The sequence below is a fragment of the Symphalangus syndactylus genome, chromosome 6 (genome assembly GCF_028878055.3).
Source record: "Symphalangus syndactylus isolate Jambi chromosome 6, NHGRI_mSymSyn1-v2.1_pri, whole genome shotgun sequence".
Lineage (NCBI taxonomy): Eukaryota > Metazoa > Chordata > Mammalia > Primates > Hylobatidae > Symphalangus > Symphalangus syndactylus.
Genome location: NC_072428.2, coordinates 38,685,641 through 39,146,691, shown reverse-complemented (window position 1 = coordinate 39,146,691; position 461,051 = coordinate 38,685,641). Strand labels below are relative to the sequence as shown.

At 43.4% G+C, this 461,051-nt stretch overlaps 8 protein-coding genes, 1 long non-coding RNA gene, 2 other non-coding genes and 2 pseudogenes across 40 annotated transcripts; 5 read left to right on the top strand and 8 right to left on the bottom strand.

The window, feature by feature from the left end:
• Positions 1–30,646: 30,646 nt before the first annotated feature.
• Positions 30,647–35,169, bottom strand: RPS13 (ribosomal protein S13). Its single transcript, XM_055282267.2, has 6 exons — positions 33,802–35,169; positions 33,612–33,660; positions 33,352–33,430; positions 31,670–31,839; positions 31,310–31,410; positions 30,647–30,724 (listed from the first exon to the last, which is right to left on the bottom strand). The coding sequence occupies exons 1-6, from the start codon at positions 33,822–33,824 to the stop codon at positions 30,691–30,693; spliced, it is 456 nt and encodes a 151-aa protein (XP_055138242.1). The 5' UTR covers positions 33,825–35,169; the 3' UTR covers positions 30,647–30,690.
• On the bottom strand, positions 30,906–30,996 carry LOC129485637 (small nucleolar RNA SNORD14). The gene has a single exon (XR_008658753.1). It is a non-coding gene; the product is annotated as a small nucleolar RNA SNORD14 (small nucleolar RNA).
• A 4,870-nt stretch (positions 35,170–40,039) lies between the features above and the next one.
• Positions 40,040–165,210, bottom strand: PIK3C2A (phosphatidylinositol-4-phosphate 3-kinase catalytic subunit type 2 alpha). Of its 3 annotated transcripts, none has more exons than XM_055282244.2 (33): positions 165,151–165,210; positions 125,261–126,389; positions 112,125–112,228; positions 107,081–107,238; positions 104,940–105,060; positions 103,778–103,889; positions 102,117–102,196; positions 101,925–101,988; positions 92,686–92,829; positions 91,324–91,372; positions 91,029–91,239; positions 88,426–88,548; positions 85,799–85,966; positions 78,572–78,683; positions 78,057–78,202; positions 75,619–75,807; positions 75,053–75,146; positions 74,481–74,575; positions 73,347–73,527; positions 70,181–70,285; positions 68,359–68,451; positions 66,219–66,348; positions 60,752–60,888; positions 58,242–58,411; positions 56,849–57,005; positions 55,456–55,565; positions 52,641–52,848; positions 50,398–50,522; positions 48,302–48,419; positions 48,139–48,211; positions 47,690–47,799; positions 47,477–47,602; positions 40,040–43,385 (listed from the first exon to the last, which is right to left on the bottom strand). In XM_055282244.2, exons 2-33 carry the CDS (start codon positions 126,323–126,325, stop codon positions 43,203–43,205), a joined length of 5,061 nt encoding a protein of 1,686 aa, XP_055138219.1. In that variant the 5' UTR covers positions 126,326–126,389; positions 165,151–165,210; the 3' UTR covers positions 40,040–43,202. The 3 variants fall into 3 exon arrangements, with proteins under 3 accessions (XP_055138219.1, XP_055138217.1, XP_063497996.1); XM_055282242.2 differs by lacking the exon at positions 165,151–165,210 and adding an exon at positions 164,942–165,074; XM_063641926.1 differs by lacking the exons at positions 92,686–92,829; positions 165,151–165,210 and adding an exon at positions 164,942–165,072.
• On the bottom strand, positions 71,484–71,595 carry LOC129485501 (U6 spliceosomal RNA). The gene has a single exon (XR_008658653.1). It is a non-coding gene; the product is annotated as a U6 spliceosomal RNA (small nuclear RNA).
• On the top strand, positions 149,546–150,608 carry LOC129484369 (large ribosomal subunit protein eL29-like). The gene is made up of 2 exons (XM_055282265.2): positions 149,546–149,688; positions 150,013–150,608. The coding sequence occupies exons 1-2, from the start codon at positions 149,615–149,617 to the stop codon at positions 150,413–150,415; spliced, it is 477 nt and encodes a 158-aa protein (XP_055138240.1). The 5' UTR covers positions 149,546–149,614; the 3' UTR covers positions 150,416–150,608.
• A 172-nt stretch (positions 165,211–165,382) lies between the features above and the next one.
• NUCB2 (nucleobindin 2) lies at positions 165,383–302,052 on the top strand. Of its 18 annotated transcripts, XM_063641954.1 has the most exons (16): positions 244,446–244,556; positions 250,415–250,569; positions 254,413–254,496; positions 259,192–259,317; positions 263,566–263,709; positions 264,336–264,443; positions 270,257–270,383; positions 280,146–280,249; positions 281,402–281,587; positions 281,770–281,860; positions 282,449–282,507; positions 282,603–282,695; positions 285,962–286,051; positions 300,660–300,830; positions 301,434–301,515; positions 301,941–302,052. In XM_063641954.1, exons 4-16 carry the CDS (start codon positions 259,315–259,317, stop codon positions 301,946–301,948), a joined length of 1,266 nt encoding a protein of 421 aa, XP_063498024.1. In that variant the 5' UTR covers positions 244,446–244,556; positions 250,415–250,569; positions 254,413–254,496; positions 259,192–259,314; the 3' UTR covers positions 301,949–302,052. The 18 variants fall into 18 exon arrangements, 17 of the variants coding, with proteins under 17 accessions (XP_063498025.1, XP_063498027.1, XP_055138228.1 ...); XM_063641955.1 differs by lacking the exons at positions 244,446–244,556; positions 254,413–254,496 and adding an exon at positions 165,383–165,569; XM_055282248.2 differs by lacking the exon at positions 254,413–254,496 and having other exon boundaries at positions 244,448–244,556.
• Positions 188,692–190,610, top strand: LOC129485258 (telomeric repeat-binding factor 1-like; annotated as a pseudogene).
• On the top strand, positions 194,368–195,332 carry LOC129484368 (small ribosomal subunit protein uS5-like). The gene has a single exon (XM_055282264.2). The coding sequence runs from the start codon at positions 194,383–194,385 to the stop codon at positions 195,262–195,264; it is 882 nt and encodes a 293-aa protein (XP_055138239.1). The 5' UTR covers positions 194,368–194,382; the 3' UTR covers positions 195,265–195,332.
• On the bottom strand, positions 265,254–303,122 carry LOC129484370 (uncharacterized). The gene is made up of 4 exons (XR_008658423.2): positions 303,053–303,122; positions 300,294–300,484; positions 288,136–288,174; positions 265,254–265,672 (listed from the first exon to the last, which is right to left on the bottom strand). It is a non-coding gene; the product is annotated as an uncharacterized lncRNA (long non-coding RNA).
• NCR3LG1 (natural killer cell cytotoxicity receptor 3 ligand 1) lies at positions 302,168–352,411 on the top strand. Of its 2 annotated transcripts, XM_055282247.2 has the most exons (9): positions 302,168–305,030; positions 307,206–307,329; positions 307,594–307,780; positions 312,088–312,249; positions 319,937–322,622; positions 327,441–327,791; positions 337,784–338,122; positions 339,642–339,739; positions 342,763–352,411. In XM_055282247.2, the coding sequence occupies exons 5-9, from the start codon at positions 322,412–322,414 to the stop codon at positions 343,264–343,266; spliced, it is 1,503 nt and encodes a 500-aa protein (XP_055138222.1). In that variant the 5' UTR covers positions 302,168–305,030; positions 307,206–307,329; positions 307,594–307,780; positions 312,088–312,249; positions 319,937–322,411; the 3' UTR covers positions 343,267–352,411. The 2 variants fall into 2 exon arrangements, with proteins under 2 accessions (XP_055138222.1, XP_063498023.1); XM_063641953.1 differs by lacking the exons at positions 302,168–305,030; positions 307,206–307,329; positions 307,594–307,780; positions 312,088–312,249; positions 319,937–322,622 and adding an exon at positions 324,619–324,975.
• A 3,677-nt stretch (positions 352,412–356,088) lies between these two features.
• On the bottom strand, positions 356,089–359,972 carry KCNJ11 (potassium inwardly rectifying channel subfamily J member 11). The gene has a single exon (XM_055282241.2). It carries the CDS (start codon positions 358,804–358,806, stop codon positions 357,634–357,636), a length of 1,173 nt encoding a protein of 390 aa, XP_055138216.1. The 5' UTR covers positions 358,807–359,972; the 3' UTR covers positions 356,089–357,633.
• Positions 359,973–363,572: 3,600 nt separating this feature from the next.
• On the bottom strand, positions 363,573–449,040 carry ABCC8 (ATP binding cassette subfamily C member 8). Of its 10 annotated transcripts, XM_055282240.2 has the most exons (40): positions 448,988–449,040; positions 448,761–448,951; positions 446,709–446,850; positions 441,292–441,413; positions 434,633–434,799; positions 432,774–433,016; positions 431,676–431,864; positions 424,330–424,494; positions 419,882–420,037; positions 414,576–414,710; positions 414,124–414,286; positions 403,634–403,674; positions 402,264–402,409; positions 400,032–400,137; positions 399,756–399,938; positions 399,334–399,409; positions 398,515–398,620; positions 387,833–387,868; positions 386,201–386,236; positions 385,405–385,503; positions 384,274–384,358; positions 383,546–383,626; positions 381,424–381,561; positions 379,319–379,444; positions 378,281–378,380; positions 377,813–378,054; positions 377,547–377,713; positions 376,426–376,495; positions 375,472–375,629; positions 373,309–373,401; positions 369,025–369,127; positions 368,357–368,470; positions 367,866–367,986; positions 367,589–367,719; positions 366,547–366,625; positions 366,305–366,413; positions 365,867–365,970; positions 364,957–365,090; positions 364,386–364,448; positions 363,573–363,817 (listed from the first exon to the last, which is right to left on the bottom strand). In XM_055282240.2, the coding sequence occupies exons 2-40, from the start codon at positions 448,906–448,908 to the stop codon at positions 363,680–363,682; spliced, it is 4,815 nt and encodes a 1,604-aa protein (XP_055138215.1). In that variant the 5' UTR covers positions 448,909–448,951; positions 448,988–449,040; the 3' UTR covers positions 363,573–363,679. The 10 variants fall into 10 exon arrangements, with proteins under 10 accessions (XP_055138215.1, XP_055138207.1, XP_055138209.1 ...); XM_055282232.2 differs by lacking the exon at positions 448,988–449,040 and having other exon boundaries at positions 387,833–387,865; positions 448,761–448,960; XM_055282234.2 differs by lacking the exon at positions 448,988–449,040 and having other exon boundaries at positions 399,756–399,872; positions 448,761–448,960.
• On the bottom strand, positions 405,536–408,528 carry LOC129484362 (succinate dehydrogenase cytochrome b560 subunit, mitochondrial-like; annotated as a pseudogene).
• Positions 449,041–461,051: the final 12,011 nt, after the last annotated feature.

Below are 461,051 nucleotides of genomic sequence, written 5' to 3'. Positions count from 1 at the left end.
ACATGTGCCATGTTGGTGTGCTGCACCCATTAACTCGTCATTTAACATTAGGTATATCTCATAATGCTATCCCTCCCCACTCCTCCCACCCCACAACAGGCCCCAGTGTGTGATGTTCCCCTTCCTGTGTCCATGTGTTCTCATTGTTCAATTCCCACCTATGAGTGAGAACTTGCGGTGTTTGGTTTTTTGTCCTTGCAATAGTTTGCTGAGAATGATGGTTTCCAGCTTCATCCATGTCCCTACAAAGGACATGAACTCATCATTTTTTATGGCTGCATTGTATTCCGTGGTGTATATGTGCCACATTTTCTTGATCCAGTCTGTCATTGTTGGACATTTGGGTTGGTTCCAAGTCCTTGCTATTGTGAATAGTGCTGCAATAAACATACGTGTGCATGTGTCTTTATAGCAGCATGTTTTGTAATCCTTTGGGTATATACCCGGTAATGGGACGGCTGGGTCAAATGGTATTTCTAGTTCTAGATCCCTGAGGAATTGCCACACTGACTTCCACAATGGTTGAACTAGTTTACAGTCCCACCAACAGTGTAAAAGTGTTCCTATTTCTCCACATCCTCTCCAGCACCTGTTGTTTCCTGACTTTTTAATGATGGCCATTCTAACTGGTGTGAGATGGTATCTCATTGTGGTTTTGATTTGCATTTCTCTGATGGCCAGTGATGATGAGCATTTTTCATGTGTCTTTTGGCTGCATAAATGTCTTCTTTTGAGAAGTGTCTGTTCATACCCCTCGCCCACTTTTTGATGGGGTTGTTTGTTTTTTTCTTGTAAATTTCTTTGAGTTCATTGTACATTCTGGATATTAGCCCTTTGTCAGATGAGTAGATTGCAAAAATTTTCTCCCATTCTGTAGGTTGCCTGTTCACTCTGATGGTAGTTTCTTTTGCTGTGCAGAAGCTCTTTAGTTTCATTAGATCCCATTTGTCAATTTTGGCTTTTGTTGACATTGCTTTTGGTGTTTTAGCCATGAAGTCCTTGCCCATGCCTATGTCCTGAATAGTATTGCCTAGGTTTTCTTCTAGGGTTTTTATGGTTTTAGGTCTAGCATTTAAGTCTTTAATCCATCTTGAATTAATTTTTGTATAAGGTGTAAGGAAGGGATCCAGTTTCAGCTTTCTACATATGGCTAGCCAGTTTTCCCAACACCATTTATTAAATAGCGAATCATTTCCCCATTTCCTATTTTTGTCAGGTTTGTCAAAGATGAGATAATTGTAGATATGTGGCATTATTTCTGAGGGCTCTGTTCTGTTCCATTGGTCTATATCTCTGTTTTGGTACCAGTAGCATGCTGTTTTGGTTTCTGTAGCCTTGTAGTATAGTTTGAAGTCAGGTAGCATGATGCCTCCAGCTTTGCTCTTTTGGCTTAGGATTGACTTGGCAATGCGGGCTCTTTTTTGGTTCCATATGAACTTTAAAGTAGTTTTTTCCAATTCTGTGAAGAAAGTCATTGGTAGCTTGATGGGGATGGCATTGAATCTATAAATTACCTTGGGCAGTATGGCCATTTTCACAATATTGATTCTTCCTACCTATGAGCATGGAATGTTCTTCCATTTGTTTGTATCCTCTTTTATTTCATTGAGCAGTAATTTGTAGTTCTCCTTGAAGAGGTCTTTCACGTCCCTTGTAAGTTGGATTCCTGGGTATTTTATACTCTTTGAAGCAATTGTGAATGGGAGTTCACTCATGATTTGGATCTCTGTTTGTCTGCTATTGGTGTATAAGAATGCTTGTGATTTTGCACATTGATTTTGTATCCTGAGACTTTGCTGAAGTTGCCTATCAGCTTAAGGAGATTTTGGGCTGAGATGATGGGGTTTTCTAGATATACAATCACGTCATCTGCAAACAGGGACAATTTGACTTCCTCTTTTCCTAATTGAATACCTTTTATTTCCTTCTCCTGCCTGATTGCCCTGGCCAGAACTTCCAACACTATGTTGAATAGGAGTGATGAGAGAGGGCATCCCTGTCTTGTGCCAGTTTTCAAAGGGAATGCTTCCAGTTTTTGCCCATTCAGTATGATATTGGCTGTGGGTTTGTCATAGACAGCTCTTATTATTTTGAGATATGTCCCATCAATAGCTAATTTATTGAGAGTTTTTAGCATGAAGGGTTGTTGAATTTTGTCAAAGGCCTTTTCTGCATCTATTGAGATAATCATATGATTTTTGTCTTTGGTTCTGTTTATATGCTGGATTACATTTATTGATTTTCGTATGCTGAACCAGCCTTGCATCCCAGGGATGAAGCTCACTTTATCATGGTGTATAAGCTTTTTGATGTGCTGCTGGATTCGGTTTGCCAGTATTTTATTGAGGATTTTTGCATCGATGTTCATCAGGGATATTGGTCTAAAATCCTCTTTTTTTGTTGTGTCTCTGCCAGGCTTTGGTATCAGGATGATGCTGGCCTCATAAAATGAGTTAGGGAGGATTCCCTCTTTTACTATTGTTTGGAAAAGTTTCAGAAGGAATGGTACCAGTTCCTCCTTGTACCTCTGGTAGAATTCAGCTGTGAATCCATCTGGTCCTGGACTTTTTTTGGTTGGTAAGCTATTAATTATTGCCTCAATTTCAGAGCCTGTTATTGGTTTATTCAGAGATTCAACTTATTCCTGGTTTAGTCTTGGGAGGGTGTATGTGTCGAGGAATTTATCCATTTCTTCTAGATTTTCTAGTTTATTTGCTTAGAGGTGTTTGTAGTATTCTCTGATGGTAGTAGTTTGTATTTCTGTGGGATCGGTGGTGATATCCCCTTTATCATTTTTTATTGCATCTATTTGATTCTTCTTTCTTTTCTTCTTTATTAGTCTTGCTAGCAGTCTATCAATTTTGTTGATCTTTTCAAAAAACCAGCTCCTGGATTCATTGATTTTTTGAAGGGTTTTTTGTGTCTCTACTTCCTTCAGGTCTGCTCTGATCTTAGTTATTTCTTGCCTTCTGCTAGCTTTTGAATGTGTTTGCTCTTGCTTCTCTAGTTCTTTTCATTGTGATGTTAGGGTGTCTATTTTAGATCTTTCCTGCTTTCTCTTGTGGGCATTTAGTGCTATAAGTTTCCCTCTACACACTGCTTTGAATGTGTCCCAGAGATTCTGGTATGTTGTGTCTTTCTTCTCATTGGTTTCAAAGAACATCTTTATTTCTGCCTTCATTTCTTTATGTACCCAGTAGTCATTCAGGAGCAGGTTGTTCAGTTTCCATGTAGTTGAGCAGTTTTGAGTGAGTTTCTTAATCCTGAGTTCTAGTTTGATTGCACTGTGGTCTGAGAGACAGTTTGTTATAATTTCTGTTCTTTTACATTTGCTGAGGAGAGCTTTACTTCCAACTATGTGGTCAATTTTGGAATAGGTGTGGTGTGGTGCTGAGAAGAATGTATATTCTGTTGAGTTGGGGTGGAGAGTTCTGTAGATGTCTATTAGGTCCACTTGGTGCAGAGCTGAGTTCAATTCCTGGATATCCTTGTTAACTTTCTGTCTTGTTGATCTGTCTAACGTTGACAGTGGGGTGTTAAAGTCTCCCATTATTATTGTGTGGGAGGCTAAGTCTCTTTGTAGGTCTCTAAGGACTTGCTTTATGCATCTGGGTGCTCCTGTATTGGGTAAATATATACTTAGGATAGTTAGCTCTTCTTGTTGAATTGATCCCTTTACCATTATGTAATGGCCTTCTTTGTCCTTTTGATCTTTGTTGGTTTGAAGTCTGTTTTAACAGAGATGAGGATTGCAACCCCTGCCTTTTTTTGTTTTCCATTTGCTTGGTAGATCTTCCTTCATCCCTTTATTTTGAGCCTATGTGTGTCTCTGCACGTGAGATGGGTTTCCTGAATACAGCACACTGATGGGTCTTGACTCTTTATCCAATTTGCCAGTCTGTGTCTTTTAATTGGAGCATTTGGCCCATTTTCATTTAAGGTTAATATTGTCATGTGTGAATTTGATCCTGTCATTATGATGTTAGCTGGTTATTTTGCTCGCTAGTTGATGCAGTTTCTTCCTAGCCTTGATGGTCTTTACAATTTGGCATGTTTTTGCAGTGGCTGGTACCGGTTGTTCCTTTCTATATTTAGTGCTTCCTTCAGGAGCTCTTGTAGGACAGGCCTGGTGGTGACAAAATCTCTCAGCATTTGCTTCTCTGTAAAGGATTTTATTTCTCCTTCACTTATGAAGCTTAGTTTGGCTGGATATGAAATTCTGGGTTGAAAATTCTTTTCTTTAAGAATGTTGAATATTGGCCCCCACTCTCTTCTGGCTTGTAGAGTTTCTGCCGAGAGATCAGCTGTTAGTCTGATGGGCTTCCCTTTGTGGGTAACCCGACATTTCTCTCTGGCTGCCCTTAACATTTTTTCCTTCATTTCAACTTTGGTGAATCTGACAATTTGTGTCTTGGAGTTGCTCTTCTCGAGGAGTATCTTTGTGGCGTTCTCTGTATTTCCTGAATTTGAATGTTGGCCTGCCTTGCTAGATTGGGGAAGTTCTCCTGGATAATATCCTGAAGAGTGTTTTCCAACTTGGTTCCATTCTCCCTGTCACTTTCAGGTACACCAATCAGACGTAGATTTGGTCTTTTCACATAGTCCCATATTTCTTGGAGGCTTTGTTCGTTTCTTTTTATCCTTTTTTCTCTAAACTTCTCTTTTCACTTCATTTCATTCATTTCATCTTCCATCACTGATACCCTTTCTTCTAGTTGATCAAATCAGCTACTGAGGCTTGTGCATTCGTCACGTAGTTCTCGTGCCATAGTTTTCAGCTCCATCAGGTCTTTTAAGGACTTCTCTGCATTGGTTATTCTAGTTAGCCATTTGTTTAATTTTTTTTCCATTTTTAACTTCTTTGCCATGGGTTTGAACTTCCTCCTTTAGCTCGGAGTAGTTTGACTGTCTGAAGCCTTCTTCTTTCAACTCATCCAAGTAATTCTCCATCCAGCTTTGTTCCGTTGCTGGTGAGGAGCTGCGTTCCTTTGGAGGAGGAGAGGTGCTGTGATTTTTAGAGTTTCCAGTTTTTCTGCTCTGTTTTTTCCCCATCTTTGTGGTTTTATCTACCTTTGATCTTTGATGATGGTGACGTACAGATGGGTTTTTGGTGTGGATGTCCTTTTTGTTTGTTGGTTTTCCTTCTAACAGTCAGGACCCTCAGCTGCAGGTCTGTTGGAGTTTGCTGGAGGTGCACTCCAGGCGCTGTTTTCCTGGGTATCAGCAGCGGAGGCTGCAGAACAGCAGATATTGGTGAACCGCAAATGTTCTGCCTGATCATTCCTCTGGAAGTTTTGTCTCAGAGGAGTACCCGGCCGTGTGAGGTGTCAGTCTGCCCCTACTGGGGGGGTGCCTCCCAGTTAGGCTACGTCGGGGTCAGGGAGCCACTTGAAGAGGCAGTCTGTCCGTTCTCAGATCTCCGGCTGCGTCCTGGGAGAACCACTACTCTCTTCAAAGCTGTCAGACAGGAACATTTAAGTCTGCAGAGATTTCTGCTGCCTTTTGTTTGGTTATGCCCTGCCCCCAGAGGTGGAGTCTACAAAGGCAGGCAGGCCTCTTTGAGCTGCGGTGGGCTCCACCCAGTTCAAGCTTCCTGGCTGCTTTGTTTACCTACTCAAGCCTCCGCAATGGGGGGCACCCCTCCCCCCAGCCTCACTGCCGCCTTGCAGTTGGATCTCAGACTGCTGTGCTAGCAATGAGCCAGGCTCCGTGGGCATAGGACCCTCCGAGCCAGGCGTGGGATATAATCTCCTGGTGTGCCATTTACTCAGACCGTTGGAAAAGCCCAGTATTAGGGTGGGAGTGACCCGATTTTCCAGGTGCCATCTGTCACCCCTTTCTTTGACTAGGAAAGGGAATTCCCTGACCCGTTGCGCTTCCCAGGTGAGGCGATGCCTAGCCCTGCTTCGGCTCACGCTCGGTGCGCTGCACCCACTGTCCTGCACCCTCTGTCTGACACTCCCCAGTGAGATGAACCCTGTACCTCAGTTGGAAATGCAGAAATCGCCCATCTTCTGCATCGCTCATGCTGGGAGCTGCAGACTGGAGCTGTTCCTGTTCGGCTGTCTTGGCTCCACCCCCGGGAAAGTGTTTCTTTACAGAAAAATGCCAACTAATGAATGAAGACAGAATTATAGCGTTAGAAAATCACTATCTAACAAGTACCCTACAATAAGTACTTCTGGCAAGAATCATCACTGGATGTTGAAACATTGGGTAAAAGTTGTTGGAGGACAGGATGTTCCATACAGCCTCTAGATACCATCCTGTGTAAATTACAAAGGGAAAAATGTACCTGTATTTACAGTGAAGAAATGTAGGGGATACCCCTTAACCAAATAAGAATCAAATATCACCCCCAGTAATAGGACAAACTGATATCACGTGCCTCCTGATGAAATGATGCACTGAGGACACACCACATATGTAATATGTCTGCAAAAATGTCTAACCTATCTGATCATAATGAAAAAATCAGACAAATCTATTCTTTTTTTTTTTTTTTTTGATACAGAGTCTCATTTTATTACCCAGGCTGGAGTGCCATGGCGTGATCTTGACTTACTGCAACCTCCGCCTCCCGGGTTCAAGCAATTCACCTGCCTCAGCCTCCCGAGTAGCTGGGACTACAGATGCTTCCCACCACACCCGGCTAATTTTTATATTTTTAGTAGAGACAGGGTTTCACCATGTTGGCCAGGCTGATCTCAAATTCCTGACCTCATGTGATCCACCTGCCTCGGCTTCCCAAAGTGCTGGGATTACAGGCGTGAGCCACCACGCTCAGCCCAGACAAGTCTATTCTGAAGGATATTCTACAAAAAAAAAAAAAATATATATATATATATATGGCTGGGCGTGGTGGCTCACGCCTGTAATCCCAGCACTTTGGGAGGCTGAAGTGTGCTAATCATGAGGTCAGGAGTTCAAGACCAACCTGGCCAACATGGTGAAACCCTGTCTGTACTAAAAATACAAAAATTAGCCAGGCATGGTGGCACTCACCTGTAATCCCAGCTACTTGGGAGGCTGAGGTAGGAGAATCACTTGAAGCTGGGAGGCGGAGGTTGCTGTGAGCCAAGATCGTGCCACTGCACTCCAGCCCGGGCAACAGAGCAAGACTCCATCTCAAAAAAAAAAAAAATGGGCTGAGCTGGTCAGGCAGAGCAAAATGGCAGAATAGAAGGCTCCACCCATTATCCGATCATCATCTCCCCACCCACAAGGCCGCTAATTAAACAACTATATGTGCAGAAAAAACACCTTCATAAGAACCAAAAATCAGGTGAGCCCTCAGTACCTGGTTTTATCTCGGTATCACAGAAAGAAGCACGGAAGAGATAGAAAAAACAGTCTTGAACCACCAATGCCACCCCTCCCCGACCCTTGGCAGCCACAGCCTGGTATGGAGAGTGTCTCTGGGCACTGAGGGAGGAAAAGCACAGCAGGTATGAGGCATTGAATGCACTGCTGTCTTGTTACAGCAGAAGGGAAAACTGGACCAAACTCAGTTGCTGCCCATCCATGGAGGGAGCATTTAAACCAGCCCTAGCCACAGGGGAATTATTGATCCCAGTGGTCAGAACTTGAGTTCTTGCAAACCTTGCCACTTAAGGCTACTGTGCTGTGGGTCTCTAAGTAAACTTGAAAGGCAGTCTAGGCCATAAGGACTGAAACTCTAGGTGAGTCTCAGGGCTGAACAGAACTGGGCTGAGATTCAGGGACCACATGACCTACTGAGACACCAGCTAGGGTGGCTAAGGGAGTGCTGGCATCACCCATATCCTAACCCCAGGCGGCACAGCTCATGGCTCCACAAGAGACCTCTTCCTTCTACTTGATGAAAGGAGAGGGAAGAGTAGAGAGGCCTTTGTCTTGCATCTTGGATACCAGCTCAGCCACAGCATGCTAGGACACCAGTCAGTGTTGTGAGGCTCCCGTTACAGGTCCTAGCTCCCAGACATACCCTGAGCCAGAAGGGAACGAGTTGCTTTGAAGGGAAGGACTCAGTGCTGGCAACAGTCATCACCTACTAAATGAAGACTGCTTGGGCTCTGAATAACCAGCAGAGATACCCAGGTACTACATGGAGGGCCTTGAGTGAGCCTCAGAGACTTGACTTGCTGGCTTCAGGTAAGATTCAGCACATTACCAGCTGTGGGGGCTACAGGGCAAAACTCTTCTGCTTGAGAAAAGCAAAGGGAAAAGTAAAGAGGACTTTGTTTTGCACCTTAGGTAACCAGCTCAGCCACAGTGGGGTAGAGCACCAAGCAGGCTCTTGAGGTCCCTGATTCTGGAACTGGACTCTTAGATGGCATTTTTGTATCTGCCCTGGGCCAGAGGGGTGCCTACTGCCCTGAAGGGTGAGTTCCAAACCAGGCAGCATTCCACCACAAGCATTCACCATGGGCCTTAAGGGAACATGAGCCGTAATCTGGCAGTATTCCCCATGGCCTGCAGTGGTGGTGGCTACAGGGTAAGTCTCCTCTGCCTTTGGAAAGGGGAGGGAAGAGTGGGAAGGACTGTCGTCTTGCAGTTTGAGTGCCAGCTCAGCAGCAGTATAATAGAACACCAGGTAGACTTCTCAGGTTTTTGACTCTAGTCCCTGACTCCCAGACCGTACCTCTGGACCCACCCAGGGCCTGGGGGAACTCAGTGCCCTGAAGGGAAGGACAGAAGCCTTGCTGGCTTTGCCACCTGCTGATTGAAGAGCCCCAGGGCCTAGGCTGTAGCCAGGGAGTGGTTACAGCAGGCCTTGGGCAAGACCCAGTGCTGTGTCTGCTTCAGGTCTGACCTAGGACAGTCATATTAGTAGTGGCCAGAGGGGTGCTTGTGTCACTCCACTCCCAGCTTTAGGTGGCTCAGAATACAGAGAGACTCTGCTTGTGAGAAAGTAAGAGAAGAAAACAAAAGTCTCTGCCTGGTAATCCAGAGAATTCTCACAGATCTTGTCCAAAACCATCAAGGCGATACCTCTACAAGTCTGTAAGAACCACAGTGTTACCGGGCTAGGGGTGCCCCACTAAAGCAATTACAGCTTGGATTACAACACTCAGGTCCTTTCATATATATGGAAAGCCTTCCCAAGAAAGATGAGAAACAAGCCCTGACAGTGAAGACTACGATAAATACCTAACTCCTCAATGCCCAGATACCCAAGAACATCTAACATCAGCACCATCCAGAAAAACATTACCTCACCAAATGATTTAAATAAGTTACCAGGGACCAATCCTTAAGAAACAGAGATGTGACCTTTCAGACAGAATTCAAAATAGTGAGGAAACTCAGAGAAATTCAAAATAACAAAGAGAAAGAATTCAGAATTTTACCAGATACATTTAACAAAGAGATTGAATTTAAAAGAATGAAGCAGAAATTCTGGAGCTGAAAAAAGCAGTTCACATACTGAAGAATGCATCAGAGTCCTTTAATAGCAGAGTTGATCATGCAGAAGGAAGAATTACTGACCTTGAAGGCAGACTATTTGAAAATGTAAAGTCAGAGGAGACAAAAGAAAAAATAATAAAAAAACAAGCACACCTACAAGATCTAGAAAATAGCCTCAAAAGGGCAAATCTAAGAGTTATTGGCTTTAAAGCAGAAGTAGAGAAAGAGATAGACGTAAAAAGTTTATTCACAGCCAGGCACAGTGGCTCATGCCTGTAGTCCCAGAACTTTGGGAGGCCGAGGCAGGCGAGGTCAGGAGATCGAGACCATTCTGGCTAACAAGGTGAAGCCCCCGTCTCTACTAAAAATACAAAAAATTAGCCGGGCGTGGTGGCAGGCGCCTGTAGTCCCAGCTGCTCAGGAGGCTGAGGCAGGAGAATGATGTGAACCCGGGAGGTGGAGCTTGCAGTGAGCCGAGATTGCGCCACTGCACTCCAGCCTGGGGGACAAAGAGACACTCCATCTCAAAAAAAAAAAAAAAAAAAGTTTATTCAAAGGGATAATAACAGAACTTCCCAAACCTACAGAAAGATATCAATATCGGCCTGGCACAGTGGCTCATGCCTGTAATCCCAGCACTTTGGGAGGCCAAGGAGGGTGGATCACGAGGTCAGGAGTTCGAGAACAGCCTGACCAACATAGTGAAACTCTGTCTCTACTAAAAAGACAAAAATTAACTGGGCGTGGTGTCGTGCGCCTGTAATTCCAGCTACTCAGGAGGCTGAGACAGGAAAATCGCGGAGGTTGTAGTGAGCAAAGATTGCAGCACTGCACTCCAGCCTGGGCAACAGAGTGACAGAATGAGAGTCTGTCAAAAAGAAAAGAAAAGAAAAGAAAAGAAATATATCAATATCAAAGTAAAAGAAGGTTATAGGACACCAAGCATATTTAACCCAAAGAAGACTACCTCAAAGCATTTCATAGTCAAATTCCCAAAGATCAAGGATAAAGAAAGGATCTTAAAAGCAGTAAGAGAAGAGGGGGTGGAGCCAAGATGGCCGAATAGGAACAGCTCCGGTCTCCAGCTCCCAGCCCCAGCGACACAGAAGACGGGTGATTTCTGCATTTCTGCTTGAGGTACCGGTTTCATCTCACTAGGGAGTGCCTAACTGTGGGTGCAGGACAGTCGGTGAAGCGCACTGTGCATGAGCCGAAGTAGGGCGAGGCATTGCCTCACTCGGGAAGCGCAAGGGGTCAGGGAGTTCCCTTTCCTAGTCAAAGAAAGGGGAAACAGACGGCACCTGGAATATCGGGTCAGTCCCATCCTAATACTGCACTTTTCCAACGGGCCTGGAAAACGGCACACTAGGAGATTGTGTCCCGCACCTCGCTTGGAGGGTCCTATGCCCAGGGAGTCTCGCTGATTGCTAGCACAGCAGTCTGAGATCAAGCTGCAAGGCGGCAGAGAGGCTGGGGGAGGGGCGCCCGCCATTGCCCAGGCTTGCTTAGGTAAACAAAGCAGCCAGGAAGCTCGAACTGGGTGGAGCCCACCACAGCTCAAGGAGGCCTGCCTGCCTCTGTAGGCTCCACCTCTGGGGGCAGGGCACAGACAAACAAAAACTCAGCAAGAACCTCCACAGACTTAAATGTTCCTGTCTGACTGACAGCTTTGAAGAGAGTAGTGGTTCTCCCAGCACGCAGCTGGAGATCTGAGAATGGACAGACTGCCTCCTAAAGTGGGTCCCTCACCCCTGAGCAGCCTAACTGGGAGGCACCCCCCCAGTAGGGACAGACTGACACCTCATTCAGCCGGGTACTCCTCTAAGACAAAACTTTCAGAGGAACTATCAGACAGCTGAATTTGTGGTCTCACGAAAATCCGCTGTTCTGCAGCCACCGCTGCTGACACCCAGCCAAACAGGGTCTGGAGTGGACCTCTAGTAAACTCCAACAGACCTGCAGCTGAGGGTCCTGTCTGGTAGAAGGAAAACTAACAAACAGAAAGGACATCCACACCAAAAACCCATCTGTACATCACCATCATCAAAGACAAAAAGTAGATAAAACCACAAAGATGGGGAAAAAACAGAGCAAAAAAACTGGAAACTCTAAAAAACAGAGCACCTCTCCTCCTCCAAAGGAACGCAGTTCCTCACCAACAACGGAACAAAGCTGGATGGAGGATGACTTTTACGAGTTGAAAGAAGAAGGCTTCAGACGATCAAACTACTCTGAGCTACGAGAGGAAATTCAAAACAATAGCAAAGAAGTTAAAAACTTCTTTGAAAAAAAATTAGAAGAATGGATAACTAGAATAACCAATGGAGAGAAGGGCTTAAAGGAGCTGATGGAGCTGAAAGCCAAGTTTCGAGAACTACGCGAAGATTGCAGAAGCCTCAGTAGCAGATGCGATCAACTGGAAGAAAGGGTATCACTGATGGAAGATGAAATGAATGAAATGAAGAGAGAAGGGAAGTTTAGAGAAAAAAGAATAAAGAGAAATGAACAAAGCCTCCAAGAAATTTGGGACTATGTGAAAAGACCAAACCTACATCTGATTGGTGTACCTGAAAATGATGGGGAGAATGGAACCAAGTTGGAAAACACTCTGCAAGATATTATCCAGGAGAACTTCCCCAATCTAGCAAGGCAGGCCAGCATTCAGACTCAGGAAATACAGAGAACGCCACAAAGATACTCCTCGAGAAGAGCAACTCCAAGACACATAATTGTCAGATTCACCAAAGTTGAAATGAAGGAAAAAATGTTAAGGGCAGCCAGATAGAAAGGTTGGGTTAACCACAAAGGGAAGCCCATCAGACTAACAGCTGATCTCTCAGCAGAAACTCTACAAGCCAGAAGAGAGTGGGGGCCGATATTCAACATTCTTAAAGAAAAGAATTTTCAACCCAGAATTTCCTATCCCGCCAAACTAAGCTTCATAAATGAGGGAGAAATAAAATGCTTTACAGACAAGCAAACGCTGAGTGATTTTGTCACCACCAGGCCTGCCCTAAAAGAGCTCCTGAAGGAAGCACTAAACATGGAAAGGAACAACCGGTACCAGCCACTGCAAAAACACGCCAAATTTTAAAGACCATCGAGGCTAGGAAGAAATTATAGCAACTAACGAGCAAAATAACCAACTAACATCATAATGACAGGATCAGATTCACACATAACAATATTAACATTAAATGTAAATGGGCTAAATGCTCCAATTAAAAGACACAGACTGGCAAACTGGATAAGGAGTCAGGACCCATCAGTGTGCTGTATTCAGGAAACCCATCTTGCATGCAGAGACACACATAGACTCAAAATAAAGGGATGGAGGAAGATCTATCAAGCAAATGGAAAACAAAAAAAGGCAGGGGTTGCAATCCTAGTCTCTGATAAAATAGACTTTAAACCAACAAAGATCAAAAGAGACAAAGAAGGCCATTACATAATGGTAAAGGGATCAATTCAACAAGAAGAGCTAACTATCCTAAATATATATGCACCCAACACAGGAGCACCCAGATTCATAAAGCAAGTCCACAGTGACCTACAAAGGGACTTAAACTCCCACACAATAATAATGGGAGATTTTAACACCCCACTGTCAACATTAGACAGATCAACGAGACAGAAAGTTAACAAGGATATCCAGGAATTGAACTCAGCTCTACATAAAGTGGACCTAATAGACATCTACAGAACTCTCCACCCCAAGTCAACAGAATATACATTTTTTTCAGCACCACACCACACCTATTCCAAAATTGACCACATAGTTGGAAGTAAAGCTCTCCTCAGCAGATGTAAAAGAACAGAAATTATAACAAACTGTCTCTCAGACCACAGTGCAATCAAACTAGAACTCAGGATTAAGAAACTCACTCAAAACCGCTCAACTACATGGAAACTGAACAACCTGCTCCTGAATGACTATTGGGTACATAATGAAATGAAGGCAGAAATAAAGATGTTCTTTGAAACCAACGAGAACAAAGACACAACATACCAGAATCTCTGGGACACGTTCAAAGCAGTGTGTAGAGGGAAATTTATAGCACTAAATGCCCACAAGAGAAAGCAGGAAAGATCCAAAATTGACACCCTAACATCACAATTAAAAGAACTAGAAAAGCAAGAGCAAACACATTCAAAAGCTAGCAGAAGGCTAGAAATAACTAAAATCAGAGCAGAACTGAAGGAAATAGAGACACAAAAAACCCTTCAAAAAATTAATGAATCCAGGAGCTGGTTTTTTGAAAAGATCAACAAAATTGATGGACCGCTAGCAAGACTAATAAAGAAGAAAAGAGAGAAGAATCAAATAGATGCAATAAAAAACAAAAAAGGGGATATCACCACTGGTCCCACAGAAATACAATCTACCATCAGAGAATACTACAAACACCTCTATGCAAATAAACTAGAAAATCTAGAAGAAATGGATAAATTCCTCGACACATACACCCTCCCAAGACTAAACCAGGAAGAAGTTGAATCTCTGAATAGACCAATAACAGGTTCTGAAATTGTGGCAATAATCAATAGCTTACCAACCAAAAAGAGTCCAGGACCTGATGGATTCACAGCTGAATTCTACCAGAGGTACAAGGAGGAGCTGGTACCATTCCTTCTGAAACTATTCCAATCGATAGAAAAAGAGGGAATCCTCCCTAACACATTTTACGAAGCCAGCATCGTCCTGATACCAAAACCTGGCAGAGACATAACCAAAAAAGAGAATTTCAGACCAATATCCTTGATGAACATTGATGCAAAAATCCTCAATAAAATACTGGCAAACCGAATCCAGCAGCACATCAAAAAGCTTATCCACCATGATCAAGTGGGCTTCATCCCTGGGATGCAAGGCTGGTTCAACATATGCAAATCAATAAATGTAATCCAGCATATAAACAGAACCAAAGACAAAAACCACATGATTATCTCAATAGATGCAGAAAAGGCCTTGACAAAATTCAACAACCCTTCATGCTAAAAACTCTCAATAAATTAGGTATTGATGGGATGTATCTTAAAATAATAAGAGCTATCTATGACAAACCCACAGCCAATATCATACTGAATGGGCAAAAACTGGAAGCATTCCCTCTGAAAACTGGCACAAGACACGGATGCCCTCTCTCACCGCTCCTATTCAACATAGTGCTGGAAGTTCTGGCCAGAGCAATCAGGCAGGAGAAGGAAATAAAGGGTATTCAATTAGGAAAAGAGGAAGTCAAATTGTCCCTGTTTGCAGATGACATGATTGTATATCTAGAAAACCCCATTGTCTCAGCCCAAAATCTCCTTAAGCTGATTAGCAACTTCAGCAAAGTCTCAGGATACAAAATTAATGTACAAAAATCACAAGCATTCTTGTACACCAATAACAGACAAACAGAGAGCCAAATCATGAGTGAACTCCCATTCACAATTGCTTCAAAGAGAATAAAATACCTAGGTATCCAACTTACAAGGGATGTGAAGGACTTCTTCAAGGAGAACTACAAACCACTGCTCAATGAAATAAAAGAGGATACAAACAAATGGAAGAACATTCCATGCTCATGGGTTGGAAGAATCAATATCGTGAAAATGGCCATACTGCCCAAGGTAATTTATAGATTCAATGCCATCCCCATCAAGCTACCAATGACTTTCTTCACAGAATTGGAAAAAACTACTTTCAAGTTCATATGGAACCAAAAAAGAGCCCACATCGCCAAGTCAATCCTAAGCCAAAAGAACAAAGCTGGAGGCATCACGCTACCTGACTTTAAACTATACTACAAGGCTACAGTAACCAAAATAGCATGGTACTGGTACCACAACAGAGACATAGATCAATGGAACAGAACAGAGCCCTCAGAAATGATGCTGCATATCTACAACTATCTGATCTTTGACAAACCTGACAAAAACAAGAAATGGGGAAAGGATTCCCTATTTAATAAGTGGTGCTGGGAAAACTGGCTAGCCATATGTAGAAAGCTGCAACTGGATCCCTTCCTTACACCTTATACAAAAATTAATTCAAGATGGATTAAAGACTTATATGTTAGACCTAAAACCATTAAAATCCTACAAGAAAACCTAGGCAATACCATTCAGGACATAGGCGTGGGCAAGGACTTCATGTCTAAAACACCAAAAGCAATGGCAACAAAAGCCAAAATTGACAATTGGGATCTCATTAAACTAAAGAGCTTCTGCACAGCAAAAGAAACTACTATCAGAGTGAACAGGCAACCTACAGAATGGGAGAAAATTTTTGCAACCTACTCATCTGACAAAGGGCTAATATCCAGAATCTACAATGAACTCAAACAAATTTACAAGAAAAAAACAAACAACCCCATCAAAAAGTGGGCAAAGGACATGAACAGACACTTCTCAAAAGAAGACATTTATGCAGCCAAAAAACACATGAAGAAATGCTCATCATCACTGGCCATCAGAGAAATGCAAATCAAAACCACAGTGAGATACCATCTCACACCAGTTAGAATGGCCATCATTAAAAAATCAGGAAACAACAGGTGCTGGAGAGGATGTGGGGAAATAGGAACACTTTTACACTGTTGGTGGGATTGTAAACTAGTTCAACCATTGTAGAAGTCAGTGTGGCGATTCCTCAGGGATCTCGAACTAGAAATTCCATTTGACCCAGCCATCCCATTACTGGGTATATACCCAAAGGACTATAAATCATGCTGCTATAAAGACACATGCACACGTATGTTTATTGCGGCACTATTCACAATAGCAAAGAGTTGGAACCAACCCAAATGTCCAACAACGATAGACTGGATTAAGAAAATGTGGCACATATACACCATGGAATACTACGCAGCCATAAAAAATGATGAGTTCGTGTCCTTTGTAGGGACATGGATGAAACTGGAAACCATCATTCTCAGTAAACTATCGCAAGGACAAAAAACCAAACAAACACCGCATGTTCTCACTCATAGGTGGGAATTGAACAATGAGAACTCATGGACACAGGAAGGGGAACATCACACTCCGGGGACTGTTGTGTGGTGGGGGGAGGGGGGAGGGACAGCATTAGGAGATACACCTAATGCTAAATGACGAGTTAATGGGTGCAGGAAACCAACATGGCACATGGATACATATGTAACAAACGTGCACATTGTGCACATGTACCCTAAAACCCTAAAGTATAATAAAAAATAAATAAATAAATAAATAAAAAGAAACTTAAATTTATAACTAATTTAAAAAAAAAAAGCAGTAAGAGAAAAGAAACAAATAACATACAAGAGAGTTCTTATCCATCTGGCAGGAGACTTTGCAGTGGAAACCTTACGGGCCAAGAGAGAGTGGCATGACATATTTAAAGTGCTAAAGGAAAAAAAACCTTTACCCTAGAATGGTATATCTGGTGACATTATCCTTCAAACATAAAGGAGAAGTAAAGACTTTCTCAAACAAAAGCTAAGGGATTTCATCAAAGACCTATTCTACAAGAAATGTTAAAGGGAGTACTTCAATCAGAACGAAAATTATGTTAATGAGCAACAAGTAATCACCTGAAGCTACAAAACTCACTGGTAATAGTAAGCACACAGAAAAACACAGAATATTATAACTGTAACTGTGATGTATAAACTTCTCTTTTCCTTAATAGACTAAAAGATTAACCAATAAAAAAAAAAAAAACTGGCTGGGCCCGGTGGCTCACGCCACGAGGCCGGTGTATCACCTGAGGTCAGGAGTTCGATACCAGCCTCAACATGGAGAAACCCTATCTCTACTAAAAATACAAAATTAGCCAGGTGTGGTGGTGCATGCCTATAATCCCAGCTACTCGGGAGGCTGAGGCAGGAGAATTGCTTGAACCCAGGAGGCGGAGGTTGCGGTTAGCCGAGATCGCGCCATTGCACTCCAGTCTGGCAACAAGAGCAAAACTCCGTCTCAAAAAACAAAACAAAACAAAACAAAATAACAACTATAACAACTTTCCAAGACACAGACAGTACAATAAGATATATATTAGAAACAACAAAAAGTTAAAAAGCGGGAAGACAAAATTAAGGCATACAGTTTTTTATTAGTTTTCTTTTTGCATATTTGTTTGTTTAGGTAAACAGTATTATGTTGTTATCAGGTTAAAATAATGGGTTACAAGATAGCATTTGCAAACCTCATGGTGACCTCAAACCAAAAAACATACAATGGATACACAAAAATATTACGACTGTAATATTCATATCTCTTATGAATATTAATGCAAATATCCTCAAAAAATACAAGCAAATTCAGCAATATATTAGAAAGATCATTCATCATGACCAAGTGGGATTTGGCCCTGGGATACAAGGATGGTTCAACATATGCAAATCAATTAATGTGATATATCATATCAACAGAATGAAGAATAAAAACAGTATGATCACTTCAATTGATGCTGAAACAACATTTGATAAAATTTAACATCCCTTCAAGATAAAAACCCTCAAAAAAACTGGAATAGAAGGAATATACCTTAATATACTAAAAGCCCTATGTGATGGACCCACAGCTAATATCATACTGAATGGGAAAAAACTGAAAGCCTTTCCTCTAAGAACACAATGAGGATGCCCACTTTCATCACTGTTACTCAACATAGTACTGGAAGTCCTAGCTAGAGCAGTCAGACAAGAGAAAGAAATAATGGGCATTCAAATTGAAATGGAAGAAGTCAAATTATCCTTATTTATAGATGATATAATCTTATATTTCAAAAAAACCTAAAGACTCCACAAAAAACCTATTAGAAGTGATAAATTCAATAAATTTGCAAGATACAAAATCAACATACAAAAATTAGTAGCATTTCTACATGCCAACAATGAACAATCTGAAAAAGCTATTAAAATGTAATGCCATTTACAATAGCCACAAATAAAATTAAATACCTAGGAATTAACCAAAGAAGTTAAAGATCTCTATAATGAAAATCATAAAACACTGATGAAAGAAACTAAAGAGGACACCAAAAAATGTAAAAATATTCCATGTTCATGGATTGGAAGAATCAGTATTATTAAAATGTCCATACTACCCAAAGCAATCTACAGATTCAATGCAATCCCTATCTGAACCCTCTCCTCAGTGAGTGAGTGTGTGCGAGTCCAGGCACTGCTTCTCAAACTTTAATGGGCATCAGAATTCCCTCGTTTGTTAAAATACAGATTCCCTTCCCTTGATTGTGTGGTTGTGTATGAGGCCTGAGATTCTGTTTTTTTTTGGGGGGGGGTTTGTTTCTTTGTTTCTGTTTTTGAGACAGGGTCTCACTCTGTCGCTAAAGCTGGAGTGCAGTGACATGATCATGGCCCACTGCAGCCTCCATCTCCCAGGCTCAAACTATCCTCCTGCCTCAACCTCCCGAGTAGCTGGGACTACAGGTGTGCACCACCATGCCCAGCTAAGAGATTCTGCATGTTTAATAAGTTACATTCCCACCAAGTGATTCTGTTGAAGGAAGTTCCAGGCTATACTTTGAGAAATGCTGCTCTAAGAGAATATGTGTCTGGAAGTTCTGAGAGACACGGAAGGGAGCAGGTGACCTGAGGTACATGTGTATAACATTTCTTTCTTTTTTTTTTTTTTTGTGAGATGGAATCTCGCACTGTCACCTGGGCTGGAGTGCAATGGTGCAATCTCAGCTCACTGCAACCTCCACCTCCTGGGTTCAAGCAATTCTCCTGCTTCAGCCTCCGGAGTAGTTGGGATTACAGGTGCCCACCACCAAGCCCGGCTAATTTTTTATATTTTTAGTAGAGATGGGGTTTCACTATGTTGGCCAGGCTGGTCTCAAACTCCTGACCTCGTGATCTGCCTGCCTCAGCCTCCCAAAGTGCTAGGATTATAGGTGTGAGCCACTGTGCCCGGCCAACATGTGTATAACATTTCTAGAAAAATACGCAAAAAACATTGTTAGCTTCTGAAAAGGAGGCTAGAAGTTCTGGTGTAAGGGTAAGACCTGTTTTTATATTTTAAAAAACTTTAATTTTTTTTCACCTTAAGCATGTACTACTTTCTTAGTTTAGAAACATTTATCACATTGCCCAGCAAAGAGTAGGTGCTCAATAAGTAAAAGTTATTTTCTTTTTTGTCCTCTACCCAAACATTTGCTGCCCTTTCTCTTCCTCATTTCCTCCCCACCAGCAGTATTCCCATTCATGCATTTGATTAATAAATATCAATGGAATACATATCGTGTGCTAGGCACTGTTCTAACAGTATAGCTGCATACACACAACAGATACAGTTCTTGCCTGCAAGGAGCTCACATTCTAGTGTTCTCTTGTCCCCACCTCGGCACATGATGCATGAATTCCTGCCTCCTTAGCTTTGTACAGGCCATGCCCTCACACAAACCTAAAGTACCCTTTCTAACTCCCCTCCTTCAGAACAGGACCTAAATTCTCCCTGAAGCTTTCCCTGAACCCCAGTGACATCCCCCTGGGAGGCTTGATGGGCGCTCTGGACCAGGCTTCTGCTGCCCTCTGGTGGGGCTTCCTGGTGGCTCAAGGGCCAGTGCCCTAGGGACCTCTACGCTAGGGCCTGCCTCTCCCCACCTGGCATCTACGCAGTCTTGAGTGGGCCAGGCCCAGGGAATCTGTGTACCCAGAGTACACTGACTTCCCTGGACCTGGCTCAGAGCTATGATCTGTGTGTCCCTCACTCTGAGCCAGACTGTCCCTAAAGGCCACAGTCTTTGTAAAGGCAATGCGGTATGGGACAGTAAGTAGTGCCACAGCCCGGGAGTGCTGGTAGTTGGGGAGGGAGGGAGGGTAGGGAAGTGGGGGAGGAGACACCAGGTAAAATAGCTTTAACAGAATTTTCTTTTCTTTTCTTTTTTTTTTTTTTTTTGAGACAGAGTCTCTCTCTGTTGCCCAGGCTGGAGTGCAGTGGCATGATCTCAGCTCACTGCAACTTTCACCTCTTGGGTTCAAGTGATTCTCCTACCTCAGCCTCCCAAGTAGCTAGGATTACAGGCATGAGCCACCAGGCCTGACTAATTTTTGTATATTTAGTAGAGACAGGGTCTCACCATGTTGACCAGGCTGGTCTTGAACTCCTGACCTCAAATGATATGCCTGCCTTGGCCTCCCAAAGTCCTGGGATTACAGGCATGAGCCACTGCACCTGGCCTTATCCTTTCTTTTATTCTTTGTTTTTATCTTGTGCCAAAAGCAACTGATACTCTTACAGAAACATCAGAAAATAGAAACTTGCAAAAGAATGATTCAAACACATCCCATAATCCCACCTAGAGACAATTTCTGTTCACACCTGGAGCAAGAACAAAGAGGAAAGGGCAACTAGGCCAGGAGCCAGGAGGCCTGGACTCCAGTCTTTGTCATCCCTCCCACTGTGTGACCCTGAGCAAGTCCCTTCTTGGAGTCTAACTCACCCATACACAAAATGAGGACTGAATTAAGTACCTACTTGGTTTACTCTTCTGTGATTCTAAGTCAGGGGTCCCAATCCTAGATGCCTTTTAAAAATACAGATGTCTGGTTCCCCACTCCCAACCCACTCCCCATCCTAGCAGATTTCTGCTTTCCCAGACAGAGCTCAGGAATCTTTATCTATCTATATCTATCATCTATCTATCTATCTATCATCTATCTATCTATCATCTATCTATCTATCATCTGTCAATCATCTATCTATCTATCTGCCTGCCTGCCTACCTACCTATCTCTTCTTCTTCTTCCTTTTCTGGAGTAAAGGAATAAATTTTTTAAAAATATTTTTTAGTGGCCGGGTGCAGTGGCTCACGCCTGTAATCCCAGTACTTTGAGAGGCCGAAGTGGGTGGATCACCTGAGGTCAGGAACATGGGGGCATGTGCCTGTAATCCCAGCTACTTGGGAGGTCGAGGCATGAGAATCGCTTGAACCCGGGAGGCAGAGGTTGCAGTGAGCCGAGATTGTGCCACTGCATTCCAGCCTGGGCCACAGAGCAAGACTCCATCTCAAAAAAAAAAACAAAACTGTTTTTACTTTTCAGAGACAGAGTCTTGCTCTGTGGTCCAGGCTAGAGTGTAGTAGTGATCTCCCTGCAGCCTTGATCTCCCAGGCTTAGGCAATCCTCCCATCTCTGCCTCCCGAGTAGCTGGGACTACAGCCATGTGCCACCATGAGTAATTTTTTTTTTTTCCTGAGACAGATCTTGCTCTGTCACCCAGGCTGGAGTGCAATGGTGCAATCCCGGCTCACTGCAACGTCCACCTCCTGGGTTCAAGCAATTCTCCTGCCTCAGCCTTCCAAGTAGCTGGGATTACAGGTGCCCGCCACCATACCCGGCTAATTTTTTTGTATTTTTAGTGGAGATGGGGTTTCACCACATTGACCAGGCAGGTCTTGAACTCCTTACCTCGTGATCCGCCCGCCTCAGCCTCCCAAAGTGCTGGGATTACAGGCATGAGCCACCGCACCTGGCCTAATTTTTTTATTTTTTGTTGAGACAGAGTCTTACTATTTTGCCCAAGCTGGTCTCAAATTCCTGAACTCAAACGATCCTCCCACTTCAGCCTCCCAAAGTGCTGGGATTACAGGCATGAAGGAATCAGTATTTTAGGATGGGCACGGTGGCTCATACCTGTAATCCCGGCACTTTGGGAGGCCAAGGCTGGTGCATCACTTGAGGCCAGGAGTTTCAGACTAGCTTGATCAACATGGTGAAACCCCCTTTCTACTAAAAACACAAAAATTAGCCAGGCGTGGTGGCATTCACCTGTAGTCCCAGCTACTCAGGAGGCTGAGGCAGGAGAATTGCTTGAACCGGGGATGGGGAGGCTGCAGTGAGCTGAGATTGCACCACTGCATTCCAGCCTGGGCAACAGAGCAAGACTGTCTCAAAAAAAAAAAAAAAAAAAATTCAGTATTTTAGGCCAGGAGCAGTGGCTCACGCCTGTAATCCCAACACTTTGGGAGGCCAAGGCAGCCGGATCACCTGAGGTCAGGAGTTCGAGACTAGCCTGGCCAACATGGTGAAACCCCATCTCTACTAAAAATAGAAAAATTAGCCGGGTGTGGTGGCGGGTGCCTGTAGTCCCAGATACTCGGGAGGCTGAGGCACGAGAATCACTTGAACCCAGGAGGCGGAGGTTAGAGTGAGCTAACGCCACTGCACTCCAGCCTGGGCAACAGAGTGAGACTCGGTCTCAAAAAGAAAAGAAATCACTATTTTTAAAAGTCTTCTGGGAGTATCCCAATGAATGCCTCCTGGTCAAGAAGCATTGGTAGATATCTTTCCAGATATTTGTATGTTTGTGCATTAATTTTTTTTTTACAAAAATGGAATTATTGTATATATGTTAATATATTGAGGTATATTTCATACTTTAAGCAGCCCACTAATCAGTTAGGCAGTTCCAACTCTGTACTATTACAAATATTGAAAAACAGTAAAAGTAGGCTAAAAACAAATTACAAATAATTAGGGAAAACCCCTGAAAAGTTCAGGAAAAGAACAAGAATGCTTAAAATCTCTTAAAGCTTTGAAAATTGCTTGATGAAGCATGAAAATGACCAACATTATATATATTTAAAAAAAACAGCAACTGGGAAATACTCATTTTCAATCAATCAAATCATTGTTTCAATCAAAATGTTGTATTCACTAGAATGCTTTCACAAAAATTGCTTTCAGTCCACTCATATGCCTCTGTGGGAGGCAGCCAGCAAGAGCTTCCTTCCAGCTCCCACGAAGTCCTTGGAAAAGGTTTGGGATCCCCACTGCCAGCAGTTCTAACCGGGAAATAAACATCAGACCAACCGCTGTGCATGTACCCAGCAAGGATCTGCTGGTTATCTTATGTGCCAGGCTCTGTGCTGGGCACTGGGAATATGAGGCAACCAAGACAGTTTCTGCCATCCTCCCCGACAGGGGCTCACAGTCCAGTCTGGTAGGGCAGACAGACACATCCGCAGGTAATTCCAGTACAGGCTGAGATGAGAGCAGGGAGGCATGGTAAATGGGGAGAGGCAAGTGAAAGCTTCTGCCTTGTCCTTCCAGCAGCTGTAGGACCATAGAAACACAGCCTCTTTCTCCTCAACAAAATGTTCTCCTTACTTTTGCTATGAAACAAATTACCCCAAAAACCTAGTGGTTTAAAACAATCATTTGATTATGCTCAAGGATTCTGTAGGTCAAGAATTCAGGGCTAGGTGCAGTGGCTCATGCCTGTAATCCCAGCACTTTGGGAGCCCAAGGCAAGATAACTGCTTGACCCCAGGAGTTTGAGACCAGCCTGGGCAACATAGGGAGACCCCTGTCTCTACGAAAAAAAAAAAAAAAAAAAAAAAAAAAGAATTGAGATAGGGTACTACAGGAATGGTTTCTCTACTCCAAAATGTCTGTAGTCTCAGCTGGGAAGATTGAGTGGCTGGGGCGACTCAAAGGCTCTGGAGGCAGATATCACGTGGAGGTATCTTCACTCAGGATCCTGGTGGTTAGCGCTGGCTGTCACATGGGACCTCTACCATGGCTGTTTTCCAGAGCACCCACACATGGCCGAGGCTTCCTCACAGCATGGAGGCCTCGGGGTGGGCCTGCACAGCAGCTCAACATCCCAGACATGAGTGTCCCAGGCAACAAGGCCTTTTCTGCCCTGGTCTTGGAATTCCTCAAGTGTCACTTCAGCTGAATTCTATTGTTACAGCCAGCCACAGCCTGCCATGTTGATAGGGAGAGGAATTAGACATCACATCTTGGAGAGCAGTAAGGTTCAAGAAGACAAGTGGGACAGATTTTGTTGTGGTCATTTTTTTTTTTCCAGAGACAGGGTCCCTCTGTCCCAATCATAGCTCACTGCAGCCTCAAACTCTTGGGCTCAAGCAATTCTCTCACCTCAGCCTTCCAAGTTCTGGAAAGAAGAATCCAGGTAACTTTTTTATTTTTTGTAGAGATGTGACTCTCACTGTGTTGCCCAGGCTGATCTCAAACTCCTGGCCTCAAGAGGTCTTCCTGTCTTGGCCTCCCAAAGTGCTGGGATTACAGGCATAAGCCACTGAATCTGGCCTGTTGTGGTTATACAGTCTACCACACCCGAGATGGACCCAGGCACACCATTTACTGCCAGGAGGGCAGGCCTGAGAGGGGCCCAGCTGGGTGCAATGGAGGTAAGATGGGAAAGAAGCTGAACTCTTCTATCCTTAGGTAATTTCATGTGACCATGGCTTCACTTTCTGCTCCTCCATGATGACTTTTTCTTTTTTTTTTTTTTAAGACTGAGTCTCACACTGTTGCTCAGGCTGGAGTGCAGTGGAACAATCTCGGCTCACTGCAACCTCCACCTCCCAGGTTCAAGCAAGTCTTGTGCCTCAGCCTTCCGAGGAGCTGAGATTACAGGCATGCGCCACCACGCCTGGCTAATTTTTGTATTTTTAGTAGAGACGGGGTTTCACCATGTTGGCCAGGCTGGTCTTGAACTCCTGACTTCAAGTGATCCGCCCACCTCGGCCTCCCAAAATGCTGGGATGACAGGAGGGAGCGCCACCCAGCCTCCCTTATGACTTTTCCATCTCACCAGTGTGTCAAACTGTCTGCCTACTTTACCTTTTGTGCCTCCGTTTCTTCTGAATAATGGAGAGGCTAGTACTATCTACCTCATAGAGTGACCATGAGGACTAAATGAGACAATATGGTAGTTCCCCATTGTCTGCAGAGGGTATGTCCCAAGGCCCCAGTGGTTTCCCGAAACTGTGGACAGTACAGAATCTTTTATGTGCTATTTTTTTCTACACATACATACCTATGATAAGGTTTAATTTATAAATTAGGCACAGTAAGAAATTAGCAACAACTAATAATAAAATAGAACAATTACAATATACTATAATAAAAGTCATTTTAAATTTATGTATTATTTCTAGAATTTTCCATTTTATATTTTCAGCCCACTGTTGACCATGGATAAAGGAAACCATGAAAAAGGGGGGAAACTACCATACTTACAAAATACTCACTGCAAGGCTGGGCGCGGTGGCTCATGCCTGTAATCCCAACACTTTGGGAGGCCAAGGCGGGCAGATCACCTGAGCTCAGGAGTTCAAGACCAGCCTGACCAACATGGGAAAACCCGTCTCCATTAAAAATACAAAAATTAGCCAGGCGTGGTGGCAGGCACCTGTAATCCCAGCTACTCGAAAGGCTGAGGCAGGAGAATCACTTGAACCTGGGAGGTGGAGGTTACAGTGAGCTGAGATCATGCCACTGCACTCCATCCTGGGGGATAGAGCAAGACTCTACCTCCAAAATAAAATAAAATAAAATAAAAATAAAAAAAACAGGGAACAGGGATGATGCGCTGGGGCTGGTTTGCATGGGCTCGCAAGACTCAAGCTTTCAGGAATGCTGCAAGCCAGTTAAACACGGGCATTATTAAAAATCATATAAACTCGCAGATAAAGTATATTCAAAACAAGTATAGTAAATCCTCAGAACTCACCGCTTTCTAATTATTTCACACCATTTAACTATTATCCATGGTCTCTATGTCATTTATGTCTGTTTTATCTGCAGAGGAGAGATACGATGTAATGGTCTGCTCCTGAGCATCTCATACCAACCCCTGGTTGTAACATCCCATTAGTAACTTGAAATCAGCCGTGGTGGGCGTTCCAGAAAGTCTAATGTACAAATAATGAGTTTTGCAAAGAGAACATAGAAAATAGTGGGGAAGAAATTATTAAAGGAATAATTCAAGAAAATTTCCGAGAACTGCAAGCCAATTTTGACTGAAATAGTTCACTGAGTTCCTTGCAAAACATGAAAAAAATAAAAGCCAAGGTATTTTTGCAAATTTCAGAACATCAAGCACTAATAAGATGATCCTGAAAGCATCAAGTCAAAAAAAAAACAAACCACCAAGTTACAAAGGAGTGGGAATCAGAATAACATCTGACTTCTCGGAAATAGCATTTGGTTTTTGTTTTTAAAGCTATAAACGATAAGTGATGCTAAAAATGTTTAAGGAAAATTATTTCCGGCCAGGCACGGTGGCTTATGCCTGTAATCCCAGCATTTGGGAGGCCAAGGTGGGCGGATCACTTGAGGTCAGGAGTTTGAAACCAGCCTGGCCAACATGGCGAAACCCTGTCTCTACTAAAAATACAGAAAATTAGCCAGGAGTGATGGCGGGCACCTGTAATCCCACCTACTGGGAGGCTGAGGCAGGAGAACCACTTGAACCTGGGAGGTGGAGGTTGCAGTGAGCCGAGATCATGCCATTGCACTCCAGCCTGGGCAACAAGAATGAAACTCCGTCTCAAAAAAAAAAAAAAAAAAAAAGAGTCAAAATATCCAGTGTTTATCAGCAATTCAAGGGGGGGATACAGAATAGGCAGATGCACACCTAAGTCTGGAGTTCAAGGAGGGTCTGCCCTGGAGGTATGAATTTGAGTGTAGTAGCTTTAAAGATGGCATGGAAAGCCATAGATTAGATGAAGTTACCAGGAGTTGAGATGAACAGAAAAAATGAGGTCCAAGGACTGAGCCGTTTGTTAGGGACTGCTAGAGGCGGGGTTTCCCACATCCTCCAAAAGAGAGCAAATCAAGAAAGAGGAAGACAGAAGATAAGGAAGGAGGAATCTGACACTGGAGACAGAATATTCGGATTGATGGTGACCGGGGATCCCAGAACTACAGGTCTCAGGGTAAGCTGTCTAAACTGGCACTAGAGGATGAAGCGTCCTGGGAGGGTATCACCAAGGAAAAACAAAAAGAGTAACCCTGTTTGAATATACTGAGATTAAACTATGGCTCAAAGTTTGGAGATGAGATAGAAACAGGAACACAGAACTCTAAGCAGATGGAAAAACAAGGTAATTACTAACATTTTTTGTAGATATATTTACAGAATTGTAAATATGGAATCACATCAACACTGTATATAAAAGTCTTAGCAATGTAAATATAGAATATTGATTGAACCATAAACGATTACAGAATTATGAGGATGCCAGGAAAGGGGCATAAAAATGTTATTTGGAGCAATTCTCCTAGATACCCCAAAAATTGAAAACAGGTACTCAAACAAGTACATGTACACAAATATTCAGAGCAGCACGATTTGAAACAGCCAAAAGGTGGAAACAATCCAAATATCCATCAACTAATAAATGCATAAACAAACTGTGGTACACAGAGGGAAATACTATTCAGCCACAAAAAGGAATGAAGTACTGACACATGCTATGTTAGTGAACCTCAAAAACATCATGCTAAGTGAAAGACTGCCAGACACAAAAGGTCAGATACTGTATGAATCCACTTATATGAAATATCCAGAAAAAGCAAATCCATAAAAACGGAAAGCGGATTGGTGGCTGCTAGGGGTTGGTGGGGGGAGTAAAAAATGGGGATAACTGCTTAATGAGTATGAGCTTTTTGTTTTTTGAGACAGAGGTCTATGTTGCCCAGGCTGCTCTCAAACTCCTGGGCTCAAGCGTTCTTCCCATCTCAGCCTCCCAAAATGCTGGGACTAAGTCAAGAGGAGTGTGAGGTTTTGCTTCAAGGTGATGAAAAATGTTTTGGAACTACATAAAGGTGGTGGTTATACAATATTATGAATAAACAAATGCCACTGAATTGTTCACTTTAAAATGGGGAATTTTAAAATGTGAATTTCACCTCAATTTTTTTAAAAAAGAATGTTACTTAGAAACAAGAAGGTGGGCCAGGCGCGGTGGCTCACGCCTGTTATCCCAACATTTTGCGAGGCCGAGGTGGGCAGATCATGAAGTCAAGAGTTCAAGACCAGCCTGACCAACATGGTGAAACCCCATCTCTACTAAAAATACAAGAATTAGCTGGGCATGGTGGCATGCGCCTGTAATCCCAGCTACTCGGGAGGCTGAGGCAAGAGAATTGCTTGAACCCGGGAGGCGGAGGTTGCAGTGAGCCGAGATCGTGCCACTGCACTCCAGCCTGGGCAACAGAGCAAGACTCTGTCTCCAAAAAAAAAAATAAGAAGGAGGCATATTATATACCAGAAAAACAGCTATGTATTTAAAGTGGTTGCCCTCATCTTCAGGAAGGTGGGGCTGCAAAAAGGAAAAGATTGTTTTTAGTTATGTCTTATCAAATGATTCAACAGGCTGGGCGCAGTGGTTCACACCTGTAATCCCAGCAATTTGGGAGCCCAAGGTGGGCGGATCTCTTGAGGCCAGCAGTTTGAGACCAGCCTGGCCAACATGGCAAAATCCTATTTCTACTAAAAATATGAAAATTAGCCAATCATGGTAGCAGGCACCTGTAACCCCAGCTACTCAGGAGGCTGAGGCACAAAAATTGCTTGAACCTAGGAGGTGGACGTTGCAGTGACCCAAGATCATACCACCGCACTCCAGCCTGGGTGAGAGTGAGACTGAAAAGATAAATAAAACCACATACATGTGTAAGTTTAATAGTAGTAAGATGGGCTGGGCACAGTGGCTCACATGAGGTCAGGAGTTCAAAACCAGCCTGACCAACATGATGAAACCCCGTTTCTACTAAAAAAAAAAAAAATACAAAATTAGCCAGGCATGGTAGCTCATGCTTGTTAATCCCAGCTACTTGGGAGGCTGAGGCAGTAGAATCACCTGAACGCGGGATGAAGAGGTTGGTTGCAGTTGAGCCAAGATTGCGCCATTGGACTCCAGCCTGGGCAACAAGAGTGAAACTCCGTCTCAAAAAAAAAAAAAAAAAAAATAGGCTGGGCTCAGTGGTTCACACCTGTAATCCCAGCACTTTGGGAGGCCAGGGTGGGCAGATCACGAAGTCAGGAGATCGAGACCATCCTGGCTAACACGGTGAAACCCCGTCTCTACTAAAAATACAAAAAATTAGCTGGGCATGATGGCAGGTGCCTGTAGTCCCAGCTACACGGGAGGCTGAGGCAGGAGAATGGCGTTAACCCGGCAGGTGGAGCTTGCAGTGAGCTGAGATCACGCCACTGCACTCCAGCCCGGGCAACAGAGCGATACTGTAAGATGGACACCTACCACTTGAAAAGATGATTTTTCAAGGAAGAAAACAGTTGTTGAAGGAAACCTACAAATTCTAGGTGCTCACATGGATAGATTAGGACAAATAATGTGCATATGCTGTTTCCAAATGGGTCAAAGATGTTAGAAAAAAAAAAAGCATATGGAAGCTTTTTTTTTTTTTTTTTTTTTTTTTGAGACAGTCTCACTGTCACCCAGGCTGGAGTGCAGTGATGTGATCTCAGCTCATTGCAACTTCCACCTCCTGGGTTACAGGTGCCTGCCACCATGCCCAGCTTATTTTTGTATTTTTAGTAAATGACAGGGTTTCACCATGCTGGCCAGGCTAGTCTTGAACTTCTGACCTCAGGTGATCCACCCACCTTGGCCTCCCAAAGTGTGGGGATTACAGGCGTGAGCCAATACGTGCAGCCATTTCTGAATTCTGAAGGATCATGGCTCTGTAAACAAACACCAGCCAGACATGCAGCTTAACCATTTGTAAGTCTTATAACCTTGAACCACTCCCTAGGGTTGTCTGAGATTTTACTCATTCAAGCAGCAATACCCATGTACCCCATTAGGTTAAGAATTAAATTAAAACACAATACCAAAACAAGTAAATCTTTCTTTAACCCATCCAAAAATTTTCAAAGGCCAGGAACCCAAGCCCATTTCAGATATTCTTCCTAAACCCCCAATGCTCCAGACAAAATGTGCCTGTTTACTGTCCCCTAGATTCCTTCTTCATCTTTAACCCTCACCCCAAGATCCAATGTCTGTCCATATCAGATTCCCCTCCCTCCAGTGACACTTTTATGTATTAGGTTAGTGCAAAAGTAAATGTGGTTTTTGCATTAAAGTAATGGCAAAAACCACAATTACTTTTGCACCAACCTAATATTACTATTTCTGATGCTACAAGTGGTTAACATCTGCCAGGGATCTATCTCAGTCTTTAACATTAAATGTATCAAAAATACTTAGAAACATTTTTGCCATGACACCAAAACAAACACAAAGGCATTATTTCCTAGTGTCTTCCAGTTCTCCATGTTTAAAGCAACCAACTATGAGGTTATAAGCTGCTCAACTGGTTTAAGGGGCCAATCAAGGGATGTGATGGACACTTATCTTTCTGCTCCCTGGAATCCTAACATCAATCTCCTAAAACACTTCCCCAGCAAACAAGATCAACACGTATGAACCACTGACACATATACATTTTTCTTCTAGGAAAATAAATATGAAACATGCTTTTAGTTAAACAATCATTTTATTGCTTGAGTACACAGACAAATTTATGCAACCAGGGCAGAGGCTGTAGATGATTCACTGAAAAAGAAAAAAGGGGAAAGAAAAAATCAGGATTAATACCGGTCCCTCCACGTTCATTAACAGAATCTCCCCACTAATGGTGCTATTGTCAGTTAATAAATCCAAACTATATAAAGTGCACCAAACTACTAAATACCTGAACCAACTCATTGTGTTCAAGCACAATGAATGAAGATGTTCACTCAGACATCCAAGGAAGAACTGGCCAACATAAGGAAAAACGTTTCTGGTGGAAACTGCGAATGTCTGGCAATCAATCATCATAGTGAGCACTTCATACAAAAGTTAATTCAAACTCCTGGGAGTAGAGGTATGAAAGGAAAATCTACCTACTATCTAAAAGAGAGTCAAAGGGTTTATTCATGCTCTGAATCTGGCATCTGCAACTACGGCCCTCTGCTTGTCTTTATTAAAGCAGCCACACCCATTCGATTATGTATTGCCTGTGGCTGCTTTCCCATTACCAGGCCAGAGCTCAGAGCAGTTAACCAAATAGCCCCGAGGGGTGAACATATTTACTACTAAGACTTTTACTACTGGCTGACTCCTATTCTTGGTAACAACAAAAGAGTTGATACTTACTATTTCCAATTGGGAGGGAGGACTCGCTTGGTCTTATAATATCGAGCCAAACGGTGAATCCGGCTCTCTATCAGAATCAGACGGAATTTAGCATCCTTATCCTAAAAATAAAATTTGGTGCAATTCAAGAAAACCACCCAAAATGACTGAACATTATCAAACATTAATAAGAGAAGGTAGAGCTACCATGCACTTTCTCTAATGAAAATCTCTTTGGGTAGAATTTGAACTTCAAAGCAGCAGTACACTAGTTTGTGTACTAAGCCACCTTGGATAATTCAAACCAGATGCATTACATTTTACCGAAAAAATTTAGTACAAGCAGTCCTATTTAGCACCAGGTTTTATTTATTAGCTTACCTTTCTGTTCCTCTCAAGATGCTTTCGAACAGCAACTGCTTTCTTAATTAAATGGTAGAGATCTTCAGGAAGATCAGGAGCAAGTCCCTTAGACTTAAGAATTCTTAAAATTTTATTGCCTGTCACAAAACGTACTTGTGCAACACCATGTGAATCTCTCAGGATTACACCTGAAAAGGGAATCACGCTTTAACTTTCAACACGAAACAAACTGAAGAATGTGATGATGTCGAGGCTCAGAAATCAGGGCATAGTTTCCTATCTGTAAGATGGGGGTATACTTTTATACGTCACAGAAACCAACATGAGAATGCACATAAAGCTCATTCAGACATCCAAGGAAGGTTTACCCAACACTAAGGAAAACCTTTCTGGTGGAAACTGCGAATGTTGGAAAACCATCATGACAGTGAGCTTGCTGGAATACAGATGACCAAAGGAATTAATGAGATTCCACAGCTAACATTTATTGAGAACTCTGGTCAGACATTCTTCTAAAAACTTTACACGTTATTTCTTTTAAACCTCTAATGAGTTCTGACTTCTTACAATCTATGACATATTTTCTTTTGATGTGTCATACCTCCAATTAGACTACAAGCTCCAGGAGGAGTACAGGTATTTTGCACCCCCCTCCCCCTTTTAAGAGGTGGGATCAGGTGCTGGGGCTCACGCCTGTAATCCCAGCACTTTGGGAGGCCGAGGCAGTGGATCATCTGAGGTCAGGAGTCTGAGACGAGCCTGGCCAACATGGTGAAACCTGGTCTTTACTAAAAATACAAAAATTAGCCGGGCGTGGTGTGCGTCCTGCAGTCTCAGCTACTCCGGAGGCGGAGGTTGCAATGAGCTGAGATCGTACCACTGCACTCCAACCTGGGCGACAAAGTGAGAATCGGTCTCAAACAAAAACAAAAACACACAAATTAGCTGGGCCTGCTGGTGGGCGCCTGTAATCCCACCTATTCGGGAGGCTGAGGCAGAATCGTTTGAATCCAGGAGGTGGAGGTTGCAGTTAGCTGAGATCGCGCCACTGCACTCAAGGCTGGGCGACAAGAGCGAGACTGTCTCAAAAAAAAAAAAAAAAAAAAGGTGGGGTCTGTCACCCAGGAGTGCAGTGGCTTCATCATAGCTCACTGCAGCCTGGGACTTCTGGGCTCAGGTGATCCTCCCACCTCTGCATCCCGAGTTATCTATCTGGGACTACAGGCACATTGCGGCTGGCTTTTTTGGGCGGGGGAGTAGAAGGCTAGTAGATTCTCAGGCCCCAGAACCATGTTCAGCACATAGAAGGCAAACATTTGCTGAATGAAGCCACTTGCACGAAGTCACACACAGCTGAGATTCAAACCACACCTAAGTGTGAGGAACTGTGTCAGGCACTCTGCTTAGCCAATTCCAACTCCTTCACTTGATAGCTGTGTGATTTGGGGCTTGATAGTATCCAGCTCACTGTACCTCTGTTTCCTCAACTGTAAACTGGGGGGAAAGCCACGAAGATTTATTTCAAAGTATTGTGGTCAGAATTAAACGAAATCAATACATGTGAAGTGCTTACAATGATGCCTCTAGCACGGTGCCGAGACCATAGTTTTGGCGATTTTTAAAATAACTTTACCATCTACTAGATCCTACAAGTCACTCGAGGACAGGCGAAAGAGGCTATATTAGACACAAACACTCACCGATCTGTGAAGGAGTCAGGCCCTTCTTGGCCAGTTTGTAAATCTGCTCTTTCACGTCGTCAGATGTCAACTTCAACCACTGTTACGGAATAGAAACCAACCTTAGAATAAGAACCCAGGAATGGCGCCGAAGAACAGCGGCCTCTCCTTCCGCAAAACCGCGCTCCTCATACACGCAAGTTCCTCACCCTGGCGTCGCTTCACCCGAGACAAATGCCACCCCCTCCCCGGATTCTCCCCGGTCCCAGCGCGCTACTTACAGTGGGGACGCTGCGTCGATAGGGTAAAGCCGACTGGGACAGGCCCTTCCTGGGGAGAGAAGCAGTCTCGAGGTGAGGTGGCGGCTCGTGCCAGAGCAGCCCAGAACATCATCCCCTCGGCCCGCTGCCCACAGTCCCTCTCTTCCTCCCACCCCCCGCCCAGCAATCCGGCTTGATGCCCCGAGCTCACCCGGGAGCATGCATGCGACCCATGATGGCGGCGATCAGGCAACGAAAGGAGAGCGAGAGTGGAAACGCCGCAGGAAGCCACCCAACACGCAGGAAGTGACCTCACACGTCCCCGCTTCCTCGCACGCAGAAGGCGGAGCTACGCTGCGCAGCCACCGGTGTCTGTGTGACTACATCTCCCGAAATGCATTTCAGCGTCGCAAGAGATTCGTCAATCAGCGGGGCCTCATCCCGGCATGCATCAGTCTTTAGTCAGCCTTGTGGCCAGAGCGGGAATTTGAGGCTGACGCCAGCTTGCGTCGAAATTCCCTACTGCGGACGCCGAGATCATAAAGATTCGAATGCTGCGCTGGGGGTGGGTATGGAGCAGGTAGGGCTGGAAGAAGCAGATATACACAGGTGTTTGCTCATTCACCAGTGCCTGGCTTTGTCCTGGCACTAGATCCCTCAGAGCCGGCCCTGCGCCTAATAAATTAACAGATACAATAGCATGTGATGAGGACCACACGGGAAGCCATGGTAGCGGCTACCGCCCAGCCAGTGCTTCCATTTCTCATTTCTAAATCCTACCCTTATCTGTCAGGGGAGAGTCACTGACGGTGAAGAACCGGTCTAAGGAGTTGAGCCAGATCCCTGCGGATGCTTGCTGCCCTCTGCACTCGAATTCCCCTGCGCAGAGCTCTGGGGCGCAGGGCTTGCCGGTGAGAAGGATTGGGCAGAGGCTTACGGAGCCGTGTTCCCAAGTGAGAGAGTTGACGGGCAGGGAAGAGCCTTGGGAGCAAGATTGCAAAGGCCAAGAGGATGAGGGATAAAATGAGGCATTTGAATTTCCTGGGAAAAGGGAACCGTCAAGGAAGAAGCTTTTTTTTTTTTTTTTTTTGAGACAGAGTTTCGCTCTTGATTCCCAGGCTGGAGTGCAATGGCGCCATCTCGGCTCGCCGCAACCTCCGCCTCCCGGGTTCAAGCTATTCTCCTGCCTCAGTCTCCTTAGTAGCTGGGATCACAGGCATGCGCCACCACGCCCAGCTAATTTTGTATTTCTAGTAGAGACGGGTTTTTCCATGTTGGTCAGGCTGGTCTCGAACTCCCGACCTCAGGTGATCCGCCCGCCTCGGCCTCCCAAAGTGCTGGGATTACAGGCGTGAGCCACCGCGCCTGGCCGGAAGAAGCTCCTTTAAGACAGACCTAAGCTGGGCAACATGGCGAAACCCCCTCTCTATAAATACAAAGAATTAGCCGGGCGTGCTCGCTCGTGCCTGTGGTTCCAGCTACCAAGGAGGCTGAGGTGGAGAATCTCTGGAGCCGGGAAGGAGATTGCGGTGAGCCGAGATAGCACCACTGCGCGCCAGCCTGGGTAACAGAGCAAGACTGTCTTAAAAAAAAAAAAAAAAAAAAAAAAAGAAGGAAAGAAAGAAAAAGACTGACTCATTGCTGGTACACAACAATGCGTTGAAAGAATGGGCAAATGAAGCAGCTTTTTAAAATTTTAAAAAGTAAGCATAGCTCTAGGAAGGAGGGAGGTCAGTGAAATCAAACTCATGTCGACAAGCTTAAAGTAACTGGCGAGACGCTGGGAAACTAGATACTGAAACATCCGCTCTTATCTTTTAACCTGTCACTATTTGAAATAAAGTTAACAGGGATAGCCGGGCGCGGTGGCTCACGCCTGTAATCCCAGCACTTTGGGAGGCTGAGGCGGGCGGATCACGAGGTCAGGAGATCGAGACCATCCTGGCTAACATGGTGAAAACCCGTCTCTACTAAAAATAGAAAAAATTAGCCGGGCATGGTGGCGGGCGCCTGTAGTCCCAGCAACTACATGGCGTGAACTACATGGCGTGAATGGCGTGAACCCGGGAGGCGGAGCTTGCAGTGAGCTGAGATTGTGCCACTGCACTCTAGCCTGGGTGACAGAGCAAGACTAAATCTCAAAAAAAAAAAAAAGTCATTTTTTCCCCCTTTGTAGATGTCTAGATTGTAGACTTTATTTCAGGAAGATGGTGGGAATAGTAGATTTGGCAATCAGTCCCAGATTACAGGATATCTGTGTGTAATTTGGGTTGTCAGTTAGTTACACATGAAATTTTTTTTTTGTTTTTTTGGTTTTTTTTTGAGAGAGAGTCTTGTTCTGTCACCCAGGCTGGAATGCAGTGGCCTGATCTTGGCTCACTGCAACCTGCACCTCCCTAGTTCAAGAGATTCTCATGCCTCAGCCTCCTGAGTAGCTGGGACTACTGGCACCTGCCACCACGCCCGGCCAATTTTTGTATTTTAGTAGAGATGGGGGTTTCGCCAGGTTGGCCAGGCTGGTCTCAAACTCCTGATCTCAAGTGATCCGCCCGCCTCAGCCTCCTAAAGTGCTGGGATTACAGGTGTGTGCCACCGCACCCGGCCTGCCATAATTATTTTATCTGGTAATGTTTGTATATTCAGTAATGATGATAAAATACGATGTAGTGCTGAGTGTTTACCTTCTATTAAGCCATGCTCCATTGCCTTTATATGTGGCATGCTTCTGTGAGAGCTGCTTTTGCAAATTGTAAACTTCTAATTTTTTAGACAAAGGGAAAGTTATAATTTTAGTATCTAGAAAATAGTTACCGTTAACGCATTTATTAAGGGTAGAGGTTCAGTGATCAAATAGCTTTACAAACTGAATTTTTAATATTTTTTTACTGAGGTAAATTCATACCATGAAATTCACTATTTTAACCATTTTGAAGTATACAGTTACTTCAGTAACTCTTATTACACTCACAATGTTGTGCAGTCATTACCACTAATTCCTGATATGTTATTACCCCCAAAAGAAACCCCGTAACTATTAAGCTGTTGGCTCTCCAGTCTCCTCTCTCCACTCTAATCTGCTGTGTCATGGACTTGCCTATTCTGGACATTTCATATAAATAGAATCATAAGGCCAGGCACGGTGGCTCACGCCTGTAATCCCAGCACTGTGGGAGGCCGAGGCGGGTGGATCACGAGGTCAGAAGTTCAAGACCAGCCTGGCCAACATGGTGAAACCCCGTCTCTACTAAAAATACAAAAATTAGCCGGGTGTGGTGGCAGGCACCTGTAATCCCAGCTACTCTGGAGGCTGAGGCAGAGAATCGCTGGAACCCACGAGGTGGAGGTTGCAGTGAGCCGAGATGGCACCACTGCACTCCAGTCTGGGCGTGAGCCACCACGCCCGGCCTTATGATTCTATATATATGAAATGTCCGGAGATGGAGTTTCATCATGTTTGCCAGGCTGGTCTCAAACTCTGACCTCAGGTGATCTACCTGCCTCGGCCTCCCAAAGTGCTGGGATTACAGGTGTGAGCCACCATGCCCGACCTTTTTTTTTTTTTTTTTGAGACAGAGTCTCACTGTGTCGCCCAGGCTGGAGTGCAGTGGCGCAGTCTCGGCTCACTGCAAGCTCCGCCTCCTGGGTTCACGCCATTCTCCTGCCTCAGCCTCCAAGTAGCTAGGACTACAGGCGCCCGCCACCACGCCCGGCTAATTTTTTGTATTTTTAGTAGAGACGGGGTTTCACCGTGGTCTCGATCTTCTGACCTCGTGATCTGCCCGCCTCGGCCTCCCAAAGTGCTAGGATTACAAGCGTGAGCCACCGCGCCCGGCCCCGACCTTTTTTTTAAGCAACGGGGTTTTCACTATTTTGCTCAGGCTGGCCTTGAACTCCTGGGCTGATGCAACCCTCCAGCCTCAGCCTTCCAAAGTGCTGAGATTATAGGCATGAGCCACTCCCCAGCTTCCTTTTCAGGAACCCCAGCATGTTTTCAGGGTTCATTCATGTTGTAGCATGTATCAGTGCTTTTTCCCTTTTTATGACTGAATAAAAGTCCATTGTATGGACTTTTTTTTTTTTTTTTTTTTTTTTTTTTTTTTTTTTTTTTTGAGACGATCAAGCGATTCTCCTGCCTCAGCCTCTGGAGTAGCTGGGATTACAGGCATGTGCCACCATGCCCAGCTAATTTTGTATTTTTAGTAGAGACTGGGTTTCTCCATGCTGGTCAGGCTGGTCTGGAACTCCCGACCTCAGGTGATTTGCCCGCCTTGGCCTCCCAAAGTGCTGGCATTACAGGCGTGAGCCACCACGCCTGGCCCTTTGCCCATTTTAATTTTTTATTTTTTCTTGCTCTGCAGTCATCCAGGCTGGAGTGCAATGGCACGATCTTGGCTCACAGCAACCTCTGCCTTCCGGATTCAAGCAATCCTCGTGCTTCAGCCTCCTGAATAGCTGGGATCACAGGAACTATTCTGAAGTATACAGTTACTCCAGTAACTTTTATTACACTCACAATGTTGTGCAGTCATTACCACTAATTCCTGATATGTTACTACCCACAAAAGAAACCCGGTAACTGGAGCGTGCCACCACGCCTAGCTAGTTTCTGTGTGTGTTTTTTTAGTACAGTTAGGGTTTTGCCATGTTGGCCAGGCTGGTCTCGAACTCCTGACCTCAGATGATCCACCCGCCTCAGCCTCTCTAAGTGCTGGGATTACAGGCATGAGCCACCATGCCTATCTTTTTGTTGTTGAGTTGTAAGAATTCTTTATATCTGATTCCTTTTATCAGATACACTATTGGGAAATATTTTTTCCCATTCTATGGGTTGTCTTATTTTGTTAATAGCGTCCTTTGATGCACAAAAGTTAATTTTGATGAAGTCCCAATTAATCCATTTTTTTCTTTTGTGGCTCATGCTTTTAGTGTCACATCTAAGAATCATCAAATCCAAGGTCATAAAGATGTATGTACACCCAGGTTTTTGTTTTATTCTAAGAGTTTTATAGTTTTGGCTTTTTTTTCTTTTTTTTGTTTCCCAGAGACAAGGTCTCGCTCCGTCACCCATGCTGTAGTGCAGTGATGAGATCTGGCTTATTGCAGCCTTGAATTCCTGGGCTCAAGGAATCCTCCCACCTTGACCTGCCAAAGTACTGGGATTGCAAGTGTGATCCACTGTGCCCAACCAGTTTTAGCTCTTATGTTTAGGTCTTCGATCCATTTTGAGTTAATTTTTGTATGTGGTGTAAGAGTCCTACTCATGCTTTTGCATGTGGTTATCCAGTTGTCCCAGCACCATTTATTGGAAAAACCTTTTCTTTTTTTTAAATGGTCAAAAAAACCACAACTTTTTTTCTTTAAATGGTCTTGACAGTGTTGTGTGTGTCTTTCCTGGATCATGATTCAAATAAAAAGAACCAAATACTGATTCTTGAAATGAAAAAATACAAGAATTGGCTGGGCGTGATGGCTCATGCCTGTAATCCCAACACTTTGGGAAGCCAAGGTGGGCAGATTGCTTGAGCCCAGGTATTTGAGAGTTTGAGACCAGCCTGGGCAACCTGGTGAAACCCCATTTCTACAAAAAATACAAAAATTAGCTAGGCATGGTGGCATGTGCCTGTAGTCCCAGCTATTTCAGAGGCTGAAGTGACAGGATGATTTGAACCCAGGGAGGTTGAGGCTGCAGTGACCCATGATTGTGCCACTGCACTCCAACCTGGGCAACAGACTGAGACTCCATCTCAAAAAAAGAAAAAGAAAAAAAATACAACAAAATTTAAAACCTAATGGATAGGTTAAACAGTTGGAAGTAGTGAATTAGAAAATAAGTCAGAAAAAATTATTGAGAATGCAGGGATAAAAAATAAAGAGACATGAAGAGAAGACATGGAAGAAGAGTGGAAATGTCTATTATACATTATACATTTAATCAGAGTTCCAAAAGGTGGCAGATAAAATGTTTGAAACAATAGGCCGGGCACGGTGGCTCACGCTTGTAATCCCAGCACTTTGGGAGGCCGAGGCGGGTGGATCACGAGATCAGGAGATCGAGACCAGGTGAAACCCCGTCTCTACTAAAAATACAAAAAATTAGCCGGGCGTGGTGGCGGGCGCCTGTAGTCCCAGCTACTCGGAGAGGCTGAGGCAGGAGAATGGCGTGAACCCGGGAGGCGGAGCTTGCAGTGAGCCGAGATTGCGCCACTGCACTCCAGCCTGGGCGACAGAGTGAGACTCCGTCTCAAAAAAAAAAAAAAAGAGTAACACTCAGAAGTCAGAATCTCTATTTGAACACTTATAGGGGCAACTGACAGGTTAGTTCTGAAACTCAGGATGATTAAACCTAATAGACTCCTGGGTGAGATGCAAAGAACATCAAGAGTGAGCTCACTGCAAAGTCTGGAACCAAAAATGTTACTATGTCAACAAGGAAAGAAATGATAGCAGAGTTCTTTTCTTCCAGAAATATTTTAATACAATCGTAGTACAGTTATGAAGTCACATTCAATCCACTGAATATATTCAAGGTATTAATAAAAATATTATACATCTTTATTCACTACCTTAATATAATTAAATTATTTGGTTCTTATAGATAAGATTAATTACCATATTCATTCATATATGCACTGCTAGTCAAACAACATGGAAATAAATGTATGGATTGATAGTGGGGATTCAGTCCTTTTTGATCTGAAATCTAAGTTTCAAAAGTGAATGTTTTCTTTTTTAAATGCCACAATACTTGAATCCTAGAAAGAACAGGCAACTAATTTAAGGCAAGATATTGAAACTTTTATACAACTTTAATTTGAAAAAAGAAATGACCAAAGATCATACATGCCTTAACATTTAGATACCTATAGATTCATATAAAGGCAGTAATAAAAACATGAGTGCAAGTTCTACATTGGGTTCCTCAGTGGAGAAAATAATAGGTTCTTTGAGTGAACCATTATCTTCAAATCCCAAAACACTGGCAAGAAGAAATAATTCTTCTGATGCAGGACAACCTGTAGCATAATTATTTTTAGTCAATAAAGGTGAGTATAAAATATTGTGATTATACATAAAAATTAGTGTCTTGGCCAGTTTGTTAAACTCTTGTTTTTCAGATTTACTTTAATGTCAGCTTTTAAAAAATGCTTAAAAATCCAACTGATTTAAAATTGATTGATAGTAGTAGTGCAAAGAGGCTCCACTCTTTTTTACTTTTTGGTATGGGCTGAAGATTAGCATTTCATAAAGAAATAAACTATATGTAAAATGTATGTGTGTTTGAATGAGTAAAGAAGGCACAAAATGAGTTAAATTAAGAGAAAACATTACCACTTGTTCTGAACTCTTAACTGTACAGTATTATAATATACACTTTTAGATATGAATCCAGATTTCTTATAATGGAAGTGACAGGACATTTTTTAGCTCTATTATTTGTGCTAAAAGACACTGTCATAATAGACTGCAAAAAGGCAGTACATGTTGAGTCTAATTAACGACCTCTGTCAAGACAGTTTTTGTTTGTTGTTTTTAAATTACAGTGGCTAAGTGATAACTGGTGGAATGGAATTTGGTCTCAAAAGCTTAAGTGAAAATTACTAGTACATTTGCATTTGCAAAGGTACTTACACACTTTAAGGAAATGTTAATGATCTGTGGAAAAAGCAAATGGTGGTGCTTTCATCTGCATTTTAATTAACTTATTAAATAGACAACACATTTTAACATTTAAAAAAGACATTCATATACCATACCCATAGGTTTAACTACATATGGACCATTAGTGTTAGGCACCAAAAATTTCAAGTTTTTCCCCCACCCCGTCCCACTGATATATTATCAACTCTCCTATTTCTTCCCTGTAGATATCACCATTTACATTAAACATTTGTGCAGTTCATAAAAATTCTGTTCTGGGCAATTGAATTGGCGATTGTCTTTTCTCTCTTGGTATTCTTTATTGCATATTTTGTCAGTTTTCTCACAGCAACCTGATTGGTACAATTTCTATTACCATTTTTAAAGTATCTGAATTTCTATTCTAACCATGAGTTCTTATTATATATACGTATATATCCAAATTAACAAAATTGTGTCTGAAGTTGAGTAACTAATAAAAATGAATCTTACTCTTTTTTTTCTTTTTTTTTAAGACGGAGTTTCGCTCTTGTCACCCAGGCGGGAGTGCAGTGGCATGATCTTGGCTCACCGCAACCTCCACCTCCTGGGTTCAAGCGATTCTCCTGCCTCAGCCCCCCAAGTAGCTGGGATTACAGATGCCTGCTACCACACCTGGCTAATTTTTGTGTAGAGACGGGGTTTCGCCATGTTGGCCACGCTGGTCTCAAACTCCTGACCTCAGGTGATCCGCCCACCTTGGCCTCCCAAAGTGTTAGGATTACAGGCAGGAGCCACTGTGCCCGGCCGAATCTTATTCTTACTGGTTACTGTAGAATAATTTCAATCCTGTCCCTTATGATTCTGAATCCTATTATATAAAGGAAAGTAACTTCTCATGTGAATGTAAAATGTTTACACACGTAAGTAAGACAGTTTACAAGACAAACTGGTCTACACAGACAAAGGTCTATATTAAAGTTCAATCTGGACCCTAGAATCCTTGTCATGGGCCTCTTGTGAAGAGTCTGCCCTACTCAGGAATGGGCACATGGGTTAACAATTTTCACTTATTTACTGAAGGAGTGGAGTATAGATGTAGGGAGGTGAAATTACCACTCCTGGGAATAAATGTAGGATTTTAACGGAATGACAGAATTTATTGTACAATCACATTGGTGAGTCTTATTCAGGTATTAGGCTTAACTATTTAAATAACTAATTCATACATCAGAAATAAAGGATTTTTTTGTGGGAAAAACATTAGTACATGTACACAATTTCTTGACTTTAGTAAGCTGAAAGTGAGTGAAAACTATGTACTAATTATTTATCAAATCAGGAAAAAAATCAGAAACGAAGTGCCAGGGAAGCATATAAAGTTAAGGCACCATTATTTACAACATCAGTGATTGGCACTTATTCTGAAAAAGGCTTTAAAGACATGAATAAAAAGCAGTATTACGTTTTTCCCTACTTCTATAAACTACTTAGTAGTTCTTAACATAGCTATCTATTATTTGTGCTTTGTTTTTCAGCTCCATGAATAGCAGCCGGATTTTACGGTAACATCCTGCATTTTTCCTTTACTTTGGTGTTTGTGAACATTACACAGTGGTAAAGGCTATAAAAGGTGCATAACAGGAAAACACATATGCTTTGCCTCCTTATAGAAAACAATGCAAAATAGGTGGCTGAACTGACATAGTACTGTCTCAAAGTCTTTTTCAGGAATTAGTATATATTAAGTTTAGGGTTTGTAGCATTCTGCATAATGACTTTAAAACAGCAATGGCTTCCAAAAATTCAAAAAGGTTAGTTATGTGACTGTTGGTCCAACAGATGTGTTGAAATGCAGCAAGTATATTTAACTTTATAAGTTCTGTCCAAGTATAAAAAGATACTATACAAAATTAACAAGTGTGTGTGTGTGTGTGCATGTATGCATGCACATTTATAACTGTTCATGCTTCCAAAGCTCAGACATTCACTAGTTTACAAATATGTTGCTGCAGTTAGCTGATACCATTTAACCGTCTCTTTGCTCAGGTTGAAATCTTTCAAAGGCAGGGTTACTCCACCCAAGAAAAAATTCTCCTGCAGAGATTCTGCACTGAGTACACTTAGTTGAAGTTCTCGCTGTCTTAGGGTTTCTTTGCTATATCCACTGTATACAAGCTACAACAAAGGAAAAAAGAAACAGTAAATCACAAATTAAAGTTTGTTTGGTTTCTTGGAACATTTCAAGTGAAAACGTGAGAATATTAGCCAAAGAGTGACCATAATGAGTGACACTGATTATGACACATCTGGTAGGTTTTGTCTCAATACTTTAGAAGGACATTTGTATTTTAGGAGTCTTGGATTGTACTATCATCCTTGTGATGTCTGACATAGAGAGATACAAAGCAGTACTAATCATTAGCTAAAAAATAAAAACTAGAGGCCAGGCATGGTGGCTCACGCCTGTAATCCCAGCACTTTGGGAGGCTGAGGGTGGATCGCCTGAGGTTAGGAGTTCGAGACCAGCCTGGCCAACATGGTAAAACTCTGTCTCTACTAAAAATACAAAAATTAGCTGAGTGTGGTGGCAGGTGCCTGTAATCCCAGCTACTCAGGAGGCCGAGGCAGGAGAATCACTTGAATCTCGGAGGCAGAGGTTGCAGTGAGCCAAGATCGCCCCATTGCACTCCAGCCTGGGCAACATGAGCGAAACTCTGTCTAAAAAATAAATAAATAAAAAAAAATAAAAATAAATGAAAACTAGAAACAGTTTATCTGAGCTGGAGGTGATGGAAAAGGGAAAAGAAATTACAGTATCCCATAAGATGATCTAATAGCTGGGAGGAAAAAAAGAATGGAAGGAAGCTAACTGGGAGGTAATTATAATTATTCTGCAAAAAAGGAGGGATTAAATTTTCCTTTGTTGTCTTTTTTTCTGTTGGATTTTTTAATACTATGAAATCATTTGATTATTCATAATTCAATACAAAATCAACAACTAAAAGCAGTCTGCACCAAGTCTGGAGTGTTACAAAGCTATTCTGTTTCAAATTCACATCAATACTTAGAATTTTAATTTTTCCAGAATGCCTCATCATAAGTTTTGGGAAATATCTCCTTAACCTAGTCCTCACTGTTTGGCTAAAATAACTTAAAAGAGCCAAGCGCAGTGGCTCACGCCTATAATCCCAGCACTTTGAGAGGCCGAGGCGGGTGGGATCACCTGAGGTCAGGAGTTCGAGACCAGCCTGGCCAACATGGTGAAACCCTGTCTCTACTAAAAAAACACAACACTAATTACACTACCTTTTAAGAATACCCATTGGTCTTTACCAAGCATTGTATGTGCCTTTAAAGATGTCAAAGGATTGGCAGGACACGGTGGCTCATGCCTGTAATCCCAACACTGTGGGAGGCCAAGGCAGGTGGATCACCTGGGGTCAGGAGTTTGAGACCAGCCTGGGCAACAGCGCAAAACCCTGTCTCTACTAAAAATACAAAAATTAGCTGGGCATGGTGGCACATGCCTGTAGTCCCAGCTACTCGGGAGGCTGAGGCACAAGAATCACTTGAACTGGGAGGTGGAGGCTGCAATGAGCCGAGATTGCACCACTGTGCTCCAGCCTGGGTGACAGAGTGAGAATCTGTCTCAAAAACAAAAAAGTCAAAGGATTTTCTGTAGGTTTTAATAAATTTATAACCATAATGAGAAATCAGAATTATTTGCTTCCGATTTCTAATCAGACATTGTGTGGATATAATGTTAATGTACAAAAAATGTGTTTATCCTAAAGAAGTAGTTTAATAAGAGAGAAGTGGGGAGAGCTTTAGCATGTTTTAATAGGTAGTAAGTTTATAAGTTTACTGTATTTCTCAGCAAAGTCACAGTTATACTCCATGCAATTCAGTTGATACTTTGCTTACTGCTTTTTTTTTTTTTTTTTTTAAAGAGGCAGTGTTTCACTCTATTGCCCAGACTAGAGTGCAGTGGCACAATCATGGTTAACTGTAACCTCAAACTCAGGGGCTTAAGCGATCCTCCAGCCTCAGCCTCCCGAGTAGCTAGGACTACAGGTGCGTGCCATCATGCCTGGTTAATTTTTTTTTAAATTGTTTGTAGTACAGGGTCTCTCTATGTTGGCCAGGCTGGTCTCAAACGCCCTGCCTCAAGCAACCCTCCTGCCTCGGCTTTCCAAAGTGCTGAGATTAGAGGTACGAGCCAATACCTATGGCCCTGCTTTCAATTTTTTTTTTCTGAGAGACAGTCTGGCTCTGTTGCCTCGGTTGCAGTGCAGAGGCAAAATCATAGCATACTGAAGCCTCAACCTCCGAGGCTCAAGTGATCCTCCCACCTCAGTCTCTTGAGTAGCTGGGACAACAGGTGCACACCACTATGCTAGGCTAAATTCTTATATTCTGTAGAGACAGGGTCTCACTATGTTGCCCTAGCTGGTCTAATACTCCTGGGCTCAACCAGTCCTCCTGCCTTGGCCTCCCAAAGTGTTGGGATTATAGGCATGAGCCACTGTACCTGGCCTGCTTTCAATTTTGAGTACTTTAAGAAGGTTACTAAAAGAGGAAAACAGGCTGGGTATGGTGGCTCACGCCTGTAATCCCAGCACTTTGGGAGGCTGAGGTGGGTGGATCACCTGAGTTCGAGACTAGCCTGGCCAATATGGTAAAACCCCAACTCTACTAAAAATACAAAAATTAGCCGGGCGTGGTGGCGCTCACTTGTAGTCCCAGCTACTTGGGAGGCTGAGGCACGAGACTCACTTGAATCCCAGAGGTGGACGTTGCAGTGAGTTGAGATTGCACCACTGCACTCCATCCCGGGTGACAGTGCGACAGTCCGCCTCACAAAAAAAAAAAAAAAAAAAAAAAAAAAAAAAAAAAGAGGAAAACATTTGAAGGACAATGATTTTGAAACTATATCCTATCAAGTTAATTAAGGTAAAAGTACTAAAGATGTTTTAAAATAATAGGAAGGACATCTGATCTTCAATTATCTGCAAGGGCTGTCGCATAGAAGGAAGAAGAGTACCTGTGTGGTTCCAATAGGTACAACTGAGACCCCACAGATGGCCTCAGAAAATCAGGACTTTAGCTTTGTATAAAAAATAATCTCATGGCCAGGCACAGTGGCTCACGCCTGTAATCCCAGCACTTTGGGAGGCTGAGGCAGGTGGATCACCTGAGGTTGGGAGTTTACAACCAGCCTGACCAACATGGAGAAACCCGTCTCTACTAAAAATACAAAATCAGCTGGGCATGGTGGCATATGCCTGTAATCCCAGCTACTCAGGAGGCTGAGGCAGGAGAATCACTTGAACACAGGAGGCGGAGGTTGCAGTGAGCCGACATGGCTCTATTGCACTCTAGCCTGGGTAACAACAGCGAAACTCTGCCTCAAAAAAATAAAAATAATACAATAATAATAATAATCTAAGAGGTGGAGCGATCTGACAAACTGAATAGTCTGGAAGTAATTAAGCACAGACTAGACAACAACTTTTTGTGACTATTATAGAGGGGGGTTCACACACTGGAAATGTAGTTGAATTATGGCTCCTAAGGTCTATGAGGGCTCTATTTTATATCATTTTGTTAAATACTATTGGACTGTTATTGGTGTACACTGTATAACAAATAGTTCAGCAACTGATACCTAAAAACTTTAAATTTTTTTTTTTTGAGACAGGGTCTCACTCTGTTGCCCGGTCTGGAGTGCAGTGGCATGATCATGACTCACTGTGGCCTTGACCTCCTGGGCTCAAGCAATCCTTTTACCTCAGCCTCCCGAGGAGCTGGGATTACAGGTGCGTGCCACCATGCCTAGCTAATTTTTTTTTCTTTTTTTTTTTTGTAGCAATGGATTTCATCATGTTGCCCAGGCTGGTCTCAAACTCCTGAGCTCAAGGGATGTACCCACCTTGGCCTACCAAATTGCATTACGGGCATGAACCACTGCACCTGGCCTTAAAATGTTTTAAAATTAAAATCTCAAAACAATGGACACAGAGAAGGGAACAACACACACTGGGGCCTGTTGGGGGATGGGATGGGGGAGGGAGAGCATTAGGAAAAATAGCTAATGCATGCTGGGCTTAATACCTAGGTGATGGGTTGATAGGTGTGCAGACCACAATGGTACGTTTAGCTATGTAACAAACTTGCACATCCTGCTCACGCACCTCAGAAATTAAAAATGAAAATAAAAAAAACCCAATAAACCAAGGAAACTTCTAGAAATGATTTTAACTTACCATTTCATTGAATGTCGGATTCCTCGTTTTTCGTGAAATTTTGGTTTTACGTTTGGATGTTTTGTGGTTATCTGGAAGTAGGTATGTTTTGACATATGGATTTGGGTCAGCTCCATCTTCAGTAACCTAAAAAGAAAAGCAGTCCCTTAATAGTAATGCTTCCTACCAAGGTAAGGGTTTCCTCTACAACCATCATTCTTTGTAATCACTCACAAGATCTTTGATGTGCATCACCATGATGAAAAGAGTACCATTTCGGTAAGAGATGGATAATTTCACAGCTCCTCCTATTTGGCCTGGAGTAGGACTGAAGGAACCTGCATCTGAAAATACAAATATTTTCATCTTTATTTACTGGTTGTAGTGGTTCAAGCTGCAATAAAAGGATTTTGCTTTATTTTCAAGACCGTCACATGTGGTGCGGACAGAAGGGAGGGGAAAAAGGAGTAAACAACCTGATAGGTCATTGATTTATACTTCTTTAGTAATCACATCTATTAGGAAAGTTATATTTATTCAGAAATAGACTGGCTTAGAAAGAATACTCTCCTCCCATTCTCAGACTACAGCTAGTAAGCCTGCTGTCATTCTACCACATTCATTGAGAAGTTACAGACTTGGAGATCATGAGTTACCGATAAAGAGAAAAAAAATAATCTCACCTGCAGACCTAGCTATTCCTTCAGCTTTCTCATCACGAAGTAAAGGGTGGAAGAAAGTACAAACAAGATCACACTAAGAATAAAGAGAAAACAATTCATTAGTTTAAATATCATGTAACACAAAAGGTATAAGATGTTATTACTTCTCATTTAGTAAGGTTACCTCTGCTACATCCGTTGAAGCATTCATCAAACTCTGTAAATAACTGTTTAACTCAATTTTCCTTTTGGCTGCTACATCTTTTATGTGTGTTCTTCCTAGAACCATCCTATTAGGAAAGCTACAAAAAAAAAAAACAAAAACAAGTGGGATTTAAATAAGTACAATATTTCCTTAGAAATACACGTTTTTATATATACTTAAAGACAAAGTAGTCTTAATCTATTATAAAGTAATATTTTGTGGCCGGGCATGGTGGCTCATGGCCTTTGGGAGGCCAAGGCGGGTGGATCACTTGAGGTCAGGAGTTTGAAACCAGGTTGGCCAACATGATAAAACCCTGTCTCTACTAAAAATACAAAAATTAGCGTGCTGATGCCTATAATCAGATGCCTATAATCCCAGCTACTCGGAAGGCTGAGGCAGAAAAATCACTTGAACCTGGGAAGCGGAAGTTGCAGTGAGCCGAGATCACTTACACTCCAGCCTGGGTGACAGAGCAAGTCTCCGTCTCAAAATAAAACAAGTAATTTTTTGTGATTTCTCTTCAAAGTATTGGAGATGACATCGTTCAGTTACCCATTATCCCTTTACAAGCCTTGGTTGAAAAGGTATATGTGTTGATTTCCTATATTTATTATGAGCTTGGTGCAAAACTAACTGTGGTTTTTGACATTAAAAGTAATGGCAAAAAACGCAATTACTTTTGCACCTACTTAATACTTATTTTCAATATTTCTTCTCAAGTTTAATCACTCATAAATATTTTATCTAGATCTGATCCCTAAAAAATAAAATCACTACTCAATCAGCCATAACTATTACATATACCAGTAAAATCCACAAATAATAACATAAGGCCTAAGTAAGGTGCTGAAAGGATAATCTTCATTCCACTTATTTTGGTAGCAGTGGAAAAATGAAACTGTACATGGAAACAAACTCTAATACCCACTTCACCTCCTTACTTTTCAAATCTACTCTGAAGAAAATATGAAAAAACTCAACACAGGAAATCTACTGGTCATTGAACTACATTAAAACTGAAGACTCCCAAAGGGTATCAGATACAAAACTAAGATTTTGATTGACAGTCTCAATGTTTGCTTGTTATTTATTTTTTTTGAGATGGAGTCTCGCTCTGTTGCTCAGGCTGGAGTGCAGTGGCGCGACCTCAGCTCACTGCAAGCTCCACCTCCTGGGTTCATGCCATTCTCCTGCCTCAGCCTCCCGAGTAGCTAGGACTACAGGTGCCTGCCACCATGCCCAGCTAATTTTTTGTATTTTTTAGAAGAGACAGTGTTTCACCACGTTAGCCAGGATGGTCTCCATCTCCTGACCTCGTGATCCGTCCGCCTTGGCCTCCCAAAATGCTGGGATTATAGATGTGAGCCACCGCGCCTAGCCATGCTTCAGTTTTTTAGCAGAGGAGCTCAGTATGGCCCATGATCGATTATTTCTGCACTGATTTAGCATATGACTTTTTTTTGGGGGGGACAGGGTCTCATTTTGTCACCCAGGCTGTAATGCAGTGATGTGATCTTGGCTCAATGCAACCTCCACATCCTGGTATCAATCAATCCTCTCACTTCAGCCTCCCGAGTAGCTGGGACTTCAGACATGTGCCACCAGCCCAGCTAATTTTTGTATTTTTTATAGAGATGGGGTTTCGCCACGGTACCCAGGCTAGTCTCCAACTCCTGGACTCAAGCTATTTCCCCGCCTCGGCCTCCCAAAATGCTGGGATTATAAGCTTGTGAGCCACCACGCCTGGCCGCATATGACTTTTTTCAAAACCAAGATGCCAAATTATTATCTTGTGTTGCTTACTATGGTAGAGACAGCAAAGTTAAAGCTTCAACAAAAGTTAGAAGTCTAGAAAATCTCATATTTTAACATCCTGATCATTTATTCATTCAACAAAAACTTACAGTTCCTTGTTCATGTCTAGTTTTGTATTAGGTCCTTGTGATACAAAGGAAAATAAGACACACATGGCAGATAATATCTTACTAAGTGTTAACACAAAGCTTTCCATCTACATTTGATAACAAGTTGTTTCCTACAAAAAGGATTAATGTACAAGGATGGATACATACCCTGGTAACTTCCAAAGTGGAAAAATAATACTGAGCTTATTGTGAAGTTCCTGAAATTCGTCAAATGTTCGGAAGACAAATGATGGTTCAATCTGTCCTTCCCTCAAAATTCGGACTACATAAATCTGAAAAGAAATCACACCACAAACACATAAAATTTATATTTAAATCTTTCTTTCCAGGCTGGGCACGGTGGCTCATGCCTGTAATCCCAGCACTTTGGGAGGCCGAGGTGGGTGGATCAGCTGAGGTCAGGAGTTTTGAGACCAGCCCGGACAACATAGTAACAGCACGTCTGGCCGGGTGCGGTGGCTCATGCCTGTAATCCCAGCACTTTGGGAGGCCGAGGCGGGCGGATCACGAGGTCAGGAGATCGAGACCATCCTGGCTAACATGGTGAAACCCCGTCTCTACTAAAAAAAAAAAAAAATACAAAAAATTAGCCGGGCGTGGTGGTGGGCACCTGTAGTCCCAGCTACTCGGGAGGCTGAGGCAGGAGAATGGCGTGAACTCGGGAGGCAGAGCTTGCAGTGAGCTGAGATCACACCTCTGCACTCCAGCCTGGGCGACAGAGCGAGACTCCATCTCAGAAAATAAATAAATAAATAAATAAAATAGTCCAGGCATGGTGGCTCACGTCTGTAATCCTAGAAGTTCGAGAGGCCAAAATGAGTGGACCACTTGGGGCCAGGAATTCGCCTGGCCACGTGCCTGGGCAACATGGCGAAACCTCATCTCTACTAAAAATACAAAAAAATTAGCCGGGCGTGGTGGTGCATGCCTGTAGTCCCAGCTAGCTATTCAGGAGCTGAGGCATGAGAACTGCTTGAACCTGGGAGGCACAGGTTTCAGGAAACGAAATCGTGCCATTGCACTCCAGCCTGGGCAACAGAGTGAGACTCTTTTATATTTATAAAATAGTCTCAACAGAGTGAGACTATTTTATAAAATAAAATAAAATAACATAACATAAAATAAAATTAATATAACATAAAATAAAATAACATAAAATAACAACATAAAATAAAATAAAAATAAATAAAAAGTCAGTTAAAAAAAGGCAAAAGGTTTATGCGGGGGTGGTGAAGGAAAACTTGTTTTGCTGGCTAAACTTTTTTTTTTTTTTTGATACAGCGTCTTGCTCTGTTGCCTAGGCTGGAGTGCAATGGCACAATATTGGCTTACTGCAACCTCCGCCTCCCGGGTTCAAGCGATTCTCCTGCCTCAGCCTCCCGAGTAGCTGGGACTACAGGCACATGCCACCACACCCAGCTAATTTTCATATTTTTAGTAGAGACGGGGCTTCACCATGTTGGCCAGGCTGGTCTTAAACTCCTGACCTCAGGTGATCACCTGCCTCGGGCTCCCAAAGTGCTGGGATTATAGGCGTGAGCCATTGCACCCGGCCTATTTAAACTTTTATAAAGTTACAGTACTTTAAAGAGTATAATACTGGTGCCAAGTAGGATCTATCTATAGAAGGCCAGAAACAAATTTGGGGATATATACATAAACTTAAAGGTAGTAGTATATATTGGGGAGAGAATGGACTATGCAATAAAATGGTGTTAGGATAACTTAAATAAACACACAAAAAGATACTAAAATTTATTAACAGAATAGATGAAAATTAAAACAGTAGTAAAATAGCTTTTTAAAGACTATCAATTTGCCAAAAATTTAAAAACTGGCAGTTCTAGAAAGTATTATTTAACAAAAAAGTTAGCACAAGGGTGAAAAGTAACAACAAAAAAGATAACACTATAGTCTGGAAGAGGAAAAAGCATGCTGAAGTTCCTGTATCTGTTCAAAGACAATGTGTGTGTGTTTCATATCAGAGACTGGAATAGGAACTTTGACTTTTTACTTTATATACTTCTCTATTGATTGAATTTGTTACAACAAGCACACTTTATCTTTGAAATGTAAAAAAACTGATGAACAAAAAATAAAAATAAAAAAATTGAAGAATGAGAAAAAGCAGAATAGCACCACTCTTTTAGCTTTGTCTCTAAAAGACAGAATATCACTCGGTCCTTATTGTTTGAAGCAAATATAGCAAGAATTAAATACCAAAAAAGTTAGGGATGCTTCAAGTACATTTACTTATTTATAGACCATTCATGGAAGAAACAAGCATGAATAGAACAAATGCTTGGAACTTTAGCAGAGTCAGCAAAGAAAGTAGAAAGGACAACAATAATACATGCATGATTATTTATAAATATTGAAATCAAACTTACATAATGTTTATCTGGGTTGTATTTCTTATGATATGTAAAAACAGAGACTTCCTTGATTCGACCATCTTGTCTAAAGGAGTATGTTTTAGGTGAAAATGAAAGGATGGGCTCATCATTAGAAGGAAGACCAGAGAAACGAATCTGAGCAAGGTTGTGAATGAAGAAGTTAAACTTGGTGGCAATGCTTCCCAAACTTGATTCAATAAGCCTACAAAGTAATCAGAAAATTCGTTAACAGTAAATGAGAACACATGGTAAATTCTTTCAATGTAATAAATGACAAAAACCACTTTCATTCCTTTAAAAATATTAAGCAGATTGTCACTTTGCCAAGGATTCCCTTTGTTCTACAGGCCAAAGATTTGTTAAAACACATCTCACCCCAACAAAATAATTTATCCCAAGAAAGAATTCATGCTTGGTTCTCTTGAACCCTGTAGGGTCCCCAAGACTAATTAAAGAGCTATTATAGATAGATGATGATTGGTATAATGCTAAAAAGATGACTTCATTAATTTATTCCCTTTTAATAAAGGAGAAAGATGACAAATAGGTGGGAAAGAAAGTAATTCAAGGGCCGGGCACAGTGGCTCATGCCTGTAATCCCAGCACTTTGGGAGGCCGAGGGGAGCGGGTCACTTGAGGCCAGGAGTTCGAGACCAGCCTGGCCAACATGGCAAAACCCTGTCTCTACTAAAAATAGAAAAATTGGCCAGGTGTGGTGGTGTGTGCCTATAATCCCAGCTACTCGAGAGGCTGAGGCAGGAGAATTGCTTGAACCCAGGAGGCAAGAGGTTGCAGTGAGCTGAGATTGCGCCACTGCACTCCAGACTGGGTGGTGGAGTGAGACTGTCTCCAAAAAACCACAAAAACAAAAGAACAAAAACAAAGTAATCCAAATTTTAAAAATTCTCTCCTGTCAAACAGTAGAATTGTAGAATTCAGTGTCAGACTCCTTCAGGTAATCATATTTTCATTCAGTTGGAAAAAGAAGTTTTGACAGGATGGAGAGTTTGGAAAGTAGGTCTGGAAAGAACGTTTTAGGCAAGCAAATGAAGTAAGTCTCAGAAACAAGGTTAAGGAAGCTAGAAAGAAGAAGGATATTCAAAAAGAGAAGTGAGAGAATCTCAAACACAGGCTTTTGCCCCACTATGGACTGAATGTTTGTGTTCCCTCAAATTCATATGTTGAAGCCCCAACCAACACTGCCACTGTATTTAGAGATAGGGCCTTTATGGAAGTAATTAAGGTTAAATGAGGTCATAAACAGTAGAGCCCTAATCCAATAGGAGTGTCCTTCTAAGAAGAGATGAGAGAGCTAGCTCTCCCTACCATGTGAGGACACATTGCGAAGGTGGCCATCTGCAATCTGGCAAGGGAGCCCTCAACAGTAATGTAATCGGCTGGCACCTTGATTTTGGACCTCCTAGACTCCAGAACTGTGAGAAAATAAGTATCTGTTGTTTAAGCCACTAGTCTATAGTATTTTGTTATGGAAGTCTAAGCAGGCAGACGAATACATGCCTGCTTTGTAGTTTTGCCCAGGGGAGCCAATGAATCTCTTTTAAAAAACAAAGCAAAAGAAAACCCATCAATACCTAAATTGTCAGGATTAGTTTGGAAGGCTATACAAAAGTCAGCTTCCTTCAATTCATTTCAGCCCAGACTCTTGAGACTAGGGAAATCCAGTCAGTGTTTTATACCTCTTCTCCATTGAGAGTAAGAAGGCAAGAGAAAAAGGAGAGAAAAGAACATGAGCTCAGGTACCCCTCCCTGCTATGGTATTGTGATGATGTGGCAGCAGTAGTCAGTAACCAGCCTGATCACCAGACCTTTAGAACATATTTGTCAAGAAGATCTGGTTTTTTTTTTGAGACAGAGTTTCGCTTTTGTTGCTCAGGCTGGAGTGCAATGGCGTAATCTCGGTTCATCACAACCTCCATCTCCCAGGTTCAAGCGATTCTCCTGCCTCAGTCTCCTGAGTAGCTGGGATTACAGGCATGCGCCACTATGCCCGGCTAATTTTGTATTTTTAGTGCAGACGGGGTTTCTCCATGTTGGTCAGGATGATCTTGAACTCCCGACCTCAGGTGATCCGCCCGCCTCGGCCTCCCAAAGTGCTGGGATTACAGACGTGAGCCACCGAGCCTGGCCGGAAGATCTGTTTTTAAAGCAATAACAAATTCAAGTACCAGTCATTGGTATATGTGTTTGAAGTACTGGGCCATATAATAGTTTATTTGCAGCAGTGACCAGGGTTTGCTGGATTAAAAACACCAAAGGTCTCCATGGGAATTGTTAAGACAAAATCCTGAAAAATAGATTAGTATAGATAACATTTTAGAAAGAGACTTTAATAAGCTGGGCTTAGTGATGTGCGCCTGTAGTCCCAGCTATTCGGGAGGCTGAAGCAGGAGAATCGCTTGAACCCAGGAAGCAGAGGTTGCAGTGAACTGAGATTGTGCCACTGCACCCTAGCATGGATGAAACAGCAAGACTCAGTCTCAAAAAATTAAAAAAAGATTTTAAAATGGTACATGGCACTGTAGAAAAATGATTTTATCATTGAAATTACATATTAAATAAACCTTGAGATATTTTGAGGCAAATAAGTATATTTTAAAAAATATTATTGCAAATCCTTTGTGTTTATTAGTAAATCAACTTTTGACAGCCTACTATGTGCAAATTACTGTGAATCAGAATTTGTTCTTATAAATCAGAATTTTGATAAATAGCATTTGTTTAAACTAAGGTAAAACAAATCAAAGCAATATTTTATGTTCCTTCTGCAATATACTTAAATATGCCTTACCTAGTAAAGAAAATTGTAGCTTCTGCATCTGTAGTTTGGGGTTGAAGTGCATCTCTAACATATTTCAAATCTTGAATACTTGTAAGTTCTGGTAACCCTGAAGGAATCATCTGTAGAAGAAAACAAAAAGTTCTGTGAGTTAAATTTTTTAAAACATTTGTTCCTCACTCCTTCCTGTGGGCTGCTCAAGTAATCAGAACTAAAGCAAACAAAAACAGTCAGTCTTGAGGGGTTCATTAGTGTATTGGGGACCTAGGTGATTATCTAACAAATAAGGAAATGGACACCAAGAAGTCAAGCAATTTGTTGGTGGTCACAAACCCAGTTTATAGAATTAAACCTGTGAGATCCAGATCTCCTTTTGGCTAGGCTCTTTTTTGGGCAGTGGAGGGGGCAGGCTGTGATCTTGGCTCACTGCATCCTCTGCCTCCCGGGTTCAAGCAATTCTCCTGCCTCAGCCTCCTGATTAGCTGGGATTACAGGTACGTACCACTATGCCTGGCAAACTTTTTTTTTTTTTTTTGATAGAGATGGGGTTTCGCCATGTTGGCCAGGCTGGTCTCAAACTCCTGACCTCAAGCAATCTGCCTGCCTTAGCCTCCCAAAGTGCTGGGATTACAGGCATGAGCCACCCCGCCCAGCCTAGGCCACTGTTTTTACTTTCATAGATTTAGGGGGTACAAGTACAATTTTGGTACATGTATGTATCACACAGTGGTAAAGTCTGGGCTTTTAGTGCATCACTTGAATAGTATACATTGTACCCACTAAGTAACTTCTCATCTCCCATCCGCCATCCCCCTTCCTACCCTCCCAAGTCTCCAATGTCTATTACTCTACTCTTTATGTCCATGTATACATATTATTTAACTCCCACTTATAAGTGAGAACACACAATATTTAACTTTCTGAGTTATTTCACTTAAGACAATTGTAGCCTTCTGTTTATTACCATATCAATTTAGTCATAATAATCATAGTGGGTTTGTGTTTTTTACTTTTTACTTAACTATAATATATACCCAGGAAAGTACAGAAATCTTCATTGTACAGCTGAGTAAATGTTCACAATTCACACCCATATTAATACACAAAACATTCATTAGCATCTCAGATGCCTGTCTTGGGGTCCAGCTACTAATACTTCCCATCCCAAGGGGAGCCACTCTACTGACTTATTTTTTGTATTGTACACAAATGGAGTCAGACAGTAGGTACTCTTGTGTCTGGCTTATTTCACACAGCAGTAAGTTTAAAATATCTGAGCAATAATGTATCTGACATTTGTGACTAAAGCAAATTTTATTCCAAAATCACAAAATAATCTTTTTTAGGTATTGAAACATAGACGCATTAATATAAAACTAATTAAGTGCTTATAAAGAATAGTTACCAGTGAAAGGAGGTTAAGAAAAAGGTTTGTCTGCTTTCTTATCAAGTTGTAGGCCTGACAGCAGAGGTCCACAAACAACTGAAAACGAATGGTGGGCTTTTCACCCCCATTAATGACATATGCCATATCAGAGGTCAGCACAAAAGGAGCCCGATCCCTATTTAAAATGAAAGTACATACAAAATATTATTTACAGAAGATACTCCAATAGTGCTATTACATGATTATTAAACTAAGCTATCTGAGGTACAGCCATTTCCACCTAGGAAACTTTATACCACACACTTTTGAATTTCCATAATTTTAAAATAACATTTTTCTTTTTTTTTTTTTTTTTTGAGACGGAGTCTTGCTCTGTCACCCAGACTGGAGTGCAGTGGAGCGATCTAGGCTCACTGCAAGCTCTGCCTCCTGGGTTCACGCCGTTCTCCTGCCTCAGCCTCCCGAGTAGCTGGGACCACAGGTGCCCACCACCACGCCCAGCAAATTTTTTGTATTTTTAGTAGAGACAGGGTTTCACCATGTTAGCCAGGATGGTCTCGATCTCCTGACCTCGTGATCTGCCCGCCTTGGCCTCCCAAAGTGCTGGGATTACAGGCGTGCCACCACGCCCAGCCTCTAAAATAACATTTTTCAAGAAAGCTATCACATAATAATCTCATTATTTAGAGAGAACTTACGTATGAAATTTCCTTATATATAAAAATAAGGTGATATTTATAAATCCACAAACCCAAAGAGAGATCAAACAGTAGTTACAAACACAGAAAACTACTTACTGCTGTTATACACATGAAACCATTTCTTTCTAAGAGTTATTGCTAAGTAGATAAAAAAATATATATGTACCTTAATTCATTTCAACAAAGTTTAGCCGGGCATGGTGGCTCACGCCTGTAATCCCAGCACTTTGGGAGTCCGAGGCGGGTAGATCACGAGGTCAGGAGATCGAGACCATCCTGGTTAACACGGTGAAACCCCGTCTCTACTAAAAATACAAAAAAATTAGCTGGGCGTGGTGGCGGGCGCCTGTAGTCCCAGCTACTCAGGAGGCTGAGACAGGAGAATGGCGTGAACCCGGGAGGCAGAGCTTGCAGTGAGCCAAGATCGTGCCACTGCACTCCAGCCTGGGCGACAGGGCAAGACTCCATCTCAAAAAAACCCAAAAAAACAAAACAACAACAACAACAAAAAAACAAAGTTTATACACACTTAAGACACATTCTTGTCTACTATGTGGTATGGTCATATCTTTGGGCCTTTTTCATTCCCAGTTATGTTCAAATGGAGCCACAAGGCAAAACGCACAAGGCAAAATGCAAAGCTTGAGACAAACATTAATTTGGGAAACAAGAAGTGCCTCATTTCTTTGGCAACAGCAATAACATTATACCTTTTGAAGCTGCCAAACATCTGTGCATGTCCCAAAAACTTTCCAAAGTCAATGTGAAACATGTGTCCCGTGCTTCGAAGCATTATATTGTCATTGTGTCGATCACAGATGCCTAAAACATAGGTGGCTACACAGCATCCAGCACAGGAATAGATAAAGTTCTCTGAAGCCTATAAAAAACATATACAATTATTTTAGAAAATGAATTATTTTTAAAGTAGGCAGAGTTTATAAATAGTAATTTATCACTCTTTAAAAACACTATTGTAATCCACTCTCTCAATAGCATACAAACTGGGATACAGTAATAGAAGCCAATCTTTTCATATTTCAAAAACAAAAACACTCTTCTAAGGGTGGTTACTGCCCCTTCTCTAGCTTTTCTCTTTTAAAAGTCTGGGATCCCTACCAGTCCCTACTTAGGTACGTGCTGCCTTCGAACAGCTTTTAAGCATCATGTTTGTGGAATCCTGCACCTCTCTGACTCTGCTGCTTAGAATCGGTAAGGGGCAGGATTCCACAAACATGATGGATAGAAGATTTTTGCTTTTTTTCCTCTGCCTGCAGGGAAGACATGTGTAAGGAAAATCAGCTTATATCTGAAAACATTCAAGAATACAAGTAATGTGTTTTGTTTCCCATGTGGTGATTCCCTGTGTGTCATCTTAAGTTCTCCCTCTCCTGGGGATTATTAAAATTACTAATATAATATCGTATAGAAGGATACAGCAGGACACATACAATGAGGTTTTTCTTTAATCTAAAGCATGTGTATTTAGTTTATTTATACAAAATACTGTATTTCTGAGTGGTACATTCATTTGGCCTGACTTGCCCATGTAGTTAATTTTATTCCATAATTCCCCAGAAATCATTACCAATGATGATTAACAGCAAATGTTTATATAGTCTTTAGCACAAACCAGGCACTTCTCTGTGTATATGTGTATATGTATGTGTGTGTATATACATTAACATATTTAGAATCTCACAACAATCAATGACTTAGGTACTATCATCATAACCATTGTACAGATGGAAAACTGGAACAAAGAGAGGTTGTTTGCCCAAGATCACATAACTGTTAAGTGGCAGAGTGAGGATTCAAATCTAGGCAATATGGCTTCACTAAGTTATATTCCCTCTTACTTATTAAATCACATTAAAAAGCCAAATTCATAAAAGATGCTTAATGTATGCTACTTGGCAATTATTTCCTTACCAGGAATCACAAAGGGCCAACATTACTAAAACAAGTATGGGCTTCTGCTGCACTGCTTTTTTTCCCCAGACCACAAAGAAGTATGAAAAGGGAGTGATCTCACAGTTTAAATGATCTATCAAAGGTCAAAATTCCCCAGCATTAGCTTTGTAGGTCAACAGATGGCACGTGTATGTCTACAAAGGTGATCCATTAATGAAACATAAACTAGGCAGCTCCATGACATTAAAACGGGAGTCTTCCTACATCACCACTCAGTTTTCTTGGGTCTTCCTGAGGCCAAGTTAGGATCATTAGAGGCCTTATGTCCTGAAAGATTGCCCTTTCCTCATATGTAATTCCAAATAATAGTAAAACAGAAAATTGATGTTTCCAGTAATAAGAGCTATCAATTATACAACTTTCAATATGCAGTGCTTCATATAAGTCACTTAATTTTCACGAAAATCTCAATGCTTATGTTTACAGCCATAGTATATGTTATAATACCATAATATTATGGTACTATACTTTATAGCAGAGGTCACTGAGGCACAAAGATGTTAAATAATTTGCATAGGTCAGGCGCGGTGGCTCACGCCTGTAATCCCAGCACTTTGGGAGACCGAGGCGGGTGGATCACAAGGTCAGGAGATCGAGACCATCCTGGCTAACACAGTGAAACCCCGTCTCTACTAAAAACACAAAAAATTGGCTGGGCGTGGTGGCAGGCGCCTGTAGCCCCAGCTACTTGGGAGGCTGAGGCAGGAGAATGGCGTGAACCCGGGAGGCAGAGCTTGCAGTGAGCCGAGATTGCGCCACTGCACTCCAGCCCGGGCGACAGAGTGAGACTCCATCTTGGAAAAAAAAAAAAAAAAAAAAAAAAATTTGCATAAGGCCCTGTTGCTGAGTGACTTGGGACCAGACCTGAATTCAAACCCAGAGAGTTTGGCCCCTAATTTATGTTCTTAACTACCACATGATGCTGCCCATTTTACTCATTTCCCAACCTTCTTCCAAGATCTTTGTGAAATATAACATTCTGGGTTAGAAAAATGCCTCTGTTTTGCTGGCCTCTAAGTATGTGCTTGGAAATTTTTGGGGGCGTAATTTAGCATTGGTTTCACTCAGATTCCTGCCATTAAATGCATTCTGTTTTACATTCTTTCCTATACTTAGAAAAAGATGCTCTTTTCCTGACTTAGACTAAATGACTATTTGGTCACCAGAGCTGGAAAATGAAAGCACTTAAAACCTTTGTAATACATTTTTGACAAAGCTTTTTAGAATGAGGAGACATGCTAATTACCTTTTCATATTCTTCTTCAGAGGGATTGTATTTCCTTAGCCACTCTGCAAGTGGTTTATCTTTAAAGGATCCTGTCACACCATATTCCACTTGGATTTTCCTGAGGGTATCAGAAGCAGGAACCAGCTCCACCATGCCTTTAACGATAAAATATTAAGCTATGTAAAACTGTCTCCCCAAAATAAGCCTTTAAACATTTTTAAAAATTATTATTGCTTTTTAAATTTTATTTTAAGTTCTGGGATACATGTGCAGAATGTGCAGGCTTGTTACATAGGTATACATGTGCCATGGTGGTTTGCTACACCTATCAACCTGTCATCTAGGTTTTAAGCCCCGCATACATTAGGTATCTGTCCTAATGCTCTCCCTCCCCTTGCCTCCCACCTGCCAACATGCCCCGGTGTGTGATGTTCCCCTCCCTGTGTCCACGTGTTCTCACTGTTCAACTCCCACATATCAGTGGGAACATGAGGTGTTTGGTTTTCTGTTCCTATGTTAGTTTGCTGAGAATGATGGCTTCCAGCTTCATTCATGTCACTGCAAAGGACATGAACTCATCCTTTTTTATGGCTGCATGCCTTTTAAAAAGTTATAGTTTTCAATCTTTGACATAAGAAACCAGCTAGCAATTGTTACTTTCAAAAAAATTCAAGTCTGGCTGGGTGCAGTGACTCACACCTGCAATCCCAGCACTCTGGGAGGCCGAGGCGGGTGGATCGCTTGAGGTCAGGAGTTTGAGACCAGCCTGGCCAACATGGCGAAACTCCATCTCTACTAAAAATACAAAAATTAGCTGGGCATGGTGGTGGGCACCTGTAATCCCAGCTACTCAGGAGGCTGAGGCAGGAGAATCCCTTGAACCCGGGAGGCAGAGGTTGCAGTGAGCCAAGATAGCGCTACTGCACTCCAGCCTGGGCAACAGAGCCAGACTCTATCACAAAAAAAAAAAAAAAAAAAAAAAAATCAAGTCTGGCCAGGCATGGTGGCTCATGCCTGTAATCCCAGCACTTTTGGAGGCTGAGGTGGGTGGATCACTTGAGCTCAGGAGTTTGAGACCACCCTGGCCAACATAGCAAAACCCCACCACTACTAAAAATACAAACATTAACCAGGCACGGTGACACACACCTGTAGTCCCAGCTACTCTGGAGGCTGATGCATGAGAATTACTTGAACCCAGGTGGCAGAGGTTGCAGTGAGTCAAGATGACACCACTGCACTCCAGCCTGGGCGACAGTGAGACCCTGTCTTAAAAAAAAAAAAAAAAAAAAAGTCTGGCCGCCAATCAAAATTGTTCTTTATTTTCAAAAGTATCTAACATGTAAACATCAATTTTGACTATTTGAGACTCTCTAGTCTGTACATCCATATACTAATCCCCAAAGGAAAACTAGCTGAGATCACAGGTGCCCAACACCATGCCCGGCTACTTTTTGTATTTTTTTTTTTTTTTAGTTGAGATGGGGTTTCACCACGTTGGCCAGGCTGGTCTTGAACTCCCAACCTTCAGTGATCTGCCTGTCTCGGTTTCCCAAAGTGCTGGGATTACAGGCATGAGCCATCGTGCCCAGCGAGGAAAACTATTTTAATTACAAACAAGACGACACTGACCTAGCTGGTAAAGTTACATATAAGATACACACTGTCCCACTTCAGCACAAAAAAATTTCTTTAATCATATATTTGGGCAAGATAAGAATCTTCCAGAATACATTAGCACTTTCAAAAGGAAGAACAGATGAAGACTGACCTTGTGATATAATTAAATCTCAAGTATATATTTTGGCCTCCTAATTGAAATATAAATGCCTGGCTGAACAAACTTTGGAAGGCAGAGGCGGGCGGATCACGAGGTCAGGAGATCGAGACTATCCTGGCTAACACGGTGAAACCCCATCTCTACTAAAAGTACAAAAAATTAGCCAGGTGTGGTGGCAGGAGCCTGTAGTCCCAGCTACTCGGGAGGCTGAGGCAGGAGAATGGCATGAACCCAGGAGGCGGAGCTTGCAGTGAGCCGAGATTACGCCACTGCACTCCAGCCCGGGCAACAGTGCAAGGCTCCGTCTTAAAAAATAAAAAAAAAAAAACTAAAACAAGTATCAAACAAATCAATTATTTGACATTTACACAAAAGAAAACAATGAGGGAGGAATTATGTGCTTTGATAGAAAGATCTCAAAAATAACGTTAAAGACAAAATCCAGATGGAGAACTGTACTTCTGTGTTTGAAAAGAAAGATGGTTGTGCATATTAGAATATACACAAAACATTTCCAGAAGGCTACATAAGTAGTTATATTGTGGAAAGAGGGTACCTAGAATTGAGGATGAAGGTATGAGAGAAAACGAGCATTTACTTTTCAATTTATTCTACTATATGCTATCTGGATATTCTACTATGTGCAAATATTATTTATACAATTAAAAAATTAATTGATATATTTTTAAAAAGAAGGAGATGCATTTGTGTTAAAATAAAACATATGAAAACAGAGCTCTGCTTTGGACAAAGGATTGGAGGAAACAGAAGTTGACCAAGGCTGCCAGGGTACCCAGATAGAAAGTATGTGGGGCCAGATTGTAATTCTAGTAGTCTAGATACATATGGCAGAATGAATTCATTTGGCTCCTTTTTTTCTGGTTGTTTTCTGAGACAGAGTCTCACTCTGTTTTCCAGGCTGGAGTGCAGTGGTGCCACCTGGGCTCACTGCAACCTCTGCCTCCCAGATTCAAGTGATTCTAGTGCCTCAGCCTCCCAGCAGCCAGGACTACAGATGTGCACCACCACACCTGGCTAATTTTTTGTATTTTTAGTAGAGGTGGGGTTTCACCGTATTTGCTAGGCTGGTCTCAAACTTCTGGCCTCAAGGGATCCGCCCGCCTCGGCCTCCCAAAGTGCTGGGATTACAGGCGTGAGCCACTGCGCCTGGCCTCTGCTATGTGAATTCTAAAAGAGTTGTAACACTCAAAAATCAGGTTTTAAAACGAACTCAACAAATTGAAAAGTACTGTATCAAATATAACAAAGTTAATAGCTAACGTCCTACACATGGTTCTAAGATACAAAAATGTACAAGTACATAGCTGGACAGAGTGGTGCATGCCTACACTCCCTGCTACTTGGGAGGCTGAGGTGGTAGGATTGTGTGAGATCAGTTTGAGGCTGGCCTGGACAACATAGTGAGACCCCTGTCTTTATGAAAAATTTTAAAAATTAGCTGGGTGTGGTGCCATGTCACAGGTGCATGACATCATATTCAGCTAATTTTGGGAGGCTGAGGCAAGTGGAATGCTTGAGCCCAGGAGTTTGAGGCTGCAGTGAGCTATGATCACACCACTGCACTCCAGCCTGGATGACAGACAGAGTAAGATCCTATCTCTGAAAAAAGAAAGAAAAGACAAAGAAAATGTACAAGTTACAGGATGGCCAAGACATGGCTTAGCAGAAGCTGGTATGATGACAACTTAGGGACTGATTTTATTTATGAATAGTTTCACATGTGTGACACTATGCCCACCCTTTTGTATTCTACAAAATCCAGGTGCCATTCTTAGAGACAACAGATTACCTGAACCATTTGCAAGGAGAATAATAAGGTGATAAGGTAATTTAAAGTAATCTTTCATAAGTGGCTGAAGAATTTGGAATTCAGAATCTGAGGCCACAATACTGGTAAGGGTGAAGACGGATTTAACTTAATTATATGATAGTCCCTGAACAGAACTGGAACCAATGGGTAAAAGACACCAGGACTCAGCCCCCATTAATCACTTGAATATGAAAAAGAAATCGATAGCTATCAGAGCTACACAGGATAGAATGAACTGCCTTGAAATGCAGTGAATTCCCCTTCACTGTAGGCATTTAAGCATAAATCGAATGGCAAATATTGGAAGGATGATTATCTTTCAGGTGACTTCCTAGTGCCTATGCATAGAATTTGTGAAGTGTTTCTCATTTCCACCAACAGCAGATGATCTTTCCTTTAAAACCTGATGGTATTGCCTTTACAACTTTTAGAGCTTTCAGCTTATTAAAGCATACTCTGATTACTTGTATGTATTATTGCTTCCTTCTAAAATATGAGTACCACATATTCTTACCATTTTATAGATGGTAAACAACAAACATTTGTTGAATAAGAATAATGATGGCTGCCATTTATTGAGCACATAATACGTATCAGATATTAGGATGTTTTACATTCATTAATAGTAAGATAGATATCTGCTATTAGTAGAAAAGAACTTTGTATGATTTTATTTTATAAAAATGAAATCAAAGTTGATTTAACTTAGATATGGCCTTATTTATTTGGTTTTGAGACAAGGTCTCACTGTTTTACCCGGGTTGGAGTGCAGTAGCATGATCATGGTTCACTGAAGCCTTAACCTCCCAGGCTCAAGTAATCCTCTCACCCCATCCTCCAGAGTAGCTGAGACTATTTCTTTTTGTAGAGACAGGATCTCCCTGTGTTGCCGGGGCTGGTCTCAAACTCCTAGACTCAACTGATCCTCCTGCCTCGGCCTCCTAAAATGCTGGGATTACAGGTGAGAGCCACTGCACCCAGAGATATGGCATTATTTTTTTTTTTTTTTTTTTTGAGACGGAGTCTCGCTCTGTCCCCTAGGCTGGAGTGCAGTGGCACGATCTCGGCTCACTGCAACCTCTGCCTCCCGGGTTCACGCCATTCTCCTGCCTCAGCCTCTCCGAGTAGCTGGGACTACAGGCGCCTGCCACCACGCCCGGCTAATTTTTTTGTATTTTTAGTAGAGGCGGGGTTTCACCATGGTCTCGATCTCCTGACCTCGTGATCCACCCGCCTCGGCCTCCCAAAGTGCTGGGATTACAAGCGTGAGCCACCGCGCCCGGCCCATTATTTTTAAGCTTAAAGCTAAAGACCATAAAGTCCTCACTGGGTCAATTAATGGACACCTCTGATTACTGCGAAGCATTTATTTAGGCTACACTAAGTTAAAAAAAATTTTTTTTAATTTATTTTGAGATGGAGTCTCACGCGGTAACCGAGGCTAGAATACAGTGATGCAATCTCGGCTCACTGCAGCCTCCGCCTCCCAAGTTCAAGCCATTCTCCCATCTCAGCCTCCCGAGCAGCTGGGATTACAGGGGCACGCAACCACACCTGGCTAATTTTTGCATTTTTAGTAGAAACAGGGTTTCACCATGTTGCCCAGGTTGGTCTCAAACCCCTGACCTCATGTGATCCACCCACCTCAGCCTCCCAAAGTGCTAGGATTACAGGCATGAGCCACTATGCCCGGCCACTAAGTTATTTTTAAAAGAGACTTAATTATGAGCAACTGAATCAATAAAGTAACACTGAATTAAAATAAGAATCAACTGTGATACCAGGGTATCTGCATCAGGACCTTTAGGGCAGGTACACTTTAAGCTAAGTTCAAGGAAAAAAATAAGACATCAAGACACAGCTAATAAACTTACCTCGATCTCTGCCAGTCGAGAGACATTTGAAAATTACCATCCTCAGATCTAGTCCTTCTTTAAGCCAGATCTTATCCATAATCTTTATCATCTGTAAAGCTAACATATCTTGCCGAAGATCTTCACCAACCTTGAAATCAAGGAAACAAAATGAAACTTGTACATCTCCAAAAGACTTAACAGATTACATACTATGAAAGCTGTAATCCCAGCACTTTGGGAGGCCAAAGCGGGCAGACCACCTGAGATCAGGAGTTCGAGATCAGCCTGGCCAACATGATGGAAACCCCGCCTCTACTAAAAACACAAAAATTAGCTGGGCATGGTTGCACACACCTATAAGTGAACAGAACTGCCTTTTTATTTTTCTGCAGCATTCTAGGGAAAGGTACTTAACCTCTTCATATCTCAGTTCCCTGAACTGTACACTTTAAAAGGTTCAGTTTTATGGTATGTGAATTATATTCAAATATTTATTTATTTTTTGAGACTGAGTCTCGCTCTATTGCCCAGGCTGGAGTGCAGAGGAGTCATCTCGGCTCACTGCAACCTCCGCCTCCTAGGTTCAACTGATTCTCCTGCCTCAGCCTCCTGAGTAGCTGGGATTACAGGCGCCTGCCACCACACCCGGCTAATTTTTGTATTTTTAGTAGAGATGGGGTTTCACCATGTTGGCCAGGCTGGTCTTGAACTTCTGACCTCAGGTGATCTGCCTGCCTCAGCCTCCCAAAGTGCTGGGATTACAGGCGTGAGCCACCGTACCTGGCCTATATTCAATTTTCTAAAAAGGCAACATGGAGAATCTGTGGGATGATGAAATGTTCTACATTTTGACTGTATCAATGCCAATATCCTGATTGTGATACTGCGCTACAGTTATACAAGATGTTACTATGAAGAAGAGTACACAGGATTCCTCTGTACAGTTTGTTACAATTGCCTATGCATCTATAATTATCTCAAAATGAAAAGTTTACTTAAAAAAATTAACTCTCCCAAAATGAATTACTTTTTAACTAAAACCTGAACAACTTTTCATTTTTTTTTTAAACTGGATAAAATAATTTAAAAACACATAATAATGAATACATTCTGAGACTAGCCAAGAAAATTATGGAAAAGAATAAGGAGAATTTGCCTTAAAAAATATTAAAACTTGGCTGGGCACAGTGGCTAACGCCTGTAATCCTACCACTTTGGGAGGCCGAGGCGGGCAGATCACCTGAGGTCAGGAGTTCGAGACCAGCCTGGCTAACATGTGAAACCCCGTCTGTACTAAAAATAAAAAAGTTAGTCGGGCGTGGTGGCACATGCCTGTAATCCCAGCTACTTGAGAGGCTGAAGCAGGAGAATTGCATGAACTAGGGAGGTAAAGGTTGCAGTGAGCTGAGATCACGCCATTGCATTCCAGCCTGGGCAACAAGAGCAAACTCCATCTCAAAAAAAAAAAAAAAAAAAAAAAATTAAATTTAAAAAAAAAAACACATAAAATTCTTGTATTCAAAACAGATATTACTGGTTTAGAAAAAGGCGCCTACATCAATAAAACATAGAGTTCAAAACCAGATCTGAGTACAAAGGAATTTATTATATGTATATATCAAAGGTGGTTCAGTAGAAGCAATCTTTGTGAACCTCCACATGTCCAACTCATTGAATTAACTAAAATTCTTCATCCTGTCTTCAAAATATACAAATCATGATCAAAACACGTAACATTTTTGGCTGGGCACGATGGCTCACACCTGTAATCCCAGCACTCTGGGAGGCTGAGGTGGGTGGATCACCTGAGGTCAGGAGTTCAAGACCAGCCTGGCCAACATGGTGAAACCCCGTCTCTACTAAAAAATACAAAAATTAGCCGGGCATGGTGGCAGGTGCCTGTAATCTCAGCTACTTGGGAGGCTGAGGCAGGAGAATCACTTGAACCCAGGATGTGGAGGTTGCAGTAAGCCGAGATTGCGCCACTGCACTCTAGCCTGAGTGTCAGAGCAAGACCCTGTGTAAAAATAAATAAATAAATAAATAAATAAAACAATAAAAAAACATTAAACAAAATCACCTTTTCAATTTTGGGAAGGTAATTTGATAAAAAAAATTTCTAAATTGCCATTAAAAAATAGTAACATTATTTACTCACCTTAAACATGACATTAATTTCTTCTCCCATAGGGTCAGCATTCACCATTGCGACTTTTAGGGGGACAGCATTAGAACTGAAGAAGGAACACGACTGCAAATACACATGTTAAGCATTAGAAAGATAAATAAAAATGGATTTAGAATTTTTTTTGTCCTACGCATTTCCCCTTTCACTTCTTCCTTTGTGTCTTGTTTTTAGATTTATTTTTTATTTTTATTTCTGTTAGAGACAGCATCTTGCTTTGTTACCCAGGCTGGAATGCAGTGATGCAACCATAACTTCCCACAACCTCTAACTCCTGGCCTCAAATGATCCTCCTGCCTCAGCCTCCTGAGTAGCTGGGACTACAGGCATGCACAAACACGCCCAGCTAAACACTTGTTCCTTTGAATTACAGCAAATGAAGTAACACATGAGAATTGCTTTTTCATTTTATTTATTTTTTTTTTAGATAAGAGTTTTGCTCTTGTTGCCCAGGCTGGACTGTAATGGTGCAATCTCAGCTCACTGCAACCTCTGCCTCCTGGGTTCAAGCAATTCTCCTGCCTCAGCCTCCCAAGTAGCTGGGATTACAGGCACCCACCACCACGCCCGGCTAATTTAGAATTGCTTTTCTAGACTCTCTGGAAGATAACAGATAGGCAAAAATACTTTTTGAAACTTAAACATAGCATATATGACTAAAATATCATCTCGCTAGGCAGAGAAGCAAAAACTTGAGACACAAACTTTTAAAGTTTGAGCTTTGTAAATGTCTTAATCCATCAACAGAACACAACATCTTGTGATATCCTTTTCCTTCTTCTAAATCACTGTGATCTGAGACCTCCATTCTTCTGTTTATGGTACTATTTTAATTAATTAGCCATGGAAGTATTCCCAAAAACTAAAAATTTTATTAGCAATGATCACATCTTACTTTTAAAATGAAACTGACTAAAAAGCTAATTTAAGACAGTGAGACCAGTCGGGCATGGTGGCTCACGCCTGTAATCCCAGCACTTTGGGAGGCCGAGGCAGGCGGATCACCTGAGGTCAGGAGTTCGAGACTAGCCTGGCCAACACGGCGAAACCCCGTGTCTACTAAACATACAAACATTAGCCGGGCGTGGTGGCAGGCACCTGTAATCCCAGCTACTTGGGAGGCTGAGGCAGGAGAATTGCTTAAACCTGGGAGGCGGAGGTTGCAGTGAGCCGAGATTGCACCATTGCATTCCAGCCTGGGTGACAGAGCAAGACTCCATCTCAAAAAAAAAAAAAGGCCAGGCATGGTTGCTCACACCTGTGATCTCAGCATTTTGGGAGGCCGAGGCAGGTGAATTACGAGGTCAGGAGTTCGAGACCAGCCTGGTCAACAAAGTGAAACCCCATCTCTACTAAAAATACAAAAATTAGCTGGGCATGGTGGCGTGTGCCTGTAGTCCCAGCTACTCAGGATGAGGCAGGAGAATCGCTTGAACCCGGGAGGTGGATGTTGCAGTGAGCCGAGATCGCACCACTGCACTCCAGCTTGGGCAACAGAGTGAGACTTTGTCTCAAAAAACTAAATTAAAAAAAAAAAAAAAAAAAAGACGGTGAGACCAATTTAAAAAAATGAAGCCCAAGGCAGTAAATAATATTATGCTTTTTTTTTTTTTCTAGGAATGGTGTTTAGGTAAAAAAATATGCTATGATAAATATGGATCCTAATCACAACCATCCATGCTTATAACCAACCTATGCAGGTTTTACCTTCATTTGCCTTAAGCATACCTGCCCATTTGCCTTCTTCCTATTATTTTCAAATGTAATATGAACTTATAAGTATTGTATGTGTCACCTTAATATTTAATTCTTTTGCCACTAGACTTGGCTTGAGAGGGAGACGGCATTTATTTTTCTGAAAAAAGGACTGTACTCGTTCCATACTTCTTTGGAGAACAACCTATAGAAAGAGATGTGATACTGTAAGAACATAATGAAAATGAAGACCTATTTTTCACACAGGTTATGCTGTGGATACAATTTATAAAATGGTCAGTTGTCAAATGGTCAAAAAAAGGTTGTTACTAAAGAGAGTTAATTTTTACTATAAAACTAGAATGGCCAAAGGCTATAAATATAGTGGGCAAAGGTACATTTGGCCAACCAATGTATACAAAAATGTTAAAGCTCACTAATAGTCAAAGAAAGAAACCAAACAAAAATGAATGCAATTTTTCACCTATCAGATGAAAATTTAAAACAACATCCTGTGTTAGGAAACAATTTCATAATTTATTGGTAGGGAGAGAGGTGTACACAGGTGTAGCTTCTTTTGTAGAGCAATGTAACAACTATTATAACTAAAAATATGTGTCGCTCTTGACTCAGCTATTTCACCTGTAGGAATTTTCTGAAAGAAATACTAGCAAAGAAGTAAAAATGTACACACCAACCAAAGTTCATGGCAGTACTGTTTAGTAAACAGAAAACAGGTAAACAATGCATATAGAGGTAATAGTTTATAATTAAGATTGTATGTAATATTTCCCCAAATTAATCTATAATTCTTATCAAAATTCCAACTGCCTTTTTGCAGCAATGGATACACGGTTCTTAAAAGTCATATGAAATTGCAAGTGTCCCCTGATGGCCAAAAATAATAATGAAAAAGAACAAAGTAGGAGTACTCACATTGTCCAATTTCAAAACTTACTATAAAACCATGGTAATTAAAAAAAAGTATAGGCTGGGTGGATGGCTCATACCTGTAATCCTAGGATTTTGGGAGGCCAAAATGGGAGGACTGCTTGAGCCCAGGAGTTCAAGACCAGCCTGGGCAACATGGCAAAACCCTGTCCCTACAAGAAAAAAAAAAAAAAAAAGACAGGCATGGTGGCAAACACCTGTGGTCCCAGCTACTTGGGAAGCTGAAGCGAGAAGATCACTTGAGCCCAGGAGGTTGAGGCTGTGGTGAATTGTGATCACACCACTGCACTCCAGCCTGGGCAACAGAGAGAGACCTTGTCTCAAGGAAAAAAGAAAAAAAAAAACCCAAAAAAAACCCCAAATATAGCATATGGATAGACATATAGATGAATAGTATAGAATTGACAGTCTAGAAATAAACCCATATATGTGGTCAACTTTTTTTTTTATTTAAAAATTTTTAACAGAACACTTCATGAATTTGCATGTCATCCTAGTGTAGGGGCCATGCTAATTTTCTCTGTATCATTCCAATTTTAGTATATGTGTTGCTGAAGAAAGCACAGGGTCAACTGATTTTTGACAAGTACGCCAAAACCATTCAAGAGGAAGGAGGGGGTCTCTTTAACAAATGGTGCTAAGACAACTGCATAACCTCATTCAAAAGAATAAAGTTGGGCCTCTACTTCATACCACATACCAAAATTAACTCAAAATGGATCAAAGACCTAAACATAAGAGCTAAAACTAGAAAAGCTTAGAAGAAAACACAGGTGTACATCTTTATGGCATTAGATTTGTTGATGGATTCTTAGATATGACACTAAAAGCATGAGCCACAAAAGAAAAAAACAGATACACTGGAATTCATCAAACTTAAACATTTTTGTATTAATATATTAAAGGACACTATTAAGGAAGTAAAAAGACAACTGCAGAATGAAAAAAAATATTTGCAAATAGTGTATGTGATAAAGGTCTAGTATCCAAAATATATAAATAACCCTTATAACTCAACAACAAAAAGACAGTCTAATTTAAAATGGACAAAGGACTTTGAATAGATATTTCTCCAAAGAAGAAATACAAATGGCCAATAAACATGAGAATGTGCTCAATATCATTAGTCACTAGGGAAATTCAAAACAAAACCACAACAAGATACTGCTTCACACCCACTAGAATGGCTATAATCAAAAAACAGGAAAAAAAAACAATGTTGGTGAGGATGTGGTGAAACTGGAACCTTTCTATATTGCTGGTGGGAATGTAAAATGATATAGCTGCTACAGACAATAATTCTGTGATTCCCCAAAAAGTTAAGCACAGAACTACCATATGACCTAGCTATGCCATTCCTAAGTGAAAACAGTTGTTTAAACAAACATTTATACATGAATATTCATAGTATTATTATTATTATTATTATTTTGAGACAGAGTCTTGCTCTGTTGCCCAGGCTGGAGTACAGTGGCACAATCTCGGCTCACTGCAAGCTCCGCCTCCTGGGTTCACACCATTCTCCTGCCTCAGCCTCCCGAGTAGCTGGGACTACAGGCGCCCGCCAACATGCCCGGCTAATTTTTTGTATTTTTAGTAGAGATGGGGTTTCACCGTGTTAGCCAGGATGGTCTCGATCTCCTGACCTCGTGATCCGCCTGCCTGGGCCTCCCAAAGTGCTGGGATTACAGGCATGAGCCACGCCTGGCCAGCAGTATTATTATTAATAGTCAAAAAGTGGAAACAACCCAAATGTCCACCAACTGACGAATGTTTAAACAAAATGTGGTATATCCACACAATGGAATATTATTCAACCAAAAACGGCATGTAGTAAACATGCTGGAACATAGATGAACTCTGAAAACTTTATGCTAAGTGAAAGAAGCTAGACAGAAAAGGCCATAAAGTGTCCAGAATATCCATATAGAAGTATAGACGTATCCATATTGACAGAAAACAGTTTAGTGGCTGGGAGGGGAAAATGGGGACATGCTTTCTTTTTGGTGTGATGAAAATACTGTGGACTTTAATAGTGGAGGGAAAGGAACTCAAGAAAACAATTTTCATCAGAAAGGAATAAATAAGCACGGAAATAAATAAGCATGGGAAAATCACTGATTTTAATAGGTTGTGAAATATGTTCCTATATATTTTAAACAATCTTTGAATTTATCTGCCCCAAATAGCATGGTATGTATAGTTAGAGTTCTATTGGGAGTCTACCAATAAAGAATAGCAACTTAATTAGTCAGCACCATAAAGATCCTTCCTTTAACATCAACATATTTATATTACCTTTTATGGGTACATACCTGTCTGGCTGATCCACTAGCCTGCCTTACTTTTTCTGCTACTCCTCCTAAAAGCTGTACAAGTTTCGTCTGTTTTAGAAGTTCTTCTCTAAGTCGTTTTCCTCCTACTGACAGGAGAGCACCCAAAACATGTTCGTATCGGGTACTAAACTGTACATCATGCAGGGCATCTTTGAGAAGCCTAATACAGCAAAATATTTATGTTAGTCACTTCTTGTTTTTTTTTTTTTTTTTTTTTTTTTGAGATGGAGTCTCACTCGTTGCCCAGGCTGGAGTCTCGGCTCACTGCAAGCTCCGCCTCCCGGGTTCATGCCATTCTCCTGCCTCAGCCTCCCGAGCAGCTGGGACTATAGGCGCCTGCCACCACGCCTAGCTAATTTTTTGTATTTTTAGTAGAGACGGGGTTTCACCGTGTTAGCCAGGATGGTCTCGATCTCCTGACCTTATGATCCGCCCGCTTTGGCCTCCCAAAGTGCTGGGGTTACAGGTGTGAGCCACCACGCCCGGCCATATGTTAGTCACTTCTAAGAACTAGGTGAACCTCTCTGAAAAATAACAAGTTCAATTTTTTTTTCTTTTTTTTTTGAGACCAGGTCTGTTGCCCAGGCTGGTGTTCAGTGGCATGATCTTGCCTCACTGCAACCTCTACCTCCCAGGCTCAAGCAATCCTCCTACCTCAGCATCCCAACTAGCTGGGACCACAGGCACATGCCACCATGTTGGGCTAATTTTTTATATTTTTGGTAGAGATGAGGTTTCACCATGTTGCTCAGGCTGGTCTTAAACTACTGAGATCAAGTGATCCACTAGCTTCAGCCTCCCAAAGTACTGGGATTATAGGCATGAGCCACCATGCTTGGCCTCAATTTTTGGTAACCAGAAATTTATTTTAAGCTATATAAGCAAGTCAAAACCCATTCATTATTATAGAGCTATAAGATACCAAATTTTTGTAATGAAGGTTTTCAAATTTTTGCATTAGAGGGTAAATTTAGCTCCTTTAAAATAATACCTTCAACAAAATATCTGGTATCCACAATAAGTAGTGTGGCATGCCATTTAGACTTACAGGGTATGCCATTTCTATAAATTCTAGGAATGGAAATACAGTAATTAATAAAATTTAAATCTTACCAATATAAACTGTGTGCTATCTGGATATTTCCCAATGCCCTGGACAGAAGGAATTGTACTAATGAACTATTCAAGTAAATTTCATATTTCAAAGCCTACAGTAAAAGAAAATAAGAATTATTGTGGTCTGATCCATACTAAATTGTTCCAATAAAACTATCAAAAGAGAAACTATATAAAGCAAGTATTACTCTTACTGATGAAAGATGATACTTATAAAAATTAAATAGATGAATTAACCTATGCCAAACTAATTAAATCAAGCACAAAAGTATGTAGTAACATTCATTAGCTATGTTGAACTCACCAGTAAAGAAAAATCAAGGAAAAGCTCAAGTCTGGTTTGTTCTAAAAAGTCTGAAAACTAAAAATACAGGTACCTATATACAATATTCAAATGGGGCAGATGACAATAGTGGGAAAAAATTCACACTAAATCCAAATGCAATGCCCCTCAATGTTCCCACACTACAAAATGACTTTTAATCTAAACAGAAGGGGGATCCCTTAGCAAGTTCCCATAAAAAACTAGAGTGAAAGTATAAAGGGAGGTAATCTAGTAAAAAACTCACTTGTACAAACTGTGGAAGAAGATCTGTTAGCTCATCATCACTAATGGCCTCAATCCAGGTCACAGCTAGGGATCTTACTTCCTGATCAGCAAATCTAGAAGATTACCATAAAACCAAGATTGGACAGTGATTTCTTTCCAGTGAAGCTGTATTTCTTGAAAACACAACCTCAATCTGGTCCTGACAAACAACACTAAGATATCTCTTTTATTCAAAAGCAATGTATTTCTTCTTTTTGTAAGAAGACAACCTTATTGTGCTATACAGATTCAATTTAGGGATAATTTAGGAATCTTAAGTTTATGAAAATTAATTCTGGCCCACAGCATAAAAATATAAATTATTCAAAATTTACAACCTAACCCTTCCTTTAGGCTAGTTTTAAAGGACATGAAATGCTTTACTGACAACTTCAATGCAGAAGATATGTTTGTATAAATATACATTTACACATTTGGATTATATTGAATTGCTTTCATGTTAAAAGGAAAGGAAATGCTTCTGGCAACATACCTTACTGGAAAAACTGACAATAAAACAAGAGCAAATAAATGTATTTGACTTACTTTGAATCAAGAAGTTCCAATGCAATTAGTGGGTACAATGGAGGCCACTGGTGAAGCAATGAGTAAGTTTTGGCAAGATTAACCCATTTCCAGTTTGGGGCACTTGCTAATATTTTAGGAAGACAATTTGGGTGTTTGAAGCAATAATAACGTTTCTCCCATAAAAAAGCTTTATCTTCTTTAGAAAGTCTGCATATATAATAGAATTAAATTACTTCTCAGTGACAGCATAATGATATAATCTCAATGATTAAAAATACAAAGAAGAAATTTATTTATTTGGGACAGCTACTTCTTCATAAAATCATTAATACTAATTTGGAATAGAAAAATGCAATGTATGGCAAATGCCAGTAATTAATGCTAATCCGAGAACTGAAAGAAATGATTATGTCTTGATAAAAGAGGTTTAGTTAGGAAAATGAAGGATAATTCAGTACAATAAAAATTTATTGAGCTCTAACTAGATGCCAGGCACTAGAAATCAGAGTTGAAAAAGCAGATCCCACCCTAAGAGACAGCAAGGATTTCATCCATTTCATACAAATAAAATCAAATGCTATGAAAAAAAATACTACTATAAAATTTTGGAACATATTTATACAGTTCAACTGAGAAATATTTAAAATGAAAAGGACTTGTTTTGAAGATCCTAACTGTTTTAAGCTTAATCACACGTTTACGTGAATGAAATATTTCACTATTTTACTATCCATCCATATACATAAATATATATATACATATACATGCACTGAAATTTATTCATTTCATGTGAAGTAATGAAAAAATTCAAATACTGCAAAAGGTATATAGCGAAATCTCTCTCCTTCTAATTCCCCTTCCAAGAGGCAACCACCTAAGCTTGTATGCTCTTCCAGAGAGAGTTTATTCATACAGAGGCACACACATGGATATATGTAGATCCTCTTTTTTCATTTATTTTCGTGGTAATACACTATATACACAATTCTACTCCTGGTTTTCTTCAGCTAACCTATTTTAAAAATTAGTACATACAGCTATAATCTCATTTTTATTTATTTTTGTTTGAGATGGAGTCTCGCTCTGTCACCCAGGCTGGAGTGCAGTGGTGCGATCTCAGCTCACTGCAACCTCCGCCTCCCAGGTTCAAGTGATTCTCCTGCCTCAGCCTCCCAAATAGCTGGGATTACAGGCATGTGCCACCATCTCAGCCTCCCAAAGTGCTGAGATTACAGGCGTGAGCCACCACATTCAGTCTATAATCTCATTTTTAATAGTTGCATGGTTCTCTACCAGATAAATGTACCTTAATTTAATCCCTATTGATGGACATTTCCAATCAATTTTTCTTTTCTTTTCTTTCTCTTTTTTTTTTTTTTTTTTTTTTTTTGAGACAGGGTATTGCTCTGTTGCCCAGGCTGGAGTGCAGTGATGAGATCATGGCTCACTGCAGCCTTGACCTCCTGGGCTCAAGCAATTCTCCCACCTCAGCCTCCTGAGTAGCTGGGACTACAGATGCACAACACTGTGCCCGGCTACTTTTAATTTTTTTGTAGAGACAGGGTCTCACTATATTGTCAGGGTTGTTCTCCAACTCCTGGGCTCAAGCAATCCTCCCACCTCAGCCTCCCAGTGTCAAGAGTACAGGCATGAGCCACCACGCCCAGTCTCCAAACAGTTTTTCAATAATCCAAATAAATACTGCAATGAATATTCTTGACTCCATAAGCAAATATAAAAGAGTTTTATATAACTGGAAATGGCACTGCTGGGTCACAGAATATACACATTATAACCTTGTAGATTTTGCCAAATTGCTCTCCAAAGGAGACATAGCTTTTTGTACTTCTGCAAATAGTATAATTCCCATTTTATGTATCCTTATCAACACTTTTAACAAGGTATTTTAATTTTTGCCACTCTGATGTGTTAGATGGTATCCTGAATTAATTTATATTTCCTTGATTACTGAGAAATTGAACATCTTTTCAGATTGTTTAAAAGTATTGTATTTTTCTAAAAAAAATTGCTTGTTCATACTTAAGTCTCCTTGACTACTGAGTTCTTGGTCTTAATCTTATTAATAAGAAAAAGTTCCTTACGGTTAAAAAAATCTCTTGATATTTATTGTAAATATAGTTTCCAGTCTATTGTTTGCCTGTTGTTTAAGTAAAAAGGTTTGACTTGGCAATTTTCTAAACTTTTATACAGTTATGTAGTCTTTTTATATAATTTTAAAAGTCAGTTAAATACTAGCTGGCCCTCGAGACAAAAATTTTGTAGATTATTTAAAAAAAAAAAAAGGAAAAAAGGAAAAAATGTAAGTTAAATAGAAAACTTTCTACACCAAGAAAGCTGATAAATCATGAACAGAATCAGGTTATTTAATGTAAGCCTTAACTTGACTTTTACATTATAGGAGATACTTAGCCCAAAACAGAATAAACAGAGCATACCGAAGTGATGAGTCTTTATGAAGAATATCAAGAAGTTTCTCTTTTATATCATTCTCTAGTGTTTCTAAGTTATGTTGCTGTATAATGCTTCTGTCAACTTGAGGAGTTGTATAAATAATATCAAATGCAGGAGAAGGAAAATCAACCTTTAAAATTTAACAGAAATTGATCAAATTACAGTCTACATATTTGCCACATTAACCTCTTTGTCTTTAAGAAAACAGATTTTTCTTAGCAATCAGGGTGTATTTACATTGAATATTAAATTAATGCTTCTTGTTGCAATTGATTACCATTGTTGGTAATTCTCAATAGCACATACATATTTCTTGGGATAGGTACAGTGCATGTTTTACTGCTTCTCAGAAATATTGATATTAAAATAGAAGATAGATCCCTGAGACTAAAACAAGATCAGTTAGGTTTCTTTAACAACCCAAATCATGGTATACACACACACATTTTACGAAGAAATTTTAATTTACACCTCTCTACATGTCAAGAAGTACCATTACCTGTAGCACTATTCTTTCCATGACATATCCTTTTTTGGTAACTGTTCCAGGAACAGAATTTGTATGTGATGAAGTCCAAAGACATAGAAGTTTAGTTCCACATGTTAAAAACCTTCATGGATGTAAAAAGAATAATGTGATTTTCATTTTAAAAATCAATTCAAAATTCACAACACATGTAATGAATTTGAAAAGTTAGTATGAGATCAACTAAATAAAAAGATATCTTTAAGAACATACCAGAAGGATTCACTCTCCACATTGTACTGAAACTTTTTAGGTGTAGGGTAAATGTATTGAAATGTAGGGTAGGAACAAAGAGAGGGAGAATTAAAGGACATTATCTTGGGGAAAATGGTGTTGAGGACAGAACACAAAAAAGGTAAGGACTCAGAAAACAACTTCTATAAATAGGAAGGTTAAGAATAGTCTTTGAAGATTTTCTACAAAGAAATATATCTCAAGGTGGTGGTTTGGATTACAGAACTGCTTCCCGACTTTAATCATTAGATCAAAAATACATGCCAAAGAAAACAAGTTTTTTTGTTTTGTTTTGCGACAGGGTCTTGCTGTCACCCAGGCTGGAGTGTAGTAGCACAACTATGACTCAGTGACCTCCCTGGGCTCAGATGATTGTTCCACCACAGCCTCCCAAGTAGCTAGGACTATAGGCACGTGCCACCATGCTCAGCTAATTCTTGTTTTTGTTTTTTTTTTTTTGTAGAGAAGGGGTTTCGCCATGTTGCCCAAGCTCGTCTTGAACTCCTGAGGCTCATATGATCTGCCTGCCTCAGCCTCCCAAAGTGCCGGGATTACAGGCGTGAGCCACCGTACCTGGCCAGATATGAGAAGTTTTATCTGTTTCCTAGGCTAGGGGTCTGCCAATTTTTTCTATAAAGAGCCAGAGAGTAAATATTTTGGGCTTTGTGAACCATACAGTCTCTGCTGCAAGACTAAATTCTGCTCTTGTAGTTCAAATTTGCCAAGAACAACACATAAATGTATATGCATGCTATGCTCTAACAAACTGTATTTGTATTTATAAAAAGCAGCAATGGGCTCAAGTATGCTCACCCTTGCCCTAGACTACTAATTTATGGCCTACTCAATCAAAACATTCTTTAAAAGATATTGACATATCTTTATACAGAAGAAATTTCTGAAAAACAACATAAGATATACAAAAGCAGAAAACTATAGTTTGCCAAATCTTTGTTCGTTTTATTCAAACAGCAAATATCTTTACCAAAACTAGACTCTAGTTTTAAATTTTTCTCTTGACAAACAGGCTTTGAATCTTTGATACGTTATAATCCATCATATATATATATATATGGGGATGGGTCTCACTCTGGCATGCAGTGCTTGGCATGCAGTGGTGTGATCATAGCTCACTGCAGCCTTGAACTCCTGAGCTGCTGGAATTACAGGTGTGAGCTACCACACCGGGCTATACTCTGTTATGTCTAAGAACAACCCTTACTTCCAACTGGACTTAAGGCAAATCCTGATCATATTATCTCATCTATAAATACTGTTATATATCTCTAAAAAATAAAGTTTCCTGTAATAAGTACAATACCATTATCCCTCCTAAAATAATTAACAATAATTACTTAAGACCATAAAATATCTATTCACTATTCAAATTTCCCTGATTGTCCCATAAGTGATGTTTCTTAAAAACAGTTGGTTTGCTTAAAACAAGATCCAAGCAATGCCTAACACTTGCATTTGGATGTCTTTTTTTTTTTTTTTTTTGAGACGGTCTGTGGCCCAGGCTGGAGGGCAGTGGCACAACACATTTGGATGTCTTTTTAAGCATCTTTTAATTCAGGGTCAGCGAACTCCAACCTGCCTTTACAAAGTTTATTTATAGCCACATATAAACAAACTGGCCTTTACACCTGGCTTTGTAAGTAAACTTTTACCAGACATAGCCATGCTCATTTGTTTTTTTTTTTTTTTTTTTTTTTTTTGAGACGGAGTCTTGCTCTTTCGCCCAGGCTGGAGTGCAGTGGCGCAATCTCGGCTCACTGCAAGCTCCGCCTCCCGGGTTCACGCCATTCTCCTGCCTCAGCCTCTCCGAGTAGCTGGGACTACAGGCGCCCGCCACCACGCCCGGCTAATTTTCTGTATTTTTTTAGTAGAGACGGGGTTTCACCGTGGTCTCGATCTCCTGACCTCGTGATCCGCCCGCCTCGGCCTCCCAAAGTGCTGGGATTACAAGCGTGAGCCACCGCGCCCGGCCAATTTGTTTATGGACTGTCTATGACTGCTTTTGCATTTGTGACAGAGTCTATATGGTCTGCAAAGCCTAAACTACTTTTATCTGGCACCCTTTACAGAAAAAGTTTGTTAACTCTTGTTTGGTCTCCTTCTCTTTTTTTCTCCACTTGCTATTTATTTGTTGATGATACCAGGCCTTTTGGTCTGTAGAATTTTCCATATCCTGAATTTTGCTGGTTAAATGACTCCTCTGGTGTCATTTAACATATCCTCCTCTATTTTCCATAGAGAAGAAGTTAGACCTAGAGGCCTGATTTGATTCAGATTTAGTTATTTGGCAAGAATACTTACTATTTCGCAGTTGGTATTGTATACTACTTCTTATTCTATCAAATTAAAAGGTACACACTGTTTGGGTTATCTCTCTGTGATGTTACTATTGATCAGTTTAGTTCTAGTGCTATCCAGTTTAAGCCATCAATTATGAAGTTGCAGAAAAACTATTCAATGGTTTTAGGAAGGCATTTTCACAGATTTTAAGGTTTTAAAACAAAACATAAAAAAGGCAACACTGATGATCACTGCTTGGATCAATGATTCTCAACTGGGAGTGATTTTCCTTCCAGCAGACATTTGGTAGTTTGCAAATAATTTTGGTTGTAAACTGGGGGGGACAACTGGCATCTAGTAGGTAGAATCTAGGGATGCCGCTAAACATCCTACAATGCACAAAACAATCTTCCACAACAAAAAATTATTTGGCCTGAAATGTCAATACTGCCAAGATTGAGAAACCCTGGCCGAAATATATTATTTCAGTATGGGTTGCAAAATTATAATATTCTAATTCTATCATTCCTTCTGCATCTATTATCTAAAGATTTTCACTTTTTTTTTTTTGAGATGGAGTCTTGCTCTGTCACCCAGGCTGGAGTGTAGTGGCGCAATTTCGGCTTACTGCAAACTCCACCTCCCCGGTTCAAGCGATTCTCCCGTCTCAGCCTCCCAGGTAGCTGGGACTACAGGCACGAGCCACCACACCTGGCTATAACTTTTTTGTATTTTTAGTAGAGACAGGGTTTCGCCATATTGGCCAGAGTTGTCTCAAACTCCCGCCTCGGCTTCCCAAAGTGCTGGGATTACAGGCGCGAGCCACCATAACGGGCTAGCTAAAGATTTTCTATAAAAAAAACTTTGTCATATCAATTACTGCTAGGCGCGGTGGCTCACGCCTGTAATCCCAGCACTTGGGAGGCCAAGGCAGGTGGATCACTCGAGGCCAGGAGTTCGAGACCAACCTGGCCAACATGGCGAAACCCTGTCTCTACCCAAAATACAAAAATTAGCCAGGCGTGGTAGCACACACTTGTAATCTCAGCTACTCTGGAGGCTGAGGCATGAGAATCACTTGAACCCAGGAGGCAGAGGTTGCAGTGAGCCGAGATCATGCCACTGCACTCCAGCCTAAGTGACAGAGTGAGACTCTGTCTCAAAAAACAAAAAATACAAAAAAAAAACTTTGCCACCTCAATTATTTGGTAACCCTCAGAAATAACTGTAAAGGAAAGACAGGTTAACTGCTTAATTCTGTTTATGTGCCAGTTTTCAGAAAAATTAGTTAAGAACTCATTTGTGCTGGACATGGTAGCTCACGCTATAATCTGGGATCGGATGGCAGGAAGATCAATCACTTGAGGCCAGGAGTTTGAGGCCAGCCTGGGCAACACAGTAAGACTCCATCTCTACAAAAAAACAGTTTTTTTAAAAAAGAACTCATTTGTTATTAAGGCTGAATGAAATGCCTTTGAGTCATTTGGCTTCAATAATAGTGACCATAAGGTCATATAAGATTGCATCTTCAACAGAAATTATTTCATAAAGAATTTCAAGACTAGGATTACTAATCGTTATAACAGTGGTTAACTCAACTGTATTATACACTTTGTTTCTCTACATGACACTTTGTTTCTCTACATATACTAACGTATACATATACTAATGTAGAGAAACAAAGTGTAATAATAATAATCATCTCTCTTAATCATCTTCTCTCTTAATTTCTGAGTATTGCTTGAACGTGAAGTCCCAACATTACCAAGATCGCCTGCACTACTTGGCAGTCTCAAGTTTAATACAATCTATTCACCATTTTAACAGCAGAGTGTTGGATGCAAACTATTTAAATGTCTAGCAGAAGTCAACTGCCCTTCATTTGATAGTCTCTTGAATTATGAAAGAATATTATCTCATTTATCTAACACAACCATTTATTACTAGACAATAAAAGTGGCAAAATGTGATAGTTCTCTAATTATGCAACGACTCCTGGTGCTTTCAAGAGCAAGAAGGTTTTCAGAATTTATTTATAAAAATTAATGATAATGATGAAATTACATTTAACTTTCACATAACTGCTCTCTGACACTAATTTATCAAAGACAGTGGTGAATACAATTCTTCACAGTATATAAGCATATTCTGTTTTAGAGTAGTAATGTATTATATTTAGCAAAAGGTTCCTAATACACACCATTAACAGTAATCCCTTCAACTGCCTTTCTTTAGCCTTTGGTAGTTCAAAATTATGTCAGGTATTAAAATCTGAACCCACCAAAATGTAGAGAACAAAAAATCTTATACTGCCTCCTCAAATATGGGGGAAGTGATTAAAATAAAGAAAAATATTTTTTAAATAAATGTGTATTTTTTTTTTCTTTTGGAGACAGAGTCTCGCTCTGTCACCCAGGCTGGAGTCCAGTGGTGCAGTCTTGATTCACAGCAACCTCTGCCTCCCAGCCTCAAGCAATTCTCTTGCCTCAGCATCCCAAGTAGCTGGGATTACAGATGTGTGCCACCACACCTGGCTAATTTTTGTATTTTTAGTAGAAATGGGGTTTCACCATGTTGGCCAGACTGGTCTCGAACTCCTGACCTCAAGTGATCCACCCACCTCAGCCTCCCAAAATGCTGGGATTACAGGTGTGAGCCACTGTGCCCAGCCAATAAATGTTATTTTTAAGCACATGGGAAAAGAATATTTCAGGAACAAATTTGTCAAGTCAGTGTTTTGAATATCCTATTATTGTCAACAGATGATTACTGGCAAATCAAATGGTGTATTTGCCATTTAAGAAGAAAAAGTATTAGATTAGCAGAAATTTTCATTCTCAGTATTTGTTTTATCTTAAGTTAAATAGATCTATTATTAAAGCATTTCCCAAACTGTCCCAAGGGACACAAGGTTTCAAAAGATATATTCTAGAACAACACAAAAGTGTCATAGTATCATCTAAGTTTCAGTATGTTAATATAGGGTAATAGTTAAGAATGTAGACCCTGTAGCCAAACTGCCTGGTTCAAATCCCAATTCTACCACATACTAGCTAAGTGCCCTGGGGAAAGTCACTTAATCTCTGTACTTTGATTCCCGCCCCCGCCCCAGTAAAAAGGGATAAAAACACCACTTACTTCATAGAGCAGTTGTGAGAAATATAAGGATACCTGTGTAGCACTCAGATGAATACCCAGCACATAGTAAGTGCTATATAAGTGTTTTGTTATTATAATAAATATATTGTCATAAGACCCACTTAAATAGTCTTCTTGACTACAAAGCTTTAGGGATGATTTTTTTTCCTTTTAATTTTTCTTTTAGAACTTTAGAGATGCTTTTTTTTTTTTTTCTTGGCAGGGGGTGGGGAGAGGCTCACTGAAACCTCTGCCTCCGGGTTCAAGTGATTCTCATGCCTCAGCTTACAGAGTAACTGGGATTACAGGGGTGTGCCTCTATGCCCAGCTAGCTAATTTTTATATTTTTGGCAGAGGTGGGATTTCACCATGTTGGCCAGGCTGGTCTCAAACTCCTGACCTCAAGTGATCTGCCTGCCTTGGACTCCCAAATTGCTGGGGTTACAAGCATGAGCCACAGAGCCCTGCTTAGAGATGCTTTAATATGCCAATGTGCATCATCTATTCTCTAGAATGCACCCATGTGCTGAATGTAACATATCCCGAACTTACCCAATTTTTTTTTCCTTTGGAAAACTCTTGATCATCTCATGAAACATTATTCCTTAAAACATAATTAAAATATTCAGCTGAGGCCAGGCGCGGTGGCTCACGCTTGTAATCCCAGCACTTTGGGAGGCCGAGGCGGGCGGATCACGAGGTCAGGAGATCGAGACCACAGTGAAACCCCGTCTCTACTAAAAAATACAAAAAAAAAATTAGCCGGGCGTGGTGGCGGGCGCCTGTAGTCCCAGCTACTCAGAGAGGCTGAGGCAGGAGAATGGCGTTAACCCGGGAGGCGGAGCTTGCAGTGAGCCGAGATTGTGCCACTGCACTCCAGCCTGGGCGAAAGAGCGAGACTCCGTTTCAAAAAAAAAAAAATATTCAGCTGAAAGGCCAGATAGATTATACTATTCCAGTGGCTATTAACAGACACCAAGCTCAAAAGAAATTCCTTTACCCCTAAGGATAAGGGAAAGAATCCCTAATAGGGTTTTGCATACTTGTGGGATGTATGGCAATTAAAGACTAGGGGCATTTGGCAGTAAGGGATAGATTAGTAAAGACAATTAAGGAAGGGAATAATGTGCATCTATAGATTCTCTGAAACTGGAGAAGAGTAGGAAAGAAATGGGAAAAGGGAAAACGAAGTTCTTTGGTTAATATCAAGGGAACGTATAAGACTGTGGTATTATGTCAACAATATAGTACTTTATATAAACGACAGTCATTGGCTGCTGCTTTTCTCCATGGAACAGTGAGTGGCAAACAAAGCTGTGCATACCTATTCACATATGTTCAGAATATAGCAGAATAACTTTGATTTCCTCTAACCTGTGTCTCTGAACTAACCTCCTTTTATCACATTAGAAAAACTGAAGAGGCTCATTCACTCATCTATGTTCCTCCCCTCACCTCCTCGTCATCTAGCCAATTCTGATGTGCAGATGTGTCCACAGTGACTCACCATTACAATTTAGTAATACTTACCGTTTAAAGTCAAAAAGAGGTAACGAAACTTTGCCCAAAGCTTCTGGTCCCTTTCTCTGCTTATTAGAATCAGGGGAACTTCCACTGCTCTGATTTAAAATTCCAAAAAGAGTAAGGTGAAGAAGTGATTCTAACGGCAATTGTGATATCTGGATGGGAAAAATGATTCTATGGGGGGAAAAATGTATTAATAGAACAAATTAGATTGAATGATTTTGAAGTTTAACACTTTAATGAGACTGACAATTTTAGGCATTGTATTTAACCTTTCAAATGATCTTTATTTTGGTATTTTTATTTTATTTTATTGAGACGGTGTTTTTGCTCTGTTGCCTAGGCTGGAGTGCAATGGCACGATCTTGGCTCACTGCAACCTCCGCCTCCTGGGTTCAGGTGATTCTCCTGCCTCTGACTCTCGAAGTAGCTGGGATTACAGGCACCTGCCACCACGCCCAGCTAATTTTTGTATTTTTACTAGAGATGGGGTTTCACCATGTTCACCAGTCTGGTCTCGAACTCCTGACCTCAGGTGATCCACTCGGCCCCCCAAAGTGCTAGGATTACAGGCATGAGCCACCATGCTAGCCTCAAATAATCTTTAATACTGAGTAACCTTTAGCTAAATGGAAGTCTGGCTAACTTGTCCTATTAAAAATTTTTAATAAACAAATTTTATTAACAGAATAAAATTTCAAAATATAACATTTCTTTCTTTAAAGACTTGCAAATGCCTTTGAGATTTCTACTGTCAATTTCCAGGTAAAATAATATCAGTCATTTTTATTTCCTTTTGGAAAAACTAGATGAATGTTTATGAGAATTTCTGTTTTGGGATGTAAGAATGCACACAAACATATATAATAAGTATATACACAAACAGCCTTCCTTCCTCCTTCCTTTCCTCCCTCTCTTCCCTCCCATGAAAAAAAAAAAGTATATACACCAACAGACATATGTTTAGCAATGCATTATTTTTTTAAGTCTGAAAGAACACTTGAAGTCAACAGTAGGCACTCTGAGATAGCAAATGTTGAAAACAGAGTGACACTTTCTACTTATATGCATTTTTGTGTTACTTGATTGCTTTCACAGACGTATTATTTTATAATATGAAAGAAAATAAGACAATAGGAAAACATTTAATAAATGTGGAACTAATAGTAAAAAGTTCTGCAACTGTCTATCTGCCTAAATAATGAGAGTTCCCTTAGTTTAAAAACACTATTTTAGGCCAGGCACATTGGCTCACACCTGTAATTCCAGCACTTTGGGAGGCCAAGGTGGGCGGATCACCTGAGGTCAGGAGTTCAAGACTAGCCTGGCCAACATGGCAAAACCCCTTTTCTACTAAAAATACAAAAAAATTAGCCAGACATGGTGGCACACACCTGTAATCTCAGCTACTCGGGAGGCTGAGGAAGGAGAATCACTTGAACCCGGGAAGCTGAGGTTACAGTGGGCCGAGATTGCGCCACTGCACTCCAGGTTGGGTGACAGAGTGAGACCCCCATCTCAAAAAAAAAAAAAAAAAAGAAAAGAAAAGAAAAAACACTATTTAAAAAATATGAATAGTATAAAATATCATCTTGTACATGGATTTAAGATAAAGTTTTTTCGGCTGGACGCGGTGGCTCATGCCTGTAATCCCAGCACTTTGGGAGGCCGAGGTGGGCGGATCACCTGAGGTCAGGAGTTCAAGACCAGCCTGGCCAACATGGTGAAACCTCAACTCTACTAAACATACAAAAAATTAGCCAGGCATGGTGGCGCATGCCTGTAATCCCAGTTACTCAGGAGGCTGAGACAGGAGAATTGCTTGAACTCGGGAGGCAGAGCTTGCAGTGAGCTGAGATCACGCCACTGCACTCTAGCCTGGGCAACAAGGGCAAAACTCCATCTCAAAAAAGTAAAAAGATAACTTTTTTCGTTAAGTGTTGATTAAGAGCGAGAATTGTTATATAGTGTTACAGAATAAATACTGAAGTGAGCAATGCTATAAAATACTGTCTTTCTATAACTTTCATTCCTTTCTATAACTATAAATTTATATCTTTAACTTGATAAAGTCTAAAAAGAATGGTATGTTTTTGCAATTTAATAATATGAAGGCTTAAAGGGGTATTTCTTTTTTTTCTTTCTTTTTTTTTTTGAGATGGAGTCTCACTCTGTCGCCTAGGCTGGAGTGCAGTGGCTCAATCTCGGCTCATTGCAAGCCCCGCCTCCTGGGTTCATGCCATTCTCCTGCCTCAGCCTCCCGAGTAGCTGGGACCACAGGTGCCCGCCACCACACCTGGCTGGCTAATTTTTTGTATTTTTAGTAAAGATGGGGTTTCACCGTGTTAGTCAGGATGGTCTCGATCTCCTGACCTCATGATCTGCCCGCCTCGGCCTCCCAAAGTGCTGGGATTACAGGTGTGAGCCACCGCGCCCGGCCAGTATTTCATATTTTTTAATGAGAATTTCAGTCTGTTCTATAAAATCATATCTAGAAGAGATCTTAAGACATAAGTAAGAAGTTAATGAATTTCAATGAAAATTGCAATAAAAATTAAAGTTAGGATGCACACATTGGAAAAAGTAAAGAACGGGACACACTGAAAGAATAAAAAGCCAGAAATTTCACTTACAGTTCATCCCATTTAATAAGATAGAAGAAATTCTTGTAAGTGCCAACCTTCTTTGATTGAATAGGTTTAAAAAGATCCTTTCCATTGTGAGACAGTGAACATATCAAGTAGTATTTTTCGTAACTGAGAAAAGAAAGTTTAACTTGATTTCTATCATAATACAAATTAGTTAACTAATACAAATACATTAGCAGTTCTTCCTCCAAAGAGACTAATATCTGAAATAATCTAGTCACCTTTCATTTGAATTTTCAGAAGTCCATCTGAAATTTAACCACTGCAAATTCTATGAAAATAGAAAAGAGGTTTGGTAAAGGGGATAAAAAGGGGAATGTATGTTCTTAGGTCCCAGTTTAAAGCACGGTCATAATAACACCAGCTGGAAAATTTACTTTAATTTTGTGCTCAGTTAGTTATTAGCTTCAGATTTTAGTTGAACAACACTGAATAATGTATTTATTCATTTCTAGGTAGAAAGAGTACAAACATTACCTTCCCTAGGTGCATTTTCCTTTGCTAAGCTACTGAAATAGAGTCAGCTAAGCATGTGCCTCACTTGCATTAAGCCAATCTTCCTAGTCTATTGGGAGTCTTCCATTTATGGGAACAGATGCTATTGTATTCTCTCATTAGATTGCAGTGACTCAGCCACTAACTGCCAAGTACACAGCTGGTTGGATACAGTCAGGTAATCTTGTAAAGCAGGAGTCTTAGATTCAATAAAATTGTACTCTACTTAATCTAACTTACTGCTAGCCTTACATGTTAACCACTCTGTTCATATATACAATTTCTTTATCATTCTAAATTTAATTCAAATCAAATTTCGTTGGTTCACACAATACCCCTAAGCTAACTATTTGGTTATTTTTCTCAACTTTATTCCATTTACTCCTATTTATGTCAACATTTTATTCACTTACTTTCTATCTTTATCACCGTTTTCTGTATTGTCTTCTACTGGGTATTGTGTTCACCTCATTAGTGTCCCTATGTATATTTGTGTGTGTCTATGTACAAACGTGTGTGTGTGTGTGTGTGTGTGTGTGTGTGTGTCTATGGAGAATGTGGAGATTGTTATCCCTGTAATGAAATACCTTCAGATACCATCAATATCCATTTAAATGCAAGTTCCAGAAGAGTACAGGTTTTTTGCTGCCTTGTACTACTTAATCTCCGGTACTAAGAATACTGCCCACAGATGGTGCTCAATAAATACTTATTGAATAAATTAAAACATCACTTTTAAGTCACTAAATTATTATTATATTTTAATCTAAAGCCCAATTTAAGCAAAACTTATGTTTGATATTTCTTCAGTAGACTTTTTTATAGCATTAAGCTACTATAAAACTATTTCACTAAAAATATTTCTGACTTTTCAGTTCATACATTCATTTTCAAACACACTAAAACTGGCGGCCGGGTGTGGTGGCTCATGCCTGTAATCCCAGAACTTTGGGAGACTGAGGTAGGCAGATCACTTGAGGTCAGGAGTTTGAGACCAGCCTGGCCAACAAGGTGAAATCTCGTCTCTACTAAAAATACAAAAATTAGCCGGGCATGGTGGTGCACACCTATAATCCTAGCTACTGGGGGCGCTGAGGCACAAGAATTGCTTGAACCCTGGAAGCAGAGGTTGCAGTGAGCCGAGATCGTGCCACTGCACTCTACCCTGGGCAACAATACAAGACTCCATCTCAAAAAAAAAAAAGAATGAACAAACACCAGTCTTAAATTGGCTAATTAATTGACATTTGCTCTGTTTTCCTGCTATATTTGCTCTGTTTTCCTGCTATATTTTCCTGCTTTTGGCATGTAAAGAGTTACTTTTTTTTTACTGGAAGTGCTTCAAACACCTCTGTAATTTTTAAGAGAATAACGTAAGTATCTGCTGGTTAGCCATTTAAACACCAAGATAATAGTGGTTGATGGCATTTTACAAGATTAGAATAGTTGCTAGATAAAGCTGCACATATTTTCTTTTATGTTTTATTTTTATTTTTTTGAGACAGGGTCTTGCTCTGTCACCCAGGCTGGAGTGCAGTGGCATGATTATAGCTCACTGCAGTCTTCATCTGCTGGCTTGAGCAATACTCCTGCCTCAGCCTTCTGAGTAGCTGGGACTACAGGTGCACACCACCACTGGCTATTTTTTTTTTTTAAATGGAGTTTAGCTCTTGTTGCCAAGGCTGGAGTGCAATGGTGCAATCTTGGTTCATCGCAACCTCCACCTCCTGGGTTCAAGTGATTCTCCTGCCTCAGCCTCCCAAGTAGCTGGGATTACAGGCATGTGCCACCACACCCGGCTAATTTTGTATTTTTAGTAGAGACAGGGTTTCTCCATGTTTGTCAGGCTGGTCTCGAACTCCTGACTTCAGGTGATCCACCCGCTTCAGCCTCCCAAAGTGCTGGGATTACAGGCATGAGCCACCGTGCCTGACCAGCTAATTTTTTAAAAACACTTTTTAGTAGAGATGAGGTCTCATTGCCAAGGCTGGTCTCCAACTCCTGGGCTCAAGCAATCCTCCCACTGTGGCCTCACAAAACCTTGGGATTACAGGTGCAAGCCACCATGCCTGGCTGCTTAAACCGTTACTTACTTTGATACCCAATTACTTGAAATTCCATGAGCAGCAAAAATAGTAAACTGGAGCTGCTCTGTTGTAGTCCATGCTTCCTTGACACTCTTGCTACTTTGGGCACAGTCTGTAGGACTCCTACCAGAATTTGCATGGAGTCTGAGAAGATCATAAATTGCTGCAGTTAATTGGTTTATGCTTACTTGAACAGGATTTTCAGGATTAAGTGAGCCTAGATTTAAAAAAAAAAAAAAAGTTAATAGATTCTCTGAAAAGGCGATGATTATTGCTAAAATTTAAAGATTTAAACACATACCCCTAGTTGAACTCTTGCTAGTGTCTTCTCCTCCAAACAAAGAAGTCACCTACACATGCACACACACACACAATAGTCAGAAAATTGCCTATGACATAATATAAAATGTCAAATACTATGTCAGAGAAACTCTTTCCAGGGGAAACCTCCCAAGTATCTACAGAATTAATAAAACAATAAATAAATAATGCAAAAAGAAAGGGAAAACCACAACCAAGATTATTTTTAGTATTAAGAAAATCAGAATAACTAAAAACTACTGTAAAATATCACAGAAACACAATAAAATCTGCTTGGTTAATATTAATTTGGAATCTAGAAGTGACAAGTACAGTATTTTTCCATTAGTCGCTCTAAAACAACATAAGAATATCCTTAAAGAAAAAAATCTAGAACTCTATTACCACTTGGTTAGTGACTCAAAAAAGTGCTTATAATTATCTAAACTGACTCCCCTCCTATCTATTGTCTGCTCCTTTATCCAGCAAATGGGTAAATAGAAGCCTCAGACAAAATTAGGTCCATGGTAGTTGATCACCTCCAAGTAATTTCATATATATGTGTGTGTGTGTGTGTGTGTGTGTATGAGTGTGTGTATGAGTGTGTGTATGTATATATGTATGTTTCTAAAAAGAAGCACATAAAAAAGTAGAAAAAAAGAAACCCACATCTCTACATACCATATGGATAGGATCTCTCTGAGAATGTATGGACTATGTTATCTCCTAGATATCGAGGGGCACACCATCAACACAACTTTTCTATCCTTTGTATTTATTGTGGCCTGTGAGACGCACCCCTTCTTTTATCCTTGCAATTAAAGATATAAACGTCCCTATGAAGCAAGTTAATTAAATCCCCTTGGAAATATCATGAGGGACAGCTTTTATTAAAAGCAACAGTATAATCTAAAGGGAAGGCCCCTAACTTGGCTGCTTCTGAGGCATTACAGCTGAGGCCCTTGGTCTTTTCAACAGGGAGTATTAGCCAAAGTAGAACTTCCCCCACTGATAATCAGGACGCTTCCACCCCAAGGGAGAAGTGATAGTTATTGTCCTCCAGGTCTTCTAAGCTCAATTATCTATCCTTAAACCCCAAACCAACTTATTTATGCCAGAGATCCTCCTCTATACACAAAGGGTTCACAGTTTGACATCCACCTGTTGAATGTCAACTCTCATAAAGCTCTTCCAAGGCAGCCCAACTTCTTACCAAGGAATCCCCACCTAACCAAGTAAGTGATTCAACCCAAAAGTAAAAGCCAAAGTTAAAATGACAATATTTTGTCTAGGAGAAGGCAAAAATCTCCTGTTTAAGTGCATATTTGCATGTAATAAAATCCTAGTTACCAAAAATACTCACATCAGCAGTTTTACTCCTTGGAAGATTAATTGCTCTCTTTAGCTTCTTTACTGATTCTGTAATGGCAAGAGTCTCGACACCATCTAAAGCACTACAGATTTTTCTTACAGCTTTAATTACTTGATCTACTGCTCGGTGCTGGTTCTTTAAAAATAAAAAATAAAATAAAAATAGGTAGGTGAAATTTAAAGGACCAATTCCAGAGACGAAGTCAGAAACTAGGTATCTTAGATATCCCTAACAGATATCCTGTACTCTTTTGTGATGAAAAAGAAAAAAGATAGCTTTTCAATTGTATAGTTTATTTCAGAGTAGGAAAAGGCAAGGCCTGGTTAATTTTCACTTCATCTGACACAATTATTCATATGCAAATTGCTATTAATTTTACATTAGAATCAGAAGTAGAAGCATAAATTAGTAACAAATCACTAAAACTAGAGCTATTTTTTTCTTATTCTCATTTGGAAATAATTTCCACATTGAAAATAACCCTTCTCTTCCTCCTGCAAAAACACGGTATCAAAAACCAAGTTCTTCAGAGGTTGGACACATATTAATAACACTGGGCAACATTTACCTGAAAAGTACATATCTCATTAAGAAACATTCTTATATAATGTATTAATTCATAAAACATTTATGCCAAACTTTTATGCCAAGTACTGTTAGAATGGGCTGAAACTCAGTACTATACCACCCCTCAAAAATTTAAATTTTTCCACCCTTGAGGCTTGGCTACTATAAACCTTCACCTTCAAGCTTAAATGAAACCACCTAATTTTCTCAAGTACCCAATTACCCTGCAGTCTTCGGGGCCTGTTTTCTAGCTCCTCATTTTTGCTTATTTGACTTATACTTCCTGCTTCCTTTTACTTCACTCACCTTCATGCAAAAATCTTTCCAGTTTTGAAGGTCATGCCATTCTCCTATATTACTTCATATTACTTTGCTTTTTTTTTTTTTTTTTTGACGGACTCTCATTCTGTTGCCCAGGCTGGAGTGCAGTGGTGGGATCTTGGCTCACTGCAACCTCCACCTCCCGGGTTCAAGTGATTCTCCTGCCTCAGCCTCCCAAGTAGCTGGGATTACAGGTGTCTGCCACCATGCCTGGCTAATTTTTGTATTTTTAGTAGAGATGGGGTTTCACCATGTTGGTCAGGATGGTCTCAAACTCCTGACCTCAGGTGATCCGCCCACCTCAGCCTCCCAAAGTGCTGGGATGACATGCGTGAGCCACTGCGCCCGGTGTATATTACTCTTTAAGTGCCAATTATCAATTTATTGTCTATCAGTTCCAAATCCACCCTTCCACTGCTCTCCTTTCTGATACTAGAGCTAGACCCTATAAACATTTCTCTTTGCCAAGCTAGTGCATTTTTAGGTTTTGTCAATTGAACACACAGAAAGGACCCTCCAAGGCAAGAGCATTAGGAAGACACTTCCTATTTGGGTTCCTGCCTTCTAATTTTTTAAAAAAGTCTTTTAATTTTTATTACTCAAAAAAGCTTCATCTTTTATTTAGCTTTCTGACTCTGTGCTTGTGCTATCAACACTTTCACAATGATTTTCTGCTCCTTGATAAGGAAAGCATGCTTGATCCTGTCACTAACACATTTAGCACACATGGAATCACCATAGGCCCTGCTGACATGTTTTTTGTTTTGGACAATCTCATAAGAGCTTTAGGTCTCACAGCACGAACCCCTCAAAGTCTACCTGAGTACACACCACATGCAGATTTTGGTGCCTTCCCAACCTTCTTGGTACAAAGGTAAACAATTCTATTACCAGGGGTTCAGGACAGCCTAGTTTCGTTAGAGGCTAGGAAAGCTTATGAGGGTATGCCAAATGCCCCGGAAGAGGAAAAACAGCCAGCTTGCTTTTTTTTCTTTTTTTTAATTCAGTGTGACAGCTCAGTAGTCCTCAAAAGCTACCTCTAGCTGCACCCTCATGCTATGTTCTCCTACCTGACAGCTTTGGCTAAAGTTATCTAGCAGGTTTCTTTGCCATAGGCAACTATGTATTCCTGTGAGAGCCATACTCTCTTCAAAGAGGCTAAATTTCAGTCTAAGGTTGGGGGAGAGACTTTATCACAGTCCTTAGAGTGTTTTACTGTCCTTGTTTCCTCAGCCTAGAGGTGACAGCTGCTTTTATGCACCTCCTATCGCTGCACCCCTTAGAGTAGGATTGGCAAGCTTTTCCTTTAAAAGGCCAGTTAGTAAATATTTTAGGCTTTGTGGGCCATACAGTCTCTGGCACCAATTCAGCTCTGCCATTAAAGCATGAACACAGACACAAACAATACATAAACAAATGACCAAATGACTGTCACTATAGGTCCAATAAAACTTTATTTACAAAAACAGAGAGCAGGCCAGATTTGGTGTGTGAGTCATAGTATGCCAATTCCTGCCTTACAGTCCTCTTTCGCCCTTTAAAGCAATTAATCATCTTTTACTAATTTATGATTTTTTTTTTTTTTGAGACAAAATCTCACTTTTGCCCCCCAGGCTGGAGTGCGATGGTGTGATCTTGTCTCACTGCAACCTCCACCTCCCGGGTTCAAGCATTTCTCCTGCCGCAGCCTCCCAAGTAGCTGTGATTACAGGTGCCTGCCACCATGCCCAGCTAATTTTATATATATTTTTTAAGTAGAGACGAGGTTTCACCACGTTGGCCAGGCTGGTCTCGAACTCCTGACCTCAGGTGATCCGCCTGCCTCAGCCTCCCAAAGTGCTGGGATTACAGGCGTGAGCCACCACGCCCGGCCTAATGATTCTTTAAATTTCCTTTTTTTTTTTTCTTTTTTTTTGAGGTAGAATCTCACTCTGTCACCCAGGCTGGAGTGCAGTGGCATGATCTCAGCTCACTGCAACCTTCGCCTCCTGGGTTCAAATGATTCTCCTGCCTCAGCCTCCCGAGAAGGTGGGATTACAGGCATATGCCACCATGCCCGGCTAATTTTATAATTTTAGTAGAGACTGGCTTTCGCCATATTGGGCTGGTCTCGAACCCCTGACCTCAGGTGATCCACCCACCTCCACCTCCTAAAGTGCTAGGATTACAGGCGTGAGCCACCATGCCATGTCTAAATTTCCCTTTTCAAATAACTTAGTACAGTTTCCGTCTCCTGGCTGGCCCACGCTGATACATCTTACTACTGACATGGTCATTTCTCCCACTGCATGCCATATTTTCGCACTGGATATTTATCTAACTTTCTACCCTACACCCTGTAATACAAGCCTCAGTTACATAAACGTCCATGTGGAAAATTCACAATATATTCAACCCCCAAACTGTATCCTATTGAAACGTTAACTACAATATCATATGTGGTTACAACCCCTTTGCTTCCAGTCCTTACACCCTCATTCTGACCAAACTCTCTTCTGTCCTCACTGCCTCATTCTGACTAAACTCTTCTCTGCTTCTTCTACCAGGCAGCTGAGCACTTTTAGGAAAATCTTATAGATTCAACAGTCCTCAGTTTCAGCACGAACTTCCATGGCACCCAAAATTCCTTTTATCTGCCCTTGGTCAGCTCTCCTTCCCATTCCCTATAGGATATTAAACCAAACCATTATTCCTTGCCTCAAAACCCCTACTGCCATCCTAACTTCATTTTACCAAATTGAATTAACATTCTATCTTCAGAAAACTAAAGGCCAGGAGTAATCAAAACCTCTGCAACTTCCTAGCTGGGCACAGTGGTGTATGCCTATAATCCTAGCTACCTGGGAAGCTGATGTGGGAGGATCTCTTGAGCCCAGGAGTTTGAAGCCAGCCTGGGCAAGACAGTGAGACCTCCATTTCTTTAAAAAAGATAAAATAAACAAAAACAAAAATAGCTTCAGCAACTTCTTGATCTCCTCCTAAAACCCATCCAAAAGAAACTAAAACATATATCCATGGGCTCATACATAAATGTTTATAACAGCATTATTCGTGATAACCAAAAATTATAAAGTTTAAGTCCAAATGTTAATCATTTGGCAAATAAACAAAATGTAGGGTAGCCTGGAATATTTTTCAGCAAGAAAAAAAGAGAACTATAGATGCCTACTACAACATGGATGAACCTCAAAAACAGTATGGTGTGTGAAAGAAACCAGATGTAAAAAACTACATAGTACATGATTCCATGTACATGAAATGTCCAGAAAAGGCAAAGCTATAGAAATAGGAACCAGATTAGTAGTTGTTTGGGGCTGAGGCTGGGAGTGAGGATTGACTGCAAATCAGTACAAGGAAACTTTTTTGGGAGTGATGAGAATGTTCTAAAACTGGATTGTGGTGATAATTATACAACTCTATGCATTGGCTAAGAATCACTGAATTGTGTGCATATAATGGATACATTTTATGATATATAAATTATACCTCAATAAAGCTATAAAAATAAAGGAGGGGGATAAGTATAATATAGAGTTACTATTTTAGATAAGAAGGTGAGTAAAGAAATCTCTGGTGATATTTGGGCACTGACCTTAAAAAAGTGTAAGGGTGGGCCATGCAAATGTCACAGAGCAAAGCATTTAGAGGGGAACAACACGCACAGGGGTCCCCAGTGGGGAACATAACTGGCAGATAATCAACCAGAAAAAAAAGAAAGGGAAGTGATAAGAAGCCAGATCAGAGAGGTAGTGAGTCATACTGTGCAGAACCTTGAAGCTACAATTAGGGCTTTGAATTTTACTAAGATAGTAAACAGGATTCTCAGCGAAGGAGTGACATGATCTAACACTTTTTAAAGGATTTACAAACGTTATCTTTTCAAAGCCCCACCTTCTGCCTTTGATTTTCTCTTATTTTGCTTTCTGCTCTTCTTTTCTTTTCTTTTTTTTTTTTTAAGACAGGTCTCATTCACCCAGACTGGACTGCAGTGGTGCGATCTCAGCTCACTGCAACCTCTACCGCCTGGTTTCAAGCAATTCTCTTACCTCAGCCCCCTGAGTAGCTGAGATTACAGGTACACACCACCATACGCGGCTAATTTTCCTATTTTCATTTTTAAAATCTTTACCTTTTAATAATTTTAAATTTATAGACAGTTATAAAAAAATACAAAGTTCCCATATAATGTTGGAAGACTAGACTAAGTAAATCTTACATAAACCATGTTACATTTGTCAAAGCTAGACATTAACACTGGTATATTCTATCAAGTAAATTTCAAATTTTATTCAGATTTCACCAACTTTTCCACTAATGAGCTTTTTATCTTCCAGAATATAATCCAGGATATCAAATTACATTTAGTGACTTATTTTCAAAAGATCATTTTGGTTGCCTGTGGAAGACATAATGCAGAGGGCAGGGGTAGACACTGGGAAATTAGTAAGAAACTACTGCAGTTGACTAGAGTATAGCTTCGGTAGTGATGAAAGTGCTCACATTCTAAACGTGTTTTCAAGGTAGAGTTGACCAGAATTAGACTGAATGTGAAATGTATAAGATCTTTTTCTTGAGACATCAAGGATGACTCCAGGGTTTTGGCCTGAGCAAATGGAAGACAAAATTGCCATTTATTAAAAAGGGAAATAATGAGATCAGGCTATGCATGTGTAGGGAAGGGGGTATATGAGATATCTCTGTACCTTCCTCTCAGTTTGCTCTGAACCTAATATTGCTCTTAAAAAATAAATTCTTAAAAAGAGGAAGGGAAAGCTGATGGATGAATAGATATGAAGGATACTATAAAAAATTCAGTTTTGTACATCTTAAATTTGAGATGTCAATTAATTAGATATTCACATAAAGATGTCAAGTAATAGATATTTGAGTCTGGTGTTGTGGAAAAGGTTAAGGTTAGACATATAAATTTCAGAGTCAATCAGTATAGGGATATACCAAGATCACCTAGGATGTGAATACAGAGAGAAGAGGTCCTAGAACTGAGCCGTGGGAATATGCTGATGTTTAGTAGTCAGGAAGATAAGGAAGAAGCCACAAGTAAGAGTGAGACAGAGCAGCTAATGGAAATAAGAAAAGCAAGAAGGTGGTATCCCAGAGGCCAAACTAAGTATTTCAAAAAGAAAGACATGATCAACTGTATCAAAAAATACAGACAGGTTGAGAAGAATAAAGAGTTGGTGGGCATGGTGGCTCACATCTGTAATCCTAACACTTTGGGAGGCCGAAGCAAGAAGATTGTTTGAGCCCAGGAGTTCAAGACCAGCCCAGACAACATAGAGAAATCTGCAGGGGGTTGCAGCTGCAGTGATCTGTGATCACACCACTGCACTCCAGCTTGGGCGACAGAGTGACACCCTGTCATCCATCCATCCATCCATCCATCCATCAATCGATCAACAGATTAGGAACTGACTACTGAATTCAGGATCATGGAAATCCTTGATGACCTTAATAATTACAGTTTCAGGGAAGTACTAAACTGATTGGAGTGGGCATATAAGAGAATGGGAAGAAAGGAAATGGAAGCGACAAAACCACTTAGCTTTCAGAAGTTTTGCGGCAAGAATAGAGAAATGGTGTGGCTCCTGCGACGGGGGGCGGGGTGGGGATTTTTTTGTTTTAAGATGGGCAACTCTTCTTCTTCATCTACAATGATTTTCCTGGTGACCTCATCCTGCCTATGGCTGCAAAATACAATTTATATTCTGATGATTTCCAAGTTTATTATCTCTAGCCTGGACACTCCATATGAAACTCCAGATTCTAGTAAACTCCAGCTTACCAGAGATATTCAGTGAATATTTTTGAATAAATATATTTATATGTTGATAAGAATGTACTTGTAGATAGAAATATGGAAGCCATCCTACACTCATACTCTTTCCCCTTCACTCACATCTCATCACCTATTAAAATCTTTTCAATTTTATCTCCTAAATATTGTTAATCAGTTCTTTCCTTTTTAACTTCTCCATGCTCTTTATCTTTCACCTGGACTACTATAAAAACCTTTCTAAATACTCGCTCTGAAACCAATCCCAATCGGAAATCTAACTTCCACAATACAGCCAGAGTGATTTCAGATCACAGGGCTAAACAATTCACCCAACCCACTCTAGGCTAAAAACACCTTAAGTGGCTAGAGCAGGAGTCGGCCAACTTTTTCTGTACAGGGCCAAACAGTAACAGCTTAGGTTTTGCCGGATATACAATCTCTGTTCCAACTACTCAACTCTAGTGTTGGAGCACAAATGTAAATGACAAGAGACAGTATGTTAAAAAAAAAAAAAAGGGGGGGGGGGATATGGGGCCAGGCGCAGTGACTCATGCCTGTAATTCCAGCACTATGGGAGGCCAAGGCGAGTGGATCACTTGAGGTCAGGAGTTTGAAACCAGCCTGACCAACACGGTGAAACCCTGTCTCTACCAAAAATACAAAAATTAGCCAGGCGTGGTGGCACACACCTGTAATCCCAGCTACTAGGGAGGCTGAGGTGGGAAGAATCACTTGAACCCGGGAGGCAGAGATTACAGTGAGCCAAGATCACATCACTGAATTCCAGCCTGGGTGACAAGGTGAGACTCTGTCTCAAAAAACAAAAAACAACAACAACAAAAAAATCCAGGAGTGTGGTTTTGTTAAATTTTTTTTTTTTAATTTACAAATTAGAAAGTAGACTGGATATGGTCTCCTGACCTAGAAGATAAAGTAAAATTCCTTAACATGGATTATAAGTACAACAATCACATAGCTATCAATGTCATCTGCCAATCTTCATTTTATACTTTGTACTCTTATCACAGAATTGCTTATACTTCCATGTAAATATCACACCTATCTGCTTTTGTGTATATGCCCTTCCCAATTTTTTTCTTGCTAACTATATAAGACTTGGTTCAGGGAACATCCCTTCTAAGAGGCCTTCCTTGAACCCTCAACTTAGGTAAGGTGCCCTTCCTTGATCTCCTTAACTCCAAGGCATACCTCTATAATACATTTTACTATACTATATTGATGTTTTGTTTAAATCCCTCGCCACTAGTTTTTAAGTTCCTGATAGGTGGGGACTAGGTCATTCATTTTCATAACTCTAGCATTCAGCATATAGTAAGCATCCAATAAATGCTTTTAGAGTTGAACTGAAGGTTCTTCTTGGCAACAGAGCTGAAGTGAGAATAAACATGTTAATTTAAGCATTACTGAAAATTTTGGGGGTAAGTTAGGTCCAAAAACAAGACATTAAACATTAATGTCAAGAATATAGTTTTGGCTGGGCACGGTGGCTCACGCCTGTAACCCCAGCACTTTAGATGGCCGAGGTGGGAGGATCACTTGAGGTCAGGAGTTCGAGACCAGCCTGGCCAAAATAGTGAAACCCCATCTCTACTAAAAAATATAAAAATTAGCCAGACATGGTGAGGCATGCCTCTAATCCTAGCTACTCAGGAGGCTGAGGCAGGAGAATCACTTGAACCAGGAGGCAGAAGTTGCAGTGAGCCAAGATCGTGCCACTGCACTCCAGCCTGAGCAACACGTGGAGACTCGGCCTCAAAAAAAAAAAAAAAAAAAAAAAAAAGTCTTTAAGCTTTAATGACTGCCCTATTGGATTCTGGACTTGCATGGGGCCTGTAGCCCCTTTGTTTTGGCCGATCTCTCCCATTTGGAACGGCTATATTTACCCCACGCCTGTACCACCATTGTATCCAGGAAGTAACTAACTTGCTTTTGATTTTACAGGCTTATAGGTGGAAGGGATTTGCCTTGTCTCAGATGAGACTTTGGACTTGAACTTTTGGGTTAATGCTGGAATGAGTTAAGACCTTGGGAGACTATTTGAAGGGCATGATTGTGTTTTGAAATGTGAGGACATGACATTTGGGAGGGGCCAGGGGCACAATGATGTGGTTTGGCTCTATGTCCCCCCCAAATCTCACCTTGAAATGTAATAATCCCCATGTGTCAAGGGCGGGACCAGGTGGCAATAACTGAATCATGGGGGTGGTTTCCCCCATGCTGTTCTCATGATAGTGAGTGAATTTTCATGAGATCTGATGATTTTATAACGGGCCTCATTCGCTTGACCCTCATTCTCTCTCGCTGCCCTGTGAAGAGGTGCCTTCTTCCATGATTTAAGTTTCCTGAGGCCTCCCCAGTCATGCTGAACTGTAAGTCAATTAAACCTATTTTCTTTATAAATTAAAAAGAAGAATATAGTCTTAAAAGTCCTAAAGTATTTAATCCAATGCCAACACTACCATTTAAGAGAAAGAAGCAGCAAGAATCTTTAAGTCATTATGCCAAAATGTGAATTAAGACTTACTTCAATTTGAAGAGCCAGTTCTACTTGGTTGTGATAAGAATCTAAGAGTTCTTCAACAGGGTGTCTGAAAGAAACAACAGTTATTGTGGCTGAAGGATGCTACACACAAAATGATTGTTTTAATCACCAAAATAAGCGTATTTGCATCCAAAAACAAAGTCTGAAAACCTGCAATTAATGCTTTAGATATACCTCCTCATGGCTTCTTTGTAAGGTTTTTCTATTTGATACAGGTGTTTGTTTAAATCCACGGGTGTTTCATCATCTTCTGCCTAAACAAACACATATACACAAAAAAATCAAATCCACTCTTTGGTCTTTCTATTGTCAAATTAAATATAGTTAAGTGTATGATAAAATCTTGAAACTAAAGTGTTTTTCTGAGAACTGAAAATAAAATTCTATCAGAATTAAATATTATTTGTAACTGACTCAGAAAAAAAGTGAGTCAACATCCTGAAAAAAAAACTTGTTTGTTAAATGGAAAACATAAATGCTTTCAAGTCTACTTTCAGATATATAAATAGCTTTTGGAACAAAAACTATTTCTGTTCTATATATAGAGAATAGAGAGCTAAAAACACTTTAAAGATGGCTGATAGCCAAATGAATATGGGGTAGAAAACAGATGGGGAAGAGGTCATTTAAATTTCTGCATTATTTTTTCTAATGATAATAAATTTTCCTCCCACTCCCCATCATGAACAAGGTACTTGCTCTTCCACCCTAAGTCTACATTATGCAAATGTAGTCAAGAACATCATTCCTGGCAGGGTGCGGTGGCTCACGCCTGTAATCCCAGCACTTTGGGAGACTGAGGTAGGTGAATCATTTGAGGCCAGGAGTTCGAGAACAGCCTGGCCAACACAACAAAACCCCGTCTCTATCAAAAATACAAAAAAAAAAAATTAGCTGGGTGGGTTGGTGCATGCCCGCAGTTCCAGCTATTCCAGAGGCTGAGGCACGAGAATCGCTTGAGCGTGGGTGGCAGAGGTTGCAGTGAGCTAAGACCACACCATTGCACTACAGCCTGGATGACAGAGGGAAATTCTGTCTCCAAAAGAAAAAAAAAAAGAACATCATTCCTTAAGAAACTGAAAAGTTACCAATGACTGCCAAAATGTACTAAATTTTATGAAATAGTCTTTACCTAATTGAAATGAATTCTACCTAACATAAAAGCAAAACTCAAGGAAACCAAGAAAAAAAGAAAGCAGACATCACTGATATTTTTCCATCCAAAATTCTAACAAATGAAGAATAATTCTCTTCAGAGATTAAAAATTCAATTTTAAGTTCATCAAGGGTTCATGCAGTAAAACAAAATGGCTAAATTTGCTGCATTCTATTTTGCTTTAACCTCAAAAGAAAGCATTGAAAGCACTTTTTTTTTTTTTTTAAAGAACATCCACCTACCGAAGTAGTGAACTTTTAAAACAGGGAATTAGTTTTCATTTTGTGATGAATAATTTATTTTTCTCAGTTTGGTACAAAGGTCAGTGTGGATTTTCTTTTCATCTCCAACCCATATTTAGTATTCAAAATTTTTCCTTCTTCCTCATTCTTCCCTGACCCACCCTGATGTTTTCACTCTTATATAAAGCTATTACCAACCAAACTTTTAATTTCTCCACTTTGATTTTCAAATACACCTCTACCTCTAAGGACTATGTTACCTAAACCTCCATGATTGAACATCTCCCCTCATTTGCTAAGAAGATTCCTGTTGAGGATGAATTCATCACCCCATTCCAACCATGAAATCATGAAAAATGTACAAGTTGAAAATTGGCAAATTAGCAGAATTATTCAGATTCAAACAAATGGAATTCAGTTATAAGGTACACACTTACTGTTCGGGCCAGATTTTGACATATTGCACTGAAGGTCAAGAGTTGTAGTCTAATTTCTGTGTCCCATTTTCGACAGTTTTGAATATGCTCATGACTTCCAAGGCAATGATTACTGTTAAAATATATTAATTATTCACTATTATTCTATTCAAATTAGAAATTATAAAGGTAAGGGTAAAATTTAAATTGTACCTGCATCAGAAATTGAAGAGAATGGTAAAACAGAGACAGTTTTAAAATAAAGTCTGAGCATTTAAACAGAGAAATTATTCTGTACGAGAAGAGTCAATGTAAAAAAGAAAGAAGAGGAAGACAAAGATGAAGAAAGAAATAAGAAAAATAGGGACAGGGCATTTCTAGCAGCCTAGGAGAATAAAATCTGTAAAACAACTGGACTAAATGCTAGATATAATAAATTACAAGGCTGGGCACAGTGACTCACACCCGTAATCCCAGCACTTTGGGAGGCCGAGGCGGGTGGATCACCTGAGGTCGAGAGTTCGAGACCAGCCTGACCAACAGGCTGTATTGTGTAAAAATACAAAATTAGCCGGGCGTGGTGGCACATGTCTGTAATCCCAGCTACTTGGGAGGCTGAGGCAGGAGAATCACTTGAACCCAGGAGGTGGAGGTTGTGGTGAGCCGAGAGTGCACCATTGCACTCCAGCCTGGGTAACAAGAGTGAAACTCCATCTCAAAAAAAAAAAAAAAAAAAAAAGACATAATAAATACCTGGGTAAGAAAAAGATTCATATAATGATTATTTCAGGCAACTAAAAGGAAATCACAGCTGACTACTGTGCATAAGGTAACAGTGCACGTTGCAAAAGGAAAATAGAGTCTATGATGATGTGACTATTGACTCTTTACAGTAAGAAAGACCCATTATATCACTTATTAACCAACTGCCTGAAATTCTTCCTGTAAAGACTACAAGCTCCTTAAGGGAATACAATGTCTCACTTATCTCCGAAACCCCACCACTGTCTTAGACATGACATCTTAGACATCATATATTTCAATAAAAGTTTACTGATTCGATAAATCAATTCAATAGGACCCAATGTATTTCTGCATTATAAATTTAACTTGAAATTCTTCTAGATTAAACCATTAAAAATGAAATTTCCAAGGATGTTGCTCAGTAGTTAAATAAACTTACTTCTGCAGCACTTCCTCTTGACCGCAAACTTTCAGAACATAGCTGCCAACATCTACTTGATTCAAGTCATCATGTACCCAGCAAAGGGCTTGCATTATAATGATTTCTACAGTAGAACTCACTGTAAAAGAGTTAGTCATCATTTGCACTTTGCTCATTTATACTTATTCAAGACTGCATTACTTATAATTTAAGACAGCAGTATACAATAGAAATATAATGCAGTCCACAAATGTAGGCCACATATATAACTTCAAATTTTCTAGTTGCCACATTGAAAAAAGTAAATGGAAAGAGGTGAAGCTAATTTTAATAATATGTTTTATTTAATCTAATACAGTTGGCCCTCTATATATGTTGGTTCTGCATCTGTGGATTCACCAATCATGGAACAAAAATATTTGAAAAGAAAAAAACTGCATCTGTACCAAATATGTACACACTTTTTTCCTTGTCATTATTCCTTAAAAAATACAGTATAGCACATATTTACATAGCATTTACATTGTATTAGGTATTATAACTAATCTAGAGATGATTTAAAGTATACAAGAGTATTACACATTGTATGCCTGTATCAAAACATCACATTACCCTTTCCCTTTGATACTTCAAAAAAAAACACATGTACCCCATAAATATATATATATACCTACTATGTACCCATACAAGTTAAAAATTAAACCAAAAATAAATAAGGTATACAGGAGGATGTGCATCAGTTATACGATAATACTATGTCTTTTTTTATCAGGGATTTGAGCATCCTGGGATTTTGGTATCTGAAGGGGGTCCTGGAACCAATTCCCCACAGATGATATTTAGCAGTATCTAGCAAACAATGATTTTAAATGAATTATAAGAAAAAGATTCACCATTTTAAATGTTTGACATTTGCCTGGTATATTTTCCAATGAAAAAAAAAATACAGCAGGTAGGCTATATATATATATTTTTTTTTTTTTTTTGAGACGGAGTCTCGCTCTGTCGCCCAGGCGGGAGTGCAGTGGTGCAGTCTCGGCTCACTGCAAGCTCCGCCTCCCGGGTTCACGCCATTCTCCTGCCTCAGCCTCTCCGAGTAGCTGGGACCACAGGCGCCCACCACCACGCCCGGCTAATTTTTTTGTATTTTTAGTAGAGACGGGGTTTCACCGTGGTCTCGATCTCCTGACCTCGTGATCCGCCTGCCTCGGCCTCCCAAAGTGCTGGGATTACAAGCATGAGCCACCGCGCCCGGCCTCAGGTAGGCTATATTTTTGAATGAGGTCTAACTCTGTCACCCTCACTGCAGTGAGCCAAGATCATGACATTGCACTCCAGCCCGGGTGGCAGAGTGAGATTCTCTCTCAAAAAGCAACAACAACAACAAAAAAAAAACACAAAACTTTTCCTTTAACAACTAAAAGAATAATTGTTACAGTAGCTAATGGTTTTCTGTTTCAGATTTATATTTTTTCAAAGGGCCTTCAAAAGTACAAAGCTAGAAAGAATGTATCTGAATATTAGACACATTCCTAGCCATAACCATTAAAGAATAAAAACAGCATAATTCTTAGGCCAAAGTACTGTAGAAATACAGGATCTCATTCCTTGGTTGGAATCCCGTTAAGATAATATATATTATGAAATGCAATAAACTCTGCAAGGAAATAAAATTAGTTTTTAAAACTATAAGAAAAAAATTTCCTACAGACTTTGGGAATACATCTCTAGAGAGGATACCCATACCAAGTTTGGAAGAAAGGATTAAAATAAAAGAGCATTATCTTCTCCATAGAAGAACTTAGCAAGATACCTGGAATTTCAATTTCACTGACAGCTCTTTATAAGGAAGCATGCTTCCTGTCATAAAATGAAGCAGAAAAATAAAGAATTAAATTATAATTAGCTTTTCTATCTAATGCTTTTTGGCCTTGGCCAAGAGCCACTGATTAACAAAAGTTACTCAGCACTTTTCAGATAATTAGCTATTTATAAAGGTAACCTGATTCTCTCTCCACTAGTTCTAACCAGAAAACTATCCATATGAATGCCAAAAAGACACATAACAAAATTGGTTTATTAAAAGAATGATAATATTGATATTTTAAACATTTCCCCCTAACAGAGCAAAATAAGAGCTTGAGGAACCATAAACCTACCATCGCACGTAAAAGTAACTGGTAGCTGAAATCCTTCAATGTCAATGGAGACCTTCACACTAGCATTTTCTCCGCATATGTTTCTTTGCGCTGTGACTGGACTTAACAAATAGCCTGGGTTTGTGCGGTGATTGGTATATGGAAATTTGGTCTTCAATCTGTTCACAAGAAAGAAGAAATTAAATTCTTTTTAAAAAAACTTCATTTGAGGGCTCTGAACAAGACTTTACATGTTTACAGCCACTCAGTTCTGTGTCTTTGTCCAACTCATGCAGCTCATGAAACTGCAATGAATGAACTCCTGTTGAAACTCCAAATACCAGCATTTTCCTTTTAAATAAACCCAAGGAAAAGGAAGAGATGAACTACTGCCAGGATATCTTTGGTAACATTATCAACACTACCCAAGCATATGCTGGGATAAATGGCATTTTAAATGAGGTCCTCTGCTTAAAAATCTTTTGCCACACAGTACAATTACACAAAATGGTACCTTTTAAATGATTCTATAGGCAATATAGTCCTAAAACTGTAATGGCCAAAAGGATAAAAAGTTTGTAGTCTTAAAAAATTTTTTTCTTCTAAGGACCTTTCTCCCACTAACATTGTTTTTGGCTGCAAGATAATGAACAAAATATAGACAATGGTTTTTTACAGTGCTACAAGGCCTTTCTTCCCTCAAAGTGATTTCTAAAACTTAGGGAATTGAAAGAACTGCCTGTGAAGGTATTCATAGGAGCAACACAGTTTAAAATTAAATACATGAATGTGGTGTATGGCTCATCTCCAGCCAGCACTGCTGTTATCATAAGACAAAGATTTGATAACTTCTTTACACTTGTGAGCTCTTTTAAACTGACTTTTTTCTAGAGGTTAGAAGACAGGTACCAGTCCTCCTACCTGCTTTTCATAGGGCTATGAATGGAATGAATGCTAGAAGTATTGTATACTTGCTTCTGTAGAGATTAAAATAATCAGGTCACATAATAAAACAGAAAAAACAGCTTGAGTTGACAGAAAAAGGTTCTGGAGAGGTAGCACATGTAACTATTAGTGCATAGCCTCTAGAGCCAGATTACCTTAGATTGAATCATGATTATACTACTTTTTAGCTGTGTGAACTTATTCAAGTTATTAAATTTCCTTGTTGCTTCGTTTTTTTCTTCTATAAACTGGGGGTAATACTACTACTTACCTGATAGGGTTGTTGTGAGAATTATGTGAATTTAGTTTATAAAGCATTTAGAACAGTGCCTAGTACATGGTAAGTGCTTTAACCTTCTTGTCAAATAAATTAGTTAAGGAATAAATCTGGTTTTTGCACTGAAATCTTAAGCAACACAAAGGATCAAATATTAAAAATATAATACACCTTTTCTTTATAAATTACGCAGTCTCAAGCATTCCTTTATAGTAATACAAACACTAAGACAGATGCTCACATCAAATCATGAAATTAATGTATAAAATGTTAGAGAATTTTTTCTACATCTAAGCAAGCTTTCAATTTTCAGAAACCGTTAAGGATGACAAAAGTAAAAGCAGAAATTCTTGATAGCTAAGACAAGAATTTATTAGACAAAAATTCCAGTGATAAAACTTAGCTTTGTTTGAGAGGAGGAAACCTGCATTTCCCTTTCTTAAAATAAGTCCTTTCTTTTACACAACAATGTGAATGTAATTATGTCACTGAACTGTACACTTATAAACAGTTAAAATGGTAATTTTTGTTACGTATATTTTATCACAATTTAAGAAATGTTTTTATAATGAGTCCTTTTTGTATTTACTTGGTACGATGGAAGATACCAGATCCAGAAAATACACTAATTACCTTTTCTGTAAAATTGATTTCTTCTAATCCATGGTTTGTTTGCTTTATAAAAATTGCCAAAAACCACAAAATACCTAAGATGTAAGATTCCTTACAATTGAGGTTTTTTTGTGGGGTTTTTTTGTAACTAAATCTTTAAACATTTAAACATACAAAATCAAATTATTAAATGAATAACTTCTGACTGAGTAAATTATTCACTTTAAATATAGACCAGATAAGGTATTTTTATGGATACTCTAAGCCACACATTACAGTTTGATGTTCTTAAGTAACTACCTATAAGGAGTATTTAACTCTAATTTTTATTTTCTCTAAAATTTCTACTTCCCTATCACCCAAACAAAAGGCTTTGTCTATTTGGTGTGGCTCTACAGTTCAGGAAATTCAGTATCTCTATGCAGAAACGAAAATCTTTTATGGTTTATTTTTCGACTTTTGTGTGCTCAATTAGACTAAAATTCTGCACAGATAACCAAATCATGCAAAATCAGAATATAAAAAGAGGAAAAGAAATAAAAATGAGGGTTTTGAAAGATTTCAAATGAATTAATATTATTCTATAGGAAAGTATAGTCAGCACTGTTTAGAATAAAATTAACCAAATGCAGAGTTGAAGTCCTTGAAAACATACAGGAAGTTTTTGGGGTCAAGATACCAGTATAGGATATAAATAGTATATATATGAGTATATGAATATTATATGACCATAAAGCTATTCAGAAAGACAGGTGTAGAATTGGTTTCTCATCTTATCCTAAAGGACCACAAATAAAGGGGCAATAACTTCTACTGGTATTTAACACTATTAGAAGAACTTTCTCGACCGGGTGCAGTGGCTCACGCCTGTAATGCCAGCACTTTGGGAGGCCGAGGTGGGCAGACCACCTAAGGTCAGGAGTTCAAGACCAACTTGGCCAGTGTAGTGAAACCTCGTCTCTACTAAAAATACAAAAAAAATTAGCTGAGCATGGTGGCACATGCCTACAGTCCTAGCTACTAAGGAGGCTGAGGCAAGAGAATCGCGCTTGAACCCGGGAGGCAGAGGTTGCAGTGAACCGAGATCGCACCACTGCACTCCACCCTGGGCAACAAGAGTGAAAACTCCGTTTCAAAAAAAAAAAAAAAAAAAGAACCTTTTCAGCATCTGTAACTAGTAGATATAGCAAGCTTTGTCAATTATGATAGGTGTAAAAGGCAAGAAAGAAATAAGACAAAAAACTCAGTAATAATGAAAAGTAGTCCTGAATCAACGTGTTACAGAACCTTAAACTGAAAGAGATCTTTGAAATCACTAGTCCAACTCTTTAATTTCACAGACGAGAAACAACAACAACAAAAACCAATACCTAGAACTGGTAATAAATTCCAAGTCTGTTTTATATTTTATCTTAACTATAAACAAGTATCATTCTGACAGCCTGACACTAATTTCACAGCTGAATTTAAATGAATAAATGAATAATTTTAGGAGATCTCAAAAAACAAAGTACTGGCTCTCTAATTAAAAGCCTATATGCTTGTTTTAAAAATCCACTGCAAAATGAGCATAATGAAAAAAATAGAGCCACTAATTTCAAAGTACATCTCCTCATTTCAATCTCCATGGTCACCACAGGGGAAAAAGTGAAGTTCCTAGTACATGCCTTCAAAAATGCCAGTACTTCTTACTGCTCTAATATTTGTTGCAGTCATAGTCTACTAATGAAAATAAAATTACGAAGAGAATTCATTCTCTCTTTAGTCCATTTGCAGTTTTGTATCACATAAGTGTGTGCATGTGTGTAAACAAAAACAATCATTTTCAATTAGTGGCAGAGTTTGTATAAATAGCTCTAAGATTCGAATGGGAGAAAAAAGGTAGGTCTCAGAAAGCCTAACTTCTCAACTTGCAAAGCTTAAATGTAGTAGTTACTTAACATGGCCTAACAGAAAAATACAAGGCCTGTTTGGGGAGAGTAACCTTTGCCAAGAAAAAGTGACTCTACTGATAATATTTTTTTCCTAAGGTATTCTGAAGAAAAGAAATGCTGGTTAAAAGGTAACATAAAGGAAGACAGAGTTTTAATAAAATATCACCAATGGTCCAGAAAATCTCATTAAATATTAAGTTCTTTAACATTAAAATAATGTACATACTCAAAAATGTTCTGGGAACCCCAAATCCTGCTATGCTTAAAGCAGACCACACTGAAGACAATGCTGGATTCAGAAAAAAATCTCCCAGTGGTGACCTACTTCCCTTTTTTAGATAACAGATCTCTCATCCTCTTGGCCACAAGGATTGTTGTTCCACTCTTTCCTCCTATGGGATTTTCCTATCTGGCTAGCTAAGGAGACTCCTTTTTCTTCTCTGCTACTGAGACCATTAAATTGCATGGAGGAAAGGCAGAGGAAGAAAAGTGAGGAAGGTGAAGGAAAGGAAATGGAGTGAACAAGGAGAATCGAAGGAAGGAGGGATGATTTATAGTAATGAATTCTGAATCTTGCTGTTAATGAACTCTGCCCCATCCTTCCTCTATCTGCTATTTGGGTTGTGAACCAACACATGACCCTTTTTAAGTTCAAGATGGGTTTCTAGCACTCGTAACAGAAGTCATGACTAATATAGTGATATAATGGGAAGAAAACATGCTTAACCAGAAGCAAAAGACAGTTGGTTCTAATACTGATATTACTGACTAGCCAAGTAAACTTTGTTAGGTTACTTCTCTGAGTCTTAGTTTCCTCACCTATAATGAATATTAGACACATTTAAGATTGAGAGAACATTCTATAAATGTGTTTTTCTAAACTTCAGAAAATATATTTGCTCTTCTAAACTTGCCTGTTATAATATCATCTCTTAAATATGTAGAACAGTATTTTGAATGCTAGAAAGTTTATAGCAAAATTAAGTCTCTCTAAAACAAAAGTAGGTATTTTTTAAGTGTACTGAAACTTACAGGAAAGTCATATTTTTCACTGGTTATTACAGTATCAGAAGTCTACTGTCTGACCTCAATTTTTTCTTCCAAATATTAAGAAATCTAACAGGTGAAGATACAAGTTCAACTGTGGTTTGTGGTAACGTGCCAATTAACTCTTCGACTTGAAATGTTAGCCACAAGAAGAAAATAATCAAAATTTTTAAAATTTTAGAATTATTAGCACTAAACTGGTTTTCAAGTCAATTTTTCAAATGAACATTTATAAAGAAAAATTCCTTACTTTGTAATGGATTGACAAAAAGCTGCCATCTCCTCATTCTGTACTTCAACTTCTTGAAGAAGAGAACTTCCAGTTGGCAAACTACTGGTCCCATTTGGGTCTTTCTGTAATTAAAAAAGTGTTTTTATTTTAAAAGTGGGAGATCCACAAAATGCTATATAGCGGCACAGCACAAACATATTTTTATGAAAATATGTACAAAGCAATGGAGGTAAATCATATCAATAACAACTTTTTAAATTATATATTTCTATCTTTGTAAAAGTAATGTCAACTAAGCCTTATTTAGTTCATTGGTTTTACTTGCTCAGTAGTAGAAACAGGCTATACTTGTCAGTAAGAATGGAATGCTAAAGACCTTTCCATTCAAACTATTCCTAAAATAGACACTTTAGAAACTTTACAACTAAATGAAATTAAAGGACTCTCTGTTTTAAGAAAATGAAGAGATCAAGCCCATTTGGGACTCTTCTAATCAGCCAGAAATTCTATATATTCCACTAGCCCCCAAATTCCAAGAAAGAAGATGGTTTTTTATGTAAGAGAATGGGCATTTTCTAGGTTAATAAACTTAGACAAACATCCTCACAATCCCTCAAAAGTTAAGTTTACATCTGGTCAAAAACTGTTTACAGCTTTCAGGGAGATCAATTCACCACCCAAGCATAGCCAAACTGCAGAGTCCATTGAGAGTGTTTCGACACTACATAAAAATACTTGATTTGGTGCAAATTTCAAATATAAATTCCCTTTAAAATTAGAATTGGAACATTCTCAATTCAAAATTCAGTGAGAACAAAGTGCATACATTTCAAGAGCTATAACAGATTTCAATGACTATGGCACACAAAAAGATTCTTTTTTTTCTTTGTTTTTTGAGACAAGGACTCATTCTGTCACCTTGGCTAGAGTGCAGTCGCTCAACAATGGCTCACTGCAGCTTTGACCTCCTGAGGTCAGGTGATCCACCTCAGCCTCCCAAGTAGCTGGGACTACAGGCATGGGCCACCCCACCTGGCTAATTTTTGTATTTTTTGTAGAGTCGGGGTTTTACCATGTTGCCTAGGATGATTTCAATCTCCTGGGCTCAAGCAATCTGCCTGCCTCAGCACACAAGATGATTCTGTGTGAGAAAAACTGAAAATTTAGGTCAACAATTCCTTTATGAGTTTCCTTCCTTTAAAACATGTCAGAGCCCTTTCTGCTAGAATGTGATATACACATTTGGAGAAAAAAATAAATACCTCGAGTTCTACAAAACCACAACTAAAAGTAACAAGTCTCCTGGGGAAAAGAGAGTTAAGGTGGACTACTGAATATCAATGTAGCCAGGTGTGGCATTGCACACTTGTAGTCCCAGGTACCCAGGAGGCTAAATTAAGAGGGTCACTTTAGCCCAGAAGTTCGAGGCCAGCCCAAGCAACACAGTGAAGCCCCATCTCTAAAAATAAAAATAATTTTTTATATCAATGTAACTCTGTAATCAAAGCCCTAACTAAAACAATAACAGGTCCTTATAAAAATACTAGCACAGTTAAACGTCTGCTCCCATTTGCACCTAGCATTTCATCCTTTAAAGCCTAAAACCCTGGGGCTCTTGTTTCCTCACTTGAGATAGGAATTCTTCAGGACATATGCGTCTAGTCAACACCAATTGCAATGAGGTTTAAAGTACAGTACCACTGTGGGAGGCCGAGGCAGGCGAATCACCTGAGGTCAGGAGTTCAAGGCCAGCCTGGCCAACATGGTGAAACCTTGTCTCTACTAAAAATACAAAAATTAGCCAGGCGTGGTGGCAAGTGCTTGTAATTCAAGCTACTCAGGAGGCTGAGGCGGGAAAATTGCTTGAACCTGGGAGGCAGAGGTTACAGTGAGCAGAGATCGCACCACTGCACTCTAGCCTGGGCAACAAAGTGAGACTCCATCTCAAAAAAAAAAAAAAAATTCAAAGAGAAATGTTTTTGCAGCTTCTTGGTCTGCAAACATTGTTATAGCTGACAGATTAATACAGTGGAATGTGAAACTGTTCTTGAAGCCACTCATTTTCACTAATAAGAGGACACTTCTGCAGAATTCTCAGTGTTTTCCTAATAACTTCATATAGTGCTAAAGCTTTCTCTTAGGTTGTGAGAAGTTTGTTTCTGATTATTTCAAAAAGTTAATATGCTGGGAAAGATTACGTCTGAACTAATGCTACTTCCCCATTATACTGACCTCAGTCTCATAGTTACCAATCACATATCAATCAATTTGTATTACAGAAGCAATCACTATGACAAATAGATTATGTTACTCTAAAGAATGGGATTTTATATTTCCTAGCAAATCCTCTGGTTTCACACTCCAAATCTGCCACAATCTAATCCAATCTTATTTCCCAGAACTTCCCTAAAGATTTCTATGTTCCAGTTAGCTTGAATCATATCCTGTTCCTATAAAACACAAATCAAGCTATCCTGCCTCTGGACCTTTCCCTTCACCTTCCTCTTAAACTTCCTTCACCACATGTGTCAAAAATCTATTGATTTTTTGCTGGGCGCAGTGGCTCATGCCTGTAATCCCAGCACTTTGGGAGGCCGAGGAGGGCAGATCACCTGAGGTCGGGAGTTCAAAACCAGCCTGACCAACATGGAGAAACCCCATCTCTACTAAAAACACAAAATTGGCCAGGCGTGGTGGCGCATGCCTGTAATCTCAGCTACTCAGGAGGCTGAGGCAGGAGAATCGCTTGAACCCGGGAGGCAGAGGTTGTGGTGAGCCGAGATCGTGCCATTGCACTCCAGCCTGGGCAACAAGAGCAAAACTCCGTCTCAAAAAATAATAATAATAAAATATATATATATATATAATTATATAAATATATCTCGAGGCATTCATTCATTTATATACTTATTTATCAAAAAAGTTCTATTAGGTGGGAACTATTATTACTCCCATTTTATGGAAAAAATGAGGCACAGATAAGTTAATTAACTCACAAGGTCATACAGCTAATATAGGCAGAGTGTGAATTTCAACCCAGGCAGTCTGGCTTCAATATCACATGCTTAATCACCATGCTAATCTGTCTCTCAAAAGAATATCCTTAAAAATCCTTAAAAACACAATGTGAAAAACAACATTGTGACCTTTGTGGGAGCAGTGCTGGGAAAACCTAAAGCTTTGCTTGACCCAAGAATCATCTTTCCCTGAAGAACTGTTCTTCATGTTTTACTTATTTTAAAAACAGATTCTGAATCTCCTTAGGTGGCATTTTAGGATTTAAAAAAAAAATAATAGCTGTATTTTTTGCTGTGTCTCTCATGAATTAGGTCCTTCCTTTTATTCAAGTTACAAGTTTGAATTAACAAAAACTGAATATGATAATTATCTAGTCACACATCAAGGTAATAATAGAATCTGAAAAGTTAACTCAAATGTTTCCTCTGTAAAGGGTAAAAAATAGCTAGGCTGCCAATATTTCACCTCAAACATTAACAGTTTTGGGTTTTTCCCTCTGCTCTTTCTGGGATAAAAAATACATATATTTTATACCTATTCCCTTCACCCATACTCCCACCCCACTTCCAAACTCCACACAAGCAAACCAAAGCATGAAATCATCTCTTTTCTCCATGGATCTTGCACAGACTTTTCTTCTGTGGCACTCAAGACTTTCTATTTTGTACTGCATTTATACGCATTCACATCTTGTCTCCCCTTTCTAGCCCAAGTTCTTTAATGGTGAAGTCTACAAATGATTAGTATGTGCAATCCTCACATTGTATAACCACACACAGTTTTTAACAAATGAAAGAGATATATGACAATCAGTAAGAAAACACTGTCAATGCATTAGCCAATACCTGGAACAAAGAAAGAAGTTTGCAGGGGAAGATACAAAGTTCTCTAGTAAATATGTTGTGTTTGAAAATCCATGTAGATGTTTAGGTCATAGTCTAGAAATGTTCTACTCCAGAAATATTCTATTCCAGAGCTAGAGACAAAGATTTAGCGATTATCCAATTTCTGTAATTTTTTACAGGGAACTGTCTCTGTTAACTGCTGTCAGCATCCATCAGGATCACTGAGAGAGCAAATTCTCAGTCAGCAGTCTTTGGGTCAAGCTCCATTAAGAGGAAACAGTCTCTTTGGGAAGCTAAAGGAGACATAAGGGCCTCTATCTGTGAGGCACAGAACTGGGACATCTTTATTTTCACATATATGGAATGGCTTATGCAATTATGAGCTGACAAGCCTCCGGATCTGCAGTTGGCAAGCTGGAGACAAAGGAGAGCAATGGTGCAGTTGCAAAACCCAGGAAGGGCCAATGCTTCCGTTTCAGTCCAAAGGCAGGAAAAAAACTGATGTTCCAGCGTGAAGGCAGTCAGGCAGGAGGAGTTTCCCCCTTACTTTTGGGAGGGTCATTCTTCAGGCCTTCAACTAATTGGATGAGGCTCACTCACATTAAGCAGGGAATTTGCTTTATCCAGCTGACCAATTCAAACATTAATCTGACCCAAAAACACGCTCATAGACATACCCAGAATAATGTCTGATCAGATATCTGGACACCTCATGGCCTAGTCAAGCTGAAACATAAAATTAACCATCACAGCATCTCGATCATAGACAGCCAAGGAGTCACATTACTACAAGGGTCTAGATCAGTAGCTTTCAATCTAAGTAAATTGGAGCCTCAAGAATAAAGCACTGGCCAAGGGAAAACAAGCAAAGCGTTATTAAAGACAACCAAGAACAAAACCTTTGGAGGAATGCCTATGTTTAAAGGCTAGACAAAGAAAAAGGAGTAAAAAATCACAGGAAGAAAAATAGGAAGTAGATTTACCCAGGGCAACAGAAGTTTCAAGAAAAGGATGTAGTCAATTTTTAAAAAATAAGCAAAAGGGCTAAACGGTGAATATGGTCAAGGGATTGGCAATTCTATAACATAATGCGAATAAGAAGAGGAGAGCAAGAGACTGGAAAGGCAGTGAGTACAAATTCCTTTTTAAAGAGTAATAACTTTAAGGACAGGTGTGGTAGCTCTTATCTGTAATCCTAGCACTTTGGGAGGCAGGTGGATAGCTCTAGTCCAGGAGATGGAGACCAGCCTAGGCAACATAGTGAAACCCCATCTCTACACAATATACAAAACTTAGCTAGGTATGATGGCATGACCCTGTAGTCCCAGCTACTCAGGAGGTTGAGGCAGGACGATGGCTTGAGCCCAGGAGATAGAGATTGCGGTGAGCCGAGGTTGCACCATTACACTCTAGCCTGGATGACAGAGCAAGACCCTGCCTTAACAAAACAAACAAAACAAAACAAACGAACAGTAATAACTTTGGGGAAGACAGGAACAAACAGGAACAAGAAAAACAGTTAAGTTTTGGAAAAGGGAAGGAACATCTCTTCCTTTCAAACCAGAAAGATGAGGGAAATGTGAGGTGAGCAGTTCACACATGGATGGCCTTGACCTCAATTTAAAAGAAAAAAAATAGTAGAGAGTTGGCAGAGGTGAGTTTGGAGGTTTAAGGAAAGTGGTGAAGGTTTAAAATAATTCACAAAAATTTATCAATAAATACTCTATAAAGTAGTTACAAGAATATGGGGAAGATTTATACCTATACAAGTTCAAGGTTCATGCCATATTACCCAGAAATTATATGGAACACAACACCAAGTTTTCAATAAATGCACTTTAAACATTAAGTACATGTTATTTTCAGAAGAAAGTTGGTTACATCCTTATTTGGACTTTTTCCCAAAGAAACTTATATGTACTGTTCAAATATACTCAGTCAGACCATGAAAATCACATTTTGTTTAACTTTCCCTCTTCTTTAAAATTAGTAATAGACATTTGGCCAATGGGGATATGTTTATAATGTTAATACAATTAACTTTTAGAAAGAGTTTACAACCATAGAACTTTGCAAAGCCACTTCTATGAAAATAATTTGACCCATTACTAAAATTCTTTGAAATCTGCCCAAAGTAGTTAAATTCACAGCTATTAACTAAAAGCCTGATTTAAACTTAAATTGCCAGAAGACACAGTTTTAAGTATTATATCTTTTACTGGTTTTGGTCACAAAAAATTGGAACTAAACTATTTAGATTATTATTAATAAAACAAAGGACACTAGATGGAAACAGGAAGTAAGCTTGCTGAGTGAGAAGAAAAATATCCTCTGTGTTGAGTTTTCACCACAAAGCACAAAATTCTTACAGGAAATGAACACTTAAGCATGTGAAGTAATTATAAAGAATAGGCATTGCAATATTATTTTCCAATAAAAAATATCAAGGAAAAGTTTGTAAATAGAGATGAATGGTGTGTGAAAAATTAAAAGCTCCATGCCAATGAATTGTGCCATAGATTTCCAAAGTCAGCCTATGACCAGTGTTCAGTTTATCTCCCTATTTTGGTCTACATCAAACCAAACTTCATCTTCCTGTACACAAACAAAATGAAATCCTAGCACTACCAAGAAGGCTTAGAACTTTTTCATACAAAAATCCATTCTGGGCCAGGCGCAGTGGCTCACACCTGTCATCCCAGCACTTTGGGAGGCTGAGGTGGGTGGATCACCTGAGGTCATGAGTTCAAGACCAGCCTGACTAATAATGGTGAAACCCCATCTCTACTAAAAATACAAAAATTTGCTGGGCGTGGTGGCAGGCACCTGTAATCCCAGCTACTTGGGAGGGAGGTTGAGAGAGGAGAATTGCTTGAACCTGAGACGTGGAGGTTGCAGTGAGCCAAGATTGCGTCACTGCACTCCAGCCTGGGCAACACAGTGAGACTCCATCTAAAAAAATAAAATAAAATAAATCCTATCTATAGCATTTATAACAGGTGCAGGCCAAGCCTCTAAGTCAATGTCTCAAATAATTGTGTTTACAACTGTTAAATTTAGCCTAAACCTGCCTAACACATTTTAAGTTCAGCCTAAGAATTTCTCCACGCAAAGTGAACTGTAACCTAACTGGATGTGTAAACAAACTGTAACCTACTCTTGTGCCAATCACCAAGTTTCGGCCAATCAAGGGTGGCCAACTATTCAAAACATGTTCAAATAAGGCAAACGTCAAGCCATAACCAATTCAGCTGTCTCTGTACCTTATTTCCATTTTCTGTACATCACTTTCCTTTTCTGACCATAAATCTTCCACCACATGGCTGCACTGGAGTCTCCCTGAACCTATTCTGCTTCAGGCGCTGCCTGATTTTTGACCTCTTCTTTGCTGAATTAAACAATGTTAAATATGTCTAAAGTTTTTCTCTTAACACAACCTGAGAGCAACCATCATGAAATGTCTCTTTCTAAGTTCCTTTATAGATATTTAACTATGAAACCTGTCTCCCTGAATTTTCTTCCCCATTGATTCCTGTTCTACTTTTTAGGACAACGGATTTTAAAATTAAGCTCTAAACTGAATTCTCAATTCACAGAAAAAATATATAAACAAATAGGACTTGTTTGGCCAGGCACGGCAGCCCACGTCTATAATCCCAGCACTTGGGGACTGAGGCGGGTGGGTCACTTGAGGTCTGGAGTTCGAGACCAGCCTAGTCAACATGGTGTAACCCCAACTCTACTAAAAATACAAAAATTAGCTGGGCATGGTGGCATGCACCTGTAGTCCCAGCTACTCGGGAAGCTGAGCCAGGCGAATCACTTGAACCTGGGAGGTGGAAGTTGCAGTGCGCCAAGATCACGCCACTGCACTCCAGAGCCTGGGTGACAGAGCGAGACCTTGTTTCAAAAAAACAAACAAAAACAAACAAACAAATAGGACTTGTTTAATTTTAAGCTTTTCTATGCAATGTATTTTAACTTTCAGCCCTTACTACCAGTTATTTCTCTTTGTTTTTTAGAGACAGGGTCTCATTCTGTAACCTTGGCTGGAGTACAAGGGCCTTATCATCATAGCTCACTGCAGCCTCAAACTCCTGGGCTTGAGATCCTCCTACCACAGCTTCTTGAGTAGCTGGGACTACAGAATAGCTGTAGTCCCAGCGTGCGTCACCACAAACAGCTATTTTTTTTTTTTTTCTATAGACACGGGTCTCCCTACATTCCCCAGATTGGTCTCGAATTCTTGGCCTCAAGCAATCCTCCCACCTAGGCCTCTCAAAGCACTGGGTTTACAGGCATGAGCCACCACACCCACCCTTCTACCAGTTGTTTCTATTATAATCTAGCACAGATTGTCATCTAATGTAACACAAAGTAGTATACTTAATATATTTAACATACTGAAAAAATTAGTATATCAATATTTCACCCTGTTTTATAAGAGCACCATGACTTTCAGGTATTCTACTTCCTGAATTGGTTTGAAAATATATGTCCAAAATACAAAACCTTAGAAAAAAAAAAAAAGTCCACTTCCTCTTCCACATGGCAACTTCCCAAATTTTAACTATTATTTATGAAAGGGATCTAGTCTAGCCAACTTTATTTAATAGATAAAGAAACTCAGATTCAGTGACTTAACTCCAGTTAATACTCTCTTCTTCAGACAAAACACCTCCAACAGTTCTTTAAATGGCATAAGTTCTAGATCCTGAAAACTACAGTCTTCTCTTTTCAAGACATACTCTAGGCTGGGCACAACGGCTCACACCACAGGGGGACCTCATCTTCACAAAACCTAAAAAAAATTAGCTGCGTGTGGTGGCGTGTACCTGTAGTCCCAGCCACTCAGGAGGCTGCATTAGAAGAATCACTTGAGCATGGGAGGTAGAGGCTACAGTGAGCCATGATCGCACTGCTGCACGCCACCCTAAGTGAAACAGTGTGAGACCCTGTCTTAAAAAAAAAAAAAAAAAAAAAAGACACACTTCAGTTTCCTTACGGTGGCCCCTCTTAGGATATACTCAAACAAAATTATTAGATGGGGTTTGATTAGAGTATAATGGAATGATGAACACTTCCTCAGCCATGCTGCAGTTAGACTGCCCTGACTGGCAACTAGCCTAAGCCATGTCAGTTCAGATAGCATGCTATCAGTAAAGCTGTTGATATGCTACACTGTGGTAATCTAGCTCCAATCTCTGATTGATCCCCTGATCAAGTCATATTATTGCTTACCCAGTTTCTGACTCATATCTCTCATAATCCATTTGTTACTACTTTAATCCTTCCCCCCTATATTTTTTAACTAAGATCTAGGAATGTGTTTCTGCTAAAACTAATCCTGTCTGGCAGCCTAGTTAATTAATTCCTAGAGTTTGAGCAACTAGCAGCTCTCTGTAACACCTATGTGACCTGATTACCCAGATCTTGCTAGGCAAACTTCTCCCTATCTTTAGGAAACTACCCATCCTCATTATTCTTCCAAGATACTTTCTGAAATCACCCCGAATAAGGAAAATATCAAGACAGTACTGTGACAAATATTTTAAATACATAAGAAAAAATAAATGTAGGGAGACTTACATGGGTGTCACACCCCAGCCCCACCAAAGGAAAGGGTGGAGAACACATGTGTTGAACTAGAAGTGACCAATCTAAACTAAAAAGGTCAAGCAAGGGCAGGAAGTTGAGTTTTGCAATGAAAGCATGAGCAACCTATGCTTTGGGTTTTGAGCTGAAAAGAAACTGTTCCCAGGGTACTCTATTTTTACACTTTGCTATTTGTCTTGTCATTTCCCCAACTTTATAGGCTCCTAAGTATGAAGAAACTTTAAAATCATCTAGTCAAGAGGTCCCAAATGCAGGTCCAAGGGGGAAAGTTTTGAAAAAACTGGTTATCTTCCCCCTGAAATTTCATACTGTCCTTTGGCACCCCTTCCTCCAAATTAGGACTGAGTAGGCCTAAACTCTGTAGGATACTGTGACATATAACTAAATTTGGAAAGCCATTTGAACCATATTTGAATATCTCCTATGACAGGGAACTTACTCCTTCCAAAATAGCATGTTGTATCACTGGAGTTTGAAAAAGGGAGGGCTGGCCGGGCTTGGTGGCTCACGCCTGTAATCCCAGCATGTTGGAAGGCTGAGGCAGGCAGATACCTGAGCTCAGGAGTTTGAGACCGGTCTGACCAACATGGAGAAACCTCGTCTCTACTAAAAACACAAAATTAGCTGGTTGTGGTGGTGCATGCCTGTAATCCCAGCTACTCCGGAGGCTGAGGCAGGAGAATCGCTTGAACCCAGCAGGCGGAGGTTGCGGTGAGCTGAGATCACGCAATTGCACTCCACGGCCTGGGCAACAAGAGAGAAACTGTCTCAAAAAAGTGAAGAAAAAAAAAAAGGGAGGGCTTTTAGAGTCAGATGGGTTCGAATGTCAGAACTTTGCTGCTTACAAAGAGTTCTGCAGCCCTCTCCTTGAGCTCCAACTTGTTATCATGAAAATTTTCAAATATACACAAGGTAGAATAATAAACACCCAGGTATCCATCATTGGCTTCAACAATTATCAACATATAGCCAATCTTGTTTCATCTATAAGCCCTCCAAACCCCAACACCTCACTTGATTTTATTACATTTTAAATTCTACAGTATACATCTCTAAATATAAGATTCATTTAATTAATTGCAATACCATTATTACACCAAAATATTAACAATAATTCCTTTTAACTTCTTTACATCTCAGTTTCCTCAACTGTAAAATAGGGATGGGTCATACTCTGGCCTCATAGGATTCTTGTGAGCTTTCTGTCTCAGTGATTAAAAAAAAAATGCAGAAGAGTCCTTTGGCTTTGGCAACATACTGGTAAAAAAAAATAATAATAAATAAAGAGTTCGGTTTGAATACGTACAACATAGATAAAAAGCATGTAAGTTCTTGGGTTCCAAATCCCAATCTTGGAGCTTTGGACAGTAAATAACCCACCTACCCAGAAACCTCAACTTGCTTAAGATGATGACTACATTGCATCTGGAATGGTAATGTCAGCTTAGCTGGGATAATTTTTCTCTCAGTAGGTAAATGATTTTTCAATAATGGGAAGTTCAGAATTTAAGATATAATTAAATTAATCAATGTAATTTATAAACATCTGTATTAACTTCAAGAAAATCTATTGTAGCTACAATGCATTCATTGTAGGGCTCTGCCTTCTACCAGTGCAAGGGTTGAGCCTAAGCTTAGCTCCCTACAAGACAAGGAGCTTCCTTTTCTTTGATAGCAAGACTAACTTTTCAGAGCCCCAGTGTCTGTCTCCAGGTTCGAGGCAGCTGACCTTCCCAAACAACTATAAACAGCTGACATCTTAAATCCATACTACATCTCAAATCCTGACTCCAGGCACTAAACACAGAATTCGTTTCTCTCATAAGAAAACTATAAAATAGAGACCCACAGCTGGGGAGTCATCTGCCTATTAGAAATTGACCCAAATATGAATCCAGCAGTCACCTGGGCCCTGCAGGATGGGAAGATTAGGGGGACCAGTGCCTTCCCCCCACCGCCCCTTTTTTTCGAGATAGGGTCTTGCTCTGTCACCCAGGCTGGAGTACAGTGGTACAATCATGGGTCACAGCAGCCTCAACCTCCTGGTCTCACATGATCCTCCCACTTCAGCCTCCCAAGCAGCTGGGACCACAGGAGTATGCCATCATGTCCAGCTAATTTTTTTGTAACTGTGTTAGAGACAGGTTCTCAATATGTTGCCCAGGCTGGTCTCAAACTCCTGGGCTCAAGTGATCCTCCCACCTTAGTCTTCCAAAGTGCTGGGATTACAAACGTGAGCCATCATGCTGTCTAAATCTTCTTAACACCTATTTCTCTTCCTTCCAGACATCCAAAATGTTTTTTTTTAAAGTCAACAATTTGGCTGGGCGTGGTGGCTCACGCCTGTAATCCCAGCACACTGGGAGGCCAAGGTGGGCTCTTCACCTGAGGTCGGGAGTTCGAGACCAGCCTGACCAACATGGAGAAACCTTGTCTCTACTAAAAATACAAAATCAGCCGGTGTAGTGGCACATGCCTGTAATCCCAGCTACTTAGGAAGCTGAGGCAGGAGAATCGCTTGAACCTGGGAGGTGGAGGTTGCAGTGAGCCGAGACTGCACCACTGCACTCCACCCTGGGCAACAAGAGCAAAACTCAAAAAATCTGAAAATAATAATAATAATAAATAAAGTCAACAATTCAACATAAACCAATCCAAATCATGCAAAATCCATCCCTCCCTTCCCCATCCAAATACTAGTTAACTCCCAGTGACAAAATAGTAGATAAGTGCTGATCTAATTAGCTGAATGATATTAATTCACACTAAAGTGGGAATGAGGCTTAAACATTCCCAGGATACACAGATATAAGAGCAAAACACAAATCTGCAATGGTAATATTTCATTCTTCACTTTTATCGATAAAAGTGTTTAAAGGGAGAGTCCTTTAAATTGCTCTTCTCTCTGGGGTTATTTTTTCATTCATTGATTCATGGTTAAAAACAACAAAACAAAATGCATGAGTATTTCTATAATCAGGCTAAAAACCAAAATTCCTTATTTGCGTTAAATAATAAAAGGAATAAGGAAGAGAAAGAAGGGATCATATGTAATGAGGAGACATGGACAGACAAATTTAAAATATCTTAAATGCCTCTCAGTGACAGCCAGATCCTTCATTAGAGGCTTTTTATTTACGATCCTAGAAAAATATTAATAGCAAGCACTTTTTCAATTGGCCTAATCACATTTAATCCTTTGCCACACAAGCAAAGAATCAAAGCACACTTGAGAGCAAAGAAAAACAAAATTCAAAATGAAAAATTTTTTTTCTTAACAAATTACGAGCTGGACGTGGTGGCTTACGCCTGTTATCTCAGCACTTTGGGAGGCCAAGACGGGTGGATCACGAGGTCAGGAGATCAAGACCATCCTGGCTAACACAGTGAAACTCCGTCTCTACTAAAAATACAAAACATTAGCCAGGCGTGGTGGCGGGTGCCTGTAGTCCCAGCCACTCGGGAGGCTGAGGCAGGAGAATGGTGTGAACCCGGGAGGCAGAGCTTGCAGCGAGCCAAGATCACGCCACTGCACTCCAGCCTGGGCGACAGAGCAAGACCCTTTCTTTAAAAACACACACACACACACACACACACACACACACACAAATTACGTACACAAATATGAACTCTGTGTTATATTAAGTTTGAGAAGTTAGTAAGAAAAGACTATACCTGAGATATATGGCCCTGGGCTTTTGCAAGCTGAGTTGTTCGAATATTTAAAGACTGGCTTCTTGTTACAGTTGCCACAGAAAGGGATTTTCCATTCACCTTTCTTTCAAGATGACAATTTGCTGGCGATCTCTCTTCAAGAAGAACAGCATCCCAAGGATCCTTTGCTAGCAAACTTGAAACATTTTTCTCTTCTTCATGGTCTAATACCTCCACATTATCCACCTTAGGCTTACTTAGAGGATCTAAGTCTAACCAATCAAATTTACTGATATCCTCAGACTTTGGAGATACCTGTAGATTGCTGACTTTTGAATCTGTTATCTCCAAATCAGTCCTTGCTTTCCCATGTTTTAAAAATTCTGATGTACTAGCTATTTTGTCAAATAGTTTTGCCATGTCAGGACTGACTACTGGACGATAGATAGGTAAGCTTCCTTGTGGATGAAAGGGTGTGGCAGGTGTCAAAGGATATGAGAAATATGGAGATTGTCCCGGAAGACTTAAATATATAGGTTCTGTAGATGGAAAAGTGGGCATTCTTGGATTGAAGCCATTTTGGAATGCAGCCTGTTTACTGTAAGTAGAAGGATAAATAGAAGGTAAAGTATAAGTGGAAGGCCCAGATAATCTAGGTGGCCACTGTCCTCTCTGAATAGTAGGTCTAAAATAGAGCTGTGCTGAAAAGGAAGGGCTCAGAATAGGAGTAACCGGTAATACAGGTGTTTTTCTAGTCTCGAAACTGTCATCCAGCAATAGTTTCTCAAGTTCAGCTTGGGTGAGCTTTTCTACATCAATATCTAATGCTCTTTTTTGGGAATCTGATTCGGGAAACACCATGAGATCATAATCCTGCTTGTTATAAACCTGTGCTTTTTTTCTGGTGCTGCTTGACAACTCAAAGCCTCTCTGATTGTCAGTCACTTGTCTATCCTTTTGCAGTTTTGCTAAAGCCTCTGCTTCCATCTGTAATGCTTCTTCTTTGTCCACATCTTTTGCTCTTGTTGGTTCCGGATGTGAAGATGGACATTCTTTAAATCTGCTGTTGCTGGGTATCTGAGCCATGTCCACTAAAAAGACCAAACCTTCCTTCCTCAATTTTTTCTTGTAGCTTCCAAAATAGCAAGGCCTATTCATAAAAATAAACATAACACTCAATTAGATTTCTAAACATAAATATATTTTGTTTGCAACCTACCCCATATGACTTTGGACTTAAAGCCACTTAGAAAAATATACTACAAAATAAACAAAATAAAACAGTTGGATGAAATCTGGGTGAAGGAACACTTAACACCTTATACACTGTTGGGTTACAGAAGATGTTCAGATACACAGTACTTTAATCCCATTTCCTGACACAACTGGAAAGCTGGCACAGTAAATGAACTTTAGACGCTTTCATTTCAGCAGTCACAATGGCTGCCATTAACCAGTGGTAATTCTGGCAGAATTCTTAGTATGAAATGACTTAAGTGATAGTCACATATTTTCAAGAGTTCAGACAGGGTTTACCGATACGCAGAAATAGCAAGTCAAAATGGTTTTTGATCTTTTGCTATTTGTTAAATTGCTCAAAAGCCAATTAGCAATAAAAACATCCAATACCTAGTCAATAAAACAGGAAACTATTATTTTATCAAAATACTATGGGCAAAACTGGTTAAGGTTTAATAATCTTCCAGAAATATTAAAAATGTATAATGTAACATGGATTTGAATAATAAGACAAAGTGTTAAGGCTTATTAGAAGTTCTGAGGTAATATTTCACTCAAAGATTAAATTACAGCTGAATTGGTCATATAGTTTTAATTATATTTCTATTCTGATTATCTGCAGCTAAATCAATAGTTATAATACCAAAATTTCTCCTTTTCAAAATCCTCAAATATTTTTATTTATGAAAAGATGAGGAGTTAATTTTTAAACTTCGTCATAGATTAGCTTATAAAAATTTATACTCCTCTATTTAAGACAAACACTTAATTCAGACTAAGATTACCCTGTGAAGCAATACGACCAACTGAAAGGTTGCTTAGCTACTCTGTAACACAGAGCACATTTCCTGCTTCTAATCAATATGATAAAAGGGTTAAATATAGATTCTGGAGTCACATTACCTTAGTTTAAGAAGGTATATGACCGGCCGGGTGTGGTGGCTCACACCTGTAATCCCAGCACTTTGGGAGGCCAAGGTGGGTAGATCACGAGGTCAGGAGATCAAGACCATCCTGGCTAACACAGTGAAACCCTGTCTCTACTAAAAATACAAAAAATTAGCCGGGCGTGGTGGCGGGTGCCTGTAGTCCCAGGTACTCAGGAGGCTGAGGCAAGAGAATGGCATGAACCCGGGAGGCGGAGCTTGCAGTGAGCCGAGATCACGTCACTGCACTCCAGCCTGGGCAACAAAGAGAGACTCTGTCTCAAAAAAAATAAAAAGAAGTTATATGACCTTGGGCAAATGAAAACTTTTCTGTATATCTTAGTTTCCTAATTTTTTAAATAAAAAAGTATCAATCTAAATTAGTACACAAACTAAATGAAATAATACACATAAAAGTGCCTATCATTGGCCTTGGGCATAAGCATTAAATAAATGTTACGTATTATTAATCTAATCTGGTTTGTGATACATCATCCAGTTTAAATACCTAGAAAGCAAGACAGCTCCTGTTTACATTCTATGGTTTTTCTTTCCAGCAAACACAATGCTTGTCTACCGTATATGCTCAATATATACGTGCGACAAGGAGGTAGGGAAAAACCCAAAATAAATTCAAATTAATATAATACAAATGAAAATCCTAAGTGTTGAGGTAATACTAAACAAAAAAAAAATATTAGTGAGGAGGTCATGAAGAAAGAGGAATTCAGAGAATGTCCTTGGAATGTTCTTAGAGTATTATTTTGCAATTACTTCATACGACTATTTTCCCTTCTGTGGTAGACTACAAGGCATGGGCACAACGTATATTTAAAATATGCACACTTTACTGCATGTAAACTTTATATCAAAAGAAAAAGCTGTAAATATTGAACTCTTGCTAAATATGTACAAAGTACTTAGAGGAAAGTACTAATGTCTACAATTTACTTTGTTGTTCTTGTCGTTTAGAGATGGGGGAGGTCTCATTATGTTACCCAGGCTGGTCTTGAACTCCTGGCCTCAAGCAAGCCTCCTGCCTCAGCTGGGATTACAGGCATGATCCACTGTGCCTGGCTCTTACAATTTACTTTGAAATGCATTTTTTTAAAAGGTAAATTAATGGATAGCAGGATGGATAAATATGTGATTAGACAGGTATAGAAAAATGTTGCCGGGCGCGGTGGCTCAAGCCTGTAATCCCAGCACTTTGGGAGGCCGAGGCGGGCGGATCACGAGGTCAGGAGATCGAGACCATCCTGGCTAACACGGTGAAACCCCGTCTCTACTAAAAGTACAAAAAATTAGCCGGGCGCGGTGGCGGGCGCCTGTAGTCCCAGCTACTCGGGAGGCTGAGGCAGGAGAATGGCGTGAACCCGGGAGGCGGAGCTTGCAGTGAGCCGAGATCGCGCCACTGCACTCCAGCCTGGGGGACAGAGAAAGACTCCGTCTCAGAAAAAAAAAAAAAAAAAAAAAATGTTAATAGTAGAATCTAGGTGATACAAATATGAGTATTCACTTTGAAATTCTTTTAACTTGGTTGCCAAGACTGAAAATTTTCTAAATAAAAGGCTGGGTAGTTGGGAATAGGAGGAGCACAAATTCCTCCCATTTCAACACATACTCCCACCCCTTGGGATGTGATTTTGTTGCTCCTCCCATAAAGAGGAGGGATGTATTTCTTTACTCTCTTGAGCTGAGCGGGCCTTGTGACTTGGCTTTTACCAATGAAATGGAAGTGACACTGTGGGAATAGGAGTTTCAAATCTAGGTCCTAAGAGGCTTTACTACTTCAGTTCTTTGTCTCTTGAAATGCAGCCACTGCTATGTGAATGATCACTGAGGATGAGAGGGGCCAGCTAACAGCCAGCACCAACCACCAAACATGTGAGTGAAGCCACCATCTTAGACCATCCATCCACACTCCAGATGACCACAACTCCATGAGTGACCGAAGGTGAGACCAGCAGAAGAAACCACCAAGCTGAGCTAAAGCCAAATTGATAACCCACAGAATCATTTTGGAATGATTCTGTTACGTAGCAATAGATAACTGAGAAACTTTTTCTTATTACTTTTAGAAAACAAAGCACAAGCCACTTTACTATTTAGCAACAAACTTCTGTTTTAACTTCCACCACCACCTTCCTTCACTTATCATCAGGGAACAAACGGTTTTCTTTTCCTTTCTAAGGTGACTTCCTCCATGTGTATCCTTAACCTTAGATTTCTAAACATAAATATATTTTCTCCTCCACTTCATTATCAATGATTACCCTCCACTTCATCATCAATGATTACCTCCTTTGCATTGTTAACTTATTTACTTGCTTAGGGTCCTGTGCCACAAAAAAGCTTAAGTCTTCCCCATATTGAAGGGGGAGAAATCTTAACATTCCCCTTTAGATTCCAGTAGCTTCCATTTTAATTTTCTTTTTTCACGGCCAAACTTCTCCAACGAGTGACCTAGAAAATCTTTTCTTTACACATTCTGCCTTGGAAAAACTCTACTTGTCCTTCAGGGCCCAATTCAAATACTGTCTCCTCTCTTTAGCTTTCCCTAAGTAGCTCTTATCAGAATTCATCTTTTTAGATCAACCAAAACATTTTTATCACAGCTTTCTCTTCTTCAGTTCTGTAGACCTTTTGCTGTTTTTGCCTATCAACATCTTTGCCTCTGGTTGTAGAACCTACAGCTTCCATTTTGGAGACTGATCTCCCTTTATCCCACATAGTTAATTAAAATAGAACTGGTCATCTCTACCCTTGTCCCCCACTCCCATCCACCCCAGAGGATCCAAATCTGGCCCATCAGAGTTAACTCCTGGACTTCTGCTGAAACTATTTGGAAAGAAAGCTTTTCTTTGAGCTTACTAAACTCAGATATAAGCCTGGCCCTGCTGTGGCCGTCTTTGTCACCACTTGAGGAGATACTGCCTAAGAATGAATCCAATCCACAAGAAAGCAGAGCTATGATAAAACGAAGAAAGACAGATTCTGGCTAATATTACATTAAGCATCTGGATCCAGCCAAGCCCAAAGCCAACCTTTCATTTATGTAAGCCAGTAAGTCTCCCTTTTTGCTTAAGCCAGTTTAAAATGAGTTTCTGCCATAACAAAAAATGTCCTGATTAACACAGAATCTGTGAACCTATGTGTCTACCCAACAGACTAAAATAAGCTTAAGTGCAAAGTCCTACTTGTTTATTTTTGGAGTTCCCCACAACATTTAAAAGTACCTTGCTTAATGAATAAGAAACTTAATTTACTGAACATGCGGGGTTTGTCTGTTTGTTTAGACAGAGTCTCATTCTGTTGCTCAGACTGGAGTGCAGTGGCACAGTCTCGGCTCACTGCAACCTCTGCCTCCTGGGTTCAAGCAATTCTTCTGCCTCAGCCTCCCGAGTAGCTGGGATTACAGGCGCTCGCCACCACACCTGGCTAATTTTTGTATTTTTAGTAGAGACCAAAAAGTTTAGTAGAGACTAAGCGTTTTGCCATGTTGGCCAGGCTGGTCTTGAACTCCTGACCTCAAGTGATCCGCCTGCCTTGGCCTCCCAAAGTGCTGGGATTACAGGTGTGAACCACCTCACCTGGCTGAACATGTGTTTTAACAAGAGGGAGTGAGGGCTATTGGACAGTCTTAAAGAAGGCATTTCCAGTGGCACAAGAGTATGGATATATGGTAGCAAAAATAAATCAAGTGTAATCACCTATTGTGGAACACCAAAGTATACTGCCTATTTTTCACAAAATCAGATGTATTAAAACAAAACAGCAGCCACGCACAGTGGCTCACACCTGTAATCCCAGCACTTTGGGAGGCCGAGGCAAGTGGATCACCTGAGGTCAGGAGTTCAAGACCAGCCTGGCCAACATGGTGAAACCCCATCTCTACTAAAAATACAGAATTTAGCTGGGTGTGGTGGCACGCCACGCCTGTAATCCCAGCTACTCAGAAGGCTGAGGCAGAAGAATCCCTTGAACCTGGGAGGCAGAGGTGGCAGTGAGCCGAGGTCACCATTGCACTCCAGCCTGGGCAACAAGAGCGAAACTCTGTCTCAAAAAAAAAAAAATAGCATTTTACAAAGAGAAAGGCTACTTAGATATAATTCATCTTCCACAAGCACAATGCCAATTTGTTATTTAAGTATTCTCCTTGTTGCCACATTTGGTAATGAACAATGTAACATTATTCTGAGAGAAGGATCTAGATTTTTTAAAATTAGTTTACAATAGTTTATTCACAGGAGAATACACTTGTTCTAAGTATTTCAAAAGAATGTTAACTCTCATTTACTGATAAAAGTATAAAATTAATCATTTGAAATATATTTTAATAGTGAGTATGGGTTTTTCTCACATCACCAATGTATTTGCTTGCTCTATTTCTAGTACCAACACCCAAAGTAGTATACGCTAAAGTAAATTCAACTCTAAGTAGTAAAAGTGAGCTGACTGCTACTAGCTGAGTTACCATATTTTAGTTTTCCAAGAGGTTATCATGCATATATACTAAAATGGCAATAAAAGGACTTAACAGAATGTCCAAAAGTAACCCTGTGCTTCAGCTGTTTTTCTGGGGCTGCGGCATTGACATGCTCCATTAATTTTTTAAAATAAAACTTCATTTGATGACAAACATTTAGCAGGAAATAATTTCCTACATCCTAATTCAAAATGAAAACTTCAATGCTAATGTTCCCCTAATTCAAGCTGAGAAAGACAATATAACTAGTATTTGAATGAGGCCTGCATATCATCTGCCAAAATTTTCTCAACATAAAGTAACCCAGTGAAGATCACAAGGCTGTGGCTACTTTAAAATTCTTCAAAAGCGGGTAATTAAACTATTTAGTTAAATGTTTGGACACCATTTGCATATCCCAAAACAGAAGAATTAATTTAAAAGTTCTTGGCTTCTTCTGTGCTAGACAGTCATTTACAATTTAAATTTAAACCCCAGAAAACAGAAAAAAGCAAGTTGGTGCTGCTACCCATCTAAATGTTTTCCCGATCTTAAAATTTCAAGACAACTAAGAAAACTAAGAAAGAATTATTTGAGTTGAACAATACAGATATTTGTCCTCTCAAATGAATATAAACCTTAAAGGAAAATAAATTATGGTACTTCCATGGAACTTTTTTTTTTTTTTTTTTTTTTTTGAGACAGAGTCTCACTCTGTCGCCCAGGCTGGAGTGCAGTGGCGCGATCTTGGTTCACTGTAACCTCCGCCTCCCGGATTCAAGGGATTCTCCTGCCTCAGCCTCCTGAGTAGCTAGGATTACAGGTGCCCACCACCATGCCCGGCTAATTTTTGTATTTTTTTTTTTGGAGAGATGGGGTTTCACCATGTTGGCCAGGCTGGTCTCAAACCCCTGACCTCAGGTGATCCACCCGCCTCAGCTTCCCAAAGTGCTGGGATTACAGGCGTGAGCCACTGAGCCCAGCTGGAACTGAATATTATACCACCATTAAAAATAAAATCATGGGCTGGGCGAGATGACTCTTAAACTTTGGGAGGCTAAAGTGGGAAGACTGCTTGAGCCCAGGAGTACCAGACCAGCCTGGGCAACATGGCCAGACCCTATCTCTATAAATAAATAAATACATAAATTTTAAAAATTTAAAAAAAAAAAGATTATGGGCTGAGTATGGCAGCTCAGGCCTATGATCCCAGCACTTTGAGGCTTTGAAAGACCAAGGCAGGAGCATCACTTGAGGTCAAGAGTTCGAGACCAGCCTGGGCAACATAGCCAGATCCCTATCTCTACAAAAAAAAAAGTTATTTGGATGTGTTGGAGCATGCCTGTAGTCTCAGCTAGTCAGAAGACTGAGGTGGGAGGAACACTTGAGCCCAGGTGTTCAAGGTTACAGTGAGCTATGATTGTGTCACTGCACTCCAGCCTGGGGGACAGAATGAGTCTCTGTCTCTAAAAAATAAAACAAAAACCAAACCAAAATAAAATAATTACGATTGCAGTCAATCATGGAAAGTATTTGATAAAACTGTAGCAAATATCTGCATATTTCTATCTATGTATAGAGATATACAGATACTATATGCCAAACATTGCTTTAAGCAACGTATTAACTAATTTAATCCTCACAAATTTTATAAAGTAGGTATTAGTATCCCTAGCATACAAATGAAGACATTTAAGCATACAAGTTATGTAATCTGCTCAGTCTCACAGCAGCTAGCAAGTGGTGAAATCAGGACTCAAATTCAGGCAGTACTAATTCTCCACAATGCACTTTAAAGTTATCTGGGTAAATGTCTAAATTAATATAATTTGTCCACTATAAATATCAACTTTCATCTTCAATCATAGGGTTATTTTATTTTAATAAATTTGTTTCTTTTAATTACATCATGAGGTAATTAATACTGCTATTTAGTTATAACATGTACCAATTTATCAGTTAATTTATCATCACCAGATGACTAGCAAATTTGTAATTTCACTGAGGGCAAGAACTTTTTTTCATCTTCTACTCTCAAACTTCTAATGCAGTTGAATGAATGCATCAATGACTAGAGAACATAAGACACCATTCCTTTTATCAAAGAGAAGCTCAAATTCTGAAACAGAAAAAACAGGCTAAAATGACTTAATTAATAATTCAAACTTTACCAAAAAATAACATGGTTGAGTTTAGAATAAACAAGTGGGGTGGGGGAGCAGATTATCTTAAAAACTAGGAGGGAGATGGTAATAGAAAACTAAAAGTAAAAGTTGTTCTATCTCTGTTAAAGGGAAAAACTCCAGTACATGACAAGATAATATTCTCCTATCTCTACTGATTCATGGAAGAAAAAACGTCATCTGATGAAAGAAACAAGTACTCTGGTGTTAGGAACTATAAAAATTTGTCACAAAGACAAAAATAAAAGAATGTCCAGGTATTTGATGTGATTAGGTTAGAGCAACACTGTCCAAAAGAAACAGAATGAGGCCAGTAGTGATGGCTCATGCCTGTAATCCCAGCACTTTGGGAGGCCAAGGCAGGTGGATCACCTGAGGACAGGAGTTTGGGAACAGCCTGGCCAGTATGGTGAAACCTTGTCTCTACTGAAAATACAAAAATTAGCTAGGCATAGTGGTGGGTGTCTGTAATCTCAGCTACTCCCAAGGCTGAGGCAGGAGAACTGCTTGAACCCTAGAGGTGTATGTTGCAGCGAGCCAAGATCATGCCTCCACACTCCAGGCTGGGCAACAGAGTGAGACTCCATCTCAAAAAAAAAAAGAAAGAAAGAAAGAAAAGAAAAGAAAAAAATGCATGTCACATATAATTTAAAATTTTCTACAGCTACATTAATGAAAAAAGACATATTTAATCTATCAAAAATATTGTCATTTTAACAGGTAATATAAAAATATGAATGAAATATTTTACGATTTTAAAAAACACGATGTCCTTGAAATCTGTGTATATTATGCATTAGCACATCTCAATTTGGGCTAGTTACATTTCAAGTGCTCAGCAGCCAAAGGTATCTAGTGAACAGTGCAAGGTTAGAGTTTATGAAGAGAGAAACAGGAACAAAAAACATGGTGAACAAGTATTGCTTTCTGGGTGGTAAGGAAAAATTTATCTTCCCAACAGTCATCTCTTTCCACATGCCAATAAAATATCTCAAATTCCTGTTATTCTGGGGGAGAACAAAATTTTCTTTTTATTTTTTTAAGTCCCACAGATAACTTACTGTCTTTATTTATTTATTATCTACTTTTTTTGAGACAGAGTCTTGCTCTGTCGCCCAGGCTGGAGCGCAGTGGCGCGATCTCAGTTCACTGCAGCCTCCACTTCCCAGCCTCCAGAGTAACTGGGATTACAGGTGCTAGCCACCACACCTGGTTGATTTTTGTATTTTTAGTAGAGATGGGGTTTCACCATGTTGGTCAGGCTGGTTTCAAACTCCTGACCTCAGGTAATCCGCCCGTCTCGGCCTCCCAAAATGCTGGGATTACAGGTGTGAGCCACCGCACCTGGCCTATTTATTTTGAAGACAGGGTCTAGCTCTGTTGCGCAGGCTGAAGTGCAGTGGCTCAATCATAGCTCACTGTAACCTAGAATTCCTGGACTCAAGCAATCCTTCTGCCTTAACCTCTTGAGCACCTGGGACTACAGGCATGTACTACTACATCCAAATAATTTTTAAATTTTTTGTAGAGACAGGGTCTCACCGTGTTGCCCAGGCTGGTCTCAAACTCCTGGCTCAAAGCAATCCTCTCACCTGAGCCTCCCAAAGCGCTGGGATTACTGGCATAAACCATTGTACCTGGCCAACCTACAGCCTTTAAATGAGGTCTTATCCTTTATAACTTTTTAATTTTTAAAGTACATACTTTCTAATTACCTTAATATTCTAGATTTAGAAAACTGTTGACATTTTAGAGAGAAATGTGTTCACAATCAACCACATAGGATAAGTTACAAAAAGATTAAATTTTTAAAAATAGAGACAAGGTCTCACTCTATCACTGAAGCTGGAGGGCAGTGACATCATCATAGCTCACTGTAATCGCAAACTCCTAGAGGCTCAAGGGATCCTCCTGCCTCAGCCTCCCGGTAGCTGAGATTAACAGTATAACCAGGCCCGGCTAATGTTTTCATTTTTTGTAGAGACAGGGTCTGGCTATATTGCCCAGGCTGATCTCGAACTCCTAGCCCTAAGTGATCTCACCTCAGCCTCCCAAATCACTGGGATTACAGTGTGAGCCATTGTCCTGGCTCTAAATAAGTGTAAAGAAATTGAGTCATGAAAACAAAAGACAACACAGAATTCCTTTGTAACCTCAGCATAAAGGCCTCCTAATATGACTCAAAATCTAGAAGCCATACGTGAAAAGATTCAAGCACATAAACATCTTTTAAAATAAGTTTTGTTTGGCAAAAAAGCACCAATGAATGTATTCATTTCCTCAGTAAATATTTATTCGGTGTATACTATGCATCAAGCACTGCTGTAGGCAATGAAAAGCTAAAATAAAAATAACTGAACCAAGCCTGGGCAACGTGGTGAATCCCTAACTCTATGAAAACAATATATATATAAAAATCAGCAGGGCGTGGTGGCATATGTTACTTGGGAGTCTGAGATGGGAAGATTGCTTGAGCCCAGGGGGTTAAGGCTGCAGTGAGCTAAGATCGTGCCACTGTATTCCATCCTGGGCCACAGAGCCAGACTCTCTGTCAAAAAGAAATAAATAAAAACAATAGAACCATAAAAATATCAGTGAAAAGCAATAAACCAAGAAAAAATTTTTGCTATTCATATCACAAAGAGCTGATCTTTCTAATACATTAAAAAGAACTACTAGAAAAAAAAAAGGCTAGGCACAGTGGCTCACACCTGTAATCCCAGCATTTTGGGAGACTGAGGCAGGTGGATCACCTGAGGTCAGGAGTTCAAGACCACCCTGACCGACATGGAGAAACCCCATCTGTACCAGAAATACAGAAATTAGCCACATGTGGTGGTGCACACCTGTGATCCCAGCTACTTGGGAGGCTGAGGCAGGAGAATCACTTGAACCTGGGAGGCAGAGGTTGCAGTGAGCTGAGACTGTGCCACTGCACTCCAGCAGATACCCTCATCTCAGACTATGGTCACAAGTACTGGGTCTCTATATTACTCATACTGTTTTGGACTTGCCTACAAATCAAGGGTTCCCATGAACCCAGCTCAGGTTTTATAATTTGCTAGAATGGTTCACAAAACTCAGAGTTTACTTATTACTGACTTATTATAAAGGATACAACTCAGGAACAGCCAAAGGGAAGAGATGCATAGGGCCAGGTATTAGAGGTGGTGGGACAGAACTTCCATGCCCTTTCTGGACACTATCTCCCAGCACCTCTATGTGTTCACCAACCCAGAAGCTCTCCAAACCCTGTCATTTAAGGATTTTAATGGAGGCTTCATTATATAGACATGGTTAAGTCTCTGGCCATTGGTGATTGGTCTCTAGCACCTCTCACCTCCCTAACCCTCTAATCATGTTTTGGTCTTTCAGGTAACCAACACCCATCCTAAAGCTATCTAAGAGCCTGCAGTCACCAATCATCTTATTTTTTTTATTATAACACAGTTCACTCAATGGAATTCTATATAGCAATGCAAATGGATACAGTTGTACAATGAAACTTAGAAACATGTTGAGCAAATGAAGACAGAAAACACACACACACACACATACACATACACACACATGTGAGGCACTGAGTGTGGCATGCCCGTAGTCCCAGCTACTTGGGAAGCTGTGGTAGGAAGATCCCTTGAGCCCAGGAGTTCAACACCAGCCTGGGCAACATGGTGAGATCCCATTTTTAAATACACACACACACACACACACACACACACACACACACACGATTTGATTCATATAAAGTTCAAAAACATGAAAAACTATTTTATTTGAGAATGCTTACATTATGGCAAATGATGTGAAGGAAATGATTATCAAAAGTTAGAAGAGCCGGGCACAGTGGCTCACACCTGTAATCCCAGCACTTTGGGAGGCTGAGGCGGGCGGATCACTTGAGGTCAGGAGTTCGAGACCAGCCTAACCAACATGGAGAAACCCCATCTCTACTAAAAATACAAAAAATTAGCTGGGCGTGGTGGCACATGCTTGTAATCCCAGCTACTTGGGAGGCTGAGAAGGAGAATCGCTTGAACCCGGGAAATGGAGGTTGCGGTTAGCCAAGACCATGCCATTGTACTCCAGGTTGGGCAACAAGAGTGAAACTCTGTCTCAAAAAAAAAAAAAAAAAAAAAAAAACTTAGCATAGTAGTTACTCATAAAGTTATCATCAGAAAGAAATATAGTGGGGACTTCGGGGTACTAGCAACGTTCAGCTTCCTAACCTAGTGACTGGTTACACAAGTATTTATTTATAATTATTTGTTAAATAATCATATATGATTTATACACTTTTCTGTGCATTACTTAACCATAAAGAATAATCTACTCTTGGCTGGGTGCAGTGACTCACAAAACACATTGGGAGGCTGAGACAAGAGGAGCCCAGGAGTTTGAGACCAGCCTGGGCAACATGGCAAAACCCCATCTCTACAAAAATTTTAAAAATTAGCTAGGCCTGGTGGCACATGCCTGTAGTCCCAGCTACTCTGGAGGCTGAGAGGTAGGAGGATCACTTAAGCCCAGGAAGTTGAGGCTGCAGTGAGTCAAGATCATTCACTGTACTTTAGCCTGGACGACAGAACAAGACCCTGTCTCAAAAAAAACAAAAAAAAGTTCAACTTGGAAAGTTTATCTTTTAGTGATAACATTAAAAAATACAAATAAAAGCTATACTGTCCCCTTTTCATTTGCCAATCTAGAGGCTAAATTAAGGAGACTGCTCTCACTCATTAAGAGACATGGGGAAAGGATAAGACTATAACAAACTTTATAAAATAGAGTTACTCAAATGTTCATCATCTGTGAATTAATGAGCACTGCACATAACATGATCAATTTATGTAAAACATTTACTGCAGTTTTACTTATTTATTTATTTATTTTTGAGACAGGTTCTCATTCTGTCGCCAGGCCGAAGTGAAGTGGCACGATCACAGTTCACTGCAGCCTCAATCTCCCAGGCTCAGGTAATCCTCCCACCTCAGTCTCCAGAGTAGCTGGAACTACAGGTATGCACCACTATACCCAGCTAAGTTTTGTATTTTTTGTAGAGATGAGGTTTTGCCATGCATGTTGCCCAGGCTGGTCTCAAACTCCTAAGTTCAAGCAATCCTCCTGCCTTGGCTTCCCAAAGTGCTGGGATTACAGACATGAGTCAGCACGCTCGGCCTCACTGCATTTTAAAATACAAGTAAAACATTAAAAAATGAATGCAGTAGTTCTCCCTTATCCACAGTTTCTCTTTCCAAGGTTTCAGTCACCCACAGTCAAAAGTGGTCCAAAAATATTGAATAGAAAATTCCAGATATTAACAATTCGTAAGTCTTAAATAACTTTTATGAAAGTATACTGTTATAATTATTCTATTATTACTTATTGTTATTCTCTTACTGTGCCTAACTTATAAATTAAACTTTACTGGCCAGGCACGGTGGCTCACATCTGTAATCCCAGAACTTTGGGAGGCCAAGGTGGGTGGATCACCTGAGGTCAGGAGTTCGAGACGAGCCTGGCCAACATGGTGAAACCCCCGTCTCTACTAAAAATACAAAAATTAGCCGGGCGTGGTGTGGTGGCACACATCTGTGATCCCAGCTTCTCGGGAGGCTGAGGCAGGAGAATCCCTTGAACCTGGGAGGCGGAGGTTGCAGTGAGCTGAGATCGTGCCACTGTACTCCAGCCTGGGCAACAGAAAGAGACTGTAAAAAAACAAAAAAAAAAAACAAAAAAAACAAAAGAAAAACACTTTATCGTAAGTATGTACATATAGGAAAAAACACAGTATAGTCACATACCACATGACACTCCAGCCAACGGCAGACCATACATATGACAGTGGGCCCTCAGGATTATAATGGGCCAGATGTGGTGGCTCACACCTGTAGTCTCAGCATCCTCCCTTTGAGAGGTCGAGGCGTGGGGAATGCTTAAACCCAGGAATTTGAGACTAACCTGAGCAACATAGTGAGAACCCTCTTAAAAAAAAAAAAAAAAAAATTAGCCAGGCATGGTGGCACATGCCTGCAGTTCTAGGCACTCAATTTCAGCTCTTTGGAAGGCTGAAGTAGGAGACTCACTTGAGACCAGGAGTTTGAAGTTACAGTGAGTTATGATCATGCCACTGTACCTCTTGCCTGAGCACAGAGTAAGATCCTGTCCCTAAAAAGAAAAAAGATTATGATGTTATAACAGAGATGAAAAACTCCTAGTAATATTTCCTATATTTTTCACTGTTACTTTATAGTACACTCCTACTTTAAAAAAAAAAAAAAAAGTTAACTGTAAAATAGCCTCAAGTAGGTCCTTCAGGAGGTATTTCAGAAGATGGCATTGTTATCCTAGGAGATGACAGCTCCATGCATGTTATGGCCCCTGAGGACTTCCAGTGAAACAAGATGTGGAGATGGAAAACAGCTATATTGATTATCCTGACCTTGTGTAGGCCTAGGCTACCATGTGTGTTTGTGTCTTAGTTTTTAACAAAAAAGTTTACAAAGTAAAAAAAAATTAAAAATTTAAAATATAGAAAATAGCTGCTTGTAGAATAAGGATATAAGGTATTTTTGTATAACTGTACTGTTCTTATATGTTATTACAAAAGCGTCAAAAGTTAAAAAAATTAAAAAGTTTATAAAGTAAAAAGGTTACAGTAAGCTAAGGTTAATTTATTACTAAAGAAAGAAAAATGGCTGGGGATGGTGTCTCATGCTTATAATCCCAGCACTTTGGGTGGCCAAGAGGAGAGGATCCTTAAGCCCAGGAGTTTGAGACCAGCCTGGGCAATGTAACAAGACTACCTTTCTCAACTATAAAAAGTTTAAAAAATAATTAACCGAGTGTGGTGGCACACACCTATATTCCTAGCTACTCAGGAGGCTGAGGTGGGAGGATCATTTGAGCCTAGGAATTCCAGGCCGCAGTAAGCTGTCATCACACCATTGCACTAGCCTGGTCAACAGAGTGAGACTGTCTAAAAACGATTTTTTTTTTTTAATTAAAAAGAAAAAAATATATATTTTTACAAATTTAGATAGTACATGTACAGTGTTTATAAAATCTACAGTAGTATACAGTAATGTCCTAGGCCTTTGCATTCACTCACTATTCATTCATTGACTCACCCAGAGCAATTTCCAGTCCTGCAAGCTTCACTCATACTTAAGTGCCCTACACAGGTGCATTTTTAAATCTTTTATACCATATTTTTACTGTGCCTTTTCTATGTTTAGATATGCAAATACTTACCAAGTGTTACAATTGCCTACAGTATTTAGTATAGTAACATGCTATAGTATGTACAGCATTTAATATATGTACAGCAATATGCCATAAAGTTTGTAGCCTAAGAGAAAAGGCTATATACTACATACCCTAGGTGTGTAGCAGACTACACCATCAAGATTTGTTTAAGTACTTGTTATGACATTCACACAATGACAAAATTGCCTACTGGTGCATTTCTTAGAACATATCCCTGTCATTAAGCAACACATGACTGTATACATAGGGTTTGGTACTATCCGAAGTTTTAGGCATCCACTGGGGATCTTGGAACATATCCTACCAAGGATAAGGTGGGGAAACTACTGTAGTAAGACATTACAATCAGTGAGAAAAACGATTATACACTCTCATCATTGTAGGCATATCTAGTAAATTTACTTAGTTCTATTATATTAGAAAATTCTAATTCAGTTATAGCTTATCAGGAAGGCAACAATATTTAGTGGTCACTACATCAGATACTTAATGGAAACTTACAGGCTCTATCTTCAAAATATTTCTGAACCTAAACGTTTCTTCATTATGTTCTCAATACCATCCTAGACCAATTAATCATCATCTCTTGTTCTTTCCTGAATTATTGAAATAGCCTTCCCCAAACTGTTTCCCTGCTATATTTATAACCCCTCCTTTCCCCAACTTCAGACTATCCTCAACACAGTAGCTGCAGTGATCTTGAAAAACCTAGAACTTGTCACTCCTCTGCACAGAATTTTCAATAGCTCCTAACTCATTCAGAGAAAAGGTACAATCTTTACAATGGCCCACCAGGCCCACTAATATTTGGCCCCCCATTATCTCCCTCCTGTAACTCTGCACTGCTTCCATCACACTGGCCCCCTTGTTCCTCAACACCTTATGCTCCCAACTCAGGGCCTCTGCTCTTCTGTTACCTCTGACTAGACTGTTCTTCCCCTGAATCGCTGAATGGCTTAATCCCTTGCTTCCTTCAAGTCTTCAATGAAAAGGTGACACTTGTGTAAAGTCCTCCCTGATAACCAAGTTAAAACTGCAATTTTCTCCAACTCCACGCCAATCACCTTACCTTAATTTTCTCCTTAGCATTTACTACCATCTAGTATGCTATATATTTACTTATTTATTTTGTTTATTGCCTGCATTTCCCCCTCTAGGCTATAAATTTCATGAAGCTGGGATTTATTTGTCTGGTTTACTGCTATATTCCCAGCGCTCTAGTCCTGGAATAACAAAGCTTTCATTCAAGTATTTGTTAAACAAATAGGTGAAATTAAATCTAATATGGAACAAAAATATCACATTCAAAATGAGTATTTTAACCCAAGAGATATAATAAAGAGATACAACAGATTTTTAACCCACTCTTGTTGCATTCATTTTTAAAGTATTTAGAAGCCATCTTAAATGTGCCAAATAACATGCCGTCAATTTTTCCTCTAAGGGAAGAAAATCCATATGTATATCTCGGAATTGTTCTTCAGAGCCACATGGCCCTTTTTAGTCAGACCAAAACACATTCCTATTTTGAAGTACTTGTGAGAAATATAGTTCATGTCTGCTTGGGGATAGAAATACTGGCCTTGGCCGGGCACGGTGGCTGATGCCTATAATCCCAGCACTTTGGGAGGCCAAGGCGAGTGGTCAGGAATTGAAGCCCAGGAGTTCAAGACCAGCCTGGACAACATACTAAAACCCCATCTCTATTAAAAATACAAAAATTAGCTGGGTGTGGAGGTTCGGGCCTGTAGTTCCAGCTACTCAGGAGGCTGAGGTGGGAAGATTGCTTGAGCAGGGTCAAGGCTCCCTAGTGACTGGGTGATAGAGCCTGGGTGATAGAGCCTGGGTGATAGGGCAGATCCTGTCTCAAAAAAAAGAAATACTGGCTTTGGGTTCAACAGAGCAATTTGGCTAGAGATAAATCTTCAGGTGTTATCTATGTGTACAGCTGAAGACCTAAAGTCATGGAAGTAGTTGAGATTGCCCTGGGAGAATGTGTAGAGTGAAGATAAAAAAGAAACAAGAAAAAAATCATGAGAGCGATTAGCACATGAAGACTGGTATCAAATAAATACAAGGAACAGAGTATCCTGAGGAGGAAATGGTTAATATTGTCAGAAACTACAGAGAGATGACATAGGATAAGGACTGGAAAAAAACCACTAGATCTAAGAACTCAGTGATGTTTAAAATAATAGCTTTATTGAGATATAACTCAATATAAAATTTACCCTTTTAAAGTATACTATTCAGTTGTTTTTAGTATATTCAGAGGTGTGTGACCATCACTACCACCAAGTTTCAGAATACTTTCATCACCCCATAAAGAAACCCTGCACCCATTAGCAGAGTTTCTAATTGGCAGGGTTTCACATTTCCCCTAATATTAGTGATTTTAAAAGAAGACAGTTTTGGAGAAGTATGAAAAACTGAAAGAAAAGTAAGGAATTATAAGTAACAAGGGTATATTATTCTTTCAAAGGGAACTAGGAGAGAGAGGTAAATAGGAGGAGGTGGTATCAGAATGGCTGTTTAAAATGGGAAAGGCCATAGACTGAAGGGAAGGATTCAGGGAAAAAGACTGAGAGGCACAGAGACAGAAGATATATACTCACTCATAAACTGGTACAGTTGAATAGGATACAATCAGAAACACAGATGGAAGGGTTTGACTTGGAAAGGAAGAGACACCTTAGGGGACTATGGTGATAAAAGTAAGAAACTACTAAGTCAATAACTAAAAATGAGGGACAGCTGGGAGCCAATGGTAGGAAGCAGATTTACTTTCTGCTAACTTCTGATAGTTTTAAATTTTTCATCATTTGCATGTTTTACTATCTCAAAATAAAGATGATAAATACAGGGATTTTGGGCCGGGCATGGTGGCTCACGCCTGTAATCCCAGCACTTTGGGAGGCCGAGGTGGGTGGATCACTTGAGGTCAGGAGTTCGAGACCAGCCTGGCCAACATGGTGAAACCCCATCTCTACTAAAAATACAAAAATTAGCCGGGCATGGTGGTGCATGCCTGTAATCTCCAGCTACTCAGGAGTCGGAGGCAGGAGAATCACTTGAGCCTAGGAGGCGGAGATTGCAGCGAGCCGAGATCATGCACCACTACACTCCAACCTGGCTGAGAGTGAGACCCTGTCTCAAAAAAAAAAAAGAAGAAAAAGAAAAAGAAATGTCACAGAACAGAGAACACACAAACACCTAATGAATTAAATTTCAGAAAGTGATAGCCCTTTAATAGGAGAGAGAGGCCCAACACTACTCTCTTCCCCGGTGCAGCAGCATCAGGAGAAAATGTACTATAGATGGGGATAAGAAGAAACAAACCAGACTTTTAAGAAAATTTTAATGCCAAATGTAGGCTAGCATGACAGATTAAAATTCCAAGGTGTGGTGGAGGTAAAGCTGAGTAGTCTAATGTGCTGGAAAAAGAATTACAAGTAGCCCCAGACATGGAACCCATCTGTACCCATCTACCAACTCCCCTACAGGTCTTCACTAAATACACAGGTAGCACACTGAAAGCTGAAGACAGGTCAGAAGAACTGAAAGAGATCCCATCTGAAGTATGTAGACCTCCCTGAAGTACAAGGCAGTTATCTTCCAAAGGAGGATTGGCAAGTGGCAGACAGAAATCCATCTGAGGTAATCCAAGCTTTTGGCTACCAAAGGCTGTGGAGGCAACAGCTGAGAAAAAGCCCTCCACAGCATTCCAGGCCTTTATAGAATGTAAAACAGCTGCCCTCCGGAGGCAAGGGTAAGAGCAGCAAAGCAGAGATCTCCTGAGACACAGAAAGGCAAGAAGCACAATTAAAGAACAAAGAGAACCTCCCAGCGACCTAAAAAGCTGGCAGCTCAGCTGGCAAAACCGATCTCTGAAATCATGTCAGTGCTTAGATCCCAAATCCTGCTGAGGAGAAAGTCATAATTCTGCCCCAAAGTATTTGGACCCAGCGGTAAACTGAATCAAACTATAGCTGCAACAAAGCACAGACTCATCTTACTTATGAATTAGACTTAATCAATTTAGTGGCCAGACAGAATAAATGGAATTTTGGAGGTAAATATTAAGTAAAAAATAAGTAAACTTCAGGTTCTCCTTTGTTTTATAGAAGTTGTCTGGTATACAGGCCAGGTACGGCAGCTCATGCCTGTAATCCCAGCACTATGGGAGGCCGAGGCGGGTGGATCACCTGAGGTCAGGAGTTCGAGACCAGCATGGCCAAGATGGTGAAACCCCATCTCTTCTAAAAATACAAAAATTAGCCGGGCATGGTAGCACAGGCCTGTAATCCCAGATACTCAGGGGACTGAGGCTGGAGAATTGCTTGAACTCGGGAGGCAGAGATTGCGGTTGTTTTTTGCATATTCAGTTGTTTTTAGTAGATTTTTAGTATATTCACAGGTGCGTGACAATCACTACTACCAAGTTTCAGAATACTTTCATCGCCCCATAAAGAAACCCTGCACTCATTAGCAGTCACATTTCCCCTCCCTAATATTAGTGATTTTAAAAGAAGACAGTTTTGGAGAAGTATGAAAAACTAAAAAGTGAGCCGAAATTGAGCCACTGCACTCCAGCCTGCGTCACAGAGTGAGGCTCTGACTCAAAAAAAAAAAAAAAAAGAAGTTGTCTGGTATAAAATAAAAGATTATGAGACATACAAAGAAGCAAGAAAATGTGACCAATGGTAAATAAAAGTAAAGGAAATAGTCAAAATAAGCAAACTCAAAGATGCCCCAAATGTTGGAATTATTATTAAACAGTAAGTTTAGGCTGGGCATGGTGGCTCACGCCTGTAATCCCAGCACTTTGGGAGGCCAAGGTGGGTGGATCGCTTGAGGTCAGGAGTTCAAGACCAGCCTGGCCAACATGGTGAAACCCCGTCTCTACCAAAAATACAAAAATTAGCTGGGCATAGTGACGCGTGCCTGTAATCCCAGCTACTCGGGAGGCTGAGGCAGGAGAATTGCTTGAACCTGGGAGGCAGAGGTTGTGGTGAGCCGAGATCACGCCACTGTACTCCATCCTGGGCAACAGAGAGAGACTCCATCTCAAAAAAAATAGTAACTTTAAAATAATTATGATAGGCTGGGTGCGGTGGCTCACACCTGTAATTCCAGAACTCTGGGAGGCCAAGGCAGGCAGATCACCTGAGGTAAGGAGTTTGAGACCAGCCTGGCCAACATGGTGAAACACCATCTCTATTAAAATACAAAAATTAGCCAGGCGTGGTGGCGTGCACCTGTAATCCCAGCTACTCAGGAGGCTGAGGCAGTAGAATCACTTGAACCCGGGAGGCAGAAGTTGCAGTGAGCCGAGATTGCGCCACTGCACTCCATCCAGCCTGGGTGACAGAGTGAGACTCCGTCTCAAAAAAAAAATTATGATAAAAATATTAAATGATCTAGTAGAAAAGACAGACAATATGTATGAAGTGATGAGACATTTCAGCATAGTAATAGGAACTACAGAAAAGAAATACTGGAAAGGAAAAATATATTCAAAATCAATAATTAATTAGATGGACTTAGCAGAAGGACTGATAAACCTGAGGACAGATCAATAGAAAATATCCAAACTGAAACAGAGAAAAAGAGGGGGAAGGGGATACAACAGCATGTCTAAGTTCTGTGGGACAATTTCAAATGGTTTAAGATAATGTGTCATTGGAGTCCAAGAAGGAGAGGAGAGAGAATGAAACAAGAATTATTTTAAAAGGAAATGGCCAGAACTTTCCACAAGTAAAGAAAGACATCAACCAAATAAAACCAAGAAGTTCAGTGAAGCCCAAGCGGGATAAAAATATACTAGAGGATTCACCTAATGAGGTTATAATGTAGTTTAAATGACTACTTGAAAGAAATTATGCCGGTTCTTATTAATACATGGAGTTAGGATCAAATCCATCTGTTGTCTACAGAGTCTGTTCCTAAAGAAACCATAGAGGTAAGTTTTAATTTTACATCCTACCTATTAAACAATTTAGCCTTGCCCAAAGACAGGTGCCCTCTGCTCCTGAGAGGTAATCTATGTCATACTTGATAGGAGTGTCTTTCTGGGCAGGGTTGGCCAACCAGAAAGACCAACCATGTGATTTAGGATGGGGACTTTGGGTCACCCAGTATCAGTCTGAATCCAACCTGGAGACTGAGCTCAACTATGTGGGCAATCCATCAATCAAACATGCCTATTTAATGAAGTCCTAACTTGAAAATCTGGACACTGAAGCACAAGTGAGCTTCCCCGGATGGCAACAGTCTGTCACATATTGATACTGAGAGTAACACCTCCTGACTTAATGGGGAGCGAATACCAGATGCTCCAACATTTGAAACCCTCTTGAACTTGGTTCTATGGGCTCCTTGCCTTGATTTTAATCTGTATCCTTTCCTTGAAATAAACTGTAACCATGAACATAATAGCTCTTAGCAGTGAGTTCTCCTAGCATCTTTTTAGCAAGTTATCGAAACTTTGGGAATCTTCCCAGACCCCAAAGACTTGCAGTTGGTGTCAGAAGTGAAAGTGGTCTTATGGAATACTGTGTCCTCAAACTTTGCAGTTTAGCTAACTCTGAGAGGATCTTCATAAAAGTTTTAGGTTCATTTAATGATGAAAGCTAGCTGAAAGTTCAGGCTTGGCCGGGTGTGGTGGCTCATGCCTGTACTCTGAACACTTTGGGATGTCAAGGCAGGCAGATTGCTTGAGTCCAGGAGTTTGAGACTAGCCTAGGCAACATAAGGAAACCCTGCTTCTACTAAAAAAAAAAGAATAGAAAAATTAGCCAGCGTGGTGGTGCATGATTATAGTCCCAGCTAGTCAGGAGGCTGAGGTGGGAGGAAAGCTCGAGCCCAGGAACCAGAGGTTGCAGTGAGCGGAGATCACACCACTGCACTCCAGCCAGGGTAACAGAGCAAGACCCCTGTCTCAATACATAAATAAATTAATTAATAATTCAGGTGTAATAGAAATGTATGGATCCTCTTATTATTTGTTTAACCATGTGTTTGAAGACGCTCTTTGGGGAATATTGCTGATGTAGTAAAGTTATATTCTCCAAGCTAAATCCAACATTGTGGGTCAGTCTAAATCAGAACAGGAGACTTAATTTAACAAGCTGAATAAGCTACATTACTATACTGTACATCTCCATCTCATATTTTATACAACTCTTTTAACGTATGAAAAAATAATTGCTTCTGGTCCAACAACTACAAATAATCCCCACAAAAGAACTGTTTTGTTTTGTGTTTTTGAGACAATCTTGCTCTGTCACCCAGGCTGGAGTACAGTGGCGCAATCTCAGCTCACTACAACCTCCAACTCCCAGGATCAAGTGATTCTCATGCCTCAGCTTCCTGAGTAGCTGGGATTACAGGTGTGTGCTACCACAACCAGCTAAATGTTTTATTTTTGGTAGAGATGGGGTTTCACCATGTTGGCCAGGATAGTCTCAAACTCCTGATCTCAAGTGATCTGCTTGCCTCAGCCTCCCAGAGTGCTGGGATTACAGACGTGAGCCACCGTGCCTGGCCACAAAACAAATGTTATGGAAACCTCACCACCAGTCAACCTTTTATAGCAAATACATTATTTGACTTTAAACATTCAGCCAATTATTATGTGGTAACTATGAAAACAACTACGATTTTAATGTCCCCTCCAAAACTCATGTTGAAATTTAATTGCCATTGTGATAGTATTAAGAGGTGGGACCTTTAAGAGATGATTAGGCCAGGAGGGCATAGTCCTCATGACTATGATTGTGGGAGTGCACTCACACAATGTCATAATTGTGGGATTAATACCATAACTGTAGGAATGGGTTCCTGATTAAAGGATGAGTTCAGCCAGATTTCCTCTCTGTCGTATGTGCTCACCTGCACTATGTTATGACACAGCAAGAACGCCCTCACCAGATGCCAAGCAGATGTTAGTACTACCATGCCCTTGGACTTCCCAGCCTCCAGAACTATAAGCCAAATAAATTTATTTTCTTTATAAAGTATCAATCTGTGGTATTCTGTTATAGCAGCAGAAAATGAACTAAGACATTCTTCAAATAAAAACTAATCCTGAAATAAGAGATTTTTCCGCTGTGGTTAGAAACTGAAATTCCCTGAAGAATATTTCCTTAGAAATCGGCTTTGTTATTCCACTAAGTTTTATAGTTGAAAAATATTCTTAAATCTAAAGGTATTAACAGAAATTCAACTTAAAAATTGCTGAATATAGCTTCCAGTTCCAGGTGCTTTCGGAGCCATGGCTTAAGGTGCAGACATGGCCAAGTCCAAGAACCACACCACACACAACCATTCCCGAAAATGGCACAGAAATGGTATTAAGAAACCCCAGTCAAGCTGGGTGTGGTGGCTTACACCTGTAATCCCAACACTTTGGGAGGCCGAGGCAGGTGGTTCATGAGGTCAAGAGATTGAGACCAACCTGGCCAACATGGTGAAACCCCATCTCTACTAAAAATATAAAAATTAGCGGGGCATGATGGTGCACGACTGTAGTCCCAGCTACTCGGGAAGCTGCGGCAGGAGAATTGCTTGAAACCAGGAGGCGGAGGCTGCAGTGAGCCAAGACTGCACCACTGCACTCCAGCCTGGCAATAGAGCAAGACTCTGTCTCAAAAAGAAAAGAAAAGAAAAGAAAAGAAAAGAAAAGAAAAGAAAAGAAAAACCCCAATCACAAAGATACGACTCTCTTAAGGGGGTGGACCCCAAGTTCCTGAGGAACAGGTGCATTGCCAAGAAGCAAAACAAGAAGGGCCTAAAGAAGATGCAGGCCGACGATGCCAAGGCCATCAGTCCACGTGGTGAGGCTACAAAGGCCCTTGTAAAGGAGGTTAAGCCCAAGATCCCAAAGGGTGTCAGCAGTAAGCTCCATCGACTTGCCTACATTGCCCACCCCAAGCTTGGGAAGCGTGCTTGTGCCCGCACTGCCAAGGGGCTTGGGCTGTGCCAGCCAAAGGACAAGGCCAAGGATCAAACCAAGGCCCAGGCTGCAACTCCAGCTTCAGTTCCAGCTCAGGTTCGCAAAGGTGCTCAGGCCCCTACAAAGGCTTCAGAGTAGGCATCTGTCTGCCAACGTGAGGACACAAGGACTGGTGCAACCTGCCCAGGCTGCCATCTGCATGGGGCTGGGGTCCTCACCTCCTGTGCTATTTGTACAAATATACCTGAGGCAGGAAAGAAAAAAAATTGCTAAATACAGGCATCACAAACTAACAAATGAGGACTTTGAATTAGAAGAAAAGAAAAACTGAGTTTCTGCCCCAACCCTATTATTATTAATTAGCTATTTCAACTTGAATAAAGCACTTTACCTCTCTGAGCTTCAATTGCTCAAGTATATAAAGTTTTTAGACATTGGATGGTAAGATTCATTCTAGCCTGGCGCGGTGGCTCACGCCTGTAATCCCAGCACTTTGAGAGGCTGAGGCAGGTGGATTACCTGAGGTCAGGGGTTCAAGACCAGCCTCACCAACATGGTGAAACTCCACCTCTACTAAAAATACAAAATTAGCCGGACGTGGTGGCGCATGCCTGTTATCCCAGCTACTCGGGAGTCTGAGGCAGGAGAATCGCTTGAACCTGGGAGGCAGAGGTTGCAGTGAGCCGAGACTGCGACATTGCACTCCAACCTGGGCAACAAGAGCGAAACTCCGTCTCAAAGAAAAAAAAAAAAGAAAGATTAATTCTAACTCTTAAGATTTCTATAATATTAACTTTAACTTGTAAAGTTTAATTCTTTTCTCCAAATTTTGTTGCGTTAAATGTGCTGCTACATTTCCAAGTTGAGGGTATGACACAATGAAAATTCCTCATTCGAATCTAACTTAATTTTACTCTGTGGAATTCTTGTGATGTATTTTTTTATAAAAATTAGAAACATAGGGGGCCGGGTGTGGTGGCTCACGCCCATAATCCCAGCACTTTTCGAGGCCGAGGCAGGCAGATCACGAGGTTAAGAGATCAAGACCATCCCGGCCAACTTGGTGAAACCCTGTCTCTACTAAAAATACAAAAATTAGCCGGGCGTGGTGGTGGGCGCCTGTAATCCCAGCTACTCAGGAGGCTAAGGCAGGAGATTCACTGTAATCCGGGAGGCAGAGGTTGCAGTGAGCCAAGATGACACCACTGCATTCCAACCTGGTGAAAGAGCAAAACTGTCTCAAAGAAAAAAAAAAAAAATTAGAAACATGGCTGGGAGCGGTGGCTCACGCCTGCAAACCCAGCACTTTGGGAGGCCAGGGCAGGCAGATCACTTGAGGTCAAGAGTTCAAAACCAGTCTGGCCAACATGGTGAAACTCCATCTCTACCAAAAAATACAAAAATTGACCAGGCATGGTCGAGTGCACAATGTAGTAGTCGTTGTTGTCGTCGTCGTCCCAGCTACTTAGGAGACTGCGGCAGGAGGATTGCTTGAACCCAGGAGGCAGAGGTTGCAGTGAGCCAATATCATGCCACTGCTCTCCAGCCTGGGCAACAGAGTGAGATGCTATCTCAAAAAAAAAAAAAAAAAAGGGCCGGGCGCGGTGGCTCACGCTTGTAATCCCAGCACTTTGGGAGGCCAAGGCGGGTGGATCATGAGGTCAGGAGATCGAGACCACGGTGAAACCCTGTCTCTACTAAAAATACAAAAAAAAAATAGCCGGGCGTGGTGGCAGGCGCCTGTAGTCCCAGCTACTCGGAGAGGCTGAGGCAGGAGAATGGCGTGAACCTGGGAGGTGGAGCTTGCAGTGAGCCGAGATTATGCCACTGCACTCCAGCCTGGGCGACAGAGCCAGACTCCGTCTCGAGAAAAAAAAAAAAAAAAAAAGGAGCCTGGCACGGTGGCTCATGCCTGTAATCCCAGCACTTTGGGAGGCCGAGGCAGGTGGATCACGAGGTCAGGGGTTTGAGACCATCCTGGCTAACACGGTGAAACCCCATCTCAAATAAAAATACAAAAAATTGGCCGGGCGCGGTGGCTCACACCTGTAATCCCAGCACTTTGGGAGGCCAAGGCAGGCGGATCACGAGGTCAGGAGATTGAGACCATCCTGGCTAACACAGTGAAACCCCGTCTCTACTAAAAATACAAAAAAATTAGCTGGACGTGATGGCGGGCACCTGTAGTCCCAGCTACTTGGGAGAATGGCGTGAACCCGGGAGGCAGAGCTTGCAGTGAGCTGAGATTGCGCCACTGCACTTCCCCCTGGGCGACAGAGCGAGACTCCGTCTCAAAAGAAAAAAAAAAAAAATTAGCCGGCCATAGTGGCAGGCGCCTGTAGTCCCAGCTACTTGGGAGGCTGAGGCAGGAGAATGGCGTGAACCAGGGAGGCGGAGCTTGCAGTGAGCCGAGATAGTGCCACTGCACTCCAGCCTGGGCAACAGAGCGAGACTCCATCTCCAAAGAAAAAAAAAAAAAAAAAAGAAAAGAAAAGAAACATACTATCACATTGCGGATTAAGGAAAGAAACAAAAAAAAAATCAGAAACAAGTTAAATCACTAAGCTCAACTATCAAAAATCAGAAATCTCTCCAAAAAAATCTTAAAATCTCCATCTATCAATAAAAACTTTTTTAATTATTAAATTTGATATACCTCCAAGAAAGGGGATACTATACTGAATTTTAGGGATAATAGGAAGCCCAGGGTGAATTTCAGGCAGATACAGTCATGTGATCTGATTTACATTGCTCAAGATCCCTACTGTTCTGTGGAAAATAGGCATAACAAACAAAAATGGAAACTGGGAGACCAATTAACAGCTAGCTGAAAAAGTCTAGAATAATGACTTGGACTAGGATAACAGCAATAGAAATGTTAAGTAATGGTTTGATTCAAACAAGCAAACAAAATGATACATATAGACAGTAAATGAAATAGAAGAAAAAAACAGTAATGTGAGAGAGAATGATTTAGTTGGGGAGGATACTAATTTTTTTTTTTTTTTTTTTTGAGACGGAGTCTTGCTCTGTCACCCAGCCTGGAGTGCAGTGGCCCAATCTCGGCTCACTGCAAGCTCCGCCTCCCAGGTTCACGCCATTCTCCTGCCTCAGACTCCTGAGTAGCTGGGACTACAGGTGCCGGCCACCAGGCCTAATTTTTCTGTATTTTTAGTAGAGATGGGGTTTCACCGTGTTAGCCAGGATGGTCTCGATCTCCTGACCTCGTGATTCGCCCGCCTCGGCCTCCCAAAGTGCTGGGATTACAGGCGTGAGCCACCGTGCCCGGCGAGGATACTATTTTTAATAGGGTAGTGAGGGGAAAAAAAAAAAAATTGGAGCCACAACCTGGACATAAAAAAGAGTGAGCCATGGGAAAAGTGAAGAGGAGAGTCTTCCCAAGCTTCATCACACATTTAAAAATAGGTGAGCCTGGCCAGGCACGGGGCCTCACACCTATAATCCCAGCACTTTGGGAGGCTGAGGTGGGAGGATCACAAGGTCAGGAGTTCGAGACCAGCCTGATCAACATGGTGAAACTCCGACTCTACTAAAAATAAAAAATTAGCCAGGCATGGTGGTGCTCGCCTATAACCCCAGCTACTCAGGAGGCTGAGGCAGGAGAATAGCTTGAACTCGGGAGGCGGAGGCTGCAGTGAGCCAAGATCATGCCACTACACTCCAGCCTGGGCAACAGAGCGAGACTCTGTCTCAAAAAAAAAAGATAGGTGAGCCTAACCTGGCTCCTACTCTCTTCTTCTTCTCCTTCTCCTTCTCCTTCTCCTTCTCCTTCTCCTTCTTCTTCTTCTTCTTTTTTTTGAGACAGAGTCTTGCTCTGTTGCCCCGGCTGGAGTGCAGTAGCATGATCTCAGCTCACTGCAACCTCCACCTTCCAGCTCAAGTGATCCTCCCACCTCAGTCTCCCAAGTAGCTGGGACTATAGGTGCATGCCACCATGTCTGGCTAATTTTTGTATTTTTTGTAGAGATGGGGTTTCACCATGTTGCCCACGCTGGTCTTGAACTTCTGGGTGCAAGAGATCCACTGACCTCAGCTTCCCAAAGCGCTGGGACTACAGGCATGAGCCACTGCACCTGGCCCCCACTCCATTCTTCAGCCTCCATATTACTCTGTTAAAATGATTATCCACTGTACAAGTACTATAAGCACATTAATAAAGGCCTTAATTCTATTTTGACAAAAGGCAATGGTTGCACTGTAGCTTAATATCCACTAGTAGTCATTATTCCTTCTTCAGCCCTTAGGAGCAACATTCTACACATAAGTGATTCACAACCAGGGAATCCAACCAAGACAATTTTCTATGTCTGCATATGTGTATCACTGTATGTATGTGGGAGGGGGACAAGGAAAGGGGATATAGTCACAGCAAGAGATCCCTATTGAAAGACATTTTGCTGACCAAGAAGTTTTCAATCTAACTCAGAATCCCAACAGTAGTACTGCTTTGTGGAGATAATTACTGAACTTTGATCTACTTCATTGTTCATTCATTTGACATGAATCATTAAATAAACTTTGACATCACCCCAATTCCAACATGACAGATAACAGTAAAGCTTCTGTGTTAAATGTTATGGTATACACCTGCATTTAACATGGCTTAAGGTAGAAAAAAGATAAAACTGAGTTGCAACTGAGAAACCCTCAATAGTGAATAATAAAAAATAATGAAAAACTGACATGAATACTTCTGGAATTTTCCCCCAAACTCCATCAATTTCTATGACTAAAAAAGTCTTACTTTCACATGACATCAACATGTGGATTAAATTCGTAGTTTTATATAACAGTGATAGCAGGAGAAAGAACCATGTAGCAGCAAGCAAATACAGACTTCCCTCTTATAAACTGTGTGATTTTTTTTTTTTTTTTTTTTTTTTTTTTTGAGATGTTGTCTTGCTCTGTCACCCAGGCTGGAGTACAGTGGCATGATCTCCACTCATTGCAACCTCCATCTCCCAGGTTCAAGCCGATTCTCCTGCCTCAGCCTCCCGAGTAGCCAGGATTACAGGTGCCCGCCACCACACCCAGCTGATTTTTGTATTTTTAGTAGAGGCAGGGTTTCACCATGTTGGCCAGGTTGGTCTCGAACTCCTGACCTCAGGTAATCCACCCACCTCGGCCTCCCAAAGTGCTGGGATTACAGGCATAAGCCACACTGCCTGGCCAACTGTGTGATTTTTAAAGCAAGTTACTTGATCTCCCTTTGTCTTTAGTTTTCTCCTCTGTAAAACACAGATAATATAGTGTTTTCAGAGTTAAATAAAATTATATAATAAAATGCTTAGCATATAATAGAGATTTTAAAAGTTTCCATCCAATTATTTTTCCTTTTAAAAAATGTTAACATCACCCTGCCTTGACCATTGTTGAAACAAGCATCAATATATGTTACTACCATTAACTGTGCACAGTGGCATGCACCTGTACTCCCACCTACTCTGGAGGCTGAGGCAGAAGGATCCCTTGAGCCTATCACGTCAAGGCTATACTGCACTACGATTGTCTCTGCAAATAGCCATTGTACCCCAGCCTGGACAACACAGCAAGACCTCATTAAAAAAAAACAAAAAAAAAAAACCACCTTATGCCAGGCGCAGTGGCTTATGCCTATAATCCCAGCACTTTAGTAGGCCGAGGTGGGTGGACCACTTGAGGTCAGCAATTCGAGACCAGCCTGGCCAACATGGTGAAACACTGTCTCCACCAAAAATACAAAAATTAGCCAGGCATGCTGGCAGGTGCCTGTAATCCCAGCTACTTGGGAGGATGAGACAGGAGAATCACTTGAACCTGGGAGGCAGAGGTTGCAGTGAGCCGAGATCATGCCATTGCACTCCAGCCTGGGCAACACAGTGAGACACCATCTCAAAAAAAAAAAAAAAAGCCAACTTATTATCAATAAGCACATGAAAAGATACTCAATATCACTAGTCAACCTACTAGAATGGCTATAACTGGAAAAAAAGAAAAAAGGAAAATAACAAGTGGTGGCAAGGATGTAGAAAAAGCGGAACCTTGATACTTTGCTGCTAAGGGAATGTAAAATGGTACAGCCACTTTGGAAAACACTTTAGTGTTTCTTCAAAAAATTAAATATGGAATTACAACAACCCAGCAATTCCACTCCTAGATATATATCCAAAAGAACTGAAAATAGGAGTACACTAATACTCATAGCAGCATTGTTTATAATAGCCAAAAGGTGAAAACAAATGCAGTATCCATCAATGAATTAATATACAAAATGTAGTACATTAAATATGATTCAGTCATAAAAATGATACATTCCACAACACGTATGAACCTTGAAAACATTACACTAAGTGAAATAAGTCAGACACAAAAGGCTAAATACTACACGATTCCAATTACACAAAAGATCTAGAATAGGTAAATTCACAGAGACAAAAAGTAGAGGCTGGGCACAGGGGCTCACGCCTGTAATCCGAACACTTTGGGAGGCCAAGGCGGGTGGATCAAGACCATCCTCGCCAACATGGTGAAACCCTGTCTCTATTAAAAATACAAAAATTAGCTGGACGTGGTGGCATATGCCTGTAGTCCCAGCTACTCGGGAGGCTGAGGCAGAATTGCTTGAACCTGGGAGGCAGAGGTTGCAGTGAGCTGAGATCCTGCCACTACATTCCAGCCTCCATCTCAAAAAAAAAAAAAAAAAAGTAGATTAGTGGTTACCAAGGGCTGAGTCGAGAAGAGAATGAATAGTCACTGCTTAACAGCTACAGAGTTTGTTTGGGATGGTTAAAAAATACAAAAAATACAAAAATTAGCTGGGCATAGTGGTGCATGCCTGTAATCCCAGCTACTCGGGAGGAGGAGGAGGCACAAGAATCGCTTGAACCCAGGGGGAGGAAGTTGCAGTGAGCTGAGATTGCACCACTGCACTCCAGCCTGGGTGACAGAGTGAGACTGCATTTCAAAAAAAAAAAAAAAAAAAAAAAAGGCATTAGAAAGTCATCGTCTTGATCGAAATCTTGACATTGTTTCCCATTTTCAACAAACTTAATTCTAGAACCTTGCAGGTTTGACAATTAGCAAAAATTAGTAGTTTACATAAATTTAAACACAGGGGAAACTAGGTGCAGGGTTTAAGGGATTTCTCTGTACTACAGTTACAAATTTTCTGTAAATTGGTAACTTCAGGATTTTTCTATAAACTTTCTAAAAAAGTTTATTAATAAAAAAGAGACATATTTTTGAATCTCAAAAGTGTTATGCTAAATGAAAGAAGCCAGACTCAAAAGGCTATATACACTGTGTGATGCCAATTTATATGGCATTTTGGGAAAGGCCAAACAACAGGGATAAAAAACAAATGAGCTGTTGCCAGGGAGTGAGGGGTGGGCAGAAGGGATTTACTTCAAAAGGGCATAATTATGGAATTTTTGGAGTGATGGAAATATTCTATATCTTGTATCTTAATTGTGGTGGTGGCAGTTACACAACTGTCACTGTTTTTTGTAATTCATCTGTTTTAGCAGAACTATACAGAACTTTACATCTAAAACAGATGAATTTTACTAAGTGTAAATTATACCTTAATAACTATGACTCTTCAAAAAGAATCTTTAACAATTGTAGTATCATGTCATACATTTCAATACACACAGAATTCTAGCCTGATAAACGTCCTTATGAGATCTAGTCAGATGAAACTAGGCTATTCAAGCCGGGCACGGTGGCTCATGCCTGTCATCCCAGCACTTTGGGAGGCAGATGTGGGCGGATCACTTCAGGTCAGTAGTTTAAGACCAGCCTGGCCAACATGGTGAAATCCCGTCTCTACTAAAAACCCAAAAATTAGCCAGATGTGGTGGCAGACGCCTGTAATCCCAGCTACTCAGGAAGCTGAGACAAGAAAATCGCTTGAACCTGCGAGGCGGAGGTTGCAGTGAGCCAAGATCGTGCCACCGCACTCCAGCCTGGGTTACAGAGCGATATTCTATCTAAAAAATAAAAATAAAAAATAAGCCTTGAAAACCCTTCCCTAGGCCGGGCGCGGTGGCTCACGCCTGTAATCCCAGCACTTCGGGAGGCTGAGGCAGGTGGATCATGAAGTCAAGAGATTGAGACCATCCTAGCCAACACTGTGAAACCCCATCTCTACTAAAAATACAAAAATTAGCCGAGCGTGGTGACGTGTGCCTGTAATCCCAGCTACTTGGGAGGCTGAGGCAGGAGAATCACTTGAGCCTGGGAGGCAGAAGTTGCAGTGAGCCAAGATTGGTCACTGCACTCCAGCCTGGTGACAGAACGTGACTCCGTCTCAAAAAAAAAAAAATAGAAAGAAAAAAAAGAAAACCCTTCCCTAAACCTATGTATTCTGTTCCCTTAGCTAAGTTTTCCCTTAAGTTGTTCTCTGTGCATTGAAATAACACTATCCTTAACACCTCATCATCTTCTTCTTCCTATAGTAAGGATTTACAATCTAAACTCTTTACTCAAAAATCTTGTCTAATTAACTCTTATCTATTTTCCATTTGACTATATTATCCCTTACATCTTTTCTTTCCCGTAACAATTTTTTTTAAATAACTGAAGTACTTTTTGCTCCATGGATTGTAGTTAGTTGGTCTCTCCTAGTTGGAATATAAACTTCCCAAAGGCAGGAAGTAACCATTCTTTATTATACACTCCAGAAATCTGGTTTGTACTATGTATCTAAACACTCAAATGCCATATGAAGAGATGCAATGAAAAGAATACTGGGGCCGGGGGCGGTGGCCCACACCTGTAATCCCAGCACTTTGGGAGGCAGAGGTGGGCAGATCGCCTGAGGTCAGGAGTTCATGACCAGCCTGGCCAACATGGTGAAACCCCATGTCTACTAAAAATACAAAAATTATCCGGGCATGGTGGCATGCACCTGTAATCCCAGCTACTCAGGAGGCTGAGGCAAGAGAATCGCTTGAACCCAGGAGGCGGAGGTTGCAGTGAGCTGAGATTGTGCCATTGTACTCCAGCCTGGGCGACAAGAGTGAGACTTCATCTCCAGGAAAAAAAAAGAAAGAAGAAAAGAAAAGAATACTGGGGTGGACGTGGTGGCTTATGCCTGTAATCTTAGCACTTTAGGAGGCCAAGGTGGGCCCAGGGGTTCAAGACCAGCCTGGACAATGTGGCAAAACCCCTTCTCTACAAAAAACACAAAAATTAGCCAGGCATGGTGGCACGTGCTTGTAGTCCCAGCTACTTGGGTGGCTAAGGTGGGAGAATCACCCAAGTGTGGGAGGCGGAGGTTTCAGTGGGCTGAGATGGAGCCACTGCACTCCAGCCTGAGCGACACAGAGAGACCCTCCCTCAAAAAAAAAACAAAAAAAAAACAAAAAAAACACAACACTGGGCCTAGCATTGTAAGACCTGAACTCAAGCAATGCTTCTAATTTATTATGCTAAGTAAGTCACAACATCTTTGGGCCTCAGCAAAATGAGAATACTTGCTGTATTTACTTCACAGGTAATAAGGTCTTGGAGGGAAAACAGTGTTAGCTAAGCTATAACCATCAGTCAATACAAGTGTAAAGATGTATTATTATCAGTCATAGTTATCTTGTCTAAAATTAGCCACTAGTGTTTTTTAACCAAACTCAATGCACAGCAAATTAAGTGCACCAACATTGCACATCAGTCATATCAATAATGTAACTGTTACACTGTAATACTAACAGAAAGCCTTATGTTTAACAGTAAGCATGTTCATTATACACTATCTTAATGCAGTCTCAAGGTTAAAAGATAAATACTTGCTGCTAAGCCAACAATAACTGTCTTCAAATCTATTAAAAGAGGATTTATAAATCCCATTTGTTTTTGTACCCAAATAGCTAAGTTTAAAATTTTAAGAAATCCAAGAAGTAGTTTAAAATTGTATAAATCTCCTTTTAACTTTCTAAAATGTCCATATGCACTCTCTCATTGTGTTTTAAATCCATTACGTTAGAAAAACAGACTGCAGGCCAAGTGCAGTGGCTCATGCCTGTAATCCCAGCACTTTGGGAGGCCAAGATGGGAGGATTGCTTGAGGCCAGGAGTTCAAGACCAGCCTGGTCAACATAGTGAGACACCATCTCTATTAAAAAAAAAAAAAAGAAGAAGAAAAAAAGAAATAACATACTGCAGAAAAAAAAAAAGGATACAAAGTGTACGTAAATGAACAAAATAAAGATAACAAAAATATGACTCCACTACAGAGGCAGAGAAAACAAAGACATTTCTTCTCTTCCCAACCATAATCCTATGAACAACGTGAAAGATGCTTACAGCAATATTTGCAAGTATGACCATAATTCTCATCAAAAGAACATCATATACAAGTACCATCAAAATGATTACAAATTATAAATTACCAGTGATAATTTTCTCATGGGAGTCCCTTTTCTTTTTCAAGCAGGGAACCAAGACAGAATAGCCTCTAGATCTTTTTTGTGGTTGTTGTTGTTCTTTGAGACAGTGTCTCACTCTGTCACCCAGGCTGGAGTGCAGTGGTGATCATAGCTCACTGCAGCCTCAAACTCCTAGGCTCAAGAGATCCTCCTGTTGGCCGGGCATGGTGGCTAACGCCTGTAATCCCAGCACTTTGGGAGGCCGAGGCGGACAGATCACAAGGTCAGGAGATTGAGACCATCCTGGTTAACACCGTGAAACCCCGTCTCTACTAAAAAAAATACAAAAAATTAGCTGGGTGTGGTGGCGGGTGCCTGTAGTCCCAGCTACTCGGGCTGAGGCAGGAGGATGGCATGAACCTCGGAGGCCGAGCTTGCAGTGAGCCAAGATCATGCCACTGCACTCCAGCCTTGGCGACACAGCGAGACTCTATCTCAAAGAAAAAAGAAAAAAAGAGATCCTCCTGCCTCGATCATCCAAAGCACTGGACGATGGGCATGCACTAACGCACCCAGTCTCTAGATCTATACTGTCCAATATGGTAGTTACTAGTTACATGGAGCTATTAAGTGCCTGAAATGTGGCTGTTCCAAATTGAGATGTACCAAGTGTAAAACCTACATCAGATTTAAAAGATTTAGGGGAAAAAATTAATGTAAAATCTCCTACCTATGTGACTCCCATTTTTGGCTCACATATTTCTAATGTACAGCACTGCTTTATATATGTAGTTGAATCCTGAATAAGGAAAATGGATGCCAGAAGTATTAAGCAGTTTGCTCAATATCTCACTGCTTGATAGAAGCAGAGCAGGGCCTAGAACCTGATCACGTTTATCCATCCTGCCCTTATGAATAGAAGGAATTAATCATTTAAGACTCAACTTGAGCATCCTCTTCCTCCTCAAACCTACTCATTCCTTTTCCATCTCCCAGCCCAGGTGACCATATCCTATTTAGCCTGCCCTTATAATTATACTGTTATAAAATGTATGTTTGTCTTCCAAATGGATGAGAACTTCCTGAGAGCAAGCACTGTTTCATTCATTTTTCTTATCCCTGGGAACCTTTGAAGTGCCAGGCACTCTTTCAGGCCCTCTGGCACTCTCAGAGCTTTGAGAGGGTTCATTTTTAGCCCTATGCAGGTACAACTACTAAAACGAAATCATCAACAATGTGATGCACCACCAAAAACATCCACCTTTATCATTTGCCTGTCTTAAATTATTTTTGGAATATGCTAAATTAATACAATACATAGGCCAGGCATAGTGGCTCACACCTGTAATCCCAGTACTTTGGGAGGGCGAGGCGGGCAGATCACTTGAGGTCAGGAGTTCAAGACCAGCTTGGCCAACATGGTGAAACCCCGTCTCTATCAAAATACAAAACTTAGCTGGGCGTGGTGGTGTGCACCTGTAATCCCAGCTACTTGGGAGGCTGAGGCAGGAGGATTGCTTGAACCCAGAAGGCAGAAGTTTCAGTGAGCTGAGATCACACCACTGCACTCCAGCCTGGGTGACGGAGTGAGACCGTCTCAAAAAAGAAAAAAGGGCCGGGCGAGGTGGCTCAAGCCTGTAATCCCAGCACTTTAGAAGGCCGAGGCGGGCAGATCACAAGATCAAGAGCTCAAGACCATCCTGGCCAACTAACACGGTGAAACCCCGTCTCTACTAAAAATACAAAAATTAGCTGGGCATAGTGGCACACACCTGTAGTCCCAGCTCCTCGGGAGGCTGAGGCAGGAGAGCTACTTGAACTCGGCAGGTGGAGGTTGCAGTGAGCCAAGATCGCGCCACTGCACTCCAGCCTGGTCAACAGAGCGAGACTCTATCTCAAAAAAAAAAAAAAAAAAAAAAAAAAGAAAGAAAAGGAATAATTCATGTTATCAAAGAAAGACAAGTTACAAAAAATGCTTTGCACTACTGCTGCTCTGATGCTCTATAAGAACTCTGAGTTCTTAGGAAATTCAACACTCTTTAGGTATAAGTTCACTTATTGAATGTGCTTACTTAAATGCAAAATTCTGTGCTAAAGAAAGAGTCCTGGACGTGGGAATTAATGCAAGCAATCTTCAATTAATTGAAAATTTTAGAACTATTAAGTGCAGAAGAAACAAACTTAGTATACAGCTACTCATTACAAAAAGTTTGTTTCTAACCTCAATGCAAACATACCAACTTTTGTATTCTATAAAACAGAAAAAACTGCCAGGTGCAGTGGCTCACGTCTTTAATCCCAGCACTTTGGGAGGCCAAGACAGGCAGATCACTTGAGGTCAGGAGTTCGAGACCAGCCTGGTCAACATAGTGAAAACCAGTCTCTATTGAAAAAACACAAAAATGAGCCGTGTGTGGTGGCATGTGCCTGTAATTCCAGCTACTCAGGAGGCTGAGGCAGGAGAATCGCTTGAACCCTGGAGGTGGAGGTTGCAGTGAGCTATTGTGCCACTGCACTCCAGCCTAGGCGACACAGCGAGACTCCGTCTCGAAAAACAAAACAAACCAAAACAGAAAAAATTGTAAAACCTGTGATGAAAACATTAAAACATGTCATTTGCAAAGAAAACTGCAAGAAACACGCATATAAAACACAAAAAGCAAGACATTTTAATAAGAAAAAACCTGCTTTAGAATGTATTAATTTAGCCAAAATGTATGAAATTTGTGGAAGAAACTCCGTATGTGCTTTGTACCTACGTAAAATCATTTTTGAACTAAATTTGAGTTAACAAATAAAATCTCTCTATTCTCAGTTACATTGTTTTTCAGTATGTAACCACTGTCTTAATACTAAAGACTTGATACAAATATCTTATATAAAAATAAAATTTGTATACCTCAACTAGGGTCCTTTTGTCTAACTTGCTACTGTGAATAAGAGCACCATCCTGTCCAGATAAGGTTAGATCAAATTAAAAAAAAAAAAAAAAAAAAAAGCACCATTCTGCTGGGCATGGTAGACCAACCTGGGCAACACAGTGAGACCCCACGTCAATTAAAAAAAAAAAAAAAAAAAGAGCACCAACCCCAACTACGGCAGAGCTGCTAAAGGAGTCTCTTGTGGAAACTTGAACCACAAGCCAAGGAGGCAAAGGTACAAAGCCTCTCCTGGAATTAGTTCCTGGACTTCTGTGCAGCCTTCCCTCTTTCTACTATGTCTTCACCATTCCCCTACAAACAGCTTTCTTCTTCTTGCATCTCTTATATTCTGTGGCCTTTGATGCTACAATATATTTTAAAATTTTCCCAACAGAGCTTTTCTGCCTGAAACCCACCAGGAAAGATTTCAGGACATTTCTTTAATAACTAATCTTGTTCAAAGAGGAAGGCCTCCTTCGTTTCACTTAATTCAAACCCCCACTGTTCAAAATAAGAATATAATTATAACCTCAATTTCTATCAGGCCAGTATAGGAAAAGAACTACAACAGGCTCTCTCTTCCACGTTATCTCCGGACTTTTTTCCTTAGCTTCTCCTTCCTCATTTCCCTCCTCTCCCAAAAAATAATTCCACAGCTAGAGAATCCCGTTTTTAAAGCCAAAAATTCAGTGAGGAAAATCAGTATGTGCCTTTTTCTTCAATTATTTATTATTCCTCCGTCACTCAGGAAGAGTTAAGCTAGTATTTTTTAATCTGACCGCTCTCTCAGAAGGATGATGCGCTAAATACACACTGAAAGAATAGTCTTCCTAAAGCAAGTGGATTCGCGGCGCAAGGCAACGCGGTGGGAGTGGGGGGCCCGGGGAGAAGAAAAAGTATCCTTGGCCCCCAGAGCCAGAGATGGGACAGGAGGTGAAAGAAGGGGCCGTCACTGAGAAGTGCAACACACACACTCGCCAGAACTAACAATCTGCCAAGAGAATAGGACCGGCCACTGCGGCTCCAGCCCGGTCCCGCGGGACAAGGCGGGGAAGGGGGGCCGGCGGGCCTGCCCTCCTTCTGTGGGACAAAACTAACTCCCTGGCGCACCTCCGCTCCCGACAAGAGGGGCCTGGTGGGGACGCGGGCTCCTCGCACCTCCAGCGGAGCACTTGCGCACGGCCTGGGTGGAAACAAGGCCCGGAGGGAGGGGAGTCGGGCTGGGCAGCTTCAAGAGCACGGGATGGAGGGTCAGACGCGGGCACCCAAGGCACTGGGGGCCGCGACAAGAGACCCAGCCCGGGAACCCCGGGGTCCCTCTCCACCCTCGCAAAGCAGGATCCCGAATATCGTCCCCAGCCGCACCGACCGCTCCTCACCTCAAGCTGCCTGAGCCTCCGCCTCTACCACAACCTGAGCCGCCGAAGCCGCCACAGTCCGAGCCATTTTTCCCCTCAGCTGGCTCAGCCGCCGCCGAAAGCTTCGGCCGACTCCACAGCCAGCCAAGCGCATCACGTCACTTCCGGACAGGGAAGCACCGCCTTCCCCGCCCGGGCTTGTTGAGAATTGGCTGGCGCGGACGGCCTACCTGAGCTGCCGGGTGGGGCTTGGACGCTGCCCGGGTGGCGTGAGCAAGGGAGCTGGGGCGCTGGGGCGCACGGGCCCAGGGGACCAGGGTCTGGCTCTCTCCCGAGGAATGCTGAGCAGGCCCTGGACGCCTCTCCGTGCACACCCGAGACCTGGGGAGTGGAGCTCTCCGGACACCCCAGCTGGCCGCCCCTCGGGCCCCGCGTCCGAAGCCCAGCTAAACCGGGCCCGGGCACTGAAGTACCCTATTGTTCTCATCCCCTCTCCCGGGACTCCGCACCCTCCTTCATCTAGGCTGATGTTCCCAGATTTGTGTCTTGGCCCCTGGCGGCGCCGAGATTACTTTGTGATTGGAAGACTGAAAGGAACAGGCAAGACTTAAACTCGTCCACTCCAACCAGCATTTACCGGGGCCTCACGGTGGGTCAGGTGGTATACGGTGGGTAATTAGTAGCCTATCACGTGGTTTCTGTAAAATGCTTGATAGCACGTAAAACGCTTTCAGGTCGGCGTCTCGTTTCATCCTCACAACAGCCAGGTAAGGAAGATATCCCCATGATAATAACTCACAGCCAGACGGCTCTTTCTACATTACAAAGTATTTTCACATGCAACCTCCATAATAATACATTCTTATTGAGAATTTAATGAGATTATGCTTGTAAAGCGTTTGGTCCTCACGTGTTAGATTTAAAAATTACGTAACCATGGGAAGAGATAGGAAAATTATCCCCATTTACAGATGGGGCTTCTGGGGCACAAAGATGTTAAGGGGAGAGGAACGATTCCATAGCGTCTTACAACAGATTGTCCTTTAAGCAGTAGAAGAAAGGGGTCTACACCATCCAGACGTTCACAATCTAATGTGGCAGACTGATTTAGGCTGCATTTCTCAGCCTAAACTAAAAATTATCAGCCTATATGTATAATTAGATAGGCTATATGTATAATTAGAAGGCTCTAAGAGAAGTTGAACCTTCAGCAAATAACGGAAAAGGAAGAAATTGGCCTGATTTGGCAGGGACCGAGGTTGGCGAAAGGGGGCTAGGGCAATGGGGAATGTAGAGTGGATGAATCCCTCATAGCGCTGCAATAAACATGCCTGCACCTCCCCAGGGATGGCAAAATTGGATGGAGTTTCTATTCTATAGGGAATTCTAGAAGCAAATGTGTGATTATTTCTTATGGCTGTAGCTACCGACTCTTGTACACCGCCCTTCCAACTCCTGTCTTTCCCCCAACCCCGCCCCTCCTCTATGCACACACACTTCCAGGCAGGCTACACACTCTAGAAGAATGTCCCTTAGAAATCAACTTAGTTCCGCAGCATTGTTCTGCTTTATCTTCTGATCAAAGGAGGAATTTCTAAAATTGGCAGCAGCTCTTTCACAAGATTAAAAAGGGGGGGAAAGTGATTTATCTCAGGGTAGCTTCCTAGCTTCTGCTCCAGATCTGAGTGTGCCTTCAGGAAAGAAGCAAGAGGCCTTGGGAGAACACTGAGTCTTCAGGAAAGAGTAATTATTTGTCTTTTCTTTTCTTTCTCTTTCTTTATTCCTCTCTCCCTCTCTCCCTCTCTCTCTTCCTCTTTTTTTTTTGATCCAGCGAGACAGACTGGATTTTTTTTCTAATTTTTTTTTTTTTAAATGAAAAGTATTTCCCCTGAGTCCCAGCAGCAGAGGGCCCTGGTCCTTGAGTCACTTCCTTGTTGCAGTTCTGACTTCATTATTTTATTATAGCTTTTGAATGGCTGATACATGGTAGGCTGTGATCAACCAAAAGGTTCCCAATAAGGTGACGAGAAAGAAAAGGAGTTTGATGGTTTTCCAGATTCCAAAAAAATTAGCTTTCACAAGTTGCCAGGTGTCAAGAACCTGAACAGGTAGCCCTCTCTCAGCATATCTCATCTGTCAGCAATGGCTTGTGAAGATGCATGTGTAAACAGTGGGAACACAGACTTCTGGGAGACAGTACAAACTGGTGCTGCTGTCATTTGGAACCAACTAGAACATAGCTGGCAACCATTTCTCCTGTTTCCTTTTCTTCCACTGGCTTCACTTTTTTTTGAGACGGAGTCTCACACTTGTTGTCCAGGCTGGAGTGCAATAGTGTGCTCTCAGCTCACCACAACCTCTGCCTCCCTGGTTCAAGGGATTCTTCTGCCTCAGCCTCCTAAGTAGCTGGGATTACAGGCATGTGCCACCAGCCAATTTTTGTATTTTTAGTAGAGACAGAGTTTCTCCATGTTGGTCAGGCTGGTCTCGAACACCCGACCTCAGGTGATCTGCCTGCCTAGGCCTCCCAAAGTGCTGGGATTACAGGCAGAGGCCTTACATTTTTAAGTGTTTCAATCCTAACTTCCCACAGAGAACTTCCCAGTACCACAAATATTCCCCAGCATCTTCCAGTACCACATGAGAAATGGGCAATCTTTTTTTTTTAACCACAGATAAAATATAGTGGCTTACAGTGGTTAGCATTTGCTAAGGCCCAGCCCTGTTCTTAGTGTTTTATGAGTATTATCTCATTGACTTCTTCCAACAACCTTCCTGAAAGATATAATTATTATATCCTAATTTTATAGCTGAGAAATTTGAGGAACAGAGAGGAGAGTAACTTGCCCAATGTCACACAGCTACTAAAGAGTAGAGCTGGGATCCAAAACTGGGTCTGACTGCACAACCCATGCTCTTTTAACCTCACAGTTCCCCCAGCGGGCCGAGATTTTAACATCTACAAAATGCTGTTAAGAAGTATAATAGTTAGGTTTTTATTTCCTTTCTCAATGTTATATCCCCACCTGAGTAGAAGGACTCTGCTGGGTACTATACCAAACTATCTATCTATCTATTTATTTTTGTTTTTTTGAGACAATCTCACTCTGTTGCCTAGGCTAGAATGCAGTGGCGCAATCTCTGCTCACTACAACCTCCATCTCCTGGGTTCAAACCTCCAGAGTAGCTGGGATTACAGGTGCACACCACCACACCTGGCTAATTTTTTGCACTTTTAGTAGAGACAGAGTTTCACCATATTGACCAGGCTGGTCTGGAACTCTTGGCCTCAAGCGATCCTCCCATCTCAACTTCCGCAAGTGCTGGGATTACAGGCATGAGCCACCGTGCCCAATTATTTAATCCTGATTATGATAAGCAGTTTGAAGGAAAACTGTAGTGTTCTTTGATTTAGAATAGAAGGCAGGAAGGCCTTCCCTGAGAAAGTCACATTGAACTGAGATCCAAAGGATAAGTAGAAATTGAGGATGGGGGAAAGCATACCCGGCAGAGGGAACAGTGTGTGCAAAGACACTGAGAAAGGAGCATGGCTCAGCTGAGGAACTGAGAGGCCAGTGTTGTTGTTATACTGAGAAGAAGGAAGTATCTTTATTCAAAAAAAATTTTTTTTCTAGACACAGGGTGTCACCATGTAGCCCAGGCTAGTCACAAACTCCTGGCATCAAGCAATCCTCCTGCCTAGCCTCCCAAAGTGCTAGGATTATAGGTGTGAGCCACTGTGCCTGGCTAGAAGCATCTTAGGTACTATAGTGAGATGGGAAGATAATGCCAGGCCTGGGAGGCTGTATTAAGAATTTAGGTCTTTATCTTAAGAATGAAGAGAAAGATTTTAAGCCTTCAAGTGATCAGAGTTACATTTTTGAAAGATTTCATAAAGCTAGGAGGAGAAAGCATTAGAAGGGTCTAGGGTTTATTGCAACTGTGTAGGGAAGTGATGATAGTGGCTTGAACCTTGGATAAGACACAATAAATATGTGGCTCACGCCTGTAATCCTAACACTTTGGGAGGCTGAGGCGGGTGGATCACCTTAGGTCAGGAGTTCAAGACCAGCCTGGCCAACATGGTGAAACCCCATCTCTACTAAAAATACAAAATTAGCCAGTCGTGGTGGTGCATGCCTGTAATCCCAGCAACTCAGGAGACTGAGGCAGGAGAATCACTTGAACCCAGGAGGTGGAAGTTGCAGTGAGCCAGTATCATGCCATTGCACTCCAGCCTAGGCAAAAAGAGCAAAACTCCATCTACCAAAAAAAAAAAAAAAAAAAAAAAAAAAGACACATTAAATGTGAAGTTGACTGAGCTAGGGTTCCTGGCCTTGGAGACAGTCCAGTAGGGGAGAGCAACTTAGAAATAAAAATAGTATATTGTGCTATGAGCACTACTAGAGGTAAACCCAAATAACCCTGGAAGCTCAGAGAAAAGATAGAGGGAAGATGGAAAATGTATTAGTTATCTATTGCTGCATATCAAATTACCCCAACATTTAGCAGCTTAAAGTAAAAGTAATAAATATTTACTAGATCACAGTTTCTGTGGGACAGGCATGTTGGCATGGCATAGGTGGGTGTTTCTGATTTAAGATTTCCCACAAGATTGCAGTGAAGCTGTCAGCTGCCAATCCCATCTGAGGGCTTGAATGGGGGGAGATCCACTTCCAAGTTCACTCATGTGGTTGTTAGAAGGCCTTGATCTCTCCCAACATAGGCAGCCCTCTCCCCAGGGCTTCCTCACAACATGGCCACTGACATTCCGCAATGTGAGTGACCAAGAAAGAGAGCAAGAGAACTAAGAGTATGTGAGAGAAAGCACCCATGGAAAGAAGCCGCAGTCTTTTTGTAACCTAATCTCGGAAATGGTCTTATCACTTCTGCCATACTCTATTTATTAGAAGTGAGTCAATAAATTCAGTCCATGTTCAAGAAAAGAGAAATACACAAAGGTGATGAATACACAAAGGTGTGAATAGCAGGAGTTGGGAATCGTTGGGGTTCATTTTAGTGGCTGCCTACCACAGTAGGTTCCACAGAGGAGGCAGTACATGAGTAGTTGTATTGAAGTTTTTCAGGAGCATTTCAGGAGGAAGGGCTTTCCAGGCAAAGCAAAGGATGTGTACAAAGATACAGAGACGTGGAAGAACTTCATGTGTTCAGGGTCCGCTGTTGGCCATTCCATGACCAGGTGAGAGGGGGTTGGGGAGTATAATTGATTCAGCTGAGCAAATTTGAAGAGGAGGTAAAGTATCATTGGTTGAAAGATGATACATTTGGAGGGTGGAGCCAAGATGGCCGAATAGGAACAGCTCCGGTCTCCAGCTCCCAGCCCCAGCGACACAGAAGACGGGTGATTTCTGCATTTCTGCTTGAGGTACCGGTTTCATCTCACTAGGGAGTGCCTAACAGTGGGTTCAGGACAGTCGGTGAAGCGCACTGTGCGCGAGCCGAAGCAGGGCGAGGCATTGCCTCACTCGGTAAGCGCAAGGGGTCAGGGAGTTCCCTTTCCTAGTCAAAGAAAGGGAAAACAGACGGCACCTGGAATATCGGGTCAGTCCCGTCCTAATACTGCGCTTTTCGAACGGGCCTGGAAAACGGCACACTAGGAGATTGTGTCCCGCACCTGGCTCGGAGGGTCCTATGCCCACAGAGTCTTGCTGATTGCTAGCACAGCAGTCTGAGATCACGCTGCAAGGCGGCAACGAGGCTGGGGGAGGGGCGCCCGCCATTGCCCAGGCTTGCTTAGGTAAACAAAGCAGCCAGGAAGCTCGAACTGGGTGGAGCCCACCACAGCTCAAGGAGGCCCGCCTGCCTCTGTAGGCTCCACCTCTGGGGGCAGGGCACAGACAACCAAAAACTCAGCGAGAACCTCCACAGCCTTAAATGTCCCTGTCTGACTGACAGCTTTGAAGAGAGTAGTGGTTCTCCCAGCACGCAGCTGGAGATCTGAGAACGGACAGACTGCCTCCTAAAGTGGGTCCCTCACCCCTGAGCCGCCTAACTGGGAGGCACCCCCCCAGTGGGACAGACTGACACCTCATTCAACCGGGTACTCCTCTGAGACAAAACTTTCAGAGGAACTATCAGACAGCTGAATTTGTGGTCTCACGAAAATCCGCTGTTCTGCAGCCACCGGTGCTGACACCCAGCCAAACAGGGTCTGGAGTGGACCTCTAGTAAACTCCAACAGACCTGCAGCTGAGGGTCTTGTCTGGTAGAAGAAAAATTAACAAACAGAAAGGACATCCACACCAAAAACCCATCTGTACATCATCATCATCGAAGACAAAAAGTAGACAAAACCACAAAGATGGGGAAAAAACAGACCAAAAAAACTGGAAACTCTAAAAAACAGAGCACCTCTCCTCCTCCAAAGGAACGCAGTTCCTCACCAGCAACGGAACAAAGCTGGATGGAGGATGACTTTGATGAGTTGAGAGAAGAAGGCTTCAGACGATCAAACTACTCTGAGCTACGAGAGGAAATTCAGAACAATAGCAAAGAAGTTAAAAACTTTGAAAAAAAATTAGAAGAATGGATAACTAGAATAACCAATGGAGAGAAGGGCTTAAAGGAGATGATGGAGCTGAAAGCCAAGTTTCGAGAACTACGCGAAGAATGCAGAAGCCTCAGTAGCAGATGCGATCAACTGGAAGAAAGGGTATCGCTGATAGAAGATGAAATGAATGAAATGAAGAGAGAAGGGAAGTTTAGAGAAAAAAGAATAAAAAGAAATGAACAAAGCCTCCAAGAAATTTGGGACTATGTGAAAAGACCAAACCTACGTCTGATTGGTGTACCTGAAAATGATGGGGAGAATGGAACCAAGTTGGAAAACACTCTGCAAGATATTATCCAGGAGAACTTCCCCAATCTAGCAAGGCAGGCCAGCATTCAGATTCAGGAAATACAGAGAACGCCACAAAGATACTCCTCGAGAAGGGCAACTCCAAGACACATAATTGTCAGATTCACCAAAGTGGAAATGAAGGAAAAAATGTTAAGGGCAGCCAGAGAGAAAGGTCGGGTTACCCACAAAGGGAAGCCCATCAGACTAACAGCTGATCTCTCAGCAGAAACTCTACAAGCCAGAAGAGAGTGGGGGCCGATATTCAACATTCTTAAAGAAAAGAATTTTCAACCCAGAGTTTTCTATCCCGCCAAACTAAGCTTCATAAGTGAAGGAGAAATAAAATACTTTACAGACAAGCAAACGCTGAGTGATTTTGTCACCACCAGGCCTGCCCTAAAAGAGCTCCTGAAGGAAGCACTAAACATGGAAAGGAACAACCGGTACCAGCCCCTGCAAAAACATGCCAAATTGTAAAGACCATCGAGGCTAGGAAGAAACTATAGCAACTAACGAGCAAAATAACCAACTAACATCATAATGACAGGATCAGATTCACACATAACAATATTCACGTTAAATGTAAATGGGCTAAATGCTCCAATCAAAAGACACAGACTGGCAAACTGGATAAGGAGTCAGGACCCATCAGTGTGCTGTATTCAGGAAACTCATCTCACCTGCAGAGACACACATAGACTCAAAATAAAGGGATGGAGTAAGATCTATCAAGCAACTGGAAAACAAAAAAAGGCAGGGGTTGCAATCCTAGTCTCTGATAAAATAGACTTTAAACCAACAAAGATCAAAAGAGACAAAGAAGGCCATTACATAATGGTAAAGGGATCAATTCAACAAGAAGAGCTAACTATCCTAAATATATATGCACCCAACACAGGAGCACCCAGATTCATAAAGCAAGTCCTCAGTGACCTACAAAGGGACTTAAACTCCCACACAATAATAATGGGAGATTTTAACACCCCACTGTCAACATTAGACAGATCAACGAGACAGAAAGTTAACAAGGATATCCAGGAATTGAACTCAGCTCTACACAAAGTGGACCTAATAGACATCTACAGAACTCTCCACCCCAAATCAACAGAATATACATTTTTTTCAGCACCACACCACACCTATTCCAAAATTGACCACATAGTTGGAAGTAAAGCTCTTCTCAGCAAATGTAAAAGAACAGAGATTATAACAAACTGTCTCTCAGACCACAGTGCAATCAAACTAGAACTCAGGATTAAGAAACTCAGTCAAAACCACTCAACTACATGGAAACTGAACAACCTGCTCCTGAATGACTATTGGGTACATAATGAAATGAAGGCAGAAATAAAGATGTTCTTTGAAACCAACGAGAACAAAGACACAACATACCAGAATCTCTGGGACACATTCAAAGCAGTGTGTAGAGGAAAATTTATAGCACTAAATGCCCACAAGAGAAAGCAGGAAAGATCCAAAATTGACACCCTAACATCACAATTAAAAGAACTAGAAAAGCAAGAGCAAACACATTCAAAAGCTAGCAGAAGGCTAGAAATAACTAAAATCAGAGCAGAACTGAAGGAAATAGAGACACAAAAAACCCTTCAAAAAATTAATGAATCCAGGAGCTGGTTTTTTGAAAAGATCAACAAAATTGATGGACCGCTAGCAAGACTAATAAAGAAGAAAAGAGAGAAGAATCAAATAGATGCAATAAAAAACGAAAAAGGGGATATCACCACCGATCCCACAGAAATACAATCTACCATCAGAGAATACTACAAACACCTCTATGCAAATAAACTAGAAAATCTGGAAGAAATGGATAAATTCCTCGACAAATACACCCTCCCAAGACTAAACCAGGAGGAAGTTGAATCTCTGAATAGACCAATAACAGGTTCTGAAATTGTGGCAATAATCAATAGCTTACCAACCAAAAAGAGTCCAGGACCTGATGGATTCACAGCTGAATTCTACCAGAGGTACAAGGAGGAACTGGTACCATTCCTTCTGAAACTATTCCAATCGATAGAAAAAGAGGGAATCCTCCCTAACACATTTTACGAAGCCAGCATCATCCTAATACCAAAACCTGGCAGAGACATAACCAAAAAAGAGAATTTCAGACCAATATCCTTGATGAACATTGATGCAAAAATCCTCAATAAAATACTGGCCAACCGAATCCAGCAGCACATCAAAAAGCTTATCCACCATGATCAAGTGGGCTTCATCCCTGGGATGCAAGGCTGGTTCAACATACGCAAATCAATAAATGTAATCCAGCATATAAACAGAACCAAAGACAAAAACCACATGATTATCTCAATAGATGCAGAAAAGGCCTTTGACAAAATTCAACAACCCTTCATGCTAAAAACTCTCAATAAATTAGGTATTGATGGGACGTATCTCAAAATAATAAGAGCTATCTACAACAAACCCACAGCCAATATCATACTGAATGGGCAAAAACTGGAAGCATTCCCTCTGAAAACTGGCACAAGACAGGGATGCCCTCTCTCACCGCTACTATTCAACATAGTGCTGGAAGTTCTGGCCAGAGCAATCAGGCAGGAGAAGGAAATAAAGGGTATTCAATTAGGAAAAGAGGAAGTCAAATTGTCCCTGTTTGCAGATGACATGATTGTATATCTAGAAAACCCCATTGTCTCAGCCCAAAATCTCCTTAAGCTGATTAGCAACTTCAGCAAAGTCTCAGGATACAAAATTAATGTACAAAAATCACAAGCATTCTTGTACACCAATAACAGACAAACAGAGAGCCAAATCATGAGTGAACTCCCATTCACAATTGCTTCAAAGAGAATAAAATACCTAGGAATCCAACTTACAAGGGATGTGAAGGACCTCTTCAAGGAGAACTACAAACCACTGCTCAATGAAATAAAAGAGGATACAAACAAATGGAAGAACATTCCATGCTCATGGGTTGGAAGAATCAATATCGTGAAAATGGCCATACTGCCCAAGGTAATTTATAGATTCAATGCCATCCCCATCAAGCTACCAATGACGTTCTTCACAGAATTGGAAAAAACTACTTTAAAGTTCATATGGAACCAAAAAAGAGCCCGCATCGCCAAGTCAATCCTAAGCCAAAAGAACAAAGCTGGAGGCATCACGCTACCTGACTTTAAACTATACTACAAGGCTACAGTAACCAAAACAGCATGGTACTGGTACCACAACAGAGACATAGATCAATGGAACAGAACAGAGCCCTCAGAAATGATGCCGCATAGCTACAAGTATCTGATCTTTGACAAACCTGACAAAAACAAGAAATGGGGAAAGGATTCCCTATTCAATAAATGGTGCTGGGAAAACTGGCTAGCCATATGTAGAAAGCTGCAACTGGATCCCTTCCTTACACCTTATACAAAAATTAATTCAAGATGGATTAAAGACTTAGATGTTAGACCTAAAACCATTAAAATCCTACAAGAAAACCTAGGCAATACCATTCAGGACATAGGCGTGGGCAAGGACTTCATGTCTAAAACACCAAAAGCAATGGCAACAAAAGCCAAAATTGACAAATGGGATCTCATTAAACTAAAGAGCTTCTGCACAGCAAAAGAAACTATCATCAGAGTGAACAGGCAACCTACACAATGGGAGAAAATTTTTGCAACCTACTCATCTGACAAAGGGCTAATATCCAGAATCTACAATGAACTCAAACAAATTTACAAGAAAAAAACAAACAACCCCATCAAAAAGTGGGCAGACGACATGAACAGACACTTCTCAAAAGAAGACATTTATGCAGCCAAAAAACACATGAAGAAATGCTCCTCATCACTGGCCATCAGAGAAATGCAAATCAAAACCACAGTGAGATACCATCTCACACCAGTTAGAATGGCCATCATTAAAAAATCAGGAAACAACAGGTGCTGGAGAGGATGTGGAGAAATAGGAACACTTTTACACTGTTGGTGGGACTGTAAACTAGTTCAACCATTGTGGAAGTCAGTGTGGCGATTCCTCAGGGATCTAGAACTAGAAATACCATTTGACCCAGCCATCCCATTACTGGGTATATACCCAAAGGACTATAAATCATGCTGCTATAAAGACACATGCACACGTATGTTTATTGCAGCACTATTCACAATAGCAAAGAGTTGGAACCAACCCAAATGTCCAACAACGATAGACTGGATTAAGAAAATGTGGCACATATACACCATGGAATACTATGCAGCCATAAAAAATGATGAGTTCGTGTCCTTTGTAGGGACATGGATGAAACTGGAAAACATCATTCTCAGTAAACTATCGCAAGGACAAAAAACCAAACACCGCATGTTCTCACTCATAGGTGGGAATTGAACAATGAGAACTCATGGACACAGGAAGGGGAACATCACGCTCCGGGGACTGTTGTGGGGTGGGGGGAGGGGGGAGGGACAGCATTAGGAGATACACCTAATGCTAAATGACGAATTAATGGGTGCAGGAAATCAACATGGCACATGGATACATATGTAACAAACCTGCACATTGTGCACATGTACCCTAAAACCCTAAAGTATAATAAAAAAAAAAAAAAAAAAAAAAAAAAAAGAAAGATGATACATTTACTTCTTTGAATTCTGCCAGTATACCTGCATCTTTATGAAAAATATATACATACGAATATATTCATTAAAGCATCATCTTCATATTAGCTTGCTAGGGCTGCCATAACAGAGGACCACAAACTGGGTGGCTTAAACAACAAATTTATTGTCTCAGAATGCTGGAGGCTAGAGAAGTCTGAGATCAAAATGCCAGCAGGATTGGTTCTTTCTTTTTTTATTTTTGATACAGAGTCTCACTCTGCCACCCAGGCTGGAGTGCAGTGGCACAATCTTGGCTCCCTGCAACCTCCGTCTCTTGGGTTCAAGCGATTCTCCTACCTCAGCCTCCCAAGTAGCTGGGACTACATGCACGCCACCACACCCGGCTAATTTTCATATTTTTAGTAGAGATGAGGTCTAACCATGTTGGCTATGCTGGTCTCAAATTCCTGACCTTAAATGATCCGCCTGCCTTGGCCTCCCAAAGTGCTGGGATTACTGGTGTGAGCCACTGTGCCCGGCCTAAGATTTGTTCTTTCGGAGCACCCAACTTCTGAGGGTTGCCAGGGAAATAATTTGTTCCAGGTCTCTCTCCTTGACATGTAGATGGTCATTGTCTCCTGTCTTCATACCGTCTTCCCTCCTTAAATGTCTCTATCCAAATTTCTGCTTCTTTAAGGAGACCAGTCATATTGGATTAGGGCCCCCACTAATGATGTCATTTTATCTTAATTACTTTGTAAAGACCCTGCCTCTAAATGAGGTCACATTCTGAGATATTAAGGGTTAGAAATTAATCATGAGTTTGGGGGGAGGGTATACAATTCCACTCATATGTTCCATGAAAGGGCTATATATGCAAAGCAACCCGCAGACACAAAAGGAACCAAGAAACCAAAGAATAAGGAAGACAAATCTGGTTTGTTGGTATACAGTGTTTTATTAGGGAGCTTACGGACAAAAGTATGGTCTTTGGTGGCCACAAGACAGGTAGATCTTCATACCACAAACCCCCTGATCCAGGGCTTATATTTTGAATCATACATGCTCTGGGAGAAATGTGTAGAAGGTTATGGACCTCACAGCCTGTGATTTATGCAATGACATCAGGGGTGGTTTTGAAGGAAAGACAAAACTTACAGTGAATAGGTGTTTCTACATAAAGAGTAATAACTAGACATTTTGGAGGTGTTCCTGGACTGGGGGTTAGTCAGGAGTCACATGGCAGATTAGCATCTAAAATACAGTCACTCTTGTCCCCACACCATAAAAATCATGTGATGGGAAAAGAGTGAAAACAACTAAATGCTTATCAATAGGGAATGGGTAAATAGGTTATGGTATATCATAAAATGGAATACTATACAGCTGTTAAAAAAAATGTACTGATAAGAAGATTTTCCATTATGGAATAATCTCCAGTATATTTTATTAAGGGAAAAGAGCAAGTTGCCAAGTAATCTATGGCATGCCAGTATTTATGTTAAAAAATGGAATGTGTTGTAATAGCATAGTATATCTCTGAAAAGATACACAAGAAACTGGTAATAGTGGCTACGTATATAAAGAGGAACTGGGAGCCTGAGGGTCAGCAATAGGAGGGAGCCTTTTTACTGTATACTCCTGTTGTACAGGTTGACTTTGTTACCATGGGCATGTATTACTTTCAAATTAAAAAAGAAAGAAGTAGGTGCAGCAAACCACCATGGCAAATGTATACCTGTGTAACAAACCTGCATGTTCTGCATATGTATCCCAGAACTTAAAGTAAAATGAAAAAAGAAGCATAAGAGAGCTTGGTAATTTTGGTATGAAGTATATTTAGTCTGCACAAAACTGAAGTTTGTGTCTATGTTTTTGAAGTTGATGTTGGCTGGGTGCCAGTGGCTCATGCCTATAATCACAGCACTTTGGGGGGCTGAAGCGGATCACAAGGTCAGGAGTTCGAGACCAGCCTGACCAACATGGTGAAACCCTGTTTCTACTAAAAATACAAAAATTAGCTGGGTGTGGTGGTGCACACCTGTAGTCCCAGCTACTCAGGAGGCTGAGGCAGGAGAATTGCTTGAACCCGGGAGGTGGAGGTTGCAGTGAGCCCAGTTTGCACCATTGCACTCCAGCCTTGGTGACAGAGCGAGACTCCATCTCCAAAAAAAAAAAAAAATTTTTTTAAGGGAGCCAAAAGGTACACACAGATTTTCAACCGTGTAGGGGTCAGTTCTCCTAATGCCCTTATTGTTCAAGGATCAAGTGTACTAAAAGAAAACGAATGCCAACCTTGAAATTCTGTACACAGTGAAAATATCACTTAAATCTTTAAAAAAAAAATAAAGTTGATGTCTTTATTTTCTCTTCTCGAAGCTTCCCCACCCAGTCTCTCCCCCTTTAACCCTTACACACATAACTTCCCTCTCTTCCTTGATCTTACACCTTCTCCAGCTTCTGCCTTCTTTCCTGCTTCCTATTATAATGAAACTCAGAAGAACTACCTGTACTTGCTGACCCTACCTTCTTACTCTAGTGGGATTTTATATCCTCTGTATACTGAAATGTCTCTCATTAAGTTACTAATGACCCACATTTTGCCCAAGTCTGGTCAAGTCTCTGTCCCCGTCTTTCCAGACCACTCAGCAGTGTTTGACTGTAATGACCATTCCTTCCTGGAAGCACTTTGTTCTGTAGGCTTTTATGACACCACATCCCCCTAGTTTTCCTTCCACCTCCCTGCTTACCACTTAGTCTCTTATCAATTCCTTCCCTTCTATCAGACCTCCAAAGGTAGGTAGGAGAGCTCTAAGACTACATCTTCAGCTTTTTTTTTTTTTTTTTGAGATGAAGTTTTGCTCCCATCACGCAGGCTGGAGTGCAGTGGCATGATCTCGGCTCACCACAACCTGCACCTCCCAGGTTCAAGCGATTCTCCTTCCTCAGCCTCCCGAGCAGCTGGGATTACAGGCGTGCACCACTACACCTGGCTAATTTTTGTATTTTTAGTAGAGACAGGGTTTTGCCATGTTCGCCAGGGTGGTTTTGAACTCCTGACCTCAGGTGATCCACCCGCCTTGGCCTCCCAAAGTGCTAGGATTAGAGGCATGAGCCACAGCGCCCAGCCTCCTTTTTTTTTTCTTTGATTTTATGGTTCAACTAGGTGAGTTCACCAAAATCCATGGTTTTAAGTACCATTCCTAGGTCAATCATTCTGAAATTTATATCTCCAGCCCCTGACTTGTCCTCTGAACTCTAGATTTGTGTAACTGTCTACCTCATTTGGATGTTTGATAAGCAACTCAAAATGAGCACAAATTGAGAACTCTCAATTTATCACCCTATATCTGTTCCCCACTTTCCCATCCCCTCATTGCCCCCAATATTTACCCACCTAAATAATTGGCACCATTAGCCCAGTTACATAAGCCAGAAGGTCAGGAGTCATCCTTGATTCCTCTCATTCTCCCATATCCCAGTCAATAGTTCCTACTGGCTCTATCTCCAAAATACATCCTAAAGCCAAACCTGACCCTTCTTGCCATCTCACTGCTGTAATCCTAGTCTAAGCCACCATCTAACTGGTCTTCCTGCATCCAGTCTTAACCCCTTAAGTTTGTACCCCATGCAATTCTTGGCGTGATTTGAAATGATAAATCACTGAGTGGGTGGCTTGTGCCTGCAACTCCAACACTTTGGGAGGCAGAGGCAGGATGATCACTTGAGGCCAGGAGTTTGAGACCAGCCTCGGCAACATAACAAGACCCCATCTCTACAAAAAATAAAATAATTATCCAGGTGTGGTGGTGCATGCCTGTAGTCCTAGCTACTCAGAAGGGTGAGGCAGAAGGATCACTTGAGCCCACGAGTTCGAACCTGCAGTGAGCGATGATCACACCACTGACTCCAGCCTGGGCGACAAGAGTGAGAACCTGTCTCTAATGTAATAAATAAAATGAAATGATAAATCAGCTGTAAATCACAGCTGCTAAGAAGGCTGAGGGGAGGATTACCTGAGCCCAGGAGTTTGGGACTAGCCTGGGCAACATAGTGACTCTCATCTCTAAAAAAAAATTTTTTTTAATAGCTGGGCATGGTGATGCACTCCCATATTCTCAGCTACACAGAAGGCTGAGGAAGGAGGATTCCTTGCACTCATGAGTTTGAGGCTGCAGCGAGCTATGATTGGACCACTGCACTCCAGCCTGGGCAACAAAGGGAAACCATGTCTCTTAAAAAAACAATAAAAGGTAAATCAGATCACCTCACCAACTGGTTGAACTCACTAGTAGCTTTCTATTGTACTTAGAATAAGCCTTCCCTTTGCTTCCAAAGCCTTACAAACCTGATCCAGTTTACCTCTCCTGTGTCGCTCTGCCCCTTGACCACTGCGTTCCAGCAACAGCAGCCTTCTTTCTATTCCTAAACAGCCAAGAATATGCAAGGTCACTCCTGCTCTAATGACTTTGCACTAGCTATTCCCCTGCCTGAAATGCTGTCCCTTTTAGTGTGACTGGCTCCTTTTTGTCCTTCATATCTCTGGTTAAATGTTACCTCCTGAGAATTTCGCTGACCACCCAGTCTAAAATACTCACCTAGTCCCTATATATATATAGCATGACTTTATTTTAATGCTCTGTGAGGCACTGACTACCTCCTGATACTTTTCTTATTTATTTATTTTAGGTATTTGTTTTCCCACACTAGAATGTAAGCTCAATGACAGCAGGGACTTTGTCTTGTTCACCATTAATTCATTTGCATCTAGAGCAGTGCTTGGCTCAGAGAGCCTAATAATTTTAAGTGAATGAATGAAATTACTTCCGTTTATATTTAATACCTTTTCCCCTTCAGTTAAAACAACATAGCCAAGACTCTCCTCTTGTATAGAAATTCACATGATTTTTTTTTTTTTTTTTTGAGACAGGATCTCACTCTGTCACCTAGGCTGGAGTGTAGTGGTATGATCACATCTCACTGCAGCCTCAACTTCCTGGGCTCAAGCAATCTTCCCATCTCAGCCTCTTGAGTAGCTGGGACTACAGGTGCACTCCACCACACTGGGCTAATTAAAATAAATTTTTCAGAGACAAGGTCTCACCATATTGCCTAGGCTGGTCTCAAACCTCTGGGCTCAAGCAATCCTCCTCGCTTGGCCTCCCAAAGTGTTGGGATTAGAGGCATGAGCCACTGCACCTGGCCTGAGCATGAATTATGAAAGACTAATATTATTTCAGTGGAAGCCCTGCTTTGTAAACCAGTGGTGAGGAGCATTTGTATTGCACTGAATCATTTTTTTTAATTCAGTTGTGAGTTACTATATAAAACCTAAAATTAAGTTAGAAAATCTTCAAAGAACTATCAGCTGTTTCTTTGATGTGCTTTTAAAAAGGATGTCCATTTTGTGCATCATAAAAGTATGATGTGCAGGCTGTGACTCACGAGGAATAGCCAACCTACTCTTTTCTCTCCTCCTCTTCCCCTCCCCAGAAATATCATAAAGAAACAGATGATAGGTACTTGGAAGAGCAGCTAACATTTGCTGAGAGCTTGCTATGTGCTTGATATTTTATTTTATTTTATTTTATTTTATTTTACTTTATTTTATTTTACTTTACTTTATTTTATTTTACTTTATTTTATTTTACTTTACTTTATTTTACTTTACTTTATTTTATTTTATTTTATTTTATTTTATTTTAATTTTAGAGACAAGGTCTCATTCTGTTCCCCAGGCTAAAGTGCAGTGGCATGATCACAGCTCACTGCAGCCTTGACCTCCCCAGGCTCAAGTGATCCTCCCACCTCAGCCTCCCAAGTATCTGTGACTACAGGTGCACACCAGCACACCCAGCTAATATTTGTATTTTTTGTAGAGATGGAGTTTTGCCATGTTGCCCAGGCTGGTCCTGAACTCCTGGACTCAAGTGATCCGCCCGCCTCAGCCTCCCAAAGTGCTGGGATTATAGGCATGAGCCACTGTGCGCAACCAACATTTAATAGATTAACTGATTTAACCTTCAGAACAACCTTATGAGAGACAATTCTAATTCCCACTTAACAGATATGAGGCACAGAGAGGTTAAGTAACTTGCCTGGGTCACATGGTTAATGAGTGGTAGAGCCGGGCAGGCTGACTCCAATGTCTGAGCTTTTAATCATCTTACCATGCTGCCTTGGGGAATGCATGTCAGTGGGTCTGAATGTTTGTCACCACTTTAGTCCTTTGGGACTACAGAGGAGAGTAAATAAGGAAAAATACATAGGGGTGTGGAGCTAAGTGTCAAATCCAATCAAGTCCAAATCCCAGAGGTTTTCCTTTTTTATGCCATGGACCCTTTTGGCAGTCAGGGAGTCTATAGACCCCCTACTCAGAATAATGTTTTTACATACAAAGCTAAAATAGAATTGGAAACCTATTATAGTGAAATGCAGTTCTCAAAATATTAAATCACCATGTGGGATATAATATACATGCTTTTTGTTCATATATTAAAAAGATGTAATGGCAATCTAATGACTACCATAATTTCATAGCACTATGAACACAAATGATATTTCAAGATACTTTTAACTGCAATAATGTGACATAGAAACATCTGGGATGTGGTCGGGTACGGTGGCTCATGCCTGTAATCCCAGCACTTTGGGAGACCGAGGCAGGCAGATCACTTGAGGTCAGGAGTTCGAGACCAGCCTGGCCAACATGGTGAAACCCCGTCTCTACCAAAAATGTAAAAAATTAGCCAGGTAGGCCGGGCGCGGTGGCTCACGCTTGTAATCCCAGCACTTTGGGAGGCCGAGGCGGGCGGATCACGAGGTCAGGAGATCGAGACCACGGTGAAACCCCGTCTCTACTAAAAGTATAAAAAAAATTAGCCGGGCGTGGTGGCGGGCGCCTGTAGTCCCAGCTACTCGGAGAGGCTGAGGCAGGAGAATGGCATGAACCCGGGAGGCGGAGCTTGCAGTGAGCCGAGATCGCGCCACTGCACTCCAGCCTGGGCGACAGAGCAAGACTCCATCTCAAAAAAAAAAAAAAAAAAAAAAAATTAGCCAGGTGTGGTGGTGCATGCCTGTAATCCCAGCTACTTGGGAGGCTGAGGCAGGAGAATCGCTTGAACCCAGGAGGGGGAGGTTGCAGTGAGCTGAGTTCATACCACTGCACTCCAGCCTGGGCCACAGAGCAAGACTCCATTTAAAAAAAAGAAAAAAGAAATATCTGGGATATCTGTTAGTGACAAAGTCACAGATACAGCTAGTACTGCTATGACTTGTGGCCTACATTAGTAAGGGAAGGAATTGCTAAGTTTTTATCTGAGATTAGTGAAAATAAAGACATGATATTTTTTCCTTCCCATTCAAGTTCATAGGCCTCTTGAATTCCATCCATGGATTTCTTTGGGGAAGGGAGTTTTGGGGGAGACAGATCTATATACCCCCAGGTTATTAATCCCTGCCACCAAGCCTGGGAGCAGTTTCTGGGTATACGGTAGTGACCTGGTGTATGGACAAGAAGTAGACCCAGGGAATTGACCAGGAATTACTGGGAAGAGGGATTCAGTGGTGTGAACTGGTCACCCCTTCCCATAAGCCTAATGACTGAAAAAGGACAATGAGTGACCAGGCGCGGTGGCTCACGCCTGTAATCCGAGCACTTTGGGAGGCCGAGGTGGGTGGATCACCTGAAGTCAGGAATTCGAGACCAGCCTGACTAACATGGTAAAACCGTGCCTCTACTAAAAATACAAAATTAGCCTGGCATAGTGGCACATGCCTGTAATCCAGCTACTTGGGAGGCTGAGGCATGAGAATGCAGTGTGATAGCCCAAAAAGAAGGCAGAGGTTGCAGTGAGCTGAGATCGCGCCACTGCACTCCAGCCTGGGCAACGAGAGAGAAACTCTGTCTCAAAAAAAAAAAAAAAAAAAAGAATAAATGAAGTAAAATTTGTTTCTGTGATGTCTCAGATAATCTTTTAGATGGGTTTCTAACATTTCCCCAAATGAAGTAAATTATTACACAAAATTCCGAAGTTAAAGCAAATTTGGAAAAAAAAAAAACAATTACAAGTGGACAGAAGTCTATTTTGGCATTCTGAGTGTCTGCAGCTTTGGGACAAATGAGAGGCAGGATCCCTGGGCAGGATCAGCACACTCATGGTAGCAAGCTCTCCTCATTCTGCCCCCAGTTCTGCCCCCACAGCTTCAAACATGGTGGGCTGACAACAATATGGAGGTCAGAGAAGAACAATTTCAGAGCACGTATGAGACAACCCAAGGTGCTGAGAAATGTACTGAAGCTCTACAGTGATGGAGGCATGGATGAGCACTATGCAGATAGAAACATAAATGTGACATTATTTGTAATTGCAGTCTGAATGAGTTAGAAAAAAATTGGGATATTCTTACGTGGAAGATAAATCTTAATACCACTAGGAAGGTTTGTAATAATAACAATAATAGTTAACATGAATGGAATGTTTACTATTTGTCAGGCACTGTTAGAAGTACAGTACTTTACATGCATTAACATATTTAATTCCTAGAGCAAACTTATGAAGTAAGTGCTGTTAATATCTTCATTTTACAAGCAAGGAAACTGAAGTGCAGAGAAGTAGAAGTAAATTATTTTTTAAAAAATGACACTTACTTGGGCCTGCATGTCACCCAGCAGCCAGGGAAAAAAAAAAGACATTTATTCTAAGATAGAGTAGAAGTATATTCTTTTTTCTTTTTTAAAATACTTTTTTTGTACATAGCAGTTGAAATGTAAGAAGTATTTTGTTTTGTTTTTTGAGACCGAGTCTCACTCTGTCACCTAGGCTGGAGTACAGTGACGCAATCTCAACTCACTGCAACCTCCGCCTCCCCAGTTCAGGCAATTCTACCTGCTTCAGCCTCCCCAGTAGCTGGAATTATAGGTGCCCACCAGCACGCCCAGCCAATTTTTGTATTTTTTAGTAGAGACAAGGTTTTGCCATGTTGGCCAGGCTGGTCTTGAACTCCTGACCTCAGGTGATCCACCGGCCTCGGCCTCCCTAAGTACTGGGATTACAGGCATGAGCCACTGCACCTGTCCTAGAAGTATAATTCTTGACTGTATTAGTTAAATGCTATATTGACTGTATGCTAGCTGCTGTAAAAATAAACTTTGAAACCTCAATGGCTTAACACAATAGGAGTGTATTTCTCTCCACATAAGCCCAATATGAGGTTGGGTGTTGAGAAACTCAGAATGATGAAAGTCTGCTGTCTTCAGTATATCAGGATCACTCTGAGGTTTCTTGTACCTTCATTTGAAAGTTAAATGCATCAAATTCCACTGGTCAGAACTATTTGCCCATGACTAACTAAAAGGGAAGCTGGGAAATGTAGCTGAACTGTGGTCCAACAGGGGAAAAAAATGGTTTGGTAACCAGCTAGCCAGTATTTGTCATGCCAGCAGATCAGATAACTTTATTGGTTCAAGCAGAGAGCTTCCCTTTTTTTTTCCAAAGGTGCTCCTTAACAAACTGAAACAACTTTTAGATGAGCTTAGTTCATGGTCTTCTGTTAAGAAGGAAAAGTCCTTTATTTTTATGTTGTAGATATGGTATTATTACCATCCAGTCCTTCTGTATAATTATTGTCAGAAAGCATGGCTTGAGAACAACTCTTTTTATATTCAAATACTGGTTTTGGTAACTGTTCTCCAGTATTTTGATTTATTGTCAAAAAATTTATATAGCACACAAATAATGCACTTATATGGTAAGTAAATTTCTTAGCTAATTTATTAAGATATTCTCTTGACTTCTGGGAGCTAGAATGATCTTGACTACATTTATGTGGAAGAACTTTGGGGCCTGAGACATCACTTGTCCATGTGTTTAAGTGAGTCCAGATCTATTTTCTGAAGAAAGTCTTGTCTTTGCACATGTACCTTCTTAGGCCTATTTCCAAATGGCAGTGGGATGGCCTTCTTTTTGGGCTATGGCACTGTTAGATTCCTCATTGCTCTGAAAGAATGTCAGTCCTACCTTCAGCCCCATTGAGTGCTAAATCAACTATTACTCAGCAGCAAAATCATTTCCATTCTAGTTTCTTACCAGAAAAATAACTTCAAACTTTCTCTGCACTTTATTTATCAAAAGCTCAATTGAAAAAAAAAATACTCATTGGGGATTACTTGAAGGATAAGTAATCTATCCACTTCTCTAAACAATCTAAATGTTATCCATTATTTATGACTATTAGAATAAGCTATGTAGCTGGATTGCCCCTGTCTCTTGTAGAATTGCTTGTGCTGAATTGCATTTTGGTTTTACACACCAAAGCTGATTGTAAGAGATGGCCCTAGGAATCTTGCTGTTGTAGTTATTGTAAGGATATTGTTGAGGACTTTGACCGCTGTGTTATAGAGTGACTCATAATTAGGGAAAATTTCTCTCAGATCTTATTACCAGGAAGCTATATTTCTCTTAAGAGCTACTTCATTTTGGCTGGGCGCAGTGGCTCACGCCTGTAATCCCAGCACTTGGGAGGCCGAGGCGGGCAGAGCATGAGGTCAGGAGATCGAGACCATCCTGGCTAACACGGTAAAACCCGGTCTCTACTAAAAATACAAAAAATTCGCCGGACATGGTGGCGGGCACCTGTAGTCCCAGCTACTCGGGAGGCTGAGGCAGGAGAATGGTGTGAACCCGGGAGGCAGAGCTTGCAGTGAGCCGAGATTGTGCCACTGCACTCCAGCCTGGGTGACAGAGCAAGACTCTGTCTCGAAAAAAAAAAAAAAAAAGAGCTCCTTTATTTTTATCAAAGGGAAAGTAAATTTTATCATTGTTCAGATTTCCCTATGGCTTTGTCCCTGGAAGCTCAGAATCAAATTTACGGCCCAGGTCTAGCTGTTGTCTAGAACTATATAATATGCACTTTTGTGTGTCATCATGACAGTTGGTTTTAGCTTATTTTCCTTCTCCTGCTTGCCTTTACTTCTTTCCTCCACACCAATTACTTAACCCATTATTTCATGTTATATTTCTATAAATTGCTTCAAAGACTTTAGAAACATAGGAATTATACGTTTGAGCATGTACTTACATGTATATGCTTAAAGTAATGCTCAAATATTTTGAATAACAAAAGATGTTGAAATACATGTTCCCTTAAACACTATTATTGCATATTTTTCATTAAAAGTTTTGCATTGGAATTCATGTTTCTTTTCTTTTTTTTTTGAGACAGAGTCCTGCTCTGTTGCCAGGCTCGAGTGCAGTGGCACAATCTCGGCTCACTGCAACCTCCGCCTCCCAGGTTCAAGCGATTCTCTTGCCTCAGTCTGCCAAGTAGCTGGGACTACAGGCGTGTGCCACCATGCCCAGCTAATTTTTTTTTTTTTTTTTTTTTTTGAGATGTAGTCTCACTCTGTTGCCAGGCTGGAGTGCAATGGCACAATTTCAGCTCACTGCAACCTCCACCTCCCAGGTTCAAGCAATTCTCCTGCCTCAGCCTCCTGAGTAGCTGAGATTACAGGTATGTACTACCATGCCTGGCTAATTTTTGTATTTTTGGTAGAGACAGGGTTTTGCCATGTTGGTCAGGCTGCTCTCAAATTCCTGCCCTCATGATCAGCCTCCCAAAGTGTTGAGATTACAGGTGTGATCCACCGTGCCTGGCTTTTTTTTTTTTTTTTTTTTTGGAGACGGAGTTTTGCTGTTGTTGCCCAGGCTGAAGTGTAATGGTGTAATCTTGGCTCACTGCAACCTCCACCTCCTGGGTTCAAGTGATTCTCCCGCCTCATTCTCCCAAGTAGCTGGGATTACAGGCACGCGCCACCATGCCTGGTTAATTTTGTATTTTTATTAGAGATGGGGTTTCTCCATGTTGGTTAGGCTGGTCCCAAACTCCCGACCTCAGGTGATTTGCCCGCCTTGGCCTCCCAAAGTGCTGGGATTACAGGCATCAGCCACTGCACCCATCCTTGTTTCTTTCTTTATATTCCACTGCTTCTCTCCTCCAACCCATGCTGCAGACTGCTCCCACCCTTGCTTTTTCTTAAGCTATTCCCTGTTCCTTCCTCTCCTCATTGGCAAATCTTCCTCCAAGGGCCTCAGCCCTAGCTGCTCTGTCAGAATGGAATGTTCCTTCCTGACAGACTTCTTATCAGTTCCTTGCCAACTACACAGAGAGACTTCCTGACCCTCATCCTCTCTAAAGCTGACTCTAGTCCCCTACCCACCCTACCTCATATATAAGCAGCACCTTGCTTACTTTCTTCACTATGTTCTGTCATCATTTTCTTATTAATTCCTTTGGTAGTTATATGTCTACTCAACTAGAGGGTGAACTCCATGAGGGTAAGTACCATGTTGTTTGCTTTTTTGTTGTTGTTAAGAGACAGGGTCTCACTGTGTGGCTCAGGCTGGTCTTTTTTTTTTTTTTTTTTTCCAAGACGGACGCTTGCTCTGTTGCCCACGCTGGAGTGCAGTGGCATGACCTCAGCTCACTGCACGCTCCACCTCCTGGGTTCAAGTGATTCTCCTGCTTCAGCCTGATGAGTAGCTGGGACTACAGGCACCTGCCACCATGCCCAGCTAATTTTTATATTTTTAGTAGAGACGGGGTTTCACCATGTTGGCTAGGCTCGTCTCAAACTCCTGACCTCGTGATCCACCTGCTTTGGCCTCCCAAAGTGCTGGGATTACAGGTGTGAGCCACCATGCCCAGCCTCAGGCTGGTCTTTATTTCCTGGCCTCAACCATCCTCCTGCCTTAGCCTCTTGAGTAGCTGGGATTAAGGCATGAGCCACTGTTCTCAGCAATCCAGGTCTTCAGATGCATGAATAAATTGTTGAGCCTATGAACTGCAGAAAACCTCTTCTAACTCTTCTGTACTCTCAGGAATATTCCCTTTTCAAAACTCCTGAATTTACTTCTATCTGGTCTGAACCTAGTCACTCGGCACATTTAAAGCCCTCAATACCTCTTTGTTTCGTGTTTCAAGATGGATTTCCCCAATTACTTTGTAAGTTTTAAATTATTTGGCTAATAGATTATTAGAGGAACACTGAAGGTACAGGCAGTAGAATCTGGATATCAGCAGGGGATTTAAATAGTCTCATATTCGGGTCCCGAGCCCGCGGGGCTGTGCGGATGGTAGGGATGCCGACCCTACTGAGGAGCAGATGGCAGAAACAGAGAAACGAAAAGGAGCAATTCGAATGCCAGGAACTGCTCGAGTGCCAGGTGCAGGTGGGGGCCCCCGAGGAGGAGGAAGACGCGGGCCTGGTGGCCGAGGCCGAGGCCGTGGCCGTGGCTGCCGGCTGGATGCTGGATTTCCTCTGCCTCTCTTTGCCGAGCTTTCCGCGACGGCCACTCCAAGGACTTCCGCAGGACCCGCAAAAGCGCAGAGGCTATTATTCATGGACTATCCAGTCTAACAGCTTACCAGTTGAGAACGATATACATATGTCAGTTTTTGACAAGAATTGCAGCAGGAAAAACCCTTGATGCACAGTTTGATAATGATGAACGAATTACCCCTTGGAATCAGCCTGGATGATTTGGGGTTCAGCTGAAAAGGAACACGACAAACTTCATGAAGAAATACAGAATTTAATTAAAATTCAGTCTATAGCTGTTTGTATGGAAAATGGCAACTTTAAACAAGCAGAAGTCTTTGAAAGAATATTAGGTGATCCAAATTCTTATATGCATCTCAAAAGCAAATTGCTTATGATAATCTCTCAGAAAGATACATTTCATTCCTTTTTTCAACACTTCAGCTGCAACCACATGATGGAGAAAATTAAGAGTTATGTGAATTATGTGCTAAGTGAAAAATCATCAACCTTTCTAATGAAGGCCGCAGCAAAAGTAGTAGAAAGCAAAAGAACAAGAATAATAACTTCTCAAGATAAACCTAATGGTAGTGATGTTGAAATGGAAACTGAAGCTAATTTGGATACAAGAAAAAGATCTCACAAGAATCTTTTCTTATGTAAGTTGCAACATGGAACCCAGCAACAAGACCTTAATAAGAAAGAAAGAAGAGTAGGAACTCTTCAAAGTACAAAAAAGAAAAAAGAAAGCAGAAGAGCCACTGAAAGCAGAATACCTGTTTCAAAGAGTCAACCGGTAACTCCTGAAAAACATCGAGCTAGAAAAAGACAGGCATGGCTTTGGGAAGAAGACAAGAATTTGAGATCTGGAGTGAGGAAATATGGAGAGGAAAACTGGTCTAAAATACTGTTGCATTGTAAATTCAACAACCGGACAAGTGTCGTGTTAAAAGACAGATGGAGTTCCAATTAAAAAATTAAAACCTGATACAAAAAAAAAATTTCAGTTAACATATTTTGTGTCTGTAGGCTGACCTCAACCCTGTAATGTAACCCATTAAAATGAATTTTCTTTTTTTTTAAGACAGAGTTTCTCTCTGTTGCCCAGGCTGGAGTGCCATGGCGCAATTTCAGCTCACTGCAACCTCTGCCTCCCGGGTTCAAGCGAGTCTCCTGCTTCAGCCTCCTGAGTAGCTGGGATAACAGGCACACACCACCACGCCCAGCTAATTTTTGTATTTTTAGTAGAGGTGGGGTTTCACCATGCTGGTCAAGATGGTCTCAAACTCCTGACTTCATGATCCACCCACCTCGGCCTCCCAAAGTGCTGAGATTACAGACGTGAGCTACTGTGTCATGCCTAAAATGAATTTCTAGATGATTGAATAACAGTAGTCCTTTGATAGGAGATAATGGGTTGGTTTATGGCCTTAATATACTACTTAATTACTTAAGATGTTTATTAATAGAATGATAAATGTACAGAGTAACCTATAAGCATGACATACTTTTACTTTCAGTAGTTTCATGTAAAGAAAAAAACTTGAAAATAGTAATACCTGAGGACCCATGGGAATAATAGACACTGGGGAGGTAGGGTGGGGAGCGGGAGCAAGAGCTAAAAAACTACCTACTGGGGACTCTGCTCACTACCTGGGTGACAGGATCATCCATACCCCAAACCTCAACATCACACAGTATACCCAGCTAACAAACCTGCCCATGTGTTCCCTGAATCTAAAATAAAAATAGAAATAATTTTTTTAAAAAAGAAAAAGACAATAGTATTACCCATGGGACAAAATTTGTACTATTAGCAAGAATCATTTTGTGTCTCATTTAGAAACAATTTGACTTTTGTTCCAGTGTTTAAACTTTGACAAAAATGGTTTTGAATAGATCTTTATAACCTGATGCCATAGATACAAGATTCTCTGATACCTTCATTTAATATATCAATATTGGGCCTAAAACAGTATTCTGTAAAGCTTAAATTGGTATTAACTATGATCATCTTGATGTCTATGATAGATAATAAACAAGGTCATACATACCTTACTAAACAATTTTGGTTTTCCACCAACATTTTATTCTGTAAAAGATTTAGACTAACAGAATTATTTAGCATTTCGAGTCATGTGCTTTATTTAGCAAGTGAGTAAAAATATTGGAATATTGAAGTATTTGCATAAAAAATCAAATGGTGGTATTTTGTAATCTCTATTGTATTTCCTATTAAGGTTTCATATATTACTTTCCCATTGTTCCTGAATTTGTTATCCTATATATAAACAGAAACATGGATGAGTACAAAAAAAATAAATAGTCTCATATTCATGAGGGTGCGAGAACCTTTACACTAACTCAGAACTCCAGAGTTAGTATAAAGATTATTGTAAGCAGAACACATTTGAGATTCAATAGATTCATAAAGAATCCTTCTCCGAGCTTCCCTTATGTGACTAAAAGCAGCAACTTCTGAGAAATGAGGCTATCATGAATTCTCCCTCCAGGGAAGTTTTACGGCCTTGAAGAAGGCAGAAAGACCACGCATAGTTATATGGCCAAATATTATCACAAACTTTAACTCTCATTTGTTCTCTTAAAAACCCACTTGTGGCTGGGTGTGGTGGCTCTCACCTGTAGTCCCAGCACTTTGGGAGCCCGAGGCGGGTGGATCACAAGCTCAGGAGTTCGAGACCAGCCTGACCAACATGGTGAAACCCAGTATCTACTAAAAATACAAAAATTAGTCAGGCATGGTGGTGTGTGCCTGTAATCCCAGCTACTCAGGAGGCTGAGGCAGGAGAATCGCTTGAACCTGGGAGGCAGAGCTTGCAGTGAGTTGAGATCGCACCACTGCACTCCAGCCTGGGCGACAGAGAAGACTCTGTCTCAAAAAAAAAAAAAACCCACTTGTATTTCCTTTAAAAACCTATTTGTCCTTCCCATGGTACTCTTTTCTTCCTCCTCCTTCCCCTACTGTTAGATATAGCCACAAATTCTTTTTTTTTTTTTTTTTTTTTTTGAGACGGAGTCTCTCTCTGTCACCCAGGCTGGAGTGCAATGGTGTGATCTCAGCTCACTTCAACTTCCACCTCCTGGGTTGAAGCAATTCTCCCACCTCAGCCTCCCAAGTAGCTGAGACTACAGGCATGCACCACCACGCCTGGCAAATTTTTGTATTTTTAGTAGAGGGGTTTCACCATGTTGGCCAGACTGCTCTCGAACTCCTGACCTCAAGTGATCCACTCATCTCGGCCTCACAAAGTTCTGGGATTACAGGCATGTGCCACCATGCCCAGCCTAGCCACAAATTCTAGCCACCTTTTTGAGTTACTCATCACTGAGCATTCCTACACATATGTGCATTGCATGCATGAACTCTTATTAATTTGTCTTTTGTCAGTTTAATTTGCAGGCCTCCAGTAATTGAATAGAGAAAGGTAGAAGAGGCCAGGTGCGGTGGCTCATGCCTGTAATTCCAGCACTTTGGGAGGCCATAGTGGGCTGATCACTTGAGGCCAGGAGTTCGAGACCAGCCTGGGCAACATGGCGAAACCTCATCTCAACTAAAAATACAAAAATTAGCTGAGCGTGGTGGTGCATGCCTGGAGTCCCAGCTATTCAGGAGGCCGAGGCAGGAGAATCACTTGAACCCAGGAAGCAGAGGTTGCAGTAAGCCTAGACCGCACCACTGCACTCCAGCCTGGGCAACAGAGCAAGACTCTGTCTCAAAAAAAAAAAAAAAAGAAAAAAAAATGAAGAAGAAAAGGATAGAAGAAAAGGGCAATGATAGAAGGACAAGAAGGGGAGGTAGAAAGGTAACTTACATTTATTGAGAACCACTTAGATTAGGCAAAACACGTCATAGGAAGATATATTTCACCTCCTTTTTTTGTTGTTGTTGAGATAGGGTCTCACTCTGTCACCCAGGCTGGAGTATAGCAGCATGATCACAGCTCGGTCTCCCAAAGTGCTAGAATTACAGGCATGAGCCACTAAACCTGGCGTCACCTCGCTTTTTTTTTTTTTCAGATGGAGTCTTGCTTGCTCTGTCACCCAGGCTGGAGAGCAGTGACACAATCTCAGCTCACTGCAAGCTCCACCTCCTGGGTTCACTCCATTCTCCTGCCTCAGCTTCCCAAGTAGCTGGGACTACAGGCATGCACTACCACGCCCAGCTAATTTTTTGTATTTTTAGTAGAGACGGGATTTCACCTTGTTGGTCAGGCTGGTCTCGAACTCTTGACCTCAGGTGATCTGCCCGCCTTGGCCTCCCAAAGTGCTGGGATTACAGGTGTGAGCCACCGCACTGGCCAGTCACCTTCTTTTTTTAAACAATGGGAGCAAGCAAAGGGTAGAGTGAGTTTCCCTGAGACATCATTAACTCAGCAAAATGTTTTGAGTGTGTTTCACGTGCCAGGTATCCTAAGAACTAGAGATGGAGCATGAATAAGACTTTGTTCCTGTTCTCATGGTATTGACAATTTAGCAGAGGCCAGGAGCAATCCATCTGAAAAAAAAACGTTCCGTCAGGCCTGGATCAGAGATTCTAGCCCTGAACAGAAGCCGCACTCAGTAGAGTAAGTGAACATTCACAGAGGACTTACTATATGTTAGACACCATGCTAATCACTGTGTACAGCATCCATGTTCCCTTAAAAACCCCAGATCCGCTTCTTCTCTGAGAAAACACCAAATGGCGGATGACGCCGGTGCAGCGGGGGGCCCCGGGGGCCCTGGTGGCCCTGGGATGGGGAACCGCGGTGGCTTCCGCGGAGGTTTCGGCAGTGGCATCCCGGGCCGGGGTCGCGGCCGTGGACGGGGCCGGGGCCAAGGCCGCGGAGCTCATGGAGGCAAGGCCGAGGATAAGGAGTGGATTCCCATCACTAAGCTGGGCTGCTTGGTCAAGGACATGAAGATCAAGTCCCTGGAGGAGATCTATCTCTTCTCCCTGCCCATTAAGGAATCAGAGATCATTGACTTTTTTCTGGGGGCTTCTCTCAAGGAGGAGGTTTTGAAGATTATGCCAGTGCAGAAGCAGACCCGTGCCGGCCAGCACACCAGGTTCAAGGACTTTGTTGCTGTCGGGGACTACAATGGCCACATCGGTCTGGGTGTTAAGTGCTCCAAGGAGGTGGCCACCGCCATCCGTGGGGCCATCATCCTGGCCAAGCTCTCCATTGTCCCCGTGCGCAGAGGCTACTGGGGGAAGAAGATCAGCAAGCCCCACACCGTCCCTTGCAAGGTGACAGGCCGCTGCGGCTCTGAGCTGGTGCGCCTCATCCCTGCACCCAGGGGCACTGGCATCGTCTCCGCACCTGTGCCCAAGAAGCTGCTCATGATGGCTGATATCGATGACTACTACACCTCAGCCCGGGGCTGCACTGCCACCCTGGGCAACTTTGCCAAGGCCACCTTTGATGCCATTTCTAAGACCTACAGCTACCTGACCCTCGACCTCTGGAAGGAGACTGTATTTACCAAGTCTCCCTATCAGGAATTCACTGACCACCTCGTCAAGACCCACACCAGAGTCTCCGTGCAGCGGACCCAGGCTCCAGCTGTGGCTACAACATAGGGTTTTTATACAAGAAAAATAAAGTGAATTAAGCGTGAAAAAAAAAAAACCCAGATCCATTGCTGGGCATGGTGGCTCACACCTGTAATCCCAGCACTTTGGGAGGCCGAGGCAGGTGGATCACCTGAGGTCAGGAGTTCGAGACCAGCCTGGCCAACATGGTGAAACCCAGTCTCTACTAAAAAAATACAAAAATTAGCCAGGCGTGGTGGTGCATGCTTGTAATCCCAGCTACTTGGGAGGCTGAGGCGGGAAGATCACTTGAACCTAGGAGGCAGAGGTTGCAGTGAGCCGAGATCGTGCCACTGCACTCCAGCCTGGGTGACAGAGCAAGACTCTGTCTCAAAAACAATGCAAAACAAAAAACCCACAGATCCTGAGGGGAGAAACATGGCAGTTCTTGGCCTCCTCCGGGGCCCTGAGTATTGCTATACACACAGGAGACATTCAGTACCCAAGTGATTATTGATATAATTCAAGAGATTCAATGGTAATGAATCACCAGAGCAAGACGGTGTCTTGCTCTCTCGCCCAGGCTGGAGTGCAGTGGCCAGATCATAGCTCACTGCAGCCTCAACTGCTGGGCTCAAGGGATCTTCTTGCCTCAGCTTCTTGAGTAGCTGGGACCATAGGCAGTTGCCACCAGACACAGCTGTTTTTTAAAAACTTTTTTTGTAGATGTGGGGGTCTCTTCATCTTGCCCAGGCTGGTCTCAAACTCCTGGGCTCAAGCAATCCTCCTACCACAGCCTCCCAAGTAGCTAGGACTCATGTGTACAGCTAATTTTTTTTTTTTTTCTTTGAGACAGGGTTTCACTCCTGTCTCCCAGGCTGGAGTGCAATAATGCCATCTCAGCTCACTGCAGCCTCTGCCTCCCCAGTTCAGGAAATCCTCCTGCCTTGGCCTCCCGAGTAGCCGAGACTACAGACGCGCACCACCACATCTGGTGAATTTTTGTATTTTGTAAAGACAGGGTTTTGCCATGTTGCCCATGTTGGTCTGGAATTCCAGGGCTCAAGTGATCCGCCCCCCTCAGCCTCCCAAAGTGCTGGGACTATAGGCCTGAGCCAAGGCATCTGGCCCCGAATTGATTTTTTTTTTTTTTTGCATTTTACTTTAGCTCCAGCAGAGGGAGCCAGGTCCATGTTGATTAAAGGCCAAACAAAAAATCCAAAACAAAAGAAAGAATAACAAAAATGGGAGGTTCAGGCAAAGAGATTCCTTTTTCAAAGAAAATGCTGTCTAATTTCCGAAGTATTGTATTTCCGCCTTCCTGTGGAATCCCTGAGCAGCTCTTTCCTCTCTGAGACTTTAGGGCATAAATCTGAAGTTGAGACAGGTCACAATAGAAAACTTTCACTTTTTTGAGTCCTTTTCAAGGCACAGAATGTCAATTTGTGTAAACATTGTTTGAGGCTGAAGACTCAGCTTAAATTTACCCATTTATGGGCCAGGCGTGGTGGCTCATGCCTGTTAATCTCAGCACTTTGGGAGGTTGAGGTGGGCAGATCACCTGAGGTCAGGAGTTCGAGACCAGCCTGGCCAACATGGCGAAACCCCATCTCTACTAAAAATACAAAAGTTAGCTGGGCGTGGTGGCACATGCCTGTAATCTCACTACTCAGGAGGCTAAGGCAGGAGAATCACTTAAACCTGGGAGGAGGTTGCAGTGAGCAGAGATCATGCCACTCCACTCCAGCCTAGGCAACAGAATGAGACTGTCTCAAAAAACAAAAAAAAAGGCGATAAAACATAACATAAAAATTACCATCTTAATCGTTTTTAAGTATACAGTTCAGTGATATTAAGGACATTCATATCATTGCACAACCATCACCACCATCAATCTCCAGAACTCTTTTCATCTTGTGAAACTGAAAGTCTGTACCCGTTAAATAACTCCCATTTCCCCCTCCCACCTAGTCCCTGGCAACCACAATCCTACTTTCTGTCTCTATTGATTTGACTACTCTAGGTACTTCACATAAGTGGAATCATACAGTATTTGCCTTTTTGTGACTGGCTTATTTCACTTAGCATTATGTCCTCAAGGTTCATCCATGTTGTAGCATGTGTCAGAATTTCTTTCTTTTTTAAGGCTAAATAATATTTGCATATGTATACCACACTTTGTTTATCCATTTACCTATTGGTGGACACTTGGTTGTCTTCCACCTTTTGGCTATTATGAATAATGCTGCTATGAACATGGATATATAAAAACTTTTTTTTTTTTGAGACCTTGTTTTCAGTTCTTTTGGGTATATACCCAGAAGTGGAATTGCTAGATTGTATAATAATTCTATTTTTAATGTTTTGAGGAACCACTACACTCTTTTCCATAGTGGCTGCACCATTTTACGTTTCCACCAGCCAAAAATAAGGGTTCCAGTTTTTCCACATCCTAATCAAAACTTACTATTTTCTATTTTCTTTCTTTTTATAGTAGCCATACTAATGGGTGTCAGGTGGTATCTCATTGTGGTTTTGTGGTTTCTTTTTTAATCAACACGAAATCTGCATAAGGTTAAAAAGTCAAATAATGCATTTCTACAAGGTTTGTAAAGTCCTCAGTCCTATTCTATCCTCTTTGTCCCCCAATCCTGCTCCCTACAGACAGCCATTTTCAACACTTTTAGTTCTTCTGGTCCATGAACCCACATTCTTAAGTAATATGCTAATCGTATTATTTTATTTTATATATATATGTTTTGAGACAGAGTCCCGCTCTGTCGCCCAGGCTAGAGTGCAGTGGTATGATCTCGGCTCACTGCCACCTCCACTTCCCAGGTTCAAGCAATTCTCCTGCCTCAGCCTCCCAAGTAGCTGGGATCACAAGCATGCGCCACCATGCCTAACTAATTTTTGTGTTTTTAGTAGAGACAGAGTTTCACCATGTTGGCCAGGCTGGTCTGGAACTCCTGGCCTCAAGTGATCCACCAGCCTTGGCCTCCCAAACTTTTGGGATTACAGGCATGAGCCACTGCACCCAGCCTATTTTATTTTTTATTTTTTGAGACAAAGTCTCACTCTGTCACCTAGGCCGGTGTGCAGTGGTGGTGGATAGGTTGTTTTCTAAGCCTGCTACTTAGTTGTCATTTACGGACTTTTGTAACTTTTACAAATTCTAAGCAAATTAAAAGTTCACATGAGAAACATTGTCTGACATTAGCTTTGGATGAGTCCTCTTTGGGTTCTTAAGATGGTGAGTTCCAGCCTCCATTCCTTCGGTATTATACTAATCCTTCCACAGCACAGCTGCTGTGCCACTGCTGCCCGGGGCTCTAAGAGTTACATAGGGCAATAAAACAGATGAAGAAACAACAGGAAAATACACAGTAGGCTCTTTACAAAAAAGTTGGAAAAATACATATGGAAAGAATGAGGGAAAATAATTCCAATCCTCTTGTATTCTCATAACCAAAGATAACCTCTATGAATATTTTTGTTTATTTCCTCCCCCTGGCTTTTAAAAAATTAAGCCTAGGTGTATATGTGTATGTGTATTGTAATCATATTGTATATCCAGTTTTATGTTTTGTAGGTTTCTTTGTTTTGTTTTGTTTTGTTTGAGACAGAGTCTCACTCTGTCGCCTAGGCTGGAGTGCGGTGCAACCTCCACCTCCCCGTTTTGAGGGAGTCTCCTGCCTCAGCCTCCCGAGTAGCTGGGATTACAGGCACCCACCACCACACCTGGCTAATTTTTATATTTTTAGTAGAGACGAAGTTTCACCATGTTGGCCAGACTGGTCTTGAACTCCTGACCTCAGGTGATCCACCCGCCTTGGCTCCCAAAATGTTGGGATTACAGGCGTGAGCCACCGCACTCAGCCTTGTTTTGTTTTAGGAGACAATGTCTTGCTCTGTTGCCCAGGCTGGAGTGCCATGGTGTCATCATAGCTCACTGTAGCTTCAACCTCCTTGACTCAAGTGAGCCTCCTGCCTCAGCCTCCCAAGTAGCTGAGATTATAGGCATGTGTCATTGCACCTGGTTAATTTTATTTTTTATTTTTTATAGAGATAGGGTCTTGCTATGTTGATCAGGCTGGTTTCAAACCCTTGGCTTCAGGTGATCTGCCCACCTCAGTCTCCCAAAGTGCTAGGATTACAGATGTGAGCCACTGCACTCAGCCTATGTCTTAATTTTTAATAACAATGTTATATTATTAAGTGTTTTTCTAGGGGTTTATAAATTATTCAGAAACATCCTTTTAAATGCCTGCATAATAGCCCATCCGGTTGAAATACCATATCTTCTATTATTGTACCTTTAGGTTTTTACCAATTTTCTACTGTTACAAATAATGTTTCGGTAAATACTTTGTCATAAACCTCTTTTTTTTTTTGAGACAGAGTCTCGCACTGTCACCCCAGCTGGTGTGCAGTGGTGCAATCTCGGCTCGCTGCAACCTCCACCTCCCAGGTTCAAGAGATTCTCCTGCCTCAGCCTCCTGAATAGCTAGGATTACAGGCACCTGCCACCATGCCCAGCTAATTTTTTGTATTTTTAGTAGAGATCAGGTTTCACTATTTTGGCCAGGCTGTTCTTGAACTCCTGACCTCATGATCCGCCCGCCTCGGCCTCCTAAAGTGCTGGGATTACAGGCGTGAGCCACTGCGCCCTGCCAACTCTTTTTTTTTTTTTTTTTTGAGACAGAGTCTCACTCTGTCACTCAGGCTGGAGTGCAGTGGCTAGATCTTGGCTCACTGCAACCTCTGCCTCCCAGGTTCATGTGATTCTTGTGCCTCAACCTCCCAAGTAGCTGGGATTGCAGGCACCTGCCACCATGCCCAGCTAATTTTTGTATCTTTAGTAGAGATGAGGTTTCATCATGTTGACCAGGCTGGTCTTGAACTCCTGACCTTAAATTATCCACCCACCTTGGCCTTCCAAAGTGCTGGGATTACAGGCATGAGCCACTGCAGCTGGCCATCATAAAACTTTTTATGTATTTAGGATTCTTTCCTTTATACAGAATTTTACAAAGTCAAAGGATATGAACATTTTTAAGGCTGAAATATAATGCTACTTCAAGGATGCATACTCAGAGACTGAAACTCTTAAACTCTTAAATGATCATGATATATTTTATACTCTTTAGAGGCTTCATTTGAATGCAGCCGTCATTGATGGGAAATGATTAAATTGCTACCCATCCAGATTTAATATGTATAGTTCATGACAGAAAGAGAAACCTCTTAAGTAAACTGTCTCTGTTTCTCCAAGCTGTAAAATCTTAGAAGATGCCCAGGACAGAATGGCTCAGAAATGCTACAAGTAGGATCCAAAATATGTTTATTAGCCCTCTTATGTAAAAAGTGCTCTGTCCTCTGACATACCACAGAGAAAACAGCCTATGCTCTGGGCATGTCTCTATTCTGTCTCTCTCAATAGCACATTATCACACAGCACATTGTGGAACTTTCAATACCTATAGAACCTTAAGGATGTGCTAAGATGTTCTTGATCAAATCCTGATTCAGTCATTTCCTTGGATATTAAACCCTTCACCTCTCAGGCTGTATTGCTGGCTCTAACAAAGGGCTGGAATCCTCCTTGTGTAAAAAACTTTCCCTCTTGATTGCCCTCAACAAAGTGAACAGTGGATGTCTTTAACAGTAAGCTTCTCGGCTGAGTATGGTGGCTCATGGCTAGATTCCCAGCATTTTGGGAGGCCGAGCCAGGAGGGTCACTTGAGCCCAGGAGTTCAAGACCAACCTGGGCAACATAGCAAGATCCTGTCTCTACTATAAAAATAAATTAAAATAAAATTAGCTGGGCGAGGTGGTGTGCACCTGTAGTCCCAGCTACTCGGGAAGCTGAGACAAGAGGATTTCTTGAGCCCAGGGGTTCAAGGCTGCAGTGAGCTATGATGGCACCACTCCTTTCCAGTCTGGGCAACCGAGCAAGACCCTATCTCAAAAATAAATAAATTAGGCCGGGCGTAGTGCCTCACGCCTGTAATCCCAGCACTTTGGGAAGCCGAGGCGGGCGGATCATGAGGTCAGGAGATCGAGACCATCCTGGCTGACACGGTGAAACCCTGTCTCTACTAAAAATACAAGAAAAGTGGCCGGGCGTAGTAGCGGGCGCCTGTAGTCCCAGCTACTCGGCAGGCTGAGGCAGAAGAATGGTGTGAACCCGGGAGGCGGAGCTTGCAGTGAGCCGAGATAGCGCCACTGCAGTCTGGCCTGGGCAACAGAGCAAGACTCCGTCTCAAAAAATAAATAAATAAATAAATAAATAAATAAATAAATAAATAAAAATTAAAATTAAAAAAAGAATTAACTTATGTGGCCAGGCACAGTGGCTCATGCCTGCTATCCCGGAACTTTGGGAGGCTGAGGCAGGCAGATTGCTTCAGCCCAGGAGTTCAAGACCAGCCTGGGCAACATGGCAAAACCCCATCTGTACAAAAAATACAAAAATTAGTCGGGCATAGTGGTGCACGCCTGTAGTCCCAGCTACTGAGGAGGCTGAGGTAGGAGGATTGCTTGAGCCTGGGCAGCAGAGGTTACAGTGAGCTGAGGTGGTGCCACTGCACTCCAGCCTGGGAGACAGAGCGAGACCTTGTCTTAAAAAAAAAAAAAAATTAAGAACAAAGGCAAAAACATGATCAAAACTCGTCACTTCTTAATTATTTTTGCTACATTTCACCGTGATCTATGTTTTGAGGTTACTTATATCTACTGCATCTGTATGGTAGAAATCCTATGTAATGGTATGCAGTAACTGTACATCTCCCAATTCTGTACTCAGTGACATGGCAAGATTGCCAATGGTGGAAGTATTTACCCCTGCAAATGTTAACAGATCAGAACTTTCCCCCCTCCTACTCCCAGAGGGTCAGTACTCCATGCATTGTTGACACATTAGTTGTAGAGCAGACCAAACAAGCTACTCAATTGAAAAGTAAGAGCTTCAGTCAGCCTGACTCCAAATTTGTCTCTGCTAATTTAGAGAAAGCGCAGCCGGGCACGGTGGCTCACACCTGTAATCCCAGCACTTTGGGAGGCTGAGGCGGGCAGATCACGAGGTCAGGAGATTGAGACCATCCTGGCTAACACGGTGAAACCCCGTCTCTACTAAAAATACAAAAAATTAGCCAGGCGTGGTGGCACGTGCCTGTAGTCTCAGCTACTTGGGAGGCTGAGGCAGGAGAATGGCTTGAACCCCAGAGGCAGAGGTTACAGTGAGCTGAGATCGCGCCATTGTACTCCAGCCTGGGAGACAGAGCAAGACTCCATCTCTTGCCAAAAAAAAAAAAAAAAAAAAAAAAAGAAAAGAAAAAATCGAAAAATTTCAAACATATAGAAAAGTAGGGAGAATAGTATAAGAATCTCTGTGTACCCATCACCCAACTTCAGCCATGATCGTGATCAGTATATTGTCTTGTTTCAACTGTATACCCACCCACTTTCCCCTACACTTGGATGACTTGAAGCAACTCCTGGCCATCATATCATTTTATTCAGTATTTATCTCTAAAAAATAAAAAGTCTTTTAAGAGTTGATTAACACATTGGCCAGATGCAGTGGCTCATGCCTGTAATCTCAACACTTTGGGAGGCCAAGGTGGGTGGATCACCTGAAGTCAAGAGATTGAGACCAGCCCAGCCAACATGGTGAAACCGTCTCTACTAAAAATACAAAAATTAGCCAGCCATGGTGGTGCGCACCTGTAATCCCAGCTACTAAGGAGGCTGAGGCAGGAGAATCACTTGAACCTGGGGGACAGAGGTTTCATTGAGCTGAGATCTCGCCACTGCACTCCAGCCTGGGCGACAGAGCAAGACTCCATCTCAAAAAAAAAAAAAACAAAAAACCCAAAAAACAAACAAACAAAAAGTTGATTAACCCATTGTAATAGAGAGATTAACTGAGACTCTGAAGTTAAATAACATTCCCAAAGTGACCAAAACTGGTAAGTATATTAACCAAGCTTCAAATACAAAACAATTTGTCTTCCTTTACATTCATTTACTGACTGATATAAAAATCCACGATCTGAAGATTAGGCAGCAAAACTGTAAATTCCAATAACAAATCTTAGCATTCTAAAATTTAATTTAATTTATTAATTTATTTTTATTTATTTATTTGTTTATTTATTTTTGAGATAGAGTCTTGCTTTATCGCCCAGGCTGGAGTGCAGTCCACGATCTTGGCTCACTGCAACCTCCGCCTTTGGGTTCAAGCAATGCTTTGGCCTCGGCCTCTTGAGTAGCTGGGATTACAAGCATGTACCACCATGCATGGCTAATTTTTGTATTTTTAGTAGAGACAGGGTTTCACTATGTTGACCAGGCTGGTCTCAAACTCCTGACCTCAGGTGATCTGCCTGTCTCAGCCTCCCAAAGTGCTGGGACTACAGGCGTGAGCCATCGCGTCCAGCCACATTTTAAAATTTTAAAAGAAATCCGACTAGAATAAAAGCACAGTCATTCAACACTGAGCAGCAACAGGCCCACAGATTAAGTTCCTTTGGATTTATTTTTATTTTGGCTAAAAGGATTTATCTTGATCTTTGAAGGCATCAAGCATGAAGGGTGAAACCAGAGGACCAATTGTGCATGGTGGATAACTGAGCAAAATGGTTGTTCTCTTCAGCTTCCAGCACTAAAACATACCTTAACAGTTGCTTGTGGTGTCATACTTTCAAAAAGAAGTACTATATTCCTAGCAGTGTGATTATTTAAAGGAAAAGCATGCAGATAGAAGCTGCACATGGGGAATTAAACTTAAATTGCCTGGCAACGTGACAGCTTTCAGCAAATGTTAATAATGATGATGATAGTGATCATAATGATGAGGTTGACACATGACATATGAACCACGTGCAGGAGCAGGAAAACAAGTCAGTCACAAGTCTGTACATAATAGCTTGCAAAGCAGGTTTGGAGCTTGCCTGAGGAAAAGGCCAAAGAGGTGGTGTGTATATTGCAACACCTAAAACCACAGGCTTTGGAGCTGGCTTAAATTCTGACCTTCTACTACCAAATGTGTAACATTAAATAAGTTCCTTAACATCCCTGAGCCTCACTTTGCTCACTTGTAAAATGGGGATAATAGTATCTATTGCATAATGTTGTTGTCCTCACAACATAAATAAGATTAAATAAGATTATGGAGACCAGGTGAGGTGGCTCATGCCTGTAATCCCAGCACTTTGGGAGGCAGAGGTGGGCAGATCGCTTGAGGTCAGGAGTTCAAGACCAGCTTGGCCAACATGACGAAACCCCAGCTCTAACAAAAATACAAAAATTAGCCTGGCATGTTGGCATGTGCATGTAATCCCAGCTACTAGGGAGGCAGAGGCAGGAGAATCACTTGAACCTGGGAGGCGGAGGTTGCAGTGAGCTGAGATCGGGCCAGTGCACTCCAGCTTGGGCAACAGAGCGAGACTCCATCTCACACACACAAAAAAATAAATAAATAAATAAAAATAAGATCAGGTGAGTGGCATATGGTTATATCACATTGTTTGGGGGTTACCAGGATATGCACCCCAATCTGAGAAAATGAGAGACATAGGATTGCTTTTAAGAAGTAGATGAAGGAGACTAAAGTTTCCCAGGTTGGTAATATGCCGACACCATGGATTGAATTAAGGTATCTAGAGAAATCCAGTGTCATTGAGAAGGGGTAAACATGCCAGGTTTACTTGGTGACCTGAGGAGGATCTAGCCTCTTAGGTAAGTCAACAGAGAGAAATGAGGGCATGCAGCTTTCAAATATGTCAATCCTTTGACAGTGATGTCTCTCTGTTGATGACTGGATTAGCATTTGGCATTTGGCTCTTGTGTATTTTGGGCAGCCCAAGTCTGTCTCTGAGGCTCTGGTCACGCTGGGGACTTTCAAAGGAAAGGACAGATCAAGCCAGACTTGCTTTAGACACTGTTATGGGATGAATTATATCCCCACTGACATATCATATTTTGAAGTCCTAACCCTCAGTACCTCAGAAAGTGATTGTATTTGGAGATAGGACCTTTAAAGAGATGATTAAGTTAAATGAGATGGTTAGGGGGCCCTAATTCAATCTGACTGACGTCCTCATAAGAAGAGGAGATTAGGACACACAGAGAGACACTAGGGAGGCAAACACACAGAGAAAGGGCCATATGAGGAAACAGCAAGAAAGCAGTCATCTTAGTAAGGCATGGAAGCTTACACCTGGAATCTCAGCACTTTGGGAGGCTGAGGCGGGTCGATCACTTGAGCCCAGGAGTTCAAGATCAGCCTGGGCAACATGGTGAAACCCTGTCTCTACAAAAAATACAAAAAATTAGCTGGGCATGGTGGTGCATGTCTGTGGTCCCAGCTACCCCAGAAGCAGAGGTGGGAGGATCACTTGAGCCCAGGAAGTCGAGGCTGCAGTGAGCTGAGATCATGCCACTGCACTCCAGCCTGGGCACGGAAGTGAGACTTTGTCTCAAAAAAAAAAAAAAAAAAAAGAAAGAAAGAAAAAGAAAAAGAAAGAAAGCAGCCATCTACAAGGCAAGGAGAGAGGCCTCAGAAGAAACCAAACCTGCTCACAACTTGATCTTGATTTCCAGTCTCCAGAACTTCAGGAAAATAAATTTATGTTGTTTAAGCCACTCAAGTTGTGGAATTTTGTTATGACAGCCCTACCAGACTAATATAGACAGTGCCAAGAAAAATCACCTGAGGGGTCTTATTACAATGTAGATTTGGATTCATTAGATCTAGGAGGGAGCATGAGATGCCTTTTTTTTTTTGAGAAAGAGTCTTGCTCTGTTGCCCAGGCTGGAGTGCAGTGGTGAGTTCATGGCTCACTGCAACGTCTGCCTCCCAGGTTCAAGCGATTCTCCTGCCTCAGCCTCCCGAGTAGCTGGGATTACAGGCATGGACTATCACAGCCAGCTAATTTTTGTATTTTTGGTAGAGACGGTTTCACTATGTTGCCCAGGCTGGCCTCGAACTCTTGACCTCAAGTGATCCACCCGCCTAGGCCTCCCAAAGTGCTGGGACTACAGGCAAGAGCCACTGCTCCCAGCCTGAGATGCCAAATTTCTAACTAGCTCTCAATTGATACTGATGCTGCTGGGTCACACTTTGAGCAGCAAAGCTGCAAACAACCATCAACACTTCCAGTTACACTTCTACTTTTCTTTCTTTCTTTCTTTCTTTCTTTCTTTCTTTCTTTCTTTCTTTCTTTCTTTCTTTCTTTCCTTCCTTCCTTCTTTCCTTCCTTCCTTCCTTCTTTCCTTCTTTCCTTCCTTTCCTTTCCCTCCTTCCCTCCTCTTCCTTCCTTCCTCTTTCTCCTTCCTTCCCTCCTTCCTTTCCTTCCTTTCCCTGCTTCCCTCCTCTTCCTTCCTTCCTCTTTCTCCTTCCTTCCCTCCTTCCTTTCCTTCCTTTCTTCCTTCCTTCTCTCTCTTTCTCTTCCTCCCCTTCCTTCCTTCCCTCCCTCTCTCCCCTCTTTCCTCCTCTCCCTCCCTCCCTCCCTCCCTCCCTTCCTTCCTTCCTTCCTTCCTGCCTTCCTTCCTTCCTTCCTTCCTGCCTTCCTTCCTTCCTTCCTTCCTTCGTGTCACCCAGGATGGAATGCATGATGGCCCAATCATAGCTTACCACAACCTTGAACTCCTGGGCTAAAGCAATCCTCTGGCCTTGGCCTCCCGAAGTGCAAGGATTACAGGCATGAGCCATTGCGCCTGGCCGTACCTCTGTTTTCAACAAGGATTCATCCATAATATTTATCATCCGCTCTATTTTGAAGGTCATAAATGTCCAATTCAGAACCTAATGCTTGCTGTTTAGGCCCTCAATATCTAGAGACTTAGAGCAAGCCTTTGACTTGTTTCGTTTGCCTTTGTCCCTTTATACCTAGACATGGGTCAGGATAGGGCAGTAATAGGTGTCCAAATCTCCCTCTCTCTGGGCCAGGGCAGGACCAGCACTGGCTAAATGGCTGCTTAAGCCAGGTGTCTTGCCTGAGGTAGACTGAAGCTGAGAGAGAACCTCGGGGAGGCTCAAAGGCAAAAGGAGAGACAGCTGAATCGAATCTGGTCAGTGTAGCCGGGCATGGTGGCGTGCACCTCTATTCCCAGCTACTTGGGAGGCTGAGGCCAGAGGACCTCTTGAGCCCAGGAGTTTGAGGCTGCAGTGAGCTATGATTGAGCCACTGCACTCCAGTCTGGGAGACAGAATGAGACTCCAACTCTTAAAAAAAAAAAAAAAAAAAAAGAAAAAAGAAAGAAAAGAAACTGGTTGGTGAACTTACTGGGCAGGAGCTGGATAAGTGGGAAGATAGCCTGAGAGGAGGGTGAGTGATTGCTTTAGCACCAGGTGACTTCAAACTATTTGGTTTAGAGAGGCAGAGTCTGATAGACCCTGAACTTGCAGCTAGCATAATGGTATCATCACTGCTGTTACAGGCGAGGCTGAATTTGAATAGATAACATTTACAAGCTATATTCAGACTTGAATTTGCTGAAATAAGGGACAGGCAATTCAGGGCATTTGAGAGTATCTTATTTTTCAAAATTTATATTTGCTCATCTGAAAAAATGAGAGAGATAAATGAAAATGAATAGATTGGCTAGGTGTGGTTTCTCATGCCTGTAATCCCAGCACTTTGGGAGGCCAAGGCGGGCAGATCACTTGAGGTTAGGAGTTCGAGACCAGCCTGGCCGACATAGTAAAACCCTGTCTCTACTAAAAATTCAAAAATTAGCCAGGCGTCATGGCAAATGCTTTTAATCCCAGCTACTTGGGAGGCTGAGGCAGGAGAATTGCTTGAACGTGGGAGGGAGAGGTTGCAGTGAGCCCAGAACATGCCATTGCACTCCAGCCTGGGGCAACAGAGCAACAGTATCTAAAAAATAAAAAATAATAAAAAAAAGAAAATGAATGGATTATGTGAAACTTAGTTATAGACAAGATTAAAATTCATCTGTAATCTTTAGATGAGTGGTGTTATATGACAATAAAGTACAATGTGTCAGAAGAAACAATTACCACTGTGCTAATAAACTATCACTTAGTTACAAAAATAAAATCCTTCAAGTCCTCAAACTTGCCCCTGTGGTTTTTCCTCTCACAAAGGAAATCCTATTATAATTCTTAAATCCAAATGAAGGCATTTTAATATTTCCTTTTCCTGCAAGCTAAATGTCTTATTGAATTATAAAACAGAAAATTTTCATCTCAGAAAGTTTTACTGAATTTTTTGTATCCCCCAAATAATGTTTAAAGCTGTTCAAAGTTTTAATTATTACAAAACACTTAAGATAAAAGCTTGTAATCCCTCAAAGCAAATCACAACAAATCCAAGGGCTTTCTTTTCTTCAAAGGAAACTGTCTAAATAAAGGGGGAAAACTGTGTAATAAGCTAAGCACAATATTGTTGGCTGCTTCATAATAACCAAGAGGCACACAATGGCTTGGGGGATAGCAAGCAACAAAGCATAATTCTTCATCACGTAGTCTTCACTTTGATTTCAGCTAGATGTCTGACCATGGTGAACCACTTTATCAACATTAGCCTCCCCTTTCTTCTCTGTAAAATGAGGGATTGTTTCCAAGTCTTTGCTATTGTGAATAGTGCCACAATGATAGACTGGATTAAGAAAATGTGGCACATATACACCATGGAATACTATGCAACCATAAAAAATGATGAGTTCATGTCCTTTGTAGGGACATGGATGAAGCTGGAAACCATCATTCTCAGCAAGCTATCGCAAGGACAAAAAACCAAACACCGCATGTTCTCACTCATAGGTGGGAATTGAACAATGAGAACACATGCACACAGGAAGGGGAACATCACACACCGGGGACGGTTGTGGGGTGGGGGGAGGGGGGAGGGATAGCATTAGGAGATATACCTAATGTTAAAAGACGAATTAATGGGTGCAGCACACCAACATGGCACATGTATACATATGTAACAAACCTGCACGTTGTGCACATGTACCCTAAAACTTAAAGTATAATAATAATAAAAACCAACCAACAAACAACATTAAGTTAAAAAAAAATGAGGGATTGGACTAGTTGGTACCTAGTCCCCATGTTTCATTGATTCAGTAAAAGCCTGCTTTTGATTTTGAGAGCATCAAAAACTATTTACCATCAAAAAGAGCATTGAAAAATAAGAGGGGACGCAAGAGGTGAAGCAGCTCTCCCCTGGTTACACAGAAGCAGAGCTGGGATTAAACTTCAAGATGTCTGACTTCCAGGACAGGAGCATTTTCCATAATGTCATGCAGCTTGAAATTCTTTCCAGAGATGAGCTTTCCTGCTATATGTATGAAATTGTAACCAAAATAAACTACATAAAATATTAAGCTAACATAACTTCTTTCTTTCTTTTTTTGTTTTTGAGACAGGTTCTCATTCTGTCACCCAGGCTGGAGTGCAGTGGCACGATCTCAGCTCACTGCAACCTCTGCCTGCTGGGTTCAAGTGATTCTCCTGCCTCAGCCTCCCGAGTAGCTGGGATTACAGGCATGCACCACCATGCCCAGCTAATTTTTGTACTTTTAGTAGAGACAGGGTTTTACCACATTGGCCAGACTGGTCATAACATAACTTCTTCTAAGGAAATGATTATTTCCCTGGGTGGCTTAATATAAGTCATAAGTAACTGATTGTGGTCAGAAGTGTGGATGTAATTATCTCTAGGGAACCACATGAAAGCAGGTCAAGTTCTCATACACAGCAAAAATGCCTGTTTTCAAGACCAAGCAGTACTGATCCTCTTGGTATACGAGTGACCTGTGAGCAGAGACCATGCCTGGCCCATCTGTGTAGTGAGCAAGGCAGGTATTCTGCCTTGGAGATCATCCCATGAGTGTAGGGCCTGGGAGCAGGACTGAGGCAAACGAGTTGGCTCAAGCATTAGGGAGGGGCATCTCGGGAGGACAAGGCAGGTATGGAAGGAGATCTTATAATAGTAGCCAAACATAAATCAGTCCTGTGCACAGGCACATGAGTAGAAATGTCAGGTATCCTCAACCATAGTTCCGCACAACTCGGAGATGTGGAAGGCAACCGTAAAGAAAAGAAACCCCATCTGTGTTTTCTAAATATATCATATCCCTCCTCACCCTTCTTCCTTTGAGAAAGTTTTAAAGTTATTATATATTTAACATTAGTGTATCTGAACATATTACTTGAAAAGGGATAAACTGCATGACAAAATGACTCATTTAAAAATTTCTATGATTTCTACATTTATGTAATATTTATATAATGCTTAGTAGTGCCAGGCACTGTTATAAATAAATATTAAGTCATTTAATCATTTTAAGAACTCTATGGTAAGTAACCTATTGTCTCTATTTTACAAATGAGGAAACTGAGGCACAGAGAGATAAGTAACTTGCCCGAGGACATATGGCTAGTAAGGAGCAGAGCCCAGGCAGTTTGCTCCTGATTCTATGCTCGTAACCACCAAGCTTCACTTTCTTCTTGAGAAAGGACTACAAAGGAAGTACTAAGAGTGGGCATTTCTCCCTTTGCTGCTCAGCTTTTTTTTTTTTTGAGACAGGAGTCTCGCCCTGTCACCCAGGCTGGAGTGCAGTGGTACAATCTCAGCTCACTGCAACCTGCGGCTCCCGGGTTCAAGTGATTCTCCAGCCTCATCTTCCTGAGAAGCTGGGACTACAAGTGCGGGCCACCACATCCGGCTTTTTTTTTTTTTTCAGTAGAGATGGGTTTCATCATGTTGTCCAGGCTGGTCTCGAACTCCTGACCTCAGGTGATCCGCCCGCCTTGGCATCCCAAAAGTTGGGATTACAGGTGTGAGCCACTGCACCTGGCCATTGGCTGCTCAGCTTCTAAGCTCACTTCTTAGGTTAGGAGAATCTTGGTGAGACTTGAAAGAGGCAGTCACTTCCCACTCTACAAGCTGAAAATGGCAGATATTCATATTCCAAGCACATGCCAGCCTCAGCCATTCTGATGCACTAAACAGCTTAAATCCGAAGCTAATGATAAAAGGAGGGCCCAGAAAATCCTCTGTGGAAGCAGTGGAAGCTGCAGAGGGCTTGGTTCCAGAACTGGTTTAGGCAGCACAGAAAGAATAGTTAAGAGGGTGGGTTGGAGGCAGAAGCCTGGCTTTAAGTCCTGGCTCTGACCCTTGAGCAGAATGCCTAACCTCTCTTTGCTTCAAATGTCTAATCTGTAAAATGAGGGTACTTAAGGAGATGATAATTGCAGACCTTTGTTGGAAGATGACCCTCTTCCGGGTGCCACGTTTTACCTCTGTCCTACTGGATAATTGTCACAACAATCTGAGCAACAGTATGGGCATTTTTCTTACTCTCATTTTACAGAGGAAATTGATGCACAGAGAAGGTAACCTGTACAAGAACATGTCACCATAAAGTGAGGGAGTATAAGTAGGCACAATTTTAATTAATTAATAAAAACCATCTAAAAAGTGTTCACGGCTGGGTGCGGTGACTCACGCCTGTAATCCAGCACTTTGGGAGGCTGAGGTGGGCGGATCACAAAGTCAAGAGTTTGAGACCAGCCTGGCCAATATAGTGAAACCCTGTCTCTACTAAAAATACAAAAATTAGCTGGGTGTGGTGACTCACGCCCGTAATTCCAGCTACGTGGGAGGCTGAAGCATGAGAATCACTTGAAGGAGTCAGAGGTTGCAGTGAGCCAAGATCATGCCACTGCCCTCCAGCCTGAGTGACAGAGCAAGACTCCATCTCAAAAAAAAAAAAAAAAGTCTAGGAACCAACCTGACAAAACTGAACTCTCATTAGAGGGTTTGAGAGTTAATGTACTAATGTAAAATATTTGAACATATAATGTATTAATGTGAAGGTTTGAATATTAATACATTAATAATTTTTGTACTCATCACCCAGGCAGGCTGGGACTAAAGGCATGAGCCACTGTGCCCAGCTGTTTGTAGTTTTTTTTTTTTTGGAGACAGAGTCTCGCTTTGTCACCCAGGCTGGAGTGCAGTGGTGCCGTCTCTGCTCACTGCAACCTCCACCTCCCAGGTTCAAGCAATCCTCCTGCCTCAGCCTCCTGAGTAGCTAGGACTACAGTTGCGAGCCACCACGCCCAGCTAATTTTTGTATTTTTAGTAGAGATGGGGTTTTGCCATGTTGGCCAGGCTGGTCTCGAACTCTTGACCTCAAGTGATCCGCCTGCCTCGGCCTCCCAAAGTGCTGGGATTACAGGCATGAGCCACCACACCCGGCCTTGTTTGTAGTTCTCGAATGGAGGATAAATGCAGCACTAAGGGAGAGAGAGTTTCACAGAAATCTAATACCAACCATCCTTCAGAATGCAAGGTTATTTTATCATCCCTTTTTACTTATTACCCCATTCATGAGATTTCTGCAGCTCTCTTTGTTTCTCTGTGTCTTTTCATATTTCCCCCTGCTGCCAACTGGTGAATCTCTTAACATTTTCCCAAATTGGCCAAGCGTGGTGGCTCACACCTGTAATCCCAGCATTTTGGGAGGCTGAGGCGGGTGGATCACCTGAGGTCAGGAGTTCAAGACCAGCCTGGCCAACATGGTGAAACCCTGTCTGTACTAAATAATAATTTAAAAAAATAGCTAGGTGTGGTGGCACGCGCCTGTAGTCCCAGCTACTCAGGAATCTGAGGCAGGAGAATGGCTGGAACCCAGAAGGTGGAGATTGCAGTGAGCCAAGGTGACAGAGCGAGACTGCGTCTCAAAAAAAAAAAAAAAAAAAAAATTCCCAAATTTCAAATTTGAGACACAGAGAGACACATTGCCTTATGTAACTTTTATTATGTCCATCTCATAAGTCACAGGTCAGTCTATGGATTTGTAGTTCTTTTTAAATTTAATTTAATTTTTAAAAATTTTTGAGATAGAGTCTCACTCTGTCACCCAGGCTGGAGTGCAGTGGTGTGATCTTGGCTTCCTGCAACCTCTGCTTCCTGGGTTCAAGCAATTCTCCCACCTCAGCCTCCTAAGTAGCTAGGACTACAGGTACATGCCACCATGCCCTGTAAATTTTTGTATGTTTTGGTAGAGACAGGGTTTCACCATGTTAGCCAGGCTGGTCTCAAACTCCTGACCTCAAGTGATCCACCCGCCTTGGCCTCCCAAAGTGCTGGGATTATAGCCGTCAGCCACTGCGCCTGGCCTAATTTTTAAAAATTTTTCTTTCCTTTTTTTAATAGAGATGGGATCTTGCTATATTGACAAGGCTGGTCTTGACTCCTGGGCTCAAGCAATTCTCCTGCCTCGACCTCACAAAGTGCTGGGACTACAGGCATCAGCCACTGTGCCAGATGGATTGTAGTTCTTAAATTGGGTCCTATGGTTTGCTCAAGTGTAGCGGTCTCTATGCAATATCAAGGCAATATCCTTGGCCTTCTCTTAGCAAAGAGCTATGGGTGAGGCAGCTTCCTTAGAAAAAGACAGTGGATATGAAACTGGGGATTCAAGAGATTCCTTGCTTAGCAAGGGCTGTGTAGAATCTCTTCTAGAGAGGTGGCTCCAAGAATCACAGCTCCATCCGTTCTCAGAGGTAGCAGTGGCAGCAGATTCAGAGGCAGGCACCCAGTGTCTAGTTTTGGGAGATGCCCAATGTAAGCTGTGATGTCCAGTAGGCCCAGTAGCAGCTGGACCATCTTCATCAGATTGCTCTAGGATGTGATTTTGAGCTTGGTCCCTAGCTGCAAAAACCTTCAATCCTGATTCTCCTGTCCTTATTGAAATTCTGTGAACCACCAATATTCTTTTAATCATGTTCTTTTCTGCTTAGCTCAGTTGATTTCTATTGTTTGTGAGAACATTGACTGATTTAGGGAATATGTTATAGAGGGCTTCCACGGGTCAAAAGGTAATTTTGCTCATCTTGTCTGTGGCCTCCTCACCCCCTGACCAAGTCCATGGATCTAAGTAACTTGGCTAAGTTCACACAGCAGGTGGCACAGCCATTACTAAAACCTCCAACACCCCTCCAACAGACCTCCTATTTCTTAGCCCAGTTGATCTCCTTGTGAAAAATCCTGGGGACCTCTACCCCGGCCTTGCACTTGGGAGTCAACTCAGTTTCCTTAACTTGTTCCATATGCTTGCCTTTAATTCTTGGTTTCTTGAATTTATGGGATCTCAAATTCCATTTAATGAATCTAAAATCCAACCAGTTAGGGGAGAGGTGGTTACAGTCACCACACAAATCAGGGAGTTGGCCTCAGGTGGGCACTTGAATGAAGTATCCACTGTTAATGGGAAGACACAGTGTACAGGTAGAGAGACATGTAGGTCAATGAGTAGATTTTATTGATGAGAGGATGTGGAAATTCTCTTTGATTCCTAAAATTTTCTCAGTGAAATGAAGAGCAATGTTATCAGCTGAGAGTGAGGGGGAGTATTAGAGATTGAGAAGGAGAAGGAGTGAAATGGTATACTAAGGAGAGTGGGAGAGTGAATTGGATTAGGGAAATTAGGGTGGCTGTATAACACTGAGGGTCCACTTGAGGATTCTGGCCATACATTTATTCATTTTTATTTATTTATTTTTTTGAGACAGGGTATCACTCTGTTGCCCAAGCTGGCGTACAGTGGTACAATCATAGCTCACTGTAGCCTCCAACCGCTGGGCTCAAGCGATCCTTCCTGCCTCAACGTCCTGAATAGCTGGGACTACAGATGTGCATCAACATGCCCAGCTAATTTTTAAAAATTTCTTGTAGAGATGAGATCTCACTATGTTAACCAGGCTGGTCTTGAACTCCTGACCTCAAGCAGTCTTCCTGCCTAGACCGTCTAAAATTCTGGAATTACAGGCATGAGCCACTGCACTCAGCTTGTCATACATTTAAAATTAGATCAGTTAGCATGATTGTCTATTTTTCTCTAGTCATGTTCATATAAGGCAATAATTCAAGATATTAAGGAACTGAGAAACTAAGGTGCTAGATGGATCATCCATGTGTATGTGTATTTGTATTCACAAATAAGAACATATATATATAATGTTTTTACTTCTTTCTTTCTTCATTTAACTATATATTAAAGATTTTTTTTTTTTGAGATGGAGTTTTGCTCTTGTTGCCCAGGCTGGAGTGCAATGGCGTGATCTTAGCTCACCGCAACCCCCACCTCCCAGGTTCAAGTGATTCTCCTGCCTCCGCCTCTCGAGTGTCTGGGATTACAGGCATGTGCCACCACACTCAGATAATTTTTTGTATTTTTAGTAGAGACAGGGTTTCTCCATGTTGGTCAGGCTTGTCTTGAACTCCTGACCTCAGGTGATTCACCCACCTTGGCCTCCCAAAGTGTTGGGATTACAGGCATGAACCACCACGCCCGGCACATATTAAAGATTATTACATATCAGAGCTATCTTATACTTTTTACTGGTTGTAGAGTATATGGGTGCGCTCATCCCTGGGAGGATGAAAAAAATTAATTGGTCCTAACTTACTTTTCTCACACATATATGGAGTGACTAGCACAGGGCTCGATACATAGTAAGCATTCATATCTTTTTGAAATCCTCAACACACATATTTAACTAACCCTTCTGGGGATCGTGCCTTTGAAGTCCAAGTCAGGATCTGCTCTCATAGAAAGCCACAGCTTGGTGTCTTTCCAATTAAGAGTTTTCTCAGTTCTTGGCAGGAGCAACAAGGTCCACTCACTCTTACAAACGGAGGCTCACAAATGGAGCCTTGTCCTTCCTCCAAAGATAAAGGAATGTTCTGAAGGCCTACGTCTGTACTCCAGCTGCTGCCTTTCTTGATCATAGTATCTCATATTAACCAAAAGCCTATGGATTCTCTTACTAACACAGGGAAAAGGCAAAGTCAGCTACTATAGAACTTTCATAATTTTAAGGAACTAAGTTTTCCGGGCTGACACAATCATGCTGCCTTCCAACTTACCTGACTCTCAGAACAGCTTCCAAGTCTGAGTGCCAGGAGTTGCTTTGGCCCATTCCCTCTGGCTGAGTGACTGCTGAGTCTTTGGAGATCTGAGTCATTGGACTTCTAGGAAGCTATGGCAGCCTCCAAGTGGTCCTTTGAAGGCTATACACTCCTCACTGGCCAATGCACTCCATGCTGAGGCTTTGGCCACTAAGGCTCATTAGGCATCTTCCAGGGCAGACCTCAATACCTGTGGGCCTCAGGGACTCTGTAGAAGTCCATGTGTGCTCTTAGCTTGCCTCTGTCCTTGTCAGATGAGTGTGGCGAACACTAGAAATAGTGCAAATAGTGAAGGGGAGGTAAAGCCGTGATCTTATAGTGGTTAGTGCTCCGCGATGTGAAGGGGAGGTAAGGAACATACAAGGCATTGCTGATAAATGAGTCTGCTCAACCCAAAGAGATCATTGAAGATCCTCTATGCTTAATGCTTAGGTGATAGGAGGTGGAGGAGAAGACAGGTCAGGGAGGAAGGAAGAAGTTGAGACAACCTGGGCTGGGTGCAGTGGCTCACGCCTGTAATCCCAGCACTTTGGGAGGCCAAGGTGGGAGGATCACCTGAGGTCAGGAGTTTGAGACCAGCCTGGCCAACATGGTGAAACCCCATCTCTATTAAAAATACAAAAATTAGTCTGGCGTGGTGGCGGGCACCTGTAATCCAGGCTACTCGGGAGGCTGAGGCATGAGAATCACTTGAACCTGAGAGGTGGAGTTTGCAGTGAACTGAGATCACGCCACTGCGCTCCAGCCTTCGTGACACAGTGAGATTGTCTTTAAAAAAAAAAAAAAAATGGCCAAGCGCTGTGGCTCACACCTGCAATCCCAGCACTTTGGGAGGCCAAAGCGGGCGTATCACCTGAGGTCAGGAGTTCAAGACCAGCCTGGCCAACATATAGTGAAACACTGTCTCTCAAAAAAAAAAAAAAAAAAAATTGAGAAAACCCTGTGAGGGAAGACAAGGGAGGAGAGGGTGCCAAGGAGAGGCTGTCCAACAGCATCAAATGCTGCCAAGGACCCGAGAAGGATAAGGATTGCGCAAGGGCTGGGTTTGATTAAGTGAGAAATTACCAAGATTACCTTCCTATACAGAGGAAAGCTTTGGGATAGGTGAGTCAAGGAAGACTTCCTACCGAGGAATAATTTTGAATTCGGCCTTGACAAATGTAAAGAATATACATTGAGAGAAGAGTGAAAAAAGTAAAGTGAGAGGATCTTACGCAAAAGGATAAGTTTAGGGAAAGAAAAAGAAGACGGAGCAAACATGGCATATAAGCACTAGATTTTACTGCAATGGAAAGTGTTGGGGACAGTAAGAAAAACAGTGGAGCTGGTGAGATTGGGAAGGGAAGCTGGGCGTGGTGGCTCACTCCTATAACCACAGCATTTAGGGAGACCAAGGTGGGCGGATCACGAGGTCAGGAGGAGACCATCCTGGCCAAGATGGTGAAACCCCATCTCTACTAAAAAGTCAGCTGGGCATGGTGGTGCCCACCTGGAATTCCAGCTACTCAGAAGGCTGAGGTACGAGAATCGCTTGAAACCTGGGAGGCAGAGGTTGCAGTGAGCCAAGACTGCACCACTGCACTCCAGCGTGGGCAACAAAGTAAGTGAGACTCCATTTCAAAAAAAAAGGAAAAGAAATCTTCGAGGCTCTCATAAAGAGTTTGTTCTGATGTATAGGTATGTTGAAGTCATTATAGAACTCTTTTGGGTTTCTAATTCCAAGGATGAAATAACTAGGGTAGTCCCTAGTTATCTGTGGTGGATAAGTTCCCAAACCCCCAGTGGATGAATGAAACCTTGGCTAGTACTAAACCCTATATAGACAGTCATGTTGTAACCACCCAAGGGGTTCACCTTGCCTGCTGCCTAGACAGAGCCGATTCATCAAGACAGGGAAATCGTAATAGAGAAAGAGTAATTCATGCAGAGCCAGCTGTATGGGAGACCGGAGTTTTATTATTACTCAAATCAGTCTCCCTGAGCATTTGGAGAGCAGCGTGGTTTTTTTTTTTTTTTTTTTGGTGGTTTTGTTGTTGTTGTTGTTGTTGTTGTTGTTTGAGACGGAGTCTCATTCTGTTGCCCAGGCTGGAGTGCAGTGGCACTATCTCGGCACACTACAACCTCCACCTCCCTGGTCAAGAAATTCCCCTGCGTCAGCCTCCTGAGCAGCTGGGAATTACAGGCACCCCCACCACACCTGGCTAATTTTTTTGTATTTTTAGTAGAGACGGGGTTTCACCATGTTGGCCAGACTGGTCTCGAACTCCTGACCTCAGGCAATCCGCCCGCCTCAGCCTCCCATAGTGCCGGGATTACAGGCGTGAGCCACCACGCCCGGCAGAAGAGCAGAGTTTTTAAGGATAACTTGGTGGGTCGGGGGAAGCCAGTGAGCCACAACGGCTGATTGGTCAGGGATGAAATCATTGGGAGTCCAAGCTGTCTTCTTGTGCTGAGTCCATTCCTAGGTCATGGGGCCACAATATCAACTGAGCCAGTTTATTGATCTGGGTGGTGCCAGCTGATCCATCAAGTGCAGGGTCTGCAAAATATCTCAAACACTGATTTTAGGAGCAGTTTAGGGAGGGTCAGAACCAGTTGCATGACTCCTAAACCATAATTTCTAATCTTGTGGCTAATGTTAGTCCTACAAAAGCAATCTAGTCCCCAGGCAAGAAGGAGGTCTGCTTTGGGAAAGGGCTGTTACCATCTTTGTTTAAACTATAAACTACAAACTGAGTTTCTGCCAAAGTTATTTGAGCCTACGCCCAGGAATGAACAAGGATGGCTTGGAGGTTCAAAGCAAGATGGAATTGGTAAAGATAGATCTCTTTCACTGTCTCAGTCATAATTTTGCAAAGGTGGTTTTAATGTGTCACTTAATGACAGGAATATATTCTGAGAAATTTGTTGTACATCATTGTATGAACATCACAGAATGTACTTACCTAGATGTGCTTACCATAGAGTATACAAACCTAGATTGTTAGCTTACTGCACACCTAGGCTATGTGGTATAGCCTATTGCTCCTAGGCTACAAACCTGTACGGAATGTTACTGTATACTATAAGCAATTGTAACACAATGATAAGTATTTGTGTATTTAAACGTAGAAAGGCACAGTAAAAATATGAAGGATAAAAAATGATATACCTGCATAGGGTACTTACCATGAATGGAGCTTGCAGGACTAGAATGAGTGGTGAGTGAATGTGAAGGCCTAGGACATTACTGTACAATACTGTAGACTTTATAAATACTGTACACTCAGATCACACTAAATGTATAAAAAATATTTTTCTTTCTTCAATAAAAAATTAACCTTAGCTAAGTGTACTTTTTTACTTTATAAACTTAAATTTTATTTTATCTTATTTTATTTTATTGAGATAGAGTCTCACTCTGTTGCTCAGACTGGAGTACAGTGGCGTGATCTCAGCTCACTGCAACCTCTGCCTCCCAGGTTCAAGCAATTCTCGTGCCTCAGCCTTGGGAATAGCTGGGATTACAGGCGCCTGCCACCACTCCCGGCTAACTTTTGTATTTTAGTAGAGATGGGGTTTCACCATGTTGGCCAGGCTGGTTTCAAACTCCTGACCTCAGGTAATCCTCCCGCCTCGGCCTCCCAGAGTGCTGGGATTACGGGCGTGAGCCATTACACCCGGCCAACTTTAAAATTTTTTTAAAAACTTTTTGACTGTTTTGTAATAACACTTAGCTTAAAACACAAACACATTGTACATCTACACAAAACTATTTTATTTATATTCTTATTCTATAATCCTTTTTTCTATTAAAATAATTTTTTTTTCATTTTGTAAACTTTTTCGTTTTAAAAATTAAGACACAAACACACACATTAGCCTATGCCTACGTAGGGTCAAGATCATCAATATCACTCTACATCTTGTCACCCTGGAAGGTCTTCAGGGGCAATAACATGCACAGAGCATCATCTTCTGGATGTCATATTCTAGACTGTCTTCTAGAATATCTCCTGAAGGGCGTGCCTGAGGCTGTTTTACTTTTTTATTTTATAAGTAGAAGTATTAGGTTGGTGCAAAAGTGATGGTGGTTTTTGCCATTGCCTTTTTTTTTTTAGACACAATTTTGCTCTTGCCGCCCAGGCTAGAGTGCAATGGTACGATCTCAGCTCACTGCAACCTCTGCCTCCAGAGGTTCAAGCCATTCTCCTGCCTTAGCTTCCCAAGTAGCTGGGATTACAGGCTTGCGCCACCACGCCCAGCTAATTTTGCATTTTTAGTAGAGATGGGGTTCCACTGTGTTGGTTAGGCTGGTCTTGAACTCCTGACCTCAGGTGATCCATCCACCTTGGCCTCCCAAAGTGCTGGGATTACAGGCATGAGCCACTATGCCTGAATTTTTTGCCATTATTGTAATTGCAAAAACCACAGTCACTTTTGCACCAAACTTTGTACACTCTAAAGTAATGATAAAAGATATAGTACAGGCTGGGTGCTGTGGCTCACACCTGTAATTCCAGCACTTTGGGAGGCCGAGACAGGTGGATCACAAGGTCAGGAGTTCGCGACCAGCCTGGCCAACATAGTGAAACCCCATCTCTACTAAAAATACAAAAATTAGCCTGGCATGGTGGCACACACTTGTAGTCCCAACTACTCTGGAGGCTGAGGCAGGAGAATCACTTGAACCTGGGAGGTGGAGGTTGCAGTGAGCCGAGATCGTGCCATTGCACTCCAGCCTGGGTGACTGAGCAAGACTCCATCTTGGAAAAAAAACAAAATACAAAAATTAGCTGGACATGGTGGCACATGCCTGTAGTCCCAACTACTCTGGAGGCTGAGGCAGGAGAATCACTCGAACCCAGGAGGTGGAGGTTGCAGTGAGCCAAGATGGCGCCACTGCACTCCATCCTAGGCCACATAGCGAGACTTTGTCTTAAAAAAGAAAAATATGTATACAAAAATTAGCCTGTGGTCCTAGCTACTTAGGAGGCTGAGGTGGGAGGATCACTTGAACCTGGGAAATTAAGGTTGCAGTGAGCTGTGATTGCACCATTGCATTCCAGCCTAGGTAACAAAGTGAGACCCTGTCACACACCCACAAACACACAGACACACACACACACTCAAATGTATAGTATGGTAAATACTAGGCAATAAGAATTTTTTAGCTCCATTTTTAAATCATGGGACCATCATTGTATATGTTCATGAGAATCGCTTGAACCCGGGAGGTGGACGTTGCAGTGAGCCAAGATTAGGCCACTGCACTCCGGCCTGGGCAACAAGAACGAAACTCCATCTCAAACAAAAACAAAAACAAAAACAAAAACATGGAGTGTGGTGGTGCATGCCTGTAATCCCAGCTACTTGGCAGGCTGAGTCAGGAGAATCGCTTGAACCCAGGAGGCGAAGTTTGCAGTGAGCCGAAATCAGGCCACTACACTCCAGCCTGGGCAACAAGAGTGAAACTCCATCACAGAAAAAAAAAAAAAAAGGACAATTATAACAATATTTGAGCATCACTACTCTTGGGCTTTGGGGTCATTATTAAGAAAAATAAGACTTACTGAACACAAGCACTGTGATACTGTGACAGTCGATTTGATAACTGAGATGAGTGCTAAGTGACTGATAAATGGGTAGTGTATATAGCATGGATATACTGAACAAAGCGATGATTCACATCTGGAGTAGGACAGAGCAGGATGGCTGAGATTTCATCATACTGCATACTACTCAGAACGGCATACAATTTAAGACTTATGAATTGTTTATTTCTGGAATTTTCCATTTAATCTTTTTGGACTGTAGTTGACTGCTGGTAACTGAAACCCAGGAAAGTGAAACTGCATATAAGTGGGGGACTACTGTGTTGACGTAGAGAACTATGCTTGACCTCAACTAAGACACTGGCTCAACAAAGAACAGCTTGCAACAGAACTAAACCACTCCAGACTAACCTAATTCAGAACCAAAGCCTGTGGGAGGTTGAGGAAGGAGGATCACTTAAGCCCAGAAGTTCAAGACCAGCCTAGGCAATACAGAGAGACCCCATGTGTACAAAAAGTAAAATTAGGTAGGCATGGTGGTGGACGCCTACAGTCCCGGATACTCCAAAGGCTAAGATGGGAGGATGGCTTGAGCCTGGGAGGTCAAGGCTGTAGTGTGCTTTGATTGTGCTACTGCACTTCAGCTTGGGTGACAGAGAGAGAGAGACTGACTCGGGGGGTGGGGAAAAGCCCGATTTAGGATGGCTTAGAGCCCAGAATATGATAGCTTATTCCCATATTCACTCACTCATTAATTTATTCATCAAGTAGGTATTTACTGTAGGTCTACTCTGTTCCAAGCACTGTGGTAAGTGCTTAGGATGATCTGGACATGGGAAGATTTCCTAGAAGCTTGTGCCACCCTAGTGATCAAATGTAGGGCTGAGCTCCTCTTCCTGTTGTAGTCAGCACATCCAGACTAGTGTCATCAGATAAGCTTGCATAGATTTTCCTCATGACATCATATTCTGCTTCATTTTCATATGGCAAGTTTTGTCATATAATAGCATGTCTCATCATGGCCCCACCCCATAACCTTTTGACCTAGTAGATTTCTATACTGGCTTATGACCATTCACTATACAAATATTTATTTATGACTAGATTGCCAGAAAATACTGCCTTTAAGTAACTCACAATCTCTAATTCTACCAAAGGAAATTGATGAAATTGATAAAATTGTTTAAAAAGCTACTCCACTGTGATAAATTTTATAATAAAGATGTCTTCAAAGTTCTGTAGGAGAAGGAGTTGTTTCTTTTTTTTTTTTCTTTTTTTTTTTGAGACGGAGTCTCACTGTGTTGCCCAGGCTGGAGTGCAATGGTGCAATCTTGGCTCGCTGCAACCTCTGCCTCCCAGGTTCAAGCCATTCTCCTGCCTCAGCCTTCTGAGTAGCTGGAATTACAGGCACCCACCATCAAGCCCAGGTAATTTTTGTATTTTTAGTAGAGATGGGCTTTTGCCATGTTGGCCAGGCTGGTCTCGAACTCCTGACTTCGTGATCTGTCTGCCTCTGCCTCCCAAAATGTTGGGATTACAGGCATGAGCCACTGCGCCTGGCCAGGAGTTGTTTCTTAATGCTAGGAGAGTGTGGCTTGGGGAAGTAATTTCTCCACTGTTATTTGAAGAATAATTCAGGGTTCAGTGAAAGAGAAGGGCCTTCTAAGAAAAGGAACAGTTTGAGCTGTGGCATGCAGGCAGTAAAGAGAGTGGGATGTTTCAAGGACAGTTGTTGATGATGTTATGGATCTTTTGAAGATATGGTTTATACCACTTGGGGAGTAATAAGATTTCCTCTAAACCTGACCCAAGGATATTTGACACCAGGGATTTGTGTGGGTTTTTTGCACTTTTTATATATTTATTTTTTCTGTGGAGTTGAAGTCTCACTATGCTGCCCAGGCTGGTCTTGAACTACTGGCCTCAAGCCATCCTCCTGCTTTGGCCTCTCAAATTGTTGGGATTACAGGTGTGATTTACCATGTCTGGCCAACACCAAGGATATTTAACAACAAACATATAATAAGAATTATGTCAATATCAATGAATTTTCTTGGAAAGTATTTTATGAGTCAAATTTTATTGATTCAGTTTAATTCCATGATTAATGCATGCACTATAAAGCTCTTGAATACACTGTGGGGCAGCAAAACTCTACCTCCATCCTCTTAGGGTCCTGGCTGGGCCTGGGAATCACATTGACATAAGACAAATTAACAAGAAAAGCATAGAAATACAAGTTTTACATGGCACCAGAGCCCTCATAAAGAAATGAAGGTACAAAGAAGCAGTGACAGTCACTTATATACTGAATTGGACTTTGAACAAAGAGTAGTAACTGTGAAAATGTGATAAGGCAAAAGAGCTCGGACTAGGGTAGCTCATTGGATAGAAAAGTGACTAGGAAGATAAGGGTTAGTTTTAAAAGGTTTGTTTGTACAGAATTTTCTTCCTGTCCTTGATAATAAGAATGTTGGTTTATAGGGAGGGCATCTTTCACATAGGAACTTCGTCTCTAGCTTTTAAGAAACAAAATGAAGGTCAGAGTGATCTTCTTGTATTTGCTGTTTTCTCTTTTTAATCTTTAATTCAGGCCAGGTGTGGCGGCTCATGACCGTAATCCCAGCACTTTCGGAGGCCGAGGCAGATGGATCATGAGGTCAGGAGTTTGAGACCAGCCTGGCCAACATAGTGAAACCCCATCTCTACTAAAAATACAAAAAATTAGCTGGGGGTGGTTGCGGGCGCCTGTAATCCCAGCTACTTGGGAGGCTGAGGCAGGAGAATCGTTTGAACCTGGGAGGTGGAGATTGCAGTGAGCCGAGATTGCACCGCTGCACTCTAGCCCCGGCAACAGTGCGAGACTCTGTCTCAAAAAGAAAAAAAAAAAAAAATATATATATATATATATATATATAAAATTCAAAATAGTCAATATGCCAGAGCAACATATTTTGGGGTGGCATATTCTTAATGCTTTCAACACAATGGGGGCAAAATACTCTCAGAAGTCAAGGGTAGCAGGATCAGAATATTCTTGGGGTTAAAATAGCAGTGTATCAATATCCCACTGCTTCTATCCTTGTCACAATGAATTTCCTAAGGTCTACATAGCTTCTCATGTCATAGATTACCTTCCCCTCATACAACATATTTCCCAACATTACCTCACCTCTTTGTTATACGGAATTCCCCGAACCAGTGTCACAAACTTGAATGCCCACAAGTGCTAGGTGGATAATAAGAGTAAAATTAACTAAATGAGGACTGTGGTAAACTAAGAGTACCTGTCTCGTCCAAAAAAACGAAGCTGTTAGTGTGCTCCCACCAGCTGTTGCCAGGTAAGAATGCAGACCAAAGGTTGTCAGAACTCCAACATTTTTAAAAAGAAGCCAGAAATCCTGATTTTTATTATAGAAATTCCAAATTTGGCAACTAACTGGGGAAGAAGCACACAAAATCCTGTGTGTAGGCCAACAAAACATGTCTATGGGCCAGATCCCACCCCTGGGCAGCAGTCTGTGATCTTTGTCCTAAAACTTTCAAACTTTTCTATGTTATCATGCTTAAAGGAATGAATGACTGCTCCATTCCCTTATAACATCACTGATCACTGACTTCCCAAATATGGGCCCAACCCTTTTCCTGTTGTGCACCTCCCACTGGTGATTTCAGAGTTTGACCATCCCTTTAAGATGTCAAGTTTTTGTAATGTCCTGAGCCCTGTCTTTGTGATGTCATAAACTATATGAACAGTCTTCCCCTCCACTCTTGAGGGTTGCTTGACCACACCCTCTATGACATCATGAATTGCCCTAACACCTTGGAATAACAATTCATTCCTTCATACTATTGCAAGCCTTTGCACATCTCTTTGTATCATCGCCCTATGACATCATGTGTTAATCTCATCTCAGGACTGCAACCCAGGATTGCAGTGAGTGGAAAGACACAATTTTTACAGCATCACCAAAAAGGATAAGGTTATTTGGGTAAGTTCATGATGTCATAAGAGAATGTCTGCATCAGTAGAGCTTTCAAAAAGAATCACAGCTGGGCATGGTAGTGTGTGCCCTTAGTCCCAGCTACTTGGAAGGCTGAGGCAGGAGGATCACTTGATCCTAGAAGTTTGAGGCTATAGTGCACAATAATCACATCTGTGAATTGCCATTGTATTCCAACCTGGGCAATATAGTGAGACTCTCTCTCTCTCAAAAAAAAAAAAAAAAAGTTATAAAAGTTGATTTTTTTTTTTTTTTTGAGATGGAGTCTCACTCTGTTGCCCAGGCTGGAGTGCAGTGGCGCAATCTTGGCTCACTGCAACCTCCACCTCCCGGGTTCAAGTAATTCTTCTGCCTCAGGCTCCTGAGTAGCTGGGACTACAGGTTTGCACCATCATGCCTGGCTAATTTTTGTATTATTAGTAGAGACAGGGTTTTGCCATGTTGGCCAGGCTGGTCTTGAACTCCTGAGGTCATGATTAGCCTGCCTCAGCCTCTCAAAGTGCTGGGATTACAGGCGTGAGCCACCGCGCCCAGCCAAAAATTGGTGATTATATGTGATTTAGATTGTTTTAGAGTGAATGAAAAATGTGAACTCAGTTTTCCAAGTATTTCAGGGCATGTTTTTTTTTTTGAGACAGGGTCTCACTCTGTCCCGCAGGCTGGAGTGCAATGGCATAATCACAGCTCACCGCAGCCTAAACCTGGGCTCAAGTGATCCTCCCACTTCAACCTCCTGGGTAGTTGGGACTATAGGCATACATCACCACATCCAGCTAATTTTTTGATTAGCCGAGGCCTCACTTTGTTGTCTAGGCTGGTCTCAAACTCCTGGGCTCAAGCAATCCTCCTGCCTCGGCCTCCCAAAGTGTTAGAATTACAGGCCTGAGCAGCTGTGCCTGGCCCAACTTTTATCATAGTGAAGAATTATAGGAATTATCTGAAGAGACTGCTCACTGTATATATTCCTTGGAGGTGGTAAGAGTTTTGTTTTTTTTTTTTTTAGTTTATGGAATGAAAATCCAGAGGTTAGGAAACAAGATTTATGTAATTGATCTGATCATTGCAAAGTCTCTCTAAGGTCTTTTCTTGGATGAAAAAAAATTATAAGCACAGCAGTCAATATGTATTTGATAATGTTCCTCACTGCAGTATGAATGAACTTACAAATTATTTGGTTTATTTTTCGTTTGTTTTTTGTTTTTTTTTTTTTTGAGACAGAGTCTCACTCTGTTGCCAAGGCTGTAGTGCAATGACGTGATCTCGGCTCTGCAACCTCCGCCTCCCAGGTTCAAGCGATACTCCTGCCTCATGCTCATGACCAGCTGGGTTTACAGGCACACATCATCATGCCCAGCTAATTTTTGTATTTTTGTAGAGACAGGGTTTCGCCATGTTGGCCAGGCTGGTCTTGAACTCCTGACCTCAGGTGATCCACCTGCCTCGGCCTCCCAAAGTGCTGGGATTACAGGCGTGGGCCACCGTGCCCAGCCATAACTTATTTATTCTCACTACATTTTTATAATCCGTGGGATATGTGCTTCAGGATTCCTCCTACTATGTTTCTAATGTATTGTTCTTTTTGTTTATTTATTTTTTAAACTTGTTTGGTAAGACTGCTAAAAGGAAGTAGGATTATTATCCTTAGAATATTATAAACCTTTCTTTTTCTTTGAGATGGAGTCTTGCTCTGTTGCCCAGGCTGGAGTGCAGTGGAATGATCTCAGCTCACTGCAACATCTGCCTCCCGGGTTCAAGAGATTGTCCTGCCTCAGCCTCCTGAGTAGCTGGGATTACAGGCACGCACAATCATGCCTGGCTAATTTTAGTAATTTTAGTAGAGGTGGGGTTTCACTATGTTAGCCAGGCTGATCTCAAACTCCTGACCTCAGGTGATCCACCCGCCTCAGCCTCCCAAAGTGCTGGGATTACAGGCATCAGCCACCGCGCCGGGCCCCATTCTCTTTCTAAAGGAAAAAAATAAAAACAAAAATTAAATCCCTTTGTCAAAACACTATGAGGAAAACAACTCAACAATATGAGTACCTAAGATAATTAGATGACTTTCACCGGGCGCGGTGGCTCACGCCTGTAATCCCAGCACTTTGGGAGGCTGAGGCGGGCAGATCACCTGAGGTCAGAAGTTCGAAACCAGCCTGACCAACATAGAGAAACCCTGTTTCTACTAAAATACAAAAAAATGAGCCGGGCATGGTGGTGCATCCCTATAATCCCCGCTACTCGGGAGGCTGAGGCAGGAGAATCCCTTGAACCTGGGAGGCGGAGGTTGCGGTGAGCCGAGATCACGACATTGCACTCCAGCCTGGGCAACAAGAGTGAAACTCCATCTCAAAAAAAAAAAAAAAAAAAAAAAAAATTAGTTGACTTCCATGCATTCAACAAATCAACAAATATGTATGGATTGCCTACTATATGCATCAGACACTGTGCTAGGCTCCGGGTATAAACAAATCAAATATGGTTTATGCCCTCATTGATTTTATGATCTAGTGAAAGAGACAAAAAGCAATTAAGGAAAAAACTACACACACGTACACACACACACACACACAATTAGAGAGAGTAATAGGAGGGAGGAGAGGAAAATTACTTTAGATTAAATGGTCCAAGTAGCTTTTTTTGAAAGAGTGGCATTTGACTTCCAGTGAATGAAAAGAATCCAGTCATGCAAACTGTTGGGGGAATAGTGGTCTGCTGAAAGGGGCACAGCCTCGGCAAAGGCCTCAGGTGGAAATAGTTTCAAAGATCAGAAAAACCAACATGGTTAAAAGTATAGTGACAGAGAAGAATAGTGAGGAATGAGGCTGGACAGAAAGATGAAGGAGACATCATGCAGAGGCTTGACAGATATGGTAAGAGGTTTAGGTGAGAACATACTGTTTTCAAGTAGAGTAGTGCCTTTTTTTTTTTTTTTTTTTTTTTGAGACAGTCTCACTCTGTTGTCCAGGCTGGAGTGCAGTGGTGCGATCTTGGCTCACTGCAACCTCCGCCTCCCGGGTTCAAGAGATTCTTCTGCCTCAGCCTCCTAAGTAACTGGGACTACAGGCACGTGCCACCACGCCCAGCTAATTTTTGTATTTTTAGTAGAGACAGGGTTTTACCGTGTTGGCCAGGCTGGTCTTGAACTCCTAACCTCATGATCCACCCACCTCAGCCTCCCAAAGTGCTGGGATTACAGTCGTGAGCCACCGTGCACGGCGAGTAGTGCTATGTTTTAAAGCATTCTTCCAACTGCTGTGTGAAGAATGGATGCCAAATCGACAGTAGGACAGTAATTTGGAGGCTATTTGCAGTATTCCATTGGGATATGATGATAACTGAGAGTGGGTTATTAGAGAGAGGGAGAGGGAGGGAGAGAGAGAGAAAGAGAGACAGAGAGAGAGAGATTGATTATGTACCTTAGAGGTAGAATCAACAGAACCTGCTGATGCTGATGAAGCAGATATGTGGTATGAAGGAAAACAAAGAATCAGAGATGACTCATAGGGGTTTAGCTTGAGCAACTGAATGCATACCAATTATTAAAATGAGAAGGATAGAGAGAGTGCAGAGCAGGTTGTTTGGGAAGCATATGCTAGGACAGAGTTAGGTGTGCCAAAGGTTTATCAGGGGAATAATACCTGTGTAGGAAAAGGGACAGAAGCAGAATTGTGCAGGGGGAGTTTGCAGATAATGATGTAAACCTGACAGTCTCTGCCAGCTCAGTGGAGGGGTTCCGGAGCAAAAAGTGCTGGTTGAAGGGGTTCTGTGTTAGACTAGACCCATGAACTACCACCTTGCTCATTCATTGGCTGGAAACCTGCCCAAGAAGAGTATGACTTAACTACATGCCAAAAAGAGTGTGACTTTGGCTCTAGAGCTGAGGTAGACCTTAAAGCCAGTAACAGCTAGAGACTCTCAGCTAACCATACTCCTACAGCTGGGCAGCAGGTCCTTTCTTGAAAGGGGATCTGAGCAGCACATCTCCTGGTCTCCCACAGTGAACAACAGGCATGAGAAGATCAGCAATTTAGTGTTAGACAAAAGAGGAACAGGCTGGGTGCGGTGGCTCACACTTCTAATCCCAGCACTTTGGGAGGCCTAGATGGGTGGATCACTTGAGGTCAGGAGTTCAAGACCAGTCTGGCCAACATGGTGAAACCCTGTCTCTACTAGAAATACAAAAATTAGATGGACGTGGTGGCGGATGCCTGTAATCCCAGCTACTTGGGAGGCTGAGGCAGGAGAATCGCTTGAACCCGGGAGGCAGAGGTTGCAGTGAGCCAAGATCGTGCCACTGCACTCCAGCTTGGGTGACAGAGTGAGACTCTGTCCCCCCCCAAAAACAAGAGGGACTAAGATAGTTAATTAGATGATTAATTCATCAAATATGTATTGACCTTCCACAATAGGCCATCCAAATAAAAATGTAGATAGTTAAAGATAGTCTAAATTTCGTAAGAGAAGTTTGGATTGGAGATATTTGAGAATTTTACATATACTGTACATGGTACGTATATGGTTTATGGACTGGCTTGCACCACCTAATGAAAGAGGAGATTGTTCTTCACTTGGAGAAATGCTACTTCTCTAGAGATTGTTTGGAGGCAATTTGGGTTGTCACATTGACTGCAGGGACAAAGGAGACACTACTGGCACTTAGTGAGTAGAATCTAGGAATATAAAACATTGTGCAATGCACGGGAAATCCCGCTCGATGAAGAAATGTCTCACATAAAATACCAATAATGCTTCTTTGAAAAAAATTTGCTGTGGACAGAGAAGAGGTCCCAGAACCAATCCTGGGACATTCTATCTTTTAGAAGTTGGGTAATGGAGAAGAAGATGGCAAAGCAGCCTGAAAAGGATTATCTAGAAAGGTAGAAAGAAAACCAGAAGAGAGTGGTGTCAGATGCTAAGACAGGAAAGTGTTTCGAGAGGGGAGTCAGCAGCAAACAATGCTGCTGGGCAGTTGAGTAAGATGAGGACAGAAAAGTGTCCACTGAAAGGTGACCTTAATAAAAGCAATCTCATTAGCCGGGCATGTGGCAGGCACCTGTAATCCCAGGTACCTGGGAGGGTAAGGTAGGAGAATTGGTTGAACCCAGGAGGTAGAGGTTGCAGTCAGCCACTGCACTCCAGCCCAAATGACAGAGCAAGACTCTGTCTCGAGGAAAAAAAAAAAAATCTGCCAGGAACAGTGGCTCATGCCTGTAATCCCAACTACTTAGGAGACTGAGGCACTAGAATCACTTGAACCTGGGAGATAGAGGTTGCAGTGAGCCGAGATTGTGCCACTGCACTCCAACCTGGGTGACAGAGCAAGACTGTGTCTCAAACAAAACAAAATAAACAAAAAATTTAATAAATAAAAATAATAGGCCAGGCGCAGTGGCTCACGCTTGTAATCCCAGTACTTTGGGAGGCCGAGGCGGGTATATCACAAGGTCAGGAGTTCAAGATCAGCCTGGCCAAGATGGTGAAGCACCGTCTCTACTAAAAATACAAAAATTACCCAGGAGTGGTGGTGGGTGGCTGTAATCCCAGCTACTTGGGAGGCTGAGGTGGAGAGTTGCTTGAACTCGGGAGGCAGAGGTTGCAGTGAGCCGAGATTGTGCCACTGCACTCCAGCCTGGGCGACAGAGCGAGACACCATCTCAAAAAAGAAAAAAAAAGCAACTTCAGTGTACTGTTGGAGAAAATGGAAGCCAGACGAGTACAAATAAGAGGAAAAGAGAGGTGAGCAACTAGGGGAAGGAAGTTTTTCGATGAATTTGAACAATAAGCAGGGAAATACTTTGGAGGGGGATTTGGGGTCAAGGAAGAGATTTTATTTCCAATGTTACATTATATAAAGTATGTAATTGCATAAAGAAAAGTTGAAAGAATTTTGCAGTAAAATCGCTAAATTTTCTACTTAACATTTTACTCGGCTTGCATTATCACATTTCTTTATCCATAAGGAAGGGGATTTTTAAAAGATGAAAGCAGTCCTATAGCATGTTTGTATGCCTGGAATGTGATTCTGTAGCCAGGGGAAGATTCATCATATAGGAAGGAAAGGCAATAGCCAAACAAAGGAGCGAAGTCCTTGAGAAGTGAGGGGAATGGAATTCAGAGTAAAGGGACTGCCTTTTGTTGTTACAGAAGGAAAGAAAGAGGACATGGGTACAGAATCATGAGTGTTTGTGGATTTGATATCAGGAAGACGTGGCAAACACTGCACTATTGCCTAACAGCCAGACCCTCTTCTTCCTTGTTAATAGAACCCAAAATTTGGTGTGGGGGTAGCAGTGTGTCCATACTTAGGAGATTAGTTGTAATTGGTGTAAGCCAGTCATGATGACTGCATTCCTCTTTCTTTGCCAGACACTAACTTTCGTATCATACCTTGTACCAGGAGAATGGTCATGTAACCTATTTCTAGTCAGTGCAACTTTAAGGCTTGTTTGCTGGAGCTGGTGGGCGGGAGTGGGGTGCTGTGTGGGGTGGCTCTGTGACAGTTTTTCCTTTGCTAACAAAAGGAGAGGGAACTTCTTACATAAAAGGTTCTTTTGCTGCCTCCTCACATCCCCCCATCCCCTATCCCATGTGTTTCAATTTCTTTTCTTTTTTTTCTTTTTTTTTGAGATGGAGTCAAGTGATTCTCCTGCCTCAGCCTCTTGAGTAGCTGGGATCACAGGTGCCCAACACCATGCCCAGCTAATTTTGTATTTTTAGAAGAGACACGTTTCACCATGTTGGCCATGCTGGTCTCGAACTCCTGACCTCAGGTGATCTGCCCACTTTGGCCTCCCAAAGTGCTGGGATTACAGGTGTGAGACACTGTGCCTGCCCCTGCCCCACTTTTTTTTTTTTTTTTCTTATACAGATGGGGTCTCACTTTCTCAGTCCAGAGGGAAGTGGCCAATCATAGCTCACTGTAACCTCGAGCCTGTGGGCTCAAGCCATCTTCCCACCTCAGTTTCCTTAGTAGCTAGGACTACAAGTGCACACTACCACACCTGGCTAATTTCTGCATTTAATTTATGTTTTTGGTAGAGATGGGGGTCTCAATGTGCTGTTATGCCCAGCTAATTTTTTTCTTTTTCTTTTTGTAGAGATGGGGTCTTGCTACGTTGCTCAGGCTGGTTTCGAACTCTTGGCCTCAAGTGATTTTCCTGCCTTGGCCTCTCAAAACACAGGAATGCAGGTGTAAGCCACCATGTCCAGCCTGTTTCCTATTTCTGAATGTGGTCATGACTCATGATGTCAGGAAGTATGCTAGCTGTCTTTCAACCTGAGGCAATAAGCTTGAAGATGAAAAGTCAGAGCTGAGCAATGCAGAGAGGCTATGATGATATTACTTAGCAGCTGAACACAGGGCAAAAACTGCCTCCTACAGGTGTATTTCTTTATCATAGAAAAATAAACTCCAATTTATTGAAGTCTTTGTAGCCAGTTTTATGTCACTTTAGCAGAATATAGATACAGAATACAAAGGAAGTACGGTGGCTATTATTTTTTCCTGTTGAATACCTCTTCCCAGCTTTATTCTAGTCACAGACTCTATTCTCCAGGCTATAGGAGTGAATACCTGACACAAACAGGACTTAGATTCTTCCTACTTAGAATTTGAAACTTAATCGGAAATACCCAAAGACAGAAGGAACTAACCTAATGACAACTTCCAGAAAGAAGGCCGAAGATCTCCAGCCCCTAGGATTTGTATTCTACTCAAGGACTATCTATGAGTTACTCCATTAGCCTCTCAATAAATCTCCAGCTGGAGTTGGTTTCTGTTGATTTAAACCAGTGGTTCTCAGCCAGGAGAGATTGTACTCTTCAATGGATATCTGGCAATGTCTGGAGATATTTTTGGTTGACAACTGGCAGTGGGTGTTAGTGGCATCTAGTGAGTAGAGACCAGGGATTCTGCTAACATCCTGTAACGCACAGAACAATTCCCTGCAACAAAGACTTACTCGGCCTCAAATGTCAATAGTGTTGAGAAATCCTGCTTTAAAACAAGAGTTCCTTAACAGATACAAAGAGGTTCTCAACAAAGCTGACTCAGGGTCACCTCTGAAATTAGTGTGAAGGAAGAATGGGAGGTTTGAGGAGCAAGGAAAGGTATGGAATGGTCATTATGGGTGTGGGAGAGAGAAAAGTGGAAAGTTGCTGGGCAGTACTTAGGGTCTGTCTGAGATTGATAACTGTGAATTTGGAGACATAAGTCCAGTGATTTTTCTCCTGCAATGTAGACAAGAAGAAGGTATATGTTGGTTCATCCAAGGTTGAGTTTCTGTCAGGTGAGAGCTGCAGAGGGAAAGAAAGGCAAGGAAGTTGATATTTGTATGGGAGTGATTTTACTGACGAACCAGAGTAATTAAGTTGGATAATGGGGGCGGGCAGGAATGATGAGATAATTGATGGGATCAAGTGGATCCAGGAAACAGCCTTATTGGTACCCCTCAGAGGTTGTCAGAAAACAGAATTTCAGGCTTCCTTGTAGAGCTACTGAGTCAGACTTTGGATTTATTTTATTTTTTGGAGACAGGGTCTCACTCTTGTCACCCAGGCTGGAGTGCAGTGGTGCCATCACAGCTCACTGCAGCCTCGCCTTCCCAGGCTCCGGTGATTCTCCCACCTTAGCCTCCCAAGTAGCTGGGACTACAGATGTCTGCCACCACACCTGGCTAATTTTTTGTACTTTCAGTAGAGACGGGTTTTGCCATATTGCTCAGGCTGGTGTCAAACTCCTGGGCTCAAGAGATCCACCTACCTCAGCCTCCCAAAATGCTGGGATTACATGCCTGAGCCACCACATCCGTTACATTTTAAAACATTTTGTTTTGTTTTGTTTTTTAGAGAGTGTCTCGCTCGATCTCTGTCACTCAGGCTGGAGTGCACTGGTGTGATCATAGCTCACTGTAACCTTGAAATTCTGGGCTCAAGTAAGTGATCATCCTGCCTCAGCCTCCCAAGTAGCTGGGAATACAGGTGTTCAACACCAGACCTCTGGCTAGAATTTATATTTTAATAAGTTCCTGAAGAGACATATGCACATTAAAGATTGAGAAGCCATACATTACAGTATTTGAGGAAGGTAAAGAATTTCTGCACTGAGAATACTGAAAATATGGTCCTGGGTGAATTATCTAGTCCAGAAGTTAGTAATTTTTTTTTTTTCTGTAAGGGGCCAAGAGCCATATAGTTTCTGTCATGACTATTTAACTCTGCCATTGTAGTATGAAAACAGCCTGAGAAGATAGATAACACATACACGAGACGGACAGATGTTGAAAGTTGCTGTGTTCTAATAAGACTGTCAACAAAAACAAGTAATGGCAAGTAATGGGTTGATTTGACCCAAGGGCCATTGTTTGCTGATCCCTGATCTTGACCTTGATAAAAACAACAACAACAGTAAGTCTTAGCTCCCAAGAAAAGTTTACCCTGAGTTTCCCAGTTCTGACTACTTACTATCTCTTGGGAGTAAGTATTCTCCCTCTTCCCTTTTTTTTTTTTTTTTTGAGATGGAATCTCACTCTGTCACCCAAGCTGGAGTACAGTGGTGTGATTTCAGCTCACTGCAACTTCTGCCTTCTGGGTTCAAGTGATTCTCCTGTCTCAGCCTCCTGAGTGGCTGGGATTACAGGCACATGCCACCACGTCTGGCTAATTTTTGTATTTTTAGTAGAGATGCGGTTTCACCATGTTGGCCAGGCTGGTCTTGAACTCCTGATCTGCCTGCCTTGGACTTCCAAAGTGCTGGGATTACAGGCGTGAGCCACCGCACTCAGCCCTTCTTCCCTTTTCTTAACACAATGAAGAATTTGATTTTGTAACTACTTGGCCAGTTGATGTTCTGCAGGATCCTAAAAGAGGAAGTAAGAAGGGAACTGCAGTCTTAGAAAGCCAGAATGTCCTCGAAACCATTTTTTTCCCCCCTAGAGTACCAAGAGATGTAATATGGGGCAGGGTTCGTGTCAGCTGGTTCTCTGTGGTTGTTTCACTTTTATTTTCTTCTGGCTTCCAGCAAACACATTTTGAGCTTCTCAGCTGAGCCAAAGGAAATCAAGAAATCTCTTGAAATCAAGGAAATCAAGGAATCAATTACTTACACCAAGCTGAGCAAGAGACAACTTGAAGGCAGAGGTAGCAGTAATCAGACAGGGTTTCCAAGGTAACAGGGCAGAAGTAGGGGCGAGGTGGGGAACAGAAATAAAAGCTACTAGGACTTTATTTTTATTTATTTATTTATTTATTTGGGTTTTTAATTTTTTATTTTTGGTGTTTCTTTGTTTTGTTTTGTTTTTTGAGATGGAGTCTCACTCTTGTTGCCCAGGCTGGAGTGTAGTAGGGCGATCTCAGCTCACTGCAACCTCTGCCTCCCGAGTTCAAGTGATTCTCCTGTCTCACCCTCCTGAATAGCTGGGACTACAGGTGCTCACCACCACGCCTGGCTAATTTTTGTGTTTTTAGTAGAGACCGGGTTTCACCATGTTGGCCAGGCTGGTCTCCAACTCCCGACCTCAGGTGATCTGCCCACCTCGGCCTCCCAAAGTGCTGGAATTACAGGCGTAAGCCACCGCATCTGGCCACCTTTCTAGCACTTTACATGTATCACTGGAATCCTTACAGTTGGTTCAGCATTATTATCCCCAGGTTACAGGTGGAGAAACGGAGACCAATATATTATTAGACATTAATAAAGCACTTTGTGCCGGGCACCCTCTGCTTTACTAATATAAACTCATTTAATCCTTACCACAACTATATGAGGCTTGAACTATCGTTGCCTGCATCATACAGTGGGAAAGCTGTGCTTTGAAGAGAGGGGTTAAGTGACTTGCTGGAGGACATTAGCTAATATGGATGGAGCTGAGTTTTTAATCCAGGTGGACAGGTTTCATTGTTCATGCTCTTAACCACTATACCTCCCAGATTCACTCTTTCCAGACTTGAACAACTACTTTCTAGAAAATGCACCAGGCCTAAAGTTAGGGAACTAACTCAAAACCAGGAACGTGTAATAAGCAGTAGAGCCAGGGTTGGGGTCCAATTCTGACACTAAAGCTTGTGTATTTTCTCTTGTCCAAGGTAGTGACTATGTTCTTTTTTTTTTTGTCTTAATTAGTATTATAGAACAGTTGGAATACACAAGGTAGTGACTATGGTTTTTGTTGTTGCTGTTGTTATTGCTTTTTGTTTTTTTTGAGACAGAATCTCACTCTGTTGTCCAGGCTGGAGTGCAATGGCATGATCTTGGCTCACTGCAACCTCCATGTCCTGGGTTCAAGCGATTCTCCTGCCTTAGCCTCCTAAGTAGCTGGGGTTACAGACATGCACCACCATGTCCCACTAATTTTTTTGTATTTTTAGTAGAATGGGGTTTCACCATGTTGGTCAGGCTGCTTTCAGACTCCTGACCTCAAGTGATCCACCTGCCTAGGCCTCCCAAAGTGCTGGAATTATAGGTGTGAGCCACTGCGCCCGGCCCATGTTCTTTAGATGTCTTTCCCACCAGGAGATTCTCTGTCAGTGCTAAACCTTCAAGTTTTAGTTTTACTTATTGTTATTATTTCACCACACAGGTTCATTTTATTGAGCTGAAAGCTTACAAAAAGTCCACTGGTCCCTGCCCTGCCCATGTTACACTCATTCCTTCCCATGCACACTCTTGAGTATCCACAAGTGCTTCCACATAACTGGTTTCCCCCAACAAAGCACAAAGGGTGGTGCTTCCAAAGCATCCGTTGTTCCTAGCAGCAAGACTTTCAATGCTGGGGTTTTATTTTTTCTTTTTCTTTTTCTTTTTCTTTCCTTTCCTTTCCTTTAATTTCGTTTCTTTTTTTTTTTTTTCTGAGACAAGAGTCTCACTCTGTTGCCCAGGCTGGAGTGTGCAGTGGCATGATCTCGGCTCACTGCAACCTCAGCCTCCTGGGTTCAAGCAATTCTCCTGCCTCAGCCTCCCAAGTAGCTGGGACTACAGGCGTGCACTACCACGCCCAGCTAATTTTTTGTATTTGAAGTAGAGACGGGGTTTCACCATGTTGGCCAGGCTGGTCTTGAACTCCTGACCTCAGGTGATCTGCCCGCCTTGGCCTCCCAAAGTGCTGGGATTACAGGCATGAGCCACTGTGCCTGGCCATTTTTTATCTTTGAAAGTGTTTTATTTCAATAATTTTGGGGGTATAGGTAGGTTTTGGTTACATGGATAAGTTATTCAGTGATCATTTCTGAGATTTTAGTGCACCCGGTCCCCCAGCAGTATACACTGTATCCAATACGTAGTCTTTTATTCTTCACCCTTCTCCCAACCTTACCTTCTGAGTCCCCAAAGTCTATTATATCATTCTACCTTTGTGTCCTCATAGCTTAGCTCCCATTTATAAGCAAGAACATATGATAATTGGTTTTCCATTCCTGAGTTACTTTACTTGGAATAATGGACTCCAACTCCATCCAAGTTGGTGCAAAATACATTATTTTGTTCCTTTTTATGAATCAGTAATGTTCCGTAGTGTATATATAACACATTTTCTTTGTGCACTTGTTGGTTGCTGGGCACTTAGGTTCATTCCATGTCTTTGCACTTGAGAATTGTGCTGCTATAAACATGCATGTGCAAGTATCTTTTCATACGATGACTTCTTTCCCTTTGGGTAGATACCCCCCAATAGACAGATTGCTGAATTGAATGGTAGTTCTACTTTCAGTTATTTAAGGAATCTCCATACTGTTTTCCATAGAGGTTGTACTAATTTACATTCCCAACAGCAGTGTGAAAGTGTTCCCTTTTCACCACATCCATGCCAACATCTATTATTTTTTGACCTTTTTTTTTTTTTTTTTTTTTTTCTGAGGCAGGATCTCACTCTGTCACCCAGGCTGGAGTGCAGTGGCATGATCTCAGCTCACTGCAACCTCCGCCTCTCCGGTTCAAGCAATTCTCCCACCACAACCTCCCCAGTAGCTGGGAGTACAGGCATCCACCACCACACCCGGCTAATTTTTGTACTTTTAGTAGAGATAGTGTTTCACCATGATGGCCAGGCTGGTCTTGACCTCCTGGCCTCAAGTGATCCATCAGCCTCAGCCTCCCAAAGTGCTGGGATTACAGGTGTGAGCCATCATGGCTGGCCATTTTTCTCTATTCTATTCCACTGGTCTATGTTCCTGTTTTTATATCAGTACCATGCTGTTTTGGTAACTATAGTCTTTTTTTTTTTTTTGGAACGAAGTCTCGCTCTTGTCCCCCAGGCTAGAGTGCAATGGCATGATCTCGACTCACTGCAACCTCCGCCTCCTGGGTTCAAGCAATTCTTCTGCCTTAGCCTCCCGAGTAGCTGGGGTTACAGGTGCCTGCCACCACACCTGGCTAATTTTTGTATTTTTAGTAGAGACAGGGTTTCACCATGTTGGCCAGGCTGGTCTCGAACTCCTGACCTCAGGTGATCCACCCGCCTTGGCCTCCCAAAGTGCTGGGATTACAGGCGAGAGCCACCATGCCTGGTGGTAACTGTAGTCTTGTAGTATAGTTTGAAGTTGGGTAATGTGATGCCTCCAGATTTGTTCTTTTTGCTTAGTCTTGCTTTGGCTATGCAGCTCTTTTCTTGTTCCATATGAATTTTAGGATTGTTTTCTCCAGTTCTGTGGAGAATGATGATGGGAATTGTATGGAATCTGTAGATTGCTTTTGGCAGTGTTGTGGGATGTGTTTCCATTTGTTCCAGAAGGGAGTATAACTGCCTCTGCTGCACATGAGTTCACAAAGGGAGTGGGGAGTAGCAGCCAGCAGCAAGCCTCACCCAGCTCCCATGAAGTTGGCAAGGCTGGTCTTGCTCCCTCGGTGCCCTGTTAACAGCACTGAGTTTAGATCCAGGCAGTCTGTGCACACTGTGACCTGAAACCACAGCTTTCAGGTCATGCCCTTCCCTATTTGCTGGTAAGGCTGAGCACCCAGCATGTATGCTTGTGTCTCCTGCACACTTCTCACTTGCCCACTGGTTTCTGCTCAAGGGAGTTCATCCCCACTCCAGATTATATTATAAAATTCAGTTGGGAGCTTCTTTCACCCTGTGACCCCTCCCTGAGTTTGTTGGCTGACTTCCCTGAGGGCCCCTGTAAGACACAGTCAGGAATGGCTTCCCTCCTTTCACGATGGAGACTGGGAATGCCTACAAGGCACTTCCTACTACTGCTTCTACGTTTATTTATTTCACTCCACTCCCTAAATCCATTCCGGCTCTGGGCAGGGTTAAAGCCTTCTCCTGTGGCAATGTTCAGATTCCCTGGTAGGAATGTGTGCTTGGAGGAAGACTCTCCCCTCTCACACTCTGGGAACTGACAGCTTTTCACCTGTCTCACAGAGTAGGCTGCAGCCTGCTGCATCTTTCAAAGGGTCTGTGGATTCTTTCCCAGCTAATTTTTAAAAAGCTCTTTTGTAGAGACAGGCGTAGGCCAGGTGCAGTGACTCATGCCTGTAATCCCAGCATTTTGGGAGGCTGAGGTGGGAGGACTGCTTGATGCCAGGAGTTCAAGACTAACGGGGCAACATAGTGAGACCCTATCTCTAAAAGAAAAGCGGGGAAAAGAGGGTTTTAGTTGACTGAAACCAGGACAAACATAAAGAAGGTCTCCCATTCAATTTATCTGGTTCTAAAAGCAGTTTTTTCCAATTGTGCACACAAATAAACTGTTTTAGGCAAGACAGGGTCTTGCTATATCGCCCAGGCTGAAACACAGTGGCTCTTCACAGGCGTGATCCCACTACTGATCAGCAAAGGAGTTTTTGACCTGCTCTGTTTCCAACCTGGACCAGTTCACACCTCCTTAGGCAACCTGGTGGTACTGAGACAGGAGGCAGAACTCAACTCTGGAGGCAGGGCTTGGTCACCGGACCAAATTGAGGACTAGCTGAAACAGGTTTGGAGCAGAAGCACCTCCCCATAAGACACGCCCACGAGTGTGCCATGTCAGTTTACCACTGCCATGACAACACCCTGAAGTTATGGCCCCTTTCTGTGGCAATGACCTGACAACTTGGAGGATACCACCCTCATTCTAGAAATTTCTGCATAAACTGCCCATTAATTTGCATATAATTAAAAGTGGGTATAGGGCCAGACACAGTGGCTCATGCCTAGAATCCCAGCACTTTAGGAGGCCAAAGTGGGTGGATTGTTTGAGGTCAGGAGTTCGAGACCAGCTTGACCAACATGGTGAAACCCCGTCTCTACTAAAAATACAAAAATTAGCCGGGCGTGGTGGCGGGTGCCTGTAATCCCAGCTACTCGGGAGGCTGAAGCAGGAGAATCACTTGAACCCGGGAGGTGGAGATTGTAGTGAGCTGAGACTGCACCACTGCACTCCAGCCTGGGTGACAAAGCGAGACTCTGTCTCAAAATAAATAAATAAATAAAAATAAAAATAAAATAAAATCAGTACAAACAGGAATACAGAACTGCCTCTGAGTTGCTGCTCTGGGCACACTGCCTACAGGGTAGCCCTGCTCTGCAAGGAGCAGTAGCTCTGCTGCTGCCGTGTACTGCGGCTTCAGTAAAAGTTGCTGTTTAACACCACCAGCTCACCCTTGAATTCTTTACTGGGTGAAGCCAAGAATCCTCAATTTTGGTGCTTTCCTGTCCTGCATCAGTCTCCTGCTCCTAGGAGTTCACCCTTTTTTGTTTGTTTGTTTGTTTTGAGGCGGAGTTTCGCTCTTGTCCCCGAGGCTGGAGTGGTCTCGGCTCACTGCAACCTCCACCTCCCAGGTGAAAGCCGTGCTCCTCAGCCTCCCAAGTAGCTGGGATTACAGGCATGCGCCACCATGCCTGGCTGATTTTTGTATTTTTAGTAGAGATGGAGTTTTTCCATGTTGGTCAGGCTGGTCTCGAACTCCTGACCTCAAATGATCTGCCGGCCTCAGCCCCACGAAGTGCTGGGATTACAGGCGTGAGCCACCGTGCCCAGCCAAGTTCACCCTATTAATGTCAAACACTGCAGACACCCAGTTGTCATAGCACACTACAGCCCAGAACTGGTCTCCAGCTATTCTCCTGCCTCAGCCTCCTGAGTATCTGAGACTACAGGTGTATGCCGCTGGGCCCCACACAGGTTGTTATTTTTTTTTTTTTTTTTGACACAGGGTCTTGCTCTGTTGCCTAGGCTGGAGTGCAGTGGCATGATCTCAGCTCACTGCAACCTCCACCTCCTTGATTCAAGCGATCCTCCTACCTTAGCCTCCCACGTAGCTGTGATTACAAGCGTGCACCACCACACTTAGCTATTTTTAGCTGAGATGGGGTTTCACCATGTTAGTATTTTTAGTAGAGACAGGGTTTCACCATGTTGGCCAGGCTGGTCTCAAACTACTTACCTCAAGTGATCTGCCTACCTCAGCCTCCTGAAGTGTTGGGATTACAGGTGTGAGCCACCTGCCTGGCCTATCCTAAATTGTAACGCCTAATTCAGGCACTGCGTGTTAATCTGTGCTAGATAACAGGTAGTAAACATGCACAAGATAGTTCCTGCCTTCAATGTGTTTACAGTCTAGTTCTAGTGTTTTGTAGTGTTAGGATGTGGTTTGGTCTTCTGATCCGACACCACCAATGGTTACTAATTATATATAACCAATACCTAGAAAATAAAATTTCCCATGTTGTTCAAATTGAAATTTAGTTTTCCTACACCACTAACCTGAATATCCTCCTGAATATCCTTTCTTCTCTAATGCCTTTACTCTTTAATTTATCCATTAGAGCCAAATATGACTATTTCCTTACATTTGCCTTTGCTGTTAACCCTTCAGCTGAGGCAGAGCCACAACATTCTTGGACTTTCATCATGATAAGGCAGATAGATTAAGATCTTGACTTAAATAAAATGGACAAGTGTCCTCTTCTCCTGAACTTCAAGAAGGATAAATAAAATGGACAAGGGTCCTCTTCTCCTGAACCTCAAAAAGGAGCTTAACCTTGAGGTACTGATCTATGTATGTGGATGAGAATCGTTAGTAAAGATAATTGAGGCCAGGTGTGGTGGTTCATGCTTTTAATCTTTGAGAGGCTGAGGAAGGCAGATCGCTTGAGTCCAGGACTTCGAGACCAGCCTGGATAACATCTACAAAAAAATGCCAAAAAATCAGCCAGGCATGGTGGTGTGTGTGCTTGTAGTCCCAGCTACTTGGGAGGCTGAGGTGGGAGGATTGCTTGAGCCTGGGAGGTTGAGGCTGCAGTGAGCTGAGATTGTGGCACTGCACTCCAGCCTGGGCAACAGAGGGAGACCCTATCTCTAAATAAATAAATAAATACGATTGGGTTGAATCTAGAGACCTAAGTTATAGTCCCAGCTCAGCCACTAATCTGAGAATGGTTAACATTTATTTAAAATTTACAATGTGCCAGTCACTTTTTAAATTAACATGCTATGCTGTAAGTAGGAGGGTACTATTATTATCTTCATTTTACAGACAAGGACATGGAGGCAGAGAGCACTTAAATAACTGGCAAATCATACAGTTAGGGGCACACAGAGTCCAGTTGTGCAACAGAGGCAATCTGGCTGGTAGTACTTCCTGATAACAGAAGCTTTCATTGCTAACACACTATGTGGCATATTCTGTACTGTGTGTTTTTGTTTGTTTTTTTGAGACAGGGTCTCACTCTGTGGCACAATGATCATGGTTCACTGCAGCCTCGGCCTTCTGAGCTCAAGTGATCCTCCCGCCTCCGCCTCCTGAGTAGCTGGGAATACAGATGTGCGACACAGCACTTGGCAAGTTTTAAAATATTTTCTTCAGACTGAAACATCATCGTGTTAAAGATAAAAAAGAAAAAAATATTCTTGTAGAGATAGGATCTCACTGTTGTCCAGACTGGTCTCAAATTTTTGAGCCCAAGCCATCCTCCTGCCTTGGCCTCCCAAAGTGCTGGCATTACAGGGTGGGTCACCATGCCTGGTCTGTACTGTTTTCCTGGCAATGTTATTCAGTCTTCGTGAATAATCCCAAGGTAGATATGATACCAATTTTTCAGGTGAAAAAAACTAATCGGCAGAATGAAATTCGTAAACAGCCTGTGGCTCCAAAAGCTTCTGGAAGCCTCAAGCTACCCGTGTGCATCTTTGAGCCTCAGTTTCCCCATCTTTAAAATAAGGGGTTTGGAGTAGATGTCTGTTCTCTGGGGCAGGATGCAGAGGAAAAGAGCTGTCTGCGAATGGGCGAGAGAGAAGGTGGGGTAAATACAGTTAAACCACAGTGACCGAGGGCCCAGCATAACGGGGGTGGGTGCGGTTACAAATGCCGGTAAGATTCCCGCCAAGGCGAAGGACGGGGGTGTCAGAGCCGAGCGAGGCCTGTGGGCGAGAATGGGCCTGACAGCCATTCTCCGACCCGCGTGGGCGCTGCAGGCGCAGGCCAGCGGCCAAGGGAGAGGCGATCCCTGGGGCTCTGCCCGGGTCTCGGGACGGCACCTCACCCGCCCAAGTCCTGCTCCACAGGCTTCTCCGGGAAAGCTAGGGAAGGAAGAGGCGCGGCCTCCCGAGCCCGCATCTCAGAGCGCCACGTCCCTCCTGGCTCAGCCTCCCCCCAGGCTCCATAGCTTCGGCGCTCCCCACCGCCCGCCTCCAGGCTCCCCGGCGCGGCCTTGTCCCTGCTCCCGCCAATCGGCGTCGTCAGCAATCGCGAACCAGACCAATGAGCGGCCGCAGGGTGTGGGAACTGTCGCCATGGCAGCCAGGAGGCGGGCGCGCGCGGCGGGAGGAGGGGCAGAGCGGAGCGGTGGGCCGGGGGTTGGAGGACAGGTTTGTGCGCTGGACGCAAGCACCAGGCGCAGCCTCGCTCGCCGAGACCTGACCGGGTAAGGCCGGTGGCCGCGCGGTGGGTGCGGAGCAGCGCGGCGGGAGATTGGGGGTGGGGTGGGGGTCCGGAGATAAGGCTCAGGTCTTCGCCTGCCTTGCCAGAGCAGAGAGGATGGCAGGGGCCGTGCAGTGGGCGGGGCACCGGCGGGGAGGGGGCTCCCAGCGCGAGCCGGAGGCTCTGGGTTCCCTCTGCTCCACTCGCAGCTGGGCACCCGAGCTTTCTTCGGGGTCGAGGAGGGTGGCTGGCTCTTGGCGGGGAGCAGGAGAGGGTAGGTGCCGAACCGAGACCCTGTTGGGGTCCCGTTGGGTTTGGGCAGGTCGATGGGCGAGGGGTGCCCACTAGTGAGGAGGGACACCCACCAATTCCAGGCGATGCTCCCCTGCGCCGCTCAGCAAAGCTAGGCCCGGGTATCCTGCTTTTCTCCGGTCTGGTTAAGCCGGCAACCTCTGACACTTAGGAGAAAGTTAGTGTCAGTCGTGATATCCTTTTCCCTTAAGTGACAAATTAGGTACGAGATGAAACCTTTTGGTTTTAGGAGATGAGAAACAGTACTTCCTTGCTGCACCTGCTAAGTGGTAACTCAGTGAGCAAATATGGTTATTGTGGTTGGTGTTTGCAACGGTCTTAGATGACAATTATTTTACAGTATCAAATGGGAGAGAGAGGGAAAGAGGGAGAGAGAGAGAGAATATGAGGGAATGAGAATGAACGGGAACCATTATGATTTTTGAGAGACAGAACCTCTTGAAATTCTGTGTCCACTAAACTCCTAAATTGAATAATGTACATTTTATGCAATTGAATAAGCTAGTGCTACCATCTAAGCCTGCTACGAAGGCTCTGTTAAATCCATGGACGAATATGAACACTAAAAGATACTACCTTGGTTTAAAAATAGGGGAGGTTAAATGCAAATATTTCTGATAGTGAATTTTGTTTGAGGGAGATTGTGGACTTTCCCTATGGGAAAGTTTAAAGAATTGATGAGATAGATGCTTTAAGGAATGTTCTTGTTTTTGAAACTTGAATAAGTTCAACAAATGTTGAACAAATATTTCAACAAATCTTCCTCAGCTAATAGGGTCAAAAATTAAAATTCTGGAAATTTAGAATTAGAAATGAAATCTCAAATAATGTCACTCTCATAATTAGGATGAACATGGAAACTTCCATTTTTCATCGTGGTCTTCAAGCTCTCCATGATCTCATCTACCTCTGTAGTAGGGGGTCAATTTTTTTTTTTTTTTTATCTAGACAATTTTAGAAATTTAAAGGAGTCAAAAATTTATTTCTGTCTCCATGTGTTTACTCATGCCCTTCTCTGTCTATCCAAATTTTACCCTTTTTTTTTTTTGAGACAGAGCCTCACTTTGTCACCCGGGCTGGAGTGCAATGGCCCAATCTCGGCTCACTGCAGCCTCCACCTCCCGGGTTCAGGGGATTCTCCTGCCTCAGCCCATCGAGTAGCTGGGATTACAGGGACCCACCACCACAGCCAGCTAATTTTTTGTATTTTTATTAGAGATGGGGTTTCACCATGTTGGCCAGGCTGGTCTCAAACTCCTGACCTCAGGTGATCCACCTCCCTTGGCCTCCCAAAGTGCTGAGATTACAGATGTGAGCCACCATGCCTGGACGACCCATGTTCTAAGAGTCGAATCTGTCTATGTTGTGTTTACCTTTCTTTGCTCTCCCAAGGTACATATTGTTCATATCACGTATTTTGTATGTATCCTTTCAGCATGCTTTTTGCCAAGTTGGTTTGTGCTCTGTGAATAACAGTTGAGATAAAATGCACAATTAAGACAATTAAGGTACTTTTCAAGACACTATTAATTATGGGCACTAATATCAATAATATCAATTCAGATATCTTTTTTGTTTTGGGATATGTTATGAATCTCTGAACACATACTAAACTAATTTTGCATTACTTAGAATAATATTTAAATTGCTTTCCACTTTCTAAGGACACTTTTGAAGGCTGGGGTCTACAAAATACCCTTTTGAGTACTGGGTAGCTGGCAGAATCAAGTGCAGGATTTAAAAATGTATTGAAAATAATCCTTTAGGCCAGGCATGGTGGCTAATGCCTGTAATCCCAGCACTTTGGGAGGCTGAGGCAGGTGGATCACTTGAGTCCAGGAGTTCAAAACCAGCCTGGCCAACATGGTGAATCCCCGTCTCTACTAAAAATACAGAAATTAGCCAGACGTTGTGGCGGGCATCTGTAATCTCAACTCAGGAGGCTGAAGCAGGAGAATTGCTTGAACCCGGGAGGCGGAGGTTGCAGTGAGCCGAGATTGCGCTATCGCACTCCAGCCTGGGCAACTAGAGTGAAACTACGTCTCAAAAACAAAACCAAAAACAGGCTACTAACAATTTCAAATAATTTATTCAAGGAAAAACTTCAATTACTTTCATTATTTTCAATCAAAATTTTTTTTACAACCATGATGTGGTGAAAAGTATACTTAGTTAGAATTTCATGGCCAGATTCCAGTACAGGCTCTGCCAAAAGAACTTGGCCAAGTCAGTTAACTTCCTTCTGTCTTTATAACCTTTTATAAAAGTAGGGCTGAATTAGATTACAGTAGTCCTCCTTTATCCTAGAGTGATATGTTCCAAGGGTCCCAATGGATGCCTGAAACTACAGGTAGTACCAACCCTTATATACGCTATGTTTTTTGCTATACATATATAATAATAAAATGAATAAATAACAATAATACACTGAAATAAAAGTTATATGAATGTGATCTTTCAAAATATCTTGTTTTACCTCAGGTAATTGAAACTGCAGAAAGTGAAATCGCAGGTTAGGGAGGACTACTGTACCTCCACGATTATTTCTGATCTTAGAATTCTCTGATTCTAAAATCCTAAAGCAGCCTAATAGAAGTTCAGATAGTAGTTACTTGATTTTATTTTTGGCAGAGCATTTTTTTTTTTTTTTTTTGAGACAGGGCCTCGCTCTGTTGCCCAGGCTGACTGGAGTACAGTGGTGTGATCATGGCTCACTGCAGCCTGGAACTGCCAGGCTCAAGTGATCCTCCTACCTCAGCCTCCTGAGTAGCTAGGACTAAAGGAGCATGCCACCACACCCTGCTAATTTTTAAGTATTTTTTTGTAGAGAAGAGGCCTCACCATGTTGTCCAGGCTGGTCTCAAACTTCTAGGCTCAAGCGATCTGCCCGTCTCGGCCTCCCAAAGTGCTGGAATTACAGGCGTGAGCCACTACACCTGGCCTTGGCAGAGTTTTTTTTGGCAGTGTATTTTAATTATCTGAAGTACAGTATATGTAAATAATAAAGAGATTATAATTTTAATAATATGTTTATTGAGTGATACAGATCTGTTTTTCATAAGCCTATAATCTAGGATACTCCAACCCATTGTTAAGACTGGAAAAAAGGAGATATAATAGTTTCCTTGATGAGTGTCCTTTTCTACAGATGTAGACAACAGAGGCTCTAAAAGCTATACTAATGTCTTGATCAGGGAAAAGCTGGAGTCCAACTCAGCTGGAGTCCAACTCAGCTGGTCATACACTTGACATTTTATTTGAACCTCACTTTCCTGTTGACTTTCATTTTCAAAGGGAAAATGGAGGTGAGCACCAGGTTATCTGTGGCTTTTGAAACTGGTGCCGTGGAGAAACTCAAAAGCCGTTTATTTTTCTTCACCCTACCCTGTTTCATCATTAGATTTGTGACATTGATAGTAAGAAGAAGCAATCCACGTTTCCTAGCTCAAGGCAGTGTCTTAGAGAAGGAAACCTGAGTCTCTTGCTACAGTTCTGATTTAAGGTTGGAAGGATGAGATTATGTTGGATGCATTGCTTTCATTGGTCTATAATTGCATCAGGACTTTGGTTCTGGCAATGTTCAGAGAAGAGCTCTAATGTGGCCTTTCAAAAATGACTGTAAGACCGGGCATGATGGCTCAGGCCTGTAATCCTAGGACTTTGGGAGGCTAAGGTGAGCAGATCACTTGAGCTCACAGGTTTGAGAACAGCCTGGGCAACATGGTGAAATCCCATCTCTATCAAAAATATTAAAAACTAGCTGGGCGTGGTGGTGCGTGCCTGTAGTCCCAGCTACTCTGGAGGCTGAGGCAGAAGGATGGCTTGAGCCTGGGAGGTGGAGGTTTTAACGAGCTGAGATAGCGCCACTGCACTCCAGCCTGGGTGGTAGAGTCAGACCCTGTCTCAAAAAACAAAAACAAAAACGACTTTTAAAGTTGTATGTCAAACTGGTCTTGCTTGCTTTTTGTTTTGTTAATTTTTTTTTTTTTTTTTAGACAGGGTCTTTCTCTGTCATCCAGGCTGGAGTACAGTGGTATGAATGGCTCGACCTCCTGGGCTCAAGCAATCCTCCCACCTCAGGTTCCTGAGTAGCTGGGACTACAGGTGCACACCACCACACCCAGCTAATTTTTTGTAGAGGCGGGGTTTCACCATGTTGCCCAGGCTTGTTTTGAACTCCTGGGATCAAGTGATCCACTCGCCAAGTGCTGGGATTATAGGTGTGAGCCACCATGCACATTCTGGTCTTGCTTTTTAAGTTCTACCACTTGGGGTGTTTACAGAACAGATTTTCATATTTCTTTATGTTTCCTTTTCAAGACAAGAAGGGCATTAATATTTATTGAGCAATTACCATTGTCATGCACTGTGTGGTTACTTTGTATTCATTCTTATTTTCCTCGCATCAACAAACCTGTGAAGAGGTATGAGTTCAATTTTCTAGCTAGGAAAATCAAGACTCAGAGGCAAGTAGCTTGCGAGTAAATGGGGGAAGTTAGGATTTAATCTGCTGTTTGTGTGTTTATTTTTTACCATGTTGTGTCAATAAAAGTCATATCTTTCCAAAATACAACATGCATATGATTACTCCCCTGCATAGATTATTTTATGTTTAATATACCATATATAAAAAAAGAAATACATGTGTCCTTAAAATTTGAAAATATTTTATTTGCTTTTTTTTAAACAGACTACTTAGAAATAACTGCTTATGTTTACTAATGAGTTTGCACATGAGCTGCTTTGTGTTTTACATGTTATTTGGTGGGGTTTCAAAAAAGAATTTGAAATATTTCATCTTATTACTGATCTCTGTGACAAACTAGGAACAAAGTTAATTTTTTTAAAGTGGTGGTAAGAGTAAAGAAAAATTCCAGTTAAGAATTTAACAGGAAAAGTTGCCCTATATCTTGAAGTCTCATTGCTGAAAAAAATAAGCTTTTAATCTGAATTCAAGAGTGGAGGAATACAGGAAAATTTGGCCATAATAAATCAGTATATATATATATATATATATATTTTTTTTTTTTTTTTCCCCAAGACAGTCTCGCTGTGTCACCCAGGCTAGAGTGCAGTGGCATCATTTCGGTTCACTGCAACCTCCGCTTCCCAGGTTTAAGCGATTCTTGTGCCTAAGCCTCTTGAATAGCTGGAACTACAGGCACCTGCCACTATGCCCGGCTAATTTTTGTATTTGTTTAGTAGAGATGGGGTTTCACCACATTGGGCAGGCTGATCTTGAACTCCTGACCTCAGGTGATCTCTCCACCTCAGCCTCCCAAAGTCCTGGGATTACAAGCCGGAGTCACTGTGCCCGGCCAACATCTTTGTTTATTCTGGTTTTTGATTTTGTTTATTTCATGTATCTTTCTCCCCTCCTTACTGGAATATGATATAATTTAGTCTCCTTCCACATCATAAAAATTTGGCACTTTTCACATTATGTGACAAATGCATACACTATCATGTACCATTACCACTGTAAAAAGTCTAAATTTTGTAATTTTGTGTCTTTTTATTTATTTATTTTTATTTTTTTTTTACATTTAGAACGTGTTACGAGTCAGTTTTTAGTGAAAAAACATTGAGCTAGGAGCCAAGACCCATCTCTTCACTATTTTGGTATTGTGCAAGTCATCTTATCTCTCTGGATCTCAGTTGTCTCATCTGTAAAAAGGAGATAAAAATTATTTACCTGCCTGAACGTAAGTACTCAATAATTGCATTTGGTTGCAAAGAAAAATGACTACCACTACCACCACCACCAAAATACAAAAAAGGAAAAACCAAAAACGAACTCACAGATGGCTTAAACATGCAATATTTATTTTTTTATATAAAATAATAATTGAAATAGCACTCTAGGGTGGGTATAGTGGCTTTATAAAGTCATCAGAGACTTAAGCTTCTTTCAGTTCTTTTATCCGTGATCCCTAAGACGTTCTTGTAGCACTGGTTCTTTTAAGTCCAACATAGCTGCCAGAGCTCTAACCATCACTGTCATGTTCCAGGCAGCAAAGCATAGGCGAAGAAAGATGCATCCTCTTCCTTTAAGGGGAATTCCTGAACCAAGGCTGAGGCTATAAGAAAGCAGGGAAATGTAGCTGAATGCATGGCTGCCCTCTGTAAAATTGGGCTTTTGCTACTGAGAAGGAAGGAAAGATTTGGATATTGGCAAGCAAATAGAAGTGTCTGCCATGATATGAATCTTTTTATCTTTCAGCTCTGAAATCTGTAAGCTATGATAACCACTCATAGAAGCTTCTATAATTTGCCATGGCAGAGATTTAAGTATGACTATTAACTACAGAAGGAAATAATCTTCATGTAATAAATTGTGTTTCTGTTTTTACTTTTAGCCCTTAATTCATTATAGAAGCTTTTCTGTCTTATTTGTGAATTTGTTCTGGTTATTTTTTAAAATTACCCATAAATGCTCAATAGATGTTTGTTGTACATTTTATGGTTGTGTTAAAAAGAGCTAAGATTTATTGAGCTACTTGCTGTAAGCAAGGCAATAAAATGACAGAGATAAAGTTATCCCAAGGGTATCACACAACTAATCATCAGGAAGTAAATTTATTTTGAAAGTAAATATAATTCATCTCAAGATACATTTCACTGTGGTCACATGAGGAACACTTGCCTTCCTTGCTAGCTAAAAGTAGTTTGTTCTTTTTCTTTCCTTTCTTCTTTTTTTAACCACTTAACTGTTAGTTGTCTTGAAATTTTCTCTTACTACTAGTTCTTGCTTAATTTATTTAGCCACACCAATATTTTATTTCCTTCCAGACTTTTCTTTTATTGTTTTGTTGAGACGAGTCTCTTTCACCCAGGCTGGGGTGCAACGGCTTACTGCAACCTCTGCCTCCTATGTTCAAGCGATTCTCCTGCCTCAGCCTCCTGAGTAGCTGGGACTATAAGCATCCACCACCACACCCGACTAATTTTTGTATTTTTAGTAGAGATGGGGTCTCACCATGTTGGCCAGGGTGGTCTTGAACTCCTGATCTCAGATGATCTGCCTGCCTCGGCCCCCCACAGTGCTGGGATTACAGGAGTGAGCCACTGTGCCCGGCCCCTTCCAGACTTTTCTTTGTGAATATTATATAAATATACCCTATACTTGTCATGCAAAATGGTTCAATTGTCATTATTTCTGTTTCAAAAGTAAACTGAAATAAATAGCTTTGAGAAAAAGAAATTCAGGGAATGGAAACTGGAGTGAGAAAGATTCTAAAGATTCAGTCAATCTTTTAGAGTTTTTAGAGTTTTTAGAAGGGAGACAGAGTAAGTTAATATTTTATTTCTACACAGTATATTTGTATTTTTGAAAGTTTTTACATTTTTTGGTTGTATTAGGTAGGCACAAAGTACAGTAGTTCTTTTGCTGCTAGTACTGCAGTTTCCTTTTTTCTGATCTAGACTTGTTGACCTCAAACAAAATAATCAGGAGACTTGTGACCATAAAAACAACCTAGTTTTGTTTTTAAGAGACATTTAACGTTATAAATCACCTGACTGAGAATGTCTGTTTGGTGAATACAATTTTCATGACTTTTAATTTTTTTTAATTAACAGAAAAGTATCATGCTATGCATTGTTTTGTAAGCAGCATTTAAAAAATTGCTATTGTATTTAATAGCTTACCTTCCTCACTAGATTGAAGCCCTGTGAGGGTAAGGACTATGTCCATCTCGCTTACCTTTGTCTTCTAGCATAGTATCTGGTACCATAGTCATTACTTAATACATAAATATTAGTTTAGTTTTGTTTTTAGAAACAAAGTCTCAATACATACATACATATATACATACTTATAATAGGTGAAAGGAAACATGCTTCAATTCAGCCATTAATTGAAAAGGAAGAGGGGCAAAAGAAGAGGGTTGAGGAAGACGGAAAAAGATACACAAAGGAAGCTGGGCGTGGTGGCTCATGCCTCTAATCCCAGCACTTTGGGAGGCCGAGTCGGGCAGATCACGAGGTCAGGAGATCAAGACTATCCTGGCTAACATGGTGAAACCCCATCTCTACTAAAAACACACAAAAAAATTAGGCTGGGCGTGGCTGGGTGAGGTGGCTCACGCCTGTAATCCCAGCACTTTGGGAGGCTGAGGTGGGCGGATCACGAGGTCAGGAGATCAAGACTATCCTGGCTAACATGGTGAAACCCTGTCTCTACTAAAAACACACAAAAAAATTAGCCGGGCGTGGCTGGGTGAGGTGGCTCATGCCTGTAATCCCAGCACTTTGGGAGGCCGAGGCGGGCGGATCACGAGGTCAAGAGATTGAGACCAACCTGGACAACATGGTGAAACCCCGTCTTTACTAAAAAAACACAAAAAATTAGCTGGGCATGGTGGCATGTGCCTGTAGTCCCAGCTACTTAGGAGGCTGAGGCAGGAGAATTGCTTAAACCCAGGAGGCGGAGGTTGCAGTGAGCCGAGATTGCACCACTGCACTCCAGCCTGGGCAACAGAGCGAGACACTGTCTCAAAAAAAAAAAAAAAAATTAGCTGGGCGTGGTGGTGGGCGCCTGTAGTCCCAGCTACTCAGGAGGCTGAGGCAGGAGAATGTGTGAACCCGGGAGGCGGAGTTTGCAGTGAGCCAAGATCGCGCCACTGCACTCCAGCCTGGGTGACAGAGTAAGACTCTGTCTCAAAAAAAAAAAAAAAAAAAAAAATATAAAGGAGGAACAGAGACTACTTCCAAGGAAAGAGAAAATTTTCAGTTTTCTGTACTTTTCACCCCGGTTATCTATGGTAATTTTTTTTAACCACTTCCAGGATATCTTGCCCAACAGTCAAAACAGGAAACCATCACACATACATGCACGCACGCGCGCAGGCACACACACTCACACACACACACACACAAACAAGCAAACTTCATCTGTATAACTACTGTTATAAATCAGTAGCTAAGAAATCTGCCTCTGTGTATGAATGAAAATTTTATTTTTTGAGACATGTTCTCACTCTGTCACCCTGGCTAGAGTGCTGTGGTGTGACCATGGCTCACTGCAGCCTCAACCTGCTGGGCTCAAGTGATCCTCCCACCTCATCCCCCACCAAGTAGCTGGGACTACAGGCATGTGCCACCATGCCCAACTAATTTTTGTATTTTTTGTAGAGACAGAGGTTTCACTATATTGCTCAGGCTGGTCTTGAATTCCTGAGCTCAAGGAATCCACCCTCCTTGTCCTCACAAAGTGCTGGGATTATAGGCAGGAACCTCCGTGCCCAGCAGAATAGAAATTTTGACTTGGTTGAGACAGGGGAAGAGAGATTAGCTTTCTTTTAGGACTTTAAAATTTAAGGAAATTATATCTACTGAATACTAAGAGAAGCTTAAGAACTCTGCTTACTTTGTAATTTTACCTGAGGCTCTGATGTCTTTGGGGTCAGTGCCTCCCATTCTGTCTTGAGATGACTACATAGTTTAGAATTTCACACCATCCTACTTTAGAGAGTAAATTATCAGCCTCTCCTGGTTTGAATGAGTCTACTGTTTCAGCCTGGTTCAGCCCAGTGTCTCCTCTTTAGGTCCGTATCTCTCTTATGAAAGAAGAGGTTGATAAAGGAAAGGAGAAGGCCATTCTTACTGACCTGATAGTGGAAGAAAAGTAGGTTAGTTCCCCTTCTTCCTATTGCCTGTCCTTATCACTCATCTCTCTTTCTTCTATATGGATATTTGTATATTTTCTCGTTCATGAAAATCTGTAAACCTAGTAAATTTGCTGTTATTCCTTTAATGCAGACACATTTGACATCTTGGCATTTAAAGAGACTTTTGTGTCATTATTTTTCTGCCTAATGTGCTGGAATACTTACCATTTCTTCTTTTTTTTTTTTTAAATACAGTTGATGTTTATTGAGGCCTTATTAAGAATTAGAGTCAGTGTTTAAATTAATTATCCTAGTTATGTCTAGAATAAGCACTAACAGATTAGAAACTAGTATAAAACATTCTACATCAATCAAAAATAAATTTAAAAGGCAAGAAAGGAGAGGAAATAAATGTTAAAGAGGTAGGATAAATAGAAAGCCCTACCAGCCTGAGCAACATAATGAAACCACAACTCTACCAAAAAAAAAAAAAAAAAGTCACCACGCATGGTGGCTTGCTTGTGGTCCCAGCTACTTGAGAAGCTGAGGCAAGAGGATCTCTTGAGCCCAGGAAATCAAACTTGCAGTGAGCTGTGAGCTCACCACTGCACTTCAGCCTGGGTGGCAGAATGAGAACCTGTCTCAAAAAACAAAAAAGCCCTATAGAAGGTGGTAGATTTAAAAATCAAGATACGGTATTAAGGCCGGGTGTGGTGGCTCACACCTGTAATCCCAGCACTTTGGGAGGCTGAGGTGGGCAGATTGGTTGAGGTTAGGAATTTGAGACCAGCCTGGCCAACATGACAAAACCCTGTCTCTACTAAAAATACAAAAAATTAGCTGGGCATGGTGGCGCCCACCTGTAGTCCTAGCTACTGAGGAGGCTGTGGCAGGAAAATTGCTTGAACGTGGGAGGTGAAGGTTGCAGTGAGCCAAGATTGCACCACTGCATTCTAGCCTGGGCGACAGAGTGAAACTCCATCTCAAAAAAAAAAAAAAGATATGTTATTAAATCAACTTTAAGGGCTGGGCGCAGTGGCTCACTCCTGTAATCCCAGCACTTTGGGAGGCCAAGTTGGGTGGATCACTTGAGGTCAGGAGTTTGAGACCACCCTGGCCAACATGGTGAAACCCAATCTCTACTAAAAATACAAAAATTAGCCGGGTGTGGTGGTAGACACCTGTAATCCCAGCTACTTGGGAGGCTGAGGCAGGAATCGCTTGAACCCAGGAGGTGGAGGTTGCAGTGATCCGAGATTGCGGCACTGCACTCCAGCACGGGCAATAGAGTGAGACTCTGTCTCAAAAAACAAAAAACAAAAATGGCTTGAAGAAATGACCATTCCTCTCCCTGGTAGAGAGAACAGTGTTGTATGGGAAAACACAAAAGGTAACAATTCAAGAAAATGTTTAAAAATACTTGGACTACAAAGGTGAAGAAGTCCTTAGAATACCTTTATCAATTTATTTCGTTTAATTTCTTTGTGTATGCATAAAAATGATGTGAGAAAAATCTATGATATGCCTAAAAATACTTTCAGCAAACATAAAATAGAATTGTAAGTGATAAAGCATGGTGTTATAGTTTAATTGGCAGCATTTTTTTCTATATGGTATACAATGGTGTGTCTTAATATCGATAGAATCTTTTATCCCACCCTGAGGTCTCTGTCACCCAGGCTGGAGTAAAGTGGCACAATCATAGCTCCCTGCAGCCTAGAACTCCTGGGTTCAAGCAATCTTCTCACCTCAGCTTCCTGAGTAGCTGGGATTACAGGTGTGAGCCACTGCACCCGACCCAATGGAAATAAAGCCTGTTTATTTTATTTCTTCTTCTTCTTCTTCCTCTTTCTTCTTTCTTCTTCTTCTTCTCCTTCTCCTTCTCCTTCTCCTTCTTCTTCTTCTTCTTTCTTCTTCTTTTCTTCTTCTCTTTCTTCTTCTTCTTCTTTCTTCTTTCTTCTTTCTTCTTCTTCCTTCTCTTCCTTCTTCTTCTTCCTTCTTCTTCTTCTTTTCTTCTTCTTCTTCTTCCTTTCTTCTTCCTCTTCTTCCTTCCTCCTCCTTCCTCCTCCCTCCTCCTCCCTCCTCCTCCCTCCTCCTTCTTCTTTCTTCTTTCTTCCTCTCTTTTTTTTTTTTGAGACAGTCTCACTCTGTTGCCCAGACTGGAGTGCAGTGGCACAATCTTGGCTCACTGCAACCTCTGCCTCCTGGGTTCAAGCCATTCTCCTGCCTCAGCCTCCCGAGTAGCTGGGACTACAGGCATGCGCCACCACTCCAGGCTAATTTTCACATTTTTAGTAGAGACAGGGTTTCGCCATGTTGGCCAGGCTGGTGCAAACTCCTGACCTAAGGTGATCCACCCACCTCAGCCTCCCAAAGTGTTGGGATTACAGGCATGAGCCACCGTGCCTGGCCCTTAAAGTCTACTTAATAACATATCTTTTTTTTTTTTTTTTTGAGATGGAGTTTTTCTGTGTTGCCCAGGTTGGAATACAGTGGTGCAATCTCGCTCACTGCAACCTTCACCTCCCAGGTTCAGGAGATTCTCCTGCCTCAGCCTCCTGAGTAGCTAGGACTACAGGCGTGTGCCACCATGCCCAGCTAATTTTTTGTATTTTTAGTAGAGACAGGGTTTCATCATGTTGGCCAGGTTGGTCTTGAACTCCTAACCTCAACCAATCTGCCTGCCTTGGCCTCCCAAAGTGCTGGCATTACAGGCGTGAGCCACCACGCCCAGCCTCTTCATACCCTTTTGCTAGAGATTTTTTTCCAAGCCCCCTATATTAATTTTACAAGCTTTACAAGCTTGGTGCTGGTGCTTTCTTCATCTTATCAGAAGATGATGACAGGAAGTTTTCAGATTCATATTCTTTCCTCAAACTCTCCTTAAGTGATTTGTTGATGAAGACCTGGAGGGCTGGCCTTCATGAATCACACCAACTTGTATTACTTTTCAGGCAACCTATTCTTGATTCAGATACACACTCTCAGAATGTATCAAGAACTAAACTAATAAACACACTTGTCGGGTTGTGTAGTGCTCTTCAACATTCAAATCAGATTTAGCTACTCTTCCTTTAGCTCAGCCACCATCCATCAACCCCCCACTTCTTAAAAATACTTGATATAACATCTTGGGGAAATCATTTTATAATTTAATGTTTAATATGGCAACAACTTTTGGCTGTAGGCATTTACAGCAATGTTACAGTGATTTGCTATTTTCTGACCATTCTCGTATCAATCTCTTTACCACCTTTAGCATTAATGTAGATTTTGAGGCATGTAAAAGAACATCAGGATTTTGTCAGAATTTCCTGTTGACTAAACTCAGCTTTATTTTTTCCTTAAACTATACTTTGCTGGAAGTTATGCAGCTTCTGTTCAGTATTTTCAGGAAGTTCCTGACAAATTGACGTTTGCATGAGTCCATCAATTCAGCCTCATGTTCCTTGAGTTTTTTTATTTATTGGAGGCATAGTTGGTTTCTGCTATCTTCATTTGCATTGTTTGGCTGCTGATAGGTAATCCTGTTGTGTTTTGCTAACAAAACGTAACATGGCTTTGTCTACTTGCAGGTATCTTCCTGTCTAAAGTCAGGTAAAGCACTTAGTTGTTCCTTTATAAGAAAGAGTAAAATTGCTGTTATTCCCCTAATATCAAGTATTTGCTTCACTAATATCAGCTGCTTTGTTTCTGTGCTTGCAAAATAACTTTTCATTTTAGTGCCAAATCACAGCTTAGTCTTTATGAAGATATTTACAATGACAAGCACCAACAATGCAAAAACCCAATCTGAAGTTATGACAATAATAATAACTATAATAAAGTTCATGCATGTACACATAACAAAGACTATGTTGCTGTTGCTATGTGGCTAATTACAATGTTCATATTCCATTAATTGAGGCTGGGTGTAGTAGCTTATGCCTCTAATCCCAGCACTTTGGGAGGCTGAGGCAAGAGGATTACTTGAGCCCAAGAGTTTGAGACTGGCCTGGGCAACATGTTGAGACCCTGTCTCAAAAAACAATAAAAAACACGAATATGGTTGGGATATAAAGGTCAGTCATGAGATAAAAGATTAAATTTACTGTAAAGCTAGAAAATCTTAAATTTATATATACATATACCTAATATTTGAATAAAAATTAACAGAATTATAAGGAAAAACAGACAAAATCATGATGTAAGATTTTCACGTGCTTTTCTAGTGATTGTAGAACAAGCAAACAAAAATCATTGAGAACATAGAAAATGGGATAATTTTGAAAAATTATAAGCATGACTAGTGTAGAAGGTTAATAGTGGTTCATAAATTGTATTTTTAAAAATTTTCACATTTTATAAACTTGGAATTTTTTGCTCTATTTTTACTCCCTTTAAAAAAATTGCAATATGATTTACATATCATACAGTTCTCTCTTTTATAGTATACAATTCACTGGTTTTTAGTATATTCATAAGATTATGCAACCATCTCAACGATCTAATTTTAGAATATTTTCATCACCCCAAAAGGAACCCTGTACTCATGTAGCACTTATTTCTCATTTTCCCCTCCCCACCAGCAGCCCTCAACAACCTGTAATCTGCTTTCTTTCTCTGTGGATTTGCCTATTTTCTACATTTATATAAATTGAATCATATAATATGTGTCCTCTTGCTTCTGGATGTATTTACTATTAATCAGTTCTGTTGTATTTTATTTTTAAACAGATTTCTCCTTAAAAATATCAGTCTTGGCCGGGCACGGTGGCTCACGCCTGTAATCCCAGCACTTTGGGAGGCTGAAGTGGGCAGATCACCTGAGGTCAGGAGTTCAAGACCAGCCTGGCCAACATGGTAAAATCCTGTCTCTACTAAAAATACAAAACTAGCTGGGCGTGGTGGCCTACACCTGTAATCCCAGCTACTCTGGAGGCTGAGGCAGGGTAATCACTTGAACCCGGGAGGCAGAGGTTGCAGTGAGCCAAGATCATGCCACTGCACTCCAGCCTGGGTGACAGAGTAAGACTCTGCATTTAAAAAAAAAAAAAAAAAATTCAGTCTTTTGTCCTTTAAAATTATCAAAAAGTGGAAGTTTTGGCTTTGAAATGGCAGTAACAATTCATTGTCCTCTTTCTTGCAAAAGTTAAAAATAAATCCAGCTTGAATGAAATGTAAGTCTGACAGTCTCTAAACCTGAAATCAAGGAGGAGCTTTGTTTCTGCTTCCACAGAAGCAAATTCTCAGTTTGATCAGAGAGGATAATGTTCCATATTTTGTTTCCAAAGTGTGAAACTTTCCTGGCTTTACATCATTTTTATTGTGTCTAGATATGAACTTTCTTTGCTAGTTCATTTTCCTTGTTGTTAATCTTTGTATCTCAGCAACCAGGCCTGCTACTTGCTTTACCAATGTAATTTTAAGCTGGCTGAATAAGCAATATTTAGTTTAAAGGCATTTACAAGTCATATAACTTAATCATTTTAAATGAATGGTGTGAGTACAAGCAGCTTTTGTTTCTTTTTTTTTAATTTTATTTCTGTTTAGTATTTCTGATTAGGTAACAGGAAAGATCTGTACTCAAAAGAATAAATAGATAATAGAATTTAAGTACTTAAGTAATACTAAGTTCAACTTTAATTATCTTATTTAAAATTTTTTTTATTTTTATAAAAGGGAACTGAAGTGGGAAAAGTTAATTGACTAACCTGTGATCATATAGCAAGTAAGTGGTGCAGCTGGAATTAGAATATAGATCTAAATTTAGTTCTGCCTTACTGCTTGGTATAAAACCCACTTTCTATTTCTCTTTTTTTCCCACTTTCTGTTTTTTAAAGATCCAAGTTTACCTTTGAGATGGGCATTCTCTTTGTGTCTCATTGTAGGTGAGGTTGGTAAATAATAGAGCAAAGGGGGGCAGTATGTTCTAGGGCAGTGGTTTTCAAATGTTGGCATGTATCAGAATCACCTATAGGGTTTGTTAAAACAGAGATTGTGAGGCCCCCTACACCCAGAGTCTCTGATTTAGAAAATATGGAGTAGGCCTTGAGAATTCGCATTTCTAACAAATTCCCAGGTGATGCCAATGCTGCTGGCCCAGGGACCATGCTTTGAGAACCACTCCTGAAAAGCCAACAAAGGCTTTGGAGTCAGTCACTCCCAGGTCTACACTCTGGCTGTATGACTGACTGCTGTGTGAACTAGAAGTGATATGTCTCAGTTTCTTGTACTTTGAAATGGGGATAATAATATTGACTTCACAGAGTCATTGTAGGAGCTGATGCATTAATATATTTTAAAAGTTTAGCATACTGCTTGGTACATAGTAAACATTCAATAGATGGTTTCTGTTGTTATTTATAATAAGCATGGGGATCAATTAAATCTTTAGGAACCATAAATTCAGTTAGTGTTTTAAAGCAGTTCTCAGAAACTTTTTGTGACTTTGTCATTTCAAGATGTTGTCAGCGGCTAGGTGCAGTGGCTCATGCCTGTAATTTCAGCACTTTGGGAGGCTGAGCTGAGGTCAGGAGTTCGAGACCAGCCTGGCCAACATGGCGAAACGCTGTCTCTACCAAAAATACAAAAATTAGCTGGGCGTGGTGGTGGGTACCTGTAGTCCCAGCTACTCGGGAGGCTGAGGCAGGAGAATCACTTGAACCCGTGAGGCGGAGGTTGCAGTGAGCCAAGATCGGGCTATTGCACTCCAGCCTGAGCGATAGAGCAACACTCTGTCTCAAAAAAAAAAAAAAAAAGATGTTGTCCGGTGTTGTTAGGACATACACACATATTCACGTATACAAACACATTCTCTTGACTTTCCTTCTTTCATTTATGGTAGTCTTGGCAGGAGAGGAAGAGAGCAGCAGAAGTGACAAAAACATGTGGAAGAATATGGAAAAATTAGAACCCTCATTTATAAGTGGTGAGAATGTAAAATGGTATAGCTGCTTTAGAAAACAGTTTGGCAGTTCCTCAAAAAGTTAAACTTAGAGTTACCAAACTGACTCAGCAATTCTACTCCTAGTTATATAACCAAAAGAACTGAAAACCTGTTAACACAGTAACTTGAACACAAATGTTTACTGAAGTATTATTCAAAACTGCCTGAAAGAAACAATCCAAATGTCCATGAATTCATGAATGGATAAACAAATATGGCATATCTATACAATGAACTATCTATTCAGCTATGAAAAAGAAATAAAGTCCTGATACTTGTTACAATGTTGATGGACCTGGAAACATACTGCTAAGTGATAAAAGACAGACACAAAAGGCTACATATTGCATAATTCCATTTATATGAAATGCCCAGAATAGGCAAATCTATACAGATAGAAAGTAGATTGCCGGGCGCGGTGGCTCACGCTTGTAATCCCAGCACTTTGGGAGGCCGAGGCGGGCGGATCACGAGGTCAGGAGATCGAGACCACGGTGAAACCCCGTCTCTACTAAAAATACAAAAAATTAGCCGGGCGTGGTGGCGGGCGCCTGTAGTCCCAGCTACTCGGAGAGGCTGAGGCAGGAGAATGGCGTGAACCCGGGAGGTGGAGCTTGCAGTGAGCCGAGATTGCGCCACTGCACTCCAGCCTGGGCGACAGAGCGAGACTCCGTCTCAAAAAAAAAAAAAAAAAAAGAAAATAGATTAGTGGTTTCCAGGGGATGGGAAAAAAAGGGTAACAGTGAGTGACTGCTAATGGGTATGGGGTTTCTTTTTGAGATGATGAAAATGTTTTAAAATTAGATAGTAGAGATGGTTGTGCAGCCTTGTGAATATTCTAGAAAACACTGAATAGTATAATTTAAAACATTTTATGCCTTATGAGTTATATCTCAAAAAACCCAAAATGCACACCTACGTATGTGTGGACAAGAAGCATGAATGAATAATAAACCTTTTTTGTTATTAAAAGTAACTGTGGGGAAGAGGAGGTGATTCATAGTGAGAAGACATTCTGTGAAGTATACTACCCCATTAGAGATTCTAGTATCCTAAAGATGAGTGGATCTCAGGTTTTAGTATACATAGGAACCCCCTGGAACCCCCTTTTTGTTAAAACAGGTTCCTGGCCCCCACCCCAGAGGTTTTGGGTACAGCCTGAGAATTTGCATTTCTGATCTGCTTTCAGATGATCTGATTTTGTAAGATTGAGAACTAAACTTTGGGTAGCATCTTTATAGATTAGACATATCCTATACTTAAATAGGTGAATTTTATGACATGTGAAGTATATCTCAATAAAGATACTAAAAAAATTGGTATAAAGATAGTAAAATGTGAGTTTTAGTGGTTTGTTAATGGCAAGACAATGCTCTGTAAGGGAATTGGTTTAATTATTAATTTCTTCATTTGTAAAATGTGTCACTCTCCTGTGTATGTACCACCTAGGGTTGTGGTGAAAATGGGGTTATGTGTTCTTTTCCAAATGGTGAACTGTGAGTAAAACGCGTTGCCTTGAAAAAAAAAAAAAAAAAGCCTTGGCTAGATTGAAGCTTTTGTAATTAACCAAATGTTTTCTTATACTATAAAAACAATATAGGCCGGGCGCGGTGGCTCACGCCTGTAATCTTTGCACTTTGGGAGGCCGAGGCGGGTGGATCACCTGAGGTCAGGAGTTCGAGACCAGCCTGACCAACAGGGAGAAACTCCCGTCTGTACTAAAAATACAAAATTAGCCAGGCATGATGGCACATGCCTGTAATCCGAGCTGCTTGGGAGGCTGAGGCAGGAGAATCGCTTGAACCCAGGAGGTGGAGGTTGTGGTGAGTGGTGATTGTACCATTGCGCTCCAGCCTGGGCAACGAGAGTGAAACTCCGTCTCAAAAAAACAAACAAACAAACAAACAAAAACAGTTTAAAATATTGTATTCTGTCTTTTTAATTTTGGCTACAAAAACAATTTCTCCCTTGATTTTCTTTAGTGATCTATTTTAAGCATTATTTTTGACAAGTTATAATCTATTTTTTCCCTTTCCTATAATTTTTTTTGTTTTATTAAACCTCTTGGGATTAAATATATGATTAATGTGACATTTGGAATGCATGCATATAGAGTTAAAACATCTATTCATGACTTTACCATAATTATTCCTTTATTTCAGATGAGGTGGAGGACCATCCTGCTACAGTATTGCCTTCTCTTGATTACATGTTTACTTACTGCTCTTGAAGCTGTGCCTATAGACATAGACAAGACAAAAGTACAGAATATTCACCCTGTGGAAAGTGCAAAGATAGAACCACCAGTAAGTGAAATGAAGTGAAATGGGAGGAATTATAACTAAATGAAATGAATTATAATTATAACTAAATGAGGTGAAAATATAACTAAATGAAATGGGAGGAATTATAACAAAAATATTGCTAATATTTATTACTTATGAAATTGTGCACTTGGGAACTATTTCTGAAATAGCAGTGAAAAGAGTATTGGCCAAGCATATGCTGTTTACCATTAGACAATATTTATTTAATATAGTTAGTATATTAGATAGAAGAATTAATTGTAATACATTTCCAACACAGACCTACCTAGCCAAGAAAACACTGTATTCTATTCAAAGCAGAGGCAGGTAACAATGGGGAGAAACCAAAATGGTAAAATCTTCATTGTCTGAACTATATAGAAAATCTACTGGACTAGAGAGTATTGTAGAAAAGAAAAATCTACCTTTATGTAACAATAAAAGATGATATTGGTTCTGATATAAAACTATTTATTTCAGAAATATAGCTTTTCACTTTGTTGAAACTATCAAGGTAAATATGTCTTAATGCCATTTTGCTAGAAATTGTTTCTCAGGGTTGACCTCTTTAGATTCAAACAAGGAAAAGCCTGCAGAAGCATTACTGTTGGTTTCTTAATTTGAAGGATACTGGACTTTATTATGATGAATATCTCAAGCAAGTGATTGATGTGCTGGAAACAGATAAACACTTCAGAGAAAAGCTCCAGAAAGCAGACATAGAGGAAATAAAGGTAAATGCAGTTCAATAATAAATACATATATGTATCTTAATTTAAAATTTTTTTAGAGATGAGGTCTCACCATATAACCAGGCTGTCCTTGAGCTCCTGGGCTCTAGTGATCCTCCCACCTCAGTCTCTCCAGTAGTTGGGACTACATGTGCGTGCCACCACACTCGGCTTAAATATTTAACAAACATTTGCCCGTGCCAGGCACTGAGCTAAGTACTAGAAATACAAAGATGAGATTTATTCCCAGCCTTTAAGGAACCCTCAAGGGAAAATCATATCCAGAAATAGATTATAGGATGGATTATATGATGAGTATTTAATCTAGAAATACAGAAGACAGACACATAATCTAATATGAAGCAGTGGGGCGAGGTGGGAAGTTATTCTTCCTAATAGAGATTATGCCAGAGCTTAAAGATGTAGTGAGAAAAGGAGAGGGACTGGGAGGCATCCTAGACAAAGGTGCAGTGGTACAGAGGCAAGAGGTATATGGGAAACTGGAAGCAGTAACTGTGGCTAGACCCCAGAATGGGAAATGGAGTCCCTGAGTGGCCAAAAGATGAGGTTTGGAAAGAATCACAACCTCGATGACAGAGGGCCTGTATATCATGTTAAGGGGTTTGGGTCATTATCTGAGAACAGTAGGAAGTTATTCAAAAGTTTGGAATAGGCGAGGTTCTGGTGTTTTAATCAGGCCCAGATTAACAGAAGAGATAATGGGCTATGTATTATATCAGTCAGAGAGGTTTAACCATTTGACTCTGTCCTAAGAACCCTATTTGACATAATTCCAGCCACAGTCAGCTCTTTAGTACTCATAATAAGAAAGGGGATTGTAAAGACCTGACATGAGAGATTCTTGTAAAGTCTTTCCTTAAAAGGAAATGAATCAGTTTAGCTGGGTTTATCTTAGACTCAGTGAGTAAAAAAAAAAAATCCAGTTCATTTTAAAATTCCAGTAATGTCTCCTAAGATAATTGTGTTTGCTTATGTTACCTTTATTTATTTAAGTTTTACTTTCTTAAAAAATTACATTGCCTTTTTTCTAGAATCAGAATAAGAGAACTGTGTTTGAAAGACTCATTCTGGGTCAAACAAACCTTTTATTTTAGTTTCTGTTCTTGGTGTGAACTTCTTTGAAAGACTGACTCCCGTTAGGTTGTGGTGTCTGTCAGCGCTCAGGTGTGGCATTTAGTTCGCAGCTCTCCTCTTGGAAGTTGTGAACTTTTCTGGGGAAAAGATAATAGTGTTATGCTAATAATTCCCCGGAATTGTCTTTGAGGATAATCTTACTCTTCTTCTGAAGGATTAATTCGATCTGTGGAACAAGTTTCCTATGGTGAATATATCTGATGTAGAACTCTTAATGTCTTGTATCAGGAGTAAGAGCATTATTTGGGGTAACATAGAAAATGTGGATCATGGGAGATACTACATAGAGATATTCAGGCAAAAGAAGAAAATAAGCTTCCTGGATTGGTGCAGGGAATACTTTTATAACTATCTTCCTTTCACATTCAATTCCTGTTTCTATGAAGGGTTAGGGGGAACCAAAATGAAGTTAAACAGTTTCACAATAAAAAAGAAATGAGGGGCCGGGTGTGGTGGCTCACGCCTGTAATCTCAGCACTTTGGGAGGCCGAGGCAGGTGGATCATGAGGTCAGGAGTTCAAGACTAGCCTGGCCAAGATGGTGAAACCCTGTCTCTACTAAAAATACAAAAATTAGCCGGGTGTGGTGGTAGGCACCTGTAATCCCAGCCACTCGGGAGGCTGAGGCAGGAGAATTGCCTGAACCTGGGTAGCAGAGGTTGCAGTGAGCCGAGGTCGTGCCACTGCACTCCAGCCTGGGCAATAGAGTGAGACTTCATCTCAAAAAAAAAAAAAAAGAAAAAGAAAAAAAAAAAGAGGGGCTGGGCGCAGTAGTTCACACCTGTAATCCCAGCACTTTGGGAGACTGAAGCAGGAGGATGGCTTCTAGCCAGTAGTTTGAGACCAGCCTGAGCAACATAGAGAGACCCTGTAACTATAAAAAATTAAAATTTAAAATTAATTTAATTGAAAATTAAATAAAAAATTATCCTTCAAATTAAAAAAAATTGTCTGAGGCCAAGCACAGTGGCTCACACTTGTAATCCCAGCAGTTTGAGAAGCCAAGGTGGGAGGATCACTTGATCCCAGGAATTCAAGACCAGCCTAGGCAACATAATGAAACCCCTATCTCTACCAAAAATAGAAAAAATTAGCTGGATGTGGTGGTATGTGCCTGTAGTCCTAGCTGCTCAGAAAGCTGAGGTGGGAGGATCGCTTGAGCCCAGGAGTTTGAGGTTGCAGTGAGCCATGATTATATGACTGTACTGTAGCCCACATGACACAGAGCAAGACCTCATCTCTTAAAAAAAAAGAAATGAGTGAAACTAGACAATAAAACGCAAGCCAATATAATCATCACAAATAACCGAGTAAAGACTCTTGTTTCATAAAATACCTGAAAAAAAAAAAAAGAAAGTTAGAATTTTCTCTTTCCTTTTTTTTTTGTTTTGGGACAAGGTCTCACTCTGTCACCCAGGCTGGAGTACAGTGACGCAATCTTGGCTCACTGCTACCTCTGCCTCCCAGGCTCAAGCGATCCTCTCACCTCAGCCTCCCAAGTAGCTGGGATTACAGGTGTGGGCCACCTTGTCTGGCTAATTTTTGTATTTTTAGTAGAGATGGAGTTTTGCCATGTTGTCCAGGCTGGTCTCAAACTCCTGACCTCAAATGATCCCCCTGTCTTGGCCTCCCAAAGTGCTGGGATTATAGGTGTGAGCCACTGTGCCTGGCCTCTCTTTCCTTTTCATCTAAGCGTTTTGAAAGGAGAATCATATTACATTTCTTCACTTCCCAAACATTCCCTAACTGGAAAGGTTATGGTACTGCCCTCACTGTTCCACTGAACATTGGTCAGGCATCTTGATTTTAGAGTTAAGTCATGGAGGGCATCCATGACTTCTTAATTGCCAAATCTAGTGAACATCCTAACATCTTTGATTCCTCATTCTACTGGGCTCATTTATGTATCTCAATAGTTTTTGGATTTCAGGGTTTGTTAAAACATATTTCTGGTTCTACCTTCAGGGTGTCCATTTCAGTAACTCTAGGGCCTGCATTTCTGAAGTCCCTGGTGATGCTGATGCTTCCAGTTGGGGACTACATTTTGACAACTATTGTTTTATCTAATAATAATGACTATTCTCTCCTTGAAATATACTGCTCTTTTTGATTCTGTAACAGTATATTCTCCTAGTTTTCCTACTAATGACTCATCTCTGAAGAAAGTAATCAAAGGAGACCTAAAAAAGATAAATTTTGAAAAGCTTTTATATATGGAATGACTAATGCTTATAGAGGCCCACTGACTTTTAACTTAATTTAAATGTTCTTTTTTGCCCTAATGGTGCTGACCAACTTAACTTTTTAAAAAAATAACAAGCCAGGTGCGGTGGCTCACACCTGTAATCCCAGTACTTTGGGAGGCTGAGATGGGTGGATTGCTTGAGCTCAGAAGTTTGAGACCAGCCTGGGCAACATGGGAAAACTCTGTCTCTACAAAAAATACAAAACTTAATCAGGCGTGGTGGCATGCATCTGTAGTCCTAGCTTCTTGGGAGGTTGAGGTGGGAGGACTGCTTGAGCCTGGGAGGTTGAGGCTGCAGTGAGCCATGATCATGCTACTGCACTCCAGCCTGGGTGACAGACTGGACCCCATGTCATAAAATAAAATAAAATAAATAAATACTTTGTTGACATATAATTCATATACGATAAAATTTATCTTTTTAAAGCATAAAATTCAGCGTCTTTTTGTCTTTTTTTGTTTTGTTTTGAGATGGAGTCTTGCTCTGTCGCCCAGGCTGCAGTGCAGTGGCATGATCTCAGCTCACTACAACCTCCACCTTACTGGCTGAAACGATTCTCCTGTCTCAGCCTCCTGAGTAGCTGGGACTACAGGGATGTGCCACCACACCTGGCTAATTTTTGTATTTTTAGTAGAGATGGGTTTTCGCCATGTTGGCCAGGCTGGTCTCAAAACTGCAGCGCTCTAACGATCTATCCACCTCAGCCTCCCAAAGTTCTGGGATAACAGGTGGGAGCCACTGCACCCTGCCATTTTAGTAGTTTTTTAAATATACCTACAGAGTCATGCAATCATTACCACTATCTAATTTTAGAATGTTTTCATTGTCCCCCAAAAGAAACCGTGTGCCTATTAAGCTGTAACTCCTAATTGCGCCCCTCTCCCCAACCACAACAAATCTACTTTTCATCTCTGTGGATTTGCCTGTTCTGGACATTGCATATATGTGGACTCATACCATAAGTGCTTTGTTGTGTCTGGTTTCTCTCACTTAGAATAATGTTTTACAGGTTCATTCATGTTGCAGCATGTGTCAGGATTTTATACTTTTTTATGGCCAAACAATATACCATTGTATTGGTATACTATATTTTGTTTATCCATTCATTAGTTGATGGACGTTTAGGTTTCTGGTTTTTGTGTTAACATTATTTTCTGTTCTTTTAGTTATATATCTAGGAATGGAATTGTAGGGTCATGGTAACCCTATGTTTAACTTTTTGAGGAACTGCCAAACTGTTTCCTGAAGTGGCTACACCATTTTACAATTTAACCTTTTGAGTTTCTGCTTTGTGCTTTAATGATGCTTTTCTAAGTTACATGGTTTTTCAGACATCTTGATTTTAGAGTTAAAGCTAATCTTTTTTTTTTGAGACAGAGTTTCACTCTTGTTGCCCAGGCTGGAGTGCAATGTCATGATCTTGGCTCACTGCAACCTCCGCCTCCTGGGTTCAAGCAATTCTCCTGCCTCAGCCTCCCGAGTAGCTGGGATTACAGGCATGGGCCACCACACCTGGCTAATTTTTGTATTTTTAGTAAAGACGGGGTTTCACCACGTTGGCCAGGCTGGTCTCGAACTCCTGACCTCAAGTGATCTGCCCGCCTTGACCTCCCAAAGTGCTGGGATTACAGGCATGAGCCACCGCGCCTGGCCTTTTTTTTTTTTTTTTTTTTTTTTTTTTGAGACAGAGTCTCGCTCTTGTCGTCCAGGCTGCAGTGTGGTGGTGCAATCTTGGTTCACTGCAACCTCTGCCTCCTGGGTTCAAGTGATTCTTCTGCCCCAGCCTCCCAGGTAGCTGGAATTGACAGGTGTGTGTCACCACACCCAGCTAATCTTTGTATTTTTAGTAGAGACGGTATTTCACCAGGTTGGCCAGGCTGGTCTCCAGCTCCTGACCTCAGGTGATTGCCCACATCAGCCTCCCAAAGTGCTGGGATTACAGGCATGAGCCACCACGCCCAGCCCTAAAGCTAGCATCTTTTGAAAGAAATTCTTTTTTTTTTTTTTTGAGACGGAGTCTCGCTCTATCACCCAGGCTGGAGTGCAGTGGCGCGATCTCGGCTCACTGCAAGCTCCGCCTCCCGGGTTCACGCCATTCTCCTGCCTCAGCCTCTCCGAGTAGCTGGGACTACAGGCGCCCGCCACCACGCCCGGCTAATTTTTTTGTATTTTTAGTAGAGACGGGGTTTCACCATGGTCTCGATCTCCTGACCTCGTGATCCGCCCGCCTCGGCCTCCCAAAGTGCTGGGATTACAAGCGTGAGCCACCGCGCCCGGCCTAGAAATTCTTTTTATAATATTAAATTTATCTAAATTAGTCAAAAGTATTTATTCTTGTAACCCTGTTTTTAAGCTGTTGCATTTGTCTAAAAATGGAATGTAATAGATAAAACTAACTTATTAATTTTGTTAACAGAGTGGGAGGCTAAGCAAAGAACTGGATTTAGTAAGTCACCATGTGAGGACAAAACTTGATGAACTGAAAAGGCAAGAAGTAGGAAGGTTAAGAATGTTAATTAAAGCTAAGTTGGATTCCCTTCAAGGTAAGTGCTAAACAAAAGGTAGGATTTTTTTTTCTTCTTTTTTCCTTTTGAAACAGCGTTTTGCCCTGTGGTTCAGGCTGGAGTGCAGTGGCACAATCACAGTTCACTACAGCCTTGACCACTTGGGCTCAAGTGATCCTCCTACCTCAACCTCCTGAGTAGCTGAGACCACCGGTGTGTGCCACCATGACTGGCTAATTTTTTTTATTAGTTAGAGAGACAAGGTTTTGCTGTGTTGCCCAAGCTGGTCTTGAACTCTTGGGCTCAAGCAATCTTCCTATCTTGACCAAAGAGCTAGGATTACAGGCATGAGCTGGTGGGCCTGGCTAGAAAATTTTAATATTTGGTTGATGAGGTCAGTTTATATTAGTACGTGACATCTGTGTTCTTCTAGTCAAAATTTTGTTAGTATTGATTTGGCTTCTCTTAATTTTTAGAATTTAATATTTTAAATAGATAATACATTTTATATCATTCAAAAATCAGTATAATCAGCCATAATTATAGCAATGAAAAGGAAGAATGAAAAGTAATGAATTAAACAACTGGTTTAAAGGAGGAAAAATAATATCAAAGGAAACCAAAAGGAAGCAGAGAAAGAAAATCTAATTAGAAGAATTTTCATACATGGAATGGAAAATTTTTCAGAGATCTAGCCCCAGAAAAAAACACAAGATCCAAACCATTTCTTTTCTTTCTTTTTTTAAAGAAAATCTTTTAGGAGACGAGATCTTCCTCTGTCACTGAGGCTGGAGTGCAGTGGCATGATCATAGCTCACTGCAGCCTTGAACTCCTAGGGCTCAGGTAGTCCTCCCACCTCAGCCTCCCAAGTAGCTAGGAGTACAGGCATGCACCACCATGCCCTGCTAATTTTTTTTTTTTGAGACGTAGTCTCGCTTTGTCGCCCAGGCTGGAGTGCAGTGGTGTGATCTTGGCTCACTGCAAGCTCCGCCTCCCGGGTTCACACCATTTTCCTGCCTCAGCCTCCCAGTAGCTGGGACTACAGGCACCTGCCACCATGCCCGGCTAATTTTTTGTATTTTTAGTGGAGACGGGGTTTCACCATGTTAGCCAGGATGGTCTCAATCTCCTGACCTTGTGATCCGCCCGCCTCGGCCTCCCAAAGTGCTGGGATTACAGATGTGAGCCACTGCACCTGGCCTAATTGTTTTTTTAATTATGTTTTTTAGAGATGTGGTCTTGCTGTGTTGCCCAGGCTGGTCTCAAACTTCTGGCCTCAAGTAATCCTGAGTTGCTAGGACTACATATGCAAGCCACTATGCCTGGCTCTCAGAATAAGATAGTTTTATAAAGGAAACTATCTGTCTACTCTTTAATGATTTGAGTGATTCTATCAAACCATTAAAGAGCAGATTGTCAATTCTGTTTAATCTATTCCAGAGCATAGAAAAAGAAGGAAAGCTTCCACATTCTTGCTATATATTGATGCCAAAATCAAAATTATTATGTCTCCATAGAGTACTATCTCATGACAGTTGGATTTATTTCAGGAATACAAGATGGACTTAATAGTAGGAAATCTAATATTATAAATCATCATATAAATAGTCCTAAGGAGAAAAAATCTTGAAAATTTTGATATATCTAAAAAAGTCATAAAGTCAAAGGACAAATGATAAATTGGAATAAATATTAGAATCCTTATTCTTTTAATTTTAGGCTATGAGAAGATTAAATAGCTATGTAATAGAATTTCTGAAATGCAAGGATATCTTAAAGTTGTCTTGCTGGGCATGATGGCTCACACCTGTAATCCCAGCACTTTGGGAGGCCGAGGCGGGTAGGTCACCTGAGGTCAGGAGATTGAGACCAGCCTGGCCAACATGGTGAAACCTCATCTCTACTAAATATATAAAAATCAGCTGGGTGTGGTGGCAAGTGCCTGTAATCCCAGCTACTCAGAAGGCTGAGGCAGGAGAATCGCTTGAGCCCAGGAGGCAGAGGTTGCAGTGAACTGAGATCACGTCACTGCACTCTAGCCTGGGCGGCAGAGCGAGACTCCATCTCAAAAAAAAAAAAAAAGAAAAAAAAAGTTACAAGTCGTATGGCTTTCTCCATGTATGTGGAAAATCCATTTGACAAAATTGAACAACAATTCATAATTTAAAGTAATAAAATACTAATTAATAGATAACTTCTGTAACACGATAAGCTATATCCAACTCAGTTACATCATACTTAGTGGGGAAGCACAAGTATGTATCCTGACTGAAATTAGAAACAAGACAGTGTTGCCCACTGTAACCACCACTAAATAACATTGTTTTGGAGGTACAAGCCAAAACATTTATTTATTTTTATTTTTTAATTTTTATTTTATTTTATTTTATTTTTTGAGAAGGAGTCTCACCCAGTCACCCATGCTGGAGCGTGCAGTGGTGCAGTCTCAGCTCACTGCAACCTCCGCCTCCTGGGTTCAAGGGATTCTCCTGCCTCAGCCTCCTGAGCAATTGGGATTACACGTGCCTGCCACCACTCCCCGCTAATTTTTAATTTTCAGTAGAGACAGTGTTTCACCATGTTGGTCAGGCTGGTCTCTAACTCCTGACCTCAGGCGATCCACCCGCCTCGGCCTCCCAAAATGCTGCGATTACAGGCGTTAGCCACCGTGCCTGACCTAGCGTAAACATTTATACAAATAAAAAAAATTTGGAGGTAAAGTAATTGGAAAGGAGGTGATAAAACCATCTTTTCTCACAGATGATATGATGTTTATATATATGTGGAACACCCAAAATAATTAATGGAAAAATTTACTGTGAACAATAGGAAAATTGAGCCCCTCAATAGGAAAATTATGGTAAACTTAATCCATAGAAATCAATATTTTCCATATGTATGTAACAGCCAGTTAGAAGACAGAATGGAAGAAAAGGACTCCATTTACAATAGCAACAAAGATAAAATGTCCAGAATAAACCTACTCAGAAATGTGCAAAACTGACCGACAAAAACTTTAAAATACTCATAAAGGATGCAAAAGTAGACTTGAATAAGTGGGAAGACACAATAACTTTTTGATACAAAAGCTCAGTGTTATAAACATGTCAGTTTTCTCTAGATTAATATATAACTTAAACATAATCCAAATAAAAATATATACTTTTATTTTTCTGGCACTAGCCAAAAAAAATTTTTTTTTTAAAGTGCATATGAAAAAGGACACAAGTAGGCCAGGCATGGTGGCTCACGCCTGTAATCCCAGCACTTTGGGAAGCTAAGGTGGGCAGATCACCTGAGGTCAGGAGTTCAAGACCAGTTTCACCAGCATGGCGAAACCCTGTCTCTACTAAAAATACAAAAATTAGCTGGGCATGATAGCACATGCCTGTAATCCCAGCTACTCAGGAGGCTGAGGCAGGAGAATCGCTTGAACCCGGGAGGCAGAGGTTGCAGTGAGCTGAGATCACACTATTGCACTCCAGCCTGGGTGACAGAGTGAGACTCTGTCTCAAAAAAAAAGAAAAGAAAAGAAAACACAAGTAAGAAAACTTAGATACCTCTGAAAAAGAACAATAAAGGACTAGATATTAGAAATTGAATCTTTAATATCTATTAAATCTTTAATATTAATATTAAATTATGTCACTAAGCCTCAGTCATTAAAACTGTATGGCTTAGGCAGAAAAGTAGAAAGACCAGTGAAACACAATAGACATTCCAGAAGTAGAGTTAAATACACAACATAATTTAGTTTAATATAAAGGTGGTATCTCATTATTGGATAAAGATATGTTTTTATTTTTGTTATTATTAATTTATTTTTTTTAGACTGGTCTCACTCTGTTGCCCAGGTTGGAGTGCAGTGATGCAATCACAGCTCATTGCAGCCTCAGACTCCTGGGCTCAAGAGATTCTTACACTTCAGCCTCCTGAGTAGCTAGGACTACAGGAGTGTGCCACCATGCCTGGCTAATTTTCTTTTTTTTTTGGAGAGACAAAGTCTTACTGTGTTCCCCAGGCTGGTTTGAGGGAACTCCTAGCCTCAAATGATCCTCCTGCCTTGGCCTCCTAAAGTGCAGGGATTATAGGTGTATGCCACCACACCCAACAAATTTTTAACTAAGTAGTGTTGGTATAACTTGCTAGCCATTTGGACAAAGGTATGGTTAAAACCATATCTCTTATATCCTTTATCAGAATAATTGTAAATGAATTAAAGATTTGAATGTAGAAAATAAAATAATAAAAGTACTATGTGACAGCACAGGTGAATTTCCTGTATTATCTTGGAATGAACTTTCTAATTATGAGTCAAAATCAAGGAGTAGATTTAGCCAGTGGAAGATCTTTCAAGCTGGTTCATGTGTCCTTGTGATATCCTCCCATAGGATGGTTATCTGGGGGGTTTGTTGTCATTAACATCTGAACATTTAACTCTTGGAATAGTGGTTCTAAAACTTCAGATTGCATGAGAATCTCCTAGAAATCTTATTAGAAATGTAGATTACTAGATCTCACCTCCAGAGATTCTGGCTCTGGGAAAGAGTATAGCAATCTACATTTTAAACATATAGTCTTAGAAAACAAATACCAAATACTCATCATCCTGAAATTAAGGATATCAATGAGAAGTAAATTAAGTCATGCCATGCTACTTGGGGTAGTCAGGCATGCAAGGTAATTCCATACTTGAAGCCAGGCCTAAGATGTGTGGAGATTTCTCTCCCTGGGACTACTTCCATCCCCTCAGTCTTAACAGTATCCTCTTCATTCCATGATGGGTACTGAATTTCATTGCATAAAGACAGTCTAGGCTGGGCATGGTGGCTCACGCCTGTAATCCCAGCACTTTGGGAGGCCAAGGTGGGTGGATCACCTGAGGTCAGGAGTTCGAGACCAGCCTGGCCAACATGGCGAAACCCTGTCTCCACTAAAAATACAAAAAAATAGCCAGATGTGGTGGCATGTGCTGGTAGCTACTTGGGAGGCTGAGGAAGGAGAATCGCTTGAACACAGGGGGCGGAGGTTGCAGTGAGCTGAGGTCACGCCACTGTGCCCTAGCCTGGGTGACAGAGTGAGACTCTGTCTCAAAAAAAAAAAAAAAAAAAGAAAAGAAAACAGTCTGATGTAACTTAGAAACTAAGGAATATTTTCTTATTGCTTCAGTATGAATTGAAATATCTGATAATTTGAGGAAGGGCTTAAACAGTCTTAATTTTAGGGAGGGGGTAATTTTTAAAGTAGGCAGTTTTTTTTGAAATATCTGATAATTTGAGGAAGGGCTTAAACAGTCTTAATTTTGGGGAGGGGGTAATTTTTAAAGTAGGCAGTTTTTTTTTCTTTTTATTGAAACAGAGTCTGGCTATGTTGCCTAGGCTGGTCTTGAACTCCTGAGCTCAAGCGATCCACCTGCCTCAGGCTCCCAAAGTGCTGGGTTTACAGGCATGAGCCACCATGCCTGGCCCATTCATGTGGGTTCAAATGTAGAAAATATAGAGCAAAAATCTACCTGATATTTTTGTATCCTGTCAGTTCCCAACTGACACCATCCTCCTTGGGTTTATCTATTTGTTTATTTTTAAGATAAATTGAGATGAGGTTTTGCTGTGTTGTCCAGGCTGGTCTTGAACTCCTGTTCCTGGCCTCAAGTGGTCCTCCTGCCTCAGCCTCCCAAAGTGCTGGGATTATAGGCATGAGCCACTGCGCCTGACTCTTGAGTTTCTTTATATATAAGCAAATACAATTACAATTTTTTAATTGTCCCTTTCTTATTATGCAAAAGGAAATACACATTTTTGTGCATTTTTTTCAATTAATAATATATTTTGAATATCTTTCTGTATTAGTACATAGAGACCATCTCTCTTTTTTTCTTTGTTTTTTACAGCTACATAGAACTCCATTATATGGATATACTATAATTTATTTAGCCAGGCCCCTGTCAATTGACATTTAGGTTATTTCTAGTGAATTATCTTGTACATATGTCACTGTGTATCCCTATAAGATTATCTTTACGATAATTTCCCCACAGTGGAATTGCCAAATCAAATTTTATATATATATATTATACATGTATAATATATATAATATATAATACATGTATTATATATATAATATATATAATATATGTATATATAATATACATATATATTATAATATATGTATATATAATATATATGTATATATAATATACATGTATATATAATATACATGTATATTATAATATATGTATATATAATATACATGTATATATAATATATATGTATATATAATATACATGTATATATGTATATATAATATACATGTATATATGTATATATTATATATGTATATATAATATATGTATATATAATATATACGTATATATTATATATACGTATATATAATATATACGTATATATTATATATACGTATATATAATATATACGTATATATTATATATGTATATATTATTTATATGTATATATAATATATGTATATATTATATATATGTATATATAATATATGTATATATTATATATGTATATATTATATATATGTATATATAATATATGTATATATAATATATATGTATATATAATGTATGTATATATAATAGATGTATATTATATATGTATATATTATGTGTATATAATATATGTATATATTATGTGTATATAATATATGTATATATATTATGTGTATATAATATATGTATATATTATGTGTATATAATATATGTATATATAATATATATGTATATATATTATATATGTATATATGTATATATAATATATATTATATATACATATATAATATATAATATATACATATATAATATATTTTATATATACATATATGTATATATTATATATACACATATGTATATATATTATATATACATATATACACATAATATATACATATAATATATACACGTAATATATATTATATGTATATAATATATACACATAATATATATTATGTGTATATAATATATACACATATATGCATATAATATATACACATATGCATATAATATATATACATATATATTATAATATATATACATATATATTATAATATATGTATATATATTATAATATATATGTATATATATTATATATAATATATATACATATATATTATACATATTATATATGTATATATTATATATACATATATATTATACATATTATATATGTATATATTATATATACATATATAATATATACATATATTATATATACATATATACATGTATATTATATATACATGTATTATATATTTTATATATATATTATACATGTATTATATATATATATAAAATTTGATTTGGCAATTCCACTGTGGGGAAATTATCCTAAAGGTAATCTTATAGGGATACACAGTGACATATGTACAAGATAGTTCACTAGAAATAACCTAAATGTCAATTGACAGGGGCCTGGCTAAATAAATTATAGTATATCCATATAATGGAGTATGTATATATAGTATATATGTATATATAATATATATGTATATATAGTATATATGTATATATAATATATATGTATATATAGTATATATGTATATATAATATATATGTATATATAGTATATATGTATATATAATATATGTATATATAGTATATATGTATATATAATATATATGTATATATTATATATGTATATATATTATATATTATATGTATATATTATATATGTATATATTATATATTATATGTATATATTATATATGTATGTATTATATATTATATGTATATATTATATATGTATATATATTATATATTATATGTATATATGTATATATAATATATATGTATATATTATATATGTATATATAATATATATGTGTATATATAAAATATATATGTATATATTATATGTGTATATATAAAATATATGTATATATTATATATGTGTATATATAAAATATATATGTATATATTATATATGTGTATATATAAAATATATATGTATATATTATATATGTGTATATATAAAATATATATGTATATATATAATATATGTGTATATATATATACACATTTGTAATTTTGATAGATATTGCCACATTTGCCTCTAGAGAGGTTGTATCAATGCACATACCTGCCAGCAATAATTCCTCACAGCCTTACTAATGGCATGTGTCATCAAACTTTAGGAGTTTTCCATTCTGTTAGATAGTATAGCAGTACAGTTTTAATATGTATTTCTCTTATTTTGAGTGAGGTTAAGGGTCTTTTTATATATTTCACTGTCTGGTCATATTTTTTTTAGGGGTAAGTCTTAAAACAAGTATTTTTTTCATAAATAGAACTGCTAGTACAGTGCCATACTTAGAATTCAGTGAAAACTTGGTTGAACCAGATTTAGCAGTTCTTCACTTTCTGGCATAACACTATGTTCCAGGATCAACTTGTATCTACCTTGCCCCAGCTCTGGAATGAGCCATTTCTCTGAGGAGGACTGGTTTTTCTTAAGGGGCAAGTATATTTTAGATCAAGAGCTGGCACTAGGTACGCTCCTTGCTACTGGAGTGTATTTTCTGGGCACCTTAATTGCATGGAGCTAGGAAATATGCATGTCTATACACATAGACACATATATACACACATACATATTCATATACATGTGAAACGTGCATATACATGTTAAATGTACATATTTTAGAAATGCTGAGTTCACACAGATAGTGCTAATTCCCATTCATCTCTAGCAATTTCTTTCTTACCTTTCACCATTCCATATTTGTATATTCCTTCTTTCTAAGTGAGAGCTGATTTCCAACAACTTCAACAATGTACCCATTTTGCTCAGTTCTGTAAGGGCTCATATTTGGTTGTTTCTGGTGAGCTGTCTTGTATGTATATCCAACTGTGTATCCATTACATGTGTCCACTATGTAATATAACTGAAACAATCCAGCATCACTTCACCCATTTCACTATAGTAAATTGTAACTTGTTTTTTAAAAGTTAAAAAAATTGATATTTCCTTAAAAATACATCATAATTAAAAGGAATTTACCTAAATTAGATTTTTATTGTTTCATAAGTGATCCATTGGAGCAATATACAAGGAATTCTTTCATGTAAGCTTTAGAGCAATTATTTTTAGAAATTCTACTTAAACCTTTGATAAGGATACTATATTAGAGTTTAATTAAAAGCAGGATATTTAATAGTTTTAAGATAATTAAAAAGGGTTTGTTATTGTGCTGATAGTCAACTAGTCGTTTTAGATATAGCGTTAAAATATGCATAACGCCAGGCATGGTGGCTCATGCCTGTAATCCCAGCACTTTGAGAGGCTGAGGTGGGAGGATCACTTGAGGCCAGAAATTCAAGACCAACCTGGGCAATATAGTGAGACCCTGTCTCTTCCAAAAATTAAAAAAAAAAAGAAATTAGCCAGGCATAGTGGTGCATACCTGTTGTCCTAGCTACTTAGGAAGCTGAGGTGGGAGGATTGCTTGAGCCCAGGAGGTCAAGGATGCAGTGATCCATGATTGCACCACTGCTCTCCAGTTTGGGTGACAGAGCAAGACCATGTCTCAAAAAAAATGAGAGAGAATTTTTAAAAATACACATGTTAAACTGCATTCCACTCTAGGTTCAAGGACACTACCTTTAACTAGAATAACATATGCAGTATTCATAAAGTAAATATAAGCCTTTATTCTAAAACTTTGGATTTCCTTATAAAATCCTATAGGAATAAATATGAAATCTTTTTCTTATGTATAATTATTATAATGTTTCTAGCTTCTAGAAATTGATCATTTACAGTTTTCTCATTTTCTTTCAGATATAGGCATGGACCACCAAGCTCTTCTAAAACAATTTGATCACCTAAATCACCTGAATCCTGACAAGTTTGAATCCACAGATTTAGATATGCTAATCAAAGCGGTGAGAATAATTCCAAAAAGTTTTGTCTTTATTGTGCCTTTGAGGTTTTGTAATTTGACAAGTAAACCCAATGAAATGGAAATATAACTTTTATATATTCTGTAGAAGATCTTTAAAGGAAGGTAGCTTAACCCTTATTAATACAGATATTAATATGTACATACAGGTATAAAATCCCTTATCCACAATTCCTAAATCCAAAAGCTGTAAAAACTGAAACCTGGCCTGAATGAACCAATTATAGTAAAACAATTTACAGTTTTTATTTAACCTACTTAGTGTGAATATTTATAAATTTTGCTTAAGAAATACTAGTCTGTTTGATTACAGATGCTACAGGGATATTCCATAATATGGCATATGTACCATATTCCCTTTCTTTAAGGTAGAAAATCCTGAAGCACATCTGGCCTCAGGGATTTTAGATAAGAGTTTGTGGACCTCTCATATTATTTGTGAATGGAATTAGTTCTAGCCTGGCAGGTATTAGATTAGTTAAATGGTTAGAAGCCATTTTAGTTTTCTGTACTGTCTAGATTTGATATAGTTCCTTTCTTCTTCTTTTTTTTTTTTTGAAATCAACTTATATATTGCGTGCTTATGAGGAGTTTCCTAAAGTTGGGGCTAGCTTTGAACTTTTAGTTTCTTTGAATACTCTCTAGTAATAATAATGACTAAAATTGCTGGGCATGGTAGCTCATGCCTGTAATCCCAGCACTTTGGGAGGCCGAGGTGGGTGGATCACCCAAGGTCAACGGTTCAAGACCAGCCTGGCCAACGTGGTGAAACCCTGTCTCTACTTAAAATACAAATATTAGCCAGCGGTGGTGGTGAGCGCCTGTAATCCCAGCTGCTCGAGAGGCCTCAGGAGGCTGAGGTGAGTTAATCGCTTGAACCAAGAGGCGGAGGTGGCAGTGAGCCGAAATCGTGCCACTGCACTCCAGCCTGGGTGATGGGTGAAACTCCGTCTCAAAAAAAAAAAAAGAAAAAACTTGACTAAAATTAAATGGTAGAATTTAAAAAGAGGAGTCCAGTATGTTTTTGCCTTCCTGTACCACTTCTGTTCAAGAGTATGCTATATTCAAGAATGGCTTTATTTACATTTTTCAAATGAATGTTTTTATTTAACTTAAATGCATTATTGTATTTCAGGCAACAAGTGATCTGGAACACTATGACAAGACTCGACATGAAGAATTTAAAAAATATGAAATGATGAAGGAACATGAAAGGAGAGAATATTTAAAAACATTGAATGAAGAAAAGAGAAAAGAAGAAGAGTCTAAATTTGAAGAAATGAAGAAAAAGCATGAAAATCACCCTAAAGTTAATCACCCAGTAAGGACTGTGACTTTATGAAACCATTTTTAGATAAAGATACTTCTTTGTATCAGCAGATTTTTATTGTGTTATTAGTACTTAAATCTTGATTCTTCTGCCAAGTTCCTCAAATTTATATTTTGAGTCTGTACAGATAGATTATATTTTGTTTTGAGCAATTTTTTTTAATTGGTTCACAGGGAAGCAAAGATCAACTAAAAGAGGTATGGGAAGAGACTGATGGATTGGATCCTAATGACTTTGACCCCAAGACATTTTTCAAATTACATGGTAACGATTTGATACAAATATTAATATTTATATCTGCTGTTTGAAAAAATATTTGCTTTCCTCCTAATTAATTTCTGCAAAGGTCTGCTATTGAGTTCTAGTGAGAGTAAATGGTTAGAGTTTTTCTAGGGTAATATGATAGTCTTTATTGCCCACCTGCAGTATAAAATGTTTTAGATCAGTAGCTCTGTCTTTATACTGGCTTTTACTGTTGAGTCATATGAATTACTGCAAAGTTCTCTGTTAAGTGAAAACTAAACTGTGACTAGCTAGGTTATGTCTAATAGGCTTTATGCTATAATATTACATTTTACTTCTACACTTATAGAATATTGCTTTACTTTATATTTTTGGAAAAAAATGGTCAAGATATGCTTTCCTCACAAATGATTACGAATTACAAATAAATATAGCATATTTATCAGTTCAGCTGATCTAAAGCTTCATGAAAAAGAATAAATGCTTTTCTGCAGTCTATTGATGCTTCACATCAGTACTACTTTTGTAAACCCTTTATAAATCATTGTATTTTAATTATTTTCTAAGGTATTAAAATCTATTTTTGCATTTGTAACTTTTAAACTTTAGATGTTAATAGTGATGGATTCCTGGATGAACAAGAATTAGAAGCCCTATTTACTAAAGAGGTAAAGGAGTTTATTAAGTATTCAGTGTTCTTGTTCTCTCTTTTTTTCTTGTTACTTTCTTTCCTTTCATGTTCATTTAAAATTTTTCTTTTTAGTTGGAGAAAGTATATGACCCTAAAAATGAAGAAGATGATATGGTAGAAATGGAAGAAGAAAGGCTTAGAATGAGGGAACATGTAATGAATGAGGTATGTTTTAAAAGTTTAAGATAATACGTTATTTCTAAGTATTATTCTTGCAATATATCTTACTTTAAGATGGAAAATATACAGAATTTATATTTAAATGGAGTTTGCGTTTTTTTGTTGTTTTGTTTTTTTGAGACAGGGTCTTACTCTGTTGCCCAGGCTGGAGTGCAGTGGTGCAATCATAGCTCACTGCAGCCTCAACCTCCTGGGCTCAAGCAATCCTTCGGTCTCAGCCTCCTGAGACTGAGGAGGGACCACAAGCTGGAGCCACCATGCCTAGCTAATTTTTTTTTTTTGAGATGGAGTCTCACTCTGTCACCCACGTTGGAGTGCAGTGGCACAATCTCGGCTCACTGCAACCTCCGCCTCCCAGGTTCAAGTGATTCTCCTGCCTCAGCCTCCTAAGTGGCAGGGATTACAGGCACCCACCACCACACCTAGCTGATTTTTTATTTTTAGTAGAGACAGGGTTTCAGCATGTTGGCCAGACTGGTCTTGAACTCCTGACCTCAGGTGATCCATCCGCCTTGGCCTCCCAAAGTGCTGGGATTATAGGTGGGATTACAGGCGTGAGCCACTGGCCTTTTCTGTTTGTTTTTGAGACACAGTCTCACTCTGTCACCCAGACTGGAGTGCAGTGGTGCAGTCTTGGCTCACTGCAACCTCCGCCTCCCGGGTTCAAATGATTATCTTGCCTCAGCCTCCTGAGTAGCTGGGATTACAGGCATGCACTACCATGCCTGGCTGATTTTTGTATTTTTGGTAGAGATGGGGTTTCACCATGTTTGCCAGGCTGGTCTTAAACTCCTGACCTCAAGTGATCCACCCACCTCGGCCTCCCAGAGTGCTGGCTGGGTTTACAGGCATGAGCCACCGCACCAGGCCGAATTTTTTTTTTTTTTTTTTTTTAAGAGACAGCATGTCTTTGCCACGTTGCCCAGGCTGCCAGCTAACTTTTTAATTTTTGGAGACACAAGGTCTTGCTATGTTGTCTGGGCTGAAGTTTTCATTTTTGATCCAGATTATTATACTAGATGCCTTTAGTATGAATAAAATAATTTGTAACTACTTTAAAATATTCTAAAAGATAAAGATGCTACTGCATATCAGGTATAAAACATTTTTTGGGAGGCTGGGCACAATAGCTCGTGCCTATAATCCCAGCACTTTGGGAGGCTGTGGCAGGTGGATCACTTGAGGTCAGAAGTTCGAGACCAGCCTGGCAAACATGGTGAAACCCCGTGTCTACTAAATATACAAAGATTAGCTGGGTGTGGTAGCGCATACCTACAATCCCAGCTACTCAGGAGGCTGAGGCATGAGAATCGCTTGAACCCGTGAGGCAGAGTTTGCGGTGAGCCAAGATTACATCACTGTACTCCAGCCTGGGTGACACAGCAAGACTCCATCTCAAAACCAAACCAAAGCAAACCCTTTTTTCAGTACTGAAAAACAAAAACAAAAAACCACCTCTGGTTACTGCCTCATTTCTCTGTTTCTCTTCAAAGAGTTGTCTATTCTTCCTCTTCCTGTTAATTCTTCACCTTTCCTTTTCGCCTTAATCTGTGCTAATACAGTTGATGCCTCCCTCTTTCTTGAAATGCTTTCTTCACTTGGCTTTTAGGAAACCACCCCTCCTCAGTTTCCTCATACCTCACTCTCTCTTCTTTGCTGGCTCTTCCTCTTCTTTCCAAGTTCTATGTATTGCATTGCCCTGGGCCCATCCCTTGGCCGTGTTCTCCTTTCTAGCTTCGTTCTCTCCTTAAGTGATAGTGTGGAGCCCCATGTCTCTAAATATGTTCTATATCTGCATGTATGCTGGTGAGTTCAACATTTTTATCTTCAGCTGTCTCCTTTCTCTGAGTTCTAGGGTTGTATCTACTTGACAGTTTTCCTTGTGTTTAACTCACATCTTCTTCAAACCCAGATCTGTTCCTTCCTCAGCCTTTTTCATTTCAACAAATGAATCATAATTCATCTAGTTGCTCAGGCTGTCATCCTTAACATCTTTCCTCACATCCTGCATTTCCTCTATAAGTTCTATTTGATCTATCTTTTAAACAGATCCAGAATTTGACCACTTCCCCCCACTTCCACTACTATTTAATACCAATCAAGTCCAAGCAAGTCTCCTAACTGGCATCTCTGCTTCTATTCCTTACCCCACTGCAGACACTTCTTCATAAGTACGCAGAGTAAACTCTTAAAAGCATAAATCAGGTCATCTGCTCTCTTGCACAGAAATACTTCAGTGGCTTGCAATTTCCATTGTAATATGATCCCAAATCCCTCCTATTTCCAAAAGATTCGTGACTTCATCCTTGCCTTGCTCTCTGTGACTCTCCTCTGGCCTTCTGATGTTTACCTCTCATCAAGCTTGTTCCCATTTTAGGGCATTTGGACTTAATATTTCTTTTTTCTGGAATACCCCTTTTCTAGATCATCACAAGGTTTTACTTCCACCGAGTCTGTGCTCAACTGTCCATGGTCCATCTAATGACTACCCTCATTTAAATATTTGCCTTTCTCTGCAGTTCTTGCTCTGCCTCTCCTCCCTCTAAGCCAAAAACTCTGATATAGGCATCATATGCAGGGTAACTGAATCCCACTATTTTGCTTCAGTAACTTTCATCTGAATTTTTGAGCTGTAAATGCTAAATTGGGATCTCTGTTGACTGCTGACATCCTAACTATCAAGTGAATTTCTTTGACCATTATAGAGTACACCTTTGTAACGAAATTTGCCACAGGCTATAACAGCTATACAAGAGGGTTTGGAGAGTTTGTCAGCTTTAGTTTTGATTTTGGTAATTGTGTTTTTTTAAGAAAAAATGTTGAGAGCATTTTAATTTAACTTCCTTTACTCTTGGCCAAAACTGTCCTCTTTCTGGAATGGTTCTTTTTCTTACCCAAGAACTTGGCTTCAAGAGGGATTATACATATTATGGTAAAGGAGGAGGACAATACCAGTCACCTAACCACTCAGATCAGCTGACTGAAACTTAATGGTTTTGTGGGCATTAGGTATATAGATATCTCATATTTTCTAATTTGAATTATATAGAAGAGAAAGATATTTATTTTGTAATTCTAGTATAATGTTGAGTGCTCTGTTTTTTATTTTTTTCCTCCAGTTTCTGTGGAAGTTAGGTGAGTCCTAATTGCTGTATGTTTATGTAGTGGCATCTATTACAAGACAGTTGATAGTGTCTAAATAATATGAGAAAGATTTACTTTATATTATGTATACATTTTCTTTTAATCAGGTTGATACTAACAAAGACAGATTGGTGACTCTGGAGGAGTTTTTGAAAGCTACAGAAAAAAAAGAATTCTTGGAGCCAGATAGCTGGGAGGTAATAGAACCTACTCTAAATGAGATGTATGGTTCAACAAATTCTAAATCAGTCTATTCTACTTTTAACTTTTATTCCCCATTATGTTTGCATGTATAGTCTTACTATCTTGGGATTTTTATATAAATGTCACTATAAAATAATGAACTTGATTTCTTGGAAAGCTTGTAGCAATTTATTTCTTGTTTATAATCATACTGCATAAAATTAGAAGTCTTTTAAAAATTATACTTTTTTTCAAAGTATAAAATAGGATTCGCTATTGAAAATTAGAAATATAGATATATTGAAAGAATAAATTAGAATTCACCTATAATTTTGCTACTCAGAGGTAGATTGTTGAGTTATGCATCATATTATGTTAATTTGGAATATATGCAGTTTGTATATATAGTATATGCACATATAGCATACAGTATGTAAACAATGTATTGTCTCATTTTAAATTCATACATATACATATATTCATATTTATGTGTTTTTTTGTTGTTTGTTTGTTTTTCGTTTTTTTGTTTTTTGAGACGGAGTCTTGCTCTGTTGCCCAGGCTGGAGTGCAGTGGCGTGACCTCGGCTCACTGCAACCTCCGCCTCCCAGATTTAAGCAATTCTCTGCCTCAGCCTCCTAAGTAGCTGGGATTACAGGTGCCCACCACCACGCCCGGCTAATTTTTGTATTTTTAGTAGAGATGAGGTTTCACCATCTTGGCCAGGCTGGTCTTGAACTCCTGACTTTGTGATTCACCCACCTCGGCCTCCCAAAGTGCTGGGATTACAGGCATGAGCCACCGTGCCAGGCCAGTCATATTTATGTATTTTTTAAAATGGCTTCATACTGTATAAATGACTTTGTATGTTGATGAAATACTTTTTAAAAATTGAACAATATTTCACAAACATCTTTTAATATCATTCTTCAAAAACATGATTTTTAAAATGACTACCTAACATGCAGTTATATGGTTGTAGCATAATTTATATATCCATTTCTCCAGATTTAGACATTTTGGGTAAATTCCAGTATTTTACTGTAATGACACTATGATGACTATCTGTTTCTTCACACATTTTTGGGCAATCTATAATGATTTCCCTGGGATTAACTCCCAGGAATAGAACTATTCTTAAGATTTATGAACAATGTTTTAAATTTCTCAGTATATCTTGGCAAACTAATCCAGGAAAGTATATCAACTTGTAACACAGTCAACTGTGTATAAATGAATGCATAGACAACTTGAAAAGAATAGTTGAGAGGCACCAACCAAAATGGATGGAAGAAAGAACATAGTCTTTTTCTACATAAAAACTGAACATATTACTATTTAAATTAAAATTTTAATTGTCCAGAAAATAGTTTGAGAAAGGGTGAACAGCTATTCTAGTTTACCCAAGACTAAGGAATTTCCAAGGATGTGGAACTTTTCATTGCTAAAGCCAGACATTTCTGGGCAAATTGGGACAGTTGGCCCCTTTAGTTTGACATCAGAAAAGTCAGCCTCTTTTTGTATTGGGTTTTTGTCTAACATTTGAAATGTTTCTTGACTTTGGTGAAGAAGGAGAATGCTAAGATTATTTGAATCTACATTCCCTTTAGTGCATCTGGTAGACTAGAAGATCAATAGATAATTATGTACTTTTAAAATTTTGACATAATTTCAAATTTACAAGAGTTTCAGGAATAGACAGGAAATCCCTGAATACATTTCAACCAGATTTAACTACATTTGCCTTTTCTTTCTCTCTTTTTCCCTCCTCTCTATTTTTAATCTCTATATGTGTATGTATAACATATAATTATGTTGTAATGTATATACGTATGTATATGTATGTATATATATAAACATATGTGTAGGTGTACATATATGTAAAGTTTTAAATTGCTTAAGAGTAAATTACACATCATACCACTTTAATCTAAAATACTTGAGTGTATATTTCTTGCAAACAAGGATTTACCTTATATAATCATAGTAAAATTATCAATACTACACACATGGTACTCTTCTCCAATCTCTAGACTTAGTGAGATTTTGTCAATTTTCCCAATAATATCCTTTATAACAAAAGAAAATCCAAGATGATACCTTGAATTCAGTTGTAATGTCTTTCTAGTCTCCTTCAATCTGAAACAATCAAGAGGACAGACTATTATGTTATACAATGTCCCTTGAATACCACAGAAGAGATGCTCAGTGTATCCTATTAGAAGGCATATGTTGACGATCCCCATAACTGGTAATGGTAGCTTTGATCATTTTGTTAAGGTGGTGTCTACCAGATTTTTTGATGTGAAGTTATTATTTTACCTTTCGCATTTTAAAAAGTATCTTGTGTAGCCCACCATAGTGAGAGAATCAGAAGTCAGTTTTTGTTTTTTTATTTTATAAATACAGACCGAGTCTTACTATATTGCCCAGGCTGGTCCTGAACTCCTGGGCTCAAGGAATCCTCCTGCCTCAGCCTCCCAAAATGTGTGAGCCACTGTGCCTGGAAAGAAGTCAGCTTTTTTTTTTTTTTTTAATAGTTTTAGGAAAAATAAAGACAGGGTCTCGCTCTGTTACCCAGGCTGGAGTACAGTGACGTGATCTTGGCTCACTGCAACCTCTGCCCCCATCCCCCTCAACCTGCCTGGGCTCAAGTGATCCTCCCACCTCAGCCTCCTGAGTAGCTGAGACCACAGGCATGCACCACCATGCCTGGATCTTTTTTTTGTATTTTTAGTAGAGGCAGGATCTTGTCATGTTGCCCAGACTGGTCTTGAACTCCTGAGCTCAAGCAATCTGCCTGCCTTGGCCTCCCAAAGTACTGGGATTACATATGTGAGTCACCGTGCCCAGACAGAAGTCAGCTTAAAAAAAAAAAATTCATTCAACATCATACCAAAAGTATTTTCACATAATATTTGTAAGCCTTATTTTAAAAGCTATGGAGGTATATAAACATTTTTTAAGGGTTTGACATTTAGATTATTTCATTTTTTACTGCTATTTTAAAAAGAAAATGCTGCTACAAATACATTTTTATATAAAGCTTTTTATGTGATTAGGGTTGTTTTTTAGGGTATATTCTCAATGTAGCATTACCAAGACCCAGGGAATATTTTTAAGGCTGTTTTTAAAGCTTGAACATCCTGATACACTGAAAGTAAGGAAGTCCCTAAAGAATGATACAGATATGTCACAAAGACACAAAAGCCAGTTTGAAGAAACTCTCACTGGCCAAATCTGGGACAATTTGAATGTGGAAATGATGATAAGGATTAGAGCTTATTGAATAAAACAGGAAGCCATGAGTCTACACTGAAATAAGTAGAGGGAGAGACAAGGGTGAATTCTTTTGCAAAATTGCTTTTCAAAAGACTCACACCATTTATATTTCCACCATTAAAAACGTATGCACTCTTTAAACATATCAGAGCTGGGCATGGTGGTGCCCATCTGTAGGCCCAGCTACTTAGGAGGCAGGAGGACCACTTGAGCCGAGGAGTTTGAGACCAGTCTGGGCAATGTAACGAGACCCTGTCTCAAAATAAAAAAAAATTTTTTTTAAATACTCTGAGAATATGTGAATGTATTATTATTGATGTCCATTGATGATTCTAGCTAGAATTATTACTGTGATGGTTGACAAATGGAGATTTTCTAACCTGATCATCCCTTCTACATTTGTTAGTTGGCTTTCTACCGTAATGAAAAACTATTCCTTCCCCTCGACCTTCTACTTATATCAGTGTAGACTCATGGCTTCTTTTATTCAATAAGCCCTCATCTTCACCATCATTATTTCCATACTCAAATTGTCCCAGACTTGGCCAGTGAGAGTTTCTTCAGACTGGCTTTTGTGCCCTTCTGACATGTCTGAATCATTCTTTGGGGACTTCCTTACTTTTAGTATATCAGGATGTTCAAGGCTTACCTTATCCTTTCCCTGACCCAACCCAGAATGACCCATTTTTCTGAGGAGCCCTACAGACCAAGATCTGGGCCCTGGATGTTCCCCTTGCTACTGTAGTGTCATTGCTTCCAAGGTCTTGTCAGATGACAGGGCTGGGGAATTAAAAGAATATGTATATAATATAGATGTGTATATGTACATATGTATACACATACATGCACACATACATATACACACCTATACACATTAATATTCATTTCTACATATCTATCAATATATATTAAAACTCATGAATTTACACTGATACCTCCAGTTGCAATCCAACAACTCTTGATTTCTTTTTTTTCATTTTAATTTTTTAAAGTTCAGGGGTACATGTGCAGGTTTATTATATAGTTTATATATATAAACTTGTGTCATGGGGTTTTGTTTTACAGATTATTTTATTACCCAGGTATTAAGCCCTCATACCCATTAGTTATTTTTCCTGATCCTCCTCCTCCTCCTGCCCTCTACCCTCCCATAGGCCCCAGTGTGTGTTGTTCCTTGCTATGTGTCCGTGTGTTCTCATCATTTAGCTCCCACTTATAAGTGAGAACATGCAGTATTTGGTTTTCTATTTCTGCATTAGTTTGCTAAAGATACTGGCCTCCAGCTTCATCCATGTTCCTGCAGGGGACATGATCTCATTCTTTTTTATGGCTGCATAGTATTCCATGGTGTATATGTACCACATTTCTTTATCTACTCACTTAGGTTGGGCATTTAGTTTGATTCTATGTCTTTGCTGTTGTGAATAGTGCTGCAATGAACATATGTGCCACAACTTTGATTTCAACTTAGCATTCTATCTTTTGCCATATTTCATGCAAAACCTAACTCCCTTTTTCTTAAAAATATTTCATTTATTCACTCATTCCTAGAATGTACAAGAAGTTTCAGAATACTAATCCATGCCTCTGTAAAATAAAAGTTTAAATTTTGTTTAGATTTTGTTGTTGTTGGGGCCAGTGCAGTAGCTCACGCCTGTAATCTCAGCACTTTGGGAGGCCGAGGTGGGCAGATCATCTGATATCAGACCTGGCCAACATGATGAAACCCTGTCTCTACTAAAAATACAAAAATTAGCCAGCAGTGGTGGTGCACTCGGGAGGCCGAGGCAGGAGAATCACTTGAACCTGGGAGACGGAGGTTGCAGTGAGTCGAGATTGCACCCCAGCACTCCAGCCTGGATGACAGAGCAAGACTCTGTCTCAAAAAAAAAAAAAAAAAGATTTTGTTGTTGTTATTTTTAATGTGAGGGCATATTGTACAAATACTGTGATCAAAAATTACTTGGGTTAGTTCATTTTTTTCCTCCCCATTCTGTGGGTTATCTTATTCATTTAAAATAAAAGTACTATTTATTTACTTCTGTTTTCTATTCAAGTTTTAGTATTTTCCTGTCTTGTGGATTTTAATTTTCTTTTCTTGAGTATGTGAAACATTAACACGTTTCCAAAAATTGAATCTATACACAGAAGGTGTATTCAGACAAGTTTTTTTCTTTATTTTTTTTAATAAGTAAAATTTGTTGTGTGTGCATACATAGTATGTGTATATATTTACGGGGTACTTAGATATTTTGGTAGAGGCATGTGATGTGTAATAATCACATAATGGAAAATTGGGTATCCATCCCCTCAAGCGTTTATCCTTTGTGTTACAAACAATACAATTATACTCTTTTAGTTATTTTCAAATGTACAATTAAATTATTATTGACTATAGTCCCCCTGTTGTACTATGAAATACTGGGTTTTATTCATTCTATTTTTTTTTTTGGTACCCATTAACTGTCCCCACCACTCCCCAACTCCACACCTTTCCTAGCCTGTGGTAACCATCCTTCTATTCTCTATCTCCATGAGTTCAATTGTTTTGATTTTTAGATCCCACAGATAAGTAGGAACATGTGATATTTGTCTTTCTGTGCCTGGCTTATTTCACTTAACATAATGACCTCCAGTTCTACCCACGGTGTTGCAAATGACAATCTCATTCTTTTTTTATGGCTGAAATAATACTCCATTGTGTATAAGTACCACATTTTCTTCATCCATTCATCTGTTGATGGATGCTTAGCTTGCTTCCAAATCTTAGCTATTGTGAACAGTACTACAACAAACATGGAAACACAGATATCTCTTTGATATACCAATTTCCTTTCTTTTGGGTTAAGATTGATTAAGATTGGTGGGTCATATGTTATCTCTATTTTTAATTTTTTGAGGAACTTCCACACTGTTCTCCGTAGTGGTTGTATTCATTTACATTCCTACCAACAGTGTACGAGGGTTCCCTTTTTTCCACATCCTTGCCAACATTTATTATTGCCTGTCTTTTGGATAAAAGCCATTTTGACTGGGGTGAGATGGCATCTCATTGTGGTTTTGATTTGTGTTTCTCTGATGATCAGTGATGTTGAGCACTTTTTCATATGCCTGTTTGCCATTTTGTCTTCTTTTGAGAAATGTCTACTCAAGTCTTTTGACCATTTTTGTCAGATTATTAGATAATTCCCTATAGAGTTGTTTGAACCCCTTATATATTCTAGTTATTAATCCCTTGTCAGATGCATAGTTTGCAAATATTTTCTCTCATTCTGTGGGTTATCCCTTCACTTTGTTGATTTTTTGCTTTGCTCTGCAGAAGCTTTTTTACTTGTTGTGATCTAATTTGTCTATTTTTGCTTTGGTTGTCTGTGCTTATGGGTATTACTCAAGAATTTTTTGTTCAGGTCAGTGTTCTGGAGAGTTTCCTCAATGTTTTCTTGTAGTAGTTTGATAGCTTGAGGTCTTAGAGTTAAGTCTTTAATCCATTTTGATTTGATTTTTGTATAAGGCAAGATATAGTTATCAAGCTTCATTCTTCTGCATATGGATTTCAGTTTTCCAGCACCATTTATTGAAGAGATTGTATTTTCCCCAATGTATGTTCTTGGCACCTTTTTCAAAAACGAGTTTACAGTAGGTGTGTGGATTTGTTTCTGGGTTCTCTATTCTGTTCCATTGGGCCTGTATGTCTGTTTTTATGCCAGTACAGTTGTGTTTTGGTGACTATAGTTCTGTAGGATAATTTGAAGTCAAATGATGTGATTCCTTCAGTTTTGTTCTTTTTGCTTTGGTTATTCTAGGTCTTTTGTAGTTTCACATACATTTTAGGATTGTTTTATCTATTTCTGTGAAAAATGTCATTGGGTATTTTGATAACATATTGCATTGAATTTGTAGATTGCTTTGGGGAGTATGGAGATTTTCACAACATAGATTATTTCAATCCTTGAACATGGAATATCTTTCCATTTTTTGATGTCCTCTTCAATTTCTTTCATCTGTGTTTTATAGTTTTCATTATAGAGATCTTCTTTAGTTAATTCCTAGGTATTTAGTTTTATTTGTGGCTATTGTAAATGGGATTACTTTTTAAATTTCTTTTTCAGATTGCTTATTGTTGGCATATAGAAATGCTGCTGATTTTTGTATGTTGATTTTGTATCCTGCAAATTTACTAAATTTATCGGTTCTAATAGTTTTTTTGTGTGTGGAGTCTTTAGGTTTTTCCCAAATATAAGATCATATCATCTGCAAACAAGGGTAGTTTGACTTCTTCCATTCCAGTTTGGATGCCCTTTATATCTTTTTCTTGTCTTATTGATCTAGCTAGGACTTCCAGTACTACATTGAATAACAGTGGTGAAAGCGGGCATCCTTGTTGTGTTCCAGATCTAAGAGGAAAGACTTCCAGTTTTTCCCATTTGGTATGATATTAACTGTGGGTCTGTCATATATGCCTTTTATTTATCAAGGTATGTTCCTTCTATACCCATTTTTTGAGGGTTTTTATCATGAAGGGATGTTGAATTTTTTCAAATGCTTTTTCAGCATCAATTGAAATGATCATATGGTTTTTGTTCTTCGTTCTGTTGATATATCATATTAATTTGTATATATTGACCCATCCTTGCATCACAGGGATAAATCCCAGTTGGCCATGATGTATGATCTTTTTAATGTATTGTTGAACTCAGCTTGCTATTATTTTGTTGAGTATTTTTGCATTAATATCCACCAGAGCTATTGGCTTGTAATTTTCTTTTTTCAATGTGACTTTGTCTGGTTTTGGTATCAGGGTAGTACGAGCCTTGTCAAATGAGTTTGGAAGTATTCCTTCCTCCTTTAGTTTTTGGAGTAGTTTGAGTAGGATTGGCATTAGTTTTTCTTTAAAGGTTTGGTAGAATACAGCAGTGAAGCCATTGGGTCCTCGGCATTTTTTTGCTGGGTGACTTTTTATTATGGCCTTGATCTCATTACTTGTTATTGGTCTGTTCAGGTTTTGTATTTCTTCTGAATTCAATCTTGGTAGTTTGTATGTGTCTAGGAATTTGTCCATTTCTTGTAGATTTTCCAATTTATTGGCATATAGTTGCTCATAGTAGCCATTAAGGATCCATTGAATTTCTGCAGTATCAGTTATAATGTCTCCTTTTTCATCTCTGATTTTATTTATTTGGCTTTTCTCTCTTTGTCTCTTAGTATGGCTGAAGGTTTGTCAATTTTGTTTAACTTCAAAAAACCAACTTTTTGTTTCATTGATCTTTTGTATTGTTTTCTTCATTTCATATTCATTTTTTTCTGCTCTGATCTTTATTTTTTCATTTCTTCTACTAATTTTGGATTCAGTTTGCTCTTGCTTTTCTAGTTAAGATGCACTATTAGGTTATTTATTTTGAGATTTTTCTTCTTTTTTTGATACAGACAGTTATAAATTTCCCTCTTAGTACTGCATTTGCTTTATCCCATAGGTTTTGGTATGTTGTATGTCCATTATCATTTGTTTCAAGAAATGTTTCAATTTCCTTCTTAATTTTTTCATTGACCCACTGGTTATTCAGGAGCATATTGTTTAATTTCCATGTGTTTGTATAGTTTCCAAAATTCCTCTTGTTATCGATTTGTAGTTTTATTCCATTGTGGTCAGAGAAGATGCTTGATATTATTTCTATTTTTTGAATTTTTTTTTTTTTGAGACAAAGTCTTGTTCTGTTGCCCAGGCTAGAGGGCAGTGGCACTATGTCAGCTCACTGCAACCTTCGCCTCTCAGGTTCAAGCAGTTCTTGTGCCTCAGCCTCCCAAGTAGCTGGAATTACAGGCACATGCCACCACGCCCAGCTAACTTTTGTATTTTTAGTAGAGATGGGGTTTCACCATGTTGGCCAGGCTAGTCTTGAACTCCCAACCTCAAGTGATCCGCCCACCTTGGCTTCCCAAAGTGCTGGGATTACTGGCATGAGCCACCATGCTCAGCCGAATGTTATAAGACTTGTTTTGTGACCTAGCATATTGTCTGTTTGTCTATTTATTTATTTATTTATTTATTTTTGAGACAGAGCCTCACTTTGTTGCCCAGGCTAGAGTGCAGTGGTGCGATCTTGGCTCACTGCAACCTCTGCCTCCTGGGTTCAAGCAATTCTCCTGCCTCAGCCTCCTGAGTAGCTGGGATTACAGATGTGTGCCACAACACCCGGTTAATTTTTGTATCTTTTTAGTAGAGATGGGGTTTACCATATTGGCCAGGCTGGTCTTGAACTCCTGACTTCAAGTGATCCACCCACTTTGGCCTTCCAAAGTGCTAGGATTACAGGCATGAGCCACCATGCCTGGCCTATATTGTCTATCTTTGAGAACGATCCATGTGCTAAGGAGAAAAATGTGTACTCTATAGCTGTTGGATGAAATGTTTATTAAATATCTATTAGATCCATTTGATCTATAGTATAGATTATGTCCAATGTTACTTTATTGATTTTCTGTCTGGGAGATCTGTCTAATGCTGAAAGTGGGGTGTTGAAATCTTCAGCTATTATTGTATTGAGGCCTGTCTTTGTCTTTAGCTCAAATAATATTTGCTTAATATATCTGGGTGCTCTAGTGTTGGGTGCATATCTGTTTACAGTCATTATATCTTCTTGCTGCATGGACCCATTTATCATTTTTTTTTGTCTCTTCTTAGTTTTTGTCTTGACCTCTGTTTTGTCTGATGTAAGTATGGCTCCTGCTACTCCTGCTCACTTTTGGTTTCCATTGGCAGGGAATATCTTTTTCTATCTCTTTATTTTCAGTCTGTATATCTTTATAGGTGAAGTGTGTTTCTTTTAGGCAACAGATCATTGGGTCTTGTTTTTTCATCTATTCACACACTCTATGTCTTGATTGAAAAGTTTAGTTGATTTACTTTCAAAGTTATTATTATTGATAAGTAGGGACTTACTCCTGCCATTTTGTTATTTTTCTGGATGTTTTGCTGTCTTCTTTTTCTTCCTTCCTGTCTTCCTTTTAGTGAAGCTAATTTTCTCTGGTGGCATGCTCTAATTTCTTGCTTTTTTTGTGTATGTATCAATTGTATGTTTTTAGATTTGAGGTTACCATGAGACCTGCAAATAATATTTTATAACCCATTATTTTAAGTTGATGACAACACTGATTGCATAAACAAACATTCAAAAAGAAAATAAATACTTTACACTTTAACTTCATACCCCTGCTTTTTAACTTTTTGTTGTTACTTTTTTTTTTTTTTTTTTTTGAGACAGTGTTTCACTCTTGTTGCCCAGGCTGGAGTGCAATGGCAAGACATTGGCTCACCACAACCTCCTCCGCCTCCTGGGTTCAAGTGATTCTCATGCCTCAGCCTCCCAAATAGCTGGGATTATAGTCATGCACCACTATGCCCAGCTAATTTTGTATTTACAATAGAGACAGGATTTCTCCATGTTGGTCAGGCTGGTCTTGAACTCCCAACCTAAGGTGATCCGCCCACCTCAGCCTCCCAAAGTGCTGGGATTACAGGTGTGAGCCTCTGTGCCCAGCCTCGTTGTTACTGTTTTTTTTTTGAGATGGAGTTTTGCTCTTGTTGCCCAGGCTGGAGTGTAATGGTGCAATCTCAGCTCACCACAACCTCTGCCTCCTGGGTTCAAGTGATTCTCCTGCCTCAGCCTCCCGAGTAGCTGGGATTACAGGCATGTGCCACCATGCCTGGCTAATTTTTTGTATTTTTAATAGACAGGGTTTCTCCATGTTGGTCAGGCTGGTCTCGAACTCCCAACCTCAAGGGATCTGCCTGCCTCGGCCTCCCAAAGTGCTGGGATTATAGGCATGAGCCACCGCGCCCGGCTGTACTTTTTATATCTTATTTTATTGCCTGTCTTGAAAAGTTGTAGTTATTATTTTATTTATTTTTAGTTATTTTTGATCGGTTCCTTGTTTGGTCTTTTACTTAAGTCAAGAGAAGTTTATATACAACAATTACAGTGTTATACTATTCTGTGTTTTTCTGTGTGCTTACTGTTACCAGTGAGTTTTGTACCTTCAGATGATTTCTTTGTTCTCATTAGCATCCTTTTCTTTCAGATTGAAGAACTACCTTTCACATTTCTTATAGGTCAGGTGTGGTGTTGATGCAATTCCTCAGTTTTTGTTTATCTGAGAAGGTCTTTATTTCTCCTTCATACTTAAAGGATATTTTCAGGGAATATACTATTCTAGGGTAAAAATTTTTTTTCCTGTCAGTACTGCAAATATTTCATATCAGTCTCTCTTGGCCTATAAGATTTCCACTGAAAAATCTGCCACCTGAGACAGAGTCTTGCTCTGTTACCCAGGCTGGAGCGCAGTGGCGTGATCTTGGCTCGCTGCAACTTCTGCCTCTCAGGTTCAAGTGATTCTTGTGGTTTAGGCTTCCGAGCAGCTGGGATTACAGGTGTGTGCCACCACATCTAGCTAATTTTTATATTTTTAGGTGAGATGAGGTTTTTCCATGTTGGCCAGGCTTGTCTTGAAATCCTGGTCTCAAGTGATCTGCCCACCTCTGCCTCCCAATAGTGCTGAGATTATAGGTGTGAGCCACTACGCCTGGCTAGGATCCTTTCTTTTTACTTGACCTTTGGTAGTTTGATTATTAAATGCCTTGAGGTAGTCTGACGCGAGTTAAATCTGCTTGGTGTTCTATAACCTTTTTGCACTTGAATGTTGAAATATTTTTGATATTATTCCTTTGAATAAACTTTCTACCCTTATCTCTTTCTCTGCCTCCTCTTTAAGGCCAATAAAACTCCTATATTTGCCCTTTTGAGGCTGTTTTCTAGATCTTGTAAGCATGCTTTCATTGCTTTTCATTCTCTCTCCTTTGTGTCCTCTGTATTTTCAAATAGCCTGTCTGCAAGCTCGGTAATTCTTTCTTCTGCTTGATCAGTTCTGCTATTAAGAGACTCTGATGCATTCTCCAGCATGTCCGTTCCATTTTTTTAACTCTAGAATTTCTGCTTGATTCTTTCTAATTATTTTGATCTCTTTGTTAAATTTATCTGATAGAATTCTGAAATCCTTCTCTGTGTTATCTTGAATTTCTTTGAGTTTCCTCAACACAGCTATTTTGAATTCTATATCTGAAAGGTCATATATCTGTGGTTCTCCAGGATTGGAACCTGGTGCCTTATTTAATTCATTTGGTTAGATCATGTTTTCCTGGGTGGTGGTGATGTATGTAGATGTTTGTTGGTATCAGAGCATTGAAGAGTTAGATACTTATTGTAATCTTCACACTCTGGGCTTGTTTGTGCATGTCCTTCTTTGGAAAGCTTTCCAGGTATTCCACGGGACTTAGGCCCAAAGTCCAGTAATTCTGTGATTTTTGCAGACTCTTAAAAGTACCACCTTGGTGGTCTTGGATAAGATCCAGAAGAATTCTCTAGATTACCAGGCAGAGACTCTTGTTCTTTTCCCTTGCTTTCTTCCAAACAAATGGTCTCTCTCTCTATGCTGAGTCACCTGGAACTGGAGGTGTGGTGATGCAAGTACCCTTTTGGCCATCACCATGGAACTGTGCTTGGTCAGGCCTGAAGCCAACATGGCACTGGGCCTTGCCCAAGGCCCTTTCCCTCATGGCGGTGAGTTCCCTCAGATCCTGGGTGTATCCAGAGATGGTGTCTGGAAGCCAGGGAATGGAGTAAAAAACTAGCAATTTACCTGATGTTCAATTTCACTGTGGCTAAGCTGACACTCAAATCATGATACAGAAGCCTTCCTGCTCTTCACTCCTCTTTCCACAGGCAGAGGACCCTCTCCCTGTGGCCATTACCACCACCATCTCTGGTCCACACGGGGTTCTGCCAGCCACTGCTGATATTTACTGAAAGCCAAGGGCTTTTCTGTCACCTTGCGGTAAATGCTGCCAGGCCTTTACCCTTCAGGGAAGTGGGCTCCCCTCTGGCCCAAGGCGAGTCCAGAAATGCTGTCCAAGCGCCAAGGCCTGGACTTGGGGACCCCAAAAGCCTGCTTGTTGCTCTACCCCATTGTGGCTGAGCTGGTACCTAGGGTGCAAGACAAAATCGCCTTTACTTTCCCTCTGCTTTCCTCAAACAGGGGTCTCTCACCATAGCCACTACAGCTGGGAATGTGCTGGGTCACCCCGAAGCCAGCATGTCTCAGAGTCCAAGACCCACAGCATACTCCCCGAGTCTTGCCGCTGGTTATTCAGGGCCCAAGGGCTCTTTACTCAGCAAGTGATGAAGCCTGCCAGGACTGCTCCCTTAAGGCAGCAGTTTTCCGTTTGGGCCAAGGTATGTCTAGAAATGTCGCCTGGGAGCTAGGGCCTGGAATCAGGGCCTCACAACTCTGCCTGGTGCCCTATCCTATATGGCTTAGCTGGTATCCAAGATGCAAAACAAAGCCCTCTTTACTTTTTCCTCTCCTTTCCTCAAGAAAGGAGTCACTTTCATAGCCACAAGCTGCACTGCCTGAGATTGGGGGAGGGGTAGCACAAGCATTCCCTTAGCCTCACCAGCTGGTATCTCCCCTGGTCACCTGCTACCCTAGTTCACTGGCTCTAAGCCCAGCCTAACACTAGGAGTTGCCTAGGAATTGCAGTCCTCCTTTCCTAGACTGCCTTTCAAGTTTACCTAGGACCCCAGAGCACTTCAGCCCGCATGGTGAGGCTTGCCAGGAAATTCAGTACCCATTGCTGGGATGGGTGATTCTCCTCTGGCTAGGGCTGGTTCAAATGCTCCTATGCATGGGCAGTGGTGGAGCCCAGCACAGCTTTATTCTCTGTTGTGACAGGGCAGCACTGAGTTCAATGTAAAATCCCCCAGTCGCTATGTTCCCTTCCCAGAGGGCACAGACTCTCTGTGCTGCAGGTCTGCTGAGAGGGCATGGGGGAGAGGTGGCATAGGTGATTCAAGACTGTCTCTTTTGCCCTTCTCAATGTCTTTGTAGGTGATATGAAGTTGAAACCAGGTACTGTGAGTGCTCACCTGATGTTTGCTTCTTGTGCTTTTCTGTGGGCAGATAGCTGTTAAAATTTCGTGTTTCAGTGAGGGTTCGGGGGAATGACAAATTTTATTTCTCTTCCCACGTTCTCTTTGCCTCTTCTACCCAGTTCTCACTCTTTGCCTTTAGTCATCAATCCCAGAAGAGAATCTCCGAGTTTCTCTTCCTGTTTTTCCTTTTGTTCAAATGAGTACATAAATATATATTACTTATTTCCCCTTCCTTCTTACCTCCAAAGGCATAATCCTATAGATATTCTTTTATACTTTGCCAACCATAGAATTTTAAAGCTAAATCAGCTTTATTGTTGTAGTTTTGAGATTATTCTTTCCTCATTTTTTTTCTTTTAGACATTAGATCAGCAACAGTTCTTCACAGAGGAAGAACTAAAAGAATATGAAAATATTATTGCTTTACAAGAAAGTGAACTTAAGAAGAAGGCAGATGAGCTTCAGAAACAAAAAGAAGAGCTACAACGTCAGCATGATCAACTGGAGGCTCAGAAGCTGGAATATCATCAGGTGGCATTTTGTCAAAAGATTATGGCATTAAAAAAGATTTTAGGTGCTTTGTTAAAACCCTGTGTTTTTGTAACATATTTCATTGTACTATAGTACACTGCTATAGCTATACTATAGTATTTTAAATTTTAATACTTTAAAACTGTTTTGTGGAATATTAATCTAAATTTTATTTTATTTCATTTTATTTTATTTTGAGATAGCCTGTCTCCCAGGCTGGAGTATAGTGCTGTGATCATAGCTCACTGCAGCCTCAAACTCCTGGGCTCAAGTGATCCTCCCACCTCAGCCTCCCCAGTAGCTAGGACTACAGGTGCATGCCAGTGTTCCTGGCTAATGTTAATATTTTTTGTAGAGACCAGGTCTCATCGTGTTGCCGAGGCTGGTCTCGAACTCCTGGCCTTAAGTGATCCTCCCACCTCAGCCTCTGAAATTGTTGGGACTATAGGCGTGAGCCACTGCACCTGGTCAAATCTAAATCTTATAGTTTGAATATCTTTGTTTTAGAAAACAATTTTCATTTATTTTGTTGTGCTTTGTCAAAGGTCACACATATGATAGAAAATCAAGTTATACTTTTAACTTTCATTTTCCATTCACCAGGTCATACAGCAGATGGAACAAAAAAAATTACAACAAGGAATTCCTCCATCAGGGCCAGCTGGAGAATTGAAGTTTGAGCCACGTGTGTAATTTTGTTTATTTATTTAGGAAAATAAATTAATTGTATCAATTGAAGTCCACATTTATTACAAATATAATTTCAAATCATTAAGATGATATGTTATTTTTTGTGTATTTTTTGTAGTATTAGAGCAATTTAGATTATAGAAAAATGAAAATGCCTCCAAAAGTTTTATGTAGCAGCAAATTTTAAGTGCTGTATCATTTGTATAATTTGATAACCATATTTATGGTAAAATGATTTATTTCAACATTATTTGTAATTCTTTCTAATTATATTAATCTTACCAGAGAATATGTTTTTAAAAATTGTAATCTATGATTAGCTAAGCATATTTTTTAAAACAAGTATATTTGTATATGAAGGAACATTTAGAATAAAGGAAGATACTTTTAAAATAAGAACTTTTTTCTTTTTTCCAACAGACATTTAAAGTCTGAAGTCCACCAGAACTCAGAAGAAAGCTGTTAACTCAACATCTATTTCATTTTTTTAGCTCCTTTCCTTTTTCTCTGCTCAATAAATATTTTAAAAGCATATTTGAAATAAAGGGAGATACTTTTTAAATGAAAACACTTTTTTTGGGACACAGATATTAAAGGATTGAAGTCTATCAGAACCAGGAAGAAAACAAACTCACTGTCTGCTCTCTGCTCTCACATTCACATGGCTCTTCTATTTTTTTTTTTTTTGTTCTCCTTTAATGATTTAATTAAGTGGCTTTGTGCCATAATTTAGTGAAACTATTAGGAACTATTTAAGTGAGAAAACTCTGCCTCTTGCTTTTAAATTAGATTGCTCTCACTTACTCGTAAACATAGATATTCTTTTATGGGTGCTTATCATTCCTTCTTTCAATAAATGTCTCTTTGATATTAACAATTCTGAAAAGGCCATAGTATTTCCCTATGTTTCCTGGTAACTTTTTTCTATTTTTGGCAACCTCAACTGCTAGAAATTCTTCACTTGAATCACTTTTGCTACCACTTCAGGTCATTTTTCATTCTTTTTTATTTTGCTCTATACTTTATCATGTAAGATTAGGTTCTGTTACATATAACAGAAAAACCAAAGATAACAGTGGTTTAAACTAAACGGGAGTTTTTCTTCTTACATAAAAGAAGTCTAGAAGTAGGTAGTGTCCAGGTTCCTCTCTTTCTGCTCTGCTATCCTCAGTGCATGATTTTTATCCTCAGGTTACCTCACTCTCACTGTTCAAGCTTGCTCCTGGAGGCAGTGGGGAAGGCAAGAAAACTGGACTTTCTCTGCTTGAGTTAGCTTCCCCGAGGCCATTTTCCAGAACCAGCAGCACCTGAACTTATGTCTCAACCAGAACTGGGTCACACTGATGGCCACACCTAGCTGCTAGGGAGGCTGAGAAGTCCATGTGGCAATGTGACCAGCTAAAAGTTGGATTCTTTTACAAAGGAAGAAGGGAAGAGGGAATGTTTGGTAGGCAACTTTCAATTTTAACCTCAGCCAGCCTTGTTGGCTACCTAAATTCTGTGTACCTTCTTCCAAGATAGAAAACACTCACCCCTCTCTCCCTGAAGAGAAACCACCAGAAATCCAGCCCCTTATTGCATATTAGATGAAAGACCATGCTCTCTGGAAACAGTCCCCTCCATCATGTTAGGGTGTGGCTCCTTGTGTTCTGGCCACCTACAAACTGAAAGACAAGTTTTCTGCCCCGAGAGCACCAGATGCATAATGCAAAGGTGCAGGAAAACTGACCTTTTAAATCTTTTAGAGACAGGGTCTTACTCTGTTGTCCAGTCTAGAGTACAGTGGTGCGATCATATCTTACAGCAGCCTTGAACTCCTGGGCTCAAGTGATCCTTCCACCTCAGTCCCCCTAGTAGCTAGGACTACAGGCACATGCCACGAATGCCTGGCTAAACATTTTTTTTGTAGAGATGGAGTATTGCTGTGTTGCTCAGGCTGGTCTTAAACTCCTGGTCTCAAGCAATCTTCTTACCTCAGCCTCCCAAAGCACTGGGATCACTGGTGTGAGCCACTATGCCCAGGATCCCTAAAATTGACCTTTTAGAAAAGGGGAGAAATAGAAATATAGTGGCCACTGATCCATAGCAATTTGAAAGTACCACTTGGCAAAAATAATTAAATCTCTCTGCTATAGTTCATGAATTATTCCTTGGTTTGCCCATCAGGCAAACCCTGATTCACCTTTCTGAGAGGAATTCCTTTATCTAATGTCCTCAGGGGGCCTTGGTTTTACTTTCTGGGAGGTTTTTATTGTACGTTAATTTTCAGACACAATCTGAATGGGCATTGGAAAGTATACCCTTCTTGGAGGCTGGGCAGCCTTAGCAGTTTACTTCCTATAATTGTGAGTCTGGGAGCAGGCTTGGGAATTAGAGTATAGATCCGTAACAGCTACAGGCTATTGCAGGCCAGTTCTGGGTTTTTGTTGTTTTGTTCTGTTTCTTGGCCAAGTGGATTCCTAAAAATTTAGTAAGTTTCTGGTCTGTTGTCTTCAATCATTTCCATGGACAGTTTTAACCAAGGTAAACTACATTGTTTTTAACAAAGAACCTCATCATTTACTTGCTCGCCTCTGTGTGCTCTCCATCCCCTTTGTTCTTACAGGAAAGGCACCTCCTTGAGATCCTTTGAGACTATAGCTTGCATGGAATGGCAACAGTCTAATCTGATCTCTTCCCCTAGGATGGCTCGTATTATTTGGCAGAAAATTCTTAAGGGAAGTTTCTTAAAAAAGGTTGAGAAAGTTTTAGTAGCTCCCTCAGAGCCTTTACTTATAAATGTTTCAGTTTGGAGTACAGTAGTACTTGACTTTTTCAATTCTTCAGGGCTCCAGATTTGGGGCTTGGTCAATTTATATGGTAGAAGAAGAGCAATTCTCTCAGCAAAGCTATTTTCCCTTGCATCACTGCAGACTTGTTAATCTTAGTCCAAGTCACATATCTCTTGTAAGGCTTTGCTGAAAAGAGGCAAGAAGCAGCCAACACATGCTAGCACTCTGAAGTTCTACCACCTTCATCTCTGTGGCAGGAAGTCTCAACCTCACCTTGACTTCTGTTGGCAAGAAGCCTCACTGCCCAAAGCCCTACCTCCTCAACTAAGCCAACCCCAGATTTAGGGCCTTTGACTTGCTGCACCTTACTTCTAGCTGCCAAATTCTGTATAGGTCAATATTCTTGGCTGTAGGCAGTGAAATCTTCTTTAGCTATTAAACAGAAGGGAATTGATGAATGAGTATATATAGGTCACAGAATCAATGGGAGGGTTGAAAAAACAGATCTAGGCTGAGCTTCTAGGAATTATGTCACAAGAGTAGGCTGCTGAAGGAGCTGCTGCTTTTAGAACAATCAAGCTGCCTGCCGGATTAGGAAGCTGCCTGCTGGACTAGGAAGCTGTGAAGAGTTGCCAGTTCCAGAGCCACACCACCTCTGCCATGCTTTATGCCAGCAAAAATAGATACATCTCTTCCTGCCTCTGTCCCCATGTTACTTGGCTCTGAGTAAAAGTCTCAAGTGAGTGAATCTGCCGGACTGGACCAATCATATCTGAAACCCTAGCTGCAAGGGAGGTTGGGAAATATAATGTTCAACTTTCCTACCTCTGTGTGACAGGAATGCATATTAAAAGCTACCCTAGGCCGGGCATGGTGGCTCACACCTGTAATCCCAGCACTTTGGGAAGCCAAGGTGAGTGGATCACCTGAGGTTAGGAGTTCAAGACCAGCCTGGCCAACATGGTGAAACCCCATCTCTACTAAAAATACAAAAATTAGCTGGGTGTGGTGGTGCACACCTATAGTCCCAGCTACTCAAGAGGCTGAGGCAGGAGAATTGCTTGAGCCTGGGAGGTGGAGGTTGCAGTGAGCTGAAATCACGCCACTGCAATCCAGCCTGGGCTACAGAGCAAGGCTCTATCTCAAAAAAGAAAAGGCTACCCTAGCACCTCACAAGTTTACGTTGTTTCACTTAATAATTTTTAAACTTTTAGTCCTTATTTTATAAATTTTTAGATAATCATTGCATATTCTTCCAAACATACTTAAATAATGCATCCCAAAATTAAATATAGCAGTTTAGAAAAGTTATTCTTATATACAGCTTTAAAACTACAAAAACCTCTCAATGTAGTAATAGTGCTTGCTATTTTTTTTAAGAAATGGAATAGAATCTCTATTGCTTAAATTATAAGCAATAGAATCTCTATCTCTATTGCTTAAATTATAAGCAATATGGAAAAATGGTTTGGAATATCCTTTTGTTGATGACTACTATCTGTGACATGAAACTGATAAGACATTCTTTTGGGTAAACGTTTTTAGATGGTAAATTGTGGTTAAATCAGGAATTAATTGGAAGACATAGAGTAATTTCTTGAAATGCTTTTTTGGCTCAAGTAAATGATGGATATTAATGTAGAAATATTTCACAGTTTCCAGCAAACTAATGTAATTTATATTATTCAGAAAAGAATTACTAAGCCTAAAATTATGGATTAAGGAATTATAATTTTTTTGAGTACTGGGCATTTATGAACGAATATTATTTCTTTTTTTTTTTTTTGAAACAGTCTCACTCTGTCACCCAGGCTAGAGTGCAGTAGCGCGATCTCGGCTCACTGCAACATGTGCCGCCCAGGTTCAAGCGATTCTTCAGCCCTAGCCTCCCGAGTAGCTGGGATTACAGGCACCTGCCACCGTGCCTGGCTACTTCTTGTATTTTTAGTAGAGATGGGGTTTCACCATATTGGTCAGGCTGGCCTTGAACTCCTGAACTCATGATCCACCCGCCTTGGCCTCCCAAAGTGCTGGGATTACAGGCGTGAGCCACCGCGCCTGGCCTATTATTTCTAAGAAAGTTGCAAACAGTATTCTTTCCAGTTCTGTTAGAAAGTATTGGTCTTGTGTTTATACTATTCTTCTTCATATTTCTTTAGTTATTAAATGTATTTGGTTTAGGTGACTTCGTGAAATACTAATTTGAAGTTTTGTTTCACGTATGAATTTTCATGAAGCATGTACATTTTGTAATATACTTAAGTAGAGGTTGAGCATTCCTTATCCACAGTGCTTAGGATTTCGGATTTTTTTGTAGCTGGAATTACAAGCATGAGTCACCACACCCAGCTAATTTTTGTATTTTTGGTAGAGTCAGGGTTTCACTATGTTGGCCAGACTGGTCTCACACTCCTAACCTCAAGTGATCCCCCCGCCTTGGCCTCCTAAAGTGCTGGGATTACAGGCGTGAGCCACCGCACCCAGCCTGCATTATACTTTCATTGGCATAATGCAGGTATAATCCGAAATCTAAAAATTAGACATCTGAAACGAGCATTTTCTTTGAGCATCATGTTGGCACTCAAAAAGTTTTGGATTTTGAAGCATTTTGGGCTTCAGAATTTTGAATTTGAGAATCTTAAACTGTATATATAATTAAAATTAGATTTTGAAGGTAAATATTCTAGAATATTTAACTCTCACTAAAGACAATTACAATTTAGAACTACAATTTAAAAAATACTCTGAGACATAGATATATTTTTTTATGCCAAGATTTATTTACAACAGCATTGTTTTATGTATAATTGAACAGATTTGTATTATAATAAGATTAAATGCAAATCTTTCTCAGGAAAAATATAAAGAAAATTATAAAATTTTTTTGATAACATGATTTTTTTTTTTCTTTTAGAGATGGGGTCTCTCTCTGTCATCCAGGCTGGAGTACAGTGGTGCCATTGTAACTCACTATAGTCTCGAACTTCTGGGCTCAAGCAATCCTCCTGTCTCAGCTTCCTGAATAGCTGGGACTCCAGGTGTGTGCTTCCATGCCTGGCTAATTTTTAAATTTGTTGTAGAGATGGGGTCTTGCTATGTTGCCCAGGCTGGCTTCAAATTCCTGGCCTCAAGCAATCCTCCTGCCCCAGCCCCCTAAATTGACGGGATTAGAAACATGAACCATTGTTCCTGGCTGTTAATGTGATTTTTAAGAGAGGGGTTAAAAAAATCTGTTAACTTAGAATAAAGTTTTGACAATCCCGGTTCTGGTTAGTGTATAAGTTTTCATCTTTGTTTTATAGCCGTGAAGTACAATCAAGAAGAAACTGAAAAAGAGCCAGAGTTAGATGATGAGCTTCATTGTTTGTCATGCAGGATTTTTATCCCTTGAAGAACCTGCTAGAGAAGTCCACTTTCACCCTTCACCAATGGTGCCTCAATTTAATACTTTTAAAATTCATTTGTTTCTGTTGGAATTGGGATACTAAGGTGTGTTAAGTAAAATACAATATTTACTTTTTCATTCCTTATTAGTGACAAAATGTCTGCTTTCAAGGTGTGGGATTTGAAGGAAATCAGACCGTTCCTTTATTTTTTTTTTATTTTTTATTTTTGATACAGAGTTTCACTCTTGTTGCCCAGGCTAGAGTGCAATCGCTCACTGTAACCTCTACCTCCTACGTTTCAAGCGATTCTCTTGCCTCAGCCTCCCAAGTAGCTGAGATTACAGGTGCCTGCCACCACACCTGGCTAACTTTTTGTATTTTTAGTGGAGACGGGGTTTCACTATGTTGGCTAATCTGGTCTCAAACTCTTGACCCCAGGTGATCTGCCCACCTCAGCCTCCCAAAGTGCTGGGATTACAGGCATGAGCCACTGCGCCCAGCCTTTTCCTTGATTTTTAAAAAGACATAATATCATTAGTAGAATTCTAATCTTTCTCCGCCTGCTTTTTAATTTGTTTAAAAAATGAGTTGTTAGCTATGAATTAGTAACCATTTCTTTAAAAGTCTAAGAACTGAGCCAGAAAAAGCAGCATCAGCAAGTGGTGAAGACACCAAATTGAAAAATGTGCACGTATTGTTTCTAGCACTGCCAACCTCTTTATTGAGACAAAAGCAAATCAAAACCAAACAAACTTTTGATTTAGTTTTAGGAATTTAGATTTTTTTCAAATATTGCTCATCAAATTATGTAGAAAAACAATTATATTTCATGTTTATAGATATATATATAATTTTCACAGAAGAGCTTTTAGTTTTTATTTTAATTGATGTCAGCCATGGTCTTGATGATCCTGAATGCCATGTAGCAGTTTGATTGTCAGCCAGCCCTTGACAGTGCACTTCTCTCTCTCTGCTCCACCCTCTGGTTACCATCAAAGCTCTGCATGCCTGTGTCAACAAGTTTTGTTTTACTAATTGTTTATAATCAATTGCAGTTAATAGTTGAAGTTTTGCTGGGAAAATTTGCTTACCTCCTTTTATTATTTTATAATTAGTAATAAATATATTTCCCAAGCCTTTCCAGATTTATGAGTCTATACCACAGAATTAAAGTGTTACAATATTTATTTTACAATTCTTACCATTTTGGCTACTCTGTGGAGTTTTTATTTTTATTTTATTTTATTTTCTTGAGACCGAGTCTTGCTCTGTTGCTCAGGCTGGAGTGCAGTGGTGTGATCTTGGCTCACTGTAACCTCTGCCTCCCAGGGTCAAGCAATTCTCCTGCCTCAGTCTCCCAAGTAGCTGGGACTACAGGCACATGCCACCACACCTGGCTAATTTTTGTGTTTTTAGTAGAGATGGGGTTTCACCGTGGTGGCCAGGCTGGTCTTGAACTCCTGACCTCAGGTGATCCACCTGCCTCAGCCTCCCGAAGTGTTGGGATTACAGGTGTGAGCCACCATGCCTGGCCTATTTTTATTTGTTATTTTTATTTTATTTATTTATTTATTTTTGAGACGGAGCCTCACTCTGTTGCCCAGGCTGGAGTGCAGTGGCGTGATCTTGCCTCACTGCAGCCTCCGCCTCCCAGGTTCAAGTGATTCTCCTGCCTCAGTCTCCTGAGTAGCTGGGACTCCAGGTGTGTGCCACCATGCCCAGCTAATTTTTGTTTTTTTAGTAGAGACGGGGTTTTGCCATATTGGTCAGGCTGGTCTTGAACTCCTGACCTCAGGCGATCCACCTGCCTCGGCCTCCCAAAGTGCTGGGATTACAGGTGTGAGCCACTGTGCCTGGCTAATGGAATTTTCAAATGAGTAATGATTTTTTTTCCATATGATTTCAAAGTTATGACTAGTCCAAGTGATTTTTTTTATTATACTTTAAGTTTTAGGGTACATGTGCACAACGTGCAGGTTTGTTACATATGTATACATGTGCCATGTTGGTGTGCTGCACCCATTAACTCGTCATTTAACATTAGGTATATCTCCTAATGCTATCCCTCCCCCCTCCCCCCACCCCACAACAGGCCCTGGTGTGTGATGTTCCCCTTCCTGTGTCCATGTGTTCTCATTGTTCAGTTCCCACCTATGAGTGAGAACATGCGGTGTTTGGTTTTTTGTCCTTGGTGATAGTTTGCTGAGAATGATGGTTTCCAGCTTCATCTATGTCCCTACAAAGGACATGAACTCATCATTTTTTATGACTGCATAGTATTCCATGGTGTATATGTGCCACATTTTCTTAATCCAGTCTATCGTTGTTGGACATTTGGGTTGGTTCCAAGTCTTTGCTATTGTGAATAGTGCCGCAGTAAACATACATGTCCATGTGTCTTTATAGCAGCATGTTTTATAATCCTTTGGGTATATACCCAGTAGTGAGATGGCTGGGTCAAATGGTATTTCCAGTTCTAGATCCCTGAGGAATCGCCACACTGACTTCCACAATGGTTGAACTAGTTTACAGTGCCACCAACAGTGTAAAAGTGTTCCTATTTCTCCACATCCTCTCCAGCACCTGTTGTTTCCTTACTTTTTAATGATGGCCATTCTAACTGGTGTGAGATGGTATCTCATTGTGGTTTTGATTTGCATTTCTCTGATGGCCAGAGATGATGAGCATTTGTTGATGTGTCTTTTGGCTGCATAAATGTCTTGTTTTGAGAAGTGTCTGTTCATATCCTTTGCCCACTTTTTGGTGGGGTTGTTTGTTTTTTTCTTGCAAATTTGTTTGAGTTCATTGTAGATTCTGGATATTAGCCCTTTGTCAGATGAGTAATTGCAAAAATTTTCTCCATTCTGTAGGTTGCCTGTTCACTCTGATGGTAGTTTCTTTTGCTGTGCAGAAGCTCTTTAGTTTCATTAGATCCCATTTGTCAATTTTGGCTTTTGTTGCCATTGCTTTTGGTGTTTCAGCCATGAAGTCCTTGCCCATGCCTATGTCCTGAATAGTATTGCCTAGGTTTTCTTCTAGGGTTTTTATGGTTTTAGGTCTAACATGTAAGTCTTTAATCCATCTTGAATTAATTTTTGTATAAGGTGTAAGGAAGGGATCCAGTTTCAGCTTTCTACATATGGCTAGCCAGTTTTCCCAGCACCATTTATTAAATAGGGAATCCTTTCCCCATTTCTTCTTTTTGTCAGGTTTGTCAAAGATCAGATAGTTGTAGATATGTGGCATTATTTCTGAGGACTCTGTTCTGTTCCATTGGTCTATATCTCTGTTTTGGTACCAGTACCATGCTGTTTTGGTTACTGTAGCCTTGTAGTATAGTTTGAAGTCAGGTAGCATGATGCCTCCAGTTTTGTTCTTTTGGCTTAGGATTGACTTGGCAATGCGGGCTCTTTTTTGGTTCCATATGAACTTTAAAGTAGTTTTTTCCAATTCTGTGAAGAAAGTCATTGGTAACTTGATGGGGATGGCATTGTATCTATAAATTACCTTGGGCAGTATGGCCATTTTCACGATATTGATTCTTCCTACCCATGAGCATGGAATGTTCTTCCATTTGTTTGTATCTTCTTTTATTTCATTGAGCAGTGGTTTGTAGTTCTCCTTGAAGATGTCCTTCACATCCCTTGTAAGTTGGATTCCTAGGTATTTTATTCTCTTTGAAGCAATTGTGAATGGCAGTTCACTCATGATTTGGCTCTGTGTTTGTCTGTTATTGGTGTACAAGAATGCTTGTGATTTTTGCACATTGATTTTGTATCCTGAGACTTTGCTGAAGTTGCCTATCAGCTTAAGGAGATTTTGGGCTGAGACAATGGGGTTTTCTAGATATACAAGCGTGTCATCTGCAAACAGGGACAATTTGACTTCCTCTTTTCCTAATTGAATACCCTTTATTTCCTTCTCCTGCCTGATTGCCCTGGCCAGAGCTTCCAACACTATGTTGAATAGGAGTGGTGAGAGAGGGCATCCCTGTCTTGTGCCAGTTTCCAAAGGGAATGCTTCCAGTTTTTGCCCATTCAGTATGATATTGGCTGTGGGTTTGTCATAGATAGCTCTTATTATTTTGAGATACGTCCCATCAATACCTAATTTATTGAGAGTTTTTAGCACAAAATGTTGTTGAATTTTGTCAAATGCCTTTTCTGCATCTATTGAGATAATCATGTGGTTTTTGTCGTTGGTTCTGTTTATATGCTGGATTACATTTATTGATTTGCATATGTTGAACCAGCCTTGCATCCCAGGGATGAAGCCCACTTGATCATGGTGGATAAGCTTTTTGATGTGCTGCTGGATTCAGTTTGCCAGTATTTTATTGAGGATTTTTACATCGAAGTTCATCAGGGATATTGGTCTAAAATTCTTTTTTTGTTGTTGTGTCTCTGCCAGGCTTTGCTATCAGGATGATGCTGGCCTCATAAAATGAGTCAGAGAGGATTCCCCCTTTTTCTATTGATTGGAATAGTTTCAGAAGGAATAGTACCAGCTCCTCCTTGTACCTCTGGTAGAATTCGGCTGTGAATCCGTCTGGTCCTGGACTTTTTTTGGTTGGTAAGCTATTAATTATTGCCTCAATTTCAGAGCCTGTTATTGGTCTATTCAGAGATTCAACTTCTTCCTGGTTTAGTCTTGGGAGGGTGTATGTGTCCAGGAATTTATCCATTTCTTCTAGATTTTCTAGTTTATTTGCATAGAGGTGTTTATAGTATTCTCTGATGGTAGTTTGTATTTCTGTGGGATCGGTGATGATATCCCCTTTATCATTTTTTCTTGCATCTATTTGATTCTTCTCTCTTTTCTTCTTTATTAGTCTTGCTAGCGGTCTATCAATTTTGTTGATCTTTTCAAAAAAACCAGCTCCTGGATTCATTGATTGTTTGAAGGGTTTTTTGTGTTTCTATCTCCTTCAGTTCTGCTCTGATCTTAGTTATTTCTTGCCTTCTGCTAGCTTTTGAATGTGTTTGCTCTTGCTTCTCTAGTTCTTTTCATTGTGATGTTAGGGTGTCAATTTTAGATCTTTCGTACTTTCTCTTGTGGGCATTTAGTGCTATAAATTTCTGTCTACACACTGCTTTAAATGTGTCCCAGAGATTCTGGTATGTTGTGTCTTTGTTCTCATTCGTTTCAAAGAACATCTTTATTTCTGCCTTCATTTCATTATGTACCCAGTAGTCATTCAGGAGCAGGTTGTTCAGTTTCCATGTAGTTGAGTGGTTTTGAGTGAATTTCTTCATCCTGAGTTCTAGTATGATTGCACTGTGGTCTGAGAGACAGTTTCTTATAATTTCTGTTCTTTTACATTTGCTGAGGAGTACTTCCAATTATGTGGTCAATTTTGGAATAGGTGTGGTGTGGTGCTGAGAAGAATGTATATTCTGTTGATTTGGGGCAGAGAGTTCTGTAGATGTCTATTAGGTCCACTTGGTGCAGAGCTGAGTTCAATTCCTGGGTATCCTTGTTAACTTTCTGTCTCATTGATCTGTCTAATGTTGACAGTGGGGTGTTAAAGTCTCCCATTATTATTGTGTGGGAGTCTAAGTCTCTTTGTAGGTCTCTAAGGGTTTGCTTTATGAATCTGGGTGCTCCTGTATTGGGTGCGTATATATTTAGGATAGTTAGGTCTTCTTGTTGAATTGATCTCTTTATCAATATGTAATGGCCTTCTTTGTCTCTTTTAATGTTTGCTGATTTAAAGTCTGTTTTATCGGAGACTAGGATTGCAACCCCTGCCTTTTTTTGTTTTCCATTTGCTTGGTAGATCTTCCTCCATTCTTTCATTTTGATCCTATGTGTGTCTCTGCACGTGAGATGGGTTTCCTGAATACAGCACACTGATGGGTCTTGACTCTTTATCCAATTTGCCAGTCTGTGTCTTTTAATTAATTTAGCAGTGAGAGAGAAAAAAAATAAAATTGCATCTAGTTCTCTTTGCTATCTCCCATGAATCATTGCATTTAACACGTTATTTCTGTTCAATTTTAGTTCATTTTCAATGTGCATTTTTAGTGATGTCACAGTATGTGTCATTTAATTAAATCCCCACCCTTGCTTTAGATTTTCCGTGCATGGGGTGTGAGGCACATATGCAGTCTGTGCCATGTTGTATTTGTTTTGTACCATGTTGCTTGGCCTATTTGCTTCCATGCTGTCCTCCATTGTTTTTTTTTTTTTTTTTTTTTTTTTTTTTTTTTTTTTTTTTTTTCTTGAGACGGAGTCTCGCTCTGTCGCCCAGGCTGGAGTGCAGTGGCCCAATCTCGGCTCACTGCAAGCTCCGCCTCCCGGGTTCACGCCATTCTCCTGCCTCAGCCTCTCCGAGTAGCTGGGACTACAGGCGCCCGCCACCACGCCCGGCTAATTTTTTGTATTTTTAGTAGAGATGGGGTTTCACCTTGGTCTCGATCTCCTGACCTCGTGATTCGCCCGCCTCGGCCTCCCAAAGTGCTGGGATTACAAGCGTGAGCCACCACGCCCGGCCTTGTCCTCCATTGTTAAGGTGATTTGGAGTTGTTTTACTTTTGAATTTTACCCTTTCTGTTCTTGGTGTGACGACTTTCTAAATATTTCCTTGTTAAAGTAGTGATGTATAGATGATTTCCCTTTTAAAGCATATTTACTATGTCCTTTAATGTTTTAAACAGTTTTATGGAGGTGTTTATTGAAGCATTTTTATCAAACATGACCATTTAAAATCCCTATCAACTTTGTGTAGTGATTCTTTCTTGTTCTGACACTTAGTAATATATCTTAGAATTTGCATCTTAATTTTTTTCTAACTAAATCTCAGTCCTAATCCCATATCATTTTTTATTTCTTTTGATATGTGTGTGTATTTATTCTCTTTGATGTTCATAGTATGTTTCATTGAGGTTCAAGGTTGATTTTTTTGGGGAAAAAAAAGCACCTTTGCAGAAAAGTCAGTTTTTCTAGAGCTAGTTAGGCAGGCCCTCATTCCTGGTTTGGTTCCAACTGCAGAGAGTGCTTGTATCTCTGAAAGGGAATTTCTGAGTCATGGGATGGGTCCCTGACTCCTTACTCCTCTCTGATAGAGTGAACCAGCATCTGGGGCAAATACATAGCAGTCAGAGGCTCTGATGAATGTCCCTGTTCAGTTTTTTGCCTTTTTTGTATCCTCCTTAAATAATAATGGTTTTAAAGATAAGCAGAAGCCTATCTATAGTACTTTATAGATCTCAGCAGGCATTATTCACCTTACAGTTAATACAGGAAGAAACATCTTTGATACGGAAAGACTAGGGTGTGAATTCAGCAATCTCTGGTTAGGAGAAAAGTAGCCTAGTTTATTACTTCTTCACTGCTTTTGCCTGGATGACCTGAATTTTAATCAAGAAGTTCTTTCCTCTCTATATGCACTCCTCCATTTTCCCACTTTTGTATTGACTTTCCCACTATTGTATTTCTAATGCACCTTCTTAATCACTGGAGAAAGCTTTGAGGCATGTAAGAGGTCCTAGCACCATTTTCAGTCCTAAAGTTTCATAGCCACCAGCTTTATGGGACTCTATTATCAGGCCTTTCAAACAAATTCTTCCCTTCCCTACAATCCCAAGCTATTCATCTTTTCTCTAAGGGAGCCTTTTGTATTACTAATTAAGACTAGGTGACTATATTAAAACAGGGTTATCTTCTAAAAGATTTATATAAATGATAAAACAGACTAAGTATTTTTGTAAGGACAGCAATTTGAAGTCAGTTAATGCCTAGAGTGACTGTTTCATTCTTCTGCTATGGCTCTGGTGACTTCCTGATAATTCTGTCCAAGCCCCTGTGTCCAGTTCCAGGACCTAAAAATGGAAGAGCTCTGGAGGCTGAAGGTGGAAGATGGAGCCCCCTTTCAGGGACAGTGAAAGGAGGGTTAATCTTTCCTGAAGCTGTTAGTCTGGTATCTATTAGCACACATGAAAATTAGAAACCTTGCAACTTTAGAAATAGTATCTGTGTAGTAAATGCTGTCTGTGTACCAATTTGTATAGCTTTTAATAGAAAGATCTTATTTTTGGATGGAAAAGGTGTGTAAGCTTGTGACTAAAATAGTTCTGGATGGAAGACCATTCAGTATCTTCTGAAAAAAAATTGTCTTCTGGAACTAAAACATGAAAAAAAAAACCTATCCATTATTGCTTTTTTTTTTTTAATAAAGAAAACCAGTGCTGCATAATCCATATTTTACCAATATTAATTACATCTTAAAACCATTTAAAAATGATGGTTTACATATCCTATTTTAAAGTCAGGATTTTAAAGAGCTTTTATTTGTTATTACTACTTATTGGGAGAATATTGAAAAATTTTCAATTTAAATGTTGAATTAAAAATGTAACCTTTTTGGCCGGGTGTGGTGGCTCACGCCTGTAATCCCAGCACTCTGGGAGGCCAAGGGGGGTGGATCACAAGGTCAGGTGTTCAAGACCAGCCTGGCCAAGACGGTGAAACCCCATCTCTACTAAAAATACAAAAATTAGCCGGGCGTGGTGGTGGGCGCCTGTAATCCCAGCTACTCAGGAGGCTGAGGCAGGAGAATCGCTTGAGGCCGGGAGGCGGAGGTTGCAGTGAGCCGATATCGCGCCACTGCACTACTACAGCCTGGGTGGTAGAGCGAGACTCCGTCTCAAAAAAATAAAAAAAAAGTAACCTTTTATAAATACGGGGCTGAAAACACTGTTATTTTTAAATTTTGGAAAAATTTCTACTAGCTTGAAGATTACTTAGATTTATTTTTTCTTGGCTTATTTAGATATTTGGCCTATTTTTAAAACTATAAATAAATAATTGGATTTTAATTTGATAGAGAATCAGAAAAAGACTTTATTTAATTTTTGTTACATTTGAATTCATTTTATAAATAAATATATGTTGTAAAAATTCTTCCAGTGCAATATTTTTGGGAAAATATTGCTCTAGTCATTGTTTGTATAGGTTTATTTCTAATTATATTAAAAGTAAAATTAGAAAAATATGTACTATTTGTTGTAATTTTCTGGAAAAAAAGATTTGACAATGTTAATAGAATGGATTATTTGTAAAACACCAACATTACAGAGTCATAGAGCCTGAGTAAGGGCCTTAGATACTATCTTCCAATGAAGGAACCCCTTCTCCAGCATGGCTAGTAAGTGGTTATCCACCTCCTGCTTCAAGTCTTCCAGTGACAGCATTGAAGTGGAAATCACAGTGGTTTCCAGGCTTGTCTGCTTATTGGAATCACCCAAGAGATATAAAAAATACTGGTACCTGGGTCCCATCTCCAGGTGATTCTAATATGCAGACAAGTTTGGGAACCAGTGGTAAATCATGTGGAAAAGCACCTCACTGTTTTTCATCATTAGAGAATCCGTAATGGAAAGGAAACCTGGCTGATGTTATGAAGAGTCTAATAAGCATTTAGATGTTATTGAGAGCATTTATAGCCACACTCCCTACTCTTTAGTGTTGTATGATAAATAAATATTTCCATTTAAATTCAAGAACCATTTAATAAGATAGCACACTGACAAAGTCCATGATGTTGGTATAGTGGAAAGTCCTTGACTGGGTGTTAGGACTTCTAGCTGCCCAACTTTAAATAATTTCAGCCTTACAAAAAATTTGCAAAAATAGTATAAAGAATTCCCATATGCCCTTCATCTAGCTTCCTCAAATATTAACATGTTATATAACTACAGTAAATGTATTACAATCAGGAAATTAACGTTGATACATTCAATAAACTAATCTGCAAATTTTGCCAGTTATCCTGCTATAAATTTTTTCTGTGCTAAGATCCAATCTGGGATCACACATTGCATTTAGTTTTGTATGTGTTTGTTATTTTGAAAAAAAAATAAATCATTGCAACAATAGTATAATGAATTTGTGAACCCCGAAAATTTGAGACAGGTCTCAGTTAATTTAGAAAGTTTATTTTGCCAAGGTTGAGGACACAGCCATGACACAGCCTCAGAAAGTCCTGACGACATGTGCCCAAGGTGGTCGGGACACAGCTTGGCTTTATACATTTAGGGAGACATGAGACATCAATCAATATATGTAAGAAGTACATTGGTTTGGCCTGGAAAGGCAGGACAACTTGAAGCAAAGGCAGGAAGGCTCTAAGTGCGGTGGGAGCTTCCAGGTCACAGGTGATACACAAAGGGTTACATTCTTTTGAGTTTCCCATTTTGAGTTTCTACCTTTACAAAGGAGGCAAGTCAGATATGCATCTATCTCAGTGAGCAGAGGAGTGACTGAATAACAGGAGGCAGGTTTGCCCTAAGCAGTTTTTCATCTTGAGTTTTCCTTAGTGATTTTGGGGCCCCAAAATATTTTCCTTTCACAAATTCTAGTATACCTTGCTTTCACTCTTTCTGTCCAATTCTTTGTTTGACTGAAGCATTTCAGAATTAAGCTGCAAACATTGTGATCCCTTATCCTAAATATATGAGTGAGCATCTCTTATGAACAAAGATTTTTTTTTATCATAACCATCATATAATTATCAAATTTGGGAAATTTAACATTGTTACAATACTATTAATCTAACATATAGTCCATATTCAAATTTCACCAATTGTCTCAATACTGTCCTTTATAATAATTTTTTCATGATCCAGGATTTGTGTGTTGGATTTTGTTGTAAGGTCTCTTTAATTTCCTTTGATCTGGAATAGCTCCTCAGTTGTATTTTGTCTTTCATGACATTTACATTTTTTGAGAGTACAGGTCATTTGTTTTATAGAATGGCTCTCAATCTGCATTTGTCTAGACTGGTCTTTCTCACAGTGTGGTCTGTGACTGGTGCTGGTCTATGCCTGGCTGTTACCTAATGGTGAGAAGGCCAACCAACATTACTCATGCTACTGGAAACTTTTATAGCAATTCGAAAATAATTTTATGTCTGTTGAATCTAAGAATAAAAATTGAGGGCTTGGATTTTTATGTCTTTTTATTTCATTTCTCTAGTAATTCATTTTTATTTCACAAAATGATAGTTCTTCATGGGATGGACACTTATTTTTTATTCTTATTTACTTTTATTTTTTAGAACTTTTTAAAAAATAATAGAGACAGGATCTTGCTATGTTGGCCAGTTGGTCCTGTTGCCCTCAAGCAGTTCTCCTGCCTCTGCCTCCCAAAGTGGATGAGTGGATGAGCCACCATTCCTGGCCAGGTTGGACACTTTTAAAAATAGTCCTTCAGCACAGCTACTTGGAACAACACTGGTCTAGAGTGAGGTGTTTTTTGTTTGTTTTTGTGTGTGTGGTTTTTTTTTTTTTTTTTTTTTTGGAGACAGAGTCTCACTCTGTCACCCAGGCTGGAGTGCAATGGTGCAATCATGGCTCACTGCAGCCACGACCTCCTGGCCTCAAGCCATCCTCCCTCCCACCTCAGCCTCTCAAATAGCTGGGACTGCAGGTGACACCACCACACCCAGCTATATATCTTGATTTTTTTTGTGGAGATGGGGGTCTTGCTATGTTGCCTAGGCTGATTCCAAACTCCTAAGCTCAAGTGATCCTCCTGTCTTGGCTTCCCAAAGTGCTGGGATTACAGGCATGAGCCACTACACCTGGCCTAGGAAGATTTTTGAAGGACTGTGCTTTAGCCATCTCTGAATTCGTCACTGCTAGATTGTGCCAGCAACTTGAAATGTCCCATTCCTTTACTAGAAAAGCTTTCCTTTCCTTCTTTTTTTTTGAGACAGAGTCTTACACTTGTCACTCAGGCTGGAGTGCAATGGCATTGATCTCGGCTCACTGCAACCTCCGCTTCCTGGGTTCAAGTGATTCTCCTGCTTCAGCCTCCCGAGTAGCTGGGATTACAGGAGTCTACCACCACACCTGGCTAAGTTTTGTATTTTTAGTAGAGACAGGGTTTCACCATGTTGGCCAGGCTGGTCTCAAACTCCTGACCTCAGGTGATCCACCCGCCTCAGCCTCCCAAAGTGCTGGGATTACAGGTGTGAGCCACCGTGCCCAGCAGAGAGCTTTTCTTATACTGAGCCAAAATCTCTCTCCAACTTGCTTTTGCCTTCAAGAACATCACCTAACGTGTACTCACATACATAGGTGTTAGCTTTTCAGAGACTTACAAGACTGGTACCATGTCTTAAACCCCCAGGCTACTCCAAACAAAATGGGCTCAGCTCTTTTACTCATTTGTAGTGATTAGGACTAGGTTCTGCCGAAAATGAGAACATTTTAAATAAGAGTAGCTTACTGACTTTGTTTCTTATGTTCCACAGGCCCAGAGGTGTCCTTCTAAAACTGGTAGACGTTTCACGAGTCATCAGGGACCCAGAAACCTTCTCTTTTGCTGTCCCCTTGTCCTAGTGCATGGTTTCCACACTGTGGTGCAAGATGTCTGCTCAAGCTCTAGGCATTACATCTGCTATCCTGCTGTCAGAAAGAAGGAAGGGGAAAAGATCATTTCCTTCCCTTTAAGGACATTTCCCAGAAGTCACACAGAACATTTCCATTTATATTACTTTGGCCAGAACTTGGTCATATGGCCACATTTAGCTCCAGAGTGATTAGGAAATGCAGTCTTTTATTTTGGAGATCCTTGTGCCCAGGAAAAAATTGGAGGCCTTTTTCAAGGAAAAAGGGGAAAATAGATATTGGTTGACAAATAGCAGTCTCTGCCATACTGTCCCTCGATACATGTCTTTGGGTGAATGTCCCTTATTTACCATTCTGATTACTTGTTGGATATTTTCAGTATGTGTTACAATATGGTTCCAAAATTGTATGTGATATTCCAACAGCAAGTTGGATGCAATGTGTCATATAAATGACCTCAGTGTCAACCAGCATTTGCATACCGTGTCTCAGTGCTATGCACCAGTAAAGAACACAGAGAGTCAGAGTTTTCCATAAATAATTCCTGAGAATATATGCTTATTTTGTTTGAGAAGCATCGTGAGGCATCTGCTGTGTGCTTTAGGGTTGAATGAAAAGTTGGCAAAAGCATTAAAAGACATGTTCAGGCTGGGCGTGGTGGCTCATGCCTGTGATCTTTGGGAGGCTGAGGTGGGCGGATCACTTGAGGTCAGGAGTTCAAGACCAGCCTGGCCAACATGGCGAAACCCCGTCTCTACTAAAAATACAAAAATTAGCTGGGTGTGGTGGCGGGCACCTGTAATCCCAGCTACTTGGGAGGATGAGGCTAAGGCACAATGATCTCTTGAACACGGGAGGCAGAGGTTGCAGTGAGCTGAGATCACGCCACTGCACTCCAGCCTGGGCAACAGAACGAGACTCTGTCTCACAAAAAAAAAAAAAAAAAAAAAAAAAAAAAAAAGACGTTCAAATAGACGTGATATTGGTAAAAACGAAAACACAGGTAATGACTTTTCATTCTAATGAAATACAAATAGGGAAACCTGCCAGTTTTACCCTTTAGAGTAAAAAGGGTACCAAAAAATTACCAAAACAGTAAACATTACCAAAAGAGTAATTTTATAATTTCTACAGGATGATATGTATGTGTCACAACTTTGTGAATCACTATTCTGGGCATGTATAAGGAGTCATCATATACCTCCATTAGGAATGTTATTTAATGATGTCACTAATACCAGACAAGGATGTCTCCTCAGGTAAGGCTCCTTGGAAGAGGTAGAGGTTGAGAAGAGGTGTAATTTAGGTTTTTAAAATTCAATAGCTGGACTTAACCTTGCACATCTCTACCCGTTACAACAGTGGTCCGGAAGGCTGCGATCTGAAGGCCCCTCAGCTAGTTGCTGCCACTGTGGGCACTCTGCGCATCTCTCACTTCTGAGCTCTTTATGCATGCACTCTGTTCTGCAGATAAGTTCTGTGACTATTTGCTTAGTCAGTGACAGTGTCTCTAACCCTGCAAAAGGAAGCTTTTACTCTCTCAGTTTTAGAGATATGTAAACAGGCTGGGGATATGAGGTCACTTACCCACTGTCCTATAATCAGCAGATGGCATGGCTGGCATTGGAGTTTAGGTCTGTCTGTGCTTTTCTGTACATTACATCCTTTTTAATGATGCGAAGGAAAAATGCAGTAGGGTCAATGAGACAAATGGAATGCAGGTTGCTGGGGAAAGAATGCAGGTTGTGTGTTACAAATGCACACACATTTACTGTGCCACTTGGGTTCTGAACTTTGCGGTTAAATTGATTTAAAAGCTGGTCTAGAGGTAGTAAAACTTAATCACCGAATGAGAATATTTGGGTTTGCCTCAGGAAGTCACAAACCACTTCTTGGTTAGTAGAAATGGGAAATTAAGGGCCACCTTCAGGCGTTTAACTGAATTGTCCTGGGGATTTAATTTGGCTTTCGACTTAATGCTAAGTTTTTGTTGTTTTTGATTTTTAAAGTAATGTAAGTTTATCGTGCCAACGGTAAGATGTCGCTCTGACGCGTGCACCTGCTCTCGCAATCACTGACTGCGGTCAGCATCTTCCTTAGAGCAGCGCCCCGGGCCACTTGGATCCCGGTCTCAATTTACTAAGCGAACCCAGAGGATGCCCCGAGTCCTGGACCGCAGAGCCGCTCACGAGAGGCACCGGGGCTGTAACCGCGCAACCTCGTGCCGCGGGCGGGGGCGAGGGAGGATTCCCCGGCTGGTGCCCGCCCCCGGGCTAAAGTGCGAAGCGGGCGGGGCTGGTCATGCGCCTGGCTTCCTGCAGTGCGAACCTGGGAAATCCAGGCGACTTCGCAGTTGCCAAGGGATCTGAAGAAGTGGGATGTGCAAAAGCGCCGGCTGGAAATCCTGGCTGTGTCTCCGTCAACTCTTTACGCAACAGAGGGCTCCCCCTGCCCTTGGTTTCTATCGGGCCGCCTGCTCCCACTCGGTGAAAAAAAATTCCAGAACGGCGGCCGCGGCGATGGCGCGGTGGGCTGCAGCCTCCACGTGCGCGGCGCTCCTGATTCTGCTGTGTGCACTGACAACCGCAGGTAGGGAGCGGCTGGGGTTGGGGCTCCTGGAGCCAGGGGGTCCTCGCGGGTCGGCTCCCTAGCGTCCCGCCAGGGGACCGCAACTTCCTGGGGGCTGGGGGCTCTATTTTCTTTTCTATTTCTTCTTCTTCTTTTTTTTTTTTGAGACGGAGTCTCGCTCTGTCACCCAGGCTGGAGTGAAGTGGCGCGATCTCGGCTCACTGCAAGCTCCGCCTCCTGGGTTCACGCCATTCTCCTGCCTCAGCCTCCCGAGTAGCTGGGACCACAGGCGCCCCCCACCACGCCCGGCAAATTTTTTGTACTTTTAGTAGAGACGGGGTTTACTGTGTTAGCCAAGATGGTCTCCTTGACCTCGTGATCCACCCGCCTCGGCCTCCCAAAGTGCTGGGATTACAGGCGTGAGCCCCCGCGCCCGGCCTGGGGGCTCTGTTTTCAAGCGTCCCTCCTTTGTGAGATGCGGAGTCCCCGATGCAACAGGTTTACATTGAAGGCCTGCCCTGTGCAGGGTCGACATCTGTGAGAGCGGACACGGTGCTTCCTTGGATGTCGCGCGTTCGGTGCCTCGGTATTTGGCGCCTCTCTTGCATCATCCGAGGGGCCGGAGCAGAGAAGAAAATCAGGGAATCGGTAAAATAGGAAAATGATTCATCCGCGTATCAGTGGGTCCTCCTGGCTTTGCTAAGTTAGGTCTTTACTGAGAGAGGGAGGGGAGTGTTTTGATCTTGTGGTGACCTTCAAACGTTCTCTTACTTTTTTGGGAACTCGTATGGGCGCGTTCTGCGTTACCTTAAACATGAGACTAAAAGGCTGAAACGCGTATGTAGAGATATTTAAACTCATTTCTAACTAGAAGAATGGCAATTAAACAAGAAGACGCTGCTTGACCCTTACTAGGCTGGCCAAAATACGCTCCTGGGTGCCGGGTAGTGGAGGGGGAATGTAGGAATCCCGGAGGCGCGCTCTGCAGGTGGAGTTGAGCTGCGTGTGGACCTCACCGTGGAGACCTGGGCGGCAGCTTCACACCACGCCCTTGCTGCTTGCCGAGCAGCGTGAACAGATGTTGAAGGCATAGAGCCAAGCAAACAGTGGACATACAATACAATACCATTTCCACAGTTTGAGAAACTTAAAGAGAAGAAAAATGTACATGTTAAACACCTTAGAATGGCTGCCCGATGGGAGAGGGAAGTGGAAATAAAAACGAGTGAATAGTATTTCTATACATTTGCAATGAGCAATGTGAAAATAAGACAGTTCCGAGTTTGGTGTGGGAGGCGACGAAAGCCAAAAGTGCGCTTGTCTGCGCGCTGGGGACTGGAAGCGCTTCCGCGCTCGGGACTGGAAGCGCTTCCGCGCTCTATCAGTCTGGGTCTCCTCGAGCTCGAAGTGGCGCCCAGGGGCTCCCGCCGCGCCCACCCGGTCCCATGCCCGTCCCGCGCCCCCTCCCGGGCCCGGCGCCCCCTCTTCAGGGGCCTCAGGTCCCCGCCACTTTCGTCCGGTCCCGGTCCCCACAGATGCTGGCGGTGGTGGAGACGGGCCGCGAGGTCTCAGGGAAGCGGAGAGGGAGGAACACCGTTTGGCTGTGCGGCGGCGTGCAGTGGAGGCAGCAGCAGCTCCTGGAGGAAGCTAGTTCCGGCTCGTCCAGCCACGTGGAGCGCGGCGGCGGCTGCATGGGGGTCGGACACCAGAACCAGGCGTTGGTGCTGGACTTTGGCACCGGAAGACACTGTGAAATTGGAAACCATTTCGGAAGCTTTAGTCTAACAAATCATTTCCGCCTACAAGAAATCCCTACACCTTAGGATGGAGCATCTATTTCCTTGGCTATTCTGTGTGGAAGCAAATTTAAAGTGGTACAAGAAAAAAAAATCCAATCATACAAAGGAATTCGTCAGATTTTAATGCAAGAGATTCTAGCCCGTCTTTGTATGGGACTGTCTTTAAAGGTTGTTGATACAGAAAATGTTTTAAAGAACGTTAGGTTTTATTTCAGAAATGAAGTTCAAAAGAGCAATTTGTAAAGCTGTAGTTAACAGTCCTCCCTGGTTGGAGAGCTCTGGAACTGGAGGTTCTCTATGTAGGTTATACCACTAATTGCTTTGAAAAGATAAATGTATAAATGCTTTTCCTTGGAAACAAGACTGCAGAAAATTCCAAGGATCTAGTCCTTGAAAAAGGCGAATGCTCTTAAGCTGTTATTAAGGTACTAAACTCTGTACCTTTAACTGAAAATACATGGAGGTCCTGGGTGAGCGCTTGGACGCTCTGAAAATAGACAACTTTTCCCAAATTTGCCTTCTAAATTTTGATTTGTTGATTTAAATCTTTTAAATTTATGTAGTCTGGCACTCAGGTTTGTATTCCTTTTAAGCACATGTTAGTGTTTTTGATATTTTCCCCTCTCTCTCCGACCCCCCAATTCTTCTTCTTTTTTTTTTCTTGGTAGTCATTTTTCGTTTATAAGAGTGATAATAGAACTAGATGGCCCGGCTGTTTCCTCGTATCCTTGGCTCCTCCATTTCTTGGTTGGCCACCAGGGGGAAGCATACTGTTTTTTGGTTACAGTTGACCCTGTCTTCATTTTGTAGGTCAAGTCTGTTTTTGCTTTGATACATAGAACAGAAAGCTTGTCACCATGTTTCCCTAATGTATTATTTTAAAAAATCGACTTGCACAAATCTTTGAGTAAGCTGGCAGGTTTTTGGATACATTTTTGTTAACATTAATTTTGAAAACTTTATTTAGATATGTTGGATGTGACTAATGAAAGGACCTGTTTGATGGCAACAAGGGGAATTTGGTTTCTGACATTTATCTAAATATAGATGTCTAGCCCTGCATTGTTAGTAATGAGTCTGACTTCTTTGGAGCTGCACTCTTCTTTGAAATAGCAAATGTAATATTTTGAACTGTCCTTGCACTTTTTGTTGGAATAGGTATAAGCGTAAACTTGCCAGCAACCTACTGTTCTAAAATGGAAAACATCTAGACAGTCGCAGTGGCTCATGCCTGTAATCCCAACACTTGAGGAAGCAGTGGGAGGATTTCTTGAGCCCAGGAGTTGGAGACCAGCCTGGGCAACTTAGACTCCATCTCTACAAAAAATCAAAAAATTGGCCAGGCGCAGTGGCTCATGCTTGTAATCCCAGCACTTTGGGAGGCCGAGGTGGGCGGATCACGAGGTCAGGAGATCGAGACCACAGTGAAACCCCGTCTCTACTAAAAATACAAAAAAATTAGCCGGGCGTGGTGGCGGGCACCTGTAGTCCCAGCTACTCGGAGAGGCTGAGGCAGGAGAATGGCATGAACCCGGGAGGCGCAGCTTGCAGTGAGCCGAGATTGCACCACTGCACTCCAGCCTGGGCGACAGAGCGAGATTCTGTCTCAAAAAAAAAAAAAAAAAAAAATCAAAAAATTAGCTGAGCATGGTGGCCTGTGCCTGTAGTCCCAACTACTTGGGAGGCTGAGGCAGGAGGATCACTTGAGCCCAGGGGGTGGAGGCTGCAGTGAGCAGTGATAGCACCACTGCACTCCAGCCTGGGTGACACAGAAAGACCCTATCTCTAAATAAATAAATAGGAAAACATCAAAAAAGAGAGAAAATTCTCTTTACAATAGCATCAAAAACAGTAAAATACTTATGAGTAAATTTAACAAAAGAAACAGAAAATATGTACTCTGGAAACTGTAAAATATTGCTGAAAGAAATTTAAGATCTAAATAAATGAAATGGAAAAATGTCCTGTCTTAGTCTTGCCAGGCTACCATAGCAGGTATATACTGTGTGGCTTAAATAGAAATTTATTTCTCGTGATTCTGGAGGCTGGGAAGTCCAAGAGGAAAGTGTGGATGATCTGGTTTCTGGTGAGAGCCTCATTTCTGGTTTATAGAAGGATACCTTCTTGCCGTATCTTTACATGGTGGAGAGAGACATATCTCTCTGTCATGTCTTTTCTTATTTATTTATTTATTTGTTTGTTTTTGAGACAGAGTCTCACTCTGTCACCCAGGCTAGAGTGCAGTGGCATTATCACGGCTGAGTGCAGCCTTGAACTTCTGGGCACAAGGGATCCTCTCACCTCAGCCTCCCAAGTAGCTGGGACTACAGGTGCTAACCACCATGCTGGGCTAATTTATTTTTATTTTTTTGTAGAGACAAGGTCCCATTGTATTGCCTAGTCTGGTATGGAACACCTGGGCTCAAGTGATCCTCTGGCCTCAGACTCCCAAAGTGCTGGGATTATAGGTGTGAACCACCAGGCCCAGCCTCATGTCTTGTCTTTTTCTTTTCTTTTTTTTCTTTTCTTTCTTTTTTTTTTTTTTTGAGACAGAGTATTGCTCTGTCACCCAGGCTGGAGTGCAGTGGCACAATCTCGGCTCACTGCAACCTCTGCTTCCTGGGTTCAAGCAATTCTCCTGCCTTCACCTCCTGAGTAGCTGGGATTACAGGTGTGTACCACCACGCCCAGCTAATTTTTTGTATTTTTAGTAGAGATGGGGCTTCACCAACTTAGCCAGGATGGTCTCAATTTCCTGACCTCATGATCTGCCTGCCTCGGCCTCCCAAAGTGCTGGGATTACAGGCATGAGCCACCATGCTCAGCCTCATGTCTTTTCTTGTAAGGGCACTAATCCATTCATGAGGACTCTCCCCTTATGACCTAATCACTTCCCAAAGGCCCTGCCTCCAGATACCATCACATTGGGGGTCAGGCCTCCATATGAATTTTGGAGGACTCAAGCATTCAGTCCATAGCACATCGCAAAAACATGTTCATAAATTGGAAAACTGAACATTGTGTTCTCTTACTGCCACAGGTGATCTGAAAGTAGAGATGATGGCAGGGGGAACTCAGATCACACCCCTGAAAGACAATGTCACCATATTCTGCAATGTCTCTTATTCCCAACCCCTCAACATCACATCTATGGGTATCACCTGGTTTTGGAAGAGTCTGATGTTTGACAAAGAAGTCAAGGTCTTTGAATTTTTTGGAGATCACCAAGAGGCATTCCGACCTGGAGCCATTGTGTCTCCATGGAGGCTGAAGAGTGGGGACGCCTCACTGCAGCTGCCTGGAATCCAGCTGGAGGAAGCAGGAGAGTACCGATGTGAGGTGGTGGTCACCCCTCTGAAGGCACAGGGAATGGTCCAGCTTGAAGTTGTGGGTGAGTGTCTTGGGGCAGTGCCCTACAGTTCCCATGGTGTTGGGGTTAGCAACAACAAAACCCACACACCTCTTTGAGCTCTACTTTCCTGTATTATAAAATGGTCTGATAATACATGGATGAGCTTGATGGCTGTATTGGTTTGCTAAGGCTGCCATAACAAAATACCATTGACTGGGTGGCTTTAGACAACAGATGTTTATTTCTCACACTTCTGGAGACTAGAAGTCTGAGATGAAGACGTCAGCAGGATTGGTTTCTTCTGAGGCCTTTCTCCTCTGGCCATCTTCTACCTGTGTCTTCACATGGTCTTTCCTTTGTGCCTATATCTGTGTCCTAATTTCCTCTTCTTATAAGGATACCAATCATATTGGATCAGAGCCCACCCTAATAAACCCATTTTTAACCTAATTACCTCTTTAAAGAACCTATCTCTAAATGACAGTCACATTCAAAGATATTGGGAATTCTGAGAGGACATAAGAATTTTAGGAGGACATAATTCAGCCCAGCATGGGCCCTCCATAATTGTACATAAGACTTTGAATGTTTTGTCCATAGTAATTTTCGGAGTGAGAGGCATATTAATTAGGATTCACTTCCTCTGCAACTGACAGAGGAATAACAGCGACAGTGGCTGTATATACTGTCAGTTGGCTGTATATATAGCCACTGTTCTTCCAGGCTTTATATATCTTTATAAAGGGTCTACATAGGAGACAGGGTCTCGCTCTGTTGCCCAGGCTGGAGGGCATGGCACAATCATAGCTCACTGTAACCTCAAACTCCAGGGCTCAAGTGATCCTCCTGCCTCAGCCTCCTGAGTAGCTAGGACCTCGGTTGCATGCCACCAAGCCTGGCTAATTTTTACACTTTTGTGGAGATGGGGCCTTGTGTTGCCCAGGCTAGTCTCCAACTTCTGGCCTCAAGAGATCCTCCTGCCCTGGCCTCTCAATATGCTGGCATTACAGGGATGAGCTACCATGCCTGGCCAACAGTGGCTTTTAAAGACATTAATAGATTTTTTTTTTAGGACAGTTTTAGATTTACAGAAACATTGCAAAAATAGTATGAGAGTTCTCATATCATTCTCACCCTGCATACCATTTCTCCTATTATTAACATCTTGCATTCATATGGTACCTTGATATAATTAATGAACCCATATTGACATTTTACTGTAATTAAAGTCTGTAGTTTATTCATATTTCCTTAGTTTTTACCTAATATCCTTTTTCTGCTCCAGGATCCCGTCAGAATACCACATTGCATTTAATTGTTATATGTTCTTAGGCTCCTTTTTGCTGTGACAATTTCTTAGACCTTATTTTTGATGTCCTTGACAGTTTGGTGAGGGTATTAGTAAGGTACATTGCAGGATGTCACTCAGTTAGGATTTGTCTGCTGTTTTCCTTATAATTGGACTTGGGGTTATGGGTTTTTGGAGGAACGTTGCAGAGGTAAGCGGCCATTTTCATCGCATCAAATCACATGACTTATGACTATTGATGTTGACCCTGACCATCTAGTTGAAGTAGTGTTTGTCTGGTTTCTCTACTGAAAAGTTACTCTTCCTCCTATTTTCATACTGTACTCTTTGAAAGGAAGTCACTCTGTGCAGCCCACACTTAAGGTTGGGGGTTACTTATGTTCTTCCTCCTTGGGGGTGGAGTATCTACATAATTTTTTTAAGAATTGTTCTGCATAGGAGATTTATCTCTTTTCTCCCATTTATGAATTTATTCAATCATTGATATCAATAAGGACTCAAGGATATTTATTTTATACTTTGTGTTATAATGCAATACTACTTTATTTTTTCTCAAATTGTTCCAGCTTTGTCCACTGGGAGCTCATTCACTTGGCTCTTGTGTCACATTGACATACCCCAATCATTGTAAGATTTTGTTTTGTTTTATTATTTTATTTTTTGTTTTATTTAATTTTTGGCAAATCCATATCAAGAATTTTGTTTGATTTTAAGCACTTTTTACTTTTTGGCACTATAAGATGCTCCAGACTCATCTTGTATATTTCCTCTCTTGTATATTTCCTGGTTCTAGTCCTAGAACCAACCAATACTCCAAGAAACCTTGGTTCCTTTTATTGGAAAATGATATTAGAAACCAAGACCTGGACACTAAGTGTACTTTTTGCTACTGAGGTATCATTGATTCTAGACCCTCTCAGCCAACAGAGCAAAGAAATATATGTATGCATACTAACCTCTGCATATACACATATCTATAAATATTTCTGTGTGTAACCATCTGTACCTATATTAAATTAAACATTTGTTCTTACTGATGTCTCCAATTTTAATCCATTACCACATAGATCATTCTACTTTCCTTCTCTTGCTCATCTGTAAACTCCCACTCCAACAGTGAGAAACCTGTACCCACCATCCTGTGTTTATTTAATTGTTTAATTATTAACCTGTACTCCCATAAGAAACAGCATTATCTACTAGAGTACAGTGCTTTTTGGCAATTCTTTTTCTTTTTTTTTTTTTTGAGATTTTTCTTGAGACAGAGTCTTGCTCTGTTGCCCAGGCTGGAGTGCAGTGGTGTGACCTTGGCTCACTGCAACCACCACCTCCCAGGTTTAAGCGATTCTCCTGTCTCAGCCTCCCAGGTAACTAGGATTACAGGTGCCCACCACCACGTCTGGCTAATTTTTATATTTTTAGTAGAGACCGGGTCTCACCGTGTTGGCCAGGCTGGTCTTGAACTCCTGACCTCAGGTGATCTGCCCACCTCAGCTTCCCAAAGTACTGGGATTACAGGCATGAGCCACCATACTCGGCCCAGATTTTAGCCATTCTAATAAGTATGTAGTGGTATCTCATTTGTTGTTTTAATTAGCAGTTCCCTAATGACATAATGTTGGACATCTTTTCATATTCTTACTTGCCATTTGTATGTCTTGTTTTTTTGTGTGTTCATTGGTTGTCCAGGCTAGAGTGCAGTGGTATGATTACAGCTCACTTCCCAGGCTCAGGTGATTCTCCCAGGCTTCAGCCTCCCAAGTAGCTAGGACTACAGGCGCACATCACCATGCCTGGCTAATTTTTGTATTTTTTGTAGAGATAGGGTTTTGCCGTGTTGCCCAGGCTGGTTTTGAACTCCTGGGCTCAAATGATCTGCCTGTCTCGGCCTCCCAAAGTACTGGGAATTGTATGTCTTCTTTGATGAGATGTTTGTTCAGATCGTTTGCCTATTTTTTAACTGGGCTCATTTTTTAAATTGTTGTGTTTTAAGAGTCCTTTGTACATTCTGGATACAAGCCTTTATCAGATAGATGTCTCACAGATATTTTCTCACAGTCTGTGGCTTGTCTTTTCATTCTCTTAACAATGTCTTTTGTAGAGCAGAAGTTCTTAATTTTAAAAAGTCGAACTTACTACATTTTTCTTCCATGGATCATGCTCTTAACATTGTGTCCTAAGGCTCATCACCAAACCCAAGGCTACCTAGATTTTCTCCTATGTTATTGTCTAGAAGGTTTATAGTTTTACCATTGACATTTAGGTCTATGATGCAGTTTACTTTAATTTTTGTGAAAAGTGTAAGGTTTGTGTCTATAGTCTATATGTATTTTTTTTTTTGCATATGAACACCTAATTGTTCCAGCATCATTTGTTGAAAAGACTGTCCTTTCACCATTGAATTGCCTTTGCTTCTTTGTCAAAGATCAGTTGAATATATTTGTATGGGTCCATTTCTGGGCTTTCTATTCAGTTTCTTTTTCTTTTTTTTCTTTTAATACAGGCTGGAGTACAGTGGCACAATCTTGGCTCACTGCAGCCTCTGCCTCCTGGGCCCTGGCAATCCTACCATCTCAGCTTTCCGAGTAGCTTGTACTACAGGCTCGTGCCACCACTCCCAGCCAATTTTTGTATTTTTGTAGAGAGAGAGTTTCGCGGTGTAGCCGAGGCTGGTCTAGAACTTCTGAGCTCAAGCGATCTCCCCCGCCTCAGCCTCCCAAAGTATTGGGATTATAGGCGTGAGCCACCACACCCTGCCCTATTCAGTTTCATTGATCTCTCTCTTCTTTCCTCAGTACCACACTGTCTTGATTATTGTATTTTAGTAGTAAGTCTGGAAGTCAGGTAATGTTAGTCCTTCATTTTTGTTGCCTTTCTTCAGTATAGTGTTAGCTATCTGGGTTTTTTCTTTCCATATAAATTTGAGAATCTGTTGATATCTGCAAAATGGCTTTCTGGGATTTTGACTGGGATTACATTGAATCTAGAGATCAAGTTGGGAAAAATTGACATTTTTTTTTTTTTTTTTTGAGGCAGAGTCTCGCTGTGTTGCCCAGGCTGGAGTGCAGTGGTACCATCTCAGCTCACTGCAACCTCTGCCTCCCGGGTTCAAGCAATTCTCCTGCCTCAGCCTCCCGAGTAGCTGGGATTACCAGCATGCGCCACCACGCCTGGCTAATTTTTGTATTTTTAGTAGAGACAGGGGTCACCAAGTTGGCCTGGCTGGTCTCAAACTCCTGACCTCAAATGATCCACCAGCTTCAGCCTCCCAAAGTGCTGGGATTACAGATGTGAGCCACCACACCTGGCCAATGGTATTATATTTTTAATTTCAAATTCCAGTTGCTCAATTGTTCATTCCTGTCAAGTAATTGATTTTTGCTTATTAACTTTGTATCCTGCAACTTGCTTTAATCACTTATTCATTCTTGGGTTTTTTTTGTTTTTGTTTTTGTTTTTGGCCAAGTCTTGAGATTTTTCTACATAAATCATGCTGTCTGTTAAAAATACAGTTTTATTTCTTCCATTATTTTATTTTATTTTTTATAGAGGTGAGGTCTCACTATGTTGCCCAGGCTGGTTTTGAACTCCTGAGCTCAAGTGATCCCCCCGCCTTGGCCTCCCAAAGTGCTGGGATTACATTGTGTGAGCCACTGCACCAGGCCTCATATTTCTTCCATTCTAACTTTATACCTTTTATTTCCTTTTCTTGTCCTGTTATGCTAGCTTAGACTTCCATTACAATGTTGCGTAGGAGTGGTTAGAAGGGACATCTTGCCCATTTCTGATTTTACTTTCTAACCATGAAATATGATATTAGCTATTTTTTGGTAGATATTCTTTAGCAAGTTGAGGAAGTTTCCCTTTTATTCTAGTTTGCTAAGAGTTTTTCATATGAATCAGTGTTGGGTTTTGTCAAATACTTTTTCGGCATTATTGGTATGATCATATAATTTTTTCTTTAGCCTGTTGATATGATGGCTTACGTTAACTGATTTTTGAATGATAAGCCAGCCTTGCATATGTGTAATACGCCTCTCTTGGTTATGGTATGTAATTTTTTCTGTATTGTTGGATTAGATTTGCTAATATTTTCTTGAGGATTTTGTATTTATTTTAATGAGTGATATTGATCTGTAGTTATCTTTTCTGGTAATGTCTTTATGTCGTTTTGGCAGTAGGGTAATTCTGGGCTTGTAGAATAAGGTAGAATGTGTTCCCTCTGTCTACTTCTACTTTCTGGAAGAAATTGTAAAAAATTGGCATTATTTATTCCTTAAATGTTTAGTAGGATTAACCAGTGAAACCATCCGAACCTGGTGCTTTCCTTTTTTGAAGGTGATTTTTTCTTCTTTTTTTTTTTTTAATTAGTTATTGACTCAATTTCCCTTTCTTTCTTTCTCTTTCTTTCTTTCTTTCTTTCTTTCTTTCTTTCTTTCTTTCTTTCTTTCTTTCTTTTTCCTTCCTTCCTTCCTTCCTTTTTTCCTTCTTTCTCTCTCTCTTTCTTTCCTTCTTTCTTTCTGTCTCTCTTTCTTCCTTTCTTCATTTCCTTCCTTTCTTTCTCCCCTCCCCTCCACTCCCTTCCCTTCCCTTCCCTTCCCTTCCCTTCCCTTCCCTTCCCTTCCCTTCCCTTCCCTTCCCTTCTCTTCCTTTTCTTCCTGCAACGTCTTGCTTTGTTGTCCAGGCTGGAGTGCAATGGTGCCACCATGGCTCACTGCAGCCTTGACCTCCTGGGCACTAGCGATACTCCCACCTCGGCCTCTGGAATAGCTAGGACCACAGGCGTGCACCACCATGCCCTGCTAATTTAATTTTTTTTTTTTTTTTAAAGAGATGGAGTCTATGTTGCCCAGACTGGTCTTGAACTCCCTGGGCTCAAGTGATCCTCCCACCTTGGTCTCCCAAAGTGCTGGGATTACAGGCATAAGCCACCATGCCTGGCCCGCTAAAGCACTTCTTTTTATGTTTCTCGTGCAGTAGGTCTATTGGTGAAAGGTTAGTCTGAGAAAGTCTTTATTTATACTTCACCTTTGAAGGAAAATTTTTCTGGATATAAGATTCCATGTTGGTGTTTTTCTCTTTTTTAAGTTTCAATGCTTTAAATATCTCACTTCACTCTCTCCTTGCTTGCATTGTTTCTGACAAGAAGTACAGTGTTGTTCTTGTTCTTCTATATGTAAGGTGTGTTTTTTTTCCCTGTGAGTTTTTTCTTTCTTTTTCCTCTCTTCCTCTCTCCTTCCCTCCCTCCCTCCCTTCCTTCCTTCCTCTCTCTCTCTTTTCTTTCTTCTCTTGAGATGGGGTCCCACTCTGTTTCCCAGGTTGGAGTGCAGTGGTGTGATCATGGCTCATTGCAGCTTCGACCTACTAGGCTCAAGCCCAAGTGATCCTCCCACCTCCGCCCTCCAAGTAGCTGGGGCCACACGTGGGTGCCACTAAGCATGGCTAATTTTTGTATTTTTTGTAGAGACGGCATTTCATCATGTTGCCCAGGCTGGCCTCGAACTCCTGAGCTCAAGTGATCCACCTGCCTTGGTCTCTGAAATTGCTGGGATTATAGGAGTGAGCTACCATGCTTGGCCATCTTTGTCTTTCTAAAGTTGAAATATGATATGGCTAGACGTGGATAGGCATATGTGGATATTTATCCTGCCTGGTATTCTCTAAGCTTCCTGGGTCTTTAGTTTGGTGTCTATCATTAATTTTGGAAAATTCTTAGCCATTATTTCTTCAAAGTATTTCTTCTGCTCCTTTCTCTTTTCTTCTTCTTGTATTCCCATTATATATCTGTTACACCTTTTGCAGTATTCCACAGTTCTTGGATATTCTGGTTTTTTTTTTTTTTTTAATTCTTTTTTCTCCTTGTATTTCAGTTTGGGAAGTTTCTTTTTTTTAAATTTTTTTTGTGACAGGGTCTCACTTTGTCTCCCAGGCTGGAGTGCAATGGCGGGATCTCGGCTTACTGCAACCTCTGCTTCCCAGGTTCAAGTGATTCTTGTGCCTCAGCCTCCTGAGTAGCTGGGACTACAGGTGTGCACAACCATGCCAGCTAATTTTTGTTTTTTAAGTAGAGACGGGGTTTTGCCATGTTGGACAGGGTGGTTGCCAACTCCTGACCTCAAGCAATCTGCCCACCTTGACCTCCCAAAGTGCTTGGATTATAGGCGTGAGCTACCACACCGTGCCCAGTTTGGGAAGTTTCTATTAACATCTTCAAGCTCACTGATTCTTTTCTTGTCAGTTTCTTTTTTTTTTGAGATGGAGTTTTGCTCTTGTTGCCCAGTCTGGAGTGCAGTGGCGCGATCTCAGGTCACTGCAACCTCCGCCTCCTGGGTTCAAGTGATTCTCCTGCCTCAGCCTCCCAAGTAGCTGTGATTACAGACATATGCCATCACGCCCAGCTAATTTTGTATTTTTAGTAGAAATGGGGTTTCTCCATGTTGGTCAGGCTGGTCTCAAACTCCTGACCTCAGGTGATCCACCCACCTCGGCCTCCCAAAGTGCTGGGATTATAGGTGTGAGCCATTGCGCCCAGACTCCTTGTCAGTTTCAAGTCTACTGTTGAACCCACTGAAGGCATTCTTCATTTCTTTAATGGTATTTTGAGTTCTAGCATTCACTTTTGTTTCGTTCTTAGCATTTCCATCACTCTGCTTATATTACCCATCTGTTTGTGCATGTTATCTGCTCTTTCTGTTAGTGCTCTTGACATTTTAATTATAGTTTTTAAAAATTCCCTATATGATAATTCTAAAATCTGTGTCATACCTGATGTTTGCTTTGCTTTTATGTATTTTTTAGCATGTCTTGTAATTTTTCAGTTGAAAGAGAGATATTATGTGTCAGGTAATAGGCTTTTATTATGCGGCTTTATGTTAATTTGGCTAGGAGCTGGGTTGTGTTTAATGCTTATTGTAGCTATAGGTGCCAGAGACTTCAGTTTCTCTAGTGTTTTTTTCTCTCCTTTCCTATTGTTTTTGAGTTTCCTTATGAACTCCTTAAATAGCTTCTATGCCTTGTAGCTCTCTCACTTATAATCTTCTGTTATTATACTGGAGCCCTGTGGATGTGGTAGTAAAGTGTTGGAGGAGAATCCGTTTTTACTTTTATGATTAAATCTTATTCTTTTAGTGGTCTGAGCTGCTGGACTGTGGCCTTCAGAAGTGTTTCTTAGCCTTTTCTCTGTCTCTCTTCTTAAGTAATACAGAAAGGCTATAGACAGCTGGAGTTGGCTAATTTTCTTCTCTCAGGTCAGATAAGGCTCTGACATCTTCCCTTGAGATGGAGGGAATAATCTAGGTGTATTTTAAAATGATTACTTCTTTCCATCCCCCAGAAAGAGGAGGAGATTTTTCTTGGCTCTTTACTGTGAGAATCTGGTGAGGTTCCTGGAAGTAAAACTCATGACAGTGTGATAGCGTCCCCAAGACTGGGTCACGAGGATGAAAACCCATGAAAGTATGGTAGCAACCCTAAGACCAGGACCTGAGGAGGTTTTTATTCTCAAGCTAGTCCACACTCATCCTTTAGCAGTTTGTCGGAGTTACTGCTTAAGTACTTCTACCAGTTTATGACTCCAGCAGCTTCTGCATGAGGTAATTTGATCTTAGCTGTAATTTTCTTAATCTCCTTCTTTCTCCAGTTTTCTGAGTAGCAGTTTGCCCTGTCACTTCAATTCTCTGAGGAATCTAAGAAAAGTTGTTGATTTTCAATTTGTTCAGCTTTTGTTCTTATTATAGGGTGGGAGTGATGACCTGTCATGTGAGAGGGAAACCTGGAAGTCAATAGTGGCTTTGGAAATGGCAGTTTATTTTTCCTTCACACTAATGTAGCCAGCCCAGGGCAGATATGGCAGCTAGCTCTGTGATCATCTGGGACCCGTGATCCTTTTATCTTGTCACTCTGCCATCTTCAATATGTATAGTCCACCTTGTGTTTGTTTGGAAATGGCTTATCCATCTCCAGTCATCACATAGTATTCCAAACATTCTGCAGGAAATATGAAGGAGAGAGAGAGAGAGAGAGACAGTCTTTTAAGACATCCTTTTAATTTAAGGAAACTTCCTAGAAGTTGCTCTTGCCACTTTTGCTTAAATCCAGGCCTACTAGACCCCTGAGTTTGCATGGCCAAACATACCTGCAGCGGAGGTTGGGTGATACAGTTTTAATCTGGATATGTCATGGCCAGCTAAAAATCTACAGAATGGAAATTGAAGAGCAATTAGCAGTCTCTACCACAACAGTGTTCCAAGGCTTTCCTCAGATTATGAAAGGTGTCTGTGGCACAACACAGCTTAAGAAAATTCTGCTTTACAAAATTGCTGTGAGAGTTGTGGTCACAGCATGTCAACACCTGGTTGGCACCGGCACCAACATACCCAGAATATTTAGCCCAAGCTGACTTGCATTCAGTCACTCACGTGTCCTGAAGGCTTGGCGTGGCTCAGATGTCAGGCTGATAATAAGCTAATCCCTCCCTACCTTTAAGGAGTGCCCAGTCTGGTATTGTAAATCTCCAGCTCATTGCTGGACATGGTTGCAGCATTACCCGTGCCTTAGAGTCCCCATCTTTAAAAAGAGTAGGCAGCCTGTGTTTTTTGTCTTATCTGGCTACAGGAGCAGTGATGCATAGGTGTGAGGGTATGGTAGAAGCCAGTTAGCGTAAGGTGTGGTGGGGATAAAAGGGTGCTGGGCCCAACTCTGTATGATTTTTTTTCCCTGGCAGCTCCCCCAGTCAGCAGATTGTTTCCGGATCAAGCGGTGGTGAAAGAGAATGAGAGCAAATATGTGTGTGAGTCAAGTGGGTTCTACCCAGAGGCTATTAATATAACATGGAAGAAGTGGACCCAGAAGTTTCCCCATCCCATAGAGATTTCTGAGGACATCATCACTGGTCCCACCATCAAGAATATGGATGGTACATTTAATGTCACTAGCCGCTTGAAGCTGAACTCCTCTCAGGAAGACCCTGGGACTGTCTACCAGTGTGTGGTATGGCATAAGTCCTCACGTACCTCCTTGAGGAACAACTTTACCCTGACAGCTGCTCCGCACAATCTTTCTGGTAAGGGTCTTTCTGGATATTTCTTCTCTTCCTTGCCTTGAGGGACTATAACATAAGACTTATTCCCACACAGCCCAGGGTCTTAGCTGGGGACTGAAGGGGAAGGGGAGAAAGCTTGGACTGGAAGGACCAATCTGAGGTCTGGCCTAGCTCAGCCCCAGAGTCAGCAGTCCAGCCTAGGTCCCTACACCTGGGCAGGTGATAGTCTAATAGGTGGAGAGTGGTGACCGTAGTCATCAGGTGGAGCAGGGCTACTTGTCAGCTCATGACAACTTCAGGATTTTGGATGGTCCATATGGGTTGAAATAGGAAACCTGCCAGCTGCTAGGGGAATGGGGACAGTATCCTACCCATGTTCCCTGAGGATAAGGGGCTATCAGGGGCCAGGAACCAGTCCTGCTAGCAGCCCTTCTAATCAGGCTCTAGGTCCACTGTAAACTGTTGGCTGGTAGAGGCTGAAACAGTAGTCTTGTCTTTTTTTTTTTTTTTGATACTGAGTTTCGCTCTTGTTGCCCAGGCTGTAGTGTAATAGTGTGATTTCAGCTCACCGCAACCTCTGCCTCCCGTGTTCAAGTGATTCTCCTGCCTCAGCCTCCTGAGTAGCTGGTACTACAGGCATGCACCACCACGCACAGCTAATTTTGTATTTTTAGTAGAGTCGGGGTTTCTCCATGTTGGTCAGGCTGGTCTTGAACTCCTGACCTCAGGTGATCCGCCCGCCTTGGCCTCCCAAAGCGCTGGGATTACAGGCATGAGCCACTGCACCCGGCCAGTAGTCTTGCTTATGGGCTGTGTCTCAAGATGGGGAGGCTACAGTAGAGTGGTTCTGCAAATGCTCAGTGCCTTCCCCATGCACACTGGATCCTTAAAACACAGTTCATGGCAGACCCACTCCTGCTGGTGGGGTGGGGCTTTTTGAGCTCATATGCCTTGGTCATAGCTCTGGTCTTGGGTAGGGGTGGCTCTGCTGGTACAATGCATCTCCCTGGGGCTGAGAAGAGTAAAGAAGGCAGGGAGTGACTGGGGGCACTGAGGAATGTGGTTAGGCTATGCCAGATGGGGCCCAAGATGACCCTGGGGAGAGAGGAATTATTCTTGGAAGTGAGGACTAGGTGTGTGTGTGGGTGGTGTGTGCAGGGATGCAGGGAGGGTATGTGTGTCCATGGGGAGTATGAAATGGAAATATACCTTGCATGTATGGTACGAGCGGTTGTCTATGTGGTATGCACATAGGGATAGAAGATGGTGTCATATTACACAAGGTTTGAAGATGAGGGAAGCACAATTATGTGGTATGTGGTGTTCATCTTCCATATTTTTGGTAAGCACTACATATACTGTTCGATGTGTGGAGGTGTATGTGATAGGAATGGAGATGCTGAGACATGTGGCAGAGGGCTGGTGGTTAAATCTCTGACAAGGAGGATGACACAACCACACAGATCCCAGCAGCAGTTGTGTGGTTTCTCTGGCCCTTGCCAGTAGGTTTCCTGTTAATGTTTTCCTTCTCTCTCTGCAGAACCTGAGAAGACAGATATCTTTTCCAGTCATTGGTGGTCTATTTCGTTCATTGGTGTTGGACTGATTTTATTAATTGTTTTGTTTCCTTGGAAAAAGGTAAGGAGCTCCAAAGCAAAGTTCAGCCTTGTGTCTTGGGCTAGTAAAAAGCTTTTAGAGCAGCTGCTGCCAACCTTATGAGCCTCAAGGGACAGGCCTGCTGGAAAGGACTTTGTCAGTCCCCCTTCACCATCAGGTGTTGGGAATGTTGGCTGTGTTCCAATCTAGTTTCCTATCACAGAGGACCTAGCTGTCACATGCCATCTGACCTCTGTATGGTGGTTTGTGACTCTGGGGTGATGTGTTGTAAAGCCTCCCTCTGTCTCTCCATACTAAGCAAGTATTACATCTCTGTGAATGAACCAGACTTCAGTGTTCAGACCAGGCCCTGAACTATGTGTGGGCTGCTTGTTTTTCTCACACATTTAGAAACTATGGCTCAGAGGGGGGAATTCCTCATCTTTTATCTGGTCAGTAACCTACCACCAGATTTCATTAGTTTGACTAAGAATTTCTAACCCTCACTGGGTATTTCTAAACTAAAACATGTTTCTAAACATTTTTATCCCTGACTATGGCCCAAATAGTAAATAAAACAGCTCAAGCTTTAGAGGCCCAAGAGACTTGTGTAAATGTGTTGGTTAAAATAGTTTTAGATAATAAAAGGGCCCTCAATTATTTATGGGCCTGTCAAGGCAAAATCTGCACAACAGCTAGTACATCTCATTATAAATACTTTAGGAGAAGTGGAATAATCAATTAAGAAAAATGACTATCTAAAGTTGGCCATTTAGATTCAGAAGACTTATTCCTGTTGGATCCAGGCCAAGGAGAAAACTGGATAAAAAGTGGTTTTCAAATGTTTCTTGTGGTATCTGTGACTGTTGTCATATTTCTTGCCTTTCTCTGTCTCCGGTATTCAGGTGCTATTGAGAGAGGAGGAAGGAAGAAACTAGTCAGGCAGACAGTTAGGGTGGGCCATCAGTCAAATTCCTTCAAACAAAAGAACAGCCTGAAAAATCAAACTGCAGATAAGGGAACTTGTACGGGGGGCTTACCTAAAACATGCTCACAGCCACATAGATTAAAACAAGGCTACACAGGAGACTTGCCTAGACATGCCCACAATAGAAAATTCCATCCCCTGACACATGCCCAGTAAGGGGAACAAAGCCACATGGAGTAACTCAAGCTAAGGGCTTGCATGCACACTACGAGGATGGGGTGGAGCTACCAGAAATGTGTGCCTTATGCCTTTGTATTCAGCTGTGAAATGGCAACCCTCTTTTGGGCCCCCTCTCTGCAGTGGAGTGCTTTCTTCTTTCGCTTATTAAACTTTCACTTCAACTTCATCTTTGGGGTCCACGCTCCTTAATTTTCTTGGTTGCAAGACAAAGAACTTCAGGTGATACCTTGGGCAATGAGAGACCGCTACATTGTGGTACATTGACGAGACTAACATTTTGGTGCATTGGCCAGGAAACATTGGAAGGGTGAGTAGGAAGCAGACCTCCAAACTCTTTACTTTCATTTCAGAGGCTTCTTGTCCTCAGATTTTTTCCTGAAGACTGGACAAAACACTGGGCCAGTTAAAAGCTCTTAGAGTGGCTGCCAACTGTATGAGACTTAAGAGACAGGCTTGCTGGAGAGGACTTTGTCAGTCCCCCTTCACCCTCAGGTGTTGGGAATGTTGGCTCTGTTCCAATCTAGTTCCCTTTCACAGAGGACTTAGCTGTCACATGGGCTAGAAGGAGGTCCTGGGGCAACTGAAGGTTTCTGTTTGAGGCTACTCCTCAGTGTTACCTGAAGGTCCCTGGACTAACTCCAGCCCCCGACAGCCCATCAGAGTGTTGGCACCAGGACTTCCAGACTTTTCTATTGCATTTTCTTCCTTGCTTTTCGTGGCTACTATGTCTCCTATTCCTTCTTTGTATGCAATGTTATGGGTGTTTTTATGGCATGGGGAGATAATCCTGTTAAGCAAAGTCAGCAAGTGCCTTAGTAACCAGGAATGTAACTCAAATAATTTTTGTTTTTGTGATTTCCTTGAGACAGGGGGACTTCAAGATTTCAGCCTAAACTTTCACTTAGGGCCTCTGTGTCCCCCAGTTATAGACATTCATGGCACTGTATAGGGGGATGTTTCACCCTGAGCAAATACCCTTTTCTCCATCGGGTTGTTTTTCCTCAATGTAAGAGCTCAGCATTGCCCAATGAATTTAAGCATTCCCTCTATGAGACAAACTAGTTTTTTTCTACTGGACAGCATATTATGGGGACAGCCTATTAAGCCCCAAACCTCCCTTTCTGACCTCTGCTTGGAAAGAATTTGTAGTTTTTTTCCTAACATTTCAAACCCTCCAGTGCCACCTAGTGGGATGGGATTTTTCTCGTGAGAAACCTTGTCAGCCCTTTGCCCAAAACCTCTAGTTCCCTGATTCCTTTCCGTCTTATGTCCCTCTTTCAGTGATCAGGCCCATACCCTATTTGTAAGCAGAAAAACTCCCCTTTCAACAGCCGGGAGGAAGCCACCCTGGCAAGACAGATTTTAGCCTCAGTGTTATCCCCATCGGAGGGAGAACAGCCATTCAATTTTTACATTCTTTTGAGGCATCTGTTCTGTACACAGCTACATTGGCATCTAAGTGAGAAAGGGATCTTATGTTTAGAAAACAATCGGGCTGATTCTCTAGGAATTCATCACTTTGCCTGGGTGGTAGTAAGAGGATGTAAGGATAGAGTTAAGATGTCCCCTTCCTTAAAGGGTCTGGCCCAAATTCAACTACTGCACAATCTCTCCCAGGGTTCTAGGGAATCTCAGGAGCCTTATGGGCCAAGTAGGTCTAGGAAACCAGCAGGGCGGAGAGCTAGGGCCTTGTGCAGGTGAGCACAAGCTAGCTCCCCCGGATTCACAGGTGAAGGTCATACTTGGATCCATGGGCAGCACCTATAATGGTCACCAGGAACCTGAGGAAATGGGAGGCAAGAGGAGAAGGGGGCCCTTTCTATTTTTCTCTCTGCCCTTGGTCACTCCAGAAGGACAAAGGAGACTAAGGGATGCCTTTTCTCTCCTCTTTTTCTAGATGTGTAACAAATCATCTTCAGCCTATACTCCTCTCAAGTGCATTCTGAAACACTGGAACTCCTTTGACACTCAGACTCTGAAGAAAGAGCACCTCGTATTCTTTTGCACTCAGGCATGGCCATCTTACCAGCTGCAGGATGGGGAGGCCTGGCCTCCTGAGGGAAGTATTAATATTAATACCATTCAACAACTAGATGTTTTCTGCAGACAGGAGGACAAATGGTCCGAGGTTCCTTATGTGCAAGCCTTCTTTGCCTTGCGAGACAACCCAGGTCTTTGTCAGTGTTGTGGAATTGACCCTGCTCTCCTAACAGTTACCTCAGGCAAGTCCATAGATGATAATTCCCCAAAGTCTGAGAAACAAACCCCTAGGGAACACTCGGATGCAGTTCCTGGATGCCCCAATCCTTCCTGTCCCCCTTATCTGGAATCTCCAGCCACAACATCAACAACTCCAGTTCTACCCTCCCAACCCCCAACTTTACTGTTACCCCTACAGTAAATGCCTGATGGACGTGGTGGCACGAGGGTCCAAGTTCCCTTTTCATTACAGGACCTTGGGCAAATAAAGGGGCACCTGGGCAAGTTCTCTGATGACCTGATAGATATATAGTGGTTTTCCAAAACCTAACTCAGGTGTTTGACTTTACTTGGAGTGATGTTATTGTTGCTCTTAAACTCTAACTACTGCAGAGAAACAGGTAGCCCTGCAGACAGCAGAAAAATTCAGAGATGAACAACATGTCTTCTGTAGCCACTCAATAAGGAAAGAAGGTGAGAAAGAACCAGCATTCATATACCCAATAGGAAGGGAGGCAGTGCCCCTTGAACAACATAATTGGGACCCCAGTGGTACCTTAGATGAGTGGCAAAGAAAACATTTTCAAATGTGCTTATTAGAGTACTTACAGAGGACCAGAGCCAAGCTTCTTAATTACCCCAAACTCTCCATGATAGATCAAGAACTAGATGAAAATCCCTCAGCCTTTTTGGAACGGCTGAGAGAGGCTGTAGTGAAACACACTTCCCTGTCTCCTGTGAGGTATGTTTTTACCTCACATAAATAATTCAATTGAGGGACAGCTAATTTTGAAAGACAAGTTTATTACTCAGACAGCCCCTGATATCAGAAGGAAGCTCTAGAGAAACAGGCCATGGGACCAGATAGCACCTTAGAAAACCTCCTGAAGGTAGCCACCTCAGTCTTTTATAATAGGGACCAGGAGGAGGCCCAGGAGAAGGAGAGGAAACACAAGAAAAAGGCAGAGACTCTGGTGGCCACTTTGTATAAAACCCAGTATCCCCAAGGTGCACCTGCTAGTTGCTGCCAATGTGGCAAACCAGGGCACTTCAAAAGGGACTCCCAGGCAGCAAGAAGAAGCCACCTCAAGCCTGTCCAGTACACAGTGGGGACCACTGGAAGGCAGACTGTCCCGGGAGGCATAGGTCACTGAGTCCAGAGCCAGTCTCACAAATGGTCCAGCAGGACTGATGGGTCCTGGGGCTCAACTCCCTGGCTCCAGTGGCTCAGACTGCTGTTACTACCCAGGAGACCCAGGTGATTCTGGAGTTCGAAGGGAGGAAGGTAGACTTCTTTCTGGACACTGGAGCCAGTCTTCTGTTTTCCTCTCCAATTCAGACCTTCATTCCTCCCATAGCACAACCATGATGGGCATCTCAGGAAAGACTTTAACTTGATATTTTTCTCAACCTATTAGCTGCAGTTGGAGGGACCTACTGTTTACACAGGCCTTTTTAGTCATGCCTGAAAGTCCCACTCCTTTATTAGGTAGAGATATTCCAGCACGTATGGGGGCCACCATCTTTATGGCTCCAGGACAAACTGCCTCCCCTTAGTGGAAACCAGTATTAACCCAGAGGTTTGGGCAACTCAGGGAAGAAGTGGCCAGACTATAACCACTATACCAGTCTGGATCCACCTCAAGGATCCCACTTTTTTTCCTAACCAGAGACAATACACCCTGAAGCCAGAAAGTAGAAAAGGGCTAGAAGCCAGCATTGATAACCTAAAGGCACAAGGCCTCTTTAGGCCTTGCAGTAGCCTTTGAAACACCCCAATATTAGGGGTGCAGAAATCCAATGGGGAATGGAGACTAGTTCAAGACCTCTGCCTTATTAATGAGTCTGTCCATCCAGTAGATCCCAATCCCTATACTTTGCTAACTCAAATACCTGAGGGAACTAAATGGTTCACAGTTCTGGACCTAAAGGATGCCTTTCTCTGTATACCTTTATACCCTGACTCCCAATACTTGTTTGCCTTTGAAGACCCCTCCAATCAAACCACCCAGTTAACCTGGACTGTACTGCCTCCGGGATTTAGAGATAGCCCCCACCTATTTGGGCAAGTATTGTCAAGAGATCACTTTGAATTCTTCCATCCTCAGGTTAAAGTTTTACAATATGTAGATGACATTCTCCTCTGTGCCCTGACTGAGGAAGTTTCTTGAGAGGGCACTGAGGCTCTCCTTAATTTCCTAGCTGGAAAGGGATATAAGGCTTCAAAATCTAAGGCTCAGCTCTATCAGACTTTGATAAAGTACCTAGGTCTGGTCTTGTCAGAAGGGAAAAAGAACACTAGGTGAGGAGAGGATTAATCCCATTTCCTCCCTTCCTCTCCCCAGAACCCTCAAACAGCTGAGGGATGCTTGGGCATTATGGGTTTTTGTAGGTTTTGGATACCCAGGTATGATAAAATAGGTTGCCCTTTATATCACCTTATAAAAGAAATTCAAGTGGCTAAAACTCACTTCCTGACCTGGGAACCTGAAGGTCAAAAGGCCTTTAATCAGTTAAAACAAGCCTTGCTTAAAGCACCAGCCCCCAGTCTTTCCGTAGGGAAGACCTTTAATCTTTATGTATCATAAAGGAAAGGAATGGCCCTGGGAGGGAGTTTTAATTCAAGTTCAAGGCCCAGCTCAACAGCCAGTAGGTTACTTAAGTAGAGAGCTTGACTTGGAGGCTAAAGGATGGCCAGCTTGCCTCTGAGCAGTTGCAGTAGTGGCCCTGCTAGTCCCAGAGGCCACCAAGTTAACCCTGGGGAATAACCTGTTTATACCTCACATAAATAATGTGGCAGGCTTGCTGTCCTCTAAAGCAAGTCTCTGGCTAACAGACAGCTGCCTCCTCAAGTATCAGGCTTTGCTGCTAGAGGACTCTGCAGTGCAGTTAAAAACCTGTCCTTGCCTGATCCCAGACACTTTCCTCCCAGAGGAAACCGGAGAAACTGAACATAATTGTGAACAGACTGTTGTACAACCTATGCTGCTAGGGAGGATCTCAAAGAAATTCCCCTAGAAAATCCAGACCAGACCCACTTTATGGATGGGAGCTCTTTTGTAGAACAGGGAGTCTGTAAAGTGGGATATGCAGTAGTCACCCTAAATAACATTATTGAAAATGTGCCTCTCTCACCAGGCACAAGTGCTTAATCAGCTGAGCTGATCCCTTTCACAAGAGCAGTTGAACTAAGCAAAGGAAAGACAGCTAACATTTATACTGACTCCAAGTGTACCTTTCTAGTTCTCCTTGCCCATGCTGCCATCTGGAAGGAAAGGCACTTCCTCACCACTAATGGGTCTTCCATTAAATACCATCAAGACATCAACAGGCTATTATCCTCAGTGTTCCTCCCATGAGAATTCGTGGTCAGACATTGCAGAGGGCATCAGAAGGGGGTAGATGAAATAGCCAAAGGAAACAGGCTAGCAGACCGAAGAGCTAAGTCAGCAGTAAGAAGGCCCCCAAGGTCCCAATACACTTGAGACCCCTCTGATTTGGGAGGGCTACATAAGGGAAATAAAGCCTCAGTATTCCCCTACAGAGATAGAATGGGCCACCTCTCGAGGTATACTTTTCAACCCTCAGGATGGTTACAATCAGAAGATGGCAAAGTACGCCTGCCAGCCTCCAGCCAATGTAAGGTTCTTAAAATGCTCCACTGAGCCTTTCACTTAGGAAAGCATAAGACATCAATGCGTCCAAAGATTGTTCTCAGGAGAAAATCTACTAAAAATGGTCAAATAGGTTGTTAATGCTTGTGAAACCCTCTTAAAAATAATCCCTTTAACAGGTGGCTTCTTCCCCACCACACACAAATGATGGGAAGTTACTCAGGGGAGGACTGGCAGGTAGACTTCACCCATATGCCCAAAATAAATGGCATTCAATATCTTTTGGTGTGGGTGGACACCTTCATTAACTGGGTAGAGGCATTCCCATGCCGAACAGAAAAGGCCTCTGAGGTGGTGAGAATACTAATTAGTTAAATAATTCCTCGCTTTGGGCTCCCTAAGTACTTCCAAAGCAACAATGGCCTCTCATTTAAAGCAGCCTCTACCCAGTGGGGCCGAGTCTGCTAGGACTTTTTATTGGGTTTGGTAATACGTCACACCCTTTAGCCCCTACAGTATCAGCCATGTCCCATTTATACAAGACTAATTGCTGGGTCTGTCCTGAGCGGTTTGCTCAGTTCAGTAACACTAAGGAACCTTTTGATGACCTGGTATTTACTGTCTTAGGATTCCCTTTGTTAGCTTTACCTTTAGCCATTAAAGACTTGTCAGGCATAAATGGAACATGGTATGGGAACACTTTCAACTGAGTAACTAACTCCTCCCAGGAAAGCATTTCCTCCCTGGTGCCAGAAAACACTTTCCCCAAAGATAAGCTTCACACCCTCAGGCTAGGAAAAGTTGGCGGGGTAATAGCAAATGCCTCCTCCTGTTTTAAAAGCAGAGGAAAAGGACCATACCTGGGAGATCTCAAATATTGTAACACCATACTTGTAATTGCTGAAAGCTCGGAGGTTTGGAGAAAAAGACATAATAAGGATGATCTAAGACAATTGGAAGCCATATGGAGGGGAGGCTTTCAGAATTCAGCCTCTCCTCCTGGTTGGAAATCCTGCTGGGAATGGCATGGTAACCACCCTGACACATGGCACTATAATGTAAAAAACAACATATGGGCCTTCCCAGACATGCACCGTCATGGAATTCCAGACCCCCTGTATGATGCTTAGTAGTAGTGGCCTGCAAATCTGTGGGTGAACAGAACAGGAGACTTCTGGACTGACAGCCCCTGTTACAAGGGGGCATTATCTGAGATATTGGCCAGGACGTATTGTGTCCCTGGTCTTTTGAAACTCCATTTGTTGGCCAGGTGCAGTGGCTTATGCCTGTAATCCCAGCACTTTGGGAGGCTGAGGCGGGTAGATGATGAAGTCAGGAGTTCGAGACTAGCCTGGACAATATGGTGAAACCCCGCCTGTACTAATAATACAAAAAAAAAAAAAATAGCCAAGCGTGGTGGTGCACGCCTGTAGTCCCAGCTACTTGGGAGGCTGAGGCAGGAGAATCGCTTGAACCCGGGAGGCAGAGGTTGCAGTGAGCCGAGACTGTGTCACTGCACTCCAGCCTGGGCAATGGAGTAAGACTCCGTCTCAAAACAAACAAACAAACAAAACAACAACAAAAAACAAAAAACAAAAACTCAATTTATCAGGTGGACCCTTCTCATTTAGCATGTAAAATTCCAAATGGCATCGTGAGTGACTATCCTGAGTATGGATATCCCCATCCCAAAGATGTTCCTATTATATGCAAGAGGGGAAAGCTTCTAAGATATGAGAAAGATCTGCCTGTGTCTCTCACAAGCTACAACTTAGAACTGGCCCTTCAGGGGACAGGGCTTTATTTCCTTTGTGGCTCCTGGCTACACTTAATCCTCCCTGGGCACTGGAAGGGAACCTGCACTATCGTGGCAGTGGTTCCTGACCTGTTATCTTTAAATTCCACTGATATGGCAGCATCATCTGGGGACATCCCTAGCCAAGCCTCTTTTCTAGCGAGTGTGCTATCTCAGATGCACTGAACAAAGAGGTCTATCATTTCCATGCCCTCGTATGGAGACTTAACTGAAAGAGAAGATTGGGTAGGACCTGCACATGACAATCCTATCTTAGAAAAACCATGGGTAGGGGATTCTATAGCCAGAGGTCTATTCTGGTTTGCTGGTATTCCTCTCCTTGAAAGATCAGTACTTAATATTTCTATTATGATGCAACAAGGGTAGAAGCCAACAGTAGGAGCCATAGAAGCACAACAACAATCCATAAACTCTTTAGCCTCAGTAGTTACGTGAAATAGACAGGCCCTAGATATCCTTATGGCCAAAGTAGGGGGTACCTGTGCACTTTTAAAAAGAAGCATGTCACTTCTAGATCAACACCTCTAGTCAAGTAGAAGAGAATGTACAGATGCTTAAAGATCAAATTAGAACACTGACAGATTAAGTGTGGGCTCCAGTCCCAGCTGGCTACAATCCCTCCTGAATGGATTCCAGTCTTCTTTGTGGAACTAGTTAGTTAGCTCCTTTATTAGGCCCCCTTTTGCTCATGTGTTTTGTACTAATGTTTGGACTTTGTATATTCAATACTGTAACTGAAATTGTTTCCTCTCACTTAGAGGCTATTAAACTCCAAATGGTGCTGCAGATAGAACCACACATAGACATGCCATTCTTCCGGGGACCCTTAGGCCAATCTCAGGAGGAGCCCTAACTGCTGTAGCCCCAACGACGCCCCCTTCCAGCAGGAAGCAGCCAGGAGTGGTCATCGTCCACTTTCCCCAAGAGCAGTTGGGGTCTCCACTCCTGAAGCAGGGACTGAGAGAGGAGGAAGGAAGAAACCAGTCAGGCAGGCAGTTAGGGTGGGTCCTCAGTAAAATTCTTTCAAACAAAAGAACAGCTTGAAAAATCAAACTGCAGGCACAGATAAGAGAACTTGTACAGGGAGGCTTGCCTTAGACATGTCCACAGCTGCCTAGGTAAGAAAGACTACACAGGAGACTTGCCCAGAGATGCCCACAATGGAAAATTCCATCCCCTGAGACATGCGCAGTAAGGGGAACAAAGTCACATGAAGTAACTCAAGCTAAGGGCCTGTATGCACACAGGGAAGATAGGGTAGAACTACCAGAAATTCATGCTTTATGCAAATAAGATGCCCAGCACTCATCTATTTCTTACAAAAGCGTCTATTAAACTGTGAAATGGCAACACTCTTTTGGGTCCCCTCTTGGCACAGGGGAGCTTTCTTTTTTTACTTTTTAAACTTTTGCTCCAACCTCACCTTTGGGGTCCATGCTCCTTAATTTTCTTGGTTGTGAGACAACTTCAGGTGATACCTTGGGCAATGAGAGACTGCTACATTGTGGTGCATTGGTGAGACTGTAAAACTATCAGTTAATTGCTGATAACCCCAACATCAGCAATGATGCTTATGGAAAAAGAAAACAAATCCTTTATGATCAGCTGGATCCTGTAGTTGTTTGCAAAGATGACTCCAATCCTTCACCCTTCCCTGCATCCATGTCCATTGCTGTGTAACTTTGCAGTGCCTCCAACCATGTGACCTCTTTCTGCTAACATAAGGAGACAGCAGTGAAGGTGTGCCAGTTCCAAGTGTAAGCCCCAAGAAGCCTTGTGTGTCTTCATTTGCTTCCTTGTGTGCTTCTAATGATGTTGAGAGAAGGACAGGTCCAGATTAGCCTGCTGGAGGATGAGAGATGCTGGCTGCCACATCCTTGTTGCTCCAGTGGAGGCCAGGCTAGATTAAATGACAGCCACCTGACTCCATGTGAGCAAATCTGAGATCAGCAGAGCTGGCAAAGCCAACTCTCAAATACTTGGAAAATACTTTTAATATGTAAAACATTTTAAATATTAATTTTTATTAGTATACTAATATTTAAAATGTTTTTTAAAGTCACTGTTTTATACTGGCTTTGTTACACAGTGTAAGCTAAGTGCTACAACTCCTCAGGAAGCTGAGCTTTGACCAAAAGAAGTGTGGTAGCCACAGAGATGTGCCTCTGAGACCCCCTTTGAGAGGGAGCCTGTGTGAGGAGTGCAGTCAGCTGATGGGCTCCAGCTGCAGATCTCAGGGATCTGCTTCAGTATTCCAGCTGGTGCCATGCTCTCCCTGGACTGCTCCTGCCACTGACTGAGCAAGGCAGGAGCTCCGTGTTGGGAGCTGATGCTGGAATACTGAACTATATCCCGAGATCTCCAGCTGCTGATCTCGGGTATCTGGGGTGGCCAAGACTTTCTCAGAGTGTATATTAGGTGCTAGAATAACATCATTTTGTTTGATGTTATTTTGTTATCACATTGATGAAAAAAAAAATCAATTCCCAACCTAAGCCACTGTCTGTGTGGAGTTTGCATGTTCTGTGTGGGTTTTCATCAGGTACTCTGGTTTCCTCCCACACCGCAAAGATGAGCACTTTCAGTAAATTGGGGTGTCTAGGTGGTGCCAGAATGAGTGAGGGTGTGGGTGTGAGCATGCCCTACAGCTGGATACCATCCTCTCCAGGGTTGATGCCCACTTAATGCTCTGAGCCACTGGGATAGGCTCTGGCCACCCACAACTCTGAACTGGAATCATTGGGTGAGTAATTATTATTTGTTTTTAGTAATTTGTTTTTTGAGACAAAGTCTCACTCTGTCACCCAGGCCAGAGTGCAGTGGCACAATCTTGGCTTACTGCAACCTCCACCTCCTGGGCTCAAGCGATACTCCCGCCTCAGTTTCCTGAGTAGCTGGGACTACAGGCGCATGTCACCATGCCCAGCTAATTTTTTTTGGTGTTTTTGTAGAGATAAGGTCTCACTATGTTGTCCAGGCTGGTCTCAAACTCCTGAACTCAAGCTGTCCTCCTGCCTTGGGCTCCCAAAGTGCTAGGATTACAGGCATGAGCCACCATGCCTGGCCTAGTAATCATTTTGAAATGTATATGTAAACATTTATTTCAGTGTTAAATATTGAAGTGTTTGGTCTTTATTTAGAAGTTTGATGTTGTGTTTTATGACCAGAAATATGCTGTGAACTTAATTCTTTCTTATAGCAATTAGCCTATGGGAAAATTGGTTTTGTTCTACATTATTTTATTTAAAGTCATAGTTTCCAAGATCCTATCAACTCCATTAAGTGAGGACTTACTGTACTGTAGCCTGAGGCTCATCTTAGTCCTCCCTCATTCCCCCTGCCCCTCCTTCACAGCCTGCACTGTGGTCTGAGGCTTTCCCCCCTACAGCTTCTACCCTTTATCTTTCACGGGAACCACCCCTAATTACTCACTTGTACTTCTAACTCCATCTTGAAAGCGGCTTCCTGGAAGATCCAAACGGACACAAGGAGGGACTGAAGGATTAGAATGAGGGAAGTAACCCATTCTCTGCTTATTTGAGATGGGGAACCGAAGGACTTTGGCAGTTCCTACACAGAGACAGATAGCAGAGATGACAAGGTTTCTCAGAGAATGCGTGAGTAACTGGAATGGCTTTTCCTGATGACCCAGACAGCCTGCTCAAGAGCACACTGTTGCAGCCACCCTCCTTGGATGGAACTATGGAATGATTTTTATTCTTCTACTTCCCAGGTGAATGGGAAACCAAGGACACAGTCGGCATTTAACAAAAAGGAATGCATCTCAGTCAGAACTGTATTGCATTTGCTTCTCTCTGGATTACCCTGAAGTTACTCCTCTTCCCTCAATAATAATGGCATTATGAAAAAAATTGGAATTGATCAAATGAAGTAAAGAGTAAACAGAGGAAAGACTACCCAAAGTCTGGTTTGCTTCGATTGGGGGCTGATGATCTGGGGAGGAGGAGGTTGAGACATATTTGTGCTGCAAGGAACAATATCATTTCATGAAGGGGAGGTGCATGACTAACAAAAGGGTTAACTGGATCCTATAAGCTACAGACAGCTTCTAGGTAGTGCCAACCTGTGCTGCATACCTGAACATTGTTGCTTCCCCTACTGAAGGTAATAAGCTGTGGAGCTGCACAGGCATTTTGTATTACTCGTTTCACTCATTGGCCTTGGTGCCTGCCAGAAATTGAGGTCAGGGGAAAGGCAGAAGTTCACACTCCTGGACCCAGTTTGGCCAGTCCAGGCAGCCTGCTTTTCACATCACTCCAGAGTTGGACCTGCCCAGAGTGGAACTAGAATAGGGTGTGGGTAGCACCTGCTTCCCCTCTCATAGAGTCAGTGCCCTAGGTGGGTAGATCTGGCAGAGGGGCTGCCAATAACCCAGAATCCAGCACAACAAAAGACACTTCTGGCCCAGCTCTGACTAACCGCACTGTTCTTCCTTTCCCCAGCTTCTTTCAAGCTGGAATCAATCTGTTGTTCTTCAGACCTGAAGTCAACATGACTTTGATGAATGGAATTCATGTCTTCTTTCTAAAGTTATCTGGACACTTGGTACAACACAGAGTGTCTGATATCTGGGCCTGGGGAGACCTCAGAGGTCCTGGGGAGCCCAGAGACTTGTGGACTGTCAGGGCAGCTCTCCTGCTGTGAATGCAAGCTCCCTGGGAAAGTTCTCCCTAGAAAAAGTGTGGGGGAGGAGCTCAGGTGAAGGACAGAGCCTCCTGCCCGTGGAGAGAAAGTGGGCCCTGGAGAAGCTGTGTGAGTCCTCTCCAGCAGAAGGGCCAGAGGTGCACATTAGTGGGGCTCGGGTGGGTCTCATGGTGACATTGGCTGGAGATGCCGAATTCACAGGTGTTAGGCCTGGGCAGTTTCTAGTGTGCGAGTAGGCTAGTTTTTCTAGACTAGCACACAGGAAGAGGGTGGCCTGGCTTGCCTTCCCTCTGAAGCTCAGGACTGAGGCCCAGGACACATCTCACACCATTGATATGAGTTGGGGACAGATGGGCGGCAGATGTGCCCAGTCAGGCTGCATTGACACCTGACTGGCTGGAAGAAGAGCCTGGAAGGCAAAGAGTCCAGTCTTCCTGTAAGAAGGAAGAAGATGGAGGGCTCACCATGCACGTGGGCCAGAAAAAGTGCCAATGACTCCATAGGTGTTCTGGACATAATCTAGGCTGTCACAGAACAGCCAAGCTGCTGCCAGTTTCCAATCTGGGATCTCAGGGAGGCCCAGGGGCTTGCTGAGTTCCACCTTCCCTCTTTCCCCTGGTCTGGAGACAACTTTCTCCCTGTGGTGAATGTGACACTTAGAACAAGGTGCAGCCCTACTAAAAGCTGGAGCTTAGGTCACTGGGACTGTGTGCTAGGGGCAAGAGGGGGAGGGAAGAGCAGGGCTGTGGCATTAGACAGACTTTGGCTGAAATCTTGGACCTGCCTCCTACTAGCTGTGAGATCTTAGCAAATTACTTCCTGTTATAGGCTAAATGTCTGTGTCCCCCTAAAATGCACATGTTAAATCCTAATGCCCAAGGCGATGGTATTTGGAAGTGGGGCCTTTAGGAGGTGATGAGGGTGGAACCCTCAAGAATGGGATTAGTGCCCTTATGTAACAAGGCCCCAGAGAGCTCCCTCACACCTTCCACCATGTAAGGTTACAGGGGAAAGACAGGCCCTTCAGCAGACACTGAATCCACTGGCACCTTGATCTTGGACTTCCAAGCCTCCAGACTGTGAGTAATAAACGTCTATTGTTTATAAGCCACCCAGTCAATGGTATTTTGTTATAGAAGCCTGAATGGTCTAAGACACCACCCTTTCTGACCCTGTTTCCTCATCTACAAACTCAAAGAAGAACGGTGCTTCTCTCATAGTCCTGCTGAGCCACAGTGACACATGGTACTTCCCTTCTCCTTTTCAGGGGCCCTGGAGTCGAGACAGCTCTGCACATAGTGTGTGGACAGGCCAGACTGCTTCCTCTGCTGTCACATGATGACTAAGGGATGCAATCCTGGAGGCAGAATATCACAAACAAAATTATCACAGAAGTTCCTGCTGGGCTGAGTAGCGCTCAGGTGAACTTCTTTGTCCAGTTGAGGCCAGTGCCATAGAGAAAGGGTGCCCCCAGATGGAGGCAGCACCATCAGTGGGCAAGAACACCTTCGCAGAGGAGGGAGGCTTGGTCGAACTGCCTCTCTATGCCTGGAGCTTTCCAGCCCCTCCCTGGATTATGCCTTAAGGCTGGGGGTCTCCCTCAGAGTTGGTGGAAAACCTAGGACCAGTGGTCCTGATTTTCTCTGCTGAAGTAAGTCTTCTTTGTGGCCAGCAGGTGGCGCTAAGCCCTCAGTTCTGTGGGCTTCACACTCACCAGCAGCTTAAGGTCCCTGACGGGTGGAGGAAGGTTACTCTGGATGGGGCTCCAAGGATGGTACTGCCAGCAGGTCCTTATTAGTGAGTCTGGCCCTTCTCCTTGGCCTTAATGGCAGCCAAGCTGAGTCGCAAGAGCCAGCCTCCTAGAATGCTGGGCTGACTCTGAGTAGCTTTCACTCCTTCACCCGCAAAACCAGAAATGCGTCAGCTCTGCAAGGAAGGGAATCAGCGCTGGGGACTGCATGGGTGCCGGGAGAGGGCAGCTTAGAGCTCAGACCAGCAGCAGCAACTTCCTGGCCCCTTGGCCCTGCCTCTGGAGCCGCCTGAGACAGACCCTCACTGATGCACTGTCTGCAGGCCTCACACTGTAGCAATAACTCTGGCTTTTCGTCCTGTACGCCATCCATCCGTTATTCATTCATTCATTCATTTGTTAATTCATGTAGCACCTACTCCGTGTAAGCCAGCCACAGTGCTGAGTCACAGTCCCTGACCTCAGGAAGCCATGGACTTGGGGATGGGGAGACAGACCCCTAAACGTAGGCAAAAGGAGAATGCCCATAGCACAGCAGAGAGAAGGGACCTTCCATTTCCGGAGAAATCAGGGAAGGTTTTGAGGAGGCATCACTCGGCCTGGATTTTTATGGATTTCAACAGACAGAGATGAGGCCTGGGCAGTCCAGGCCAAGGGAATAACATAAGCAACGTCTGGGAGGTAGGAAGCTCAACATTATGTGCCAGCAGGGATAGGACAGCGAGGTACCCAGGGAAGTGGGTGGGCAAGTGCAGACTCCTGGCAAGAAAACAGTGGGCCATAAGGCCGGAGAGGCAGTCACAGCCTGAAATGGCTGGCTAAGAAGCTAGCCTTGACCCAGAGGTGATGGGGAACTACTGAAGGTATTTCATGGGTGGGGGTGGGGGGTGACCCACCCTTCTAAGACCACCCTGGAGCCTGCGTGGCAGATGGACTGCAGTGGGTGAGATGGAGACAAGGAGACCAGGTCACAGGCATTGCCACAGCCCCTAAAATCATGGTCTCAGCTAGGAGGGGGCACCGTGTGGAAAGAAAGACCTGGCAAAGAAACATGACCAAGGGCAAAATAAAAGCACTGTCTCTCTTTAACACTTGTTTGGCCGTTTCCTCATCATGTAGCTGATTCAGCAGCAATCACAATAGTTAACATTTATTGAGCACTTACTGTAGACCAGGCACTTCAGCATTTTACATATTTTTCATTTACTTCCAAAACAATTCTATGAGGTAGGTACTATTAGCATCCATGTTATAGATGAGGCAACTGAGACACAGAGAGGTTAAGTTACTTGACAAAATCATACAGCTAGAGCCAGGATTCGAACCCAGGCAGTTGGCTCGAGAATTAGTGCTCCAATTACTACACTAATGCCTGTGACACCTCTACCCCTCTCCTTGGACAGAGTCCAGGGCTGCAAAGCCTGGTGAGTTTCCCGAAGGCTGAGTTGGCCTGACAGGCTGACAGGGGCTGGGCCACCTGAGGCAGGAGGGGGGAAATTCCCTCTGAACTGGTGGAAGAGGTGCCAGCCTTCCGTCCCTCCCCTGGCCTCCCTGCTAGGGTCTATGGCACCTCTTGAAGGGGGTGGCAGCTGCCAGTCCCTGCCTCCCTTCCCACCAGCATGCTTGCTGCCTCCCCAGCAAGAAAAGCCCAGAGTTTAGGTCATGAGGGGGAGGCTTTATTGACAACGGAGAAGGCAGAGTTCTAGGCAAGTTCACACAACACTGCTCCAAGGGTCCAGGCGCGGGTCAAACCCGTCAGGACCAAGGGCCTCTTCACCTCAGGGACCTCACTCCCTCCCACCATCCTGAACCTTCCCACACCTTTTCCAGCAACCCAAAGACACCCACCCCTAAGCCACTCTCTGGACAAAGTGAGTGGCAGCCACTGTCGTGGAGCCAAGACCAGAGTTGGGTCTGAGGCCTAATCATGTGTGGTGGGCACAGTACCCCCTCTCCTCAGCCTCTGGGGACAGGCAGGAAGTAGGCAGGGGCAGCAGCCCCAGCCCACAGAGCCCTCTCTGCAGGAGGCCGATGTGGCAAAAGGCAGGAGCCCTGGCATCTCCTCCTCCCTGTGCCTGAGCGGGGCTCTACAAAGCCAAGCCTCCTCAGGTCACCTTCCCCTGCTTCCTCCCCTTCCAGCCCTGAAACTGGCCCTCGGAGGGGAGCCCTGTCAGCCCCAGGCTGTCCCTGCCAGTGTAGGCTCCACAGCACCAACTCTCCAGCGGGAACACGCTCTCTCATCAACTGCCCTCCCTGCTGGCCAGGCCCAGCCCTTAGCCGGGTGCTTTTTCAGGGACCAAGGAGAGCTGGGGCCTGACCACAGGCACTTCTTGGAGCCACAGAAGCAAAGCAGCAGCCCTCAGGGGATTGTTCCTCCCCAGGCACCAGCCCAGTGTGTGGCTGGTCAATCGTGGGGACCCAGGACTGGCTGGACGCACAGCTCTAGGGCCCAGCACCTCCCACAGCCTCTGCAGCCTTGGGCGGGGGAGAGGGGTGAGCCAGTCCTGAATTGGGTTGGGAGGAGCAGGGACAAAAATAACCCAGTACAGGTTCCTGCTGACACCAGAAATAGCATAGTGACAAGTGCCTTGTAACACCCTGGATGAGCAGCAGGCGGAGGCTGAGCTGAGGCTAGCCCAGCCTCACACCAGGCCCTGGCTGGGCTACATACCACACCACACGGTCCGTGTGTACACGCGTGTGGGGGGCCCGAGAGACCATGGCTCAGGACAGGGAATCTGGAGAGATGCTGAACTTGGGCTTGGCCCTGGCCATGGGCACGCTGCGCTTGCGCAGGGGCCCGCGGGCTGAGGCAAGGGTCAGAGCTTCCAGTAGGCTGCGGTCCTCATCAAGCTGGCGGGCCGTGCAGAGTGGTGTGGGCACTTTGATGGTGTTGCCAAACTTGGAGTAGTCCACAGAGTATCGTCCGTCCTCCTCAGCTACAATGGGCACAAAGCGCTGGCCCCACAGGATCTCATCAGCCAGGTAGGAGGTGCGGGCCTGGGTGGTGATGCCCGTGGTTTCCACCACACCTTCCAGGATGACGATGATCTCGAGGTCCTGGTGGTGGTGCAGGTCGCTGGGTGCCAGGTCGTAGAGTGGGCTGTTGGCATCGATGACATGGTAGATGATCAGTGGGGCCACCAGGAAGATGCTGTTGCCACCCACGCCGTTCTCCATGGGGATGTCCACCTGGTGGAGGGGCACCACCTCGCCCTCGGGGCTGGTGGTCTTGCGTACCACCTGCATGTGGATGGTGGCGCTGATGATCATGCTCTTGCGGAGGTCACCCACACGCAGCATGAAGCAGAGGCGGCCGTGGCGCAGGGCGATCACCGCATGCTTGCTGAAGATGAGGGTCTCGGCCCTGCGGTGGGCCTGGGCAGTCTTCATGAAGATGCAGCCAAGCATGATGGCGTTGATCATGAGCCCCACGATGTTCTGCACAATGAGGATCAGGATGGCCAGCGGGCACTCCTCAGTCACCATGCGCCCCCCAAACCCAATAGTCACTTGGACCTCAATGGAGAAAAGGAAGGCAGACGAAAAGGAGTGGATGCTGGTGACGCAGGGCTCAGCAGTGCCCTCGCTGGGGGCCAGGTCGCCATGGGCGAAGGCGATGAGCCACCAGGCCATGGCGAAGAGCAGCCAGCTGCACAGGAAGGACATGGTGAAGATGAGCAATGTGTGTGGCCACTTGAGGTCCACCAGCGTGGTGAACACATCCTGCAGGAAGCGGCCCTGCTCCCGAATGTTCTTGTGGGCCACGTTGCAGTTGCCTTTCTTGGACACAAAGCGGGCCCTCCGCTGGCGGGCACGGTACCTGGGCTCGGCAGGGTCCTCTGCCAGGCGTGTCAGTACGTACTCCTCGGGGATGATGCCCTTGCGGGACAGCATGGCTCCGGTGACCCCCAGGGAGGGGCTTCCCCCATCGGAGGCACCCCTTGGACGTGGCCTAGGGCCTCACTGCGGCGTCCTCTCGGTGGGCACCTTCTCACCCTGGGGCTGCACTCAGCCTGTGCTGGCCTCACTTCTGAGATAATTCCCCACCAGACTCTTCCTTACCTCCACCTGGGTCCCACTTCACTTCTTAATACCAGCCTCAGGCTGGGCGCAGTGGCTCACACCTGTAATCCCAGTACGTTGGGAGGCTGAGGAGGGCGGATCACTAGGTCAGGAGTTCGAGACCAGCCTGACCAACATGGTGAAACCCCCATCTCTACTAAAAATACAAAAGTTAGCCGGGCATGGTATTGCACGCCTGTAATCCCAGCTACTCAGGAGGCTGAGGCAGGAGAATCGCTTGAACCCGGGAGGTGGAGGTTGCAGTGAGCCGAGATCACGCCACTGCACTCCAGCCTGGGCGACAGAGCGAGACTCCGTCTCAAAAACAAAAAACAAAACAAAACAAAAAACCAGCCTCACCCTTGAGCCCGCATGCCTGTAGCCTAGGGATCCCCCAACCCTGCCGGCTCTCCACCTGGCCCTGGGTCCTCCCCCAGCTTCCCCCACCAGCTGACCACCCCTGGGCCTCCCGCTGAGAGCCCTTCTCCCCGCCCAGCCTGCCTTCTCAGCCCAGCTAAGAACTTAACACCTCCGGATCTCTCCCACTAACCGGACCTCACCCCCACCCCCAGGTCTCCCGCCTCACCTGTCTGGCCTTCGGGCTCCCAGGCTCCAGCTCAGGTCCTGGCCACCCCCGCCCCGTCTCCCCTCCAGGTGCGCCCCCTATGTCCTACTCCACCCCTCCCGGAGCGCCCCCGCCGCTCTCCGGATCCCCCTCCAGCTCTCGTCCTCTCTGTCTCCTTGGGATCCTGCGTTCTCCGGAGTCACCACCCCACCCGGCTCAACTCCGGCTCCCTGGCCCCGCGCGCGACCCGGCGGGGCTGACTCCGAGTCGCGGCCTCCCGGTCCCTGCCGCCCGCCCGCGCCGCGGCCCCCGCTCCGCGCCGGGTCCCGGCCCCGCCCGCCGCCGCCGCTGCACCTGCTCCTGCTCCTCACGCCACGGCCGTCGCCTCCCCGCCCCCTCCCGCCGCCCGGGCGCTCGTGGCTGGCCGTCCTCCCGTCTGTCTGTCCCTCCGTGGGTCCGCGGAGACCGACCTGGGCTAGGCAGGGGTCTAGGACCGCGGGAGAGGGGCCCACGAGGAGAGGAGCGGGGCCGGGGACCGCCAGGGGGAGCCCGACCAGCACCGGAGCGTAGGGGCGGGTCCAGAGCAAGCCCCCCCCCTCCCCGCCCCCACCCTCCACCTCCCTTCCCGGGACTCACAACCTGGCCTTCGGAGTTTTTCTGATCCGCGGGACCCAGAGGTTCCTCCTGCCCACGCTCTACGAAAGTGGGGGGCTGGGAGGGATCTGTGACCCGCCCTCCCAGTCTGGGGCCGCCGCCCTGTCGCCCTGGCTCCCCTCCCCCAATATCCCCATCCGTATTTGGGTCAGTTATCCGCCTGTCGGCCGCGCCGGGTTTGCAGGTTCCCCGGGAAAGCAGGCGCTGAGAGGCGGCGCCACCAATCCCAGGGCTGGGGGAAATTAGGCGGTCCGAGGACTTCTCAACCCGCAGCTTCTTCTCTTTGGGGGATGCTCTTAATCTTAGTCTTGAATCCTTTGGCAATCTGATGGAAGCTCAGACTCCCTCTCATTAAAAAAAAAAAAAAAAAAAGGCCTCGGCAGGAAAGGAGCACAGTTTAACACCTGCTACTGCTGTGGGGCAGCCTGGGCGGCTCCATCTTCTCAACCATTCCGGCCCTACTTTAAAGAAGGTTTGAGCCGAGGCCACTTGCTTTACACTTTCTCACACCTGTCACCTGACTTCTTCCACGTTAGGTCATGGGTGGTATTTAAGCCTGAGCAGTGTGTTAGGGCTGCTCGGGCACTGGGGGACCCAGGCTCTTGGTCCCGGCATGGTGGTGTTTCTGTTCAGGCACCAGCCTGAGGCTGCCCTGTGGCATGGACCCCGGTTCTCAGCTGGGAGGGAAAGCCTGCTAGATCTCTGTTGTTGGAACAGTAACGGCTTTACCCCTCTCCGTGGCTCAGATTCTTATGGAAGAACCCCTGACCATCTGTGGCCATTTTGTTGGAGTGGGGGCTTGAGACAGGGTCTGGAAAGGGCAGTGTGGCTGTGGGCCACAGTGGGGGCAAGATATGCATTTTAGATTGGATTTTCCTTTCTCTCCCTACCCACCTGCAGGCAGAGCGAACACTGCTACAAAGGATGGGTGTGATCATGGGCTATATTAACAAAGATGCAGTGTCTAGGAAGCGGAGGGTAAAATGAGATGAGCAGAGTGGGAAGCTCAAGGAGACAGGGTTACATGGGGAAATCTCTGAGGCAACTACAACTGTCCAGCCATCAGAAAAGGAAAGTCCCCCAGGGATTTGGGCACTATTGCAGACACACCTGGCCTTGAAGGAGGATGAACTAGTAGTTTTTCGTGGCCCAAAGGGTAGAACCAGGACACTAAGTGGAACAGAGGCAGGCTTTGGTTTCACATATGCAAGAGTCAGTTCTAATAACAATAACCAGAGATGAGCCACATCTGTGGGGTACCCAAGTCAAGTCGGGGGGCCATGAGGGATGTTATACAGGGATTTTGGGCCAGGATGACCTTGGGCGTCCCTGCAACACTTCACTGTGGGCCCAGCCCTGCCCCTGCTACTTCCCTTCACTCTGTCGAGGTGGGGTGGCTTTGGAGTAGTGGTAGGCATGTGGAGTTCTCTTTCAGTTCCCTGGCTCTGCTCCTGGGAGATCTCACAGTGGAGGAAGCTGCTGGGCCCCTGGGGAAATCTCAGAGCTGGAAAGGCTGGGTTCTGCCTTCCAGTGCGGCCGTGAGGCCTCACCTCCCTGCTGCTCACCCTTCTGAGAGGGTGAGTCTCCTACCTGAAAGGCTCAGCCTCCCCTTTTGCTCCATCCTGCACTTGCTTATAGTCATCTCCACCAAACACTGAACTTGTCAAGTCCCTTTCTTGCTCAAAACCCTTCTCCCTTTTTGTCCATGGGCATACCCCACACTCCCTGCCCTGGCATTCAGAGCTCTCTGATATGATGTCCTCCCTACTGCCCTAATCTCTCTCCCACCTCCCTGATCAACCAACACTCTTAACACACTTCCACCATCACTCCTTAGCTCCTGCAGTCCCTACCTGCCACTCCAGCCCTTTCTCTGACTTTCTGCCTATCCAATCCCTATCCCCCACAATGTTTAACTCAAATTTTGTCTTTTCCAGGCAGGCTGCCAGGCTTTATAGAGCTCTTCCTTTCCGAGCCTCTCTGGCTCCTGGAACATCCACAGGGGTCTGCACTGGACCTGCCTCCAATAACTGGTGGGCTTTTCTTATGTTGTCCCTCTATGATCCCCTTGCAGCCAAGAGGATGCAGGTTCAAGACTCTTAGGTCTGCACCCCAGGGCTTGGTGCAGCCAGTACTGCAGATGATATGCAAATGATCATAAAATGAGATGTAAATGAGCACCTGCCATTTCTTGGCCGAGGGCAGGTGTGCACTCTTGTTTCGTGATGCAGAGGAAGTCAGGACAGCTGCTGTTTTAGTCTTCCTGGTGTCTGGGCTCCAGCGTCTCCCAGACACCACCTGGCTGACCTGTGGCTCATGCACTGTGCTTTCTCTCTGAAGGACCACCCTTCTGCTTCTGAATGCCCCTGCTTGGGGGATGGAGATGGAGACATGATCCAGGCCTAGCCAGCCAGTATATGCCACCCCTCTGATCACAGTGGGGTGGGGATGGGAATGTGATCCAAGTTGATCCACTGAGATTTGCTCCCAAGCTTTTGCTGGAACTATTGGGAAGGAGTATCTGTTTTGCCTCTTGGGTTGCTTTGGGGCAGGATGTAAGCTGGACCTGCTAGTGGCCATCTGTCATAAGGAAAGGAGAGGAAAATGGAACCCAGAAAGGAAGACACATCCCAGATGGATGTCAAACACCTGGATCCAGCCATGCTTGAAGTGGTATACCTCTTAGCCTTGTCGGTCACATATTCAATAAATTCAGTTTCTGCTTAGGTTACTTTAAATTGGGTTCCTGTCATTTGCAATTGAAATAGTGTTAATCCAGATTTTAATTCAAGAATGAAAGTGAGAAAAAAGGAGACCAAGCTATATGGAGATCTGCTACCTTATCTGATAAGCTCATTGCAGAAATGCTATCACCCTTGCTATGGACATAATTGTGTCCTGCCAAATTCACAGGTTGAAGCCTAATCCTACAATGTAACTGTATTTGGAAATAGGGCCTGTGAGGAGATAATTACAGTTTAATGAGGTCATAGGGTGGGGCCCTAATCCAGTATGACTGGTGTCCTTTTAAGACAGAGAGAGAAAGCAGGGATGCATGTGCACAGAGCCAAAGGCCATGTGAGCATACAGCCAGAAGGCAGCCATCTGCAAGCCCAGGAGAGAGGCCTCAGGAGAAACCAAACCTGCCAACACCTTAATCCCAGACTTCAGCCTCCAGAACTGTGAGAAAAAAAGTCTGTTTTAAAGCCACCCAGTCTGTGATATGTTGTTGTGGCAGCCTGGATAATAGAGGCCTCATTTCACAGGTAAGGAAGCAGGCTTTTGCTCACACAGCTTCTGCCTGATGCCAAAGCCAGGCTGGTTCTACGGAACCCACCATCCACTGCCAGCCCCTGCCCACCAGACTCAGGGCCTCTAGTAGGAAATAATCAAATCTATTTATTTACAAGTGATTTACAGTTAGAAAGCCCAGGCAGGGGTATGGGCAGGGTCTGAGTGTGGGAATGGCACTTGGGCTCTGGCAGGTCACTTGTCTGCACGGACGAAGGAGGCGAAGACACTGTCCTTCCGGCTGAGCAGCTTCTCTGGCTTATCAAACTCAAGGATGGCACCCCGCTTCAGGACGATCACCAGGTCTGCACTCAGGATGGTGTGCACTCGATGCTGGGCAGGGCAGGAGGGGGCGGGTCAGGATGGTGGGAACACCACCCGCAGTGGGGGCCACAGCTGAGGGCGGCCCTCCTGCAGCTTGGAGGAGGAGGATGAGGCATGTGGCCGGAATGTCCTGTCACTGTGGGGACTGCACTTTCCTGGGGTGGATGTGACTACAAGCTCTCCATCTGCTAATACCACCCTTCTCTCCTCTCCAAGTCCCAACTCTACCCCACCTCCAGGCTTCAAGGCTCAGAGACCCTCCACAACCCCTCCCCCACTTCCTATGGAGAAGTAACCCCAGCCTAACATACAAGGCCTTGGGACAGGGGCAGAACTTGGAACCTGGAGAAGGAGAGGGGAGGTCTGAGGGAAGTACAGGGGCAAAACCCCCCACCCCAAATCCTGCAACCCAGGCTCCCTGCATGCTCTCCAGACCCCTTGCCCTGAACTGCCTGCTTCAAGGTTCTTTCTTGATTACTGGGACCAGGCAAACCCAGGGGCTGTGCACTGATGACAACCACAAGAGGCCAGTCCTGTCCCTGGGTGTCCCTCTGCACCCCATCAATGGGCCCCTTACCGCGATGGTGACCACAGTGCGGTCTGCGAAGGCTGTCATCACCACCTTTTGGAGGATGTTTTCCTGCCAAGTGGGGGCAACAGCTGTTGGCTCACCTGCCCAGTGGATGGGGTCTGGCCTGGCTTGGGGGATGTGGAGCCCAGGTTTGTGGCTCAGCTCCCATCTGACTCCGATCCTAGTCCCACCCCCACCCCACAGGACTGAACAGGTTCCCAGCACTCAGGGACTGGACTCAGCCTGTTGGGAGCTCAGCTCTGTGTGTATATGTAGGGTGTGGTTGTGGCTGTGTGTGTGCTGTTGTGGTAGGTGACAGTGTGAAGTCTGTGTGGGTCTGTGTGTGCAGCTTATGTGTGTGTTTGCGTAGTGTTTTTGTGTGTGTGTGTGTGTGTGTAACATTCCCTAAAACTAGACAGAGTCAGGGTCCCCCCAGCTCTTCATTTTCTGCGTGCGACACATAGCATTTGATGTTAAAGGCAACTTGAGCCTCAGGACTACTTCGTGCAAATTTCTCCCTAGCATCCCACTGAACCCTTTCCAAGACCACGGTCCCATGGAGGTGCCCAGGACCAACCGTGGCCATGTCAATGGAAGCCGTGGCCTCATCCATGATGAAGATGCTGGTCTTCCTCACAAAGGCCCGGGCCAGGCAGAACAGCTGCCTCTGTCCCTGGCTGAAATTCTCCCCGCCTTCTGTGATGATGGCATCTGAAAACAGCCAGGGGAGATGAAGTAGGACTGAGTTAATCTTGTGCTGTGAGTGGAGCAGATGGGATGGCTTGGGGGGCTGTTGGAAAATGTGTGTATGGGGGCAAATAGGTGGGTGTGTGTCCAAGAGCACAGGCGTGTGCAGGGCTGGTGCAACTGACACAACAATGTGGAGGCTGTCTGCAGGGACTGCAACGAGAAGGGCACCCCTGGAGGTGTGTGCTGCTGTGGCCCTGGGCAGTTCTGGGAGGGGGCGTGCACACTGAGTGGTGCACTGAGTGTGTATGTAGTGTGGGCCTTGGTAGGGTGATTCACTGAAACCAAGGCTTGGCCACCCCCAATGCTCCAGGAGCTGCGGCAAATATACCAAGGCTTTGCCAATCACCGGTGGCCTTGATGAGTGACCTGTGTCTATGATTGCCCAGTCCATCTTCTTCTTCCCTAAGGCAGAACTGGGCATGCAGGTGGATTGGGCAGGGCAGGGCTAAAGATGCCCCCATGGCATGGGGGACTTGCAATCTCTGTCTCACAAGGATCCCTGACTGTACCCGCTGTACCCTGCAGAAGGAGCCAGACCCTGAACTGACCAGTTGTGTGACCTGGGGCAAGACACCTGACCTCTCTGGGCCCTCGTATAGTGAGAAGTAGGACTAAATGGTCCTGCTGGGCTTCAAACTCCAAACTTGGGGCAAACCTGAGACACGGGCTTCTGTCTGCCATCCTTACAGGGTCCTTGAGCGCCCAACCAACCCAGCTGCATAGCCAGGAGTAGTTACCGAGGCCTCCTGGCAGTGCCTTCACCACCAGCTTCAGCTGGGCGATTTCCAGGGCCTCCCACAGCGTGCTATCTGAGCACTTCCTCTCAGGGTCCAGGTTAAATCTGGAAGTGGCACAGAAAACCCCAGTAGGGAGGGAGCAGGGTTCTGCCTGCATCCCCAGGGGGCAAAGAGGGCAGTGAGCGAGAGTGGACTGAGTTGGAGGTCTGGCTGGGAGAAGCACCGAGGTGGTGGCAGTGGGTGGGGGACAGCATCTTAGACCCATGGGTGGGGGATCCCCTTCCAGAGCCTGCCTGGGCCTGATGGGATGGAGAAGGGCATGAGCAGGAAACACCTCTGGGATCCTGGTCTCCCCCAACTCCCTCCTCTTTGTGCTCCAGATCTGATGGAACTGAGCCGGCCTGGGGCTGGGTGGGCCTGAGGGGTGGTGGGGCTCACCGGATGGTGCCGCTGAAGAGGACGGGGTCCTGCAGGATGATGGAGAGGCGTGAGCGCAGGGTGTGCAGCGGCAGTTTGGCGATGTCAATGCCATCGATGATGATGTGCCCTGCATGGGTCCCAATGAGGGTGCAGGGGAAGGTGGTGACTGCTGAGCCTCCTGTCATGTCTGACCACGTGCCAGGGCTGAGGCCTCATCTGGTGGCTGTGGGTACACATGGGGTGCCCGCCTTACAACTCACCTTCGAATGTGTCCACCATGCGGAAGAAGGCAAGAGAGAAGGAAGACTTCCCACTGCCTGTGCGGCCGCAGATCCCGATCTGGAAAGAGAGAAGCAGGCACAGCCGCTGGGGCTCTGGGGCTGCTGGGAGTAGCCTCTATGCTAGCTCTGGGTGTGTGTGCAGGTGTGGGAGGTCACAGGATTTCTTTTTGGCCTGGTTTTCTGACCAACTTCTCTTTGGGCACCATAGGTTTGGGCTTGTTTCCTGCAGTGGGTCCAGAGAGGGCTCACACAGGGACCGGCACGCAAGTGCCTTGGTGTGGGTCTGGGTGTGCAAGGTACTTGGCTGAAGGAGAGCTGGGGGGCACTGGTGTGTCTCTATGGGCATGGGTGTGGCAGGAGGACACAGGGGCAGCTGAGAGTGGCATGCAGGGATGTGTCTGTGTGCCCCGCCTTACAATGGAGCCACCTCTGATCCCACTGCTTCCTGGCACTTGGGTACCAACAGAAATTACAATACGGAGACAGAGATAGTGACATAGATGGATGAGAGAGGCAGGGACAGAGGTACATCCCAAGGTCAGAGAATGACATGGACAGCCACAACAAAGTGAGACAGAGACAAAGAGACAGAGGGGGAAACAAGAGGAGAGCTGGGCCAGGGCCATAGGCAGGGGCTCACTCCCAGTACAAGGGTGGCCTTGCTGTCTGCCCCCAGGTCCCCGCCCTGAAGCTCAGGGGCAGTGCCCTAGGGAAAGCCCCTGACCATTCACAGAGAGGGAGGCCCTGACAAAGCCCGTGTGAGCTGGGGGAGTCCAGAGTGTCGGTCTCCTTGGTGGATGAGTGAGAAGACAAGGCCTGAGGGCAGCACTGGGGGAAGGGAATAGACGGAGAGGAAAGATGGGCCCCCACAGGCCCAGGGCAGGGAGACCGCGATGTCTGAATAGTGAGAGGCCTCGGCCCTGGAGGGCCACGAGGTGACTGTGAAGCCATCCAGCTCCATGCATGCCCCATCCTCTGCTCACGCCTGTCCTGCAGCATTGGGTTGGGCCCGTACTCTGACCTTCTGTCCAGGGGAGATGAGGGCGTTGACGTGCTTCAGCACCGGCTTCAGAGAGCTGTCGTAGCGCACGCTCAGGTTCTGGATCTGGATCTTCCCTTGGTCCGGCCAGTTCTTTGGGATCAGCGATGGTGCTGGGGGCCGGGCTGGGCTCAGCCACCAGGCGTGGGACACAGCTAGTATCCGAAAGTGCCACCCCATCCCCAGGCTCCCTTGTGGCCCCCAACCCAGACACACTCCTCCTTGGACTCTTCCCCACCCCTCTCCCTGAGCCCCTCACCCAGAAGCCCCTCGTAGCTCTCTGCCTCGGTTTTCAGGAGCCCATGGATGCGCTTCACAGCCCCCAGCTGGAGCTCCATGTCTGCCAGGTTCCTCACCATCCAGTTGAGGTAGTTGGAGACCTGTGGGGAGCAAGCCAGTGGCGCACACTCCATGGTCGCTTAGTTCTGTCCTCAGCCACCAGAATGGCTCTTCTTAAGGCTGGAGAGAGGCCAGGGCCCCAGATCCCTTTTGCTGCCATCCACTGCCTGCTCAGAGCAGCCCTCCCTGGAGGCACGGGGAGGGTCAGTCATGTGGCTCCCCAACCTCCGCCTGTCTGGGGCCTGGGCCCTGGGGCCTGCCGGTCAGCCTTCCTGCCCACACTGTCCCTCTGGCATCAGATGCAAATGAACTTGGGGTAAGGCCTGGGGGTGTCTCATGTCTCCAGTGAGGAAGATGCTCCGGGAGTGCTGGCGTCTGACCCCTCCTCTGCCCTAGCCCACTGCCGCTCACCATCAGGGCGTAGGTGAGGCCCAGGCCCACCAGGCCAGCAGAGAGCTCCCTGTGCAGGGAGTTGGAGATGGAGGTCACCGCCGCAATGAGCACCACACACGCACCGATGTACTCCTGGGGAGGGAGAGGAGCTGGCCTGGGCGCTCAGGGGTTAGAGCTACAGGCCCCTGTTCCACCTCACTCCCTTTCGGGGCAGAGAGCAACTCAGCCAGGCCTCCACTCCAGCCCTGCAACTTACGCACACATCATCAGACACACACAAGGGCTGCAAAGTCTGGAGCCCCAGGAGCCAACATGTCCCACAAGCTCATGCTCCCCCACCCCCTAGCCCCTGCACACCCTTTAACACGCATGCCTCAGCTGGCCCTCCAACACACACAACGTGGGTATCATATGACCCACTGCAGATACACATTCACCACAACTATTCTTGCCACTGGCACACACCTCAGATACACAAGCCTCCAGGCAGTGATATGGGGAAAAGGAGTGCAGGCTAGACACTAGGAGGACCACCAGAGCTGGGGGAAGCAGGAAGGCTTGGTGTCCACACGATCTGGTATCCTATCCTCTCTTTCATCCCCAGGTCCCTGTGTGCTTTTGCTCTGGCTCCACCCTCCTATCAGAAGCCCTCTGCAGGGGCCAGGGTAGAGGGGAATAGCACTTGCCATTCGGACTTCCAGCCACCTGTTGGCAGCTGTGAGGAAGAGGGAAGCAATGTTGTTGGAGTCTGTGTATTCGAGAAGCTTCTGCTGGAACCGGGCCTCGTACCTGGAGGGAGGATGAGAAGCTCCTAAGGGAACAGTGTTGGTCCACATAGCTCCTAGGAGTCTCCCTACCTGCAGAGGGAGCCTCCAGGGCCTCTCCAGTCCCCAGACATGCCACCGTGGCCACTTCATGTAAGCTATCCCTCTCTGGAATGTCCACCCCGCTCCTTTCTGCTTATTCAAACCTGTCCAGAATCCCCACCTCCTCCAAACTCTTGTTTTCACCCCAAGACTCATTTCCTCTAGGTCTTTCCCATTATAATAAGGGGCACCTCCCTTTACCCAGTTTCTCACCCAGGAATCACCTGGATTCACATTCAGCCCCTTGGTAAGTCCTCTTATGTCTATCTCCAAGAGTCCTTGCCTCCCTCCCCCTCTATCCTGCTTCTCGCCCACCACAAACTCTCACCTGGACTACTGCATCAGCTTCCTGAATACATCTACCTGCTGTCTCCCTACAGTCCATGCTCCACACAGTGGCCGGCTTAATCTATCTAAATCGCAAACTGTGTCGTCTCCCCCACTGTTTAGAACATTAATGATCTCTGGCTGGATGCGGTGACTCACCCCTGTAATCCCAGCACTTTGGGAGGCTGAGGTGGACGGATCACCTGAGGTCAAGAGTTCAAGACCAGCCTGGCCAACATGGTGAAACTCTGTCTCTACTAATAATACAAAAATTAGCTGGGCGTGGTGGTGCACACCTGTAATCCCAGCTACTTGGGAGGCTGAGGCAGGAGAATCGCTTGAACCCGGGAGGTGGAGGTTGCAGTGAGCCAAGATCATCCTGCTGCACTCCAGCCTGGGTGACAGAGTAAGACTCTGCCTCAAAAAAAAAAAAAAAAAAAGAATATTAATGACCTTCCACTGCTTATAGGATGAAGAACCCCCTCCTGCCAACCTAATTCCTGCCACAAACACCCCACACACTATGCTGCAGCCACTTAGCCTCTTAAAAGCTCTGTGACAATACTAAAGTCTTCCCTACCCCAGGGCCTTTGCACACAATATTCCCTTTTCCTGGAAGGCTTTTGCCCTTTCTCTTCATAAGGCTGGCTCAACTCAACCTTCAGGCCTTACCTTAAATGCTGCCTCCTCAGAGAGGCTCTTCCTGGCCACTACCTTACTATAAAGTAGGTTTCCCCTAAGATTGTCTGCAACCTGCTTGCTCCACAGTATCTGCTTTACATGCATTTCTCTAGCTATTTATAATCATCTCCCTCAATAGACTGCAAATTCCATGAAGATGTTTTATTCACCAATGTACCCCAGCACCTGGCACTATCAATAAATATTTGTTGGATGAATACATGGCACTCCCCTGACCCTCTGAAATGGATGGAATCTCTCTGTACGGGGAACTCTGGAGGTTTCTTTCTCATCCTTAGGTCCTCATCATGTTTTCCCTGAGTTACTGCGCATGGACCTGCCTCCTCTCTCTGATCAGCTTGGGCTGCCGTCATCACTCTCCTCGGCTGCTTCCCTCAGACCTTGCTTACATAGGCCTGGCCCAGAGGAGATGCAGGAGCGCTTGTTTGATGATGGAGGAAGGAACAAAAGAAAAGCTGCCGCATCATCGCTGGTTTGATAGGACCAAACTCAGGGGACACGGAGGCACCCAAGACGTACCTTACCGGGCATTTGCTTTTCACCCTGGAAGGCGTTAGTTCAGCTTTGATTGTCTCTGGGTGGAGAGAGGGCACGTGTCTGAGGGGACTGAAGGGAGGCTCTGAGGTGGGAGAGAGCATGCTACTGCACACCCCCAGGGTGGAGATGTGTGGGAGGGTGACGTGTCTGCGGTGAGTGTGAAACCATGCCTGAAGGGTTTGAGTAAGTGCGTGTCAAAGATGTGTGTGCGTCAGGGCATGTGCGCATTATAGGAGTGTGAGGCGCTCAGCGTATGTGGGTCTCAGGACTGTGTGAGTTGGGCATCGGCAAGTGTGAGATGGGAGCTTCTGCCACAGGCGTGCGACAGTGTGTCTGAGGACTAGAAAAGAGCCCCAGCCTCGGAGCCATGTAAACCCAGGTTGGAGCCTGAACGTCACAACTTCCTGGCTGTGTATCAGGATTGAGACTCAGTTTTCTCAGGAAAAAAATGGGGAAGTGATAGTTCCTACATGAGCGAAAACAACCCCCGAGCCTGCCACTGAGCCCAGTGCTGGGCGCTCTTGAAACTCTTTTGGGAAAAAATAAGATCTCTTAGGAAAGCCCAGAAGGTCAGGCAAACCTGGGTTCCAAGCTCAGCGCCAGCCCCCACAGCCTGTGTGACCTTGGATTGATTACCCAGCCTCTCTGGGTCGCTTCTGCATCTGGAGAATGTGGCGACTCGTACCTACGTTATGCGGTTCTTGTGAGGATTAAATGTAATAATGCACATACAACACTTAGCACGGTGCCTGGTATGTAGCAAGTGGGCAATCAATAAATGCTAATAGCTCTCAACAGGCTGCTGGGTTAAAGCCAATGCATTAAACTTGTACGGGGTTGATTAAAAAGCCTTTCATTCAAATTTAAAAATCATTCACTGTGTCAGTAGGGTGTGGAAGACCTCACTGGGTAGCAGTGGCTCTGGCTGACCACAGGTTTGGCCTGAGCTGAGGCTGCTTACAGGAAGCTGGGATCTGCACACAAGGGGCTCTGGCCCACTCTAGAAGAGTCACCATCTCTCTACCCCAGGGCCCTCTGAGACACCAATTTAGAGAGGGAAATCACCAAAACTTAGAGGCAAGGCTAGGCTCAGTAATGTCGAGGGACCTGGAAGTTGAAGGAACAGGAGAAGTTCAGGCTTGAGAAGAGGAGGCTGGGAGGAGACTCGAGTCGTAATCCAGTCCTCAGGGAGCTTCTTTGTGGAAGACACAGCACAGGCTTGTCCAGGAGCAAGGGATGTCCAGGGAGCAGCGCCAAGGCCAGGGCAGAGCTTTGCTCTGCTCTTCTTTACTTAGACAAGATCCCTAAGAGGTGGATTTCCACTGGCCCTAGGTGCTCCAGGGAGTGGGCACAGGGGCCTGGGTACGTCTCCAGGGCCGAAGCTGGACTTCAGGGGTTGGGGGAGGAGATGTAAGCCTCTCTGGGCCCTTGGCTGATCCTTGTGCCCTGTGGTTACTCCTGGACACAGTGCTTGGTGTCTCATGGTTACTGTCACACTTCGTGCAGCTGTGCCACCCTAAAAATAACCCATTATCACTCTCTGGGTGAAGATGAGAAAAGAACCCGACTGTGTGTGTCAGGGGTCTCTGGCCTGCCTGCCTGGAAGAGAGATGCCTCTGGAGATCAGACAGACTTTTGGGGAGTGGGGAACAACAGCTTCCTTCACTCGCCAGGCAGCCTCAGATGCTCCTGTCCACCCCAACATCATCACTCAGGGTAGTGAGATGATGGCAGGGACACTGAAGTTTTCAGGAATTCCTCAGCCTGGTGAACTCCTGGCCCTCCTTTGAGTCCTAGTTCTGATGACACCTCCGGTACAAAAACCTTCCCTGACTGTCTCTCTTCTATGCTCCCACAGCCCTTGAATCCGCTTTTTTCGGAGTACTTGTCACATGGGTTTATCCTGGCCTGCTCAAAGTCTGGGCTGTAAATGCCTGCAGGGCAGTGGCTTATTTGACTCATCTTTTTAGTGCCTGGCATGGGGCTTAGCACATGGTCGGGGCTTAGTAAACGTTTGTTGCATGAACAAATAGGTTCAAGTCTGGGCTTTGTGGCACCTTACGCAGAGAGGGTAGAGAACGTCTCTACGCCTCGGTTTCCTTATCTGTGCAATGGCAATGACCATTCTCAGCACCGAGGGTTGCAGTGCAGAATGAGTGGGATTGCCCTGTACAGTACTCAGCATAGTGTTTGGCACACAGGGGCTCCTTAATAAAAGAAGGGTGGCCCGCACCTAAGGCCTTTTCTAGAATTGATACATGAAGACTTGTCCCAGCTTTGTTTCTTTTCATGCTCTGCCTCACAGAGGCCCTGGGCTTGTCTACAGAGCTGGAATTTTCCTCTCTAGAACATTCAGTGGGAGCCCACCTGGCCTGTCCCTGCTGGTGGATATCCCTTGGGCCTTGGGGCCTGAGGCAGCTTGAGAGAGAACGTGTCCTTGGCCTTCCCAAGTGGAGTCCTGAGAATCAAATCTCATGGCCTGTGCCCCCTGGCCCCACCCCTGTTCCACTCCTACCTTGGGGGAATGTGGACTCGTACCTGAAGGCCCGGATGGTGGTGAGCCCTTCCACGGTTTCGGCAAAGTGTGAGAGAAGTGGAAGCTGGGTGGTGTCATCTAGCTGCTGCAGGTCTCTGTGGCGGGGAACAGAGTGGAATAGTTAAGAGGGCAGGCTCAGGGTTCGGCCTGGGCCTGAAACCTAGCTCCACCTGCTACCACTGTGTGGGTGAATGGCCTCACCTCTCTAGGCCTCAGCTTCTTACCCCGTGAAGGGAAGACAATGCCACCAGCCTACTGAGCTTTTGTGAGCACTGAATGAGATCGTTTATGTACAATGCTTAGACACAGCCTGACGTGGGGCAGTTACTGCTGTCCTGGGCATTGTCCACCCCAGGTCACCATCTGTCCCTGTACTTCTGCTGCACAGCCTGGAGGTGAGCTAAGGCTGGGCAGGTAGTGTTAGTTCCATTTTACAGGTGAACAATCTGAACCTTGAAACAGCTGGCCAAAGGAACAGAAGACCAAACTCGAAGCGTTCAACCCGGTCTTCCGCTTACCCCATCAAGGATCTCTTCAGACCCTGGCCAGTGATGTGCTGAAATGATAGGCTTCATCTCGGGGTAAGGCCAGAGGTTTCCATGGCAACAGAATTGCCTCCTGCTCCCCAAAGCTGCACCTTGACAAGCACATCAGTGCCAGGGAGGTCAGTTTGGGATGCAGGAAGTTGATTTGCCTGATAAACCATTTCCAGGGTCAGACTGGGTGCCAGAGAGACTGGGCTATTTCTTTGGCAGAAGAAATGAACTTTGCAGAACAGCTTGTGCAGCACTTTGAATTTTGTGAGTGTCAAAAAGCTATGTTGCTTGTGTGGGTGTCGGGCCATTCTGGATCATCCAAGCAAAAAGCTATTTATACAAATGTTGATCCTTTGGGGCAGGTAATTGTAGCCAAAATGCATCTAAATTTTATTATTGCTAATAAGTATCTTGACTCTAGTTTCTAGCCAACTATGCGCACTTGGGAAAGGTACTTAACCTTTCTGACCACAACCTGCAGTCAGAAATATATTTTATCTCACAAATCAGTACTCACACACCTACATGACCAAAACAAAGGTTTCAAGAGCAAAGCTTGCTTTACTCTATGAATACAGTCTGATATTTTCTGTTCTATTTCATTTTTTTAAAAATGCTGGTTGTGGCCGGGCGCGGTGGCTCACGCTTGTAATCCCAGCACTTTGGGAGGCCAAGGCAGGCGGATCACGAGGTCAGGAGATCGAGACCATGGTGAAACCCCGTCTCTACTAAAAAATACAAAAAATTAGCCGGGCGTGGTGGCGGGTGCCTGTAGTCCCAGCTACTCGGAGAGGCTGAGGCAGGAGAATGGCGTGAACCCGGAACCCGGGAGGCGGAGCTTGCAGTGAGCCGAGATTGCGCCACTGCACTCCAGCCTGGGCGACAGAGCGAGACTCTGTCTCAAAAAAAAAAAAAAAAAAAAAAAAAAATAATTGCTGGTTGTGATCCATGATATTGATTTCATGACCCACTGATGGGCTGTAATTGGCAGTTTGAGAAACACTGGCCTAGACGTTCTTTAAATTTTTTCCTACAATCCTTTGAATCTATGAGTTTAGCAGAATCACTCCCAGAAAGAACTCCCTAGAGAACATTCTTAGAAAATTTTGAGGAGGAAACAGGTGTGCATGGATCCAAAGCTCATGAGGGCAAATGTGATCCATGAGAATGGCTGTGAGAGGCTCCCTCAAGTCAAGGCTTACAGCTACACTCTGGACTCCTGTGGGCTGGGAGATGTTATCAGAGCACTGCTTGAATCAGGTGCCCTCCGATTTCGTGCATCAGCAATCAGCCTGACCACTAGAATGATGCAACCCTCCTGGGAAGCATGTTGGCAAAATGAATGAAGGGCATAAAATGTGCATTTATCATGACCTAGCAATTCCAGTCCTGACCATATCTTCCAAGGAAATAATTCAGATGTCGACTTCAGTGTGTGCGTGTGTTGGCAGACTATTATATTAGGGTGGTGGAATAAGATGTGGATATTTCTATTTCCTTCATTTCTGTTTTTTGTTTTTATTTTTTGGAGGGGACATGACCCTACTACTTTTATAACGATGAGTCTAGCAAGTATACCAAACTGCACATTGCAAAGCACCTCCCACCCCTCACCCCTGAGGCCATCACCTGGACGCCACCCGGAAGTACTTCTGGATGAAGTAGCACACGATGGCCAGGGGCAAGAGGGCCACGAGGAACACGGGTGTGACATAGGAGATGACGGCCAGGGCTGAGACACAGAGCAGGGTGGAGCGGCTCAGGCATTCCAGCGTGGATGGGATGTGCTGAGGGAGATGAGGGGGAGAGAGTGAGGTGAATTTTAGTTTTGACCGTGTTTAGAGTGCTACTGGCCGCCATGTTTTGCTCTCACTTTATTTTTTGATCCTTTATTTTTTTGAGACTGAGTCTCACTGTTGCCCAGACTAGAGTGCAGCAGCGTAATCTCGGCTCATGGCAGCCTCTGCCTCTCGGGTTCAAATGATTCTCCTGCCTCAGCTTCCCAAGTAGTTGGGATTACAGGCACCTGCCACAACACCTGGCTAATTTTTGTATTTTTAATAGAGAAGGGGTTTCATCATGTTGGCCATCAGGCTGGTCTTGAACACCTGGCCTCAAGTGATCCAACTGCCTCCGCCTCCCAAAGTGCTGGGGTTACAGAAGTGAGCCACTGAGCCCAGCCTTTCTCTCACTTTATTATAGGCACATATGTCATCTCTCCAGCTACAAGGTAAACTCCCTGAGGTAGGAGCCAAGATTTTGTTTTCACACCAGGCTGAATCAAAATGAATATTCTCCATACAATCAGCCACCTTGGTTCAGAATATGCTGGAACTTTACTAGAGAAAGCCAGTGGGATCTCAGGTGGAAGCTAAAGGGATCTGGTTTCCCTCAGCCTTACTATGAGGCTCCCACCAGGGAGGCCCCAGCCCTGAGGCAGCATTATAATCGGATCGGGGACACTGGCTTCCTCCCAGAGGGCTGTGATCACCTGACTTGGGGAACCCAGCCTCAGACAGGAGAAGCCCCCAGGGGTCCGAGTTGTCTCTGGATGGGGGGAAAGTGTGGCACGGTCCTCTGTACCTGGTCGATGGTGTTACAGTCGGATGAAAATCTGTTCAGGATGCTCCCAAGGGGCGTGGTCTCAAAAAACCTAAGAGGCAGCCAGAGGAAGAGTTACTCATTTGTCCATTGATTTACTTCCTGTTTACTGAATGAGATAGTTACTTATTTCATGTAAGTGTCTCTGGAGTCATTCATGGGTCTGGCATCCTCTGCCAATTTGTAGACATCTGGCCTGTATCCCGTGAATTCCTGCAGCTGCCCAAAGGGGCGCTGGCCTTTCGTTAGCCTTTCAGTTTCTCAAGCCCATCTGACCACTGCCGCCTTTCTCAGCTGCCGGCTCGGCCTGACTCAGCAGCTGTCCTCCTGGGACACAGAGTCCTCTCCAGAGGGACAACCTGCCAAGAGGAACAGGGCCCTGGGGACAGCCTGCCGGCTGGCTGACCCAGAGTCAGCCCAACCCCAACCGGGGAGTTTCAGAACTACAGAGCTGGGGCAAATAGACAGGAAATAAACTTGGAGGCCATATCTGTGGGCCACAGAAAACTCATGAGGCTGGAAAGTAAAAAGTGCAGTTAGATAGTGAAGTCTAGCCTCGACAAGGGGCCAGAAAACCTGTTTGCCTGTTGTGTTTTTAAACCAAGGTAGCCTACCAATTGGGCAGGGACAACTTCAAACCTCTTTGACATCAAGTGGCCTTTGAGATTTTTATCCATCCCATTATAGGAAATTATTAATAGAACAGCTACCTGTTCCCGCAGTGTCAAAACCTGAGGCTGACTGAGGGAGAGAGAGGGAGGGGAGGGCAAGGAGCTGAACTCATGGGTGGGGATGGGGAAATTACACCTGCTTAGGGAGGAGAAACCAATCTTCACTTGGACGTGCAGACGCTCACTTTAAAGGGCCATGGTGACAATTAGATGAGCTAACCACACACAATGCCTATCACAGTATCTGGCTGAGTAAATGCCAGTTTCTCCCTGCTTCTTGCACAAGGAGGGCACTTTTACACACACTGTCTCCTTGAGTCACCCCTACAAGCTTGTGACAAGTTGTATATCCCCATTTTATAGATGGGAAGACTAAGGCTCAGAGAACAGTGACTTGCTCACAGCCCCAGCCTGGCCAGGGGAGACGGGTACCTCATGGGGGCTAGGATGATCCGGTTTAGCAGGCTGCGATGCAGTCTCTTGGCCACCTTCAGCCCTGTCCACTCCACAGTGACAGACGTGACGAGGCACAGCACAATGCCCAGGCTGCAGAGCACCGTGAACACCATGGCGTAGACAGTCTGGTCGAGGGTGCACTCCTTCACAGGCAGAGAGTGAGCTGGAGTCCCGGGGTGCCCATGGGCTCAGCCCTTCCCCCATCCCCACTCCCAGCCTCTGCCACGGGCCACCGGTCACACCTGGCTGAGGGAGCAGTTCCTGACTGCAGGGGTCAGGGTCAGGGCGCTGTCGGTCCACTTGGCCAGCCAGTAGTCGATGGCCACCAGGACCATGTGCTTGAGCAGCTGTGAGAAGACCAACAGTGACAGGAGCAGGATGCCGGCGGAGGACAGGTACTTGGCGCAGGCTCGCCATGGGATCTCAGCACGCTGGTGCAGCACGGACGACAGGTTGTCATCCTCCTCGCTCTCAGCTGCCTCCTCTGCAGGCCGGAAGAACCCACTCTGTGGCTACACATTTCCATCCCTCTGAGGGTGAATCAGGGGGCATTTTATCCCCACTTACTGAGGGGACAACGGGGGCACACAGAGGGAAGCCATTTAATCAAAGGCACACTACTGCACCACACCCAGAACCCCAAACCTTAGCCTCTCTGTGGCTGATCAGACCTCAGGCCATAATTACACTCCCAGTCCCATTGCCTGTACCTTCCTCCTCTTCCTCATCCTGCAGAAGTCCATCCCTCGAGGACATGGCACGAGATAGGCCCGGGGGTGGCTCTGTGGCTTTTCTCTCTGTGACAGTCTCCTAAAAGACAGATGTGGCCTGGGCAATGTCTTCAGGGTATATGGTTGGTGGGGGAAGGGGAAGTTAAGGAGTAACTACTCTGGTGATGACCAGTGTCAGGTTTCCACGTTGTCCCTGCCTGAGGGAGGGGCAGACAGACACACATTCATCTTGCCAGGATTTAATCCTTCCCCTTCATCAGATAATAGCACCCCCATATCCCTGTGAGGAACCACTCTTCCCCTATTTTTAGTCTCTGTGATTCAGGTGGATCTGGCTCCCAAAGTGGCACATGACCCAGGACAGGCCAATCCTCACATTCCACATCCCTGGCCACAGTGATTTGTTCAGGGGTGGGCACATGACCAAACTGGACCAATGAGACTCAGCCCTGGGACTTTTGATGAACTATGGCGAAAGAGGCACTTTTTTTCTGGCAGAGTTGTTGAGCTGGGAGAATGTAAACCTAAGACTGCTGGTGGCCCTCACTGATACCATGAGAATGGAGCCAATTTGAGGGGAGCTGAGCCAGTTTGAGGGGAGCAGAGCCAAGAGATGGGAGAAAGAGATTTCTGATGACACTGACTACCTGGATCCAGCACACTTAAAGCTATGACACACCTGGACTTTTTGGTTTCATGGGTCAATAAATCCTTAACTCCCTCTTATTTTCTTTGCTTAGTTTTCTTTGCCAGTTTGAGTTGATTTTCTGAAACTTTGCAACTAATTGGTATCTGACTACCTCAGGATAAGGCAAAGATGCCCACCTGATTCTGCCCTGGGCATCTGGCACAGGTACTGTCTCTCCTCTGGTAGGAGCCAGTTCATGCCCAACTCCCACATCTGCCCTTTAGGGGGCTTCCTGGGGCAGTAAGGACAGGAAGACCTTTATGAGTTCAGGTTCTAGCAGAACCTTTGCATCCAGGGGTGGCTGCTTGGCCACCCCTGGATATACCCACCTTCTCCAGCTCTTGGTCCTGTCGGTTCATGAGGGTCTTCCAGTGCTCAAAGAGCTGGCACTCAGACCTCTGGAAGTCCTTGAGGGTACCCTCCCTCTGGATGGTGCCATCCTTCATGGCAATGATCTGGAAGGCAGCAACACACCTAGTTTGGGGGCTGGCTGGGGAGGAGTGGTGGTCACATCCCTCAATTGTGGAGTCTGAGATGGAGGTGGACACATCCCTTTCCTCACTACAAATGGCCTCCAGCTCATCTACTGCAAGTGGGCTGGTATTGATAACCTACCCCCACCAACATACTCCTAGGACCTAGAGTTCGGTACATCTGAGGGGCAATTCTCAATGGCTGGGTTTGCAGAGCAAATTAGTGCATCCTGCTCAAGCTGGCTGGTTACCCACAAGGACTCCACCCATGGCAGCGGCCATGATACACTAAGTGGGCTCATTGTACACTACCCTTAGCTCCTTTTGACGGTGGGTCTGGCAGCCTCCATGAGGGCTTAGCAAAGCACCTGCTGGTCTAAGTGTGTGTGGCCATGCCTCTTTGGAATCAATAAATCTTTTTTTTTTTTTTTTTTTTTTTAGAGACAGGGTCTCACTCTGTTGCCTAGGCTGGGGTGCGATGGCACCATCTCAGCTCACTGCAATCTCTGCTTCCTGGCTCAAGCCATCCTCCTGCCTCAGCCTCCTGAGTAGCTGGGACCACAGGTGCAGGCCAGCATACCTGGCTAATTTTTTGATTTTTTTTTTTTTTTTATAGAGATAAGGTTTCACCATGTTGCCCCAAGCTGGTCTCGAACTCCTGGGCTCAAGCAATCCACCCGCCTTGGCCTCCCAAGGTGCTGGGATTACAGGCATGAGCCACTGCACCTGGCTCAATAAAACTTTTTATCTGGAACACTCGATGACACCATCACATAGACCTGCCATTAATTCAGACACCCACCCCTGCTGCCCTCACCCCCTCCCACCCTATGTTGGGGTTCAAGGGGCTTGAGAGTCCTGGTCACTGACTCCTCAAGGAACCCAGAACTTCTGTGTTCCTCAGGATTGTCCTGAACTACAAGGTATTGCCAAGGTCACTACAGAAACTCAGAAACAAACCTTTTGTATCTGTATATATATTTAAATCTTTGGGTCTTTGGGTCTTATCTTTGGGCCTTTTCTCTTTGGGTGATTTTCTTTGGGTCTTTTTTATGCTGGAGGGGGTCTCATCATACATGGAAGGAAGATTTATTTTGGGGAAAATAAGTAGAGCCATTTGGCACCGGCCTGAAGCTTAGAGAGGGCCTCCATTTTGGCTGTCGTTGGTAGAGGAGAATTTATATAGGAGTAGGCAGGACCTAGAGTTCAAAAGTCACATGATCTCCATCTTAAAAATTAGGTGCTTTCTAATAAATCAAAAAGTAATTATTTTCTACCTATTGAAGAGTGTGGGAATTTAGTTAATAAGGGGTTTCACAACATTGGGCTCTACTGATAATACTGAAGTTTCTTTCTTTCTTTATTTCCTTTTTCAAATTTTCAGAGACAAGGCTGCAGTGGAGTGCAGTGGCATGATCATGGTTCACAGAAGCCTTAAACTTCTGGGCTCAAGTGATCCTCTTGTCTTGACCTCCCAAAGTGCTGGGATTACAGGTGTGAGCCACTGCACCCAGCCTGAAGTTTCTATTACTACTGCTATTGTTTGGTTCCATATTTCCCATATGATTCCCGGGGTGGGTGGTCATAGGGTGGGAAGATGGCTTTTCCATCCAAATGGGCACTCCCCATGACTGGGGGGATGGGTCATCAAAAGGGCAGGAATCAGAAGGTGAGAAGTGAGCACTTGATTATTCCTGAGACTTCTTGGTGCCAGCCTTGAGTGTACCAAGGGGGGCCCAGGCCAGGATGGGGAGTGTCTGTGGGTCTAGGTGATACCGAACCCCTGGCCTGTATAGGGTCTCCCTGAAATACCCAGCATGCATAAAGCCATCCAGTGCTGGTCTCTTATGCTTTGTGGCCCTCAGCAGTTGCTACCAAGACAACAGATTGGTTCCCGCCAAGATGCCTGACAGCCTCCCCAGCCCTGCACCCTATAGCCTGACCCCTTTGTTCCCCCTCACCCAGTCTGCATGGGGCAGGTACTGTAGCTTGTGGGTCACTAGGACCACTGTCCTCTTGTCGTCCCGGAGCAGCTCAAGGATGCCGGCCTGCATTAAGTGGTCACTCAGATGGATATCCAGAGCTGAGAAGGGGTCATCCTGGGCAGAAGGGAGAGGAGGATAGAGGGTAGGGAAAGGCATGGCGGGGAGGGGTGACAATGAGTATAAAACCCATTAGAGTTCTATCAACTCTGGTCTAGGGACTGAAGCTAGTTAGCTGTGTGGCTTTGGACAACTCACCCAACCTCTCTGGGCCTTGGTTACCTCATCTTAAAATGGGGCAGTTGTCAGATATCACTCTCAAACAGATCTAATCACTTCACTGCCTGACTCCTGGACCTTCAACGGCTTCCCATCATCTCTAAAGTCAAACCCTGTGGGCTGGTGTTCCAGGTGCTCTATAACGTCTCGCTTTCCCTTCTAGACTCATGCTTCATCTGTGTTTTCCCAGTACTCTGCATTCCAGGTTCCTAGGAAGCCTGCCGTCTGGGCCTTCTCCTGAGCTGTTCCTCTGCCTGGAGCCCTGTTCTGCCTTTTGTCTGCCTGGTGAACTCCTACCCATCCTTCGTTCACCTAAGCACCAGTTCCTCCAGCATCCTGTCCTGACCCCCACGCCTACCCTTCCTTCCTCCCTATTCCCGTGACACTGGCGCAAAGCCAGATCTGATCATTGTTTGTCCATTCCTGATTATGGCACTCCCGAGAACTGAGACTTCTTGTGCCTGTGCCTGGCACAGAGTAGACGCTTCATAAACGTTTGCTGAAATAAAATGTCCACCTCACTTTTCTCTAGCAGGGTTGTTTAAATCTCATGAGAGATCGCGAATGCACCAATGCTTTGTAAAATGCTGTGCGTGTGTCAGACAGTAATGGAGACTATGAATCTTCCCACTATGAAGTGTCTTTAGTAAAGGAGTGCTTGTGCGTGTGGTGTAGGGAGAGGGGAGGGAGTAAAGCTGGAATCAGAGACTTGAGCTTCCTTCTTCCAACTCCCTGTGCAAATGGCCTCCCTCTTTCCTTCTGTTTAATTGACTCTCCCTTTGAGGCTCTCCTCCAGGAAGCCCTCCCTGATTACTCCAGCCCTCACAGTTGTCTGCCTGGACAAGGCCCCCTCATAGTTTATGCCACACAGTTTGGATTTGAACTGGGCTGGGCCTCTTGAACTGGGTGAGCTCTGTCTCCCTAATCAGATTCTAAATCTTTGAGGCCAAGGACTGGGTCTTAGAATTCTTCAGTGTCAGTCAAGGCACCTGACACAACAGAGCTTCACATGAAGTAGCGTAAGGACTGCGAATAAGTTTTTTTTTTTTTTTTTTTTTGAGACGGAGACTCACTTTGTCGCCCAGGCTGGAGTGCAGTGGCGCTATCTCAGCTCGCTACAAGCTCCGCCTCCCAGGTTCACACCATTTTCCTGCCTCAGACTCCCGGGTAGCTGGGACTACAGGCACCCGCCACCACACCAGGCTAATTTTTTGTATTTTTAGTAGAGATTGGGTTTCACCATCTTAGCCAGGATGGTCTCGATCTCCCAACCTCGTGATCCGCCTGCCTCGGCCTCCCAAAGTGCTGGGATAACAGGCGTGAGCCACCACGCCTGGCCTAGTTTTATCTCATGTTTGATGGCTAGTGGTTACCCGGAGTGCTGTGTTGAGAAGGATTCTGAAAATGAGTTAAGTTCCATGGGAAATAATGCTGTGAACAATTAGCAATGTCTGCCCTGGGCATAAGATGGGAAGTGGCAGCACACATTCTGTTATCAGCCATTCTAAAAGTCGGGCTGCATAAGCGTTGAGGGGTTGTGCTGTCCCACAGACAGGAAGCCTATAATTACAGCTTGCCTCTCCTCATTGGCTACTGCAGAGCTCAATCTGAAGTCTGCAATGGGTCATTTGTGCTATCCTTGCCTGCCTCAGTTTCCCTATCACTAGGATGATTAGGCAATATCTCTGGCAGGAGGGATTTACTCCTGGAGAGGGAGATTGTTGGATGATGGTGGGGTTGCAGGGAGGTGGAGGTGGGCAGTTAGGCCTGGGAGGCAGCCAGAGACCAGGACCCCAAGGGAACTGCCAGCTGGTGCACTCACCAAGAAGACGACGTTGGCATGCTGGTAGAGGGCTCGGGCCACACTGATTCGCTGGCGTTGACCACCAGACAGGTTGATGCCCTGTCACCAAAGAGGAGGAACAGATCATGCCCTCAGCCATTCAGGGGACACAGTCCTGGCCCCTACTGGACTGTGAGCTCTTCGGGATGGAGGCCTGGCTCTATCCACTTCTTTGCCTGCTTCTCACCTTGCATAGAGAAGAAACTTGCACATGTTTACTGAATTCATTCAGAAGAGGGGAGCATGAGCCCCAAGTCTTTAAAGATTCATTGTGTAGGTGCTAGGGACCATCTGACTAGTACAAACAAAGACAGAGGCAGCAGGGATTTAAATCACACAAAAGGAGGACAGTCACAGGAGAATCCTATTCGTCTAAGCTTGTGGAAGGGACCCAATCTGGAGGATGAACAGGAACAATACAACCCCAGGCTGAGCACAGTGCTGTGTGGGCTCTCAGTGTATACCTGGGGCACAAATGAAGAAGATCCCCAGCCTGGGAGGGCACTAAGCTGACCTTGCCCTCCAAGCAGGACTGAAAACCTGTCAAAGGACATCATCAAGGACATCATGTTTGACCTTACTGCAGGCAACTCTTCAGCCTTCAACGTCTCCTATTTCCTAGTTACCCACTGTCCCGAGTAGTGTCTCAGGGCATGCTAGGTTGGGGGTCCTGGCTTTGAAAAAGCCCCTCAGAGGCTGCTACTAACCCGTTCCCCAATCTGGGTCTGGTCTCCATGGGGCAGGATGTCGATGTCTGGCTGCAGAGAGCAGGCTTCAATGACCATCTTGTACCTGGCATGGGTAGAGGCAGGGGATGCAGCTGGTCAGCCTGGTCAGAGTTGGCCCGAGCACTTGCAGAGGGTCATTAGTCTCTGGGTAGCTGTGCCCAGGATGAGCAATGGCTTTAATAGGCCTCCCGCTTGGGTGCAAGTAAACACCGTGTAAGCTTGAAAAGAGCTGAGGTCAGCACTTTACACAGTGTTTGGGCAGGTTAAATACTAGAAGGATGGAATTGGTTGGGAACAAATATGCAGAGTAAGTGATGAAAGGGCGCTCATGATCTCTGTGCAGTGGGAAAAGCTGCAGCTGGAGCCCGTGCTTGGGGCACTGCTAGGGAAAACCACCGCTGGTTGGTTTAGGCAGTAATGATGATGGCTGGTCAAATATTTGCCCAGCCTGTTCCTCTCATACTTCCCCGGCCAGCCCTTAGCCTGGGCAGGTGCCAGCCAGAGTTCATGGAGGCATCAGAGTATGTTGGTGACAAACATGTACTTAGGTGTTAGGCAGCTTTGGATTTGAGACCCATCTTGGTCACTTACTGGCTGGGTGGCCTTGGGTAAGTTACCTAACCTTTCTGAGACTTGGTTCTTCATCTGTAGAGTGGGAATAATAATAATACCTACCTACTGAGGTTGTTGTAAGCATGAGAGGAAATTCCGTGTACAAAGAGCTCGGCACTGTGCCTGGTATGTAGTAAGAGCTCAGTCGATGCTAGCCCTAACTATTATCATTGGAGGGAAAATAGTGCAGGAGCCAGGCGAATGGAGACTCACAGAGAGAGCTCGCTAGCCCTCCCACCAGCTAGAGAAAAGGCGGCAGGGCTCTCTCCCTTCCCTCCGCTCCTGCCCTCTCCCCTACGGGAGCTGGATTGCCCCGATGCTCAGGCACACCTGGCCCCTCTCCAGGTGCACCATATGGAGAGGCTGGAGTGCAGATAAGCACCTGGGGAGTGAGATGGCTGGGTGTGGGTGATCGATGGAAGGGCCCGGAACTGGGGCAGGCTGGCCAGAGACAGTTCCTACCCTCCCCCATCCTGCCTCCCTCTGACAGGCTTTTACCGTTGTTTGTTGAAGGGACTCTCAAAGATGATGTTCTCCTCCACAGTGGCATTTAGCAGCCATGGTTTCTGCGAAGCATAGGCCACGGGGCCTCTCTTTCTGGAAAAAGCAGGGCGGGAGTAGGGGGTGCAGGAGGCATTCTCAGGGGCTTGTTCTCAGAGGCAGTTGTCAAGCTGATGGCTCAGACGGAGGCAAGGGGATGGGGAGGTGCAGTTGGTAGAAATCTGCTTAGTGTGGCCTCTGGTGGCCTTGCCTTCCCCCAGGCAGGTTTGAGAGGTCCAGGTCTCAGCTGACTGGGGCAGCAGGACCTCATCCCCTCCCTGCCCTACACCCAGCCTGCCCCAGCCCTGCAGTCTGTTGTTCCTTATTCAGGGAGGAGCCCAAAAGTGTGACGAAACCAAGGGAACACTCAACTTCTGGCTTCCTCCCTCTCTGGGTAGCCCTCAAGCCATTGGACTTTGAAGTCAGCAGGTAATTCTCCAAATGGAAGAATTTTTTTTTTTTTTTTTAAAGCAGAGCCAAGGAAGCCACATTTTGAGTGATGTGGTTTTTGAAGAAAAAAGAAAAAAAAAAAGAGATCCCAGATAAAAATGATCTTATGTGAAGGGAGTAAATGGATGCACAGAAACAGCAGCAGCTCCCAAGCCACCTGGTGGAGCACAGGGGCCCTCCCTGGCCTCCCCAACACTGGGGCTGGGGCCTGGGGGCTGCCTGGCAGGGTGATGTGGCTCCCTTGGGCCTGAGAGCACCCTGGAGGGAGCTGACCCTGGAGGGCAATGTTCCCAGGACGCGGTACCTGATATCCAAGTCGGTCGCTGTCTCCCGCTCTGGGCTGCAGCAGGGGAGGAAAGGCACACTGAGCTCTCACGGGAGTGGACCATGTCCTCCAGGAAGATTCTGAGCTCCCTCCAACCCAACATGAGCATGCCTTTACAATCCCCGGGACCCAGTCTATAGCCACAAATGCTGCATGGAGAGGTGTGGAGAGTGGGGTGTGGCTATCTTGGGGAAGCCTCTGCTGCCTGACCACGTGGGTGTGTGAGGAGGGCCCTGGAGGACCCTGTTAAGAGAGAGAATGGGGAGAGGTGCCATTGGTGCAGGCTCTGGGGGGAAAACTTGTCAGGTCAGGGAGTATGAAGCCCACAGTGTGGCTCCTCCAGACCCAGCCTCTGCATTCAGGTTGGAATGAATAGACTGAGGTCTGAGGCTGATACAGCTGCACAAACAGCTGGGGCAGGGAGTGCTCTGGACAGAGCCAGGCCAGGCCAGGCAGGCTGACACCAGCACCTCCACTCTGGGGGTGGGAACCCACAGCCCTGGAGCTGCGAGGGCTCCAGGCACTATCTGCAGCCCCATATGGCCCCATCAGAAGACAACCACAGAATGTGGGGGATCTGCCAGGGAAGATGTCAGGTGCAGTGCCATGTGCCTTGGACTGCCCACGCTGCTCCCGTGTCAAATATTCTGCCACTCTGTTCTCATCCACACATGTGAACTTGTCACATGCCATGAGGTCTGATTTTTGGCTCAAGAAATACGATGATTACCATTACAGAGGCTGAGCCTGTCATCACATACTGACACTTGAGGACAAGGAGGGAGAAAGGGCAGAGAAAATATAGCAAAGCGAAGCCTCTTTGGTGTTAGAGAGCGAAGGCCAGAGGCTTAAACTTATTTACAAAGCTGAGCCAACCTTCCCACCCTGACTTCATACCACCTCTAGGGTATCTCAAGTGTTTCTGGGAGAGGTAAGGGGAGGGAAGGTTTTGAGGGACTCAGAGCCTCATTAATCTATATCACTTGGAATTTTTAGATTTGCACATGAACATAAAGCAACAAGACTGAATTTTCTGCCTGGCCTGAGGGACACCCATCTCCTTTTCTTACAGTCATATTTCTTAACTTTCTTTTCCATTATCACCCATAGAGCCTTTTTAGATACACTTTTTTCTGTCTTTCCTGTCACTTAAAAAAAAAATCAGAGGTTTAGAAAACCTCTGAAACTAAAAGTACGTTCACAAGGTTGTGCAACTATCACCACTATCTAATTCCAAAACATTTTTATCCTCCCCAAAGCAAATCCCATACACATTGGCAGTCCCTTCCCTCTCTCTCCCACCAGCCCCTGGCAATCGCTAATCTATTTTCTGACTCCATCCACCATGAAATTTCAGCACCACAGATACACTGGCATCTGTTTGGTACTTTGGACAGCCACAAAGCATCTCAATGTCTAAGTGTTTTCTGCGCCCCAAGAACCAAATTTTGTCCTCACTGAGAATGCAGGCCTTAGCCCCATGTCTCTGAAAATATGTAGGCTGCACACCCCTGAATCCATACTCAGCATTACCCACCCACAAGTCCCCCACCCCCACCCTGCCCCTTCCCTTTGTTGGGACCCACTTCTGACCCAGTCCCAAGGCTGTACCTGGGGTCCTCTCCTGTTTCACTGTCCGGAAGGCTGCTGGGACACAAATGGGACAGACCAACACCAGTTAGTTCCCACCCCATTGCCTTTCCATCACACTGAGTTTTAGGGGAGAAGCAATCCCTCCCCCCTCCCCCCCACCCTCCCACCCACTCCCAGGGTTTCCAAATGGCCTCTGTGGGGTCAGAAAGCACTCTTCTCAGTCTCTGTCCCTCCCACAGCACCTGGATGGGTACCCTCCAAATAGCATGTGCTAAATCAGCATTCCTGGCATGGACTCGGAGCAGCAGTGAGGCTGGCTGGGCATCAGGAGCATTTTATAGTTGGAATACTAAATCTCAGAGAGGGAAAGTGAGAGGACACAATCATTTCTTATAGTGTTTTCCAAACTGTGGATAGGGACCCAATCATTGGGTCTGGAATAAGTAGGCGGCAAGTGCATTTGAGGAAAAAGAAAAAAAAAATAGATGAAATCAGTGTGCACTGCACGTGGTACTGTATTTTTCGTGATTTTTTCTCTTGTTTATAAATGCATAAACATAGTGGACTGTAACGTCAAATGCTTTTCTTTTTTGTTTTTTGAGACGGAGTCTCGCTCTGTCACCCAGGCTGGAGTGCAGTCGCACAATCTTGGCTCACTGCAAGCTCCGCCTCCCGGATTCACGCCATTCTCCTGCCTCAGCCTCTCTGAGTAGCTGGGACTACAGGTGTGGTATCGATCTCCTGACCTCATGATCTGCCCGCCTTGGCCTCCCAAAGTGCTGGGATTACAAGCGTGAGCCACCGCGCTCGGCCCGTCAAGTGCTTTTCATACTGTGGATTATGATAACTTAAAAAACACTGAGGCCGGGCGCAGTGGCTCACGCCTGTAATCCCAGCACTTTGGGAGGCCGAGGCGGGTGGATCACGAGGTCAGATCGAGACCATCCTGGCTAACACGGTGAAACCCCGTCTCTACTAAAAATACAAAAAATTAGCCGGGCGAGGTGGCGGGTGCCTGTAAGTCCCAGCTACTCGGGAGGCTGAGGCAGGAGAATGGCATGAACCCCGGGGGTCGGAGCCTGCAGTGAGCTGAAATCGCGCCACTGCACTCCAGCCTGGGTGACAGCGAGACTCCGTCTCAAAACAACAACAACAACAACAACAACAACAGCAAACACTGAGTGAGGTGACTTGAATTGTGATGCCAATTTTTCCAGTGCTGTATCCCCTCCCCCAGGATACATCTCAACCTTCCAGAAGCAGCCCCTTGCCAATGAAATATATACTTCTGACATGAACATTTGGGGAAAAAATCTGCTTTATTTTCATACAGATCTTACTTTAATAATACTAAAAACAGCTAAAATTTATTGAACTTTTCTAAGCACCATAGTAGTGTTTTCTCTCTCTCTCTCTCTTTCTCTCTCTCTCTCTCTCTCTCAGGGTTTCACTCCTGTTGCCCAGGCTGGAGTACAATGGCGTGATCTCAGCTCACTGCAACCTCCACCTCCTGGGCTCAAGTGATCCTCCTGCCTTAGCCTCCTGAGTAGATGGGATTACAGGCAAGCACCACCATGCCTGACTAATTTTTGTATATTTTTTGTAGAGACAGGAGTCTCATTCCCTATGTTGCTCAGGCTGGTCTTGAACTCCTGGGCTCAAGCGATCCTCCAGCTTTGGCCTCCTAAAGTGCTGGGATTACAGGCAGTGAGCCACCGTGCTCAGCCAGTATTGTCTCTTTATAAAGCTCAAAATAACCATATGAAGGAGGTTTATTTTGATCGCCCTCACTTTACAGATAAAGAAAGTGAGGCTCAGAGAAAGGCTAAGTAACTTGCCCAAAGTCGCACAGCTAGTAAGTAGTGGAGAAAATAGCTCTGACTCCAAAGTTTATACTCTTAAATGTCATGGTACATTACTCCCCTGTGATTTCCCATGCCATAACTCTGATAAATGCCCCTTGTCAGGAGAACCAGGATGGACGAAATCAAGGATGGAAATGAGCCTGATGAAATCCCCCTCCTGCTGAGGGTCAGGACTGAATGAAGATTCTGATGGGTATGTAGTCCCCAGTCCCCTCTTTTCCTGTTCTCTAATCTTTGTGGTCTCATTTCATTCTCTTAACCCAACCAAACTTCACATTCCCTAACCATCAGATTGCTGTAATTTACAATTTACAGACAAGCTGGTAACATGAGACATAAAAACCTAAAGCTTACAAATTCCAGCTCTGCGGCCACAGCCCAGATAAGCTTATCTCTGGAGTCTTCCTGATGTGACTACTTCCAGAGTAGCAGAGATGGTTATTGATGCATCTGTGGCATCCCTGAGGACCCCAGCACACAATAAGCTCTCAGGGCCCTAACTCAGTTTGCAACATTGTCTGCACTGCTCAATTAGCCCTCATAATGGACTCCCTTCCCCTCTAATCAGCTCCTGTGTAATTCCTTCATCCCCAGTGGAATTTTAAGGCAGGAAGAACATCTTTTTCAGCCCCCATGGTGCTTAGCACATGACAGAGCTATATAATGAATGGAGGTTGGTAACAGATATATTAATCTTTTGGAAAGAAGAAAGGGAGGGGCTGGCTCTCATTGCTGGCCTTCCCTGTGCACCGTGAGAAGTTGTTTGCAAACAACTCATCATCTCATCCTTACAACCCTATAAACCCTATCTCCATTTTACACATGAGGATACTGAGACTCAGAGTTTGCAAATGTGGTGGAGCTGGGAAGAGGGGAAGCTGGGGTGTGAATCCAAGTTCTTCTCTTTCCAGTGTAGCCCCAAGCTTCCTCCAATGAGCCTCCCCAACTTTATATCTGTTTTAAGCTGAAAAGTAAAGAATGGTATATCTGGCAGGCACCATCTCTCACTGATTGCTCTGGTCCTTACAAGAGTGCTGAGGGCATTCGATTCCTCCTCTGAGTGCACTCTAGGGAGGAAGCACACAACTGAAAGCATGAGTCTTCCAGTTCCCCAACCGCATGTCCTTCCCTCCAGCCCACTAGGAGCTGGCATATGTGTGGCAACCTGAATCAGGGCACAGAGGCTGCCTTCCAGGGGCTCACACTCTGGTAGGGCAAATCAGAAAGGTACCGAAGTCAGGAAGTTATAAGGGTCAAAAGAAAAGTAGGACAAAGTATTAGAGAACTTTTGGGGAAAAGTATACACAAATGCATACGCAAATGCATAAAGAAAAACTGGAAGCTTCTGGGTGATGGGATATTAGGTGGTTTTTATCTTTTGTATGCTTATGTATCTTTTCTAATATAATGTGCATTCTTTTAGAATCAGAGAAAAACATAATTTTTAAAAGAAATTTGGAGGAGGAATAAATCTGAGAAAATGAGTAGAGCCTCATAGAAGAAGTCATAGCCAAACTGAACCTTAAAGAGTGGGAAGGATTGAGACGGTGGAGGTGAAGGGAGGGAACTGTAGGTTAAAGGAAGAGGCAGCATATGATAACAGGTGGGAGAAGTAGGAAAAATATGGGCTCTGACATTTGAATCCCAGAGGCTTTTCCACTCACTGGCTGTGAAATCTGAGGCAAGCTCCTTTACTTGGAGGAGCCTGTTTCCTGATCTATAAAACGGGGGTGAAGGCACAAACCTCACAGTGACACTGGAGAATGTATTACAGCTCACAGCTGGTTAGGGGGCAGGTTGTAGGCTTGGAGAACTAGGAGGAATTGTCTTTTCAGCTCAGTGCTTGGGCCCAAAAGTACAGGCAGAGGGAGAATTGAATACCCCCAACACTCATTTAAGACCCCGGCAATAAATAAAAAGGGAAGAAGTGGAAACTGAGGTTCAAAGAGTGAGCTAGGATATACAGGGCTCCACAGCCCATTCATCCTGCCCAGACAGGCTTGTTGCTGTCCTGAAGGGTTACCTTTCACCCACAGCGTCCTTTCCAATTGATGTCATTGGGTCCCATTGCCAAATCTCTGAGAGAGGAAAGGTAGGGTTTTACTCATTGTCCAGACAGTGAGTCTGTCTCAGAGAGGTGAAGTAACCTGCTCAAGGTCACAGAGCTAGCAAGTGGCAGCATCAGGACTACAGCCAGGGGCCATCTGGTTCCCATGCCTGGACGGTCACTTCCTCAGAGCATCCCTTCTCCTGTCTGTCAGCTGTCTCACCACACCTGCCTCCTCCAGGAAAACCAGGGGCACTTGAGCCCCTGACTTCAGCTCCCCAAAGGCTCCAGGAATTGTACAGGCAGATGGGACCAGGGCCGTCCTGAGAGAAGCCTTTTTCTCTCTTCCTGGGGAATCAGGGCTCTTGGCAGGCAGCATCCACAGCAACCACCACAGGCAACAGCATTGCAGCAGGGAGCTCCAGTGAGACTGCATGTGCAGCTCCTCACAGGGAAGTGGGAGCCTCTTCCCCACGCTGATCCTTTCCTCAGGGTCCTGGTTCCTGCTGACCCCCTGGGGCATTTAAAGTCACTCTACTGTGGATATTAATGGCTCTATTCTTCATTTCCAGGGAAAGAATTTCACCCGAGTGTATCTGCTAATATTGACTTTTTACCAAAATATTTTCCTCTTAAGGATTAAAGAGAGAGTTTGCAAATTCCCAGGTTGACAGTTCCTTGAAGCAGAGAGCCAGGGAGGGGCAGGTGATTCTTCCTAAAGCGAATGCTTGGGAACCACACAGTTCTCTCTGAGACCAGGAGCCAGGCTGCTGACATGAGGGACCAGCTCGGGGCTGCATCTGCAGGACTTCAGCAGATGGACCCTTCGTGCCCCCCCTGCAGCTCTGTCTGCACATCTCTGTCCACTCTGGGTGGGTGAGCTCCCCAAGGGCAGATGCTAGGCCTTTTCCTTTGTAGCCTACACAGAACAGTGCACAAAATACACATCTGCATGGGGCACCTGGGGTACAACATGGAATAATCCCTCAAGGAGCTCAGAGTCATGGAGGAGACAGACACATTAGCAAATAATTATAATACCATGTGAGGTATGCACTAACGGTATTTGCTCATTCCAAATATTGATGGAGAAGAGGGGTAGTGAAATACTGGGTTAGGAAACAGCGCGGACAAAGGCATGTGAAAAGGAGAGAGATATCAAGATGCATTATAATGGCAGCCTCTTGAAGGTCTTAAGTTGTTCCTGGTTCATTCATTTAGCAAGTGAATTCGTTTAGCAAAAAGCACTACGGATACAGTGAGACAAATAAAATATGGTCCCTGTCCCCAGGGAGCTCACAAGAATCTTTCCCAGGAGACAGACTGGAGGACATTTAAAGAGGAACAAGGGAATTTTGTTCCTGGCAAAGAAGTACACTGTTGAATAATAATATTTATAGGATATTCACTACATGCTAGGTTAATCCTCACATCAATCTCATGGGTAATAAGGGAAACTGGTAGAGAAAGCTTATGAAATTTTCCAAAGCACAGAGACCAAATGTGAACCCAGGCAACTTGGCTGCAGAGCCTGCGTGTGCAGCCATACTGCTCACGTGGTCACTGGAGGAATAAACGAACAGTTGTACCAACAAAGCACCCATCTCCCCAGAGCATTCTCCATTCTGCACTTCCTAATCCCCAAACTTCCTGCTTGTGCCTCCTGGAACTCCTTCTGGCTGCCTGGTCACCAGATCTTGGCCTGGGTATGGCTGAAAAGCATCTGAGCAGCAGCCTGGCATCACCCTCGCCTCTGGCTGCAGGCGCGCAGACTTGGGAAGGCTTGCCAGGTCAAAGGCTGTTTTGCTTTTAGCTCACTTTGCAAGCATGTCTTCTCCCTGCAGACCTGGGACTCAATGTCTGAGGTGTGGAGTTCCTGCCAGTAATGGAGGGGGACTCTCCACACACAGCCCCCACACTTAACTCAATGACCAGGATAGGTGGGCCAGCCAGAGCAGTGCACATGTCTAGATTTTGAGAGACAAACAGCAGATGAAGCTAATTGAGTCGTATCTGCCTAGACTTCTCCTCCTAGCCACTATAAGGAGCTCCAGACTGACCTTCCTTCCTAGAGTCTGTCTTTTCTTTTTCTCTCTCCCCAGTCCGTCATCCTTTGTCATAAGCATGATCCTTCTGCAGCATTTGGGCTAAAACTTACTTCCTAGAGGTAAGCACTGTATCCATAGTGCTTTTGCTAAATGAATTCACTTGCGAAATGAGTGAACCAGAAACAACATAAGATCTTTAAGAGGCTGCCACTACAATGCACCTTGACATCTCTCTCATTTCCACATGCATTTGCCCAAGCTGTTTCCTAACCCAGTACCTACCTCTCTTCTCGACCAATACATCAAATGAGCGAATATTAATGCACACCTCACACTGTGTTATGATTGTTTGCTAATGCCTCCCTTCCTACAGTCTGTCTGTCTTTTTCTCTGTTTCTCCAATCCATCATCCTTTATCACAAGCATGGTTCTTTTGCAACCTTTGGGTTAAATCTTACTTCTCAGACCTACTATATGGGATCTAAGCCAAGTTCACTTCTTCAGTCCCATCTTTCCTAATGCACCCCACGCATCCAGTACTCCAGGTGCACAGAACTATGTTCTTTAATATCAGCAAGCCTTTGCCCACACCATCACCCCTGCCTGGAACACCTCCCTCTCCCATCCCTGCCTTTTCTACTTGATGAAACCATACTCATCCTTCAAGGCTCAAATACCACATCTGCAGTGAGCCTGCTCTCCTTGACTGCAGAGTCAATTGTGGTTCCTCTGTGCTTTTCTAAGGCCCAGGACTCCTCTCCCCTCTTAAAAGCAGGGCCGGCCAGGGACGGTGGCTCATGCCTGTAATCCCAGCACTTTGGGAGGCCGAGGCGGGCGGATCATGAGGTCAGGAGTTCGAGATTAGCCTGGCCAACATAGTGAAACCCCGTCTCTACTAAAAATATAAAAAATTAGCTGGCATGGTGGTGTACACCTGTAGTCCCAGCTACTCGGGAGGCTGAAGCAGGAGAATCGCTTGAACCTAGAAGGCAGAGCTTGTGATGAGCTGAGATCGCACCACTGCACTCCAGCCTGGGCAATAGAGCGAGACTCCCTCTCAAAAAAAAAAAGCAGGGGCCATGTCTTAGTCACCTTTGCACTCCTGTTGCTGTCACAGGGTCTCGTACACACTAGGCACTCAACTGGGTGAGTGAATACGTCACTGTGGATGCTGGAGAATGAGTTGACTTGGGAACAAATTCTCATGATTTCCCAGGGTTGGCTGCAAGCTAACAAATGTACTTCACTATGCTTGAAAGGGAAGCTGGACCAGGACTGGGCGGGAGAGCAAAGAGGATCCTGGTGAAATGAGACCCCTTCACTACTGCCCCTCTGAGAGCCTCGAACAGAGCTGGGAGGTGGGGCCTAGGCTACCTGTTAAGGAGAGTAAGTGTTGATAAGGACAGAGCTGTGAGGACCCACGTGGCAGCTCTGGGAGGAGGCAGGTGTGTGTGAGTCACGGCCACAGCGACTGCTGGCCTTTGGACTGTCAGGCTAGCTATGCTTTCTTCATGATGCTCTTGTGCCCCTTCTCTTTGAGCACATGGTGGCAAACCAATGCACTTGAGCACCTAGGTTCAAATCCCACTTCTGCCATTTAACAGCTGGGTGGCCTTGGGCAACTTGCTTCACCTCAGTTTCCTAATCTGATAAATGAGGATATAATAATATCTACTGCACAGAGTTTGGTGCAGACTGACTGAGATGATGAGGTGCCTGCACAGTGCCTGGCCTATAATAAGTTCTTAGGCAGGAACAGAAAACCAACCACCACATGTGCTCACTATAAGTGGGAGTTAACAATGAGAACACACGGACACAGGGAGGGGAACATCACACACCGAGACTGTCGGGGGGTGGGAGGCAAGAGGACGGAGAGCATTAGGACAAATATCTAATGCATGCGGGGCTTCAAACCTAGATGACAGGTTGATAGGGGCAGCAAAGCACCGTGGCACATGTATAGCTATGTAACAAACCTGGACACTCTGCACATGTATCCCAGAACCTAAAATAAAATAAAAAATAATAAAAAAAAGAAGTACTTAGGGTCCTTTGCCTTGGAGAGGCTCCTTGTGTTCCCTGGGCTGGGGCAGAGGTTTCCTAAGAGATTGGGGCAGCAGTCAGACCCTGAGGGTTGGCACAGCTTGGAGAAGAGGTGAGGACCAAGGCAGGGCAGAGCTGACCCCTGCCAATCATGCCTGCTTCATCTACATAGGACAAAGAGAGCTCCTGAGGCAGGCACGATGCCACATGAGGGCATGAGGGTGGGGGAGGAGAAGAAAGCAGGGCAAAGGGACCAGGTTCAGAGTGGGTTTTGACATCCATGCTGAGCAGGTCAAGGCAGGGGCAGCTCCAGTGTCTGAGCCCTGCAATCCTTCTGGAAAAGCCCTGCCTTGGAGGAGGGCCCAGATCCAGCCTGACCACTACATGGGGCTTGGACAATAACCCTTAGGACTAGGCCCTGGGGGCCCCAGCAGTGACCAGGTTTGAGGGAAAGAACATGGGCAGAGTCTCTTCTCCACACACTGACTAGTAAGTCACCCAACTTCTCTGAGCCTCAGTTTCTGCTTCTGTGAAATGGGGTAACAACACTCCCCTCCTAAACTTAGTAGGAGGATTGATGAGATCATGTTGACAATGCACTTAGCAAAGGGCATGGCCCATAGGAGGTGCCCAATAAATATTGGTTACTTTCTTCAGCTCATAGTGCACTGGGGACTCTTGTCTTCTTGCTGCAGACACACAGTTGGACAGCAGAAAAGGGCTCCTCCCTCCGAAGGCTGGAGAGGCAGTCAGAATAAGGCAATATGATCTCAAACCAAATACCTGGGCCTTCCCAGTCAGGCTATGTTGAAAAATCTCCCAAATAAAATGGCAAATGGAGGCAAAGACCCCTCTGCCCCCAAAGACATCACAGTCCCTGATGGGAGGTGATGGGAAACCCAAGGGGCTCATCTGCTAGCCCACGACCCCACTGAGGAGGGAAATTTGCCATCTTTTGGATACACCATTCAGAGACATCTTGGAAATGCAGGAAACGGGGGTGCATGTTGATATTCAGACATTGGGCCCGAAGTCTTTCTCCCTGCTCAGTTCTGTACTCATGCTTATGAAAAACCTGACACCTTGAATAATTTTCCCCTAGAAATGATTGGTAGGGAAAGCTTGCCCTTCTGCTGATTGGTTGCAACTTTTATTCCTAAATGAGTACTCCAAAGCCCAGGGATCCCTTTTTCCCTTGGCTACCAGAGGGCACAAAGCCAGGTTTTATGTTGATGGCTGTAGTTGTCCTCTGCCCAGGTTGCTGAACATCTTTTTACTCTCTTCATTTCTCAGCTCCTATTTTCTTACCTTTTTAAAAGGTTTTATTTTACATGCATCTTTTTTTTTTTATTATACTTTAAGTTCTGGGATATACATGCAGAACGTGCAGATTTGTTACACAGGTACACACATGCCATGGTGGTTTGCTGCACCCATCAACCCTTCATCTACATTAGGTATTTCTCCTAATGCTATCCCTCCCCTTGCCCCACACCGCCAGACAGGCCCCAGTGTATGATGTTCCCCTCCCTGTGTCCATGTGTTCTCATTGTTCAACTCCCACTTATGAGTGAGAACATGCGGTATTTGCTTTTCTGTTCCTGTGTGAGTTTGCTGAGAATGATGGTTTCCAGCTTCATCCATGTCCCTGCAAAGGACATGAACTCAACCTTTTTTATGTCTGCATAGTATTCCATGGTGTATATGTGCCACATTTTCTTTATCCAGTCTATCATTGATGGGCATTGGGTTGTTTCCAAGTCTTTGCTATTGTGAATAGTGTTGCAATAAACATACATCTGCATGTGTCTTTATAGTAGAATGATTTATAGTCCTTTGGGTATATACCCAGTAATGGGATTGCTAGATCAAATGGCATTTCTGGTTCTAGATCCTTGAGGAATCACACTGTCTTCCACATGGTTGAACTAGTTTACAGTCCCACCAACAGTGTAAAAGCGTTCCTATTTCTCCACATCCTCTCCAGCATCTGTTGTTTCCTGACTTTTTAATGATCACCATTCTAACTGGTGTGAGACGGTATCTCATTGTGGTTTTGATTTTTACATGCATCTTTTATCAACTAGTTTCAAGTGCTTCTTGGAAGTAGGTGGGTATAAATAATAGATTCATGATTGACTCAGCCTGGGGTTCTGGCTGTTTAATTAAGACAGTGATCTTTGCCCAGAAACCAACATTTATTGGTTACATCTGGATCTTCAGAACACCCACTTATGGTGCGTATGTCAGCGCAGCTCAGGACCAAGCTGGAAACCAATGTTGGTGTTGCAATTTCCCGCACTGGGAAATTACCGCCGTGCATCTGTGTAACCATGGGATTCAGAGTCTGACAGAACTGAGTTTCAATTCCAGCTCTGCCGCTTAATAGCTGTGTGAATTAGGACAAATAGTTTAACCTTCCTGTATAAATGAGAATTGAGAACAGTATGGACCTTGCTAGTTATCACAAAAATTAAATGAAATAATGCGCGCAAAGGACTTAGCAAAGAACCTGCGCATAGTAAGAGTTGAATACGTACTAGCAATGATGATGAGAATATCAATTAGCAGCATTTATTGAGTCCTCACTGAACACAGAGTGGGCCCTCCAATAAATGTGTGTACATCCTCAACTGAGGAGGATGGTTGAAAGGAGATTTCCCCTCCACTGAGCCCCGAGGATACATCTATTACCTGCTCCAGAAGACAGTCCCTGAGACCTTCTGCATCTCCCCCAGTGCTGCTAGAAGGAGCGAGGACTTGCCGCAGCCCACCTGCCCCACGATCATAGTCAGCTGGCCTGCAGGGAGGGAGGGTGGCAGATGGGAGTGGGGCCGGGGGAGTCTGAACAATCATTACCCAGAAAGACAGACAGACAGATGCACCCAACCCTGGGGCCCCTGTTTTCTTTCTTCCTACCTAGAATCCCCAACAAGTCCTCTCCCTCTTTAACCCTTTCCTTCTGGAAATCAACATCCTCCTATGGCTCCCCAGGTCCTTCCCCCTCTCTGATTTCCTGCCCTGCCACCCTTCCTAAGCACTCGCTTCTCCTTTCCCATGCTCCTAGTGTGAGCCCAGGCTCCTTGTGGTCCCAAGAAACGCCATCCTGAGTCCCACCTCCAACCCACCTCCATACTTTGCTCATGGCTGCCTCTGCCAGAAAATCCTCCTGCCTCATGGCCTCAAGGGACTTTGTCCATTCTCAGAAACCCCACCTCTTCCACTTGCGTTCCTTGACTACCCACCTCTGATCTTTTTGTGCATTACCTATACTGTCTGCAATGGATGGTTTGACATTAAGGCTGGCAATTTTACCCTGTCCTTAGTGCTGCACTCCCACCCAGCACACGGAAGCCTCTAGAATGTAGCCTACCCCTTCTCTAATATACCCAGGGCATCCACCAAGAATGAGCAGAGAGTAGGTACTCAATAAATGCAGCTTTGTCTTTTTATCTCCGTGTTATTCAATGGGACATGGGGAGGGGCATGCTGGAGGGGTGGACTGGGCCATACCTCGGGGTATACGAATGGTGATGTTGGACAGTGTGGGGATTCCATCTGGGGTCCATGTGAAGTAGCCTCCCATGATCTTCATTAGGTGCGTCCCACCGCCCAGGAGAGAACAGAAAGGCAGCCATTTCCCAGTGTGAATAGTCTCTGGCTTCCCCTCCTCCATGAAAGCCAAAAGACAGATTCCAGCCCCTGGATCACTTCCAGAGCAGGGGAGTGGGAGACTGGCCTTCTCATGCTGACCCCTGCCTAAGGCTGGGGGTCCCCCCACTTGGTGGTCCCTGGTTTCTGGACTCCTATGGACCCTATAGGCGGGCAGGGTGACCTCTGCAGAGGACTAAGCATGCAGCTTTCTGGCTTTCCAGGTGCTGAGCTCCCTCTGGGAGTTGGTGCTGGGTGGCCAGGCATGGGGCAGCAGGACTCACCTGGACACAGCAGTTGTCAGCATCGCCATCTGCACTGGGGACCAGGCTCTGCAGTGGGCCAGTGAGGCCCCGACAATCCTCCCGGGCTGGACGCTTGCGATTCACAACCTTGAGGGGCTGGGGGTGGTTTGGAGGTGAGGACCCACTGGGCTGGGAGCTGTGTAGGGAAGGGAGCCCCTCTTCCTGGGAATAAAGGCAGAAGTCCGACACAGCAGGCCCAAGTTTTGGGCCTTAGAGGACCATGCTGGGAGTAGCAAGGGGAGGCCGGGCACTCACCACCGCCTGGTACTTGCTGGCTGGCCCCTGAGGTGTGGGCTCATGGGGGACACACTGCTCCTCATGGATCTCTGCACTGGACAGGAACTCGCTCAGCTTTTGCACGCTGCTCGGGAAGCATAGAGACACCCCTCACCCCTGCCAGGGGCAGAGGGGAGGGGAGAGGGTGCAGCCTGATAGAGAGCTCTGAGAAGGATCTCAGGCCTGAAGTATAGTCCCACAAAGCCCACACTGAAGGGGGCAGACCAGTGGGCATGGGGGCAGGTAATTGGTGTTACCAGGGTTTGCTAGGGTTGGCCAGTCAGCTGGAATAGGTTGGGGTCTGGATTGGAGGTGGGGTTGGTTAGTTTTAGGGTTAGTTTAATGTTGGTTAGTCTGGATTATTAACTGAAGGATGGTTGCTGTTGGATTGGTCGGGGTTAAGGTTAGTTAGGACTAGGATTGGTAAAGAATCAATAGCTAGTATTTTGTAAGCATACACTATATGCCAGACACTGTGTTAACTGTTTTGTAGCATTATGTAATCGGATCCCCATAACAGCCTGCTGGGGGAGGTGTCATTACTCATGGGGGAGGCGGCTATTCCTACCCTCTCCCCTGTTCAGATTTCCCTGTGGAGCTGAGGAGGCACTGGAAGCTTCACTCTTCCAGTTCATTCTCTCCCATCCTGGAGGTGCGAAAGCTTTCTGGGAAGCTCAGGATTGTTTGTATTCCCCTTTCTTCTCTTTTGCTAAATGTCCAACAGGCCTGGGGCAGACAAGCCATCCCCAGGCAAGGTTATTCTGGGGTATAAGTGAGCTGTGGCCTGGAGTCACTCTTTCTGTGCGCCACCCCCTGGATGGGAGGGGCAGACCGCCAGGCTCTGCCTTAATCCCCTGTCCAGCCTCCCTCCCCGGCAGGCAGTGACTGGGAAGAGTGGAGCTGGCCCTCCTCTCTTGGGGTGAAGCTTCAGGTGGTGTCCTGCGCCCACCTTCAGCCAGAGCCTGAGCTGCCTCACTGAAAAGGCCTCTGCTACTCTGGTGTTCCTTTCCTGGAAACAGTGGGATCCCGAGTGTTTGAAAATATGAATGCTTTGGGATCAGTGCAACAGTTTTCAGGCAGGTGCAGCATTCTTAAATCTGTGGCTTCTACACAGAATCACAGGGCTGGAGAGTGGGTGGTGGGAGGAGGGGTGATCATCAGACCCCACAACACCCTGGCCAAGAAACTGAGTCAGCACAGCCGACTGTGGAAATGGGAGCTAATCCCTGTTTAACCAGCTACTCCCTGGTCAGATACTCCTTAAGCATAATTTTGCTGAGTTATGCCCCATTCCATCTTTGAACCCATGCTAGAGCCTTCCCCTGCAAGCTACCCTATCAGCTACTTCATTCCAACAGCTACTCCTTCCTTCCAGCTTCCCAGGACCTGCCAGGGTCCCATGAGACAGGGGTGTCACCTTCCTCAAGGCTGAAGACACAGAGGACATTTGTTACTGACTGGTCCTCTGGCCATGGGTAAGAACAAGCCAGCCCTCCACAGAGGCATGACAGGCTCTTGCTTTCAAGGAACCAGAGCTACTTCAGAGGCCCGAGGACATCTTCTCACTCCAGATAGGGCATTTCCCAGCCAGAGCCTCAGCCTTCTACCTTCAGGCTTTCATTCCCAAGAAGGCAATGCCTCTGGGACAGTGGCAGAGTCCCCATGAGGCTCTAGAGCCCGGAAGTGGGAGCCTTTAAGAGCTGTGGGCCAATCAGAGCAGGACCCAGCGCTTGGGGGAAGCTGTTTCACTGGCTGAGGCTGTGAGGGCTCAGGGGCTGTGGAAAGGGTAGGGGATACTTGGCCTGGGAAAGATAGACACAGTGGATGCCTTCTGATATCCGTGGGGCTGCCACGTGGGGAAGGGATGGCCTCATTCTTGGTGGCTCTGGAGGGTGAAGTTAGGACCAGTGGGTAGAATTTAGGAGGATTCCACATTTGGCTCAACACTGATTTTTTTTTTAAGTTGTCGTGAAAGTGACAGTGAGTCCCCTCTCCTGGGAGGTATGTAAGCAAGTCCTTGCTCAGGGATGGCGAGCTGGGAAACCATACAGGCCAATGTCCCTCTGACCAACCAGGACCAGCCACAGCGAGGCCCAACAATGGGGGTGTGTTCCGGGACCAGACAGCTGTGGTTTGGCCATCACTCGAGCAAGCCCTGAGGCTGACACAGGACCTGCCTGCCCAGTGCCCTCACCCGGACCCTCCCCTCACCTCACTAGAGCTTTGACGGTAGATCGGACCACACTGGACAGCAGGAACAGCGGTGTGACCAAGATATGGAAGAGGGAGAGGGAGGCAAAGGCCACGGAGGGCGAGAAGTCAGCCTCTTTGAAGAAGCTGACATGGCCCACGAAGGTCTGTGGACAGAGGCACAAGTGAGGTCAGGGTGGCCCAGGGTGTGGGTCCCTCCCACACTGGAAACGCTCAGCACTGGAAGGGAACTGAGAGGGCTGGCAGAGAGCGGGCTCCTAAGAGGATCTTTCAGTTGGAGACACCTTCATCATCCCCACAGTCATCTCATGGAACCGTCCCCAACAAGTTCAGGACTTCAAGCTGGAGAGCAGGGGCTGCTCCCTCCCTGTCCTGGCCAGTCTTGGCTGGGAATAAGCAGGGAGGAGACCTCAGGTTAGGTCAGCACAGCCCCCTCTGCAGACAGCAGGCGGGGTGCTCATCTCCCCAGTCCTCATCGGGATAACATAAACAGAGTGATTACGAAACTGCGCAGTGCTTTGCCCCAGCCACCTGGCTAGCTCAGTGGTCTCTGTTACCCACAGCTCCCCCAGGAGCCAGGCCAGGAACCAGCTCAATAAATCACATTGGAAGTGAATTCCCAAGCGTACCTGACAGGCTGTGAACTCTACACAGCTCAGGGACACCGGCCCCGGGGGAAATAAGTAGATCTTTTTAAGGAACTGCAGCCATCACAGAAGACGGGGATGGGAGGCTGGGTGAGGCGGCTGCAGGCTCGTAGGAGCCCAGGCCTTTCTGTAGGAGCACGCTGCCTGACCCCCATGGCTCAGCTCACACACAGTTTTATCAAAATTGCTTTAGAAAGCCACCATTGTAATATTTAACGGCATGGAGAATTGTGTGTGGCATATTCTTAAATTTAAAAGAGCAGGTTACAAAACTGCATGGACAGCACATTCCTATTTTTGTAGAAAATGACATACCATAGGCCTTAAAAAAAGACTGGAAAGAAACACATTAAAAATGTTACCAGTGGGATTATGGGTGATTTTAATTCTCTTTGCACTTTCAGTTCTAGATTTCCCATTGCTTCTACAATACACATGTTTCACTTTAAAAATTAAAAATTTGGATAGCTATTTTTTAAAAGAAAGTTTAATTTCTCTAAATACTAAGCCTCCAGTCTTCCAGGCCTGGAGGCAGAGTCCCCTGTCCGGCTGGAGTTGGGGAGGGGCCGCACCCTCTATAAACTTTCGATCCTATTTTCAGTCTGGCTGTGGAGCCTGTCTTCTGAGGCCCCGGTGCAGAAAGACCAAACCTGGGCAACCTGTCACTGCAGACACCCTCCCCCTCCACCCTACCCCCAAGAGATGGAGAAAGGATCCACTTACTATGAGGACAGCTGCAATGGGAATGGCCGTATTCATGAAAACTGCAGAGGAAGCACAGGGAGGAGTTTAGCGGGAGGAGTGTGACAGCTACACATGGAGATGCCCAGTGTGGCTGGAGGCAACGCAGCCCAGTGGGGCCAGCCTGTGGGGCACAGCTCCAGTAGGCTAGGGGCAGAACTCTAGCCCTGTGGCACCTCCAGTTCCTCACCCCATTTCCCTCAGGACTCTTGTCCCAGGTACTCCGGCCCCCGACTCTGGGGCTTAAGCTGTTAAGTCACTCCGTGTGGACAGGGTGAAGTTAGCCCCATGGGAAAGTGGTGGGAGAAGGATGAGAGAGTTGGCTGTCTGTGGCCAACTGTGAGGTCAGGAGCATGTCTTTCTGGGGGCACCAAGCTGCCACTTCTTCCTCTGCCTTTGGCTCCTGTGTCCCCCCAAGCCAGGCTCTCTATGAAGCTTAGAGGCTTCCTAATCTCCTATGGCTCTTGAGAAAATTTCAAACTCATTCTCACTGAGGTATTAGTAACTAAGAACAGCTTAAAGCAGGGTGTCCCTTAGAGTCTGTGTGCAGGCAGGGTAGCTGGTTTGCTGCAACAGAGGCCTCCTCCTTATTCTGTTAAACGTGTGGCCTTTAGATCAGTCACAGGGACTCCAGGAAGAAAAGAGAGTGGGACTTGGTGTGACAGAAGGGCAGAATCCCTGTTACTTATAAGCTGTGTAACCTAGGGCATGTCATTTACTTTCCCCATGCCTCAGTTTCCTCATTTGATTTTTGTAAACTTATAAATACTTGTTCATACACTCCAGCTCTTTCCAAGGTCAGAAGAGATAACATGGGTAACAGGCTCTGTGAGCCCCAGGTGCTGCCTACACATCACACCTCATGGGCTACTGGCTTAGCCCTGCTCCATACGTCACCCCTCCTCTGGCTTAGGGTGTAAAATGCTCAACAGTGCCCTGACCCCAGGCCTAAATTTCCAGAAAGAGCAGCCCCCCCATGGCATAAAAGGTAACCATGCCAGCTGCCACCTTCCCATCCTATCCTCTTTCATTCAAGGATCCTCTTCCAGGGCAGCCCAGGAAGGAGTCTGGTTCTGCCATTAGCCAAATTAAAGTAGAGGGACCAGGAGTCAGGAGCTAGAAGCCAGACGCCAGGGCTCTGCCTGTGCACATGGCCCCTGTCTAATGAATGGCGAAGTCTTGGACACCCTGATGAAGTCCAGATGGTCAATACCATTCTAAGAAGTTGACTGCCCATTTACTCCAAGAATCCTGCAGCAGTCAGTACATACAAAGCATTGTACATCAGAGATGTGGTCCCCAACTTCAGGGAATCCCAACTGGGTGGAAGGACACGGCCTCTGCCCTTAGGGGATTCCCAGTCTGAGGACGGAGACAGGAGCTATGCTCCCAGGAAGCTCCAGATACGATGGAGAGACAGAGTACATGCCCCTTAGGAGTTCTCAAGCAGATGGGAAGGACATTGTCCCCATCCTTGGGGAATTCCTAATCTGATGGGGAAGGCAAGGCTCCTGCAATTGGAGAGGTCCCAGTCTCCTGGAGGATGTATGGCTGGAGCCCTTATATGGCTGGGGCCCTGGCAGATGGTGAACTTCTCTGCCCATAAGGCTTTTAATCAATACCAACATCATACATGTCTGTGCTTTAACTGCTCTTCCTCATGAAGGCTGGATGGTTTCCAGGGCCCACTACCATGCCACAGCCCTCCCGCACCGTTTCGGGCAGGAAACAGCGTAGTATTATTGGTGTTCCCACAGCATAAGGGACCCAGATCTGGGACATAGGACATAGTGCAGCCATTACTGGCTGAGGAGGAGAGGGAGGAGGATGCCCATCAGACCTAGGACCTTGACCATCACCAACTACATAGTTCTAAATGTGAGGTAGCCTTGCCCCTCCCCTATGGGGCCAGTCACCCCAAGGAACAACTGGGAGGGCAGGGGCCTCTCTTATTCTCCTCCCGGCCCATCCCCATAAATAACCAATAAGGAGGGGTCCTGTGCACCCATCCCTCAGCCCCCACTCCAGGCCAAGACCCCTCCTTCACATTCTGGGGCTTGACTCCCAGCCAAAAAATAGGCTGAGTGTTGGATTATAAATTGCTACAATGCTCTTGGAAAGCAATCTGGTGCTTTGCAGCTAGAGCCACACAGAAGTTCAGACCTTCTGATCCTATAATCCGTCTCCAGGGAATTTGTCCTGAGTAATCATTCAAGAGCAGCACAAAGCCATCAGCAAGATGGTATTAGCTGCAGCTAACACAAAATTCAATAAAACAAAACCACAACCACAGCAACAGCAACAAACCATCACAAATGAAATAAACTGGAAATGTCCAACAAGAGGGGCTGTTTTAGTAAATGATGGTGCATCAGCTCTGAGGGAGATTTTGCAGTCAGAAAACGTGATAATTGACACTTCATTCTACTGCACATTTTCCCTGGTCATGGTTTTTTTTAATTTAATTTTTTTCAATTTTATTGTCTTTGTTTTTGTAGCTGCCTGAACTCCTTTGAGGAATGAGACAAGCTATAAATAAATTTAAAAATGAACATTCCCAAAGCTGATGCAGCAACATGGAGTATGCTTCTGATATAATTAGCTTCTGCCCAGTTCTGGCTGTTGTATGGAGACACTAAAGAATGAAAATGTGATTTTCCACTTCTTTCACCCTCCCCTTGAAGGACAGCCTTTGTGCAGGGAGTTCTGGGTCCCCTTCAGGGCCGGGGCTGGGAGAGTAGAATCATCAGCTGTGTGTGTGTGTGTGTGCGTGTGTGTGTGTGTGTGTGCGTGTGTGTGTGTGTGTTTTGCAAGAAAAAGAAATAACCTTTAATATGTTCAATGATAATTTTCTGGATCTTCCTCTTGTGTCAAAAGCTATACATTTTCTCCTCAAAGCAGCTGCTCCAAGAACTAACTAGCCCTCTTTATCTCCCTCTAGCTGGGATAGACTAATTCCCCTCCACCCCCGCTTCTCTTCTTTCAATAACACTGCGTAGGTGTTAATGGCCTGGGCTCTCACCAATGAACAGAATTGTCCTTTAAGCCAGCAACCCACAGTCAGTGGCACCCAAAGCCTCACCCCCAGCCCCCAGGGCAGAAGCCACAGAGCTGGCATTGTTTCCACTGTCTCAGGAAGAAGGAACCAAAAGCTGACCCTCAGCACAAATCAAAGGCCAACATGGAGAGAGAATAACTGCTTCTAGGCCCAGAGTAGGCAAGCTGTGGGCAAAAAAGGGGAGTTTTTTCAGCCACCCCATCTTTAGAAACAAGCGGAAAACTAGACCCTTTTCCACTCTTATGGTCTACAAGGTACTCTACTGCTCCAAGGGGATCTAAAAGCACAAAAGGATTTAAACAAATAAGGAGAACTTTTCCCAGGCTGGAGATAAGAGTGAGAAACAGAAAGATGGGTAAATGTAATAATGTATAGGAAGATGATGCTGGGAACCTCTGTTCTTCACACGGCTGCCAGACCTGCAGAGGACAATACAGTAAGAACCAGGACAACCACTCCAGACTGGTATAGCTGGGGAATCTTCAGGCCTTTTCCTAGGTCCCACATCAAGTGTCAGACCCCATTCCAGGTATGATACATGAGAGGGAAGATGACTGCAAACTTAGCTGTGTGGATCAGTGCTGGCCCCAGACACAGGGACTTCACGCATTCCAAATAAGACTCAAAGTTCCCAGGGAGTAACAGGGCTGACATGCCAAAAAGAGAGACCCCTGCACTCAAAGCAATACCAGCGCCATGGTGGCAGATGGACATCACCATGGGAAGAGACCAACTGTAGATAGTGATGTGGGGAGATATGGGACAGGTTGAACCTGTGTTCTTATTCCAGAACCACTCCATCTCTTTTTTGGCTGTGATTCCCAAAGGACCAGCATTTCTGGTACAGAGCTGAGGGCTAAAGTGGGCTCAGAGGCAATGACAACCAACATGTCTCAGCAAGAGTGCAGCCATCTCGGGTTCTGGTCTGGATGGAAGTGACCAGCTGCTTGTGTTTGAAAGGTCTCTCTGAAGATCATCTTTAGGGGTTCTGGGGTGGATATGGCTGGACCTGGGAAGTCTGGGGTTGTTACAGGCTCTGGCATCTCTCTGAGCACAGTAGTCAGTCCTGTGCCCTAGCTGGGGGTGAGACAGGAAGGCAGGGAGCTGGGCATACAGCTGTCATGGGTTGAAGATCTGAGGCCTTGCCCTCATTTTCCTGAACCACATAAAGTTCTATAAGGTTCCAAGGTGGTGGAGGGGTGGGGAATGTAGCCAAGAATAGATATCTGTCCAACTCTGGCCCAAGGTGTGGTGACTCACCTTAATTTCATTTAGAAAAAAACAAAAACAAAAAGAAGAACATGATAGTGCTCAGATCTTGAATGTTAAGGAGGAAGAACTATGTTAAATAATGGCAAGTGAAACAGGATTATAAAACCTTCTTCTTGTGTAAGTGTGATGCTGTTATGGAAAAGTTTAGTTGCGTGTAGGCTGGCCTGAAAGGCTGCCATCAAAATTGAAAGCCCTTCTGCAATAGTGTAGAGACATGGGTATTTTTTAGAATATCCTTTCCAAAAATATCCATTCAAGGCTGGGCATGGTGGCTCACGCCTGTAATCCCAGCACTCTGCGAGGCCAAGGCGGGTGGATCACCTGAGGTCAGGAGTTCGAGACCAGCCTGGCCAACATAGTGAAACCCCATCTCTACTAAAAATACCAAAATATTAGCCAGGCGTGGTGGCGCATGCCTGTAATCCTAGCTAGTCGGGAGGCTGAGGCAGAAGAATCGCTTGAACCCAGGAGGCGGAGGTTGCAGTGAGCCGAGATCACGCCACTGCACTCCAGCCTGGGCAACAAGAGTGAAACTCCGTCTCAAAAAAAAAAAAAAAAGACTTACTCATTCAAAAAGGGTCTCCCTGTTCCAGGCCTTGTGCTGGGTTCTGGGGGCTACAGTAGTAAATAATTGTGTAAGTTTTTCATACCCTCAACCCTTGCCCCAGACAAAACAAAACAAACAAAACAACAAATCAACAAACCAGAGCTGGGATCAGATCACCCACTCCCCCTGGCTTTGCCCAAAGAATGTTGTCTGGCCCTTATGGGCACAAGCCTGGCATTGCAATACCGGGAGCTTTTCATTTCTAAAGCATTGATACATGTTTCAGAAGTTATGTGTCAGAGAGGCACAGCCAGCCATTTGTACCTCTGATTAACTTCAGCTTTGTTGCCTGTGCAGGGCCAGGGGAGGAGCATGCAGGCTCACAGCTTGGGCCTAATTGCAAGATGCATCTGCAGGAGGGGAAATGTATTTTGAAGTGCACGGGGCTATTTTCCATTCAGTCCAATAGTCAGTGCAGTCAACAGAGGGGGAAGGAAATCAGGTTAATGGTGTCAGTTGCTGGCAGCTGAGGAAGTATGGCAGGAGGCATCTCAGTCAGACTGATCTTTACCTCTTTAATTGATGGGCGCCCCGGCTCTCCCTCAGCCATGCTCCCCACCAAGCCAGGCCAGGATATGCATAAGCAGCCCACTGTGGCTGCACCAGCTGGCAGAAGGGCGGGTAGATATTGAAGAATTTCAGGCCAGGCATGGTGGCTCATGCTTGTAATCCCAGCATTTTGGGAGGCCAAGGCAGGTGGATCACCTGAGGTCAGGAGTTTGAGATCAGGCTGGCCAACATGGCGAAACCCTGTCTCTACTAAAATACAAAAAGATTTAGCTGGGCATGGTAGAGGGCACCTGTAATCCCAGCTACTTTGGAGGCTGAGATAGGGAGAATTACTTGAACCTGGGAGGCAGAGCTTGCAGTGAGCTGAGATCGTGCCACTGCACTCCAGCCTGACAACAGAATGAGATTCCATCTCAAAACAACAACAACCACCAGAAGAATTTCAGAGATGCTGGGGAAGGAAGGGGCACCAGGTCTCCAGGTCATGTTGTTTTTCTCCACTGTCTGTTCTGAGTTAGCGCCCCCATTGAGGAGGACAGAGGCTTCTCCCACTGCATCCCCAGGCCTGGCACACAGAAGGTGGGCAGGAAATATTTGTTTAAAAAAAATGAATGGAGGAAACGAAAGACCCAGGGTCAGGTGAGTAACACAAAAGAGAAAGGGGGGGCATTTGGAACTGACCCTGTGGCTCTGACCACATGCACAGCCACTATTCATGGGCATGATCAATCTCCCACAAGACTGGGAGGGCCAGGGCCATGCCTGCTTCCTCTTTAACATCCAGGACCTTGGTAGAGCCTGGCACAGAGGAAGGAATGGGTGCCTCACAATGGACAGAATGAACTGGAAGCATATCGAGTGCTTGCTTGATAGGACTTAGGACTCGTTTGTCACCTCTACAAAGCTTGTCCTCAGATACAGAGGAACCACCTAGAGTTATGCTGCTTCCGCAAGGAAAAAAAGATTGAACTGACTTCTAAAGGAAGAGACCACAGCCCTTGTCTCCAGCTTCCTCCCACTTTGTCTTCTCCTCATTGAAATCCTACCGTCTTGCAAGGTACAGCCCACATCGCCCCTACATGAATCTCTGGGTGAACTCCCAGCCCACGTGGATATCCTTCTCTGTGCTTCGCCTTTTGCTGTGGAAGACCTCACTGAGACATTTCAATTCATGGAGAGTCAGTCCTCTCTGCTGTAAAATGGGACAATAGAGCAACACACCTCACCAAGTTGTTATGAGGATGAAGTGCAATCACGCCTGCTAGGCGGCAAGCATGGAGCTGGCCACACGGTTCTGCTCTCGCTGCCATGCTGTTCTATGCATGTTAGCTCTGACTTCTCAGTGGAGCATAAACTCCTGGAGAACGGGGAGCACATCTTATCGTTTTTCCCTTCCCTCCTTCCTGGTGCTTGGCACAGAGTGGGGCACATGAATAGGGCTCACTCAACATCCACTGAGCAACTTACATTTCTATTTTTATTCAACAGGAAATATCAATTCTGGATGTGACTTTTGATGCCAGAGAAACTGTGCCCATTCCCTTTTCAGCCCCCTGTTTTATCCTGTACCAGTTCAGGACTCCATACACAGCTACTCTCAGTGATATTGATGGCGAGACCATCAGAGTCACAGGTAATCTTGCTTGCCCAGAAGTCTGACGGTGCCGCATACGAGCAGGATGGGCCCCAACAGGAAATGTGACTCTGGGGCTCCTCTGCAGCGCCAGGACTCCAAGACTGGCGCCAGGGGTCAGAACAAGAGATGCCCCATTACCTCACGCCTAATGACCTGTGTCTTGATCCCTGGTAACAGAAGGCAGGAAGTCCAGAGGAGGTAAATGAACACGCACTCAAAGCATATGCCTGCAGCCAGGAGGTACCCTGCACCCTACCACCCGTCTCTCTCCCCCTCCCACTGCTGACTAACAGAGGGAAAAAAAACCACATCCTCAGAAAGGCAAACACACTGAGCAAACAGCACTTGACTTTCAAAGCTCTCCCCAAGGGCTCTTCCCTTCCCCTCCTCCGCTGCTCTCTTCCAGGGACCGACCTGGGCTGCTCTGTTTCTCTCTCTAGGTGACTGGGACAGGTGAGGAGTCCTGGGCGGGCTCCTGCTTGGCTCCAGAGCCCCTCACTTTTTTCCAGAGTCATCTCAGCTCTTGGCAACATATCCCTAGGTCCTCCTGGCCCCAGGCTCATCACAAAGCCACAGCTTGTCTTCTGGGGGCCTTGGGGGACAATAAGCACCCACTAGGTAGGGTTCAGTGGGCTAGCCTGGGAACTCAGACATCTTTTGATGCTGTTTATATAAGAAAACATGTCCCAGGCTGCAGTTTGGAATGCAGGAAATGAGTACATATCTCTTAGGAGCAGTCAAAGCAGATGTCACCTGCCCCCACTACATGATCTGAGGCTGACCCAACTTCGCTGCATGCTGTGCCAGGAACCTTGGGACCCAGTGCCCCCACTTTCCTTGTTGCTTCCCTTCCCTCTCTCTATCTCAGCAACAACAAGCCTGCTCTACCCCACCCTGTTGTTGCTGGGAGAGGAAGTCCCCTTGCTATCGGGAGAAGCCCTCTACCACCTCGGCAGCTGTTCCTACTGCTGGGAACTGTCTCTAAACCTGTACAAAACTGGGGGGCTATGCACAAGCAGGGGGTTACTCTTCATATAGCCAGCCCCCAGGGGCAGGCAGGACTGACAGAGAGAAGGTTGAAGTGGGCCTGGGGCTGGGGACATTGGCTTTTCTGAGCTCCCCAGATGTTCCTTCCAAATGTCCCCTGTCTATGGAGTGCTTAGCCTGAGTGTGTTTGGAGGCTCTGAGAACCACAGGGTCAGGGATGAGGATAACGGGGAGAGACCAGGAACTTGGGGTGTCTTGGCGAAGAATCCAGGAAACAGTGGCTGCCTGCCATGCTCACAGCTCCATTCTGAGAAAATCAAATGTTAGCAGGACTTTCTGCATAAAACGCCATGGCTTGTGCCATGTATGGTAGAGGAACTAGCCACTAATGACTGGACCACGTTCCCTGCCTGAGGCATAGGACACCATGGTCCGGCTGGACACAGGGGGGTTCGACACCTGGGGTATTCATGGCCAGCCCCATCCTGTGAGAACACTGCTGTGGGATGTTTCCCCAGTCCCCTAGACAGGGACATGCCTTCGTGCCCATGTTTCCAAATTCTCTTGGGGAGTGGGACAGCTTGGTGGCCACCTAGCTCCATCAGACCCTCTCTCCAGGCAGCAAGAATGCCAAGAATACACAGATGACCTGAGTGACCGTCTCATTTTCCATGAGACTTGCTGTATGGGTCTATCTGGGAGACACTACCAGCACCCCCTCCATTACCACCTTCCCTCCCCCACCAGCTGTGTCTCTTCCTGGCACCAAAAGAACCAATTTTAGTTGGAGGAGGTGGTCAGTAGCCTCTCTTAATTTCCTACCCTAATTCTACTCCTTTCAGAGCCCAGAGATTTTTTTCTCCTAAGAGAAAATGGCCTCATAATGGTGCCCCATGGTGTCCTAAGTCTTCTTCACCCCACAGAGGCCCCCAGCTCTTTGTGGAAAATAGCCTGAGGCCAGGAGTTAAGAGACTTTGGAGGATCTAGTCCGAGCCATGCTACTAACCTCAGGAGGGATCTCAGGAACACACTCCCCTCTGGCCTTAATTTCCCATCTGTAAAATGGTTCTACCAACTTATTCTCCTTGCCACATTCTGTGTAATCCCCACTCGTCTGTCTTCTAATTCAAAAATTCTCTCTTCAGCTATACTCATTCATGTAGCCTGTGCACTGAGTAAGTTTTGGTTTCTTTTTTGTTTTCTTCTCTCCAGGGGCTTCCACTTGGCCATAATGACTCTTAGACTGGACAGGTCAGGGAACTAGTATGAAGTCAGCTGGTTGCTAAATATCTACATCCCAATTATGCACTTGGGAAGTAACCACCATGGGATGGGTCCACGGAGCCACGAGACCAACTGTGAGATAAACTTGGGCCAGGACTCCATGGATCACCTGACCTCCATAAGCCCTCACTCTGGCCAGGGGACCATTGTTCACTGAATTAATTTCAATAACTAAAATTTCAATTTCTAAAAAATGTTTTGGGCCAGGCACAGTGGCTCATGCATGTAATTCCAGCACTTTCGGAGGCTGAGGCGGGTGGGTCACAAGGTCAGGAGTTTAAGACCAGCCTGGCCAATATGGTGAAACCTTGTCTCTACTAAAAATACAAAAATTAGTTGGGTGTGGTGGTGTGTGCCGGTAGTCCCAGCTACTTGGGAGGCTGAGGCAGGAGAATCGCTTGAACCTGGGATGTGGAGGTTGCAGTGAGCCGAGATTTTGCCACTGCACTCCAGCCTGGGTGATGGAGCGAGACTCCATCTCAAAAAAAGAAAAAAAAGTTTTACATTCTCAGTAAAATGGTTTCAAGTATATGGGACTCTAGGACTTTTACTTTTGGTCTTTTTCTTCTTCCTTGGCTTGGGGTTCCCAAACTACTTGGTTAATATAAATTCAGTCCCTACACCTGTGAGTACCTTCAGCTTGGGCTTCTGATATTTAAGGATAACTAGTCTTTTTCTTTTGCATGGCCCCAAGTGGATGGAAGCTTTCTTGTAGCTTACCCAGGGCCATGACAGCTCAGTCTGACTTACTAAAAAGTCTCCATTCTTAGGAGAGTTCGAAACTGTGGTCATTTACTTACTTGCTGCTGTCTGTCAATAACATATCAGTTCCATGAGGAATGAGACCTCATCTCTCTTCCTCATCACTGTATCCCGAGGGCCAGCACAGTATCCAGCACATAGCAGGCTTTCCATGCATGTTTGTTGGATAAATGAATGAAGAGTACTTTGATTTCTGGGAGCTTAGCTATTAGAGGCAGTTTGAGGCTCCCCTACTGAGTCAGATAATCTCAAGGCCTCCTGCTTCTGTCCCTGCACCCCCTCTCACCCGAGCTCTGACACCCTCTCCTTGCATGTAGGCAGCAGCACCCAGGGCTGGCTATGTGGGGTGAACTCACTGGAGATGGAGGTATAGATGGCAAAGGCCCTGAGGCTGGTCATCTCCTTCCTGCGGGTTGTCTCCACCCGCGTGCGGAAGATGTTCTCCCAGGCGTACAGCTTCAGCAGCTTGATGCCGCGGAGCATCTCGTTGGTCTGCTTCAGCCGCTCATTGGAATACTCCTGCAGGGGTCCCCGAGTCAGAAGGGAGAGGCTTCTGCTCCATCTCCCACCCGAGAGGAAGGCCTGAGTGTCAATACTGTCACTGCCATGCCCAGCTCCTGTCCCCACCGGGAGGCAGCCTCCTCCACCATTAACTCCATTTCCCAGACAAAGAAGCTGAGGCCTGGACAGGTGAAGTGGCCTACTCAAAGTCAAAGTCAATGACAGTGTGGGTGTGTGGGAGGAGACCTGCTGCTGTCGGGGGAAGGAGGGAAAGAGGGACAAAACACACACACCTTTGGGCACTCACCAGTGTGCTCCGCTGGGCCTGAGACAGCTTGGTGGCCACGAAGTACTGGACAGGAGCCAGTAGAATGATGACAGCTGCTCCAATTAAGGCACTGACTCCGAGGATGTAGTAGAGGAGAATCACACCCACAATGATCTGAGGAAGGGGTCATGGGTCAGGTCCCTTTGACCTGATGGTTGCCCTGCCAGGGGGTGCTGGCAAAATCCCTGTTTCCCCAGTCCCCTAGAGTGGGACAAGCCTTGGTGCCCAGGTTTCCAAATTGTCTTGGGGAGGGGGGTGCAGGGAAGGAGGAGAAACGGAGCAATTTCAAAAGAAGGTTAGCACAATGGGCTCTCACACAAGCAGAGGGTTGCTGGGCTGGTAACTAACTGCATTTATCTGCAAGGCTGGTTGAAGCCTTAACTCTCTCCAGTCTATTTTCCAGATGGAAATCTCAGAGCTGAGATTGCACAATGTTTGTGACAGCACCTTTTGTTCTGTTTGCTGGCTGTCAGGGCTTATGGTTACTGTCATTGGAAAAAAGTGATAACTAAGCAAAGAGGCAAAGTTGCTGCACCCATGCCAGACAAAACCAGCCTGGGGTCCGAGAATTTGCTTTTCATTCTTATGCTCTTGGTTTCTTTAATTTTTAAAATGAATCTGCCAGGTATTCTCTGAAAAGAGAATTCCTTCTGCATCTAGCTTTATATAAATGACAGCCTACTTCTGAATATTTATGAGAAGTGTAAATTGCCAGTCCCCAAAGCACCAAGATGACAGTTTCTCAGGTTGCCTTCAAAGGCAGACACCTCTAAATACAGGGCTTTTTCTCAAAGAACAGATGTGCTGGCTTCCTTAGCTAAAAAAAGAGAGAGAGAAAGGACTGCTTGCCTTGGTCCTGTAGTCCCAGAGCCCTACACCAGATTGGCATCAAGCTCCCAGCACCACCTCAAGGATAAAGGAGTAAGTGGGCGGCCCTGTAATTTAATCACAGAATGCCTCCTGGCTTAGCAGGTATCTTAGAGGCTGGGAAGTGGCCCCTTCACCACCTGCCTCCCAGTGTTTAACAGGTGTTAGATGCTGGCACGGATGGGCAGAAGACCATGATAGAGATGAAGTACCCTCTTCCCAGGCCTGCCCTGCAGCATCACCCTCCTGGACTTATCTCTGGCATCCAGTCCTTCATTAGTTGTGCTCAAATGGAGGCCATCAGAGTGTTCTTCAGGCAGCTTGGGTTGGGCCTGACAACAAGAAGGCTCCCATGGCACCCCAAGCTCACTAACAGGGCATCCTGTGAGCCAGTGTCTGCACCCACACCACCTCCAAGGGACTGACAGCAGCTGCGGTGGGAGCTGGTGCTGCATCTGCTGCTGTTCCCTGGCTCCTCCTCATGCTTCCCCGTCCCCTACTCCTAGGTACTCCCCAGACTCCTTGGTCCATTCCTCTCTTCTGCACAGGTCTGAATGGCCCTCATGCAACTGTGAGAAATAAAAGGACTATTTTGTCTCCTATTCACAGGTTAGGAAAACAATCTAGTGTAGCAGGGAGGACATAGTCTTTGGAGTCTGTGGCCCTGAGTTTGAAGGCCCCAACCCTTTGCTGTGCAGTCTTGGGTGAGTTACTTAACCTCTCTGGTTTTCAGCTTCTTCGTCTTTAAAATGGTGATTATAGTGCCCACTCTGAAGGACTCTGTCCACTCTGCAGGACCATTGTGAAGATTAAATGAATCTTTATGATAAGCACCTAGAATTGTGGCTGGCATATAGTTGGAGATCAATACAAGGTGGCTTACCCTCCTCTCAGAAAATAAATGAAAAAGCTTCATGGGAACTCTGTCACAGGGGAACCACAGAAAAATGTGTGAGTATGGTGCTGCCACTGATTCACTGCGTGGCCCAGGGTAAGGCACCTGCCCTCTCTGGGCCTCTGATACCCAAGAGACTGGGAAACACAGAGGCCTCCATTATAGCTAAATTCCTTAACCTGGTGTTCTTGATAAATGTCAGGGGGGCACCCATGAAATTATAGCCCAAATGTTTGAGCAAGCATTTATTTTTCTGAGAAAGTTTCACTAGCCTTTCAAAAGTATGTGTAGATTAACGGTGGCCAAGCGCTGGGGGCGAAGATGAGGAGTGACTGCCAGTGGGTACGGGTTTCTTTTTGGGGAATGAAAACTTCCACATTTGTGATGTTGGCTGCGCAGCTCTGTGAATATAGGATACTAAAACCCACTGAGTTGTACGCTTTAAATGAGTGAGTTATATCTCAATAAAGCTGTGTGTGTGTGACCAAAAAAAGATTATGAAACAACAAGAGCCCTCAGGGCTTACACGGGAACGGGGCTTCTGCACTCATGTCAATATTATCAAAAGCCTTGTGTGCCCTGTGGCTAACCAGGCTGCGCACAGAATCCTAACCACATGAGTTTCTTTGCCATGGGGCTGGGATTGTATCAACTCCCAGGAGTAACACTGGTTCTTGAGTGCTGGTCAAATCTATAAGTGGTAAAGGTATATACAAAAACAGAAAACCAAAGGACACTTCATGATAAATGAGCAAAGGTAAGAAATCAGTAGAGATAAAAATTCCTAGCCCCAGTGCAAGGGTTAAATTACACAAGGGAGAGGGGCTGGGGCAGGGCCAGGCATAGGGCAAGGGCTGTTAATATTAGTTAGCACTATTAGCAATGATGCATGTGCAACAAACGCTGTAAGTACTAGTAATGGTAATCATGCAGCAGTGTTTAGTAGACAAAATCTGATTTCTTTTTTTTTTTTTTTAGACCGAGTCTCGCTCTGTTACCCAGGCTGGAACGCAGTGACGTGATCTCAGCTCACCGCAACCTCCGCCTCCTGGGCTCAAGCAATTCCCTCTCCTGTCTCAGCCTCCGGAGTAGCTGAGACTACAGGCACACGCAATCATGCCCGGCTAATTTTTGTATTTTTAGTAGAGACAGGGATTCACCATATTGGTCAGGCTGGTCTCGAACTCCTGACCTCAGGCAAACCATCAGCCTCGGCCTCCCAAAGTGCTGGGATTACAGGCGTGAGATGCCATGCCTGGCCAGCAAACTCTTACAAACTGCTTGCTCAAGGGGACACAACAGAAAGTGTCTTGTAGCCTTTTGAATGCTGTGTACATGTTAGGATCCTCCCAGGCTGTGTCTCTCTGCACCAGGCCCTCACAGCCCAAAGTGTTAACTAATGAGAGAAGCATGGTCAGAAATCTTCATTTTTCATGTTTCAAAAAAAAAAAATGGTGTTGGAGATGAGGTCTCTCTATGTTGCCCAGGCTAGACTCAAACTCTTGGGCTCAAGCCATCCTCCTACCTCAGCCTTTTGGGTGACTGAGACTATAGGCATGAGCCACCACACCCAGCTTAGAGAGTCTTGTGCATAAAAGATTGGTTGGTAACTGAACTAGATGAGATCTCCAGGCCCTTTTGTAGCTTTTATAGTCATTGATCTGTCTTGGCGGAATGGAGTGGGGGCAGTCTGGGCATGGGTAGATGGTAATGGGGGATGGCATATATGATTGTTCCCATAAAAAAGAACATCAAATTCCCTGCATCCCATCTTGTCTAGCTGTGTCCCTGTGGGAGCCTCTCCCCTTTTTTTCTTTTAATATTTTTTAACTCTAAGCTTTACAAGTAAGGAGGACCAATACAAATCACTGGAGATGAAGGTTTATGGAATCTTTATCCCAAGAAGCAATGGATTCTGGATTGGTAACACCTCACTCACACCAAACATGTGCAAGTTAGAGGGATCTGATATTTAAGAAGTGAAGACTCTGGGGGGCACTCTGCCTGGTGTGTTACTTACATTATCTAACTGAATTGCCATAGCAACTCCAGAGGGTAGGCATCCTCCCCATTTCATAGATAAAGAAACCAAGGCTCAGAGAGGTTAAGTATTTGAATCAGCCTGTCTCACCCAAGTCACTTTCTGCTACATCAAGCTCTCCCGGTGGAACTTTCTCGCCCCCTGGGAATGGGTCTGGGATTTCGGTTTCTGGCCTGAACACCAGGGTGAAGTTTTAATCCCAGGCATAGGACAGGATCAGACTCTGTGGTGGAAGAGCTCCAGATGGGAGATGGGGAACATGAAGCCTGAGGTCAGATCAACCACGCTGACGATTCTCCTCTGATTATTGGGGGGTAATGTACCTCTTCCTAAGCCAGCACCAAAGGTTGTCTTGCTTTAAAAAAATACCATGTTTTAAAGTTTCTATTTTTATTTTTTAAGAGACGGGAGTCTCTCTGTTGTCTAGGCTGAAGTGCAGGGGCGTGATCATTGCTCACTGCAGCCTTGAACTCCTGGGGTCAAGCAATCCTTCCATCTCAGACTCTCAGGTAGCTGGGACTAAAGGGGCGCACCACCACATCTGGCTAAAAAACACCAGGTTTTGTTTGTTTGTTTTTGAGACAAGGTGTCACTCTGTCACCCAGGCTGGAGTGCAGTGGTGTGATTGTAGCTCACTGCAACCTCTGCCTCCTGGACTTTAGGTAATCTTCCCACCTCAGCTTCTGAGTAGCTGGGGCTATAGTTGTGAGCCACCACCCCCAGCTAATTTTTTGTACAGACGGGGTCTCACTTTATTGCCTAGGCCAAAAATATCATGTTGTTGATTTTCAAAACTTATACACGCTTATTAAAGAATTTAGAAACACATAAAGAAAATAAAAATCACTTATAATCCCATCATGTGGTTTTCCAATTCTTTTTCATGTGTGAATCTGTACAAACGTATACATAACATATATTCCAGTTTAGTAGTAAGCATACAACATATACTATTTGTAACTTACTCTTTTTGCTTAAAAATACATCACTAACACTTTTTGATGTAATTAAATATTTCGCTACAACATAGCTTTTAAGATCTGTGAGCATTCCACATATAATTTTTTCTTTTCTTTCTTCTTCTTTTTTTTTTTTCTGCATAGACGGGGTCTCACTGTGTTGCCCAGGCCAGTCTTGAACTCCTGTGCTCATGTGATCTTCCTGCCTCAGCCTCCCAAAGTGCTGGGATTACAGGTGTGAGCCACTGCACCTGGCTTGATTTTTCTATAGTTTATAAAGTTGGCTCCATTTTTAAAGTCTTAATGATACTGCCTTCTCTGGTCATTAAGAGAGATGGTCAGTGCTTGCAGAGCATGGGACAGGAGGGACCCAGAGGTACAGCCTGTGGTATAGCCAAGTGTGTGAAAGGTACAGGCAAGCAAGGAGTGGAAGATGGTGTGCTCCTAGTCACTGGCCATGGACCAGCAGGTTCTGGTTGTGTGTCCTGCTGCCCCCCTCCCTTCCCCTCAGCCCATCTAGTACCTGTACTGGCATAGCCCAGAGGTTTGGGCACAAGAAGAAAAACCACATGAGCTGATTGGTGTCGATGGCAACCAGATTACAGATCTGCCCAGCAGTCATTTCTCCCATGGACAGGTTGGAGGTGGACAGGTGCATAATTTTATTGTAAATCTTGGTCTAGAAATGAGAGCAGAGTGTTTCACATTCATCATCATTCTCATCATCATCACCACACCAGATGCCACCTGTTACAGTGTGCCAGGGGCTTCTCAGACAGTCCCCATGGTGCCCTAGAGAAGCTCTGTAAGGTGGTACTGTATCACTGTTCCAAGTTACAAGTCTACTCCAGCATAGCAAGCTACTTCTCCAGCAAGTAAGGCCTTTTCCTGTAGACAGGACTTAATTGGTTCTTTATTTTAATTTAATTTAATTTAATTCATTTACTTATTTATTTAGAGACAGAGTCTCGCTCTGCTCCCCAGGCTGGAGTGCAGTGGCATGATCTCAACTCACTGCAGCCTCCACCTTCCGGGTTCAAGCAATTCTCGTGCCTTAGCCTCCGGAGTAGCTGGAATTATAGGCACGTGCCTAACATGCCCAGCTAATTTTTATATTTTTAGTAGAGATGGGGTTTTGCCATGTTGGCCAGGCTGGTCTCGAACTCCTGACCTCAGGAGATCCACCCACCTTGGCCTCCCAAATGCTGAGATTACAGGCATGAGCCACCGCACCTGGTCTGTTCTTTATTTTTTAAAGCAGATCTTCATGTCCAGTTGTATTCTTGATTTACCAGAGGCCAGTGGAGAACACAGATCAGAGCCATAAAAATGATGAAGTGGGGCAGGCCATCTGTTTTAAAGTGGCCTTCTCCAGCCTAGGGAGGGGATCTGCTCTGAGACCAAGTCCTATCATAATTGAGCCTTGAAACAAAACAAGTGTTCAACTTTGGAAGGTCTGATGTGTTACACGACCGCGTGAGTCAGTCAGCCCCAGCACCATCCCCAGAGTGCAGCCACTCCAAGGACCCTCACAGGGCAGACGGAGAGCAGCCGTGGTAATGGTAATAGCCTCCCCGAGATCTGAACCTAAACGCTTTATGTGCAGAGTGATCATGACTCCCAGAAAGACTGCAATTTTTGGGTGTGTGCTCTTAAACAAGGAAAAATGCATCTGGGTCTTAAATGTCCTCAGGATGCCTGCTCTTGGATAAAATTCTATTATTCATTCCTCTTTTGTGTAAACCCAGGCTTTTTTGTGGGTCAGGTTTTCTTAAGGCAGGAACCTATTCTCTGTCGTTCTGTGAGCTAATATACACCATGGGCAAGGTTTAAAATAATGAACCTATTCTGTCTTTCTGTGAGTTTATATATACCATGGGTAAGGTTTAAAATAATGGCAATGACATTTTTAAACAAATCTATATACCTCCTAGGTTATGTGAAATGAGACTTTAAAAGATAATCACCCAGTTTCAGTGAAGTAGGGACACCAAGTGATCTGTGAAATAAAGCCTTATTAAGTGAAGACCGGTATACACAGAAATGCACAACTGACTGATAACTAGTAATTATTTATAATTCAGGAATTGTGCTTAATAACTTTTTATGCACAAAGTGTGGTTATTCTCTAACCCATGAAGACACAGGCTCTCATCTGTAAGGGTACATTTTCTGAAAATCTCCAAAAGAAAGAAAGAGAGGTTTTTTTCTCCCTAACTCGTTTCTTTTTCTTTCTTTCTTTTTTTTTGTTTTTGTTTTTTGAGACAGAGTCTTGCTCTGTTATCCAGGCTGGAGTGCAGTGGCGCCATCTTGGCTCACTGCAAGCTCCTCCTCCTGGGTTCACGCCATTCTCCTGCCTCAGCCTCCTGAGTAGCTGGGACTACAGGCACCCGCCACCACGCCCGGCTAATTTTTTTTTTTTTTGTATTTTTAGTAGAGACGGGGTTTCACCGTGTTAGCAAGGATGGTCTCAATCTCCTGACCTCGTGATCCACCCGCCTCGGCCTCCCAAAGTGCTGGGATTACAGGCATGAGCCACTTTTTTTTTTTTTTTTTTTTGAGATGAAGTCTCACTCTGTCACCCAAGCTGGAGTACAGTGGCATGATCTCGGCTCACTGCAACCTCCACCTGCCACGTTCAAGTGATTCTCCTGCCTCAGCCTCCTGAGTAGCTGGGACTACAGGTGCACGCCAACATGCCTGGCTAATTTTTGTATTTTTAGTAGAGATGGGGTTTCACTATGTTGGTCAGGCTGGTCTCAAACTCCTGACCTTGTGATCCACCCGCCTCGGCCTCCCAAAGTGCTGGGATTACAGTCATGAGCCATTGTGCTCCGCCTCCCTAATTTGTTTCTATAATTAATGCCAGTATTTCCTTTTTGTGGCATAGTAATGAATCTCTCTTATTAACATGAAAAATTCAAACAATTTGATAAAAACAATTATATGCTAACACATTAGAAAACCATTTTGGGGTCTTTTGGCGTAATTGGAAAATGTAATTTATGACATACACACAGTAAGTATATTTAATTACAAAACTGTCCAACCACAAAAGTGGCTGTTTTTTGTGGTGGTGCAAGTCTGCCTGTCACTGGAGGGGTCTGAGGACAGGCTGGGATTTCTAGAGAGGTTTTCTGAACTGAGCAACAGCTTGGTTCCTCCCAGCTCTGGGCCCCCATGAGTCTTAGAAGGTCTTAGATTTTCCTGGGCTCTTCCCACTACTGTCACATATTGACATCCCTGAGGAAATACTCTGCTTTCCCAGTGAGAAACCACTGGGGATGGGCAGGGTTGCCATATATAGCTGCACAGGTTGTGCACTGCACAACTTGGGAGGGCACCATTCACTCAGACTACTTCAACATAGCCAGAGTTTGGACTCTGACATCGTCCCCAGCCCAAGCTATATCCTTGTCCTCTCGGTCCCTTTTCTGCAGAGCTTCTTATCCTGGCTCCCACATGATCAATGTTAATGATTCTGAGGAACATTTCCAAAGAACGAAGTAGCTTCAGGATTTTAACACAACTTCACGGACATCACTAGGCATAGCCGCATCTAGTTATTCCCAATGCCCATTCTCCTCTTTGCACAGAGAATTTCTAGCAGTGCATATATAGCTGTCAAGAATAAAGACCAAGCTCTTTCTAGACTCTCTAGATATGGCCATTTGGCCAATTTCTGACCAATGGGATGCGAGAGGGTATGTGCAAATTAGGTATTACGATTTTAAAAGGAAAATGCATTCCCCCCTCTTGCCCCTTCTTCTGGCTAGTTTAAATGTAAATATAGTGGCAGTTTCAATAGCCACCATGGCTATTGAGACAAAAGTCACAAAAGAAGGCTGGCAGAGCAACGTGACAGAAGAAGCCAGGTCTCTGATCATTGAATAGCTCCTGTGTCAGCCCTGACTCTATCTGAAGAATAAACAAACTTCTATCCCATTTAAACTACTCTCAAACAGGATGTCTCTCTAGTCTGATAGCTGAACCAAAATCCTAGTGAAGACCCTGGGACTTGGACAACTCTCATCATCACCTTCTTCAAAGGGGCCCTCAATACTCCCTGGCTTTGAACATCTTTCCAAGAAACTCTAAGAAGGAAATCACAGAAGGCAGGACCAAGAGCCTAGACTTAAGTGACCCAACAGACCAAATAGGTCACTCTCATTAGTGAGCAAGACTTAAGAGTTCAAATAGAACTTAGAGCAGTGGTCCTCAACCTTTTTGGCACCAGCGACTGGTTTCATGGAAGACAATTTTTCCATGGACCTGGGGGAGAGGGATGGTTTCAGGATTAAACTATTCCACTTCAGATCATCAGACATTAGATTCTTATAAGGAACACACAACCTAGACCCTTGCCTGCACAGTTCACAATAGGGTTTGCACTCCTATGAGAGTCTAACGTAGCCGCTGATCTGACAGGAGGCAGAGCTCAGGTAGTAATGCTTGCTCCCACTGCTTACCTCCTGATGTGTGGCTCAGTTCCTAACAGGCCATGGACCAATATCCCATCTTAGAGGGGACCCTGTCTTAGAGGCTATCTAGACTTTGTATGTCAAGCACATTCTTTTTTTCACACCCAAAGAAGACTGTCTGGTAGCAGAACTCTGGAACAGCCATGTAGAGAGGATTCCAAGGTTGCATTTACCCTTGGTCAGAAAGAGTGCTATGATCAATTGGTGATGTCTACCACTTTCAAGCCAAGGGCTGAGCAGTTGGCTTTTCAGACCTAGTCCAAGGCAGAACCAGAGCCAGAGCTACTCTGTCTCCCAAGTTCAGCCCAAGACATTTTCCACTATCCCACACTGCCTTGTCAATGGTTACTGTTTTAAAACATTGTTAATGGGCAACAAAAAATAATTCAGCAGAATTATTCTTGAGTGTCCATGAGGATGAATAACACTCGTGGACATTATTCCTAATAATGGTTCTTATGGCGAAGTGAAAAAATAATCATCCAAGTACCTGTATTGCTCCTCTCAAGTTAATTCCAGTTTCAATGGCCACATAGTAGGATGCTTGCAGAAATGTCCTTTGCAGTAGGAGGGCAAGGAACAGAAGCACGGCTAAGACGTAGGCATTGGCAAGGAACTCTTGGGATGAGACAAAGTAAACCCCGAGAAATTGTGTCTGTTGGAAAGAGAAGTTCAGAGGTGACTGTCATTGCCAGCAAAGTGACCACTGTAGAACACATCACTGTGCCATAATGGGCCACGGCCATGATTATTACAAGACCCTCCGGGCTTGCAAAGGCTTGTGCAATTGTTTATGAGTGAAAAATCAGACTGATAAATCCAACTAAACGTTCTTCTAACTACAGGGAAGGTTGCTTACACCCTGTTCATCTTTCCACTTGGGGGAACAGAATGGGGCCCAATTACAACTGCAGGCCCATAAATATGACTCTTAGCATTGTGGCCACAGACCCAGGGCAGAGCATTCCGAATGGGGCAAGAATAAATACAGCAGCTAAAACCTGAGCTGGTACAAGTCTCACGGTGCATGTTCTCTGCTACAGAAATGGAATCAGCAACTCCCTTGTTCCAAACTCACCAACAGCCTGTAATGTAGCAATTACTGAGCAGAAAAGGCCAGTGGAAAACATGGCACCGTAGAGCTCTCGGGAGAGAATCAGCGCTCATCACTTACAAGAGACTGAAAAGATTTCAGACCCAAGCCCGCCAGCCTCATGGGTTCCCAGGGCCTCCTGTTAAATTTAAGGTTCTCTTGTGTACTTCCAGCAAGATCTCAGATGGCAACCAGTGAAGAAAAACAAACATTTTAACTTTGTTGCTAAAGATACCAGGGAACAACAGTGTGTCTATTTCCAAATTAAGCATCAATAACTCCCAGGACAACTTCGATCTTGATAAATCCATTGCTCCCCAGCAAAGCCACATCAATATTTCCATGAAGACAGATCTCTGCTCTTTCTCGGACACTGCCCTGGATTGTGCATGCTGTTTGGCAGGGTGTGGGAGCTGCTGCAGGGTAAAGAGGGATGGGAACAAAGTCACGAGAAGGAGTTTGAGGGCACATCCACAACCAGAATCAGGCAGAGAGGGCCCAGGCTCTCATTGGAGGCCTTTCCCTAGAGTCAGGAATTCCTGGATCTTGGATCAGAGCTTCCTGATGGTGGCCTCTCAGTTTAACAGAGGTTCTCTAAGCCAGCCCTCACTGCTGCCTGGAGCTGTCTGGTCCTGCTCACCACTGTCTCTCCCATGCTGTGTGCGACAGGGGTCTGTATCTGTTGGGGGCAGCAGGAAGCAGCCACAGGGAGACCACTGAGGGATGCGTGCAAGACTCTAAGAGGAAGGCCCTACTGAGGCTCTCTGTCCCATCTGCCAGTGTACCAGAGGGAGAGGCAGAGGGAGGAGGTCGAAGGTAGAAGGGCAGAGGTGGGCTGGAAGCAGAAAAATGAGCCTTAAAATTAGGCTGCAGGGAGAGACCTGAACTTCCAGGGGAGGAAGGGGCAGGAGACAATATTTATCAGGTGCAAAACTCTATTCTCACAATACCCTAATGAAGAGGGTACCATTATTAGCCCCATTTCATACATGAAAAAAGGAGTTTCAGTAGGGTTAGTGGCTGGCCCAAGGTCACATGCTGGTAAGGGGACAACATGTGAACATGAACCTGAGTGATGTCAAAAACACTACCCCAGACCCACTGTCTAGGCCTCATCCAGGCCTTTGACCTTAAGTGTCCTAGTGTCAGTTACAGACTTGTGGGGGATGGAAACATGCCCCCCTGGCTGGTACTGGGTCAGAAATATAGGCATGTGGGTTTAGGAAGACCCGGTCCTGTTTGACATGCCCTGGGATTCTTCTGTCCTACTGTCCTCTGCAGAGATGCAGCTCTGGAGACTGGAGTCCACTATTTTAAAGCAACAACACATCATGAGAATTTATCCCAAAGAAAATAATTTCACGTAAGGTAATGGCTGTATGAACACAGACATTTATTTTGGGGCCAGAGCAGGAGGAGAATGCAAAAACCCATATAAATGTCCAACCACAGGGAATGGTTAGGTAATTAAAGTACTCGTGGGAACACTATGCATCCAAGACCACTGATTCTCATGGAAGCTCTGGAGAAACATGGACTGCCACACACATGCTGTGTTACAATGAGCAGAAAACACACAGGCTGGAGAATGAGGGCTGGAAAAGCCAACTGATCATGTTTGTTCGTTAGACTATGGGTGTTACTTAAATATACTCGTCAGTATTTGTGCATGTTTAATAAAACAACAAATTCTGGTTTTGCAGATCTAAAGGCAAAACTTTGACTTTCTCTCTCCCCCCCCCCAACAAGCATACCCTAGAGAAATCTACTTTTGTGGATTGAGAATTTTGTGACCTATTAAAATAAAAATCTCACGGCAGCTATAAGTCATTGGGTCATTATTAGATCTCTCTTCAAGGAGTTGGTTTAAAAGGGATAGAACCTGGAATAGCTAAGTTTCAGTTAAGAAGTGGGTACCTGGCTAGGCGTGGTGGGTCATGCCTGTAATTCCAGCACTTTGGGAGGCTGAAGTAGGCAGATCACCTGAGGTCGGGAGTTTGAGACCAGCCTGGCCAACATGCTGAAACCCTGTTTCTACTAAAAATACAAAAAAATAGCCGGGCATGGTGATGCATGCCTGTAATCCCAGCTACTTGGGAGGCTGGGCCAGGAGAATTGCTTGAACCCAGGAGGCAGAGGTTGCAGTGAGCTAAGACTGCACCAATGCACTCCAGCCTGGGAGACAGAGTGAGACTCCATCCAAAAAAAAAAAAAGAAGTGCATACTAGACTAGCCAAGAGGCCTGCTGTGCCGCCCAAGGAAGGCAGGCCCTGGTGGAGTCTACTGAGAAGAGGTTCTAGGAAACGGGGAGTGGATATGATAGCACTGGCCAGCACCCTGCAGGTACCATGGCAAGAGAGAAAAGAACAAGGACCTACAACCTGACACTTGGTGGAAGAAAAGGCTTTGGAAAATCATAGGCCTTAGTCTTGCATTTTCACAAGCTCTCAGGGAAGGATTGTGTTTGTTTCCGGGGATTTCCCCAGTAGTGCTGAATACCCATTTTTTAAAAGTAATCAAGCCAATGATCTTCAGGCCCCCATGTACTTTCTACAGAAGTTATTACACATTTTGCAGTTGAGGCTTGCAGAATGTGACTGCTGAGGAGGATAAAGAGAGTTAGCTGCAGAGGTAGGACTAGAACCCAGCACTCCTGACTCTATAGTTTGGAGCCCCATTGTCTCTGCCAGGCTGGAGGTGTGATTGGAAAGGTCCCCTTCACATGTTGTCTGGTGCTTAAAGGAGAGGGGATCACTTGGGCTCTTGCTTCCTATTTTGGCAGGTGCCAAAAGGTGAGTTGTCCATAGGTCCCAGCCCCGGGAGGCCCTGGGTAAAGAATAAAACTGTCTTTGGCCACCCAGAGACCAGCACACCTACCCATTCATCCAAGACTGTTTGACATGGTGGTTAAGAGCCTGGACTTAGAGGTCCTGACTCATCATATATTAGCCACTGTGTCCTTAGGTAAGTTCCTCAACCTCTCTTAGCTTCAGTTTCCTCGTCTGTAAGATGAGGCTATGAAGGAACTTCAGAGAGTTGTTATGAGAAGTCAATGTAACAGTGCATGTGAAAAAACAGTAAGTGTAAGCACTCAATATATAGTAATTGCTGCATTATTCCTTCTTTGCAGAACCGTTTTCCATGCGTCTCCTGGGTGTCAGGCAGGGGGCTGAGTGCTGGGCACACAGAGGTCAGGCAATAGGGGACAGAGGATCAAGTCAGGGAAAGAAACAGGGCGCTTTGATAGGATGTTATGTGAGCACAGATAAGGGGCCTCTAATTCAACCGGGTGAAGGCTCCCTGGAGCAGGTGACATTTGAGCAGTGTCTTGATGGCCAAGAAGGAGCTAGTGAATTGAAGGCAGGTACTCCAGGCCAGACCGGCTGCATGGACTTGGTTATGAAGAGGCCAGCGCATGCACCAAAACCACGAAGTCACAGAAACACCAATGCATATACACTCATTAAGTGACTCATAATGATAGCTACAAATATGGCCATCCAAATGGGGGCATAGACACACACACATGCACACACACACGCAGAAAAAGACACACCAAAAGACATAGGGACAAACAGAACACACATATAGAACCATAAGCAGTTCTTAGGGGAACTCATTCAGAAACACATACACCCTCCCAAACCTACACATTATCCTACTGAGACTTAGAGGCTGTTTGAAGCTTTAGCCCTTCGATCAAACCCAGACTGTTCCTTCTTCCTTTGGCTCAACTGACAGCCCAGGGCAGTGCTGGCAGGTTTCAGATACCAGCAGCTCATTATGAATCCAATTCTCTTGTCCTTCAGCCAGATCAGTGGCATCCATGGCAGGTGACAGATTAGGAGTAGGGGTTGGGCTGGAGAGGAGGCTGGAAAGAGCTATAGATCATAGGCAGGGCCCAACCTGAGTCCCAGCTTTCCCTGGGGAGTGGCAGCGGAGTGACAGGAGCATCAAAGATCTGGCAAGTCACAGACACTTTCAGTAACTAAAGAGGACATCAGAAATGTTCGTCCTTGCGGATACCAAGGATGATATGTTTCTTGCCAACTCTGAGTATCTTAGGAAGGAAGAGTGATGATGAATAAACCATAGGTGCCTCGCTGTGCCAACTGCTGCAGGATGGATTCAGGCTGGGCAGAAAAAAGGGCTTCCTCTCCCAGACTGTGAAACACTGCAACATGTAGCTAGGGAGCTTCCTTCTTTGTCATTCATAAAGACCAGAATAGCACTCAGTTCTCTCTGGATTAGAATGGCTTGGGGGCTGGGAGATGAACCAAATGATCTCAGTAAATGATCCCTTTCCCCCATTTTCTGAGCTCAGAAGCCCACATGAGAATTAAGCCACATCCCAGGCAACCACATGATGTAGAGTTCTTTGTTGTGGACACTGGAGACTATATTTACTTTCAACTCTTGTTTCTGTGTCGGAAATTTTCTGATTGTGTTTGGGCTGCAGGGAACAAATATTAAATCTGATAAGGCCCACTGCCACTGAGGCAGGGCCATCTGTCTCAGGGATTTGTGTGCTAAGTAACTGGGACAAGAGCATTCCAATGAGACGGTAATAAACCCCAGGGTTTGTGTATAAACAAAGAGAAAAAAATGGCAATGATAACGTTCAGATGAACTAAAATTCTAAGTACTCTCGCCATCTCTTTGGCATGTCCTGCCTCAGGGCTTTCTCCTTAGCAGAATCCCACAAGGGTTTTGGGAAACACAGGAAGAAGAGAGTGGTGTGGACACTCTGATAAGGGCTCTGGCCTGTGTCATTTCCCCCTAATATTAACAACTGGCTCCATGCTGCTTCAGGATTGCCAATGGGGGGTATTCTGGGGTAGCCTATGGTCAGGCTAGAGCTGAAGGTGACACTCCTGTAGACAAGAGAAGCAGCCGCTTCCCCTCTCTTTTATGGGCCAGGTAAAGTAGAGAGGCTCAAAAAGCCAGATATGGCTTCAAAAGCCATCAAAGTTTAAATAAGCAAAAGTGGTCCTTGCATTCTTGGTTGAGCAAGAAATCTTCCCATGGCAGCCTGGCAAATTCCTACTCATCTGTCAAGACCCCTTTCAAACATCCCCTCCTCTATGAAGCTGTTCATGACCACTGGCTAAGTTAATCACTATCTTTTCCCACAATTCCCTGAATATACCTCCTAAGAGTCATATGTAACACATAGCATAAAAGTATTTTATTTCGATTTCTCTCCTCACCACTGGATTTCATAATCCGTGGAGCCAGAGGTGATGGTTTGATAATAATAGTCAATTTAGCTTCCTGGTTGTAAATGCCCGGACTGCGGAGTGAGAGTCTTGTATTCAAATTCTGCCTCTGTTACTAACTAGCTGAGAGACCCTGGGGAAAATTACTTAAACTTTCTGAGCCTCAACTTTCTCATCTGTAAAATGAGGATAAGAATACCTATCATCTCATAAACTGTACAGTATTTGAGGTATACCACAGGAAAGATGTTGCAAAATATACTCACACCAAAGGATAGTTTTAGGGATTAAATAACACATGGATAACTCATGCACACAGCCAGACATGTATTATGTGGTCAATAAGTGGCTGTTAATACTGTTAATCATCCTCGTCATAACTATCGCTTTCATATTCCCACAGCCCAACCCAGGCCTGGCACACAGCAGTGTTCAATAAAAGTTTGCTGCATAAATCAGAATCGACGTATCTCATATCTGTGCCCAAAACTGTTCAGCTGACTAATTATATCTCCAGAAAAATGAACATAAACCTCCTGAGGATTAACTGCTAGCTGCGATTTTGGAGCTCATGAGATGGGCAAATGTTACGCAAAGGGTGTCATAAATTATTAAAAACCCTACTTCCCCATTCTCTGCATTATTTTCAGACTGTCTGTGGTTAAAATGTTATAATGACATCCTCACTTGGAAACTAAAACTCTGAAACTTATTAGGGGTGAAAAGGTTTTCATTTTGTGGCCATTAAAACCTAAACAGCTGAAAGGAAACAGACAACAGAGCACAGTCTGCCCAGCCCCAGAAGTGGATGCTACTGCCCCACGCAGGGAAAATAACCCCGGGGAAAGGTTTTCTAGCTCCAACAAATTTCAGTTTGTAGAATCGTTACAACTGCAAAGGTCATTGGATATAACCTAGTCTAATAAGTTTCCAGTGTTTTTTAAGCCATGGAAACTTTTCTTAAAAAAGAAATTTTAATGGAAAAGTCCAACATATTAATAAAACTACAGGCAGCTTTGAATGAAATTTGGAGTGGAGAGAGACAAAGCTCCACTCATGAGTGTTTCCCGCTTCTCTCTCCTCTGACAGCAGCTCTCAAGATGCCCCTGCAGAAAGCTCAAGTGCCAGCATTTACAGGACTGAAGAAGACAGATCTTGAAAACTTTTAAATAGTTTACTAAGATGACATGAACTGAAGGCCAACAAATCCAAGTCACAGAAGCTCTAGACACTGGACAAACAAAAGCACTTCCTGCAGTTTTCAGACTGACCTAACTACCGGTAGAGGTATTATGGTAGTGATGGTGAGGAGAGTAGGACACTGTTGGGGCATAGGCTCGCCCCCTGGCATTTCTGTTGACCAGATGCAGAGTATTCTGCGGTGGGGATACTGCTATGGGCTTTGTGCATGTGTGAGGAGCCACTTCAGTGTGGCCATGGCTCACACACATTGGCTGGCTGCACTCTCAGAAACAACTGAAAACCATCTAGAGGGTGCCTTACCCTACCCCTGGGGCTGCCTACCTTGGGCTGGAAGACGTCGTTCTCCTTCCCAAGGTGGTCCACGATCCCGAAGATGCACAGTGGCCCGGCGAAGCCCAGCAGGTCGGCCAAGATGCGGAAAGTGCTGCTGAGGACCAGGCGCCTCCCGAAGGCATGGCTGAGTGCCTGCCAGATGGCCCGGGCACCTTGAGTGCCCTGCACGTCCTTCCGCTGCCCAGAGAGACCATGGCCAGGTCAGAGTGGCTGAAGGCTCATTCACGGCTGGGCCTAGCCTCCCAGGATGCCCCTAGCACCTGTTGCCTGGGGAAACCCAGTGGTCACATCCTCTGCAAATAGGTGAACTCCAGGAAGAGATCGTGGAATCACCAAGTGCACAATTGGGAGGGCCCTATCAACGCCAACATGGTCTAGATGGGGAAACTGAAGCCAGATGATTGCTCAAGGTCACACAGCTGGTCAGCTACTATGTGATGAACACAGCATTGGAATGAGGAAGTGGCCATGTGCCCCATTCACTCATTACCACCTGCCACTGTGTCTGCCTCAGCAGCTGCCCTGGTGCGAGGGCAGAGGCAGTGAAGGGGCACTGGACTGGGAGTCAGGAGACTGGCTCTGCTGCCTGCCAGCTGTGGGCCAGCTCTGGGCAGGTCACAGACTTTCTCAGGGCCTCAATTTGCTCCTCAGTGATATGGGGAGATCCCGACCTGGCTCAACTCATAGACTTACCATAAGGATCAGGCCACTAACACCCCTGCTCTCCAAATCAAGTGAACACTCCAACCTTTATAGTCAGTAAGCTCCAGAGGAAAGAGCACAGGTATGTGAGAGTCCAGTGGGGTCACTTCCCTTCTCAGAGCCGCAGTTTCCCCATCTGGATAAGGACATTGGACTAGATGACCTAAATGGTAAGGGCCATGCCAACTGTGCCTGTCCTATGAATCCTCAGCCCTGCACCTGTCCTTTGTTCACTGTGTGACTTAAGGCAAGCTTCTTCCCCTCACCAGCCTCAGTTTCCCCTCTTGTCCCACCAGGATTTTGACCTAATGCCCTTTGAGGTCCCTCTCTGTGACCCTAAACCAGAAGGCAGGGAATAGATGGTGTGGCCATGCCCCCACTGACCACCTGGGCGTCAAAGGCCTCGCAGAGCCGTTGGTAGTTGGTGAGGGCCCTCATGGCGATGGGCAGCTTCCCGATGGCTCGCAAGTCGATGGGCTTCTTGTGGGCAGTCTTGATGAAGGCGTTCATCCACCAGTAGGTGCTTTTGGACAGCAGATTCACGAAGGGCTGCAGGAAGCGCACCCCCAGGTCTTGCAGGTCCTCGGGCGGCTTCACCTCCCTCGGTGTCTTGAAGAAGATGTATCTCTGTGGGGCACATGGGCCATGGGGGATGGGTAAGTCCAACTTCTCACCACTCCCTCCCTTGCCCCAGCAAGGATCTGGGGTTGTGATATTCCACACTTGATCTCTAACAGATGGGGCCATCTTTCACCTGTAATTATTACCAGGAAAAGGATTCCCCAACACTTCTTGGCCACCAATGTCAGGGCCTCCTGACTTTTAACTGCTCATTGAGGTAGACTTTGAACCCCACATGGCTAGGCTGGTTTGGGTTTAGGTTGGGTTGGGGAGGAGCAGGAATCTCTCATATACTATTTTCTCTGCAGATCTAAGGATACTACCATGTTTCATATACAGTTCACAGAACTCCAAGTCATGTAGACCTGGTTTTGAATCCCGCCTCCTCCACTTACAAGCAAGGTGTTTCTGGACAAGCCTCATCTAAAATGTTTCCTAATCTATAAAGGGGATGGTGCTTGCATCACAGGGCTCCTGTGAGGGTCACTGGAGGGGGGGACACATAAGGAGCTTTGTGCCCTACAGATCACCAACTAAAAGCAGAAGAGTCAGAGAAATGCAGGCAGTCCAAGTTCGAAAGGGCTATAGCCCTCACTGCTGGCTGGAAGGCAGGGAAAGGGTTTTCTCCCTCATTGCTGGCAGATTAGTCTTTCTGGAAAGCAATATGTAACACTGATCAAAATCTAAAATACACAGACCCTTTGACCCAGCAATGCCGTTCCTTGGACTCCCTCCCATAGAAATAAAAGCAGCAATACATAAATATATAAGTATGCTCAATACACCATTATTCATGAAGGCAAGAACTTGGCAACAAAGTAAATGCCCATCCTTAGAGAAATAGCTGAATACATTATGGTTTATCCATATGATGGAATATTATGCAGCCATTAAGAAAATGGAATTAGCCATATCAGATGGCTTGGAGGGAGTCCCAAGAGATATTTGTTGGGTGAGAAAAGCACAGTGCAGAAAACAGTGCATAATATGGTCTCATTCTTACAAGATAAATACCAAGGGGGAAACCTACATATTCACTTGTGTTGAGAGGAAAAAACCTGAATCAGTATTTATTTAGATAGACGCATACGGTATTACACTAATAAAAACAAAGCATGAGAAAGACAAACGAGTTCATTAGTCTGGGCTGCCTGGGGAGGTAGGGGCAGGGGAAGGGGAAGGTTGGAGTCTGGTGTGAGGAAGACAGAGGGAGGCGGGAGCAAACAGAAAGGAAAACAAAACACTTACTCATTCATTTATGTGTGTGACAATATGAATACATTAAAGCAAAGACAAGTCCCCCACCCCCAAAGAAAGAAAGTAGGAGAGGCCAGTGCCTGATGCTTATCTTCCCTTTCTATGGAAAGTCATCTGCCAACCTCAGCGAACACACCTGTCACCTCCCTCTCCCTCTGGGAGCCTGGTGTAGAGTGCACATGGGCCAGAGGCAGTGTCTCTCCTGAAACTTCCCCCATGGCCCCACTCCCCTTTACGGGGGCAGGTAAAACAAGCTGACCCCTTCTCAGTTTGGCTGAGAAGCAGGGTGGGGGCCCGAACCCAGGGCAGGACAGAGGCCAGAGCCTCTGCTCCCCACCCCACCCTGGCCCAGGTGGCCTGCTTACCCTCACCCTGATGACATTGACCTCCACGAGGAGCAGCATCCCATAGAGGATCACCAGCAGCCCTGTGAGGCAGAAGCGTAGCTGCGAGAAGCCAATGGCATGGTCCGAGAACTTGACAAACTTGATGGTCTTGGTGATGAAGGCCAGGGTCCAATACACCAGTAGGGCTGCCGAGGAGAGATGGAAGATTGCAGAGAAGTGTGTGCATCATGTGTGTACACTCATATAATGCGTGCAAGTATGTGACAGAGAAGGAGACAGAATGAGCGTGCCTGGGTGTGTACATTTCCGAGTAAGGGGATGTGCACGTGTGAATACATCAGAGTGCGTGACTCTAAGATGACGCACATATGTCTTAACATTCATGAAAAACACCAATAATCTCATAAATCAAACTGGTCAGACAAATGTCCCTTAACCATAAACAATCATGGGAAGAATAGGAAATTTATTTATTGAATTTAACTAAGGGTTATAGGCACTGTGCCAAGTAAGCACTTTAAACACATGATCTCATCTATTCCTCACCATAACTTTTCAAAGAAAGTACATTGCTGTCACCCCCAATTTCTCAGACAAAGGAAATGAGGCTCAGAAAGATTAGGTAACTGATCCAAGGCCACACACCCATTAACTAGCAGAGCTGGGCTGGCCTGACGCTGGAGCCCATGCATGCAAGCTCCGTGCTATAATGACTTCCTTGTGGAATTTCCAAGTGAGGGAAATTTTAAAGGTCATTCAATCCAGTCTTTCATTTTACAGATGAGGAAACTGAGGCCCAGAGATAGGATGTGACCTTGCCCAAGTGCACTGGCAGCTAGGGGCAGAGAGAGGGTGAAAGACTGGGTCCCTGTCCTCAGAGTTCAGAGCCCACCACAGCATGATGATGGAGCTGGGACGTGGGGGATATGGAAAAAGCCAGCCACAGTTCCATGAGGCAGCGTTATACAGGGGTTAGTGGTGGTGGCCCTGCAGCCAGATACACCTGGGCTCAGAGCCTGTGACATAATGGCTGTGTGACCTTGGATTAGTCACTTAGCCCTCCAGAGCTTAGTTTCCTCATCCATTAAGTGGGAATCATAATAGTGCTACCTAGAAGGTTCTTGTGAGAAATGTATGGAAAGCCTTTAGTGCAGTGAGCCTCACACGCCACGGGTGCTCTTTGGACATTAGCTGTTATATTTTTATTATCTTCAGATTTAAGACCTGGGGCAGTAAACCTCAGAAACCATCAGTAGATACTATCCTAAATTCTCGCACACACACCCACTTCAATCTGCCAATAAATCACTGTCAGCTTCCGACAACCAAAACCAGCAATAACCTCTGAAGTCCCCCTTTGAGGGTGGGGGAGATTTTAGCACTGGCAGCTCCTTCCCTCCTCCCTCCTAGATCAGATGCAGATAAGGTCAGCCTCATGCCACAGAGCCCCTCTCCAGAGGACCCGAGTGAGGGAGAGAGACTTTCATCCTGCCCTCTATCCTTACGTGGGCCTGGGCATGGATGCCAGAGCATCTCTTGGGGACAAATCTGGGATCTGTCCTGCCTGGCTCAGGATTAGGAAACAGGTTGAGATGTTGGGCCTCACCATGCGCCCAGGGCTGGCTGAGCTCACCCAAGGGGATCAATGCCATCCACCTTGGGTCCCTGCATGAGGACATTAGGATGGGGGACAGAAGCATCTGCCTTCTGGTCCCATGCCTCAGGACTGGAATAATGTCCCCCAGCTCAGGCTGGTCTCTAGGTCTCGAGGAATTCCACAGCTGAAGACTGTCCCCCTGCCTCCACTCCACTCTGCCGCACAGATTCTATCCCAGGCATCAGAAGCCCTTTAGCCCTTAGTGAGAGCTGCCCACTGGAGCTGAGACTTGAAAATATGCCTCATGCTTGTCTTGTCCCTAACACTTAACAGATATGGTCTGATTTGCTCTTCATTACAACCCTATGACTTAGGCAGGGACTTACTCTTCCTGCCCAGGTGGGGAATCGGGGGCTCAGAGAGCTTGGATGTCTTGTGCAAGGTCACACAGGGAATTAGCAGTGGACCCAGGACTAGGCCCAGAGGTTTTTTGCACAGTCCTGTCCTGCAGTGCTGAGTGCTCAGCCTGTTGCCAGACATAGCAGTATTCAGCAAAAGCTGAATGCCTGATGACAGAAGAGGGAAAAGGAAGGAAAGAGGCATAACATGGGGGCTGCTGGTGAGCTCCCATTACTCCTCCTTCTCCCTCCATTCTTCTCCCACGCCCCACACCTCTCCCATTAACAAATGCTGTCTATTTCACCTCCTAAATATCTTGAGTCTGTCTACTTCTCTCCATCCCTGTGATACCACCTAAGTCCAGGCATCATCACGTGTCCTCTGGATTCCTGCTCCACCCTGAGAGCCTTCTCATTGGCTCCCGCACTTCCTCCCCATCTTGTTCTCCTCCAAGCTGATCTCCATAAAGCAATTGTTATGATTATATTGAAAACCCCTCAATGCACCCATGTTCGTAGCAGTGCTACTTACAAGAGTCAAGAGGTGGAAGCAACCCATTGACAGACGAATAGATAAACAAAATGTGGCATATCCATACAGTGGAATATTAGCCTTAAAAAGGAAGGAAATTTCAATACATGCTACAACATGGATGAACCTTGAGGATATTATGCTTAGTGAAATAAGCAAGTCATGAAAAGACAAATAGGCCGGGCATGGTGGCTCTCGCCTGTAATCCCAGCACTTTGGGAGGCCGAGGTGGGCGGATCACAAGATCAGGAGTTTGAGACCAGCCTAGCCAATATCGTGAAACCCCGTCTCTGCTAAAAATACAAAAATTAGCCAGGCATGGTGGCGGGCGCCTGTAGTCCCAGCTATTCAGGAGGCTGAGGCAGGAGAATCACTTGAACCAGAGAAGCAGAGGTTGCAGTGAGCCGAGATCACGCCACTGCACTCCAACCTGGGCAACAGAGCGAGACTCCATCTCAAAAAAAAAAAAAAAAAAGACAAATAGTGTATGATGCTGCCTAGATGAGGTACCTAGAGTGCTCAGATTCATAGACAGAAGGTAGAATGGTGGTTGCCAGGGGCTGTAAGGAGGGAGAAATGGGGAGTTATCATTTAATGAGTACAGAGTTTCAACTTGGGAAGATGAAAAAGTTCTGGAGATGGATAGTGGTGATGGCTACACAGCATTGTGAATATACTTTTTTTTTCATTTTTTGAGACAGGGTCTCACTCTGTTGTCCAGGCTGGCGTGCAGTGGCACAATCTTGGATGGAGTGCAGTGGCACAATCTTGGCTCACTGTAGCCTCCACTTTCCAGGCTCAACTGATCTTCTCTCCTCAGCCTCCCATGATCCTCTCACCTCAGCCTCCCAAGTAGCTGGGACTACAGGTGTACATTACCACGCACAGCTAATATTTATGTTTTTTGTAGAGATGGGGTTTTGCCATGTTGGCCAGGCTGGTCTCAAACTTCTGAGCTCAAGCAATTCACCTGCCTTGGCCTGCCAAGGTGCTGGGATTACAGGCATGAGACACCATGCCCGGCTGTGAATATACTTAATGCCACAGAACACTATACTTAAAAATGGTTAAGATGATAAATTTTATGTTAAACATGTTAAACCACACACACACACAAACACACACACACACACAAACACACACACACAACTTCCCATTGCTGTTGGGATAAAGGCCAACATCTGTGGTATGACCTTCCAGCTGGGTGCGGTGGCTCACAGCTGTAATCCCAACACTTTGGGAAGTTGAGACTTGACCACTTAAGGCCAGGAGTTCAAGACCAGCCTGGTCAACAGGGCGAAATCCCAACTCTTCTAAAAATACAAAAAATTATCCGAGTGTGGTGGTACATGTCTGTATTCCCAGCTACTCAGCAGGCTGAGGCATGAGAATCCGCTTGAACACAGGAGGCAGAGGTTGTAGTGATCCAAGGTGGTGCCACTGCACTCCAGCCTGGGCACAAGCAAACAAAACCCAAAGTCCAGCTCCCCTCCACTTTGCACCCATGCCACTCTTCTTCTTCTGAATTTTCTAATGTGTTTTGTTCCTTCTGCCTTGGGGCCTTTGCACATGCTGTTCCCTCTGCCTGAAGCACTCTTTCCTCCCTTCTCCCAGTTAGTTCCTTGAGTTCTCAGCTCAAATATGACTTTTTCAGAGAACATTTCCTTGGCCTCATCTGGGTTCCAGGATCATGGTTCCTTCATGGGACAATGTAAGCTGCATCACAGGTCCCCTTTCTGTGGGACTCCATACCTAGGCCAGACATCAGCCTCCTTGGAGGGCTGGCCATTCTCCCAATACCCATTGCCCTCTGTCCCTGCAGCTCACAGGCACGTCCCCTCCACTTTTCCCTGTTCTAGAATTTTTGGCTCTGTGGAGCCTCCTTTCAAGGGGAGATAACTCCAACAAGGGGAATGGAAGGAATTAGTCTTTGTTGCTTAGAAAAGGACAAATCCATCCATGGGTGATAACTTGTGCTTTAAAGAGAGAACATTATGTGTTTGCTGGAGAATGAGAAAATGAACTCCTCAGATGTCCAGACAGGGTGTTTCCAGAGGACACTGGTCAGCCAGGCCCTGGTGGTTAATGAAGGGTTCTCTACAGACAGGGAGATGCTTCAGAAATGGAAGCTCTCTGAAGCCTGTATTTAACATCTCCCCTCTCAACCTGCTTCCCCCAGCTCCCATTCATACTCATGTGGGGACCTCTGGGCTAGGGGTAGGGGGATCACCTGGATAATCCTAATGGAGCTCAGATCCCACCTTCTACAGAAAGGCAGACCTGTGATTAGTGCAAGAAACACCTGTACTCCCTGACAACACCACGATGTCACTGGCTTAGCACAGAGTGTGCCAGACTCCAAATGTCAATTCGATGCTGTGATACCTAAAAATCAGTCTGACTTAACGGCATAGTGTGAACACAGTCTAACTGCCAGATGTACAGCCCCAGCCTTAGACACACAGGCTGAACCCCAGCACAGAGGCAGACCTGTGGATTGATACCTTTGCCCCAAGGACGAAATCTGAGGGCCCTTAGACATGCAGTCTCAGAAATGATAAGGAGATTGCCCGGATGCTGGACTCCCGGCTGTGCCCCTTGATGAGCTAGACTAGTGCCAGTTATTTAACCTCTGAGCCTCAGTTTTCTGATATGTAAAGGGAAAATAATAATGGCACCTACCTCATAGAGTTGTTGCAAGGATTAAATGAATTAATATATATCACATAGTAGGATGGGGCCTGGCATACAGTAAGTACAAAGTGAGTATTTACCGTTATTATTTTTAACCTCTCAGTTTCAGGGTCCACACTGGAAAACGGGGGTATTAACAATACCAATAAGGAGGCTGGGGGGATTAGCCTGTGGGACAATGAATGTAAGGAACATGACATGGAGCCTGCCCCATGGCACATACTCAGTAAACACCAACCATCGTCCTGTTGCTTTTGTCTGGGACCCCAGTCCTGCAGTATTTAACATCTCAGAAGCTCTAAGTGGGCAATCCTTCCCGAGTCTCTCTAAATGTTAGCAAACCTCAAGCTCTGGTCCCAGAGCCTTTCTCTTCTCTCCCCAGGTGACCTCATCCAGGCTCAAGCTTTCCCCTCCCTCCCTCCCTCCCTCCCTTCCTTCCTTCCTTCCTTCTAGATGGAGTCTTGCTCTGTCACCCAGGCTGGACTGCAGTGGCGCGATCTCAGCTCACTACAATCCCCGCTTCCTGGGTTCCAGCGATTCGCCTGCCTCAGTCTCCTGAGTACCTGGGACCACCAGTGCATGCCACCATGCCCAACTAATTTTTGTATTTTTAGTAGAGGTGGGGGTTTCTCCATGTTGGCCAGGCTGGTTTCAAACTCCTGACCTCGGGCGATCCGCCTGCCTCTGCCTCCCAAAGTACTGGGATTACAGGTGTGAGCCACGGCAGCCGGCCCCAGGCTCAAGCTTTAGATGTCATCTACAAGGCCCACCTCCTGAAAGTGTAGCTCCTATCCTGACCTCCCCATGAAAGCCCAACTTGACACTTGAGTTGGTTGTCTCTGTGACATCTCAAACTCGATATGCCCCCAGTAGAAAACTTGATCCCCACCACAGCCCACTTCCCCCTCCTCTGTCACATCAGTTATTGATGCCACAGTTCACCCAGGCTCTCAGGCCCAGAGTCTGGGGCTCTTGCTCGCTCCTCTCCTGACGCCTGCCCTCACCTCCCACTCTTCCCCTTGCTCATTTGGCTTTGCCCACAGTGACATCTTTGCCAAATCTATCCCTATCAGAGGCCTTTGCACTTGTCACTCCCCTTGCAGGGAACACCTTCCCCCAAATATCTGCACGCCCACAGTTACCAGAGCCCTTCCCTGACCATCCTGTATAGATAGCAACATTGTCATTGCCCCTACCCCTTACTCAGCTTGATTTTCTTCATAGCATCCCCACCACCTGTTTGTTTGTTTGTTTTCTCACTGTCTTTGCCTGTCTATCCTCCTTCACCAGACTGTAAGCTCCATGAAGGCAGGGATTTTTTTCTTTTTCTATTCCGAATCTCTTTTTCTGTTCCAGGTACTGTCTAGAGCAGTACCTGGCACATAGTGAGTTCTCAGTAAACATTATCTGAAGAAATGAATGAAGGTACTGCCCCTCCCTCCTACACCTCACCTACCAATTAGCAGCTTGGGGAAGTTGGAAGTCTCGATGTTGTGATAGTAGACCACGGAGGTGACAGCAGCCATGAACGCCATCCCGGCTGGCATGTACAAGTGCAGGTGGCGGGATTCGGTCACCCTGAGATGGGAGAGAGAAACAGACAGGATGGGGATGTGTTAAATACTGCAATAGAGCAGCCCAGGCCTTGAATTCCAAAGGCCGAACACTGAACCTTTATAGCATCACTTTATAGGCTGCAGGGCCCTTTAGTTAATGGGCATATTTGGGGTATGGGTTGAGCAGAGCTGCCAGTACATGGAGTAGAGCTGGGTATATGATCTGGAAGCCTTACTGTGTGCTGACCCCTAAGCGCAAGGGTTGCTGGGGTCTCTTGAACAGTGCAGGGGCCTGTATGCCACAACTCACCCAGTGACAGCCCCATTTAACATGAACAGCATAAGTCAGCACTGGCACCCTCCCCAGGGGCTGTGATAACAAACTGATGAGAGTCAATATTCATGGAGCATTTACTCTGTGCCAGGCACTGTTCTAAGCATGCGATATATGTTAGCCCATTTAATCTTCATTAAACCCCATCAAGTGGGTACTCTTAGTCTCCCATTTTATGGTTGAGGAAACTGAGGCACGAAGAGGCATTTCCAAGGTCACTGATTTTGTCTCCTCTCTCGGGATGGGGAATGGGGCAGTCAATACCAGCTCAGAGTCTCTTCATCTATTTTTTTTTTTTTTTTTTTTTTTGAGATGGAGTCTTGCTCTGTCACCCAGGCTGGAGTGCAGTGGCGCGATCTCGGCTCACTGCAAGCTCCGCCTCCCGGGTTCACGCCATTCTCCTGCCTCAGCCTCTCCAAGTAGCTGGGACTACAGGCGCCCGCCACCGCGCCCGGCTAATTTTTTTTTTTTTGTATTTTTAGTAGAGATGGGGTTTCAATGTGGTCTCGATCTCCTGACCTCGTGATCCGCCCACCTCAGCCTCCCAAAGTGCTGGGATTACAAGCGTGAGCCACCACGCCCGGCCATAGTCTCTTCATCTTAGCTCACAGAGGCCTCTAGATGGGTGGACTGTGGCCTGGGGGTAAGACCCAGAGGCAGCCAGAGCCTCCTCCCAGGCCTCAGTCTTCCCTGTGCCTGGTGAGGAGGGTCACCTTAGTTGGTCATGATCATGCCCTTCCACAGCTCCCTCCTGCAGACAACAAAACCCACTCTGCTCAGCCACAAACGAAAGGCCCAGGCTATGTGGCCTCCCGCCACTTTACCAGAGTTGCCCAGCCTGCCCTTTCTGCTCCAGCCCTGTGGTACCCACTCCATTCCCAGATGGCCTGCTACAGCCTGCTGCCTCAGTGCTGCTGTTGCCCACCAGGCTACTTCTATCCAGTGTGCCAAGGGTCTCTGCCCTTGAGAAGCTGATGGTATGGAGGGGGCTGCCATGCTCAGAGCTAACTGTTGGAGTCAGCAGGCTAGGGAAGTGATACTGCTGATGGACAGAGACTGAGAGAGCACAAAGGAGGGGGTGGGCAACCAAGGACAGCTTCCCAGAGGAGGTGGCACCAGGCTGGACTTTGAAGGATACCTAAGAGTTCAACAGAGAAGGTGGAAGGACATGAGGAGAGCCATCCTGTGACCTCAGTGGGTCTGGTGGGACTGAGTGCAAGTGTAGAGGCAATGTGGGCTGTCCACCAAAGAGTATCTTCCCCTTATTCTGTGCCAGGAGGACCACAGGTTTGCTCCAGCAGCAATGTACCCAGCCCCAGGGAATGGATGGCGACTGGTTTAAGCAGCCATGCAATTCCATACTTCTTCGCCGGTGTTGGTCCACATATTCTGGCCAGTGAGATGTCAAGGAAAGAATGATCTCCGTCATAAAGGAGAGGCATGTTGGGAGCATGCCCTCTCTGCTCATGCTAAGCAATACCCGGAGCTAGGCAGCCACCTTGTGACCATGGGGAAGATAGGCTGACACACACAGAGGATGGTATGGAAAGATGGGAAGAGGCTGGGTCCCTGAAAACATCAATGAGCATCAAACCAACTTGAAAAGGCAAACTCCACATTTCTTTTTTAATGAAATGGTAAATATTGATATTCTTTAGTGGATATTCTCCAAAAAAGGTCTTCAAACTAATATTGAAGGTACAAGAGAGACAAGACCAGAGAGCAGTCATGAATGGCCACACTGGGAACAGCCAACACCCTTCCCAGGGATCTTCAAAACTCTTGCTTCTTTACTCCTTGAAATAATTTTGAAACACCCTCTACTCTCTCACACATTTTTAAGCTGACATCTAAACATGTTTTATTATATGTTGATATAAATGCTTTTTTTTTGCAATAGGAGGTAGAAATGTTAAAATTTTGTAAGACGAAATAAGATGAGGATTAACCATAATTGAACTAAATATTTCATGACATGGCTTCACAGAATAGATTTTAGCTGCTTTGTTAAATAATACACACTCAGTTATTTAAGAAATTAGGTAAAGTTTTATATACAGGCTTTATCCAGTGTATGGTGGTCTGGGAAAATATTGTAATTATTAAAAAATATCTTCTTCACTAACTTATCCTGCTTTGATTGTTCTCAGTTCAGAACATCACACACAGAAATAATACCCAAAGGAAGAGGGGAAGCCCTACAGGTTTAAGATGGCTTAATTAGTCACTAAATGAGGCTCACTCTAAATCAAATCAAGGCTACCTTAATCAGCACCCCACTCCCACCTGCCCCCTAAATTTCCAGACAGCTCTGAAAACCCAGGCTGGATTAGACTGGGGGTATCACAAGGGTCTGTGACTTCTCCTGTCTGTTCTTTTCCTGCCCCTCACTCAGGCTTGCCTGCCCTGGGGGTAGGAGCTCACAAAGACCAGAAGACAATTACTCAGCTCGAGCTGATCTGTGCTCTGGGGAGGAGATGGCCCTTTGCACTGAGCTGAAGCAGTGCAGCCACATACAGGAGGGGCTGCTGACAGCCAGCAGGAGGGCGTCCCTGGACTGATTCATTCCAGTTTCCCACATTCTGGGAATACACACTCTGTCCAGTGTTCTGCCACTCCGGGCTCTGCACCCTGTCCATGCTCGAATTTCATCCTCCACAGCCCCATGAAGCAGGCAAGCCAGGGTCTATGATGCTTGTTTCACAAGGCCAGAGAGCAGTTATGAATGGCCACACTGGGAACAGCCAACACCCTGCCCAGGGATCTTCAAAACTCTTGCCTCTTTACTCCTTGAAATAATTTTGAAACATCTTATACTTTCTCACACATTTTTAAGTTGGCAACTAAAATGTTTTATCATATGTTTATAAATGCTTGTGAGGCCCAGAAAGCCTGAATGACTTGTGCAAAGTCCCTTAGCTGGTACACAGCAGCAGTGCTTGCTGAAGACCCAGGTCTTCCTTCTCCAAGGGCGGGGTGTCTTTCTCTGTCATCATCTGGTGAGTATTTCCCATCTGAGGGCTTGCTGTGGCATTTGTGCTACTTTGGAAGGGGTGTAGGGGTGGAGGTGGAGGCGGACTTGTCACCTGCTTGTGTAGCAGTATGCCTTCTGGTCTTCTTGCTGGTCTAGGGACTTTGATAAGCAGGGAGAGCTACCGCCTCCAAGGCAAGCAGGTATTATAGAGATCACTGCTGAAGCCAGGATGCAGGGACACTGGGGGAGGGAAGGTGGGGAACCGGAGGGAGGATGAGGAGCCTATCCCCTGCCATTCAACTACAGGAGCCAGGCAGTGCTGCAGGAGTGCAGTCTGGGTATAGTCTGATTCCAGCTCAGGGGGCGCTGGACCTCAGACACTCAAGCCAAATATCCCTCTCCTCCACCACTCCCTCTCCTGGCAGGCTCTCATCCTTGCTGGTTACTGGATTCTTCCTTAGTGAGATGGCTGCTCCAGCTCCTCTTCTGTCCCCGACTGCTGACACACCATTTCTGTCTGCAGTTATCGCTCACCTAGACTACTGCAGTCTATGCTAAGTGCTGCTTCTATTATGCCTCTAGCTTCTCCTTGCCTCCAGCCCGCGCTGAACACCTCCTCAGGTTCTCACCTAAAAGTGTTGTGCTGATGACATCTCTCTTCTGTTCCAAACTGCCGACCAAATCCAACCCAAACCTGCAGTCTGGGATTCACAGTCCTCCTGAGATGCCCCAACCTGGGTTCCCAGCCTCAGCCTCCATTGCTCCCCAGCCTGTGTTTTATGCTCCAGCCCCTGCGCTGCTCCCTAGCCCTACCTGCTTTTTTCTTTGGTGCCTTTTCCCTTCCCTCAGGCACCACCAGTTCTCTCTCTCCTTCCTCCTCTGTGTGTCAGAAGCCTAGTCACCCTTCCAGACTCCGCTCCAAAGCCCTCTCAACCATGGAGCTTGCCCAACTCTGCCTTCCTCTCGCCTCCCAGAGTACTTATTTGTAACATGGTTTCACTTATTCTCCTAAGGACCCAATAAATGTTTATGGACTGAGTAATGTTTATGTTTATCACATGCCTTGCACTGTGAACACAAAGATGAACAAGACTCAGATTCTAACTCTTAGGCCTTTCTGACTCTGAAGACAGTTTTGCAAATAGACATAAAATTTAACATACAGTATGATCTATGCTGCAGCAGAGGTGTGAGAAGTGTGCTGTGAGGCCCAAAGGGAAGGTGGGCATGGGGAATGAGGCCAGAGATAGGTGGGGCTGACTATGAAGACCTTGAATGGTGGGCTGAGGATCTGAGACCACATCTTTTTTTTTTTTTTTTTGAGACAGAGTCTCGCTCTGTCACCCAGGCTGGAGTGCAGTGGCGCGATCTTGGCTCACTGCAAGCTCTGCCTCCCGGGTTCATGCCATTCTCCTGCCTCAGCCTCCCAAGTAGCTGGGACTACAGGTGCCCGCCACCACTCCCGGCTAATTTTTTTGTATTTTTAGTAGAGACGGGGTTTCACCGTGTTAGCCAGGATGGTCTCGATCTCCTGACCACGTGATCCGCCCACCTCGGCCTCCCAATGTGCTGGGATTACAGGCTTGAGCCACCGCGCCGGGCAGAGACCACATCTTCAAAACAGCTGAGAACCAAGGAAAGGTCTTATGCAAGAGTGGGCGGCATGGTTAGATTTTTTTTTCCGAGAAGGTAACTCCGGCAGGTTGTAGAAGAGGCCTGGCATTTTCCACTGGAGTTGTGGCATTCTAATACGCTCTAGCATTATTTCACTGGGACTTGGCATGCAGATCCGTGTTCCCTCTACTCTCCTGGACTGATGGCAGGGCCTAGGACTCACTTGTGTCCAGTGCCCATCTCAGAGAGGTTAGCACATAGGAGACATTGAGTTGCTGGATGTAGTAACAAAAGATACGGGCTTGTGCAATGCAGGTGAGCTAGGATCTCCTTGGGCCTTTCAGGAAGTACTCTGGAGCAGATTCACTTTCCTGAGTCCTCAGACAGTCACTCACCCATCAGACAGGATGCCCTCTGCAATCTCACACACCAGGACGAAGAGCAGCATGAAGGTCAGGATCCACCGCAGGTTGTGCCCGGGGAAATGAAGCCATGTGCTGTGGTGGATGTGCACCTTGGAGCTCTGACTGCCCCATCCTGCAGAGAGAGACAGTCAGAGGCAGGATGCCTCCCCACTTGGAGGAGGAGGAGGGTGCATGAACCCCAGAAAGGTGCTTGGGCATTGGGTTCATGGTGAGGGTGACACCTACACATAAGGATCTCCAAGGCTGGTACACAAACTAAACGTCCAACTCATTCAGCCTGGTCCTATGCTGATACCTCCCCCACCACACCTTTTTACTGAGACAGAGTTTTGCTCTGTTGCCTCTGCTGGAGTGCTGTGCCACGATCACGGCTCACTACAGCCTTGATCTCCTAGGCTCAAGTGATCCTCCCGCCTCAGCCTCCTGAGTAGCGGAGACTACAGGAGCACATCACCATGCTCACCTAATTTTTAATTTTTTGTAGAAAGGGGGGGATCTAGGCCGGGCACGGTGGCTCATGCCTGTAATCCCAGCACTTTGGGAGGCCGAGGTGGGCGGATCACGAGGTCAGAAGATCGAGACCATCCTGGCTAACACAGTGAAACCCCGTCTCTACTAAAAATACAAAAAATTAGCCGGGCTAGGTGGCGGGCGCCTGTAGTCCCAGCTACTCGGGAGGCTGAGGCAGGAGAATGGCGTGAACCCCGGGAGGCGGAGCCTGCAGTGAGCCGAGATCGCGCCACTGCACTCCAGCCTGGGCGACAGCGAGACTCTGTCTCAAAAAAAAAAGAAAAAAAGAAAAAGTGGGGGGCCTCACTAGGTTGCCCAGGCTAGTCTCAAACTCCTGGACTCAAGCAATCTTCCTGTCACAGCCCACCAAAGTGCTGAGATTACAGACGTGAGCCACTGTGCCCTGCCAAGGTACCCCATTATACACACTAACTTCTTGTGTGACAAGTCATCAGGTTAATAAATCGTTTGGCTGAGAACAGAAGTGTAAATGCTGTTCTTTTTTTATTTTTGATGCACATATGAGCACATATTTTGTATGTTTTATTTCTATTTCTGTCTAATTGTCTTTGTTAATAGCTAGCAACTCTTCTTCTGCAGCAACCTCTTGTAAATCTAATTTTGTGACAATCTTTCCTTTCTTCCCCAAAGCTGTATATGAATTTTAAGATTTGCTTGTTTTCTTAAAGTGAATGAACACGTTTTGGGGATGCAGGGGACACCCTATGAGTTGATAGACTTGACTAGCCTGGAAGAGTCAAGGTCTTGCAGAGAGATGGGGGGGACCTCAGTGGAGAGGCACGCTCGATTGTCCCGGCGGTGGCGCCCAACTTTGCAAGCAAGGGCGCCGGGGTCGCTGCGTCGGCGAGTCGGAGCTACTTTGCGCAGAGCTTGAGAAGTTGAGCTCTGGAAACACATGCCCGGTTGGGGTGGCGGGGGAAGGGAATCCAAGTCCCTAGCTCTCGCCTCTCCTCGCCCAAAGGGGGACCCGGGACTGTCAGAGATCACGGACCACTGCGCGGCTCAGCCCGGTGAAAGCAGAGGGGTTCGCAGGGCCTCCATACCGGACTCCAAAGCACAGGCTTCCCTCCTCCCTAGGCCCAGCTGAGGCTGATAGGGAGGCTGCCTTGGGGGAGGGGTGACCCGGCTCCCTAAGCTGCGCCAAGGAGGGTGAGGCCCGACCCCTCTCCACTTTCCCACAGCGTGCTGAGACCTCCTCTTTCCCCTTTCCCCATCCCAGCTTTTGGCCCTGCAAAAGCAAAACTTGGTGATCCCATGGGTCGAAAACGTCCGCTGTGCTTGGCGTGGGATCGGGGTCACCGCGGGAGTGAAGGGATGAGCTGGTGTGCGAGTGCGGGGACCGGCGGGCAGGACACAGGGCAGGGGACCCCGGGAACTAGGCGGACGTTGGCCGCGGGCCGGAAGGGGACGCCGATCGGTGCGGTGCGCAGCGCCTCCTCCTCCCTCCCTGCTCTCCCGTCCCCTCCTCCGCGGCTCGCTGCGCGCACTCACCGATGAAGAGGATGGGGAAGGTGATGAAGAGTAGGAAGACGTGCGGCACGACGTTGAGCGCGTCCACAAAGCAGCCGTTGTTGAGGACGCCCTGGTCCACCCGGTAGGCGGCCGAGTGGTTCTCGCTGCCGCAGAAGGCCAGGGGCATGGCGGCTTGGGCGCGGGCTGGGCTCGGGCTCAGCTGGCTCCGCTGGCTCCGCTGGCTCCGCTGGCTCCGCTGGCTCCGCACGCCTCCCGCGCCTCTGTTCCTCGCGGCTCCGCCGCCCGGCCGGGCCGTCAGGCCCCCGCCCCCCCGGCCCCGCCCAGCTCCGCCGGCCTCCCCCTCCCTCACCCCGCCCTGCTCCACCACCTGCGGGGCCGGGGGGCGGCGAGGAACCCTACCGGTCCTGCCACGCCTGCGCCCACCTTCCAGATGTGGAGGCGCGTGCTCCCAGATGTTGCCAGGGTCGCTTCGTGAGTGCCCTGATGCGCGCGTGCGCTGGGGGCGAGGGGAAAGGCAGGCTGAGATGGGGAGTGGGGTGTGGGTACACTGGAGTGTGGGTGGGAAAGGAGGGTGGGGCGTGCAGAAGAGGCGAGAAGAGCCCACATGGCCTGGAGTGGGAGGGTTCAGGGTCCCGAGTGTGAGTTCACCTGGGCGTGATGCGGATGGATGTAGAGAGCCGAGGGATGGCGCAAGTCTCTACCCCACATGGATGAGAAAAGTGGGGCAGAACGTTACCTTGTGGTGGTGGTGGGGAGTGGGGCTTGGGCATTTTCAAAAGTGGTCCCGGGTGGGGCACTCCTAGGTACTACTTTACAGCGTATCTGGCACTTTCACACAAGGGATCTCCCAGCACTCTTGCTAAGTACAGGTTCTAATCGCTTCCAATTTTCTGATGGGGAAACCCAAGCTGCGAGGGAGCTGAATGGAGGCCAGTAACGTGACTCCCCGAGGTCTCAGTGCCAGCGAGCAGGGAAGCATAGCTGAACCCAGCTCCTCAGGTCCCCCGTCCTCACCCCCATCATTTGTACTCATGCCTCTGGTACATGACAACCCTACAGCGACTGGCAGACCAATGGGTAGAATGGGTGACAGCCCCAGGCTGAAAAAGAGGAGTTTAAGAAACGCATCTGGCCAGACGGATGCGACGCAGTGGAGAGGGACTGAAATTCTTAACCTGACCTGGGACAGGCTTAACAGTTGGAGGACACCGTGAAATTGTAAAGACAACATTGTGCCTTCCTATACTTTCTGGAGAGATTTTCACAAGACTGTGCCCCAAAAAAGTTTATATCGTATGTAGAAAGAACAGAAAATGGGATTTGGGGGTTAGATTTAAGAACTTTCCTAGTTAGAGTATGAAGCATAAGTGCACATGTTCTCAGGAAGGGTCAGGGGAACACAAAAGGAAGATCCCTTCAGCCCCTTTGCCTGCAAGCTTCACTGAACCTGCCCTGAGCCTGCTGAGCCTGGTGAGCCTCTCCAGCATGCTGTCAGCAAGGCCGAGGCTCTGCCCAGGCCCTGAGGCAGAGGGCAGATGGGGTTGGGTGAAAAGCCTTGGGAAAGCCGGAGTTCAGGGTCTGAAAGCCTCAGTCTCTGACTTTGGAGAATTTCTCTGAAGCCAAAAGATGTTTTCTTGCAGCATCAGCCAAAATCGTGAAAACTTGATGGCAGTAAATATCCAGCACCAGGGACAGGGGTTAATTAACCGGAGTTAATGCAACCGCTGGAACAGTGCTAGCTGAGTCTGTATAGTCAATAGAAAAAGTTTACAAGATAGTGTCAGGTGAAAAACGGCAAAGAAAATTGTGCTTCCCATGATTATAGCCATATGAAATATGTATGCTTGCATGAAGCCTGCAGGGAAAGGTCAGACTTGGAAATACGGTAAGGCGTGCTCGGTATGTATTAGCCGCCGTCGCTGTGCTTATCATCATTCCCTTTCTTTAAAAATGAGACAACTGAGATTCAGAGAGATGAGATGACAGGTCCATGGTCACCTAGCAAGATTTTTTCTTTTAGTTTATTTTTCTTGCTTTCAAGATTTCTTTTTCATATTTTCTGCAATGTTGTTATTTTGTTTTGTAGTTACAATTTCAGTTTTTCACATTTTCAGCAATGCTATCTTTCTTTTTAGCAGTAATAATATATTTACTTTTAAAGAACAGGGTTCCTAGTCCTGGCTCTACCACTACTAGTTGTGTGATTTGGGGGCAAGTTACCATTCTGCACTTCAGTGTCCTTATTTCTAAATGGAAGAGATAATAATAGGGAACCCAGAGGATTAAGATGAGATCATGGGTATGAATGTGCTTTGCAAGTTGGGGAGATGGTCCAAGCTACTTCATCCCCTGGGTGACCACACATGGCAGCCCCTCGATCAATCAGGGTTATTTAATGGTCTCTCCCTCACCCACATTGCCTGGTGCAACCCTCACACTTGCCTATTCCGGGTCATTTAAAACAAACAAAAAGTCTGGTATTAAGGGAGCATCATCTGGGACTAAGAGAGTGTTAAGTCTGGAGTCTTGGGGACCCGTGTTTGCCATCTCTAGCACAAACTTACTGTGTGACTGTGGACAAATTCCACCTTTCCCTGCACCTAGCTCTACACTGAGGACATGCACCACACTGCCCACCATGTGGATGGAAGAATTACTTTGAAAAGTGTGGAGTCAGGTGCACATGGGGGCATGAAAGGACTTCCTTTGTAGCATATGGGTTGTAATCCTGGAATCAACCCAAATGCTTATCAATATGGGGCTGGTTCAAACAGACAAAACCCAAATAGACAAAAAACAGATATTGTCTGTACTGTGGGATACTGTGGAGCAAGCGCAGAGAATAGAGTTATGCTTACTGGCAGGGGAAGATGTCCAAGACACAGACGCAGAGCAGTGTGTGGCATACAAAATCATTTATGTCTGTAACAGGGCTACATCTGTCTCTGTGGGGGAGGTGCTGGGTCTCTGGTGCTTCCCCACCTCTAGCAATGCCTCCTGTTTCTCTTGCTAGGGGCTGTAAGAAGGTCAGACTCTGGGAGCTTGCTTTGAGCAAGGGTACCCCGCTCTGAGAATTCCCAGCCATTATCCTGGCAAAATGAAAACTAGGGCTGGATTTCTGGGATTGGATTCTCACACTCACCGGCTACTGGGTGGGTGTGGCCTCAGGCAGGGTGCAGTAAAGCGGCTGGCGCAGAGCTTCAGAAAAGTCCTTTCCAGATCCCTTGAGCCAGGGAGGTTAAGGCTTCGGTGAGCCGTGATCGGGCCACTGCACTCCAGCCTGAGCGACAGAGAGAGACCCTGTCTCAAAAAAAAAAAAAAAAAAAGCCCCTTCCAGCTCTGATGTTGCTTTGGCCTTGGCCTTAGTGCCTTTGTCTCTATCTGGCTGACTAGGAGTGCCAGTGTTCCAGTGACGATGGCAGAGAGGGTCATTACAATGACAATGGTGACATAATGGAGTGAGGTTATAGTTTAAGAAATGAACCCTTTCAATAACCATAATCAACAGTGGGCTGGTTAAACACAGACAAAAGCAAAACTCACGGTGTGAGCTATACTGTGGAATAGTGGAGAACAAGTACAGAGCCTAAGTTCGGGTGACCCTCACTGACTGGGAAAGATGTGTCCTTTTCCTTCTCCCTCAGGTGCTCAAAGCCTGTGTCCACAGGGGAACTCGGAAGACTGTAGAACCAGTAAAAGAGAGGACTGATGCAGAGACAAAATGTCTTAACTGGAACTTGGGAGGGGGAAGTGATCTCCTGTCTCATCTCCATCCTGCCCCATGTCAGGAGGAGGGAAGTAGACAGAGAAGTTCTTTTGAGAGGGAGCCTGTGCCCAGCCTCCCTGCCTGTCTGTTGTAGGGGTGGCTGGGGGACAGCCACTCAGAAAGGGCAGGCTGTGTGTAGACTGTGTTAGAAAATCCATACAAGGGCTTTTAAGGTTTTTAAGATTTTTTTTTTTTTTTGCTGTACAAATGGGGGTCTTACTGTGTTGCCCAGGCTGGTCTCAAACTCCTGGCCTCAAGGGATCCCCCCTGCCCCCCCCAACCTTGGCCTCTCAAAGTGTTGGGATTACAGGTGTGAGCCACTGTGCCTGGCTCACATAGAAGGGCTGTTTTGAAGAAAGCTCTTCTTGTCCCAGGGCAGGGCCTCTAGACAACAGAGGCCATACTTGAATGGCGAGGCTAAGGCAGGAACAAGACGAACCCTCCCCAGTCTCTTGGCACCACGTAACCGGAGAGGTGGGGAAGGAAATCCAAGAAGGCCCAAGGCTAATGTTTTCTGCCAGCCTAGTGGGATGGGGACTTGATACAGAAATTAAATAACATTGTTTTTCTTGCCCACTTAAGTTTTGGTCCAAGATCACCCTCACCACAGTAACATAATGCAGAAGGGTAACTCCCACGGATAGCCTGGTTGCTCTGTACCCTTGAGGCCACTTAAGGTCAAACTCAGCATCTCCTTGCATCCTCTAAAAGAGCCAACTCCCAGTCCATTGGTTTAAAAAAATGAAAGCTTTACTGAGCTCTTTACAGAGAGCTAGAAAAGGTGTAATTCACACAACTCACAGCAGGAACTTAGTAAATCCCCCTATTTCTCCTGTACCCCCAGTGGTCTTCTCCTTTGTGCGTATCTCATATCTCCTCTTCCTTTCTTCCACAGAGTGTGTTTTTTAAAAAACATGCCCATTGTGACCCAGAGCAAGTCAGTATTGGCCTTCAGCTTGCTTACCCACTTAGGGTTTCTCTAGCAAGTCTTGCTCCCTTCCCAAGCTGCTGGTCATCCCCAAACCTGCTCTCTTCCTGGGAAGATTATTGAGGGGGCAGGGAGGATAAGATTTTCTCCTTTCTGTTTCACCAACAGTTGTTGAGTGCTTAGTATATGCCAACCACTTTACATGTTTTAAATCTCACAGTAACTCTGCCTAGTAGTTACAACTATCCGGAGAACTGAGGCTCAGAGAGGTTAAGCCCCATTCCCTAGTAACACAGCTGGGGGAGTTGGTGGAGAAAAGACCTAAACTCAGTGAGGCCTGGCTTCAAAGCCTGTGCTGTTAACCACTTCCCAAAGGGATCCTGGGGGTACCAAGGATTTTTCTGCCTCGCAGACTTTGGCTCCTGAGGAGTGAGTGCAAGGCCCAAAGAACAGACCTTTGGGGAAACCTGTGTATCTGTGCCTTTTGCCTTTTCTCTATGTTAGAACCCGAAAGAAAGGCCTAGTTCTGTCGTTGGCATCAGCCGGGGGTCAGATGGGAAGATTCGAGGGTGAGGGGGCCCTGCTCCCTGGGGCCTTACCCGCTTGGGTGAAGCAGGCACACAAATGACCCTGCAGTGATTTGCATTGGAGACAGCTGCCACTGCTGATGGAAGGAAATGTGTGTGAACAGCACGGGGACAGCTCTAGGTCTGGCCCAATGCTGTGGAATCCCATAAGGTGTGCTGGCTGAACCGGCTCCCTGCTCAGGGCCACATTGTTGCAGACTGTCTGTCAGGGTTCAGCCAAAGAGTTCTCTGCTCTCTGGCCCAGCCAGGAATTGACAGATGCCTCTGGCTGGCACAGCATGGCCTCAGCTGTCTGGGCCTGGAGGGTCCTGCTAGAGCTGGGGCCGAGGCCAAGTGATGCAAGGGCACTGCTCAGTAATTTCCCATTTCCTATACGTTCCTCCCTTCTCCCCAGAGTGACTTCAGCTCCTGTCCCCTGAGCAGAGCTTGCCTAAACCCAAACTCTGTGGTGGGGAAGTTTAGGTCCTGGTGTTACCACTGACCAGTTGTGTGACCTTGGGCCAGTCAACCTTCCTGAGCCTCAGCTGTCAAATAGGAAGAATAATCTCTCTCTTATGGATTGTGTGTGGAGAAAGCCTGGCACACAGGAGACACTCGAGTCAAGCTTTTCCACTTTCAGGTCAGCCGAGGGCTTCTTGTCTGGAATCCCAAGATAGTCACTGATTTTTATTTTATTTTATTTTTAATAATTCATTGAATTCCCACCTAGTGCCAAGTCATTTATTACATTTTCTGGCTTAGTCACCATCTCTCTTTAAAGCAGGTAGTATGATTGCTATTACTAAGTTGAGAATAAGGCAGAGAGAAAACCTTGGCTGACCAAGGTCATCCAGCAAAGAAGGTGTCAGAGTCCAGGTTCCTACTGGGGCAGCCTTCTGAGATACAGGGATGGGCTTAGGCAGGGGTGGGATAAATGAAGAAGGCAAAAACGGGAGTGGAAGCTATCCCTTTGGAAGGGGGTGTGATGTGGTGGGATGGGGGACTTGTCTGGATGCAGTGTCTGCAGAGTAAGCCCCCTGTTCTTATTTATTTATTTAATTTTTGTGGATACAGAGTAGGTGGATGTATTTATGAGGTACATGAGATCTTTTGATAACGTATAATAATCACATCAGAATAAATGGGGCATCCATCACCTCAAGCATTTATCTTTTCTTCGTGTTATAAACAATCCAGTTATACTCTTTGAATTATTTTATTTTATTATTTTTATTTTTATTTTTTGAGACAGAGTCTCGATCTGTCGCCCAGGCTGGAGTGCAGTGGCGCAATCTCGGCTCACTGCAAGCTCCGCCTCCCAGGTTCACGCCATTCTCCTGCCTCAGCCTCTCCGAGTAGCTGGGACTACAGGCGCCCGCCACCATGCCCGGCTAATCTTTTGTATTTTTAGTAGAGACGGGGTTTCACTGTGGTCTCGATCTCCTGACCTCGTGATCAGCCCGCCTCGGCCTCCCAAAGTGCTGGGATTACAAGCGTGAGCCACTGCACCCGGCCGAGAATTATTTTATGTTTTGAGACGGAGTCTTACTCTGTCACCCAGGTTGGAGTGCAGTGGCATGATCTCAGCTCACTGCAACCTCCACCTCCTGGGTTATTGCCTGTCTTTTTGATATAAGCCATTTTAACTGGGGTGAGATAATATCTCATTGTAGTTTTGATTTGCATTTCTCTGATGATCAATCCCCTGTTCTTATTTAGACTTGGCTGGTTGAGTGCGTTTCCATACATAATGTATATAGTTGACTTCCTTGTTGCAATGGACTGAGTGTTTATGTACCTCCCACCCCCAAATCCTAATCCCCAAGGTGATGGTGTTAGGGGATGGGGCCATCCAGAGATGATTACATCATGAGGGTAGAGTCCTCATGAATGGGATTAGTACCCTTATGAAAGAGGCCCCAGAGATGTCATTTGCCCCTTCCACCATGTAAGTTTACAGTGAGAAGATGGCCACCTATGAGGAGGCAGGTCCTTACCAGACACCAATTCTGCTGGTGCCTTGATCTTGGACTTCCCAGCCTCCAGAACTAGGAGGAATAAATGTCTGTTGTTTATAAGTTACCCAACTTATGGTATTTTGTTAGAGCAGCACAAACTAAGTCACTTGTGCACTGATGAAAACTTGCTATATAAATGGAGGTAAGTGTGGCTACACGTGAGACCATGATTCTGTGGGAGAGGAGGGAGAAAGACCCTTCTCTGGTACTTGGCCAGAGAAGAACCTCTCCAGTCAGGGCAAGCAGAAACCTGAAAGGGAGAGAGTGTGTGAGAGAGAGTTAGGAGTGAGAGAAACATGGAGACAGACTCACAGCCAGTACCTAGCATTTACCTGCTGTAAGATGACATTGCCAAAGTGCCTCCTCATGCCCCATGTTGAGCCAAAAGCTATTTTTTAGCTAAAATTTGTACACTAAAATTTCAAATCAGTGTATATATTAAATTTGAAGGTTTTTTTTTCCAGTGTGTCCTTGAGGAGGTAATTATTTAATGATGCGAGTGCTCTTAGGCTTGGACAGAGGATAGAGCCTAGAGAAGTTCTGTTTACAAGAGCAACCCCAGCGGTTTGGAGAGAAGCATCGCCTTTTCCATTGAAGCCAGAGAAATCATGTAAAATTCCTCTGCTGCCCCAGAGACCAGTCCCCTGGTGGGATAGAGTAGGGGAGGAGAGTGTTGAGGTGTTAATCATTCCCCTAATGGGAAATAACCTGGCTCAGCCAGGGGGTGCACTAATGTGTAACTGAGACAGTCAGCAATGGGCATTTATTAAGCACCTGCTGTGCCAGCTGGGTTCCTCTGTAAGCCTGCAAAGTCAGTATTATTGTGTCCTTAGGAAACTGAGGCCCATAGAGGCTAAGGGACTTGTCCTAACTCACACAGCCCAGTAAGATTCGGAGCCTAGATTGGAACCCAGGTTCAGCTGGGTCTGCTTTCTGTACTGATGGTTTTCAAAAAATGTGGTCCCTGGGACCAGCAGGATTACATGGGAATTTGTTAGAAATGCACATTCTCAGGTCAGCCCCTAACCTACTAAATCTGAAACTCTAGTCCAAATGTCTGCTTTAACAAGTCCTCCAGGTGACTGTGATGCATGCTAAAGTTTGAGAACCATTTCTCTCCACCACATTGTCTCTAGTTAAGGAATAATAACTGATGGTCCCTGCCCTTAGGGGTTTACAATATGGCTTGGAAAACAAAAGAAATATATGTTTATTTAAAAACAAAAAGTTGTCTGGGCTTGGAAAGGGAGCTTCCTAGAAGCTTTAGGGAAACGGTGGCCTTGAGGGTTGGCCCAGTCTGTACAGGTGAAGAAGACAGCCTGGTTGGAAAGGATATATCAGTGTGTGCAAAGGAGGGGCCGCTGAGATACAATTTTCCAGATGCAGTGAGTGAACAAATGAGTCTTTCTATGATAGGGTGCAGGCTGAGGGGAGTCATGGAAAATAATGGGGTGGAGGGGGTCTAGATTGTTAGTGCTTCAGAACTTTCAGCCAATGAGTTCCCCACATAGCTTCTGCTCCTATAGGCAGCCATCATTCATTTGACAATCCATATTTACAAAGCACCTGCTGTGTGTGCCCAGAACAGGGCAATGGAAGCTAAAAACAGGCCTTCCCAGAGGCTGTGCTGTTCCCTCTTGGGGACGTCATCTCCAAATCCCCCAGCCATCTGACGACCTGCTTCTCAGCTTTCAGCACTGGGCTCCATGGTCACTTCCTAGTTAACCCTTTCCTGGTCCTTCCCTGAGGTGGGCTGACTTAAAGTTCCCTCCCCTGTGTCCCTCTTCCTAAATCCACTTATGGACTCAGAGTTAGGAGCTGCAGGCCTGAGGTAGCTGCCCGCTGGATGGCTGTTGGACTGTGTCGAGGGTCTGGAATCACATAAGACAAGATTTTGCTCCTTGGTGCCTGTCAGGTAAGTGATGGGGCCTGCACAGTAGTCTGAGCTGGCTCACTGGTCTCAGGATCACCCTTGACCAATGAAGAGTCTGTGGCCAGAGTGGCCAGCTGTGCCACATACAGGCAGAGAGGGAGAGACTCTGCTTCCTTGGAGGTAGCCACCTCCAAGCACCTTCTGTGCTTGCTGAGAACCTGCTGTCGTCAGCCAGCATGCAACCATCATACTGTTTGCACACGTGGACTGTGGGGAAATAACATTTCCTTGAATTTCTCAGTGCTCCTGTAAAAAGCCCTAGTCTCCTGAGACTTGAAAATGTATATGACATAAAGGAAAAGAAGTTGTGCTTTCACCTTCCTTAGAAGCATTCTGCCTTTCATATAAACATGAGAATCAGATCGTAGCTATGTGTCTAGTTGATGGGTCTGTTCTAAACGGATAATAAAATGTGTCTACTCATATGAGGTACCTGGAATAGTCAGATTCATAGAGACAGAAAGGAGAATGATGATTGCCAGGGGCCGCAGGATGGGGAGAATGGGAGTTGTTATTTAATGGGTACAGAGTTCAGTTTTGCAAGATGAAAAGAGTTCTGGAGATGGGTGGTGGTGATGGTTGCACAACGGTGTGAATGTACTTAATGTCACTCAACCATACTTAAAAATGGTTACAATGGTAAGTTTTATGTTATGTGTGTTGTACCACAATTTTTTTAAAGGATAAAAAATTTCTTATCTCCCCAACGGGGCCAAAGGGTTACAGCTAGGGCTAGGTCTCCAGGCTAAGGTCCCAAGGTGCCAGGAAGACTAGAATGCTATCTCTCTACCTAAATCCCTAGGTATTTCTTTATTTTAATTTTTGTGGGTACATAGTAGGTGTATATATTTATGGGGTATGGGATATGTTTTGATACAGGAATGCAATGTGAAATAATCACATCATGTAAAATGGGGTATCCAGGGCCCTCAAGCATTTATCCTTTAAGTTACAAACCATCCATTATACTCTTTTAGTTATTTTTTAAATGTACAATTAAATTATTGACTGTAGTCACCCTGTTGTGCTGTCAAATACTAGGTCTTATTCATTCTTTCTAACTATTTTTTTTTGTACTCATTAACCATCTCCATCTCCCTCCCCACCCTCCCATTACTCTTCCCAGCATCTGGTAACCATCCGCCTACTCTCTATCTCCATGAATTCAATTGTTTTGATTTTTAGATCCCACAAATAAGTGAGAACCTGTGATGTTTGTCTTTCTGTGCCTGGCTTATTTCACTTAACATAATAGCCTCCAGTTCCATTCAGGTTGATGCAAATGACAGGATCTCATTCTTTTTTATTGCTGAATAGTACTCCATTGTGTATATGAACCACCTTTTTTTCTTCATCTGTGGATGGACACTTAGGTTGCTTCCAAATCTTGACTATTGTGACAGTGCTGCAGCAAACATGGGAGTGTAGATATATCTTACAGATACTAATTTCTTGTCTTTTTTTTTTTTTTTGAGACGGAGTCTCACTCTGTCACCAGGCTGGAGCACAGTGGTGCCATCTCAGCTCACTGCAACCTCCATCTCCCGGGTTCAAGTGATTCTCCTGCCTCAGCCTCCCGAGTAGCTGGGACTACAGACACGCACCATCACGCCCAGCTAATTTTCTTTTTGTATTATTAGTAGAGATGGGGTTTCACCATGGTGGCCAGGATGGTCTCAATCTCTTGACCTCGTGATCTGCTCGCCTTGGCCTCCCAAAGTGCTGGGATTACAGGCATGAGCCACTGTGCCCCACCACAGATTTCCTTTCTTTTGGATATATACCCAGCAGTGGGATTGCTGGATCATATGGTAGGTGTACTTTTAGTTTTTTGAGGAAACCTCCAAACTGTTCTCCATAGAGGCTGTACTAATTTACATTCCCACCAACAGTGTATGAGGGTTCCCTTTTTTCCACATCCTCGCCAGCATTTGTTCCCCTAAGTATTTACATTCAAAAAAGTTAAGAGTGAAAAGCCGAGATTCTTTCTATCCTTTCTCAAAGAAGCAAAGGTTTTTGTTTTGTTTTTTCCCTTCACCTCTCAGGAGAGGAGGCAGGGACAGCTGTCTAACTTCTGTATATAAATGGAGAAAACCATTGTTTTCGGCCTCTCACCGAGTGTCCTGCCACTCAGGGAGGAGATTTTTTTCCTGTAGGCTTTTAACACATCATGCAGGGATAAGGTCTGGGGCAATGGAAGCTGACACACTTATTTACTGTAAGGTAACTGACAAGAAATCTGTCTGTTCTACCTCCTGTGTGCACTGAGGATAAAGTTAATAAAGATGAATACTAAAACCCCAACATGTACATATGTGTGTACCCACATGCATGCTTTCAGCTAGTGGTCTATTAGGGGTCCTTAGAGAAAGGGAAAGAGCTTAGAGGATTTCCCACAGAGAGGAGAAGTTGCTATAGGTGTAAGGCTACAGGTGTAAGTGCGGGGGCACAGTAAGGAACAACCCTTTGCCTCAGAGCCTCCCCTTAGGAAGCTCCATCCTCAGAAGTGAGATGGGCCTCAAGCTGCTCTTTCTATAGCATTCATCCCAGATTTTAAGTTAATATTAATTTCAGGGCCAAGAACTATTTCTAAGCAGTTTATCTGTATTGCTTTTGATCCTAACAGTTCTATGAAGGAAGTTCTATTTATACCCCCTTTATAGTTGAAGAAACCAAAATGAGATTTAAGAAATGTGACCAAGGTCAGATTTCAGTTCTTGCCCCTGGACATTTGGGGAACAAGTATTGGAAACCTCATATCTTAGCCTTGGGGGTCTTGTGGTCATACAAGATCACATACCATTTTTTACTCCCAAGTGTTGGCCGACTACCCAACCCCAGCAGCTGGGAGTTGGTGGGGGTTCCACATACCAAGGGAATGAACCCCTGGTGTCTTGGCCACAGGCCCCTTCCAGTGTAGGTCGCAGGGTGAGGAAAAGGAAGAATAGGTGAAAAGGAGCAGAAAGGGCACTTCTGGGGACAAGGGTTCTCAGGGGACACTCCTCTGTGTCTGCCTTAGATCCATTTCTCCTTCTTCTGCAACAGCCCCCAATTTTCCTTTCGGAACCCACCTTTCCCCTTTACCTAGTCCCTGTGGT

Bases quoted from the DNA above. Each gene is read 5' to 3' on its own strand.
- RPS13 (XM_055282267.2), bottom strand. From the start codon at position 33,824: ATGGGTCGCATGCATGCTCCCGG. The intron at 33,661-33,801 runs GTGAGCTCGGGG...TTCTCTCCCCAG, and splicing joins GGTCGCATGCATGCTCCCGG to GAAGGGCCTGTCCCAGTCGG. The intron at 33,431-33,611 runs GTAAGTAGCGCG...ATTCCGTAACAG, and splicing joins ATCGACGCAGCGTCCCCACT to TGGTTGAAGTTGACATCTGA.
- PIK3C2A (XM_055282244.2), bottom strand. From the start codon at position 126,325: ATGGCTCAGATACCCAGCAACAGCAGATTTAAAGAATGTCCATCTTCA. The intron at 85,967-88,425 runs GTAAGTGAAATT...TTCCCCCCATAG, and splicing joins CTTATTAAATGGGATGAACT to AATCATTTTTCCCATCCAGA. The intron at 70,286-73,346 runs GTATGTACCCAT...CTCTTTCTATAG, and splicing joins CTAGTGGATCAGCCAGACAG to GTTGTTCTCCAAAGAAGTAT.
- LOC129484369 (XM_055282265.2), top strand. From the start codon at position 149,615: ATGGCCAAGTCCAAGAACCACACCACACACAACCATTCCCGAAAATGG. The intron at 149,689-150,012 runs GTCAAGCTGGGT...AGAAAAGAAAAG, and splicing joins AATGGTATTAAGAAACCCCA to AAAAGAAAAACCCCAATCAC.
- LOC129484368 (XM_055282264.2), top strand. From the start codon at position 194,383: ATGGCGGATGACGCCGGTGCAGCGGGGGGCCCCGGGGGCCCTGGTGGC.
- NUCB2 (XM_063641955.1), top strand. The intron at 281,588-281,769 runs GTAAGGACTGTG...ATTGGTTCACAG, and splicing joins ACCCTAAAGTTAATCACCCA to GGAAGCAAAGATCAACTAAA. The intron at 282,508-282,602 runs GTAAAGGAGTTT...TTTTCTTTTTAG, and splicing joins AAGCCCTATTTACTAAAGAG to TTGGAGAAAGTATATGACCC.
- NCR3LG1 (XM_055282247.2), top strand. From the start codon at position 322,412: ATGTGCAAAAGCGCCGGCTGGAAATCCTGGCTGTGTCTCCGTCAACTC. The intron at 327,792-337,783 runs GTGAGTGTCTTG...TTTCCCTGGCAG, and splicing joins GGTCCAGCTTGAAGTTGTGG to CTCCCCCAGTCAGCAGATTG. The intron at 339,740-342,762 runs GTAAGGAGCTCC...CTCTTTTTCTAG, and splicing joins TTTTGTTTCCTTGGAAAAAG to ATGTGTAACAAATCATCTTC.
- KCNJ11 (XM_055282241.2), bottom strand. From the start codon at position 358,806: ATGCTGTCCCGCAAGGGCATCATCCCCGAGGAGTACGTACTGACACGC.
- ABCC8 (XM_055282240.2), bottom strand. From the start codon at position 448,908: ATGCCCCTGGCCTTCTGCGGCAGCGAGAACCACTCGGCCGCCTACCGG. The intron at 399,410-399,755 runs GTGAGTCCTGCT...CACCTAATGAAG, and splicing joins CTGACAACTGCTGTGTCCAG to ATCATGGGAGGCTACTTCAC. The intron at 387,869-398,514 runs GTAATAGATGTA...TTTGTGTCCCAG, and splicing joins GGGACTGTCTTCTGGAGCAG to CAGCCTTCCGGACAGTGAAA.